The 576,716-nt window shown below is 37.3% G+C and overlaps 5 protein-coding genes and 1 pseudogene across 7 annotated transcripts; 4 read left to right on the forward strand and 2 right to left on the reverse strand.

Moving 5' to 3' along the window:
* Positions 1-2,139: 2,139 nt before the first annotated feature.
* On the forward strand, positions 2,140-4,525 carry LOC311169923 (nibrin-like; the record flags this gene model as incomplete). The annotated part of the gene is given in 3 exon segments (XM_084232193.1): positions 2,140-3,835; positions 3,839-4,141; positions 4,145-4,525. Coding segments are annotated over 3 exon segments (2,307 nt in total). The 5' UTR covers positions 2,140-2,212.
* Positions 4,526-11,020: 6,495 nt separating this feature from the next.
* Positions 11,021-79,080, forward strand: PCCB (propionyl-CoA carboxylase subunit beta; the record flags this gene model as incomplete). 2 transcript variants are annotated; one of them, XM_084231468.1, is made up of 15 exons in its annotated part: positions 11,021-11,209; positions 14,044-14,163; positions 15,575-15,643; positions 18,573-18,629; positions 20,319-20,432; positions 29,228-29,338; positions 39,060-39,168; positions 50,051-50,171; positions 51,958-52,039; positions 61,804-61,927; positions 75,401-75,508; positions 75,759-75,859; positions 76,260-76,358; positions 77,927-78,026; positions 78,959-79,080. In XM_084231468.1, 15 exons carry the CDS (start codon positions 11,027-11,029, stop codon positions 79,078-79,080), a joined length of 1,620 nt encoding a protein of 539 aa, XP_084087594.1. The 2 variants fall into 2 exon arrangements, with proteins under 2 accessions (XP_084087594.1, XP_084087593.1); XM_084231467.1 differs by lacking the exon at positions 29,228-29,338 and having other exon boundaries at positions 11,027-11,209.
* A 6,904-nt stretch (positions 79,081-85,984) lies between these two features.
* On the reverse strand, positions 85,985-349,888 carry STAG1 (STAG1 cohesin complex component; the record flags this gene model as incomplete). Its single annotated transcript, XM_084232404.1, has 33 exons — positions 85,985-86,008; positions 86,352-86,432; positions 92,881-92,995; positions 93,555-93,665; positions 94,738-94,912; positions 97,585-97,790; positions 104,904-105,032; positions 105,684-105,832; positions 108,476-108,577; positions 111,268-111,407; positions 113,056-113,230; positions 114,956-115,048; positions 133,524-133,604; positions 147,505-147,592; positions 149,005-149,075; positions 150,078-150,281; positions 150,383-150,472; positions 150,570-150,662; positions 154,205-154,308; positions 162,391-162,508; positions 167,420-167,534; positions 172,686-172,793; positions 179,017-179,096; positions 179,912-180,010; positions 201,919-202,042; positions 216,380-216,453; positions 221,251-221,402; positions 237,540-237,744; positions 257,663-257,739; positions 274,392-274,488; positions 326,128-326,292; positions 343,771-343,873; positions 349,860-349,888. The coding sequence occupies 33 exons, from the start codon at positions 349,886-349,888 to the stop codon at positions 85,985-85,987; spliced, it is 3,777 nt and encodes a 1,258-aa protein (XP_084088530.1).
* On the reverse strand, positions 297,279-298,195 carry LOC311169843 (heterogeneous nuclear ribonucleoprotein A1-like 3; annotated as a pseudogene). Its single transcript has one exon. The product of its transcript is annotated as a heterogeneous nuclear ribonucleoprotein A1-like 3 (transcript).
* An 83,428-nt stretch (positions 349,889-433,316) lies between the features above and the next one.
* Positions 433,317-433,768, forward strand: LOC311169719 (large ribosomal subunit protein eL27). The gene has a single exon (XM_084231888.1). It carries the CDS (start codon positions 433,332-433,334, stop codon positions 433,740-433,742), a length of 411 nt encoding a protein of 136 aa, XP_084088014.1. The 5' UTR covers positions 433,317-433,331; the 3' UTR covers positions 433,743-433,768.
* Positions 433,769-533,585: 99,817 nt separating this feature from the next.
* SLC35G2 (solute carrier family 35 member G2) lies at positions 533,586-534,824 on the forward strand (the record flags this gene model as incomplete). Its single annotated transcript, XM_084231889.1, has 1 exon — positions 533,586-534,824. One exon carries the CDS (start codon positions 533,586-533,588, stop codon positions 534,822-534,824), a length of 1,239 nt encoding a protein of 412 aa, XP_084088015.1.
* Positions 534,825-576,716: the final 41,892 nt, after the last annotated feature.

The raw sequence follows: 576,716 nt of genomic DNA on the forward strand, positions 1-576,716 counted from the left end.
CACTGGTCCACATTAAAAAGCAAAACAAAACAAAACAAAACAAAAAAACAAAGAATCTAATATCACACCTAAAACAATTTGAAGAAGAGGAACTAATAAGACCCAAAGTTAGTAGAAAGAAGGAAATAATAAAAACAAGAGTGGAAATAAATAAATTAGAGATTAAAAAGACTATCCAAAAATTCAGTGAAACCAAAAGCTGATTCTTTGAGGAGACAAACAAAATTCAAGCCTTTAGATATGCTAACAAATACAAGAAATGAGGAACAATAAACAGAATCATAATGAAAGAGGTGGAATCACCACAGATAGCACAGAAATACAAAGGATCATAAGAGATTATTATGAACAGCCACATGTCAATAAATTCAGTGACCTGGAAGAAATGGACAAATTTCTAGATGAACATTGTGTACCAAGACTAACCCAGAAGGACAAGATGAACTATACAAACTGATCATAAGTGTGCAAACTGAAAGTTATAAAAAAAATCTAGGGCCTCCTGGTGGCACAGACAGTTGAGCACTGCAGTGCAGGTTCGATCCCGGCAGGCCAGGGAGATACCCACATGGCATGGCAGACCTCTCCTGTCTCTCTCGCTGCTCCCCTCAGCAGTATGTTTCATCAGTCGGCCTGTTCTGTTCCCCACTCTGTTTCCGGTGAATCCTTTCACCCTCCCTCGCCTACTGGCCTGTACTCCAGCTCTTGTATGAAAATAAATAAATCTTTAAAAAAAATCTTCCAGTAAAAACAAAAGCTTAAGACAAGCTGGTTTTACATCTGAATTATATTAAACCTTTAAAGAACTGGGGAGTCCCTGGTGGCACAGGGGTTAAGACGCAACCTATAAAGCTATCTACTGACACTGCAGCATGAGTTCCATCCCCAGCTGGCCAGGGAACTACCCACATGGTGCAGCAGACCTCTCCTGTCTCGCCCACTGCTCCCCTCAGCAGTGTATTTCAGTCAATCTGCCTGTTCTGTTCCTCACTCTGTCTCTGGTGAATCCTCTCACCCCCCACACCTCTGGCCTGTACCCCAGTTCTTGTATGCATAAATAAATAAATCTTTAAAAAAAATGCCTGGGCTGGTATTATAAAAAAAGAAGAAGAAGAACTCATGCCCATCTTGCTAAAATTGGTTTTGAAAATACAAGAAGGGGAACACTGCCTAATATATTTTGATGGCAATATTATCCTAATACTGAAACCACACAAAGATAGCACAAGGAAAGAAAATTATAGGCTGGTATGCCTGATGAACATTGACATAAGATACTTCAACAAGATACCAGCAGATTGTATTGAACATTATGTAAGGATTATTTACCATGATCAAGTAGAATTCATCCTAAGGATGCAAGAATGGTCTAATATACACAAGTCAATATAATGCATAGTATCAACAAAAGTAAAGATAAAAATCTTGTAATAGTAATAGAGGTAGAGAAAGCATATGATAAGATTCAACACCCATTTATGATAAAAACTCTAAACAAGATCTCAATAGAATGAACCGACTTCAAAATAATAAAGGCACATACCATAATCCAACAGCCAAAATAGTACTTAATACTGAGTGGTGAAAACTGAAAGCTTGCTCTTTAAGACTGGAAACAAGACAAGAATACGCCTTGTCACCACTTCTGTCTAACTTTGTATTAAAGCTTTTGGCCAGAGCCATCAGACAAACACAGGAAATAATGGGAATCTAAGTTGGAAAAGAAATGAAACTATGATTATTCATAGACCATATACTATTATATATAGAAATCCTAAATATTCCATCAAAAAAGATATTAGAAGCAATCAATGAATAAAGCAAAGTGGCAGGTTACAAAATCAACATTAAAAATCCATACCCTTTTTATACACAATGAACAAGAAGCAAAAGAAATTAGTTAATTCATTTTATAAATGCTTCAAAAAGAATTAAAGGCATTAGCCTAAGGAAGTAAAAGACATACACAATAAGAACTACAAGATGTCATTAAAGGATTTAGCTGTGACATAAGTATACCCTATGCTCTGGACAGGGCAAATTAATATATTCAAAGTTACTATCTTTCTTAAAATTTAACACAATATGCATCAAAATCACAATAATTTTCAATGAAATTGATTTAAAAATACTGAAATTTGTATGGAACCCCCCCCCAAAGACCTCAAATTGCAAAAGAAACCCCGAGAAAAGGGAGAGAAATTGAGGCATCATGCTATCTGATTTCAAACTTTATTATAAAGCAACAATTCTAAACAATAAAGTATTTGGGGTCCCCACCGCGGGCCCGGCCCCAGAGCCGTACAGACTTTTGACTGGTGTTGATTACTTAGTTGGAAGAAAAAACTGTAACATTCTAATTGAAGATGATAAGTCAATCAGTAGAGATCATGCTGTGTTAACTGCAAATTTTTCGGTCAACAACCTGAGTCAATCAGATGAAATTCCTGTGTTAACAATAAAAGATAATTCCAAGTATGGTACCTTTGTTAATGAGGAAAAAATGCAGAATGGCCTTACACGCACTTTAAAGACAGGGGATAGAGTTACTTTTGGAGTGTTTGAAAGTAAATTCAGAGTAGAGTATGAGCCTTTGGTCACGTGTTCTTCTTGTTTAGATGTCTCTGGGAAAACTGCCTTAAGTCAAGCTGTATTACAGCTTGGAGGACTTAATGTAAATAATTGGACAGAAGAATGTATGCACCTTGTCATGGTATCAGTTAAAGTTACCATTAAAACAATATGTGCACTCATTTGCGGACGTCCAATAGTTAAGCCGGAATATTTTACTGAATATGTTAAAGCAATTCAGTCCAAGAAACAGGCTCCACAAATTGAAAGTTTTTACCCAGCTATTGATGAACCAACTATTGGAAGTAAAAATATTGATCTGTCAAAACGAAAGGAAAGAAGACAAATCTTTAAAGGAAAAACATTTATATTTCTAAATGTCAAACAGCATAAAAAACTAAGTTCAGCCATTGTTTTTGGAGGAGGAAATGCTAGATTGATAACAGAAGAAAATGAAGAAGAAGATAGTTTCTTTTCAACTCCTGGAACTTGTGTTGTTGATGTAGGAGTAGCAAACTCACAAACCTTACTTCTTGACCCTCAGAAAAAGTGGATTCATTCAATTATGGATATGCTCCAAAGGCAGGGTCTTAGACCTATTTCTGAAGCAGAAATTGGATTGGCAGTTATTTTCATGACAACAAAGAATTACTGTGATCCTCAGGCCCTTCCCAGTACAGAATTGAAGACAACTCCAGGGCCAAGCATTTCCCAAGACTTTTCAGTCAATGAGAAATTAATGCCAAGTGACCCAATGAATATTAAAACATATATAGCTGACACAGAATCAGAGCAAGCAGATACATGTATGGATTTGAGTGAAAGACCAAAAGATACCAAAATAACCAAAATGGAACAAAAATTCAGATTGCTTTCACAAGAGGCATCTACTGTGAAGGAACCTCCCAAAATAGGCTCCAGTAATAATAATGTATCAAATTCTATGCTTAGGGTGAAAACCCCTGATTATCAGCTTTCACCTACTAAATTATCAGGTGTGAATAAAAGTCAAGGTCGGGCTTCTCAACATCAGCAGACCAACTCAATCAAAAACTACTTTCAGCCATCCACCAAAAAAAGGGAAAGGGAAGAAGAAAATCAAAGAAATTCTTCATCTAAATTAGCAAGAATAGAAATGTCTTGTTCTCTCTTAGAACAAACACAACCTATAACACCCTCAGTATGGAATAATAAGGAACAGCATTTATATCAGAAAGAGCGAGTGGACATAAACTCAGATAACTTATTTACAGAGATAGATGTTTAATCCTCTGTGAAAAATTCTGCCAGTAAATATCTATCTACTGAAAAGCTAAGATCAGAAAAAAGAAAAGATAGGGATGATTTAGACATAGAGGATGAAGTATTAAAACAGTTATTCAAGAACATGAAACCAGAATTAGAAATTCAAGTGAATGTTCAAAAACAAGAGGAAAATGCCAATATTAAAAAAAGACCAAGATTGGATATAAAAACAAATGGCACTTTTAATGATGAAGCAACACTGGAAAATAACAAAATATCTGAAGAAAGTGAAATTGGGAAGAAAGGTGAGATCAAGGAAGAATCATAATCATTATGGTCAGCTAAAGAAGAATTATCTAATAATGACAATCTTCAAGAGGATGATGAGATGCTTCCAAAGAAGGTATTACTGACTAAATTTAGATCTCTGGTGGTTAGTAACTCTAACTCCAGCAGTGTATCCAGTGTAAACAAAGATTATGGTCAACTAAAGAATTTTAAGAAATTCAAAAAGGTCGCATTTCCTGGAGCAGGAAAACTTCCACACATCATTGGAGGATCAGATCTAATAGCGCATCATACTCGGAAGAATGCAGAGTTAGAAGACTGGTTAAGGCAGGAAATGGAGGTGCAAAATCAACATGCAAAAGAAGAGTCTCTTGCTGATGATCTCTTTAGATATAATCCTAATGTGAAAAGGAGAAGATAACTGAAGATTTCATAAAGAAGCCATCAAAAACATTTCTTATCATACACTTCAAGTTTTTCCTGAGATTACATGCATAGAAGTTTAGAAGATTGAAGTTACAAATATTTTGTGGCCTAAGTTTGTTAAATAAAATGCACAAAATTCCAAAAAAAAAAAATAAATAAAGTATTTGGCACAAAAACAGATACATGGATCAATGGAATATAATGGAAAGCCCAGAAATAAATCCACTTACACACCAGCACCTAATCTATGATAAGCAGCCACAGCATACAGTGGGGAAAGGACTGTTTCTTTAATAAATGGTACCAGAAAAATTGGAAAGTCACACATAGAAAGAATGAATTTGGGTCACTTGTTAACCCCACACCAAAAATAAACTCCAAATGGATTAAATATTTAGATGAAAGACCTGCAACAATAAAATACACAGAAGAAAACCATGATGATAGGTTATCAGTGATAAAGACGTTTGGTAGTTCAGCACAGTGCAGGCCACTCCACAGCAGCAGTCACAGCTCTGCACTGTCCCATGACTGTAGCCTCAAGGAGGGCCACGGGTGACAAAGAACATGAGCAAGCTTAGACAAAGCCGCCCCCAGAGGCGCCTCCCAAGAACACCAAGTAATCTGGGAGGTGTGTGACTTTGCCTCTTGTGAACAGCATGCCATGGAATTTCTCAAGCTCTCCAAGGACAGTAGAAAAAAATAAGTAGGACTCCTTTTCCATCTGTCTTCTTTCCCAGTCTCCAGTTGAACAGAAAGGATTCTAGAGATGGCAAGGCCGTGGGATGGAAGACGCCTCAGTCACTAGGCGGAGAAAGCTCTGCACGCGTGGAGGGACACTTACGCTGCAATGTATGAGAGTGAACATTCAACTTTTAATAGTTAGGTCACTCGAATTTGGGAGCTTGTTTGTTAGACTTGATAACATCATTTAAATAATGCAAAAATCATCTTTTTCCCTCTCTTCCTTCCTCGTTCCTTTCCTTTTCTTCCTGATAACTCACCATCTTAACTCCCATTTAGAGGGAGACTGTAGTTGTGAGACTCTTGATGCCAAATTAGTTAGATACTTCTCATGCTAAAATATGGGCATGTTACTTAGTCTCTGACAATTTGACACATTTTTTACTCAAGACTGAATGTGGGAGTAATGCAAAGATACCTGACAATACAGAAACTGTTCACAGTGGAGGCCTTGACTTTCAGGGAAAGTAGCAGCAAGGACTGGCAACTTTGGTTTTATATCAATGTCCTAACAGACTGTTCTTGTGGCATGACCTTGCCTGTGTTCTCCTTCTTTTAGACTAATTTTTTTTTTAAACTGTTCCCTAGCTTCCTGACAGTTCCCTGCTTCCAACAATTAGTTTTCTTCTTTAGATATCCAGAACCAGTTTTTATCTACACTGTCCTTCCCATCTACACTGGACCTCCTCCTAAAAAAGTCAATAAGATTACCATTTATTAAACATCTAGTGCACACTGGCGCTGTGATAGGATCTCTACATATGCTATCATATTTAATCCTTCTCATTATTCTATAGGGTCAGTATTTTAAATGAGAAAATGAAAGATCAAAGAGCATTACTTATTTTTTTAAAAGATTTATTTATGCATACAAGAGCTGGGGTATAGGCCAGAGGCGTGGGGGGGTGGGAGGATCCACCAGAGACAGAGTGGGGAGCAATGCAGGCAGTTTGACAAAATACACTGCTGAGGGGAGCAGCAGGTGAGACAGGAGAGGTCTGCTGCACCATGTGGGTCAGCTCGTGCTATAGTGGCTGCAGCTGGCTTCATAGTGCTGTGTCTTAACCCTTTGTGCCACCAGGGAGGCCTCCAAAAAGCATAACTTATTTACCAAGTTCTAGAACACTAAAATTCATACCAAATGCTTAAGTTTATATGTCATAATAGAAAGAATTGCAAAGTTAGCAAAGTTTATATAGACTTTAAGAAGTGTAGAAGGAATTATAAAAGAAAAAGCGGTTAAGAGGAGAATCCTCTAATTGAAAGAAACATTTCTTTTTCTTTTTTAAAGATTTATTTATTTGTTCATATAAAAGCTGGGGTGTAGACCAGAGATGTGGTGAGTGAGATGATTCACAAGAGACAGAGTGGGGAGTAGAAGAGGGTGATATACGGAAATACACTGGAGACAGGACGGGTCTGCTGCGCCATGTGGGCCACCTCCCTGGCCAGGGATCGAACTTGTGCTGTGGTGGCTGTGGATAGTTTCATAGTGCTGTGTCTTAGCCCCTTGCACCACTCTGAAAGAAACATTTCTTAATCTATACCAGGACTCTTATTTTAGAAATTCCTAAGCTGTTGGAAAAGAGGTAGGAAGGAGGACGAAGGGAAAACAAAGAGTATTTCTTGATTCATGGTTGCATTTTAGCTCAAATGCAATGCAGAAATGCAGATAATCATGAAGGTTCTATAATTTGGAATGGGAAATGGCATCTTCCAGGGTGATACAATCACTATATTAAGAAGGCAATACTGGAACTGTGCTTGTCAGCTCAAGGACTCTTTCTTTGAATCCACATCCTTTTTCTCATCCTCTGTCATTTCAGCTAGGTGTAAATTGTATAGTTCTGAACACATATGTCCCAAATCTAATACCAAATATAAATACAAACAGAAATGGAGTGTAATATGAGTTAGAAGGAGTGAAAGCATCAACAAAACCAGAACAAGTTATTTCAATGCAACAGAAAAGGAAGGACAAACTATGGGAATACAAAAGAAGAATGCAGTAATCTTGAGGGCTGGAAAACATGTTGGGTGTTAGTAGGAAGGAAAGTAGGAAGGAAACTATTGCCATCAGAAAAGCCAGAGATGAAAGGAATGTTTTTAGAGAAAGTTAAGGATGTCTAGTAGGTCAGGTGGATAAGGGAGGACTGAAATTATGGAGGAGAGAAGAAGGTACTGGTGGCTTGAGGGGTAGAACAGTTCTTTACAGTGCCGAACAAGGTGGTGGAAAATGAGAGGTAGAAGTAGAGAAGGGTCAGGTTGCTGAGCAGAGGACTGCGGAAAAGGAGAAGCTAAGAAGTAGGAAGACAGATAACTGGTTAAGGAAGAAGAATCACCAAGGGTCTTTTGGTTGAAAAAGACAGGGACCTTTACAACACGGGGACCAGGACAGCAGGCTCAGTGGTGGTAGGAGGAACATAAATGATGCTTTCCAGGCCAAAGATGTCAAATTAAAATCTGCTGATGAGACACTGGGTAATACTTTCTGCCTCCCAGGTAAGCAGTGAAAGTATAGGCTCTCTTACTTAGAGAGCACCAATCCAAGGTAGAAACTGACAAAAGTTATAAACAAGGAACAGAAAGTTGATAGGAGTTTGCTTAAAATGGGAAATAGTGGAAACGCTTTGTATAAGAATTGGTGTTTGGAACTGGATGTGTTAGATTTGGACATGCAAAGATAAGAGAGAGGAGAACATGCAAGAATATGTGGTGACCTATTATAGTGTAGTGAATTGTGTTCCCCCAAAAAGATACGTCCTAGTCTTAATCCTTGGTACCTGTGAATGGGGCCTTTGTTTGGAATAGAGATTTGTACATACAATCAAGTCAGTGACCTTGATATGGGGTTATAAGGGATGTAGGGTGGATCCTAAATCTAGACTGGTGTCTCTGAAGAAAAAGAAAAGGGAGATTCCCCGGTGGCGCAGCGGTTGAGCGCTGGGTTGCGAAGCTGCATGCAGCCTCTGAGGCGCCAGTTCGCTCCCCGGCCTCGATCCCTGGCTGCTCCCAGGCCACCCGAGGAGGGTCCCACATGGCACACAGACCTCTCCTGCCGCCCGCTGCTCCCCTCAGCAGTGTACTTCAATCCTTCTGCCTGCTCTGCTTCCTGCTCTGGCTCTGGTGAATTCTCTCACCCTCCCGCGCTTCTGACTGTACCCAGTGCATGCATAAAGAAAAACAAACAAACAAACAAACAAATAAATAAAAAACATAAAAAAAAAAGAAAAGGGAGATTACAGACATGGACACACAGGGAAGAAGGTGGTATGAAGGAGGAGGCAGAGGTTGAAGGATTGCTGTGGGAGAGGTAAGAACAGATTTTTGTCCTAGAATCTTGGAAGGGAGAATGGCCCTGCTACTACTTTGATTTTGGACTCCTGACCTCTTTACTAATGGAGAATCAATTTCTGCTGTTTTAAGGCACAATTTTGTGGTAACTTATTATAGCAGCTCTAGGAAACTAATATATCTAGTAGATTTTCTGACTTCTGCTAGCGACTGTGGGCTGACTGTGAGATGATTCAATGTGATTTTTAAAAAGAGGGTGATGCAGGGTTGGACTTTGGCATGGTAATTTCCATGAAAATGTTTGTGAGAATCCAGAGTGTGAGAGTATGCAGAGTTTAAATAAGCTGAGGGAATTACAAATTATGGGCATGGACCAGATTCAAATGAAGAAAAGGTAGGAAAAGGAAGTTGCAGAGAGAAACACCGGTTTCCAGCTCCTGGCAGTGGGGCAATTCCTGGTGATTATAAGGTCCAGCTTGTGGGTGGCTGAAGTTGAAGGTCATTCATGTTGAGGAAGCTGAGGAATTCTGAGGCCAATGAGTTAGAGGATACAGGCATGAAAGCTGAACGGACTCTCTGCCAATGGTAGTGGTAATCAGATGTGATTACTCATTATATATGTCAACCTGACTGGGCAATAGATGCCCAGATAACTAGTAAAAAATACTTTCTACTTGTCTCAATGAGGGTGTCTCTGGAAGAATTTTATTTGGTATACTGGATCAATATATGGATCACCCTGGCCGAGGATAGGCATCATCGATTTGTTGAAGGCATGAAAAAAAAAAAAAAGTTGGAAAAGGCCAAATTCATGTTCTTTGTTTGAGCTGAGAGATATTCATCTTCTTTCCTTACACATCTGCCTTTCTCATTCTAGGGCTTTTGGACTCAGGTCCAGACTTATAACATTTGTCACCCTCTCCGGCCCTCATCATTCTCAGACCTTTGGAATCCAGTGTGAATCACATCACAGGCTTTCATGGTTCCCCTACTTGGAGATGGCAGATTTTGGAACTTTTCAGCCTTCATAACTGTGTAAACAAATTCTTATATAATAAACCTCCTCATTCTCTCTCAATCTGCATATATGCATATGTGTATACACACATATGAGACATATATAAATATCGTAATGACCTTTATCTCTGGAAACCTTGTCTAACACAGCAAGGGAGAGGGGAAATCATAGGAGAAGGGAATTCAGGGAATGCTCAAAGGGTGGTACAAACAGATGGCAAAAGCTTCTAAGAAAGAGCAGCTTAGTAAGGGTGGAATAGTCTGGAAGTGCTTCTGGAAAAGGGGACATACCCCAGCCTTGCCTAAATTCTTTCCTGTGCTTTGTCTCCTACCTCTCTAGGTTGATGTGGTCCTTAAAGCAGGGACTCAAATGCAGATCCAAGAGCATCCACTGTGGAGTCAGACAAAAGAAGGTGGGCTCCTTCCAACCTCATGATTTCAAGTCTTGGGCTCTTCTCTTCCTTGCATATCTAGGTGAGCGAGTCTACTCCAGGAAATTTAAGTACCATTTTGGCAGAAATATTTGTTGAATTGAATTCCATTAACATTAAAGTCCCAGGCCAGTTTGGACTTTATAAGGGTCCTGGCTGTGAATGGAGCTTGAAAGGTTTAATGACCAAATTTAGCTATTTGCTACTGCTAAGAACGCAGCATATACATCTCATATCTTATCTTTGCCGTTAGGACTTCCTGTTAACTGGAGAAACAGATGAAGACATTTCCAAGAGCTAATTTTAAATATCCAGAGCAGTGATTCTCAAACTAGCAAATTTTAAAATCAAACTTCAAAATCACCCTAGAGGTAATCTCTTAGAACAGGTTGCTTGGCCTATCCCAGAATTCGACTCAATGGGTCTGGGATGAAGTGTGAGAATTTGAAAGTCTGTATTTAAGACTCGCTTCCCAGTGATGCAGTTGCTGGGCCCACTCAGAGAGACTGAAAGCCGTGTGCACTGAATACATGGCCCATAACAGGGCTCTCTGAATCCTGTCTCCACGGCCTTAGTCTCGGCTCTTGATCAAATCACTCTGCCTCGATGTGCTTCATTTGCCTATCTGTGAAATCAGGAAAATAAACTATAATCGCCTAAGGCAACGCTTGGACAGTGCTGATAAATGATGGATCTTACTCTCCATTCACTTTCTGAAGGAAGTGGGACCAAAAAAATAGAGGTCCAACTGGCCAGAGAAGGGCAAGCACTAAGTCCACCTTTTGCGCAGCCAGGCGGGCTCCAGCTCCGAGGCCCAACCCTATACTTCAATGGGTGACGCCCTAAGCCCGCCTGGGGTTTCGAGCTCGCTCGCCTCTTCCGCAGCGGCTCTGCGATCCCGGCCGCCACTCGCAGCCCGCGGCCGCGGCGCAGGCGCAGATCCCGCTGTGCCCAAGCTCGACGCACATGCGTACTTGGCGCGCCGGGGGAGGCGCGCCAGAAGAGTAAAAATGGCGGCTGCAATGCGCTGGGCGGCAGCTGGCGCCAGGTTCGGCGGGGTTGTGAGCGGCTTCCGCCCCGCAGCCCGCAGCCTGTGCAGCCAGCCCGTGTCCGTCAGCGAGCGCATCGAGAACAAGCGCCGCGCCGCCCTGCTGGGAGGAGGCCAGCGCCGCATCGATGCGCAGCACAAGCGGGTGAGTTGACAGGGGGCGCAGCCAGCCCCTCCCAGGGCCCGCGACCTATCACAGCGCGCCGGGTCGGGGCGCCGCGGCCGCCCAGCCAATCCGCGCCTTGCCTTGGAGGGGCGGGGCGAGGTGGTTCACCTTGAGAACCTGTTGCGTTGGGTCGGTGGGGGCTGAGAAAACGAGGCTAACCAAGTTTGTGTATTTTCACTCTCAGCTTTCCATTTGGAATTTTAGACGGATGTGACTGGGCTTCAGCCGACTTGACAGATATAAACTTTTGGACAATGTACTTAATCTCCAGGAGTCAATTTATTTTAATTGAGGATAGTAATCGTATTTCCCTTACAATCTTATCGTTAGGATAGTGCAGTAGTGGCAGGCACTCAGTGAAAAAAAAAATTCTGTTTTTCTTATACCCCATGGAGGAGTGGTGGTAGATTATTGTGCCATTATGGAAGCAGGGAGATCTAGGCATGTGGCATGATGGAACGCTCACATTAACTGGGTGGAATGGGGTGTGTGGTGGGTGCAGGGTACTTATGGGCCCCAGCCTACCAGCTGAATGCCTTTAAGATTTCAGCGTGCATTGGACCTCCTGGGTAGGAAGCTTCGCATTGATAGTAGGTGACTTTTGGGGGGGGGGTGTGCGCAGGATACTTTACATGTTTGACTTGAGTGAGCAAAGGAGGCCCTGCACAGACACCCACAGGCTTGATTTTGAAGCAAGAATCACAGTTGGCCTTTGGAGAAAGACTGGTTGGGCCACTTCTTTAGCATAAGAAGCTGAAGCCTAGATAGTTGAACGTGGACTGGAAACTAGGCTTGCTTAATGAGTCCCTGGTTCTTGTTTGAGCCTGGATGGGTTAAACAGTCAAGCTGGAAGGTGCAGAGTGAGGTTATTAGAAGTGAAGGGCTCTGAGACACACCTCCAGGTGGGGGGCGACTGGGGCTGAAGGCTGGGGTCTTTGGTGAAGAGATTTGAACCAGCCCTTTCTTTCAGTCTAAACTGGATGTTGATTCAGACTTTGTAAATTCCCATTTGGCAAGTGCCATGTAGGGTAAAGGACACAGAAACTAATTCAAAAGGGCACCTGCACCCCTATGTTTATAGCAGCACTATGTACAATAGCTAAGCTATGGAAACAACCCAAATGCCCAAAAATAGATGAATGGATCAAGAAGATGTGGTACATATATACCATGGAATATTACTCCGCAATAAAAAATTAGGCTTTTTACGCCCTTCTGCCATTAGCGCATCTATAATTATGGACATCTGGGCCCAGAGAGCCCAGTATGCGCATATGTAAATGGGGACACCTGTGGCAAGGGGCCATAACAGCAGCATCCCTCTGAAATTGTAGGGCAGATGAGACAGTCAGAAAAATACTGAGCAAGAAACCTCATCTGTCCCCTGATTCAGTACTGAAGACCTGTAAAAATCTACTGAAGACTCCAAATTATCTTTTCATCTGCGAGAACTGAAGATGAACCTACCGGGCCTGGGACTCAACATGATTGCTTATTTGGACACAACCTTACTGACTTAGGCTACTTTTCTAAGTATAGCCAATTAGAGGTGTTTGTCCTGTTTTTTTTTGGGGGGGGCAGGGAAAATCAGGGTACAGTGGACCAGGGTATTTGGCTTGAGTGAAGGTGACAGTGGATCCAAAGCAATGGAGGCTCTTGATAGGTTGAGGATTCCAATCTCACTGTCTCCAAGAAGCATTTTTTTTGTTTACTCTCATGAGTTCTATAGTCACATGCTTACTCAACTGCTCACTCTTTGTTGTGGGGTTGTTTCTGTATTATAGCATCTTTTTTTTTTCGGTATGGAAACCTTAAGCAGGAACCCCAATATAGAATAATTGGAAATGGCCTTGGACAAGGCAGAAGAGCCAAGCAGTAGTCCTAGAAATGTCCTTGGGGTGAGACCTTAGTGAATTGAGCATCTGTGGAGTTCCCAGAATAAGCCTGTAATCTGGTGTAGCCTCACTCTTCACTTAACCTGCTTTAGTTTTTCACCTCCTGTTTCTTCATTCTTCTTTTCATTGCTTTTTAGGTCTTGTAGGGTAAGGTAGAAAGTATCAGGCTTTTCTGCCCTCTTGCCACTAGGATGGATGACGGAACCCTGTGGTCCTGAACGCATGCCTGATGGCGGGCACCTGGAATAGGGTGTGGGCATATGTAGATGGGATTCACCTGGGCTGAGACTGGGCTTTTAAGGGTAGCGTCATGGGGACGCCAGCAGAAGCAGAGAAGCAGAAGTAGAAGCAGAGAGAAAAAGAGAACCACGAGAGAGCAGAGACTATCAGAGAACGCCGGAGAGCCCAGACAGAGTGAAGACTTGCTGGGGGCCCGGGAGGCCTGCCAGCCTCCCGGGCCCCCAGCACCCCTGCCTGCCGTGTACCTGGTAATCCCAATAAAAGCCTGCAAAAGCCACCGAGGTCTCCAGGACTCTCTCTCCTCCTTTACTCTGTCTGCGCCGGTCATAGAAAACCTGCTCCGTGTCCTCCTGCCCTTTACAGGTCTCCAATAAATGTATCTGTAACTAGTTATTTTGTTCCAGGATCAGGCTCTCCTTACCTCCACTTTCCTGGCTACTTTTTCCTCCTATTTCTTTATTTGCTTTTCACAGTTGGTTATTCTTATGCCCCCTCACCCCACTTCTGCCTTGATTTCTTGACTGAAATCTACTGATTTCAGAAGTTTCTGTTTTCCTGTTTCTAGAAGTTTTCACATGGTGTGAATGGACAAAACCTCTCCAGTTTCTCCCATGAGCATTCCTTCCTTACCAACTTTGTCTCTAATGCAATCACTGAGTGATTTCTATTGCATTTTAGGGAAAGCTAACAGCCAGAGAGCGGATCAGTCTCTTGCTGGACCCTGGAAGCTTTGTTGAGAGCGACATGTTTGTGGAACACAGATGTGCTGATTTTGGAATGGCTGCTGATAAGAATAAGGTATTTGTTCACAATGGTGATGTGAGCCTCTAAGGTGTACTCCCAAGCTGTGATCTATCCACTAGATTAATTAAAGTAGTTCAGGGTTGGGATCCTGGAATTACAGGAGTGCCTCTGGAGAAGCTCTACCAGGACTTCTTGGGGCCTCCCCCTTGCCTTTGTTTGCAGATGAAGGATTGTGGGTGAACTGTTCATTCCTTGTGCACTGTGACTCTGGCCCAGCACCCAGGGTTCTGGTTATAGGCAGAACCTATATGTGCAAGAACTAGAGTTCTTGCTAGTATAGATCAGCTTGGAAGGAAAAGTGAGAATATCTTCCAGTTGTGTTCTGATCTCTCTAGGTACCAGGGATCCCTAAAAGCTGAGAAGTTGCCTCTTTTGACCCTAAATTTATGCCTTGGAGTTTTTGAGGTCATAGTCACTGATACTTCTTTCAATTGGGTGTTCTCCATGGGTGCAGGTGCACAGAGTTCTTTGAAATCACTTAGAGTCCATTTCTTCAGGTGTGTATATATGCTATCTGTGACCAAGATTGTTAAACTTGGCATCAAATCAACTGGCTCCATCTGAGCCATCGTGGACCATACAGTAATTGCTAGAATTCCAAGAAAATTGGTGGGTTTGCCTTTTTAAGGTTTGTGGGTAGGTATGTGGCTTTGAAGTTGCCACATTTCTTTATCCTTCTCCTTCCCATGAGCATTTGTTAGTGGTCATCCTAAGAGGTCTCTTAATTATTCTGCTTTTAGGCAGGACTTTGTGGCCTAAGGCAGCAGTGCCCTTTGCACCTGTTGATGAAACAGTAGCCCAGTGCTTGCTGTTGCAGAGCTGAGGCAAGGGGGAGGGAAATTCCTTCATGTTCCTTATTGAACTTGAAATTTTTGGTGGTTTATTTTAGGGGTGTAGTGTGAGAATTATCGGCATTTCCTGCCCTCCCGTCATTAATATTAATGATAGATACCTGTGTTCTTACACGTGTGCCCGATGGAAGACACCTGGAGTAGGTGGGCACACCTGGGCTGAGAGACTGGGCGTATCAGGGGGGTGTCACAGGGATGCCAGCAGAGAAGTAGCAACAACAACAGAGAGAGCAGAGAAGAGCCCCCAAGAGAACACTAGAGAGCCCAGAAAGAGTGAAGTCTCACCCGGGGCGGGGGGGGGGGGCACTGGGAGGCTGGGAGGCCCCCTGCCTGTCTGCCGTGTACCTGGTTGCTGCACTACATATAATGTAAAAAGCTCAATAAAAGCCTGAAAAAGCCACCGAGGGCTCAGGACTCTCCTTTACCCGGATGGTAGAAAACCTGCTCTGTGCCTTGCTGGCGCTACAAGGGGATCATTCATTGTGGGATAATTGCCAAATTGTTTAAATGAAGTATTTGAGATTTGTAACGTTTTTTCTCTGTTTTTCTGGTAGTTTCCTGGAGACAGTGTGGTCACTGGCCGAGGCCGAATCAATGGAAGATTGGTTTATGTCTTCAGTCAGGTATTTCATAACTTCACTTAGCTGAGCTTTCCTTGAGGGTAGAGTCAGACACAAAATATGTGAGAAATAAACAATCTTGGGAATTGAATGCTTGCCTGTAGTCTGGAGCAGATAAAGAATCTACTTTGATTTTCAGTGCATATGCATATGTGCAGAGTATTATGTGTTTTTTCTTAGGGAGAAAGAATTCTTAGTCTGTTTGGGGGAGGTTCACAGGGCAATTGTCACATGAGAAGCTTCAGGAACTAGGAGTTTATTCTGAGTAAGATTCCTCTTAGTAGGTTGGGTATGTGCCAGGAGGGCAGCTGTATCCTGGGAAGTTTGTAGGAGCTGAGGGAGCACAATAGATGCCACCCAGCGGGGACCGAACTCTCAGAACCACAGACCCTGAGTTCTGGGCTTTCATGAATGTGCTTAAGCAAGTTTTGTCAGGCAGCGTCAAGACAGATAGTTTCTTCACACTGAGACCATAGGAGCATGTCTTGGGCAGGATAATGGCTACTGTAGATGTCCAAGTGCTCAGCCCCAGAACATGTGAATGATAACCTTAGATGGCAAAGGGGAGTTAAGCTTGCCGATGGAATTAAGGTTGCCAAACAACTGGCTTTGAAATAGAGTGGCCTGGATTATGCAGGTCAGCCCAATGTAATCAGAAAGGTCCTTGAAAGTGGAAGAGAGTGGCAGGAGAAGTCAGAGTGATGTGAAAATGACTTGACCTGCTGTTGCTGGCTTAGAAGATGGAGAAAGGAAGTCGGGAGCAGAGGAATGAAAGTGGTCTCTAGATTCTGGAAAAGGCAAGAAAATGTATCTCCCTGGAGCCTCCAGAAAGGATCTGAGCCTGGCTATCCTTGATTTTTAGCTCAGTGAGATCTATGTAGGATTTCTGATTGACAGAACTGTATAACAATAGTTTGTGGTGTTTCTCGAGCCATAGAATTTATGGCAACTTGTCACAGCAGCAGTAGGAAACTAACACAAAGTACATGCTCTATACTGTTATGGGTTAGATTTCTACCCCCACCCCTAGAGTGGAAATATGTGTATAGTCCTAAATATTTTGTTTCTTTTACAGACTTAGCTATATAGCTTGCTTAACCAGAACAAAGTATTTTTCTGGGTTTGATATTAAAATATGCTTGGTCGGGCCTCCCCGGTGGCGCAGCGGTTGAGCACTGGGTTGCGAAGCTGCCCGCGGCCTCTGCGACGCCGGTTCGATCCCCGGCTGCTCCCCGGCCACCAGAGGAGGGTCCCACATGGCGCGCAGACCTCTCCTGCCGCCCTCTGCTCCCCTCAGCAGTGTACTTCGGTCCTTCTGCCTGCTCTGCTCCCCGCTCTGGCTCTGGTGAATTCTCTCACCCTCCCGTGCTTCTGACTGTACCTAGTGCATGTATAAAACAAAACAAGCAAACAAACAAACAAACAAATAAAACATGCCTCTATTAAAAAAAAAAAAAAAGAAATTCCTCCATGGAAATAGAGAAAAAAATATTGTTAAAAAAAATAAATAAAATATGCTTGGTTGATTTTACATTCATTATATTTAGATAATACCTATTTGCTAATGAATTACCTTTGAAGTGTTTTAAAGCTGTTATAAATAGGTTTACCAAATGCTTAACTAGAAAGAATCATCCCTTTTGTAATTTATGACAGCAAAGCATAAACTTGTGTGGAAGGAGTGGTTTTTAAGATAGCTAGAACAAAGAAAGTTATTGTGTGTTCTGGATACAATATTCTAACTATGAAGCAAATAGAAAAATTCATTGAATTGATACTTTTGATCTCTTATGCCCTATGGGTAGGGTAAAACTGAGGGGGAGGTGGAGAGGACTGATAATTTAAGCTTTTGCCCCAAAGGAGCTAATCATTGTGTAGATTAGGGGCAGAATAAGAATGACTCCAATCGAGAGAGGGTGGGAGAGGTTCCTGGCAACTGCTGTGGATTTAGGACAAGGGAAGATCACATCCAGGACTGAGGAAAACTCTAGGAAAATGGGGGCATTTGAAATAGTCCCTGATGGATCCCTGCGGAGGGATGAGCCAGCTTTTTTGCAGTGATCCCCATTGGTAGGGAAGGTTTGTTTTCCAACGAAGCAACCTCCTTTTCTTGCCTGATTATTTTGGCTAATAATTGAGTGTAGGTGTGTTCCTGGGCAAGTGAGTAGATTAAAGGAGGGGCTGGCGCTGGCTCTCACTCAGTGTGTAGGCTCCTCATCTCACCTGTTTTTTAGCTTCACCTTTGCCTTCTTTTGGATTGGTGATTAATGTCCACTTTCTTTAGAGACTGAACTTACTTTCTCCTCCCAAGGGCAAGGAGAGGTCCAAAAGGCCTAGTGCTCCTAACTCAGACTTTTTATCAATCTGTTTTTCACCCCTCTGAAGAAGGGTGAAGCCCCCATTTTCTGTGGTTCCTGGATTGTTCCTTTTCCGTGATTTTTCCCTCTGCAGGTATATAGGCTTCCATTTGCTCCAAGTCAGATACTTTTCTTATAAATTCAGTTTTTCTCAAATTTGTTTAATTTCCCTTTGGCTGTTTTACTTTGCTTTTTTTTTTTGTGTGTGTGTGTGTGTGTGTGTGTCTTCATGAGCTGAGTTTGACTTTAATTCCCCACTTTCTTTTTGCGGGGGTTTTAGGAAGGTCAGTCCTACAAGAAGTCTTTTACATCAAATGTCAAGGAAGTCTGGAAGCAGTGAGGACTCTGATTCATTTCTTAAACAGCAAACATTTCCTAGTAATAGAAATGCCTGATTGTTCTATTGTACATCTATAGAATCTGATTTTCTATGGAATAATTTGCAAATCAAACCTTTTTCTAGGTTTTTAAGCTTTCGAAAAATCCTTTAAAGACTATAAATTTTTCACTTCTGTGGGCGCTTCATTTCTGGCTAGTCACTACTTTATTTGTTGATATAATTGTTTTCTTTTTAGGATTTTACAGTTTTTGGAGGCAGTCTGTCAGGAGCACATGCCCAAAAAATCTGCAAAGTGAGTGTTTCATATTAAACATTAACTCAGTACTTTTCATTAGTAACATAGTACCTATTGAATGTCACTAGGGTACAAGACACTGAGCTGGGTATATAGGGTGGGACAGAGATGTGCGAGGTGTATGCCGATTGGAATCTTCCTTCAGTCCAGGGGGTAGTTCTTAACATTTTCTGTCCCAGGGATCCCTTTGGAAAGCTGGTGAAGACTGGACCCTTGTTTTTAAAAATACATTAAAAATATGTAGTATGATTAAGAATTACAGATTAAAAAAAAAATCACATTTAGGACCTCCCTAGTGGCACTAGGGGCTGTCTCAGTACTATCAAGCTATCTATTGCCAGCCACTGCAACATGAGTTGGATCCCTGGCCAGGGAGCTAACCCACATGGTGCAGTAGACCTGTCCTTAATCGCCTGCTGCTCCCCTTAGCAGTGTATTTCAGTCAGTCTTCCTGTTCTGTTCTCAGCTCTGTCTCTGGAGAATCCTTTCCTCTCCCCTCACACAGCTCTGGCCTACATCCCAGTTCTTGTATGCATAAATAAAAAATAAATCACATTTGTAATTATTTGCTTTATTAATGCACTGAATGGCAAGATTTTGCAGTGGAGTCAAACTATTGTAATTTCAAAGTCGGCATGAGTGAAAAGATTTCAATATACCTCCATCAACTTTAATGTGACAAAAATATCCATGGGTTCTGTTAGTGATAAAGCCACATATTTTTCTAACAGTGGGCTTTTTTGTATTAATAATTTAAGGACTACCAAAGATCACCTGGAGTTAATAAAAGTATAAACTTTTTCCCATTCAAGTTCATGGACCTCCCTGAAATCTGTTCACAACCCACTGAGGTTCTGAGGACCCCAGGTAAAGAACCCAGGGTCTTTGTAGAGAATCCAGGTGCTAAAATATAAAGATCAGTGCAAAAATTACATGATAGTATTTAAAAAATTTATAGAGGTTAGCTGTTCTGGAAATTAGTAAATGCAAATAATATTTAGATTATTTGCATTTTGGAGGATTTTGAAATTAAATGTAGAATTGACTGCTGTTAGCTGGACACTACTCTGTATGCAACACCTGGATTCTAGACATGGCATCACTTTTAAACTCTTACAATTTTTTTTCCCTTTACTGCATCTGTTATGGTTAAATGAAATAATGGAAGGAAAAGGTCTTTGTAAGCTGTCAAGGGCTGTTAGAAATGTGCATTAGGAACACTTTTCATGAGGAAAATCTGTTTCATGAGAAGTAAATGCAAGTCTGGGCTGGGCCTCAGGTTAACAGATAGGTCTCTGTTGCTTTTCATGAAAATATTACTTTGCTATTCTGCCTACTACTAGGTCTTTTAAAAGGGTAACCAGGACTAAAACTTGAAAAATACTTGAAAAATACTATAGCCTGGGCCTGTGGTTTTAGAAATGATTGCTATGAGCATTTTTATCCCCTAATGGCAAATGCTTTGGCTCTTGGATGTTTGGCGAAATTTAATCAGTCTTTTAAGTACATGGTTCTCTGTCCTTCATGAAGGAACCCAATCATCTTGGGGAATGAAGCCAGTGTTACTCAGGCCTGTTTTTAATAGGGCACTCAGTGCATTTTCCAGAAAACACCATGGTGCTTTGTAAATGCTGTTTTTAATTAACAGGATTAGTTGTCTCACATAAGGTTTCTCTGCTATCTCAGATCATGGACCAAGCCATGACCGTGGGTGCTCCAGTGATTGGACTGAATGACTCTGGGGGAGCACGGATTCAAGAAGGCGTGGAGTCCCTGGCTGGCTATGCAGACATCTTTCTGGTGAGAAATGTATTCACAAAGCACAGAGTGAAAAATACAGGGTTCTCTAAGCTGTGTCTTGGTCAGAGCCTCCCCTATGCCCTGTTTTGTCTGCTCTGTGGCTCCTTCCTGTGTCACTAGGGGTGATGAGAAGGGTGGATAAAAAACAAGAGAGAGTAGGCAGGAGAGTTTTCTTTTTTTCTCATAGAGGGCCTCTCATAGGGGAAAACAAAATTAAGATTATTCACAGGGGAAAGTCACTTAAAATTTTTTTCCAAAAGCGAATAGTGGGAACATAAAAGATTAACTGATTTGCTAAATTAGGAATTTTTTTTTAAAGATATATTTATTTTATACAAGCACTGTGTACAGTCAGAAGTGCGGGAGGGTGAGAGAATTCACCAGAACCAGAGCAGGGAGCAGAACAGGCAGACGGATGAAATACACTGCTGAGGGGAGCAGTGGGCGGCAGGAGAGGTCTACACGCCATGTGGGACCCTCGCCCAGCGGCCGGGGATCGAACCGGCGCTGCAGAGGCTGTGGGCAGCTTCACAAACCATTGCTCAACTGCTGCACCACTGGGGAGGCCCCTAAATTAGGGATTTTTAAAAAAATGCAGTGTTTTAAATTTTTTTTAGTTAAAACACTGCAGTATTACTATACAAAGTTAAAGCAGTAATACAACAAAGGGATCACCGCAAATTCTACTTTTGGTGAACATCATTTCAGATCTTTCTGCTTGCTTACATACTAAAATTAAAGAGATGAAAAAACCAAAAATGCGTTATTTGAAGTAGAAATATCCTGTGAGAGACTTTTTAATAAGGGAGATTAGGGCAAGGAAGAGAGAGATCTGTCCCATGGAAACTGGAGAAAAATTAACATTTCTAAGGAGGGTAAGGGAAGAGACAGGCAGACATTGTTTCTAATCAGGCCAGCTGTTCTTGTCAGCCTCTGACCTGCTGAGTTAGGAAGATTTTTATCCCTGGCTACTGTCCTTTGTGATCAGTCAGAAATGTATGTGTTTATTTTGTGTAAGCTAATCTGCTAGTTGTGAGAGTACTTACTTTAGTTGTGAAGTTCCACTTTGTGGAAATTAAACCCACTTTTCTTAAATTTGAGCTCCAGGGATAACGCACTGTGGAGAGTTAGTTCTTAGGGTGGCTTGGCCAGAAATATTTGGGCCTGAAAGTCGTCTTTGGCCCCTAGCATAGAAGTCGTGCTCCTATTAGAAACAAAGGAAAGGAAGAATGACCTAGAGAATGGCAGCAAACCACCACATTTTAGAGCCTGTCAAATTTTAGAATGTCTTTTCTAATACATTATAGACTGGGGATGTTCGGTTTTGTTTTCAAGGGGTTAGTGACTAAGATCTACATTGGTTAATGTGTACTAATGCTGCTTGCCATATCTACAATTCTACCCAAGTCTTCCTGCCTATATTGTTATTTTTGTTGCAGTTACTTTATATTGGTAGGATTTTAAACTTCATAGAAAAATTACATGTTTATATGTTACAAAGAATCCACCTGTATTCTTTACCCAGCTGTTTACACTTTGCCCATTTGCTGTGTCATTATCTTTCCATATATTCCTCTTTTCCATCTTACATTTTTCTGAAACATTTGAGAATAAATTGGTGATAGAATACCTCCTTTGATGTCTTAAATTCATTATGTGTTTTCTAAGAACACTGGATGTTCAAGCATTCTCTAGTAACCAGGTTACAATAATAAAAATCAGGAAACTTAACATTGATTCAGAGTATGTCCTCTAATCCTAATAACACTCCCACCTTTTCCCTCCCCCACCAGCCAGGATTCAGTCCAGGAATAAGCTGCCTTTAGTTGTCATAGCTCTTTAGTCTCCTTTAATCTGGAGCAGTTTCTCAGTTTTTCTTGACCTTGACTTTTTAAAAAACTGCTCTTTTGAAGAATTATTGAAAATGATAAAATCCTTGCAATCATGTCAATAAAATCCTTGTAATCATGTCGATAATTTTTAATAAACTTAGAGTTGTGCAGCACCATGTAGTTTTAGAACCTTTCATTCAAACACACAAAAGCCCTCCTGCCCATTTGTATCCATCCCTATCCAGTCCTGGGTGATCACTGATCAGCTGACTCTACAGTTTTTGCATCTCTTTTCACTTAGCAAAGTTTTTTGCACTTTATTCATCTTTACTGTACAGAGGTCCATTCCTTTTTTAATGCTGAAAAATGCTGTATTGTATAATACACCCCTTTTGTTCATCATCCACCAGTTGATAGGCATTTCGGGTTGTTTCTACTTTATGGCTATCATAAATAATACTAATGTGAACATCTGTGTAGCTACCCAGTCTCAGGAGAAAACAGTTCTGTTAATTTTTGCTCCATCCATTTTGGGCCTCTATTGTTAGGTGCATATGTTTCTATAATTATGTTCTTGGTTTATTGACTTTTTAAAAAATTACTGTCTTTCTCTTTTGCCTATTTTATCTAAGCAAAACGATGGAACTACCCCAACATTATTTTGGTTACCCTTTGCGTAGAATAGTTTTTTCCATCCTTTTACTTTCAACTTCTTTGGCTCCTGTAGAGCATATGTATGGCAGTTTTTTAAAAATCTTTGACGGCAGCTCTCCTGTCCACCTGTGACTATGCAGGTGCCTCTCTTTTTCTAATAAACCTATCCTTTTAAAATATTAAAAAAATCCAATCTACCAATTTATTACTAGGAGAATTTAATCCATTTATGTTTAATGTGATTACTGATAAAGGATTTATTTCTGCCATTCATTTCTGTACCAGAGCCATCACCTTTTATTTCTGGGGAACCAGTGACTATTGAGCTCAACGTGAGCCCTCCAATAATCTCCAATGACCCTCACCTGGAGTCACTTTTTTTTTTTAAAGATTTATTTATTTATTTATTTATTTATTTATTTATTTATTTATTTATTTATTTATTTATACAAGCACTGGGTACAGTCAGAAGCGCGGGAGGGTGAGAGAATTCACCAGAGCCAGAGCCAGAGCAGGGAGCAGAACAGGCAGACTGACGAAATACACTGCTAAGGGGAGCAGTGGGCGGCAGGAGAGGTCTGCGTGCCATGTGGGACCCTCCTCTGGTGGCCGGGGAGCAGCTGGGGATCTGCCGCGGGCAGCTTCACAACCCAGCACTCAACCGCTGCGCCACGGGGGAGGTCCCAGGAGTCACTCTTGGCCTACATCTTATACCTGGGGTATGCGAGGCGCTTAACCTCTTAAAGGCTGTATCCCTGAGACCTCTGCTAGAGCAGGCAGAGTGTTAGGGATGGTCGGGGTTAGGAGAGCAGGTCTGAATTGTTCAGGTTTTAAGGTTTCCACAGCCAGGCAGTATAGTTTGGGGTTGTTAATCTACCTTTCCAGGCAGAGTCCCATGAGCAATGAAGTCAAACCACATTTGCTTACAGATTACTTTTACCAGAGCCTTTTGTTGGAATTTGACAGTTATATTAAAAAGTTCAGCAGGAGTATATTCTCTGATCCTGAATTTCTTGAATTGGGAGTTGCCCTATCAGTTGGGGTGGTGGTTGTACTTTTGTCCTTTGAGTTAGAGGTTGAACTGACCAGGGCATTTCATCCACTTCATCAATCACCACAACCTGCTCCTCTTTGCTCTACTCTCTTTTCCAGGAATTCCACTTCTCAATGTTCCAATTAGGCTTTGTCGCAAACACTTGGACCTTAATTTATGGCAGCATGCATTCTCGTGGCTTTGTAATAGGGCACACCTTGCTCTCCATTTCTTTATATTATCTTGTCTGCTAGTTCTAAAGCTAGTAGAGTAGTGGATACCCACACTCCTCTAACCTCAGCTTTTCTTCCATCTTTCTAACGTGAACATCAGACTCTTATTGGGCATGAGTGGTGAGCTGAACTGCCCACAGTAGAGCCAGCATACTGTGATAGACATTTGTTTCCATTCTTTGCCATGGTGTACTATGCAGTTTCTCGAACAATGGCATTAGGCCAGCTGGTGTTTTGGGGGAGTCACAATATTCACTTAGCAGTCTACAGGCTATAATGTATGGGCCACACTTCCCCACACAGAGGTCAATTACCAATCCAAGATTTCCCCTGTCTCTTTCCCAAGAACCATTTTCTTTGATTTCCTCACTGACTCACCAATGGTTGGTTCAAAACCTTGAAAACTTCCTTGGGTGAAGTCTGAAACTGATTGTTTTAGACGAGGACAAGGAGAGACTGAGAAAAGGGGTAGGCACTCCAAATTAGTAGATAAGAGGTTTAATAAGTAAGGAACATGCATAACAAGGCTTCTCTTGGTGACTGTAAGATGAGTACATCTCTGTCTACTACCAGAATCTTAAAAGTTTATTTAGAGGTCTCAACTGGATTTAGTCATGTGTAGAGTAAGGTAAAAAGTATCAGGCTTTTCTGCCCTCCCGCCATTAGGATAGATGACGGAACCCTGTGGTCCCGAATGCATGCCTGATGGTGGGCACCTGGAATAGGGTGTGGGCAAGTATAGATGGGATTCACCTGGGCTAAGACTGGGCTTTTAGGGGCGGCGTCACAGGGACGCCAGCAGAAGCCAAGGGGGGGGGGGGACCATGAGAGAGCAGAGAAGCAAGGCCATAGAAAACGCCGGAGAGCCCAGATAGAGTGAAGACTTGCTGGGGGCTGGGAGACCTGCCAGCCTTCCGGCCCTCCAGCACCCTTGCCTGCTGTGAACCTGGTAAATTCCAGTAAAAGCCTGAAAAGCTACCGAGGGCTTCAGGACTCTGACTCCTCCTTTACCCTGATCAGAAAACCTGCACTGTGTCCATTCCTGCCCCTACATCATGTAAACTGTCCAGATGATCTCAACAACATGTTGCTCTCTCATTGCTGTGTGCTTGGAAATGGCTCCCACTGTCGGAATGGTGGACAGAATACTATACATTCCAAGGATGGGAAGGAGTGTGGAACCTCCATTTGCCTGGTTCCAACTTGGAGGTCAGCCAGTGGTTACATCCTCTTATTACCTCTAACACCTTCTGTGTTGACTTCTTGGTGATTAATAGATGTGACTGGTAATCGAAAAACATAATCCTGGGCCTCCCTATTGTCACAAGGGGTTAAGCACAGCACTGTGAAGCTCTCCGCAACCTCTGCGGCATGAGTTCAATCCCCGGCCAGCTAGGGAACAACCCATATGGCACAGCAGACTTCTGTCTTGCCTGCTGCTCCCCTCAGCAGTGTATTTCATTCAGTCTGCCTGTTCTGCTCCCCACTCTGTCTCTGGTGAATCCTCTCACCCCCCCCCACACCTCTGGCCTGTACCCCAGTTCTTGTATGCATAAATAAATCTTTAAAAACAAACAAAACCACAATCCTGAGTTTTGTAGGACAGGTCCTTATTGACCAGTCTGATCCCAGGTAGTCACACTATGAATACGAGGGCCAAAATCCATGGTTTCCAGAGGATTTTCAGGTGGGGGATGGAGCAAGTATGCTAAATGTGGAAGTTGAATGAAATTCACCTGCCTCTTCATGAAACACTTTCCTAGAGACCTCAAGACTCCAGAATTCTGAAATAATTGTCTTAAGTTCCTGCCAGCACAATAGCTACTTTAGTGGAATTATGGATTATTAGTTACTATTACAACCTCTTCTGGGCTGTCATTCAGCTCTTATGTTAAGCACATATTTTGAGTGTACCTTTCTATTTTTTTTTAATTTTTTTTTTTTAAAGAGGCATGTATTTTTATTTATTTATGATTTATTTATTTGTTTTGTTTATACATGCACTGGGTATAGTCAGAAGAGCGGGAGGGTGAGAGAACTCACCAGAGCCAGAGCGGGGAGCAGAGCAGGCAGAGGGACCGAAGTACACTGCTGAGGGGAGCAGCGGGCGGCAGGAGAGGTCTGCGCGCCACGTGGGACCCTCCTCCTGTGGCCGGGGAGCAGCCGGTGATCGAACTGGCGCCGCAGAGGCCGTGGGCAGCTTCGCAACCCAGCACTCAACCACTGCGCCACTGGGGAGGCCCTTGAGTGTACCTTTCTAATACAACTTTTTTGAAATTAATTTTTGAGTTACTGGTTTTCTAAGGGTTGCAATATGTATCTTGAATGATTGTAATCTACTTCAAATTATAACTTTTAATTCTGGTAAAATAACTTTCCTCCAGTGTAGCTCCACTTATTGTTACATGTATTAGATGTATAAGCCTAACAGTGTTTTAATCATTGTTTTATCCAAGCTTGTCTTTTAAAGTATTAGGAAAAGAGGGAGCTATATTTATGAATATTGTATACTTAATTACATATTTACCATTTTTAGTATTCTGTAGATTTGAATTACTGCCTAGTGGTATTTTCTTTCATCCTAAAGGACATCTTGAGCTTGTGTGGGCAGCAGTAGCCAGAGTTAAGAATGTCATAGGTTCCTGCTGTTTCTATATCAGCAGTATTTTATTAATAAACACATCTTAGTTTATTAGTATTTTGTCCAGTTTTGGAACCCTGAAGAATCTGTTTTTGACAGTTTTGTCTGGTTTTACACTTGTTTTCTTGGGACAGAATTTAACAAACTCTTTACGTTTTTACAAAATATGGACAATTTCTTTTTTATGGTAATATATATGTAAAATTGGCTAATGTAACTATTTTTAAAATACAGTTCAGTGAGGGCCTCCCCGGTGGCGCAGCAGTTGAGCGCTGGGTTGCGAAGCTGTCCGCAGCCTCTGCAGCGCCGGTTCGATCCCCGGCTGCTCCCCGGCCACCAGAGGAGGGTCCCACATCGCGCACAGACCTCTCCTGCCACCCGCTGCTCCCCTCAGCAATGTACTTCGGTCCTTCTGCCTGCTCTGCTCCCCGCTCTGGCTCTGGTGAATTCTCTCACCCTCCCGCGCTTCTGACTGTACCCAATGCTTGTATAAATAAATAAATAAATCTTAAAAAAAAATACAGTTCAGTGATATTAAATACATTATGATGTTCTGTAATCATTACCACTATTCATATCCATATCTCTCTTCACCTTGCTGAACTGAAACTCTGTACACTTTCAATAATTACACCCCCATGAACCCTTCCTCTGATCTCTGGGGAACCACTGACTCTATGATTTTTACTAAGTACCTCAGAATGATGTGGAACCACACAGTATTTCTTTTTGTGATTGGCTTATTTCACTTAGATGGAATCACTGAAGATTCTGCCATATTGCTGTATGTGACAAAATTTCCTTCCTTTTTACTGCTGAATAATATGCCATTTTATCTATATACAACATTTTGATTATGGTGTCCACTGATAGACATTTGGGTTGCTTCTGTATTTTTGCTGTCATGAGTAATGCTGCTGTGAGCATCAGTGTACAAATATCTCGCTGAGACCCTGCTTTGCATTCTTTTGGGTAAATACCCAAAAGAAGTGAAACTGCTGGATCATACAATAATTCTCTTAATACTTTTTTGAGGACTCTCCATACTATTTTTCAATTACTGTAACATTTTATATTCCCACCAGTAATGCACAAGGGTTCCAGTTTCTTTACGTCCTCACCTTATTTTCTGCCTTTTTAAAAAATTGTAGTCATCCTAATGTGTATGATGTGGTATATCATTTTAGTTTTGCTTTGCATTTCTCTGTTGGTTAGTGATGTTTGTCTGGAGGAGACTTGTAACAGTGAAGGGAGAGGTAACAACAGTGCAGCCTTCCTCTATACTTCTGTGATAAGAATCAGCAATCGGTGATGAGAGCACAGATTCCCTACTATTTGGAGGATAGGGTCCTGTTTGCCTACCCTGGCCTCTGAAAGCTCCATGCAAGGTAATCCAGGAATACATGCATAGCTGCCTTCCTTGCAGCTGGGGCTGGGCAGTGGGTACCTGCTACTGCGCTAAAAGCTGAAATTGGTCAAAATTAACCATAATTTACCTTCCAAATCTTTCCCTGGAAGTTGTAAACCTTTAATAGACCCAGAGTTCCAAGGCAGATTTTGCCAGTGTAGTTGTTGGCTCAATGGGGAAACAGATTCCTGGTGCTTAGCACTGTCTTCCCAGAATCCCCTTTATAAAACTTTTTGTACTATCCTGAGTTGTGTCATATAAGTAATAGAAATTAGACTCAAAGCCAGGGCAAGGCTTAAAAGTAGACATACTTCTCTTAAGCTGATGGAGATGAGGGGAAGGAAATAATTTGGGGCTAGGTCTCAGAGACATTGGCTCTTAGCTTGCATGGGTCTTCCAGTTCTGGATCTTGTTTATCCTAGGAGGTGGCTTGAGTCTTGACCCTTTACGACATTATTGTCACTAGGGAACTTTTCTGGTTCTACTTCTCTATATGCTCTTTAGGGTGGGAAGACATTGAAAACTTAGTAAAGTTGTACCTGCCTCTTAGCCTTGCCTTGTAATTGCTAAAGCTGCCTTGTAACTTCCCGGTGTCTGTGAGGGGGTTCCTTATAGGGGTCAGGGCTCCAGAATACATTTTGCCCTCTGTACTCTGCCTAAACTTTTCATTATTTTAGCCAGCTTTGTGCTGACAGGGTTGCTCTGCCTGTGGTATATTAGAGCTGGGATAAGCTGGTGGGATTATCTCTGAACTCATGTCTTTGGTGGAGATTTTGGGGAACCACTGCCAACAAGAGGAGAAGAGTGAGGAGTCAACCTTTTGTGTGGAAGTTGCATATATAATTTTGGAAGAAACTACTGATTAGTTCTCTTGCTACCAGACAGAATTTCTATGACTAAATGCCAAATTAATTTCATTGTTGCCTTTATCTTTCTGCAGAAAATACCTCAAGCACCTCTGTAACCAGATGCCTTTGTCTTTCTGTTTTGGCAGAGGAATGTCTCAGCATCAGGAGTCATCCCTCAGATTTCTCTGATCATGGGTCCATGTGCTGGTGGGGCTGTCTACTCTCCAGCTCTAACAGACTTCACTTTCATGGTAAAGGTAAGAAAGAAGGATCTGTTCTTCCTGCCCTTTGAAAGTTGTACTGTATCTCACCTGCAATAAAAATAATTCCTGATCCAGGTCTGGGTTGTTATCTGTGTTCTCACTGGCTTTCTGCATAGTGATGATAAAGTCTTAGGGAAAGAAGGTTTTGCCATAAAATTTGTAGCTTTTTAGCATGGTTCAGAGGAAAATATCCTTGTGTACTTCATTGATGAGTGGTTTTCCTTATAGATTTGAACTGTGCGTGATTTTCAAGTTATCAAAGGATCCTAACCTCTGCCCAGACAGATGATTGTTTGCTTAACCTTGGTTAAAAAAAATTCTCATGGAAGACTTCTGCACTTAGCTTTATTGGAATGTTCTTTCTTTCTTTTTTAATTTACGTAATGTTGGTTTATAACTTACATAGGCTTTAGTTATATAGCCTAATAAATCAACACCTGTCATGCTTAATACCAAAAGTCTAGCTTTCATTCATCACCAGACAATGACTCTTTTACTTGATTACCCATTCCTGCTTCCTCCTTCCTTCTTGTAACCACTGTTCTTAGAAAAAAGAGAGTTTGTTATTCCTTTGTTTTGTTTCTTTAGTAAATAGAAATGGAACACATATTATTTGTATTTCACATCTGACTTACTTTGCCTTAGTGTGGTACCCTCTATGTCCATCCATGTTGTTGCCAATGACAGGATTTCACTTTTTTAAAAAAAAAAAATCTCAGTAATATTTTATTGTACATCTATACCACAGATCCACTCATCTGTTGATGGTCAGGTTGTTTCCAACTCTTGGCTGTTATGAATAATGCTATAATGAACATGGAGGTGCATATAACTTTGAGTTAAGTTTCTGTACTCTTTGCATACACACCCAGAAGAGGGATAGTTGGTTTTGGACTCTTAGTTCTGTTCCAATGATCTGCATGTCTGTTTGTATTCCAATAGGCTGCTGTTTTTGTTACTATTGCTTTGTAGTATAGTTTGAAGTCAGGGAGTGTGATTCCTCCATTTTTCTACATCTATTGAGATAATCATATGATATTTATCTTTGTTGTGGTGAATTACATTAATTTGTGAATGTTGAACCATTCTTTCATCCCTGGAATAAATCCCACTTGATGGTCTATGATCTTTTTAATGTATTATTGAATTCATTTTGCCTTAACTTTTGTTGAGGATTTTTGCACCTATGTTCATCAGAGATAACTGTTTTAAAATTTTATTTTATGTTCTTTTTTTGGAATCAGGATAATGTTGATCTCATGAGTTAGTAAGCTTTCCCTCTTCAATTGTTTGGAAGAGTTTGTGATGATATTACATGTTCCTTGAAAGTTTGCTAAAATTCACCAGTGAAGGTGTATGCTCCTTGCTTCTGTTTTGGGAGAGTTTTGATTACTGTTTAAATTTCTTTGCTAGAATTTTGTTGATTTTGTTTCTTTCTGAGTTAGTTTTGGAAGGTCTATGATTCTAAGAATTTATCCATTTCTTCTGTTCTCCAATTTGATGGCATATAGATGTTTATAATAGTCCCTTATCATTCTTTTTTCTTCAGTATTTTTTATCATTTTCCCTCTTTTATTTCTAATTGTCTTTTTTTTCTTAGTGAATAACTCCAGGTTTGTTAATTTTGTTTATCTTTTTTAAGAACCAGATCTTGGTTTGTTGATCTTTTGAATTTTTTGGATCTGTTTCATTTATTTCCACTCTATAAATTTAATTTTTTTCTATTTTTATTAAGAATGACATTTGAATTTTGATAGGAATTGTATTGAATTTATTGGTTGCTTTGTGTTGTGTGGAGATCATAGAGTATTAATTTTTTTTTAAAAGATTTATTTATTTATTTATACAAGCACTGGGTATAGTCAGAAGCGCGGGAGGGTGAGAGAATTCATCAGAGCCGGGAACAGAACAGGCAGACTGATGAAACACACTGCTGAGGGGAGCAGCGAGCTCATCAGGAGAGGTTTGTCGCACCATGTGGGACCCTTGCCCCCTTGCCGATGGCTGGGGATCGGACCAGCATTGCAGAGGCTGCAGGCAGCTTCACAACCCAGCACTCAACCGCTGCGCCACCGGGGAGGCCCCGTTTCTCTATTTTCTGGCTATGTCTTTCAATTCTGTATTTTCATCTTTTTAAAGTTTTTATTTTTTTATTTTTTTATTTATACAATAGCTGGGGTACAGGCCAGACACGCGGGAGGGTGAGAAGATTCATCAGAGATAGAGTGGAGAGCAGAACAGGCAGACTGACCTGCTGAGGGTAGCAGCGGGAGTGACAGGAGAGATCTGCCTCACCATGTGGAAATCTCCCTGGCTGGGAATTGAACCCATGCTGCAGAAGCTGCAGACAGCTTCACAACGCTGTGCTCAACCCGGTGTGCTACCCGGGAGGCCCCTGTATTTTCATTTGACCTCATAGCTCTTTGAAATATCAGTGCCTCATCCTCTCTTGGTTTTCTTCTATCTCATCTCTTATACTCTTGGCTATATCACTCTTTCTCATGAGTTTAAATATCCACCTATGTGTTGACAACTCTTAAATCTATTTCTTCATGATGGACTCTCTTGAACTTTAGAAATTCTGAATTAAGCATTCAACTGCCTACCACCATTTCCATTTGGACTTTAATGGGTATCTCAAACTTGATAGCTTTTGACCTCTACCAATCCCCTCCCACACTGGTCTCCTGCAGGCTTTCCCATGTCATTAAGTGTCAAGTTAGCATTCCAGTTTCTCAGGTCAAACACACTGGGCCTCCCTGGTGAACTAGGGGTTAAGTCTCAGAGCTATCACCACGATGGCCTGAGTATGCTCCCTGGCCAGGTTGCTAACCCATATTTGGTGTATCAAACTTCTCCTGTCTCGCCCACTACTTGCATCAGCAGTGTATTTCAGTAAAATCTGCCTGTTCTGCTCCCTGCTCTGTCCCTGGTGAATCCTCTCACTCCCCCGCCCCCTACAGACATACCAGCTCTTCTACAGAAAAAGAAAAAAAATCCCACTATTTGGATTCATTTTTTCTCTCCCCAAATTCAGTTAGAAATCGTATTGACTCTACTTTAGGATATAATTAAAATATCCAATTCCTATAAAATTCTTATTATTTGTACTATTTTATTTTGATTCAACCATCTGGATATTTGTAGAACCCTAACTGGTCTCCTTGCTTCTGTCTTCTAGTTAATTTTTAAAGTTTTAATCATTTTTAATTATCTAATATAAGATGCATTAAGTGACGTACATAAATAATGTACAATTTAGCACTCATTTGAAGTACAAATTCATGTAAATAATACCCAAATCAAGAAATGGTCCTCCAGAAGACCTCCCACACTCTTCCTACTCACTATTGCCTCTGACCATCCTGCCTAGAATTATCTAAATGTTTATGGTAATATTTTTGTTTGCTGTGCTTCACAATTTAAAATTTAATTTTGCCTCACTAAACAATGTCATTTAGTGTTGCCTATTTTGACCTTTAATATAAAATGAAATCACTTAATATGCATTCTTTTTATTTATTTATTTGTTTGTTTGTTTGTTTTGTTTATACGTGCACTGGGTACAGTCAGAAGCACGGGAGGGTGAGAGAATTCACCAGAGCCAGAGTGGGGAGCAGAGCAGGCAGAAGGACCGAAGTACACTGCTGAGGGGAGCAGCGGGCGGCAGGAGAGGTCTGCATGCCATGTGGGACCCGCCTCTGGTGGCCGGGGAGCAGCCGGGGAGCAGCCGGGGATGGAACCGGTGCCGCAGAGGCCGTGGGCAGCTTCGCAACCCAGTGCTCAACCGCTGCGCCTCCGGGGAGGCCCTTAATATGCATTCTTTTGTGCTTGGCTATGACTCATTATTTTTAAGATTTATCCATATTCTTTGTAAATGTAGTTCATTTTAATAACTAGTAAATTGTCTTAATATACTCTGCCATTCTACTGTTGATGAACATTTATATTTTAAGATTTTGCCATGCAAATAATGCTTATATAGCTTTATTTTTTAAAAAATTTATTTATGCATACAGGAACTGGGGTGTGGGCCAGCGGTGCAGGGATAGGGAATGAGAGGATTAATCAGAGACAGAGTGGGGAGCAGAACAGGCGGCTCTTCTGAAATACACTGCTAAGGGGAGCAGCAGACAAGACAGGAGAGGTCTGCTGTGCCATGTGGGATAACTCCCTGGCTGGGGATTGAACTCATGCCGCAGTGGCTGGTGATAGCTTGATAGCACTGAGACTTAACCCTTGTGCCACAAGGAAGGCCCTATATAGCTTTCTTACCTATGTATCCTGGTATACACATGTTTCAGTTTTTCAAGGAAGGGGCAAGTAGGTCTGCTTTTATAGGTAATGCCTAATTATTTATAAAAGAGATTGTAGCAGTTTACATTTATCCTAGAATGTGTGAGAATTTTACATCCTTGCCAGCACTTTCTTAACATAATTTAATCATGCCTGTTGTTGTGTGGTGCTCTCTCTCATTGTGGTTTTAATTTACCTTTTCATCATTAATGTGGTTGAGCACCTTTGCATATATTTCTTCTTTTGTGGCTTGCTTGTTCATTTGTTTTGCCCATTTTAAAAGAGGGAGGTTTTTGTTGTTGCTGATTTATGGAAGTTTGTATATTCTGGATGTTAGTTCTTTATAGATTAATATTTTGACCTGTCTTTTCCCACTCTGACTTACATTTTTTCTTCTGTTACCCTTGGAGCAATTAAAAAAAACCCTGTTTTTGAAGTTTCAAATTTACAAAATTCTTAATCACTTAAAACTGGTTTGTATAGAGCATGTTCTTCTACCCCTTAATGCTTTAGTATATAATTATTAAGGATTAGGATTTATATTTACATAACCAGTTGCAATTTCAAGAAGTTTAACACTGATAAACAGTATTTTTAAAAATAATTGAGATAAGATATAGATAAATTTGCTGTTTTAACCATTTTTAAGCCTATAGTTCAGTGGTTTTAGGTACATTCACATTTTTGTGTAACCTTCATTACCATCTGTCTCCAGAACTTTTTCATTTACCCCAACTAAAACTCTGTATTCATTGTATACTACCTTTCCGTTTCCCCTACTCCAAACCCTTTCTGAATTTGTGGAATAATAACTGTTCATTTGTGACTGGCTTAGTTGTTAGCAGAAGGTATTCATGTTCCATCTATATTGTAGCATCTATGAGAATTGTTTCCCTTTTTAAAGCTGATTAATAGTCCTGTGTGTGTGTGTGTGTGTGTGTGTGTGTTTATCCATTAGCTGTCAAACACTTGCGTTGTTCCCTCGTTGGCCACTGTGCATAAATAACGCTGCAATAAACATTGGCGTATGAGAATCTGTTTGAATACCTGTTTTAATTTCTTTCAGGCTTACACCTAGGAGTAGAATTACTGGGACATAATGGCAATTTTGTTTACTTTAAAAATTATTGTCTTTCCATCCATGGGATGTTTTCCTTTTTTCCCCCTCAACTTCCTTCTGTGGTGTCATACTTTTCAGGATGTAAGTCTTTTGCCTCCTTTGGTTAAGTTATCCCTAAGCACTTCATTCTTTTAGATGTTATTGTAAATGGAATTGTTTTTGTAATTTCCCTTTCAGATTGTTTATTATTAGTGTATAAAAATGCAGCTCATTTTTGTGTGTGGCTTTTTATACCTTGAAACTGTTGAATTAGATTATTCTGATCTTTTTTAGTGGAATTTTTAGTTTTCTACATATATAATAAAGTAATCTCAAACAGATAATTTTACTTCTTCTTTTCCAACTTGCATGCATTTAATTGCTTTTTTCTTGGCTAATTACTCTGGTTAGAACTTCTAGTACTTTGGGCCTCCCCCCATGGCGCTGGGGTTGAGCGCTGGGCTGCGAGGCTGCCCGCAGCCTCTGCAGCGCCAGTTCGTTCCCTGGCCCCCGGAGAGGTACCCACCAAAAAAAAAAAAAACAAAAAAACTAGTACTTTGCTGAGTAGAAGTGGCAAAAGTGGACACCGTTGTGTTTTTCGTAATATTAGAGAAAAAGGCTTTGTCTTTCACCATTGAATTGATGTTAGTTGTGGGTTAATACGGCCTTTCTTATGTTGAAGTAGTTTCTATTTCCAGTTTCCTGAGTAATTTTATCATAAAAGGTCGAATCTTATCAGATGTTTTTTTCTATATCAACTAAAATGGTCATGGAATTGCCCCCTTGGCTCTTTCTTTAATGTGATGTGTTACAATGATATTCATGTGTTGAACTACTCTTGCTTTTCAGGAAATAATTCTACTTGGGCTTGGTGTATGTGTGTATGAGTCTTTAAAATGCTGAATTATGTCTGCTAATATTTTGTGGAATATTTTTGTACCAGTATTTATGTGGGATATTGGTCCGTAGTTTCCCTGTGGCATCTTTGACTTTGGTAGTAAGATAATGCTTAATTCACATATTTTTGGATTTTTTCATTTTCTCTTATTATTTTTAGCTTTATTCCACTGTTAATGTATAAGATAGTTTGTATGATTTTTGCCATTTTAAAACTTATTTATTTAAAGATTTATTTTTGCATACAAGAACTGGGGTGTAGGCCAGAGGTGTGGGGGGTGAGAGGATTCAGACAGAGTGGGGAGCAGAACAGGTGAATCTACTGAAATACACAGCTGAAGGGAGCAGTGGGTGAGAGAGGAGAGGTCTGCTGCACCCTATGGGTTAGCTCCCTGGCTTGGGGTTGAATTCAGGCCACAGTGGCTGGCAGTAGCTTGGTCGTGCTGAGACTTTAACCCCTGCACCACCAAGGAGGTCCCATTTTAAATTTAAGGCATGTTTTAAATATGGTCTCTCTAAACAATACTTTGATCTACTCCTCCAGCTACAGTTTGGTTAGTTGTACCAATAATGTCCTTTATCACATTTCCTTTCCCCAGTATACAATTTATTTTGGGATTGATAATGCATTTACTTGTCTTTTCACATTTATCCTTTCTAATCTGGAGCAGTCCCTTAGGCTTATTTTGTCATGATACTGACATTTTTGAAGTCTATAGAACAAATTATTTTATAGATTGTTCCCAGTCTGACTTTATATGATGTTCCCTCATGATGAGATTCAGAGAAGTATCCCATTGTATCAACAACATAAGTGATGTTGTATTGTCCTTAGGTGATGTCATCTGGACACAGGAGTTATCCATCTGCCCCTCATTGGTGATATTAGTGTGATATCTATTCAAAGTGTTGTCTGATTTGTCCTCTATGTAATAACGATTTTTCCTTTTTGGGGAGATGCTGCTAGACCATTAATGCTGCTCTATTAATATACTTTTCTCCTTGGTTTAACATCTATTATTGATTCTTGTTTGAACCAATCTTTATAAAATTGTTATTTACCAACTTTGCCATTTGTTTTATACTCTAAGAGTGAGCCCTCCTTTCTTGGGCATTTGTATATTTCACTGACTTACTAGTATGGGCTCATGGAGTTCCTCTTTTACTCACTAATTTATATTCATTACTATCATTTTTTAAAAAAAGATTTATTTATTTATGCATACAAGAGCTGGGGTATAGGCCAGGGGTATAAGAAGATTCACCAGGAACAGAGTGGGGAGCAGAACAGGTGGATGGACCAAAATACACTGCTAAGGGGAACAGCGGCTGAGACAGGAGAGGTCTGCTGCATCATGTGGGTCACCTCCCTGGCTTGGGATCGAACTCGTGCTGTAGTGGCTGCGGATAGTTTCACAGTGCTGAGACTTAACCCCTTGTGCCACCAGGGAGGCCCCCATTACTACCATCACTTTGATGCTCAAATCATCCTTAATTTAGCCAGTGGGAATCCCTTTAATCTAACTTCTATGCCCTTTTAATATGAGAACCAGTGTCAGATGTATACTTATGGGTAGTGTATTTTGGTTCCTGAAGAACGTTTTCCTACCCTGAACTCATGAGGATGGCTTCTATTTTTTAAGAGCTTTATTATTTTTACCTTTTACATTGATGTCTGTAATCTACTTGGAGTTGATTTTTATGCATAGTATGAAATAGAGATTAGTTTCATTTTTTGGAAAATATAAATGACTAGATGACCTAGAGTCTTTCATTGAAAGAGCCTCCTTTCCTGTTCTATACTACCACATATATCATGATCAGCTGTCCATATCAAGAGTTTTTTCACTGAGCTCTATTGCTTTGCCTTTCCCTCTGCCAGTACCACACTATATCAACCACAATGGTTTTATGACAAATGCCGATATCTGGTGCGGCAAGTTGTGTTAGACTTCTTCATGTGATATGGGATATCCTTGTCCTTTTGTATTTCCACATTTTTTATACCTTTCATTGAGAGATAATTGATGTGATAACCTTCACATACTTAATTTGTGCAATTTGAATTTTTATACATGTATACTATTATAAAGTCATGATCACTATGAAGATAATGAAGTTAGCCATCACCCCCCAAATTTTCCTCATGTGTCTTTGTAATCTAGCCTTCCCTATCTCCCTGCCTTGTTTTTAGGTAGCCATTCATCTGCTTTCTATCATAGTAGCTTAATCTGCATTTTCTAGGGTATACATTTTCTAGGGTGTACAAAATACAAACAAAAATATATACTCTTTTGTGGGGTTGGGAACTTCTTTATGTCAGACAATTTAATATTCACCTATTCATGGACATTGGGCAGTTTGGTGCTATTAACCAAATAATGCTATTGTTAGCATTAGTTTACAAGTCTTTATATGGAGTAGCAAAGAAAAATCTTTCTAGGTAATTTTTTTCTGACAATGCTCCAAGATAAGGAGTCATAAAATAAAGACTAACAGAAAACATACAATAGTCTAAGGACCAATTTCCTATGTATATAAAAGCAACTATCCGTTAAGAAAATGGGCAAAGTATGTGAACAGTATGCTGACAGAGATGACTGCACTAAGGTATTTATTGCAGAATTGCTTGACATAGGAAAATACTGGGAACCTAAATGACCATCAGTAGGTGATAGTTAAATAAATTGTTATTCTACTATGAAATGATCTTTAAGAAGTTTTGGAACAGTGTATTCCCAGGATACTTACTGTGCTAGAAAAAAATATATTAATGCTTATATATGCATAGGCATCTTGAGAGATGATAGTGATGCCTTTGGGGATGGTTACTGGAGGCCTGGAAATAGGACTGAGATGTAGACTGACTTTCCACTGTCTATTTCATTGTTTTACAATATGCCTTTATCAGTAAATTGGAAACCAAGAATTAAAAGCCCATCACCCTTTCAAAAAGCCAAAGCTTTGATTATCATTATTTCTAGTTAGCTTTCTTTATAAAGTGATGGCTGAATTTTATGCAAGTTGCAAGCCATCACAGTGCCTTGGTTCCCTTTCTTATTTTGGGGAATGGTGATGATACCTAGGCTTTAATGACACAATCTATAAACATAGAAATTGTTTATGCATAATAAGCTCTGAATAAGGGCCACCTGTTACTCTGCTATACAGGTGAATGATCCTGAAATGTTAGCAACACTGTAATCATTTTGCTGAGGTAGAACCATGATATTGAAGATTTTTTTTAATAGTGAAGGAGGGAAATCTTGTGTTTTTTGTTTGGGTGGGCATCTTTGAGCTGCTTCCTAACCTGCTTCTATTCCATGTTGCCTCCTGCATTTGTTTTCTTAGCTGTGTGAAAGCTAAGGCTCCATTTAGCTCTAGTGATCTGAGATTGACCCTTCTGGAATTCTCTGATTTCAGGACACCTCCTACTTGTTCATCACTGGCCCTGATGTTGTGAAGTCTGTCACCAACGAGAATGTTACCCAGGAGGAACTCGGTGGTGCCAGAACCCACACTACCATGTCAGGTTAGAGGCCTCAAGGCTCACCTTGCTGTGTTCCAACACTGAGAAGAGGGCACTGGCAAAAGGAATGGTGACAGTATTTTAAAAATATCACTTAATTGGAAGAATTTGAAAAGACTGTAGTAGAGTCTATTGACTACAAGTATAGTGATAAAGGGGTATTCATATCTCAAATTTGTTACAACAAACAGTATTACTAATGCTTTGAGGTTCTTTAAAATTTTATGGTTGACCGAAATAGTTGTTCTAAGATGTATGATATATATGTATATGTAGTATATCTGCATGTATATGCATAAAATATATTTTACATGGACCTACATATATGATATGCATGTACAGATACATACACACAGAATCATCCTTTACATAAATACTGTGTTTCACTGTGATTTTTTTTTATTGCAGTGTCACACATGTCTTAGAGTAGAGGTTTTACCAATCACATTGGATTATCCAGGTCCAGTTGTAATGTGGTGGTCATGGCCCAAGTGTTTGTGAACTTGGTCATAGTTCTTTACTTTTTTATGCTGAGTATGATGTGTATGAAGATCATTTGGTGCTTTGGAATTGAAACAAAAGTTAACTATTTATTTGGAAAAATCATAGAGTTGGGAGCAGGGCATGAATCTGATGTGAGTGATGATACATTTGCTGTTGGACTAATGATTGGAATTCCTAATTATTTTGGAAGAAAACACCAAGTTTTGAAAAGGTTGCCTACTTCCTCACAACAGTGTAATTGAAGACAGGAGAAGTTTCCCTCTTTGAAAGATTTCAAAACAAAGAGTGGCTGGTGTAGACTGACTTACCCATGGCATTGTACTTTGTTCAAGGGGTCATTGTTTACCTGTCACCATTTTTTTGGTCACATAAGTGTAATAGAGTTGTGTCTTACTATCTGTGAGGTCTTAGATTTGATGAAAGGTCAGTGCTCTTGATTCCTCTGCCCACAAAAATTGTTCCCCCCTCATGTCAGGTTGGCATCCACTTTGCCTAATTCCTTTCCCTCACCCATTAGCTCCTTACTGCTCCATCTCTGACACATTGGGAACCAGAATTCTTTTTATCCTGACTCCTGCACAGCCTGTCATCATTCTTGTCTCAGTGTTTATTTTTTTATTTATATATTTCCTACATTATTGTTCATTTTTGAACAATGTTTGATTTCTTCCCCTTCGCTCTCAAGTGTAGTGCCCGTAGAGTTTCCTTCCCCAAGGCACCCGTGCACCCTCACCACAGTCCCCTGTGCTACTCCCTCCCTCCCTCTGATCACTCTTCCTCCTCCTCCCCTGCAGGATGTCTCTGGTTTATAATTGTCTGTCTGTTTCTGTTTTGTTTTGTATTGTTATTATTCCCCCCCCATGTCTTATTTGATTCCCCTATATTCCTCCTATAAGTGAAATCATCCAATATTTTTCTTTTTCCTTCTGACTTATTTCACTGTTGTCTCAGTGTTTAAATGGCAGCAGTTTTTTCTTGCCTGGGATGTAAAATGATGTTGAGTCTTGATAGCATCTTAGATCTGATGAAATATGCTCTTTTTTGTTGATCTCAACAATAGTGTTCATTTATAGTAGACAATTTAGAAGACACAGGAATAAAAATTGCTAGAAATTTCATTATCTACAGATTATCGTCACTTAGATTTTGGTTGTACCCCTACAGTCTTCATGCTGAAGGGTGTGAATAGACACATGTACTCAAAATCCAAAATAGACACGTGCCTACATATGCATGAGTGCACAGTGCTCTTCTGTGACTTCTTTTTTTCCACTCAACAACTTAATGATTATCTATCTAAGACATTAAGTAACCTTTTGCAGCATAATTTTTGTCTTAAAGGCATCGCTTGTTATTCTTTCTGAGCCTGCTGCTCTTTGATGGGCCATATCTGATGAGCTTAATGATGTAACATCGGAGCAAAACCCAAAAGATGCTCTACACATACTTTTTTCTTTATGGTAACAGCTTTATTAAGATATAATTCATATGTTAGACATGCAAAATGCCCATTTAAAATATACAATTGAGTGGTTTTTAATATATTCAGTGTTGTCCAGTCCATCATCCCATTTTTAGAACATTTTCATAACCCCCAAAAGAAACCCTGTATCCATTAGCATTTGCCCCCCATTTCCTCCCAAATACTCCAGCTCCAGGTAATTACTAATACATTTTCTATTTCTGTGAACTTACTGCTTCTGAATATATATGGAATAAACATGAAATCATAAAAAAGTGGTCTTTTGTGACAAGTTTCTTTTACTTAAAATATTTTTAAGGTTCATCCTTACTCTTGGGATATTTTAAAGATTCATCTGTGGCATGACTCAGTACTTCATCTTTTATGTTGCTGAATCACTTTTCGATCTATGGATTTAACATTTTGTTTATTCATTGATCAGGTAATAGATATTTGAGTTGTTTCCACTTTTGACTGTCATGTGAATATGCTGCTGCAACATTCAGGTGCAGGTTTTTGTGTAGACATTTTTTTGTTTTTCTTGGCTATTGACCTGGGAGTGGAATTTCTGGGTCAAATGGTAACTAACTCTTTGAGGAACTCTCAGACTGTCCTCCAGAAGTGCTGTACCAATTTATAAATGTTTTTTGAGGGAAAGAATTGTCATGTTATACTTTTTATTAATTCAACAAGTGCTCATTGCATGATATCTCTCAATCATTGTCCTCTGAGCTAGAAATACATTTGTGAAAGAAACTTAAAAAACCCTCATGCCTGTAGAGGCTTTTGTTCTAGGTGAGGAGGTAGACACTGATAAACCTTTAAATAGGGATATAGTGGTATTATACTAGGAGGATAATGCATGTTGAAGAAAAAGTAAAACAGGAGGGGGCGGAGCAACATGGCGGTGAGGAGACGCTGCGAGTAAGATCTCCCATTAAAAAAAGTTAATAGGGAGGAAAAGCGGCAGGTCCCAGTGAGAACTGGGACACGGAAGATAAACGGACGACTCCAGCAAACTGCCCGAAGAAGAAAGTTGCCATAAAAGAGGACGAGAAGGGAGGGAAGCGCAGAACCCTGCTCCCCTCCCCCGCCCACAAAGTCGGCACTCTCCGACCGGCAGAAAGGAGGGAAACAACAAACCAAAACGGCCAACAAGAAAAACGGACGCAGCAAGTGGGACTGTGAGTGGAAAGGAACTATTGCAGCCACCACACCCCGTGAACGGGAGAGGCGAACCCTGCAGGATCCGCCGCGGAGGTGAGCTCCAGGCGCCATTAAAGAGAGCCACGCCCCCCAGGAGAAGACCAGCACCAGCACACAGCCCCGGCCGCCCGGTAAGCTTGCGGAAAGCGGTGCTCGGATTGCAGCTGCCCAGGGCCCTGCGCCTGCGACCTAGGCTTGCGGGGAGACAGCGGAGGCCCTCCCTGAGTGAGCAGGAACAAGGCGCCCAGGCAGGGGAGCGGGATTCAAAAGGCGCCATTCCCGCGCCACTGATCTGGGCTACAGCCCGCGTCCTGGAACTGAGGGCTTTGGAACTGAGACCCGGGGCACGAAATTAGGGGGAGACTGCGGAGGCCCTCCCTGAGTGAGCAGGAACAAGGCGCCCAGGCAAGGGAGCTGGATTCAAAAGGCGCCATTCCCGCGCCACTGATCTGGGCTACAGCCCGCGTCCTGGAACTGAGGGCTTTGGAACTGAGACCCGGGGCACGAAATTAGGGGGAGACGGCGGAGGCCCTCCCTGAGTGAGCAGGAACAAGGCGCCCAGGCAGGGGAGCGGGATTCAAAAGGCGCCATTCCCACGCCACTGATCTGGGCTACAGCCCGCGTCCTGGAACTGAGGGCTTTGGAACTGAGACCCGGGGCACGAAATTAGGGGAAGACTGCGGAGGCCCTCCCTGAGTGAGCAGGAACAAGGCGCCCAGGCAAGGGAGCTGGACTCAAAAGGCGCCATTCCCGCGCCACTGATCTGGGCTACAGCCCGCATCCTGGAATTGAGGGCTTTGGAACTGAGACCCGGGCACGAAATTAGGGGGAGACGGCGGAGGCCCATCCTGAGTGAGCAGGAACAAGGCGCCCAGGCAGGGGAGCAGGATTCAAAAGGCGCCATTCCCGCCCCACTGATCTGGGCTACAGCCCGCGTCCTGGAACTGAGGGCTTTGGAACAGAGACCCGGGGCACGAAATTAGGGGCGTGGGTTCCCCACGACGGTGGGGCACAAGGCAGACACAGCACCCCAAAGCCGTTGAGGTGTACCCTACCATCCCCGCTCTGCTCCCTGTCCCACGGGGTGGAAAATCAGCTCCCCAAGGGCTCTAGGAGAGATCTCTGGCACCACCTAGCGACTTGAAGCCAGCAGAGGCTCCTGAAGGAGCTAGTGGCCAGCTGGGGAGTTTGCCCACACCGGGCCCCTTCCGAACAAGTAGTCTGAGCCCACAGGGAGAGCGAGCACCCACAGCCGGGGCAGACCAGGTGCGCAGAAGAGTGTGCCTGAGACCAGACACGCAGGGAGTGTGTCCCACATCACCATTTTAGAACAGGGACATTTCTTCAGTAAAGACTACCTGCAGAAGGCTTCCTCAGGAGCCAGAGGTGAGCGGGGGAAGTTCGCCCACACCAGACCCCCTCTGGCCTGCAGTCCAAGCCCAGAGGGGAGCAGGAACCCACCGCCGGGGCAGACCAGGCGCACAGGGGAGTGTGTCCCTACATCGGCATTTTAGAACAGGGACCTTTCTCCAGTAAAGACTGCTTGAAACTGACAGATGACTCCTGGAAGAACCAGAGGGGAACAGAGAAGCCCACCCAAGATGCCGGCCAGTCCCAACTACACAGTGTCCCAACGCATACGGCAAATTAGAAAACAGACAGTAGGGAAGAGAAGAACCACACGCAACCTAGCAACTCTCCAGAGAAAAAGCACACCACAAAAAGAAAGCCAGCCCCCAGATTGCAAAGACAATAACTTGGAAGAATTTCTGAGCCTTCCAGAAAGAGAATTTAAAATTGCCGTGATTAAAAAACTAACAGAAGTCATAAAGGAAAACAATGATAAGGGAAAAATAATCAACGATCAGAAGAATGCAATTGAGTCCCTAGAGAGGGAAAACAATGGTCAGAAGAAAGAAATTGAGTCCCTAAAGAGGGAAGTAAAAGAAATGCAGGAGATCAAAGAATTAATGGAAGAACTAAAGAATTCTGGGAAAAGCAATGAAAGCAGAATAGATGAAATGGAAGAACGAATAAGTAATCTTGAAGACATAGAAATAAAAAGAACCAAAACAGAAAAGGAAAGAGAAGTACGAAGGAAAAAGAACGAAGAAAGACTTCGGGAACTATCTGACTCCATGAGGAAAGGAAATATAAGAGTTATAGGAATACCAGAAGGAGAGGAGAGAGATGTAGGAACAGAGAAATTATTCAAAGAGATAATTGAAGAGAACTTCCCAAATGTGAAGAAGGAGCTGAAAATTGATATACAAGAAGCAAGAAGAACACCAAACTTCCACGACGAAAGGAAAAATACAGCAAGACACATAATAGTAAAGCTCCCAAGAATCCAGGACAAGGAAAAAATAATGAAGCTGGCAAGAGGGAAGAAACAGATAACATTCAAAGGAAAACCAATCAGGCTGACATCAGACTTCTCCGAAGAAACACTACGGGCAAGGAGAGAGTGGAGGGACATAGTCAACAGACTCCAAGAAAACAGATGCCAACCAAGAATACTCTATCCCGCAAAGCTCTCCTTCCTCTTTGAAGAAAGAATATGGACCTTTCCAGACAAACAGAAACTCCGGAATTTCATTGCAACTAAACCCCCACTCCAAAAAATACTACAAGGAGTCCTAAAGCCAGAACCTCAGAGGGACGAATAACAATGAAAGAAGACCAAAAAAAAAAAAAGTTATTAAAAGAATAAATAAATAAAATCAAAGGAAAGACAAACACAATGGCAAATACAGATGTTAACATATCAATATTAACTCTGAATGTAAATGGACTAAACTCTTCAATAAAAAGACACAGAGTTGCAGCCTGGATTAAGAAACAAAACCCAACCTTTTGCTGTCTCCAGGAAACACATTTAGCTACAAAAGATAAAAATAGGCTCAAAGTTAAAGGATGGAAAACAATCCTACAAGCAAATGGACCAAAAAAGAAAGCAGGAACAGCTATACTTATATCAGATAAAACAGATTTCAAACTCAAAAAGATAAAAAGAGACCCCAAGGGTCACTACATTATGATCAAGGGGACAATACTTCAAGAAGAAATAACACTCATTAACATATACTCACCAAACGAAGGAGCACCAAAATATATCAGACAACTGTTGTCCTCTCTGAAAACAGACATCAGAGAAAACACATACGTAGTGGGAGACTTCAACACACCACTATCAACAATGGATAGATCAACAAGACAAAAAATAAGTAAAGAAACTAAAGCTCTAAATAAGGACCTAGAGCAATTGGGCTTAACAGACATCTATAGAACACTAAACCCCAAAAAAACGGAGTACACATTTTTCTCAAGCGCACACGGATCATTCTCCAGGATCGATCACATACTGGGGCACAAGACAAACATCAACAGATACACCAAGATTGAAATCATATCAACCATCTTTTCTGACCATGAAGGCATCAAACTAGAAATAAACCATAAAAAGAAGGCAAGGAACTTTCCTACCTCATGGAGATTAAAAACCACACTACTGGAAGACCATTGGACTAATGAGGAGATCAAAGAAGAAATTAAAAAATTTTTTGAATTGAACGACAAGGAGGACACCAATATCCTAAATGTATGGGATGCAGCAAAAGCAGTAATAAGAGGAAAATATATAGCAATAGAAGCTCACATCAAGAAACAAGAAAGAACGCAAAGAAACAACCTAATCTCGAAGCTCAAAGATCTAGAAAAAGAACAACAAAAAAACCCCAAAACCAGTAGAAGAAAAGAAATAATAAAAACCAAAGCAGAAATAAATGAAATTGAAACTAAAAAAACAATCCAAAAGATCAATGAAACCAAGAGCTGGTTCTTTGAAAAAATCAATAAAATAGACAAACCCCTAGCCAGGCTCACAAAGGAAAAAAGGGAGAAAGCACAAATAAACAGGATCATCAATGAAAGAGGAGAAATCACAACGGACACAGCAGAAATCAAAAGAATAATCAGTAACTACTATGAACAGTTATATGGAAACAAGTTCAACAATCTAGAGGAGATGGACAAATTCCTACAACTCTACAATCACCCAAAGCTAGATAAAGAAGAAATAGAACACCTAAACAGACCAATTACAATTAGCGAAATTGAAATGGTAATAAAAAACCTCCCCAAAAACAAAAGCCCAGGACCTGATGGATTTACAAATGAATTCTACCAAACATTCAGAGACGAATTAGTGCCTATCCTTCACAAACTCTTCCAAAAAATTGAGAAGGAAGGGACAATACCAAACACGTTCTATGAAGCCAACATTACACTAATACCAAAACCGAACAAGGACAACACAAAAAAGGAAAACTACAGGCCAATCTCCCTAATGAACACTGATGCAAAAATCCTCAATAAAATTTTAGCTATCAGAATCCAACAATGTATCCATAAGATAATTCACCACGACCAAGTTGGATTCATTCCAGGGGCACAAGGATGGTTTAACATCCGAAAATCAATCAACGTTATCCAACACATCAACAAAAAGAAATATAAAAACCATATGATAATATCAATAGATGCTGAGAAAGCTTTCGACAAAGTGCAACACCCATTCATGATAAAAGCCCTTGAAATTCTTGGGATACAAGGAACATACCTCAACATCATAAAGGCCATCTATGACAAGCCAACAGCCCGTATCATTCTCAATGGTGAAAAGCTGAAAGCAATTCCATTAAGATCTGGAACAAGACAAGGATGTCCACTCTCACCATTGCTTTTCAATATAATACTGGAAGTCCTAGCCAGGGCAATAAGACAAGAGAAAGACATCCAAGGAATCCAAATAGGAAAAGAAGAAGTCAAACTATCACTATTTGCAGACGATATGATATTATATATAGAGAACCCCAAAAACTCCACAGAAAAGCTAATTCAACTCATCAATCAGTTCAGTAAAGTGGCAGGATACAAAATCAACACGCAAAAGTCAGTAGCCTTCCTATACACAAACAATAAATCTGAAGAAGAAGAAATCAAAAAGACCATCCCTTTTGTTATTGAAACAAAAAAAATCAAATATTTGGGAATAAATCTAACAAAAGAGGTAAAGGACCTAATACAAAGAAAACTATAAAACACTGTTAAAAGAAATAGAAGAAGACACAAAGAAATGGAGAGACATCCCCTGCTCATGGATTGGAAGAATAAACATTATTAAAATGGCCATCCTTCCAAAAGCAATATACAGATTCAATGCTATTCCAATCAAAATTTCAATGTCATTCTTCAAAGAAATAGAACAATTATTGATGAAATTCATATGGAATCACAAAAAACCCCGAATAGCCAAAGCTCTCCTGAAAAAAAAAGAAGGGAATGGAGGCATCAGACTCCCAGACTTCAAACTATACTACAAAGCCATAATCATCAAAACTGCATGGTATTGGAACAAGAACAGACATACAGACCAATGGAATCGAATAGAAAATCCAGAAATAAACCCACAGATTTATGGTCAACTAATCTTTGACAAAGGAGCAAAGACTATGCATTGGAGCAAAGAAAGTTTGTTCAATAAATGGTGCTGGGAAAACTGGGTCGCTACATGCAAAAGAATGAAGCTTGACCACCACCTCACACCATACACAAAAATCAACTCAAAATGGATTAAAGAACTAGACATAAGACCTGAAACCATAAAATATATAGAAGGAAATATAGGCGAAACACTACGTGATTTGCACATCAAAGACATCTTTACAGACACATCACCCAAAGCAGTGATAGTGAAGGCAAAGATAAACAGCTGGGACTACATCAAATTAAAGAGCTTTTGCACAGCAAAAGAGACAATAACAAAAACAAAGAGAAACCCCACCAACTGGGAGAACATTTTTGCACCCAACACTAATGATAAAGGACTGATCACAAAAATCTGCAAAGAGCTGATGAGACTCAACAACAACAAAGAAAATAATCCAGTCAAAAAATGGGCAGAAGAGCTTAAAAGAAACTTCTCTGAAGAGGAAATGCAAATGGCCAACAGGCATATGAAAAAATGTTCAACATCACTTGTCATCAGGGAAATGCAAATCAAAACTACCATGAGATACCATCTTACACCAGTGAGAATGGCACATATTAAAAAAACTAGCAACAACAAATGTTGGCGAGGGTGTGGAGAAAAAGGAACTCTTCTGCACTGTTGGTGGGAGTGCAAACTGGTCCAACCACTGTGGAAAGCTGTGTGGAGATTTCTGGACCTACTAAACATAGAGCTTCCATATGATCCAGCAATTCCACTCCTAGGTATTTACCCAAAGGACACAGAAACATCAATTCCAAAGAACACCTGCACCCCTATGTTTATAGCAGCACTGTTTACAATAGCTAAGCTTTGGAAACAACCCAAATGCCCAAAAATAGATGACTGGATCAAGAAGATGTGGTACATATATACCATGGAATATTACTCAGCATTCAAAAAAGATAAACACATGCAATTTGCAGCAACATGGATGGCGCTGGAAGGGATCATGCTCAGCGAAATAAGCCAAAAAGAAAAAGAAAAATACCGGATGGTCTCACTCATAGCAGGAATCTAGAAAACTTAAATAAGGGACCAGGAAAATGAATAACTATAAGATAGTGAAAATCAAAATCAACAAAAAACTATGAACCAGAGACACTTTTAGGGGGGCGGGAGGGGAGGGATTGGGGTCAGAATGGGGGGGCTGCAATTGTATGGGGAATATAACAATAAAATTTATTTAAAAAAAAAAAAAAAAAAAAAAAAAAAAGAAAAAGTAAAACAGTGTAAAGGAGGTTGGGAGTGTTGTTGTTATAAATAGGATGGTAAGGGTAGATGACCCACTGCCAGGGTAAATGTGGAACGGATGTGAAGGAGTTAACAGTGCGGATATCTAGGGGAGAAACACTGCAGGCAGAGGGAATAACCTTTGCAAAGACCCTGAGCAAGGAAAGTGGCAGGCATGCTCAGTGAATAGCAAGGAGGGTGGATAGTGTTAGAGGTATACAATTTGATCTGGCTTCAAAAGCTCACTTTGGTTGCTGTGTGATTAAGAGACTATAGGGCCAGTGGTGGAAGCAGGGGTTCTGGGGAGGTGAAGCTGAGAGAGAGTTTCTGGTCCTATCTTCTCTCATGTCTATGGCCTGGTTGACTGTTCTGTGACTTCAGAGTTTTTTTTTTGAGAAATGTCAGCTCATTTCCCTCCTTATGGAGTATAGTACAATAACATTACATGCCAGATATTAATTTGCTAAATCTTTTCTGCAACTTTGGAGACAATTGACATATAACCAGGCATTATTTTAGATGTGGGACTCTAGTGGTAAGACAGATTTCACCCTTTTGGAACTGATGTTCTAGGAGAGAGGTCAGGCAGTGAACAGGAAAATAGGTGCTGCAGAGAACAATGAGTGGATGGGGATAAAAAATAAGAGACATGCAGATTGGGGTGTTCTAGTGATGGGTCAGGGAAAACACTTCTGATAGGTGCATAGAGTATGATCTTGGCAGAGGCATAGGTACAGAGCAGAGGAAGCAGGTCACATGGACTGAAGGCCCGCCTGAGGTAGTGGCTGTGGTAATCCCATCGTCAATGGAGAGGACTAAGCTATCATCACAGTCTGCTTCAGATACACTTGGGAAGGACAGGTAGATCTGAGGCAGCATCTTTGGGCTCTCAGGTGCACTAGCCTGTTTTATCCTCCCTGTTTTCTCAGGTGTGGCCCACAGAGCTTTTGAAAATGATATTGATGCTTTGTGTAATCTCCGGGAGTTCTTCAACTACCTGCCCCTCAGCAATCAGGACCCTGCTCCCATCCGTGAGTGCCATGATCCCAGGTGAGTTGCAGACTGGAGTGGCTTCTCTCATTTTGCAAGATGGCTTGCCTTTCTCTGGGTGCTCCACCCCAGCAGGTCCTCCAGCATCTACCCCATTGGGCAGCTTGGAGCTGACTGTGTGGTGGAGTTAGCTTGGGTCCCACCTGTGCATGTGGTGGGACCTGGGTACAGGAACAAAGAAAGATGTTTTTGTTTTTTCCTTTGTGTAGTATCTGAGAAGTAGCTTGGGAGTAGAAAGTGGCAAAAGAAATGTTTTTAGTATCTAGGAGATTTCTAATTTGTCAAGAATTAGAGATGGGAGTTTTTTTGGTTTTGACATGAAGTAAGTGTGAAGTGGTACACCAGCCTTGTAGGCCTCCAACCCATGGGCTTCTACATGCCTGCTTGTGACTAGAGGTGGGTGCAGTGCTGGGGACTGTTGTGTTGTGGGCTAACTAGTGAACCACTTCTTGCTTGCTTGCTATGGGGACCACTGCCTGACATGGCATCACAGAGTAATCTAGAGGCCCTGCCAGGGAACTATTGCTCCAGATGTCTGGCTGCTTTTTCTTCCATTTTGTTTCCTGCCCAAATTAGTACTCATTGACTTGGGCATTCTTCTGCAGAAGGATTTTGTAATTCTCTCCATTGGGAAGAAACCATTTTGAGACACTGTCCTGTGAAGTAGACTTGGGTTCTTACCAGTGGGCCCTGTCTGTCCAGGTGTGCTCCAAAGAATCATATCCCCATCACTCCACCCATCTGCCTTTGCTCCATTCCTCAAGGGGATACAACCAGAAGCCCACTATGCATGGTCATAATAGGGAGGGAGAGGTTGTATGGCCCATAAGCAGTGGGCTTAGCTTCCTTTTCTTAACATCGATACTATTTGGGATTCTTGAAAGAGTTTGGATACCATTTGAAGGTGTTATGGCCCAGAGCCCTGGAAATGTCTAAATAATGTATGTTGGCCCAGTCATATTTTCTCTGCTATGATTCCAGGGAAATACATGCAAATGAAAAGCAAGGGAGACTTTATTATCAGAGTGGAATGCTCTGGGAAGTTGGGCTTGATGAGCATGTGGCTTGACCCAAGGCCAGACCTTAGTCCAGGTGTACCTCAGGGCCAGAACACCCCCTGCCTGACTACATGGGACAGGAAGGAATGAAAGCCTGTTGGAAAGTCTGACATGCTGAGTCCTCCTCTGGTGTGGTGGAGTGGGCTGTGGTTCAGCTACTGCTCAGTCACACAACACAAGAGGAAGCAGATAGTCAAGAGCCTGAGTAACTATTTAGTTTTCAATGATTCTGTCCCCCAGGATCCTGAAATTTTGCCCTTTAAAGGCGCTATTGCAGGTTTGCCTTCTGTCTGGGAATATGAGCTTATAGTGGTTTTAGCAGAACTCTGGCCTGGCTTTGCATTTCTGAGTCATTGGTGTCTTTATTCTTAGTGTCTCAGGTGGTTAGACTGTGTCCTCCCACTAAAGTGCTTGTATAGTGCCACACAGTGCCTAAAATACAGGAGGTGTTCAGAAAAGATAAATAAAGGAATCACGTTCAGGGGTGTAATTCCATTCTCTTCTCAATGAAAACAGAAAGGTCATTTGGGGTTGATACCTAGCCCTGGGTCGGTTTATATGGTGGCAACAAAGGAATTAATTTTGGGGGACCACTTTAAAAACCCAGCAGGAATAGAACTGACCTAGCCCTGACAATGTGTCTCCCTTTCCCTTGCCCATCTCCTACCCACAGACAGTAACTGGTTCTGCCATTGTTGTTGATATCTGCTGCTTTTTTCTTTCCAAAGTGACCGCTTGGTTCCTGAGCTTGACACAGTTGTTCCTTTGGAATCTACCAAAGCCTATGACATGGTGGACATCATACATTCTGTAAGTGCTGCATCTGCCTGCCTTGCCTGTGCCAGGTTAGCCACTTCCATGATCACTGTGCTTTGCCTAATGAGTAGGTGCTGGGCCTGCAGCTCTTACACTGGTCAACACAGGCAGAACCTTAGGGACAGGCCAATGAGTAGTACCAGAGGCCACTGAGTAGTGTGTTCTGGGACTAGTAGCTAAAGCTGCCCCAGTGACTCAGATGGACTTGAGGACTGGATAAATGAGGAACCATTTTGGCCAGCAGAGCTCAGGGGTCTTTAGAGGCACTCCAAGGTGCATAGAGAAGACTTTTGTTAGTGCCTTTGTTTGGAGCCTTGTGCTTACAGGAGTTTGTCTTTCTAGAGAAAAGAGAATACACAGGATAATGGGGTTGAGGTGTTTGTGTATTGCATATTGGTCTCTTGTCTTTTGTATGAATAGACCACAGTTCATCTGCTGTTGATGGGCGTTTGGGTAGATTTCAGTTTAGGGCTGTTAGAGATAGTTCTGATATCGACATTGTATTATGTAATTTTGGTAAATAGGTTACTAGTTTCTTTTTTTGCATTATAACATGTTTCAGGTGTGCACCATTAAAAATCAACATGTTAAGAAGAAATTGTCCTAAAAAAACAAATCAACACATGTGTATACTACATTGATTTCACCACTAAAAGTCCAATTCTATTCATCACCATACAGTTGTTCCATTTACCTGATTTACCTACTCCACTTCCTCCTTCCCTTCTGGTAACCACTAATTTGGACTTACAGTGTAAAAGTTTATTTTTGCTTTATTTATTAGTTCAGCCCCTTTTTATTCTGTGTACCACATAGGCGTGAAATCACATAATGTTTACATTTTTCCCTTCGACTCATTTCACTTAACATAATACTCTCTAGGTGCATCCATGTTGTTGCAAATGGCAGGCTTTCAGCTTTTTTAATAGTTAAGTAGCATTCTGTTGTGTATATATACACCAAATCTTCTTTATCCAGTGTCTCCTGAGGGCATTTAATAATTAACAATATATAAAAAATCAATAAAATAGACAAACCCCTAGCCAGGCTCACAAAGGAAAAAAGGGAGAAAGCACAAATAAACAGGATCATCAATGAAAGAGGAGAAATCACAACGGACACAGCAGAAATCAAAAGAATAATCAGTAACTACTATGAACAGTTATATGGAAACAAGTTTAACAATCTAGAGGAGATGGACAAATTCCTACAACTCTACAATCACCCAAAGCTAGATAAAGAAGAAATAGAACACCTAAACAGACCAATTACAATTAGCGAAATTGAAATGGTAATCAAAAACCTCCCCAAAAACAAAAGCCCAGGACCTGATGGATTTACAAATGAATTCTACCAAACATTCAGAGACGAATTAGTGCCTATCCTTCACAAACTCTTCCAAAAAATTGAGAAGGAAGGGACAATACCAAACACGTTCTATGAAGCCAACATTACACTAATACCAAAACCGAACAAGGACAACACAAAAAAGGAAAACTACAGGCCAATCTCCCTAATGAACACTGATGCAAAAATCCTCAATAAAATTTTAGCTATCAGAATCCAACAATGTATCCATAAGATAATTCACCACGACCAAGTTGGATTCATTCCAGGGGCACAAGGATGGTTTAACATCTGAAAATCAATCAACGTTATCCAACACATCAACAAAAAGAAATATAAAAACCATATGATAATATCAATAGATGCTGAGAAAGCTTTCGACAAAGTGCAACACCCATTCATGATAAAAGCCCTTGAAATTCTTGGGATACAAGGAACATACCTCAACATCATAAAGGCCATCTATGACAAGCCAACAGCCAGTATCATTCTCAATGGTGAAAAGCTGAAAGCAATTCCATTAAGATCTGGAACAAGACAAGGATGTCCACTCTCACCATTGCTTTTCAATATAATACTGGAAGTCCTAGCCAGGGCAATAAGACAAGAGAAAGACATCCAAGGAATCCAAATAGGAAAAGAAGAAGTCAAACTATCACTATTTGCAGACGATATGATATTATACATAGAGAACCCCAAAAACTCCACAGAAAAGCTAATTCAACTCATCAATCAGTTCAGTAAAGTGGCAGGATACAAAATCAACACGCAAAAGTCAGTAGCCTTCCTATACACAAACAATAAATCTGAAGAAGAAGAAATCAAAAAGACCATCCCTTTTGTTATTGAAACAAAAAAAATCAAATATTTGGGAATAAATCTAACAAAAGAGGTAAAGGACCTATACAAAGAAAACTATAAAACACTGTTAAAAGAAATAGAAGAAGACACAAAGAAATGGAGAGACATCCCCTGCTCATGGATTGGAAGAATAAACATTATTAAAATGGCCATCCTTCCAAAAGCAATATACAGATTCAATGCTATTCCAATCAAAATTTCAATGTCATTCTTCAAAGAAATAGAACAATTATTGATGAAATTCATATGGAATCACAAAAAACCCCGAATAGCCAAAGCTCTCCTGAAAAAAAAAGAAGGGAATGGAGGCATCAGACTCCCAGACTTCAAACTATACTACAAAGCCATAATCATCAAAACTGCATGGTATTGGAACAAGAACAGACATACAGACCAATGGAATCGAATAGAAAATCCAGAAATAAACCCACAGATTTATGGTCAACTAATCTTTGACAAAGGAGCAAAGACTATGCATTGGAGCAAAGAAAGTTTGTTCAATAAATGGTGCTGGGAAAACTGGGTCGCTACATGCAAAAGAATGAAGCTTGACCACCACCTCACACCATACACAAAAATCAACTCAAAATGGATTAAAGAACTAGACATAAGACCTGAAACCATAAAATATATAGAAGGAAATATAGGCGAAACACTACGTGATTTGCACATCAAAGACATCTTTACAGACACATCACCCAAAGCAGTGATAGTGAAGGCAAAGATAAACAGCTGGGACTATATCAAATTAAAGAGCTTTTGCACAGCAAAAGAGACAATAACAAAAACAAAGAGAAACCCCACCAACTGGGAGAACATTTTTGCACCCAACACTAATGATAAAGGACTGATCACAAAAATCTGCAAAGAGCTGATGAGACTCAACAACAACAAAGAAAATAATCCAGTCAAAAAATGGGCAGAAGAGCTTAAAAGAAACTTCTCTGAAGAGGAAATGCAAATGGCCAACAGGCATATGAAAAAATGTTCAACATCACTTGTCATCAGGGAAATGCAAATCAAAACTACCATGAGATACCATCTTACACCAGTGAGAATGGCACATATTAAAAAAACTAGCAACAACAAATGTTGGCGAGGGTGTGGAGAAAAAGGAACTCTTCTGCACTGTTGGTGGGAGTGCAAACTGGTCCAACCACTGTGGAAAGCTGTGTGGAGATTTCTGGACCTACTAAACATAGAGCTTCCATATGACCCAGCAATTCCACTCCTAGGTATTTACCCAAAGGACACAGAAACATCAATTCCAAAGAACACCTGCACCCCTATGTTTATAGCAGCACTGTTTACAATAGCTAAGCTTTGGAAACAACCCAAATGCCCAAAAATAGATGACTGGATCAAGAAGATGTGGTACATATATACCATGGAATATTACTCAGCATTCAAAAAAGATAAACACATGCAATTTGCTGCAACATGGATGGCGCTGGAAGGGATCATGCTCAGCGAAATAAGCCAAAAAGAAAAAGAAAAATACCGGATGGTCTCACTCATAGCAGGAATCTAGAAAACTTAAATAATGGACCAGGAAAATGAATAGCTATAAGAAAGTGAAAATCAAAATCAACAAAAAACTATGAACCAGAGACACTTTTAGGGGGGCGGGGGCGGGAGGGGAGGGATTGGGGTCAGAATGGGGGGCTGCAATTGTATGGGGAATATAACAATAAAATTTATAAAAAAAAAAATAAATCTTAAAAAAAAAAAGAATTAAAAAAAATTCAATCATTACTTGTGTTATGATGGAAGATACATAGATTTATCTACTCACAGCTAACATGAATTATCACACTAAGAATGGACTATGTATAAAGAAGATTCTTGTCCAAGTTCACCACTCATTTGTAAAAATCATTTGACTTTGCTTTAGGTTATTAAATCTATGTCCTATCTTGCTACAAATGAATGGCTACACGTATCAGTTTAAATTAAGTTTAGGATTAGAAATCAGATTTTCACTGATTGTTTCATGAAAATATTTTAGACAATCAAATCAAGTCTATTAGACTTAGGATCACTTATTTAATTGGTCTTATATCAGTTGGAATAGATGTAATGTTCCAAAGTAATAAACTTATGGATAGAAATTCAGAAAAAAAAATAATTAACAATATAAAATACACCATAAAGTAATATAACATGGTACACAGAGCAATTACTGAAAAAAACTGAGGAATGTTTGTTATGACAATAAATGCGAATGGCTTAACATTAAACTCATTTACCTTTTATTAAAAAAGAAAGATGTTCAGTTTCCCTCATAAAGCAAGACTTACTATGTGTGGCATATGGGAGATTCTTAAATTGATTCCAGAAAGTTAAGCATAAGGGATGGGCAAAAAGGTGTGCCAGGAGAATGGAAACAACACAGTAGTGTGTGTGAGCCTATCAACTGAGACCTTTTCAAATGCTAAAATCCACAGTTCACAAAGATAAAAAAAGATTTATACCACAAATAATGTAACTACCATTGTTATAAAGCAGATACCATCGGACATCCATAGAGACATAGATAGAAGCAAATAATTATAAGATGCCCATTATCTCCCCTATTATTTAACTTGTGCTGAAGGATTAGCAAGTCCTGTTATAGAAGAGCCTCAACTAGAGGCAAAAGCCTTGGGAAAGGAACTGTACTTGTAGATGATGCAGTATACTGAAAAAATGCAAGTGAATATATAACAGTTATATACCATAATTAGTACAAGGCAGGTCAAATAGACAAAAATAAGTTCATAGAGACCTAATAGCATAATATGTAGATCTTGAGAATGTAGTTCAGACTTTACACTCTGATAATAGGCAGTAAATCTTATTATCAAGTACACATGGACATTAACAAAAGTTGATCATACATTAGGTCAGAAAGCAAGCATTGTATTCCATGAAACAAAAATATTACAAATAACACTGACCAAACCTAGTTATTTATAGCAGTGAAAATAGAAGTACTGTTTTACTTGGAAATCTCTGAAACAATTCTTGGATGAAAGGAGAAAATAGACTAAAATGATAGAATTCTAAAAACGGAAACTCTACATATCAAAATCTATGGAATACTTTTAAAACAACTAATGGAGGGAAAATTAGTCTTAAATGCTTTATGAAAATGAAAGAAGGAAAATAAACTAAATTCCCAGCTCAAAAAGTCAGAAAAAAATAACAAAATAGAAATAACAAGAAAGAACTTAATAAAGATAAAAGTTTATGATGTAGAAAGTTTATGATGTAGGAAATAAAAAATGTGTCATTAGTGAACTAGAGTAACCACTGGCTAAAAGCACAAAACAAATACAGAGAAGGGGGAATAACCATCAGAAATAAAAGAAATTTAGGGCTCACTGGTGGCACAAGGGGTTAAGATGCAACCTATGAAGCTACCCGCAGCCACTGTAGCACTAGTTTGATACCTGGCCAGGGAGATACCCACATGGTGCAGCAGATCTCTCCTGACTCTCCCGCTGCTCCCCTCAGCAGTGTATTTCAGTCAATCTGCCTGTTCTGTTCCCCATTCTGTCTCTGGTGAATCCTCTCACCCCCCACACCTCTGGCCTATACCCCAGTTCTTGTATACATAAATAAATAAATCTTTAAAAAAAAAAAGAAATGTAAAAATCTTAAGATTAGATGAACTGGACAATTTCTTTAGAAAACACAAATCAGAAATTGATCACAGAGGTAGAAAGCTTAAGTTGACTAAATTCCATGGAAGGAATTCACATAAAAACCATCAAGTTCAGATAATTTCCTTTGGCATTGGATGAGACCTTTGAAAGTCAAATAGTACCAATGCTATGTAAATTGTTTCAGAGCATAGTAAAAACAAAACATACATCATTCCCACATTCTTTTTATGAAGCAAGTGTAACCTGGTTATCTAACTTGATAAAGAGTGTGCTTAAAAGGATTTCAGGTTAATATTACTTACCACTATTGATGCCATAACAGGAAATGTTAGTTACCAGACTCAACTTCATGTTAAATTTATACATCATGGCCAAGTGAGATTGATTGTAGGAACGCAAGGTTCTAGGAAATCCCCTAATGTCTTAATATAAAGGAGAAAGATTATTTTCATAGATACTGAAAAAAGCCTTTAAGAGAGTTCAACATCTGTTTTTGATAGGAACACTCAAAAAAAAAATAGTAATTGAACATTTTAACATGGTAAAGCTTAATATATACCATCTTAATAAATATTTGGTTCTACTAAGATCAGAAACAAAGCAAAAATGCCTACTATCTTCCCTGTTATTTGACTTACACTGAAGGATTAGCAAGTGCAGTTAGAAGAGGTTCAACTAGAGATAAAGGCCTTGGAAACGAAAATCGTGTATACATAACATAGCATAGTAAAAAATGCTAGTGAATGTGTGATAAAACTAACTGAAGCAATAATTAAGGAACAGGCTATAATGTTGATATACATAGTCTTCCTGTATACAACCACCAAGGATAGTATGCTAGCATAAAAACTACCTTTACATTGCAACAAAGCAGACAAAATATTTAGTAATAAACCTTTGGAGCAAATTTTAAAATGGAGAAATGCAAAAGTAGACTTTGAACAAAGGAGAGACATCTTTTTTCTGGATGTTTGGTTAACATCAGAATATCAGTTCTTCTGAATTTGGTTTATAAATGTAAGACAATCCAGTAAACAAAAATTTAAAAATAGAGCTAGAAGAATTTGCACAGAAGTTCATATAGGAAAGTAAAAGTGCAAAAATAACTAGGAATATATTGCAAAATAAAACATGCTATATTTAAAACAGTGTGGTACTGGCACATAAATAGCTCAAATGAAATACAAGTCAGATGCTAGAAATAGATTCAAGTAGACAGAGAATTCAGGTATGTAATGTTGTATCTCAAATTCTAGGGACAATGATTACCTAGTTAACAAATGTTGCTGGACAGCTTGATAGCTGTTAGGAAATATATAAGATTAGATCTTTATGTCATACACAAAAATAAATTGCAAATGAATTAGAACTAAACATAAGTGAATGTATATAAGCACTAAATGAAAGCCTACATGAATTTTTCTGTATTTTAGGGGGGAAGGTAAAGAAAGTATGATTCAAAATTTACTTAGTTTTAAAAAGTGGTAAATTTGACTGTAAAAAAATTTTAAATCCCACTCTACTAGTAAGGAATTATAAACAGTGTCAAAAGACAACCAGCAAACTGGCGGGAAATATTTGTAGCACAGATCACAAAGGACTAGTATCACTTATATTTATGGCGGTCTTAAAAATTGAGCATGGATAGCTCCTAAGATGTAAATGTATGGAAGGATGTTCACCTTTATTCATAATGCTAGAAATGCATATTAAAACCACACTGAGTAATTTCTCACCCATCAGATTGGCCAAAAAAAAAAAAAAAAAAAGCTTGAAAAAACTTTCATTAGTAAGTCCATGAAGAAGCAGGCATGTTCATATGTTTCTGGTAGGGGAAATGGTAATATCTAAGACTAAATAAACATTTATTTACACTTTGACCCAGTAATCCCACTTTTAGGAGTTTACCCTGAAGATACACTTCCCACTTTGCAAGATTATAGACACACAATGCTACAGTGTTTATTTGTAATGGCAAAATTATTTGGAACAACTTGACTATTAGTTTCAAAATAATAAGACAGATTTGTTGAATACTGGGTGCATTTACAGAATAGAGTGTTATGCAGGAGTGAAAAAGAATGAGGAAGATCTCTGTGGTCTGATAGGGAGTAATTCCCAAGATATTTTAAGTGAAGAGATCCAAAGTGCAAAAGAGTATACTCTTATTTTTCATCTAAGCCTTAACTTAAGGGGGAATTACAAAGATGTAAAGCTATCTGTTCATTTGTGCAATGCACACCCTAAATATACATATAAAATCAATGAGACTAATAACAGGATGAATGGATATATGTTGGAAAGGATGGAGGAGTGACACTACTAAATTATATTAATTTTTACGTATTAATTAACTGGGCAAAACCTTTAAAATAAAATAAAAAATGAAAACGAATCTGACCATGTTTCAAATAAGTAACCTTTGAATCCAGTATTTTGAATGTATATCTGTCATTAGAAATGGTTGTGAAGGGCCTCTGTGGTGGGGCAGCAGTTGAGCGCTGGGCTGCGAAGCTGCCTGCAGCCTCTGCAGCGCAGGTTTGATCCCCCGCCACCGGCGAGGGTCGCACATAGCACGCAGACCTCTCCTGCAGGCCTGCTGCTCCCCTCAGCAGTGTACTTCTTCAGACTGCTTGTTCTGCTCCCGCTCTGGCTCTGGTGAATTCTCTCACCCTCCCATGCTTCTCACTGTACCCAGTGCTTGTATAAATAAATAAATAAATCTTTAAAAAAAAGAAAAGAAAGAAATGGTTGTGGAAGAAATACTGAAATTTATTTATTTAAAAAAAAAAAGATTTATTTATTTATTTATACAAGTACTGGGTACAGTCAGAAGCATGGGAGGGTGAGAGAATTCACCAGAGCCAGAGCAGGGAACAGAACAGGCAGACTGATGAAGTACACTACTGAGGGGAGCAGCGGGCCTGCAGGAGAGGTCTGTCGTGCCATGTGGGACCTTCGTTGGGGACCAGGAATCTAACCGGTGCTGCAGAGGCTGCAGGCAACTTCGCAGCCCAGTGCTCAACTGCTCCGCCACCAGGGGAGGCCCAAGAAATACTGAATTTTAGTTAGCAGGTTTACTTTTTTGAAGTTACGTAGACCAGCAATTCTGAAACTATTTTCTTTATTTGAGGATTGAATAAAAAGTACATTTTGAGAATGTTGATAGTTAGATGTCTACTGAAGGAGTTATGAATATAGAAAAAGGGAAAAATAGAATGAACCCTGTAATTGACATGGACTCTGTTGAAGTACATCATTATGAACTCAGTTGTCATAGAAAATGTATTTGTGTATCTGGTTTTCTTAGTCTGTCCTCTGGGATAGCTTCTTAGAAGTGTGTGCATGTTCCTAAAAGGAAAACAGATCTCTTGGAGAAATAGCTGATTCTGGGCTTGGGGTAGCAGAATGTGTTGGATGAACCTTGAAGGTAATTCTAGAACGTAAGGTAGTGCTCAAAGAATGATGGAGAAACATCAAAAGGGTATAGGAGCCACTTTGAGCTCTGGCAAATGTGGGACAATTTAAATCTGCAAACATGGTAAAATATTAATAAATGGGAAATTTCAGTGAAGGGTATATAAATTTTTTAGTATTATTCTGGAAATGTTTATGTAACTTTGATATGTAAGATTGAAAATAAAGCATAATAATTATAAACTCAAGTAGAACTTTTACAAAAGACTGCACTGGTTTATCCTCCCATGTAGTGTGCAAGACTATCCCCCTCCAGCAGGGCAGAGGTGCTGTTCTGCCTGTTGTTTCATTTCCTTGGAGAACCTGGGGTGGATGGGCGCTGTGTAGCCCTGTAATTCTGTAATATAGCACATCTGTAATTCTGCATTGTGGTGGCATCTTGTTCTTTATCATTTGAGCTCAGGAGTTAATTTATCCCTGCAGGTTGTTGATGAGCGAGAATTTTTTGAGATCATGCCAAATTATGCCAAGAACATCATTGTTGGTTTTGCAAGAATGAACGGGAGGACTGTTGGAATTGTTGGCAACCAACCTAAGGTGGCTTCAGGTAGGAGGCTACATGCTCGCATAAACCTCTTGTGGCAATTGGAAACCTGGGCTGTCCACATTGTGCCCTTTCCTTAGAGAAAAGCTCACGTATGTTGTAAAAGCTCTTAATGTTAATATTTCAGAAATGCTTCTTTCCTACCTGTATTTTAAGGGTTTATAGATAACTTTCCTCTTCAACTTATATGACCTTTACCTTTTCTGAGGTCTGCTTTCCATTCCCCCTAATTAGATATATGACTCATCATCTAAACTGTGAGCTCCGTGAGGGCAGAGGTGTTGGTGTCTTCTTCACAACATTTTAGTGACAGATTACATTGTGTAACATACACATACAGTGTTCCCTGTATACAGCCTAGGCATGTAGTAGGCTAACCATCTAGGTTTGTATAAATACACTGTGTGATGTTTATACAGTGACAAAATAACCTAATGGCACATTTCTCAAAATGTGTCCCTATCAATATATGGATATATTTTTTAATAGGGTAAACACAGATAACAACATTTGACTTTTTTTTAAAGATTTATTTATTTATGCATACAACAGCTGGGGTACAGGCCAGAGATACAGGGGGTGAGAGGATTCACCAGAGACAGAGTGGGGAACAGAACAGGCAGACACTGAAATACACTGCTGAGGGGAGCAGCGGGCGAGACAGGAGAGGCCTACTGCGCCATGTTGGTTGCTCCCTACCAGGCCGGGGTTCGAACTCATGCTGCAGAGTCTGCGAGTTGCCTCATAGTGCGGTGCTTAACCCCTGGCAACTACCAGGGAGGCCAAACATTTGTCATTTTAACCATTTTCAAGTGTATAGTATGGTGGCATTGATTACATTAACTTCATGTTCAGTCTCTGTTTCCCAAACTTTTCCAGATCACCCCAAATAGAGACTCCCACCTTACTCCTTGCCTTGTATCTGATCTTAGTGGGAAAGCTAGGTTTTCATCACTAAATATGATATTAACTATAGGTGTTTTGTAGATGTTATCAGTTGAGAAAGTACTTCTGTATTCTCAGTTTTTGGATGTTTTTATCATGAGTGGGTGTTAGATTTTGTGAAAGCTTTTTCTGCATCTAGTGTGTTCATGGGATTTTCCTTCTTTAACCTACTGATGAAATGGATTATGTGAATTGATTTGTGAATGTTGAAACAATTTCGCATACGTGTGAAAATCCCTCTTGGAGCAGTGCATTGATTTTATGCATTGCTGGATTTGATTTACTAATATTTTGTTGAGGATTTTTGGATGTATATTCCTGAGGGCATTGGTCTGTAGTTTCCTTACACTGATGTCTTTGTCTGATTTTGACATTAGGGTAATACTGGCCTCATAGAATGGATTAGGAAGTATTACCTCTGATTTTAGCTACTGGAATGGATTATAGTGAATTGGCATAATTTCTTTTTTAAATGTTTTATAGAACTCACAAGTGAATCTTTTTGGGCTGCATTTAAAAAAACATAAGAAATAAAAGTGGTGTTACAAAACAAAAACAATATTTGATATCGGCTTTCATATTTCTCCATGTACTTTCTTTACTGGAAATCTTTATACAAATTTGTGACACCACCTATTACCCTTTCATTTCAACCTGAAGGACCTACCATTTATTGTAAGGCAGATCCAGTGGTAATGAACTCCTCAGCTTTATTTGGGAATGTTTTATTCTTTCAGCACTTTTAATATGTCATCACATTGCTTCTGGCTTCCATAGTTTCTACTGAAACATCATTTGACAATTTTATTGAAGATGGTTTTTATGTGATGAATCACTTCTCTCTGGCTACTTTCAAAATTCTGTCTTTGATTCTTGACAGTTTGACTGTATGTCATAGCATAAGACCTGTTTGAGTTTATAATAACTATCATAATGAAATAGTATTTTCTATAAATATTTGTAGACTCTTGCATCAAATCCGGGAAAGTTTTAGACGTTATTTTTTTTTTTACCCTACATATTTTTAAAATTTAATTTTTTATTAAATTAATAAATTTAAATATCAATTTAGTTTATAATAAAACTTATATATAATTTTACATTGTTGTTCAATGTTTGATTTCTTCTCTCAGGTGTAATCCCCATAAAATTCCCACCACCAAGTCATCTGTGCACCATCACCATAGTCCCTTGTGCTCTTCACTCCCCTGTTCTGATCCCTCTCCCTCCCACTCCCCTGCAGAATGTCTCCAGTTTATAGTTTGCTGGCTGGTTTTGTTTTTGTTTTTTCCTGATCCCTTGTTTGGTTACCCTATGTTCCGCCTATAAGTGAAACTATCCAATATTTTTCCTTTTCCTTCTACTTCTGACTTATTTCATTAAGCATAATCCCTTTCAGCTCCATCCATGTTGCTGCAGATGGCATGAGTTTATCTTTTTTGACTGCTGAATAGAACCATGTATCTTGAGCCATGCATAAGAGTGTAGGTTTCCTTTTAGATTGTTTTTGTGCCCATTGGGTAGATTCTTGGCAGTGGAATTGCTAGGTCATATGGTAGTTCCATTTTCAGTAGCTTGAGGGTAGTCCACACAGCTTTCCATAGTGATTGGACCATTTTGCACTCCCACCAGCAGTGTAAGAGAGTTCCCTTTCCTCCACATCCTCACCAGCATTTGTTATTGCCAGTTTTTTTTTTTTTTTTTAATAAGGGCTACTTTCACTGGTGTGAGGTGGTATCTTATTGTGGTTTTGATTTGCATTTCCCTGATTCTAAGTGATGTTGAACATTTTTCATATACCTATTGGCCATTTGGAGAAGTGTCTTTTTAGCTCTTCTGCCCATTTTTTGACTAGATTGTTGGCTTTGTTTTTGTTGAGTTGTGTGAGCTCTTTGTATTTCTTTGAAATCAGTCCCTTAGCAGTTTTATGGAGTGCAAATATTTTTTCCCAATCTCTAGGGTTTCTCTTTGTATTGGTTATTGTCTCTTTTGCTCTACAGAAGCTATTTAGTTTGATGTAATTTCATCTGTTTATCTTTTCCTTCACTTTCTTTGCTTCAGAGGATGAGTCTCTCAAGGTATTGGAATGTTTTGCCTGTTATCTTCTATCTATTTTATGGTTTCAGGTCTTATGTTCAAGTCTTTCATCCATTTTGAGTTGGTTTTTGTGCATGGTGTGAGGTAGTAGTTTACTTTCATTCTTTTGCATGTGGTTTTCCCAGCATCATTTGTTGAACAAATTATTCTTGTTCCATTGCATATTCTTTGCTCCTTTGTCATAGATTATTTGTCCATATATGTGTGGCTTTATTTCTGGGTTTTCATTTGATTCCATTGGATCTATGTGTCTGTTTTTATTCCAGTACCATACTGCTTTAATTATTATGACTTTTGTAGTATAATTTGAAGTCTGGGAGTGCAATACTTCCATTCTCCTTCTTTTTAGTCAGGAGAGCTTTGGCTATTCAAGTTTTTTTGTGATTCCATATAAATTTTAGTAGTATTTGTTCTATTTCTTTGAAGACTGCCATTGAGATTTTTATCAGAATTGCATTAAATCTGTAAATTGCTTTTGGTAGGATGGCTGTTTTGATATTAGTTCTTCCAACACATGAATAAGGGATGTCTTTCTATTTCTTGTATCTTCTATTTCTTTTTAACACTTTTATAATTTTCTTTGTATAGGTCTTTTACCTCCTTTTTTTTTTATTTATGCAAGAACCGGGGTATAGGCCATTTGTGCTGGAGGGCGAGAGGATTCACCAGAGACAGAGTGGGGAGCAGAACAGGTAGAATGACCAAAATACACTGCTGAGGGGAGTAGCAGGCGAGACAGGAGAGGTCTGCCGCGCGGCTTGTGGGGATCAGAACTGGCACTGTAGAGGCTGCGGACAGCTTCACAGTGCTGTGCTCAACCGCCTATGCCACCAGGGAGGCCCCTTCTACCTCCTTTGTTATGTTTATCCCAGGTATTTATTTTTTTGGTACAATTTTAAATGGGGTGGCTTTTTTGATTTCTTCTTCAGACTATTTGCATATAGGAAGGCTACTGATTTTTTTTTTTAGATTTATTTATTCATACAAGAGCTGGGTACAGGCCAGAGATGGGGAGGGGGAGGTGAGAGGATTCACCAGACACAGAGTGGGGGACAGAACAGGCAGGCTCTGAAATACACTGCTGAGGGAAGCAGCGGGCGAGTCAGGAGAGGTCTGCTGTGCCATGTGGGTCACCTCTCTGGCCAGGGATCAAACTCGTGCTGCAGTGGCTGCGGATTGCTTCAGGTTGCTTCTCAACCCCTTGTACCACCAGGGAGGCCCCAGGAAGTCTACTGATTTTTGTGTGTTGATTTTGTATTCTGTTACTTTACTAAGCTGGTTTATTGTTTTACTTAGTTTTTCTGTAGCGTTTTTAGGGTTCTCTATGTATGTTATATCATCGGCAAAAAGTGATAGCTTTACTTCTTTCCCTATTTGGATTCCTTGTTTGTCTTTCTCATCTTATTGCTCTGACTATGACTTCCAGTATTATATTGCAAAGCAGGCATGAGTATGGAATACGATCTTGTCTTATTCCAGATCTTAAAGGGAAGGCTTTCAGCTTTTCACCATTGAGAATAACATTGACTGTGTGTTTGTTGTGCATGGCTTTTATTATGTTTAGGTATGTTCCTTCTATTCCAAGAATTTCAAAGGCCATCATCATAAATAGTTGTTGAACTTTGCCAAATGCTTTCTCAGCATCTATTGATATAATCATTTGTTTTTTTTTTGTTTTTGTTGATGTGTTAATTAATTTTGGGGTGTTGAACCATCCCGTGCCCCTGGAATAAATCCCAGTCATGGTCTATTTTCCTTTTGATGCAAGTTGGATTTGGTTTGCTAGGATTTTATTGAGGATTTTTGCATCTGTGTTCATTAGGGAGATTGGCCTGTAGTTTTCTTTTTTTGTGTGTTTTCTTTGTTTGGTTTTCATATTAGTGTAATGTTGGCTTCATAAAATGTATTTGGTAGTATTCCTTCTTAATTTTTTTGAGACTTTTTCTGGGACAGGCACCAGTTAATCTTTGTATATTTGGTAGAACTTGTTTGTGAAACCATCTGGTCCTGGAATTTTGTTATTGGGGAGGGTTTTTGGTTTTTTTTTCCTAGTTCTTTGAAATTGGAGATTAGTTGTTTCTTTGTGTTCTTTCTTGTTTCTGGAAAGTTATGTCCTCATTATCATACATCTCAGGGTGTTTTTTAATTTCTTCTTTGATTTCCTCATTGATCCAAAGGTCTTCCAGTAATGTGGGGTTCAGTCTCAATGAAACAGTTGATTTCTTGTTTCAGTCTTCATGGTTGATTTCTTGTTGTTTTTATGATCAGAGGAGAGTTGGTATGATTTTGATCTTCATGTACCTGTTGATGTTTGTCTTGTCACCCAGAATGTGATCAGTCCTGGAGAAAGTTCCGTGTGTGCTTGAGAAAAATGTTTACTTGGATTTTTGGGGGGTGCTATGTCCTATAGATGTCTGTTAGGCCCATGAGGTCTAGGTCTTTATTTGAGGCTATCATGTCCTTGTTTATTTTTTGTCTTGTTGATCTGTCCATTGGTGAGAGTGGGGTGTTGAAGTCTCCTACTACATATGTATTTTCTCTTATGTCTGTTTTTAGAGATAATACTTAAATATATTTTAGTGCTCCTTCATTTGGTGAGTATATATTGATGAGTCTTATATAGTCCTGGTGTATTTTCCCCTTGATCATAATGTTGTGACCATCTATGTTTCTTAATTTTTTCAGTCTGAAGTCAAATTATCTGATATAAGTATGGTAGTTCCTGCTTTCTTTTGTAGTCCATTTGCTTGTAGAATTGTTCTCCAACCCTTTACTTTTTTTTTGTTGTTGTTGTTAAGATTTATTTTATTTATGCATACAAGAGCTGGGGTGTAGGCCAGAGGTGCCAGGGGTGGGGTGGGGTGGGGTGAGAGGATTCACCAGAGAGTTTCAATCTGTGTTTATCTTTTGCAATTAGATGTGTTTCCTGGAGACAGCAGAAGGTTGGATTCTGTTTTCTAATCCAGTCTGCTACTCTGTGTCTTATTGATGAGTTTAATTCATTTACAGTTAGGGTTGATATTGATATGTGGGAGTCTGTAGTTGCCATTTTGTGATTCTTTACTTCACCTTACTGTTTTTCCTGTTCATTCCTCTATTGGTTTAGACTTTAAGGCTTTTAATATTTTGGGGGGTGGGAGTTTAGTGTTGATACATTTTTTGAAGTTTGTCAGAAAGTTCTTTATTTTTCCCTCATAGAGGAAGGAGAACTTTGCAGGGTATTCTTGGCTGGCATTTTTTTGTCTTGGGGTTTGTTGAGTATTTTGGTCATTATTTCTTAAAATAATCTTTCCCTTCATCTGTCTTCTATTGTATCGCCATGGTGTATATGATGGTTCATTTGATGAACCAGATAATAGTCTAATATAAATATATTTTAGTGCTCCTTCATTTGGTGAGTAAGGAACCACAGGTCCCTTAGTCTCTATTCATTTCATTTTTTTCTGTCTGTTGCTCAAACTGGTTAATTATTATTTTTAAAAGTTTGTTTTCATACATTGTTTTTCATTTTTGTATAATATCTGATTTCTCCCCTCAGGTGTAGTCCCCTTAGTTCTCCCATGACATAGCACCGGTGATCCATCACCACAGTCCCTTGTGCTCTTCCCACTCCGATTTTGACCCCTCTCCTTCCTCGTCCCCTGCTGTATGCCTCAGATCTATGGTAAGCTTACAAATTTTCTTTTTCCTGACCCTTTCTTCAGTTTCTCCATATTACACATATAAGTGAAACCATCCAGTATATTCTGGTTAATTTAAATTGTCTTTTCAAGTTTCTTATTCTTTCTGCTCTTATCTGGTGTTGAACTCCTAGAGTGAATTTTTGATTTAAATTGTTGTACTTTCCAGCCCCATAATTTGTTTCATTTTTATATTTTTCATCACTTCGTTGGTATTTTTATTTTGTTCATATACTTCCTGATTTTTTAGTTTTTTTTTTTAATGTTTTCCTTTACCTCTGAACATATTTAAGACAGTGGTTTTAAAGTCTTTGTCTAGTAAGTTTAGTGTCTGATCTTTCTTAGGGACAAAATCTGTCAGGATTTTATTGTTGTTTTTCACTTGAATGGCTTAACTTTCCTGTTTCATTTTAGGCCTGTTTTTAGTTGAAACCTGGACATTTGAATAGTATAATGTGGTAACTCAGGAACTCATATTTTCTTTCCCTGTTCAATGCCCATTTGTCCAGTGTTTTTGCCCAACTATGTTTGCAAAGACTTTTCTTCATATGTATGGTCACCGAAGTCTTGTTTCTTAGCTTGTGTCCAGAGAGATTTCCTTAAATACGAGGTGCCATTGCAGGCAACTAGGAACCTGTTCTAGTTTTGCACACTGTCTCTGTGCCTGGGCTCTCCTTCAACACTAAGCCACATTTAAATTGAGTTTAGGGATAAACTCAAGGTTAAAGCTAAGATCTTCTCAGGTCCTTTGTTGTGTAATATAGTGTTTTTGTTTACATTTATCTCAAGATAGTTTTCCTAGTGTCTCCTTCTCAAGTCTTTTCTGAGCATGCATTTCGTCCTCTGCACACCTTTGTCTTTCTAAAGTTCCCCTACATAACCACTCTTGAATGCCCTAATTTCCTTCCTCTGCTTTGGTTTTTTCCTCTACTAGGCCTTGGGTGATGTCAGCTGTAATCCTCTGCCCCAGATGTCTGCAGGTTGTTCCTTTACCTTCTAATTTTGATCAATTTCTGTCACATTTCTGGCCTGGATGACTTTGAGGTTGGGTGAAACAGACACAAAAATCCTGTGTCAGTGATTCAGTAGCCCCAGACAAGCTAGGACGCATCTACATGATAATTTGTGACTGAGGTCTTCTGTGCTCCCTCTGGAATCAGGGAAAGTGTGTGTAAAGTGTATTAAAAGACACTACAAAGCTTTCCTTTGTTCTTAAGATGCTTTTTCTTGATTCAGCTTTCATTTGGTCATTGTAAACCTTTGCCTGACAAAGTTGGTTCTGACAGCTTTCTGCATGTTATTTGATACTTGTGTTGGAGGACAGGCACTTGGAGATGTTTCACTATTTTTTGTGTGTACAAAAATGTTTAATATTAGGAATTTACACATACTGAAAATGTTTTTTTGTTCCTATAGTAAGTTCTTAACTGTTCACATACTCCATCTAGTCATATCTGTCCCTGGTGTGGACTTCACATGATTTCCTGTGTTTGATCAAAGTTCTCCCTCATTTGGTGAAAGCATCTATAGTTTCTGGCATGGTACAATACAGATTGACTTTCAAGCCCACTTTTTAAAAAAAAAAAACTGCTCAACTTGTTCTACAAACAAGGTCCACAAATACCTGGTTGGTATTTATTACCACCTCAGCCCTGGCTGGAATCTGAATACTTGGCTCCACTGTGGTTCTTTGATGTCCCTCTTTCATCACCCATTTTTTTGTGCTAATTATGGAGTAGCAAGGTATGGGAGTTAGGTTGGAGGTCACTGTTATTTTGAAGAAAACCTCATACATTTCATTGACTTTTCATTGCCTGTTACTAAAAGTTAGCTTCAGAGATTCACAGAGGACTCATTCTCATTTTTTTTTCGTGTAGGAATTAGCTGGGACTCACTGGGTCCTCTGGCAGGCCTGGGACCAGTGCATAACATGAAAAGGCCAAGCCTGCATGACATGTGTGGCCATAGGTTTTCCATTTCTGATTGTGTTCATTTCCCCAGGGATTGTGTTTGTTTTGGCTGTTACTAATCTTTTTTTTTTTTCCTGTTTGACTTTTATGCTAGCCTTTCTGTATATTTTGCAGTTTCTTAATTTAGAATTGTCTTCATCCTTGGACTCATTACTCAGATTTGTTATTTCAGATTATTAATGTAGACTTTGAATATAGAGGGTGGAGATTTTAAAGATTTTTCTTTCATTAACAAAATCTATGTACAATAAAATGCAGCTTTAAAATGTTCATTTTTGTGGGTTTTGACAATTGTATACCCCCTTGTAATTACCATCTAAAATAAGATATAGAACATTTCTAGCATCTCAGAAAACTTATTCAACAAGAGGGAGGTTTTCCTTATTGGCTCCCCCCCCCTTTTTTTTTTTTTTTTGTAAGTTGCTTGGCTGTTTATTGATTTCTACTCTTCTTTATATGTTCTGGGTGGGAGTCCCTGTCATTCATTCATATATATAATATACAGCAAATTTTTTCCTTGTCTGTGACTTGCTTATTCAATTAATGGTGTCTTTTAACTCGCATTAAAAAAATTATAAAATTCCCCTTTTTTAAACTTTGGATTAGAACTTTGTTCTGTCCAAGATTTTTGCCTACTGCAAGGTTGCAAAGATAATTCTGGATTATTTTCTAGGTGCTTTGTTTTTCTGAGTTTCATGTTAAGATCTCTGATCTTTTTTTAGTTTTTGTATCTAGTTTGTAAAGTGAAACTGAGGTCTTTTTCATTTTTTTTTACATGATGTTTAATTGTTTCCTTACTGTTTGTTAAAAAGATTTCTTTCTACATTGACTTTTTTGGCATCTGGTATAGTCAGTTGTGTGGGTCTCTTTATTCACAGCTGTTTTCTTTGACTGCTGTCTTTACCTTTATGCCTATGCCATAGGGTCTTATTCACTGTAACTGTTTAGTTCTCAGGTTCTTAACTTGGGGCAATTTTGATATCCCAGGGACATTTGGCATTGTTGTAAACAATTTTGGTTGCCACTTGAAAGGATGGGGGGAAGGGAGGATATGCTACTGGCATCTAGTAGGTAGAGGACACTGAGCTGCTAAACATCCCATATGTACGAAGCATACACCGAGTACCATACTCTCTGGTCCAAAATGAATACTGTGAATGTTAGTCAGCTTTGTAAGTTGGTCAGCTTGCACGCATTTTCCACTTCTGTTCTTTTTTAAATTTGTATGTATTTTACATCATTGTTCATGTTTAAACAATGTTTGCTCCGCGTTCCTCCCCCCCCCCCCGCGTCAGGTGTAGTCCCCATAGAATTTCCTTGACCAATTCACCTGTGCACCATCACCACAGTCCCCTGTGCTCTTCCCTCCCTCTGCTCCTTCTCTCTCCTCCTCCCCTGCAGGATGTCTCTAGTTTATAATTGTCTGTTTGTGTTTGCTTTGTTGTGTTGTGTTGTGTTTTGTACTGTTATTATTTTTTCCCAATGTCTTATTTGTTTCCTTTATATGCCTCCTATAAGTGAAACCATCTGATATTTTGCTTTTTCCTTCTGACTTATTTCACTGGCATAATTCCTTTTAACTCCATCCATGTTGCTGTGAATGGCATGGGTTTATCTTTTTTGATTGCTGAATAGTATTCCATTGTGTGTATATCTTCTTTATCCAGTCATCTATTTTTCGGCATTTGGATTGTTTCCAGGGTTTACATATTATAAATAGTGCTGCAATAAACATAGGGCTACAGGTGTTTTTTTGAATCAATGTTTTTGTGTCCTTTGGGTAGATCCCTAGGAGTGGAATTGCTGGGTCGTATGGTAGCTCCATTTTTAGTAGACTGAGGAACCTCCAGACAGCTTTCCATAGAGGTTGGTCCAGTTTGAACTCCCACCAGCAATGTAGGAAAGTTCCTTTTTCACCACATCCTCGCCAACATTTGTTGCTAGTTTTTTGGCTATGTGCCATTCTCACTGGTGTAAGATGGTATCTCATTGTGATTTTGATTTGCATTTCCCTGGTTATAAGGTATGCCGAACATTTTTTCATATGCCTGTTGGCCATTTGCATTTCCTCTTTGGAGAAGTGTCTTTTAAGTTTTGCCCATTTCTTTTTCTTTTTAAAAAATTTTTAAAGATTTATTTATTTATACAAACTCTGGGGTACAGGCCAGAGGTGCGGGAGGGTGGGAGAATTCACCAGAGACAGAGCAGGGAGCAGAACAGGTAGAAGGGAGCAGCGGGCCAGACAGGAGAGGTCTGCCTCGCCATGTGGGAATCTCCCTGGCCGGCCGGGAATCGAACCAGCACTGCAGAGGCTGCGGACAGCTTCACAGCACTGTGGTCAACCTGCTGTGCCACTGGGGAGGCCCTCTGCCCATTTCTTGACTGGATTGTTTACTTTGTTCTTGTTGAGTTTCGTGTGTTCTTTGTATATCTTTGTGATCAGTCCCTTATCAGTTGTATGGTATGCCAAGAGTTTTTCTTTTTTCTTTTTTGAATACTGTTTTGACTATTCTACCTTATTACCGTGAATTTTAGAATCTTACCAGTTTTTAAAAATAATTTTCTATGATTTTGATAGTAATTCCTTGAAAATACAGCTGTCCAATATGGTACCTTTAAACTTTAAATCCCGCACTCACTACCCTGTGAGGCCCTACAAACTACTTTCTGCCTTCCCACCTCAATTCCAGAAACACTGGGGCTTTCTCCTTGCCCTCTGCACCCACAGCCCACTAAAGAAGTCCCCACAGTCTCCATCTTTCCTCCCAGTGTGCCTGGCATTTGCTCCCACTGAACAACACCAGAGGCTTGAGGGCTCTGCTCATCCCTCACACCACCATGACCAGTGTCACACAGGGAGGCAACACAGTGAAAATTTATCACCTTAGATTCTGTAGATCTGAAGTCCAAAAGAGTCTCTCTGGGCTGGAATCGAGGTGTAGCTAGGCCGGGTCCCTTCTGGAGGCTCCAGGGAGAATCCATCCTGGCCTTGTGGCCTGACCTCATCTTTAGGGCCAGCAGTGCCACCGCCCAACCCTGCTCTTGGCATTTCCTCTCCTCTGCCTGACCTTCTGGCCTACTTCTTATAAAAGGACCCTTGTGATTCTATCGAGTCCACTTGTAGAACCAGGCCACTCTGCCCATCGAAAGATAAGGGTTCATACCTGCCCTGGAAGATTTCTGCTCAAATATCGCACCTTGAAAGGGACTCTTCAGACTCCAGATCCCTGTACCCAAAACTGTCTTGTTCACTGCCTGTGCCTTCTACCACACTGTCAGCATATGAGGACAGACACCTAGTCTGCCTTGTTTGTTGCTTGGGTATTGGGCCTGGACATAGCAAATGTTCAATATACACTTGTTGCCTAAAGCCTATGAATGGAAAAAAAACCCCAAACTTTAAATTTTAAGTAATTAGAATATTAGAAATAAGTAATGGAAATTAAATAAAATCAGAAACTTAATTCCTCAGTGGTACAAGCCAGATTTCCAGTGCTCCATAGCCACATGTGGCTCATGGCCATGCTGGCAGATAGCACATGTAGAGAACATTTCCGTCCATGAACATACATTTTTTTTTGTAGATACCCTTTTATTGTATTATAGAAGTTCCACTGAAATCCTAGTCTTATTTCTAGTTTTTAATTATCGATAAATAATGAATTTTGTTAGATTTTTTTTTTTTTTACGCATGACCCTGTGAGTTTTCTTCTTTAATAATTTCACATGGGCCTCCCTGGTGGTGCAAGGGGTTGAGCGCAGTGCTGTGAAGCTGTCAGCAGCCTCTACAGTGTGGGTTCAATCCTTGGCTGGCCAGGGAGCTGCCCACATGACGCAGCAGACCTTTCCTGTTTTGCCCGCTGCTCCCCTCAGCAGTGTATTTCAGTCAGTCTGCCTGTTCTGTTCCCCACTCTGTCACTGGTGAATCCTCTCACCCCCCACACCTCTGGCCTGTACCCCAGCTCTTGTATGCATAAATAAATCTTTAAAAAAATAATTTCACATATTAAATCAACCTGAATTCTTGGGATAAACCACTTAATCATGATGCATTATTAGTGTTTGTATACATTGCTGAATTTGATGACTAATATCTGAGGAATTCTGGCCTGGCTTATGAGAGTCTGTATTCTTCTCTTTTAATGTCCTTTCATCTGGTATCAGGATGATGTTGCGCTCATAGATAGAACCTGTTGGGAACTGTTCTAGGAAGGCAGATTTGCTAGTGATTTAGCTGTCTCTTTGCCACTGTATACTTTCTCCTTTAAATCTTACAACTATAGTAGGGGGGAGTAACATTTCTGCTTTGCAGGTGAGGAACCTCAGGCTCAAAAAGGGAAAGTAATTTCCCAAGGGGCCATAAGCTGTAATTACCAGAACCAGAAACTGACTCCAGGTCATGATGACTCACTAAGACCGGCTCCTGAGTGCTCCCTCCACAGATGGGGCCGGTGGGGCCAGCAGGCTCTGCCTCCGTGGCTGCAGGCCATTTACTTGGCAGGGTAGAGCCTGGCTGTCTGCACTGGGCTATCCTAGCAAGACTGCCTGTGGGGCTAAGGTCACGCCTGGGCTGTAACCAGGTTGCTTCTCCTGTATGTTTTTTTTTTTTTTTTTTTTCCTCCTCTGGAGTGCGAGGGTTCCCTTTTACCTTTCTCTGATAGGAGACTTGGGTGACTTCATTGAAACCAGCTCTGGGTGGTTGTTGAGGGCATATTCCCATTGTGGGTGGAACTTAAATTTAAAATTGCCCAGAAGCTCAGCATGCATCATCTCTTTCTTTCTAGGATGTTTGGATATTAATTCATCTGTGAAAGGAGCTCGTTTTGTTCGATTCTGTGATGCATTCAATATTCCACTCATCACTTTTGTTGATGTCCCTGGTTTTCTGCCTGGTAAGTCATTGGTAGGTGGGGGCCAGGAGAGGTAGCTTTGCCCAGTGAGGCACCCACTTTATTTGGAGATCTTGCTAAATTCCCTAAGGATTTGTGACTTTTCCATATTTCAGGTGTCTCTCTAGGATTATGTGAGGCATGGCCTTGGCCTGACCCTGTGGGAGGCAGGAGGAAACCTCATACCTGAGTGTGGCTGGCAGATCTTGTGAGGGTGTTCATGAGTGTCCAGTAACTTTTCCTTGTGACCTAGGCACAGCACAGGAATATGGGGGCATCATCCGGCATGGCGCCAAGCTTCTCTATGCATTTGCTGAGGCAACAGTGCCCAAAGTCACAGTCATCACCAGGAAGGTGAGGAACTCAGATGGAAGCTTGGAGCCACCTACCAGCAGCCTGGTCATGAATGGAGTTCTGGCCAAATGTTTCAACAGGGTTGAAGAAGGAGTGCACCTCACTCAGCTTTAAACTGAGTTCTCGGGGATAGCATTTACAGCCCTGCGAACTCACCCTACAGAGTCCCTTCATCATCTCTGGTAACTCAGAGCAGCAGTGGGAAAAAGCCAGGAAAGGCAATGAACAATAACTGAAAGGTCTCTGGGCTGAGCCAGGCATTATATGCTTTTTTCCCCTGGCCCACAGCTCTTGGGCCTTCAGCAGCCCCCAGGGCACTCATTTCATGGCTTCCTAGTGTGTTTCAGGGACATGATCTGGTTGACTCAGGCTCTGACATTCAGCATTTGGTCTGCTCTAGGCCTATGGTGGTGCCTATGATGTCATGAGCTCCAAGCACCTCTGTGGTGACACCAATTATGCCTGGCCTACTGCGGAGATTGCAGTCATGGGAGCAAAGGTGAGTGCTTCTAGCTTTACCTTTACCTGGTCCAGGTACTGTATCTCCTAGCAAGGAGCTCAAAGCACAGCAAGGAAATGCTGGAGATAGGTCAGGGTCCCTAGGCTGGGCTAGCACTCCACGGAGTTGCGGTCTAGACCTTGGCAGGCCTCCCTCCTGGAACCCTGGGGTCAGTGCTGTCTCCTGTCCTGCAGTCTTTTTTTTTTTTTTGTAAGATTTATTTATGCATACAAGAACTGGGGTACAGGCCAGAGGTGTGTGTCGGGGGGTGGGGGTGGTGCGGGGAGAGGATTCACCAGAGACAGAGTGGGGAACAGGACAGGCAGATTGACTGAAATACACTGCTGAGGGGAGCAGTGGGTGAGTCAGGAGAGGTCTGCTGCACCATATGGGTAGCTCCCTGGCTGGGGATTGAACTCGCTCTGCAGTGGCTGCGAATAACTTTATAGTTTGCGTCTTAACCCTTGTGCCATCAGGGAGGCCCCCTGTCCTGCAGTCTTAAGCTGGAATCTTCATGCTCAGGGTGGGAAGGGCCCAGAGTGAGTTAGGAGATTGTCAGGGTTCACTCAACTAACCTTTGAGAGGACTGGACATTCCCTCCCACTGAGGGTCCCGGAACCACTTCTTCCAGCCCATGAAGTAGAACTGTAGTTCTGGCCCTGGCAGCTTTGGGCAAGGTATTTCCTATTGTTCAGCCTTTTCCCCATTCTTTTCCTGCTTTGAAAAATAGTTGTTGGGGTTGAACCCATATAACTTTCAGGAGCAACCAGAGCGGATTTTTAGGGATTCTGACACGAGGCCCATCTTGCAGTGCCTCCTGCTGATCATTTGCAGCTTGGTCTCTTCTGGCCACTGTTTTGCATACTCAGAGATCAGGATAGTGAAAAAAGAAAACAGCATTTTCTTCCCCTTGATGTAGGGAACCATGGATCTAATAGTGGAAAATGGGCCAAACATCATGGCTTCAAGAAAGGATAAGTTGCTGTTGGAGAGGGTAGGATGGAAAGCTCTTGGCTTTGCCTGGGAGGGCATTTTTTTTTTTTTTTTTATAGAGGCATGTTTTTATTTATTTATTTGTTTGTTTGTTCGTTCGTTTTGTTTATACATGCACTGGGTACAGTCAGAAGCGCGGGAGGGTGAGAGAATTCACCAGAGCGGGGAGCAGAGCAGGCAGAAGGACCGAAGTACACTGCTGAGGGGAGCAGCGGGCGGCAGGAGAGGTCTGCGCGCCATGTGGGACCCTCCTCCGGTGGCCGGGGAGCAGCCGGGGATCAGCCGGGGATCAGCCGGGGATCGAACCGGCACCGCAGTGGTCGCCGGCAGCTTTGCAACCCAGCGCTCAACCGCTGCGCCACCGGGGAGGCCCTGGGAGGGTATTTTTGGGATCACAGTTGAGTGTCCTGTCACACAACCCCTGGAATCATGATGGCCTACACCTGGTGGCCCACACTTCTATCTAATACACTTTGATTTACCTACAAATTCATAACTATGCGTGGTGGTAACTGTGAGGGAGTTCTGCCTAGGTGGGGATCTCCAGTGACGTTGACCAACTCATTTCGTGACAGGGTGCGGTGGAGATCATCTTCAAGGGGCACGAGAATGTGGAAGCTGCTCAGGCAGAGTATGTTGAGAAGTTCGCCAATCCTTTTCCTGCAGCAGTGAGAGGTGGGGACCATGATGGGTAAAGCTGCTCTGTTCATTTGTTGGGTCACTTGCACTTTCTTATACTCCAAAAGTCTCACATAATTCTGCTTTTACAGTCAAATTTGGAGGCTGGTGAAGGTTGGGATTTTCCCGGGCATCATCACTTAAGGACAGTTGGATCTATATAGGCTGCTTCAGTAACCAGGATCAAAACAATTAGCTGAAATGGCTAAATTTCTTAGTGCTGTTCCAGTTACCTAGTATTGTATGAAAGTCCACACCAAACACAATGACTTCAGACAGTCACCTTCCCTGTCCCTACCTTTGCCCCTGCGGTTCAGAGGGTCATTGATTTGGTCTGGGTTTAGCTGATTGGTTCTTCTGCTGGTCTTGCCTGGGACTAATTAGGCAACTGTAGTCTTCTGGAGGCTTCACTGAAAGAGTCATCTGCTGGCCAGTCCATGCTTTCTACATGGTGTCCTGTGGGCGATGAGAGGCGAAGCTGTAAGGCCCCTGAGGCCTAGGTTTGGTAGTTGTAGAGTGTCACTTTTGGCATGTGCTATGGTCAATGCAAGTTACAGTCATGTGAAGAAACAGAATCCACTTCTTGATGAGAAGAGTGGCAAAGTGACATTGCAGAGGGGTTTCTGTATAGGATGGGAGGAATTGTTGGAGCTGCTTTTTCAAATACAAGTGTATTTTTATCATTTTATTTCCTACTGAATTCATCTTAGCAAAGTGTGAGTCAAATTATCCTTTCCTTGACAAATGTTCCTACACTGGAAATTGTGGACCTGCCAGAGAAATGGGAGAGTTCTTGGGATGCAAAAGAGGGCTCATAGGATTAATCCATTTTCACACTCTAGGTCTCAAAGATGGTGCCCAGTGTGAGCATAAGCTTGAGGGATGGCCTCAGCTGTGGATAGAAATGATCTTTTTCTTTGCTTCACCAGGATTTGTGGATGACATCATTCAACCTTCCTCTACACGTGCCCGAATCTGTCATGACCTGGATGTCTTGGTCAGCAAGAAGGTACAACGACCTTGGAGGAAACACGCCAATATTCCATTGTAAATGAATCAAAGAAATATCAGCAAGCAACTAATTACTCCCTGGTCATTGCTACTCGTCCTGCCTTTTGCAATCATGAAACCTGAGATTCTAAATACCAGTAATAACTTGGAATGATTAAGTATTATATTCTAGAATAATTTCATTTATGCCTTACTGTAGTCTTTTGTGTCATTAAAAATCTGAACTGATTTTTTTGAACATAAATTATATTTTTTTATGGTAGAAATCTGAAAAAATTGAGAAAACAGTATATAGTAATGTCACTGGATCTGACCCTTATTTGAAACGTCTGTTTTATTTCTACCAAGAATGAGTTTTTCTCCAAAGGTGAGTTAATAAGTTTTTAGGGCAAGGTACTACTTCGGCTTCAGTTTCTTTGTCTTTAAATAATATCGAAATATGCCCTATTCATGAACTCCTGCTTAAAGTTGAGCATTAGGTGAGATGTTTGCAATTGTGTGTTTGGCAGAATAGACCCTCAGTAAGGTGTAGTACTCTATATTACATTATTCTTGGAAATTTTGTGTTCAGATTGAAAAGCAAACTTTATTTTGGAAACTTTTTGACCTATAGAAATGTTGGAAGAGTTATATGCCCTTCAGCTAGATTCTCCAGTTTTAACAGAATTGACATTTGTTTCATCTTTCCCGTAAAAACGTGCTGTTTGTTGTCAGTTACCCAGTGGAGAGTCAGAGTTGCAGAATCATGACTCTTTGTCTCTCAAAATGTCAGTGTTTATTTCCTAGGAAACAAGGCTCATTATCTTTTGTGACCATGACATTTTTGAAGAATGTTTGCTAATTATTTTGTAGAATGTCCTTCAAGTTGGGTTTGTATGTTTGTTTTCACATGTATAGGTTCAGGTAAGTGACACTTATGAGTGTTTCTTCCTGTGTGTCACATTAGGAGGCACAGGATGCTAGGTTTGCCCATAATCGATGACATTGACTCACTACTTGGCTGCAGAGGTTACCACTTTCTCTTTGTGTTTAATAACTGATCTGGGGTGGGGGGCACTCTTTAAGCTGTTAACAAACTTCAGTGCTTTTAGTATCCACCGATGATTCTTACCTCCGTCAGCTGCTTTATGTTGATTGCAAAATGTTGGGTTTCTATAAGACATTTTTTGTAGCTCTTTCTTTTAACATAGTCAAGTTGTTTGGATGGTATCAAGTTGCTGGGTGATATCAATTTGAAGGTCTGTATCCTTTTCGTTATTTGGAGACCATTTTAGATTCCCCTACCCACCATCATTTTTGACTTATTTACTGAGTATATGAAGCATTAAGTTATACCAGAATTGGAGATTTTAAGTAGTTTCAACAGTCTAATCATGGTCTGTTGTTCCAAGTAGTCCCCAGGGGATGTGATCTTTTTCTGTGTTGAGAGCCTGGTGTTTTCAGATTTTGAGGTTCCTAGATGTTTTTGTGTTTGGGGGTTCCTTGGCCTTTGACTATGGCTAAGTAAGAGTTCACAGCCATGTCTTTAGATGAAGGAAAAGCGAAGTCATTTTTAGATACAGAATGAAAGTACACCTAAGCAGAGTCCTGGGTCAGCAGAGTACGGGGACAACTGCAAGCAAAGACGGGGAACTGCTCGCTTAAATGGGGTGCAGAAGACTGCTCATTCAGTCTCAAGTGACCAGATTGAGTCTTCCTGAGGTTTACTGTGCAGGCACTCCCAGGGTGTTGGATTAATGGTCGAGGGAGGGGTCTACCTCCCCCTCTTTGTAACTTCTCACTCTATCAACCTGCCTATGGGTTGGGGTAAGGGACAGCCTTTGGCCCTCTGGGAGTTTTTTCTTTTTTTAAAGATTTATCTATTTATGCATACAAGAACTGGGGTGTAGGCCAGAGATGCAGGGAGGCTGAGAGGATTTACCAGAGACAGAGTGGGGAGCAGAACAGGTGGACTGACTGAAATACACTGCTGAGGGGAGCAGCAGGCAAGACAGGTATGGTCTGCTGCGCCTTGTGGGTCAGCTCCTTTGCCAGGGATCAAACTCATGCTGCAGTGGCTGAGGATTGCTTCATAGTGCTGAGACTTAATCCCTTGCACCATCAGGGAGGCCCCTCTGGGTGTTTCTTGAGCTCTGGCAGGTGTTTGCTGGAGTCCTGGGTGTAACAGTTTATTTTCCTTTTCGGCATTGCCTTTCCTGACCGACATGCCTTTCCCTTCAGACCCTTAGCTCCACACTGACTGAAGTTTGCATCATTTCAAGCTGAACTTCACCTAAACCAGTATGTGACTATCATCCATTTTCCCCACCAGCCATCCTGCCATTTCTGGTAGGTAGGCTTATGCCTTTGGAATTTGTTTTGCGTTCTCTTGAGTGTCTATCTTCTCTAGTTGGAGAGTGGGACTCTATTCCAGTTGGATTCTGAAAATTTTTGTAACTCTCCACTGGTTTCTCTGACCGCCACTTAAGCCAACTATCTTGTTCTTATAGACTTCATTCCAATTCCAGATATTGTTGCATTCCTCTGCTCTTCCAGTAAATATTGTATTGCTCTCCAAAGTCTTTAGCCCATGTAAGAGGATCTTGCTTGTCTTTCCCTTGCTTGCCTGGTTTTCGGAGCCCACAGTCCCGCCACCTTGACCTTGGTAGGTCCAGTCTCCAAGTAGGTCCAGTCTCCAGTTTTGTGTGTGTGTGTGTGTTTTTTTCCTTTGGCATCAGACTGTGCAGTTTTTTGGGCCGGGGGAGGAAGGCAGGCTTTTACATATTTTTTCCTCGTTAGGTTACAAGTTCCTGTGGGCAGAGACTGTGTTTGGGCAAAGCTCCTTTGTACTCCTGTTTGACACCTAGTTTAGAACCAACAGAAAAACTGTAAGCCATTAGAAACTGGGGCGGTAGCACCAGAATACTGGGCTTTTAGAGGCCCTGGCTAAGAAAGATTCATGCAGTTTGTGGCTTAGCAGCTTAAAATTGCCTAGCCAGTCCATTATCTGGGATCAGCCAAGGTAGATTTGAACTGTTTGGGAGGGGGGTGACTCTGCCATAGTCCACATTAAAATAATAGTACACATGAACTCGTTTTGTTTTTGAGGAAGGGATTTAGGAAGTGTTTTACCAGTTTGTACAATCTGGTCACTTGAGAAGGGATTGTATCTGAGCCTGCTGTAAGATGTAGAGGAACTAGCCCACTAAGGCACCTGACAAGAGGCTTCTGGGAAAACTTGGAGATGGTGGAGAAATCTGTCCAAAAACCAAGCTGGTGGTCAAGAAAATGAAGCTGCAAAATTCTGAAAGCTTTGTCAAGTACATCAGCCTCTGTGAGCCACAGACTGGCGTAGAGCAAAGAGTATTCTCAGTGGCTTCTAGGCAAGGCCTTGCCAGCTCTGGTGTTCTTGTCATAAGGAAAAGGTGTCTCTGTACATCTGAACGGATATTGTTAGTCGTGATGGAGGTAGGCGGCACTTTAAATGTCCTGCTGGATCTGCCTTGAATTATAAGCAAACTAATTTATAATGAGTGATCCAGCTAGTGAGTGAAGCTAGAATTTAAACCCAAACAGGTCTGTTTGAACTACAAGCCTGTCTTCTGCCCATCCAGTGCTACTACACAACTGAAGTCGATGGGATGAATTCCTAAGAGCTGGAAGGAGAGGTGGTGGTCTGTTCCTTTGGGATTGTATCTCTTAACCCAAAAGCTACTAAATTTATAGTTTTCTTACGACACATGGTGGCAAGTCACCATCTTGAGTTGCTAGAGAAATGAGATGCGTACTCACAATGTAGCATTCTAGTGCTTGTTTGCAGTTTTTCCAGCTTTTCTTCTTTCTAGGTCTTTGTCTCACCACCCCAATACTGTGCCTCTTGATACACTGAAGGACACTCAACCATGTACTGAGCTAGCACTCTTGATGGAGTTGTACTGTTCGGCAATTTATTTTATGTTCTGGATGAAGGACATTTGGAAAGCTGTAGCATTACTCTTAAGTACTGGTCCTCATGCTTATGCATGTCTGTCAGCATGGTATCCCACCATTCCAAGCAGAAGCTGTGCCCACTTGAAGAGTGCGTCAGTCTGGGCAGGTAGGTTTTAATCATGTGCCTACTGTTGTGGATGGTGAGAAATGCGTCTTTTATATGTCCTTGGGAATAGAAAGTTGCCCTTCAAAGTGATGCCTGATAGAGACCCTACAAAAAAAAGCATGCAGGAGGGCAGGAGTGGGATCTTACCTGAATTCGGTCTTACATGAAAAGTCTGAGTAAGCACCAACCTGTTTCACATGAAGACAATGGTGAGTTCTTTCTGGGAGCAGGGCCAGAGAGAAAGTTGCAGTCAAGTCACAGCTAGCAAGTTTGTCCCAAAAGAGTTACACATGGGTAAAGCCCTAGTCTCAAAGGCCTGTAACCTTCAAAATGATCTGCCAGAGACAGACCCACCCTCATCACCTTTCCTCTTTGGCTGCCCAGAGAACTCACCTGATGATTTATCCTCTGCATCTCTGCCTTTTCTGTACAGACAACTTAAGCCACCTAATGAACATAGCCAAGAAGCATTAAGTCTTTTTATGAGTGATGCCAGGTGGTGCCATTATCAAGAGAAACTCGTACTTGTGTGACCATGTGGAGTAGAGGCAATCTTTAAAGGGCCACTGTCAGGGGTAAAACCATGTATATAAGCACAGGGACTGAGGCTCAGGCTGGGGAAGGACCCAGGTATAGACTAGTGGGTAGTCTTGAATGCCTCCAAAACTCAGCCTGCAACAGACTTCCTCTTGAACCACAGACTGCTTGGCCTATCTTTCTCCAAGGGATGAAAGGAAATTTAATGAGCTAGCCCTAAATTTTTTTTTTTTAAAAAAATCTTCCTGATACAGTCATTTTGCCATCATTTAAAAAATTATCTGAAAGCAAACTTAGAGCAGAAAATCATCTTTAAGGCTTTACCTATTAGGAACAATAGGATGAGTACCACAAACCTGATTTTGAATAGTTTATTAAAGGAAAGGTGAAGCATCAGTTTCAAATTGTACAAAAGGAAAAAAACCTCATATTGCAAATGTACAATTTACAGAATTACTAGCAAAACCAATCAAGGAGACACTGAAAATACAAAAATTTGATTGACTTCAAACTGAACTGGAAACCCATTGGAGTAGATAGTAAGCCTTTTTTTTGTTGCATGGTAGTCTACAATTCTAAGTCAGTATCTGTTTCCCACAAGACTGTCAAGCAAAGGATCAATCTGTGCATGAGCCAGGGCACTTCCTGGCTTGCTCTCTTGCCAGAACCACAGGCAGGCAGGGCTGGTGTGGTGGACAGTCTAGTCATTCCTGCCCTTCACTTCCAGTGAAGCCCACATTTCTTGAAGAAACTGAGACCCCGGCCTCCTAACTGGAGCCCAGGAATCGCTAAATTGATTTTTGGTGACCATTTTTCAGAACTCTATAAATATTGAGAAAAATCTGTTTTGAGTTTGTTTACTAAAAAGATGAATAAAACCATTTTGCTTTCCTGCACGAAAGAGAATCCATTGGGTACAGATTTTTTTTTTTTTTAAAAAGTCTTTCATTTTTGGTATGAAAGGAAAGCCTCATGCTTCTGTTGCAGCTACTTCAAAAACCTGCCCAGAAACAGCTGTGGATGAATTGGGAAATTCTGAAGCTGGCTTTAAGTTGACTTTGAAAAAGAACAATAGCAGCAGCAAGTCATAAAAGTCTAAGCAGAATGTAAAACTCTAAACCGTTGAAGGCTGTCCTGAAGATTCATAATTTCTTTCCCCAAAAGACTTATTTTTAATATGCACATTTAACACTGAAATGTAGCTGTATTTCAAGGTAAGCTTAGGAACTTCACCCTCTAAGCACAGACTTCTATGCAGCACATACTTCTATCATCGGTAAACTTAACTCACAAAATCAGCGCATAAGGGTAATAATAAGTGCATGGGAAGTAGACACAGTAATGTTACACATAAAATTACTTTTAGATGGCAAAGGAGTTCTTCATGATTACCTGTTTAAGAAAATTGAAGTCAATGTAACTTGAATTTATCAGGGCATGAAATAAGTGATAAAAACAGCAAACTGATAACTTGAGAACCATTTTTGTTTTACTGAGAATACTTTATTTGCTGGTAGAAGTTGCTAAAAATGCACAGAACAAATACCAATAGAAAATGTACTGTATTTGAATCTCCCTATTCTATATAAAATGAACGTGTACAGCATCTGTTGGAAAAATGGCTGTGTGGACATTTCTTATTTTATGCCCCCTTATAAATAAAAATAAACCTTTTTATTCAAGAGTATATAAAATCTGGGAATTCATATCCATAGCCACAGAGGGTGTGTGGTTTTTGGCAGAGATGCACTGTCAGAATTTCATTTTAGCTTGTCAATATTTTGCTCCTCCACATTTGTGTTCCACAAGGTCAACCAAATCCAGTGAGCTCCAAAACACTCTTCGGCAATTAGGATGAGCTGCTTACTCATAGGTTTAATAAAAATGGTTAGCTTTTAAAACATAAAAAGGCAAAATGTTAAAACAGTTTTTAAATTGTACAACAGGAAAATAAAGTTAAAAATACTTTTTTTTTACTCAATGCTGAGTTTTCATAAAACAGGTGTATAACAGTGTTTATCTTGACAGCTGTTTTAAAAATTTAAAATTTCTTCCTCCCTCCAGAAAAACACACACATCTGTATTGGGATAAGTCCAATGTTAGGACACAAATGATTTTTCAGGTCAGTCTTTCTGAGGTGACATTCACCAATATTTCCTTGGGTAATTTACATGCTCCTCTTCTGTCACTGCAAAAAGGGATTGACCCTCAATCATTTGATAACAAATCAGATCACATCAAAAGTGTTTTTTTCCCCACACAAGCTATCACAGTATATAGGCCTCTAGCTCTAAATAATAGAGTTCCGAATTTGTAAATTTTCTTCAGGCTTCAGAACATAGGCATTCCAAATCCCTAGAATGAGAAGCAATTATTAATTTCATGCATAAACAAGATTCAGAAACCATAAATAAAAAGCAGTAATAGGGGCTTCCCCGGTGGCGCCAGGGGTAAAGTCTCAGCACTATGAAGCTATCTGCAGCCTCTGTAGTACTAGTTTGATCCTGGGCCACATGGCAGAGCAGCCCTCTCCTCACTTGCTCCCCTTAGCAGTGTATTTCAGTCAATCTTCCTTTTCTGTTCTCTACTCTGTAGCTGGTGGGTCCTCTCACCCTCTCCCCACACACCTCTAACCTGTACCCCAGTTCTTGTGTGCATAAATCTTAAAAAAAAAAGAAAAAGCAGTAATAACACTTACTGAATCGTCTTCTATGATAGCTGCAGAATCAAAGAAATCTGGCCTTAGCTCAGCTCTCTCACGCCGATTTCTTGATGGGGGCTGGAAAAAAAAAAAAAGGCAAGTTAACTTTAGAAAGCAATGGATGGGGAAAGAGGATGGCCTCATCTCCATTTCTTACAAAACATTTTCACTATGAAAAATTCAAAACATACAAAGAAGAATAAATAGTATGGGTTAAATTACGTCCTCAAATTCACGTTGAAAATCTGGCTGCCATTACCTTAGAATGTAACTATTATTTAGAAAAAGGGCCTTTAAAGAGGAAATTAAGGTAAAATGAGGTGACAGGGGAAGATTCTAATCCAATATGACATGTTCTTAGAAGATATAAGCACAGAGCAACATGGCGGCCAGGAGACACTGCGAGTAAGATCTCCCATTAAAAAAAGTTAATAGGGAGGAAAAGCGGCAGGTCCCAGTGAGAACTGGGACACGGAAGATAAACGGGTGACTCCAGCAAACTACCCGAAGAAGAAAGTGGCCATAAAAGAGGACTAGAAGGGAGGGAAGCGCAGAACCCTGCTCCCCTCCCCCGCCCACAGAGGCGGCACTCTCCGACCGGCAGAGAGGAGGGAAACAACAAACCAAAACAGCCAACAAGAACAAAGGACGCAGCAAGCGGGACTGTGAGTGGAAAGGAACTATTGCAGCCACCACACCCCGTGAACGGGAGCTGAGGCGAACCCTGCAGGATTCGCCGCAGCGGTGAGCGAACGGCTCCGGGCGCCATTAGAGAAGAACAAAGACCCTGGGAGACACGCACACAGCCCGGGCTGCCGGTAAGCTTGCGCGGAAAAGGGCGCGCTCGGCGCGCTTGAAAAGCAAGTGCAGACCGGGATAGCGGCTGCCCAGGTCCCCGCGCCTACGACCTAGGAAAAATACAGCAAGACACATAATAGTAAAGCTCCCTAGAATCCAGGACAAGGAAAAAATAATGAAGCTGGCAAGAGGGAAGAAACAGGTAACATTCAAAGGAAAGCCAATCAGGCTGACATCAGACTTCTCCGAAGAAACACTACGGGCAAGGAGAGAGTGGAGGGAAATAGTCAACAGACTCCAAGAAAACAGATGCCAACCAAGAATACTCTATCCCGCAAAGCTCTCCTTCCTCTTCGAAGAAAGAATATGGACCTTCCCAGACAAACAGAAACTCCGGAATTTCATTGCAACTAAACCCCCACTCCAAAAAATACTACAAGGAGTCCTAAAGCCAGAACCTCAGAGGGACGAATAACAATGAAAGAAGGCCAAAAAAAAAAAAAAAGTTATTAAAAGAATAAATAAATAAAATCAAAGGAAAGACAAACACAATGGCAAATACAGATGTTAACATATCAATATTAACTCTAAATGTAAATGGACTAAACTCTTCAATAAAAAGACACAGAGTTGCATCCTGGATTAAGAAACAAAACCCAACCTTTTGCTGTCTCCAGGAAACACATTTAGCTACAAAAGATAAAAATAGGCTCAAAGTTAAAGGATGGAAAACAATCCTACAAGCAAATGGACCAAAAAAGAAAGCAGGAACAGCTATACTTATATCAGATAAAACAGATTTCAAACTCAAAAAGATAAAAAGAGACCCCAATGGTCACTACATTATGATCAAGGGGACAACACTTCAAGAAGAAATAACACTCATTAACATATAGTCACCAAACGAAGGAGCACCAAAATATATCAGACAACTGTTGTCCTCTCTGAAAACAGACATCAGAGAAAACACATACGTAGTGGGAGACTTCAACACACCACTATCAACAATGGATAGATCAACAAGACAAAAAATAAGTAAAGAAACCAAAGCTCTAAACAAGGACCTAGAGCAATTGGGCTTAACAGACATCTATAGAACACTAAACCCCCAAAAAACGGAGTACACATTTTTCTCAAGCGCACACGGATCATTCTCCAGGATCGATCACATACTGGGGCACAAGACAAACATCAACAGATACACCAAGATTGAAATCATATCAACCATCTTTTCTGACCATGAAAGCATCAAACTAGAAATAAACCATAAAAAGAAGGCAAGGAACTTTCCTACCTCATGGAGATTAAAAACCACACTACTGGAAGACCACTGGACTAATGAGGAGATCAAAGAAGAAATTAAAAAATTTTTTGAATTGAACGACAAGGAAGACACCAATATCCTAAATGTATGGGATGCAGCAAAAGCAGTAATAAGAGGAAAATATATAGCAATAGAAGCTCACATCAAGAAACAAGAAAGAACTCAAAGAAACAACCTAATCTCGAAGCTCAAAGATCTAGAAAAAGAACAACAAAAAAACCCCAAAACCAGTAGAAGAAAAGAAATAATAAAAACCAAAGCAGAAATAAATGAAATTGAAACTAAAAAAACAATCCAAAAGATCAATGAAACCAAGAGCTGGTTCTTTGAAAAAATCAATAAAATAGACAAACCCCTAGCCAGGCTCACAAAGGAAAAAAGGGAGAAAGCACAAATAAACAGGATCACAAATGAAAGAGGAGAAATCACAACGGACACAGCAGAAATCAAAAGAATAATCAGTAACTACTATGAACAGTTATATGGAAACAAGTTTAACAATCTAGAGGAGATGGACAAATTCCTACAACTCTACAATCACCCAAAGCTAGATAAAGAAGAAATAGAACACCTAAACAGACCAATTACAATTAGCGAAATTGAAATGGTAATCAAAAACCTCCCCAAAAACAAAAGCCCAGTACCTGATGGATTTACAAATGAATTCTACCAAACATTCAGAGACGAATTAGTGCCTATCCTTCACAAACTCTTCCAAAAAATTGAGAAGGAAGGGACAATACCAAACACGTTCTATGAAGCCAACATTACACTAATACCAAAACCGAACAAGGACAACACAAAAAAGGAAAACTACAGGCCAATCTCCCTAATGAACACTGATGCAAAAATCCTCAATAAAATTTTAGCTATCAGAATCCAACAATGTATCCATAAGATAATTCACCACGACCAAGTAGGATTCATTCCAGGGGCACAAGGATGGTTTAACATCCGAAAATCAATCAACGTTATCCAACACATCAACAAAAAGAAATATAAAAACCATATGATAATATCAATAGATGCTGAGAAAGCTTTCGACAAAGTGCAACACCCATTCATGATAAAAGCCCTTGAAATTCTTGGGATACAAGGAACATACCTCAACATCATAAAGGCCATCTATGACAAGCCAACAGCCAGTATCATTCTCAATGGTGAAAAGCTGAAAGCAATTCCATTAAGATCTGGAACAAGACAAGGATGTCCACTCTCACCACTGCTTTTTAATATAATACTGGAAGTCCTAGCCAGGGCAATAAGACAAGAGAAAGACATCCAAGGAGTCCAAATAGGAAAAGAAGAAGTCAAACTATCACTATTTGCAGACGATATGATATTATACATAGAGAACCCCAAAAACTCCACAGAAAAGCTAATTCAACTCATGAATCAGTTCAGTAAAGTGGCAGGATACAAAATCAACACGCAAAAGTCAGTAGCCTTCCTATACACAAACAATAAATCTGAAGAAGAAGAAATCAAAAAAACCATCCCTTTTGTTATTGAAACAAAAAAAATCAAATATTTGGGAATAAATCTAACAAAAGAGGTAAAGGACCTATACTAAGAAAACTATAAAACACTGTTAAAAGAAATAGAAGAAGACACAAAGAAATGGAGAGACATCCCCTGCTCGTGGATTGGAAGAATAAACATTATTAAAATGGCCATCCTTCCAAAAGCAATATACAGATTCAATGCTATTCCAATCAAAATTTCAATGTCATTCTTCAAAGAAATAGAACAATTATTGATGAAATTCATATGGAATCACAAAAAACCCCGAATAGCCAAAGCTCTCCTGAAAAAAAAAGAAGGGAATGGAGGCATTACACTCCCAGACTTCAAACTATACTACAAAGCCATAATCATCAAAATTGCATGGTATTGGAACAAGAACAGACATACAGACCAATGGAATCGAATAGATAATCCAGAAATAAACCCACAGATTTATGGTCAACTAATCTTTGACAAAGGAGCAAAGACTATGCATTGGAGCAAAGAAAGTTTGTTCAATAAATGGTGCTGGGAAAACTGGGTCGCTACATGCAAAAGAATGAAGCTTGACCACTACCTCACACCATACACAAAAATCAACTCAAAATGGATTAAAGAACTAGACATAAGACCTGAAACCATAAAATATATATAAGGAAATATAGGCGAAACACTACGTGATTTGCACATCAAAGACATCTTTACAGACACATCACCCAAAGCAGTGATAGTGAAGGCAAAGATAAACAGCTGGGACTACATCAAATTAAAGAGCTTCTGCACAGCAAAAGAGACAATAACAAAAACAAAGAGAAACCCCACCAACTGGGAGAACATTTTTGCACCCAACACTAATGATAAAGGACTGATCACAAAAATCTGCAAAGAGCTGATGAGACTCAACAACAACAAAGAAAAGAATCCAGTCAAAAAATGGGCAGAAGAGCTAAAAAGAAACTTCTCTGAAGAGGAAATGCAAATGGCCAACAGGCATATGAAAAAATGTTCAACATCACTTGCCATCAGGGAAATGCAAATCAAAACTACCATGAGATACCATCTTACACCAGTGAGAATGGCACATATTAAAAAAACTAGCAACAACAAATGCTGGCGAGGGTGTTGAGAAAAAGGAACTCTTCTGCACTGTTGGTGGGAGTGCAAACTGGTCCACCCACTGTGGAGAGCTGTGTGGAGATTTCTGGACCTACTAAACATAGAGCTTCCATAGGATCCAGCAATTCCACTCCTAGGTATTTACCCAAAGGACACAGAAACATCAATTCCAAAGAACACCTGCACCCCTATGTTTATAGCAGCACTGTTTACAATAGCTAAGCTTTGGAAACAACCCAAATGCCCAAAAATAGATGACTGGATCAAGAAGATGTGGTACATATACACCATGGAATATTACTCAGCATTCAAAAAAGATAAACACATGCAATTTGCAGCAACATGGATGGCGCTGGAAGGGATCATGCTCAGCGAAATAAGCCAAAAAGAAAAATAAAAATACCGGATGGTCTCACTCATAGCAGGAATCTAGAAAACTTAAATAAGGGACCAGGAAAATGAATAACTATAAGAAAGTGAAAATCAAAATCAACAAAAAACTATGAACCAGAGACACTTTTAGGGGGGCGGGGGCGGGAGGGGAGGGATTGGGGTCAGAATGGGGGGGCTGCAATTGTATGGGGAATATAACAATAAAATTTATTATAAAAAAAAAAAGAAAAAAAAAAAAGAAAAAAAAAAGAAAAAAAAAAAAGAAGATATAAGCACAGAGAAAGACCTTCTGAAGACAAAAGAGGGCCGCCAGGAATCAAGGAGAGAAGCCTCAGAATGAAATCAACCTTGCTCATACCTGATCTCAGACTTCCAGCCTTCAGAATCATAAAATTTTGGTTTTTTAAGCTATTTAATGAGTAGTAGTTGTTACAGCAGCCCTATCAAATTAACACACAGAACGATGAACTCTTCCCCTCATACCTCCATTTCAATTTCTGTTTCACTGGTTTGCTTTCAAGTCATTTCACCTACAACTACTTCAATATGTATCCCTAATTGATGGAAACTTCCCTCCCTCCTCATTAATATTTACTGAGGTGAAGGTGGATTACACTATATCTCTGGGGGTTATAGGTTTAAACCTCTACAAATGTATATTCTCATACCATGCTAACCACCAGTCCCCCAGTAATTCTTCACACTATGTTCTATTGGGCCTCCTTCCCCTCTAGGTGCCTCAGTTTTATAGTCAGATGTCAGTAATTTATTACTGGTATGGTTTTGACTGACACTGAACTATGTTTCTCTGTGTTCTATGTGTGAGACAATCGGCATTTGCTTTCCCCTGACTGATTTTGCTTAGCATTATCCTCTCCAAATTTTAAGATGGAAAAGTTTTAGAAATAAAACTCCTAAACATTATTATTCTTGGTAAAGTAAAAAACCTCCTAAAATCACTGTATTTACATTCACATTCAGATTTATTTACTTCTGAGATGTTTTTTACTTGAACAAATAAAGTCCATATTCTGCAATAGGTTGTTATGTTGGAACACAGTGTATTTATTGTCATGCTCCAATTTAAGGTACAAGGAGTCAGATGCATGTGCTATATTGAAACTGTTTCAAGAAGGTATTAAGAAGGAACCAGTTCTTATTACCAGAATTAAAAATCTGCTTTGAAAGCAGGCTGGAAAAATTAAGCTGGTTTAAATGCCTGCATGAGCACTGTTACATTGGCTTTGACCACTGTGGGTCGATATTACTGCCTTCCCTACTCTCTTTTCCTCCCACAGGATCCTGAAAACAAGAGTAGTATCTCACATCAGTGCTTTCATTACATTGTATCTCTTCTTAACAGAAAAAAAACATATTGAATTTTCTTACCAGATCAATAACCATGGTGTCCTCAAATTCTTCATTCATATCTTCTAACTGGCTCCGGGATGACATCATCACATCTTCAAAAATGGGCTCAGCATCTTCCTCCATTAGGCCCCGACTGATAAAGAAAGGGCACAGTTAGAAAGTTAAATTCAGACTGAGTGGAGTACTAGCTCTTATATTATATCTTCTAATGAATGAAAGCACACCTTCCAATTACAACCTATACCCTTTACAAATTACGATACTGAACACTAAAATTAGTAATCACTGATTTTTTTCACTCAAGATTTCATCTTAGCTTACTAGAAGGAAATATATATATATTTGGAAGTTAATTTAAATGCAATAACAAGTAGCAGTTAACATTTTGTTATGTGTTAATTCCCATGAAAATGATTTATCAATTATTATCCTATATTCACAAATTAGGAACCTGAGGCACAGAAGGCTTTAGAGTTTGCCCAAGGCAACACAGCTGGCAAGTGACAGCACGAGGATTTAAATGCTGAAAACCTCAAGAATCCATTGCCTCTATTCCTATCCTATTCTGCACAGCATATCCTGAGTTTTAATTTTAACTCCTAAGACCAAATACCAGAGAAACCCAAATCGTTCCACAAAATGACCAGTCATCACAGTTATTGTGTTCTTGTGAAACTTGACGTAACACTTACACAGCATGCCTTACTCCAGTTCTCACTTTCATGTAGTTCATTCCTGTTCTGTCCTTCCGATTTAAGTCTTCTAATTTCGGTTGGCCTAACCAAGAGATCTGCATCTGAGGACTAAGAGAGGGTACTATTATTCATTTTGGGGCAACAGATGATGAATTTAGCTAATCAATCCCTTGCTAAGAAGGCCATAATCAGCTGGCCTAATCTTGATGTAGTGGGATTTAACTGGATTTATGACTGGGCCAAGGGAGAGATCATTATAAAAAGGATCTGCCTTAGCAGAATGATGGTAAGTTATCCAAAGAGATCTCAAAGTATCTACTGAAGCAGGTTCTAGTTAGTTGTTAGGTGTGAAGGAAACCAGAATGTCACCTCCAAAAATGCCACTTTGAGAAAAAAATTATTTTGAGATATAGGTAATTAAGAAGCATTAAATGCAGAAAATCTCCCTTTTCTGGAGCTGCACTCCTTATCAGCACAGAGATGGCACCAGAGGAATTTGCAAACAAGCCCTGCCAAACTAAGCCTATTTAAGGAAGATACGGACTACCTCTAGCCCAAACGCTTTGCCTTGTCAATTCTTCACAAATTTGTCTAAAAGATCTAAAAGCTTCCTGCTCTGCTCACTTTTTCAGGCAGGTCTTCATTTTTTTGTGGAGGCTCCCATGGCATATAAAAAAATAATGGAATTTATGTTTTTCCTTCTGTTAATCTATCGACAGTTTAATTTTCAGATCCAGTCAAGGAACCTAACAGGGCTGAGGAAAACTTGTCCTTCCTCTCCAGGTGAATACTCACAAGTGTTCTAGTTGGGCTGCAAGTTCTCTAACGTACAGAAATGTGCTGATCTGGTGGCTCAGAGCTCTCCAGAGTTGAACAAGGAAGGGTATAAACACTTTTTTTTTAAGTTACTTCTGAGATTTGGAGTTAAGCGTATGCTCGGCCAAATCTTCACCTGCACTCTATACTTACTGGCACATGGCCACATGCATAAACTTAATATAAAGTGTTTGCAAACTTAATATAGTCTAAGTTATTTAACTTCTCTCTTCATGGCTTGTTATCTCATGAGTTGATCAATACTATATGCTAATGAATGAGCAAATAAACTTTTTCTTCAATATTTCTGCTTTCTGTAACAGTTAAAGGTATTATGCCATGGAAATTAATTTTCACTACTTACTTGTGTAAAAAGTCGGGTTCAGAACCATGTTCAGACTCAGGTTCCTGAATCTGTTCTCCCATGGGCCGGCTATTTTCTCGCAGTACAGTAGAAGTGAGCTGTGGTGTTGGCAGGGGGCCAGGAGTCTGAATCATGGTGTCAGTCCTATTTAGCCATGTGTTATCCAGACTTTCATCTGTAAATTTCCAGTTAGAGTTGCAGAATGTCATGGGTGCAATGAACTCTGATAGAAGTCAGACGGACAAGTTTGAATCCCAATTTATCATTCGTGTTTTGTATAATTTATTGAATTCCTGAAATTCAGTTTTCTCATATACAAAATGGAGATACTGGGGCCTCCCTGGTGGCGCAAAGCACTGCACTATGAAGCAATCCGCAGCCTCTGCAGCACGAGTTCGATCCCCGGCCAGCCAGGGAGCAACCCACATGGCGCAGCAGACCTCTCCTGACTTGCCTACTGCTCCCCCCTCAGTAGTATACTTCGGTTGATCTGCCCATTCTGTTCCCCATTCTGTCTCTGGTGAATCCTCTCACCCCTCACACCTCTGGCCTGTACCCCAGTTCTCGTATGCATAAATAAATAAATCTTAAAAAACAAAACAAAATGGAGATACTAGTACCTAACCTCAGAGTTGTAAGGATTAAATGAACTAATGTATTACATACATTTGACATACTATTGGTATGTCATCTATATAATTAGATTTAAGTTTCCTCAAAGGATAGGAACTGTTTTTCTGAGGATCATTCAGACACTCAATTATTTTCTTTACATGGGAAGACTTAAAGTATCATTGTTATGTTTTTCCTGTTAAGGGATTTAAACACATAAAATGTATAGTATGAATTGGATTGTCTTTCTTCCCCCATTAGGTCTTAGAGACGTGTGTATGTCTCCTCACTTTGCCATCAAGCATTCCATGTATGAGTGTATTTCTCAGGTTTCCAAAATGTCAGATACATGTGCATATTCTAGATTGGCTTTTCTCTCCCTGGAAATACCTATACATTGTCTAGTTAAGGTCATACCACTGACACTGATGAATCACCTCTTAATCAGCAAAGGTATGTTTCATTTTTTAAAAATTCATACCACTTTTCATTCAGCATTTCAAAACTTTAATACTCTTCCACACTTAAAATTTTATTGACCCTAATAATGGTATCATGTAGGTTCTTATCCTAGTAAACTCATATTACAGCTCTCTACTACATGTCATCTTTTCCTAGAGATATTTCCTAATTCATTAAAACTTTGGTTGCTCTTTCTTATGTTCCCAAAACATCCTGTTTGGCTCATCAGAGAGCATTTACCAAGATGAATTGAAATTAATTGCTTCTCTCTGTATCCCTCAATACTATGATCTAACTTCCAGTATGCAGCACAGTTCTCAGGAAAGTGCTTGGTAAAAACTGAACAAGTGATTTGATAAATGTTTGCTAATATGAATATTACCTCTAAGAAAAGCTCTGAGTAGGGAAAGATATATATACATAAAGTGTGAATATGCTAGCAGCTTTGTGGAGATCCTAACATAGTCTACTCTAGAAGATACTTACAAAACAAAAATTATTGGAATCAATCTTTAGAGGAAAGTTTAAGATAGGGCTTTTTATTTTCATTCTCTAGACCAAAAAGATTTTATGTTCCAAAGCTGAAACTTGAAATCTTTAACATTAATCCTACAAATATTTTCAAATTGCTTATTCTCTTTGAAATATGACTGATGATGGGTAAGAGAATAATCATAAGCACAATGCTGCTGCTGCTGCTGATGACAGTCTGATAACAGCAGCTAACATTTATCACATGCTACCTATGTGTAAGCACCGTGTATGTATTGTTTTATTTGGAGTATCTCATTTAATATTTATAGTAGTTGACAGGATAGGTATGCTGACCATCCTTCATTTGATCAGTGATTGTGGCTTAGAGATGTTAAGTAACATGTTTAAAGTTCACACAAGTGAAAAATGAGAAAACCAGGTTTGTATTCTAGAACCTCTAGTTTTAGAGTTTGTGCTCTTCATCAGTTAAATCAGAAACATTAGATTTAAATTTTAATCAATTTTTGTCCCAGAATTTATCAAAATCAATGTTTTAGGCAGCAAGAGCAGCTCAAAGGTAAACAGAAGGTTGTAAAAAGGAGCAATAGAACAGGACTCAGCTCATTGCCATTTTCTCTTGGTTTAGAAAAAAATTATTAGAAGCATGGAATGAGGGAAGAGTATTTGAGGAAAAAATCTTTTATTTTGGGTTTTCTCTTAGGTTAAGGGGTAATGATTTGCTTTAATAAAGCAAATTTTAGTCTTTTTGGATATATTAATATGTACTATTGATCACATTTTCATGACAATTCAACTCTCCATTCCACACAGTCCATGAGGGGCATAAAATAAATCTAGTCACCACTACTTTCATGCACAGAAATAAACTATTCATCCAAGTGGCAGAAACTGAAAGTTATTCTGGTATATTTAATTTGCTGGAGATATTAACTTACCAGAATTTCTCCTGCATTAGGGTGGATTTTAAGAGACTAACATAACTATCTCATTTGGAATTTTAATGTATTAGAGAACCATGGTATAGGATCAATTTTATAAACTTTTGTTTTCTCTTTTTCTTTGTGCTTATCTTCCTCTGCTCCATTCTCTTGCAACTTGTTTATTCTTGACTCTGTCCCACTTTGAACGCTTTTGACTGAATCTGTTACTGTATATCCAATATACAAGGAAATAATGTGATTAACACTATTTTCCTGCTTTAATAGACTACTTGCCGTTTTAATTAATCTCTGTAATATCAGACAAACTATTTGTCTCATAGTGTAAAGGAAGACTTACCTTCTACTCGTTTTTTGTGAAGTGGGGGTCGTCCTTTCTTATTCCTTACTGAGGACGTTTTGCTGCTGCTACTTCCACTATTCACAGACATTCTGTCATCTTCACCTCCAGTGACCAATGAATTTCTATAGGAGATGAGTGGAAGCCATACATCTTCTCTCCTTTCCATCATCTGCTCCGTAAGGAACTTTTCTAGGTATGAGTGACTAGAAACACAATAAAAGGTGCAATGATTTTCACGGAAGTATTTCATGCATTACTTAATTTTTGTCATAACCTGAGGAAAAATCTTCTAGGAGCATATTGTTAAGTTAGTTACCTTTGGAAATAGTGGCTAAGAATTTAAGATTTTGCTCCACATATTTCTTTAAAACTTTTAAAGAAGAAAATATTACTGTGTGTGTGTTCCTTCTATACTTCTTCCCTTTGTTTTTAAATACCAATGCTGCAATGGTGGATTTTGGAGCTTTGCACACCCTATCAAAACAACTTTTAAATGTGAAATTATAGAAGTCAATCATTTAAAGTGTCTAGAAATTGTTCTAAGGCTATATAGCTAATGGAGAGGCATTTATTCAAAACATCTACTAAATCTTATTAAGAACAGTAAGAATTATAACACTTGAATATGCTCCCTTGTCTTATTCTTTCTTCCCTCACAAGCTCAATGTTATGAAAACACTAACTACTTCAGGAGATTTACTCTAGGAAGATATGCATAAGATGGGGGTGAGGGTGGGGGAAAGGGGTGGGCCCAGGAAGAAAAAGATGAGTTGAACAAATCTATCACAAGCAAGGAAATTCAAGAAGTATTTAATAAAAAAATCTTCTGAAAAACAAAAGCCCAGGACCAGATGAGTTACAAGTGAATTGTATCAAATCTCTAAAGAACTAAGTTTTCTCAACTGTTTTTAAAATACAAGAAGGAATGCTCTCTAATACAGTCCAAGATTATATTATTACCCTAGTACCAAATTAGAACAAAGAGGACACAAGAAAAGGAAATTATAGACCAATATCCCTGGTGAACAATAATGCAGAAACTTCAACAAAATACTAGCAAATTGAATTCAACACTGTATCATGAGGATTGCATGCGATGATCCAAAGTGGTATTTATACCAGAGATGCAAAGATGGTTCAATATGCATCAATCAATCAATCAATGCAATACATTGTATTGATAATAGTAAAGTAAAAATCATATCAATAGATAGAAAGCATTTGATAAGATTCAGCACCCATTTATGATAAAACTCTATAAACAAGATGGGAATAGAAGGAACCTACCTCAGAATAATAAAGGCTGTACATTACAAACCAACAGCCAATATATTACTTAGTGGTGACAAACCTGAAACCTTTCCCTTTAAGAAAGAGAACAAACACGGAGGTCAACTGTCACAACTTTTGTTTTACTTAGATGTTTTGGCAGAGCTATCAGACAGAGGAAATAATGATAAAAGAAGTGAAATTATTACTATTTGCAGACCATGTAATATTATATATGGGAAATCCTAAGGATTCCATAAAAATGTATTAAATAATAGATGAACATAGCAAAATGGAAGGCTACAAATTAACATACAAAAACCCATTGTCTTTTTTTAATACAATGAACAAGAAGCAAAAGAAGATAACTAACTCCATTTATAATTACTTCAAAAAGAATTAAACACTGACAAAAGAATACACATTTTTCTCAAATTCATATGAAACAGTCACCAAGATTGTTTTATTCTGGAACATAAAACGTATCTAGCAAATTTAAAAGAAATCACACAATGTTTGCTCTTAGACCATATGGAATTAAGCTAGAAATTATCAGAGACATAGCTGAAAAATCCCAAAATACGTGGCAATTAAGTAATACTAACACATGGGTTAAAGAAAAAATCTAAAGAGAAATTTAAAAGTATTTTGAACTAAATCAAAATGAAAACACAAGTTACTAAAATTTGTGGGATACAACAAAAGTAGTGTTTGGAGGAAAATTTATAGCATTAAATGCACATATTAGAAAAAAATGATCTAAAAATAAAAAACTGTAACTGTACCTTCTACTTTCATAAACCGGAAAAAGGTGACCAAGTTAAAATGGAAGAATAATAAAACTAGAGTAGAAGTCCATGAAACTGAAAACCGGAACTCAATAGAAAAATTGGTAAAAGCAAGAACTGGCTCTTTTCTTGAAAAATGAATAAAATTGACAAGTTTCTAGTGAAGTAAACTAAGAAAGAGGACACACAACATGGTATCAGAAATTAAAGTGAGCATATTACTGTAAGATTCCATGGAAATTTAAAGGAATATTATTAACTATAAGTTTTGAAAATTTAGTTTGTATTAATTTTGTGTTAATTTTGAAAATATGAGGAAATAGATCAAATTCCTAGATACATACAAATTGCCAAAACTTACAAGACGAATCCTCAAAAAAACTTGCACAGGGATGTTTATATAGCAGGTTTTTTCCTAACTGCCAAAAGTTGGACACAACCAAGAGTAGGTGATGGACAAATAAACTGTGGTACATCCAGACAACAAGTTACTAATCTTTTATTATTAAATAAAAGGTGATCTGACAAAGTTCTCTATTCTATGATTCTAATCCACTATGTAACACTCTGGGAAAAGCAAAACTATGGAAATAAGTAAAAGGATTAGTGCTTGATAGGCTGGGAGGAAGAAGGAAGTAGTGATAAATATATGGAACATTGAGGATTTTTAGAAAAGTCAAACTACTCTGTATGACACCATAATGTGTATATATCATTATACATTTTCCTAAACCCCCAGAATGTATAGCAAGAGTGAACTGTAATGCTAACTATGAACTCTGAGTACTTATGATGTGTTGAGGTTAGTTTATCAATTGTATCAAGTGTACCACTCTGGTGGTGGATGTTAATAATGGAAGAAGCTGTGCATATGTAGAGTATAGAAAGCATATGGGACTTCTCTGTACTTCCCCCTTCAATATTGCTATGAACATAAAAAGAGTCTAAAAAATAGAGTTAAAATAAATAATAAAACAAATTCATATGCTACCTTATTAGTCTAGAATTCTACACACGTCCAACATGGCCTATGAAGAATGTAAAGCAAATATAAATATGCTTAAAGAAAATCATTTCTAAAGAGTAAGAAGTATAACAACAATCTCTTATCAGGAAGAGAAAAATGAATAAAAGATAGAAATGATTTTAAAAATTTAACAAGAACAAAATGGAAATTCTGCAACTGAAAAGTACAATTTTAAAAATTAAAAATTCACTACAGGTACTCAGTAGTACATTTGAGCTATTAGAAGAGAGAATCAGTGATGTTGAAGATATATTGAGAGATTATATATACATTTTGAAGATCAGAGAGAAAGAACTGAAAAAAGTTTGAAAGAAATGTTCAATATCATTACGTGAACTGACACATGAGTAATGAGAGTGTCAGGAGAAGAAGAAACAAAAACTTGAAAAAATAATAGTTAAAACATTCTACCTTTGATTTAAAAAAAATTATGTATACATATTCAAAGCTCAACAAACTTTAAGCAAGATAAATTCAAAGAGAGCCACAATACAAACAGGCAAAATGTTGAAAATCCAAAGATGAATAAAAAAACATCCTGAAAGCAGTAAGAGAAAAGTAACTCATTACACAAGTAAACTCCAGTAAGTTTAGTTTGTGCCTTCTCATCAGACACAATGGAGGCTGCTAAACAGCAGGATAACATAGTCTCTGTGCTGCCAGTAAAAATACTATCAAACAAGAAGAGTTACCTAGCTTATAATTATATTTCAAAGCTAAAGATTAAATAAAGGAAAAGCTAAGAAAATGTGCTGCTTGTTAACCTGCTTTTCAGGAAATACTAAAGGGAGATCTTCAGACAGAAAGCAAATGAAAGCATAGTAATCTGAATTTAGATGAAAAACAGAATGCTGATAATTACTAGGTATATTTAAGAGACAATATAACATCACATTTGCATATCCTTTCATTGAACCGATTTAAAAGGCAATTTATAAAACAATATGTATCACTGTATTGTTTGGTCAATAACATAGAAATGTAATGTATTTCACAATACACAAAATGTGGGTGGGAACAAAGCTGTATTGTAACAAGGAAACCATACCAATGACATTTCAAATCACAACAAGAAATAAAGAGAACCAGATATGGTAAATAATAAGGTTAAGGGCCTCCCTGGTGTTACAAGGGGCTGAGTGCAGCACTATGAAGCTGTCTGCAGCCTCTGCAGAGCAAGTTCGAACCCCAGCCAGCCAGGGAGATACCCACAAGGCGCAGACCTCTCCTGACTTGCTCACTGCTCCCCTTAGCAGTGTACTTCAGTCTATCTGCCTGTTCAGTTCCCTGCTCTGTATCTGCTGAATCCTCTCACCTACCACACCTCTGGCCTGTACCCCAGTTCCTGTATGCATAAATAAATAAAATCTTTAAAAAATAATGTTAATATAACAATTCTATAAATACATACTTGGATCCCTTCTCTCATCTTATTTAAAAGACCTATTATATCAAGTAATAATGATAATAATTTAATGTTTGCAACACATTTAGATACAGTATGCATAGCTAGCACAAAAAAGGGAGTGAGGAAATGGTACCATGTAGGAGTAAAGTTTTTCTATTTCCATAGAATAAATATAAAGTAAAATTTGGTAAGATGCGTACTGTAAGAAAGAAGACTGAAAAATACAAATAAGGATTTTCGAAGGAATTAAAATGTTAATATCAAAGAAGGCAATACAGGAGGATATACAACCATTAGATTATAGAAAAAATAAATATGTACTTTGAGATGAATAATAAATATGTGAGATACCAAAAGTTATGGGATGTATCTAAAGCAGTGCTCACAAAAAAATGTGTACCAGTAAATGCATATATTAAAAGATTTTTCAAACTAATCCATCCTCTCCAGTACTCAACACCGCTTATTCTCTAACCTATTATCCTCTTTTGGTGCCTGGAATTCTTGTTTATATGTTTATCTGTGTCTCCCTGTTACAGAACAGCTTTGTAGGCAAAACTTTTTTATTATTCACTATCTTGCCATATTAGAATAATAGTTATAGACTGAGCATGTTAGATAAGTAATAAATATTTTCTGATGAACATGAAGTCTACAGTTTTCCTTAAGTCTATCAATCATATTCATATAAGCTTCACCTGTCTCCAAATTTCTGATCAGTTAGCATATTATAACGGACTCACCTTCCTATCAATTTATAGAATTTGAAATCTAGTACCACTCAAAGCTTCATGGTTTGTTCTAAATAAAACTTATTCCATCAAAAAAATGAGAATTGCACATACATTCTCTTTAAATTATCAATAATCAAAAATAGAAAATGGGGAAAATCATCTTAAAACAAGTCAAATAAAAAATAAAACTAGGCCCTCCCTGGTGGGCAGGGGTTAAGCACAGCACTAAGAAGCTGTCCACAGCCTCTGCAGCACTGAGTTCGATCCCTGGCCAGCCAGGGAGCTGACCCCCACACCCGCTGCTCCCCTCAGCAGTGTATTTCAGTAGATCTACCTATTCTGCTCCCCATTCTCTCTCTGGTGAATCCTCTCATCCCCCACACCTCTGGCCTGTACCCCAGTTCTTGTATGAATAAATAAATATATCTTAAAAAATATATTAAATAAATGGGCAGTAGATATGAAGACAATTCACTAAAAAGGATATCCAGATCAAAAGATAAATGAAAAAAATGTTAATTGTCATGTCTAATAAGAGACAGAGAGGTGAAAATCACAATGAGATACTATCTCATGCCCATGCTAATGGCACAAATTAAAAAAATCCTCCAAGTGTTGGAGAGGCTGCAAAGAAAGAGGAACCCCATTATGCTGTTGGTGGGAATATAAAATGGTGCAACCATTATGGAAAACAATCTGGATTTACCTTAGAAATTTAAAAATGAAAATACCTTATGACCCAGCAATCGCACTCTTGACATATATCCAAAGAATATGAAACCATCAACGCAAAAATCTATGTTCATCAAGTTCATGCAGCATTATTTACAAGAGCTAGTAGTCATAGAGGCAGCCTAAATGTCCACTGATGGACAAGTGGATCAAGAAGATGTGGTACAGGACCTCCCCAATGGCACAATGGGTAGAACACAGTGCTGTGAAGCTGTCCACAGCCTCTGCAGCATGGGTTAGATTCCCAGCTGGTCAGGGAGATACCCACATGCACAGCAGACCTCTCCTGTTGCACCTGCTGCTCCCCTCAGCAGTGCTTTCAGTCTGTCTGCCTGTTCTGCTCCCTGCTCTGTCTCTGGTGAATCCTCTCACCCTCCTGTGCCTCTGGTTTGTACCCCAGCTATTGTATATTAAAAAAAAAAATCTTAAAAAAAGAAAGATGTGGTACATATCCACACCATGGAGAAATATATAGCCATAAGAAAGAATGAAAGGCAAAAATTTTCAATAAAATGGAGGGAATTCTGTATAGTAAAGTAAGGCAGAATAATAAAAACATGGTCTCCCCTGGTGGCGCAGGCGGTTGAGCGCTGCACTATGAGACTGTCTGCAGCCTCTGCAGAGCAGGTTCAATCCTGGCCGGCCACTGAGATGCCCACATGGCGTAGCAGACCTCTCCTGTCTCACCCGCTGCTCCCCTCAGCAGTGTATTTCAGTCAGTTTGCCTATTCTGTTCCCTGCTCTGTCTCTGGCGAATCTTCTCACCCTCCTGCACATCTGGCCTGTACCCCGGTTCTTGTATAAATAAATAAAAATCTTTAAAAAAATAATAAAAACACACACTGGATATAGAGACAATTCAATAATATAAAATACTTTCCAAAACCAGGGGACATCTAAAGAGGGAGTGGGGAGGGAAAGACCAGGGGATATAAGGCACAGTGGTGGGGAAAAAAATAGTGAGACCTAAAATATATGCAGAGCAGGGAGCAAAATACTTGAATTCTTCACTAGGAAATGCTCCCTGAGAGCAAAAAGGAAATACTTAAAATATATATAATAATAAATATATAAAAGGAAAAGAGAGAGGATCACACAATGTCTCAGCCAATGTTTACACATGTTTGAACTGCACAATAAATCATTTGCTTGATCTTGCAAATTTTAGGGCACTGAAAGGTGAGTAGTGAAAGAAACTATATAAAAGCTTCAAAGAAAACTACTGATTCTTTTAGTAAATTATAAGAGCCTAACTTAACTTATCAAGAGTGATTATATCTAGTTGATAAAAAAAATGTTTCCCAAAATTTATAATGATGTCATGATAAAAGCCATTGCTCCTGGAACATGCAACTTACACAGTCTTTTTGTCCTGTCGAAGCAGCTTAGAAGAAAATTCACTTAGTACTTCCAGGAAAGCCAGGTTAGGAGGAGGATATTCTTGTCCTTTTTGATTCTGGTATTTAAAGGCAAATTCTATGCCATCCCTGTAAGTAAAAGAAAATATCATCTTATTTTTTCCAGAGAGCTGCTATAGTTCCCTCAGTGGATTAGGATTTCATAAACAGTTGTGAAGAATAGCAGAAGTATCACTGAAGGTAGTAAAATAAGAGTAAAATAACATTAATTGAGATTATATTTGCTTAATATTTAATTTTATTATTTATAGCAGAAAAATATGTCACATCTTTTCACCCCCCCCAAAAAAAGTCACAAAGCTAAACAGCTACATACATCTTTTAGTTGGTTACAGATATGTACAAAGCAACTATGTGAGTTTTGTAAGATACTTAAGGGTTTTCTTTCTTTCAGTTTTCAATTATGAAATGAAGGTGAATGAATCACTATTGCAGTATTTTTAAATCCATGACTCCCATATTTTCTCACCAACAGATCAAACAACAATATTTCATTAAATTTTACCTCCTATACTTTATAAGATGAAAAAATGGGCAGTTTAAGTTTTTTTCAAATTAAAAATGCCTTCCTAGTTAAGAATCACTAGACTAGACAACTTCTAAAGTGCTTGTGAGAAATTTATTATTTGTCACTTTAAAATTGGGTCAAGACAGTTACTTCAATTAAATTCTAATAAACTAGATTCTATATGATAAAAAGTGTTTAGTTAGATTACTCACTTGTGAAGTGTGGCGACAGCTTCTCGTGTCTTGATCTGGTCCAGTCCAAACGTAAGGGCAAACCGACGTGCCAATTCCTTAATACCACTAACATGGGCAGATGTTCTATCTAAGTTGGGACCTTGCTCTTGAACAAGTTCATTAAACAACTATTGAGAGAAAAAAGAAAGAAAAGCTTACAGGTAAGAAATATTTACTGTTATAATATATATAATTAAAAAAATAAGATATATGGTAAAATAGGCATTTCCCTCCTTGCATTGAACTATATCAACACTGTCAGATTACTATTATTTATTTCTTGAGTACATTTTCATGGTAGTTGTGTGACTAACAGCAAACAGGAACTCATTTCTTCTTAACATATTTTGTGTGGGAAAAGGAATTATGTTTATAGAAACATTTATGTATTCTTTATGTTGTTTTCACACGAGTAGCAATATGTGAAATATAGGTTTCGGAACTTTGCTCTGTCATTTATTGTATCTTAGACAAGAATGTGTGAAGAAGTTACTTGACTATAAGGGGTCATGATTTTTCCCACCGATTATCAACCTATGCAAAAAAGTTCTTATTCTGTGTAATTCTACTCCTAGGAATCTACCCAAAGGACACAAGCACATTAATTATAAGGACACCTGCACCCCTATGTTTATTGCAGCACTATTTACAATAAGTAAGATATGGAACAACCCAAATGCCTAAAAATAGATGACTGGATCAAGAAGATGTGGTGTATATATACACAATGGAATACTATTCTGCAATCAAAAAAGATAAATTCATGCCATTCGCACCAATATGGATGGAGCTGGAAGGGATTATGCTCAGTGAAATAAGCAGGAAGGAAAAAGAAAAATATTGGATAGTTTCACTTATAGGAGGAATGTAGGGGAACCAAATAAGGGACCAAGAAAAAAATAATTTTAAGTTAAAAAACTGAACAGTCAACTGTTTATCAGAGACACTCTGCAGAGGAGGGAGAGGGAAAGGGATCAAAATGGGAGAGAATGTGTTCTTGCACAGGGGACTATGGTGATGGTGAATGGATGATTTGGTGATGGGAATTTTGCGGGGAATACACCTGAAAGGAAAAAGCATACATTGTACAAAAAGGAAGAACGGTGTAAAATATATATAGAAAATAAACCGGAACCAAGGTTGTTGACCTGGACAGAAAATGCGAAAGTCAAAAAATGAAAAATAAAATAAAAACAAGCTTTCATAGGAGAAAAAAAGTTATTATGCTGGAAGGGTTTATAAATTCACAAACATTACAAAAATTGTGTCAAAAAAATGGCAAAAACAAAACTCTGGAGTACTAAATAATAGTGAGGCAATTATTCTACTACCAAAGCTAAAAACTTAATTCCCATCTGCTTTTTTGATAGAATAGTCCACGTTTTCATCTAAAACCACTCCCTACTTATATATGCTCTCGTTTACCTCTTCAAGGTTTTGTACCTATGCTTACTGTTTTCTACTGCATCATTATCTAGTCCCTCTCTACAAGATGCATTCATCTTTTTTTTTTTTTTAAGGTTTATTTATTTATACAAGAACTGGGGTACAGGCTAGATGCATGGGAGGGTGAGAGGATTCACCAGAGACAGAGTGGGGAGCAGAACAGGCAGACTGACAAAATACACTGCTGAGGGGAGCAGCGGGCCAGACAGGAGAGGTCTGCTGCGTCATGTGGGACCCTTGCTGGCCGGCCAGGATCAACCGGCCCTGCAGAGGTTGCGGATAGCTTCACAGCGCAGAGCTCAACCACCTGCACCACAAGGGGAGGCCCAAGATGCATGCATCTTAAACAAGCAAAAACAAAGAAACACTACACCTCAACTATCTCCTCTGCCAATTACCAACCCCCCCTTTTTTTATTCTCTTTATGGTAAAGATTCTGAAAGTACTGTTGACATTTGTTTTCTTCACCTTCTCACTTACCAATCTCCCAATTCACTCTTAATCACACCATTTCATTGACACAGCTCTTATGTTGTCTGCCTTTTTAGTTTTCTCTTCAGCAACAGACTGGTCTGAACTATATACACACATGTGCGCGCGCGCACGCACACACACACACAAACTCTCTCTCTCTCTCTCTCTCTCTCAAGGTACCCTGCACCCCATTCTCTGTATTAATCACTAGGGATTTACCAAGAATCTTATTTATGTACTATATGTCACATATTTTCTTGGTTGGATACGACTTGCCTGTCTCTCAAGTATATTTTTACATTTTTCTTTTTAAATGATTTTTAAAAAAGATTTATTTATTTTTGCATACAAGAGCTGGGGTACAGGCCAGAGATGCGGGGGGTGAGAGGATTCACCAGAGACAGAGTAGGGAACAGAACAGGCAGACTGACTGAAATACACTGCTGAAGGGAGCAGTGGGTGAGTCAGGAGAAGTCTGCTGTGCCATGTGGTTTGCTCCCTGGCTGGCTGGGGATCAAACTTGTGCTGCAAAGGCTGCAGACTGCTTCACAGCGCGGTGCTTAACAACCCCTTGTGCCACCAGGGAGGCCCTTAAATGATTATTTTTAAATACCTAATTTGGCACTTCATATGGTCTAAGCATAGGGTTTCAGCTATTTCTAATGTAAACTATAGGATTATCTTCCAGAAAAAGATATATGATCCATGTCTGTGTCAGAAAGTATCCATAGTAATGTATTGTGTATAATGATCTGATTTATATTAGATAAGACACCCACTACATACTGAGCGCATAAAAGTCTCAATATTAATAAATCGACCTTGTATCTCTTTCCTCTTAAATTTCTTACCTGCTGTAAACTGAGAATGAGAGTCTTGGCACACTGAATTTTATCAATCTGCCTGGTTTTACTCAGTGTTTCTTTAATAATATCACCGTAGTCATTGTAATACTGTGAGAAAAAGGAACAGCTTTAAAATTATTGAAACATCATTAGATAAAGACTGGTTTGGTGAAAGAAATGGGTAAGTAATTAAAGAGATGTTTAATTTCACTTTTACACAATGACAGTTACAAGATATTGGCTAAAGTTAAAGGAATAAACATTTGATATCCAAGTTTATGAAATAACAAATAATAAAACTAAAAAGCTGGGAATTCAAAGAGAAGTGATTTAAATGAGCAAAATTCCTTATTCTTTAGAACATGGATTTAACAGACACCATTTAAAATGCAACAAATGAGATAATATTATATCTCATTTCCTTCCTAACATGTTTCAACTTTACTACTACAATATAAAAAACAAACACCGATATATTTAATAGCAATTGGGAAAAATTTACTGGTTTCTCTGTAATTCAGTTTTTTGCTCAGGATTTAAGGAATTTTCCTTGTGAGTAATTAGGAAAAGCTTTATTTGTAACAATTAATTCAGGATGTTATTCCCTAGGAAAAACCTAATGAATTTTTATAATCTTGAAACAGATGGGTATATTTCTATATGAGGTGCAAAAAACAGGGAAAAGGATTATGAATAATCACTTCAGTGCAAATAATTTTTCAAAGCAGGAGAAAAGAAATATTCAGACTGAGGTGGTTCAACAGGCAAATCTCAAAAACTCAGATTTATAATGATCACACAGAGAAGTGGGGCAAAAAAAAAAAATCACAAGGATATAAAAGAGAAGCAAACAGTTACTAGAATACTCAACAACAACAACAAAAAACCTTTAATAAGCAGAGGTATGCAACAATTGTCAAGAACAATAAAAGTTTTGGGTAAAGATCACTTCTTGAAACCAATCCAGTATTAAGGGATGACAAGGAAAAACCAGGGTAAGCTCTTCTTCAACCACCCAAATCCTATTTAGAAATTACTTTAGGATATTTTTTCTAGATCCTCTGAAGTCCCTGAGGCTGTGGTGGTAGCTTTCTAATTTGTACATCTATTACTACAGTAATCATGCTGAGACTTTATGGTCCAGTGGAATGAGCTAAGCTTTGAAGCTAGACAAACCTAAAATCAAGTCATTTTTTTCTACTTTAATAGCTGTGTGATGTAGGAAAAGTTCTTCACCTCTGCGAATTTTTAATTTCCTGACCTATAAAGCAAGATGTACCTATAAAGCTATAAGTACCTCACAAGGTTACTGTTACCAACAAGTTAACATAAGAGCTTAGAACAGTGTCTCAAAGATAAATGGCACAGAATATAGGCAACCATTCATTATTAGCACATTACATTTTAATATATTTAATCTCAGTTTCTCTTAATTTATCTGTAAGCTCCTGAGTGCCAACATCATCTTTAAATGTCTAGCTACCAGCACAGTACTTATCACATGGCAGTTATTCAGCAAAATAGGATGAATTAAATACTATGCCACAATTAGAACTGGATCATATCTAAACATGAATAAAGAAACAAGCTGATCAAGGGCACCACAATATTCTGAATATGGGCAAAATAAAACACTTTCTGATATGAGAACAAGGCCAAATCATATAATCTGAGAAGCGTTCTACGCATGTCAAGCAATATAATAGAGGTTTCTGAGGGTCAGGAACAAAGTGGAGTTTATGAAAAGGAGAAGAGCCAGGAGGGTGACTACCCATCAAAATCCGTATGAATAATGGATTTTAAAAACCTTTCAACATTCCTTAGCTCCCTCAGGAAAAAAATCCTAACTTCTCACACAAAATTCTCTAATCTGTCACTTTTTAAATCTGGCCTCACAAGCAATCTATGTTGCTATATACAATTACTTGCATTTTCCCCTCAATAATTCATATTCCTTTGTGTCTTTGTATACGAATGTCAATATACCTAAAAGTCTCAGTCTTCCTTTACTACACTAAATTAGGCTTATCATCTCAGACTTAGTTCAGAAGTCACTTCTAAGCAATTTTCATTAACCCTCATATTTCTTAAGAGTTGTATTGTTGAGAATCCCCTAATACAAACCTCTACTAGTGACACAATAATGTAACTTACGTGTTCTTTTTCTTTTTTTTTTTTTAAAATTTATTTATCTGCACAAGCACTGGGATACAGGCCAGAGGCGTGGGAGGGTGAGAGGATTCACCAGAGACAGAGCAGGGAGCAGAACCAAAATATTCTGCTGAGGGGAGCAGTGTGTGAGACAGGAGAGGTCTGCTGCGCCATGTGGGAATCTAACTGGTTGGCCAGGAATCGAACCCGCATTGCGGGTTCCCCTATTGTACCACCAGGAAGGCCCTTGTAACTTACTCGTTAATTGATTACTTCAACCTTTAGATCACTCCAGAGCAAAATTTTATAACTTATAACTGGCAAGCAGCATGGTTCATACTAGACATATTTATAAAAATATCTGAACAGATATCACAAAGAAGAGTGACTGACTTCCATGCTAACCATGAAAAAAAGGGCATTTTTTCACATAAATGTGAAGAACTCCTACTTTATGAAATGGATATAATGGTACAATGATAAAAAGCTAATACTACATATAATGGAAAGAAACCTTAATATAACCAGAAAACCATAAAACAAAGATAAATGCTATCAATTTAGATTCTATCATAATTCTTCCATTTTTAATTGCAAATTTCTCTGCCACTAAGATGGAAGGGGAAAAAAAGAATACGAAACTATACCTTCATGTAGTGTTTAAAGATATCTGCAGCTGCATGCATATCAACAATATCATAAATGATAAGTTTGCTGAAAGCAGCAAGTAGATTCCTTCTTTTATGCAAGGCCTCGATTTTATTAGCTTCATCTTCCTCATCACCCTCTAACCAAAGAAAATATATTGGTTATGAACTTTAGCACTTTATACAAGGTAAAACAAGGTATATAATCTATATAATTGAAAACCAGCTCACATCATAACTATAGATTGGTACAAATTCAGTTAAAGATGGGATTGAAAGTTGTTATTGGAGTTATTTTTTTAGTGTGATACATTTAATAACACATTTATATTAAACACTTACTAGGCATTAAGTTTCCTAACTTCTGAGATTGTCACAGCAAAGACTAAATAAGATAAGCAAACTATAGCGTTTTTTCCTCATACTTCTGTCATATTATTATCCATTTACCTTTAAAATACTGTCTTATTTCAATAATCCTATATGCTAATAATATTCTCAACAGAGAGAAAAATTTCAAGAAAGTTTTATGACACAGGGAAATTCTTTTAGAAAAATATATGGGGAATAATACATATATGGAGGAGTTAATTTTCAGCATTTGTTTTAAACATGGTTATGTGATTAGCTGAGAAAATATATTCTGCAAATCATAGTAGGCACATGTAAATTTAAAAAAAGTGTAATTACTTTCAAAATGAGTAGTGTTTCTTCTTCAATTTTTTAATTCTCAGGCCTCACTGGCTTCTAATCTAACAGAAATGTCTCCACAAAGCACCCTATGATAAAAGGTAACATATCTGTTTCAGGCTCTGTACTGACCCCTTAATGCCTTGGCTTGTCCTCATTCAGGGACAGTATTTGTTCTTCCCTTTTTCACATATATACATTAATAGAACAATTTACTTTCAACTTTCTCTTTTCTTTCTACTAGTTGGCCCAGTTGCAAAGCATCAATACTTTCAGTAGCTGGAAATCTCTTTAATTAATACAAGGAGGAGGTGAATTTTATACCCTGAGATTAATATGGACTCTAAATAAAATACTTTGTATCATATTCTAGTATTTTCTAAAATGTTTTGTTAAGAACATTCCAATAGCATCAAATAAATCTGTGGATCAAATACACCACAGATTTTATTTTAGAAGCTTAAACTATATTTCACAAATAACCTATTCTAACACATTTTTTTTTCTAATTTTATTAAGATAACATTCTGTAGGCTCAGCACAATTTTGACTGGTGAAGTGTCATAATAGTCTTATGGTACTTGATATTTTTCAGCTATCTTTTGTTAATTTAAATAATGTATGACCACTCAAAGATAGTAAGGAGCCTGGATGCTTTCCTTTAGATAAAATTGTGAACTTAGTGTTCAGTCAGAAACAATATCTATACTACATATACATTTTGCACATGAGGGAAATGACAAATGTACACGTTTCACAATAGCATAGTTTGTAATATGAGATTTATAATGCGATGGATAATATGAAGTATGCTATCTCTAAACTGAAATACTGTGCAGCTGTTAGAAAAATAACAAGGAAGCTCTGCACGTAGTGGTAGGAAACGATCTCTAAGGTACTATGTTAAAGAAGAGGGACTTCACTACGTACATTTTCATTCTTACTGGTTTCTGAATTACATGAATGTATTACTATTAACTTAAAAGAAAGAAATTCTAGTACTAATTTTAAGAACTGAATTAGAATTTGTTCCTTGTATCTTCTGGGATTGATTAAAAAAAAAGTCATCATTTTTGACAATATGATAGCTATAAGTACCCATGCTTTGGTTCTCCTCATCTTGGTCAATGAAAACGTGATCCATCACAAAACTGAGGAGTTCAGACTGGAGTCCAGTATCTGGATTAAACACCAAAGGCTGAAGGCCCTCCCTGCCACCTGTCATTAACTGGTGGCTAAAAATCATTAAAAGATCACAGAGTAACATGAAAGCCTAGAAAGCAAAGGGAATTCATCAGTAAATTATAATACAAATAAACTACAAATCAATGCTACTGAAAACAAAGTAAACATAGTTCAATAATATTGTCATGATAGAAATATCAAGTATTTAAATTCTAAGTCCTCAGTTTTAATTTCTAAACTGAAAAAAAAAATTTTTTTTTTTTTGCATTCAACACAAATAACACTTAAGGATTCCAATCCCTCACATACAATCTAGTTTTTTAACTTGGATTGTACTAAGCCAAAACTACCAGTTAAAAGATTTTGACTTGAACTTTTGAAAGAAAAGTTAAATCCAACCTGAAAATACAAAATTGATATTATGACAAAGTAGAAATCAAACATACTTCTTAATCAAATAACACAAATCTTACAACTATGTAATTCACCATTATAATAAAGTGCTCTGAATCTGTTAGCTACTGTTTTTAATTCTTCTTTAAAAATCTAATCTAAAAACAAAATCTCTAACAGTGAGCTTAAAATTTAATTCAGGACCATTCACATAAAAAGCCACTCTGTAAAAGCCTCCCAACAATTTAACACACAAGGGACCCTTTCAATACATTTCTCCGAACAGGAAGTATTATTAGTTAGATTGCCAAATTTGCCCTATTTAGTGGATGGTATGACATAAACCAGTGTCACTGTCTATTGTAACCAAAAGATTTTGTTGTGGGATAATTGAGATTTGATACTTCAATAGAATCTAATTCCCATCCCCCCCCATCATTCCCAATTTATTTCTATGGGAAAACACAATTTTGGCATGTATTTAGAGATGGCTGTATACTAACTAGTCTACTCCAAGCAAGAATTATGGTATTTTATCCTGTGACTATACAACCACAAAATACTTGAAAAGAGGGGAACGTCCTTCCTCTAGTCACAGTTAAACTTCTCTTTCCCCCAATCTATTTCTTTTATTTGGTTGTATTAATTCAAAACAGCTAGTTGAGAGGTATTGACTTGAAAAATTTTTTTAATCCAGGGGCACAGTTTTGGATACCATTAAAAAGCGGGGACATATAAACACTGAATTTCTAGTTTAAAAGTCCATATGCTGATAACTATTAGCACTTGTGGGGTTGAGAAGATTTAGAAAATAAGGGTTAGGGAAGACCATGTGTGTTCTTACTTTATGAATCATAAGACATTGAATTATGACTCCTAACACAATTTTATTAAGCTATGCTGATATCTCAATTAAAAAGAGACCAGTGATAACCTGTTTGCAAGAGGAGCTATTAAAGATTAACGACTACTGTACTCTTTACTAGACTAACAAGATTTTATTTTAGAGCAACATCATAATAAAAACCAGTATGGAAATGACACATTTTATATAAAGATGTTTCTTAATAGGGTGGAGGGGTCTACTGGACTAATGGGTTATGCCTACTTGCACTTCTATACTACTGTCCAGTTACAGAGACTCAGGGATTCCTTGCCATAATAGACCTGATTCTCCTGCCTGAGTCTGCACAAGTCTTTCCTTGGGTGCACTGCATCCCCAGTGTGTACATTCTTAGGTCTCCAGAGTGGTCAAAGAGCAGCTATCTAAGTGGGGTCATGTTGACAGAATTTGGAGATGTGTGCTGAATTGCTAGAGATACACCTGTATTATAAGAAGTATCATAAAAAAGTATTTCTTACTGGTCTTCAAAGTATTTGAATTATTTTTATGGAGCGCTTTTAACTGATAATTTCTTACCTGTTCCTTTACTGGAGTATTAACATTAGACAGGCACTGTTGGCAAACAGCCAGAAAGGATTTCACTGTTTTCCTCAATACCAACAAATCCTCCTGTAAGACACATTCAAATTCACAAGCATGAATCATAGCATCCTAGAAAAATGACCCATAAGAAATAAAACAGAGCTAAATTGGTTAACTAAGAAATTCATAGAAAAAAATTAATTGTTGAGAATCAAATCACATAGGTTATTTCCTAGTTATCCTAATGTAAGGGGCTGCAAAACTGATAATCCCAAACATTCAATGTCTATTGAGCTATGGAATGCTCAGTAAGATTCACTTAGGCTGATATTAAAACTATTAGTCATTCCTGTAACACATACCAGCTGTTAGTAAGGTAAGGGAGCATAGTAGCACATTGAAATAATTAAGTGATATATATATTGAATTTTTCATGTTTTCTTAACATTTTACAAAGTGTTAAGTGAGATAACTTTCAGACACCATGTATATTCTCAAAGAGTAAACATCCTAGCAGGGAGTTAGGTCATTCAGAGAATAATTAAGTGTTCAATATTTTTGGTATTCACTCTAACTAGCACAGAGAGCTGAGCTGAAGGAACCTTCATAGGAGGATGGTCTTTAAGACTGGATGGGTGAACAGGATTTAAATAGATGGTCATATAATAGTCAATGAAACATTTGAAAACTTTAGAAGAAAATTAAAGTTTATGAAGCATCAATAATGTGTCAGGCACTGGGTTTGAGGGTTTACTATTATGTAAGTAAATATTTATACAGATTCAAAGAAGCAGTCATTATTAACAAGGATTTGAAACCAGGGCTGCCTGAGCATGCTCAGGGCTAATGAGCATGTAAGTAACTCAGGATTTTTTTTTTTAAAAATTTATTTATTCATACATAGAAGAACCGGGATACAGGTCAGATGCGTGGGAGGGCGAGAGGATTCACCAGAGACAGAGTGGAGTGGGGAACAGAACAGGTAGACTTAGTGAAGTACACTGCTGAGGGAAGCAGCGGGAGTGAGAGGAGAGGTCGCCACCATGTGGGATTCTCGCCAGCTGGCCGGGATTGAACTCGTGCTGCAGAGGCCGCGGACAGCTTCACAGCACTGCGCTCAACCGCCTGCGCCAGAGGGGGCCCAGGATTTTTTTTTAAAGATTTATTTATTTATGCATACAAGAACTGGGCTACAGGCCAGAGGTGCTGGGTGGTGAGAGGATTCACCAGAGACAGAGTGAGGAGAAGAACAAGCAGATTGACTGAAATACACTGCTGTTGGGGGCAGCAAGTGAAACAGGAGAGGTTTGCTGCACCATGTGGGTATCTCCCTGGCTGGCCAGGAATCGAACTCATGCTGCAGAGGCTGTGGACAGCTTCGTGGTGCCATGCTTAACCCCTTGCATCACCAGAGAGGCCCGTAACTCAGGATTATACTGATATACTGATATTTAAAATAGTAGAAGAGTGATTAGATGAGCAAAGGTTGATGTAGAAATCATTTTAAAAAGTACTCTATTAAATTAAAATTCTCTAAGCAACTCGATTCTGTACAAATGACAGTACTCACTCCTCTTTTGAATCTAAAAATTCCAAGTAATAATACTTTAAAAGTCACTGATATGTTGCCATTTACTAACATGAAGGCATTATTTATTTAGAAGAAGCCCATCTTGCGCAGAGTAGTAAAAAGAACAATGCACTGAGAACCATTAATGTTCCTGCTGATGAATATCCAATAACCAAATCTCAACATTCCTTGACCTTTGATTTCAGAGTCACAATGCATTAGGGGAACTTGACAAGGGAACAGGCAGCTGCAATAGAACACAGGAAACCTAATCCAGTGTCAAACAAAAGTAGTAAGAATGGTTGCCAAAGAAGATTAACATGTAAATGCAGTTCTGAACAACAACTAAAAATGATCTAGTTATGTGGAAAGATATTCCAGAAGGCACAGAATATTCAAAAGCCTGGATGTGCTTTTAAGGGATAGTTAATTTATTGTAACTGGACATAATTAGGTAAGTGAGTGGCAAGAGAGAACACTTAGAGGGAAAAGAGCATCCATTTCCATTTAAATGGAAGACCATTTAATATGTTATGTTAAATCCTTTGGTTATTATCTGACCACAAAGAGGAACTAATGAAGAAAGACTTTTATCATGAGTGCTAAAATCCTATGTTAAAGAATCACATTCTAAGAAGAATGGAGAATGATATGGAATAGGTAGCCTAGTTAACTGTAGATACAATCTTCTGTTGAGAACTTATTATGTACTAAGTATTGTGTCTTGGAGGCTATAAATTACAAGCTCACAATCTAAGTGGTAATATTCTTATTTTACAGACGAGGAAACTGAAGTTCAGACCATCCATAGTTTTTAACTGATAGAGCAGGGATCCAAGCCTAGGGTTATCTGAATCTGAAGTCCAAGCTCTTAATCATTATTGTATGGTATTTCCTTACATAGCAACAAAGGCTATAGGATTAAACTAGAATGAAGGTCTAAAAAGAAAATGTTGGCAGTAATGGGTAAATAGATCAAAGAGAAGTTAAAGTAGCAAAACTGATAGAATTTAAGAACTAATTGGAATGGGGGTATTGACAACTACTCCTAAATTTCTAAATAGTTGCCTTTTAGATATATCACAGTATAAACGCTAAATCAGGAAATAAAGGAACAAATGCTAACCCAACAGTTCAATAGTAGACTTAATGACCCGAGGCCCTTAAATGACATCCTACAGGGGCCTCCCTGGTTGTGCAAGGGGTTACGCACAGCACTGTGAAGCTATCTGCAGCCTCTACAGCACGAGTTTGATCCCCAGCCTGCCAGGGAGCTACCCACATGGTGCAGCAGACCTCTCCTGTCTTGCCTGCTGCTCGTATTTCAGTCAGTCTGCCTGTTCTGTTCCCCACTCTGTCTCTGGTGAATTCTCTCACCCCCTGCACCTCTGTACCCCAGTTCTTGTATGCATAAATAAATCTTTTTTTCTTTTTAAAAGACATCCTATAGAGATGTCTAGTAAGCAGTTTAATCTGTGAGTTCAAAGTCCAAGGGAATTTGAGCAATAGATATGTGGTAGCGCTCAGCATTTAGACTGCAACAGAAGCAATGGAAGTAGTTGAAATTATTCAAGGAAAATATAGACAGAAGGCTAGCAAAAGTATCTTGAAGCATACCAATGTTTAAAAGATAGTTTATGAAGAAACAGGAGTAAAATCTAAAGAATTTCAGAGGTAAAAAAATTTTTTTTTTACATATATCCTTGATTTTATATATATATATATATATTTTAAAGAGGCATGTTTTATTTATTTATTTGTTTGTTTATACGTGCACTGGGTACAGTCAGAAGCGCGGGAGGGTGAGAGAATTCACCAGAGCCAGAGCGGGGAGCAGAGCAGGCAGAAAGACCAAAGTACACTGCTGAGGGGAGCAGCGGGAGGCAGGAGAGGTCTGCGCGCCATGTGGGACCCTCCTCTGGTGGCCGGGGAGCAGCCGGGGATTGAACTGGCGCCGCGGAGGCTGCGGGCAGCTTCGCAACCCAGCGCTCAACTGCTGTGCCACTGAGGAGGCCCCAGAGGTAAAAATATTTAAAAATGGATGAACTACTTCAACAATGACAAATGCCACAGAGAGAATAAGGATAAAGAAATGATGAGGCTGCTGGTGACCTTGGGGAGATCACTTTCAATGGAACTACAAGGGTTGAAATTTAGACTGCAGTGTATAGAAGGAAGATAAGGAAGAAGGCAACCCTTTTTTAAAAAGGTTGACTATGAAGAGAAAGAGGAGAAAAGGATTATAGCTAATAAGTCTTTTGAGGATGATCAAGAATTTGTTGTTGACCTTCTAAATAGAGAAGATCTGAGGATGTTTGCTGAATGAATAACTGAAAAAAAAAAAAAAGCCATAAAGTAAGCCATGCTATTTACTAGCTATGTGACCTTAGAGAAATTACTTTATATAGCAGGATTACAGATTTTTTAAAAATCAAAAATAAACTGGTTGAATTATGTTATTCTCTTGATTCTGCTGAATTTAACTCTCACGCACACAAATGAGAAGATGAAGGTGTTTACTGGTGAACCTCCTAGTATTCATCAAAGGATGAATGGTCCCTGTTTCACTATTAGCACATGGAATAGTGCAGGGCATATAGCAGGGATTTAGTAAATATTCACTGAGTTGTATGCAAGTGATGGAAATTTAGAGCAGAAAAAGTTAGGATGGAAAGTCTCACAAGGATAAACACCCAAGGTGGGGTAGTGATGATTCATTAATCTGAAACTAAACTGGCTATGGAAGTTTTCAGAAATCTGAGGTGGGGTTAGGAAAGATTATCAGCCAGCGGTGGGAGCAGAGAGGATATCAATCACAGAAGACCAACCCAATCTGACCACAAGGTGATAATTTCCACAGCAATTTCATCGAAGAACACTATAAAAGAACACCCCTTGCTTGGAAAAAAAGCAGCTCTCTTGCCTGCATATGTCTCTGCAGGCATTTGTTTTCTTAAATTTATTCCTTTTCAAAAATGTAGTTCTTGTCTTCTAAGAATGCCTATCTCTGGTAATGCAGGAGCCTGTTTTTCCTTTTACTTTCCTCAATAAACTTGCCATGTACTGATGAATGGGAACACCTGCAGAGGGACCCATGAACCCCCCCTACTAAACCCCATCATATGAACCTCAACATCACTGTATGTAAGTCAACACTACAATCCTAGAGGTAAATATGTAGAATGTTAATTTGATCAAACAATAAATAGAACTAAAAAAAAAACAGTGCTAGGAATTATAAATGCTCCTTTACTCCCTTATATTTCTTAGAGTGCAAAGAAGCAGCAGACGGAGAGAGTTGAGAGTTGGAGGCAAAAGATTCCTTTAAATTCAATCAAAGCAAATTATTTTATGTAAAATTATTTGTGGCGTTCTTTAGGACATCCTTTCCCCCAACAATTGTAACAAAATGACTACTTGCAGGTTCATCTGAAGAATTGTAAATTTCACATCACAAAGAAGTAATCTACCAATGACTAATCAATAGTACTATTTTAAGAATAAACTGGAAATAGGAAGCAACTCAGGTAATCAAAGATGCTAACTGCCTTCTGTCGTAGTCAAGTCTGTTGGATTTGGATATAACCTAAATATTATTTAAGTGCTTAAAAAAGTTAATTTAATTTTAATAAATTATCTTCCATTGAAAAAATTATAAACAACAGATTAAGGTAAATTGGCATAGATACTATATATTAAACTTTAAGATAGTCTCAAATGATAAACTCTTTGAACAGCTAGGAATAGAATTTAGGTTTTTGTGGATTTCAGAATACAGTAACTTTTATTTATCCCATATCTTTCTACTTTATTATGCAGACATCTTGCATTTCATTTGATTTAAAGAGATGCAATTATGATTCCCAAGACTGTGATTCAGCTGAGTGAAGGCAGACAGCCATTATTAGAATATGAGCTAATAAATATTGTTAGAAATTTTCAAACTGTTAAATCAAAATTTTAAGAGATTCAGGATTTGTCACTTTAAAAACTCGAGTGCCAATGAACAAGTTATTTTTAGAATGAACTTTATTCTCAATGCCCCTTGAAAAATAGCAATAAATGATAGTTAAAAAAAAATAAGCAAAGAAGGTACAGTAAGATTCAGAATAGGTGAAATAACAAGAGTTTAAACAGCAAAAAATTAGTACATTTACTTTGAACGCCTTCAAAATATAAATCATTGGCTGTTTTCAAATTTGAGAAAACTTGTCATATTCTGCATAGGAATGTAGACGGAAAGATAAGCCTGGAAAAGGTGGAATACTTTCTCTTTATTGTAATACTTACATATCATTTTGAAAATAATTAAACATGCTTATGTTACATTATACTGATGGAGGCTTATAGTAGAAAATTTGAGAAGGAGGTCTCAGAAGACCAGAAACTGGAGGTGGGAGTAGAAATGATTAACATCATCATTAAACCAGCTTCAGAAACGAAAAATCCTTAAGGAGGCCAAGAGATGGAGGTAAGTGAATTGTCAGTCATTATAAATGACTGCTATAGAAATGGAGATTCAGGGTGATTATTGAGAATCACGGGTCCTCATCTAACAGTGTAATCTAAAATGAGAAGGTTTCATGTTCCCTAGCTCACCTAATGAAGGGTGGAGCTGAGCAGTTAGGGGACTGCTAAAAAGGACTTTGGAGAGAAGACTTGAAGAGAAGACTTAAAGGAGGCACGGGGAGCAGAGAGACAAGTGAAGAAGCCACTTCTGGTTCTTGGCCTTGCACTTGGACCATGCATTTAAGGGACATGGAAGGAGACTTAGGAAAAGACACAGGTGAGAGACCCCCGGGGAGGCTCACAATGGCAGTCTTTATCTTGACTTGTACCTTGATCTTGCTCCTTTCCTTTCAGACTTGCCTGGCCCCTTATGGCCCTTTCCTATGGAGTTCCCATTCAGAAGATGCCTTAAGACTTTCCTGCTTCAGCAGCCTAGCTTTTGGCAAATCCTGTTTGGCAGGGCATTTACCCATGAGATACTGGTGATTTGGGTGTTTCATTGGGCAACGATTATCCTTTCTTCTAGTTCTATGCACACTAATGCCATTAAAGTTCTTTTCTATTGAAGGTCTTACTAAGAATATGTTTTGTCTTTTACGTGGTGGACAGCAGAATCCATTTTGAGCATGTATGTTTGGGGATCCTGGGGTACCCTTCATTCTGCATGCTAACACAAATTAGCCAATCACACCCTAGAAGTGATGAATTTAACCAGGTAACAGTTCCACAAAGGAATGAACGCCCCCATCTCCTTCTACCCTCTCCCCCATAAAACACTATATTAGAACATTTTCTACATTGGCAAAATGCAGCTCTTGTCCAAAGACTGCCTACTTGTGTCTATGAAGGTGTTTTATTTCATAAACGTTTTTCTTTCAAAAGCAGCAGCAGCAGCTCGGGCCTCCCTGGTGGCACAGTGGGTTGAGCACAGCTCTGTGGAGCTATCCTCCGTCTCTACAGTGCAGGTTTGATTCCTGGCCGGCCAGGGAGATACCCACATGGCGCAGCAGACCTCTCCTGTCTCACCCGCTGTTCCCCTCAGCAGTGTATTTCAGTAAAAATCTGCCTGTTCTGCTCCCTGCTCTGTCTCTGATGAATTATCTCACCCTCCCGTGTCTCTGGCCTGTACCCCAGTTCTTGTATAAATAAAAATAAATCTTTGAAAAAAAGAAAAGCAGCAGCAGCTCTCTGCCCTTTCTCCTTTTCCTAATAACCTCTCCTTTTAAAATATAACCTTTGCCAGCCTGTGTCTGTGCACAAGTAGTTGTCTCCTGGCTAAACTTGTTGCATGCTGCTGAAAGGGGAACTCCCCCTTTGCAGAAAATTTTCTCTGAGGTAACCCAAGAACTCTGCTCACTGAAACCCAACATGTCATCAAAACGACATCAGATAACTATAAGCATTTTATATGCTTATAGTTTTCTCCCAGGGTAACATGCAACAATAATGAAGTTAATACTTACTGGCACTTACTATGCAGCAGGCACAAAACATTTCATATACTAAACTCAACTAATCCTCACAACAGTGATACATTATCACTCCCATTAAACATACGAAGAAACAAGCACAGAGGTGTTAAATGCAGGCCTAAAGAACATAGCTAGTAAGTGAAAGAGTGACTTAAAGCAATCTGTCTTTAGTCTGCACTTAAGCATTTTTCTATAATGACTTTCTATGAAAAAATATGCCTGAAGAAACAGGCACATTAAGGAGATAAGAAATCTGAAACTAAAATCACTCAACTATATATATATATATATATATTTTATATAGAGGCATGTTTTCTTTCTTTCTTTCTTTATTTGTTTTGTTTTTGTTTATACATGCACTGGGTACAGTCAGAAGCGTGGGAGGGTGAGAGAATTCACCAGAGCCAGAGCGGGGAGCAGAACAGGCAGAAGGACCGAAGTACACCGCTGAGGGGAGCAGCGGGCGGCAGGAGAGGTCCCCACGCCATGTGGGACCCTCCTCCGGTGGCCGGGGAGCAGCCGGGGATCGAACTGGCGCCGCAGAGGCCGCAGGCAGCTTCGCAACCCAGCACTCAACCGCTGCGCCACCGGGGAGGCCCCACTCAACTATATTTAAACAAAAAAGTTAATCAACCCAATGACCAGTGAAAAAGAATACCCCAGGCATAAAGGATGTTTTGCTGCTTATCCACTGCAATTTTAAGAAACTAGACTGTTTATGGAATACCTCTACCATTCTGAATTCAATGCAATTTTATTTAATAAGTCATCTTTTTAAGTTAGAGTACATGAAGAAGTGAGAAGTAAAGGCAAAGAACAAATAGAAGAGTAATTTACTGCCCTCTTTTAGTCCATATTTTATATATACATACATACATAAGCATATAATATGAGAGATAAAGTGTGATTTCTTTCAAATGCATTTCCTAAATAAAACTGGTATTTTCTCTTGTTTTCTGAAAGTAGCTTGGCATTGAGAGCATTTTTCCCTAAAGAAACTATCAGGTACAACTGATAAGGGATTGATCACAAAGATATACAAAGAACTCACACAAGTCAACAAAAACAAAATAAACAATCTAATCAAGAAATGGGCAGAAGAACCAAAAAGACATTTCTCCAAAAAGGAAATGCAAATGGCCAACAGGCATATGAAAAAATGTTCAACATCTCTTATAATCAGGGAAATGCAAATCAAAACCACACTGAGATACCACCTTACACCATTAAGAATGGCACATATCCAAAAAACAAGCAACAACAAATATTGGCAAGGATGCAGTGAAAAAGGAACGCTCCTACATTGCTGGTGGGTGTGCAAACTGGTCCAACCACTATGGAAAGCTGTCTGAAGGTTCCTCAGTCTCCTAAAAATGGAGCTACCATATGACCTGGCAATTCTACTCCTAGGGATCTACCCAAAGGACCCAAAAGAATGCCTGTACCCCTATGTTTATTGCAGCACTATTAACAATAGGTAAAACTTGGAAACAACCCAAATGCCCAAAAATAGGTGACTGGATCAGGAAGATGTGGTATATATACACAATGGAGTATTATTCAGCAATCAAAAAAGATAAACTCATGCCATTCACAGCAATGTGGATGGAGCTAAAAGGAATTATGCTCAGTGAAATAAGCCAGAAGGAAAAAGAAAATTATCAGATGGTTTCACTTATAACAGGAATATAGGGGAACCAATTAAGACATCAGTGTAAAAAATATAGTAAGAGTACAAAACACAACAAGGCAAAAAGACAATTATAAATCAGAGACATACTGCAGGGGAGGAGGAGGGAGAGGGGATTGAGGGCAGTAGGGAGGAGCACAGGAGACTGAGGTGATGGTGCATGGGTGCCCTGGGGGAGGAAATTCTATGAGGACTACGCCTGAGGGGGTGAGGAGAAGCAAATATTGGGTTTTTTTTTTAAAGATTTATTTATTTATTTATACAAACACTGGGTACAGTCAGAAGAGCAGGAGGGCGAGAATTCACCAGAGCCAGAGTGGGGAGCAGAGCAGGCAGAAGGACCAAAGCACAATGCTGAGGGGAGCAGCAGGCAGCAGGAGAGGTCTGTATGCCATGTGGGACCCTCCTCCGGTGGCCGGGGAGCAGCCGGGGATCAAACCGGCACTGCAGAGGCTGCAGGCAGCTTCGCAACCCAGTGCTCAACTGCTGCGCCACTATATTGTTTAAAGATAAACAATGATGTAAAAAATGAAAAATAATAAAAAAAGAAACTGGAGAGGAATGAAAATGGGTGAGGTGGTAAGATTACACTGGGATTTTAAATTATAATCTTGGCTCCATTCTCTTGTGTCTATTTTACAAGTTGTTTCACTAGCCCGGCTAAAGTTTTTTTGGTAGATCTAGTGAAACCAAGAATTTGAAGATTTAACAAAACCTACTATGCCCAAAACATGAAAGGGCTAAAAAACTTTCAATTAGTGATCTAGTCACAAAGATAAAATTAGGATGATATTTTAAACATACACCTTTGTCAGCAAAATCTCAACAATTAAGAACCCCAAATAAGGTTGTCATAATTAATATGGGTAATTCATCATATAAGGTATTTTAGAAAGAAGTTGCCTTAAAGGCACACTCAAACATGATTTACTCTAACATCCTGGAGAGATAAAACAATCTTAAATGTAGACTGTCCACTAAAGAGGCAATGATTACAGCAACCAATGATTACAGCAACCATTACAGCTTAATGATTACAGCAACCAAGGAAACTGTTCAATGATTACAGTCAGTAATCACTGAAGAGACTTAATACTGTGACAGTATTAAAAATGTGACACACAAACATATTTAAAATGAATGATTCCTTTTTATTTTGTAAAATTTTATGTGTCTAGAAGACAACCAAATTTAGCCATCCTTTTTTCCATAGTCATGGAATACCATTAAGATAATCATAGCCAGAAACCAAGTCATAGTAAAACTAGTAGTGAATACATAAAACTAGTTCAACATTATCTGATAAATGCACATTTTTAGAATGGGTAGAAATAAGACAGAATAAAGTAGTGAGGAACCTAGGCCAGGTCAAAGGCCTAAGAATATGAAAATAAAGCATGTTAAAATTTTATGATCAATTTTCATGATTAAAAAAGAGGGCACAAAACTAAGCTAATTACCCAAAATAGGCAAAGAAAGTTATTGACTAAGTCTGGTAAGTAAGACCAAGGAATTTTGCCTTATTAGGCCAGGAAGTGGCAAACTTTTATAAAAGGTCAGAGTAAATTTTCAGTTTTTGTAGGTAATATCATCTCTGTCTCAATGACTTAACTCTGCCACTATAGCATGAAAACAAGCCCAAACAATAAATGAATTTCCACTAAAGCTTTATTTACAAAGAAAAGATGTTAGGACAGATGTGGCCCAGGGGCTGTTAGTTTGCCTAGTGTGTATTGCAAATTACAGTTTGCACAGTTACTAAATACGAGGCTAGTTAAATTATGTTTCAGTTCAACTAAGTCATTATTCATATTAAATATGATAAAAATAGAGGGAACAAAATTCTTTCACTTGGGACACATCAGTGAACAACAGACAAATAAGGGGCCTTGTTGGTGGTGTAGGTGTTAAATCTCAGCTCGATCACCTCGACCACCTGAGTTTGAGACCCAGACAGGGGCTAACCCACATATGGTGCAGCAGACCTCTCCAGTCTCATCTGCTGCTCCCCTCCGCAGTGTATTTCGGTAGATCTGCCTATTCTGCTCCCCACTCTTTCTGTCTGGTCAATCCTCTCAACTCTTATATCCCTGGCCTACACCCCAGTTCTTCTATGCATAAATAAATCAATCTTAAAAAAAAGAGAGAGAAATAAAAACCTTATCAGTGTGATAGCATGAACCTTATTCAATACCTTTGAAAGTACTGACTGTTGGGAGGCATGTTTACATTTCCCATAGCCTTAAATAATAATTTAGTATCAATTCTTGGTTGGGAGGAAAGAGGAAGAGGAAGAGTTTACGAAAATTTAAACTAGGACGGTGACTTAATGCCATCAAACAACAGGTATATATCAATTTAATCTTCCCAACAATCCTATTCAGCAGAGAATATAATTCATTAGGAAATGTAAAGCTCAAAGATAAGTAACTTCCACATCTTGTCATAGGAGGTAAGAAATGGAGTGAAAATCTGAACTTGGGTTTGACTCCAATAACCATGCTCTGACACAAAAATTTGCTTGATATATACCCTGTTTATAAACCAGGAGTTTCACACACACACACACACACTCTTAACAAATAACCTAGCAATTACCGAATGAACACTGGGATAAACATCTTTTAAATAAAAAAATCTATTATAGGAAGGAAAATACATTACTATATCACTTAGGGGCTATTATGCAGGAAAAGATATCTATTTCCTTTCTATTGAAAAGAAGAAATGGCCTGCTAGGAAAGTAAACTTTTATCAGTACTTTTGGTTGAGGAAATCTCCAATTTCTGTACAAGAAATTGGGCAGTGTTAAATTTTGTTTAAATATTTTCAAAGATGCTTTAGGCTTCTAATAAACTCAGAACACATTTTTACACTGTAATACACTGTTATTTAAACGAGATCTCAGCCTTGGCTCAACTTATGTCATAAAACATTATATATATTAAAGAAATGGGGTATCAGGCCTCCCTAGTGGCTCAGCGGGTTGAGTGCAGTGCTGTGAAGCTGTCTGCAGCCTCTGCAGCGCAGTTTTAATTCCCGGCCGGCCAGGGAGAATCCCACATGGCAGAGCAGACCTTTCCTGTCTCTCCTGCTGCTCCCCTCAGCAGTGCTTTCGGTCCGTCTGCCTGTTCTGCTCCCCACTCTGTCTCTGGTGAATCCTCTCACCCTCCCGCGACTCTGGCCTATACCCTAGATCTTGTATAAACAAAAATAAAATCTTAAAAAAAAAAAAAAAAGTGTTTGGAAAAAATAAAAGAATTGGAGTATCTAAAAATTAGGTGCTTTAAAGACCATTGTATCTGTGTAAGTAAAAATGGTACTCAATTGGACAGGCTAGTGAAACTGAAGAAGCTTATAATACCCTTCAAAGCATAGGAGGGTATTCCTTAACAGAAACTGATCTCCAAAACTGGAGACCCAGGAATAGGATTGCACATACAGCATGACATTCACAATGGAATATGGCAACCATGGCTTGTTAAGTGCTGAACATAATGAACATACTGAACTGCTAGTTTCCAGAGTTAAATATGTTAGCTGGGTAAAGTTTTTGAGAAGTTCAGAATTTGTACAGTCATCCTCTTCTATATTTCAGATTAAAAGAAGACAAAACAAACATTCTGAGACCTGGACAAGAAGTAAATATGAAAGAAGACCTGTATTTGTTCTCTACTTTTCCTAGATCAGCCAATCAGGCACTTGAGATAGTATTAATAGGAAGAAAACTATAAAAGAATGACTCTGAAGTCATGGAACAACGAAAACAAAAGATCTAAAACTAGACAATTGGTGAGGATAAAATTTTCAAGAAACAAAAGATGGGGTGAAAATTCAAGAAGAAAACACCAAAGTAAAGTGGTTAAAATGTGTTCCTAGATGGATACCTTATTTACCACTCTTAGTCCCATTCCCTTTCTTCCACAGCAGTGAACTCTATAGATGTAAGGGTGCTATTTGTATTATGTTATACAAATTTGGGGCAAGAACCTGAATGAGCTATTTCTTGTTCACTGCTACTCTAGAGGACTGGGAAGGGGCTGGAAAAAGGAGTTTAGAATGCAGCTTGTGGAATTTTACACATTTCAGCCTCCTTCAAGTACATATCTAGTAATGTATGCTTGTATGAAGAACAGCAAGTTTAAAATTGTTTCCTCATAGTGTTGGGCCACCTTTAATTAATTCCTCCCTTCCCCAGCCAGTTTGGAGGCCAAAAAAAGTTGAAATTTGCAAAGGAGAACCTTCAGTCAAGAGGGTAACAGGAACAAATTTTGCAGGTGAACATCTTAATAATCATTTAACTTAAAGCTATCCAGGGATGTTAAATTCCTTTAACTTGAAGAATTAGGGGAAGAAGGGATTAGGAATAGGGGAGGGTTCAGAAGTTAGGGATATTTGCTCTAGGACCTCCTAACTCTTGTTTAGAATAAGAACAAGCAGTGGAAGGCAGAGAACAGTACAAATTTAAGCTACTGAGAACAGGACAGCTCCTCCCAAGAGGAAAAAAAAAATGATAATTTCCAGATCCCCCAGGCCAAAAAAGGCAATAGGGGGCATTATTGTAGCCCTAGCTCTTATTTACCTGCTCTTTAAATGTCTTTGTATATGTCCAGAAGGAGCTGAAGGAAGATGTTTTCTGCTAGAGAAGAGAAACTGAAGGCTGCTTCTACAGGACCAGCGCTAGGGGGCACCGGAGCAAAGTATACTGAGCATGACCTGTGAGACTGCCAAAGAGCTTCAACTCTGGAAATTAGGGGAACAGAGGAAATACCCATTGGTGAAACCCAGTACACTTCCATTTAAATAAAGATTTAATCCTGTTCTTGAATAATCTTCTCATATATTTTACTTTATAAAATAGTGTTCACTGTTGAGTTAAATTATGGCTTTAAAGTTCAACTATAACTACTGTTTATAATCTCCTGATGATAGTATTCATGACAATAGAGAAGAAAAATAAATTTTTGAAAGTACTTTCTAAAACCAATTTGGTAATAAGTATCAAGCATTACAATCTCTGACCGAGTAATTCCATTTCTAAGACTATAATACAAGATACAAAACAAATTTTTTTATGTCAGAATGCTCATAGTATTCATCAGATTACTAAAAATATTTAAACAACCTAAATATCCAGAAGGAGAATGGCAAGATAAGTTATGGTATAGCTACAGGATGGACTACCATGCATAGATTAAAAAATAATACCCACAAACATTTCTAGTAACTGAAGAAAATGTCAACTGACAAGGAGATACAAAATTGTAAGTATATCATGATCTCAGTAAGATAAGAAAGTATGTTAAAAAATTATTAAAATAGAGAAAATATTTACAGTGGTTACCCTCATGTGGCAGAAGAAATTTTATATATTTTACGAACATGTAGTCAAGTAAGAGCCCAAATTCAGGAAAACCATTCTAGATTATACTTTACACTGAAAACTAATAAGGATAATTAAAAATGTAAGTGTTCTCTTAGGAGATTTAAATAAGTTTCTACAAATGTAATGATGAGTAGAGAAAAACATATAGCAGTCATTAGGCTAGCTCGTGAACTAGCATTAGCTAACTGAGCATATTCCATATTAATAATTATTCAACAACTAAAAACTTTCAGATTGTCTGTGAATGATCAACATTATAAATGTTAAATATATAGACCCCAAAATCTACTGCATTATACTTAAAATCCTCTGTATATTTTAAGTCCTTAATATTACAAACAGCGTCACTTAAAATCAGCTTAACTTTACATTTAAATGCCTTTTAGGATACAGAATATGAAACAAACTGCATGACATAACTTTTTGATACACCACTGATTAAGACACTGTCAACTTGGGTTTAGTGATGACTCAAACTATGTGCTCTTATAAAAAATTCTTTTAATAAAACCAACTAAAATGGAATTTTCTATAACTAGTTGTATTAAAAGTTTAATAATACAAGAATCTAAAGTGTGATAACAGAAAGACCACTAGACAGAAAACCAAAGGACTTGTGCTCTAAGTCATGATCTTATGCAAGTATTAGGTTCCTTAGTCACAAAATGGGATTCTGATGACATGGACTTTGCATTATTATTTAAAGACTTAATTAAAGCATTTATATTTAAGTTGTTTACAAAATGTAAAATATTAACAAAGTAATAATGCAACAAGGTTCAATTTTTAGGCCTTATGTAAAATGAACAGGTTTCATCAAATCATTCCCAAAATCCCTTACAGCTCTTAATATTTATTAAAAAATAGAATAATGCTCTCACAGCTAAAAGGTAACAAAATGTACTAAGCATTTTTCTATTATGCAATTCATGAATTCATTCATGCAATAACTGTTATAAGCAATAAGCCAAACCCTAAAATTAGGATAGAGACTAAAGATGCTTTTGTTATAGTGGTTTTTAAAAATTAATTTTTGTGAAAAAATTATCACTGTTAAATATCAGCAAAAACCACTCTTCAAACAGAATCAGAAGGTAAAAAGAGAAAAGCAAATTTCTCTTTTTTATCCCTACTTCCCCAAATAATTTATTCCCCAGATGTAATCATTGTTAAGATTCTTTGTATCTATCTAGACATCTTCAATACAGCAGTTACTAACATTAGACTGCAGAATTTTAGAGCTAGGAAAGATTGGCCCAATACAACTTTCAATTTTATAAATAAGAAACCTGAGAGGATAAGCAATTTTTTAGTTGTTATTAATATCTAAGAAGTACATTTCAATTCATAAAATGCTTTGACGTAAATTGTTTTAAAATTATTTACGTGAACTACCTCAAAGTTATTTACACAAGTTAATGATGTGGCTATAGTTAGAAAGTTGGCTTCTTAACATGTGGGTATTAATAATGTGGATTAGATGTGTACAAAGCTTATGTTTATGTATATTGCTCTTACATTTTCAAAGTTATCCTATATCATATAGGGGATTAGAAAGTTTGGCAATTCTGATTAAATTATATACAATAGTCATTAAAAAATTGTTTTAAAAGGTGGAAACTTAGCAACAAAAGATTTTTATCTTAAAGATAGTATACATATGTCCTAAAGATTCATGTTTATCAAAATTATCATTGAGAGAATCACTTCTAAACTACACAATGATTACTGAATACACTGTGGATTAAAAAAAAACCCACCAACTTCAAAGTGAGAAGTAATCTGAGAGATACCTAAGTAATGCGAACTTTACATCTGCTATAAATGCAAGAAAATGACACGCAAACATCAACTGTAACAAAATTTTACTTCCAAAAATAGGGGAATCAACTGAATATTAAAAAGGCATTGCAGCCTAAAGGAATTGCAGCATTCTTTCTGGTATATAGAACATCAGTGTTGGCCACAAAATCTGCATTGCACTGTGGCAACGACAAGAAGAAAATCTACATTATGATTAAGGACAAAAATGAAACAATGTTTTATTAGGACATGTCAGACCAAATTAGAATTTGAAAAATAATTCTGTTGTAAAAGTATTTAAAAAATAGAAAATATTCAAAGAAGATCAAGAATAGAGATTCCCCAAATATGGAATATAGTTATAAAAGAAGAATTTAAATTAATGGAGGAAGTAACCACTAAATTTTAGGCAAGTATATATTCCAAATTTATAAAATGTAATGATCAACATATAATCAATACAAACTCTGACAAGCAAAATAATCTCTTGGAAGATAAAATTAAAAAATCAACAGATTAAAAAATTCAAAATGAAAGTAACTGCATGTAATATATAAAATCTTGCCACCAAATTTTAACTATATTCAATTTCTTTTTATCATATTATTTGCCCAAAAGTAAAAATGTTATACATATAGTTTTAAAGTGGCTTGTTAGTAATAAAGACTAACTATGATTTTTGCTTTTCAAGGGCAAAACTGTCAATAAAATAGGAAAAAAAAAGAAAAAGAAAAACCAAAAAAACCCAGGCAGCTACACAAATATATTATCAACCTTTTAATTAAAAATAGACTAAGATCCCAACTACTTTCCAAAGGGAGAGAAATCCTCAAATTTCATCAGAAAAAAAATTTTTCTGAGAAAAGGATGCTCTATATCAACCTTTTGGTACTATATGGAAAAGTTTTATTAACTTTATTGATTGACTGGACACAGATTGTTTTGTTAAAATGAAGATATGTAAATATCACAGTATTTTTATTTCATTCTTAGTGTTTATACTTTTTACTGATATATTAAAGTCTCTTTCATTTTGTGAAACAATTGAAACATTTTATATTTGTGTTAGATAATTCCAATGTATAAAGTATTATAACTTTATCTTCGGAATTAGATATAAAGTATTATTTTTGTTCTGATTCTCTTCATGGCTTCCTATTTTTAGAGTGATTTCGCTTTCTACTATGAGCTCATTTTTCTTAAAACTTTCTGTGAAAAATTCACTGAGGCAAAATCCTTTTATAAAAGATTTACATTTGATTCTGTTAATTACTTGTTAATCTTATATATCACTTCTGCATATCACAAAATAAAAACCTCAACCTGAGGTATTTTTTTGTTTTTCAAATGCACCATTGAAGTAGTATGAATTTAGAATAGAAACCTTTATGAAAGCTAGCTCATGGTTATAAACTCAAGGAAGACCTCTTTTCCCCTTTAATAAATGACACATTTTCCTTATATTCCTCCATAAATGGCGCTGGTGTGGGTTTATTTCTAATTTACCATTATGCTGGAAGTAGCACTTATGGATTCCAACTGAACTAATGAGATGCGCTACTTATTAGAAATTTCACCTTGGAAAGGCCCTAGGGTTTGTCTAGTTTAAAAAAGATCCTCAAAGTTGACTCTTTTGGATCCTACTTTCACTTAGTCTCTGGTTTGTATTTTCCTTTTGTTTTACATGGTCATCGATGCATTAAAATTTTTTCAATGAACATTTTAAGCTGTTCTAAACAAGAACGTTGTTTAATTTGGGCCCACAAAGTGCCATAATATTACAATAAAAAGCTACATAGTATTTTCTTTCAATATTATTCTCTTTCTCCTAGGATGTCATCTGCAGAGTTTGGGATTTCTACTATAGTTACTTTTTTTTTTTTCCTCAGTCTTCTCTTACAAGAATTTTAACTTTTTGTATATATATATACCTATGTGTCTTGCTTAGAGATTACCATCAAAAGAAGTAAAATATACTTACTCATAGGATAAAGCAAGCATTGGTAACAATACACTCTTACATGTTTTACTTAAAACCGTAATTTTAACAATGAATTATTAAATAATGAGTTAAGAAAGGTTAATTTATTTTAGCAATAACCCTACTGCCTACAGAAACTCTTATTACTTACTTTGGAAGGAGAACCATCAGTAATTTTCACCAACTGCCAAAGAATCGAATAATGGGAACACTGCAGTGCCTGTACGACTATCTGTATCAAATAAAAATTCAAACAAATTAGACATAATTTACATTTGCACATTATTAAAAGGACAAATTTATCATAGTTTTAATCTTATCACAAGGTTTTAAGTTCAAACTTTGCAAAAAGATGTATTAAATATTGAGTTTAAAAAAAAAGATAAAATATACACAGTCTACAATAAAGATAGACTAGGGCCTCCCTGGTGGCGCAAGGGGTTAGGATATAACCTATGAAGCTAGCCACAGCCACTGCAGCACAAGTTCAATCCCTGGCCAGGGAGCAACCCACATGGCGCAGCAGACCTCTTCTGTCTCGCCTGCTGCTCCCCTCAGCAGTGTATTTCAGTCAGTCTGTCTGTTATGTTCCCCACTCTGTCTCTGGTGAATCTTCTCACCCCCCCACACCTCTGGCCTGTACCCCAGTTCTTGTATGCATAAATAAATAAATCTTAAAAAAAAAATACAGACTATATTCTGACAAATATGGCCCAAAATAACAATATGGTTAAACAAAAAGGGACCATCAAGACTAATTTGCTTAGTTATATTTTTAAAAGGAGAATGAAAAACGTATTTAATCAAAATTTTATAACTAGAATATGTAAAATTGAATGAATTATCCAATTTTATAACTAAATTACATATTTTGTTTAAAAATAATTTAATGTGAAATACAACACTCATTTAGAAATGTATATAAACTTAATAAACTAATGAAAGAAAAATAACTTTATGTAGCTCTTACCCAGATAAAGAAAACCTTTTCTCCCTTCTATGAGTAACAGTTATTTTGATTTATTTTTGACTAAATCTACATCCTCAAGTACTGAGTTTATTATGCCTAGTTATGAACACCAGAGATGGAAGTGCAATATGTATTACTTTGAGCAGGATATCTTGCATTTAATATTTATGTTTGAGATTTATACATGGTATTGCATGAGCTGTAGTTCATTAATATTTAGTCCTGTGAAATATTTAGGCTATCCTTTTTAAAAAAATTCCTTTTGCTGTGGCTGAACTTTCATAATATTTCTACTTTTAGGCCATTATAAATAATGATCTTATAAACATTCTTACACATCTCTATGTATGCATTTCTCTATTGTGGAGCTGCTCTAATGTTTTAATTCTCAGAACCTCTTCACAATTTTAAAAATTACTAAGGAGTTCACAGAGTTTTTGTTTATATGGGTTATATCTATCAATATTTCCATAATAAAAATGAAAAATATTAAAATGTTTATCAACTCTATAAAATATATAGTAAACTGATTATATCATAATATAATAATTTCTGAAAAAGAACTGAATTTTCTAAAATGAAAAAAAGTTGATGGGGAGCATGGTACTGTTTTACGTTTTTGTAAATCCTTTGTCTGGCTTAAGAGAAAACTGAAGTTTCTCATTTGCTGCTACTATTGTATTTTCTATTTTGATTGAAGAAAATCCAGTGTTGGGCCTCCCTGGTGGTGCAGCGGTTGAGCGCTGGCTTGCGAAGCTGCCCACAGCCTGTGCAGCGCCAGTTCGATCCCCGGCTGCTCCCCTGCCACCGGAGGAGGGTCCCACATGGCGCGCAGACCTCTCCTGCTGCCCTCTGCTCCCCTCAGCAGTGTACTTCGGTCCTTCTGCCTGCTCTGCTCCCTGCTCTGGCTCTGGTGAATTCTCTCACCCTCCCGCGCTTCTGACTGTACCCAGTGCTTGTATAAATAAATAAATAAATAAATAAATAAATAAATAGATAAATAAATAAATCTTAAAAAAAAAAAAAAGAAATCCAGTGTTACAGATTAGTTGGGGGGGGGGGAGTGTATTTTAACAGCCTTTGTAGATAAATGTGGATATTCTTTGACATGACAGTATTTCAATGTACACTTGTGAGAGAATTAGAATGAAAAAAGTAAATTATACCTTCTTCATTTTATGACAATAATTTGTCCTCAGGGATCTGCCCTCAAAGTTCCCAGGGGGTCCCTGGACCACACTTTGAGAAACACTTCTCTAGATATAAGCTTGCTGGGTTACCTAGCATATGTATATTTAACTTTACAGTAGATAGTAGTCTTTTTTTATTTTTGTATCTAGCTCTTTTTCACATTTCTAGTGGCTCCACATTTTCACTAACACTTGATATCATTAGATGTTCTAAATTTGGTGATTTCATTATGCATCATAGTATCTCAATGTGGTATTAATTTACATTTCTCTAATTACCAAAGGAAATATGCACCTTTTCCACTTTTATTGACGGTATTTTTCAAAGAGATAAATAAAAAATTAAGGAAAATAAAACTATTAAAACAAAAGAATTTCATTTTGTATAGGTCTTTTACTATATTTTTGTTTTTATACATAGTATATATTTATTGCTATAATGCACATCTGATAGGATGATATTCCACTATTATAGGGTCTTTACTATCTTCCCAATTCAATAAAAGCCATATGGATGAATATATGTAAAGAATGCATCAAAAGAAAATTCAGTAAGAGGAATGTTGCAGAAAATAGCTGAGAGTTTCACTCAAAAAAGAATCATTTAAGCAAAATATCTCCAATGTGCCTACTCAGTGCTGAAAATAACTCAGAATTAGAGGGATGAGTGGTGCTGCTTTTTATGAAACACTAATGAGATGATGTCAGGGTTTTATTAAATATAATAATTTAGTGATTGACTGATGTCAGAATACCAGAAACAAGACTACTAAAACACTGTCACAAAGTTATGAATAGTAATGCTAAAGAAATCACCTTTCTATAGTTAGAAGTTGCTCAATATGATACGCCTACTTGTTCTGAGACACCTTTTGATACAGCTAATTTATAATATAAAGCACATTAGTAAAGTAGTGTGCATGGGAGGAAAGATTTAAAAAAAATTCTCTTCAAATTGAAACAACCTGAATTATTAAATTACTAGAGTGGCAATATACAATGTAATCAATGAAAAATTAAGATTTGAAAAAAAAAGATAATGTTGAGGAACTGCTTGATTTGGGTTTATCATTTATCCTAGTCATCACAAATACCATTCATTTTCCTTTCCTATGCTTTTCTATTGACTATATACTAGGAATTACTCAAACTACATTCCAATGTTTTGCAGAAGAGATAGTTATAAACGAAGAAAAATACTGGGTCACTCTAACACTTATTTCAAATACAATTTTCCCATTTTAAACTATTACATATATTGGTATTCATCAGAATTTTTCTTTAAAAGAGCTCCTATTCATTATTTTAGAATAAAAAGCTCACTCTCATTGACTGGGAACACTTTTGCTTTCTCACAGGTATAATTATATAACAATACAGTTGATTACGCTTCAAAAGAAAATTCAGAACTTTTCCTTCCAGGTTTTACATCAGTCATATTGATATTTTATCCTCTATAACATTAATGTTATTCTAACTTGCCCAGGAATCATTTATTCAGTAACTTCTTTTTGTGAAATGATGAAGGAGGAAGGACAAGTGATAAAAATTGGAAAAAGCCAATGGATTTTTTTCTAACCCACCACCACCAGTCCTTTTGCCTTTTCTTGACTAACACTGCTCTGACCCTGGAGAGGATCTTCACGTTAGTTAAGTGTTAAGTACGATGACTTAACTCCAATTCCTCTGTTTTTTTGTTTCTAGGGGGAAACTTGTTTATAGGAGGTTACAACAATGTGTACAAAATACTTCTGGGAAAAAGTACTTAAGAAGCAGGAGTGTCCTTCTCTCCTATCTGCCAGCAGGTTACCAACATCTTGGGTACCTGAATGATGCAGTAACACAGCACTTCCTTTAATGCTATGGTGATGAGAAATACATTTCTATTGGTTAAGCCACTGAGACAATGAGATTAATCTATTAGAGTAGTATTATCTTAACATAAAAATTCTTTTTTTTAAGACAGATGAGTAGATTAGGGAGATGTGTTATATATATACATATAATGGAATAACTACACGCAGCTATTTCTTGCCAGTTGAGACAACATGAATGTAACTGGAGGAGATTATGCTAAGTGAAATAAATCAGAAGAGAGACAAATACCCAGATGGTGTCACTTATATGTGGAAGATAGAGAAACATACAAAACCTAGAAATCTGACTGTAGAATTGAGACTACCAAAGGAGAAAGAAGAACCAAGTGGAGAGGGGGTAACACGAGCTATATCAGAGAACTATGGTGCCTTAGTGGTGGGTGTGGTATGGCAACATATACCTGAAGGAGGTGATCTTATACCTTCTTAATCACATACAATGTTGAAAACCAATGTAACCTCAACTGAAAAAAATATGAGGAAAAAATTTTAGACTTTCCCCTTAATAATAATTTTTATCCATTAAAGGATCTACGCTTTTATCTTTTTAAATTTTTTAAAATTTATCATTTTTTACATTTTTTTAGACAATATTTGCTTCCCCCCACCCCCCTCAGATTGAGTCCCCACAGAATTTCCTCCCACAAGGCACCCATGCACCATCACCACAGTCCCCTGTGCTCTTCCCTCCTCCCCTGTGCTCCTCCCTCCTCCTCCCCTGCAGTATGTTTCTGGTTTATAATGGTCTGTTTTTGCTTTGTTGTGTTTTGTACTGTTATTATTATTTTTTTTACACTGATGTCTTATTTGGTTCCCCTATATTCCTGTTATAAGTGAAACCACACACTATTTTTCTTTTTCCTTCTAGCTTATTTCTCTGAGCATAATTCCTTCTAGTTCCATCCACATAGCTGCAAATGGCATGAATTTATCTTTTTTGATTGCTGAATACTATTCCATTGTGTATACATACCACATCTTCCTGATCCAGTCATCTATTTTTGGGCATCTGGGTTGTTTCCAGATTTTACCTATTGTAAATAGTGCTGCAATAAACATAGGTGTACAGGTGCTCTTTTGAATCACTGTTTTTGTGTCCTTTGGGTAGCTCCCTAGGAGTGGAATTGCTGGATCATATGGTAGCTCCATTTTTAGTAGATTGAGGAACCTCCAGACAGCTTTCCACAGTGGGTGGACCAGTTTGCACTCCCACCAGCAATGTAGGAGAGTTCCTTTTTCACTGCATCCTTGCCAACACTTGTTGTTGCTTATTTTTTTGGATATGTGCCATTCTTACTGGTATAAGGTGGTATCTCAATGTGGTTTTGATTTGCATTTCCCTGATTATAAGGGATGTTGAATATTATTTCATATGCCTGTTGGCCATTTGCGTTTCTTCTTTGGAGAAATGTTTTATGAGTACTTCTGCCCATTTCCTGACTGGATTGTTTGTTTTTGTTGAGCCATGTGAGTTCTTTGCATATCTTTGTGATCAGTCCCTTATCAGTTGAATGAGTGCAAAGATTTTTTCCCAATCAGTGGGGTGTCTCTGTTTTGGTTAATGTCTCTTTGGCTGTACAGAAGCTTTTCAGTTTGATGTAATCCCAGGTGTTTATCTTTGCCTTCACTCTCATTGCTTTGGTTGATGAGTCTTTAAAGATGTTTCTGAGATGTATGTCTTGTAGTGTTTTGCCTGTATTTTCTTCTATATATTTTATGGTTTCAGGTCTTATGTCCAGTTCTTTTATCCATTTTGAGTTCATTTTTGTGCATGGTGAGAGGCAGTGGTCTAGTTTCATTTTTTTGCATGTGGAGGTCCAATTTTCCCAGTACCATTTAATGAACAAACTGTCCATTGCAAAGATTAGTCCATTGTCAAAGATTAGTTGTTCATATAAGTGTGGCTTTATTTCTGGGCTCTCTATTCAGTTCCATTGGTCTGTGTGTCTGTTTTTGTTCCAATACCAAACTGTTTTAATTACTATGGCTTTGTAGTATAGCTTGAAGTTTGGAAGTGTGATACCTCCTTTCTCCTTTGTTTTCATCAGTAGGGCTTTGGCTATTCGTGGTTTTTTTTTTGTGGTTCCATATCAACTTCATCAATATTTGTTCTATTTCTTTGAAGAATGTCATTGGGATTTTTATTGGAATAGCATTGAATCTGTATATTGCTTTTGAGAGGACGGCCATTTTAATAATGTTGACTCTTCCAATCCATGAGCAGGGGATGTCTTTCCATTTCTTTGTGTCTTCTTCAATTTCTTTTAACAGTGTTTTATAATTTTCTTTGTATAGGTCTTTCACCTCTTTTGTTGGGTTTATTCCCAAGTAATTGATTTTTTTTGGTTTCAATTATAAAAGGGATGGTTTTCTTGATTTCTACTTCTGATTGATTGATTGTGTCTTGGAAGGCTACTCATTGTGTGTTGATTTTGTATCCTGCTATTTTACTGAACTGGTTGATTATTTTGAGTAGTTTTTCTGTGGAGTTTTTAGGGTTCTCTATGTATATTATCATATCATCTGCAAGTTGTGATAGTTTTACTTCTTCTTTCCCTATTTGTATTCCTTGTATGTCTTTCTCTTGTCTTATTGCCCTGGCTAGGACCTCCAGTATTATATTGAAGAGCAGTGGTGAGAGAGGACATCCTTGTCTTGTTTCTGATCTTAAGGGAAGGGCCTTCAGCTTTTCGCCACTGAGAATAAGGTTGGCAGTGAGTTTGTCGTATATGGCTTTTATCATGTTAAGGTATGTTCCTCCTATCCTGAGAATTTCAAGGGCCTTCATCACAACTGGATGTTGGACTTCTATGCTTTTATCTTTTTAAAAAAGATTTATTTATTTATTTATGTATACAAGCACTGGGTATAGTCAGAAGCGCGGGAGGGTGAGAGAATTCACCAGAGCCAGAGCGGAGAGCACAACAGGCAGAATGAGGAAGTACACTGCTGAGGGGAGCAGCAGGTGGCAGGAGAGGGCTGCGCGCCATGTGGGACCCTCGCCCGGCGGCTGGGGATAGAACCAGCGTGGCAGAGGCTGCAGGCAGCTTCGCAACCCAGCACTCAACCACTGCGCCACCAGGGAGGCCCTCTATGCTTTTATCTTGACTAGCAGATTGAATGACTCAAAATCATTGAATGTGCAGCAAACGATATCACATACCTTTGAAGCTGAATGGTGTTATTAAGTAAATTAGGACTGAGGGATAAGGTCTAGAGTATTAAGTTTAGAAAATGTATTTTCATGGAAAATAAAATCTGACTACAGAATAGTAGCAAGGAAAATTACTAATATGTGTATAATACACATGTCTGTGTAGACACATGATCTATACATAGAGGAAATGTTTAAAATTCCCAAAATCCATAGTGACTGTGTGATAAACTCTCTGTTCTTTCTTTCATTTATATGTTTGCAAGAGACTCTGAGGGGTAGAAGGATCAAATTATTTTGTGGACATGTACATGATGAAAGAGTGAACTGATACTAGTCTGTTTCTGATAGCCAATACTGATCACTATTTAGGCTAGGTTAATGAGTGACAATATCATCCTTTAAAAAGAGGCCAATTAATAATCAACATGGCTCACTAAAAAGGAAATGAGGTTGGCAAATAAACACATGACAATATTTCCAACATCATCAGCATTAAGGAACTGTACATTAAAAACATGATGACATACCATCACATACTGATTACAATGGATAAAGTATAAAATGGTGACAATATCAACTGCTGGTGAGGACATGAAATACCTGGAACATTCATATACTACTAACAAGAATACAGAATGGTACAAGCCATTCCAAAAATGGTTTGGAAGTTTCTAAAAAAGTTAGACATACTGTAAGATCCATACACTGTAAGATCCAGCAACTGAATTCCTGAGCACTTACTTTAGAGAAGTGCTAACTTATGTTTAAACAAAGGTCTATGTATATGTTCACAGCAGCTTTTGTTCTGATAGCCAAAAGTTGGAAACAATTCAAATATTTTTCAACAGGTAAATAGATGAATTGGTATATCCACACAATGGAGTAAAACTAAGCAGTAAAAATGAAGCAACTACTGACTCATATAGCAACTAACAGCTTGGGTTAATCTTACAGACATTATGCTCAGGAAAAGAAATTTATGAATTTTAATACACATACATTTATGTAGTCACTAGCACAATCAGGATACAGAAGAGCTTAATCATCTCCCAAATTTCTTATTATGACTATATCTTTATAGTCATATGCTTGCTTCACACTCCTGAAACATGGACGTCTGTGCCCCTCCCCATAACTTTCCCTATACATGTCTTTGCTCTCAATGCTCATCTTTTTCATATCGTTTTATAATAAACCAGTAAATGAAGTTACTAGGTGATGAGCTAGAACAGAAATAAGAAATAAGGATCATGAGAAACTACTCAAAGTGTTGAAAATGTCTGTCTCCAGGGGGGTGGAATGGAGAAAAGAAGGGGGGACTGGATAGGATTGGAGAGGAAATATCCTTTTATGATATACATGTTTTTAATCTATTTCACTTATCTATGAAATTTTACTGACTAAAAAATTGAAACATAAAAATCAGAAGTACTCAGTTACCAGACATAGTAACAAAGTATTTGGCTACCTAAGTCAATGTTAATGGATATGACAAAAAAGCCCCTATAATCCAAAAAAAAAAAAAAAAAAAAATTCATTTTGTCAAAACAATTTTTTAATCTAAAATATAATATTTGAGAGTTTATTCCCTAAGAATTCATCGATTAGGGTAGGACCTTGGTCATGGAAAAAAAAGCAGTAAAAATGTGTAGAGACACTGGAAAAAAAATTTCAAAGTTGGTCTGAATATGCGTCAGCTTCATCCATTAAAATGAGAATGATACATATTCCACAGGGTTATCATGAGGCTTACACAAATGTAAAGACTTACACAGATGTAAAGACTTAAAAAAATACCTGGTTCTTTACAAGATAATGATTATTAATTGTTAAAGGATTTCATTAATTTTAATATTTTTAATAGGTTAAACATTTATCAGCATCGAGGATGACACTGGAACATGTTTTTGTACCAGAATTGATGGAGGTGCTAAAAATAAATAATTGAAAAGCACAAAGGAACAGATTTGAGAGGTGTTGACTATTGCTTAATCTGCAACAACCCAAGAACCAAAATAACAGTAGCACTCAATTTTCACCAGTTGAGTGGAATAACATTCTATTCTATTAATATTCTAGTCCTGAGGCGCTGTTCACAGGCAGGGCCACCCCAGCTGCCTTGGTACCATGCTGTATGCCAGGATCTCTTCTGGGAAAGGCCCAGCTACTGTACCCCCCACCTGTTAAACACCCAGGATAGTGGGAAAGGAAGACCCAAGCCCAACAGAAGCTCCATACACAGCAGAGCGAACAACCCAAAAGCAAACAATGGGGAGAAAGAAAACACAAATGGTCAAGCAAGTCCTCAAGGAAACAATACAAGCAATTCAACCAATACAGAGAAAACTCAGAAAAAAGAGAGGTTTACAAGAAAACTCAGAAAAGGAGAAACACAATCATTGAACAGAAGATTGAGATTTAAACTTTAAGAAAACAATGGAATTGCAGGATGGAAAAAGATCAATGGAGGAGGTGAAAAATTCTGAAAAAAGCCATGGAAATAGAATAGACCAAATGGAAGAATGAACTAAGTCATCTCAAAGATGAAGATATGAAAAGAATCAAGATAGAAAAAGAGAGATACAAAGGAAAAAGAATGAAGAAACACTTTGAGAACTATCTGATATCACAACGAAAGGAAATGTAAGAATCACAGTAATTCCTAGGAGAAGAGGAAGGGAACTGAAAAACTGTGTAAGGAAATAATTGAGAAAACTCCCCAAACTTGATGGAAATGAAGATAGAAATACAGCATGCTAAAAGGGCATCTAAAGCAAGACACATAATAGTAAGGCTTCCAAGAGTCCAAGACAAAGAAAAAATAAGACAAGAGGGAGGAACAGATAACCTATCAAGTAATACCAAATTAAGCTAACATTGGACTTCCATGAAGAAACACTGTGGTCAAGAAGAGTGGAATGATATTCAAAATACTCCAAGACAAAAAATGCCAGCCAAGAATATCCTGGAAAACTCTCTTTCTTATATGAGGGAGAAATAAGGACCTTTTCAAACAAACAAAATCTTGGGAATTTGCAACCATTAACCACCCTCCAAGAAATATCAAAAGGAGATTTAGGTTTAAAAGCAAAGAGAGGAATCGATATAAAGAACTGAACAAAGAATTAAATAGAACCACAAAACTATGAACTAATGGCACTAAACAGAATTCAGTATATCAATAATCACTAAACATAAATAGACTGAACTCACCAATAAAGACAAACAGTACCTTGTTAGATTAGGAAACAGAATTCAACCTTCTGCTGTCTCCAGGAAACAAACCTAAGTTCCAAAGATAAACATAAAGTGAAAGTAAAGAGTTGGAAACAATTCTACAACAAATGGCACCCAAAGGAAGGCAGGGACAGCCATAAGTCCATAAAAATGAGGTACAGCTAAAAAAGGCAGTAAGAGACAGGGGTTGACATTATATAGTGATAAAGAGGACAATACATCAGAAAGATTTAACATTCATCAATGTATACTCACCAAAATACATTAATTACTATCGAATCTGAAAACAGACATTGGAAAAAAATACATATGTGGTAGATCTCAATGCCCCAATCTCACCAATGGACAGATCAATGAGACAGAAAATAAACAAGGACACAATTGCCCTAAACAAAGATTGAGATCATATGGACCTAACAGATACTTTTAAAGGGCCCTGCACTTCCCTCCCAAAGAAAAATAATACACTTTCTCCTCTAGTGCACATGGAAGTCTCCAGGATCCACCACACACTGAGTCACAAGACAAATAACAACAAGCACAAGAACACTGAAATCATACCAAGTATTTTATCTGACCATAAAGGTATCATCAAACTAGAAATCAAGCACATAAAGAAAGCAAGAAACTCCTCCAATATGTGGAGACTGCACAACACACTACTGAAAGACCACTGGGATAATGAGGAAATAAAAGCAAAAAAAAGTACCTTGGACAAGTGATGAGGACACAACCTTCCAGAATGTATGGGACACAGCAAAAGCAGTACTGAGGGAAGTATATAGCAACAAGGCCTGCATCAAGAAAGAACCCAAAGAAACAACCTAATCTTTCATCTTAAGGAGCCAGAAAAAGAACAAAAAAACCCAAAGACAGTAGAAGGAAAGAAGTAATAAAAATTAAAGCAGAAATAAATGAAATAGAAGTAAAAAAGATGGTCTAAAGATCAGTGAAAACAAAAGCTGGTTCTTTGAAAAAATAAACAAACCTTTAGATAGGATCACATAGAAAAAGGTAGAAAACTCAAATAAATAGGGTCAAAAATGAAAGAGGAGGTATTACAACACAGCATTTATACACATTTATACACAAACAAGTTCAATGATGTAGATGAGGTGAAAAATTCTTTGAATTATACAATCACCCAAGGATGAATAAGGAAGAAATAGAAAACCAGAACAAACCAGTTGCATGTAAGGAAATTGCAAAGGTAATCAAAACTCATTCAAAAAACAAACGCCCAGGACCAGATGGTTTCATTAACAAGTTCTACCAAATGTTCAAAGATGAACTAATACCTATCCTGTTCAAACTCTTTCAAAAAACTAAGAAGGAATACTTCCAAATACATATTATGAGGCCAATATCACACTAATACCAAAACCAAAGACAACACAAAAAAAGATAACTACAGGCCAATATCTCTAATGAATAAAGATGCTAAAATCTCAATAAAATCTTAGCAAACCCAATCCAACAATAATTCAAAAGGATTATACACTATGATCGAGTGGGATTTATTCCAGGGATACAGGGTGATTCAATATGCAAGTCAGTCAACTTAATTCACTACATCAACAAAAAGAAAGATAAGCACCATATGATTATATCAATAGATGCCAAGAAAGCATTTAATTAAAAGTTAGACATCTGTGTGGGGGGGTAAAAACCCAATTTGGGATAAAAAGGACATATCTCAACATAATAAAAGCCAAATAGGGCTTTATATTTGAAAGTTAAAATAGTAAAACAGTACCAGCATGAGGAAAGATGGATCACTGAAAGGGTGGGGGGAAGGGGGGAAAAATTCATTTAATACTGAAGAACTGAGTTGAATCAGTTACTACAGAAAACAGATAGTCAAGGATATGGATAATTCAGTTCCCCAAAATAGCTAGCAAATTTTAAGATCATTTCAAAAATGCTAAACATAACTGAGGGTTAACAACAGTGAGCAATTTGGCAGTTCTTTGATATCCTTATTATAAAATAATTTTTCTCTCATGATTCTAACTGAAATACAGAGTTGAAATTTAAAAAAGTGAGTTGGCATGATCCAAAGGGAATTGCTTGATTTGGTTTTTGGAATTCTAATACTGGGTATATAAAGAGATGTTTCAAAGAGCTGCTAAATAATTTTTAATTTGCTAAAATGACATTACAACCTAATAGTGATGCATTCAAACTTCACAAACATGATTGAAATTTAAGAATATGAGCCCAAGAATGTAATGAAGTCACAGTAAATGTCACATAAATATGTTCCCTTATTCAAAGAAATTAAAATAGGGTAAATAACACACATGCAGAGAAAAAAACAGAAACCAAAAGACTGTGTCTGAAAAAAAATAACAAAAAAATAACGTAAAAAATACAAGTCCATTATAAGAAAATATGGTGTAGTGAATTAAAAAAGTAAATTCAGACACTTAAAACCCTCAGATGAGATGTGTTAGAGGAAAACGAGGAAACCAAGAAGGGAAATATTTTAGTTCTATCACTCCCTTTCAACTTTGAAGCATACCTCAAAGATATCAGTGAATTTTACCTAGGTTATTGAAAAGATTAGAATGAAGGAAGGATGGAAGCTGAGAGTCAACATCAATGAAGAAAAACAACAGGGTCAATATTTAGCCTCTTTTCACAAACTATACTAAGACCACCTAACATAATCAGTGACATTTGTTATTAAGAGAGGAAGTTACATCAAGTGGGGATCAAAAACACACTGTCAGGCATCTTAGAAGAATTAATCATAAGCAAATATAAAGCACTTTTCTATGATTAACTTTTAATATGAAATTATAATTTTTGTATTGCTGAAATTCTTACTGCTTTAGTGTAATGAATTATCCTATAAGCATTTCATATTACCAAATGGTAATATGAATATTAGTGAGATTATCCTTGAATACCCAACTATGCATGACGACAGGGTTGTTATTTTAGTCTACATGAGTGCCTGATGTGTACAAAATAACTTTTCATTTCTTAACAACAGATGATTGCAGTTTATAGAATGAAGTTGAATATTAAGGAACTATACTAAGTGCTCTTCTAGGCTAGAGAAAGTTGGTTGAATTCTTGCCCAGTTCACTCCAATTTACAGGTGAGTGCAGAATTCTAAGATCTGCTAAAGGCCCTCAAGCTTATTTAATTATGGTTCTGCAAAAATTAAGTCATACCTAAAGTTTATTATTATTATAGCTAGAACAGTGCCTGGAATACAGCCATGATCAGAAATTTTCATTACATTCCACCAATCAAATTTTGAAATTGCTACTATTATAACTAATGGTATTTCCCTAAAGGAGTAATAATGTTTACCTTATATTAAAAATTTTAGATAGATTATAGTCATACTACTCTATTATTTTCTGTTCCAATCTGAAGACAAAATACACCTCTCAATAAAATCTAATCACGATGGGGCCTCCCCGGGTGGCACAGCGGTTGAGCGCTGGGTTGTGAGGCTGCCCGCAGCCTCTGCAGCGCCGGTTCATTCCCAGGCTGCTGGCGAGGTTCCCACCAAAAAAAAAAAAAAAACCACAATCTAATCACCATGACAGTAATTCTCAAAGGAGTCAACTGCATTAAAATATTATCAACTACATTCTATGAAAGGTTTTTGATAATCTTACGTGATCTCAGAAAAGTGTAGCTTTCAAAAATGACATAGAAGGTATATCAACAAAACCTACCTGTTCTGGCATAGCTCCATGTTCAATTCCAGTCTTCAATAATCTATAGCAATTACCAAACAGATCCCATTTTGTGAGATCATGAGCACTAAAAAAAAGTCCAAAAATACATTAATTTTATTTAACTTATTAAAAAAATTATTTAACTTCTTAAATAAAATCATTAAAGTACATTTAACTTAAATTTGTGTTCAGTTTCAGTGTGTGGAAAAATAACTTAATTTTCTTGAAAACTTGAAAAAAGAAACATAGAGGAAATGTTTTAAGTGCTCCAATTTAGAAATAAGGAAGGAGGGAGAAAGGGAAGGGGCAAAGTAAAAGATATAAAGGAAAGGAAGCATGACAGAGTATGCAATCATTAAAAGAATCCAGAAATCATTAAGAGATGAGCAATAGTGTTCAAGTGAAGGCTACTGCCACATGGTTAACCCAAGCTCATATTCCATAAGTGGTGTAATTGTTCTACTGATTCATTTTCAAATTAAATCCATTATAAAATATCCTAGTAAGTCAACTCCCCCCCCCACTACATTTTAAAATATATTTAAACAAATCCATTCACAATTTCAAAGTGTAAATACATGTCTACTCTGTATTCACAAGATGGAGATAGACAAAATCAGGAAAACAGAAAAATGGTAAACCTCAAAAACTTTAGTTATTTACATGGGCTGAGGACTTCTGAATGAGAAAATACTGACATTTATTTATTATTTGCAATTAATTTCACGGCTGGTATTTTAAATTCTCATGAGTTTACTACTGAAAACTAGATCACTGGCAATCAACTTTTATTTTCAAATCACAGTGCTTTTTGAAATTGTTTTGATGCAGGTCACTGAATTTTATTTTCAAATATCAAAACTTTATTTTAAGGTCAGTTTGTTTCTCCATGTAATTCCAAACAAATATATTTGTTTATGATATCTGAAAAGTTCATTAAAGTAAGGGGTATACTTAGATGTTCTTTTGACAACAAAGTTCTTTATTTTCTTTTTTATGGAAAAGCATGCCTAATTATAAAGAACATGAGAATTACACTGAAAATGACACTTGTTTCACTGATCTGAGCCTTTTTTTCCCTTATTCAAATTCAACTGGGTGGTCTACATAGTAAGTAAGAAAATTACAAACAAGAACAATTCAGGAAAAAGAGCTCATACAAATAACTCCATGGCTTTCCCCATCTCATTTTTTATTCAGTAAGATTTCTATAAAATTCTAGGTTATAGAATAAGTTCATCTAACTTGATATAACGGATGAACTTAAACTTTTATTGTGTATGTTCCTGAAACTGAATTATCAACCTTAATCCTTAAGTATCAATTTATAATAAAAACCCTTAATTTATGTTCAAAAATTTAAGTAAAATACTAAACACCACACCATCTCAACACTTCTCTAAATTTCCTATTGATGTATGGATGTTAAACATTACAATCTGTTTTATGTTGGTTAACATGTTATTCACTTAATCTACATTAAATAAAAAAACATACTTGTGAAAAGAGGTTAACCGCTTTAACGTAGAAAGAACATTATAAATGTCATCATCATCAGCTTCTTCTCCCTATTGATAAAAAGGTAGACATCAAGTCATTATTATAACTTTCTCATTCTCAAAATGTATTAACACAGACAGCCTAAAGAAAAACTCCGTTAAAAAAATATAAATAGTAAATATTCACTGTAGGTAAATAAAAAACCCCCACCCTTCATGTCCATAATCCCAACACCCAAGGACAACCATTTTTTACATTTTAAACAATGTCATATAAATGTGACTGTGTATAGTTTTCGAAGTAATGCTTCCTAAAGTATACAAAGTTATGTCACATTCACTGCACAACATAGTAATTCAGTAATATTAAATCCCTTAAAACTGTTGAATGAATGTTATATACTTTAAAGATTTTAATGGTTATTTCAAAGAATTTTACTGATTGTCAATTCTTTAGCTTTGAAATCACAATGAAAAATAAAAAATGCTTGAAAAAATTAGAAGTTTAAATACATTAAAACTGAAGTTTATGTAGGGAAAAAAGTCAGGTACATGGATTAAAAAGAAAATTCTAACACTCTGGTCTTCAGAACATAGAAAGCTGTGGGGGTTCCAGACAGCCATATATAGGTTGCAGGGAGAGTATAAAAGGTAGGAATCACAGAAATACTTACAAAAATAACAGCTGGATATACTTGCTGTTATTTTGGGAACACTCCTGGTAAGCAGGCATCCCTTATAATAAGCACACTTAATTTTTAAGTTACATTAATTAGCACATCATAATTCAGTAATATAAAAATGCAAATCAGATCCCATTTATAGAAAATGGTAAGAAAATCTAGACATTAAAAAGATTTTTCTTAAAAGAGAAAAACTTAGCTATTATGAAACTGACTTAAAAAAATATAACAAAGGTCATTCTTTACAAGGTGAGCAACAATGATAACACTAACTTGAAAGGGGTGAAGAATTGGAATAGTTTTTATTTTAAAATGGAAATGATTTACAAATGTAGCTACCTTGAATAATCATGCAAAAGTATATGCACACATTAACTTCACAACAAACCTCTTGTAGTAGGTCTTCCACAGAATGATTGAATCGATCTACAAACTCATCAATCAGCTGACTTCGAGCTATGTCAACTCTGTTCTGGATGGTATATTCTTCACTGCATAAGATGCTATAGGTTTTACTGCAGGCTTCTAAAACATCTGATTCTACATGTTTCTCCACAACAAACTTAATTTGTTTTAATAAAGCATCCAGATGCTGAAGGGGAAAAAATAGATTAATAATTCAGTAACTCAATTGTTAAATTAAAAAAAAAGCTTATATAATTACATGAAAACAGAACATTATGAGTGTCTTACCTTTTCCATTCTACCTGTGCTATAAATTTCTAGATCAAAATATTGTGGGATTTGTAGCAAGTTTGCTACTTTCTCTGCATCTGCAGAATACTAGAAGGAGAAGCAAAGACAAAGAGAGGTAACTAATACTGCAATGCAATAAGCAATTTCAGTGGCATTATCACAAAAAATGTAAATGAAATTGTACCTTTGATAGCAACATAGGAAGTGTGATGATAAAATGTTCAGTCAATTTGTTTCTATCATCAATTTGAGTTTTCCTTTCTTTGGCAGTTAGCACCTAGAAACAAATTTAAATGGACAAAGAACAAGACTGTCTTGTAAAATTTGTAATTCTAAACCATTACACAAAATTATAAGTTAGCCGATAAGGTAACTGAATTTTAAGGGGAGCTTATTAACAAACTACTAAAGTAAAAATATCCAGTTTTTTTTTTATTTTCTAAAAAAGATTTATTTATTTATTTATTTACACACACACACACACACACACACACACACACACACACACGCACTGGGTACAGTCAGAAGCACAGAGGGTGAGAGAATTCACCAGAGCCAGAGCGGGGAACAGAACAGGCAGACTGACAAAATACACTGCTGAGGGGAGCAGTGGGTGGCAGGAGAGGTCTGTGGTGCCATGTGGGACCCCCGCCGGTGGCCGGGGATCCAACCAGCGCTGCAGAGGCTGCGGGCAGCCTCTCAGCCCCATGTTCAACGGCTGCACCACCAGGGGAGGCCCTAAATACATCCAGTTCTATACAAACTTTTAGTTAAAATATACTATATCCTTAAATAGCTACTTCAGAATCACTAAACTTTAGATAAATTACTATTGGTGTAGAGTAAATAAAAACATTTCTATACGAGTTATGAATATAAAAATAAGGAATCAATGGAGATGTTTTTCTAGAGTTTTAATCTCATTGTTAACACTGATCTCTTCTATGTTTAGCACATACTTCTATAAATACTCCAGAAAGTTACTTAAAAAAAATCAGTAGTTAATGAATTGTTGCATACTTTTTAAAGCATTACTAACAATTTCTCTGGACTGCTTTATATTTGATTCTCCTTCTGACTAAGATTATAAATCTGTTAAGGCAATAATCAAGACAGGGTGCTGGCCTGTGGTCATGGGATAAATTCAAACTGATAATGCTCATTGCCTTAGCCTATATTCAACTAGTTAAACCATAGGTTCCAAAAATGAACTATTAAAGTTCAAGCTTACTTAACCATTTCTCCAAAGTATTATGCATTTTGTTATTATCTTAGAGGAATGTACCTTCATAATATTGAATGGTTTTATAGAACAGAAACATTCCATTATATATCTTAACTTTATAAATGTGAGCTCCAATGTTTGAGAGTAAGTGACAAATCTCATAGACATATATATCACTTTGGAAAAATTTACAAAGCATTGTGTTTAGATAACACAAAAAGCAACAAAGGGACTAAATATAAAATGGACTATAAGCTTAGGAATGTACTAAGGATATTAAGACTTGAAATTAATTTGAGAAAGGCCTAAAAATATTGATTTTAGGGAAATAGCTATCTTTGATTAAATGATCAATATGTTGGACACTCTCTCTTTTATTTCATTTAACCCTTGGAATACCTCTGATAAAATGTCAAAAATGTCATTAATACCTATGAATGGGGGAATTTGCCAATATCTAACAAAATTGTGTACGTATTTTTCCTTTGTCCTAATGATTCCACTTTTTTTTTAAAGATATATTTATTATTTATACAAGCACTGGGTACAGTCAGAATCGCGGGAGGGTGAGAGAATTCACCAGAGCCAGAGCGGGGAGCAGAGCAGGCAGAAGGACCTAAGTACACTGCTGAGGGGAGCAGCGGGCGGCAAGAGTGGTCTGCGCGCCATGTGGGACCCTCCTCCGGTGCCCGGGGAGCAGCTGGGGATCGAACCGGTGCTGCGGAGGCTGCAGGTAGCTTTGCAACCCAGCGCTCAACCACTGCGCTACCGGGAGGCCCTAATGATTCCACTTTTATAAATCTATCCCACCAACACATCTGGTACAAATATGCAATGACACAAATTTATTCACATGATTTCAAACAGCAAAAGACTGGCAATAATCCAAGACTCTCATAAGACTCTCACAATATCCACATAATGTAAACTATGTAGTCAAAGAAAATGAAGATCTTCAAATTATACTAGGATGATATCCAGGATATATTTTTAGAAGAAAGTGTAAGTTGCAGAACACTGTATGAAGTTTGAACCTTTTATCTTTTTTTTTTAAAGATCATGCATACAAAAACTGGGTACAAGCAAGGGGTGTGGGGGGTGGTGGTGAGAGGATTCACCAGAGTCAGAGTGGGAAACAAAACAAGCATACTGACTGAAATACACTGCTGAGGGGAGCTGTGGGCGAGGCAGGAGAGGTCTGCTGTGCCATGTGGGTATCTCCCTGCTCGCCAGGGATCGAACTTGTGCTGCAGAGACTGCGGACAGCTTCACAATGCTGTGCTTAACCCCTTGCGCCATCAGGGAGGCCCTAAAGTTTTTTGGGTTTTTTTAGATGTAGATTTATTTATTTATTTACTTATTTATACAAGCACTGGTAGAGTCAGAAGCGCAGGAGGGTGAGAGAATTCACCAGAGCCAGAGCGGAGAGAACAGGCAGAGTGACGAAGTACACTGCTAAGGGGAGCATCGGGCTGCAGGAGAGGTCTGCGTGCCATGTGGGACCCTTGCTCAGTGGCTGGCCGGGGATTGAACCAGTGCTGGAGAGGCTGTGGGTAGCTTTGCAACCCTGCACTCAACCACTGCACCACGGTGGGGGGAGAGGGGGCCTTAAAATTTTTTAAAGTTTTTTTTCTTTTATAAGAAATTAAGAGGGAGGAGGATGTCTAGTTCTTTTACACTTTTCTCATTTCGAGGATTTTCTAGTTAGAATCTTAGCTGGTCTCACTTTTTTCTCACTAGCAGGGATCATAACCACCAAATATCACAGCTGTGATATTTTAACTTGTTTGTTTCTACCATTTGCTCTCTCTAGTTGACAAAGTTGTTGACTTCTGACACCTGTCCCATGTTGAGTCTACTCTTTGACAGAAAAGCTGCTGGTTTACCACTATGGAAGACTACAGACCTCACCAATCAATCTTGTGATTATGTGTGTACTGGAATTCCACACAAGGCGGCCAAATATTCCTGCAGTTTTTACATGAAGTTTTAGCAATGTTTTTAAGGAAAAATGCTTCTCAATCTGTTACCTTTGTGATTTTCTAGAGGGCTGATAGGGCTTTTTTTTTTTTGGGACAAATTTTCCAGCTTTATACTTTTAACTTTTTTTTTTTTCCTGCAGAGAAAAACTGCCTATCTCTTCATACCAACAAAGCCAGATTTTACATCTGTGATTATCTCATTTCATCTTTAATACCAAGATGCATTTGCAATACTAGCCCCATATTACAGACAAGAAAATTATGGCACAACAAAAATAAACAATTATCCACAGATTACACAGTTGTTAAATGGAACTAGGCAGCTTGCCTTTAGAGCCTTCCTGTACTTTCAAGAGATACGAATGTGAAAATTCTTGAAGTACTAGAATAGATGCCAGTACAGGTGCTATATGAGCATGGGAAAAAAAGAGTATTTTTGAACCCTGAGTATATAGTAGACACAACAGTAAAAAGATGAAGCACCATAGCAGGTTCCACTTACAAAAATGCCATGCTTTTAGGATACATGTATCAGTAAAATTTTCAAATATTTAAGATGGTTAACAGATTATACTAAAGCCTTTCTGTTGATTTCTCAGTAATATAACTTACTCTTTTGCCAGTGCCTCTTCCCACTGGAGGATGTGCCTCAGCAGCCTGACGAATTGTACAAACCATTAGCTCTATAAGAGCACTCTCTTGACGGTCAGACATTGCTAAGGTGAAATAAAACACATTAATGAGCAGAGAGCGTTACAACAACCATGCATTAAAAATGAACACAATTATAAAAAAACTGTAAATGTATTCAATTACTGATTATTTTAAAAATTGAAGTTAAGCTATTTTTTTCCATTTTAATAATGTGTTTGTAATTAAGTCAAACAATAGAGATGGAAAGTAAAGAAAAATAGGATAGACTGGTTTCTTCTAATATCTGGTTTCTAATATTGTGCTTCTGAATTAGCATACAATAACATTTTACTGACTTTCTTTTTTTTTTTTTTAAATAGAGGCATGTTTTATTTATTTATTTATTTGTTTGTTTGTTTTTACATGCACTGGGTACAGTCAGAAGCGCGGGAGGGTGAGAGAATTCACCAGAGCCAGAGCGGGGAGGAGAGCAGGCAGAAGGACCGAAGTACACTGCTGAGGGGAGCAGCAGGCGGCAGGAGGGGTCTGCGCGCCATGTGGGACCCTCCTCTGGTGGCCGGGGAGCAGCCGGGGATCGAACCGGCGCCGCAGAGGCCGCGGGCAGCTTCGCAACCCAGCGCTCAACCGCTGTGCCACCGGGGAGGCCCCTTTACTGACTTTCTTATATATCATTTAACTCATTTAAGAGGATAGCTATCTATTTCTGCTTTATTTGAAAAAAGTTAGTTATTCTTGTTAACAATAGATTCTGAATAACAATTACCTTAATTACAAATTATAATTTGTGATATATAATTTAGTCACACTTTTCCTACTAAAGTTAGGTGAAATTGTTTTCAAATTCTTGTCACTATAAATAACGCAGCAATAAATATTAATAATATATATTTATGTCACTAATACTTCTATTTCTGTAAATTTCAAAGGGTGAGAGTAATGGGTCAGAGGTTAAAATGTTGATACTGACAAATCACAAGCTTATTTATTGTAATTCATAGCTCCAATTGCAATGACAAGTGTGTTTAGGTCCTTACATCCCTGCCAACACTAGAGGTCCCTTTCATTTTTGCCAACCCAATGACTGAAAATGGTTATGTCATTATATTTTGTTCCTTCCTATCTACCAATTAGCAAAATGGAATATATTTTCTTATATACTGGTTTAGAATTTTTTATATTTTCTATGATTATTCTCTGCTTATTTTTTTGTTGATGCTGTTATTCACTTTTCCTCTCTACTTATGAACTTTCAGCAACTTTGTATTCTGAATGATACAAATGTTTTCTTCCAGTTTGTCTTTTTTTTTAAGACTCTATTCACCTTGTTATTTATCAGGCATATATTGTTAATTTTTACAAAGTTCTATCTGTTCCAATTTGTTTTATGGCTTCTGTGTTTCTTCCCTCATCTCCCTATCCCCCCAGCTGACAATAGGCTTCTGGGTTTCTTGTGTTGCTTTCAAAGATGTCCTTGTTCTTGACATTACAGAAATATATTTTCTTCTTCCAACTTGACGTTTTCCCTTTCCTCTTTCTTCTTCCTTTTTACTTCTTTAATCTGCCCATAATTTTTTTCTCACAATAGTAGAAGTACGGGGCAGCAGATGAAAATCCAATTATGCCTTCACCATTAAGAGACAAATCAGCTTTCCTTGTTGAATCTAAAAGTCACTTATGTTTTAGGTTCTCATATATATTTTGATTTATGTCTGAATACTTTAGCTTCACTAATCTATTCCTATTGTAAAGTGACACTGTTTTGATTATAGGCATTTACAATATAATCACATGTAACTGTAATACATATATAACTTTAACTAGAATATTTGAACAATTTTCCCTTTCTAATCCTTTTTATAGTGTTTCCAATTTTTATAAATTAATAGCAATTTATTAAGCACTGTAAAAAAGTGATTTATTTTTATGTATTAACTTGTTTTATACTCAGGACAATCCCAAGAGATAGGAACTAATGTCTTCACATTTATAGATGGGGAAAATGAGTCACAGAGAGATTAAATAACTTTTCAAAGCATTCAGCTAGTTAATAGAGCCAGGATATGAATTCAGGTAGTTTGATCTGAGGGTCTGTGCTTTTAAGTACTATTAAACAGTAGGTTTTTTTTTTTAATATTTATTTATTTATACAAGAACTGGGGTATAGGTCAGAGGTGTGGGAGGGTGAGACAATGCACCAGAGGGAGGGGGGAGTAGAACAGGCAGACAGGCCGAAGACACTGCTGAGGGGAGCAGTAGGCGAGGCAGGAAAGGTCTGCCACACCATGCGGGTATCTCCCTGGCCAGCCGGGAAGCAAACCTGCACTGCAGATGCCATGGACAGCTTCACAGCGCAGTACTCAACCTGCTGCGCGACAGGGGAGGCCCCACAGTATGTTCTTGAATAACATTTCATTGTAATGTTGAGGGAAAAAAAAAGTCCTCCCTGACTTAGAAGGAAGCAATGTTATTCAAAGACCTGGTTTCCTGATATTTATTTCGCTTAAAGTCACAGTTTCCAAGACTCTATGGAAAATGCTAAGTCAGGACTTTCTCTACTACTCATTTTACATAAGCTTTAAAAAGCTATATAAATTTTATTTATTTTTTTGTTCAGAAGAATTGGGGTATAGGTGAGTGGTGCAGGGGTGTGTGTGTGAGAGGATTCACAAGAAACAGAGTGGGGAGCAAAATAGGCAGATCTACTGAACACACTGCTAAGGGGAACAGTGGGCGAGACTGGAGAGGTCTGCTGCACCCATGTAGGTTAGCTCCCTGGCTGCAGACTGAATTCGGGCCATAGTAGTGATAGCACTGAGACTTACCCCTAGGCTGTCAGTTAAATACTTCTATAAATTTTAAAAATCATTGTTTAGTTCTTTTCCTCACCTCACCTCCCAGAATTCTCTCAAACCACTAGAATTCAGATTGGTATTTGAAAAAAATTATGTACTGTACTGAAAAGAACTGACATTTTTATTCTCTTTTCAGTCAGGAAGACGATTTAGCTCTTTTTTCCCCCCAGTCATTTAACAAAACATTAGTTTTCTTCTCACAGGTTCTATATACTTTGGTTCTTGAATTCCCATTCCTATAAATTTTTAAAGATAGACTTTGAGACTAACTGGAATAATTTAGTTCTACTTCCCTGTCTCTTCCTTTATACACTTACATATGTTCAAGATCAACATTTGTAAAGGTTACTGACCAGGTATAAAACAAAAATTAAAAAAATTAAGATTTAAACGTTTATATTGATTATTTAAAAATAAATTGGGGCACCAGCAATGAAAAGGCAAACAAATATAATACCTTGCCTTTTATTCTATACCAAAATTATCCTGTACAGAAGTATATACATGATAATTATCGTTTTGTTTTAACATGTTGTCTTTGGAAAAACACATGAACTTCAGTTTAGTTTAGGAAAACCACATGAAACAACGTCAGCTTTACTATTTAGACTTCCTGATTCAATACCTAATAATATAAATAATGTTAAATATATAAAAAAATATTTTTGATTCTAGAATTTCAACTTTCAGAGTCGGCTGGGGATAAAGGAGTGACGTTATCTGTGAATGAATATACATTTCCTTTTGTTTAGGGAGAAAATCTAGTTCCATGGAAAGTAAGGAGAAAGAACAACTTTTATCAAGCATTGAAATATTCCAATAACCCAACCTTAAACAGTGTCCAATGATATCTGTTTTGTTATTTACTTTACAATTTAATATCACCTAGTTAGGAAGATGAACTTAAAACAGCTGAAACTTAATTAAATCCCATTTTTGGATACGGCAGCTAAACCAAGCAACACTTTAATTTAAAAACAAGAGTTAGGGCCTCCCCGGTGGCGCAGTGGGTTCAGCGCAGCACTGTGAGGCTGTCTGCAGCCTCTGCAGCATGGGTTTGATTCCCGGCTGGCCAGGGAGATATCCAAATGGTGTGGCAGACCTCTCCTGTCTCACCCGCTGCTCCCCTCAGCAGTGTATTTTGGTCGACTGCCTGTTCTGCTCCCTGCTCTGTCTCTGATGATTCCTGTCACCCTCCCACAACCCTGGCCTATACCCTAGTTCTTGTACAAATAAAATCTTAAAAAAAAAAAAAAAATAAAAACAAGAGTCAAATAGCTGCAGTAGTTTAAACAAATGGGTAGCTGTTAACCATATGAATTATCAGATAACTATACAACTTTCTATGTTCTTCAGAAACCTCTTTGCATTATCTCCTTTTCCTCACTACGATTTTATTCTTATCACCTTAACCTTTGGTTTCTTTCCTTACTATCTCCTGAAAATAAATGCTTAAAAATTACCAACAACCTAAATCACCACCAAATGTAATGATGTTTGTGCATAGTTCTTTTTCTTCTCTGCACTATATTCTATTATTAGTCACCGCTTTCTTGAACACCTCTATGAGGCTTCTACAGGGTTTAATGATCCCTTATTAAGCTTCTAAAACACTCTCTCTCTTGTTCTCTCTTTTTTCTTGTTTTTGCCCCCTATGCACAATTTATAAAACTCAGACATGAACTCTTTTCTTCTTTATACACCAAACTCATTGTCTTCATCTATATTTTTTTATTGTTCATAAATCACTGAAATAGCTACCTAACTGGTCTTCTGTCTATTCCAAACCATACTGATAAAAGGCTGTTTTATTAAAATATTAATCAGACCATGTCACTCCCCTGTTCAAATTTCTTGAATGGCTCCCACTACTGCACTTAGAATGAACTAAATAAATAAATCTTATGGACTAAAACATTCCACATCATCTTGTCTCTGCCTCTATCACATTTTGTGTCAGTGGCTTACTATGTTATAGCTATTGCAGCTCCAGGAACATCACATTATCATTCTTGTTTCCAATATTCTGTGACTGTTATTTCCTCTACTTAGAGGATTCTTTTGACACTTTCCTTGGCTAGGCCTCTCATTCTTTAGATTCTTGGCTCACAGGTGCTGACCTTAAGAGTTCTTCCTTAGGATTCAAACTAAAGAGGAATCCTTTATTATTTTCATCCACCAGACACTTACTAGCTCTTGAAATTATTCTGTTTACTTGTTTTTGGTCCATCTTCCCTAAGTTCCATAATGGGAATGAGCTGATCTTGTTTAAGACTACATCCTCAATGTTTACTATAAAAGCACATGGAAGGTGGTCAATATTTAAAAGTATAAATCAATTAATGATTCCATGCTTTGAAGAATTTCATTTATCCACATTTATTTCACCCATCAACTACAGCATAGAATTTCAGCAATGAGCACAGATTTATCGAATCAAAGTCCTTTTTCAATAGATGAAGAAGCTGAGATTCAGAGAAGTTAAATGACTTAGTTATATAATCTGGTTATGTCTTATCTTTGCCTAAATTTTAGTAACCCCACATACTAAAATTTAATTCAGTAATTTGATTTCAATGAGAATACACCCCCCCCCAAATTAAAGATATACTCTTCCTTAAAAACACTGCAAGGCAGTTTTATTTTAATTTTTTAAATTTATTTTTTACATCATTGTTCATTTTTTAAAAGGTTTATTTATGTATGCATATAAGAACTGGGGTACAGGGCAGAGGTGTGGGGGGGGGTGAGAGGATTCACCAGAGACAGAGCGGGGAACAGAATCATTGTTTATTTTTAAACAGTATTTGCTTCCCCTCCACCCAGGTGTAGTCGCCATGGAATTTCCTTCACTAATGGTAGTCTCACAATAATGTGCACCCCCAAATTCTAGTCCTATATCTCCAACTGCTAACTACTAGACTTAAATCCACTGTAAGATCTATTTCACTCCAAATGCCTAAAACATAATTCATTTTTTATTTTTATTCATTTATTTTTTTTTGTAGGACCCTCGCCGGTGGCTGGGGAATGAACCGGCGCTGCAGAGGCTGCGGGCAGCCTTGCAGCCCAGCGCTCAAGCGCTGCGCCACCAGGGGAGGCTACTAAAACATAATTCATAATTATTCTTAAAAAATTTTTACTAGTGGCACTTTGTTATGATGAAATATAGCAAAACACTAGCGCAAAAAAATTGACTTGGATGCTGTTCCATGCCAGAGCTTACATGTAGCATAGCATGCATATGGACAAATGCATAAAAAGTTATGGCCTGATAGAGATTATGGCTCCGCACATTAAGCCTAATTTTCCCTAGCCTTGTTTACCCAGATCAGTCATACCCTAAGACTGTGGTTCGGTTAAAGATTTTTGTTCCATCATTTTATAGCTCACTTTTCTGGCTAAAAGCAAACCTGACCAAACCAAACCAACTGCTAGACTAGAAGTTAAACACAAACTAAATTTAAATCACAATGAAATACCTAATAGCACATAGTTTATTTTAACAAAACATAACCATATGCAATACTCTGATGCCTGACAACTCAGTAAAAACTATTTACTGACTAACACATGTCATTTAAGTGAGAACAAAAATTAATACCAAAGCATAGAAACTTTGGCTCTTCTTCCCTTAATTAACACCCCCTGTTCTCCTTGGAAATAACCTTCCAGGAAATGGGTGATAAAAACAAAAAAAGGCTTGGAATCATAAATAGATGCTCTAATTCACTTGGATAATTTGCTGATGCTATAGCCACAAGCAAGGGAAGGAAAATGTATGGAATGTACTACTAAATACCCAAGTGTTAATGAGAGAGTAATGATTAGAAGAGTAACTGATTTTATTAGAGAAAATATTAGTTTAGCAGGAACATGGAAAAATAAGAATATAAAAAAAGTTGATATTACTATGATTTCAAAAGGGAAAGAATCTGGGAGTACAGTTGTGACTGTGACCTAGTGAGCAGAGGATCTTAGAGTAGTCTTCTTACCAAGGTTTTACACACACCCCCCCCCGATACACACATACCCCTAAATATAGTAAATAAAAAGAAGTGGCACTAAATATACTACAATAAGCTTCATGAAGAAAGATGGTCTGGGAAAAATTTGGGGAAGATTTGTGTTAAAGATTAAAAATTAGATTATGAGGCAAATATTTTTTTTTTTTATTTACATGTAACTTCAATTTACATGTAACAGAAGGCCTGTTTGTGTTTTCACTAACATTCAGTATTTGATGATTAAAGTAAAAAATACCTTAATTTAATGTTAGTTATTTCGAAATATTTTAACTTTATAAGAGGCATAGTGGGCCAGGGTTTTGGAATGTATGTGGGTATAACACATACCTGCTATTTATCTCACTGAGTTTTGTCAAAGCATAAGTAGATAATTATCAACTAATATCCCTGTTTGGAAAGAACATGGTCATCCTCTTGGTGACCTGTTTGGGTAGTCTGCTTTAGGACATGGTTGGTTCTGCTCTTATATGCTAGAAAACTGAACCACACAGAAGAGGGAGATAGAACCTATAGTATGCTATCACATCACAACAACAATATAAGGTATACAAGAAAAGTAATCTCTATGTTAAAAAGGGAGGTTAAGGATAAAAGATAAGTACAGTTATAACAAGACAGTTAAAAACAGGAATTTATTTCTTTTGCTTCTGAAGTCCAGTTTTAGAGCACTAGCCACTAAATAATATCAAGGTATTATCTGCTTCTAGAACTATTATATGAAAGAAATTAAACAGCAACTCATGTTATTATACAACATGTAATAAGATACACACTCTGAAATAATATAGCAATTACTTCTCCCTATTTCTTGAATGACTATGTAAATGACTTTATTTTTGATTTCCTGATGTTATATTTAAGATAATAAAACAAAAGAGGGGATGATGCAGTCTGATTAAATCCTTTTGTGTTAAAACCTTTATTAAGTTCACATATATCAAAACATTTCTGCATTTTTTTTACATTAAGTATTTGTTTTTTACTTTAAGATCTTTATGATTGAAATCAGCATAAAGAAAACTTTTTGAATATTATAAAACACATAGGATTTTAAAAAACTTGGGTGAGATGTCAGCAGTCAATCTAGAAAGATGTTATAAATTGTTGAGAAATCTTTATTAATTGCAGGAAACAAACTGTACTCTTAGCAAAATGATACACAGCATGCTTCCATATATTCATTTTTAAGAAGTGAACTATACAGAACAGTATTATTAATGGAAACCAAAAATAATATGGAAATCAACTTATCAAAATACTATACCTTCCTCTCCTTGAACAGGTTCTTCTAATAGCAACTCTGTCATACATTCCCAGTCTTTCAACAGTTCTTGAGAACTTTCCCACAAACTGTCCACCAAGTAGGCTGCATGTTCATGTAACTAAAAATAACAAATCAACTGTGACTGAAGGATATTTAATGAAGAAACAACTAATGTATTTGGAGTCAAACCTTTTTTTTTTTTTCATAATTAGAATGGCCCAATCACACTTTTTCTAAGAGCTGCTGAGAAAACAATATTTGTATTCTACTGTCAACAATGGGGAAAGCAATGTATACAATCAATCTTCTTTTAAAAAACAAAACAAAACAGTAGTAAGGTTAAAGATTTCCTAGTCCAAAGACATCATATATAGATAAAGTAACTGAGTAAACTAGTTAACAGAATTACTGATTATACATTGGATCTAGGTCACTTTTCACTATTACTAATTTGTCTCCTTATAACTTTTTTCTTTTAAAGGACATTAATTACCTTTCTCAGAATCCCATTTGAAACTCTGGTACCAGCCTTACTTTATATCATCTCTGCTATTTTTGATTAGGTCAGAATTTAAATTATTCCATCTTTCCTCTTTTCTACTATCAATCTCCATTTGACTCAATGCATTCCTCACCCCCTTCCCATTTTTAGTCTAGCAATTTTATTTGAAACTCATATTCCCACAGTAAACAAACACAGTTATGTGTCTCATCTTGGCATATTTAGTAGCTGGATCAGTTGCTGGCACAATTCAAGGCTTTTCGTGTAATTCCAGGAGCAATGGCACTTTAGATAATGATTTTTCTATGCACTGAAGCAAGATGCATTAAAATTTGGCTTGGGCCTTTAATCACTGTTGTCCCAGAATATATGTGTGTGCTAGCTAATATTCTCATGTAGGTGTTAACTTGTCTAATTGATCATTTTCTCATCTTTCTGACTAATGGGTAACTTAGTAGAATGTATCCTGTTAACAACAATAGACAGTTGTTTTGATATATGCCAGAAGAACTTGATGTGTCGGTCCACTTTATGGTTAAGAGTTCCTAACTGACCAATATTAGCAACAATAATTACTATGACATGGTCAATCAGAAATTGATTTGATATAAAGTTTATAATACAACCTTTTTGTTTGTGGCATCTGTGATGGCTACATAAGTTGCTAGTGTCAAAACTGTATAAGAATACCAGTTAAGTCCATGAGAAAAAAAAAAAAACAACAACAAAAAACCACTATCATAGCCAGTAAGAGTAACAGATTGCAATCACCTTTCAGATACTTTATACCAAAGACCTTCTATTGTAGTGAAAGATAGTTGTAAGAAGGAATGTCCTGAGGCATTCTCAATGGTTATAAAATTTAAAAGAATCTAAATTCCTCAAAATAAAACAAAAATGAATCAAAAAAATTTTTGCATCATACCATTATAAAAACAGTATGAAAACCAGGTATCTGCAAGCACTGTTGGTGTTTTTCAGGAATTAGGTGAACAAAAAGGCAATTCATTAATGGAAAAAGAGTCACTAGAAAGAAAAATGATAATTAAAATTATATTAAGGTTGATTTATAAATTATAAAATTATATTTATATCTAGGTCACTTTTATCCTGTTTTTATGTATAATTTATTTTATACGGTTTCTTCTAAGTTTATGCATATAAGAGTTAAGGCAAACTAATCTTATTAAGAGTTAAGGCAAACTAATCTTATTTTCTTGGTGACTTTAATTATCAATATGATTTTTTAGGTGCATTTTGATTCATCTTTAATTGGCTTCATAGCTACTCATAATATTTTATCTCAAGGTCTTTTTTTTTCTGTCTATTAAACTCTGTTAAATAGTTAAATATTTTAAAGGAGTTCACTGTATAATGGAAACTTACAGTGATTCCTCTTAGGAAAAAATCATTTACAATACAAATAATCATCCCTAGTTATTAAGACTAAAATTTCTAATTACTCCTATAATGGGTTTTAGTTTCTGCTGAAATAGTCAGTCACTATCAAATCTTGAAGACCATATAAAAACAAGGAAAAAAAGTAGCAGGAATGAGCATTTTGCAGAGACTTCTAGGTTGCACTAATAATGTCTGTTAATTTCCTGTCTTAAATGACTGTCATAATAGCCTCATCATTTCATATGCCTAGAAGAAGAATAACTACACTTCTAGATTATCCAGAAATGTTCTGGGTTATGCTGATTGCTGTGGAATAACTATTAATAGCATCTTGTTCCTCTGTAAAGCATCAGTTTGTACATTAAATTCTATGATCAAAAAAAAAAAATAAATTCTATGATCACAATACTGATAAGAGAAATACGAACTCATCACATTGAGGTACTATGTATCCTCTAAAATATACAAAATATGTTGTTACTTGAAACCAATGACTGCTATAAAGGTTGTGATGGCTGAAAAAATGTCACTTGAAAAGAAAATTTTCGATTATTGACAGTTTACAAAATGACTTCTTAACCTCCATTATTTCACCTATAATTTGGAGACCACACTATTGAGAATGTAAACCTCTCTCATTTCAAAATTTTAGACTTCGATAAGTAAAATGTTAATTATAGATATATAATTAAAATGTTAATTAATTTTTCATTTTTAAATTTTATTTTTATATCCCCCTTACAATTGCAACCCCCTTATTTTGACCCCAATCTCTCCTCCCTCTCCCCACATAGTGTGTCTCTGGTTCATAGTTGTTTGTTGATTTTGATTTTTTCTTTCTTATAGTTATCCCTTTTCCTGGTCCCTTTATTTAGGTTTTCTAGATTCCTGCTATGAGTGAGACCATCTGGTATTTTTCTTTTTCTTTCTGGCTTATTTCGCTGAGCATGATCCCTTCCAGCTCCATCCATGTTGCTGCAAACTGCATGTGTTTATCTTTTTTGATTGCTGAGTAATATTCCATTGTGTATATTAAAATGTTAATTTAACATGCCAATATGACAAAGAAAGAAAGATCATAATCAACTTAGTTAATCCTAGTTAAGTGTCTGGTAACTTACTGATAAACAAGATTCATTCTATTTTGATTTCCAAAGTCTCTTTCAATTCAGTTTATTATTAAAATACTATTAATTATCATTTGTTAGAGCAGAACAGAGAGGAATTCAAAGCAGGACACAATCATAAACCCACCATAAGAAAATAGCTTTAATAAGTATTTGGCTCTGGGTAAATACATGTATATGAGGATAAGAGAGAACTTAACAAATGTTTCTTATGAAACACAGGAAACTAGAAAGACTACTATATATGATGAATGAATCAGCCAGAAACCCTTAAATAGGACTTCTAGTTGCTTTTGCAGCTGACAGGAATGCTACAGATGAGAACCCAGCAAACATAGGAATAAAGTAATAACCATCTGAAAATAGAACGAATTACAAATTACTGCTTTAAATAACAGTTGTAAATGAGTAAAAGGTTCATGTGAGCTTTCAAATATCTAAGACATTTTCATTTAATTAATAATCAAGTTCAATTAGTTTAGATCATCATATTCCCTAAACTTTGGAGTAAATAGTTTAAAAAGTATTGCCCTGTTTTATCCCTAATACTTTTTGAAACTATTTTAATATTAAAATGAAACTTCTACATGGGATATGATTGTTACATACTAACTTCAATACTATTAAATTTAAATTTAAGGGGCTAGGAGTATTACCTGAAATGGTCTACCACAAGTATGATTTAGTAAGTACTGTTTCATCTTAAACATTCCCAAGTATAATGTATTCTGCTCCACATTTGCTTGGTTAAGAAAGTAACATTTTAAAACCTTACTATGCAAAGTGTTGTGCCCTGGACCAGAGCTTAACCATCACCTAGGAGCTTATTAGAAATGCAGCATCTCAGGCCTCAAACCAGAGCAAGTGAATCAAAACTGGCATTTGAGAAGGATTCCCACATAATTTGTATGCACACTTGAAACACTCTTTTTAAATACATTCTTTACTCAAATGCAGCCCTCCAGCTGGCTTTGTTTCTGACTTTATTCCTTTTTTATTCATTCTCAATTCACTTAAAAAATATTGGAAACCCCTCTACCACTTTTTTGCCCTGCTTTGTCCTAACTCAACTCATTCTACTGACTCAGTTATTTGCCTCTGATTTTAATTTTCACATAGGATACCTGATTGTTTTGTCTCTCTGTTCCTGATCCTATATAGTTTCTTTGGCACTTTCAAATTCAAGCAAGTCAAAGATTTTTTTTAAGTTCTCCCTCTTTCCTGGACATTCCAACACAAACAAAAATACTTTTTCCCAAAAAAACAAAAAAACAACTGAAAAGTCTTTGATTTCTTGATTTTCTTCATTTTCTTATAACAAATGTTTGCACTCACTTCCAAGTCAACTAAGTTTACTCATTCAAGGGCTCTTTTACCATTCCTGCAATAGTATACCAGAAGCAGAAAATACAATTTTAATATCAAGGAGCATTTTCATGGTCAAAATCAAAGTTCACTTAGGCAAACAGATTATTATAATGTATTATGAATGTTAATTACAAAATTGTTTAAGTGACTGCTGACTATACCACATGAAAATACAGCTATGAGCTTGCACAACTATTCATTAAAACACTTAAATTCTTATTTTTCTTTTTAATAATTTTCAAACAAGATAGCACTAATGGTTTTAACAGCTTGACAAATTTGAAAAACTATTTAAATAATTTCAAGGCTCTATGCAGGCAAAAAAGGGGGAAAGCAACAGTAAAAAAAAAAAAAAGCACGCAGAACTACAATACTAGATAAATTTAAAAGTTGCATGACTATATTCAGTGTTGATCTACACGGCATATATATTCCTACAAAAAAAAAAGGGTAAATAAAATAAAATAAAAGGTAGAGTCCTGATTTCATAACCAGGTAATCAATGGAGGCAACTCTAAAAAACACACTTGTTTTCACTTGATTAATCAATTAATATCAATTAAGTACAAGAGATAACAATTTTACTTAATATATAATCTAATCCAAAACAAAGGTTGTATTAAAAATTTACCTCACTTTCAAGAAAGAAAAGAACCAGCATCCTAATAAGGTTCCCATTGGGACTGTTCCTTCCCCTCCTCTTTGCTAATGCTTCTTCTGCTTGTGGGTCATGTCTGCTAAACAGCCTGGAAATAACAATAAAGCAAAGCATTACAAATTTACAAAGATACGAATTTTAGTCTTTTCTTCATTGTGTAAATTATTTCAGGGTTAAAAAAATAACATGAAGTTACTGATTTATTTCAATATAAGTGTACATGTTTTCATAGGTTAAAAAATGGCGAACAATTTCATATAGTCCAACCATATATAAAATGTAACGCAAAGCCTTTTACTGATAAATGATTAAGGTTCAAATATGCATAGAAAATAAAAACTGCTGTTATACTGTATTACAGATTAGAATATGAAATTTTAAACAGAGTTCTAATCTCTTAAAAGTTAATTTCATAGTCAAATAATACTAGCATTTTACTAAATGTTCTATGAATAATTATAAAAGTTCACACTTTTCAATCATGATTACTTCTTGTATTCTTTTCTGCTTATTACTTAGAAAGAGCACTCACTAACTCATGACATAAACATTAGATTAATAAAAATACCAATCAGTGACAAAACTTCTAAAATATGACAAAGAAATAACTAGAAAATTTTAATTTGTATTATTTAATTTGCTTACTAACATTCTAACAAAACTTAAGTGACTGCTAAAGGTTGCCTTATATTTAGGAATTGCTCTAGGTAAAAGGGCTATTAAAAATGAACAGAGAAAAATACCAGTTCTCATTGATCTCTCCCTCTAGTGGATGGAGATAAATAGTAAATAAAGATATACAATCTCAGGTGTTATAAAGGAAAAACAAGGGGATATATACAGTGTGCTAGTTTACACAAATGTGCTAGTTGCATATGAAACTCACAGTAGGACTTTCAGAGGAAATACTAACTCAATAAAAGAAGTATTTTTTGTGACAAAAATAAGTCAATATCAAAGCAGAAAATGAATACAGAGTATCCTGGACAGATAGGGAAAGCATACAGGATGTAAAGGAGACTAGACTATGATCTTGAACTTAAATCTGCACAGCCATCAAACTATTTAAGAGACAGTCTCATTTACTTGGATGGCTTTCAGTGGGAGGAATAAATGGAAACATGAAAGTTCTTTACAACTGAAATACATAAATGTGGTTAACTGCATTAACTGTATATAAATATAGGGTACTGAGGAATTTGCTAAAATTTTCTAAAATTAAAATGCAGAATATTTATTGACATTAAAATATTCATTTCAGAAAACAATCATCTTTGGATGCTTGGTTAGGCTTGTGCATAGTTTATCAGCTAGACCGCAATAGATCACGTGTGTATGCACATAAGTGCATTAAAAAGCATCTAATCATGAAATTTCTGGGACCACTCTATAGCTTTTTTGTTGTAATGTTAAAAGATCACATTCTTATATGTTGGGATAATGCTCAAAGAGATCATTAAGAATCCAAGTCCTCAAATTGTGAATATCATCAGGGCAGAGGCATAAAACAAGCTTCTGGAGTAAAGTTTTTGTTTGCATAGTTTCAGTTGCATAGTTCGGAAGTAATAAAGTCTAAAAACCAAAGTTATTTGAAAAATATGCAAAAAAAATAAAGACTACCTAGAGTAGTCCTGGAAAAGGAAGGGAAGTTAACATTACCAGTGCACACTAGATATAGAACAGACAACATCTCAAGAAATACAGAAATAGTACTATACTATTAGGCACAGATGTCAATGTTGTTGGCCAATTCAATATTTAAAAAGCCATGACTAAAATCTTGACTTTTTGCTTATTCTCATTATGAACACACATTAAAAAAAATATTTTTCACCTAGAAACACCTTTTCCCATTTTGAGAAGGACCACTGAATAAGTAGTAAGTTGTTTTCAGTATTAAGATGGAGATGTTGGACTGAGGGTCAGACTTATTTGTTAACAAAGTTAATCATCCATGCACAATAGTTGCCTAGTGCATTATCTATATCTTTGCTTAACATAATCACATAACAGATTTTGGGATTCACTTGCCAATGATCAAAAACACTGTAAAATCTATGAACAAAAAGCCAAAGTAACCTCCAGTCCCCAGAATGTTTTAAGTATGCATTAATCTTCAAATAAATTGTAGACAATATATAATAAACCACAATCTATCTTACAAGTGTATTTAATTATATCCACAAACTCATAACCTCCATGCTTAAAAAAAAAATGAGGTTTTGCTTTGTAATTAAATTGCAACTGTATATATAATTTTTACTTTATTTTATTTTTTAAAGATACATCATCAGTGTAAAAAAATATAACAGTACAAAACACAACAAAGCAAAAACAATTATAAATCAGAGACACACTGTAGGGGAAGAGGAGGGAGGGGGATCAGATGGAGAGAGGGAGGGAGAAGCACAGGGGACTGAGGTGATGGTGCACTGGTGCACTGGTGAAGGAAACTCTATGGGAATTACACCTGAGGGGGTGGTGGGGGAACCAAATGTTTAAAAATGAACAATGATGTAAAAAATTGAAAAAAAATTGGACAAAAAGGAAATAAAAAGGAAAAAAAATAAAGTCAAGCCAGAAAGGGGGAGGGGGGGAGAAAGAAAAAGGAAAAAAAAATTGAAGGTTATGCTTTGATTGTCAACATGGTAATACTGAACTAAGCCAGTGCCTTCATAGAGATTGAATGTTGTTGTTTCTGCTGTTTTCTGATATTTATGGCAAAGCTTTCCAGAAATCTAAATTCAAGTAAAAATTTGGTAGTCTGTCATTTGGTTGATAGAAGGAAATTTTGTGGAACCTCAGTAGAGCTCCTGAGACACTCCACAAGATTTCCCCCTTTCCTCCTGGGAAAGGCATTAGATGAATTTATCCTATTTGGCTTACGTAGTAGAGTAAAACTAGAAGGGAAGCATTGTCACTTGGGAAAACAGGTAACACTCTGACATGTTCAGAAAAGTTCACAATTGGTTTTCTAAAACGTGTATACAATCTCTCAATACCTGACATGTATGTAAATTGTCAATGGTGATTGTTGCCCTGCAATATTGTATAGTACAGAAATTGTTTCTGGACAAAATAGGGAGTAAAGGCCTTAACAGATTCCTATTGCTAGAACTGTTGAGAGTAAAAATTTCCTACAAAGAACTGAATAGACCTAGAAATACACCTGATTTTTACCTTTTTCTTTGACATAATACTGGTAATTTTTTTTTCCCCCTTGTGTTCTGAATCCACAAAGGTTTCTTGTTTTGAGTGACCAGGATCTGCAGCAATGTTGTTTTGTTTTCCTCCAGCAAAGAAAGCTAACTTGTGGTCACATTTTCTCTCCCCTTAATACCAACACAGCATGAAAATAGTGGTAGTAATTTTCTTACTACTTATCTCAGAGTATATTTCTGCATAACTTCCATAAGGATTTTGTCTGCCTAAATTAAAACAACTGGACATGAGTTTCACTGTGTGGCTTTGAGTGGAATCTTCCAGGAAGTTGAAAGAGAGCTGGACCAAGAAGAGGCGAACCTGTTGCTTTATTTGTAGGCTCCAGAGACTGCCAAGGGAGGTGGGGAAGCTGCCTCCATGGGCAGGACTGGGCAACCCGGAAAAAGAAAAAGCCCTGGTACCCTCTAGAACAGGAAGCCCAGGTGGAGTGTGATGAGACCACCTTTTTCTTGAAGCCTACAAGGGCTGGATGTCAAGAGTTCGCTCTGATCCTTTACGGAGTATTCCAACAAAAGCCAGCTAAAATTGCTGTTTAGTTATTCTGCCCTGTGATTTTAGGCAAAAATAGGTAATGTGGTTTAAAAGTAGATTTGGGTTGCAAACTTTTGCTATGCTGTTGAAACAATTTGGGGTCGAGGTTGAGAGAACCTGTTTTTGCATAAATTGAATCAATTTTAATATTTCTCTTGTGATTTGATATCTTTGCTGTTTTGTTTTGGCTAATTCCTCCAGGTATTTTGTTTGTTTGTTTTTGGCTTGGACTGATAAACTATTTCCCAGGAAAGGAGGACTTTTGCTTTCCACAATGGACAATACCTGGAGAGACTGGTTTGCTCTCCAAAGGGAACACTGAGAAAAATTTTCATCTGAGACTGTACCCCAGCATCCATACATTTGATCTTCAATACCATGGAAATGGCATAAAGTGAAGCTAATTCCATACAGGCTTTGTGGATGCCACCCCCATTCCATTAAGACACCGGGAACTACAAATCCCAGGATCCCCAAAGGGAAGTGGCAAGGACCTAAGGGCAGAGTTAAGCAGCCATTTTCTCTGTTTGTAAATAAAAACCAGCCATGTTAGTAGGGTCGGGCACACTTGGCTTGTGCTCTTGGCCAGGCAGGTTTGGTCTCGGTGGGTCATTTGGGATTCCAGATTGGCGGAATGGGTAGGACACATTTAAGAATTTATCTCCCTCTTTTCTCCATGAGTTGTACATTTCCTCATTCCCCTTCCCTTGTAAATAAACCTTTTGTTAGCCTTTAAAAAATATAAAAATAAAATAAAGATTTATTTATATATGCATATAAGAACTGCGGTTTAAGCCAGAGGTGCAGGGGCTGAGAGGATTCACCAGAGATAGAGTGGGAAGCAGGACAGGCAGATCTACTGAAATACACTGCTGACAGGAGCAGCAGGTGAGACAGAAAAGGTCTGCTGTGCTGTGTGTTAGCTCCCTGGCCAGGGACTGAACTCATGCTGCAGTGGCTGGTGACAGCTTGACAGTGCTGAGACTTAAGCCCTTGTGCCACCAGAGAAGTTCCTGTATATACACACTTTCCAGAACCACTATATATTACTAATTCAAATAACCCTCGCACCAATGGAAAGAATGCAAAAGAAAGATGAAAAGCTGTGAAGTATCTTGAGAGTGAATAGAAATTACAAATACTAAGATGTTTAAGCTTAGAACTCAGAATTTACAAGGGGAAAAAAACATTAAATGAAAGTATCAATTACCTTGGATGTTTTTATATCTTCATGTACTTTACCAATCCCCACTCATACCCCAGAACCATGTTTCTAGATTTCAAGGAAAGGAATACATAACCAGGGACATCATTAGTAGGGCTGTGGTTCATGATGTGCACATACGCTGTGCATATATTACTGCCCCCAGACTTTGAAATGGTCATTTCTAGCACTGTTTGCAGTCACTATTACTCACTTTTACTAACTCTAAGGCAACAAAATAAAAACAAAAATGGAACCTATTTTGAAAGATAATTAACTCACTTTTTGTGAAGGAACTCTCCAGCTGCTACAGCAACAGGGCGATGTGCGGAGTACACTAAGTGGTAAACATTTTCACAATCTTCATTGGAAAGAGCTTCCTCACTTCCACTGAAAAAAAGTCAAGAAAATAACTGAGTCTAAACAAATGTTTACTTTCAACTATACTTTTATTGAGATTTTGTAAAGCTCATTAAAAAAGTTAAAGGGATATTGTTTTCATTTTTATCTCTACTTTGAAACTAGTATTTCTCTTTATAAAATATGCTATTTATTATATTAAAATAAGAAAATAGAGATAAAATAAGTAAATAAGAGAAATGTCCACAATTCTTCCCACACATACCCACAGATGATTATTTATATCTTGGAATATATATTTGCCCAATTAGTGCAAGTTCTTTATGCATAAGATTTCCATTGATATTTTCTTAGACTGTATCTGTTCCTGTTTCATTGTTAAATTTTTGTTATGCTATGTAACTGTTCTTTCCAGAACAGTTACTTTAAATTATACTTTATCACCACATTATATTAATCTTCTTTCTATATAATGATTTCAGTAGTTACAACTATTCCTTTACTAACACAAATTTCCCTTTTCCATAAATGTATTCTTAAAAGTTTAAGTCAGTTTGCCTGAAAGTACTTTTTTTCCCCAAAAGAGGGATATCCATTTCCTGACTTAATACACTTAAAAGTGTCTGATATGATAATATATTAACAACTGGATTAAATATGGAATTTATGGGTTTAATGAGTTTTTAAAAAGCTGTAGGGGTACAAATTCATTCCCTAAAATTCAATCCTGGTGATGCCTCAGAAATTAGGAGCCGGCAGAGGATCTGTCAAATAAAATCAGAGCGACCTTTGCAGAAAAAGAGAGTTGTACCAAATATAAGGGAGAAACTGCAGTTCTGAATGAAAAAGTGCTAGATACCAAGGATGGGAAATAGGTTAAAAGCATTTTACAAACTACTTCCCTCCCCTACCCCACTCCCCCATGTTAACAAAGGCCATTCTAATTCTACTGTGAAGTAAAAGCAGTAGCCAGTGTCATATGAGTAACAACATGGTTGTGGTTAGAACCAATAGGCATCAGGAAATTAACATTTCCTGATAATCTATATAATAGATAATCATCTAGCTGGCTAGCTTATAAATTACTCTCCCTAATATGTTCCCTTCCATATCCTGGGAGTTATAAGGAGGCAGTAAGACTGGAAGGGAGGGGAGGGTTAAAAATTATAAGCAGAGATTTTGTATCCTGAAGTAGAAGTGTCTTTTCCCATGCCCAATTCATATCCCTAAGTATAAGAACGGGCACAAAGGTAAGGCCTGTTTTAACTCCTTCACCCAATTATGTTATCAGCTTAGTTAGCTTTGCCTTCAGCAGAAAGTTAAACTGATAAAAAAAAATTTTTTTAACAAGACACCTCAAGAATCCAAGTTGATAAGAAAATGAAATAATTTTTATCAAAAGGAGAACTAACAGATAGGAAAAATAAAAACCCGAAGGAAATAAAACAGAATGTTACATGGCTATAGTATTTTTATGACTTCATAAAAACTGTTATTTCTTTTAATACAGGTGCCTTTTAATACCTGTTGTTCTGGCAAATTTTGGTAGAGATCCAACAAGCCAAGAAAAATAAAGTCAGATCATTTCGTGCAAATGCTGTAAGACACTGGAAAGCTGGTTCTGTGATCTGTACCTCATACCAAAATAACATATAAATAGAAATAAGGGAACTGAGCCATATAATGAGTAAAGTGGATTTCCTTCAAGAGAAAGATGTCAGAGTGTTATGGTACTCTAAAACCTCCCCAAGTCAAACTGCACTAACTTTCTGAGAACCACTAAAAAAATTCATATACATCCCTTACAACTGTGAGGAAGTTTAGGAAGTGGTACCTGGTGTAGGGATTAAAAAGGTCTAAGTGTGAAAGGCTGACTGCTGGAGTAACTCATGGTAGTAGGTTAATGAGAGGGTACATGGAGAATGAGTCAAACTTCCTCCATCATCCGTAAATGGTCCATGCTTCCTGGAGGCCAGATAGGGACTACTTAAGGAGCGCCAGCTGAGGTTTTAAAAGACTTTGCCCAACAAGACTACCTATAGACCTAGTAAGCAATTTCAACAGAAGAAACCTAAAAGCCAGAGATTGAATAACTAAGTGAATAGTGAGGAAGCACTGTCTACTCTGGAGAATTTTTTTCTTTTAATGATTTATTTATTTATCTATCTATCTATTTATTTATTTATTTTTGGAGGATGTCAGACAAATCTAATTATTTTTATTGTCTTTTCTTCTTTTTTTTTAATAAATTTTATTTTTATATTCCCCATACAATTGCAACCCCCCCCCCCATTCTGATCCCAATCCCTCCCCTCCCGCCCCCCACCCCACCAAAAGTTTCTCTGTTTCATAGTTTTTTGTTGATTCTGATTTTCACTTTCTTATAGTTATTCATTTTCCTGGTCCCTTATTTAAGTTTTCTAGATTCCTGCTATGAGTGAGACCATTCGGTATTTTTCTTTTTCTTTTTGGCTTATTTCGCTGAGCATGATCCCTTCCAGCGCCATCCATGTTGCTGCAAATTGCATGTGTTTATCTTTTTTGAGTGCTGAGTAATATTCCATGGTGTATATTGACCACATCTTCTTGATCCAGTCATCTATTTTTGGGCATTTGGGTTGTTTCCAAAGCTTAGCTATTGTAAACAGTGCTGCTATAAACATAGGGGTGCAGGTGTTCTTCGGAATTGATGTTTCTGTGTCCTTTGGGTAAATACCTAGGAGTGGAATTGCTGGATCATATGGAAGCTCTATGTTTAGTAGGTCCAGATTTATTTATTTATTTATACAAGTACTGGGTATAGTCAGAAGTGAGAGAGGATGAGAGAATTCACTAGAGCCAGAACGGGGAACAGAACAGACAGACCAATGAAAAACACTGCTGAGGGGAGCAGCGGGTGCAGCAGGAGAGGTCTTTTGCGACATGTGGGAGCCTTGCCTGCAGCTGGGGATCGAACTAGTGCTGCAGAGGCTTCGGGCAGCTTCACAGTCCAGCGCTCAACCGCTGCGCCACCAGGGGAGGCCCTACTCTGAAGAATTATAGTCAAATTTCTACAGTCAGGGAAGCTCTCTGAGGAATCCACAAAAGGATCAATATTTGACATGGGTGGAGCATCATACAATTCCTTTTAAATCAGACATGTTCTGCCCGTATTTATTCCAATGCAATGCGGAAGAGAACCTCAAAAATACTTCTCAAAAAAGACAAATCATTTTTTAAATCTTGATGAAAGTGAATATTTTTGCCAAGCAAAGTTTTAGATGAACGCACTGTTAAGTAAACTAGCAGGAAAAGATAACCTTGGAGGAGTCTATGAGATTACTGTTCTGGAAATGAGGGAAGAAGAAATATCGCAGGAAAGTTTACTCTTCTTTAAGGTTAAGTATTAAAATAAATAAAGAGGCAAAAAACAAAAAAGTATACCCTTAACAATATAAATCTTTAGGTAGGTGGAATGTCAGTGTACATATTTTATTCAGGGGAAAGATACTGATAGGCTTGTGAAAATTATAAGGAAATGTAACTAGGAGAACTAATATTTTTAAATAGATTTAAAAAGGAAAAAAAATCTCCTCAAAAATGCCAAGAATGGTATGTCAAACAAAATGAGCACTCTTAGATGTACAAAAAATGAACACATAGATACCAAACAACAACCTTTAAAGAAATACAAGTCAACTACGGTAGTAGGAGAGCGTAACACATTTCTTGTAAAGAGTGAACAAGAAATTAGCAAAGATATAATTTGAATGATACAGTATATAAATTCAAAGTAATGATTATACATATAAATTAAAAAACACAATATAGACAAATTATTCTTAAAAATATTTAGAAAATTAACCAATCATTCAGAACACATTCATATAATACAATAAAACAGAAAGGACTGTTTACAAAAAAATCTGATATATGGCATAAACAAAAACATACTATTGAATAACCGATGATTAAACTGAAAATCATAAAGGCAATCAAAATATTTATTGTTAATGTCTATGAAAATACATGCACACGTTTTTAGAGACCAGTAGTAAAGGTATATTACTTTAAATATGATTATTAGAAAATAAATGAATGAGCCAAAAGAAGCCAGCTCTTTGAAAAGAGTAACAAGATGGACAAACCTGTAACACAGCTGATCAAGAAAAAAATACAAATAAAATAGAGAATTGAAAAGAGGAATAAAAGAATTAAGAGTTCTATGAAGTCATAAAAATAGCATGAAACAATCATGAACTACAAAATAATACATTTGAAAATGGTCATAATATTAATATACTTTTTAGAAGAAAGTAAAACTGACTTTTTTTTTTTTAAGGCATGTTTTATTTATTTATTTATTTGTTTGCTTGTTTTGTTTTATACATGCACTGGGTACAGTCAGGAGCGCGGGAGGGTGAGAGAATTCACCAGAGTCAGAGCGGGGAGCAGAGCAGGCAGAAGGACCGAATACACTGCTGAGGGGAGCAGCGGGCGGCAGGAGAGGTCTGCGCGCCATGTGGGACCCTCCTCCGGTGGCCGGGGAGCAGCTGGGGATCGAACCGGTGCTGCAGAGGCTGCGGGCAGCTTTGCAACCCAGCGCTCAACCGCTGCGCCACCGGGGAGGCCCAAAACTGACATGTTTTTAATAAAACAATTCTCTTAAAATTTCAAGGAAGAATTAATTTCTCTTATAAAACTGTTTTCCAGACAGAAAAAGGGCAAGGAATGAATGAAGGTATTTCACAAAGAGAATATTACCTTTATTTTGAAGTTGGATAAAGGACAAGGAAAAATTATCACATTTACAGAACACCAATGTAAAAGTCTTATGATAGTAAAAATAATACTGTATTTAAGCAAAATACAGTAGGAATATGTTGAAACAAGATTTATTCTAGAAATGCAAGGGTGGCTTATTTACCATTAGACAAATCTACTAGTCTGATTCGGATTCATCAATGGATGAAAGAAAATTGGAAAATCCCAGAAAACTCCTAATATAAAGGAACTTCCATTATAGATAAAAAAACCTATCATAGAAACAAAGAACTTTAGAAGACTTCCTACAAGAAGACAAAAAACCCTTCTACCAACGACATTTTGACAAGAGAATGAAACAAAAGTTACAAGGGTAGGAAAAGAGAAGAAAAAACAAAGTGTTGGGAGAGGATATGCTAATCCACACAGTAATTGGCAGAATCAGCAAATCATCAAAAACGCCTAAGAATTCTAATAGGTTGCACACAGAAAACCAGCATAAAAATTAAAGGTTTCTCTATCTTAGTATGACCAAGTAGAAAATTACATTAAATACCAATCAGGTAACAGTAAAAAAATAAAGTGCTAACCTAATAAATAAGGTATAACAGCACAATAAACACTGTTTAAAGACTTAATGAAATGTGAATAACTATACCATTTCCAGGCATAAATGATAAATAATTGTAAAAAATGCCAGTCTCTTAAGTTTATAAGTCAATGCAGTTCTAATATTTAAAATCTGAATCAAAAGTTTTGAGGAATTCGACACATACACTTGAAAAGGGGGATTTTTAAAATGAATTTTAAAAAGAAAGGAAAAGCAGAAGGAACCACCAAGAAAGAGGAGGCTATATTTATAACATATAACATATACTATGTTACAAAGTTACAATAATGAAGAGCATGATACTAAAGCAGTTGTATTCTGAATAAAAACAATAGACCCCAGCAGATATTTGGCAGTGATAGATGTATCAAAGAGTAGGAAGAAGAGTATTTGCAATTATTTTGCTACCATGTACATTCGTTAACATAGATTTTTCCTAGTTTTTAGTCAGAGTTCTGGAGATAAAACTACTTTAAAATCTCTACGATTATGAATGATACAGTTTAAGACCCTATTTCCTTTCTCTTAGTTCAATATTATTCCAAATGAGACTAGAAAAATCTATCGCTTTTGAATCTATCGCATTCTTCCTTTTGAAGCCTTCTTTCTGCTTTGTTTTTTCCCAATAGGAAGGCATATTATCATCACTGATAATTTCTTCTGGTCTGCATAAAACAACTTTTACATGAAGCAAACAGGTTTAACAGTCAAAATGAGAACAAAAACCAAAATGAGAACAGAAAATTAAAAAAAAAATTAAAAAAAAATTTTGTTTTAAACCTAACATTAAAATGTAAAAGAAGAAAGTTGTAAGACTACACATTAAGGTTATATAAGTGAAGTACATCAATAATGTTGGGAAAAAGAAAATTAAAACAAAACAGTAACAAATATACTTACTGAAGTATCAGAGTGACCAATCGAATAGCCTCCACAGCAACATCATATTCTTTATCAAGTGTCATTGATACAATGCGATCCTGAAAAAAGTTGTAAATCAAACCAATCAAGAGCAGAAAATAAGTTGGTACATACCGAATATAACGTCTTTGGGAGGGTGCATTAAAGACTTTCATTTCAAAATGGAAAGCTTTTCTAAAATTCTTGAAACCACATTATCATATCCTACTCCACAAAGAAGATTGTTAGTATAAATATTTATAATCTAAATTTTTTCTCATCAACTGGTATTCCCTATATGGTGATAAACTAACTTGCAAAATTAATATAATTATTAAAAGCTGTAAATAAAGAAAATCATGTTTTTTAAAGCCAAGGAGTCTTCTGTCAAAGACAAAAATATGAAAGAACCTAGTACATCTTTTGTAAAGCAGAGATTCATTCATTTTATATAAGGTTTACTTAAAGAATATGTAGGAGTGTGAACTAAATATTTGTTATGGTAATGCAGTAACTAAAATAGCTACAAGTAGCCTTTTTTTTTTTAATAGAGGCATGTTTTTATTTATTTATATATTTATTTGTTTTGTTTGTTTTTGTTTAGTACAGTCAGAAGCGCGGGAGGGTGAGAGAATTCACCAGAGCCAGAGCGGGGAGCAGAGCAGGCAGAAGGACCGAAGTACACTGCTGAGGGGAGCAGCGGGCGGCAGGAGAGGTCTGCGTGCCATGCGGGACCCTCCTCTGGTGGCCGGGGAGCAGCTGGGGATCGAACGGGCGCCGCAGAGGCCCCGGGCAGCTTCACAACCCAGCGCTCAACCGCTGCGCCACCGGGGAGGCCCACAAGTAGCCTTTTTAAAGTGAAAAATAAAATAAGCCACATATTCTTAATGCTTACCTTGAAACGGTTAGTGAATAGCTCCAATTTGGGGAATAATTCTCTGTTGGTATATAGACTCTGTAGAGCTTTCAAACACTTCAGCCTGACTTCTCCTTGCTTTAGAAATACAAATAAAAACACAACAGAAGCAGTCAATTCCATGCTACAAAGGTTGAAAAGATTTTTCAAGTCTGTATTAAGACTGTCAAGTCTGTAGAAAGTAATTTTCCTAAATCATTTAATTCACTTCTATTTATTGCCACTGTAATGTAACATAGGGTGAAAATGAGCAATTGTATAGTCTGTGTTTACTAATAATCAATTAAAAATGCACTGAAAACCCCTTAGTGACTTGAGAGTAAGGTATACCTTTTCAAACAGCATCAATTCTGATTCAACATGGATTATTTCCTACACTCTACTGTGGTATTTCGAGAGAATCTTTAAGCTATGATTAGTGAAGGATATGCTAATTTGTCCTTCATGTAACTGCTGAACAATCTTGTAGAAAAACCTAATTTCATATTAAAGGGTCAATGTTTATTCATTGAACAAGTATGTACTGGGTGACTTACATTTCGGAAAGAGAAATTTAGAAAACAGATGTAATAGAGGCAAAACACTGGAGTGAAATGGCCTAGTGCTGCTGTTTACTAGTAGAATATCTGTAGTAAAGACATTAACTTGGAGAAGATGTGGTATTCAAAGTGCATTCAAGATCACATAGAAATTCAGCCAACTCTCTAAGGATTCAAAGGAGAGTTAAGTTTCTAATGTCCAAAAATAGATGACTGCATCAAGAAGATGTGGTATATATAGATGGAATATTATTCAGCAATTAAAAAAGATAAACTCATGCCATTTGCAGCAACTTGGATGGAGCTGGAAGCTGGAGCTGCTCAGTGAAATAAGCCAGAAGGAAAAAGAAAAATATTGGATGGCTTCACTTACAGGATGAATATAGGGGAACCAAAGGAGGGATCAGGAAAAATATAATAAACAAAATAGGCAACTATAAATCAGAGACATTTTACAGGGGAGCGGGAAGGAGAGGGATCAAAACGGGAGGGAGAAGCACAAGGGACTATGGTGATGGTGCACAGGTGAATTGCTGGTGGGAAAATTATGGGGACTACACCTGAGAGGAGAAAGCACATATTGTACAAAATAACAATGGTGTAAAATATAAACAAATGAATAAATAAAAGTTTCTATGTTCACAAAGAAGCAATCTGCTCTGACAATGGGATCGAAGTTCTGGAATCAGACAAAACTAGATTTTATTTCTAATTCTGTAACTTATTAGCTACATGAGAAATGGCAGATACATTAATTATTTGGACGCTTAGTTTTCTAGTTTGTAAAATGATACCAACTTCCTATGATTCTTTTAAGGATTAAAAGTAGGGGTAGGCCTGTAAAAGTTTTAACAAGCCTCGGGGAATATTTTCCTGAATTGCTGCATTTGCAGTTTTTTTTTTTTTAAGTTTATTTATTTATTTATACAAGCATTGGGTATAGTCAGAAGCATGGGAGAGTGAGAGAATTCACCAGAGCCAGAGCAAAGAACAGAACGGGCAGACTGACGAAGTACACTGCTATGGGGAGCAGTGGGCATGGCAGGAGAGATCTGTGTGCCATGTGGGACCCTCGCCGATGGCCGGGGATCAACCCGGCATTGCAGAGGCCACAGGCAGCTTCACAACCCAGCGCTCAACTGCTGCGCCACTGGGGAGGCCCCGTTCGCAGATTTCTATGATGTATATCTAACAGAATTTTTCAAGCTACCAATGAGATGTCATTGAATTCATCTTAGCAAAGCAAGCTGATTCATGGCAGCTCTAGCACACTACTTAATGAAATATTTGTTGGAAGTCTCTAGCACATATGAGGAACCTGAAGTACTTGTAACAGATGCTGCACCACCCAGATCCCTTATCCTAATACAGGAAGTTGATTTTCTCACTTCCTCCTGTGTTGACTGTTAATGGCTCATGTGTGCACCTTTCTCTAGAGAACTGATTGTGGTTGACAGGAACCATCTGCAGAGATTCCTGGGAAGCTATGCTCCACCTTGTTTCTCTGCTCCATACTATTTCTGAGAAGAACTGAGACTAGGAGAACTTGGGGAACAGGAAAGGCTGAGACATGGGACAGTGATTTTAAACAATATAGGAACAGAAGAACAAAACAGCTCCCAAGAAAATAGAAGTGTTTTACTGAAATGTTGCTGAGCTAACCACCACCTAGAGTAAGATCTGTTTACAGGATAATTAGGGAACAGAAAAACAACCACCACAAAATTTCCCGACCACCTAATGCCTAATCAGTAGTCCAGAACACTGGACAACAGCAAGTCTGATAGTATATAGTCATAGACAGGGCTGGAGTAAATGCACATCTTCCCTTAGAACTCCTCCTGCTGTCAGGAGTTCTTTCCTGTTGCTTCAATAAATACACACTGGGTGCTCTCATATTTGGTGTGGCAGCTGTTATTCTTCAACAGGTGTACACACCAGGGCCCACGAGCATCCACTCTCCTAACATTTCCTTTCTCTAGGTTGAGGTCCATAGCCAGTATGGAATGACAGGTATCTAACCACCTTGACTCAGGGCAGAAAAATCTCTGAAGTACAACTTATCCTTCGAAGCAACATGCAGAACTATGCTGAAACAAGACTTCTGAAACCACAGTTCTATGGTGTATTTTCTATTTTATCTTATTTTCCTTATAGGCTTCTCCCGAGAGCATAACCTCAGTGTATCACTAGCATAGGAATCCGACTCATGCTTGGCTTCTAGAAAATGTGACCTAAAAATGTTGGCATCACAAATAGCCTTAGGAAGCGAGCTTCAATGATGGGATGTATTCTGTGGTTGAATCATTTGAAGGATGGGTTACTATGAAGAAGACGTAATTACTGGGGCCCTGTATTGATGTTCTGTTATAGGATAGCATTTGTTTGTAAAAAGGATATAAACTTAGCTGATACAACATGCCTAGTTAGCTTTGAGGGAGCAGGGTGAATATTAATTATAAGGAATATGGAACTGGTTGGTTATTGCTAAGAGTCACGAGGTGCTAAAGATAGAAACTGACAGGTTAAGTAACCAGGCTAAGTGTAAAGCTGCATCTCCTACAGATAAAGATTTGATCATATTGAAGACGAAGTCCAGGACTCAATTTTAAGGGTGACAGATTTTTTAAGAGACTTTGTATCCCCTACAGTTGCTTATGCCCAAATCAGGTTTATATAAGAAAAAAGTGCAATCTCTTATGCCAAAATCAGTGCCATGTAAGACAGAAGTGCAAATCTAAAGGATATGTGGGTGGATGCAGCTGAGAATCTTAGGTCTGAAACTAAGGTTCATGTTCCCTTGTTAGGAGATAGCACATTCCCCCATGGCTTGGCCCCATGCCAGACTCTATAGAAACCTCAAGTGAAGCAAGTGCCCTAAGGACAACGTTAGTAGTCCTAAGGATCTAACAACTTCCCCTTGTGGCTAACAGCCCCATGATTAAATCTTGACACAGTGCAAACAGGGAAGTACTGGATCAGTTAAGGGAAGAAAAAGATTGTTACAAATACTGATGGGTCAACTAGCAAGAACCAAGAGCCTATACCAGGGAGTGATTTCTGAGGATACAAGACAGAGGTGTCAAATGACAATAATTCCAGATTCCTATAAAAGTGGAATTATAACAGTGGCTTTGGGTGGTCTAGGAGAGGGTACAATTACCCAGGGAAGGGGAATCCACAGGTTTTTGTGGATGGGGCCCTTTGGGGACAACTTCAGATGCTGTTGACAGTGGTTCCAATCACCGAGGACACAAAATCCATTAACATTTTGGCTGTGTATGACACTGAACACCATCAGTGCCTCACAAGGGTAAGTACCACAAAAAGGACAAATTCAAGGCATAGCAGGCATAGCCTGCTATTGATGGAATGAGTATTGATGGAATGAGTAATAACAATTTGAACATAAATCCAATCAAATTCTACAGCATGGCAGAGTAGGTGTAATTCCTAGGAGCTACTTGGGTGGGAAGCCAAAGACATGTTCCAGAAATGATCAAAGAAAAGCTGTAGGCTCTGGAAGCACCAACTTATAATCAAAAGGAGATCCAACTATTAGTCAGTTTCTCTGGGTATCTGAACAACATGGGTGCTTTCTTGGGCCCTTTAATTGAAATGACATAAGAAACAGTCTATTTTAAATGAAGTCCTTTGCAGCACAGGTCTTGGAAGTTATTCAATAAACATGGGCCCAGGCACAACTTTTAGAACCTCTGAACTTTGAAACCTTCTTGCCTGAGGGAACTGCAGATTTCTGCAACTCCTCCTGTTTCTCCGCTATCCCACTTCCCTCATCCCACTAGTTGGGAGGAAACTCCAGGAAATTGCCACTGGAGTACACCAGTCCCTTAAGATTCTGTAACTGCAATTTTCCAGAAGCTGCCACCCAGTATAACCCTTCTGAGTATTTCCTTGCTTGCTAGTGAGCACTAGTGGAGCTAGAGTGCCACGTGTGATCTGCAACCTGAACTGCCCATCCTTATTTGAGCGATTACAAACCCTAACAACAAAAATGGAAAGGCTCAATGGAGTTAGATTCATAAAGTGAAAAGATACATCTAAGATCATGTTCAGCCAAAATCCCAAGGGAGCAGTAGGCAACAAACAGTTTACCAGAAAGGCCCAAACAACCTGTAAGGGTACACTTAGGCCCTTCATGGGACTATCTGAGGCCTAAAATTCATGCTTGACTGATTCAGTGACAACTCTGTAAAACCACAGGCATGTGATGTCTGCTGGATCAAGCGACCATCTGGTTAGTGAATGGAGACTGGATGCAGCCATTCTACCCAATGGGGTATGTTCCACGCTGTGGTGAAGGCTATGCAATCTATCTCTGCTGCACCTTCCCCTGCAGTGACCTTTAGGGCTAACCGGCCCTAGGTCCGGCTGGGCAACAAGCGCGCAGGGGAAGAACAGCAAAACCCTACATACCTGCTGCACCTCCCACCACAGTGATCTTTAGGAATGGCTTTCGCCAAGGTCCCTAGATCTGGCTGGGCAACCAGCACGCGGTGGGAGAACAGCCTGAAGCAGAGGAAGTGCAGCAAGTTCCCTGAAAAGGCAGAAGCTTATCAAAAGACAATGACCACCAAGGAGCACTACAAGAATGCTAAAAATCTTATCCCTCTTCCTAGAATTACAAACTTTAATCCCTTATTTGTCTTTCTAAACTTCCTTCTTTTTTCTATAATGGTCATTGCTTGTTATGTAGATCACCTCCCTGATAGTGATAGACTGAGCCCATGAGCAAGCTAATTTCCTTGATATTCATTCCTGTGCTTTTGGAAAACATATATATACTGGTCACAAATTTAGAGAAAATTACACTCAGATTTTCACTCTTGAAGTGTGTCTGTTTGTCATTTCTTTCGCCGACGCCCTGACCACCCTGCACGCTTCTCTCAACCCTGAGGTGGCCTCATCGTCTACTGCTGTGCTGGTCTGCGGCAGGTGGCGCCCGAACGTGGGGCCCCGACATTTCATTTCATTTCATTGTGTCTTCCACCCAAAGAAGAGGTGAGTAACGAAGAGATCGTGTTGGGTAAGCTATCTTCCTTCTTGTGTGTGAGTGTGAATGTGATTCCCTTAAAATACCCTCTTTTAAACAGTCAGGGATAGGATCCTCACTGGAGCGTCCGGAGCTCGCTGATAAAGGATGATCAGTTTGAAATAGTGAGAAGTTTTAGAATTCTAAGAGTGAATGCTCGTGGTGCTGTGTGTGTGTGAGAGTGTATGATTACGGCTCCACGACCTCGTGTCTACGGAGTCTGAGTGGGCTGCACCCGCGATTCCCATGGAGGAACGTCATATGGCATAACGGTCATCTGCTCTTCGGAGTAGCCTGGTCCGGGACTTATACGGACAGACCTTAGCTAAGACGCCTCCGCAAGTTCCCGCGAGGGACACGGGCCGGACAGCACAGTTGAAAGAAATCTTTGCTTGAGTGAACAAAAGCACCACGAGACCAAAAACAAAAATCTTTTTCTATCTATATTAAAAAATATTATTGAAACACGAGGTATTAAAGAAAATAAGAAAGCTCTACTGCAACTTTATAAATTTATATTACGGGTATGCCCGTGGTTTCCAGAAGAAGGTAGTTTGTCACTGGAAACTTGGAAGAAAGTAGGAAAAGAAGTGAAAGAGTTTTATGCCCTTCATGGACCATCTCAGGTTCCGAGACAGGTTTTATCCTTGTGGGTACAAATTAGAGATTTGTTGATTGATGCCACTGAGGCAGAATTGTGGGAAGGCCAACAGAATGAAGTTCAGGATAATCCTAAAAACAATAATGATCTAAACACGTCATTATTCACTCAAGCCTCTGCTCCCGTATCAAAGGAATCCCTTTCCCAGTCAGAGAATGAGTTTAATGATCATGAATATACTGAAATGCTAGATAAATTAACTTTCAAAAATGATAAACCCTCCCGCCCACCCGCTAACCTTTTTCCAGTTGTTACCAAACCTAAAATTGCATTACATAATAATCCTAAGCATATCAAAGCCCATCAAGGGCCCTTAGGTGGCATTTTAGGATCAGCAAGAAAGGCCAGTAAGGAGATTTTTCATTTACTTTTCCCGTTGCCGGACCTCCGGCTTTGTCTCGCGCTGATTAAGGCCCTGCATGGGAGGCCATCCCCATAAAAACTCTTAAAAAAAAATTACAGTTAGGGGCCTCCCCGGTGGCGCAGCGGTTGAGCGCTGGGTTGCGAAGCTGCCCGCGGCCTCTGCGGCGCCGGTTCGATCCCCGGCTGCTCCCCTGCCACCGGAGGAGGGTCCCACATGGTGCGCAGACCTCTCCTGCCGCCCGCTGCTCCCCTCAGCAGTGTGCTTCGGTCCTTCTGCCTGCTCTGCTCCCCGCTCTGGCTCTGGTGAATTCTCTCACCCTCCCACGCTTCTGACTGTGCCCAGTGCATGTATAAAAACAACAAAAAACAAACAAACAAACAAACAAATAAATAAAAACATGCCTCTATAAATAAAAAAAAAAAATAAAAAAAAAATTACAGTTAGCTGTTCAGACAACAGGTCATAACTCCCCTTATATTTATCAAATTATTGACATGTCTGGAAAATACCATAGTGGTACTGAACCACCTGGCAGAATGTGGCTATAAGGTGTCACCCCAAAAGGCACAGATCTGTAAACAAACGGTGATGTATTTGGGGTTTGAAATTAGGAAAGGCAGACGGAGCTTGATGACAGAAAGGAAACAAGTAATTTCAGCCCTTAAAGTCCCCAGCAACCGGCGACAGTTGCGTGGATTTTGGGGTATGGCTGGGTTTTGCAGGATTTGGATTCCTAACTTTGGATTAATAGCAAAACCCTTGTACGATGCTCTCAAAGGCCTGGACTCTGAACCTTTGTCTTGGACCTCAGAATGTCAAAAGGCCTTTGAAGAAATAAAAGTAAAGTTGATTTCAGCACCAGCATTAGGGCTTCCAGATCTTAGGAAGCCATTCAAACTTTATGTACATGAGAGACAGGGTGTTGGCCTAGGAGTACTAATCCAATTGTTGGGACCAGAAATGCAGCCCGTTGCATATCTGTCCAAACAATTGGACCACACCACTAAGGGATGGCCTCCATGTTTGCGTGCTGTGGCTGCCACTTGTGACCTCCTACATGAGGCAGAGAAGTTTACATTGGGTCAGCCCATCACTGTGTGTGTGCCACATCAGGTCTTGACATTGCTGGAGCAGAAGGGTGGACTTTGGTTGACTGCCGGGCGAATGGGAAAATATCAAGCAGCTCTGTTAGACAATCCTAATGTGAAGCTGCAGGTTTCTAACTCCCTGAATCCCGCCACACTGCTTCCAAGCAATGCAGATGGACCTGAGGATGACACTTTAATCCACAATTGTTTAGAAACCATAGACACAGTGTATGCCAGCCGACCAGATCTAACTGACCAGCCTCTACCAGACCCAGAGTGGGAGCTATTAACAGATGGCAGCAGCTTCATGGACCAAAGCCGTCGATGTGCTGGATATGCAGTGGTGACACTCCAGAACACCGTGGAGGCCAAGGCTCTTCTGGCAGGTACATCAGCGCAAAAAGCTGAATTAATAGCCCTGACCCGTGCATTGGAACTCTCGAAAGGTAAAAGAGTCAATATATTTACCGACTCCAAGTACTCTTTTATGATTCTCCACATGCATGGGGCCATTTGGAAGGAGCGGGGACTTCTTACTGCCAGTAACAAGGACCTCAAACATCCATTAGAAATCCTGGCCCTGTTAAAGGCAGTAGCTTTACCATTAGCTGTTGCCGTGATGCATTGTCCTGGCCACCAAAAGGGTGGGTCTGACATGGCAAAGGGCAACAGGGCAGCCGATCGGGTGGCTAAGGTCGCTGCCCGTTCTGCCCATTCGGCCCTCCAGGGTGCACTCATCCCTCTTGTGGACCTGACTCAGTATGCTCCTGAATACACCGAGCGGGATGAGGAGAGAGCTCGCGCATGGGGATTTACTGAGTTTGATCCCAGCTCTACTTGGAGAGTAAACTCTCATGGGATGATACTCCTCCCGGAGGCCCTGGTATATCCGGTGCTAAAACATCTTCACGAGGGATCTCACTATGGGAGAGATGCCTTATTAGAAACGGTGCGCCCATATTTGAAGGGCCCGTATTTACAAAAAATAGCACAACGGATCACCAGAGGTTGTGAATTATGTGCCAGGAATAACCCCAAGACTGACTCCCACCCTAAAGCCATTGGGGTTCAATATCGGGGCAAGTGTCCTTTTGAGGACTGGCAGGTGGACTTTACACAAATGCCTAGAACAACAGGCAATTTCAAATATCTCTTGGTTTTTGTCGACACGTTCTCGGGATGGGTGGAAGCATTTCCCACAAAGACGGAAAAAGCTTCCGAGGTTGCCAAACAGCTACTGAAAGAGATAATTCCTCGCTTTGGGTTGCCGGACTCTATCCAGAGTGATAATGGGCCGGCATTTGTCTCTGACGTCACCCATGCAGTAAGCAGTGCGTTACAGATAAACTGGAAATTGCATGCTGCTTGGAGACCACAGTCTTCCGGGCAAACAGAAAAGATGAACCACACCTTGAAGAAAACCTTGGCAAAACTGTGCCAAGAAACACAACTTCGTTGGGACCAGGTACTATCCCTTGCCCTCCTCCGCATAAGAGTGGCACCTAGAAGTGGGCTACAATTAAGCCCCTTTGAGATTGTGTTTGGAAGACCTTTTCAGGCCTCAGTTCTGAAAGCCAGTCCGGAAATAACACAAGATTGCCGGATCACGCAATATGTGAAACACATCCAGGAGGTTCTGGCAGTGATTCATAACTTTGCAACCTCAAGGATCTCTATGCCTCCTGATCAACCATTGCATCCCTTCAAACCTGGAGATCAGGTCTTACTGAAGACTTGGCAGAGTGGGGATGCTCAAAACCAGCTGTCAGAAAAATGGACTGGTCCCTATGATGTCTTGTTGAGCACACATACTTCTCTGAAACTTGCAGGCATAAAACCCTGGGTACATCATTCCAGAGTTAAGAAAGCTCCAGGAGGAACTGACCCAGAGACGAAGTCCCATTGGTCTTGTGAACCCATTGAGGACTTGAGGTATTTGTTTAAGAAACAGACAAAAACTTGAATGTTACTGACTTCTTTTCCAGTTATTGTTACAGGATACCCAAGGACTCATTTTTTTTTTTCCTGAAGAAACCCTGAGAAAACTAACATGCTCTAACCAATCTTCTTCTTTTCAAAGTTTAGGAGACGTGAAATAACATCTAGGATCATGCATATGGTGCCACTATTTTTTTTACACAGAAAGGTTTTCAATCTTGATTTTGATTTTGTTATTTTTTTTTTTTAACTTTCTGCTTTTTTTTTACCTTTGAGATTTTTTTCTCTGCTTGCTTTCTTTTTGTTACTTTGGCCAATGAGTGAAACTGCAGTTGCATGAGATCCCACGCGTGATAAATGGTAACTAATGAGCTCTTTGTGTCTATATGTTGTATGTCTGTATGTCCTTTCCTTGTGTCCTTGTCTTGACCTCAAATGATTGACAAATTGGTATACATGGTGCCCATAGACGTTGAAAAAAAAAAAAAAAAAAAAAAAAAAAGAGTCTCCAGTTATGAGAAAAACTAAAGGTTATGGTTTGATTGTCAACATTGTGCTACTGAACTAAGCCGGTGCCTTCATAGAGATTGAACATTGTTGTTTCTGTTATTTTTCTGATATTTATGGCAAAGCTTCCCAGAAATCTAAATTTAAGTACAAATTTGGTAGCCTGTCATTTGACTGATGCAAGGAGATTTTGTGGAACCTCAGTAGAGCTCCTGAGACACTCCACAAAGTTTCTCCCTTTCCTCCTGGGAAGGCATTAGATGAATTTGTTCTATTTGGATTTTACCTAATGAAGTAAAACTGGAAGGGAAGCATTGTCACTTGGGAAAATGGTAAAACTTTGGTATGTACAATATGTTAACAGTAGTATCGGGTATGTATGTAAATTGTCAATGGTGATTGTCACCTTGTAATATTGTATAATTCAATTGTTTCACACCTACAGAAATTGTTTCCGGAAATATAGGGAGAAAAGGTCTCAACAGATTCCTATTGATGGAACTGTTGAGAGTAAAAAAACTTTCCTACAAAGGACTGAATAGACCTGGAAATACACCTGACATTTACTAAGGTTTCTTTGACATAATACTGGAAATTTTTTTTTATGCATTCTGTCCTGAATCCACGAAATTTTTGTTTTGTTTTGTTTTGTTTTGAGTAACCAGGATCTGCAGAAAGGTTGTAATTTTTTTTCCAGCAAAGCTAACTTGTCACATTTTCTCTCCCCTTGATACCAACACAGCATACAAATAGTGGTAGTAATTTTTGCTACTTATTTCAGAGTCTGTTTTTGCATAACTTCCATAGGGATTTTGTCTGTTTTAACAAAAATTGGACATGAGTTTGATTGTGTGGCTTTGTGTGGAGTTCTTCCAGAAAGTTGAAAAAGAGCTGAACCAAGAAGAAGAGAACCTGTTTCCCTTGTTTGTAGGGTTCCAGAGACCTCCAAAGAAGGTGAGGAAGCTTGCCTCCATTGGCAGGACTGGACAACCCGGCCAACAAAAATGCCCTGGTACCCTCGAGAAGAGGAAAGCCCAGGTGGAGTCTGATGAGACCAACTTTATACCTGAAGCATACATCGACTGGATGCCACCGGTTCGCTCTGATCCTGTATGGAGTATTTCAACAAAGCCAGCTAAAATTGCTGCTTAGTTATTCTGCCCTGTGATTTTATGCAAAAATAGGCAAAATGGTTTAAAAGTAGACTTAATTGCAAACTTTTGCTATGCTGTTAAAGTTTGGGATCAAGGTTGAGAGAATTCATTTTTGCATAAGTTGAACCATTTTAACATTTTTTTTTCCTGTGATTTTGACATATCTGCTGTCTTGTTCTGGCTAATGCCTCCAGATGTTTTCTTTCGGCTGGGACTGATGAACTGTTTTTCCAGGAATGGAGGACTTTTGCTTTCCACAATGGACAATACCTGGAGGGATTCGTTTTCTTTCAGACTGGAATCCTGGAAAACTTTCATCTGAGACTGTATCCCAGCATCCATATGTTTGATCTTCATTACCATGGAAATGGTGGCAAAAAGTGAAAGGGGAGAATTGTTAGGGGGAAGTGATGTCCTGAGTTAATCCCATACAGGCTTTGTGGACCCCACCCCCACTCCAGACTAAAGCCATCAGGACATTGGGAAAGACAAATCCCATCACCACCAAGGGGAGGGTGGCTGGGACCTGAGGGTGGAGTTGGGCAGCCAGGTTGGATATAAAAAACCAAACACGTGGGCCTTGGGCTCTCTCTCTGGCTCGCGATCGCTCGCCTCCCGGCTTCACCGCTCCTGGCTGGCGGCCAGCTCTCAGAGCACCATTTTGGGATTCCTGATCGGCGGATCGGGTAGGACTCATTTAAAACTTTGTCTCCCGCTTTTCTCCCAGAGCTGTACATTTCCTCATTTCCCCTTCCCTTGTAAATAAACCTTTTATTAACCTTTCACGTGTGCCTGCAGTAGAGCATTGATAAGTCCTTTTAAGCGCGCGGGTGAGGACCCACAGTCAGGCACCCCGTTTTGTATCGGGGTTGCTCTACAACACTACCAAACATTCTGCTGTGCCTAGTGCAACACCACCCCATAAAAATAAGTACAGCTGTAGCAAGAGGAGGCAACTTAAACAAGGCTGAATTTGTCATCCCAAAATAAAGTTCCTTTCATCACACGTTCCATTGTTAATAGGATAGCTGATATACAACTGCTCAGACCTTCCTCAAGCTAGCTCAGCGTCAAATAACTGGGTGACTCCTTTGGTACAGTTCCAAATGCAGGCATTCTCTGGAGTGCCTGGCTTAAAATTATCAATGATTAGGTAGGAAAAGATTACTAGTGATCTATACTGACATTTTGGACTAGAATGTCCTCCCCCCACCCCAAGGATTTTTTTGCCTTGAAGTTCTAGGGCTCAATATTGGAGCAAGAAACTTCACAGCCTGCTTGAGTACATGCTGCCTGCCAGAGGCAACTAAGTTCTACAGCTTAAGCTCTGTGGACCACGCCTAGCTTCTCTTGCCACGAGACTCAAGGTTGGTAGATAAGTGACTCCAGGAGAAGAGATCAACAAGGAGACAGGACAGGAAAGTAGACTGAAATACGGAAAAGAGCTTCCTGTGTAGAGAGAAGAGGCAGAGATGACCAACCTCATTCCTCAACAAGACTTACACTGAATTTTTAAACCTCAGCCTCACATCTTGCTTCCACATCCCACCAAGGTAAACAAAGAAGAAAAACAAATAAAACTCACCTCACAATACCCCAACCCCAAAAAGCAAATAAGGTAACACATATGCTTATTAGGAAGCAATGAAAAGATGAATACCAGGTGAAAAGGCAAAAAGAGAATAAAGTTCAGGGTAATACATAAACAATACAGAAATAGAGGACTAATAAGACAAAGACTTTAAAAAAAATAAAAGCAGACAAAAAAACAGAAAAACACACAAAAAGAAAAAAAATTGAAGTAAAGTACAAATAAAACCACATTATTAAAAATGCTAAATGGGGTACTGAAAGGTCAGTTAAACACAGGTTAGAAGGTAAAAGACCTTAAAAAGGAAATCCAGGAATAAAGGGAGTACTTCACCAAAAAGATTGAAAATATTAAAAGAACATACACACACATATACACACACACACAAAACTCAGAATGAAGACAAATATACAGAAAAAGTATTAAATGAATTAAGCTGGAAAAAGAATTTCAGAAATACAACAAAAAAAGTATAAGCCACCCAATTAGAACAAGAGAGCAAAACAAGAAAAAAAAAAAACAAAACTCTACAAATAGTATCAGATTTAATTAGAAAAGGAAACATAAGGATCATGGGAGTTCTAGAATATGTAGAGAGGGAAAGGAATAGTGACTACTCAAAAAATAGCTAAAATTTCCCACACCCGAGGAATGAAGTAAGTATGGATGTCTAGGAAGCAGAGAGAACATGCAAATTTCTAAATGTACAATGACCAACACCAAGATATCACTGGTAAATTATTAAAAATCAAAGATAAAGAAAAATTTTATAAGAAGCCAAGAAAAAACAAGGTAACTCCCAAATTAGACTTTCCTCAGATTTTGCCCAACTCATCCTCCAGGCATGAAGAGAGTGGAATGAAGTCTTCACAATCCTAAAAAGACAAGAGTTTCCAGCCAAGAATTTCCTGCAAAATTATCATACAAATATAAAGGTGAAATAAAGGCTTTCACAGACAAACAGAAGCTAATGGAGCTTATCACCACCAAACCTACTCTATAAGAAATGTTGAAAAAAAAAAACCTACAAAAGAAACACTGAGCAAAGTTTTAATGGGAATACAAACACAAAATCATGAACAAGAATATTATGAGTCAACAAAACACTGAGGGGGAAGAAGAAAAGGGGCGAATATTTGTAGTAAGATATCAGAGAGTTGATACCAACTAAATAAGAGGCTTGTTCAGACATACTAAGTTTGGTATAGCTCCCACTAACTGAAAATCTAAAACAGGGGCACACAAATAAGTCAAGAAACAGAGAATTACTAGGGAAAACCTTCCAAATAAAGAGCAGAAAGGACAAATGGAAAAAGAAAACAAACAAACAAACAAACAAAACCAGATAAAACAATCAAAAACAGAACGACAGTAAATAAACATAATTTTTCAATTCTTATCCTATGTGATAGGCCTGAACTCACAAATTGATAGGCATAGAATGACAGGCTGGGTGAAAAAGATTTAATCATCTATACATCATTTGCAACATAGCGTTTGTCCTTTTAAAAATGGGACAAACCCAACTTAAAAGTGAAAGGTTGGAGAAAGGTACTTCAAGCTAATAATGTCATTAATGCAGACAGAAAAGCAGAAGGGGCTATTCTCATGTTGGAAAAAGTAGACTTTCTGTCCAAAAAAAAAAAAAAAGATCTGCAGACACATTCTGATTTCTTCTTTGACCCATGAGTTGTTCAGAAATACTTTCTTCAGTCTGCACGTGTTTTGATTTACTCAGAGATTCTTTTTCTGGTTAATTTCTAGTTATGCCATTGTGATATGAGAAGATACTTAGTATGAGATTTATTTCATGTATTTTATGAGGCATTTTCTGTCTCGCAGTATATGATCTGTTTTTGAGACTTTGCCATGTGCATTGGAAAAGAAAGTGCTTAATTTCTTTGGGGATGAGAGACTTTGTTAATGTTCATTAAATCCAATTGGTCCAACACTTCATTTAAGGTCTTTATTCCCCTGTGAATTTTCTGCATTGTCAGATACCTCAACAAACCAATGGCATGAAGAGACAGATCTTACAGACAGAAAATTAACAAGGAAATACAGGCCTTAAATGAAGTTTTGGACTAATGAGAAAGGAGAGACAAGCTACTAGAGTCTATGGAATACTCTAAAAACAGTACTATGAGAGAAGTTCATATCAATACAGATCCGTATTAAAAAAGAAAGAAAAAAATACCAAGAAAGCAATATAACTTTATAGCTGAAGGGACTAGAAAAAGAACAAACATCCAAAAATCAGTAGAAGGTAAGAAATAATAAAAATTTGAGAAGAAACAAATGAAATAGAAAACAAAAGGACAGCGCAGGGCCTCCCTGGTGGCGCAAGTGGTTAAGATGCAACCTATGACGCTGTCCGCAGCCAGGGCAGCATGAGTTCAATCCCTGGCCAGGGTGCAATTCACATGGCACAGCAGACCTCTACTGACTCACCTACCGCTCCCCTCAGCAGTGTACTTTGGTCAATCTGCCTGTTCTGTTCCCCACTGTCTCTGGTGAATCCTCTCACCCCCCCTAAATGTAAATGGACTAAACTCATCAGTAAAAAGACGCAGAGTAGCAGCCTGGATCAAAAAACAAAATCCAATGTTCTGCTGTCTCCAGGAAACATATTTAACTACAAAAGAGAAACATAGACTGAATGTAAAAGGTTGGAAAACAATCCTACAAGCAAATGGACCAAAAAAGAAGGCAGGAACAGCTATACTTACATCAGACGATATAGACATCAAACTAAAAAAGGTAAAAGAGCAATAGATGGACACTACATTTTGACTAAGGGGACAATATATCAAGAATACATAACAGTCATCAACATATACTCATCAAATGAAGGAGCACCAAAATATATCAGACAATTATTATCATCTCTGAAAATAGACATTAGAGAAAATACACATAAAATGGGAGACTTCAACACCTTACTCTCACCAATGGACAGATCAATGAGACAAAAAATAAACAAGGACACTAGAGTCCTAAATAAAAACCTAGACCTCATGGACTTAACAGATATCTATAGGACACTACATCCCCAAAAGTCTGAGTACACATTTTTTTTAAGTGTGCACGGATCAATCTCCATGACTGATGACCTACTGGGTCACGAGACAAACATCAACAAATATAGTAAGATCAAAATCATACCAACATTCTTCTCTGATCAAAAATGGCATCAAACTACAAATAAACCATGAAAAGAAAGCAAGGAACCCTCCTACTTCATGGAGATTGAAACGCACACTACTAGAAGACCACTGAATTAAAGACGATATCAAAGAAGAAATTAAAAAATACATTGAGATGAATGACAATGAGGACACAATTTTCAGAATTGATGGGCACAGCAAAAGCAGTAATACAAGAAAGGTATACAGCAATAAAGACTCACATGAAGAAACAAGAAAGAATTCAAACAACTTAATCTCCCACTTTAAAGGACTGGAAAAAGAACAACAACAAACTCCAAAACTAGTACAAGAAAGGAAATAATGAAAATCAAAGCAGAAATAAATAAAATAGAAATTTAAAAAAACAATCCAAAAGATCAATGAAACCAAAGTTGGTTCTTCCAAAAAATAAACAAAATAGACAAACATCTAGCCAGGCTCACGAAGAAAACACAAATTAAGTAAGATCATAAACAAGAGAGGAAAAATTACAACAGATTCAGTAGAAATCAAAAAAATAATCCGAGATTACAATGAACATTTATATGCAAACAAGTTCAACAATCTAGAAGAGATGGGCAAATTCCTAGAATGATATAATCATTCAATATAGATATAAAGGAGAAACAGAACACCTAAACAAACCAATTAAAAACAGTGAAACTGAAACAGTAATCAAAACCCTCCCCCAAAACAAAAACCCAGGAGCAGATGGCATCACAAATGAATTCTACCAAATGTTCAGAAATGAACTAGTGCCTATCCTTCACAAACTCTTTCAAAAAATTAAGGAAGAAGGAATACTACCCAATACAATTTATGAAGCCAACATTACACTAATACTAAAAGCAAACAAAGAAAACATGCAAAAGAAAACTACAGGCCAATCTCCCCAATAAACACTGATGCAAAAATTCTAAATAAAGTCCTTGCCAACAGAATCCAACAGTGCATCAAAAGGATAATTCACCATGACCAAGTGGGATTTATTCCAGGGACACAAGGATGGTTCAACACCTGAAAATTAATGTAATACAACACATCAACAAAAATAAAAATAAAAACCATACAATCATATCAAAAAATGCTGAGGAAGCATTTGACAAAATCCACCATCAGTTTATGATGAAGGCTCTCGAGATTCTTGGGATAGAAGGAGCATACCTTAACATGAAAAAGCCATATGTGACAAGCTCATAGCCAATATTATTCTCAATGGTGAAACACTGAAAGCCTTTCTTTTCTTTTCTTTTTTTTTTTTAAGATTTATTTATTTATACAAGCACTGGGTACAGTCAGAAGCGCGGGAGGGTGAGACAATTCACCAGAGCCAGAGAGGGGAGCAGAGCAGGCAGAAGGACCTAAGTACATTGCTGAGGGGAGCAGGGGTCGCCAGGAGAGGTCTGTGTGGCATGTGGGACCCTCCTCCGGTGTCTGGGGAGCAGCTGGGGATCGAATTGGCTCTGCAGAGGCTGTGGGCAGCTTCGCAACCCAGCGCTCAACCGCTGCGCCACCAGGGAGGCCCCTGAAAGCCTTTCCTTTAGGAACAGGAACAAGACAAAGATGTCTACTCTCGCCACTGCTTTTCAATGTAATACTGAAAGTCCTAGCAAGAGCATTAAGACATGAGAAAGACATACAACAATTTCAAATAGGGAAAGAAATAAAGCTATCACTATTTGCAGGTGATATGATAATGTACATAGAGAACCCTAAAAACTCCATAGAAAACCTACTTAAAATAATCAACCAGTTTAGTAAAGTAGCAGGATACAAAATCAACACACAAAAATCTGTAGCCTTCCAATATGCAGACAAACAAACTGAAGAAAAATTAGGAAACCCAACCCATTTAAAATTGAAAAAAAAAAAAAAATCAAATACCTAGGAATAAACTTAACCAAGGAGGTTAGTAATCTGTACAAAGAAAACTATAAAACATTGTTAAAAGAAATAGAAGACACAAAGAAATGGAAAGCCATTCCTTGCTCATAGATCAGAAGAATTAACATTATTAAAATGGCCATCCTATTGAAAGCAACTTACAGATTCAAAGCAATCCTGATAAACATCCCAATGACATTCTTCAAATAGAAAATATTGATGAAATTCCTATGGAGCCACCAAAAAAAAAAAAAAAACAAAAAACCCAAAGATCTCTTGACTAATAAGAAGGCGAATGGAGGTATCGCTCTCCCAGGCTTCAAATTACACTACAAAGCCATAATAATTAAAACAGCATGGTACTAGAACAAAAACAGACACACAGACCAATGGAATCAAATAGAAAACCCAGGAAAAAAAAGCCAGAGATTTATGGACAATTTATCTTTGACAAAGGAGCAAAGAATATGGAATGGAACAATGATAGTTTTTTCAATAAATGGTGCTAGGAAAACTGGACTACCACATGCAAAAGAATGGAACTAGACTACTACATGACACTATGCACAAAAACCAACTCAAAATGGATAAAAGAATTGAACATAAGATACGAAACCATAAAATATATAGAAGACGACATAAAAACACTACATGACATAGATCTCAGTAACATCTTTAAAAACTCATCCCCCAAGAAAAAGGAACTCTCCTGCACTGTTGGTGGGAGTGCAAACTGGTCCAACCACTATGGAGATCTGTGTGGAGATTTCTGGACCTATTAAACATAGAGCTTCCATATGATCCAGCAATTCCACTCCTAGGTATTTACCCAAAGGACACAGAAACATCAATTCCAAAGAGCACCTGCACCCCTATGTTTATAACAGCACTATTTACAATAGCTAAGCTTTGGAAACAGCCCAAATGCCCAAAAATAGATGACTGAATCAAGACGATGTGGTACATATATACCATGGAATATTACTCAGCATTCAAAAAAGATAAACACATGCAATTTTTGCAGCAACATGGATGGCGCTGGAAGGGATCATGCTCAGTGAAATAAGCCAGAAAGAAAAAGAAAAATACCAGATGGTCTCACTCATAGCAGGAATCTAGAAAACTTAAATAAGGGACCAGGAAAATGAATAACTATAAGAAAGTGAAAATCAAAATCAACAAACAACTATGAATCAGAGACACTCTAAGGGTGGTGGGGGGCGGGGAGAGGAGGGATTGGGGTCAAAATAAGGGGATTGCAATTGTATGGGGAATATAAAAATAAAATTTATTTAAAAAAAAAATAAAGACTCATCCCCCAAAGCAAACAAGATGAAGGAAAAGATAAACAGCTGGGATTACATAAAACTAAAAAGCTTCTGGACAGCAAAAGAGACATTAACCAATACAAAGAAACACCCCACTGATTGGGAGAAAATTTTTTCACTCCATACAACTGGTAAGTGACTGATCACAAGGATGTACAAAGAACTCATAGGACTCAACAAAACACAGTAAATAATCCAGTCAAATAATGGGGAGAAAAGCTAAAAAGAAACTTCTCCAAAGAGGAAATGCAAATGGCCAACAGGCATATGAAAAAATGTTCAACATCACTTGTAATCACATCAAAACCACAAAGAGATACCATCTTACACCAATAAGAATGGCACATATCAAAAACACTAGCAACAACAAATGTCGGTGAGGATGTGTTGAAAAAGGAACTCTCCTACACTGCTGGTGGGAATGCAAACTAGCGCAACCACTATGGAAAGCTGTGTGGAGGTTCCTCATACTACTAAAAATGGAGCGACCCTAAGACCCAGCAATCCCACTCTTAGGATCTACCCAAAGGACACAAAAGCATTAACTCAAAAGGATACCTGCACCCTTATGTTTACTGCAGCACTATTTTTAATAGGTAAGATATGGAAACAAGTCAAATACCCCAAAACAGATGACTGGATCAAAAAGATGTGGTACATATACACAATGGAATGCTATTCTTCAAGATAAACTCATGCTATTCAAAAACATGGATGGAGCTAGAAGGAATTATGTTTAGTGAAGAAAGTCAGAAGGAAACTGACTCTGAAGTCAGAGACATTCTGCAGAGGAAGGAGAAGGATCAGAACAGAGGAAGGGAGAGCACAGGGGACTATGGTGATGGTGCATGGGTGAATTCTCAGGTCATTTATAAATATACAACATGAGGGTAAAATCAGAGGCCATAATGAGCAGTTTCAACCAGATGATTAAAACAAAAGATAGGAAATGTATACAGTCCTGAGAGGAAAATGTACAAGATCTGGAAGAAAAAGATTGCAGTCCTCAGGAAAAAAGGATAAGGAGAATGGAGTGGTAATAGTGTAAAAGGAATGTTTAGAAGGGATTATTTTATTTTTATATATATATATATATAAATATATATACACACAAACACCCACACACTATTCTTAAAATAATAGGAGATGGTAGGAGACATTAATAAATCATTCTACTGAAGGCAGTATTCTACATCATTTTTATCAACAATGTTTATGAGAAACGTACCTCTTTCTAGGTAGATTCTAGACAGAATTTCTGCAGAGCTTAATGATATATATTTAAAATGTTTGCCTGTTTTTCGTACATTATATCAAATCAGTTCTTCCTCCAGAATTTTTGGTGATGTATAAATTCTGATGAAACCATAACTGTAAATGCAGAAAATGCTACTAAAGAGGTAGGGGGAGGAAGTGATAAGGGATGGTGATGGAAGATAAAAATGTTAAGACCTTAAACTTATTCTACTAAAATGTTTGTCTTGCTGGAATTAATTTGCATAATAGTCTATAACAGCAGTATAATTCTAAACCCTCTCACACTGAAGTAAAATTTAATTGAATAAACCTGAGATGAAACTTATATGTGAAAATGCCCAAACTCACATGAGGATAAGACAAAGAAAACATAAACTCAACTTTGGAGTGTATTAGTTTAGAGAAAATAGTTTGAATGCTAGGGAAGACTGAATATTCAAGAAAAAAGTCACTCCTTGTTAACTGGATTCCTTTAAATGAGGTCAAAGAATCCCTTTTGATTATCAATCAAATACTAGTAACTGTGAAGTAGAGTAACTAAATTTTAGATGTTCTCTGTATACTCCAAACTCTCTCCTACAGAAAAGTGACCTTTAAAACATCTTATTATGATGTATGCAATTCTGAGATTTTCAAAATATCCCTAATGCTTAGCATAATGTTATTTAAGAAAGAAATTCTCTACAGAGTAGTAACAGTCAGATACAGAAAGTAAGTCTTAAAATATTACCAAATTTATCTTAGAAATCTAAGAATATAATTGCATCAAAAAATAAAATACCTTCTAATATCTATGATACATTTAGCAATTCAAATTATGGGGTCAACAATTCCAAACACATTGTTCTAAGATTTCCATATTTGTAAAAAGTTAACAGTTGAAGTTATAGAATGTTATGTCATTCAACATAAAAATTCTGATAATTTATCATTTCCTGGTAATTTGGAAAAATACTCATGACTTAATAAATAGATTTCTTTGAAAGCTTTATCTAAGGAGGTAGGTTTAGACATTTATGTCAAATATTTTAGAATCCAATACATTTATTCAATTCAAAACACTATATGACCTTAGAGAATTTGAAATAAGAATTTTACTTAATTTTTATATAATAAATAGAAAAAAGGAGTCACTTTTGATTTGAAACTAGAAAAAGGTTGTATTAGCTTCTTTGGATATTATATTCTCTTAAAACTTTAGATGTGGTATGTTGTAATCTTGATTTCATTACATTTAAGTAAAACAGAGTCTTTAGACAGGAGCCAATGTCTCATACTTCAGCATGACGGTCAAGCAACAGTTATTCCATTGTATAATCTTAATTTCCATATTATCACAGCTTTTGAAAAACCAACTATGCTATTTTGATTCTTAGCACTCTAGTATTTAGACAAGCACATTGTCTTATCAAAATCTAGAACACAGAAACTTACTCTGTCATGAAGAGTCCAGCCAACATATTTTAGGTAACTGTCATTTAGGAAGGCATCACTATACATTTTCATCCATACTCCAATTTCTTCAATACAAATGGCTCTAATCTCAGCAATAGCATCACTAGAGGAGAAAAGAAAGAGAGACAAATTTTTGCTTCCAAAGCTGGTATGTACTACATACAAATTTTAGGTAAGTAATAAACATATTATTACTAACAATATATTTATGTAGGCATTCTTAAAGGCCTGCCATTTGAATATTTTTAATGGGTTCTTTAAAATAAAAACTACTAATATCAAACTAAAAACAATAAATCCTTTTAGAAATCATCTTATTTTGACTCAAATGCTCTATTTTCACTAAGCCAGGAATGGCATTTGAGTTTTCTGAAGGCTTCCAACTAATATGGAACCAACAAATATGCTGAATATCCTGAGGAAAGTAGAATGCCAGCACCCAAATACAGAAAAATGGCAAATTCAAAAAATTTCCTTTTAATAATTATGAATCTTTATAAACTAGCACACATTTAATGAATTATAAGAAAATAAGTTTTATGACCAAAACAGAAATTATCAATGAGGCAAAAGCTTAAAAAAAAATTATCTAGGGCCTCCCCGGTGGTGCAGCGGTTGCGCACTGGGCTGCGAAGCTGCCCGCACCCTCTGCAGTGCCGGTTCCATCCCCGACTGCTCCCCAGCCACCGGAGGAGGGTCCCACATGGCGCGCAGACCTCTCCTGCCGCCCGCTGCTCCCCTCAGCAGTGTACTTCGTTCCTTCTGCCTGTTCTGCTCCCTGCTCTGGCTCTGGTGAATTCTCTCACCCTCCCACGCTTCTGACTGTACCCAGTGCTTATGTAAATAAATAAATAAATCTTAAAAAAAAAAAAAAAAAAAGAGTCCATCTTTAAAAAAAAAAAAAATTATCTAAAAATATACAATAGTTTAACCAAACCCAAAACCTTAAAAATCACACACAGAAGAATTCACATTTCATTAAAATGGGAAAAAACTCGGTGACTTATAGCATGAGGCTGAGGCGGAACAAAATCAAAAGCCAGGTTTCTGGCTTCACACCCATTTAGCTTTTCACCTCACTATAAGCATCCACTATAACCCCTCGGTATGATTTTCCTTCTACAATATAAAAACCAAAAAAATACGAAGTAAATATACTGACCTTATCTTTCAACAGATTATTACCTCTAGCTACTAAAAAATCATATTAAATATAATAAATTTTCTGCTATAGAACAATCTTCAAGATTTATGATTTAACATGAAAATTTTAGGTAAATTTAAATTCTCCAATATACAAATGACAATACTGTGTCAATTAATTAATGTAGAATTAGCTTGAATAGTAGTGATAATTAGCTAGAATTTTAGAATTATTTTAAGAGTTTTCCTCTGTTTCTCTTTTGTGAGAAAATGGTGCTAGTACTCTACATTTCATTCTCTACTCTAATAAAATCTTATTCCATCTAAGTCCCAGGATTGTTTATGAATAAAAATGTGAAAAACTTTCTCTTTCAGCCATATTACCAGTCATTTTAGTTTTAGTATGTTTTGCTTCTGGTTAATAACATTTTGTCATGAAGAGATTCCATAGCATAAAGGCTAAATGGTATAGGCTATGGAACAAGTAATCCTGACTTCAAATCATAAATGCTATTTCTAGCTCTGTGACTTCAGGTTAGTTACGTCCCTCTTTCTTAGCTTTCCTTATTTGTAAAATAGTGATAATAACTGCCTCTAGAGGTCAAAGAGTTATTGAGAATGAAATCACTTAATTCGAGTAAAAAAAACTTATCCATTCCACTATTCACAATATTCACCTTTATAAAAAATGTTCACAATTATAATCTGTTACCATCAATTTAGACATTTATTAACAATACAGTATAAATAGTAGTTTTACCACAATTGTGAAAGGATGTTCTTACACCTTTAAATAGTGAACATAAATGACTGAAGGACAGTTCTTTCCTTCCTAAGTATGAAAACAACTGACAGTTAGAGGCCAATATATGTGTATCGACTACTCAGTTATAAAATAAGTATTACCACTGAAATACCGTATATACATTTTAGATCCATCTAACTCCCCAAGTAAATGACTATACTTGATGCAAAGATGATCATTCTCATTTGCATCTTTATGCTTTAACTGTCTATGTGTTGTTTTTCATATTCTGAAACTTGATATAATATCCTGCTGATACTCTCTCAGATTGTTTTTTCCACAAATCATGTTTTGCAATTTTTACATTGTTTATATAGCTCCAACATATTAACTGACTCATGTTCAATGTTTCTTTTTATAAATTTATCACAAAGTATTTACACATTCTCTCACTGGCAGACATTAAGACTAATCCCAGGTTCTTGCTATTATTAACAAGGAAGATTCTTTTTGATGTCCTGTGCACTTGGTGTGAGTTTCCCCAGGGCTGTATTTTTCAAAGAGTACATCACTATCTACTGACACATTATGAAATAAATTTAGTGAGTGGCAACAAAAACACAGACATATTTAGGATAGGAAATAGCAAAATGCTTCACATGAAATATGGCCAAAAAAGCATGATGATGAAGGACATCATCAACTAAGTCTGTAAGACACTGTTTTCATACTCAGAGGTGAAATTACTAGGTGAGAAGGAATGTATACATTTAGCATTATTAAATATTAACTGTTTTCTCCAAAAATTAGTGCTTCATATCCTTGCAAGATACTTGTTATTATTCTACTATTAAATATAAATTTCCATCTCTATGAATAGTAGGTTCATATACTTATTTCTTCTACTGAACTGTCTAAATAAAAGCAAATGATAACAGCAATAAATAAATAAATTGCCCCTTTAAAAACTAAAATACAACCATAAGACCCGAATCATTATTTTAGTTCTCTTAGTACTACAAGTAAGCCAGTCATCACCCAGAGATACATTATACTTACTATTTGCTATATTACAATTACACCTATAAAAATCAGTCCTAACAACAACAAATAATCTTAAGGAAGCAGGCTGAGAACAAAATGAAGAGGTATGGTAATGTCTTCAGTGATTAATATGTAACTACATACATATATAACTCAATCATTCTTCCATTCATTATCACTGGTATTAATTACCATTACCACTGATACTGAGGTAGTTAATTAGCAAGAATAGAAAATACAAAGGGATAAGATTACAGTAAGGAAATTTTGTTCAAAAATCCTTTTTCATAGAACCATCTCTTTTTTGTATTATCATCGCTGTATCTATCCCTAATTTCTAATGCCTTTTTGTCCCACCTACTAGACAAGCTTGTATCCTTGGAACACAGCTCCTTTCTGCATGCACTACCAATATTTGATACAATTTATCTTCTTGGATTCCTAGTACTTATCACCTTTTGACCAGTATAATGCTTCCCACTTAATTAAAAAAATCAGACAGCTGATTCTGCTATTAGAAGTACCTAAGAGATTTATTTGGCTTCTAAATTCCATTTCATTTTGCTTGAGGATACCACCCTGCTAGATTAACCATTCACCACATGTAATTACAGTCTGTAATTACATTATATGGTCAAATTACACCTCATGTGTGGTAGTTTTAAAATACGTCGATAAATTCTTTAATATTCCCTTTAGTGAAGACAAATTCCTCTTGAGTATGAATGTACTCAACAACTTGTTCTTAACAATGTGCTCAAAATGACAAATTTTGACAAACAGACCAATAAGGTTATTGTAATTACTACTTTGTTCTTTCTCTCTTCTATGATTCTTTCTGAAGAAAATCAACTTCCATGTCTTAAGGACAATCTAGCTACTGTATAGAGAACGCCACGTTGTGTGTAACTGGTGTCTTCTGCCACAAGCCATGTGAGAAAACCTTATTAGAAGCAGATATTTCCAAATCCAATCAACCCTCTAAATAACTACAGCCTCAAGCAAAGTCGTGTTTGCAATCTGATGAGAAAAGTTAAATCAGAACGATCTAACTTGCTCCCAACTTTATAGAAACTGAGACAACAGACACTTGTTTTACATTGCCAAGTTTTGGCATAATTTATTACATGCCAAAAGATAACCAATATTATTAGTTTTCATCATCATCACCACCATAATTATTATTATTGCCTATAGTTGTCATAGCTGGTTAGTTTTTATTATCATTAAAGACTATTACCAATCTAGCCATAACCTACCTTTACTGCAGTTAATAAATGAATTGTTCCCTAGTCCGAACAGCTCCAGTACGTCAGCATTTCTATTATCTTAGGTCATCCTATATCTAAAAAGTATTATATTCTGATTACCTACATTGACTATTCTTCCAAATTCTAGTGAATTCTGAGCTCTTTCATGCTTCCTGTCATATCCTCTTATTGCCAGATAAAGCTTTCTTACCCTTTAGGACCTTATATTCCATTTAAGAAAATGAAGTACAAAATGGAAATGCAGTATATTTCCAAATATTCTCTGATTTGATTAAAACATTTTTTTAATACACAGATTTTTCTCTCATACCTACGAGTCCTCCAATCCTTGGTTGTCATATTAAATATTTTTTTACACCTTAATCTTTACTGCCAATGGCCTCACTTAGTAATGGTCAGTTTCAGGTATTTAGAAGCTTCTAAAGAAAGGATTAAAGTAGGGGACAAGGAAGTTAGCAATAAAAGAAAGATCATAAGATAGACTAATTACAGAAGCCTTAAAATGAACAACTGAAAAAGTGAGGATATACTTTACTTGAGAAATCAAAGAAGAAAAAAAGATAGAAAAGAATAATACTGGGACAATTCTTTATTGTACCTTTATTTTACAATATAAATGATTATATTCATTCCTATGAAAAAACTTACCTAATTTGCTAAACTTCAGTCAGAAGACTTCTTTGGGGTGAAATGACCCTTTAAGATCTAAAGTTTTTATTTTTGATTACTTTACTGGAAGGTGGAATTAAGAATATTTCCTGCTTATAACAAAATGAAATTGAACCCAGGTGATTTTAAATTAAATGCTTCTCACACTGTTTCCCAATAAGCAAGTACATTGAATTAGTATGACTGCAACATAAACTTTGGAGACTGATTTGTCTAACCTAGATGTTTTGATGCTTAAAATTATCTTTCATGTAAAAGGAATCTCAAGAGAGTTCTGGATTCAAAAATAATTACAGATGCCAAGAAGGCCTACTAGGGGGCCTCCCCGGTGGCGCAGCAGTTGAGCGCTGGGTTGCGAAGCTGCCCGCAGCCTCTGCAGCGCCAGTTCGATCCCCGGCTGCTCCCCGGCCACCGGAGGAGGGTCCCACATGGCGCACAGACCTCTCCTGCCGCCCTCTGCTCCCCTCAGCAGTGTACTTCGGTCCTTCTGCCTGCTCTGCTTCCCGCTCTGGCTCTGGTGAATTCTCTCACCCTCCCGCGCTTCTGACTGTACCCAGTGCTTGTATAAATAAATAAATAAATAGACGAATAAATAAATAAATCTTAAAAAAAAAAAGGAAAAAAAAAGATTTTAAAAGAAGGCCTACTATCTAAATTGTAGCACACAACAAATTTATGCCTCTGTCAGTTTTGTCACTAATATTTGACTTTAAAAAATTACATTTCCCAAAACAGAATTAAAAAAAAAAAAAAAAAGCCTAAGGGAGGAAAAAAAAAAGTTGAAGGAGTCACTGAGAAGTAATACTGCATTAGACTACGAATAAGAACCTGAGAGTAAAGATCATAGCTTACAAAAAGGTGATTAAAATAAGTATCTTAGAAAGTGGTAAATGTTAGTAAAGGTCAGAACAGGAAACATAGATGTAAGCAAAATGATGATGGAGAGCAGAAAGGTAGAAAGGGTCAAGGAAGGTTTGTAAGCGGCAATAATGTTTTCAGTGCACATGTGAAAAGCCGAAGTTCTTCTGTTTGCTAATTAAATAAAACAAATTTTTAATTATTTCAGGATGACCAGTTATTTAAAATACATTAGAAATGTAGTAATAAAAAAACAGAAAAACTTTCATCTCATTTTTATTCTATTTGTCATTGGTGAAAAGATATAGAGAAAGGCATTGCATAATTATTTGTAAAGACATAGGCTATCTGCTACTCTGCACTACTCCCAAATATTCTATTAATGAAATTCTTGAGCAGATTAAAAACAGTATCAATGGTAAATTAATTTATTAAACACTTGTTTGGTTTCTACATTTGCCATCTGAAGCATGTATCTTTTATCAAATAATTTGTATATTAGTAAATATGTATTTTATTTAAAATAGTTATGTAGATTAAAATGTTTAACAAACACAAAAAAAACTTACTACTAGAGAAATATATAAGAAAAGATCTGAAAGTAGAACCAGTAAAATAATCAAAGAATTAAATAAACCATATAAAAAGAACTAAATGAGAACCTGGCAACAAAGACATAACCAACAATGTATCATGATAAGGAAATAGAAACTTAAAAAAATACAATTAACTAAAAAGTAAAATTTTAATAATCTGAAATTCATATGATCTTAGCAGTATATTTGAACTGACTGAAGAAACAGTTAACCTAAAGTTACATAAATAGATATTATTGAAAAGATATTAAAAAAGAAAAAACCAACCCTGAAGAAAACCAGAGAGCTTCAGAAGCCTATGGAACAATATCATGTATATTAGCACATGAAAGAGAGAAATGGGGGAAAAGTATTTGAAGAGTCAATGATTAAAAGTTCTTGATATCTGATGAAAAGCAGTAATATATAGGTTTCAAGAAGGTCAACAAAAACTTAGGATAAACATAAAGAGGTGGACAACAAGACACATAATAAATTGTAGAAAGCTAAAAAAAAAAAAAAAGGGAAAAAATAAAAACCCATAATGTGTAAGGGAATGACAATGTGTTTCATAGAGTAAAGGAAGGGGGCCAGAAATTTAACAGAAGAGCAATTACAAAAAGAATATACATACTTCTTTAGTGCTCTTAATTTTATTAAAATATGATTTTAAAAAAATAAATAAAACTAGTAAGATGTTTATATACTAATAATGGTTAACATGGTATTGTTGGGTTAATAACAAGTATAGAGTTGGTATTTGTGTAAAGAACTAGACATAAGACCTGAAACCATAAAATACATAGAAGGAAATATAGGCGAAACACTACATGATATGCACATCAAAGACATCTTTACAGACACATCAACCAAAGTAGTGATAGTGAAGCAAAGATAAACAGATGGGACTACATCAAATTAAAGAGCTTGTGCACAGCAAAAGAGACAATAACCAAAACAAAGAGAAACCCCACCGACTAGGAGAACATTTTTGCACACAACACTAATGATAAAGGACTGATCACAAAAATCTACAAAGAGCTGATGAGACTCAACAACAACAAAGAAAATAATCCTGTCAAAAAATGGGCAGAAGAGCTAAAAAGAAACTTCTCTGAAGAGGAAATGCAAATGGCCAACAGGCATATGAAAAAATGTTCAACATCACTTGTCATCAGGGAAATGCAAATCAAAACTACAATGAGATACTAGGTGACACCAGTGAGAATGGCACATATTAAAGAAACTAGCAACAACAAATGTTGGCGAGGGTGTGGAGAAAAAGGAACTCTCCTGCACTGCTGGTGGGAGTGCAAATTGGTCCAACCACTATGGAGAGCTGTGTGGAGATTTCTGGACCTACTAAACATAGAGCTTCCATAGGATCCAGCAATTCCACTCCTAGGTATTTACCCAAAGGACACAGAAACATCAATTCCAAAGAACACCTGCACCCCTATGTTTATAGCAGCACTGTTTACAATAGCTAAGCTTTGGAAACAACCCAAATGCCCAAAAATAGATGACTGGATCAAGAAGATGTGGTCCATATACACCGTGGAATATTACTCAGCACTCAAAAAAGATAAACACATGCAATATGCAGCAACATGGATGGCGCTGGAAGGGATCGTGCACAGCGAAATAAGCCACAAAGAAAAAGAAAAATACCAAATGGTCTCACTCATAGCAGGAATCTAGAAAACTTAAGTAATAGACCAGGAAAAAGAATAACTATAAGAAGTAAAAATCAAAATCAACAAACAACTATGAACCAGAGACACTCTATGGGGGGTGGGGGTCGGGGAAAGGAGAAATTGGGGTCAAAATAAGGGGGTTGCAATTGTATGGGGAATATAAAAACAAAATTACAATAAAAAAATAACAAATATAGACAGAATATATATGACAAAAACAGCTGTTTTTAATAAAATTGTTATGTTAATAGGATGTAGTTTCTGTTAGCTTCTGCCTCACTCTGTAATCCCTAGAGCAACCATAAAGAAATTAACAGTGTTAAACTGGGTAAAACACAACGCAATTGAAGACTTTTTAAGAGACATGCATGATATCAAGAGACATAAATAAGTTGAAAGTGAAAGGATGACAAAAAATATATGTCATGGAAAATGTACCATAAAGACGTTAGAGAGGTATATTATCACACAAAAAGACTTTAATTAAAAAAAAAAATACAGGAATGGGATATTTCATAGTGATAGAAAGGATAGGAAGATTTAAAAAATAGCAGCACATATTTTTTTTACATGCACATGGAATTTTTTTTTAAAAATCCAATTGCTTGAGAAAAAAATACAAGTCCCACAGAATTTAAAATTATGGAAATTCCTCAAATTATGTTGACTAATTGCAACAAGGTTAGAACAACATAGATTTTTTTTGAAAACATCCAAATATTTCAAAATTAAACAAAAGACTCAATAACCCACGAGTCAAAGAAGAAATCACAGGCAAATGTAAGCAAACATTTTGTACTAAATGAAAACAAAAATTCAGGGGAGGGGTTGAGGGAGGAAGTAAGCCAACGAAACCAAAAGGTTTTTCTTCAAGATACTCAATAAAACTGATAAATCTTTACTAGAGTGATTTAAGACAAAGAAAAGACAGAAATTACAAAATCAAGATGAATAAGGAGGCATCACTACCAATCCTACAAAAATGAAAAAGTTTATAAGGAAATATCATAAATAGCATTATGCCAGCAAATTTGCAATATACATGAAATGAACATGTCTCCTAAAAGACACAAGTTACCATAATGAATCAATAAGAAGTAAAATTTAGGGTAAACAAACTGAATTAGTAATTCAAAATTGTCACACAAAGAAAACACAGGCATAAAGAATTTCCCTGATTAAATTCTATCAAATGACTTTGGTCAACAGCAGACTACTTATATAGCATTGGTCCCTATATATAATTGGGTGTATATGATACCATCTGTATTTGTGTAAGTATTTGCACAATAAGATACATTTCTCAAAACAAGTCTCCCATCATTAAGCAATGCATGACTGTATATACAGAACAAAGTTTCACAACTCTTTCAAAACTTGAGTAAGAGGGAACACTTTTCCAGTGTATTCTATAAAATTAATAATATATCTTTGGAAAGTAAACACAAAAATTCTTAACAAAATATTAGTAGACTTAATCCAGAAACATATCAAAATGATTATACAGACTGACCATGTGTAACTTTTCCCAGAATGCAAGACTGATCTAGTAACTGAAAATCAGTTAAGTACTAATATATAGTATCTATATTATCACCTCAATTAAAATAGAATTTGTTTAATCAACCAAAATAACAACATCCAACCAATTAGGCTCGAAGGGAATTTTCCTTCTTTTACTAGAGATTATCAACATAAAAGTTACAGCAAACATCATACTTAATCTGAAAGACAGACTGCCTTCTCCTAAAGATAAAGAACAAAGGCAAAGCTGTCCTCTCTTACCACATTTACTATTGTACTGGAGGTTCTGGCCAGTATACTAAAACATAAAAAGAAGCTAAAGACATAGAAAGTAAAAACTAAAACTGTATTTACAGATGACAGGATTCGCTATATAGAAAATTCTAAGGAATCAATTTTATAAACATACAAAAGTCTCTAAAACTACACAATTTATGAAAGTATTTTATAATTTTGCCAGAATTTAAAGTATGTATTTTTTAATTGTACTTTTATATATTAAACAAAGGGAAAGCCTAGGACAGAAATTAAGAAAACAATTTCATTTTACAACAGCATAAAAATGAAAAGAAATTTAACAAAAGTTGTATAAGACTTGTATACTAAAATCATAAAAGCCGCTAAAAGAAATTAAAGACTAAATAAGTCAATATAATTTATAATGATTAGAAGGATCCAATATTTATGTTAAGAGGACAATTGTTTCCAAATTATTTCAGATTCATTGTATTTCCCATCAAAATTGGAGAAGCTTGTGTTAAAAATTGACAAGCTGAGATCAAAATTTATAAAGAAACTCAACAGTCACAACTGTGAAAAAGAACATAATAGGGAGAACGTAATGAATACTACCTACTTTTTAAAACTTACACTAAAAGACAAATACTGTATGTTCTCACTTATTTGTGGAAATGAGTAAAAGTCAAACTCATAGAAACAGAATAAAATTGGTGGCTTCCAGAGGTAAAAGGGTTGGGGAAATGGGAAATGTTGGTCAAAGAGTAGAAACAGTGAGTTATAAGATGACTAAGTTCTAGGGATCTAATGTACAGCTTGATGACTACAGTTGATGACTGTTATCACATGCTTGAAAGTTACTTAGAGTATATCTTAAATAACACTATGCACAAAAAACAGGTAATTACTATTATGGTAATGGGGGTGTTGATTAACCAACTAAACCTACTTTGACACATCATAATATAAATGTGTATCATATTATCACATGGTATCCTTTAAACTTATCAAAAACTCAAAACTTATTTAAAAATACTTTATAGCTACTATAATCAAATGGGTGTTTGAGTGTAATGATAGACAAACTAGAAGATTCTAAAGTAAAACTGCATTTTTGTCATTTAATTTGCAAGAAAAGAGTCATTGCAATTCAATTGCAGAAGACAATCTTTAGATAAATGGTGCTCGAACAACTGAGTACTGATATTATAAAAAGTAGACTTACATCCTCATATCCTAACTTTTAAAATGACTCGTATACCTTCACTGGAATGATTAAACTTCAAGAATAAGACAGAAATTTTGGGTTAAGTAAACTATTCTGAGATATGACATAGAAAGTATTACCATACAGGAAAAAGTGATAAATGACATAACTCAAATTGAAAATTGCTGCTCTTCAAAAGGCATTATTAAGAAAATGAAAAGAAAGCTACAGGCTGGGAAAGTAATAACTGCAAGCCATTTGTGTGATAATGGATTGGTACCAAGAGTATAAAAAGTACTCTGGCAAAATATCTGTCAACAATTGTTAGAACAAACAAAGAGATAAAAGAGAAGAGAGAAAAAACTTGAAGCCCATTATCAACCAATTTTGACCTAACTCACATGAAAATGAAAGCTTTCTTTTCCTGAATAAACAGAAAATTTATCTAGACTGGACCATATCCTGAGTCATAAACAAATCTCAATGAATTTAAAAGCAATTAAAACATTGAAATTAGGCTGACTGCCTATAAGAGAAATGTATTAGAAACCAGTAACAAAGTTATCTTCAGAGTTCTGGATATTTGCAAACTAAATGCCACCCTCTAAATAAACTAAGGTCAAAGAAACAAGTTAAAAATGAAATTTAAAAGTATCTGAAGATATAATATATGCAAATTTAGGAGACAGAGCTAAGAGACAACATTATAAGAGTAATTACTATACGAGTAAATAAAGGCTTCAAATCAATGACCTCAGTTTCCATTTGAGAAACTGAGGAGCAGAAGTGAAACCCACAGAATGCAGAACAAATGAAATGATAAAAGAGCAGAATTCAGTGAAAGCAAAAAGCAAGAGTAGTTCAATGTAACCAAAAACTCATTTTTATTTTTTAAATATTTAAAGAATAGGTTTATTAGGAAAGGGTCAGAAGAATAAAGGATGCTTGTATAGATATAAGCGAGCAGGAAGAGTTGCTCCAAAGGGACTGGTTTGCCAAGAGAGGCCTGCATGGTTGCAGGTGGGCGGCCTTGAGGAGAGCTGCCTCCGCTGAGGGAGGTCAGTGAACATAAGTCCTGGCATGATAGAGGTCACAGGCAGGCAGGGAGGCTGCTGCCCTGCTGAGGAGAGAGTTGGTAAAAGGAAGCACCTGAATAGTCACAGGTGGGCAGTGGGACTTCTGCTCATTTTTTAAGAAAAATCAATACACTCAAGACAGACAAATGTGTTAAAATGCCAATATTTTGAATAACTTTACACTTATTGCTGATACTTGAACAACTTAGATGAATATATCATTTTCTTGGGAGCTTCTTGTTGCCTAAGAAATTTAATATAAAATCAAATACATCCTTACAAGGAAAACTCAAGGCCCTAATGGTATAATTAGCATCTGAAGAACCATACCAATTCTATTAAAACTCCTCCAGAAAATTAAAGAAGGCAGAATATACTGCAACTCATTCTATCAGCATTACTCTGGTACCAAAAGCAGTCAGTCAATGAAATAAAGTAAAAAAAAAAAAAAAAATCACATATCCCACTTGCAAAAGATGAAAAATTCTAAAGAAAATTTCAGTAGATTATAGTCAACAATATATAAAAATAATAAAATGCCATGACTTTGTGAGTGAAATTCTCATTCCAGGAATTTCAAATTAACATTTTAAAGTCAACCTATTTAATTCACCACAATAACATTTTTAAAAGAAAAAAATGCATAATCTCAAAAGCTGTAGAAAAACATTTTAAAAATTCAACAACATCTATTTCCATTCCTTAGTTTTCCTTTGAAAACTAAGAAAATAAGTAAAGGAAACTTTATCAACCTGACAAAGGGTATGTGTCGAGATATTTACAGTAAACAGTCTTGATAAAAGACCCTAATATTGCTTAGCAAAGAAGCCAGACTAAAATAACAATAATAAAAATCAGGGGTATGTACTATATGATTTGATTCTGTAAAATTCTAGTAAACAATCAGTTAGCAGATTAATGACTGTTAGAAGATGGGAGTGGGTGAAAGTAATGAGCAATTACAAAGTAGAATGTGAAAACTTTTGAGCATGATGGATATATTCATTATCTTGATTGTGGTGTTTTTATAAGCATATAAGATGTCAAGAATCAAATTATGTATTTCTATGTGCAATTCATTTTACACTAATTATACTCCTTATACCTCTATATCTGCAATTAAAAAAGACTGCATAGCAGATATAGTAAGCCAAATTTATCAATAATTCATTGTATGTGTTGTTTATGCAAGAAAGATGTGAAACCCAATTAGAAACCTCATACTTAAAGTAAAGGCCTTGACCCTATTTCAATAGATATTTTTATAGTTTGAATAAAACCACAATATTTACATTAAAATATTAAAGATGTATTTTTTATTTTAAAAAATGATTCTAAACATACTATATCATACCTAGTAAACAGAAAGAAACAAGTGTTATGTATATGATTGATCAATTCTTTGGGAATATGGTCTTTAATAATCTAGTTAGTATTTTAAAACGTCACAGGTTTCATGGATAGACAAACAATATGCAAGAAGCATGACAAAAATATTTTGCTTCTACTTTTGAGTATAATTGATACAGAGGTCTTCTATCAATCTGCAGAGGTGCCCCCTTCAGTCTACTCTTCTCATATCCTCAAAGAGATATTTCTAAAAGGTGTTTTGTTACATTTGTGTAGGGTAAGTAAAGTATTAGGCTTTTCTGCTCTCCCGCCATTAGGATAGATGACGGAACCCTGTGGTCCCGAATGCATGCCTGATGGCCAGCACCTGCAGTAGGGTGTGGGCATAAGTAGATGGGATTCACCTGGGCTAAGAAGGGGCCTATAAGGGCGGCATCACAGAGACGCCAGCAGAAGCAGAATGAATGGAAGAGCAGAGAGCAGAACCACAGGAGAAGCAGAGAGAATGCCGGAGAGCCCAGAAAGAGTGAAGACTTGCTGGGGTATGTGAGGCCTGCCAGTCTCCCGGCCCCTCAGCACCCCTGCCTGCTGTGTACCTGATATATCCCAATAAAAGCCGGCAAAAGCCACTGAGGGCTCCAGGATTCCTCCTTCACTCGTCTGCTGGCATCATAGAAAACCTGCACTGTGCCCATTCCTGCCCGCTACACAGAACAAGATGAGGACCACAGTGCAAAATGTAGGGTATTTAATTTTTTTCAAATATACGGCAAGCACATTTTCTTAAAGTTACATTAACTTAATGCTATCATTAATATTCCATTATTACACATCCAAGTATACAGAATTCCTCTGATGGAGTATGTTATGAATTTCTAAGAAAGTGGGAATGGTAGTTTCCTCTACATTTACTTTGCTTTTATAGCCAAAACTGTTTTCCAGAAAACAAAACAATCTTTTATATCTTTATAATTACCTATAACTACAAAAAAGCAACACATGATTTAAGTTAAAAATCTTCCACATGATTTTAAAATCTCTTACCGGTATCTATGAACAAATATACCCTTAAAAATAGAGTTCATCATATTTTCAATTTCATCCTGATTTTCTTGTAGCTGAAAAGAAAAAAGACAAATCCATCACCATACATAAATAACAAAAGCTTTTTTCCTGTGACAAGAACTTCAAAGATCTACACTCTCAAGAACTTTCAAATATGCAATACAGCATTTTAAACTAGTTATGCTGTACATTATTACTTATTTTAGTTCTCGTCCTGTCCCCCTTCTACTCCCCACCCTTCCAGCAAAAAAAAAAAAAAAAAAAAAAAAAATGTTCTCTGTATCTGAGCTGGTTTTTTTTGTTTTGTATTTGTTTTAAGATTCCACATATAAGCAAGATTATAAGCATTTCTTTCTCTGACTTATTTCACTTAGCATAATGCCTTTGTGATTTATAAAAAATAAGTATTTGTCATCCAGATGACCAAAATACATTTTTCATATAAATTACACTCCATCCACAGTTCCTGGCTCACAGATTCCAAAAGTTTATAATTCCCAAGTGTTAAAGAGTGTTAAGTGTCACTTGTTATGTTAATGAAGGTGACTTTTGAGAAACATCTGAGGATGGAGACTTGTTGCCTGGGAAACCAACATGAACAGAGGGTACCTCAGAATCCTAATCTCTGGGAAGGGGAAAAATGTTTTAGAGGTTGAATTCAATGGCCAGTGTCCAATGGGTTCATTAATCATGCCAATGTAATGAAGCCTACATTGAGACCCAAAAGGAGGGGCTTCATAGAGTTTCTGGGTTGGTTAACCTGTGGAGATTTAAGGGGCACACTCTTGGAGAGGGCATGGAAGCTTTATGCCTTTTCCCCATACCTTGCCCTATGCATCTCTTCTATCTGACTGTTCCTCAATAATATCCTTTTGAAAAACTAGTGATCTAGTCACTAAGTGGGTTTTTGAGTTGTGTGCCATCCTAGCAAATTAAATGAACCCCAGGAGGGGGTCCTAGGACACTGATTAACTGCCTCTTGGCCAAAAGCAGTTAACAATCTGGGCTTGGGACTGGCACCTGAAGTTTGAGAAGGGGATCATGGAAACCTTTAATCTGTAATGGTTGGTCAGAGCATAAGTCATCACCAGCGCTCGTGACTGGTCTAAAGTAAAGAGTGGTCTTGGCAGACTGACCTAAACTTTCGGTATATGACAGGGGCGGATGGTATCAAAATTGGGCTGATGTTTTGAACAACTTGTTGATGTCCAAGAATTGGTTGTTGGTGTGAGGAAGTCCCCATACAATGGCCGAAACTGAAGTGTGATACCTCCAACCTTGTTCTTTCTCAAGTCTGTTTTAGATCAAATTGGTTTTAATTTCTGGTTATTCTCATTCTGGGTAATTATCTCACCTTTTTCCATTTTCTCACTTTCTGAGTAACAGATGTGTGAAATTATTTACACCCCACCTCCCATACTAATCAATGACCAAAGAGGAGGAAGGTTGTGGTTAAATGTGATCATATTCCTATATACAAAATACATTCTGCTCCCAGGATAGACCTCTTACAAACCATATCCTCAGCTTGGTTTTGCCATTTTTGGAACCAATCATCCTTGATTATTATATTTACCATTGTACAAGAAACATCCTATTATACCTAGTTTCCAGACTCTATTCTACATCTGATTAGCTTATAAAAGACTGTAAACCAAGTTTCCAAAATTGTAGGATTAAAAGAAGACAGCAAAGGTCATAGCCACTAGAGGTGGAATATAACACAAATTGAATACTACAGCAAAAATATAAATTTTAGGCAACAATACTAGTTAGAGTTAAAATTTGAGTTCATTCACTGCTCAGAAGGGAACTGATATAGTCACATTCAAAGGTGATTTTTTTTTTTATTATAACTTTTCTTGTAGTAATACTCAGTGAAATGTTTGCTTTTTCCACACACATGAATGTAACAATAAAATTCTTTTGCTATATGCTTTGCTTTAGGTTTAACTGAAGTAAATATACCAATAATTTTATATTAAATCATTTTATATTAAATAATTATATTAAATAATTTTATATTAATAATTGCTGCATTAATTACATAAAAAATTACTTTAGGGCCTCCCCTCCCTGGTGGCGGAAGGGGTTGTCTCAGCACTATCAAGCTATCGCCACACACTGCAGCACACCCAGCAAGGGAGCTACCCACATGGCGCAGCAGATCTCTCCTCTCTTGCCCACTGCTCCCCTCAGCAGTGTATTTCAGTCAATCCACCTGTTTGACTCCCTACTCTGTCTCTGGTGAATCCTCTCACACACTCTGGCCGGCACCTCTGGCCTATACCCCAGCTCTTGCAAGCATAAATAATTTATAAAAATTTTAAAACAATTTCTTTTTAAGAGGCATTGTGTGCTTAACATTACTTACTTGATTGCGAAGCTCCAAAATTTACCTCCACAATATTTCAAGAATGGTTATGTATCATGAGTTGACCTATATTCCTCAAAAATTCACATGCTAAAAGTCCTAACTCCTTCAAAAAACTTTCTTTGTCAAAACACAAGATAGCAAAATCTACTTGTTTATAAATTAGCTTTTCCCACCAAGTAATATATATTTTTCTTATTCTGGTGAATATTTTATCAAACACTTGGAAAAAGACAGAAGGCAAGTTTATCAACTGTGCAAATAAAGGTTCAAGGATAATATAGTAATATGTGAGATTACAAATTCAAGCTTCAAAGAGAACTAACAGATACTGATGAGCCAAATATAGTATCCTAAAATGTAATGGAAAAATTGTGAAATCTTTTAAAAATATTTTTATGTTTAAAAACACTTTATTGGGCCTCCCCAGTGGCGTAGCGGTTGAGCGCTGGGTTGTGAAGCTGCCCGCAGCCTGTGCGGCACCGGTTCGATCCCCGGCTGCTCCCTGGCCACCAGAGGAGGGTCCTGCATGGCACACAGACCTCCTCTGCTGGCCACTGCTCCCCTCAGCAGTGTACTTCGGTCCTTCTGCCTGCTCTGCTCCCCGCTCTGGCTCTGGTGAATTCTCTCACCCTCCCGCGCTTCTGACTGTACCCAGTGCTTGTATAAATAAATAAATAAATCTTCATTTAAAAAAAAAAAAATAAAAACACTTTATTTGGCTATAGGGTGGTGGTAGATGTAATTAATCAAGATGGGGTCATACCAGAGATTAGAGTGGATGCCCAACTCATTATGACTGGGGTCTTCATAAAAAGTAAAAATTTAGAGAGAACTACATAAGGAGAAAGTCATGTGACAATGGGTATCTTCAACTCTTAGCCCATGGAACTACCAACAAAAAATTCTATTCTCTTAGACTCTGAAAAATATGGTGTTTAATAGAGGGAAAAGTGATTGGGGGAAACAGATAGAGAGGGTCAATATTATAGTGTGATGGTACTACAACTTTGGATGAGTAAAGCATATATATGAAAGACATAAACTGAGGTGTTACGCTATACTTCCCAAATTATACAGTTTTGTCAGCAAATGGTAAATCAATGAAATTTGATTGTAAACATCCTATTCTTTAGTGAGTCAGTTTATGATAATTGTTACAGCAGCCCTCGCACAAAATTATTAACTATATAAGATAGGAAATAGTCAATAATTAGACTATTTGTATTATTATAAATATTATATATTATATAATATATAAATATATTATTATATTTATATTATATTATTATATAGTCTAATTATAATTAGACTAATTATAATTAGCTGCTTGTTGGCTCTTATAATTGACTATTCAATTACTGCAATTTATTTGTAGGGATGTGATATTATTCTCTCTCTCTTTTTTTTTAAGATTTATTTATTTATATAAGAACCAGGGTACAGGCCAGATGTGTGGAGGGTGAGAGGATTCACCAGAGACAGAGCAGGGAACAGAACAGGCCGACTGACGAAATGCACTGCTGAGGGGAGCAGTGGGCGGGACAGGAGAGGTCTGCTCGCCATGTGGATTGCTCTGAGGCAGGCGGGGATCGAACTGGCACTGCAGAGGGTGCAGACAGCTTCACAGCTCTGCGCTCAACCGCCTGCACCACCAGGGAGGCCTGATATTATTCCCTCTTAAAGTTAAAACATACTAATACTATAGATGTAGAATTTTTTTTACTAATTGAATTAAAATGTTATCTACTAAAAATTCAGTTTAAAATCACTTCCGGGGCCTCCCTGGTGGCGCAGCGGTTGAGCGCTGGGTTGCGAAGCTGCCCGCGGCCTCTGCGGCGCCAGTTCGATCCCCAGTTGCTCCCCGGCCACTGGAGGAGGGTCCCACATGGCGCGCAGACCTCTCCTGCCGCCCGCTGCTCCCCTCAGCAGTGTACTTCGGTCCTTCTGCCTGCTCTGCTCCCCGCTCTGGCTCTGGTGAATTCTCTCACCCTCCCGCGCTTCTGACTGTACCCGGTGCATGTATAAACAAAATAAACAAACAAACAAATAAATAAATAAAATAAATAAAATCACTTCCAACACATATACTGGAACGAATATTATTCATAGGAATGCCTTATCTATGTACATTAGCCATTATGTAGTCTTTGCCTTTCTCCTACAAAAGGAGTTTTGTTGCTCCCAGTTCTGAAATTAGTATTTATTGTGCTTTCTAAGTCTATATTCTGATAATCTGAGTTACCCAACTTCCATACCACCTTCTTTCAAAGGCAGGATTGTTCTGTGATTCTCTTAGGCCACCATACATACTGATAAACACTTGCTGAATGGTTTCATCTGAAGTCTCTGAGATCCAATGAAATAGCTTAAATTTTTTTTTTAAATACACACAAATCCTTTGTTTAAAAAAACTAGCACAATATACTTATTATGTATTTATAGAAAATAGGAATCTCAGTTACCATGAACTCACCTCTTTGCGTTTCTGAAGTAGTAACTCCAACCTTTCATTGGCTCTCTTCCCAATCATTTTATTTCTCTCAGCTTCATACTGTCGCTGCGTATTATCCTGATGAATACTGAGATTTAAGGCAACATTCACCAAAGCAGTCATGAGCTTCATGGCTATAAAATAAAGGAAGAGTACAGTATTTACCTATAAATCAGAGCTTCATCCATAAGATTATATTATAATGGATACAGATGAAGAATGGAAATTGTTAATTTCTATATTTTACATTTCAGGCATAAGTTAAATTAAAAAAGAAAAATTATTTTATAGAAAAAAATAATATTAGTATGCAACATAAATTTCTCTGGTTCATTATCCTACATAGTTGGCTCACTAACATTCACCACTTAAAAACAGCCTCATCTTAAATATCAGTTGGAAGGATTTAAGTAGTGAAGTACAATTCCTCTACTCCACATTCAAATACACACACCTTAGTAAGGGCATACTATTCAAGTTTACTGAATCTTTCTGACCACCAGATCTGCATATTTAATTGCTTCCTTAACACCTTTACTTAGATGTATCAAAGGTAGCTCAGATGTTTACAAGCAATTTACAATCTTTACTCTCAGAGATGATCTTCTTCCTGCATTCCTCACTTCAGTGAATGGCATAATCTCCAATACATGAAAAACAGACTGATCCTACAAATTCATTCTGTTCATAAAAATTATTATATGAACTTCTGATTGATCTAATTTTGCCACTCATAGTGTCCACACACTTTTAAATATTTGCTTGTATATGTAAATCTTGTTAAATTTTTCAATTTTGTTTCAAGTCCTCTGAGAAACAGGTATGACACAAACCTTAAACTTTTGTCTATTCATATTTACTTTCATTATCGAAATGGTGAGAGTGTAGGAAATACAGGTAAAGGCATAAGAGAGTTTGTGCAGGTAAAACAATTTCCATTTTTTTCCTTTTAGGTCATTCATCTGCAAATAAAAATGTTCTGTTATAAAAAATGAACTTCTCAGTATATAAACTGCTCTTATATATTTATAACTAAATATGAACATGCATTTCTTTTAACACTTCACTATTTCCACATAATTATATATGTAAAAACAGTGCTGGCCAGCTCCCTGAAAAAATGATTATAAGACAAAATACCTGAAAACAAATGTATCTATATTGACTACTCAGAAATGTATTAAATATTCCTTCTTTCCTGTGAGCATTTCATCACAATAAATTGTGAAATATTCTTGTGTTTCAAAATACAAGCTAGTAATTTTACAGAGTTTTACATTTTGTCAGTAGAATACGTTATTATACTATGAAAGTTAAAAGTACTTCTGAAATTAACCCGTTTAAAAAGAAAAGAACAGATCAAGGACAGGAGGGACTGGGGGTATTCAAACTGTTCATGTCAGGGATAAATAGAATCTGATAAAAGAGCTTGTCTTGAGCATACAAAATCACACCCAATGGAGCTTAATTCAGTTTAAAGTTTCATTAGCTCTCTAAAACAAAATGACTTGAAGATCAAGCAGTTGGAAAAGCATCAAAATTAACAACTCTGGCTGGAATTCACCAATGGAAAATGAGGGTCACATTTTCTTGAATTTAATGGCTTTTACTTTCAGTTATATATCTCCTTTGACTCTACACTGCAAAAACCAACTGTCCTTGTGTAATGACTCACCTCCCACCCTAGATATATAAACAATAAAATAATTAGCACACCACAGCAAAGAAAAAAATGCAAAAAGATCAATGTATTTTCAGAAAAGTATCAGATATAACAACATTTACTGAAATGGTTATGAATCTGTAAAATTTAAACTTCACTGAAAAATTCATTTCATATACTGACATGTATGCAAATAAACAGGTAACTGTTGATCTAAATTTAATGACATAGATAGACCATGGTAATTGTGATGTCTTACTGAGTCTACTGCAAAAAGAATCATTCCTGCACAGAGTGAACATTCATTAAATTTTACTGGTATTGGTAACAGAATCATTTATAAATAGTAATTCTACAGGAATTCAATCTGGATTCTGTGACATGGGCTTTGAAGTGATTACTCCCAGTCTACCACAGAGATTGTACTCAAAGAAAAAAAATAAGTTAAATGTAAGAGAAAATACACGTTACAGGTTTGAGGAGAAGGTATGAAGTAATCTTATAAGAAAGCAGGACTATATAGAGAGTAGACTACTATAACAGAATTATAAGGCAGCATTAAAAGTCCATTTGAAGGAAACAAAGTCCAGCTATTATGATTATATTTTTTTAATTTAGTTACTTTCAGCTCTGGCGTAGATGGTAATATCAGGTTTTCCTAGGAGATATGATGGAGGGAGTGAGTGTGAAGATGTTGAGGGTATGAAGAAGGATGATTATAATCTAAGCAAGGAAAGTGGAGGAAGAAGTGAATGAATTGTGTGAAGAATACTACAAATATAGCATCAAGGGATTTAAAGTCTCAAGAGAAGAAAACACAGTATTAGAGTTGGGAACATAGGAGAAAAATATTGAAATGAAAGGAAGTGTTTATCAGACTAAGGGATGTGTGAAGATAAGTTTAGAACCTCAATCCTTTAATATCCAATGATTTGCAGTTATGTCTTTATGAACACAGAAAGTAAAAAATCACTTGTATTTAGTGATACCTAATATATCCTACACGTTTGATAACAGTAAACACTAAATTCTTAAAAGAGGCACAATAATATTCTTCCTCAGTTTTAAAAAGCTTATTTACCCACAGCCAGTGCAGACCGGGCACACAGAGGAGTGCTTCTCCGCATCGGCATTTTAGAACAGGGACCTTTCTTCAGTAAAGACTGCTTGAAACCAGCAGAAGGCTCCCAGAGGAGCCAGAGGTGAGCTGGGAAGTTCGCCCAAGATGCAGGCCAGTACCAGCAACACAGTGTCCCCACGCATACGGGAAATTAGAAAACAGGCAGCAGGGAGTAGAAAAACCACATGCAACCAAACAACTCCTCAGGAAAAAAGTACACCACAAAAAGAAACCCACCCACCTGACTGCAACGACAGTAACTTGTAAGAACTTCTGAGCCTTCCAGAAAGACAATTTAAAATTGCTGTGATTAAAAAACTGACAGAAGTCATAAAGGAAAACAATGATAAGGGAAAAATAATCAATGATCAGAAGAATGAAACTGAGCCCCTAAAGAAGGAAGTAAAAGAAATGCAGGAGATCAAAGAATTAATGGAGGCGCTAAAGAACTCTGGGAAAAGCAATGAAAGCGGAACAGATGAAATGGAAGAACGAATAAGTACTCTTGAAGACACAGAAATAAAAAGAATCAAAAGAAAAAAGGAAAGAAAAGTACGAAGGAAAAAGACGGAAGAAAGACTTCGGGAACTATCTGACTCCATGAGGAAAGGAAATATAAGAGTTCTAAGAATCCCAGGAGGAGAGGAGACAGATGTAGGAACAGAGAAAATATTCAAGGAAATAATTGAAGAGAACTTCCCAAACGTGAACAAGGAGCTGAAAATTGATTTACAAGAAGCAAGAACACCAAACTTCCACGATGAAAGGAAAAATACAGCAAGACACATAATAGTAAAGCTCCCAAGAATCCAGGACAAGGAAAAAAATAATGAAGCTGACAAGAGGGAAGAAACAGATAACATTCAAAGGGAAACCAATCAGACTGACATCAGACTTCTCTGAAGAAACACTATGGGCAAGGAGAGAGTGGAGGGACATAGTCAACAGACTCCAAGAAAACAGATGCCAACCAAGAATACTCCATCCTGCAAAGCTCTCCTTCCTCTATGAAGAAAGAATAAGGACCTTCCCAGACAAACAGAAACTCTGGAATTTCATTACGACTAAACCCCCACTCCAAAAAATACTACAAGGAGTCCTAAAGCCAGAAACTCAGGGGGATGAACAACAACAAAAGGCCAAAAAAAAAGTGTTATTAAAAGAATAAATAAATAAAATAAAAGGAAAGACAAACACAATGGCAAATAGAGATGCTAACATATCAATATTAACTCTAAATGTAAATGGACTAAACTCTTCAATAAAAAGACACAGAGTCACAGGCTGGATTAAGAAACAAAACCCAACCTTTTGCTGTCTCCAGGAAACACATTTAGCTACAAAAGATAAAAACAGACTCAAAGCTAAAGGATGGAAAACAATCCTAAAAGCAAATGGACCAAAAAAGGAAGCAGGAACAGCTAAACTTATATCAGATAAAACAGATTTCCAACTCAGAAAGATAAAAAGAGACCCCAACAGTCACTACATTATGATGAAGGGGACAATACTTCAAGAAGAAATAACACTCATTAACATATACTCACCAAACGAAGGAGCACCAAAATACATCAGACAGCTATTGTAATCTTTGAAAACAAACATCAGAGAAAACACATATGTAGTGGGAGACTTCAACACACCACTATCAACAATGGATAGATCAACGAGACAGAAAATAAGTAAAGATACTAAAGTTCAAAATAAGGATCTAGTGCGCTTGGGCTTAATAGACATCTACAGAACACTAAACCCCAAAATATCTGAGTAGACATTTATCTCAAGTGCACACGGATCATTCTCTAGGATCGATCACATACTGGGACACAAGACAAACATCAACAGATATACCAAGACTGAAATCATACCAACCATCTTTTCTGACCATGAAGGCATCAAACTAGAAATAAACCATAAAAAGAATACAAGGAATTCTCCTACCTCATGGAGATTGAAAACCACACTACTAGAAGAACACTGGGCTAACGAGAAGATCAAAGAAGAAATTAAAAAATTCTTTGAATTGAATGACAAAGAGTACACCAATTTCCTAAATGTATGGGATGCAGCAAAAGCAGTAATTAGAGGAAAATATATAGCAACAGAGGCTCACATCAAGAAACAAGAAAGAACTCAAAGAAACAACCTAATCTCGAAGCTCAAAGATCTAGAAAAAGAACAACAAAAAACCCCCAAAACCAGTAGAAGAAAAGAAATAATAAAAACCAAAGCAGAAATAAATGAAATTGAAACAAAAAACAATCCAAAAGGTCAATGAAAACAAGAGATGGTTCTTTGAAAAAATCAATAAGGTAGACAAACCCCTAGCCCAGCTCACAAAGGAAAAAAGGGAAAAAGCACAAATAAACAGGATCATAAATGAAAAGAGAAATCACAACGGACACAGAGAAATCAAAAGGATAATCAGTAACTACTATGAACAGTTATATGGAAACAAGTTCAACAAATTAGAGGAGATGGAGATATTCATACAACTCTATAATCACCCAAAGCTAGATAAAGAAGAAATAGAACACCTAAACAGACCAATTACAAGCAGCAAAATTGAAATGGTAATCAAAAACCTCTCCAAAAACAAAAGCCCAGGACCTGATGGATTTACAAATGAATTCTACCAAACATTCAGAGACGAATTAGTGCCTATCCTTCACAAACTCTTCAAAAAAATTGAGAAGGAAGGGATAATACCAAACATGTTCTCTGAAGCCAACATTACACTAATACCAAAACCGAACAAGGACAACACAAAAAAAGAAAACTATAGGCCAATCTCCCTAATGAACACTGATGCAAAAATCCTCCATAAAATTTTAGCTGTCAGAATCCAACAATGTATCCATAAGATAATTCACCACGACCAAGTAGGATTCATTCCAGGGACACAAGGATGATTCAACATCCGAAAATCAATCAACATTATCCAATACATCAACAAAAAGAAATATAAAAACCATATGATAATATCAATAGATGCTGAGAAAGCTTTCCACAAAGTGCAACACCCGTTCATGATAAAAGCCCTTGAAATTCTTGGGATACAAGGAACATACCTCAACATCATAAAGGCCATATATGACAAGCAAACAGCCAGTATCATTCTCAATGGTGAAAAGCTGAAAGCATTTCCATTAAGATCTGGAACAAGACAAGGATGTCCATTCTCACCACTGCTTTTCAATATAATACTGGAAGTCCTAGCCAGAGCAATAAGACAAGAGAAAGACATAAAAGGAATCCAAATAGGAAAAGAAGTCAAACTATCACTATTTGCAGATGATATGATAATATACATAGAGAACCCCAAAAACTCCACAGAAAAACTAATTCAACTCATCAATCAGTTCAGTAAAGTGGCAGGATACAAAATCAACATGCAAAAGTCAGTAGTCTTCCTATACACAAACAATAAATCTGAAGAAGAAATCAAAAAAACCATCCCTTTTATTATCGAAACAAAAAAAATCAAATACTTGGGAATAAATCTACAAAAGAGGTAAAGGACCTATACAAAGAAAACTATAAAACACTGTTAAAAGAAATAGAAGAAGACACAAAGAAATGGAAAGACATCCCCTGCTCACGGATTGGAAGAACAAACATTATTAAAATGGCCATCCTACCAAAAGCAATCTACAGATTCTATACTATTCCAATAAAAATTTCAATGTCATTCTTCAAAGAAATAGAACAATTATTGATGAAATTCATATGGAATCACCAAAAACCCCGAATAGTCAAAGCTCTCCTGAAAAGAAAAGAAGGGAAATGGAGGCATCACACTCCCAGACTTCAAACTATATTACAAAGCCATAATCATCAAAACTGCAAGGTATTGGACCAAGAACAAACATACAGACCAATGGAATTGAATAGAAAATCCAGAAATAAACCCACAGATTTATGGCCAACTAATCTTTGACAAAGGAGCAAAGAATATGTATTGGAGCAAAGAAAGTTTGTTCAATAAATGGTGTTGAGAAAACTGGGTCGCTACATGCAAAAGAATGAAGCTTGATCACTACCTCACACCATACACAAAAACCAACTCAAAATGGATTAAAGAACTAGACATAAGACCTGAAACCATAAAATACATAGAAGGAAATATAGGCGAAACACTACATGATATGCACATCAAAGACATCTTTACAGACACATCAACCAAAGTAGTGATAGTGAAGCAAAGATAAACAGATGGGACTACATCAAATTAAAGAGCTTGTGCACAGCAAAAGAGACAATAACCAAAACAAAGAGAAACCCCACCGACTGGAAGAACATTTTTGCACACAACACTAATGATAAAGGACTGATCACAAAAATCTACAAAGAGCTGATGAGACTCAACAACAAAGAAAATAATCCTGTCAAAAAATGGGCAGAAGAGCTAAAAAGAAACTTCTTTGAAGAGGAAATGCAAATGGCCAACAGGCATATGAAAAAATGTTCAACATCACTTGTCATCAGGGAAATGCAAATCAAAACTACAATGAGATACTAGGTGACACCAGTGAGAATGGCACATATTAAAAAAACTAGCAACAACAAATGTTGGCGAGGTTGTGGAGAAAAAGGAACTCTCCTGCACTGCTGGTGGGAGTGCAAATTGGTCCAACCACTATGGAGAGCTGTGTGGAGATTTCTGGACCTACTAAACATAGAGCTTCCATATGATCCAGCAATTCCACTCCTAGGTATTTACCCAAAGGACACAGAAACATCAATTCCAAAAAGCACCTGCACCCCTATGTTTATAGCAGCACTGTTTACAATAGCTAAGCTTTGGAAACAACCCAAATGCCCAAAAATAGATGACTGGATCAAGAAGATGTGGTCCATATACACCATGGAATACTACTCAGCATTCAAAAAAGATAAACACATGCGATTTGCAGCAACATGGATGGCGCTGGAAGGGATCATGCTCAGCAAAATAAGCCAGAAAGAAAAAGAAAAATACCGGATGGTCTCACTCATAGTAGGAATCTAGAAAACGTAAGTAAGGGACCAGGAAAAAGAATAGCTATAAGAAATTAAAAATCAAAATCAACAAACAACTATGAACCAGGGACACTGTATAGGGGGTGGGTGTGGGGAGGGGAAGGATTGGGGTCAAAATAAGGGGGTTGCAATTGTATGGGGAATATAAAAATAAAATTTATTAAAAGAAATAAAAAGCTTATTTAAACAAATAATAAGCCTTACAACAAACTTGCACTTTCCAACGAATAAAGATCTAAACAATTCCTTTCTCTCTTAAAGGTACAACCAAAGGAAAAAAACAAGGAGAATACTATTTTTTTCAGTGTGAAAGATTTTTAATATAATTGATGTGCATGGAGAGAAAGAAGAAGGCTTTCAATTAATACCGTCCTCATGAACAAATGCCCAGTCAAACAGGGTCAGCCTGAAGTGGGGCCACTGAGGCCCAAAAGCTTCCCAAAAATCAAAGTCTTCTGGTAGGGAACTACAAAAAAGGGGTTATGCAGATTGCATATTGCTGAGACAGAGGGAGAAAATACAAAGTATTCCACATCAAGATAATGGATGTCACTGTCTTTGCCAAGGATCTGAATTATCCTCCTCATGTGTCTCTCACCCATGTGTCTCTTTCAAGTTGTCTCTCCTCTGCGTGTCTCAAGTCCCATCACCTTTTATAAATCTACCTTGCTCCTTCCCAGTGTCCCCCATTGAAGAAGACAAGTTCATAGCATACTGGGATTTGAAATCCAAGGTGCATGTATTTAAGTGGGGATAAGACAAATGGTACCACACCCCTTCACAGAGATGTTTTCTGTAAGAATCCCCCAGCCCCTTTTGATTTTTGTCACCATTTCTGTGGTGATGAAGAAGGTCTGGGAGTACAACTTTGAGAAAATAATTTTTATTTTTAATAAATCCAGAAAATAACTGTAATCCTCAACTACAATATATTAATATATGAATATGGAAAGACAGAAAGATGAGCAGGAGTATAAATATCAAGCCACACAGTAGAATAAGCACAACTATTTCTAAAAAGACAAAACACACTATTTTTCTCAGCAGAACCTGGAGCATTTAGGAATTAAAACACTAGAGTCCACAGAAGATGAAGTGAGGTAAGGTTTGAAAACTGGAGTATTATTTCAAACCTTGCATAAGAGGTAATTAAATTCCCAAAACCCTACTCCAACAAGCAGTCAGGTAACAGATCTAACACAGAACTTGGAAGCTCTGAAGTTTATTTCCTGAAGAACATAAACCTGAAGATCTGGAATCATTAGGCAGTGTAAGGGGATATGTGTTCAGTGCAGAACGCCCTGCCTGCTCCTTTATCCTGTCCAATTCTCCTTCTGCAAAGAAGATGAACTTCCCCAGAGAAAATAATTATCAGTATCAATGGTTAAGGTTCTACAATGAAAGTGCTAGCTGTGTACAGGGCTAGCTTACAATAATGCTCACCAAAGTAGCCAGAGCCACTGCCATTACACACACACACACACACACACACACACACACACCCCTACCCCTCTTTAAGTCATCAATTTTTTTGTCTGATTGAATCTCAGCAATGAGACAGTCAAGTAACAGACATTTGAAAAATGTCTAACATGAAGGACACTAATAAAAGCATAAAATGAGCAGAGAAGAGGTCAGAGTAAAGAGCAGGGAAGAACTACAGAGAGATAATTAACATCCTCAATGAGATAAGATTAAATCCACAAAATAATTTTTAAAAATAAGAGAGACTTGGAGAATGAGAAATAACACTCTTTAAAGTGATAGCTAAAACTAAGTTCAATAAATTTGAGGAAATACAAGAAAAGTGAACAGAAAGACTAAAATGGAAAACAGATGAGAAACTCATGATTGATCCCAGAGATTAACGACCTAGCAATTTATAGTCAACAGAGTATTCAATATAATGAATTGGGGAAAAAAATAAACACATCACCGTGTTTCAGAACACTAGTAACCAAGAGAAGTCTAAAATCTACCAATGACAAAAAAGAAGATTCAAGATACTAAAACAACATTGAACTTCTCAATATCAACTGAAAGCTAGACAGAAATTTTTGAAGAACTTTTCCAGTAATGAATGCTTTATTGGGCCAGGCAATTAAAGTTGAAGATACATACTTCTTCAATACCCTTTTTCTCAAGAAGTTATAAAAAAAAAAAAAAAACCCTAAAAAACAAAAGCTATTCAACATGGAGAGAATAGATTAAGAAAGCAAGCAAAGATAGGGGTTCCAACAAAAGACAATGGCAAAAGAGTTATATAAGTTAAGGACATGTAGATTTTATAAAATGAGGCAGCCACATTAAATATAATTATAAGAATTTAAAAGTACACAGAATGCATGCCACAAAGTCAACCATAATGGCCTATTATTTAAAAATAAAAGAAAAACCCTCACAAATATGCATGAGGAAAAAAAGAATACCAACATGTTATGATACATTTATGGGCTGATATGAAAATGCTTCATTTTTATTTTTGTACTTTTCTTTTTTACTGGATTCTCTTTAAGTAGTATACTGATTTGATATGTAAAGAAAATGTTAAATGCACATTATGGAAATGTTAATGAAAAAACCTGCAAACATTTCTCTCAATTTCTCTGTCCTCTTTAGAACTAAATCAAGTACACTTTGTCACTATATAGTAACTACAATATCAGATGACTATTATGTAATATATATATGACTAAATATTTAAAATGAACTATTTCATTTAATCCCCACTACACTCCTATGAGAGTATTAGAAGCAGTACCATACAGATGTGTAAAAAGTGAAGGACAGATGTTAAGCAACTTATTCAAAATCACCAAGTCTACAAATAAGTTATGCAATGCTTGGAAAGTGATTTGAAACACAACTTTTTTTTTAAATATAAAACTGGCATTCAAATTAAAGTTGATTTTCCTATCTGATGATAGAAAGTATAAGAGGTAAATATAAGAAAATGATAGTTCTTTAACTAGAGAAAACATAACAAATTACTCAGTTATATGATATAGTAGCAATGGCAGATTTGGCCAATTATTGGGCATTAATTCTGTGGTAACACCAAAAGTCTACTATATACAAACCTTAGAAAACTGAAAAAAGTATTATACTGACATAAGAAGTAACAGTGTAAGTTAAAAGCAAAGAGAAGACTCTAGAAGAAAAATATGAATATAAGAAAATGAAAAATAAAGACCAGAAGAGAGATTATAATCTGATTTGTTCTTTGATGATGCCAGATTAACCCTAAAGTTTTAGGTCTTAACCACAGAAACCAGAAACATTCTGCCTAGGCATTATATATATATATCAACAAATACTAAATAAAGTTAATAAATAGAATTTGGGTCCTCAAAACCAAAAGCTAATAAGCAAAATAAAACACATGCTATTAATATTCTTCATAGGAACTGTTGAAAGATATTATTTGCTTATTTATTGATGGTATTCGCATTTTCAATAACTTCTATTATTAAAATAGAGCTGATGTTCAATAAATTTTGAGTAAAGGCATAAATGAAGGGAAATATTAGCTCATCTTGTCACTAAGAATAACAGCAATTGCTTACTAAAATGTCAGGCACTGTTCCAAGTTCTCCTAACTTCTTTTAATGAGACAGCATCATTCTTTACCAGTCTGCATATGAAGAAAGTGAGGCCAAATGAGTTAAGGATTTGTCCACTTTACCTAACCAGTAGAAGTGATACTGATCCAGTCTGGCAGAGAAATCATTCTATAAATTATTAAATTACAAAGTTTCAGCAACTGAAAGCCCAAATTAAAGGAGTCTACTTTCTGAGGCAAAGTGATTTTTTCAGTCTATGATTAAAGGACAAAACAATTCATATTTCCTCCTTCCCCCACCCCCCCAGAGAGAAAGTTCAGATGCTGACTTGGAAAGAACTGTTAATCAATCATATGCCAATATAATATCAACCATATGTCAACATAATAATGTTAAGCAACAAGGTATAAAGAAATTATTTATTCCCCCCAAAGAATATGATTGACCTATTGTTAACTACTGGTTAAAATATGGTGGCATACTGAGGTTAAATGATGATATTAACCACATTTTCTAATTTATCAAAATTCGTATTAGAGAAAAATAAGACTTAGTCACCATGCCATTATCAATACAAATTTTGTACTGCTAATTGTCCCTTGTTTAACAATTTCACCTTAGAAGTGAGAGTTAGACATTAATCTATTTGAAACACCATAAAATATTATGTAGGTGAGAAAACAGCAAAAAAAAAAAAAAGAGTTAAATAAAAAGTTAAATGCAAATTGCCACTGAACAAAATTTTGAGGTAATAAACTTGTAAAGTATTGGCATACATTTAAAAAGCAAATGCCTAAGAATAATGTAACTATAATCTCAAAAACCTATTCTTTGAGAACTACGTAAGTCTATGAAGAATTACCTTCATAATACAAAGGAAAAAATTGTAAAACAAAGGAAATCCTATCTATTTTTAACCTTGAAAGAACAAAGGAATAATTTCTCAAAAAGTTTTATCAAATTGGACAAAAAATGCACCCAGTGTCAGATTATAACTCCACCAACATAATAATTATATAAGTTATTAGAACACAAATTATGTTCTAATATATCCAACTGACATAGCTAGTTAGAACAGCTATAAGAGTATGTAATTCTGAAAACCGATTAATTAATTTCTGTAATATGAAGAAACTCCCTTAGTAAGATGCATCAAACAAGTAGGATGGCATAGTTTACAATTCAAATTAAATTTTAAAAATGAGGAAAATATAAAATGTAACTATTAACGGTCCATTCAACTTAACAATAACGAGTTTCCTCAAAAAAAAAAAAAAAGGAAAAGCACAAGTACCTCCTATGGGAAAATGAGATTTAAATCTGTCAAACTATAAAATAATAGAACTGTAGAACTACAGAATGATGAAAACATTTAATAAAAATATGGCATACGTATATAATTATATGCAATCATAAATACTAACAAATAGGGACATGTTAGTTAACACAAGAAAATGAAATATTTGGAAAACAGAGTAAAAGTGCAACTGATAAGACCACTCTGATGACTTATGAAGCTCTAGAACTCATCACATCTGTACCCTACAAAACAACTAACCTGATTGTCTCTCTTCTCAGCTAAGATATAAGCAATGTCAAGGAGCATTTTATTCCAAAGCCGATAATCATATCTGGCCATAACTGCCTTGTAACTGTCCATGCACATAGTCTTTGAAGCAGAGGATTAAATGTTCCTGCCCATTTTATCTAGTCCCCAAGACTTGTCCTGTAAAGTGAATAAAAATGATTATCTTTTAATCTACCCTTCACACATATACCATTAAAAAAAATAGGCAAAGATGAGATTAAAAAAATCCTTGAATATGGATAATTATCCTGTTTGGAATTAAGTCCTCAGCAAGATCTCTGAGCTATGTTGAAGGGTAGGTGACTGATATGTCTCATATTATAAAACTGGCCTTCAAAGATGAGATCAAAAATGTACACATAGGGATAAGAATATATTAAAATCTGAAAATAACTTTAAATAAAGGTTTTATTGTTTGAAAACTTAGCATAAAAATAACATTAATGTGTTCCTTGATATGATTTTGCAAAATATTTTCAAATTCAAATAGGCTACATCATGATATAAAAAGAAGCTAGGTAACAATAAATTGGCATTCATTAAGCAGTTTTAAAAGCTATCATCACAGGTAAATTGGGGGAAGAGAAGGATAGAAAGGTGACAGGAGGAGGGAGCTACTTAATTAAAAAGAAATAGGAGGAAAGTCACAACTGAAATATATTTCGCATGTAAAGCTAGCATACAGGTCAACAAAGGGATAAATTTAGGAAAAACAACACAGTAAGAAAAGTCACTGAAAATGGGTCAATGGTAAGGAGAGCTAAAATGGATCATCATTAAAACCAGTCAGTAATACTTCAGTAATACTTCATTTACATGGCAGTGAAGGACAAATGCAAACTAATTAAAAGTGCATTTATCACTTTTCAACATGCAAAGTCAAAATAGATGTCTGGGCCCTACAGAGAAACCTCAGATTGCTACTATAATCATCTGTAAACATATTTTTGTCTTCTTTTGTGTAATGAATTGTAATTTCACAATTCTATCAGCAGGACCGCATCTCTAATGGTTGATCTCCATTCTTTGTTGGTCTCTTTCTCCCCTGACTTTGGGAAACCAGGTAACTTATTATAAAACTGCAATTTTAACTGTTCAGAAGCAATTCCTATTTTATGCTTCTTTTGCCTATTTCAAATCACTGAATTAATTTACTATGTATCCAACAACCTAAGTGGGGATTATTGTACATAGATTAAAAAGTAAAACAAAAAACAAAGAGAATAAGTAAACACCAAATGCAGAAGATAACCCAGTCATGAAAATAGAATATGTAATGTCAGATAATTTTTAATAAATAGCAGTAAAATGTATTTCAAAAAATGTATTTACAGTAAAATGCATTTAAAAAAGTACAACTAGGTACAAGACCTCTCTTACCAATTATAACACAGGATACTCTCCAAACACTGAATAAACTGATGTTTGTTCTGTACAGAAATGTTTTCAACAACAAATTGTGTTTCTACTTTTATCTTTTTAAAAAAAGTTACATAAGAGATCTTTCTCATTTTCAAATGATGAGGAAAAGGACATTCTCAAAAGAAAATATATTTTTTCATATAGAAATGTAATTTAGAGAATAATGTATACTTATATGGAGTAAAGGAAAAAAGGAAGAATTAAAAATAATAATATGTAGTACCCAAAACATCAGCAATAGCATCACCTAGATGGGAGTAAGTAAAGCCAGGCAATACGTTTCAATAAATTCTGTAGGTGAGTCTTATGTTAAAGTTCGAGAACCGAAGCTTTTGGGAGTACTTAAATATATGTGTAGGTATACACATACACTCTCTCTTTCACTCACTCACTCCTTATAATAAATGAAAAATAATAGTTATTTTAGGTAGGCACAGTTAAAGTATTTGAGGGAAAACAGAACAACCAACTGCTAAGTTAATGAAATTACTTCGTTGTGGAAAAATAAGGAAAAAATGAATATACTTGGCAGAGACATTTCTTAGATAATCTTAAAATGAAAGTGAAAGTATAATGCATCTGTTGATAGCATACCTAAATGAACTAATTTTAGAGACATTACATTAAGATATGCTTAGGTTATTACTGTAGTAGGAATACAAAGAATGCTGACTAGGTTCCAATGACCTATTATAATAGATAAATTGTTTCAAATATATAAACTAATAAATATAGCTGAATCTGGGGAGATTCGGGACACAGGTACCTCCTGTGCAACTGGAAATCCATGTATAACTTGACTCCTTAGAAATTTAACTACCAACAGCTTGGTATTGGTCAGACCCCTAACTGATAACATTTGTTTGTATTTCTCTTGACTGTTATGGTGTCATGTATGATCTGTAACTGTTTTGTCATAGTTGAGATAAATTATAATTGCTTATAATAATATATATTTTGATAGTAAACGATAAATTAGACTTATCTCCACATAATTTATGGATTTATGATACACCTAACTTTTCCTTAAATTGTAAAACATTTCAGAGTAATGTGGTTTGTCTAAGTTTTTTTCCAAATTGTTGCAAATTACCAAAACCAAATTTTAACATATTAATTGAAAAAATCCTGCAACCAACCATGTACATAAGCTCTAGTGAGCAATAAAGCTACGTAATTTTTTTTTAAAAAAATTTATTTATGCATAAAAGAACTGGGGTATAGGCCAGAGGTACGGGGGCCAGGGAGTGTTCACCAGAGACAGTGGGGAATAGAACAGGTGGATCCACTGAAATTCACTGCTAAGAGGAATAGTGGGCGAGACAGGAGAGTTCTATTGTGCTATGTGGGTTAGCTCCCTGGCCGGGGATTGAACTCCTGCTGCAGTGGCTGGCAATAGATTGATAGCACTGAGACTTAACCCCTGGGCCACCAGGGAGACCCCTAAAACTATGTAATTAAGTGGGGGAAAAGTACTATGAATTTGGAACTTCAATTGTTTTACCAAAAATACATGGCCAAATGGATTCCTAAATTCTTCGGCTCTTAATGAAGATGTAACAGAATAAAATGTTTAGAGAAAATTTGTTGACATCTGCCATAAAGTTTCAATTTTCATTATCAAGGCTATTAAATCCCAGTTATCAAAACAGGCATACATTTTACGTAAACAGACAACACAAACATGAAATTGAGGGAAAATATTTTCAGGAGCACAGTAATTAATATTTGTTTATGGTAACAACACGGAAAAGGGGAAGACGGAGTGGAAGCTTATACTTAAAACAACATCACATCAAAAAAAATTTTTTTAACTTAAAGATTTGACATAGTTTCATTAGAAAGGAACATATGGAATAGAAATAAATGAAAAGAAAGTATTTGTTTACTTACCAGCAAGGGTACTTGTATGCCTAAAAGCTCTGACCTGGGAGTCTGACAAACCAGTCAAAAGGGAGATTACTGTGTCCATCATATACTCATCATAAATTATGCTGTACTGACACTGTCGAATTAGGACTCCAATAAATTCACAAAAATTTGAACGAAATTTTTTCCACTGAGGTCCAGGCATGGTAAGGGGATAATCACCACTGTCCTAAAAGGGATAAAATGAACATATTAAATATGACATATATAGGTTTGATCTAACTTTTCTATTTCTCCTACCTATAAAAAAGAAACCCTTTTTCTTCATAGTGAAAGGGGCTAGAAATTGAAGGTGACTTACAAAGATATGCTAACTTTTTTTACTTATTTTGATCTTCCGCAACTAAATAATTCTTAAGTGCACAAAATTATTCTGAGTCAGGCTTAGTCACTATTTTAAGTCATTCATTCAAAATATTAATTTTGGTTTTACTGTAGTAGGAGCTTAGTTGAAAGCCGTAGAAAAATGAGCAAAAAAAAAAAAAAAAAAGTAAAGAAACTAACAGAATTATAGTCAAAGTAATAATACTTGTGTCATACAGCATATTTCAATTATTTTAAATAGAAGTTTTGAGATTTCAAAAAAATAAGCATTTCATTGAAAAACCAATATTAAATTTTCATAACTGACTATACCTTATTTCTTCAAGTTTTACTATTAACTTTCATTGTGCTCTATTTTATAGTGTGTATTTATTAACTTTTTAAAGAAAAAAATCCAAAATGGGCTCTTGGTATCACTAGATTGTGTCACCTTATTTAAAATACAAAACTGACAGATAACTTCAACTAAACTGATGTTTTCACATACTAGCCTAAAATATTTACATCAAGAAACGAAAATTTACAAGACAGAGTGAGAAATTCTGTGAACATGGGTGTCTGAATATTCTTAATTTGTGGATATTTGCCTTTTTTATAGGTCAAGTTGCTGCTAGGAAAATTAGCTGGATTAGGGTCAAAATAAGGGGGGTGTGGCTGTATGGGGACTATAACTGAAATGAAAATGCATACATTGTGCAAAAATGAAAAATGATGTAAGAATTATATAAAATAAAATATTAAAAAAGAAAAAGAAAAATAGGAAAATTTCAGAGTAGAAATCATAAAGAATAATAATATTGAGCAAACCAAAAAGGTTTATTAAGAAAACAATTCTGACTCGCCATTTTAGAATAGGGACCTTCCTTCAATAAAGACTGCTTGAAACCAGGAGAAGGCCCCCTCACGCAGCCAGAGGCAAGACGGGAAGCACACCTACGCCAGGCCCCTTCTGGCCAGGAGTACGAGCCCAGGGGGGAGCGGGCATCCACGGCTGGGGCAGACCACACGCACAGGAAAGAGTCTCCAACTCACCATTTAAGAACAGGGACCATCCTTCACTAAAGACTGCTTGAAACTGGGAGAAGTCTCCCTGCATAGCCAGAGGTGAGCTGAAGGCCCCCACAAGCCTAGTCCTGCCTGGCAGGGAGTTGGAGCCCAGGGGGGATCCAGCGATTTGGAGCCCAGAGTGCAATCCAGCCACGCCACCTCCAAAGAAGCCTGTAGGACTTCAAGACACAACTTTGGAATTAAACAAACACAGAAGGGGGAGATATTCTGTGACGGCGACCATTAACATACTCAAAGTACCACTGCCTCACTGGACTTCTGCCATAACAGTATTTGACTCCAATCCAACAGTATTGGAGCCCAGAGTGCAATCCTGCCATTCCACCTCCAAAGAAGCCTGTAGGACTTCAAGACACAACTTTGGAATTAAACAAACACAGAAGGGGGAGATATTCTGTGACGGCGACCATTAACATACTCAAAGTACCACTGCCTCACTGGACTTCTGCCATAACAGTATTTGACTCAATTGGACCACCAGTTTCCAAAATCCCAGAAAGAGCACACCAAAAGATGCCACCCAGTACCAGCAACACAGTGTCCCAATGCATAGGGCAAATTAGAAAACAGGCAGCAGGGATAAGAAAAACTACCTGCAACCTAGCAACTCCTCAGGAAGACACACCACAAAAAGAAAACCACCCACCAGATTGCAACAACAGTGACTCGGAAGAACTTCTGAGACTTCCAGAAAGAGAATTTAAAATTGCTGTGATGAAAAAACTAACAGAAGTCATTAAGTAAAACAACGCACAGAAGAATGAAATTGAGTCCCTGAAGAGGGAAGTGAAGGAAATGTAGGAGATCAAAGGATTAATGGAAGAGCTAAAAACACTGGGAAAAGCAGTGATAACAGAATAGATGAAAGGGAAGAACGAATAAGCACTCTTGAAGACACAGAGACACAAAGAACCAAAACAGAAAAGGAAAGAGAAGCACGAATAAAAAAGAATGAAGAAAGACTTCAGGAACTATCTGACTCCATGAGGAAAGGAAATATAAGAGTTATAGGAATCCCAGAAGGAGAGGAGAGAGATATAGGAACAGAGAAAATATTCAAGGAAATAATTGAAGAGAACTTCCCAAACATGAAAACCAATCAGGCTGACACCAGACTTTTCTGAAGAAACACTACAGGCAAGGAGAGAATGGAGAGACATAGTCAAAAGACTCCATGACAACAAATGCCAATCAAGAATACTCTATCCTGCAAAGCTATCCTTCCTTTATGAAGAAAGAATAAGGACCTTTCCAGACAAACAGAAACTCCGGAATTTCATTACAACTAAACCCCCACTCCAAAAAATACTACAAGGAGTCCTAAAGCCAGAACCAACAGAGGGATGAATAAGAACGAAACAAGGCCAAAAACAAAACAAAACAAAACAGACTTATTACTAAAAATATAAGTAAATAAAACCTGAGAAAAGTCAAACAAACTGGCAAATGCAGGCACTAACATATCAATATTAACCATAAATGTAAGCGGACTAAACTCTTCAGTAAAAAGACACAGAGTCTCAGGCTGGATTAAGAAACAAAACCCAACATTTTGCTCTCTCCAGGAAACTCACTTAACTACAAAAGATAAAAATAGACTGAAAGTAAAAGGATGGAAAACAATCCTACAAGCTAACGGAGAAAAAAAGAAGGCAGAACAGTTATACTTGTATCAGATAAAACAGACTTCAAACTCAAAAAGGTAAAAAGCAACCCAGACGGTCACTACATTATGATCAAGGGGACAATACTTCAAGAAGAAATAACACTCATTAACATATACTCACCAAATGAAGGAGCACCAAAATACATCAGACAACTATTGTCATCAGAGAAAACACATATGTAGTAGCAGACTTCAATACACCACTATCAACAATGGATAGATCAACGAGACAAAAAATAAGTAAGGACACTAAAGCTCTAAATAAGGAACTAGAGCTCATGGCCTTAACAGACATCTATAGAACACTAAACCCCAAAAAATCTGAGTACACATTTTTCTCAAGTACACAAAGATCATTCTCTAGGATCGATCACATACTGGGACACAAGACAAACATCAACAGGTACACCAAGATTGAAATCATACCAACCATATTCTCTGACCATGATGGCATCAAACGAGAAATAAACCATAAAAAGAAGGCAAGGAACCCTCCTCATGGAGATCGAAACCCACACTACTGGAAGACCACTGGAATAATGAGGAGATCAAAGAAGAAATTAAAAATGCTTTGAGTTAAATGAAAAGGAGGACACCAATTTTCTCAATGTATTGGATGCAGCAAAAGCAGTAATTAGAGGAAAATATACAGCAATACAGGCTCACATCACAAAACAAGAAAAAAACTCAAACAACCTAATCTCAAAGCTCAAAGAACTAGAAAAAGCACAACAAAACCCCAAAGCCAGTATAAAAATTAATAAAAATCAAAGCAGAAATAAATGAAATCGAAACTAAAAAAACAATCCAAAAGATCAATGAAACCGAAAGTTGGTTCTTCCAAAAATTAAATAAAATAAACAAACCCCTAGCTAGGCTCACAAAGGAAAAATGGGAGAAGACACAAATAAATAGGGTCAGAAATGAAAGAGGAGAAATCACAACGAACACAGCAGAAATCTAAAGAATAATCAGAAACTACTACGAACAGTTATATGCAAACAAGCCCAACAATCTAGAAGAGATGGACTAACTCCTACAACTCTATAATCACCCAAAGCTAGATAAAGAAGAAATAGAACACCTAAACAGACCAATTATAAGCAGTGAAATTGAAATGGTAATCAAAACCCTTCCCAAAAACAAAAGCCCAGAACCAGATGGATTTACCTATGAATTCTACCATAAATTAAGAAATGAATTAGTGCCTATCCTTCACAAACTCTTTCAAAAAATTAATAAGGGATAATACCAAACACGTTCTATGAACCCAACATTACACTAATACCAAAACCAAACAAGGACAACACAAAAAAGAAAACTACAGGCCAATATCTCTAAAAAACACGGATGCCAAAATCCTCCATAAAATTTTAGCTATCAGAATCCAACAATGTATCCATAAGATAATTCACCACGACCAAGTAGGATTTATTCCAGGGACACAAGGATGGTTCAATATCCGAAAATCAATCAACGTAATCCAACACATCAAGAAAAATAAAAATAAAAATCATGTGATAATATCCATAGAGGCTGAGAAAGCTTTCGACAAAGTACAACACCCATTTATGATGAAGGCCCTTGAAATTCTCGGGATACAAGGAACATACCTCAACATCATAAAGGCCATCTATGACAAGCCAACAGCCAGTATCATTCTCAATGGTGAAAAGCTGAAAGCATTTCCATTAAGGTCTGGAACAAGACAAGGATGTCCACTCTCACCACTGCTTTTCAATATAATACTGGAAGTCCTAGCCAGAGCATTAAGATAAGAGAAAGACATACAAGGAATCCAAATAGGCAAGGAAGAAGTCAAACTATCACTATTCTCAGATGATATGATAATATACATCGAGAACCTCCACAGAAAAACTAATTCAACTCATCAATCAGTTAAGTGGCAGGATACAAAGTTAACACACAAAAGTCAGTAGCCTTCCTATACACAAACAATAAATCTGAAGAAGAAGAAATCAAGAAAACCATTCCTTTTACTATTGAAACAAAAAAAAAAAAAAATCAAATACTTGGGAATAAACCTAAAAAAAGAAGTAAAGGACCTATACAAAGAAAACTGTAAAAGACGTTAAAAGAAATAGAAGAAGACAAAAAGAAATGGAAAGATATCCCCTGTTCATGGATCTGAAGAATTAACATTATAAAATGGCCATGCTACCAAAAGCAATCTACAGATTCCATGCTATTCCAATAAAAATTTCAATGTCATTCTTCCAAGAAATATAACTATTATTGATGAAATTCATATGGAACCACCAAAAACCCCAAATAGCCAAAACCCTCCTGAAAAAAAAAAGAAGGGAATGGAGGCATCACTCTCCCAAATTTCAAACTATATTACAAAGCTATAATAATCAAAACTACAAGGTACTGGAACAAGAACAGACACATGGACCAATGGAATCAAATAGAAAATCCAGAAATAAACCCACAGATTTATGGTGAACTAATCTTTGATAAAGGAGCAAAGAATATGCTCTGGAGCAAAGAAAGTTTGTTCAACAAATGGTGCTGGGAAAACTGGGTCACTACATGCAAATGAATGAAGCTTGACTACTACCCCACACCATGAACAAAAACCAACTCAAAATGGATTAAAGGACTAGACATAAGACCTGAAACCATAAAATATATAGAAGGAATATAGGCGAAATACTACATGAAATGCACCTCAAAGACATCTTTACAGACACATCACCAAAAGCAGTGATAGCGAAGGCAAAGATAAATAGCTGGGACTACATCAAATTAAAGAGCTCCTGCACAGCAAGAGAGACAATAACTAAAATGAGGAGAAACTGCACTGACTGGGAGAACATTTTTGCACACAACACTAATGATAAAGGACTGATCACAAAAATCTACAAAGAGCTTAAGAGACTCAACAAAAACAAAGAGATTCATCCATTCAAAAAATGGGCATAAGAACTTAAAAGAAACTTCTCCAGAGAAGAAATGCAAATGGCCAACAGGCATATGAAAAAATGTTCCACTTCACTTGTAATCAGGGAAACGCAAATCAAAACTATAATGATACCATCTTACACCAGTGAGAATGGCACATATTTAAAAAATGAGCAACAACAAATGTTGGCAAGGATGTGGAGAAAAAGGAACTCTCCTGCACTGCTAGCGGGAGTGCAAACTGGTCCAACCACTATGGAGAGGTGTGTGGAGATTTCTTGACCTACTAAAGATAGAGGTTCCAGGGCCTCCCCTGGTGGCGCAGTAGTTGAGCGCTGGGCTGAGAAGCTACCCTCAGGCTCTGTAGCGCAGGTTCGATCCCTGGCTGCCAGCGAGGGTCCCACATGGTTCTCAGATCTCTCCTGCTGCCTGCTGCTCCTCTTAGCAGTGTACTTCGTCATTCTGCCTGATTTGCTCCCTGCTCTGCCTCTGGAGAGTTCTCTCACCTTCCCGCGCTTCTAACTGTACCCAGGGCTTGTATAAACAAACAAACAAACAAATAAATAAATCTTTAAAAAAAAAAAAAAGGACAGCGCTTCCATATGATCCAGCAATTCCACTCCTAGGTATTTACCCAAAGGACACAGAAACATTAATTCCAAAGGGCACCTGCACCCCTATGTTTATAGCAGCACTATTTACAACAGCTAAGCTTTGGAAACAACCCAAATGCCCAAAAATAGACGACTGAATCAAGAAGATGTGGTATATATACACAATGGAATATTACTCAGCAATTCAAAAAGATAAACTCATGCAATTTGCAGCAACATGGATGGAGATGGAAGGGATCATGCTCAATGAAATAAGCCAGAAAGAAAAAGAAAAATACTGGATGGGTCTCACTCATAGCAGGAGTTTAGAAAACCTAAGTAAGAGATCAGGAAAAAGAATAACTATAACAAAGAAAAAAATCAAAATTAAAATCAACAAGCAACTACAAACCAGAGACACACTATGAGGGTGTGGGGGGGAGAGAAGGGATTGGGGTAAAAATAAGGGGGGTGCAATTGTATGGGGAATATAACCAAGATGAAAATGCATACATTGTGCAAAAAAGAAAAATGATGTAAGAAATATATAAAAAAGGAAAAAAAAAGAAAAAAGAAAACAACTCTTCTAGGAATAGTCAGACATGTACAAGAAATCTTCATGTAACCTTAACATAATAAAAGCCATATGCAACAAACCCACAACCAGTATTATTCTCAAAGGTGAAAAGCTGAAAACCTTTTCTTTAAGATCAGGAACAAGACAAGGATGTCCACTGCTTTTCATATAATACTGGAAGATCTAGCAAGAGCATTAAGAGAGACATTCAAGGAATTCAAAGAAGAAAAGAAGTAAAACTATCACTATTTGCAGATGATATAAAATACACAGTAAAGCCTAAAATCCACAAAAAACTAATTAAAATAACCACTTTAGTAAAGTAGCAGGATACAAAAATCAACACACAAAAATCAGTAGCCTTCTTATAAGCAAATAATCAATCTGAAAAAGAAATTTAAAAAATCATCTCTTTTATAATTTAAACAAAAAGAATTAAACACTTGGAAAAAGCCTAACAAAAGAGATGAAGGACCTTATACAAAGAAAATTATAAAACATTCTTAAAAGAAATAGAATACAACACAAAGAAATGGAAAGACATCCCTTGCTCATGAATTGGAAGAATTAACATTATTAAAATGGCCATCCTACCGAAAGCAATTTACAGATAAAAGTACCAATGACATTCTTTGAAGAAACAGAACAAATATTGATGAAATTCATATGGATCCACAAAAACCTCAAATAGCCAAAGCTCTCCTGACTAAAAAAGGAGAATGGAACTATCACACGCCCAGAATTCAAACTATACTACAAAGCCATATTAATTAAAACAGTATGGTAATGGAACAAAAACATACACACCGACCAATGGAATTGAATAGAAAAATCAGGAAAAAAAAAGCCATAGATTTATGGAAAACAAATCTTTGACAAAGGAGCAAAGATTTATGGACAACAAATTTATGGACAACAACAAATATGTTGTCCACAGATTTATGGACAATGAATCTTTGACAAAGGAGCAAAGAATATGCAATGGAACAACAGTTTGTTCAATAAATGGTGCTGGGGAAACTGGACCACTGCACATAAAGAATGAAACTAGACTACTACAGGATACCATTCACAAAAAACTACTCAAAATGATAAAATAATTAAACATAAGACATGAAACCATAAAATATATATAAGACAGGTAAAACATACATGACATTCATCACAGTGCCCTCTTAAAGACTCATCCCCCAAAGCAAAGAAAGTGAAGGAATAGATAAACAGCTGGGATTACATCAAACTGAAAAGGTTCTGTACAGTAAAAGGAACATTAACCAAAACAAAGAGACACCCCACTGATTGGGAGAAATTTTTTCACTTGACACAACTGATAAGGGACAAATCACAAAGACATACAAAGAACTCACAGGACTCAACAAGAACAAAATAAACGATCCAATCTAAATATGGGCAAAAGAGGGCCTCTCCGGTGGCGCAGTGGGTTGAGCGCAGCGCTGTGAAGCTGTCTGCAACCTCTGCAGGGCGGGTTCGAATCCTGCCCAGCCAGGGAGATACCCACATGATGCGGCAGACCTCTCCTTTTTCGCCCATTGCTCCTCTCAGCAGTGTTTTCAGCCATCTCCCTGTTCTGCTCCCTGCTCTGTCACTGGTGAATTCTCTCATCCTCCTGTGCCTTTGGGCTGTACCCCAGTTCTTGTATAAATGAAAAGATCTTAAAAAAAAATGGGCAAAAGAGCTAAAAATATGCTTCTCCAAAGAGAAAAAGCAAATGGCTACCAGGTACATGAAAAATGTTCAACATCCCTCATAATCAGGGAAATAAAAACCACAATGAGATACCACCTAACACCAGTGAGAATGGCATATATTAAAAAAAACTAGCAGAAACAAATGTTGGTGAGGATGTGGAGAAAAAGGAACCCTCCTATACTGCTGGTGGAAATGCAAACTGGACCAACCAGTATGGAAAGCTGTGTGGAGTTTCCTCATACTACTAAAAATGGAGCTACCATATGATCCAGCAATTCCATTGCCAGGAATCTACCCAATGGCACAAAAACAATAATCTAAAAGGAAACTTACACTCCTATGTTTACTACAGCACTATTTACAATAGGTAACATGTGGAAACAAGCCAAATGCCCCCAAACAGATGACTGGATCAGGAAGATGTGGTATATTTACAGACAATGGAATCAAAAAAGATAATCTCATGCCATCTGCAGCAACTTGGATGGTGTTGGAAGGGACTATGGATTATGCTCAGTGAAATAAGCCAGAAAGAAAAAGAAAAATATCAGAGGGTTTCACTTATAGGAGGAATATAGGGGAAGTAATAAGGGATCAGAAAAAAAATAATAAAAAAAGCAAAATTAACAGGTAACTATAAATCATAAGATATTCTAAAGGGGAGAAAGAGGGAGAGATATCAAAACACAGGAAGGAAGAACACAAGGAACTAAGGTGATGGTGCACAGGTAACTTGGTGGTGGGAATTTTACGGGGACTACACCTGAGAGGAGAAAGCAAACATTGTACAATAATGAATGGTGATGTAAAATATATATGAATAAATACATTGCAAAAGAAAAAAATCTTAATTTAGTAAAATAAGCATAATATAGCCAGCTAGCATTTATACGGTATGCACTTCTCACATAAGATTTTAAGATTTGTCCTAAATTCAGAAACTACAGAGTTCCAGTTCTGGGATTGTAAAGTCCCCATACTCTCTACAGTGTAACTTCACCTGGTTTGTTATAGGAACCTAGAAGGACAGAACTGTTGAGTAGTAGCTCTTCCAAGGAAGGAATAGTGAGGTTCTGCTCCCAAGTGGACAGACAAGTAATTCATGGAAAAGCCTATTTAAGTTTTGGTGAACAGTGATAGTGACAAAAAGAAGGAAAAGGGTGCCAAGCTTCAGAGACAAGTGACAACAAAAACTAGATTTAGAGTACCTGACTAGGACGAAAACAATTTTTGAGAGGTCAACTGTAAATTAAAGCTCATGCAGCCTGCAGAGGTAGAAGACTAAGTGCCTAATACTTAAGCACCTGAATTTTAACAGGAGCCAACAGTAATTTGCAGAAAATAGAAATAATTAATGGTCCTCAGAGATATTTGGGGGAGCAATTTGGTCAACCATAATTATCTAAAGAGAAAAAAAACACTGAATAGTAAATCCAACACAAGTGATTTTTGACTTAATGAATGTCATAAAAAAGTCACATATCTTTGGTGAAACACTGATTTTGTTTACAAAATTTTATATGATTTACCTCAAGATGCTTACATTATTGCTTAACAGTGGTTTGAGAATATGTGTTCAAAGAAATTATCTATCCAACCATATCTATTCATCTATTCTACTCATACATTTATTGAGAAATAAATAGGTCTTTGGTATACAAAATTAAGCAAAACGAGTTCTTTCAAAACCTTTTTTTCCCCTATTTTATTGTGATATAACTGACATAAAACATGTTAAATTTAAGGAACATAATATGTTGGTTTGATTCAATTATACATTGCAAAATGATAACCATTTGCTAACATCTTCATGCCATCAAAACACAATTACCATTTCTCTGCTGGGGTGGGGACAGTGAAGATTAACTCTCCTTGTTATTTTCAAGAATGTAATAGAGTATTATTAGCTATAATCGCCATACCATACTCTACATTAGATTCCCAGCACTTATCTTGTAATGTATACTCTTTTACCAACTTGTCCTCTTCCCTTAAACCTCCCCTTACTCCCATCAAATAACTTCTACTTTAATTGAGGAGATGGACACATATTTAGAAGTAAATTACATACAATAATAGGAACTTTATAAAGGTAAATAGGTCTTAGAAAAGAATGACAGTTCTCTGCAGATGCAAGTGGGCAAGAGAAACAGATCAACAGCATTCTAGACAATATTATCAAAGGCCTATTAAATTCAGGTAACAACAAAGAATTTGTTGGGGTAACTAAGAAGAAAAATGGAGCCAGATCATAAGGAGCCTTCTTTACAGAAAGAAGGCTAAGAAAGTCAAATGGATGGTCACTGAAGGATTTTGAGCAACTAAGTATCATTAACAGATGTGAGCTTTAAAAAGTATTTTTGGTTTCAATGTGGAGATAGTCAGGGGCAAAGCTGAAGATAAAGAGCAAGAACACTTCCCAGTGCAAATCATCAAAAAACAAAAGAAGGTGAAGGGCAGAGAGAGTTTAAAGTAGGAGAGTTAACAATTATGATAGACAATAAGGGAGGGATGTGATATTCAAATACTGAAGAAAATATACTGAAGTAAAAGTAACAGACAAAAATAACATTCATTTCTGGTTTGGTTGACAGGGTTGGTTTATTCATAATGAAAAACAAAGAATTTCTTTGCCTAGATTCCCTGTAGGAGACATAATTCCTTTACTTAGGGATGTCTAATTATCAATAGTATATCTCATAAGAAAAAAAAAACACTTTTTAATTTATAAATGATAAAGAAATAACCTATTTCTTGACTTCAGGCCACAATCAACTTCTACAATCAAAATAAATCCAAAACTTCATGAGCAGATCACCAATGTATACTGAAACTATTAATTGGCAAGATGGCATAAGAAGACTGTTAACAAAACACCAAATCATTTGATAATTACAAAGAGAACAGTACTTTTATAAAAAGAGTCAATGGTCAGCGCCTTAAACAAGTGATCAATCTTAGCATTATTAATTAGTGGACAACCTGACATAATGTGTAACCTACTGTGATACAATATGAAATACACCATCAACACCTATGAACTTTTCTTACTAAAAAAAACATGTAACTATAATTTACTTAAGTCTTTAGAATATTTTTCAGCTACAAAATACAGTGGACACAGGAATGAGTTAATTATACCATGAAGAAAAAATTAAAATATGGGGGTATTTTAGAAAATTAAGTTGTTGTCTAAAATTTCTTACCATGCAAAGTGAAAAAAACAGGAGGAACTGTTTTATATTTTGCAAAAATCCTAAGAACATAACAAATGTAACATATAGATCAGTAGCTTTAGCTTTGGCTTCTTTGTAGTCTTATAAATACTTCCACTACATCATTTGCCTTGTTTTTCTGGCTTCCCCAGAGATTATTCATGCTTTCTTCACTGCCCTCTTCAAGGTCACATGACCAAGAGGTCATCTATTTATTTGTCTGTTTATTTACTTATTTAAAGATTTATTTATGCATAAAAGAATTGGGGTATAGGCCAGAAGTGTGGGGTGGAGTGTGTAAGGGGAGACAGAGTAGGTAGCAGAACAGATAGATGTGCTGAAATACACTGCTGAGGGGAGCAGCAGGCAAGACAGGAGAGGTCTGCTGAGCCATGTGTGTTAGCTCGTTGGCCAGGATCAAACTGGCTTCAGTGGCTATGGACAGCTTCATAGAGCTAAGACTTAACCCCTTGTGCCACCAGGGAGGTTCTGGTCATCTATTTAAACTATTCCTTTTCCTTCTACTATTTTACTCCACAATGCTTATTTTTCTGCGTAACATTATAATTTGCCATACAATATTAATTTGCCTATTTATTTTATTCATCCCTATTCCCCCAACTAAAATGCAAATTCCATGAAGTTTGGGGTTTTGCTTGATGTATTCAATGCTATTCTTGGAAATGTTTAACACTATTTCTTGATCAAGTGAATGAACCATCACAAAAAATGATACTTTCAAAATGGGTCTAAAATAATACTAAAGATATCTAAATGGTACCTATAATTTTTTTTAATAAATCAAAAATTTTGACAAATTTCCTTAGCCACAGATAGAAATAAGTGAAGTATATCAAGGAAAAGCAGCAATGGGGCTGCCAATATCATTCCTTTTAAATACATTCTGCTCAAAATTGGCATCTATTAGTTAAATGAAGTGCCACCAAATGTCTAATCCATCGGTCTTCACGAACATTTCAAAGGGAGTGGTGAATGATCTATCAATGGGATAAGAGAAGAAATACAGATTTACAAAATTCAAGGTATTGCTTACCTCAATGGGATGGAAGAACACACAGGTATTTCAGTAGCATTACTAATATTTCAGATCTTAAGTTAGCGATGACAGATTTACCTTACACGTTACATATATTCTTTTGGATGTAGCAGATGAATCTTTTTTATATGGGTGTATTAAAAAGTATTTGAAACTAGCTACATTAACATCTTCAAGGATAAAATTTCTGGAAACCACTGAAGAAATTCCAAATTTTGGAGTATTTAAGGTATAAAATCACATGTATGAATTTACAGATCACAATACATGCATTGAAAGGTTTTACATTTCTACTTTCCCTCAAAAACTTACAATGCATATGAAATATATGTCACAGAAACAAAGAAAAGGATAAACTACTTATTTTTGGAATGAGCAAGTGAAAAACATTTTTACAAAACAAAACTAAGTAACTTAAACGAAATTTATCACTAAACATAGTGTTTAAACTTTTGTTTTTGCATTCTGTCATATATTTAAACAAATAATTACCATAAAAATTACTTATACAGATTATTTTGGTTGGCTGCCATAATGCAATTAAAGGGAAATTGTTCTCTATTATCAGACCTCAGCTGATTAAACCTAAAGCTAATACTTTCAGTATCTGCAAAACCTCCAACTTTCAAAGCATCAGGAAATTCAACTGGCCCACTGAGACATCTATATGATAATTTAGAAAAAATTGAATTTGAAAGAACAATTTATAAACTTAGATTTATTAAAATTTTCAAAGCCCATATTTTACTTATCCAGAATTTATATTGTATCTCCAGAATTTAGAACAAACACTACCTAGTATGCTTGGCAGCCCAACAATGTTTTGGGGATGGCATATTTATCAATATTAAAAATCCAATCAATCTCCTTAGTCTAGACTACAAGGCTAATATTCTCTCAAGCTTCTTATCTTCGTTTCTCTTATACAGCCTAAATTCCATCTTCCTTATAATCCCACTTCTGGTTTTCCTGGTTAACTTCAACTTATACTAGTCAACGTATTACCTACTAGTTTACAAAGCTCTCTCCTCATTTACAACACGAATTCATCGTTCAGACTATAACCTTGCTATCTCTACGTATGCACTTCATAAATAGAAGTTGGATACATTTTAAGTATCCAATAAATGTTCATTGAACAAACACAAAAATAAATGAATCCCATATAAGTTTGAAAGACCAAATAGCTTATTTAACACTTGTTAAAAAAAAAGTTAAGCCAACAATAAAAAAGATACAGAAATTTTAACACCTGGCTCTAACTAGATAATTGAGTGGGTCTTAATAATTATTAAATATAAAAGTGATTCATAAAAATCACTGTAAAATCATGTTATATATATGTTTTAAAATTGAAGGACAAAATTCTTGAAATTACCAGTGTAATTATAACCTCAACATAGTTGATCAAGTCTAATCTGAGAATTAACAATAAATGCTATTAATGAGCGATACCCTGACTTACTAAGTGTCTCATTTAAGCATTTCCCATTATGAGACTGGATGTCTTAAAGAATGTAATGGAAGTATTTAACTCAACTGAAAAAATTAATATAAATCAACAGAATACATCCTTTAAAAGAAGATTATTATGTGAAGAGAATTAAGTCAGAAGGAGACAGACAAATGCTGGATGGTGTCACTTACATGTGAAATATAGAAAAAACAAATAAAGGGTCAAAGTAAAACTCAAAAACCAACCCTTGTGGGATAGGAAAGAATAATGTGGGGAAGGGACACAATGCTTTGGTGGTGGGAGCACTATGGTAACACCACCAGAAAGGTGATCCTATACTTCCAAAATTCAAACAACAATATAAACTAATGGAACCACAATAAAAATTTTTAAATAAAAACACTAGCTTAATTTTGTAACTAATTTGGAATGTCATAAAACACTGGTTAAAAAAACTACCCAGAAATGTATTGTATGGCTGAACATGTTCAAATGGAAAAAATACAAGTACTACTACTTAATTACCCTTTCACCAGTGACTTCAGATTATACATTTGCAATTACAGAGTTGGCAGAATAGGATAATGATTGTAAGATGGTCTAGAGTCAACTCCTGGCTTTGCCATTCAATAGTTATGTGGCCAAAGACAAGTTTTTTAACCCCTTTTCACTGTTTTACCATCCAGAAAATGGAATTAGCAATCATACAAAAAAACAGTACCATAAAAATGTTACATGGACATATAGTACTTACAACAGTGCCTGGCACATAATATAACATAATTATTTGTTATTATTCAACATTTCCTTTTGCTTTTAATAATTTACACTGCAAGATTCAGTCATTATTATGTCTTATGTTACCTTTCTCACATTACAAATTGATTATTCTTTTTGAGTCTTCATGAATATCTCTATTTTACTATTCTGTTTTCTTTTGGCATCTGTCACTTCCAACTTTGCTTTGCTTTAATACTTCGTTTAACGTCCTCAAAATGATGCATTCTCCAAAAAAAGATAGGTACAACACAAATGGGGTGGTGTAATCAAGAAAGCATCACTTGTCACTAGTATTTTCACTTACTATAAGTTTTATATGTTCAATGCAATGGGTTTGTTGTTTATATTGATTATGATACCTCTTGGAAGCACTTAGATTTCTGAAGAAATAGAACCAAAAATTTGAACATATAATCACAAATGAGTAAGAAACATAGTGGTGGCACTAACACTTCATGCACAAGCTCTCCATAAATCACCATAAAAGTTTAAGCCATGTGTGAGGTTATGTCCCCAAAATTACTTAGTTATGTAAACATTTTCTACAAATTAATAGTTTGAGAAAGAAAAAATTAAAATCATAACCATCTCATGACAACTGACAAGAAAATGATTTAGTAGCATGTGCATTTAATTTTATAAATAAAAATACATATGCTGCAAACTATAATATAACAAACAAGAAATATACACTCAGTCTTTTGATTACCAAGACTGGAAGGAAAAAAAAACTTTATTTAGCCCTTTATTTCTTAAGTAATCTCCCCACAAGATAACAATTGTAAGTAGCTCTTTTGGGAAAGGGAATGGGGAGCAGGAGAATTATGTTGTAGACAAAATCAGCTTATCACAGGTAGAAAATGTCTTACTCATGGGATGTACAATCAAAAAAATTTAGAGATTTTAATGTAGGAATGGAAGTAATGAGCTTTTCTTTACCATATCCAGCATTTCTTTCTTATTTGCTCAACTGTATAGTACTGAACTATTTTTACATTTATTAAGAAATTTTAATCATTTGATGATTAAATGTTCAAATGAATCATGAAAGTGCCTATAGTTAAGTTTAAATAAATTCACAGAAGCACAAATTATTAGAAAATAGAAGAGTAAAAAAAGCTTACAGATAAGTTGTAACCATTGTACAAGAGCACAATACTCAAAATCTCTGTAATTGTGAGTAATACAATATAAAATAACACAGATAAGAATTAAAGTCACTAAGTGAATACATTAAATGAGTTATACTGCAAAGGGGGAATTCCCTACATATTTGCTACACTTAGTAATGTATAAAAATTACACAGACTTGCCTTTGGGAAGAACTCATAAGTAGAGATGTGATCCTAACAACCTGGGAAGAAATAGTCTTACATTTTTCTTACGCTCCCAGCAGGCTCCAACGGGAACCAAGTATTGACTCTAATACTGCTCTGGGAAATAATGTATTTCTACATTAGGTTGGTATTACAATTACAATGCATTTTTGGCTGTGTGTAGGTTTACAGGGCCTTTCAAAAAAGTAACCTCATAACAAACATTATAACCACTGTGTAATAAATTACAGGAGTTATATTGTATAGTCGGGTAAAAACAAACTCTTAGACCATTGTATTCAGATTTAAATACCTTCGATTTAAGCTACTTCTAAACTCATCTCACCTTTACTTTCCTATAATAGTATTTTCATTTATGCAAGAAAATCTTGACTACCTCCTGTGACCCAAATGGTAATATATCTAATAGATACTTTATTTTTTTAAAGATTTATTTACTTATTTATACAAGCACTGGGTATAGTCAGAAGAGTGGGAGGGTGAGAGAATTCACCAGAGCCAGAGGGGAGAGCAGAGCAGGCAGATTGACGAAATACACTGCTGAGGGGAGCAGCGGGCGGCAGGAGAGATCTGTGTGCCATGTGGAACCCTCGCCCACTGGCCGGGGATCGAACCAGCGCTGCAGAGGTTGCCGGCAGCTTCGCAACCCAGTGCTCAACCGCTGTGCCACCGGGGAGGCCGGATAATTTGTTTAGATGATTACATTCCAACCAATTAAAAATATTAGCTGCATTTTAATAATTTTAATAATAAGTGACCACTTATTATTCCCACATTACACCTGAATATTGACCACAGTAACTATCTGACAACATTCACAGTAATATTTTCTTAGGGATACCATGGCTTCCACTTCAATGAAATCCTTACCTTTCTCTGCTTTATTTAAATATTTTAGTACAAAAGCAATGGTTTCCTATTATTATGCATTTTCACAATGTATTTCTGTTTCTATTCATTTTATTCTCATATATGAAGTATTTTTATAATTTCAGATTTGCCTTTCTCTTTTTCCCAAATTTTGTTGTACATCACAATCAGCAGATAAGCTTTTAAAAAACCCTATACACAGGGCCTACCTGCTGGCGCAAGGGATTAAGCACAGCGCTAGAATACTATGATGCTGTCCCAGCCTCTGCAGCGTAAGTTCATTAGATCCCAGGCCGGCCAGGGAGTTGCCCACATGGCGCAGCAGACCTCTACTGTCTCACCCGCTGCTCCCCTCAGCAGTGTTTTCAGTCAGTCAGACTGTTCTGTTCCCCACTCTGTCTCTGGTGAGTCCTCTCACTCTCCATACCACTGGCCTGTACCCCAGTTCTTGTTTGCATAAATAAATAAATCTTAAAAAAAAAAAAACCCTATGCACAGGTTAAATGTCTTGTAAGTTAATCAGAGTATCTGAGGGAGCCCAGTATCAACAGTTTTTAATATCCCCAGATGATGCTAAGCTTCAGGCACTATCCTCTTAAAACTGTTAATGACGTCAGGCACTGTCCCCTTAAACTGTTAATAATACTCTATGATGTGTTAGTATCCTGAAGGTCCAAGGTACATAGTATTTGTAATCTTTGATCCTAACAACCTGTATTGCAATACTGGCACAGTAGTTAATATAGCAGTTGGTAAGTAAACCTACCAGTTGCACCTTAATCTGGCTTTGTTATCTCCTATTTACTATATATAAACACAAGCATTAACAACAATCAGTGCAGGGGTGGGAAGAGCACAAGGGACTATGGTGATGGTACACAGGTGAACTGGTGGGAATTTCATGGGAAATCATACATTGCAGAAAAATGAAGGATGATGTAATATACATATATATAAAATATTTCATGGATCCTATACTGTATTGAAAAGAATAAAATTGCATTGATAAATATAAAATTTTAAAAAATAAAAAATAAAAACACTTAGGTGAGAAAAAAAGTAACAAAAATTATTTTTAAGTGAAAAGTAGTATCATAGAAATGTTTCAGAATCCAAAGATTTTTATATTTCAGGTTAACAGAGTGCCTACACCTTATATTCCAACACATCTCACAGAATATGGGCAGCCTCTGTAATCAAAAACATTAATATATACATAGTCACACTGACTAGGATTAGAAAAAATCATAAACAAGTTCATGTTAGTTGAAGGCCAGGCTTTCCACCAATTAAATTGCACAGCTTCTTAGATACAGAAATAAAGATAAGTAAATGTGGACCTATATATACATAGGTCACAATGTAAAGTACCTCCTACCTCCTACCTCCCATGGAATATGACTAAATAGTCTGAAAGACAACAAAGAATATTCTTGAGATGCACACAAAATGTTTCAGTGCATGCTGCTAAAGGTGAATACCTGATGAGAAAAACATATATTGTACAACTTGTGTTTTTCAAAAACAAAGTATTTACAGTAATTTTTCAATTAAAAAGAAATGCTACTATTTGTAAAAAAGTTGAAGCCAACCCACCAAAAATAGAAGACCTAGAAGAAAATCAGTCTCTTTGTAGTATTAAAAGTCAAGGAAAAGAATAAATAAAAGGCAAGGGAAAAAAAAATCTACCAGAAAAAGAAATCTTATCTAAATCAAAAGGCAGAATGAATGCTAAAACTGAAATTACTGGTAGCCTAAATCATGACATGAACTGAGTTCACCATAAATATATTACAGAAATAAAAGTGTGGAAGAGTTTCAACATTTTCAGTAAGTGTAAGAAACTGCTTGAATGGATATTTTGGTGAAAATGGAAAATCATGCAGAAAAATGATTTCTGCATGATTAATTTGTTAAAACTAGCAAAAAAAGCATGTACTCTAAATGAAAATCAAACTCTTCTCAAGCAGAGTATTCCAAATAGATGCTCAAGTTTTATACATACCCCAAAGAGATGTGAGCATCCATGAAATTTTGGGAATTTTGGATTAAATATAATTAAGCAGATTTTTTTCTATTAGTATTTCTAAGAACCTTAAACATAAGAAAATGGACTTTGATGATCTCTAAGACAGGTGGAAATATCAGTCTTCTCACTTTTTTGTCATCCGAATTCATTTTTTTGGGAAAGCATTTAATGGGACTGGCATTTCACAGAGCATGAAACTATTGCAGACACATTTATAAATACATTTACAAATCTGGGCATTTGAGGTGAACATTCAACCTCATACCAGCACTTTCTTATCATTATCCTGTACTGTTTTTATGCAATGTAACCAAACTCCAAAGATCTTTATTTTTAAATTAGTAATAGATTATCATATAAATGAGAAAAAAGTGTTCTCTTTTCTTGTAGTAAACACAAAATGGAAACCAAAAATAAGCAACATATTCGCCATTTAAAAGTTTAAGTAGGTAAGTTATAAATATTGAAATGTTATACCTCATCAAACTCTTCAGTCATTTTTCTGATGATTTCTGCATTCTGCATATTTCGAAACATCTCTATTCTCACAGTACCTGTGGAATAACAGATTTTACAGTTAATCTTTTTCTAGTCCATGCTAAACATTAATTTTACCACTATCTAAAAATTATTATATAAAAGTTCTTCCATTCTTTTTTCTGCCTCCGAATTCCTATTTAAAGGAATCTTTTAAGAACTTCAAAGTTCTTTAGACAATTTTTAAAACCTAAATATCCTGTGAATTATGTAAGTATAAAGTACACTGAGAGGATGTTAGGAAAGAAAAGACAAAGAAATAAAACAATGAATTTATATTTTAGGGAGGACTTAAATATAGACTGATGCTACCTTAACCTATAGCTGGCTACTTTTATCTGAAAGCATCCAACTACACAGTTAGTTCCCTTTATGGCTCTTTGATATTCTTTATCATTTGAATACTCACCTAAAAATTGAAGCTAAATGTCCCTTAATCTAGTAAACACATTTCAATCTGTTTTCTTTTCAAAATTAATTTATTTTTAACTGAGGTAAATTGGGGTAGTCCCATCAGGTGTTATACCATAGTGCACCCACCACCAACTCAACCATATTCTACCACTATAGACTATTGTGCTTCCTTCCCTCTTGGCTCTTTCCCTCTCTACACCTCCCCCTCAATCTGTTCTTTTAATATGAAAAGTTGTGCACTTAATTGGATTTATGTATCAAACATCAAAAAAAAGTTAACCCCTTTCTAATCTCATTCTTTCACACTCCTTCTAAGTCACTTCATATTTATCTCAAATATGGTTAAATAAATATCATCAATCTTACATTAAGAGTGGTTTATATTTAAAACCTTTGTTTAAAATTAATGTAATTTGAAGAATCTAAAGTAAGTTTCAAAATTAACAATGCGGATATAAAATCCTAGCCAGTAATGAAGTTCAGTTATAACTGCATAAATATAAAATGTTCAAGTTAAAAATCAGGAAATTAAGACTCAATAAAACAGCATGAAAATAATCATTGTATAACCTCTTCGTTGCAAATGAATAAATAGCACCTTCAATTCAAATCATATTTAGGAATGTAAGAGAGAGAAATCTCTGAAATGTAGTCATACTCTGACAGGAAATAGTATGTAATAGTAAAAGAACCCATAAAAGTTATCAAAGTATAGCTTTACTTTAGCGTCCCAACTAAAAAAGACAATGGCATATTTGGTAGGTTAAATTTAATTTGACTTAATTTTTGCTAATCTGTATAATAAGAAAAGTGTTATCTTTGGTAAGAACCATTTAAAAGCAAGCTTTAATTACTTGACATATAGTTCTCTCGGTCATTTTTCAAGACTGAATTCATTAAGTACCACCAACAGGCATTCCCTATATCTCAAAGTAGAAATGAGAAAGTCTACATAGCACGGTAGGTGAAAAGGAAAAATATTTTTAAAGAGTTCTTCCCCAACATGCAATTTCCAAAATAAACTTGGAAACTTTTATATTGTGATTTTGTTATTTTACACCAAAAACCAGTAGTGTCGGCAATATTCAACATTAATGAATACAGGTTGCTTACAATGTAGCTTTTATTTTCAGAGGATCTGTAAAAAATTTAATAAAGGAAATGCATTAAATTGCTAATTTCAAGTTATTACAAGCTAAAGAAACTTTCTGTTAGACAATCTTAAAATTACTCAAATTAAACAAAATTGCTTAACTATTTAACACTGTTAAGGTCATAAACTATGTGCAAATCTGAAATAAAATCCCATAGATAAAAAGCAAACAATTTCAGGGGTTGTTTTATAGTAAATAAGATAACATTTATAACTACTAAACAAAGAAGAAAAAAGTAAAACTAGATTTTGAAGTTACATGGGAAGAATTAGCTGTTTGTGGGTGAAGAACATTTTACAGTTTGATTGGAGTATTGCCACAGTTACATATATTTATCAAAAGTCATCAATCTATATCTTTAAAATGTATTAATTTTATGGATGAAAATTATACATTGGTGATGACTTTTCAAAAATTTCAAGAAAAAGGACACGAATTACACTATTTCAATAATAATGTAATTTGAAAATATGTCCAGTGTAAATAATGTTCAACTCTATTTCCATGACTGATATGGCATCCTAGAGTGGTTTAGTATTTTGAATCAGATACAGTAGAATTTAAATCTCAGCGCCAACAGTTAGTAAGGTTATGCCACAGGAAAAGTAAACTGTTCTCTATAAAACTCAGATTTCTAACCTTTAGTGATAATACCACTCCAGAACAGGTATGTTGTTTTGTTCAATATTGTAATTCCAAACACCTAAATTAGGTTTTAGCACATGGGATAAAAAAATGTTTGTGTAACAAACTAGAGATGGTATGAAAACTAAATAACAATGGGAAGTTTTTTTGTACTGTACCAGTAGCATAAAAGATGTTCAATCAGTTTTGGCATTCCTACTTGAACCATCAATTTTTTGATAGGTTAACTTGCCCATTTTGGAGGGAAGTTTAAAGCTGCAATTCCTTAGTGGAGCTGTTCTGGAAACCAGACTACTACTTATGCATGTTGTCAGGTTAATGTTTGAAGAATGAGAACAGTGTTCATCTCTTTTATCCCATAACCAGTGAAAATTATTTCAGCAGTTTTCCCACCACTCAAACCTACAGAGTAAATACCACCAGAAACTACAGTACAAACATATTTGTCCAAAATGCCTAGAACCCACTATAAGGATGAGTTAGGAGAATGAACAAGTCATTGTCAGATAAGTCAAGCAGGAATTAACAGTCTTATTCATGCTTGCGTGCACGTGTGTGTGTGTGTGTGTGTGTGTGTGTGAGTGAACCAACATGGCCACCATCCCATTTTATCCTCCTTTTCAATTCTACCTCTTTCCTCTCTTCTGTGGTAACAGCCAGAGTAGGAACTTAACTTTCTTTACATCCTTCTATGTACAGAAGTAGGTAAAAAGGGAGACTGAAGGCAAACAGAACTTTACTTAGCAGTAAAACAATTTATCCAAATACAATAGTAGGCCCTTTTAGATTATAGCTTTTATGACACAGTAACATTCTGGCTCACTCAAAGTAACATAATCTGGGTGTGATTTGAATACACAAATACTGGCAGCTTTCATCCGAAGACTGCCCACCTATATCTATATAGGTCTATCTTTTAACAAACGTGTCCTTTTAAAATGCAGTTCTTTCTGCCCACTTGTGTCTGTGCAAGGCTCTTCTCCTTTCCTTTTCCTAATAAACCTGTCCTTTTCAAAATGCTAAAAAAGACATACATTAATTCAGCTAGAATACCAAAAGTACTTAGCAGAGAACCTTCCAAACAGTAGGTACTTTCTTAATAGTGCCATATGTAAACTAGCTTTTTATTTTAAAGCTTTCCTTTTAAAGAATGGATTATATATAGGGTGATAATAAAATCGAATCTAGGAGCAAAGCACAGATAATCCATGAATATGCTCATTTTTTGTAGTCTCATTTTTTGTTTTGTTTTTACTTTACCAAGCAAGACTGGTAAGATAGCAGGTTGCAAAGCAAAATAAAATTGAGAAAGTGGAAATATGAATAAATTGAAAGAGAAAATTTGAGTTAAGAAAGAAGAAATGTTGTAGCTACTAAAACAAGCATTCATGAAAGAAACATCTGCATACCAGAAATGTAGAACTTAGATGTTACCTAGGAATTCAGAGATTTTCTGTAAGAGTTTCTGAAAATTTGAGGAGGCAGTGTGGAGTAAAGGTAGAGAAACAATAATCTTGGCTGCCTTTTAATGAACATTTTAAGGTTAATTATAATTACTCTGGGATGTATGCAGTTTTTCCAAGTAGTACATGGAAAAAATTACTTCAGGTGTTGTTGCAAGTAAAGACACACTTTGGAAATGTGTCAATCTTTTAGAATTCCTTAAACATAGGAATTGTTATGATTCTATCTCCAGTGACCAGTGTGTCTCTAGATGGCAGTCTGCACTTTGCAACATTATTCATAAGAAGTTAGTATATTTCCTCCACAAACACAAAAGTGAAACATCAAACTAAATGCTCAAAAGAAATTACATTGATACCTGTTTTAAGTAATTTTAAAAGATATATTTTTATTTATTTATGCATACAAAAACTGGGATGTAGGTAAGAGATATGGGGGGATGAAAGGATTCACCAGACACAGAATGGGGAGCAGGACAGGTGGACCTACTGAAATACATTGTTGAGGGGAGCAGCAGGTGAGACAGGAGAGGTCTGCTATGTCATGTGGGTTGCTCCCTGGCCAGCTGAGGATCAAATTTGTGCTGCAGAGGCTGTGGATTGCTTCATAGTGTTGTGCTTAACCCCTTGCGCCACCAGGGAGTCCCTAAGTTGATAATATTTTAATGGAGAAAAGCCACATATTCAGTACATTGTTAAAAGAATCTGACAATTTCAGATTATGGCCAACATTACATATTTGACTCATTACCAAACAATGTACAATAATTTAGTATTTAGATATTTGAGTTTATAACTTTTTGTTAGTTTCTTACCAAAATGTGTATATGTGACTGACTCCTGTTTCTTTAGTTTTATTAAGAATAGCACCTTTTCCCCAAATCCAATCAGTGAAGTTATTAGTGTAATTTCCATAAAAGGGGCTTCATGTTCCCTGCCCCATCAAAGAACAGTGGAGCTGAGCAGTGAGGGGAAGCTGGAGAAGACTTGGAGGAGACGCATGGAACAGACATATAAAAGAGGATGTGTGTGCTTCTTGGCTTTGGGCTTGCACCAGGGACTTGGTGAACTTGGAGGACAGGCATGTAGAGATACCTGGAAAAGATAGGGGTAAGAGACCCATGGGGAGCTGACAATGGCTATTACCTTGATTTGTTGAGTTTGCTCCTTTCCCTCCAGATCTGCCTGGCCCTTTCTGCCCCTTTCCTATGATGCCCTGCCAGAAAGTACCTTGTAGCAAGTTTTCAGGCCTCAGCAGCCTGTTTGGCTGGGCATTTACCTATGAGGGCATGGGTAACTTTTGCTATTTTATTGGAAAACTATTGTGTTTTCTTCTCTTTTCTATGTACACTATCCTATTAAAGTTCTTTCACACTAAGAGTATGCTTTGTCTTTATGTGGCAGATGCCAGAACAGCTTTAGTGTGCAGGTTTGGGGGTCCCAGGGAACACTTAAGTCTGCCCAATAACAAAGTTAATTCATGTATTTTTAATAGATTTTTTTGGTCATGGTTGCATTCATCTGAGATGTGATCTTTTTTTTTTTTTTAAAGATTATTTATGCATACGAAAACTGGGGTTCAGGCCAGACGTGGGGGGTGAGAGGATTCACCAGAGACAGAGTGGGGAGCAGACTGACTGAAACACACTACTGAGGGGAGCAGCAGGGGAGTCAGGAGAGGTCTCCTGTGCCATATGGGTCACCTCCCTGGCCATGGATCAAACTGTGCTGCAGTGGCTGTGGATAGCTTCATAGGTTGCATCTTAACCCCTTGTGCCACTAGGGAGGCCCTGGGATGTGCTGATCTTATAAGTGATTTTAAAAAAACAAAACACCTTATATGTACTGATACCTATTCTAGGTACTATAATGTTCTATGGTTTTGAGAAATGCTCAGTATCACATACATATCATTAATATATCACATAGAATAGTTCCACCACCTTAATCTTCTGTGATTTACCTAATCAACCTTTAATACTTTCCCACAAATCCTGACAAAAACACTGATCTGTTCACCAACTCTATAATTTTGTCTTTCCCAGAATTTGCTACAAACTGTAGCCATTTCAAACTGGCTTTTTCAACTCTTCAACACCCTTTTTTCAACTCATCAATACCCATTTAAGATTCATCTATGGTTTTGTATAGTTTGAGAGAACATTCCTTTGGGGGGGGGGGGGAACTAACAACAGACCCAGAATGGAGACATTCATGCTAAACCCACCCAGAATTAATACTTAACACAACTGCAGTTTCAACCTCTACCACAAATGGAAATTTTAATTAAGCAATTAAGTTTCCTGGTCAGTACCAGTAAAGCAATCAGTATGATGAGAAGTTTCAGCCTTCCCCAAAGGAAAGGTGACTTTGCCTGAAATAGTCTTTCTTTTCTTTTACTAATAATTTCACCCACCCAGAAAGAACTTATGACTCCAATATTTTGTGCAAGTTTTTGCAGTGCCTTTATATCTGCTAGATGGGATGAGCCTAATTCACGAATCTTAATTAACACCAATTATTAAATCTTTAAAATTAACTGTTGGATTTTGTTATCTAATATCTTATCACCAAATTATATGGAAACACCACAGTTTATTCATTTCATCTACTGATGGAACTCTTGGATGCTTGTAGTTTTTGGCATTTAAGAATATAATTACTAAAAACATTCAAAAGCAGGTTTTTGTGAATACTTAAATTGCAAATCAGTTAGGTAAATATATAAGGAACATGACTGCTGTTTTTTTATAATAAGTTTATATTTAGCTTCTTAAAACTTTTTTTAAATTTTTTGCGTAGAATTACTGGGGTATAGGCCAGTGGTGTGGCGGGGTGAGAAGATTCACCAGAGACAGAGTGGGGAGCAGAACAGCCAGATTTACTGAAATACACTGCTAAGAGGAGCAGTGGGCAAGACAAGAGAGGTCTGCTATACCACATGTGGATTAACTTCCTGGCTGGAGACTGAACTCAGGTCACAGTGGTGATAAGATGTAACCCCTAGGCCACCAGGGAGGCTCCCCATGTTTAACTTTGTGAGAAACTATCAGACTGTCTTCCAACATGGTTATACCACTTTGTATCCCAACCAACAACCATTCCTATTGTTTCACATTCTTGACAGTAATTGTCTTCACTTTTTAAGGCTTAGTCATTCTAATAAATATGTAGTGAGATCTTACTGTTTTAATTTTAATTTCCTAATGACAAAAGATGTTGACCATCTTTTCATATGCTTATGTATAATCTGTAAATCTTTGGTGGAATGGCTGTTCAGATCTTTGGCCACTTTTTTTTTTTAATTTTACTTGTGTTTTATGTTTTTAAATTTTATTTTACATATTTTTTACATCCTTTTTCATTTTTGCACAATGCATGCATTTTCATCTTGGTTATAGACCCCATACAATTCCCAACCCCCTTGTTTTGCTCCCACTCTCTTTTCCCCTCTCTCCCCCCTCACACAGCCCCGTAGTGTGTCTCTAATAATTGAACTGTTTATTTTCTAATGGGTGAATTTTTAGAGTTCTTTGTATATTTTGGATACAAGTCTTTATTATAGAAGTGTTTTACAAATATTTCTTCTGGTCTGTGACTCGTCTTTTCATTTTCTTAACAGTACCCCTTGCAGGTTATACTAGGGGGGAAAGGATGTCCTGAGCAAACTCCACAAATACGATTTATGGACCCCACCCCAGACCAAAGAGATCCAAGACACCAAGGACTACAAATCCCATAATGTCATTACCGCCAAAGGGAGGAGTCCTGGGAACTGATAGTGGAGTTAAACAGCCAGCCTTGGTATAAAACCAGGCATGTGGGCCTTGGGAGGCCTTGGTTTTTCACTGGCTTTCAGCATGCTAGTGGGGTTCCAGCTAGGCAGAACTGGTAGGAAGCAGTTACCTATTTATCTCCCTCTACCAGAGTTACTCATTTCTTCATTTCCTCTTTTTGCAAATAAACCCTTTAAACTTTTGTGCATGCCTGCAGTTGAGTCTCAGTATAAGTCCCTTGTAAGAGCACTGGTGAGGAGCCACAGTCAGGACAACCCCTTTCACACTGGGTTTGCCCTGTAATAGTCAGAAATATCTAATTTTTTTAAAAAGATTTATTTATTTTTACTAGAACTAGGGTACAGGCCAGATGTGCGGGAAGGGTGAGAGGATTCACCAGAGACAGAGTGGGCAACAGAACAGGCAGATGGACTGAAGACACTGCGGAGGGGAGCAGCGGGCTAGGCAGGAGAGGTCTGCCACACAATGTGTGTTTCTCCGGGCCAGAAATCGAACTGGTGCTAGAGAGGCTGCAGACAGCTTCATAGAGCAGAACTCAACCCGCTGCGCCACCTGGAAGGCCCAGAAATATTTAATTTTTAAAAAGTCCAGGCTTGTCATTTTCTTTCATGGTTCACATTCCTAAAAATCTCATTATTAAACACAAAGTCATTTAACTTATCCCATGTCTATTTTAGGTGTTTATAGCTTTGCATTTTACATGATCTATTTTGTGTTAAATTTTGTAAAAGGAGAAAGATCTGTTTTTAAGTTCATTTTTTCCATATGACATCCAATTATTCTAATACCATTTGTTGACTTGTTTTACCATTTATTAGCCTTTCTAGATTTATTTAAAAAAAAAAATCAGGGCCTCCCTGGTGGTGCAGGGGTTAAAGTCAATGTTATCAAGACACCACCTGCCACTGCGGCATAAGTTCAATCTCTGGCCAGGGAGCTAGCCCACATGGCATAGCAGACCTCTTCTGTCTTGCCCACTGCTCCCCTCAGCAGTGTATTTCAGTAGATTCATCTGTTCTGCTCCCCACTGTGTCTCTGGTGAATCCTCTCAACCCCACACCTTTGGCCTACATCCCAGTTCTTGTATGCATAAATAAAATTAAAATCTTTTAAAAAAAACAATTGAATTTATTAGTGTGGCTCCTGTAATATTTTAAAAGTATAATTTAAGTTACAAAGCTCGGATAGTTATGCAATTCTTCAGGAAACCACTGGAAAAAAGAAAGATAAAATGTCTTTCATTCTTATTTTAGTAAATTAATCCTGTTCTCCAAACATTCAACTGTTATTCCTAAATAATACAACCATTGGGATTATCAACGGTTTTCACTGCACTGTACCTGTACACGTCTACATTCGAAAGCTTTTCCAAAAACATGAGAATAATACAAAATAGGTCTTCTAATTAATTCAAAGCCCATGAAAGTAGAAACTGCATTTCAATAAATAAGGTAAACACATAAAATATGTCTAAAGTATGGAAGTTTCAAAATTATGAGTTACAATTATACATCTTATTGTTCAAGGGGGAAATAACTTTAAATTAATACATACCAGTTCTGATTATGACAAAACTTTTAAAAATTGGGCCTCCCCGTTGGCGCAGCAGGTTAAGCACAGCGCTGTGAAGCTGTCCGCAAGTTTGATTTCCAGCAGGCCAGGGAGATACCCACATGGCATGCACAGATCTCACCTGTCTTGCCTGCTGCTCCCCTCAGAAGTGTATTTCCATCCATCTGCCTGTTCTGCTCCCCGCTCTATCTCTGTTGAATCCTATCACCCTCCCACTCTGAACTGTACCCCAGTTGTTATATAAAAATAAATAAAATCTTTAAAAAAAACCTGTAAAAAATATTATATATATAAATCCTCTTCCTGAAATGCTAGCTAAAATATAAAAAACATTTTGAAAATCACATGAAACTTTATAAAGCAGTGAGAACATACTATATAAAAACTAACTGAAAGACAAAACCCAAAATACAAACATACCAAAATAAAAATCACTTCTCTGGTAACACTTGCTAATGTTAAGCTTAGAACACATTATTGTCTATGTTCTGAGGTAAAGGATCTAGGAAGTAACTTTCACAAAGAGGGGGCTCAAAGGGTTTTATCTCTAGGTTAAGGTTAAATCAGCAGTAAGTCTTAATATCCATTGTCTGGGGAAACAAAGTGAGTTTTTTATTGGCACTATTCTTAAGGGGATTAAAATACCTGAGAAATAGTGATCAAAACTGGTGCTTGTTCTCACAAATATCCTAAATTCACATAATCTGTCACAGAGAACTTCAAACTATATAATTAGTTACAGCAAATGGTCCTAGGTTGGTAGCATCCCTAGGCTCTAAATCCTTTCTACAGGAATGTACCTATATACTGGGCTTCAAATAAATTGGACATATGAGAAAATATGGAGCTTATGAATAAAATGTAACTAAACATACCAAAAAAGAAAGGTCATAGCAATACTGAGCAAAAAACAAAGCAAAAACAACAGAAACAGACCTACCCTAAAAACACTAGAATTTCAGCTAGTTTGTAAAAGAAATAAATTTACCATATTAAAAAAAGGACACAGGGAAATGTGTAAAAATGGAAAATATCCACAAGGAACAAATGTTCTAGAAGGATATAATTCTAATTAAATAAAATCCTCCAGAAAACAGAAAAAGTTCTTCACAATTCACTTTCTGGTGTTAACAAAGCCTTGATAATAAAACCTGAAATGGAAAGAATATAAAGGAAAAATTGCGGGCAAATTTCACTAAGAAATAAAATGTTTTAAAAATCCTAAATAAGATGTTGGTAAACCAAGGCTAGCAGTAGTTTTTAAAAATAATAATGACCCAGGTGAAAATCCTTTCAGGAATACACATTACATTTAAAATTAAAAGATCAGTGGTAGCTTGAGATGAAAGTGGAGAGACGGTGGGGCAATGAATCAGAGAAAAGGGTGAGGGTTATGACACTTAAGTTATTTTGCTATTGATACTATAATGGTGGACATATATAACACGCATTTGTCAAAACCCTGAGAAAGTTTCAGCACAAAGAGTGAGACCTAATGTAATATAATAAATAATAATATTTGGCTATTTGGCTCATCAATTGTAACAAACATACCATAACAACGCATATGTTAACAATAAAGGAAATATGGAGAGGAGAGATATGGGAACTCATCTTAATATCTTGTCGACCTAATATGCCTCTAAAAAAGGACGTCCCTGGTAGCGCAAGGGGTTAAGATGCAAGCTATGAAGCTACCTACAGCCACTGCAGGATGAGTTTGATCCCAGGTTAGGGAGCTACCCGGATGGCACAACAGACCTCTCCTAACTGGCCCACTGCTCCCCTCTCAGTGTATTTCAGTCAATCTGCCTGTTCTGTTCCCCACTCTGTCTCTGGTGAATCCTCTCTCACCCTCTACACCTCTGGCTTGTACCTGAGTTCTTGTATGCATAAATAAATAAATCTTAAACAAAAAAAGCCTCTAAAAAAAAGTCCATTCAAAATTATACTGCTTATGAACTTTTAAATGCCTAAAGTCCAAATTAAAAATTTTAGTAACAGGGCCTCCATGGTAGTGCAAGGAGTTAAGATGCAACCTATGAAGATGTCCGCAGCCTCTGCAGCACAAGTTCGATCCCTGGCCGGCCAGGGAGCAACACACATGGCACAGCAGACCTCTCCTGACTCGCCCACTGCTCCCCTCAGCAGTGTATTTCAGTCATTCCTCCTGTTCTGTTCCACACTCTGTCTCTGGTGAATCCTCTCACCCCCCACATCTCTGGCCTGTACCCCAGCTCTTGTATGCATAAATAAATCGTAAAAAAAAATTTTAATAACAGATATGACCTTTTCACTCATACATGGCAATATCCTCTAAAATATAAAAAGAAAATACACCAAAATAAATGGAAAAATATATACAATGATCATGAATAGAAAAACTAAAATTTATAAAGATGCACATTCACCCACCACTGATGTATAGCAGTACTCATCTATAGCAACCATTGCCATTCCCCTTCATGCCTACATATATAAACAATAAAGGTAGGGGTGGGTTACTACTGGCATTTAGTAGGTAGAGGGTAGAGAACTGTCCTAAATATTATTTAAGATAGGAAACCTTCCTGTAACAACTAAACAGGCAAAAATGTCAATAGTACCTAGGCTAAGAAACATTTATATACAAATTTAATATCATTCCATTCAAAACTCCAACGAGCATTTTCATGAAACTGGATAATATAAAAACATATGAAAGTACAAAAGGTAAAAATATTACTACTGAACAGACTCTTTAAAAGACTAAATATCAAATATGTAGGGCCTAGAAAAACTCTCCCATAAACTAAAACTTATTGCCACTGGTGTCACTGTATAAAGTGATGAAATAAAGGATGTTCCAATTTATAATATTCAATTTCAGAGAAAGTAAAGACATAAATTTGCATGGATCAATGATAAATACCTAAACTATATAAAATAGAGCTTTTATTAGGAAACACTGTATCTTCATGACCATGGTACAAATAATATCTTGTAACATTAAAAGTGAAATAAAGGAAAAGATTAACACTGCATTTGAATTATGAACTTATAATCCTTTTGGTCATTCAACAATACTTACAGGTGGTGGGGATACAGTAGAGAATAAAATAGACGAAACCACTGACCTCAAGGGATAAATTTATCAAGAGGTAATATAAAGAAAGGGGAAGACAAGCTGCAAGATGGAAGAAGATATTTGCAACATATACAACCAACAAAGACAACATTAATACTTTTTTAAAAACCCTCATGCAAATCAGAGCAAACTGACATCTCAATAGATTAAAAGATGCCTTTAAGTAGTTCATGTAAGACAAAATCCAAAGGGTATGTGCAATAGTTCTCAATCTCAGTAGTAACTGAGGACATAAAACGCCAATGTGATCCTGCAAACCCACACAAAGAACAAAAACCAAAAGACTGATAGAAGTATGAGCACATATTTTAAGTCATCAGAATTATGTGACATTAATTGATTGCAGTTTTAAAAAGTCCTCACAACAACAACTTTTGGCAAAATTCATACAAAAGTGAGGAAGAGTTCTAAATGCATACAAGAATGCACATGTTATAGACTGGTTCTAAAATTGGCAGTTTGCTTTTAATATTTGGTTAGACTGATGCCCTACCAAGTTTGCACATGATAAAGTTACATTGTAAATGATAAATATCTTTAAGGAAATAATTTTGAGACTAGATAAATACTGTGTTCTTAAATGAAATAGTTTTATACACCTGGAGCACTGATTTAAAATGTTAGTACTTTTTACACAGTTCTGTGTGGTTATGTTAATGCATGGTAAGTTTCATTTTGTTCTGTTTGCATCAATTTAGAATTATCTTTCCATCTTTGTTATTTTTCTTTTGCGAGGTATGTGAAACATTAACTCCAAAAGGATTACTTATAAATTATATTCAGATCAAGTATCATTCCTTCATCAAAATTCCCTCTAAACTTTTCACCTCATTTGCACACACACCACATGTAACCAATCTCATCATTCTCTGGTTATCTCTCCTGTGTTTCTTTCTGATCAAATGAGCAAATACATGCACACCATTCCATCAATTCCCCTTTTTTCTTTAAAAAAAAAATTGCACACTTTGTATATTTCTTGCACTTTGCCCTGAAAATGCATCTTGAAAATCTCACTCCATCAGTCCAGCAATACACCTCATTCTTTTTTACAGTACCACAAAACTCTACTCTGTGGCTATACCACAATTTATTCAATTACTGTCCTACATATGAGCATTTAGATTGCTTCCAATCTTTTGCAATTACAAACAATATTGTACTGAATAATGCTGTGCACTTATTTTCACAGTATTCTTCATACCAAAATCCCAGAAGTAGGATGGTGGATCAAAAATTGGTAGATATTACCAAATCCCTTTTCATGAGCTATGTACCAATTTGTATTCCAACTAACAATTAATGGTGTATGTATTCTCACAGCCTAACCAACAGAGTACTGTTATAATTTTTAATTTTCATCAATTTGAGAGGTAAAAACCTAGTACCTCAGTGTAATTATAATTCGCAGTTCTCTTATTTCATGGCTTAAAAGATCTGCTTAATAAAGTTTCACAGATACTTGGGTCAATTAAGAAAATATGCATCTCTGTCTTTTTTATCAGAATGTTTTAAAATAAATTTTGTCAAATGCCTTTTCAGGAACTACGGAGATAGTCAAAAGGAAAATGGGCAAGGAATAGAGAACAGAGGGCAGAGAATTCACTGGAAAAAACAAAGAAGAAAGAAATCTAATTTTAAAATGTGCACAGAACTTAAATACACATTTCCTCAAAGAAGATATACAAATTTCCAAAAAGTAAAGGAAAAGATGTTCATTTGTTGATAAGGAAACACAAATCAAAACAATGAGATACCATATCATACCCAGTAGGACAGTTAAAATTAAAAAACTGAAAGTAAGTGTGCACAAGGTTGGGGGAAAAAAAGACTCCTCATAAATTTTTGGTAGGAATGAAAAACTGTGCAGACATTGTGGAGAACAGTTTGGAGACATCTCAAAAAACTTAACACAGAATTACCTAATGATGTAGCAATTCCAATTCTGGGTATTTAATCCCCAAAGAATTAAAAAGCAAGTACTCAAACAGCTTTCTGCTTCTGAATATTCATGGTAGCAACATTCACAGTAACAAAAAGGTAGAAACACCCAAATGGACATCAAAAGGTAAATGTATAAAGAAATTGTGATATGTATATATACACAAAATACACAACCTCTATACATATAAAGGAATGTTATTCAGTCATAAAAAGGAATAATTAATGCTACATGCTGCTACTTGGAGAAATCTTGAAGACAGTGTGCTCAGTGGAAAAAAAAAAAAAAGCAGACAAGAAAGATCCCTTATTTTACAACTCTATATAAAATGACTAGAACAGGCAAATCCATGGGAACAGACCAATGGTTGTCTAAACAATTTGGGAGGAAAGGGAAATGGGAAATAATTACATAGCATATGAGGTACTCTTCTGGATGATCTAAAAGTTTTAGATTCTAGAGAAAGGTAGTTGTACATGAAATGTTACATATTAGATGTTAAATGAAATGTACACTTAAAAATGGTTAATTGTGTGTTAAATGAATTTCATCTAAATTTCTAAAAATCACACTGACGTATCTTAAAATCATTCATAAAGCCAATCCAATAATATGATAAAAACAGCCTGCTGGTAAGACTGAGAAGAAAACAAGTATTTTCATACATTACTGACAGGACCCAAAAAAATTTTATAGCAGGAAATTAGTCAATATTAAATTACAAATAAATATATTTACCTACATTCTTTCACAAAGAACAAATAAATATATGCAAAAATACTCTGCAAGAACAAAAATTACAAACAATGCAGTGTTCTGTTAACATAAGACTAGTTAAATAAATTATTGTATATACACACAAAGGAATGCTATATTGCTGTATTAAAAGGAAAAAGACAGTGAGAAAACTATACACTAGTGTCTTTTGTGAGGACAGGAGATGAGAGGCGATAAGGAGGATGGGCGGGAAAGGGATAAAAGACAGATGGATATGGAAGCAAACTAGGGAATATGTTAATTCTGTGGAGATAGATGGAAAATAGGAAATCTTTTTATTTTATAAGTTAAAAATGTTTTGTTTGTATTTTGTACCACTACAAATGGAAAAACAAAAACCTTAAAAATCCCAGGTCTTTTAAAATCAAAACCTAATCCAACAGGAAACTTAGATTAAATGAGATAATAAATCTCATCACTCAAAATAAAGCATATGCTTGCCTTCATCACTTTAAAGCTGTAAATCACCAAACTTTTTTTCTTCAGTCTAATCTCTTGCCATGCTTCACCAGACTCCATGCCACAAAGTCTAATGATGGCCTAGACTGCCCTGTTCTGTTAAGTTTGGTCTTTCTCCCTTAACTTTTGTTTTATTTAACCTCAGTCTCACTGTAGAGTTTGCTTCCTCTGGGATACATTTTCATACAAATATTCCCACATTCACACAAACAGAGACATGCAACCAGAGGTAGATCAGAAGTCCTTCCTTGTTATTATCATAATGTCCTGTAGTCAGGCACTAAAGACTGCAAAATGAGACAAGTCTGACTGAACAGTATTTAGAACTTATAAACTGTATAATGTCCAAAAACTCAGCCAAGGTCCTTTATCCACAGTTTCTTGATATATAAAATAAAGGGTCTATAGGATTCTTAACCAGTATTATCAACAGCACACAGCCTGACACATACTAGAGTCATTAAATAGTAACCAGTTTAATTATTCTTATCAAGGCACAGCACTTTAATGAACTATTGGTCTATTTCCCTCTGTGTTCTTTGAAGTAAAGCCACCTTTAAAAATTACTCATAGTCTAATACTGGGGCACAGGCTGTCTTAATAATCACTGCATATTCTTTAATAATGTTTGGTATAAGTAAGTGCTTTGAAAATATTTGATATACTACTTATGTCAATATTGTGAGTGATAACTTGACAAATAAGACTTCAAGAAATCAACTAGATTAGTGATCAATAAAAGAATGCTCTCTTTGCTCTATTAGAAAGCAAAGGATGGTGATTTACCAACTACCCTATGTAGTATAATATGACGTTACAGGGAGAAAAAGATTGATGAGTTATTAATATGACAAAAATAAATTTTCATCTTAAATTATACTGCCTATAAATATTCTGGCATTTGTGTTATTTTAAGAAACCACGTGAGTCTCAAGTACTTCATTTATAAAATGAAGAACAAAATACTGATAAGGTTACAAAATAATGAATATCAGGAACTACCAGCAATCCTAATCTAGAGCATAAGTGCAAATAATATCAGTATTAATTATAAAAGTTTATGATCTAAAAAGTAAATTCATAGATTTACTTAGTGCATGTAAGATTTCCTTCAAAGCTGCAAAATATTCAGCATCTGTTATTTCATAAAAGCAAAACTGAGAACAAATGAAATATCCTTAAATAACAATTTTCCTTATCAGGAAAAGATTAACAGATAATTTTACCAAGAATGATATATGACTAAGGAAAGGTGAAATAAACGTGACATTGCTGGACTGACAGGCTCAATGAATATCATTTATTCCAACATTCTGTACCTCGACATCCTGAACACTGGATAAAAAAGTTGATTAAATCCAGAAGTGCGATGTCCCTGTCTTGTTTATATGATTCAATCCAGTCATCAACCACGGACTGTAGAAAAAAAAATATATAAAGTTGAAAACTTCACAAAAATTTGATATTACAGCAAATAAATTTTCCAAAAATGTTGTGCTTTTTGGAAAAAAAAATACTTACATAAAATTATTTCTTTGCAGTCAAATAAAAATAGATTCCCTCACATTTAAAGGCAATTAAAAGGTGAGTTACTTATTTCAAAGTTTTTCTACAAAAGACAGGACACAAACCGAAATTTATCAATCCCGTACGTCTAACCAACTACTGATACTAATATTCAACACACTGAAAATAATACAAAAACTTAAAAAACTTCACTTATAAATAGATATAAATATTCTCAGTGTAAAAATACCTACTTCACTAGCAGTGCAGAGTTAACAGTACATATTTAGAACTGCATTTGTTCTGAGTATGCAAAAAAATAGAGGAAGCCAATAAAGTCAAATCATCAACAATGGAGAAAACGAAATAAAATTATTGTATTACTAGATTCCAAGAACATTTCTGATAAAATTTTGAAGACAAATAAAAAATTCTAAGAAAACTAGGTTTTGATGAAATGTATGTAAAAAAACAATATAAAACCAAAGCCAAAAACAGATTTGTTATTGAAACACTTAAGACATTTTAACTCAAAAGATAAGAATGCATTTCTAGCCATTCAACACAAGTTTTGCATGTCAGAGTTTTTAGTAAGTTGAAAAAATTAGTAAATATTAGTAAAGACAATTCTTTCCTACAATTTATAAGAAAACCTAAGAGTCTCTACTACAGTGATTAAAAAGATTAATAGAAAAATTCAACAAGACAGCTTGTAAAAGATAAATGTACAGGCTATTTTTTAGTGTTGGTAATGTTTTAGACCATAAATCAAGCTTGACTGAAACCAAAAATATATGACTATATTCAAGAAAGGTATAAAAGTTAACAAGGAAATATAAAACGTATAGGACACAGAAAGCTATCCAAGTACTATATAAAAGATTACGGTTGTATCAACAGTATTTCCTAATTAATAGGTAAATTTAATGTGATTCAAGTTAGCATCTTAGTGTGCATCATTATTTGGAGTTTTCTTTGATGTGGTAGGGGACAAGAGCGTAGAAAAAATTTTAAATTAAAAAACATTTAAAAAATTTTTGTACTGAGGTGTAATTATATGCAGTAAAATGCACAAATCTTAAGTTATATCTTGATAAAATTTTATAAATATATACTCACACACACATTTTTCAAGATGAAAATACAAAGTATTTCCAGAACTAAAATAAGCTCTTTATATTCCTTTCCAATTAATTACCATCCAGGCACAAATGGTATCACTATTTTGAATTAGTTGGCATGTTTATGGAATTCATATAAATCTTATCATATTTTGCGTCTGATTTCTTTCCAATTTTTAGCAATGAGATTCAGCCATATTGTTATGTATATCAGAAATCTTATTTTTGCATCACTGGTTAGTATTTCACTGTATTAATATATGACTACTTATTACCCATTTCTCTACAGATAGATATGTATGCTGTTTTTATTATAAGGATGTCATAAATAAAAACTGTATAGAATATATGTTATTTAAACATCTTTTGATGGGCCTAAACATCCTTTTTCTGTGATTTGTGTGTGTATGTGTCAGTGTGTGTATGAGTAAGTATAGGGTTGTACATATAACCACAAGCAAACTTAACAGAGAGAACAAATGTTATTAACACCAAGTAGAAATTCTGGAGCTGAAGAACACAATGAATGTACCGAAAAGCTCAACAGAGCATTTTAACAGCAGACTTGAACAAGTTAAAGAAAATCAGTGAGCTAGAACACAGATAAACTTAAGTTACACAATGAGAGGTACAAAAAGAAAAAAAAATGAATAGCAATTTAGAAAGATTACAGGAGCTATGGGATACCATCAAAAGAACTAAAATACATACAGCTGGAATTCCAGGAGGAAAGAGAGGCAAAAAGAAGCAGAAAAATTATTTAAAGAAATAATACTAAGATCTCTAAACTTTTGAGGAGATTTGGACATTAAAGTTCCTGAAGCTCATAGGTCACTCCAAAGTTTCAATCTTAAACATTCTTCTCCAACAAACATAAGAATAAAACTGTATAAAAACAAAACAAATAGAATATAAGTCAACAAGAAAAAAATAGTAATGTTCTAAAAGGGAACCATGAAAGGCCATCAACGAGCCCCTCAGCACAGATCTCACAGGCCAGGAAAAAATGGAATGCCAACAAACTTCAAAAGAAAGAAACAGCCAACCAAGAAAACATTACCTAGCAAAGATGTTGTTTGTAAGTCAAAGTCAAAGAAAGACTTTCTCAGTGAAAAATCAAAATCAACAAAAAACTATGAACCAGAGACACTTTTTGGGGGGTGGGGGACGGGAGGGGAGGGATTGGGGTCAGAATGGGGGGGTTGCAATTGTATGGGGAATATAAAAATAAAATTTATTATTAAAAAAAAAGAAAAGAAAAGAAAAGAAAGACTTTCTCTAAAGAACAAAAGCTGAGGGGATCTATTACCACTAAACCTGCCTTTCAAAAACTCCTCAGGGCCTCTGTGGTGGCCGAAGGGTTAGGTCTCAGTGCTACCACCATGACAGTACACCTCAAGGGGCTGAGTTCAATCCCTAGTCAGGGAGCTAACCAATATGGCACAACAGACCTCTCCTGTTTCACCTACTACTCCCCTTAACAGTGTAGATCTGCCTGTTCTGCTCCCTACTCCGTCTCTGGTGAATTCTCTACCCACTGCCCCCACTGCTGGCCTACACCCCAGTTCTATGCAGAAATAAATCAATCTTAAAAAAAAAAAAAAACCAAAACACTAAAACTACCAAGGTATTAAAGTTGAAACAATAAGACACTAATTAGTAACATGAAAACATGAATGTATACAATACACTGTAAAGGTATGCATATAGTAAGAGTCACAACTACTACTATTATTATATGCTCACTATAAAGGTTAAAGGACAAAAGCATTAAAAATAGATATAACTTTAAATTTGATGATGGTCCACCACAGAAAAAGATGTAAATACTGACATCAAAAACAAACAAAAATAATAATAAATGGGAAGACTAATATGATAGTTTTTGTATGCAAAATTACTTTCAGCATGAAACTGTTATCAAGTAATAAGAAGTTTAATATAAAATTCACAGGAAACCACAAAAGAAAATTCTGTAACATAGCCAAAAAGTAAAGAAAAGGGAATCAGGGTCTCCCCTGGTGGGGCAGCAGTTGAGTGCTGGGCTGCGAAGCTGCCCACAGCCTCTGCAGCGCCGGTTTGATCCCTGGCCTCCGGCAAGGGTCCCATATGACATGACAGACCTCTCCTGCGGCGCCCGCTACTCCCCTCAGCAGTGTATTTCCTTACTCTGCCTGTTCTGTTCCCAGCTCTGGCTCTGGTGAATTCTCTCACCCTCCCGTGCTTCTGAATGTACCCAGTGCTTGTACAAATAAATAATCTTTAAAAAAAAAAGAGAGAGAGAGAGAAGGGAATCAAAGTAAACCACTAAGAGTCAACAATTACAAAGGAAGGCAGCAAGAAAGGAAGAAAAATAGTAACTTTAAAACAGAAAACAAAGAGATGGCATTAAAAAGTCTACCTAGCAATCATTACAATAAATGTTAATGAACTGACATTTTAGTTATTCTCCAATTTATTTGATTCTCAATGAAAAGGCACAAAGTAGGGCCTCCCAGGTGGCGCAGCAGTTGAGCACTGGGCTGCGAAGCTGCCTGCAGTCTCTCCAGCGCCAGTTCGATCCCCGGCTACCGGGTGAGGGTCCCACATGGTGTGCAGATCTCTCCTGCTGCCCGCTGCTCCCCTCAGCAGTGTACTTCATCAGTCTGCCTGCTCTGCTCTCCGCTCTGACTCTGGTGAAGTCTCTCACCCTCCCATGCTTCTGACTATATCCAGTGCTTGTATAAATAAATAAATCAATCTTTAAAAAAGAAAAAAAAAAAGAGTAATAATCTTTAAAAAAAAAAAAAGGCACAAAGTAGCTGGAAGAGTTAAAAAAAAAAAAAGTCCAGATGTATCTTCATTTCTAGAGACTCACATACATTTCAAGTACACACAGAAGTTTAAAGTTTAGAGATGACTAAAATTATTGCAGGTGGAAACCAGAAGAAAGGAGTGGTAGTTATTTTAATGATAGACAAGATAGGATTTAAGCCAAGTAAGTAAAAAAGAGACAGATAATCACTATATAATGATAAGAGAGCTAAATATCAAGAAGATGTAACAATCATAAGCACATCTGCGCACACCATTGTAGCATATAAACATAAAAGTAAAATTAACCAAAAGACACAATTATACAAAAATAGAGGGTACTTTAATCCTCACTTTTGAAGAGATAGATTATCCAAAGAAAAACAACAAGGAAATGGTGGGCTTGAAACATACTTAAGACTAAGTGAAACTGATAGATACATACAAAATATTGTATCCAACAGCAACAGAATATACAGTACTGTCAGGTACACATAAACATTTTCCAGGAGAAATCATATACCAGGTCACAGTATGAGTTATAACAACTTTAAGAAAACTGAAATTAAACTAAATATCTCTTCCAACCACAACAGCATAAAACTGGAAATCAATAACCCAAGTAAAAATGGAAAATTCACAAATACGTAGAGATTCAACATGATCCTGAAAAACAAATGTGTCCAAAAGGAAGCAAAAGAGTAACTAAGGAGGAAAAAATCAATTTAAAATATCTTGACTAATGAAAATGGAAGTCAATATATCAAAACATATGGTATACTGCAAAATCAGTTCTGAAAAGAAATTTTTACAGCAAAAAATGCCTACACTAAGAAACAAGAATCATCTCAAATAAAGAACCTCACAATATATCTCAAAGAACAGGACAAAGAACAAACTATGTCCAAAACTACCAAAAGGAAGGAAATAAAGATTTAAGCAGAAATAAATGAAAAACCAAAGAAGCAAAGAAAAGATCAGTGAAAACAGCTATTTTTTTCAAAGTTAAAGAATAGGTGATATACCATTAGAATGGCTAAATCAGAAAAAGAGATTCAAATTTAAAAATGAGAGACATTACAATTGATATTACAGAGATTCAAAGATCATGAGATGCTACTATGAATAATTATATACCAGGAAAGTGAATAACCTAGAAGAAATAGACTAATATTAGAAATAAAATCTAGTAAGACCGAATCATGAAGAAACAGAAAATCTGAATTGGCCAATAATAACAAAGGAGATTGAACCAGTAATAAAAAACTTCTCACAACAGGAGGCCTCCCTGGTAGTACAGGGATTAAGTACTATCAAGCTATTGCCAGCCACCGCAGCACAAATTCAATCCCGGGCCAGGGAACTAACACACATGGTGCACCAGAACTCTTCTGTCTTGCCCGGCTCCCCTCAGCCATGTATTTCAGTAGATTCACCTGTTTTGCTCCCCACTCTTATCTCTGGTGAATCCTCTCACTCCCTCACCTCTGTCCTGCATCCCAGTTCTTGTATGCATAAATGAATCTTAAAAACAAACAAAGTCTCTCCCAACAGAGAAGCACAAGACCAAGTGGTTTCACTGGTTCATTCTACCAACCTCCAAAAAAAAATTAAAGAGGGAACCATTTCAAACTCTTTCTAAGGCCAACATTATCTTGATCTCAAAGCCAGATAAGGTCATTATTAGAAATATGCAGACCAAAATCCTGATGAATAGAAATGAAAAATTCTCAACAATAAATATTCTCAGAAGCACATTAAGGGGATCATTCAACATGATCAAGTGAGATTTATCTCTGAGATACAAGCAGGGTTTAACTTAGCGAATCAACAAATGTGATACATGACATTAATAGAATTAATTTCAAAAATCTTATCTACAAAGGTGCAGAAAAAGTCTTTGACAAAATTGAACATCTTTTCATGATAAAAGTATACAACCAAGTATAGAAGAAACATACCTCAAAACAATAAAGGCCATATATGTATGACCAATCCACAGCAAACATTATATTAATTTTGTAGATAAAAATCTTCCCCAGGAACAAAAATAGGGATCTTTGCCTTTGTGACCAGCATCACTGAGATTGCTTGGAACTGGGAAAGGGCGGGCCCCACAGCCAGAGGTGAGCTGAAAAGCCCCCACATGCCAGGCCATGTCTGCCGCCAGTCAGAGCCCAGGGGTGGATCCAGCCATCACCAGGGCAGATCATTGGCGCAGGAAAGTGCCCTTCTGACTCGCCACTCTAGAATAGGGATCTTTGCCTCCAGAACCCACACAGACTGTGTGGATTTGGGAAAGGGCTGCCCCCACAACCAAGATGAGCTGAAGGCCCCCACAAGCCAGGCCCCGCCTGACAGGGAATCGGAGCCCAGAGGGGGATCCAGCTATTTGGAGCCCAGCAGGCTATCCAGTCATCCCACCTCCAGGGCAGTCTGTGGGACCTCAAGACACACCTTTGGAATTTAACAAATACAGAAGGATGAGATATTCTGTGAGTGACCATTAACATATTCATAGTACCACTGCCCTACTGGACTTCTGACATAACAGTAGTTGACTTGATTGGACCACCAGTTTCCAACATCCCAGAAAGAGTACACCAAAAAGATGCCGGCCAGTACCAGCGACACAGTGTCCCAATGCATAGGACAAATTAGAAAACAAGCAGCAGGGAGAAGAAAAACTACAAGCAACCAAGCAGGTTCTCAAGGAAAAGAAACACCACAAAAAGAAAATCACCCACCAGAATGCAACAACGGTGACTTGGAAGAACTTCTGAGCCTTCCAGATTGAGAATTTAAAATTGTCATGATTGAAAAACTGACAGAAGTCATAAAGGAAAACAATGATAAGGGAAAAATAGACAACGATCAGAAGAATGAAATTGAGTCCCTAAAGAGGGAAGTGAAAGAAATGCAGGAGACCAAAGGATTAATGGAGGAGCTAAAGAACTCAGGGAAAAACAGTGATAGCAGAATAGATGAAATGGAAGAACAAATAAGTACTCTCAAAGACACAGAAATACAGAGAACCAAAAGAGAAAAGGAAAGAGAAGTACAAAGGACAAAGTATGATGAAAGACTTCGGGAACTATCTGACTCCATGAGGAAAGGAAATATAAGAGTTATAAGAATCCCAGAAAGAGAGGACGGAGACACAGGAACAGAGAAAATATTCAAGCAAATAACTGAAGATAACTTCCCAAATATGAAGGAGCTGAAATAGATATACAAGAAGCAAGAAGAACACCAAACTTCCATGATGAAGGGAAAAATACAGCAAGACACATAATAGTAAAGCTCCCAAGAATCCAAGAAAAGGAAAAAATAATGAAGCTGACAAGAGGGAAGAAACGGATAACATACAAAGGAAAACCAATCAGGCTGACATCAGACTTTCCGAAGAAATACTACGGGCAAGGAGAGAGTGGAGGGACATAGTCAACAGACTCTAAGACAACAAATGCCAAACAAGAATACTCTATCCTGCAAAGCTTTCCTTCCTCTATGAAAAAAAGAATAAGGACCTTCCCTGACAAACAGAAACTCTGGAATTTCATTATGACTAAACCCCCACTCCAAAAAATACTACAAGGAGTCCTAAAGCCAGAACCAACAGAGGGATGAATAAGAATGAAACAAGACAAAAAAACTTTTTAAAATAAATAAATAAATGAACCCAGAGAAAAGTCAAACAAAATGGCAAATACAAACGCAAAATATCAATATTACCTCTAAATGGACTAAACTCTTCAATAAAAAGACAAAGAGATGCAGGCTGGATTAAGAAACAAAATCCAACCTTTTGCTGTCTCCAGGAAACTCACTTAACTACAAAAGATAAAAATAGACTGAAAGTAAAAGGATGGAAAACAATCCTACAAGCTAACGGAGCAAAAAAGAAGGCAGGAACAGCTATACTTACATCAGATAAAACATATTTCAAACCCAAAAAGGTAAAAAGAGACCCAGATGGTCACTACATTATGATCAAGGGGACAATACTTCAAGAAGAAATAACACTCATTAACATATACTCACCAAATGAAGGAGCAGCAAAAAATATCAGGCAACTATTATCATCTCTGAAAACAGACATCAAACACATATGTAGTAGGAGACTTAAACACACCACTATCAACAATGGATAGATCAATGAGACAAAAAATAAATAAGGACATTTAAGCTCTAAATAAGGATCTATACCTCATGGGCATTTATAGACACTAGTGTTCTATAGACATTTAGTGTTCTATAGACATTTATAGAACACTAAACCCCAAAAAATCTGAATACACATTTTTCTGAAACGCACATGGATCATTCTCCAGGATTGATCACATACTGGGACACAAGACAAACATCAACAGATACACCGAGATTGAAATCAGACCAACCATCTTCTTTGACCATGAAGGCATCAAACTAGAAATAAACCATAAAAAGAAGGCAAGGAACCCTCCTACTTCATGGAGATTGAAACCCACTCTACTAGAAGACCACTGGATTAATGAGGAAATCAAAGAAGAAAATAAAAAATACTTTGAGTTGAATGACAAGGAGGACACCAATTACCTAAATGTAAGGGATGCAGCAAAAGCAGTAATAAGAGGAAAATATATAGCAATTCAGGCTCAGATCAAGAAACAAGAAAAAACTCAAAGAAACAACCTAATCTCATATCTCCAAGAACTAGAAAAAGAGCAACAACAACAAAAAAAGACCCCTAAAACCAGAAGAAGAAAGGAAATAATAAAAATCAAAGCAAAAATAAATGAAATAGAAACCAAAAAAAAATTCCAAAACCTCGACAAAACCAAAAGTTGGTTCTTTGAAAAAATAAATAAAATAGCAAACCCCTAGCCAGGCTCACAAAGGAAAAACGGGAAGAAGCACAAATAAATAGGATAACAAATGAAAGAGGGCAAATCACAACAGACACTGCAGAAATCAAAAGAATAATCAGAAACTACTATGAACAGTTATATGCAAACAAGCTCAACAATCTAGAAGAGATGGACAAATTCCTACAACTTTACAACCATCCATAGCTAGATAAAGAAATAGAACACCCAAATAGACGAATTACAAGCATTGAAATTGAAGTGGTAATCAAACTCTCCCCAAAAACAAAAGCCCAGGACCAGATGGATTTACGAATGAGTTCTACGAAACATTCAGAAATGAATTAGTGCCTATCCTTCATAAACTCTTTCAAAAAATTGAGGAGGGGATAATACCAAACATGTTCTATGAAGCCAACATTACACTAATACCAAAACCGAACAAGGACAACACACCAAAAAAAAAAAAAAAAAAAAAAAAAAAACCTACCAGCCAATCTCCAATGAACACGGGTGCCAAAATCCTCAATAAAATTTTAGCTATGAGAATCCAACAATGTATTAGTAAGATCATTCAACTGGATTTATTCCAGTTACACAAGGATGGTTCAACATCAGAAAATCAATGTAATCCCACACATCAACAAAAAGAAAAAGAAAAACCATGTGACAATATCAATAGAGACTGAGAAAGCTTTCGACAAAGTACAACACCCATTTATGATGAAGGCCCTTGAAATTCTCAGGATACAAGGAACATACCTCAACATCATAAAGGCCATCTACGACAAGCCCATAGCCAATATCATTCTCAATGGTGAAAAGTTGAAAGCATTTCCAATAAGGTCTGGAACAAGACAAGGATGTCCACTCTCACCACTGCTCTTCAATATAATACTGGAAGTCCTAGCCAGAGCAATACGACAAGAGAAAGACATACAAGGAATCCAAATAGGAAAAGAAGTCAAACTATCACTATTTGCAGATGATATGATAATATACATCGAGAACCTCAAAAACTTCACAGAAAAACTAATTTAACTAATCAGTTTAGTAAAGTGGCAGGATACAAAATCAACACGCAAAAGTCAGTAGCCTTCCTATACACAAACAAAAAAACTGAAGAAGAAGAAATCAAAAAAACCATCCCTTTCATTATCAAAACAAAAAAAAATCAAATACTTGGGAATAAATCTAACAAAAGAGGTAAAGGACCTATACAAAGAAAACTATAAAACACTGTTAAAAGAAATAGAAGAAGACCCAAAGAAATGGAAAGACATCCCCTGCTCGTGGATTGGAAGAATTAACATTATCAAAATGGCCATCCGACCAAAGGCAATTCACAGATTCAATGCTATTCCAATAAAAATTTCAATGACATTCTTCAAAGAAATAGAACAAATATTGATGAAATTCATATGGAGCCACCAAAAACTTCACATAACCATAGCTCTCCTGAAAAAAAGGAAAGGGAATGGAGACATCACACTCCCAGATTTCAAACTTTACTACAAAGCCGTAATAATCAAAACTACATGGTATTGGAAAAAGAACAGACACCTGGATCAATGAAACTGAGTAGAAAATCCAGAAATAAACCCACAGACTTATAGTCAAGTAATCTTTGACAGAGGAGCAAAGACTATGTAATGGAGCAAAGAAAGTTTGTTCTAAAAAAGGTGCTGGGAAAACTGGGTTGCTACATACAAAAGAATGAAGCTTGACTACTACCTCACACCATGTACAAAAATCAACTCAAAATGGATTAAAGAACTAGACCTAAGACCTGAAACCATAAAATATATAGAAGGAAATAAAGGTGAAACACTACATGACATAAACCTCAGTTAACATCTTTAAAGACTCATCACCCAAAGCAGTGATAGCGAAGGCAAAGATAAATAGCTAGGACTACATCAAATTAAAGAGCTTCTGTACAGGAAAAGAGACAGTAAAAGAAACAGACAAACACCCCACCAACTAGGAGAAAATTTTTGTACACCACACTAGTGAAAAAAGACTGATCTCAAAAATCTACAAAGAGCTTAAGAATCTCAAAAAAACAAAGTAAACAATCAAGTCAAAAAATGGGCAGAAGTGCTAAAAAGGAACTTCTGCAAAGAGGAAATGTTGAGTGGCCAACAAGCATATGAAAAAATGTTCAGCTTCTCTTGTAATCAGGGCAATGCAAATCAAAACTACAATGAGATACCGTCTTACACCAGTGAGAATGGCACATATTAAAAAAAGCTAGCAACAAGGAATGTTGGCGAGGATGCGGAGAAAAAGGAACTCTCCTGCACTGCTGGTGGGAGTGCAAACTGGTCCAACCACTATGGAAAGCTGTGTGGAGATTCCTCAACCTGCTAAAGATGAGTTTCCATATGATCCACCAATTCCACTCCTAGGTTTTTACCCCAAGGACACAGAAACATTAATTCCAATTCCAAAGGGCACCTGCACCCCTATGTTTATAACAGCACTATTTACAATAATGAAGCTTTGGAAACAACCCAAATGCCCAAAAAAGATGACTGGATCAAGAAGATGTGGTACATACACACAATGGAATATTACTCAGCAATCAAAAGAGATAAACTCATGCAATCTGCAGCAACATGGATGGAGCTAGACGGAATCATGCCCAGCAAAATAAGCCAGAAAGAAGAAGAAAAATATGGTCTCACTCATAGCAGGAATTTAGAAAACCTAAATTAGGAACCAGGGAAAAGACTAATTGTAATAATGTAAAAATCAAAATAAACAAGGAACTGTAAACCAGAGACACACTATTGGGTGGTGGTGGAGGGATTACTGTCAAAATAAGGGGCGTGGGAATTGATGGGGACTATAACCAAGATGAAAATGCATACATTGTGCAAAAATGAAAAATGATGTAAAAATATATAAAATTAAAAAAAAGTTAACAGAGGACTTTAAAATAAATTAATTAATTAATTAATAAATATGGAACAACACTAGGGTGACCACTCTCATCACTCCTTTTCAAAATAATTCCGAAAGTTCTAGCCAGAGTAATCAGAAATGGGGAAAAAAGGGCAGTCCAAGGTGTAAATGAAGGAGTAAAACTCTGTGTTTTCAGTTGTTCTGATCATATTATTTTCTTATAGACTCCACTAAAAGGAATCCAAAGAGTAAAGGAAGAAGTAAAACTCTGTATTTGCAATTGTTCTGATCATAGTATTTTCTTACAGAAGCCACTAAAACTCTGCTAGACTAATCAATGAATTCTGTAAAATTATAGGATACAAAATCAACATGAAAATGCAAAAATAAATTGCAGAGAAAAGGATCTCTGCTCCAGATCCTATCTAGAGTACCCTTAGATTATTAACAAATTAACACCCCTAAAAGCTCTTAAGCAAATCGCCATTCCCCCTGAGTTTCTTCGTTGACAAATCAATCATGGAGATTTACCAGGGAGATTCACCTGAATTGCAATTGGAGCCTGAATCAATGGGAGCCTGCTAAAACTCAGTTTTTATTTTTTGAGATACCCTTATAAAAACCCGACCCCAAATGCCAAGAGGGAGATGGTTTTTCTAGGGCATGAGTCTACTATCTCCCAGAAATACAAATTTTCTAAATAAGTTTTGGTTTCTTAACCCCAGCTCTTGCCTCTGTCATGTTTAGCTTTCAATTGGTGGCTGAGAGCCTAAGTCTTGACAATACACACAGATAGTTGTGCTTTATAATAAATAAAATTGCATTTTATATTAAATAACTATTAGTAAATAGCAACAAACCAATGTGATTTTAAAAATGGGGCTGTGAACTAAATAGACAGTTTTCTACAGAAAACAAAAAGCCAACAAATCTATGAAAAGATGGTCAACAATAGTAAGCATCAGGGAAATGTGAATCTAAACAACAAAGAGATAATGACTATCATCAAAAAGATAAGTAGTGGGCCTCCCTGGTGGCGCAAGCAGTTGAGCGCAGGGCTGTGAATCTGTCCTCAGCCTCTGTGGTGCCGGTTCGATCCCCACCGGCTGCAGAGCAACACACATGGCACGGCTGACCTCTCCTGTCTTGCCCACTGCTCCCCTCAGTAGTGTATTTCGTCTATCTGCCTGTTCTGTTCCCTGCTCTGTCTCTGGTGAATCCTCTCACCCTCCCGCACATCTGGCCTGTGCCCCTGGTTCTTGTATAAATAAATAATAAAATCTTAAAAAAAAAAAAAAAAGATAGGTAGTGGTGGCAAAGGAAAGGCAAAAAGGGTACCCTTCTGCACTGTTGGTGGGAGTGTCAACTGATACAACCATGACTGAAATCAGTACACAGATTCCTCAAAAGAATTAAAAATATTACATTATGATCCAGAAATCCCACTTCTGGGTATTTATCAAAAGGAAGTGAACTCATGATCTTGTAGAGATATCTACAGTCCCACGTTCATTGCATCACTGTATATAATTGCCAAAATAGGAAACCTAAGTGTCCATTGATGAAATAAAATAGTGCCATTTGTGATAAATTGGGTAAGTTTTGATAGCACTGGGCTAAGTCAGACAGAAAAAGACAAGTAACATCTATCACTTACAGAGTAACACATTGCTTAATATAGGGATACATGTCCTTAATTAACTTTACTGTGTAACTGTCATAAATTGTCCTTATCAAACCTATATGGTATACAGCCTATCACATACCTCAGCTATATTACATAAACTACTACTTCCAGTGAAAATGGGGACCCCCAGTATGCAAGTTACAGGGCAAAAAGTTTTCCTTTTTACATTTTGTGCCTGGATCTTAGATGGAACGGTGAGGTGCAAGCAAAATGAACTAAAAATGTTCATCAGCTCATTTGTTAATTATTCAGCACCGAAAAGCTAACTGGTCCTAAAATGGTCAGGCAGGTAGGGTTGGGAACCCTGAAAAAGGATAGGCCAGCCTTAGCAACTCTGTTCCTGGCCTCTGAAGAAAGAAGACTCTGTTCCTACCCATCAAAGAAAAATGAAGGACTCTAATCCTGTCCTCTGATGAAGAAAGAAGTATCAGTAGGCAACCTCTGAAGAAAGAAGCACCTTCTAGCAATCGACCTCCAAAGGAAGAAGAGAGCTCTTTATGTCTGGGTCACTTTTAAGAGCCGTTAACCGCTTCTGATCATCCAGCACCATGTCCCAGTGGGCTGCCTCCACTGCTCTCTGGTTCACTGTCCAGTGCTGTCCATTCCAACCTTCAGATAGCATCAGTGGGCAGCTGTGGTGTCATCTCAGTGACCCCCAACTATGAGCACTTCCAGCTGCCACCATGGGTTGGACCCCGGCCCATTGCTTGCCAGCATGCTATAAGGTCCAGATCCCCATTGGTGAGACAGTGCCATCTTAGGTGAGCACCCTTTTGTTTGAGAAATCTGGACACTATGGACACTTATCTGGGGTGAGATAGCTGACCACTTGTGCCTTAGAAAGTGTTTCCCCTGGGGCCTCCCTGGTGGTGCAGCGGTTGAGCACTGGGTTACGAAGCTGCCCACAGCCTCTGCAGTGCTGGTTCAATCCCCGACCGCAAGCCAGGGTCCCACATGGCACGCAGACCCTTCCTGCCACCCACTGCTCCCCTCAGCAGTGAATTTCGTCAGTCTGTCTGTTCTGCTCCCTGCTCTGGCTCTCACTCTCCTGTGCTTCTGACTGTACCCAGTGCTTGTATAAATAAATAAACCTGTCCAAAAAAAACCCCAAAAAAACTGTTTCCCCTGTTGGTTAAATAAACCCCATTGTTGCTGTTTTTTGAGAAAGAGTGGTCTTGCAATTGTGCACGCAGGTAAAAACTAGACAATGACCTGTCCTCTATTCAGAATGGTCCTTTGGCCTGCAATGGCACCCCCACAGCACAGCACCACATCTTTGAGGGCTCATTTCTAAAAGCAAAGAAAATGAAGGAAAAGATAACAGCCGGGACTAAATCAAACTAAAAACCTTCTGTACAGCAAGAGACAGTAACCAAAATGAAGAGACAGACACCCTACTGAATGGGAGAAAATATTTGTACACCATACAATTGATAAGGGACTGATAACCAAAGATCTACAAAGAACTTATACAACTCAACAAAGGAAACAACCCAGCTATAAAACAGGCAAAAGAGCTAAAAAAGACACTTCTCCACAGAAGAAATGCCAATGGCCAACAAGTATATTAAAAAATTATTCAACATCACTTACAGTCAGGGAAATACAAATCAAAACCACATAGATCTAAGGCATACAGCAGGGGAGGGGGAGGAAGAGGGGTGAAAACAGGGGAGGGGGGCCTCCCTGTTGGCCCAGGAGTTAAAGACAGCACTATCAAGCTATTGCCAGCCACTGCAGCACTAGTTCAATCCCCTGCCAGCCAGGAAGCAACCCACATGGCGCAGCAGACCTCTCCTGTCTTGCCAGCTGGTCCCCTCAGCAGTGTATTTCACTAGATCTATCTGTTCTGCTCCCCACTCTCTCTGGTGAATCCTCTCACCCACAGCCCCACACCCCTGGCTTATACCCTAGTTCTTATATACATAAATAAATGAATCTTTAAAAAAAAGAAAACAAACAGGAGGGAAGAGCACAAGGGACTATGTTGATGGTTCATGGGTGCTGTGGTGGTAGGAGAATTATGGGGACTACACCTGAGGGGAGAAATCAAATATTGTACAAAAATGAACAGTGTAAGAAAAAAAAATTACAAAGAAATGGCAAGAATTAAAGCTTTAAATAAAATAAGACAAATCCAGGATGTGAAAAGCTCAAGTGAAAAAGAGAGCAGGAGAAAACTATGAAAGTGAAATAGACCAAATGGGTGAATAACCGGTGAGCTCAAAGGGAGTAATTTATAAATGATTCACAAAAGTGATAAATAAGACATTTTAAAAGCTAAGCCACAGTATCTGATTCTGATTCTATTAGGAAAGGCAACAAAAGCATAATATGTACCCAACAGGGTGAACCTGTTTAAATAAATTAGAGGAAAACCTCTCAAGGCAATAGAAGGAACTAATGTGCAAGTCCATAAAGATAATAGAACAGTTCATTAGCTAAAAGCTAAAGGATCAACAACAACATATATTGTAGTGGAACTTAAGAATTCAAGACATAGAAAGAATACTGAATGTGTTTAGGGAGGAAAAGCCAATAATTTATAAAGGTACTCCAATTGGATTTTCATCCGACTTCTCAGCAGAAACCCTATAAACCAGGAAAAAATGGAACGGCACGAGCAAAATACTAAAAGATAAAAACTGCTCACCAAAAATATTATTTTCATCAAGACTCTCTTCCAGATATGAGGGAGATAAAAAAGCATTCCCAGGCATACAAAAGCTGAGCAAGTTTCCCAACACTTGCACCCCTTACAAGAAATATTGAAAGAAGGCCTTGTATCTAAACGAAAAGGGCCTCCCTGGTGGGGCAAAGGGTTAAGTCTCAGCACTAGAAAGCTACAGTCAGCCACTGCAGTGTCAGGGAGCTAATGCACATGAAGCAGCAGACCTCTCCTGTCTCGGCCGCTGCTCCCCTCAGCAGTGTATTTCAGTAGAACCACCTGTTCTGCTCCCCACTCTGTCTCTGCTGAATCCTTTCATCCCCTGGATATCTGGCCTATACCCCAGTTCTTGTATGCATATATAAATGAAATAAATCTGAAAAAAAATTAACAAAAAGATTAAGGAAATTTATAAACAGAAGTGGAAAACTAAAGGCAAAATGGTACTAGCAAGCCCACATATGTCAATAAACACCCTTAATGTAAATACAATGAACTCACCAATCAAAAGACACAGGTTTCTGGATGGACAAAATATATATATCCCAACTATATCTTGCTTACAAGAGATGCATTTAAGTTATGAAAACAAATACGGACTTCGAGTGAAATGATGGAAACTGGGACTCCAAATCAATGGAAAATTTTAAAAGGCAGGAGTCACTAATACTTATATTAGATAAAAATAAGGTTCCACTCAAGAAAGATAGCAAGAGACAAATTGGACATTACATAATGATAAGGAGGTCTCTATGACAGGAAGACATAACAAATATTAACAGACCATAACAAATACTAGCAAATACTAACAGACCAAAAGAGATATTTATAACAACACAATAATTGTAATTAAAACTTCACTTACAGCAATGGACAGTTAATCCAGACAGAAAAATCACTAAGAAAACAATAGCCCTAAATGACAAATTAACAGGGACTTAATAGTTACAGAGAATTCCTCCCCACAATTTAAGAATATATTTTTTCAAGTGCTTATGAAACATTTTCAAGGTAGACCATATGTTGCATAAAACTAGTTTCAATAAATTTATTAAGAATGAAACTGTATCAAGCATCCTTCAGGTCACAGTGATAAGAAACTAGAAAGCAACCAGAATAACAAAGAGAAGAAATCACATATTCATGGAAAATAAGCAAAATGCTACTCAACAATTATTATGTCAAAGAAGAAATCAAAAATTAATTAAAAATATACCTGGAAATGAATGAAAATGAAGATAGGACCGATTAGAACCTATGGGATGCAGCAACGGCAGTGCCAAGAGTGACGTGTACAGCAATGCAGGCCAATCTCAGGAATCAAGAAAAATAACAAACTAAATAATCTAAATTCATTTCTAATGAAACTAGAAAAAGGTAAAGCTAAATCAGTTAGATAGATGGACATAATAAAAATCAAAGTAGAAATTAACAAAATAGAAATCAAGAAGTAATCCCAAAGATCAATGAAACTATGAGCTGGTTCTTTGAAATGATTAACAAAATGGACAAATCTTTTGCAGACCCACAAAAAAGAGAGAGACGTTACAAATAAATTCAGAATCAAAAGAATCAACAATGGACTACAGAAAAAATGATCCAACATATGCAAATCAACAACTATTATATACTACACATTAACAGAATGAAAGCTAAAGATCCTGTGACCATGCCAAGAAAAAACATTTGACAAAATGTGACATCTGTTTCTGATTAAAAACAACTAAAACAACAAAAAACAACAACAAATGGGTATAGGAAGAATGTACTTCAACATAATAAAGGTATATGACAAATCCACTATCAATATCAGGAACAAGACAAAGATAACCACTTTCACTATTACAATTGAACTCAGTGTTTTAACTGCTATCAGTGGGGGGAAAAAGATAGAAGGACATCCAAATTGGAATGGAAAAAGTAAAATTAAACAATTTGCAGATGGCATAATACATATAGAAAAGTCCTAAGAACTAGATAAAAAGCTATTAGAAATAATACAGTAGGCAGGTTATGAAATTAATATATTAAAAATTGTTGCATTTCTGTACACAAATAATGAGCTACCAGTGAAGGGAACTTAGAAAAACAATCCCATTTACAGTTACATTAGAAAGAATTATATTTTTAATAAACTTAGGGGTGCAGGTGTCCTTTTAAATGAATGTTTTTGTGTTCTTTGAAAGTGGAATTGCTGGATCAAATGTAAGCTCAATTTTTGGCATACTGTGGAACCTCCACGCAGCTTTCCATAGTGGTTGCACCAGTTTGCACTCCCACCAGCAGTATAGTAGAGTTCCTTTTTCTCTACAGCCTTGCCAACATTTGTTGTTGCTAGTTTTTTTTAATAAGTGCCATTCTCACCGGTGTAAGATGGTATCAAAAACAGATGACTGGAACAAGATGTGGTATATACACAATGGAATATTACTCAACAATCAAAAAAGATAAACTCATGCCATTTGCAGCAACATGGGTGGAGCTGGAAGGGATCATGCTCAGAGAAATAAGCCAGAAAGAAAAATAAAAATATTGGACGGTCTCACTTATAGGAGGAATGTAGAGGATGCAAATAAGGAATGGGGGGGGGGGAGTAACTATAATAAAGTGAAAAAATCAAAATCAACAGGCAACTATAAACCAGAGACATTCTGTAGGGGGAAGGAAAGGGAATAGGATTAAAACAGGGGTGGGCAGAACACAAGGGACCATGGTGATAGTTCACAAGTGAATGGGTGGTGGGAATTTCACGGGGACTATAACTGAGATGAAAATGCATACATTGTACAAAAGTGAAAAATGATGTAAAAATATATATAAAATAATAATTTAAAAAATAATTATATTTTTTTAAAATGAACAATGATGTAAAACATCTATAAATAAAAGAAAACAGAGTAATTCAAGGAAGTATGAACTTCAGATTTATTGTTAATATATAAAATTGCTATCAAGCATTGGCAAGTATTTTTGAAAGAAAAATTTTACTAAGTATTTTAATTCTAAAATGTTATCAGTGGATGGAAATATAAATGCACATTTTATAACAGTAAAATAATTAGTGGTGGTGGTCAACATTATTAATTTTATGAAAAAATTAAGTATTTTTCAAATGGCTTGATAGAGGAAAAGACTGACAACACAAATGATGAGAATATGTTATTCATAAGTTTTAGGAAGTTCACTTATATTTGTGCTAGCAAATTTTTATAAAAATATGAATAACAGTAACATTATTATTATACTAATATTAGTAAGAGTAGAAATAGTAGTATTAATGATGACGATGATTAGGTTATATGATTATTCCAATCTTTGTAGAAGAATTCAGTTATAAAATAGGCAAAAATACATGAGTATTCATAACATTAAGCAAAATAATTTTTAAGAACTGCAAGTTTCAGTTATGTTATCCCATTTTTGCCAGGAATACTTCATAAAAATGGTTACTTGTAATTTCTTCACATCTTGTGAGGTTGGACTGAAAGCAGAATGTTAACTTCAGCATCTCAAAATTTCACAGAAATGAGAGACTCCATAAATATGTTCAACAATATCCATGAAAAATAATCTTTGAATAAGATGTAACCAAGACTATATAGAAAATTAAATGTTTATTTTCTATATAGAAAATAAAATGTAAGGGGGGAAAATTATATTTTTTATTTAATTTTTTTTTAAAAAGTACCCATAGATTTTTTTTTAAAGATTTATTTATTTGTTTGTTTGTTTGTTTATACAAGAACCGGGATACAGGCCAGATGCGCGGGAGGATGAGAGGATTCACCAGAGACAGAGCAGGGAACAGAACAGGCAGATGGGTGAAATACACTGCTGAGGGGAGCAGCGGGCAAGACAGGAGAGGTCTGCCATGCCCTGTGGAACCCTCACTGGCCAGCAGAGATGGAACTGGGGCTGCAGAGGCTGTGGACAGCTTCACTGCGTGGTGCTCACCTGCCTGTGCCACCAGGGGGAAGCCCAAGAATTATATTTTTAAATAAATTTAACCAAAGACATTGAAGACAGGTAACTCCCAAATTTTATGTCACTGTTGAACAAACTATTAATAAAAGACAACACCAAGTGACAAAGTGCAAGATATTCTGAGTTCATGAAGAATTAACATTGATAAAATAAATTACCTAAAGCAACACGCATATTTAATTCTTATCAAAACCTCAACTCATTCTTCATAGAACAGAACTCAAAAGTTAGGTAATTTATTTGGAACTACAAAACACCCCAAATATCAAAAACAATGAGATTAAATGATAAAAACGGCGATATCATACCTTCCAACTTCGAATTGTACTATTTAAGTGAAAGTAATCAAAACAGCATGGTATTGGGGTAAAAACACACATACATCAATGAAACAGAATTGACAGCTCCAAAATAAAACCAAACATACAGGGACAACTAACTTACAAGGGAGTCCAAAACTTATAATGAAAAAAGGGAAGTATCTTCAGTAAATGGCACGGGGCAAACTGGACAGCCAAATACCAAAGAATGAAACTAGACTACTATCTAACATTATATTCACAAATTAACTCAAATTGGATTTATTCAAATCTGAGTACAAGACCTGAAGCCATAAAATACATAGAAGAAAACGGCTGATATGCTCCTTGACACTGGACTTAGAGATGTGTGTTGAGACTTAACTCCAAGCAGGGAAGCAAAAATAAACAAATGGGACTACATCAAGCTAAAAATCTTCTACACAGTTAAAGAAACTTGAATCAAAATTAAAAACATCTTATTGAATGGGAGAAGATAGTTGCACAATATACATTTGAAAATAAACAAATCATGAAACTCAACTTTAGAAGAACCACCTAATTTAAAAATGGGCTGAGAATCTGAGACACATCTCCAAGGAAGACAAACAGGTGACCGTCAGGTATATGAAACTATGTTGATCATCTCTTCTAACTAGGGAAACGTAAATCAAAACAACAATGAGGTATCACCTCACACCTTTAAAAATGGCTATTGTCCAAAAGAAAAGAAACAAGTGTTGGAAGATGTTGTAGGAAAAAAGGAGCGCTTTTACATTTTTGGTGGGAATGTAAATGGATGGAGTCATTATGCATATCAGTATGAGGATTCCTCAAAAAAATCTGAAATGGAAATTCCATATATTCCATTTATCCTACTGCTGGGTGTTTACACAAAGATACAAAACCACTAATTTTAGGAGATACATGCATTCCCGTACTAATTTTAGGAGATACATGCATTCCCGTCTTTATTACAGCATTGTATACAATAACCAAGAGGTGGAAACAGCTTAGGTGTCCATTAACTGGCAAGACATCTCACACACACACACACACACACACACAAATGATATACCATTTAACCATTAGAGAAAGATGAAATCCTGCCATTTGCAACAACACGGAGGAGCCTAGAGTTTATTATGCTTAATGAAATAGGTGAGATGGAAAAACACAAACATAACTTCATTCTTATGTGGTACTAAATAAATTAAAAGCAAGTTTTTAGACAATAAGATCAATTAATTAGTGGCTACTAGAAGAAAAGAGGGAAGTGAGGTGAGTAAATCGGGACAAAGGCAACAATAGCATGGTAAAGGATAGAATTGACTTTTAGTAATGAATATAATGTAGCATATACCCACGTCAATTTTTCAATGATACACACCTGAAACATGTTATAATGCACTGTTCAATAAAGAAAGCCTTAATGCAAAGAAAAATTGAGATCTGAGTCACAGACCCAAATGAGAAAACCATAATAAACAACATCTAAATCACAGGTTATAGTTAAATTATAAATATGACATTTGTTATAATAATGATTTTATGATCTTGTATACAGAGGGACAGTGTTAGGAGTTTGATGTAGTTAGGAAAAAAAGGCCCACATTATAATAATTGAGAAAGAAAAACTAACGAGAAAATAAAAGTGTCAAGACTACAAAGAGGAACTACAAATTGTGAAACAGTCTACATCACATTTAAAAATGAGATTTAAATCTGTTGCTAAGTTTGTTATAAACTAAACCTAACAGAAAGAGCTATCAGTTCAATCTAGTTATCTACACAGTACCCTGAGTGCATATTTTTCAAACTCTATTAGATAAACATCTTCTAGCAGGTTATTTGATAGGACCTTGGCTAAGCAGACAAGGACATAGAGAATTAGTATTCTATACTGTAGCTTAAAAATAATTTGCTTTGGAGAAACATAAGCAGATGGCAAAGATAACACATTACTTTGTAATGGAAGACCCTAACTAGGAATGTTAAATAAATTTTAAAAATCACATTAAATCAGCATCATGATCATGGGTGTCCTCCCCCCCCAAAAAAAAAACAAACATTGAAACCTGTTGTTAGAATGCTTTACACTTTCCACAGAACACAAACTAAAATAACCTGTTACACAATTAGTCACACAGTCCTTGAGTTTTTGGCCCATATACCTCTGTATTGTCTAAAACATGTCTTCTTTGCATTTAGCTTGGTCCTTCTAATTCTTTGTATTAGCTTGGTCCAGCCACCAACGTGCGTGGCTGACTTTACAAATCTGTTCTAACTGTAGCTCCCTGTCACTTCTCTGGCTTTCCTCTTTTGCTAAGCTTTGTTTCCTGGCAGTTAATTAAAACATTCTGTCACTGTCATAGCTAATGTTGGTGCTGAAACCACTATAGCCACCTTGGTTTTGTAGTTTGGCAAACCATTAGCCTCCACTACCAAAGAGGCCAGAGCTTCTGCCTTCAAAGTTTCTTCCTTTTATGAATATAAAATGTGAAGACTGATAGTTGTAACTGCCAAAATCACTGTAGCTTCCACCATCTCCAAAATAGCTCCGATCATTACCAAATCCAGTATAGCCATCTCCACTACCACCATGACTGCCACCAAAGCCACTTAGACCACTGAAATTTCCTCCACAATCAAAGTTGTCATTCCCACGAAATCCACTGCTATGACCACCACCAAAGTTTTCACAACCACTTCAACTTCCTTGGCTTGAGGAAGCACTGGCCATCTCTTACTTAAATAGGGCTTTCCTTACTTCACAGCTGTGGCCATTCACAATATGTTATTTCTGAATGATTGACTTGTTTACAAACTAATCATCATCAAAGGTTACAAAACAAAGGCTCTCTTCTTGCCACTGACTCAATCAGTCATGATTTCAATCATTTCAATTTTCCCATACTGCTCAAAATAATCTCTTAAGTGATGCTCTTCAGTGTCTTCTTTAATGCCACCAATAAAAATCTTTTCACAGTTAAATGGGCGCCAATCATCTGCTACAACTCTCTCTGGTTCCACAACTCTTCCATCTACCTTGTGTGGCCCTGAATTCATGGCTGTACATGCCTCCTCCAATAGGGCATAACTGACAAACCCAAAGCCTCTGGAGCACTGGTGCTTGGATGTCTCCTTATCACACATTCTGTGAGCATTATCCGTTGTTCAAAATGGCTTTTCAGTGTCAAATTGGTTGTTTCAAAGCTTAAACCTCCAAAGTAGAGCTTGTACAGCTCTTGTGGCTCCTTGGGAGACTCTGACTTAGGCACAACGTCATAATGCTTACTTGGCAGCATCCATGGGTAGAAGGCTAAATTAATATTTAGATAATTTTTTTCAGCATTTTTAACTATATCATACGTGCATATGTATAATCATGTATTTTCTATAAGTGCAAATGTGAATATTACAGGTAGGTTGGAAGTTATCACTCCATAAGACTGTTAATCTGAACTCAAGTATAAGCTAAAATAGTCTGGATTTTCAGAACTTCCCCAAACCTGATTTTTTCTTTAGCTGCTGAATTTCTTTGTTTTGACTCTTCACAAAGGCTTTGTGGAGAAAAACTAATTAATTCTATAGCTACAAATGCTATTTCTTTCATTCCTATTTCTGTATGAGCTGGAGTTAATAACTAGTTTCTGACCAGTGTGATCAAAGCACTGTCCTTTTATACAATTACATTGCCTAAATTCAGAGGTATTTGTTTTTAAGGGTAGATAGTGTGACTCCTCACATGACAGGCCAGATTTCATCCCGAAGTTAAGAATGGAATCACAGATTGCATATAATTTCAATGACATTTTTCAGTGAACTAAATATAATGTCTTGTGCACAGTATATTTCACACATTCACTTGATACTCAGTTTTGATTTTCTTTTATATTACTCCGCTTTTAAACTAGAAAGTCATCATCAGAAAGTGTACTTTTCCTAGTATTATACCAGTAATAACCTGGTAACCTGTCTAGGTTTAAAGCTAACTACTGTAATAACAATGTCTTAAATAATAAAGAAAAGTATTTTAAATATCAATCCTTTTAACATCAAGATTTTGTAATATTTTTCTCCAATCTTGAAGATATCTTTACATTTGCATTATTTATTAGGATCCCTCCATTAGCACAAATTCTCCTGTAATGGGTGTTGCCTTTGTCCCCAATCCTGTGAATATCAGCTAATCAGCAATTTTGTTAATTGGATAGTATGCTCCCAGCATCAGGATTAGGAGGCAACTCAACTTATCTTAGTGATTTCATTCTGAGACCAAAAATTACCACAGGATCTCCTAGAATCAATCACATATATCAGAGCTTTTAGGCTCTGTTTTGTTTATTTTTATGCAAAAAGTAGTACTAGTTTTTCTAGGCTTTATTCTTTGTTTTTGGCCATTATCCATCCATTGCTGTGCTGTTTATCCAACAACCCCTGCAGAACCCAAAACCTTTGCTGGGCCCCTTTGATTTTGCTATCCTGCTTGTCTCATAGTTTTGTACCTAACTGAATTTTTTCAGAATGCATCTTCAGGCTGTTATTTGACAAAATTCTACTGATAAGACCTTCTGCAAAATAAATAATGCAGTAATTTCAGAAAATTAAGCTATCACCTGTGGTTCATCATGATGGAAGTGTCAACTCAATCACATGCCTTGGAGATCTACCAGGCTGCTTTGTCATCAAGGCAGTAATGATGACTATATGGACAGTAGTGTAGGACAGATCCTTTATGTGTATACTTGATCACTGAGATGAAAAATGACAAACTCAACTACATTAACTCTCAGTGCAAGTCACAGTGTGAAAACCAAAGAGCTTCTATGATTTTTCTAGAATATGTCTTTTCTCTTGTAAATGTGGGGCCAATTTTACCGAAAATCAAACCAAAATTAAATTGTGTAAGTTGCTAAATTCCATAGCTTCTCACTTGAAAATTAGGACCTTCTGAATTGATATTTGTGTATGGTGTGAGATAGTAGTCTAGTTTCATTCTTTTCCATGCAGTCCAGTTTTTCCAATACCATTTATTGAAGAAGCTATTCTTATTCCAATATATGTTCTGGGCTCCTCTGTCATAGATTGACTGTCCAAATAGGCATGGGTTTATTTCTGGACTCTGAATTCTATTTCGGGGTCTGTATGTCTGTTTTTGCTCGAGTTATCAGGCTGCTTTAATTATTAAGGCTTTAGAATACAATCGGAGGTCTGCAAGTGTAATATATCCATCCTCTTTTTTGTCAGGATTGCTTTTGCTATCCGGGGTCTTTTGTGATTCCATATGAATTTCAGTAGTGTTTGTTGCAGCTCTTTCAAAAATGCATCAGAATTTTTACTGGGATTGCAATGAATCTCTATACTGCTTTGGGTAGGATGCTTCTTTCCAATTTTGACAATGTTGATTTTTCTAATCCATGAGCAGAATATTTTTCCATTTCTTTTTTTTAAAAAGATTTATTTATTTATGCATACAAGGAACTGGGGTACAGGGCAGAGGTATGGGGGTGAGAGGATTTACCAGAGACAGAGTAGGGAACAGAACAGGCAGATGGACTGAAATACACTAATGAAGGGAGCAATGGGCGAGTGAGGAGAGGTCTGCTGCACCATGTGGGTAGCTCCCCAGCTGGGGATCGAACTCATGCTGCAGTGGCTGCCGATAGCTTCGTAGGTTGTGTCTTAACCCCTTGTGCCACCAGGGACGCCCAATATTTTTCCATTTCTTTTTGTCTTCTTCTAGTTATTTTAATGATGTCTTGCTACTTTTCTTTGTATAGATCTCTCCTTTGTTAGATTTACTTCTAATTATTTAATATTTTCAGTGTGATTGTAATATGGATCACTTTCTTAATTTCTTTCTCTTCTATCTCACTGTTTGTATACAGGAAGGCAACTAAATTTTGTGTGTTGATTTTATACCCCACTGACCTGAAACCTTAAAATACATAGAAGAAAACATAAGTAAAACATTTCAGAACATATGCTTTACTAATGTCTTTAGGGATTTGTCCCCAGCAGCAAGGAAAAGAATATAAACAACCGAGACTACATCTAACTAATAAGCCTCTACACAGTGAAAGTAACTGTAAAGTGAAAAGATGCCCTCCTAAATAGGAGGAAATATTTGCAAATCATATATGTGACAAGGGAATGGTATCGAAGAGCTATGAAGTACTCATACAACTCAACAATAACACATAATCCAATTTAAAAATGGACAGAAAAACTGAACATACACTTCTCCAAAGAAGAGATACAGACTGCAAACAGGCACATGAAAAAATGTTCATCATTTATCATTAGGTAAATACAAATCAAAACCACAATGAGATACCATTTTACACCTGTGAGAATAGTCCATATGGGAAAAACCCTTCTTCACTGCTGGGGGGAAATGCAAACTGATCCAGCCTTTATGGGAAGCAATATGGAGGCATCTTACACTGAAAAGGGATCTGCATACAGCACAGTTATTCTACATCTAGGCATCTACCCCCAAAATTCAAAAACACTAATTTAAAAGGAAACTTGCTCTCCCATATTTATTGCAGAACTACTTACTATAGCCAAACTATGCAAACAAGCTAAGTGTCCAAAAAAGATGAGTAGACCAAGAAGATGTGATATTTTTATACAATAGATATTACTACTTAGGGATCAAAAAAGGTAAGTTCATGCTTCAAACACTCATGTTGTTTTCAGCATAATGGACAGAAATGGAAGGGATAATGTTAGGCGATATAAGACAAAAGGAGAAAGATAAATACTGGATGTTACTAATATGTGGAATATAGAATAAACTAAGGGTCAGATAAAACAGCTTAAAAACTAACCTTGGAAAGCTGACTATAGAACTGACCATTCCAGAACAGGTAGGAGTGGGTAAGTGGTAAGAATAAAGAGCGAAGGAAGCACAGCGGACTATGGTTGTAGACCATGGGTGATTTGGTGATGGGTGCGCCAGAGCGACAATACCTGATGGGGTATCCATATATTCAATTTAAAAAGACAAAATTGAGACCTTGATCAGGAAAGAAAGGGATCCTCAAACATGGAACAGAGACAACTGGTTGGTTCTATATGAAACAGACAACTTTGACCCTTTCCAGTGCTACAGTCAATGCCCCATCCCTGGGGGTACTGTAGAGTTTAATTAAAAATTGGAAAGAAGCAGAGGTATAACCTATTATATTATACTCACCAGTACAGCCTACACATACATCAGAGAGATTCTAAAAACAACTATAAATTATCATAAACTTGACAATGTGGTGACTTTCATTGTAGTTGCAGCCCCTGGCACTTGATAAGCAGTTACTAACCTAATGCCTTTTTCCAATTAATAAGTACCATTCAAAGTCATATCTGTTTTTTACCTGAAATGGGTAAAGTACACTGTCACACAGTAGTGCTTTACCAAGATGTTAACTTTCCTGCTCTCTGCCATAATACAGCTATATTGGTTATGTATTATCTAACAATTTCTATGAGTTAGGAGTTTATACAGATCAGTTGAATCTTCTGTTTAGGGTCACTATGTCTGCAGTCAAGGTGCTTGATGTGTGCTAAGGTCTAATTTGGAAGCTGAAAAAGGGGAGACTATTTCCAAGCTCACTTACATTGGTGGAAGAATTTATTTCCTTGTGGCTGGATGCAGAACTGAGGTTCCTGACCACCTACTGGCTGTTGGCTGGAGACAACTTTTAGGTCAAGAAGTTGCTCACAGTCCTTGACACATAGGCTTCCACACATGGCCAATTACTCTGTCAAGTCAATAGGAAATACCCCAGCAAGTCAGCACCTTATAATGTAATAAACTCTGCTACAATTAGTGGTTAGAAGCAAGTAACAGTTCTCAAAATACTCAAAATAGATGAACACCAGGAGATGGGAGGCCACACTTCAAATCGGTCTACCACAAGAGCCTACATATATTTTGATCATCTTTATTTCACAAAACATCACACTAGTTCACTATTCTAATGACTTGATCCAGACTACTAAATGCCTAAATACTCAGATCTCTGCAATGATCAGATATCACTGAATTTTTAAAAGGGTTATTTATCAACCCATATTTTGCACATCTTTCTAAGGCTTTGGAAGTACTTGCTACTTCTGGTCCATCCAATAAGCATGTTATCAAAATAACAGAAAATAATTATGTAGAGAAAAAGCTAAAAGAAATGGAAACACTACTCTAAGGAGCAGAACTTAGATGGGTGGAAAACGACAGAGGACTTGGCCACTTGATATTTTTAAATCAATTTTAAAAAGAAAAGATATCAAGAAATACTAAGAATAAACAAAAAATGTTGAAATTGCAGTATGAACATCAAATTGGCAATGAAAATTAAAACAACTAAGTGGGAAACAGATACTATACAATGGTAAAAGTTTATAAAAGGTATTTAACATTTGCTTTAAGTCTGTTTTTGTAGTTTCGTATTTTTCATACAGAAATTGCTTACCTAAACTTTTTTCCAACTGTTTATTATGTTACTGCTTATAATTAATTATCTACTTTATCTAGACTGGTGTATGAGGCAAAAATTTGCTTTTCAAATTAATTGTCAGTTATAAAGAGGAAGGAATAGGCTAAAGGACATTTTTTTAACATTAATAAAATTATTAGATAAGTTGGGTCGGCTGTGTGGTCAACTGTTTAATCTGCTGGTCACTGAACTGAATTTTCTGTTTTACGATGCTGTCTGCTAACTGACAAAGAGTCATTACTTTTAATCTTCAAAATTTTCTAGTTCACTTAAGTGTATTTTATTCTTCTCAATCATGCCTGCAATTTCAAAAAACTACAGCTAAGAATTTGACTGGTGGTGTATTATGTACACAAATGGAGTTTAAAAGGTGTAAGTAAATAAATAAAATTTCAGAAAAAATTTAAGCTGACTACTAATCAAAGAAACAAATTCTAGAGTATTCAAATATCCTAATTTTTGTATTCCAAAATGACGGTATTATTTTTTTAAAGATTTATTTATTTATACAAGCACTGGGTACAGTCAGAAGTGCAGGAGGGTGAGAATTCACCAGAGCCAGAGCAGGGAGTAGAGCAGGCAGAAGGACGGAAGCACACTGCTGAGGGGAGCAGCGGGCAGCAGGAGAGGTCTGTCGCACTATGTGGGACCCTCGCCAGTGGCCGGGGATGGAACCAGCACTGCAGAGGCTGTGGGCAGCTTCACAGCCCAGTGCTCAACTGCTGCGCCACCAGGGGAGGCCCTCAATTCTTTTTTTTTTTTAAAAAGATTCATTTATGCATACAAGAACTGGGGTACAAACCAGAGGTGCGTGGGGGCTGAGATGATTCACCAGAAACAGAGTGGGGAGCAGAACAGGAAGATCTACTTAAATATACTGCTGAGGGGAGCAGCGGGCGAGACAGAAGAGGTTTACTGTGCCATGTGTGTTAGCAACCTGGCTGGGGATCAAATATGCACTACAGTAGCTGCGGATAGCTTCATAGTGCTGAGATTTAACCCCTTGCACCATCAGGGAGGCCCAATATGACTCAATTCTATAAAAATAATATGGGTATCAAGATTTGCTGAATTTTAATTTTATTTATGATAATGAAATTATAAACAAATGGAAACCCTATTATGAAATGCTATGCATTTTAAAAGTCCTTACTGAAGGAATACCAACAATGGAAAAAGTTCATCATTGCACTTTTCTCAAACAGGTATAAACTGAATATAAGTCTAGAACAAACATCAAACTGAAATATACCAAAATATTAAAAATTATGATTATTGATACTTTTTCCCATAATTTTTTCTAACTTATGACAAGTTTATATGAACTAAAACCAAAAATAAAATTGACAATAAACATTCAAAAAAATTATGCCAACTACTAACTACTAAGTGATTAGTATACCCATTTTACCATAGCATATATACAGTGTTTTCCATAGTTTCTAATAACCCAAAATATGTAATCCGGGGGTTTGCGGGTTTCAGAGGAGGTTGGGAAGGACACAAATATAAGTATATAGCCAGTAGCTGGTATGAGAGAAGTCAGTGTACTAATCTTAATTGGAAGATGGTCACCATACTTCGTTTCCCTCACAGTGAACAGATGCTTTTTAATTAACAGTTAACTCTGACCACTGCTTCTCAGCAAACCATCAGTAAGCGCCGATAATGGCAAACTTAAGACAAAATGTCCACTGCTAGGTGCTAATGGCATATCAGAATTTGCATTCAGATTATATAAATTAGTAGCTCAAGATGTCTGCATTTCATGAATCAGCAAATCTCAAAATATAAGAGTTAAGCAGAGGATTGCCATTAATTTAACAGAAACAAACAGTAGAAACAAACAGGAAAAATAGAAACAAACAAGATAAGAAGAGATGCATAACCTGCTTCTCTTTTTCTCTTTTGCATGTATAGTGTCAAAAATTTTGCAGAACCATTCTGAATGACTATGATTAGCCACATCACTTCCTTGTTACAAGAGAAAGAAACCAACTAAAAATGTCCAAAATATTTATTTTGACAAGCCAGAGCATTTTATTCTAAGCAGCGTTTTTTAAGGTAAATTCTCTTAAACACATTTAAAACTGACATTACCAAGAATAGATGACTGGATCAAGAAGATATGGTATATATACAAAAATGGAATATTATTCAGCAATCAAAAAAGATAAACTCATGCCATTTGCAACAATGTGGATGGAGCTAGAAGGAATTATGTAATAATTATGAAATAAGCCAGAAGGAAAAAGAAAAATATTGTATGGTTTCACTTATAGCAGGAATACAGGGGAACCAAATAAGACAAAAGTGTACAAAAACAGTAACAGTGCAAAACACAACAAAGCGGGCCTCCCCAGTGGCACAGTGGGTTGAGCGCCGCGCTGTGAAGCTGTCAGCAGCTTCTGCAGCATGGGTTCAATTCCCGGCCGGCCAGGGAGAAACCCACATGTCGAGGCAGACCTCTCCTGCCTTGCCCGCTGCTCCTCTCAGCAATGCCTTTGGTCCATCTGCCTGTTCTGCTCCCTGCTCTGTCTCTGGTGAATTCTCTCACCCTCCCTCCCGCGCCTCTGACTGTACCCCAGTTCTTATATAAATAAGTAAAATCTTAAAAAAAAAACACAACACAACAAAGTAAAAAAAGCCAATTATAAACCAGAGACATACTACAGGGTAGGAGGAGGGAGAAGGATGAGAGGGAGGAGTAAAGGGGACTGTGGTGACGGTGCTCAGGTGCACTGGTGAAGGAAATTCTATGGGGACTACACCTGAGGGGGTGGGGGGAAGTAAATATTGTTTTAAAATGAACAATGATCAAAAACAAAAACATGGACCTCCCTGGTGGCCAGGGGTTAAGTCTCAGCGCTATACCATGAAGGCCCACTGGGACAGGCAGCCTGACCTTGATCCCCTGTCAAGGCTCTAACCCATATGGCGCAGTGTACCTCTCCTATTTTGCCCAATGTTCTCCTGTGCAAGAGTAAAAATCTTTTTAAAAAAAATAAACTGACATTAATTTTGGATAAGGGACATTATATATACACTTAGTAAGAACTCCTCAGAATCTTTTTCCTTAAAACTTTTTTCCAGCTTTAACCTAAATTTTAATAAAATATTCTAGAACACAATATAATATCGATAAATACAAAATACAGTCTAAAAGTTTGTATCACTAAAGTTTGTAATACACTGACATAAATCAGCCTTATTTGATTCTCACAAGAAACTCACTGGGCAGAATATCCTTTACTAGTGAGATAACTATGGTTGAAAGATACTTAGCGATTTGCCCAAGACCATCCCGCTAAATAATGATAATTATATCTTTCCCACATAGTGTATTTCTCTCACTATACAATAATGGCCGGTTAATTATAGGTCAGTCAAAACTAAAAATATTTGGAGAAATCTACATGGAATGTTCAAAAAACTTTAAGTCAAATTTATTCTAAAACCTGAACAATGGCAGTAAATCTATAAAGATGGCTCTGAAATCTGTATCATGCAGAATCATTAAAAACAGAGTTATCCTGGTTTTTTTCCATATTACCTCGTTGGATCGCCAGACCCTATCCATTTAGCACAAACCTCTGTAAGTGCCTATGTCTTTTGAGCCTCATCAAGAACTTGAGTTCTCTACACTCCCTTTATAGATTTCATTTAACTCTTCTTGGGGTGTCATTATAATTTATCAATCAAACTGGGGCACATACATGGTGAAAGAGGGTGATATTAATAATTATGCTAGAAAAATATCTCTCTTAAACCTACAACAGCTCATTTTCACCTCTTTCCAGTACTCTCAACTGTCTTGTATTAAGGGTGGCTTCAACCACTAGTAGAAGGTTATTATTCGGGAATTTCTGCTCAGGTAGCAGAAAACTAAAGTTAGAATTATCCTAGTCATTTTTCCTCTATTTTACTCTCAAGGATTGACTAATTCCTTCCTGAATTTATGAAGAAACCAAATATAAGAAACACTTACAAACCAAACAGTTGTAAAAGAATTTTTTAGGAAACATCTTTTTTTTCTTAATCCTGCAGTGTTTAATAACTGAGAAACATTGTGCTATTGTATGTAGCATGGGAAAAGATGTGAAATGGAAGACTGAAAAATCAAGAAGTAATATCATAGCAGATAAATCCAAGACATATGGGTGGACATGTGATGGCATGGATTATTAAGATTGACAAGTATAGTAAAAATAAAACACTTCTCTTACTGTTATTATCAAAGCACTGAATATTTGCCTTTATCATATCTTCTGAGATCAAGATATATAAATTATGGCATACTGGCATATTCATAAATAGTAGGTTATAGTTATCACAGATAAATGATTTTCTATTATATCACCCAGAACAACCCTGTCCAGTCTTGTTACTCATATTCTTTTAACTGAAACATAGGATCTTAGTAGTAATATTAGTGTTCATCAGATCAAGAGGACAGTTCACAAGAGAATCTAGCAGGGAACATTCCAAAGCAAGTAACTCTGGGAGTGATGGAAAAGGTTGGGAATATAGAGCTCTTAATTTTTTGAGTATGTGTATTCAGGTGGGGGTTTCTGCAATCAATTCAGACATTCACATTTTATTTTAGCCCAAATATGCTGCAAACAGTACATCTAAAAACACTTTGTAAGACTATAAATGCTAAATCAGTCTTGTTTCAAGTAATTCTGAACTTACAAACCATAACTACTGAAAAGGTTCTTTTCACCAATCACAACCTACACTTTTGTTCTTTTTACTGAACAGTAAATTAACATTCTTAATATTTGGTTACAAAGCTGCATGAGGAAAATCAAACAATTATTTGAAGAGGTATACATATTTAGTCTTCAATACCATTAACACTCTTTTAAAATCTCCCTTATCAGTCTTTTCTTTTCTCTTCACTTACTTTTTAAAAAATTAATTTCAATTTTTCTTTTAGCACTCTCCTTCATCCATGTTCATACCAGTCAAAAATTCTAGCCAGGTTAGAAATCCTCTACCGGGTCAAAGGTTCTCAACTCACTAGGAGGAAACAAATCTCTTTTCTCTCTTATTTCAAAGGATGAAACCTTAACAAAGAATGAGTTAAATTTTTCAACATACACACATATAATTTTCAGTTTGAAAACAAACTGTGTATTTACTATTTGGAAGAATTCTGCTTATATATGAGATTAAAGTCAGTGTATAGAGTAAGATTCTGCACAAGCACACTCAATTCAAATTTACCTGGGTGGACAAAGGAAGAATTCTAAAAAATTGCATTTATATCTAGATATACCTTTATTCATGTAACAGTTTTTGTTTTTCAGCTCTTACTGGAAGTGTAAGCAAGGTATTATGACCAGAAGCATTAAAATAAGTTAGGGTTCCTCTTTTAAAATAAAACCAGGAGAAAGAACTGTATATCATATATTTTAACCTCTATATATAATATTAATACATAATATACAGAAAGCTATGTTCTCCCTAATATTAGCAGATAAAACCATGATGAATGTATACGTAATTCTCTATATATGTATTTGATTATCATAATCACAAACACATCAACAGTTATATCATTACTTACTGCTTTATCTACCCTAGAGCATATGTATAAAATGTGAAATATCTATGGCTGATACCTTTAGAAAATCATTTAGGGAATATCATGAAGGAAATTAACAATATCCAAAGCTCCCAAGTTTATTTAAAGCCACAAGTCAGTACTAGTCAGCAAGTAACAAAAATAATAGCAGTGATATATTTACTAAAGCTAAACATGTAAAATAACTACCACCTTTGAATGTAAGTGAATAGGGGGTGTAAAAATTGAGTCTGTGACTTCTTTAGGACTTTTGTTTTTAATAATTTATAGGCAGTTAATGTTGTTATCCAGCACTAATCAGTAACTTTTATAATCTATTGTGTTCTGGAGAAATTAAACAAAAATCATAATTAAACAACAATAAATACTACATTTACTTCCCTGTAATAGTAACTGTAGTATGGCATATTTGTCTTCTCCCTTCCATAGTATATACTGAAGCGTAAATCGAGTACCCAGCCATGGACTATATTACTTATTTCACTTTAGTATGTGATAAATTGTCATCAGTGGAATATAAACAGAGGAGACAAAACCTTTGAAGACCTAGGCACTATTCCATTCTCTCTCTTCTTCTATTCATTGAATGCAAACAACATTGAGGTTCTATGGGAAAAAGGAGCCAGAAAATGGAAGAAGCATGGACTCCTCATCATCATATGAAGGAAAGATGTGTACCACTTATTTGGATATTGAATGATTACACAAATACTGGCAATTAAGATTTATTTTTTTCATAGTATGTGGTATTAGTCTAACATAGGCAGCTGTTAGAATTGTTTGGGAAAGGCTACTATATCCACAAAGTTAATTTCAGAGAAACATTCTAATTATGTAAAACAACAACAACAACAACAAAAAAAAAAAAACAAAAGCTCACTGTTAAGTAAATATTAACCTATCATTTGAGGATTTTCAAGTAACTAAGAAAGAAAATAAGCAATTTAATCTTCTACCTTAAAACATTCTACATATTCTATATATTGCTTTTCATTCTAAGAAAGTAGAGGAAATCAGAACATGTTTTAAAATAATATTATCCTATAATTAACCACACGTTATTAGGTTTAAGCAAGAGTTAAAGATATTCTTAACAAAAAGCAAATCAGAAATGTAGCCATCCAATGTATTTGTTTCACCAAATCAGCCTTGTGTTGACATCAAACATTTTCTCATTAACATTATTGTTTGATAAATAATAGCAAAACACAATTCTCTCTCCATTTGCTCCTTTTTCTACAAGGGGTTGTAATCAGTAGATACATATGAAAATACACATATTTGTAAGACACACAAAACAAGTTAATTCAAATACTATATAACTAAACATGCACACACGAAACTCAAAGAAATATAGTTTATGTTTACAACTTTCTTACTCCTGTAAGAAAGAGGAGTTTAAAGGCATTAAATTCATTGTGAAATATACTGGACCAATCCAACTGTCAGTTTAAAATATGGGCAGGATGATGAAATGTGACTTTGGAGTTTAAACTGTATAGTTTTTAACCTCTAAAAAGAGTCAACAATGATTACTGTATAAAACTTAATTGTGGGGAAAACAATGAGCTTTAACAAGATCTGAATATCTCTGAAGATCAAATTAAGATACTGTGATTTTCAGATACACACTCTAACTTGATAATACCCTGACTGATGTAACTATTTAATTTTCTGAATTAGTATTTATGAAGTTCCATTTATTTCATTGGTCTTTTATGTACAACCTCTTTCCAGGTTAAAAAAAATAAACGGTTGTTTTTTTCCTTTGGGTATAATGTGACCCACATTCAAACTACCTATTGCTTCAAGTATTCTTCATGTCTTATTAAATGTGTTATGTTAAGACACAAAAATTTCCAATGAAAAAATATGTACAAACTTTTAAAAAAATTATTTATTTGAACTCTATTATTTTTTTTTTTTTAATTTATACAAGACCTGGGGTGCAGGCCAGAGTCGCAGGAGGGTGAGAGGATTCATCAGAGACTGAGCGGGGAGCAGAACAGGCAGATGGACTGAAAGCACTGCTGAGGGGAGCAGGGGGTGAGACAGGAGAGGTCTGCCTCACCATGTGGGATTCTCCCTGGCCTGCTGGGAATCGAACTGGTGCCGTGGAGGCTGTGGATAGCTTCACAGCACAGCGCTCAACCCACTGTGCCACCAGGGAGGCCCTACAAACTTTTTTTTACATATAAGACATTACTGGGGCCTCCCTGGTGGTGCAAGGGGTTAAGACACAACCTATGAAGCTATCCGCAGCCACTGCAGCACAAGTTCAATCCCCATCTGGGGAGCTACCTACATGGTGCAGCAGACCTCTCCAGACTAGCCCGCTGCTCCCCTCAGCAGTGTATTTCAGTCACTCTGCCTGTTCTGTTCCCCACTTTGTCTCTAGTGAATCCTCTCACCCACCCCACACACACCTCTGGCCTGTATCCTAGTTCCTGTATGCATAAATAAATAAATCTTTTAAAAAAAAAGATTGCTAATAAGTCAGTGGTAAGAAGGATGAATGGAGGTATAAAGAGACAGTTTCTGACAAGAGTGTCCTCTCAAAAAAAATGTGTTTGGGCAACTAAAATATGATTCCCTTTCAAGTAAGCATGAATGGTGTTGGTGGTATGACAGAAAGTAATATGACTGTTAGCTAAGTCCAAATAAAACTTTCTTCTCATCAAGAAGACCACTATAAATCAGTATTATGTAAAAAGATGCTAATCTTTCACTTAATACAATCAAAATAACTTAAATTCAACAAAGAAAGCACTGTTCTTCACCTAAAGTCATTTAAGCCTTCAAAAGGTATTCCATCACTTTCAAATAATCCTGGAATGTCATTTTTTAATTTTAAATATAATCAAATGTATTATTCAATGAAGATCTCCAACATCTGCCTTTCCTTAATTCCAGAGTCAAATTTCTTGCCCCTGGACTAAAAGGAAGAAGGAATATTAGAAACGGTTCTTCAAGAGGGGGTGAGACATAAAGCCAAGAAAGAGGAGTAGCTCTGGGACCAGAATTACCAGAATTACTAGAATGAAAGGGGAGCGAGGAAAGGAAGGGATGGCTGTAGAGGAAGTATACACCTTGGGCCAAGAATCAAATGTCACACCAAAGTGGTCCTGAATCCTATCCTCTTACCCTCTCCACTACACAGACCTATGCTGAGTTATATATTCAGCTGCCCAGTCCTTGATCCTACCTTCTTGTAACTTTCCCAACTTCTTTCTGGTGGTAATACCAGGATTGCAATGCTGGCAAGATTACCACAGTGACAAAATTGGGGCCAGCTGGCCAATGTTTTACGGGTGGATAAGGGTAAATTTCTTGCCCATGCAAAGATTCCTTGCAGACGACCTCCACAGAGGTGCATATTGATACCGCTATGCTGCAGAAGAGTATTTCATCCCTAGTCCTCCTCTCAAGTTAGGCAGAACCAGTAATGCCCACCACATAGAAGGCCATCTGAGGTGTTTTGCTGATGCTTGACACAGATTATGGGCTGCATACCCACTAGGTACTTGAGATACAGTCAGTAGCAGTCATGAAAAAGCCACTGTAACCCAGCTTCCACTGTCTGAGTTTAAAGAAAGGTACAGGACTCCTTGCAGTGATGCTTTTCAACAAAGGTATCCTGTTGTAGGCTCAGGTCTTCCTTTTCCAAATTATAGTTGCCCACCAGGTTCAGCCACCAGCACAATAACATTTGGTTGCACTAGTTGTCCTACAAACATCATTTCATTCAAAGCTGGGGTTGTACTGGCAAACAATGTACACACAGGTATGCTTGCTAGGCCTCATGGGTCCGGCCACTCTTATGTAGACTCATGCTTGCCTTGATCTGTAGTTAACTAAGAGGTCTAGAATGGAATGGATTACCTCAAGAACTCAGTGTCTGGCACCAAGAGCACATCCACCCCTCCACCTGTAACATCAACTTACACATGGGACAAGAAAAATATGATATGACTTGCTGTCACTATCACAGTAGGAACATTGAGCCCAGATTCCCAACCAGGGACACAACAAAGGAATGAGCAAAGGACAAGAAAGAAATATATTCATCTGGCTTGGAGTAGTACCCTGTGATGTTGAAAACATCAAAATGTATAGCTGACAGTTGATTATTTATACTTTAATGATTACTAAATATTATTGTACAATTTCAATTACTTGACAACCTACCTGCTGTCACAGAAAAGAGCACATCTGTGATCTTTCACATACCACAGAAATAAACTTCTATCTTTGAACAACTAATTTTGAACAATTATTTTCAGTTTCTACTTTTATCTTCACCTAAATGTTTTAATATTTTATAATGTTATATCCTGTACTCACTAACTTGCAATGTAGTAACTGCAGTTATAAATATGTATTTCTTATATTGCATTCATAAATTGATTAGTTCTATTCAAGTATTTATATTTGCTCGGTACTATAGCGCTTTACTCCTCATTTTCATTATAGTACTTTTTGCAACAATCTCTGGTTATCTTTGCTGTAGAATTTCATTTCACTAAGTAGGATATTTGTTCTCCCCTTTAATATCTCATTAGCATTTCTTTTATAATTATCCATATTTCTTAGACATTCCTCAGCCACTTTAGTAGTTCTTGATACTTTAAAGCTTTGCAATGAACATTCAGAAATTCAAAAATTTTATTTACAGTTATCATTCTATTCAATGACTCTGAAATACATGTACAGTAAACTATGTAACTGCCAGTTCAAACACAAGAAGGGAGATTTTAATAAACTCACAGGTGGTGGTTCGCCTTCCCCACTTTCCTTGGTGTAAAACTCATTCATAAACAACTGTATCTTGAAGGAATTTCTCTGCTTTTAGTATGTTGAACTTTCATCAAACCCACTGATAAGTGAGGGACTAGATAAAAATAATGTTCCAAACTTTGTTTTCTTTAACATCTGAACAATGCTTCTCTTTAAGGAGAGAGAGCAAATGATGACAAATTATCACCTAAGATACCCGTGTCTTTCCAATCGCATTTAAATAACTGAAATAAGTTTTACCTTCAGTCACCTGTCAATAACAAACAGAAGACCAAATTGTGTCATTAAGTATACTTCACGTATAAGCTAATTTCAGTTTCTTATTCATATTAAGCTATTATTAGCACTATACTATGGCCAAAGGGAGTTTTCTTAGCATTAATGAACAATTTGTAATAATACATTAACAGATCGTTTGAATAGTATGAAGAATTTCCTTTCCCTTCTATGTAAGTCTATGAGGTTAGAGTCAGGCAATTTTAGTTCATATTTTATCTCTGGCACTTAACCTAATGCCCAAAATAATCAGCTCTCCATAAACTATTTTTTGAATGAATAAAAATGCAGCCTGGAGCTCAGGGGTTAGCACTGGTCATCAGGGGTACACCAAGTGCTCCCTTTACTGAAACCCAGGAATACGGAGATGGCCCATGGGGAGAAATGGCTGGGTGGACTGCATTAAATTGTAAAGATGTCCCTGTGCAACGACTCGGTAATGGAGACCAATGATTCAAACAGAGAGGGCTGGTCTAAAAACTTCAAACTTTTGTAATCTCAGCTCTATGTAAAGTCAGCTCTCACTTAGGCAGAGTCCGAGGACAAAACAAAGCACAGTAATTGCCCCAGTAATCAGCCTAAAATAAGGCAGAACTTTAGACAACCAGCAGAATTGTGAACACCATCCCATAAGTAACAGCTAGACTCAAAGATCCTTTTTCCAGTGAACTTTATGCAGAAGTTTTGATTCCATTAGCTGAAAAAATAAAAATCTTGTTTCCTAATGATATGAGAAACTAGCAAAATGCTAAAGAAAGGTACAACAGAAATAGCGGGAGCTAAAAAGACTAAAAGAGGGCCTCCCCGGTGGCGCAGCGGTTGAGCGCTGGGCTGTGAAGCTGCCCGCAGCCTCTGCAGCACCGGTTCGATCGCCGGCCCCTGGCGAGGGTCCCATATGGCGTGCAGACCTCTCCTGCCGCACCTGCTGCTCCCCTCAACAGTGTACTTCGGTCCTTCTTCCTGTTCTGCTCCCTTCTCTGGCTCTGGTGGATTCTCTCACCCTCCCGCGCTTCTGACTGTACCCAGGCTTGTATAAATAAATAAATCTTAAATAAATAAATAAATGAATGAATGAATGAATAAATAAATAATTAAATAATTAAGAAGACTAAAAGAAACAGGAGAAAAGAAGGGTAAAGACAGACATGAAACTAGTAGGTTTTCAAGGCAAGCAAATCCACATTCTGATGAAGATTATGAGCAACAGAAGAGGAAAAGAAATATGGGTGGAGCTGCCACTGTACCTTCTTTTCTTGTAGAGAAAGAGAAAGAATTACCCCAAGAGTCTCCTTATGAAGAGGATTCAAGACCTCACTCACAATCTTCCAATATTGGTATCTCTATTCCTGTATATAAAAACAGATACAGATGTCCCACTAGTCCAGTAACTTCTATCTTGCCAATATGGGTGGCACAGCTGCATACAAAATAATGCAGAAGTAGGGCTTCTAGGAAGGTCTTGGGAAGCACACGCAAGGGCTGAGAGCACAATGTTGTTGGTGGAAAAGATAAGCAAGCAAGGAGACAAGACTATTGTGGGTGACAACACAGAGAAAGATGTGAGAAAGATCTGAGAAGTGAGATACAAATCCATTAATTAAAATACTTTATAGTGTTCTACTGAAGTGGTCCTACTAAAGAACATGGTTGGTGCAGGCAGGAAAGGTAGATGAAGATTTACAAGTTGAAATCACTAAGAATGTGAAAAGTATGGCAAAGTATAAAAATGTGATATCTGAAATTTCTAACACCACTGATGAAGTATGTATTTTAGAATTTGAGATGATTGAGTCAGCAATTAAAACTGTTGTTGATCTGATGGGAGACAGCATGTTCCTGCAATTTGGGTAATTCAGGATAGTGGATTCAAGAAACAAGTCTGGTTTTAAGAACTAGAGCGCAGGTCACCTCCAATAGTCTTTGAATGAACTGCAAGCTGAGCAAAAAAGCCTTCTTAGTTACTGAGTACAGGGACTTTTGGAGAGACTTTCTAACACATATGTTCATTGACCCTTTTTTATTTTGTGGGGTTTTTTTTTTTAGTATAGTAGACAAACCCTTAAAAAAAAAAAACTAGAGTCCAACTTTTCTCGTCATATCTGGGGACAAAAATGCAAATGTCAAATGGACTGTAGAAATTCCTTCGTTTATTAATTTATAACTATTAACACAAAAAAGTTAGATTAAATAAGTAGCTTGAATGTTCCAAAATTCAGCATATATTAAGTGTCACACACCTAAAAGTCAAAGTGTCCAAACCAAACTATTTCCAATACCCATCCTCCAAAACTTAAACTCTTGCAAAAATTTATTTTAATCTAATAGTCAAACAACTAGAAATTACATTACATTCTATTCTCTTATCTTCCAAGGTCATTTCACTGCCTTAGTATTTGTAGAGTCGCTCTCTTCCTCATCTTCACTGACCCTATAAATCCAAACTTTCATTTAGTCTCCAATTACACTGGTAAAATAGCCTCCTAATTTGTGTGATTCCAGCCCTATATCATTAAATCATCATCTAATCAGAAATACATTGCTATAAATGCTAATGTGATAAAGTCAACTCTCAAAAGTGCCACTGGTTTTTAAGTCAAAACATTTAATGTTCAGAATCCACCCTTTCTCTTAGATCTGCTTTTATTAGTACAAGTACTTTAAACTAGTGAAACTCAGTCTTTAAAATTCTAATAGGCGAGATCCTGGTAGGAAGGACTCAGAAGTGTTACACAAACTTAGCGGCACCTGTGATTCGTTCAGATTGCTGAGGGAATTTGGAAAGACAGAAGAAGGGAAGAGAAAAATCATCAAAATCCTTCTCCCCACGCCAACCACAAAGTCGGCCCACTGCACCTACAAGTAAGGGAGGAAAAGCTTGAAGACCAGATGCCAGGAGAATCCTAAGACATCTGAGAGGTCTGGACAACAAAAGGTGGAGAAACAGGGCCTCCCCACAGACATAAAGTGCTGGGAGCGGGTCCCTTTAAAGTGGTGCCTCTCTCTCTTCCAACTCTTGGAGACTGGTGGGACCATTTAACTAGTGAGTTGCATTCAAGTTGGGAGGACATCAGGGAGAGCCTAATAGGGTTGGTCCCTACATCGGGGGCCTCGAGGTACGCGATGCCCTCAGGAGAGGGAGGCTGCAGGAGCCCCATCACCCACCCAACTACCTCAAGGGCCCAGACGGTGTGCCGATCCTCCCACACCCACAACTACAATTCATTCCCTGCCCTTTTGTGCTTGTTTTCTCCCCCCCCCCCCTTTTTTTTCCTCCTCTGTATCTACCCTCCCAGGGAAGACTATCCTACTCAGCCCTATGGTGGTCCCCAGTGGACCAGACTAAAACAGCAACGACTAGCTCATTGGAAATCATCAGAGTCCTGTGTAGCAATTCCCTTTCCACGCCCCCACCCCCGTTTATGTGTTTATCAGTCAGTTGGTTGTCATTCCTTACCCTTTCTATTATTTCTACTTTCTCATTCTTCTATCCTTCTTCTTTCACCCCTTCAACATTACCATCACTGCTTTCTCTTCTCCTTCTGCTACATTCCCTCCTTCTCCTCTTTCCTCTCCCACCTATCTAGCTGCTTCTTCACTCACCTGTGTTCCTTCTACATTTCTATATCATCCTCCTTTATCCTCTCATCCCTCTTTCTCTACTTATTCTCTTCTGATCCTAGAAATTCTTCTGAGACACACCTAGAAGGACCTAGCAGTTCAAAAGAGAAATACATCCCAACCAGACTACAGGAACCTCCCAGTGGACTTGACCTCTGCGTGGGTCTGGGGATGCAATAACCACACAAAATTTGATTACCACAGGCTGAGAAGACATCGGATCCCATCCTACGCTGTGAGGACCGGAAAAGCAGGGGCTCCTGGTGCAAAGCATAGCTCAGAACAACACCTACCATAACAGAAGAGTGTTTGACTAGGTATTCAGCCACAGCAGCTCAGACGGTAGGCAGACAAATCCATACCTGAGCAAGAGAAACCAGAAGTCATGCCCACCAGCACAGCGGAACAGGGACGCTATGAACAGAACAAAGCCGAAGGCTAACAATGGGAAGAAAAAAAATTACAAATGATCAAGCAGGCCCTTCTGGAAAAAATACACCACAGAAAGTCAACCTCCAGAACCCGATAATATGGACACAAAACAGAATCTCCACCTAACAAAGAATTCAAAAAGGCCATAATGAAACAATTAAGGAGTTAAGAGAAAAGCAGAAAGAGATAAGAATATAATCAGGGCCTCCCTGGTGGCACAAGGGGTTAAGCACAGCACTATGAAGCAATCCACAGCATCTGCAGTACAAGTTAGATCCCCGACCAGACAGGGAGCTACCCACATGGTGCAGCAGATCTCTCCTGTTTCGCCCACTGCTCCCTGAAGCAGTGTGTATTTCAGTCAACATTCCTGTTCTGTTTCCCACTCTGTCTCTGGTGAATCCTCTCACCGCCCACACTTCTGGCCTATACCCCAGTTCTTGTATGCATAAATAAATAAATCTTTAAAAAAAGAATATAGTCAATGAACTGAGGAAGAAAGTAGTGTAACTGGAGGATATCCAGAGATTAGAAGAGGCGCTCAAGAATTCAGGGTAAAGTCATGAAAAAAAAATGGAAAAAATGGAAGAACAAATCAGTATACTCGAAGATACAGACATAAAAAGAAACAAAAAAGTTAAAGAAAGAAACACAAATAAAAAAGAATGAAGAAACACTTTGAGAACTATCTGATACCATAAGGAAAGGAAATATAAGAGTCATAGGAATCACAAAATGTGAGGAAAGAGACAAAAGAACTGAGAAGCTATTCAAGGAAATAATTGAAGAGAACTTCCTAAGCATGAAGAAGGAAATGAAAATAGACATACAGGAATTGAGAAGAACACTAAATTACCACAATGAAAGGAAAACTATGGCAAGACACATAATAGTGAAGTTTACAAAGATCCAAGACAAGCAAAAAATAATGAAACTAACAAGGGCGAGGAAACAGATGCTCTATAAAGAAAAACCAATTAGCCTAACATCAGACTTCTCTGAAGATACACTATGGGCAAGAAGGGAATGGAGTGACATATTTAACAAACTCCAAGTCAACAAATTCCAACCAAGAATACTGTACCCCACAAAGCTCTCCTTCCTTATGAAGGAAAAATAAAAACCTTATCAGAGAAACAAAATCTCCAGAAATTCATTACTACTAACCTCATACTCCAAAAAAATATAACAAGAACCCTTAAGCCATAACCAATAAAGGAATGAATAGGAAGAACAGAATAAAGTAAGGAACAGAGTCACAAAAAAGGCAAACGGTATGGCTAATACGGATGATAATATATCAATATTAACTCTAAATGTAAATGGACTAAACTCATCAAAAAAAAGACACAGAGTAACAGGATTAAAAAACAGAACCCAACCTTGTAATGCCTATAGGAAAACACATTTAACTACAAAAGATAAACACAGATTGGAAGTAAAAGGTTGGACAGCAATCCTACAAGCAAATGCACCAAAAAAGGAAGGCAGGCACAGCTATACTTACATCAGATAAAATAGACTTCAAACCAAAAAAAGTAAAAAGAGATATAGATGGTCACTAATTATAATTAAGGGGACAACACATCAGAAAGACATAACACTCATCAACATATACACAACAAAGAAAGGAGCACCAAAATACATCAGACAATTATTATCATCCCTAAAAAAAGACATTAGAGAAAATACACATGTAGTAGGAGACTTCAACACACCACTCTCACCAATGGACAGATCAACGAGACAAATAACAAGGAAAGTAGGGCTCAAAATAAGGACACAGACCTCATGGGCTTACCAGACATCTATAAGATACTACACCACCAAAAATCTAAGTACACATTTTCCTCAAGTAAACACGGATTATTCTCCAGGATTAATCACATACTGGGACACAAGACAGACATCAACAGGTATACTAAGATCAAAATCATACCCACTATCTTCTCTGACCATAAAGTCATTGAGCTAGAAATAAACCATGAAAAAAAGCAAGGAAATCTCCTACCTCATGGAGATTGAAACCCACACTACTGTAAGACCACTGGATCAATGAGGAGATCAAAGAAGAAATTTAAAAATACCTTCAGATGAATGACAATGAGGACACAACGGATGGCACACAGTTATATGCGCAAAATATACAGCAATACAGGCTCACATCAAGAAACGAGAAAGACCTCAAAGAAACAACCTAATCTCCCACCTTAAAGAACTGGAAAAAGAACAACAACAAAAAAACCCCAAAGCCACTAGAAAAAAGGCAATAATAAAAATCAAAGCAGAAATAAATGAAATAGAAGTTTAAAAAAAATCCAAAAGTTGGTTCTTTGAAAAAATAAAACAGACAAAGCTCTAGCCAGGCTCACAAACAGAAAACAAGAGAAAACACAAATAAAGAGGATATATTAAATAAAGAGGAGAAATTACAATAGACAGCAGAAATCAAAAGAATAATCAGAGATTACTATGAACAATTATATGCAAACAAGTTCAGCAATCTAGAAGAGATGGAGAAATTCCTAGGATACAATCATTCAAAGCTAGATAAAGAAGAAATAGAACACCTAAACAAACCAATTACTAGCAGTAAAACTGACACAGTAATGAAAATCCTTCCCCAAAACAAAAGTCCATGACCAGAAGACTTCACAAATCAATTTTACCAAACGTTCAGAAATGAACTAGTGCCCATCCTACACAAACTCTTTTAAAAAAGTGAGAGGGAAGGAATACTACCAAATACGTTTTATGAATCCAACATTACACTAATACCAAAACCGAACAAGGACAACACAAAAAACAAAAACGACAGGCCAATCTAATGAACACTGATACAAAAATTCTCAATAAAATCCTAACCAACAAAATCCAACAATGCATCTAAAAGATAATTCAGAGCCTCCCCTGGTGGCGCAGCGGTTGAGCGCTGGGCTGCAAAGCTGCCCGCAGCCTCTGCAGCGCTGGTTCAATTTCTGGCTGCCAAGAGGGTCCCACATGGTGCAAGAGACCTTTCCTGCCGCGCCTGCTGCTCCCCTCAGTGTTTCGTCAGTCTGCCTGTTCTGCTCCCTGATCTGGCTCTGGTGAATTCGCTCACCCTCCCACGCTTCTGACTGTACCCGGTGCTTGCATAAATAAATAAATAAATAAATAAATCTTTTCCCCTTTTTTTTTTTTAAAAGATTTATTTATTTATTTATTTATTTATGCATACATACATACATACATACATACATACATACATACATACATACAAGCACCAGGTACAATCAGAAGTGCGGGAGGGTGAGCGAATTCACCAGAACCAGAGCTGGGAGCAGAGCAGGCAGAAGGTCCAAAGTACACTGCTGAGGGGAGCAGTGGGCGGCAGGAGAGGTCTGTGCGCCATGTGGGACCCTCCTCTGGTGGCCGGGGAGGCAGCAGGGGATCGAACTGGTGCTGCAGAGGCTGCGGGCAGCTTCGCAATCCAGCGCTCAACCGCTGCGCCACCAGGGAGGCCCTAAATAAATAAATCTTAAAAAAAAAAGATAATTCACCACGACCAAGTGGAATTCATTCCATGAGCACAAGGGTGGTTCAACACCCAAAAATCAATTAATATAATCCAACACATCAATAAAAAGAAAAAGAAAAATCATATGATTATATCAATAAATGGCAACAAAGCATCTGACAAAGTTCAACATCCATTTATGATGAAGGCCCTCGAAATTCTCAGGATATAAAGAACATATCTTAACATAATAAAGGCCATATATGACAAGCCCATAGCCAATAACATTCTCAGGGGTGAAAGGCTGAAAGCCTTTCCTTAAGATCTGAAATAAGACAATGATGTCCATTCTCACCACTGCTTTACAATATAATACTGGAAGTCCTAACCAGAGCTATAATAAGACAAGAGAAAGACATACAAGGAATTCAAATAGGGAAAGAAGAAGTAAAACTATCACTATTTGCAAAGGATATGAGAATATACATAGAGAACCCTAAAAACTCCACAAAAAAATAATCAAAATAATAAGCCAGTTTAGTAAAGTAGCAGGATACAAAATCAACACGCAAATATCAGTAGCCTTCCTATATGCAAACAATCAATCTGAAGAAGAAGAAATTAAGAAAACCATCTCACTAACAATGAAACAAAAAAATCAAATACCTGGGGATAAACTTAACCAAGGAAATAAGTGACCTACACGAAGAAAATTACAAAAATATTTAACAAAATTATTGTTGAAAGAAATAGAAGACACAAAGATATGAAAAGACATCCCCTGCTCATGGAATGGAAAAGTTAACATTATTAAAATAGCCATCCTACTGAAAACAATTTACAGATTCAGCACTACTGCAATAAAAATTTCAAGGACATTCTTCTAAGAAATAGAACAAATATTGATGAAATTCATATTTCATCAAAATTCATATTGATGAAATGGCATATGGAGCCACAAAAACCCTTGAATAGCCAAAGCTCTTCTGACTAAAAAGGAGAATGTAGCTATCACACGCCCAAATTTCAAACTATACTACAAAGTAATAATAATTAAAAGAGTATGGTACTGGAACAAATACAGACACACAGACCAATGGAATCGAATAGAAAACCCAGAAATAAGCCCACATATTTATGGACAACTAATCTTTGACAAAGGAGCAAAGAATATGCAATGGAACAAGGATACTTTGTTCAATAAATGGTGCTGGGAAAACTGGACTGCTACATGCAAACAGTCCTCACACCATGCACAAAGCCAACTCGAAATGTATAAAAGATTACAACCTACAACCTAACTCTTACTATCTTCCACCAATTTTCATGGTGCTCAAATATCAACAGCATTTTATTCTGTTGCACCCAAAACTTTCATTTTCCATTGTACTTTATTGAATAGTCCCTTGATACCTATTACATGTTCAAATTTGTAATATTACTACACAGAAAACTAATTTTTTTAAATATTAATTTTCTCCAGAAATTTTGCTGAACACTTTTTCATTAGCTCTTAGAGCCTCTAGCTTCTCTTGAAATTTATACATTAGATAGCTATATATTCAGCAAGTATGAATAATTTTTAATTGCTAAAATCTATCTTAGCTTTTATCTTCAATCTATGAGGGAAGGTTTTTCAGTGCTGGGAAGGGGTTACAGCATAATGTATAATGAATAGTAGTCAACACTCTACTACTTGGTCCTGGGAATACACCTAAATTTCAAAGTTTAAAAATGATGTGAGTTATGGACTATGGAGAGATTACTTTTACTAAAGAATTTCCTTTTTATCTGGCAAGAGTTATTGTTCACCATGAATATCAGGTATATTTTATCAAATAATTTTTCTAAATATTTTACATAAAATAAGACTCTTTTTCCTGATAACATGATTATTTGATATATTATAGCAAAAGACCTTCCAATATGAAACCATCCTTGAATTCCTAAGATTAAAAAACTTCTGGTCTTAAAAGATTATTGAACAACAACAACAACAAAAAAAAAAAACAAACAAACACACCAGCCAGGCAAAAATCAGCTCACAAATAGATAAATACAAATTGGTGTTTACCAGAAAAAGGGGGTGAGGAGGATAGGCTAAATAGGTGAAGGGGGGTCAAAAGATACAAACTTTTATTTATAAAATAATTAGATCATGGGGATATAATTTAGAGCATTGGTGACTACCGTTTACATTACAAGAAAAATAATGTGTGATTATCCAGTAGACTGGTGTTAACTAGATATATTGTGGTAATCATTTCACAGTATAAACAAGTAGTGAATCATATTCTACAACTAATATACCTCAAATTATTCAACTCAAATTGGTAATATTTTTATTTAGCTGATCTTTTCTACCATTATATTCTACTTAATTTTCATGTCTGCTTTTATTATTCTTTTCTTTCTAATTACTTTAGGTTTCCTGTTTTCTTTTTCTAGCTTTCTAATGCTTTCACCAGTGTTGATAAATTCAAGAATATTTATCCAAGTAGTACTTTAGCTGGGCCTAACTCTTTACTAATATGACTTTTACTAACATTCACATTTTAGCTCTGCGTATTTCCTGCTTAACATATGAATTATTTAAAAATGCCTTTTTACCTTTGCCAGTATACTGTAATTTAGAAGGAGATCTTATGTGTACTTTAATATTATCTGCATTGTACTCAGAACAGGTCCAGAGTAATGTGGATGAAGAATATAGCTGAACTAGACAAAAAGTTTGTCCAATCAAATTAGTCACTATTTTGTTTCAAATATAGATGACTAGATGTTGCTCATGTTAAATACCTAATATTAAGGATTTCATTGGTGTTAAAGTTGAATTTTAAAGCAATAATCCTTAGTTATCTTCACACATACAAATACCTTATAGTTTTATATGAAAAAATGAAAGCAAATAAATGATATATAATTAAAATTGTTTACATAACAATAAACTTGCTTCTATTTTTCTGTTTGGTTCACCTAAAAATCAATAAAGTTGATCTGAAAATTAGTATTTTTGTAGCTTGTTAATTCCATTAAAGTATAATGAAAAAACTGTAAATCTTATTGGCCAACAGTCAATCTATTTTTAAATTATACTTACATAATTGACAAGTTGTCCACTGCTTTTGGTAACAGGGGATTCACTGTTTCTTTTACCATTAAATATCATCCCGCTAATCCAACTCAATCACTCCTCAAACAAACCCTGACCCCCCGAACAAATCAATGTTGTAACACATATTAAAAAAAGCAGTAACACTAACACTCCATAAAGAATTCAAAAGGAAATATGGGTTTAAAAAAAGCATATTAATGGGTTGCCTACTTTTATTGTAAAAGTAAATCTGTTTTATAAGTTAAATTTAGGAAATAATGAATAAATGATAACATACAAGTCATTAGTGATCAAAGAAATACAAAAAATACTAATGAATTATCATTTTCATCTATGTTATCAAGTAATTATTAAATACAAAATATCCATTACTACTTATACAGGTGAAAGATAAACCAGTACAATATTTTGGAAAATAATACCTTATATATGCATCACACAGTTAAAAAATACCCTTTAGCCAAATGATCTTACCTCTAGTATTTTTAAATGAAAAAAAAATACAGAGATGCAAAGATAATAAAAAATATTATAATAGTGAAAGAAACGTAAGGGCATAACTAAAGGGTTAGTAAATAATTCCAGGTTATTCTTAAAATGAATTAGTAAGTCAGTAATAAGTCCTCCTGAAGAATATTTAATATACATTGAGTGAATGAGCAGAGAGAAATAATAGTAAGAAGGTTATAAAAGAGCATATGCAAAATTACCATAACATTAAAAGTGGTTATTCTGGATTCACTAATCAAGAATGCTATTTTATTCTTATAGTTAAAAATATTTTGAATAATGGACCTCCCTGGTGGTGCAAGGGGTTAAGCACAGCACTGTGAAAAGCTAGCTGCAGCCTCTACAACATGAGTTTGATCACCAGCCGGCCAGGGAGCTACCCACATGGTGCAGCAGATCTCTCCTGTCTCGCCCGCTGCTCCCCTCCCTCAGCAGTGTATTTCAGTCAATCTTCCTGTTCTGTTCCCCTCTGTCGCTGGTGAATCCTCTCAACCCCACCCCCGCACCTCTGGCCTGTACTCCAGTTCTTGTATGCATAAATAGATCTTTAAAAAAATGTTTTGAATACTTTCAAATATTCCTCAATACATGTTACTTGTATAAAATTTTATTAAAAATTTTATTAAACAAAACAAATTCTTAGTCAAGTCCTACAATATGTAAATCATTTTACTCAGTACAATATCCTCTAAAGTGTATCTTATAATCAAACAAACTGTCTTTCCTGATACTCTACAAAACAAGCAAACAAAGAAAAACCTTTAAGGGTAATAAGCATCTTGTTTATGCAACATCAACAAGTATAGATAAAATATTAATGCACATAAGTTCCACCTAAGTGTATTGGTTGCACTGTTATAAATTTTTTAAATATTTAAAAAATTAAAACACTAAAAATTTACCTGCATTGCACTTTTCCCCAGTTTCACCACTTCAAATAATGTGACAGGTTCCCCTTCACCATTCTGTTGAGGGTGTCCATTAGCTCTTCCACGGCCAGTTCCTCTGACTCCAGCTTCAATTCTACTCTTCTCTCCTGGAGACTTTCGAGGTTTCTTATTCGTAGACTGAATAGAAAAATCAAGAAAAAATTAAATAGTGGTATACTCTCTTTTAAGCAGAATGATATGAAATCTTATTGGATTCTGTGAGAGGTAGTTAGCACTATTACAGATTAAAGACATTAATTCTTGACCAAAGGAATCTTTACAATTTGTTGTAGTGATAGAAATTAAAGTACAAATTGCGGGGCCTCCTCTGGTGGCGCAGGTGGTTGAGTAATGCACTGTCAAGCTGTCCACAGCCTCTGCAGCACCTGTTTGATCCCGGCCAGCTGGCAAGGGTTCCAACATGGCGTGGCAGACCTCTCCTATCTCATCCACTGCTTCCCTCAGCAGTGTATTTCATCAGTCTGCCTGTTCTGTTCCCTGCTGTCTCTGGTGAATCCTCTCACACCCCCACCCCCATCCCCCGCGTATCTGGCCTGTACCCAGGTTCTTGTATAAAACAAATCTTTTTTAAAAAGAAAAAGTACAAATTACAATACATACATTAATGTATACAAGGGATGAAAGCAAGTATTTGGTACAATATTGCCAATGCTGAATATTTTAAACATGCCCTCTTCTTGAAAATCCCTTCTGCCTCTTCCTCAGCACTCTCCTACTTCCTCAAAAACATTGTTCAATAAAACATTACTTGGAAGTGTTGCATATTCAGCTTCTCCCTCAATCGTTGTACTCAACTGTTGCTCTTATCCAGGGGCCTCCCCAGTGGCGCAGCGGGTTGAGCACCGCGTTGTGAAGCTGTCCACAGCCTTTGCAGCGCGGGCTTGATTCCCAGCTGGCCAGGGAGAAACCCACATGGCGTAGCAGACCTCTCCTGTCTCACCTGCTGCTCCCCTCAGCAATGTCTTCCGCCCCTCTGCCTGTTCTGCTACCCGCTCTCTCTGGTGAATTCTCTCACCCTCCTGTGCCTCTGACCTGTACCCCAGTTCTTGTATAAATAAGTAAAATCTTAAAAAATAATAATAAAATAATTTCGTATCCAGTAATCCAACAAATATATATTGAAGATATCTGAAATTATTCTTGGTACTAGAAATAAGGCAATAAGCAAAACAAACATGCCTCTCTTGATGGAGTTTACAGTCTTCAATTAAGAGTCTATCCCATGTGGGAAAAAGGAACTCTCCTACACTGCTGGTGGGAATGCAAACTGGTCTAACCACTATGGAAAACTGTGTGGAGGTTCCTCAAACTACTGAAAATGGAGTTACCACATGACACAACAATACCACTCCTAGGAATCTACCCAAAGGACACAAAAACATTAATTCAAAAAGATACCTCAACCCCATATTTATTGAAGTGCTATTGACAATACTGACAATAGTTAACATATGGAAACCACCAAAGTGCCCCAAAATAGATGACTGGATCAAGACTGCATCAAGATGTGGCATATATATATACAATGGAATACTATTCAGCAATCAAAAAAGATAAACTCATGCCATTTGCAGCAACATGGATGGAGTTAGAAGGGATTATGCTCAGTAAAATTACTCAGAAGGAAAAAAAAATATCAAATGGTTTCATTTATAGGAGGAATATAGGGGAACCAAATAAAGGATCAGGAAAACAATAATAATAAATTTAAAAAATTAGCTGGCAACTACAAATCACAGACATTCTACAGAGGAGGGAGAGGGAGAGGAATCAAAAGAGGGGAAGGAACAGCACAAGGGACTATAGTGATGGTGCACAGGTGACTTGGTGGTGGGAAGTTTACAGGGACTATACATGAAAGGAGAAAGCAAATATTGTACAAAAATGAACAATGATATAAAATATATAAATAAAATTTTCAAAAAGTTAAAAAAAAAAGTAAGATTCCATTCCATGTGCCCAAAATCAAACTAGGGGCCTCCCTGGTGGCTCAGGGTTCAACATCTCAGCACTATCAAGCTACTGCCAGCCACTGCAACATGAGTTCAATTCCCAGTGAAGAAGCTAACTCACACTGCACAGCAGACCTCTCCAGTCTTGCCCACTGCTTCCCTGAGCAGAGTGTTTCAGTAGATCCATCTATTCTGCTCCCCATTCTGTCATTAGTGAATCCTCTCACCCCCCACACCTCTAGCCTACACCCAAGTTCTTGAATGCATAAGTAAATAAAAATAAATCTTTCCCCAAAAAATCAACAATATCTGCAAACTTTAAATCTCACCTTTAAAGCCAAGGGTAATTGAACTGAATTGCTTGCATTCACAATATTTATTGCCATAAATTTCATTCACATATAAACTATGTTTACTACTTCATAAAACCTACCAATTAAGTCAATGTTGCTATATTTAATAGACACTTCATGAGACATGCTGTATTGATTTCTTCCTTTTCTCCCCTTTATATCCTGCCTGTTAGTATTATAGTAGGTCTCTCCTTAGCATATCTTCTCAAACTTCAAACTCTTATTTTGACTGATTTAATTTACTGATGATAGTTTATTTCTCTTATCAATGTTTATCTCTAAATTCACCCTTATTTGTCCGATTTATTGAATCTAGAGCTAGATCCTGTAAACATTTCTCTTTTGCCTTCTGCTACAGTATTAGGCTTTTTAACAACAGAGACCTGGGAGTACATTTCAAAGTATAGTATTGAGGGGTTCTCTTTGTTATTATAGTTCCTGTATTTTCTATCCCTCTATTCTTTATAGCACTCTTTCATCCTCTTAGTAGTTAACACTTTTGTGTGTTGATTAATACATAATCATTTTATGTGGCAGCCACAAAATAAAAGCCTATGTTAAAAACACAGAAGATGAAAAAGAACCTAAACACACTGCTAACAAAAATCATCAAACCTCAAAGGATCAGAAAAGAACTACAAAAGCCCTCAGAAATCAACTAGCAAAATGGCAATGAAAATGCATTTAACAACTAAAACCTGAAATGAAAACACACTAAATTTTTCAATCAGAAGACAAAGAATGAATGAATGCATTAAAAAGCAAGACCCAACTTTATGCTGCCTATTAGAGACTCACTATAGAAATAAGGAAACTCACGGACTGAAAGGGATGAAAAGTAATATTGCATGAAAATAGAATTAAAAAGAAATCTGGGGCCTCCTGGTGGCATAAGGGTTAAGACACAGCTATGAAGCAATCCGCAGCCACTGCAGCACCAGTCAATTCCCGGACCGCCAGGGAGCAACCTATGCATATGGCGCAGCACACCTCTCCTGCCTCGCCCTCTGCTCCCCTCAGCAGTGTATTTCATTCAATCCGCCTATTCTGTTCCCCTCTCTGTCTCTGGTGAATCCTCTCACCCCACCCCCCGGCACCTCTGGCCTGTACCCCAGCTCTTGTATGAATAAATAAATCTTTAAAAAAAAAAAAGAAAAAAAAAGGAAAATCAGTTCTGCTATACTCATAAAGAACAGGTTTTAAAACAAAGAGGACAATTAAAAAAAAAAAGATGGACATTATGTAATGAGAAAGGGTCAATTCATCAAGAAAATATAATGATCACCTAAAATGCACATATCATAGCACCAAAATATGCAAAACAAATATTAAAAGACCTAAAGGGAGAAACTGACAGAAACACAAAGACAGTGGGCAATTTTAATAACCAATATCATCAAATGATAGATATTCCAACAGAAAATCAGAAAGAAAACAATGGTCTTAAATGATACATTAGACCAAGTAGACATAATAAACACAAAACATTACCTCCAAAAGCAGCAAATTACACATTCAACTCAAGTACAAACAGCAGTCTCAAGAACAGATTACATGTTGGGACACAAAACAAATTTCAATAAATCTAAGAAGATCTGAATCATATCAAATTTTTTTCCAAGCCACAAAGTTATGAAGTTAGAAATCAAACAAAAAGAGAACACTGGAAAAAACACTAAAATGTGGAGATTAAACAACATGCTACTCAACAACTAGTGGGACACTAGAGAAATAAATAAATAAATATCTATATATATATCTGGAGACAAGCAAAAATTAAATAAATAACATTAGGTCAAGGAAACAAAGTCAACAAAATTGATAAACCATTGGCTGGACTCATTAAAAAAAAGAGAAAAGGCTCAAATAAAATAAAAAATGAAAGACGACATTCCAATGAATACCACAAAAGTGGAAAGGATCATAAAACACTATTATGAACATCTGTATACCGACATGTTAGACAACTCAGAAGAAATGGATAAATTTCTTAAATCAGAAAACCTCCCAAAAGTGAAAGAAGAAACACAAGATCAAAATAGACAGAGCACAGTAAAGAAATTAAAATTATAATCAGAAACCTCCCAAAAAACCAAAGACAGGACCAGATGGCTTTACTGGAAAATTGTACCAAATATTCTAAGCTCTCTTGCTATTCTTGTCAAACTGTTTCAAAAATATCAAAAGGAATTTTCCCAACTCCTATAAGGCCAACAAAACACTGATATCAAAACCAGATAAGGACAAGACCAAAAAAGAAAATTACAAACCACATATCTGATGAAGAGATACAAATATCCCCCGCAACCTGCAAATATTGGTAAATCACATTCAACAACACATATAAAAGATCATACACCATGATCAAGTTGTATTCTAGGGATGCAAGATGATTCAACATAACAGATCCATCAATGTGATAAAGCAAATCAACAAGATTAAAGATAAAAATCCTAAGATCATCTCAACAAATGCATAAAAAGCATTGATAAGTAATATGGGCAAAGAAGGAACATATCTAAAGATATTAAAAGTCTATATATGTCTATATAGTTATCATACTCAATGGGAAAAAATTGGAAGCTTTTCCTTGAAGATCAGCAACAAGACAAGAATGCTCACTCTAACCACTATTATTTATATTTAAACATAGTTTTGGAAGGCATCACCAGAGCAATTAGAGATAAAAAGGAAATAAAAGGTACCCAGATTGGACATGAATGAATTTAACTGTAACTATAGCAGAGGACATGATATTATACATAGAAAACCCAAAAGAGTCCACATCCAAATAATAAAAAAACGTTAAAAATAACAGATAAATCCATTAAAGATTTAGGGTACAAAAGCAATACACAAAAATTGTTGTTTTTCCACACACAAATAATGAACTAGCAAAAAAAGAAGTGATGAAAACTTGCTTCACATCAAAGAGAATAAAATACCTGGAAATAAATTTTAATAAGGCATCAAGGATCTGCACACTAAAATTTACAAGATGCTGTTTAGGGAAACTGAAGAATACACAAAGAAATGGGAAGATAGTCCATGTAAACCCTATTATGATGTCACTGGCATTCTTCACAGAAACAGAACCAAAAAAATCCTAAAATTTGTGTGGAATCATAAAACAACTCTAGTTGCCAAAATATTCCTGAGAAAAAAGAACAAAAACAGAGGCATCATGCACCCTGATTGCAAGCTACAATAATAAAAACAGTATGGTATTAGAACAAAATCAGGCACACGGTTGAATGAAATAAAATCAAGAACCAAGAAATGTAATTACATATATATGGACAACAAATTTCTTGCAAAGGAGCCAAGAGCAATGGAACAGTCTTTTCAATAAACAGCGCTAGGAAAACTGGACAGTCAGAAGCAAAAGGATGAAACTAGATCACTATCTTACACTATGTGTTAAAATGAACTCAAAATTGGGCCTCCATGGTGGCGTAAGAGGTTAAGCAAGGCACTACGAAGCAATCCGCAGCCTCTGCACACAAGTTAGATCCCCGGCCGGCCAGAGAGAATCCCACATGGCAAAACAGACCTCTCCTGTCTCGCCCTCTGCTCCCCTCAGCAGTGTATTTCAGTCTGCCTGTTCTGTTCCCTACTCTGTCTCTGGTGGATCCTCTCACAACCCCCTGCCAACATCTTCGGCCTGTGCCCCAGCTCTATTATGCATAAAATAAATAAATAAATCTTCAAAAATGTAATAACATGAACTCAAAATGGATGAGAGACCTGAATATAAGACATGAAACAATAAAGTATCATAAGACAAAATGTAGGTGATAAATTCTTTGACACCAGCCTCTGAATTCAACTCCAATAGCAAGAGAAACAAAAGAATATAAACAAATGGAACTACATCAAACTAAAAAGGTTTCTGCACAGTGAAAGAAATGATTAGTAAAATGAAAAGGTAGCCTATGGAATAAGAGATGATATTTGCAAACAATATATCAAACCATACACTCAAAATACATGTCATACAATTCAACAATAAAACATTCCGTATAATCCTACTTAAAATTGGATTGATGATCTAAATAGGCATTTCACCAAAGACATACAAATGGTCAACACACATGAAAAGATGTTTGATGTTGCTTACCACTAGGGAAGCGCAAAAAAAACACATTGAGATTTTCACTTCATACTAGCATAATGGCTATTATCAAAAGAGCAAGAAACAGTAAGTGTTTATGAGGATGTGGTGGGAACCGTAAACTGGTGTATTCACTATAGAAAATAGTATGGAAGTTTCTCAAAAATTAAAAATAAGATGACCAAGTAATTCTACTTGTATATATTTACACAAAGGATATGAAAAATTTATGTGAGGGGATTACACTAAGTGAAATTAATCAGAAGGAGAAAGAGAAATATTGATACATGATTTTTCTCATATGTAGGACATAAAGAAACAAGGAAGCATCACCTTTTTTATTTTTTAATACTTTTTTTTAAAGATTTATTTATACAAACACTGGGTACAGTCAGAAGTGTGGGAGGGTGAGAGAATTCACCAGAGCCAGAGAGGGGAGCAGAGCAAGCAGAAGGACCCAAGTATACTGCTGAGGGGAGCAGCGGGCAGCAGGAGAGGTCTGTGCGCCATGTGGGACCCTCCTCCAGTGGCTGGGGAGCAGCCGGGGATCGAACCGGCGCTGCGGGCAGCTTGGCAAGCCAGCGCTCAACTGCTACACCACCAGGAGAGGCCCGGAAGTATCACCTTCTTTGAAGCTGCCACGCATGAGTGTCAAGTGGAGGGAAAAGCGAATGTGAAGACTGAAGTGTAAAAGAAAGATGAGGCAAAAATCCAAATAAACTGATAGCACCCACGGAAGCCACAGGAGCAGAAACAAGCAGTCAAGAGGCCAGAGACATTGGTATAAGTTACTGGACTGCATGCTACTCTCTAGTATGTATCTCAATGAATCTAGAACATCTATCACCATCAGACAGCTGCTACCACCTTTGAGAAACCCACTTTGCTTGTAGAAAACCAGTCCCTTTTCTTTCCTTCTCTGTCAAAGATTATTTGACCATAAATCTGTGGATTTATTTCTGGATTTTCTTTTCGGTTCCATTGGTCCGTGTGTCTGTTCTGGTTCCAATACCATGTACTTTTGATTATTATGGCTTTGTAGTATAGTTTGAAATCTGGGAGAGTGATGACTCCATTCCCCCTTTTTTTTTTCAGGAGGGTTTTGGCTATTCGGGGTTTTTGGTGGCTCCATATGAATTTCATCAATATTTTTCTATTTCTTTGAAGAATGACATTGAAATTTTAATTGGAATAGCACTGAATCTGTAGATTGCTTTTGGTAGGATGGCCATTTTGATAATGTTAATTCTTCCAATCCATGAGCAGGGGATGTCTTTCCATTTCTTTGTGTCTACTTCTATTTATTTTAACAGTGTTTTCTAGTTTTCTTTATATAGGTCCTTTATTTCTTTTGTTAGGTTTATTACCAAGTATTTGATTTTTTTTGTTTCAATAATAAAAGGAATGGTTTTCTTGATTTCTTTTTCAGATTTACTGTGTATAGGAAGGCTACTGATTTTTGTGCGTTGATTTTGTATCCTGCCACATTACTAAACTGATTGATTAGTTTAATTAGTTTTTCTGTGGAGTTTCTGGGGTTCTCTATGTATATTATCATTTGACAAAGGAGCAAAGAATATGCACTGGAGCAAAGAAAGTTTGTTCAATAAATGGTGCTGGGAAAACTGGGTCGCTACGTGCAAAAGAATGAAACTTGAATACCTCACACCATGCACAAAAACCAACTCAAAGTGGATTAAAGAATTAGACATAAGACCTGAAACCATAAAATACATAGAAGGAAATAAAGGCAAAACACTACATGACATGCACCTCAAAGACATCTTTACAGACACATCACCCAAAGCAGTGATAGTGAAGGCAAAGATAAACAGCTGGGACTCCATCAAATTAAAGAGCTTCTGCACAGCAAAAGAGACAATAACAAAAACAAAGAGAAACCCCACTGACTGGGAGAACATTTTTGCACCCAACACTAATGATAAAGGACTGATCACAAAAATCTGCAAAGAGCTGATGAGACTCAACAACAACAAAGAAAATAATCCAGTCAAAAAATGGGCAGAGCTAAAAAGAAACTTCTCTGAAGAGGAAATGCAAATGGCCAACAGGCATATGAAAAAATGTTCAACATCATTTGCAATCAGGGAAATGCAAATCAAAACTACAATGAGATACCATCTCACACCAGTGAGAATGGCACATTAAAAAAACTAGCAACAACAAATGTTGGCGAGGTTGTGGAGAAAAAGGAATTCTCCTGCACTGCTGGTGGGAGTGCAAACTGGTCCAATCACTATGGAAAGCTGTGTGGAGATTCCTAACCTACTAAAGATAGAGCTTCCATATGATCCAGCAATTCCACTCCTAGGTATTTACCCCAAGGACACAGAAACATCAATTCCAAAGAGCACCTGCACCCCTACGTTTATAGCAGCACTATTTACAACAGCTAAGCTTTGGAAACAACCCAAATGCCCAAAAATAGATGACTAGATCAAGATGTAGTATATATACACAATGGAATATTACTCAGCAATCAAAAAAGATAAACACAAGCAATCTGCAGCAACATGGATGGAGCTGGAAGGGATCATGCTCAGCAAAATAAGCCAGAAAGAAAAAGAAAAATACCAGATGGTCTCACTCATAGCAGGAATCCAGAAAACCTAAATAAGGGACCAGGAAAAAGAATAACTATAAGAAAGAAAAAAATCAAAATCAACAAACTAACTATAAACCAGAGACACACTATGGGGGGGAGGGCAGAGGGATTGGGGTCAAAATAAGGCAGTTGCAATTGTATGGGCAATATGAAAATTAAATTAAAAAAAAAAACGAAAAAAGAAAACCAGCCCCTTTTGTTTCTTTGCCCTGGACCTGTGACATTCTGGACTAGTTCTGTTCTCAGGTGTGGCTGAATATAACGTGCAATAAATCATCCCTTCTGCTATCTTAACTGAAGAAAAAAAATTCAAAGACAAAAAGAAACAAGGCAAATGAACAAACAAAACTACAACAATAACCCTTAGACTCTGAGAGGAAAAGAGGGGCTGGAATAGTTAGAAGGGTCCAGGTGGTTGGTGGTAGATGGTGACTGAACATTTGGAGGTTGGTGTCGTGTGATTTAACATTAACCAAAGTCCATATTTGATTCAGATATTCTTATTTTTTTGCCTACTGACCTTTTACTTTTCTATGACGCTACCCATAATACCACATTGTCTTCTAAGCTCCTCTTGTTACAGTTTTAGACATTCCTGGGATTTGGTGACCTTGATAGTTTTGAGGAATACTGTTCAAGTATTTTCTGCAATATTTCTCAACTGGGATTTCTCTGAGGTTTTTTTCATGGTTAAACTGAAATTAGGGTTGTAGGAGGGGAAAATGGGAGAGCTAAAGTGTCTTTTTTATCACCTCATATAAAGGGTACATACCATTATCAACATGATTTATCACCATAATCAGCTAGTTGAAGTGGTATTTATGAGTTTTCTCTCCACTGTAAAGTTAACTTTTCTACCCTTTCCTTATTGTACCCTTTGGAAGAAAGTCACTGCATGCCTTCACCTTTAAGAGATGCACAGTTGTGTTCATCCTTAAGAGGAGAATATTGATACATATTATTTGGAATTCTTCAATATAGGAGTTTGTCTATATTCATTTATTCAATCATTTATGATATGCACTCACTAACATTTGATTATAATTCAACACTACAGCAAGTCAGTTCTCAGCTAAGGTCACTGACAGCTTCCTGAAAATGCAACTTAGAGCAAAATGATGTAAAAGAAACCAATTTTACCATAGGCTATTTGACATAAACAATAGTTCCTAATGCATATTCCTGGTGACAAAAGCAACATCAAACTAAATGGAAACCCAAACACTTCAAATATTAAACAGTAATTTGTATTCATTCACTTTCCAGCCACTTAGCTCATAGATGTGGGTAGTCACAGTAAATCTCAGCAGTTCAGTATACTAGGTGGGAACCAATCCTATATAGGATTCCATCTCCACACAAACCCATATTCACTCCTGCTAGAAAAATGAGACATATCAATTTAACATGAATATCTTTGGGATGGGTCCCAGAAAAGAAAACACATGTAGACACAAGAGAACACGCAAACTCTACAGACAGTGGTCCCAGCTGGAAATAATTTTTTTCACTCTCAACATTATAATGAAACGTCAAGCAAAATGACATATTCAAAGATCTGTTGATATATTTTGTTGTTCAACTTGTTTCACCTTTAATCACTGGGAGATTTTGTAATTGGCTCCAGTGTCTATCTAACATAGTCCCATCACTGTGTGTCTTTGTTTTTTTAGCACCTGGTTACAATCTGGGACAATATACTCCAGATTCATTGTTTATTCCCTTTCCCAATTTCAGAATCAGCCAATATTCCAAGGGGCCCTGACTGTTTAACTGGAGAATATTAAAGATTAAAGTGTGACACCAGGTTTTGTTTCTTGATACTAAGGTTTCCTTCCTTCTAGGTCCCTAGGAAGACAAAACAAATACATACATTCCATATACACACACAATTATAATATTTCTGTATGCAACCATCTGTTATCTGTATTAAGCTAAACATAAATTCATACAAGCATCTCCAACTCTAATCTATTACCACATGGATGAATCTTCCCTATGCTATCAATAAATTCCCAGTCCAACAATAAGAAACATGGCTCCCTTACATGTAGAGTAGTATTAGAGTTGTAAAAACCATTCCCCCATGGGGAGGAATTTTATGAACAAAGATTACATTGCTTGCATGCATTATGTACAGTTTTTTTTACAGATTCATTTCCAAAGTTACTTAAGTCAGCAACTTTCTAACTCTACTTCCTTCAGTGACATTGTTTGAAACATTTGCCTTAGAGTTTGTTTGTTCTGTTATTGTCTACATTCCATTCTGGTATTCTCCCAACCTCTTAAATGTTTTTTGAAAATACATATTCATAAAATTCATTTTTGTAAAGTTCAATAGGCTTATACAACTGTATAGTGTCTCATATATACAGTTATGGTATCATAGAAGAGTTTCACCACCTTAAAAAAATCCCTGTATTTCCCTTACCCATTCAATCCTTCCCCTTACCCCTTAGCAAACACTGAAATTTATTACTAGTTTTGTCTTTGACATATATAGTCATATAACTGAACTCATACAGTATGCAGTCTTTTTAGACCAACATCTTTTCCGCAAACAATATACATTTAAAATTCATTCATATCTCTGTATGCTTATACCATAATTTGTCATTCATTTACATATGATAGACGTTCTGTTCACCATTTTGGGGAAATTAGAAATAAAGCTGCTGTAAGTATACACATGCAAGGTTTTATATGAATACCACTTTCAAGTCATTTCAAATCCACACCTAGGAGGACATTACTACATGATAATGTAAAACTGTATTTAGCTTTACACAGAACTGCCAGACTGTGTTCTAATGGGTACCATTTGTATTCCCATGAGCAAAGCACGTTTTTGTTTTCTTTTTTGCTTCACATCCTTGCCAGGAAATTGGTATTGTCAGGGTTTTGGATTTCAAGTGATTCTAACAGAAATGTAGCAGTATCTCATTGTTTTCTTAATTTGCAATTCCTGAATGACAAATAAGTAGGGACTTTTTATTAATGATTAGTTCTACAAATTGAACATTTATGTTCAAATGACTGGTCAGCGTCCTGGCAGCCTCGTTAGATCATGTCTAATTCTCTATCTTTGCACTGTTCGATATGGATAGCTACAGTCTTATGTAGTTTATTGAGCACTTAAAATATGGCTAGTTAAAATTGAGATATATAGTAAAGTATAAAACATCCTAAACATTGTAAGGATTTAGTATGGAAAATGGTATATACAATGTCTCAATAATTTTACTTGATTGTATGATAAAAATCACAGTTTTAGATGTATTAATTAAGTAAATTATATTATCAAAATTAAGTTCACCAATTTCTCATAACTTATTAGAAAATATTGCAATGTGGATGTGGATTTGGTCCTATTTCGGTTGCCACTATTTTAATACTATAACCACATAATCCTTATACAACAAACCTAATCCCATCTCTCCCTTGTTTATGTAATCTCTTATTTCTAAACACTGTAAGGCTGTCCATGATTAATCTGTTCAGTCATCTGCCATACCAGCTCCCACTTTACACTCTACAATCCTGCATACTAAGCAATTTAAAGCTGTCTGAAAATACGATTATTTCACACATTCATCCTATTTAGCTGGACTCTATATGCTAACTCCTCCCAACAAATCTCATGTCTGTTAATTTAGATTGTGACATCGTCTATATAGCTTTTGGGCTAGAGTAATTTTGAATAGTTAATTTTTCCTGGTAGCATGCTAGCTTTTACTTAAAATAGTTTACTTGGGTTTATTCATAAGGTATGAAAGTGAAATACCCCTTAGCATTTATAATGTAGATAAACATACTTGGGACAGTTTAAGGCAAAATATTTACACACATAATGAAAAAAAACCAGAAATACAAATAACCACAATATAATGAATTATAGTGTATAAAAAGTACTGCTCACCAAAAAAAGTACTTTTCATAGAACTTTGGTTTAAATTGATAGACTGGATGCCCTGAAAAGCAAGCTTATTTCCAGTGACTGTTAACTAGGGAAAGTTTCACAGAAGAGATGAGCTGCAAGTGAGATTTAATGGACTTAGACATTAGGGAAAAAATTTCAGAAAGTCATTAAGTCACCAATAATACCTAGCATCCAAAACAACTGTGGGAAAGCACAAGCCATAAACAGAAGGACAATAAGGTATATCTGACTTAATGAAAGGTATTCGAAACACAAAAAATACTGTGTTTTAAGGTAGATTAGAAGAACATACCCCAAGTTGAAAGTGTAACTCTTGTTCTCTGAATATATCACCTAGTATTAAAAATGATGGACTATAAAAGGAAAAGACTACAGGAAGGAAGATAGCAGTTCAGGTACCGACAAAGAAAGGCCTTATGAAAGGAACTTGGGACAAACATTGATGTTACTGTGAAACAAAAATTCACCCGATGTGGAATCTCATCAGATACAGGAGAGAGAGAAAGAAGCTTGGCATGAGGAAATTTAATGGTGATCCACATTTTAATTCTAAGTTTGTGGAAGAGTTATGGTATATTGTAACAAAATTAAGGAAGTCAGAACTAGTCCACAAGAGAAATTCAAAGTGAAAAATTAACAAGACAAACTCATTTGAAGAGGTAAGTCCAAGTGATAAATACAATTCCCAAGGTAGTCATAAAAGTATGTAGGTACTAGCTACAAAAATTATTTTATCATATTTTTGTTTCAGAAAAATAACAAGTATTGAAAATGATAAACATGCATTTCAGAGAAAAATACAAATAACCACATTTCACAACATATAATGAAATTTTATAGTACTTTAAAAGCAAAGACTAAACAATTATCGTTAGTACAAGTAAGATGGCCAGTTGCATATATTTTGCTGTGTGAAAGGCAAACTAATAATACATACCTTCCAAAATATATGGCATGCCTTTGGAACAACACATTTAAGAATTTACAATAGAAAGTATGGCTCTAGAGCAAAATTTGAGTGACAGCTTACAAAGAATTTTTAACATAAATATTTAAAAATAGGGGAATAATAAATGTTGGTAAAGAATACTATGGAGACTTGTAAAATAATGTAAAATAATTAAATGATATTCTGAGAGTACCAAGTAGTTTAAAAGATCCAATTTTTATGAATAAGTTCACTTATTAACCTATTCTCCTGATACTAATATTTGGTTGTGCAGTCTATATTCTTTCAATATCTCTGAAAGTACAGACATAAAAGTAAAAATTTAATCTCCTTTTATTCAGCTCTCATGCTCAGAAAGGGTACTACAGGTTAAAAAATCTTGAGAACAGAAAAGCTAGTTCTTCCTTAAAAAGAACAAAATCCTAATAAATCAAACCAGAGAACAAAATCCTAATAAAATATTAGCTAAGACAGGTTAAGCTACAGATGTGTTTATGTGCACAACTAAAAGCAATACAAATCCTGGACTGGCTCCTGAACCAAGAAAAACTTTTTTTCCTTTTGCCTAAGGCATTCTTAGGTCACTGAAAAAATATGAATGAAGTGTGTAGGGTAAATATCATGTCAATGCTATTTTCTTAACTGTACTGTGCTCGTGTAGGAGAACATCCCTGATTTTAAGGAAATCCATTCTAAATTCATACTGTATTTTAGGTGTAAAGTAGCATTATGTTTTCAACTTACCTTCAGTTAAAAATAATCATATGCATATAATATAGATTCTGTATATACATAGAAGATATATATGTGTGTCTCGAACAGAAAGAAAAAATATAAAGTAAAAATAGTAAAAAACCAACATCTGGATAATCTGAATGAATATATTCCTTGTAGAATTCTTGGAACTCCTCTGTGTCAAAAATTATTTCAAAATAAAAAGAATTTAAATACTAACAATAAAAAGAGTGCTGTTTTAACAGTAAGTGAATAAAATAAGAGATCCATGAAGTAATTTCAAAACATATGAACAGCATTACCACTGCTAAACAGAATGTCTCAAACTTTGGAACTGTTCAAAATGGAGCCAATTGATTGAAAATATCCACTCAATTTTCAGAACAGATACCTACAGTATTACTCAAATCTGATCATACTGACAATTATACCTCTCAATATAAATTAGCAGTTTGATAATTTTGCTATTCTTGAAAGAATAAATTTGGATGCTAGGGTATGAATTCAAATCTTAGCTTACCACTTACTTGTTGTATGTGATCTTAGACACATTAACACTTTGTAATTTTCTTTTTCACTGTATAAGACCTATTTTCATTGTTTTAATGTGAGGATTATAAAAGTATCATCAACTCAGTAAAAAGCTAGGGCAGAAACTCAGAAGATTGTGTTGTTTCCAAGATGAAGAAATGGGCCTGACTGAGTTAGGTGGACATGTAGACAGTCATGTGAATTAATGAGGTTGATAATATGGAGTAGAATCGGATATGTCTTTAGAATGGCACTGAATAATCCTGCTCAACATTTTTTCAATTCAGTAAATATATGGCAAACATGTATCATTTACCTATTAGATTGTATAGTAGCAATGTCACTAAAAATCAAATATTTCCAACCACAAAAGAGACAGACACCTTTTCAGGTATATATGGAATATAGGGAAACAACTACAGACACATCAAAATTAAAGACTCTAAAGAATATTACATTAGCCCTCAGAAGAGGTGATTAATATTCATTCATAGTTAAAAAGAGTAAAGGCTTTATTGAAGATAAAGTTAGCACTTAACCTAAATCTTGTAAGTGAAGAATTTTAATTGGCGGGAGGGGGAAGAGTGGAAACAAATTCAAGCAAGCAATCGTGTAGATAGTTCATTCTCCTACTTTCATATAAGTTATTCTAGTTTCCATTTTTGCACCTACAACCCACATATCCTAGAAAAAGGAATGTAACTTGTTTACAGTTTTAGAAAATCATATAGTAATAAGGGGGACTATAACAGGCGCCAACTCTGGGTGCAAGACTCTCATTTTGCCAAAATATTTTCATAAGGAATGTTGAACAACCAAACACTTCTATGAAATTGAGAAAATAGTATAAACAGTGATTATAATCCATGCTTTCTCCAACACATTTTCACCTTTAAATAAGGGAGCATAAAACAAGTGTAGAGAAAATGTGAGAAATCATCCTTCTAAACTTTTTAAGATTGTCCAAAAAAAGTAAAGGGTATTGATGCTAATTAAAAATTGTGGCAAATAGATAAATACTGAAGGAACACCAATTTAAAGTAAGTTTTAAGTCACCTCAACAGACATGTGTGTGTGAGTGTGTAATTCATTAAGTAACATAACCAGGTAAGCCTTATTTGCATCATCACTCAAGCCAACAAACTACATTTAAAAAGTAACATGAGGGCCTCCCTGGTAGCACAAGGTGTTAAGACGTAACATATGAAGCTATCGCCAGCCACTGAAGCATGAGTTTGATCCTCGGCCAGCCAGGGAGCAACCCTCGGGGAGCAGCAGACCTCCCCCGACTCGCCCACTGCTCCCCTCAGCAATGTATTTCAGTAGATCTGCCTGTTCTGCTCCCAATTCTGTCTCTGGTGAATCCTCTCACCCCCCCACACCTCTGGCCTATACCCCAGTTTTTGTATGTATAAATAAATAAATCCTTTAAAAAAAATAACATGAAATGATTATAAACTTCAAATTGGTTATTTGTTGATGTCAATAAAATATTGTTAACATGGAGTACGATAATATACTGTGGTTGGATGAGACTTTAAAAAGGAAGGGTTAGCCCTTGTTTAAAAATATATTCTAAAATATTTACAGATGGAATTATGTCTAGGATGACCTTCAATGTAAAAACGGAAGGAAAGAAGGAGAAGTGAAATGAAATAACACTGCCCATGACTTCATAACTAATGATGCTAAGTAATGGTTACATAGGAAACTCTTTATACTGTTACACCTTTTATAAAAGGAAGCTGATTTTTCCCACAGTAACATCCAAAGAACAGGGGGAAAAAAAAAACAAAACGCTAGTAGTAAATAACATCATAAAAGTGAGTGTAGAATAGCACAAGCCTCAGCCCTTTGACACAATTATACTATTGTCATTGAGAGCTTATAGCACACTTTAAATAAAATGATGACTGATATGCTCAGAATACATAAGGATATCCTCAAAGCAATGGTACCTAGAGCTCTTCTAAACTTCTCATCATGTATCAATGAGAATATATTCTGATACTGATCCCAAATCCTCACCTAATGTTACCAAAATGTACACTTAGGAACTCACAAGAAATCATATTCACATCTTAAAAACCAGGGAAGTTCCAACTAAAGATACCTCAATTCCATGTTAAATCATCTTCTGCGTGTCTTCGTATGGACCACCTTTTTTTTTTAACAAGAAAAGCACAGAAGGCAAAAAAGATACTACTCAAACTCATAAAATACTAATCAATTTCCTTTTTCTGAATTCTGTTAAGCCAATTTATAAAGCAAAGTTTCCAAGAATCTCTAATGTATCACTGAAATATTTAAAAGTATGAGCAGTATTAGAATTAACAAACAGTTCAAATCAATCCAATAACCATCATAGGAACAAAGACAACAACAGGATACATACTGGAGGCCGACCAGGACGACCCCTTTTTCTTTTGCCTTTGACCTCTGTTTCTTCAAGTTCACTCCCAGCATCTGAATGGGCAGTAGCTTCATTAGTTGAATCCCTAGAAAATGGTATATAATTTTAGTGTACAAAAAATTCAGCAATACAACATAGTTCTGTTCCACTGCTCTCCTTAATTCTTGCTACATGACTGATTAGAAATAGCTTATGCTTCCAGTTGCAGAAAAAATATTCAGTAAATCAAAAATGTCACCCTCCCTGCCTAATATCACATAACAATGAGTAAAATGATTGCACCAACTAGAGAATCAAAGCGGAGGAAAGTACTATAGAAATAGCAGTGCCAGACAAAATATAAATCAAACAACAATTTCAAGAGTATTTAATATAAAAAGATAAAATCTTGGGAGGAATTTTATTCATTTTATAAAAGCAAGAAAAGCAGTATTGTGGTGGTAAATGTTTAACAAGTGGCTCATCAAAATAATTTTTTTTAAGAAGTGGGGTACAGGCCAGTCGTGAGGGGGTGAGAAGATTCACCAGATAGCGGGGAGTTAGAAGTTAATAGAAATGTTACTACTGATAAAGGATATGTGGCATACAATTTATAACAACAGTAAAATATAAATTTTGAATTGGTTCTTTAGTGATGTTATAAAATACTGTTAACTTGATTTATGATAATAACAAAATACACAAGCTAATTGATTCACATAAAATGATGTTGACAATTTTACCAAACTCTCATATCCATGACTAACCTATGACTGATGAACAAATAGGTTTCTGACATGAAAAAAACAGCTGAGGCAAGATCACTTTAATGTATAGGACACAAGTGCAATGACAAAGACATCTGTTGGAACTTCACACTTCTATAGTGTGAACAACAACTTTACTGAATTAAATGAGTTTTCAAGTACTAGAAGGGTATTTCCTCATTTCTTTCAGCTATCATAATGTTGTAGTTATAGACTTGGTATCTTTAAGAGTTCACTATGTATTGTTAACAATTTCCTCATCATTTATTAAACTTACAGATAACTGAAAAACAAACTGAGTCCTGATCTGCAGTGTTTGCTAATATTAATGGTGTAAACACTCCTACAGTCAATTTCACATTATCAAAGTGTTACCACCCAAAACAGAGTTGGGACGTAATGAACAATAGCAAAACACCACTAAAATATTTCCACCATACATATATAATAGGTGTAATTAAAAACCTCAAAAGCACGGAACATGTAAATAACAGCAATATGTAAATTAATTAAGAAGTGATGAATCTGGAACACATATTATTTGAAGTTTGTATAATTTAAATTTTATAGTGACCATGTTATATTTAATTGGGTCATAAAATTCCTGAACTTTAATATCTGATCTCACATCAGTACAGGCTGGTTCCAGCATAGTACTTAAAGGGTATAGATAATATGAACAAGAAAGAACTTTGTTACTAAATTCTTTCTACACTACTAGTGCTATAAAGAATCGGCATAAAACTGCAGTAACAGGAAGGGCACAAAGCAAATAAGCCCAATTCACAAGATAATTTCTTAATCTGCTTCACTGAATACTCTTAGTTCCATTCCCCTTTTTAGTGCCTATTCTCCCTTTGAATTAGGAGATCTCATACATTTGACACATTAACTTCCATGCAAATGACTTCAATATGTTATCAGTGGCTCTAACTGTATTTCAAATTGTTGATCTAAGATTTTAAACTGAATGGAACATGCTTCTCTGAATTCCCCAAATTCACCATATACATATAAAATCTAATCCAATACTGACTTATCTAGCTTTCTGCTCATGTTGATACCATTAATCATCTGATTTACTATGTTAATGAACAAGTGTGCTTTAAGTTGTTACACAAATTTATTGTCCCCATTACCCTGTCTTACTCAAATTCTTAAAATCACATCAATTTTCTTATACTGTCTGCTAATAAGTACCTCCTGAGTTGTCCTCAGTATATAACTTTCATTTTTTGCAAGATTATTACCATAATCCCCATTCCATGATATAATCTTATCTGCCTGCTTCTACTATTACCCTGTCCAAGACATTCTAGACACTACTGCCAGCAACATTCTTATCGATAGTTACTTTCTTGCTTGCAAATCTTCAAAGGTTATTTAGTATATTTAAAATTGTAAGTAAAACAGTGATCTAGTACAGGGGTCAACATTTTCTTAAAGTGCTAAATACTAAAATATTTAAGGTTTGGCATAATAAGGTCCCTATATTTATTACTTAACACTGTCATAGTAGCATGAATGTAGCCAAAGACAATGTGAAAATAAATGTGGATGGCTTAGGTCCAATAATATTTTATTTACAAAAAGGGAATTCTGAGTCACTACCATTGTTTTGTCTGTCAATTCCTGATCTAGTTGATATTATTACTCTTTACTAAAAAACAATAAATCATACTGCTTATACTCCTCACTATATTCCAAACAAACTGTGTTTAACACATATTGTGTGACAGGATATATATATTCTAAAATAAATATGCATAAAAGCCTGGTAAGGAAACATTACTGTCCGGATTTTACAGATGAGGAAATGAAAGCCCTGAAAACTTGATGATCCAGTCCTACAGGCACAAACCTAGTAAATGGCGGAGATCTCAAGGTAAACTTGAATTCTCTATTTCCAAGTAAAGATGCTAGAATGCAAATATTATGCTTTCATATTTCTCTTGTGTAGACAGAATCCAGTAGTGCTTTTGATGCTTACAGATATCTCCAGGCAACTACAGGAGCAGGTCTGTTGCAGAATATAGGATTTGTTTGACCCATTAATGAAACCAACATATCCTTGAGCAATACAGTTTACCAACAGAACAGAAAAGTACAATTTGTTTTCTAATTCTGTCAACTGCACTCAGCTCAAAAGGTGACAGCTATTTCCAACAAATAACTAAAACACTCCAGTTTGTGTATGCATGTTTAGTAAAATGTGTAAAACAGAATTAATATCAAGCAATAGAAAAGAATACAAGGAATAGTATTCACTTCACCAAACCCTGTCTGCAGAATGTTAATAATTTCATCAATATATTATTGCAAACCTTTATGCTTTAGCATAAACAGATAACAGATCTCAAAATATAAATCAACTTCTGTATTTCAACTTCTAAACAGAAATTTCCCATACAAACACTTAGGATTCCTGAATGGTACTCCATGATATGCATGAAATTTAGTTAACTACTTCCCCTTAAATGAACAATTAGATTGTTTCTAGTTCTGGATTTTTACAGAGTTGAAATAACTGTTCTTGTACAAAAACTAGTAATACACATCAGTATCTTTCTTTAAGATACAACTGCTCTATAAAAACCCCGCAAATGGTAAATATTCCTATTTATAAGATCACTACATACACGCCTAAAAGAAGAATCAGATCAAGTCACATAAAAATGATTTTTTTTGTCCTGTAAAGCTCTCTAAATTCTATCAACCTCTCTCCATTTCCATTGCAATCATTTTAGGTTAAGCTGTCATCTCTGGGCTAGATGCTACAATATTCTACTCCTAGAAAGTATCCTTACTTTTACTTTCATCCCTTCCAAAGTAATCACTACACTATAATAAGAGTTCTGTTCTAAACATGTATCTTATTACTTCTCTCCTATGCTTAAAACCCTACAACAGATTCTAACACTACTAAGAAAAAATACTCAAAACTTTTAACATGGTTTAGCAGGTCCCTATGTAATACAGTCCCATCCCACTCACAAGTCTTATATCAAGTCAATCTACATGCCCAACTGTGGGGGTTGGAAGGAAAAACTTCATTTCCATTCCTCAAACATATATCCTTCCTATCTCAGGGTCCTCGCAAAAGCCATTCCTTCAGTATGGAATTAGCACCCTATTCCCAGCTTCTTCCCTCAAACACTCCCTTCAACTAGACTATCTTAAAATAGTAGAATAAATCAAGCACGTGCTGACATTCTCAAAAAAAGCTCCAATTTTCCTTCATATCACCAGTGGCAATTTAGATCTATGTATTATGATTATTTGATTAATAGCTACCTGCATAACCTTCATGGCAACAAGGACTGAGTCTTCTACATGCTGTTTTTCCCCGAGAGTCTAGCATACTTCTTAGTACTAGAATATGTAGCAGAATATAGAAATATGTAAAAATTTATAACATTTAACAATGCTTAACAGTAAATAGCACTAAGATTATAAACCCATTTGTGATTATAATATCTAAGTGATCCAATAATAAGGTCACTTCCCTACAAACCCTAAAACATTAAGAATTGCTGAATAAAAGACATTTTTAGGGAAACTTAGAGATCAGTTTTTAATATATGATCTTCACTTCAAAATATTTAAACTGAAGTTTACAAATATTGAGACACACCACATTTCCTTTCCTCTCCAAAGCACAGTATTGCTGGATGGAAGAATTAAGCAAGATAATATATGTCACTAGTACATCTATCAATATCCTCACAGAATTGTATGTCCCAATACATGCTTCTTATTAACAGATTTCAACTTGACCAAAAGTACCACCTTCATTCAAAGTTTATGCAAAGTTTATCTACCCAGCTCCTAAATCATCACTATCCACTAATAACAGTCATATTATAGCTTACATTTTTATGGGGGAAAAATCAGTTACTCAGAAGATACGTGATGTTAAGCACTATCATGTCAATACAAACATCTTTAAATACAAAGTCTATTTAAATAAACCTGTTTCATATTTAATCAAAAAGCTGTTGTAGGGCCTGACCCCCAGCAATGTACTAGGATTAGTCCATACAAAAATAAGGCACAAGAGTGTACAGTTTAAAACAATAGAAACACTAAGAAAGTATGGTAATTAAAAAAAAGTGAAGACCATTATAGCAGCACAAGAAGAGAACCTATCCCAACTGCGAGGAGTAAGAAGAACTAGAGTCATGATACCTCAGTTAAAACCCAAAGTACTTTTTAAGTTGGCTAGGAAGAGCAGAGGTATGCTGGCATTGCAGGAAAGATGAAAATAAACAAAGATAGAAAGAAAATACTATGTGGACACCTACAAATATGGTATCAAACTCAGTGGTTCAAGCTAATGAATAATAAAGAAGCTTAAGGCAAATAACTAGAAAGAGCATAAACTGCATCTCTTATATTTGGGGGAATGATACTGAAGTTTTTTCAGGCAGGTAAGGTTATTTGGATAGCTTTTCCATCTCAAAGTTCTGGAAGAAAAACAGGAGACCAGGAGACCAATTGGAAGGCAAATATGGTCTCTTGGAAAAGAGGTATATTAACGAAAAGAGACAAAAGCGCAAAAGTAACTGTATAGTCTATTGATCACTTTCATTATCTCTAAACATTTGCTATAGATGTATTATAGTATGCAGATTCCTAATTTGCATCTTGAAGAAACCCACAAAAGGAAAAGTATTTGCCATTACACTAATCACATTCTCCAAACAATCCATAAGACCCAATTAAAACTAGATCAGTCCTATGACTCCAACAAATATAATGAAATACCACCAGTATGCCCTTCATATTAATTTTGGCAATTGAAATAGTTCAATATCAGTGAAAAGAATTAGAGGATCGAGGGGAGGTGGAGGGATTGGGGGGTTGGTGTTAAAGCAACAAAATGATGTTAGAGAAATGCTATAATATAGGATAGGGGTCTTTTTCCACAAATGGCAAAAAAAAAAAAAATTGTTTTGCAGGCAATTCATTCACTATCACAACTTGTGACATGAAGCTGTTATAAACAATCAATAAAGGCTTATTCCAATAAAACGTTATTTGCAAAATCAAAGCATGCTAGATTCAGACTATGGGTGATAGTTTGCTAACCCCTGAACCCCTGACATAATAACTTAATATTTTTTTGTTGAATAACAGAATGTATTGACAGTGTAATAACAAGGGCCATGGATGAATATGGTAATGACATAGTCTAAGAGTTCTTGATTTGAAACACACTGCCCAAATATCAGAGGACATATTTGATTTGTCTCATTAAAGAGAACATTTGGATTAAAAAAAAAGTTATGTTTTTCAAAAATGAAAGAAAACTGTTGTACTTACTGTAACACTGGTATCTCTGAAGTAATCATTGCTGGAGAGGTCTTTCCACAATGGAGCAATAGCATCAAGTGCTGTGTAATTCAAAACTTTCAAAATAACCTCAAAGGCAATCCTGTTAATTAAAAAAAAAAAATTTACTTTTTTTCCAGTTTTGAGTTATAATAGCTGAAACTGTAAAATATTTAAAGTGTATAATGTAAACTGATACACACCAACATTATAAAGGCCTGCCCCCTCCAACATCTAGCTATTTTCCCAGCAACACTTAATCTATTCTATCTCCATGAACTTGACTTTTTTTAATTGCACATATAAATGTTGCCACATGTTGTGCTTGTCTGACTTATGCCTTTCAAATTGATACAAGTGTGAAATGTATCAAAAATTTATAAAAGCTGAACATTTTAACCATTGTGTGTATGCACAGGTGTGTATATATAAAATACACACACACACACTCAATACCGTATTTTCTTCATTCATACATGTCACTAGATATTTAGGGTGTTTTCATACATTGGCTACAGTGAGTAACGATGCTATGAACATTGAAAACAGGTATGTCGTTGATATAATCGTTTAATTTCTTTTGCCTCTGTATCCAAGAAGTGGAACTGTTGGACCACATGGTAGTCTTATTTGTAATTATCTGAAGAACCTTCATAGAGAGTTTTCATCAAGGCTATACCAATTTCACATTCCCACCAACAGTATATAAGAGTTCCCTTTTATTCACACTCTCACCAGCATTTATCTCTTATCTTTTTGATAACAGAATAAGAGGGACCTCCCTGGTGGTGCAAGGGGTTAAGACGCAGCACTATGAAAATACTCGCAGTTACTGAAGCATGAATTTGATCCCCGGCCAGGGAGGTGACCCCCATGGTGCAGCAGACCTCTCCTCTCGCCAACTGCTCCCCTCAGCAGTGTATTTTAGTAGATCTGCCTGTTCTGCTCCCCACTCCTTCTCTGATGAATCTTCTCACCCCCAGCACCTCTGGCCTGCACCCCAGCTATTATATGCATAAATAAATCTTTAAAAAAAAAAGCATGTGTTTTAAAAAAAAAAAAATTAAAGACACCCCAACAGGTATGAGATACTAACTCAATGTGGTTTTGATTTACATGTCCCTGGTGATTACTAACGTTGAGTGCTTTCTCAGCTTGGTCATTTGTTAGTATTCTCTGAAAAAATGTCTTTTAAGTCACTTTAGAAAACTTATTTAAAGTAAAATAAATGTCAGAATATATACACTTCAACCAGTACTGCCAACAGTATTTACCCAAAGGAGCTGAAAACTTGTCTATATAAAAATCTCTGTACAATTAAAGCAACTTTATTCAAAATTGCCAAAGCAAAAAACAATCAAGGTGTGCTTCAGGAGACAAATGGATAAATTGTTGTACATGCAAACAAACATATTATTCAGCACTAAAAAGGAAGGAGCTATCAAACCATGAAAAGACATGAAGTTTTAATGAATATAAACAACTGAAAGAGCTATACTGAAGTCACTGTATTTTATGTGATTTCAATATGTGCATACTAGAAAAGGCAAAACAATGAGAAAATAGAAGGATCAATGGTTATCTAGTGGTTAGGTGGAACACATAATTTTTTTTCTTTTTTTTTTTTTTTTAGGCATGTTTATTTATTTATTTATTTGCTTGTTTGTTTGGTTTTTGTTTATACATGCACTGGGTACAGTCAGAAGCGCGGGAGGGTGAGAGAATTCACCAGAGCCAGAGCGGGGAGCAGAGCAGGCAGAAGGACAGAAGTATACCGCTGAGGGGAGCAGTGGGCCGCAGGAGAGGTCTGCGGGCCATGTGGGACCCTCCTCCGGTGGCTGGGGAGCAGCCGGGGATCGAACCAGCACCGCAGAGGCTGCGAGTAGGTTCGCAACCCAGCGCTCAACCGCTGCGCCACCGGGGAGGCCCTGGAACACATAATTTTTAGGGTAGTGAAGCCATTTTGTATGCTACTCTAATGGTAGTTACATGTAACTATCCACCTACCAAATTCCAGATAGTGCAACACCAAGAATGAACCTTAATGTAAACTGTGCACTGTGGGTGATAGTTTCATGAACAACATACACTTATGGAAAGTAACAGATGTTCCACTCTGGTATGAAATAAATAGTAGGGGAGACTGTAAATATGTAGGAAAAGGGCTTATAGGGAAATTGTTCTACCTTCTACACAATTCTGTTGTGAACCTAAAATATATTTTCAAAAATGAGTGTATAACAAGGGTAAAGAGTAGCAAAAGTAGGACAAAGTAATGCACCCAAAACAAGCTTAATACGATAGTGAATTAAATAACATAGGTATTACTGAAATTCCAGGAGAAAGTACATGATAAAGTTATGTATCTGAAGAGAGAAAAAAGTTCCAAAAATTTTAAGATATTAATGCATATATGCAAAATCTGAAATCCCCAGGCATAATAAATTCTCTAAAATATAGAAATTTCTAAAATCTGAAGTTCAGAAGAAAAATTTAAAAGGAAATTAAAGAAACAGAAAAACAAATAAGAGAATTACATCGGCCTTTCTGTTGGGAACTATGTAAGTTAAATGGCAAATGAATAACATCTTTCAATTGCTGAAAAAATAAAAGATACCTCAAAATAAGAAAAATACCTCAAGGAAGGTATTGAAGGAATACCTCAAATAAGATACCTCAAGGAAGAAGATATTTTGGGGAACAAGAGTTTTAAAGGACTATTAATTATACCAGGAAATCCAAAGAGTTACACGCATGCCGAGGACTGGATATATACTCAGAGAAGACCTGGGATAAACATAGGTTTAAAACTCGAATTGAGCTTTGGGTTTTGTGCAAGCAAAAGGTGAAGACTAAGGTAGACTATAGGCAGCCTACTTAACCTCTGAAGGAATATCTTATCTTAAAAAAAAAAAAAATGTAAACATCAAAAAATTACTTCTTTTTCATTTCAGCTCTTTTGGGTCATGAAATCTGTAATGTCATTTACTGAAGGAATAAAAAAATTTCAGTGAACACAGAACACAAGTAAATCAGTCTTTGCTAAAAGAGAGTTTACAAACGTCATTCAACAGATTACTACAGTCCTCAAGAGGCAACAACAGTAAACTCCGGAAAGGAGGGTAGAACCTGGTTTCCAGAAGTAATTTATAATATTCAAAATGTCCGTTTTTTAAGAACAACAAAATCACAAGGCAAAGTATAGCTCATTAAGAGGGGCGAAAAAAAACTAACAGAAATAATCTCTGAATAAGCCCAGGCATTGGATTTAGACTTCCAGAAGAAAATAGAAAAGGGCTGAAAAAGTATCTGATGGCATAATGGAAAACTTTCCAAGCAGAAATCTACACATACAAATGAACTCCAGATAGGATAAATTCAAAGAGATTCATACACAGACAAACTCCAACTGAAACTAAAGACAAAAGACAATGAGAAACTTAAAGAAATAATAAATGACTTGTCAAATACAAGAAATGATTATTAAGATTAAGAGCAAATTTCTCATCCAGAACCATGGACAGATGCCAGAAGGCTAAAGGATGACATATCTAAAAGTGCTGTAACAAAATGGTGGGACAAAAATTCTATAGCCAGCAAATAATCATTAAAAAAAAAAAAAAAAGGCAGAAAAATGAAGACATATCTACAAAAAGAAAGGCTGAGAAAACATGTCACTAGACCTGCCCCACAAGAAATGCAAGAAGTCATTTGTGCAGATATGAAAAGGACAACATACAGTAACATTAAATCATATGAAGAATGAAGAACACTGGCAAAAGTACACAGGTAAATAAAGAAATCAGTATTGTTGTATTTTTGGTTTATTATTGTTTTTGTTCCCTAGATGATTCAAAAGACAAATATATAATAAGCATATATCTCAATGTTAATGAATGCACAAAGTATAAGATCTAATTTATACCAATAACATAAGGGAGAGAGATGGAGGTAGATATAGAAGAACTGTATAAATTATTAAAACTAAGTTACCATCAATGCAAACTAGAGTAGCATAATTTCAGGATACAAACTGATCAGAGAATTAATTACTAATAAACTTAAAAATATACAGGAAACAAAAGGGATACACCAGAAAAAGATCAAACATAAAAGAAGACAGTGTTAAAGGAATTGGCAATAAAAAACATAAGGCATATTAAGAAAAATACTGTAACGAACGGCAAAAGTCCTTTTTATATAGTAGTCACCTTAAATGTAAATATATTAAACATAACAGTCAAAAGATAGACTGGCACATTTTATTTCTTTAAAAATTAACTTTATTCTTTTTTTTTAAAGATTTATTTATTTATTTATACAAGCACTGGGTACAGTCAGAAGCCCGGGAGGGTGAGAGAATTCACCAGAGACAGAGAGGGGAACAGAACAGGCAGACTGACGAAACACACTGCTGCGGGGAGCAGGGGGAGTGGCAGGAGAGGTCTGTCACGCCATTTGGGACCCTCGCCAGTGGCCGGGGATTGAACCGGCACTGCAGAGGCTGTGGGCAGCTTCGCAACCCAGTGCTCAACAGCAGCGCCACCAGGGGAGGCCCAACTTTTATAGTCTTAAAAGAGATTCATTTTAGATTTAAATCCACAAATAGTTTCAAAGCAAGAACACACAAGTTATTCTATGCAATGAGTAACCAAAGAAATGTGCTGTGACTATTTTAAAACCAGATAAAATAAATTTTCAGTTAAAACATCATGAGAGGGGCCTCCCCGGTGGCGCAGTGGTTGAGTGCTGGGTTGCAAAGCTGCCCGCAGCCTCTGCGGCGCCGGTTCGATCCCCGGCTGCTCCCCAGCCACCGGAGGAGGGTCCCACATGGCACACAGACCTCTCCTGCCGCCCGCTGCTCCCCTCAGCAGTGTACTTCAGTCCTTCTGCCTGCTCTGCTCCCCGCTCTGGCTCTGGTGAATTCTCTCACCCCTCCCGCACTTCTGACTGTACCCAGTGCTTGTATAAACAAAACAAATAAAAATAAATTATAAAAAAAAAATCATGAGAGATAAAAAGCAATAAAATATTTGGTAAAAATGGTCAATTCATCATAAAGATACATACATACCTAGTAGCAGAACCCCAAAATATGAAACAATGACAGAATTAGAGAGAAACAGACAGTACTATAATAATTGGCAATTTCAATACACCATGTCAATAAAACATAGAACATCTAGACAGAAGAACTTTAAAAAAAAAAGAGAGACTTGAACACACACTATTAATAAATTAGACCTAACAGACATTAAACACATTCTTTTCAAGTGATATACATTCTTTTCAAGTGACATATAACATTCCCCCAGATAGCTAGTTAGGTCACAAAATAATCTCAAAATTTTGAGACTAAAATCATAGACAGTATCTTTGAACATAATGAAAAGCACGTAGAAATCAATTCACCAAAAAATTCAGAGTACTTTGAGACAAATAAAAACAAGCAAATACTACATGCCAAAATTTATGAGATGCAACCAAAGTAGTGTACTAGGAAAATATATCTGAAAATGTCTCCATCCATTAAAGAGAGAGATCTCAATTCAATAACCCAACTCTACACCTCAAGGAACCAAAAGATCAAATGAAACTTAATAGCAACAACAACAAAAAAGCAACTATCTACAGCATAAATGAAAGCAATAATATTAACATCAAGCGTACAACAAACAGAATGGAAAATTGTGTGCATTAAATTAAATACTTTACATTAATTGGAAAAATTCCTGGATATGCACAAATTGCCAAAACTGGCTCAGAAAATCTGAACTGACCTTCAGAGAGACTGAATCGGTTATCAAAATCCCCCCCCCAAAAGTACAGAATCAAATTACTTTACTGGTGAATTAACAGAAATAAATACAAATCTATCTCAATTCTTTAAAAAAAAAAATTCCTAATTCAATTTGTAAAGCCAGTATCTCTTTTACACAAAACCTAAAGATACAAGAAAACTAATATGTAATACCCTTATAATATACAAGCAAAAATCTGGGAAAAAAAAAAAAACCCACCAAACACAGAAATCAACTACTTAGTAAGTATAATATATAACACAAGCAACTGAGATTTATCCCAGGAATGGAGTTGCAAGTGGTGATGGACTCACTGATGGACTAACCTGCTGCCACAACCCTAGAACTGGGCGAGCCATAACTCCTGCATGAACTCAACTATGCTCTGGGTGCATAAATTCACAGACAAACATGAATGGATAACAAAAGAAAACAGTACTGGAACAGAGGAAACCAGCAATTTTGCAAAGAAGCTCTGGGAGATGTTGTTTATTGTAGTTTGCCTAAAGGTGGGGGAAAACTGAACTAATAATTTGAGTTTGATGCTTTGTGTAGTGTGAAAGTTGCTAGAGTACTCTATTTTCTATCAGGAAAAGTAACTGCAATTAATGAAGTTCTTGAATAAATTCCAAGACTTTTCAACCAACCTTGTTATGAAGATAGCTGACTGATCAAGATGACAGTAAGTAACCTTCAAAATTAGATGAACTAATGAGTGAAATAAATATGTAAGAAATACGTAATTTATATTGTGTGAAAAAGAAACCCGCTAAATAAACTAGTACGAAGCAACTTAAACTAGCATAGCTATCTGAAATTAGTATACAGAAGATTTAAAATAGCAACTTTTAGCAGTAACAATGGAAAAAACTACTTGCAACAAACATAGTGGAAGGTAATATATCTTAACTTTCTAATGAATACAGATGAATACAAAAAGCACCTTTTTACAACACAGTATTTTCAGACTAGTCTCCAGTTATAAGAATTTCTGAAATTATCTGGTGAAAACACCTATGAAAATTGCATAATTTAAGAATAGCATAGTTGGGCCTCCCCTGGTGGTGCAGGGGTTGAGCGCTGGGCTGCGAGGCTGCCTGCAGCCTGCGCAGCACTGGTTCGTTCCCCGGCCGCCAGCAAGGGTCACACACACAAAGAATAGCATAGTTATCTTAAGCCTTATATAATAGTGGAAAGTGGTTATAGCTATCACTGGGTTTGGCTCAAAGAAGATATATAACTGACCAACAAGCAATAAAAATATGCCCAAGGTCATTAGTCATTAGAGAAATACAAATCAAAACCAGCAAGTGCTATCACTTTATACCCAACAGAATGGCTATACTCACAAAAATGAAAGGTAACAAATGTGAAAATATCTTTTTCACCTTGGGCTAGGTAAAACATTCTTATGCATGACAACAAAAGTACCATTCATATAAGAACCCTGCCCCATAAAAGAATTTCACTTATATCTTTTTTCCCTGAAAAAGATTAGAGAATAAAAGTATAACGACATATAAAGACTTTTCTTATCTCAAAATTTTAAAAAACAATTCATCTATTTTTAATGGATGAAAGATGTGAACAGACACTTCACCAAAGATAAATGAGTGACATATATTCCAATAGATGCTCTTTACCATCAAGAATCGGAAATTAAAACCACAATGAGATACTATCATCTCATTCAGGAATACCTAAACTTTAAAAAACAGACTATTTCAAGTGTTGGTGAGGAGTCATTAACAACTGGAAATGTCAAACATGGCTAGTGGGATTGAAAATCCTATAATCTCCCATATAACTGGATAAACTTACTATGGTACACCTATATATTGGAATATTACTCAATAAATAAAAAGCATGGACAATTGATACATGGCACAATATTGATAAACAACAAGTACACAAACTACACACATATTGTATAATTCCATTTAATAATTGCAAAAACCCCAATGTTTTACATATTCATATGCAATTTACATTTTTTACTCACCATGTGTCATAATTATCCTAATTCATTTGTTTTAATTATTTTCCCTTAATACTTATGTGTATATATATAATCTCAACCATTCCTTCATGAAAACTTAGCCTGTCTCCATTCTTTTTCCCATTATGACCAATGTTGTCATGAACCTCGATTGTAAAATATATTTACTGGGCAGACTCCTAAAAAGGACACTCACGAAACATTCTTTCCAACTTGCTACCACCAAACATCCCTCAAAATAATTACTATACCAGGGCCTCTCTGGTGTCTGGTGGTGCAGCTGGGTTGCGAAGCTGCCCGCAGCCTCTGCAGCTGGTTCAATCCCCAGCTGCTCCCCGGCCACCAGAGGAGGGTCCCGCATGGCGCGCAGACCTCTCCTGCTGCCCGCTGCTCCCCTCAGCAGTGTACTTCGGTCCTTCTGCCTGCTCTGCTCCCTGCTCTGGCCCTGGTGAATTCTCTCACCCTCCCACGCTTCTGACTGTACCCGGTGCTTGTATGTATAAACAAACAAATAAATAAATCTTTAAAAAAAATTACTATACCAAATTATATTATCTTAATGCTTTATTAAATATAAATATATACTTATTACATACTTGAACTTATTTAAACCAGTGTAGAATTAATTTTACACCAGTTCACCATGCCCGTTCTAGTCTCTAATCTTCTCGCTTTGAAAATAAAATCCACCACCACGCTTTTGGAACATAAATCAGGCTGTTGGCCTCCCCTGGTGGCGCAGCGATTGAGTGCTGGGCTGTGAAACTGCCCGCAGCAGCTGCAGTGCCGGTTAGATCCCCGGCCGCCAGGAGGGTCCCACATGGTGCGACAGACCTCTCCTGTCTCGCCCGCTGCTCCCCTCAGCAGTGTATTTTGTCAGTCTGCCTGTTCTGTTCCCCACTCTGGCTCTGGTGAATTCTCTCAACCTCCCGAGCTTCTGACTGTGCCCAGTGCTTGTATAAATAAATAAATAAATAAATAAATAAATAAATAAATAAATCTTTAAAAAACAAAAACAGTTTGTATAATAATGGCTTCAAGACATTTAGAAAATTTTGAGAATCTCAATTCATGGATATTATACTTAAAGAAAATCCCTGGTGCTTTCTCATTCCCTACTCATCATTCTGAGTCTCTTATTTATTAAACATATCCAACTATGTCTCAAATATCCCTTTTGTTCTACGTTCCCTCTAAAAACTTAAAAATATTTACCTTGGTGGAAAAAATATAAACAAAGAATGAGTTACGGAACCACCATCTTTCATTTAACATTATACTATCCCTTAATCTATATTTCTGGCGAACCATGGTTTTAAAAGCATTATTTGTACTCAGTCTATTTTTTTATAAAACCAAGTAACATTATTCCTATAGCCCTAGCAATATTAAATTCATTCTTGGTCACATACACATCTGTTCCATTTTTATGGTATCGTTCCTTAAATGTGTTTTGTCCCATAACCACTTTTTTATTTTTTTAATTTTTGTTTTATTTTTGTGAAGATGAACTGGGGTGTAGACCAGAGTTGTGGAGGGAAAGAGGACTCACCAGGGACAAAGTGGGGAGCAAAACAAGCTGATTGACTGAAATACACTGCTAGGGGGAGCAGCAAGAGAGACAGGAGGGATCTGCTGCATCATGTGGGTTTAGGTCCCTGGCCAGGGATCTAACTCCATCTGTGATGACAGCTCTGAGACTTAACTTCTAGACTACCAGGGAAGCCCACTTTTCTTTATTTTTAAATTAAAAATACTTATTAAATATATAATGATTGCTAACTTCATCTACTCATTCTGCTACTCTTCATTTTAAAGAATGAAGACCTTATTATTTCCAAGCTGTCTGGTTTTAAAAATGGTCTAAAAGAATGTCTCTCTTGTTCTCTGAAAATTCTTCTATCCAAAACACATTTCTTATGCTCACCTATGTCACCTCTGAAGTTGATCTGACACACTTCTCAGGGTTCCTGACTCTTATCTCGTTAGGTGTTTTTTTTTTTAAAGATTTATTTTTATTTATACAAGAGGTGGGGTACAGGCCAGAGTCGCGGGAGAGTGAGAGGATTCACCAGAGACAGAGCAGGGAGCAGAACAGGCAGATTGACCGAAGGCACTGCTGAAGGGAGCAGCGGGCAAAACAGGAGAGGTCTGCTGCGCCATGTGGGATTCTCCCTGGCCAGCAGGGAATCCAACCAGCACAGTGGAGGCTGAGGACAGCTTCACAGTGCAGCGCTCAACCTGCTGCACCACCAGGGAGGCCCTCCAGTTAGTTCTTACGCAGAGTGATTGCCTCATTTAAATTTTCAAACCTTGTAAATAGGCAGAAAATAAGAATATATATGTGAACTCAACAAACTCATCAATTATTTGGATATAACTGACATTGATAGACAAACTTATTCAAGTATCTCAGGTTGCATTCTTAAGGTCACTGACAACATGTAATCAAGATAGATCATATGTTGGATCATAAAATATATTTTAAAAAATAAAAAATACCTATTAATTATGGAATTAAACTGGAAATCATCAGCAAATAGTTGGAAAAATTCCCAGACACTTGTAGATTAAACAACACCTTTCTAAATACTTTAAGTCAAAGAACAAATCTCAAGAAAAAAATTTCAAATACTTTGAACTAAATGCAACATATCAAAATTTAAAAGAGCAAAAGAAGTACATAGAAATTTCTAGCAGTTAATGCATATGACAGGAAACAAGCTAAAAATTAATCACCTATGCTTCCATCTTAGGAAACTAGAATAAAGAGGAGTAAATTAAGTCAAAAGTTAGAAGAAAAATGATTACAGCAGAAATTAAGAAAACTGAATACAGAAAATCATAAAAGTGACTAAAACCACAAGCTGTTTGGAAGTTCAATGAAAACAATAAAACTCTAGCCAAGCTAGCTAAGAAAAAGAGAAAAGACACAAATTATTAATATTAGAAATTAAAGAAAAAATACATGTACAGAATCCCATGAGATTAAAAGGATAATAAAGGCATACAATGAACTATGCCAACAAATTTAATAATCAAGATAAAATAGACCAATGTCTTCAAGGACACACCTGTCGAAACTCACACAAAAAATAAACAGTCAAATAATCAATAACCTTTCAAGACAGAAAGCAGCAAACTCAGATGGATTCACTAGTGAATTCCACAAAATATTTACAAGTTATGCCAATTCACTACAATATCATCCTGGAATAAGACATAAAGAAAATTCTCCCCTAACTCATTCTATCATTTGCCCTAATACCAAAATCAGAAAAACACATTTCAAGAACACTACATACATATCAATATATCTCATGAACAAACACAAATGTAAAAATCCTCAACAAAATGTTAGCAAATCAAATTTTAAAATATATTTAAAGGACTATACAGCCAGATATGCAAAGCTGGTTAACATCTGAAAATTAAGTAATGCAACCAATTACAATAAGAAGGTAAACTTAAAAAAATCACATGGTCATAGTAACAGGTGCAGGAAAAGCATTTGACAAAATCCAAACCCATTAATGAGTTAAACACACACACACACACACAAAAGCTCTAATAAGTAAAACTATAAAACTCTGACAAGACGCATTGAAGAACTTTAAAAAAAAAAAATTCATGTTCATGTGAATATAAAGACTCAGCCTTGTCAAGATGTCAGTTCTTACCAACTTGATTTATAGATGGAACAAACTCCCAAACAAATTCCCAGTAAGTTGGAGTCCTGGCAAAATGGCAGCAGAGTGAAGTCAACAGACTCACCTCCTCCACATATACACACCAAATTACCACAAAACTAGGTCAACATATCCTGAAAAATAAAGAGGGGACTACTGCATACACCAAGAGCAACAATGTGGCAAAAAGAAATAGGAAAAACTAATTAGACTGTGTTTGCAGTAATACCTGAACTACTATAACCCAGAAGAGGGAAAAGCAGCTGCTTTTGTTACTGTCAACTCACATTCTCACTTGGAGTGCTTGGAGACCCAGCACTGTACTGGAGAAGAGGTACGCAAAGCTGGTGTGCAGGATAGAAGGTGCACTATTGGAAACTACTAGGAGTGCAAAGTGATGATTACTGCTTTTAGCCTGGGTCTCACAATCTAGAGCAGTTGGAGCTCGAATTGGTCAGTAAAATCAAATCAGATCAGCTACCTCTGTGCTACTATATGCAGGCTAAAGCTGTGATAATTCAAACTCCAGAGTTACCTCTGCCCAAGGCCAAAACCAAGACAACTGAATGCTCTCACTAATGAGAGCTTAATACAACTGGATCTCAATAACAGGAGCAAGTGCTTCAAGATAAGGCTCTATACTTGAAAAGTGAAGAGAACAATTGCTGGCTTGTGGGTCTGTTTCAATTATAGTACTCAAACCCAGCACTCTATTTTGTGCTAGACTCTATGAAGTAACTTGTTGGAGTAGTAGGAAGGGGGGAAGGGGGATCACAGTGGCTCCCCATTGCACTCTAGAAAGCTTGAGGCCTTTATATTCAGTGACGGTGACCTTTTGGTGCCTTAAACCAAGTTCCTTCCTATGTATTATCCCTCCCCAGCACCAGAGCCCTAGCAGTATGAACAGGAGCAAAGGCAACAGTTAGAAATAAACGACTAGCTGCATCCATGTTGCTGCGAATGGCATAAGTTTATCTTTTTTTGATCGCTGAGTAATAGTCCATTATGTATATACCACATCTTTCTGATCCAGTCATCTACTTTTGGGCATCTGGGTTGTTTCTATGCTTAGTGAAATAAGCCAGAAGGAAAAAGAAAAATAATGGATGGTTTCACTTATAGGAGGAACATAGGGGAAACAAATAAGACATCAGTGCAAAATAATAACAGCAGTACAAAACACAACAAAGCAAAAACAGACAATTATAAATCAGAGACATCCTGCAGGGGAGGAGGAGGGAAAGGGATCTGAGGGAGGGAGGGAGGAAGGGAGGAGATCAGGGGACTGAGGTGATGGTACATGGGTGCATTGGTGAAGGAAATTCTATGGGGACTACACCTGAGGGTGTGGGGGAAAGCAAATATTGTTTAAAAATGAACAATGATGCAAAAAAAAATTAATAATTATTAAAAGAAACAACTAAAAATCTGTGTAAAAAGGTAGGATTATACCTAGCTTTGTGTGGGAGGGGTATAAAATCAACTTACTAACCAAAAAACCAAAAATGAAGGAAAATAAAAAAATGCAAAGACAGGAGCAGATATCACAAAAGTTGGAGCAAAAAACAAAACACAAAAAACTCCAACAGAAGTCTTAAAAAAGCAAAACTGAGGAATACTTGGCCTGAAGAGGAATTTAAAGTAACAGTTATAACCATCATTGTTGAATTAAGCAGCTAATAATGTAAAAGAGAAGCACAATAAAGCTCAAGAATATATGAGACTGTTACAACTAGAATGTATTTCAAGACATTATAACTGAATTAAATGCAATAAAGAGCATATAATAACAGACAAATATAAGAAATGAAGAAAACTGATGAACCTGAAAGCAGAGTGGCAGAGAATATACAAGCAGAACAACAAAAACATTTTTAAAACATGAAAACAGTGTTAAGAGCCCTTTGGGATGATCAAAAAAGAAATAACAGGCATTATGGGAGAGGAGAAATAAAAAGGTAAAGAATATTTTTTAAGAAATAATTGCTGAGAACCACCAGATGTCCTGATCTAAGAAACCCCAAGAATTCCAAACAAATACTAGGTAGTGTGCCAAGACACACTAAAAAGGTTGAAAATTAGTGACAAGCACAGAATTTTAACAGTGAGGAAAAAAAAAGAACATCTGTGAGACTAACCAAGAACTTATCAGCAGAAACTTTGCAGGCAACAATTGAATGGCAGGAGATATTTAAAGTATTCAAGACAAAGATATCCCCTTGAAATTCTTTACCCTGCAAGATTATCATTCAAAACAGAAGTGTAAGAATATTCACAAAAGACGCAGCACTATGAAGCTATCTGCAGACACTATAGTACGAGTCCAATCCCAGGCAAGGGGGGTGACCCACATGGTGCAGCAGACCTCTCCTGACTTGCCCACTACTCCCCTCAGTAGTGTATTTCAGCCAATCCGTCTGTTCTGTTCCTCATTCTGTCTCTGATGAATCCTCTCATCCCCCCCGCCCCGACCTCTGGCCTGCACCCCAGTTCTTGTATGCATAAATAAATAAATCTTTAATGTAAATGGCTTCAATTCACCAATTCAGTTATAAAGTGGCTGAGTGGATTTCAAGTTTAACCTTCTGTTGTTTACAGAAAACCCATCTTACCAACAAGAACAAGCACACTCTTAGAAGCTGTAAGACATCCCACAAATGGTAATCCAAACAAGTTAAGAACAACTACTTATATAAAATGAAATAGATTCTTGACTTTGAAAGGTAGTAAGGGAGATGGCTATTACATAATGATGAAGGGCCTAAAGCAACAAAAAGTAATAAATTTATACACACCAAATTTATACATAGGCACTATATAGCAACATATATGCACCAAATAACACTTATACATGCACCAAAATATATGACAATTATTAGAACTAAAGAAAGATGTTGGGACCTCCCTGATGGTGCAGGGGTAGAAGTCAGTACTATCAAGCTATCGCCAGCCACTGCTGCACAAGTCTGATCCTTGGCCAAGGAGGTGACCCACATGGTGCAGCAGACCTCTCCTGGAGCTTGCTGCTCCCCTCCGCAGTGTATTTCAGTAGATATGCCTGTTCTGCTCCCCACTCTGTGTATGGTGAATCCTCTCACTGCCCCGCCCACACACACCTGTGGCCTACACCCCTGTATTATATGCATAAAAAAATAAAATCTCAAAAAAAAAAAAAAAAAAAAGATGTTTACAACAATACAATATTACCAGGGATTTCAATACTCCATTAACAACTATGGACAAATCAACAAGGCAGAGAATGAAAAAGTGAACAATAGCCTTGAATGATGAGGTAGATCAAATAGCATTAGAAGACATCAACAGAATATACTAAAACTGCTGCCTATACATTTTTTCCCAAGTGCACATGGAACATTTTCGAGACAAGACATGATAGCATGCAAGACAATTCAGGTGTAAAAGCCAAGTAGTCTTTCTGACCATAATATCAGAAAGCTAAAAATCAACTGTATTTTTAAAAACAAATACAAACAAACAAACAAAAACCAGAAAATACAATGAATACATGGAGATAAAAAGGTATGTTGTTTAACAGTTACTGGTTTAAGGAGAAAACAAACAGAATCCAAAAAATACCTCTATATTAATGAAAACATCAATTAAAGATATCACAGTTTATATGATTCAGCAAAAGCAGTATTGAGAAGGAAGGTAAGTGCAATACAGGCCCACATTAAGAAGCAAGAAAAATCCCCAATATGCAACTTAATAAGAGTAGAAATATGAAACAGAAATGAAAAACAACTTACAAAGATCAATGAAATAAAAAGTTAATCAAGAAGGTAAACACTATCAACAAACTCCCAGCTAGGCTAACAAAGAAGAGACAAAACATTAATACAAAGAATGAGAACTGAGACCTCTTGCATTACCTCTGTGCAACCTTGTTGGCAGCATGTGAGCCAGACACAGTCCCTACCTACCCTGCTCTCTAGTGTTTGCACCATTTCTCCTTTAAGATGCCTGAGGAAATGCACAATGGAGAGGAAGTGGAGACTTTTGTCTTCCAAACAGAAATTGCCCCAACTTATGTCACTTATCATCAACACTGTCTACTACAAGGAAATTTTCTTCAGGAGAGCAATGCTTCTGATGCCTTGGACAATATTTGCTATCAAAGCCTGAAAAGACCCTTCTAAGATGCACAGTGATATACAGCTGAAAATTGACAACATCCCCAATCATCAGAAACACACCCTGACTCTGGTGGACATTAGCATGACTAATGCTGATCTCATAAATAATTTGGGAACTACTGCCAAGTCTGGTACTAAAGCATTTTTTGGCAGCTCTTCAGGTTGATGCAGACATCTCCATGATTGGGCTATTTGCTGTTGGCCTTTATTCTGTATACCTGGTGGCAGAGAAAGTGGTTGTAATCATAAAGCATGATGATGAGCAGTATGCTTGCAAATATTTTCCTGAGGGCCCCTTCACCTTATGTGCAGATCATGGTAAACCCACTGGCTGGAGTAACAAAGTTATCCTCCACCTTAAGAAAGACCAAATGAGTACCTAGCAGAGAGGTAAGTGAAAGAACTGCTCAAGAAGCATTCTGAGGGCATGGGTTATCCCATCACCCCTTATTTGGAGAAGGAACAAGGAGAAGAAATCATTGATAAAGAGAAAAGAAAGGTAAAAAAGAAGGTAAAGAGGAAAAAGACCAAAATCGAACACGTCAGCTCAGATGAATGAGGAGGAGGATGCCAGGAGAGTGAAAAGCAAGCCAAGATTAAGGGGAAATATACTGATCATGAAAAACTGAAAAAGCCCATTTGGAACAAAAAACCTGATGACATCACTCAGGTGGAATGTGGAGAGTCCTATAAGTGATTAATCAATAACTGGGAAGACCATTTGGCAGTTAAGCATTTCTTAGAAGGTCAGTTGGTATTGCCAGTTATTAAACGTTGGGCTCCCTTTGACCTTTTTGAGAACAAAAAGAGAAAGAAGATCAAACTATGTCCACCAGGTGTTTATCATACAAAGCTGTAATGAGTTGATAAGAGTATCTAAATTTCATTCATGGTGTGGTTGATTCTGAGGATAGGCCCCTGGACATCCATCACTCAAGAAATGCTCCAGCAGAGCAAAATCTTGAAGGTTACTCACAAAAAAACACTGTTAAGAAGTGCCCTGGTGGGCCTCCCTGGTGGCACAAGGAGTTAAGTGTCAGCACTATGAAGCTATCCACAGCCACTGCAGCATAAGTTCGATCCCCAGCCAGGGAAGTGACCCACATGGCAAAGCAGACCTCACCTGTGTTGCCTGCTGCTCCTGCAGCAGTGTATTTCAGTCAATCTGCCTGTTCTGTTCCCCACTCTATCTGGTGAATCCTTTCACCACCACCCACACCTCTGTCAGAAGACAAGGAAAACTACAGCAAGTACTGGAGGAACCAGGCTAAATTCTCCTTTCTGGCACTGGTTCCCTCACGCGTGAGTCTTTAATAAAGCCTTACCTGGTTCAACTACAAAACAAAACAAAACAAAACAAAACAAAACAAAACAAAACAAAACAAAACAAAACAAAACAAAACAAAACAAAACAAAAAAGAAAATCCACCAATTCTGCAGAGGATAAAGAACTCTACTACGTTGTTGGTGGAAATGTAAACTGGTGAGGCTGTTTTGGAAAGTGATGCGGACTTACCATAAAAACTAAAAATGGAAATACTATTTGATCCAGCAATTCCACACTTGGGCATCTCTCCCAAGAACATCATCATGCCATCAACTAAAAAATAAATATATCTACAATGTTTATTGCAGTATTATTTACAAAAAGAAACATGTGAACAAACACCCCACAATAAGAGAATTGATCAAGAAAATGTAGTACATCCACACAATGTGGTAGCATTCATTCATAAGTAAAGAATGTTACCATATTCAGCAAAATGGAAGAAGTTCAAGGGAATTCTACATAGCAAAGCAAGTCAGAATGACAAGTATTGGACAGTTACATAATGGACAATTGGACAAGGCAAAATTCTTCTGAAAATTACAATAAACAGTGCATTTTTTGAGATTAAGAGGGTAATGAGAAACAGTCAGAAGGGTACGAGGAATGGTGATGGGGAAAAAAGCAAAAAAAAAAAAAAAAGCCCCCCCACCAACATTATTATATATATAAAGCTCTGCTAAGATCAATCAACAATGACAAAACAGGTGGAGAGGAAAAAGGTATTAGTATACTGCACAAAAAAGGGAGAAGTAATTCTAGGTATTGTGTAAACTTAATATTAACATAATAAGCCCCCACATTTAAAAGCCTAAGATGAAATGGCAAAATTTTAAAAAATATTAACAAAACTACACCAAAGAGAAATAGAAAACTTTAATAATCCTATGATTAAACAAAGTTAATATTAGCTTAAAAACAAAACAAAACAAAATCCCAGCAAAAACTGATGTTGAGGTTTTTAAGACCTAAAATAGCCAACACTATATTAAAAGAGAAGAATAAAGTTTGAAGACTGACACTACCCAACTTTAGGACTTACTACAAAGAAAAAAAGGGGGACAGTAAGAAATAGTATAAGATAAATATATCAATGAAGCTAAACAGAGTAGTACAGAAATCCACAAAATATAGTCAACTAATCTTTGTCAAGAATAAAATGGAGAAAAATAACCTCTTCAACAAATGGTGCTGGAACAAGTGGACATAACATGCAATAAATAAAAACAGACAAAGATCTTGAATCTGTCACAAAAATTAACTCAAAATGGATACTGACCCAAGGACAAAATGTAATACTGTAAAACTAACCTGAGAAAATGTAATAAAAACCTAGATACACTGGGCACAGTGAAACCTATTTAGATATAAATACTACTCAGTAGCATAGAAATAATGCACTCATTTACTATTTTTACTAAAATATTACTGTTACCTATGTTTATGATATAAAATTAAGGATATGAAGACAAAAAATTTTGTCCAATACAACATACATGAAAATGCACTTCATATTACAAAGAATGTTAGTATTCAATCAAGAAAGCAAAGTTCTAATCCCTATCCCAAGAAAAATTTGGCCTATGAGATTGTCTACTTCTTTTAGTGAATATAAAGAATGCCAAAATTGAATTAGATCCCATAAGTTACGTAGCAACACACACTACAACATGGCCCAAAAAACGGATAGGCACCATTAAAACACAGAAGGTGAACTTTTGAAAACATTAATCTAGAAAATCTCAAATATTAAAGAGACAGAGGGTAATTAAAGCCAAATCTGAATTACATTCTCAATGGGACAGAGATTGAAAGTTCACTGGCAACAGTAAGTTGGGTTGTTATTCTATTCTTTCTCTCCTAATAATACATAATAACATAGTATATAGTGTTAGCATTTTTGGGTAACATACTTAAACTCAAAAAGAAATATAGCAGAGAATTTTAAGAGTTTGATCTCTGGAGCCAGACTGTCTGGGGTCTTAGAGCTGATATGTATTCTGTAACTCACGCAGCGGCCCCATCTCTCAAAGACGAATAATAAAAGAAGCCATACTTTGAGAAGATTAATTGGAAGAATGCTTGTAACTGCTTCATAAATATTAAGTCCTAATTACAGGAGGAAAGGAGTGCATTAAAAGAAAACAGAAAGAAAGGCAGCTCTGTAAGGGCAAGCATTTTTTTGTCCTTTTTGTTCTTAGCTATATTCTTAATGTCTGAATCCTAGTAAATATTTGTTGAGTTTACAGATGTCAGTGTGTACATAAATATATATATATATATATTCATACTTACATACATATGTAGTTTTAAAGCAGAGGATGCAAAATTGAAGATGAGAACTCTCGGAATTAACAAGGGAAGCAAAGTTAACAGCTTTTTCTTTCAAAGAAAAAAAAAACAACAGGTAAAGTATGCATTCTCAGTAACAGTGACTCATAACCACCACATACACACCACTCAGAGCACTTCTGGCCACATATTGTATGCGAATACATGTATTTTTATATTGTAAATACTATTACAAATCTCAATCCATTCCTTTCTGTTATCATTCCATTTTATTTTGTTCTTTTTAAATTAATGATCTTTGTTTTTGGTTTATTTTTTAAAGATTTATTTATTTATGCACAGAACTGGGCTACAGGACAGAGCAGCGGGGGTGGGGGGGTTGTAGGGTGAGAGGATTCACCAGAGACAGAGTGAGGAACAGAACAGAAAGACTGACTGAAATACAGTCAGGGGAGCAGCAGGCGAGCCAGATGAGATCTGCTGCACCATGTGAGTAGTTCCCTGGCCGGCTGGGGATCGAACTTCTGCTGCAGACACTGCAGATTGCTTCACGGTACAGTGCTTAACACATTGCGTCACCGGAGAGGCCCAATCTTTGTTTCTTAGAGCACTTTGAAGTTCACAGCAACTTGCCCCTATTTTTAATGATTCAGTTGCATTTCTAACTCTTTAAGAGACTAATATGATCTTTTACATAGAACTGTGTTCTCTTTCTGTTTCTAGGGAATTTTCTAATAACTAGGAGCCAGAAAGGGGGCTTAATAATTAGAAAACATAAAAATAAAGATATACAGTGTCACTATAGCATCTGTAAAATTTATAATGCTAGTATGCATGGGATCTTTTTCCCATTATAAATTCAAACTACATAGCTATTAAATAATTTACCTTTTATTTTTTTTCTTTCTGATTTGTTTTATTTATTTTTTTTTTATAAATTTTATTGTTATATTCCCCATACAATTGCAGCCCCCCATTCTGACCCCAATCCCTCCCCTCCCGCCCCCGCCCCCCTAAAAGTGTCTCTGGTTCATAGTTTTTTGTTGATTTTGATTTTTACTTTCTTATAGTTATTCATTTTCCTGGTCCCTTATTTAAGTTTTCTAGATTCCTGCTATGAGTGAGACCATCCGGTATTTTTCTTTTTCTTTTTGGCTTATTTCGCTGAGCATGATCCCTTCCAGCGCCATCCATGTTGCAGCAAATTGCATGTGTTTATCTTTTTTGAATGCTGAGTAATATTCCATGGTATATATGTACCACATCTTCTTGATCCAGTCATCTATTTTTGGGCATTTGGGTTGTTTCCAAAGCTTAGCTATTGTAAACAGTGCTGCTATAAACATAGGGGTGCAGGTGTTCTTTGGAATTGATGTTTCTGTGTCCTTTGGGTAAATACCTAGGAGTGGAATTGCTGGGTCATATGGAAGCTCTATGTTTAGTAGGTCCAGAAATCTCCACACAGCTTTCCACAGTGGTTGGACCAGTTTGCACTCCCACCAACAGTGCAGAAGAGTTCCTTTTTCTCCACACCCTCGCCAACATTTGTTGTTGCTAGTTTTTTTAATATGTGCCATTCTCACTGGTGTAAGATGGTATCTCATGGTAGTTTTGATGAAAGTTTGTTCAATAAATGGTGCTGGGAGAACTGGGTCGCTACATGCAAAAGAATGAAGCTTGACCACCACCTCACACCATACACAAAAATCAACTCAAAATGGATTAAAGAACTAGACATAAGACCTGAAACCATAAAATATATAGAAGGAAATATAGGCGAAACACTACGTGATTTGCACATCAAAGACATCTTTACAGACACATCACCCAAAGCAGTGATAGTGAAGGCAAAGATAAACAGCTGGGACTATATCAAATTAAAGAGCTTTTGCACAGCAAAAGAGACAATAACAAAAACAAAGAGAAACCCCACCAACTGGGAGAACATTTTTGCACCCAACACTAATAATTTACCTTTTAACCGAAATAACTAATTTCCAGAAACGTATAAAACACTGTAATTAAAAAGGGAAGTCAAAAAACTCCACCCTGTTTCCTTTTCTTAAAGAACAATACCTCCTGGTAATGAACCAGATTACTTAAGTGCAAGCAGGGTGGGTATAGTATGGGGGGAGGGGGGGACAAAAAAAAAACTTTAGAATATCAACTGCACAGACCCAAACTAGCTTTGTTGAGTGATCAGAATCAGAAGTCAGAAACAAAATAAACAATCTACCAACGCAAATAAAATTATAAACATGAAATAGAAGCAAGAGAAAAGAACTGAATATAAAGTGTTATTACATGAAGACCAAATCGGGTGGGAAACAAAGAAAGTTCAGGACTACAAGGACTTAACAGGTGTGCTGGGGAGAAAGGAAGTCCTCAACAAACTCCATAAACATAGGCTTTATGGACTCCGCCCCCATCCCACACCAAAGAGATCCAAGACACCAAGGACTACAAATTCCAGGCCACCAAGGGGGCCCCCTCCAGGTGCTTTTTATGAAAACTACATTTATTTTTAAAAATAAAGTTTTCTCAGATTCAAATAACAATTCACTTAACTTCTCCCTAGCTAAAACTTGCATCTTTTAAAATATCTCCCTAATAGATAAATCTACTCATATAAACAAGAGAGTCTGACAACTAACAGCTTCATTAAAAAAAATGTATCACCAGTTCAATGACTGTATTTGAGGAACAATTAGAACTAATCCATATATGTCCCTCTGGCTAAAAAAAATAAACACCTATTATTAAAAAGTTTCTGAGAAGGGCCTCCCCTGGTGGCGCAGGCGGTTGAGCGCTGCGCTATGAAGCTGTCCGCAGCCTCTGCAGCGCGGGTTCAATCCCAGCCGGCCGGTGAGGGTCCCACATGGCACAGCAGACCTCTCCTGTCGTGCCCGCTGCTCCCTTCAGTAGTGTATTTCGTCAGTGTGCCTGTTCTGTTCCCCAGTCTGTCTCTGGTGAATCCTCTCACCCTCCTGTGCATCTGGCCTGTACCCCAGTTCTTGTATAAATAAATAAATACATAATTTTTTAAAAAGTTTCTGAGAAGTGTTTGCTTCGGCAGCACATATACTAAAAAGTTTCTGAGAAAACAGAAATACTTATGGGGAAATGTCTTCTGAAAAGAAAAAACAAAATAGTATATAACCCATAATTTTCATATAATATCACATAATTTTTCATATAAAAATTATGACAACAGCCATCACCTTACCTTAGTCCTAAATCCTAGGAATTTCTTTCTTTTTTTAAAGATTGATTTATTTATTTATTTATTTACTTACTTACTTACTTATTTACTTATTTATTTATACAAGCACTGGGTACAGTCAGAAGCCCGGGAGGATGAGAGAATTCACCAGAGACAGAGCAGGGAACAGAACAGGCAGACTGATGAAATACACTGCTGAGGAGAGCAGGGGGCGTGGCAGGAGAGGTCTGTCATACCATGTGGGACCCTTGCTGGTGGCCAGGGATTGAACAGGCGCTACAGAGGCTGCGGGCAGCTTCGCAGCCCAGTGCTCAATCACTGCGCCACCAGGGGAGGCCCAAAATTTTTTTCTTAATCTGTGGGAAAATAACATCACTAAAGGCTAATCGTTCTTTTCAATTTGCCCTTCAAATATGTATGCTAATCCTACTAGTTTTCCATAAACAAAATTTAAAACTTCACCCATAATTTGTAGCTCAAGTTTAAAGCATTAGCTAATCAATTAACTCTTTCCTAGTATTACTATTTCCATATTTCATTAAATTTGTACAATATTAAATTGCAAGCCCAGTGCCATAGTACTAATTTTAATTTTGAAACAAGAATGACACAAAATCCCCTGGTGGCACAGCGGTTGAGCGCTGGGCTGTGAAGCTGCCCACAGCCTCTGCAGCTCTGGTTTGATCCCCGGCCAATGGCGAGGGTCCCACATGGCACGACAGACTTCTCCTGCCATGCCCACTGCTCCGCTCAGCAGTGTATTTCTTCATCAGTTTGCCTGTTCTGCTCCCCGCTGTGTCTCTGGTGAATTCTCTCACCCTCCCGCGCTTCTGACTGTACCCAGTGCTTGTATAAATACATAAATAAATCTTAAAAAAAAAAAAAAAAGAATGACACAAAACTCTCTCACAACAGTATGTGTAACAGGGTGGTCCCCAGGGAAAGGGGAGGTTCCAGGTCCTCTGACCCACTCAAGGAAGGGTGGAGCTGAGCAGGGAGGAGAACTGTAGAGAAGACTAGAAGCAGCACAAAGGGGTAAGACCTGGAGGAGGCACATATCACAGGGAGACATGTGAAGAAGCTGCATGTGAAAAAGCTCTTGTTCTTGGACTGGTACTAGGGACTTGGGGAACATGGAAGGAAATACTTGAAACAGATATGGGTCAGAGACCATGGGGAGGTTAACAATGGCAGTTTTTATCTTGATTTTGATTTTGCTCTTTTCCTTCCAGACTTGTCTGGCCATTTCTGCCCCTTTCCTATGGGTCCCCAGCAGGAGGTACCTTAGATTTCTAGCAAGCTTTTGGGCTGCTTGCTTTGGGCCAATCCTATTTAGCTGCGTATTTACCCATGAGGAGATGGGTAATTGGATGTTTCGTGTGGAAACTATTTTATCTACTCTTTTCTTCTCTATTGCACACTAATTGTATAAAAATTCCTTTCCATTAAAAATCTTAAGCACTACAGTACATTTTGTCTTGATGAGACAAATGGCATAACCTATTTAGAGCAGGCAGGTTTGGGGGTCCTGGATGCCCCTCACCATGCCTGGTAACATATGCACACTTTTAACTTCTAGCCTAGGGGTGAATCCATAGCCGCCAGTGACTATTGTACAACTGCTTTCTATATGCTTAGTTTCACAGGGGGGAAAAATTTCACAAATTTAAAAAGGTTAAAGATCATGTCCCTCTGGCCCCCTCCATTCCATGCTCCCACTGATATTTAAAATGCTAGACAATGGTGCTATACAAAAATGCTTAAAGTGCCTGTTCTTAAATAATTTAAAATTCAGTAAGACAGGAAAAAAATATACATAGATAGGTAAACTGTAAATTTCTTGAGGGAAGCATGTTAATTCTGATGAAGCAGTGAAAAGACAAATTCTATGGGACCATTCTCAGTAAGAAAGTGATTCTTAATAGATCCTTATAATTAAGTGAACTTAATGAAGTCCAAATCAGATAAAAGACAAAGTTGCAATGGTTCATTTTTCTGATGTCTGGTTTAGGAAAAGTTCTTTTAAAACTGGAAATTCAGAACAAATATCATTTATTGAATAATAAGATTATCTAATTTTGTTTTGTGACATTAAATCCTAAGTGAGTTATATGCAAATTCTACTTAAATCTACTGTTTCACTTCAGATAACAATTCATCTTAAATCCTTCATTTCTGGGATACACTGTGTAATTACAAAAACCACAGTGGATTATAGCCTATAAACAGGAGTCCATAATAATATAAATAATATCATTAAAAAACTGACTGAAAAAGCAAATGGAGGAAAGAAAGTTTTCCTTTGTAGTAAAATAAATGTCGAAGAAATGACAGAAATATAAAAATCACCATTTAATGACCATTATAACTTTTTCATGCATGAATCATTAATGGATATGAAAACTAATGGGAAAAAGAGTTAGCAAGAAACTTTTATACAGACTCAAAGTATCTCCCCCCCACAAGATACTAATTCAGCTACAAAGAGAAAAAATAGTAGTATTACAGTGGAGAAACTGGGCAGACTCTCCTTAACCAAGGAATCATACATTGCTAGCACCATTAGTAATTAGATAGCAATAAGGTCTCTCTAAGATGAAGAGTAGAACTTCAGTTCTGTGGTGTTCTTGCCAAAAAAGGGAAAACCTGAATTTAATCACAAGGGTAATTGCATAAACTCAAATTGAGAGACCTACAAAAATACTGGTAAGCATTCTTCAACAGTGTCAATGATTATGAAAAAATTAAGGTTAAGGAAATATGCCACTTTAGAGAAGATATAAGACAATTACATGCAGTGTATGATCTGACATTGAATCCTGGACCAGAAAACAGACATTGGCGGAAAAACTGTTTAAATTTTAATAAAGTCTGCTTATTAGTTGATAGTATCATTATCAGTGAATTTTCTGTTTTTGATTAATTGTGCAGTGGTTAGATAAGATACTGGCAATTGGGGACGCTAGGTAAAGAGAAAGAAGTAAAATTTCTGTAGTGCTTTTGAAACTATTAAAAACTGAAATTACTGGGCCTCCCCGGTGGCGCAGCGGTTGAGTGCTGGGTTGAGACGCTGCCCGCAGCTTCTGCAGCGCTGGTTCGATCCCCGGCTGCTCCCCGGCCACCTGAGGAGGGTCCCACATGGCGCGCAGACCTCTCCTGCCGCCCGCTGCTCCCCTCAGCAGTGTGCTTCGGTCTTTCTGCCTGCTCTGCTCCCCGCTCTGGCTCTGGTGAATTCTCTCACCCTCCCGCGCTTCTGACTGTACCCAGTGCATGTATAAACAAAAACAAACAAACAAACAAACAAATAAATAAAACATGCCTCTATAAAAAAAAAAAAAAAGAGGTTTAAAAACTGAAATTACTTCTAAAGGAAAGGAGAAAAATATAAACTAAAATACAACTCCTTAAGAGATCCAAGAACATTGGGGCGGGGGGGGGGCATATTTATCCTCAGGGTTGAAAAATACTATCTTATTTTAGTAATTATAAAAGCTGTGCATTGGTTCTATGTAGGTTCCTACTCCCTTCTCTCTAAACCTAATATAGTCTTTATCTCTTGAAGACTGAGACTATGGTAACTATCCTAACTCATTATAATCAAACTGTGCTAAAACAAAACTATTTGCATATCCCATAGATTACCATGGGACTGTACTTGGCAACAAATGGTATTTTAATAAATTTTTGCAGTGGGAAAACACACCTGACAAAATCAACAATATTTTTATGATTTTATGCCTCATTATGTAATCCCACTAAGAAAATTAAACAAAAAATCTCAGAAGTTAGAGACCACAACAATGGGATTAAGTTCTTCTTTTATCCTTTATGTTTATGTTTTGCATTTCCAAGGTTCTTCCCTTGTATTAGTTTTCATGGGCTACTACATAACAAAATACTGTAAACTGGATGACTTGAGACTAAAGAAATTTATTCTCTCAGCTGGAGGCTAGAAGTTCAAACTTAAGATCTTGGCAGGATCATGTTCCCTTCCAAAGTCTCTAGTGGAGTGTCCTTCATCACCTCTTCATCTTGTGATAGTTTCAGGCATTCCTTGATTTGTTGCATTGTAACTCCAATCTCTGCATTCATCTTCATATAGCTTTCTACCCTGTGTCCATGTATCTCTGTACCTGCAAATGTCCCTCTCCTCCCTGTGTCTCCAACTTCTTATAAAGGCATCAGACATTTCAGATTGAGTATGACCTCATGTTCATTACATCTGCAAAGACCATATTTCCAAATAAAGTTATATTCACGGGTACAGGGTTTAAAACTTCAATATATCTTTTGGGGATACACAAAATAGCCCACAACATCCCTCTATGGGGATGTTTTCCCATAAAAATTCTGCACCCTCAGGGGTGCAGCGGGTTGAACGCAGCACTGTGAAGCTGTCCGCAGCCTCTGAAGCCTGGGTTCGATTTCCTGGCCAGTCAGGGAAATACCCACATGGTGCAGCAGACCCCTCCTGCCTCGCCCACTGCTCCTCTCAGCAATGTTTTGGGTCCGTCTGCCTGATCTGCTCCCACTCTGTCTCTGGTGAATCTTCTCACCCTCCCTTGCCTCTGGCCTGTACCCCAGTTCTTGTATAAATAAAATAAATCTTAAAAAAAAAAAGAATTTACTTATCCATTTTAAGAAATATTTACTGCAATTCCTATGTGCTATGCAACATTGTAAGTAAATGCTGAAGACTGTTAAATGAATTAATGAAACATCTGTCTTTTAAAAGCTGGTGCTTTTAGTTCAAAAAATCAAATAATAAAGATAAGCATGAGAATTTGGGAATGGTAAAACTTGATATGAGTAATAATATAACAATATGTATTTATATGGTAATAAATTATTTTAAAAGGAGGGCCTTAGACTTTCTAAGGGATAATATCTGAAAGATGATTAAGTGTAATGACCAAAGTAGGCTAGAGCAGTGACTACTGTTGACAAATGAGGGAAGATACTTGTTTACGTAAATAAATGACCATAAACAGCAATATGCAGTTTACAAAGTACTTGGCATAGCAACTTTGAAAATACGTGATTCTTAAAGAATTTTTTTTACTTCTGTATTCTAGCAAATCTTGCGGAACAAAAAGTGGGACACTTAAACTTGTATATTATGGTATTACAATTTGGTAATTCAAATCTGTAGAGCCCACAATCACAATTTTTGCTAACCACAAACCATATATGACAAAAGATATTAACAGTAAGGTGTATGGTAAACCAACATGTGTTACTATAATGTGAAATTGTAATGAATATTATACTATTGTACATTTACCATTAAGTAAACATTATGCTCCACAATTAGGAGAAAATTAACTTGAGGGGGTTCAAAAACTTCAGACGAGGTGTAAAAACAGACTAGAATGTTCCCCTACTAGAAGGCTTTTCAGAATCCCACTGACTATGAAATGAGAGTGGAGCAGAAAGTCAGGTGAAGTATACATAAAAAAAAAGTCTTGGAACAATCATAACCATACCCTTTCATCATTTTTCACTAGAGCACCATACCTACCAGTGGCCCCAGGCAATCATCTTGATTAAAAATACTCTTGGGATGCTTCTGATGAGGTTTCTCTTTATTTCTCTAGAGTCCCCATTGTCAAATTCAGTACCTTCAATGGTAATGAATCAGAGAATTCGTGAAAGTGCAAAAGCTATTTACTAAGCACAAAATTCTAGGACATTACCATTGTTTTTAGGTTAACAATGATACGGTTCAGTGCAAGCTATAATATTTAATTACTATCTTACTAATTTTTATGTCATTGCAAATATGCGGTATTTCTGTCATGTACACTTAATTAAACAGTAGGTACTCTAGAGACTACAGTAAAACCTCTCTACTAGGTAGATCTGTACAGTAGAATGATTCAGCATGTGTCTGAGACTGATGTTTTATACTAAGACTGATGTTTTATACTAAGTTCCAAAGCAAGTATACTAAATAGCCACCTAAAGTGTAAAGTCTCCCTTGATTTTACTAGAAAATTACTGTCTATACTGTTTCTAGCATCTATTTATAAAGCCTTGCTTTACATTTATATGACTACTTGGAGCTTTATATTTTTTATGATTTATTTATTTATTTATGCATAGAAGAACTGGGATGTAGACCAGAGGTACAAGGGGTGAGAGAATTCACCAGAGACAGAGCAGGGAACAGAAGAGGTGGATTTAATGAAATACACTGCTAAGGGGAGCAGTAAGCAAAACAAGAGAGGTCTGCTGCACTCTATGTGGGGATGGAACTCAGGCTGCAGCGGTTGATAACTCAAGCCACAGCAGTGACAGTGATAGCACTAAGACTGAACTCCTAGGCCACCAGGGAGGCCCATATTTTGAGCTTTATTTTAAGGAAAAGTTCTTGGCTACCCAATACCACTGTTGCTCTTGCCCGCTTCTAATCTTCCTCCGCAATATTCACTTCCTAATCACCTAACCCTGCTCTTCACATTCCTTGACGATGCTGGCATGCTGGTCAGATGTCTCCCCTCCCATATGTCATACCAGCATGCACAATGATCTATCTAAAATCCACGTCTCAAGATTGTTGAACTTTTTAAATTCCTAAGACATTCACATACACTCTTTGGTCTGTCACCTTTCACAGCCTAATACTTAAAAATCTGACCCAATCTTCCAGTATTCACAACTTTCCAATGTATACACTATGCATGTATCTGCTCCTCAATTTCATACACCCTGCTTAGCACTTTGTCCTTACACTGTCTACCTGTGCCTTTACAATCTTCTTTCCTTACTTAGTCTACACATGAATGACCCCCTAAACTTTTTCCTAACTAGCACTTTTTAACAGCGGTCCTTTTATAGGAAGTATAAATGTAAAATAATTCCATGAATATCTTCTTTTAAACATTCAAGTTAATAAGCAATATTGGAAAAAGAATCATTGAAACATGAAAATTAATACCACTCTAAATTTTGGTTTTCAATTTCTGGTGGACTCTTAATCCCACTAAAGCAATCTGTATTGCTTCATAATGGACTATCTCTTCCAAATACTCACTAATCTTAAAACCTTTTCAAGGGCCCAACCTCCATGCTATGAAGTTCATTAAAAACTGAGATCATTGGGCCTCCCCTGGTGGCGCAGCAGTTGAGTGCTGGGCTGCAAAGCTGCCTGCAGCCTCTGCAGCGCCAGTTCAATCCCCGGCCGCCTGCAAGGGTCCCACATGGCGGGCAGACCTCTCCTGCCGTGCCCACTGCTCCCCTCAGCAGTGTACTTCATCAGTCTGCTTGTTCTATTCTCCTCTCTGGCTCTGGTGAATTCTCTCATCCTCCCGCGCTTCTGACTATACCCAGTACATGCATAAATAAACTAAATAAATCTTAAAAAAAAAAAAAAACTGAGATCATTAAGTTATTAACTATCTACTAATTTTTTTTTGCCTCATACACTCTTTGTCCTTCATTATTATCTCAGAAAATAAGTTATCCATGTTTGTGTTCTTACTTTATGTAAAAATTTCATTTTCCACTATCACTTTCTAAGCCTACAAAACACTCAAGTGTCCCCTTTTCACTTAAAACAAAGACCGTGGCTCCCTACCCTTTCTAAGTACCACATTCCCTGCTTTCCTTTCCAGAAAGGGAGTTTATATTCACTGCTTCTACCTATAAAAATATTTACAGATGATGATATGACACATCAGGGATTTATTTTAAATGAACATAGGATTGGATATGTACAAATGAAAAACAATTAGTCATGGGTTTAAAACTGTTGAGCTGGGTAACAGCAACACAAGGACTTACTATACAATTCTGTTTACTTTTGCATATGTTTGAAATTTTCCATAATAAAAATTTAACAATTTAACATCTCTACACTACAGTATCCCTTTGAACTATAGCTTGGTTTTTAACCACCACAGAATTCCATGAGTCAGTTGGTTAGAGGAGTATTCCCCTCCCATAACCTCTCTAAATATTCTGTCATGCAGCACTAACATAGTTTAAGGGATGTGACAGGCAGTAAGAAAAGGTTGTTAGTGCTAATTTCCCAAGTAGCTAATAACTCTAAAATATTTATTTCAGATCTGATTTTACTATTCCTTATATATTCTGAGCTGCAACATTGACTTTAGTTATGACATTCCATAAACTGAGTTCCTCTTCTCAATTGTATCCCATATCTCCTTGTCTTTCAAAAAAGAAATTTAACAAAATTAAATTTAAAAATTGTTTCTCCTCCAAATGATTCTAATGCAGTCATCTTGTTGCTAAAGCCAGAAAGTCAAAATCCTGAGGTCATCCTTAACTTCCCCTTAAAATCTTGCCCATTTTACAAATAAAATGTACCTTACATGCATTTCTCTACTACTATTCATACCGCCATGAGAGGCACACACTATTGCCATGAACATCTACAGTCTCCTAGTTTTCTTGCTCACCTCAATTCAATCCTCCACCCTACAGTCATACAAGTTTATATGAAATATTAATCACACCAAATCCCTGTTTAGTATCTTTCAAATAGCTCCCTATCATGTAGAGGAAAATTGGATTCAGGAAACACAGGCTTTCATCTTGGCTCTGATACTAACTTGGACCTGATACAAGTGAACTCTGATTTCTCCTGCTAGAGCAGTATATTTCTCAAGCTCTGATTCTTCTCTTTATGGCTGAAGGACCTTTATACAACTATTAATAATCTTATGCAGATCCCAAAAACTGAGATAAACACGTGCAGACCACAACATAAAAGAGCTAAACCTAACTTAATGTGAGTAGGAAATCTGTAGTGTCGCCCAATTATCAAACCCAAACGCAGTGTCACATCTTCAGTGTTCCCTGAGAGGCCACCAATGATATCCTGAATTCTATAGAAAGCTTAGGAAAAGGGGAGTTAAACAGAGTGAATAATTATTTATCATCATCTTAAATTATAGCACTTCAGGAAGAAATAAGGTAAGTGATTCAGAACAAAGGAAAAATAACTGATAAGAAAGGTCGTTTAACCAGAAAAATACAGAGTGGAAAGATCACAAGAAAGTCTCAAAAGAAAATTTCAGGAAATTATGGGTCTTCCTCTGCATAAAAACAATAAAAAGCCTTACCAAGGAATAAAATAAGTAGGTCTTCATTAATACTAAAATTCTGTACATCAAAACAAACTAACTAAGGAAACTACCACCAATAACAGTCAAAGGTTTAATATTAAAATTTGAAAAAGTTGTAACATGAAAAAAATACTGAAAAAAACTGGTTATGTGAGGAAAATGGCTAGTGAACTTGTAGAAAAATTATCGATGTCTATCACTAGTGAAATACACATCATTTTCTTATTGCCTTACATTAAATTTCTTTGATGAATAGTAAAGTTAAGCATTCTTTCTCAAGAATATATTCTAAGTGGTAATACACAACGGCCAGATAAAATGACAGTGATACACTCCTAGATTTCTTGTGTTACTTAATGTTAGGGAACTATTTTTAATTAACAACATGTATATGTCATTTACTATGTAGCAATCACTATACACACAATACACATATTCATTGACTTAAAAACATAGGCAAGAAACTTCTCTTATATTTTGCAAATTATAAAACAGAAGTATCCAGTAGTTATACGAAAGTTCAGGGTCATACAACTAATAAATGACAGAATCAGAATTCAAACCAAAGGTGATTGGAACCCAGAGTACATGCTTTTAAGCACTTTACTACCCTGCCTTGCAAAACAGAGCAAATATACCACTTTGGGATGACTGAAGAGAGAAGCACATGGGAAACAATTATATTCTTGGGGCCTCCCTGGTGGCCTAGGAGTTGAGTATCAGTGCTATCACCACATGGCCAAAGTTCAATCCCTGGCCTGGAAGCTAATCACATATGCACATTAGACCTCTCCTGCCTGACCTACTGCTCCCCTCAGCAGTGTTTTTCAGCCTGTAACTCCACCTGTTCTGCTCCCCACTCTGGTGAATTCTATCATACCCCACACCTCTGGCCTATACCCCAGTTCTTCAATGCATAAATAAATAAATCTTTTTTTTAACATAGTTATTTTTGATAGATTTTTTAAAGATATATTTATTTATTTATACCAGCACTGGGTACAGTCAGAAGCATGGGAGGGTGAGAGAATTCACCAGAGCCAGGCAGAGTGACGAAATACACTGCTGAGGGGAGCAGTGGGCACGGCAGGAGAGGTCTGCATGCCACGTAGGACCCTCGCCAACTGCTGTGCCACCAGGGAAGGCCCAATAAATAAACCTTTCAAAAAGAAAATTATACCGGGCCTCCCCCGATGGCGCAGTGGTTGAGCACTGGGCTGGGAAGCTGCCCGCAGCCTCTGCAGCGCCGCTTCAATCCTCGGCGCCAGCGAGGGTCCCACATGGTGCGGCAGACCTCTCCTGCCGCGCCCGCTGCTCCCCTCAGCAGTGTATTTCGTCGGTCTGTCTGTTCTATTCCCCACTCTGGTGAATTCTCTCACCCTCCCGCGCTTCAGACTGTACCCCAGTTCTTGTATAAATAAATAAATAAATCTTTAAAAAAAAAAAAAGAAAGAAAGAAAAGAAAATTATACCCTTACAACCTGGAGATAGTCAGTTGGATGAAAAAAAAATTCTACTTTTCTTACCAATTTTGATACCACACCATTATTCAGATTTATCTAAAGTGGAAATACAGGAATCTCTTGTACCCAAGAGTGGGAGTACATACTGGTACAACTATCCAGAAGAGTAATCTAGCATTATTTAGTGAAACTGTGCAAATACAAATCAGAAATCTAACTCACATTTAAGTATATATCCATAAAGGGATACATGAAGATGTTCCTTTCAGCAGTTTGTAGTATCAGGAAGTAGGAGTAATCATGGTGTCTATCACTGGGGAAATGGGACACAAGTGAAAAATGGTAGATGCACATTATAGACTACTAAGAAGTCATTTGTCAGTGGATAAAACAAGCATAGAGCAACATGAAAAGATCTTTAAAGCACAACACTGAGTGAAAGAAAAAAAAAGAACAAAACAATTCCAAGTCTACATTAGTTGTGACTTGAAATATATTTAAACAAGACAACATATTTTATAAAATGCACACAAAAAAAGTTGTATATCTCGAGCATTTAAATAAAATGCAAGCAAGACCTTGAATGAGTTAATAATTACTGTGTGCCATGAATTGATGATTTATTCAATCATATATGTACTTGATGGTTCAAAAAGTAAATTTAAAAATAATTTTAAAACAAAAAAGGCCTTTTAGAAAAAGCAATTAAGACACAACAAGACCTTTAAAATCAGTAGCCTTTGATTCAGCAATCCCTATTCTATATGTCCCCAAATAAATGTAAATATATGTACATGAAAGATAGTCACCTATCCTGAATTATTATAATAGCTAAACAAACACCCAGCTAATGCCTTACAAAGGGAGAAATTTTATATAACATTAAAAACAATTTTCATGAAAAATGAAACATGAAATATTCATGGTATAATATAGAATGAAAATAATGAGCTCTACATGTTTAATAAACACTCATGTGCAGAAAAATCACAAAAAATGAAATGTACCAAAATGTTAATAGTGGCTATCTATAACTTATGTATTTACATGTGACTTTTTGTGCTTTTCTTTTAATTTCTTAGAATTAAAAGTAAAATGGGAGCAGAATTAATAATTATATTAGGTAACAGCATAAAACAGTATTACCAAAGTTACCACAAGCAGACCAAGATCTATAGTCACCAGGTGACATGAACACTATCTTTTAAAAACAAAATAGTTTGTTTAATTCCAAAGGTTATAGTGATGACAGACTTGCAGATTTTAAATGTTCAGAGGAAATGTACTGAACTTCCGAAGTCACAAAAGTAGTATGGGTATCCTACATTTCTATGGGTCTTTCAAGAAATTTTTTTCTTTAATATCCCAAAGTATTCCTTTAATGAAAGAAAGAACACATCAAAGGTAATTTAGGGTACTGGTAAGTGCTAACTAATTTTTTATTACCAGTTGTGTTAGCAAGATCAGAAAATTCAACATAACAACATATACCAAAATAGATGTCATTTATTTAGTGTGTCCATTTCAGGAAAGCACCATGATCAATCATTTCTTTTAAACCCTAACATAAAGCAGAAACAACAGATACTTAAAATAAGCTACATGCCTAGTCCCATTTCCTATACTTGCTGAACTAACCAGCTTTAAGTTTGTTTTACAAAATAAAATCACTGCTAAGGTGATGGTAATTTATTCTTTTAACACATTTTACCTGAATTTTATATTCCGTAATTATATTTTAATTGCACCTATTATATAACTGCCAAAATTAGTAAAATTGCTCTTATTTTTACAAAAGGTATATATTCATGAAAACTATCTTTTAACAAGACAGTTATTGTCATTTTTCATAACTTTATTTTTATCATGTAAGTTCTTAGTCAGATGATTTTATTCACTTCACGTGCCTCAAAAGCTATAATGCATACCACCACCTCCCCCTTTCACACCAATTCACAAGTAACCCTGAAGAGCGGCAGATTCGAAAGAAGACTAACTCATGAAACCAGAGTAAATTTAGACATTAATACTCCTGGTTTTACCATTCTTTCTTATCCTGCAAAATTAATGACCTCCCCATGCCTACATCTAATTAACTCCTTTGCGGTAGATGCTACAAAGGGTAGAACATAGAAAAAACCAAAAAACCCAATAGCTATATGACAGTGATTTTTTACACAGGAATAAAATGAAGAAGAATGACAATACAAGTTTCCAACATTCTTAAAAAGGTTCAAAAAATGAATTTTTCCAAAAATTTGCCCTGCCTCACTTTCATTATTTGCAAAACTTCTAGAAAAATATATCAGTGATGTAAGTGTTAAATTTTTGTGTGCCATTCTGTTAAACTTTAAGAGGTTTAAGAGGATTCCTTCAAAACCCTCTTTCATTTGCTCAATTCTCTTCTCAAGCATATTAGACTCCATTAACAGCCAATCATGTAAGCTGAGCTGCAAGTGACCCAAGAGTTGCCATAGCAACAGCTGCTTTCCGAAATACGTGTTATGCATTTTAAAAGCTTTCACAGAGAGGATACCACATCTATCAATTAACAACCAAAGCTCAAAATAGCACATTACCCAAATAAAACAAAAAACTCAACTATCTTAGCAGGTAGGCATTGCTTTATAACAAGAGTAACATTTTATATTCTTGAATCAAAATGTCATTATGGTTTATAAATTTCAAAAGCAAGCCTATAATTAATGACACAGAATAGCTGCATACCATGTTTAGTAATGCACAAAACTGATCATGTAAAAAACAATAATCAGGTCTACATTTAGCAATGGACCATCAAGGTTATAAAAGAACATACGTTGTAACAAACTGCCAAATTTTAGAGTAATTTTGCTAAAGAACAAGTTGGCCTTAAAGGTGGCAGACTAAAACATTTCTCAGCACAAACAAAGACAAGTGTGTGTGTCATGCACCCCCACCTTCATAGATAATGAAAAGAGGTGTAGCAAACAGTGAATACAAAAGGCATTTATTGTTTTCAGGAAAAATCACTTTTGGCAATTCATCAGATAGATTCTATTTAAAGATTATCTTGGAGAAATTACTTATCATAAAGAGATGCACAAGTCAGAGTTAACTAAGAAAGTCATATGAATAGTCTGCAATCACTTCATCTTCAAGATAACTTCAAAACTGATCATGAATGTCTATGATTAAAGGAAATATAATAAATAAGACATGTCTTGAAAAAAGATCTCAAAAGTATACACAGCAATGGCAGGGAAGGGGGTTCCCTGGTGGCCGAGGGGTTAAGTCTCAGTGCTATCATCACTATGGCCTGAGTTCAATCCCCAGTCAGGGAGCTGCCCCACATATGGGGTAGTAAACCTTCCTGTCTCACCTGTGAGCTGCTCCCCTTAGCAGTGTATTTTAGTAAATCTGCCTGTTCTGCTCCCACTGTCTCTTGTGAATCCCCTCATCCCTTGCATCTTTGATCTAAACTCCAGTTCTTCAAAATGAATATTTGACAAACAAAAGTATATACAACCATTTAATTCATGTAAAAAATACAAAATAAGTATTACTCAGTTTTTTTATATGGAAAAATTGCAATAAATAGGGTAATTAATTAAAGATACTGAAGTAGCTAATAATTATAATATTCAAAAACCGGAAGGAAAAATAATTGAATGGCATATTCTAAAAAGAAACTATAAATATGACAAACAATTCTGTTTCACATGTATTTTAACTTCAAACTTTCTACAACTTCAAAGGATGAATTTAAAAAAAAACCAGGGTCTAATTACCATTAGCTACTAAAGTAGAAATTCTGAAAATAAGGTGCAATCAGGATGAAAGAGAGAAACTGTTTTAATGGCTACTAAGTGAGAGAAAGAGGAACATGTTGCCACACCAACATGATGTGGTCCCAAACACCTCAGAACAACTCAAGGGCCAAATGATTGAAGTAGTAATGTATTAATGAAATATTGATTAATCTAGGTAATTTCTTTGTTCAAATTGTTATTCTACCCCTAAATAATGGAACATTACTCCTTTCAATATAAAAATCCCACCCTTTATTTCAACTTTATATTCCTTACATTTGCACAAACTGAACATGTTCAAACACTTAACTCAAAACCCAAACAGAATACTAATACTAAAAGCTAAAAACTTGTAAGCCATTTGTATACATTAATTTGTGAGAGCTTCCTAATATCCCTTTTATCTCATTTAACAGAAGGTGAAATGAGGTCCAGAAAAGTTGCTTACCAAAAGTCACAAAGCTTGTAAGTTGTGTAATAAATATTCTAATCCAGAAAGTCTAACTCTACATCCTTTACCCTTCACTATTATCCCTAAAATCTATGTAGACAGATATGGTTTGCAATTTCTAATCCTTCATCCTCACAAACTGATGTTTCTCTAATCACCTCTAACCCTTTCTCTCCTTAGTTTAGCTAACTGATTCTTAGCTATCCCATGTCCCCAGTTTCATAATTCCAGCACAGCAAAAAAGAATTGTATTTTAAAGTAAAAATCAAGTCAAGTGAATTTGTTTTAAAAAGAATTTGCTCAAAAGAATAAAATATATAAGGTTTCTTTCTTTTTAAGCAGAGGATGGATAGACGAGTATGATTACTATGATGGTCAAAACAAGTAAGAACTATTAAATGCTTATGACATACGAGGTACCATCCTAAGAATTTTATATACTCTGACATTTAATTCTCACAACTACATATAGTAGATACCACTATTCCCTCTTTAGAATAAGTAAACAGATACAGAGATATGAAGTAACTTACCCAACGGCACACAGTTAGCAAGTGGCAGCACAGGAATTCAAAAACCACTGTCAAATCTAACACTTGAGGACTCTTAGACTATAGGATTTCCAATTTAAGATGGCAGAATGAGCTCACAAATGTGAGCTCACAAATGTGGTCTTCAGGTAATAACAGAAATTTGTTTTATTTTTTAACAAACTCAGGAAAAAAATTAATCAAATCATTTAAATGCATGGGGGGAAAACATTCCATCACCAGATCAGAATTTGGGATGATGTGTGGAAAACATAAAACAAATGAGATCAGGTTAAGGAAAAACAAGCAAAGGAAACTGCAACCCAGATAGCAGTTTGGATCTTCCCAATGAAGCCAAAAAGAGGTTCCAATCTTAAAGGACAAAAAACAACAGTAGGTAAGGGTGGGATATCATCAAGAACATAAATTAGTAAATCAGCAGTTAAAGACTACATTCCATATGATTTACCCTACTAGATTTCTCCTCCTCCTGACCAAATTAATCTTTCTTTCATGACTACGGATAACAAGCAATTACTACCAAGTATGTAGAAAAATAAAAGATGAAAAGCAAACAACAAAATAACCAAAGAAAAAGGGCAGAGATGCAAGACCAGAGGGTAGGTATAGCTGTAAACTATAGAGAATTTACTCCCATGCCTTGAAATCTATTGTTGTTTCCCTGGCCGCCTTTTGAAATTACTTATGACTCCTATTTCACTTTTCTATTTTCTCCCTTTTGAATTAAAATTTCTATACTTGTCATCCTGTGGCTGTCCCACCATTGTATTTTTGGAGGAAATAACTTATTTATTTAATTCACAGGTTCACAGATAAAAGGCTTTCCCCTATACTAGATTTAGATGACTTAGCGGAGATTTGGGACTACTGAGCTAATCAGATTGTTGAACTTCGAATTGATGCTGTTACAGGATGAGACTTCTTGGGGACCTTAGGATGTAGGGATGGACACAGATCAAGAGGCCAGAAAGTGACAGGCAGGACTGCTACCACCACCTCTGCCCATGATCTTCACTCCCTGCCTATTACTCCTGTGTCCACTATGTGGCAAGAGTTACAAACTTGAAAATAGGGAGATTAGCGTATGTTGTGTATATATATATATATATATATATATATATATATATATGTATGTATGTATAATGTTCCAAATGTAATCGCATGGGACCTTAAAAGTAGAAGGCAGTGGAGTCAATCAATAATCAGCAAGAGAGGCAGGAGAAAGGAAGATTAAGCAGACTCAACCCTTCAATGCTAGTTCTGAGATAAAGGGGGCCATAAACCAAGGAATGTAAGTGGCATCTTGAAGCTGAGAATGACTACCCACCCCCAAGTCAACAGCCAGCAAAGAAATGGGACTTGAGACCCGCAAATGCTTGCAAATTAATTCTGCCAACAATCTTAATGATCAAGGAAATGTTTTTTCTTCCCCTACAGCCTACAGAAAGGAACCAGCTCTGCAAACAGATTATGGATTTGCCAGACTCTACACTAGTCCACTGAATTTCTAATCCATGGAAACTTTTAGGTGCTAAATCTGTGGTAATTTGTTACAATGACAATAGAAAATTAATATAAGAACTATTACATCAATTTGCAGATCAGATAACTCAGGCACAGAGAGCTTAAGTAACTTGCTCAAGATCACATGACCAGTAAGGTAAGTGCTGATGATGGAATTGAAACTCAAGTAGTGAGGCTTGTGCTCCTAACCACTGTACAAGACAATATGAACAAGAGAAACAGATGAGCATCTAGAAAGAAATTTGAAGACATATTTGACAAAGTTAATACACATAGAATTGCATGTCTCCTTTCCAGTATCAACCAAAACAAGTAATTCAGAACTAAATTCTATTTATGTAACTGTAATACAGCAAATGTCATTGATGATTTTCATTTTTTAAAATTAATTTTATAGTGAAATCATAGTTTAAATTATAGCTCTATGATTAGGTATAAACAAAGCCCTGACAAGATAAAAATATTACTAGCTAACAAAACTCAAAATATGGGGGAGAATAATAAAAGGAGTATTTGATACTTTTCTTTCAGAACACTAAGGTAACAGATATTATCTAAAGTTTCTGGTAAGTCAAGAAATAATGATACAACTGAGACTATGACAGGTTTAAAAATGAACATGTAAGATTGTTTTCTTTCTGAAGATTTTAAGAAGGGGTGATTATTTTTTCCTTTTGCATATGCCTTGAAAGGCACAGACATGTATTTTAAAAGCCACAGACATGTATTCTACCTAGAACTTAAAAATATTTTAAAAAAGAAAAAAAACAGGCAAACACCTGGACATGTGTCCAGTCAGGATCTCCAGGAAGCACATCCAAGATAGAGTCAGAAGTGTAATACGTTCATCATGAGACAAGTTTATGAAGAATGAAGGGGAGAAGAACGAAAGGGAGGAGGAGTATAAGTTGAGAAAGTGTAGAAGTTGAGTAAGCACAGAAACCCTTCAGGATTCAATGCCTATCTGTCAACTTTGTGAGCTTCAGACCGGTGTAGTTCTAGTATGCCATTCCAAATTGGTGATCAGGTGCAAGAGCAGTCCCATACTGGGAATACTAGCTAGACCTTAGTATCCTGCTGTGCTTAGTTACTGAGAGAGAGCTGGCTCAGCCTTGTAAAGGCTCTATGCTGCAGCAAATCCCAAAGGCTCTGCAGCTGGAGACTGTCAGATAACAACATTCCTCAAGGCAGATTTCTTTCAAAGAAGATCTAAGCAGAATGCCCAGAGAGCTATCACAGATGCCATATAAGGGAATACTCTGCAATCATTAAAAATTTTAGAGAGCAGTAATTTTCAGCTGTGCTTCCTACAGAAAGTGCTTAGAGTTCTTTGGAGGTACCTCCAAGGCAGGCTAGGATAGTGAAGAACCCTAAACAGTGAAGCTTTGTATTTCCATCCCATTCTCAACCAGAGCAGCTCCATTTTTATGTGGTTTTTTTTTTTATGGCATTTCTTCCTAACATTTGTTTGAACAATGGTCTACAATGCTAAAACTTCAAAAACCACCTGTCATAAAAAGTAACTCTGCAACTGGAAAAAGTAAAACATTGTCCTTAACCTTCTGTTTCTGTGTAAACATGCGCGTGCAACATAAAGATTACAATAAACATCAAAATGTTAACAGTGTTATCTAACTAGTAGAGTTTGTAGAGTGTAGAGACCATAATGATTTTTCTTTTTGCTTATTTTTACTTTCCATAGTTTTTACAATTCACTTTTGGTGATGAAGAAAAGCAAACTCAAAACTTTGTGAAAGAAAAAACTAGGCTGACAAAATGATATATTACTACAGAAAATTATTTAGTTCCCTATTAACTAGTAAAAAAAAATCATTTACAAAGGGCACTCTACCAGTTAAGACACAATATATGCTTTTAATTATTCCATGTAACATCTTTACATTTCAACTAATGAAATCATGGCACTAATAGCACACAAATAACTAAACGAGCACATAATTTTCAGGAATTTTTCAATGATTTCAATGTATAAATGCCAGCAACTATTTACATTCAAATCAATTCACCTTTATAGAAATATTCATTATTAAGCAGCAATGTCTGGTAAAAAGCATGTTAATTGCTTACTACTATTCTCTTCATTTTTCCAAACTATAGCAATGAAACTTTCCAGTAGTCTCATTTAATAAATTCAGAGTTTGATGTATGAGGCCAAGGTCACCAAGCAAGTAAGTGGCAATGCCAGGGAAAAACACTGATTCATAATTAAGTCATTTTTAAATTACACTGGTAATGCTCCACAGAACTCATGAATTCCACCAGGATCTCAGTTTACCAGAATTAAAGAGCATCCACTTTAAAAAAAAAAAAAAAAAAAGAGCTCAAAAACTCATTTCCCTTTTATCTTAATTATTATATTCAAGAAAAATCATGTGCACTGTACATGTTACGATAAATGTTAATCAGCACAAGGAATTTCAATAAAGGGTGAATTTTCCAGCTCTTGAGAGATTTTGATTGGTAAGCTATAAAAACTATGCCAGAAACAACACAAAAATTAAGAGACTCAATTATTTTTCTCTCTAAAAAACGTGTATATACCATAGTGGTCGTGTTTTTTTCTTTTCCTGATGCTTTATATTCATACGGCAGGTACTATTCTCATGTTCTATGTGATTACCAAAACAGCCCACTTACTATTTTCATAAATGCAGATGGATAGGAAATAAAGGCTGAACACTAACATCTGAGCCAAACAGATCTCTACATATATACTAATTTGATAGCATTAAGAAAAAGATGACGATAAAAAAATAGAAGAGCTCCTGAAATATTTTAATGAGAAATTAACATACTGAAATGACGAGATCAATGATTAATGTAGAACCAAAAAAATAAGATTAAAAATTAATATTCTCGGGCCTCCACAGTGGCGCAGCGGTTGAGCACTCGGTTGAGCACTCGGTTGAGAAGCTGCCCGCAGCCTCTGCAGTTCTGGTTCGATCCCCGGCCACCGGTGAGGGTCCCACATGGTGCGCAGACCTCTCCTGCCTGCTCCCCTCGGCAGTGTACTTCATCATTCTGCCTGCTCTGCGCCCCGCTCTGGCTCTGGTGAATTCCATCATCCTCCCACGCTTCTGACTATACCCAGAGCTTGTATAAATAAATAAATAAATATTTTTAAAAATAATAAAAAAATTAATATTCTCATCTTCACTGATTTAAGAAATGATAGTAAGTCTAGCAGTTGAAACATTGAGCTAACTCACACAACCTATCACCTTTATAAACAAAAACACATTTTGACAATTACTCTCAAATAAATATCCAGAACACTTCTTTATTTTTTGTTACTATTTACAAAGCAAGAATTTCTTCATTTGTTATTGACAGTCTAGCCAACACACATGCACCTAACTAGAACAGAAATGTCACAAAAATTCAGATAAAACCACAAAAATAAAAGCTGGAAACCAAAAATTGCTCCTGCTAAATGCATCAATTAATATGGACATAGCATTTTTTAAGGACTATGTGGGCCACACAGATATATATATATATATTGCAACAGAAGACTTTAAATTTAGGGAGTGAGAATTAAAAGGTAAATTAAGGAAACACAGGGAAAAGTAAAGACTTCTACAACCCCAGACCCCAGTGGCAACTGGACAAACAACATAACCGATTTTGTTTCCATCTTTCTAGAGGCATTACAACAGAAACAAGCACATATATACTATACTGGATGAACATTTGTTAATGCAATTCAGAGAAATTCAAGGAAAAATAATCATGACGAAATGTATTTTTGACATACATTTCCATAAAACATGCAATTAGCAAGGCACTGTAACTGAGGCACAAAACTCAACAAGAGAACTTGGAAGGTCAATATTAATAAGCAAACGTACCAACCACTCTACTCCAACCACAAAACACACACACACACAAATAAAGAAAATACAAAGAGAAACAATACAGCAGATGGAAAATTTCAATTTTTGAAATACAAGAATACTGTTAGACAAAGGACAGAGTGAAGAGCAATCTAAACTGGTAATTCAGATCGAAGAAAAAATTATGGACTACACAAGCATACCAATGTAAAATAGTCAAGTTCACCAGTACAAAAGATGGAAAAACATGATTTCTATAATCAAAACTTACTGTTATTTGAAAGTTAAAAGTGATTTTCCCAAAGTCATTGTACTTTGAATATGATCATAACAGATGGTACATTCAAGACATGGTATTTTCTACCAAAACAGAAAGGAGAATAAGGGTGATAACAAAATAGAAGGTGACTGTAACAACAGAGGATAAAGCTGTTTACTTTTAAGTTTCTAGAACTAGCAATGTTGGATTTAAATCAGTTAAACTTGCACAATGGGTTTGTCAATGTGGAAGACAATTTTAAGAATTAGTAAGGTAACAAAGGGTTATGCAATAAAGAGACACCTAGTATTAGCTTTAAAACATATTAAATGACTGCATTTGACAATTCTAAGTTATAACTAGATAAAATCTCTTCATCCTCTGATAAAGTTGATTATGTCCTGAACAAAAAATAAAGCATTATTTACTTCATCCCTTATTTTATTCTGGAGGGGGAAAAGGGCACTAATTATAATGGAAGTAGAAAACATAAACAGTGAGATCTAAAAGGAGTTGAAAGCTAAGCAAAGGTGAATTTAGCTCATCAAAAATGATTACTAGATCAAAAGATTAGAAAATAGTAATATAACTGGGCCCAAAAAATCTACTACTGTATGTTATATATCACTTCAATATTTCAACTATTATCAACCAATATCTAAAAAGAAAAAGAATATTTTCCTTTCAAAGTCTGTCCATTAAATGACACTGCTTCTTGATGTCCAATTTTGCTGTCTCTCTGCATGGAAGAAATCCACTACCTAAACAATTTTCACATCAGAAAGAATAACTGAAATTGATTACAAAAAAATGTAAAAATCAGGCCTCCCCGGTGGCGCAGTGGTTGAGCGTTGGGTTGTGAAGCTGCCCGCAGCCTCTGCAGCGCCAGTTTGATCCTGGGCCACCAGGCGAGGGTTCCATATGGCACACAGACCTCTCCTGCCACCCGTTGCTCCCCTCAGCAGTATATTTCCTCAGTCTGCCTGTTCTGTTCCCCACTCTGGCTCTGGTGAATTCTCTCACCCTCCCGCACTTCTGATTGTACCCAGTGCTTGCATAAATAAATAAATAAAATCTTTTTTTTAAAAAAAAAAAAGTAAAAACCATGAATCCACAAGGAGACTAAAAAAAGAAATCTACTTGCTACCATAGAAAAGCATATAGCACTAAACTCCTTATCTTGGGGGGAAAAAGTTAAAGAATTCAGAATTTTTCCTACATTTTTAGGCAGTTATCATTCATCCCAACTCTAAAGGGAATGAACATTCATTTTGATTGAAAAATGACAACAAATAACTACAGAAGAAATAACAGAATTAGGAAATTACCATTTTGTAATCCCTAATGAAATAATGCATCCAGGTAAGGATCATCCATGAATTCCAACATCTTTACATTCTTTCTATTCTTACATCTTTACATTCTGGATATAATCAGTCTATCAGTTCACTTGTTGGACATTTAGCTTGTTATCGTTTTGAGCTATTATAAGTAGATTTCTTTTTTAACATTCTGGCAACAGGTATCACTCCACAAAATTGCAAAGGGAAAAAAAGATCTTAACATCTTATTAACTAAATGATTCCTAATGATGGGGGGAAAAAAAACTGACTTTATTTTTTCCATGAGATGCTGTTATATAAAGTACACAATATCACAGACTAGTGCAAAAAAATTTTAGCCAGAAATTAATCTTTAGACTTATTTTTAGTTCACAAGAAATACAGAAGATAGAAGAACAAAAAACACCTTGATAACTATTAGACTTAATCAAAACACAGGTTGTAATTTTACAAATAAGCAGTCATGTCTACTAAAAATGTTAATCTCTTAGAGGTGAAAGAGGGAGATTAAAAAAACAAAAACACGGCAACAATGGGTCTGGGCATGGGCCATTTACCCTCACACACAAAGTAGGGGAGAGTCACTATGGAAGACTTGGAATCAGTTTGGTAACCTGAATTACGAACTAAATATATTCTAGTAATAAGTTACTGTTATTTTTCTTAGACATAATAATGGTAAAGTAGTTATATAAAGAAATGACATTTTGAGGCAATACAGACTGTCATATTGATGGAAGTGAAAACTTAGATTAACACTATAATGTTAAAAAAGAAATCTATTCATAATAGCTCAAAATCGATAACAAGCTAAATGTCCAACAAATGAACTGATAGACTGGATATATTTACTTTATAGAATGCTATGCACCAATTCAAAAGAATAAACTTCTGATACATGCAACAACATGCATGACTTAAAAACATATCCTCAAATGAAGGCAGAAGCAAAACAGAACACATTGCATGATTTTATTTTATCTAATTCAATTTAAAAACTAACAAATATCAAAGCAGAACTGTGGTTGCCTAAGATCAGAGTGATGGGAAGGCAACTGACAGGTAAGGGACATGAAAGGAACATTCTGGATGCTAGAAATGGTTTCATCTTGACTGTGATGGTAGTTACAAAAAATGTGTACATTTCTCAAAACTGAAAACTTACAGTCAAAATTCGTACAATGTACGAACACTATTCCTTGGTAAAGCTAACCTGTAAGAAATAAGTATCAAAAAACAATCCTATTCATGCATCAAAAACAATTAAAATACCTACGAATATATTACTCAAAATAGCAAGAAGATGAAATACCAAGAAGATGAGAAAGACTTGTGTAGTTAAAACTGTAAGACATTGATGAAAAAACCAAAGATACAAGTAAATGGAAAGATACTCCATCATCATGAATTGAAAGAATAACTGCTAAAACCCGTATTACCCAAAGCAATCCATATAGGTTTAATGCAATCCTATTCCATTTCCAATGACATTTTTTACAGAAATAGAAAAAACATGAAATTTGCATAGAAACACAAAAGATCCTGAATAGCCAAAGTAGTCTTAAAGACCAACAAAATTGGAGGTAACATACCTCATGATTTCAAACTATATTAGAGAGCTATAGTAAAACTATGTTCAATACTGGCAGAAATCAGAGACAGATGAATGAAACAATGTAAGAACCAATTAAACCCATATATAGATGGTCAATTAAATGATGATAAAGGAGGCAAAAAAAATACAATGGGGAAAGGACAGTCTCGTCAATAAACAGCGTCAGAAAAACTGGACAGCCACATGCAGAAGAATGAAACTGGCCCATTATCTTACAGTATACACAAGAACGTAAAATCTGAAAACGTAAAACTCCTAGAAGAAAAACATAAGCAGCAAGCAGTTAGCTCTCTGATGCTGATCTTGGAGATAATTTTTGAATTTAACACCAGAAGCAAAGGCATTAAAAAGCAAAACTTAATGGGACTCCATCAAGCTTAAACAAAAAAACAAAAAAACCTACAGAATAGGGGAAAATATTTACAAATCACATATATGGATAAGGGGTTAATGTTCAAAATAAACAAACAACTCATAAATCTCACTATCAAAAAAAATTAAAAAATGGGCAGAGGATCTGAATAGACATTCTCCCATGGAAGAAATGCAGATGGTCAACAGGTACATAAAAAGATGCTCAACATCATTGATCATGAGGAAAATACAAATGAAAACTAAATGAGGTATTATCCCACAAAATTTAGAAGGGCTATCATCAAAAAGAAGTAACAGTCACTGGCAAGGATATGGAGGATAATACTGGTGGGGATGTAAATTGTCACATCAACCAAGGAAAACAGGAGGGAATTATCATGTTATCCAGTAATTCCACTTTTGGTTATCTGTTTGAAGGAAACAAAAATGCTAGCTTGAAACAGTTATCTGCACCTCTGCATTCATAGCAGCATTATTTACAACAGCCAAGACGTGGAAATAAAGTGTCTATCAAGTTTACTTTTAAGTAAACCAAGGGTACTGAATAAATAGTTGTAAACCCACCTCAGAGCAATATTACTCAAAATAGCAAAATGTGGAAGCAATTTCAAGTGTCCATGGATGGATGAATAACAATATGAGATATATTCACACGGGGGGGGGGGGAGATGATATATATATATGTATATATAAATATATATAAAGGAATATTATTAATTCTTTTTTTTAATTTGTATTTTTTAAAATTAATTTATTTATACAAGCACTGTACAGTCAGAAGCCCGGGAGGGTGAGAGAATTCACCAGAGCCAGAGCAGGGAACAGAACAGGCAGACCAACGAAATACACTGCTGAGGGGAGCAGCAGGAGAGATAGGAGAGGTCTGTTGCACCATGTGGGACCCTCGCCAGCAGACAGGGACCAAACCGGTGCTGCAGAGGCTGTGGGCAGCTTCGCAGCCCAGCGCTCAACCGCTGCACCACCAGGGGAGGCCCTATTATTCATTCTTAAAAAGGAGGGCAAATCTGATATGTGCTACAACATGGCTGAACCTTGAGGAAATTATGCTAGGTAAAATCAGCCAATCTCAAAAAGACAAAATACGGCACCAATCTCTAAAAATTTAGACAAAATATGGCATGATTCCACTTATATGGGGTATCTAAACCAAACTAGTGAAATTCTTAGAGACAAAGTAAAATAGTAGCTACCAAAGGTTATAAGGATGGAGAAATATGGAGTTATTGTTAAATGAGCAAAGTTTCAGTTTTGCAAGATGAAAAGAATTCTGACACCCTTTTTGCATAAAATTATACAAGCACTAAATAAACACAAAACTGAAATATACACTTAAACATTAAGATAGTGAATTTTATATTATACACCTTTTAATACTATTTCTTTAAAAATAAAAACACAGCTAACATATTTTATAATGAGAAACTAGAAGTTTTTGTGATCAGGAACTTCAAAGCAAGGATATCCCCTCTCATCACTCTCCTCAACACTGTATTAGAATTTCTGACAAATACAAAAGTAAAGGAAATACAAGGCTGACAAATTGAGAGGAAGGAAGAAAATTGCCTGTATTCACACATGACATGACTACCCATGTGTAAAAATCTGAAAAAAGACCTAAAACTCTTAGATTAACAAGCAATTACAACAATGTTGCAGGTTAATATACAAAATGCATTCTCTTTCCTATATATCAGTAATAAACAAGTAGAATATGAAATTAAAGGCATAATACAATTTACAGAATATAAAACTACATTTTTAATTAAAAAATAAAATTTTGAGGGATAAATAAAAAAACTATGGACAAGAGCTCTATGAGGAAAACAGCAAAACTGATAAATGAAATCCAAGAATTAAATGAGAGCTCTTCAATGTTGAACAAGAAGACTCAGTATCGCCAAGATGTCAGTTCTTGTCAACTTAATCTACCAATTCAACACAATCTTCCAAAATTCCAGCAAGTTATTCAGTATACATCATAAATTGGATTTAACCTTACACAGAGAGGCAAAAGTCTGAAAATAATTAATGTAATACTAAAGGTGAACAAGTCAGGACACTACTCAACTTTAATACTAACAATAAAAATTACTAAGACAGTTGAATATACACAAAAGAACAAATATATCAATAAAACAGTACAAAGATCCCATAAACTGATATAAACACAAATATATCCTACTGATCTTTGACAAAAGAGCAAAAGTGCCTCAATACAATAGTGAAAAAATGACTTTTCAAACGAAAGGACATCCAAACACCAAAAAAAAAGACAGATTTTACATCCTCACAAAAAAAGAACTTAAAATAGATCACAATCCTTAAATGTAAAAAAACAAGTGTAAAAACTCAGAGATGTGTTCACTTTGGCAGTGCATATACTAAAATTCTTAGAAGATAACAAAAATATATAGACGATCTTGAGTTTAAAGATGACTTTTTAAGACACCACCAAAGGCATAATAATTTCTGGAAAAAAATTGATAAATTGGACCTTGAAATAAAAACTCATCTGCAAAAGATACTGTCAAAGAATAAAAAAAGCCATGGACTGAGAGAAAACATCTGCAAATAATACTTGTGAAAAGACTGTTAACTTAAAAAACAAAACAAACAAAAAAAACTCTTAAACTCAACAGGAAGAAACCAAACTATGCAATTTAAAAATGGGCAAAAGAGCTGAACAGACACCTCAGTGAAGATACACAGATCACATACAAGCATATGAAAAGATATTCAATATTATATAAAACAAGATACCACTAGATTATCTATTAGAATGGCCAAAATATGGGACACTGACAAAACCAAATGCTGACAAGGATATAGCACAACAGGATTTCTCATTCACTGCTGGCAGGAAATCCAATGATACAGACATTGGGCCTCCGCTGGTGGTGCAGCGGTTGAACGCTGGGCTGCGAAGCTGCCCAGAGCCTCTGCAGCACCAGTTCGATCCCCGGCTGCCGGTGGCTCGGGGATCCCACATGGCTCGCAGACCTCTCCTGCAGCACTTGCTGCTCCCCTCAGCAGTGTATTTCGTCGATCTGCCTGTTCTGTTCCCCGCTCTGGCTCTGGTGAATTCTCTCACCCTCCCACGCTTCTGACTATACCCAGTGCTTGCATAAATAGATAAATCTTTAAAAAAAAAAAAAAGATACAAACACTTTGGAAGAGGGTTTGGCAGTTTCTTATAAAATTAAAGCATACCCTCACCATATAATCCAGCAATTGCACTGTACTGAAAACTTATATTCACATAAAAACCTAGATGTTTATTATGGCAGCTTTATTCATAACTGATGAAAACTGGAAACAATCATTGCCCTTCAGTACTTCCATGGATTAACTATGTATATTACTACTCAGCAACAAAATGAAATGACCTATCAAGTCATGAAAAGACTTGGAGAAAGCTTAAATGAATATTAGTAAGTAGAAGAAGTCAATCTGAAAAACACTACATGTCATATGATTTCCACTCTACAGCATTCTGGGAAAAGCAAAACTATGGAGACAACAAAAGATAAGTGGTTGCCAGCTATTAAGAGGGTGAGATGGATGAAGAGGCAAAGATTTTTAGTGCAGTGAAGCTATTTTTCATACTATAATTTTTTTTTAAAGATTGATTTATTTATACAGGCACTGGGTACAGTCAGAAGCAGGAGAGGGTGAGAGAATTCACGAGAGTCAGAGCAGGTAGCAGAGCAGGCAGTAGGACAGAAGTACACTGCTGAGGGGAGCAGCGGGTGGCAGGAGAGGTCTGCGCACCATGCGGGACCCTCCTCCATTGGCCGGGGAGCAGCCGGGGATCGAACCGGCGCTGCGGAGGCTTGCGGGCAGCTTTGCAACCCAGCGCTCAACCGCTGCGCCACCGGGGAGGCCCTCATATCATAATATCTTCATGATACTCCAGGAAACTATCCTTCATTATACTTTGGTAAAAAAGTATAATGCAAGAAAGAACCCAAATGTAAACTACAGACACTGGGTGATAACATGACAGCATGGGTTCACCATTTGTAACCAATCATCATTTTGTTCTAGCAAGGGAGGCTGTGAATCTAAATTGCTCTTACCAAAAACAGGGGTGGGGGATAAATGAAAAAATGCAACAAAATAAATCTCAAATGTATTATACTTACTGAAGAATCAAAATTTTATACATTAGATGATTACATTCAGCTCAAACTGTGGAAGAGGCAGACCTGGAAGGTGAGCAAAGAGACCAGTAATTGCCAGGATTTGGAGATGGAGAAAAGATTGACAACACAGGGGCAGAAGAGAACTGCTAGAATTTTTCTGTATTTTTTTTTTCTGTTGGTATCACACAACTGATAGATTTGTCAAACTCATTGGAGTAAATTTTACCAAAAATAAATAATACCTCAATAAACCTGGGAAAAGAGAGAAAGGAAAAAACATTTACTTAATATCTCTAAGGATACTACCTCTGAAAAATTATTATTTATGGTGTCTGCAATTTTTCATTGTAAATGAACTATAAATTAGGCTTACCTTATGCTTACAAATATAATGAATAAAGTAAAAATGCCTTGTATTGTATGGATTAAATTTAACACTTTCACTTAGAAAAATCAACTATACTTCCTATATTCCTTATAGACTTAGTTTCCTCATTTAATATTATATATCATAATTAAAAAGGTAGTTGAAAACCTCAGTAAGGATACAGTTCTCAAAGGGTGGTGCCTAGCATCAGCATCACCTGGGAATCTACTAGAAACGTAAAATCTCAGGCCCCACTTAAACCAAGTGAATCACAAACTCTCAGGTTGGGGGTCCAACAACTTGCACCTTAAGAAGTCCAACAACTGGGCCTCCCTGGTGGCGCAGCAGTTGAGCACTGGGCTGCGAAGCTGCCCGCAGCCTCTGCAGCACCATTTCGATCCCTGGCTGCCGGCAAGGGTCCCACATGGTGCAACAGACCTCTCCTGCCGCGCCCACTGCTCCCCTCAGCAATGTACGTCATCAGTCTGCCTGTTCTGCTCCCTGCTCTGGTGAATTTTCTCACCTTCCCGTGCTTCTGACTGTACCCAGTGCTTGTATAAATAAATAAATAAATCTTAAAAAAAAAAAGTCCTACAACTAATTCCAATACAGTTTAAAAAATCACTAACCACAACTCCAAACCAATTAAATCAAATACTCTGGGGGTGGGGAATTTCTAAGTTTCCCTGATAATTTCGATTTGAACCAAGGTTAATTTTGATTCAGTAAGTCTTGAGTGGACATCAGAGGTCAGACTTTTAACAAGTATTCCAGTCATTTCTAATATTAAAAGCCTAAAAATCTCTGGTTTAAAAAAGTAACCAATCACAAACACTGATCACCACCTACCACCACAATGCACTGTCATTTTTTTATTACTGATGTACTTCAACTACTTGAGCCTTTTGAAATTAGATACAACCCAGACATTTTAAAATCTGGACTTATGTAACTAAATGTACTAGAAAATGAAAAAGCCAAAATTTCCTCACTGTGATTACATTCGTTGGATGTGTATTCTCCTTAATAGAATAGTTAGGCCATATATTTATAACGTTTGGGCTACACAACAATGTATAAATAAACAAACATTAGGTACATTTCGTGTAAGTCAGATATCCATAGTAACATATCATTGGTTTTATGAGATTAGCATATTTACCGATAACATAGAGCTTGTTTCATAATTTTTAAATTATTTACTGAAGACTAAAAATTGAGTGAACTGACAACTTTTGCTATAAATAACATTAAACACTCTTTGTAAAACTTGAAAACCAAAAAAAAATTTATTTGAAATTTCAATATTCTAAGACTCCACTTTTAAACATTTCCTTCTTTCCCCTGGCTCTTATTTACAATCTTGAAAAGCAAAATGTAACAAAACACCCATATATATCATCTGATAATATATACCATTATCAAGTTTATTAATCACTTTCAAATATATTCTCTCAGCCCCATTAACAGTACATTACCAATTTACAGAACAAGAAACTGACTGAAAGAGGAGCTATATGACTCACCCAAATAATCAAATATGAAGTGACCCAAAAAAAACTTAAACCTATATCCCCTGCTTCCAAATGCTATTTTATTAGGTTAATTCTAAAGACCAGTGATTGACACCTCTTCCCCAACACACATACCTTAAGACCTATTAATTCCTTCTAACAATAACTGTAAAGTAATTCCTTTATAATCCCCTATATACGGAAGCATTTTTCACTTCCTGGAATCCTGTTTAATATCATAAAATAGTAATCAAGTATACGGAGAACATATTATTTTGTTCTCTTGTTATTTTAACCTAACGAAGCATGGGCAATCACTGTTTCAAGGACTGCAGAGTTTCCTATAGTTTGGGGGTTCCTCTTTGTAAAAATCTCCTGTTGTGAGGGATTTTAGAAGGTTTAAGAATAACATGCTGGCAGAGATGATGTTCCTATGGAGACTCTTAGGTAAAAAAATATTCACTCCTGAGCTTTTGCTCAGGAATTACAACTATTCACCCACACCTGTTTTGTAATCAAGAATCAAGAAGATGTTTCCTTTCTGTTCACATTACATACATTGAACAGAATCAAGCTACCTACTTTAGAGAATACTTTGTGTATTAATGCTTATAGTTTTCACAACCTTTAGATTTGCTAACCAGTTGTACTACTTGAGAGATCAAACCATCTTTCGCACCTGTTAAAAATCTTTCTCTCTCACTAGACTAATTCATTTTATACAGAGATAGTCTTCACTGACATCTGCTTTATTCACATACTTAAAAATTCTATGTCTGATTGTTTATCCATTGTGATATTGTAATTTATAAGAAATACATATTTGGTCTTCTTAACACATAAGTCCTAAAACCCTTGTAATTTCCTAATAACAGACGTAAAGGTGCTTTGTCATAAAAAGCCTTTTCAGTCACACCTGAGTTTATGTAAAAATGACATGATTTTTGGAAGGTCTCTAAGGATGGAGGCTGGTTGCCAGGGGAACCAACCACATTATTAGAGGATTAGACCTGTCAGTCCCATCCCCTTACTTCCAGTGAGAGGAGAGAGGCAAAAAGCAGAGTTTGTCGAGCTTTTGGGGTTGGTGAACATGGGAGCTATTGGGAGAGTGCCATGCATCTCCTTCCATCTGTCTGTTCCTGTGTTGTGTCCTTTTATAATAAGTCTGTAATCTAGTAAGTAAACTGGTTTTCTAAATTTCATGAATGGCTCTAGTAAAGAGGGGCTTGTAAGAACCTCCAACTTTTAGCCAGTTAGGTGAAGAAGAAACAACCTAGACTTTGACTGGTGTCTAAAGTTAGGATGTGCGTTTGTGTATGCACATACATATGCGAGATGGGAAGTAGCAGTTTTGTGAACTGAATCCTTAAACTATAGAATCTGATGTCAACTCCAGGTAGGTAAGTGTCAGATTTGATTAAAATCTGACAGATTCTGATTAGAATATCTGGTAGGTATCATGAAAATACTTGACATTGAGTAAGAAAATGTTCAGTGAGGTGGTAGAATAATGGAAAAACACAGGAATGTTTTTCGTATTTTATCACATAATCAAAAGTTGTTACTACTTAGAGAATGAGCCAAATGCATTTTCTCATCATCACCTGTGTCTGATGCACTTCACTTCCTTCATTACTTTTCCGTGTCCGGCATACTGTCATATCCAACAAGAAAAGAAATTTAAGGGCTAATTCTCACTCACTTTCATTCCTAAATGTCATTTACAAAGTGTATGCTTATTCTTTCTTAAATGTATGACAATCTGTCATTTTTCACCCTATTTCCTTTGGTCAAGAGTAAGAAAGACTAAAGAAAATTATATATATAAAAAACGAAAGTCTTATATTTTGAACAAAACTTGAGTATTCTGAATTAAATGAACATATTATCAATAGAATAGTTAACTTCAGAGAGCTCATACTGATTCTAGGCCATCTTTCACAGACATATGAATCAACAGACCAAGTCTAATGTAAAGTAAGAGATGTCAAGGGCCTCCCCGGTGGTGCAGCGGGTTGAGGGGTTGAGCGCAGCACTGTGAAGCTGTCCACAGTCTCTGCAGCACGGATTTGATTCCCGGCCAGCCAGGAAGAATCCCACATGGCGCGGCAGACCTCTCCTGTCTTGCCCGCTGCTCCCCTCAGCAGTGCTTTCAGTCCGTCTGTCTGTTCTGCATCCCGCTCTGTCTCTGGTGAATTATCTTACCCTCCCGCGTCTCTGGCCTGTACCCCAGTTCTTATATAAATAAATAAATCTTAAAAAGAAAAAAAAATATGTCAAAGGAAAAGTAATGGGATGAGAAGAATCTGTTAGAAGGGGCAATTTACACAGGAGTTTCTTGATTAAGAATTTATTTAGGGCCTCCCTGGTGGCACAGGGAGTTAGGTCTCCGGACTGTGGGGCTATCAGCAGCCACTGTAGCACAAGTTCAATCACTGGGCAGGGAACTAGACCTCTCCTGTCTCACCTGCTGCTCCCCTCAACAGTGCATTTCAGTCAGTCTGCCTGTTCTGCTCCCCACTTTGTCTCTGGTGAAACCCCTCACGACCCACCTCCACCTCTGGCCTACATTCCAGCTCTTGTATGCATGAATAAAATAAATCTTTAAAAAAGTAATTTATTTAATTTCAGAATACAGATCAAGTGGAAATTCAACTCACTAGCCATATTTTCTGTTAAGTCTCTTGTTACAGGAGAAATGTTTTTCTTCTTTAATTAATCTTTACTTAAAATAATCTAAGATACCCTGTGAAAGGTCAGTGTCCCAATTTACATCCCTACTTCTGCAATAGGGTGGCCCCCAGGAAAGGGGGAGGTTCCAGATTACCTGCCTCACCCAAAAGGTGGGTGGAGATGAGCAGGGAGAAGAAGCTGCAGAGGAGACTGAGGAAGGAAGCAAGCAGCATGGAGAGCCAGGAGACCTGGAGGAGGCACATGGAGCAGAGACACATGTGAAGAAACTTTGCCTGCCTTTTGGTCGTGGACTGGTTGATACAAATGTAGGTGAGAGACCTGTGTGGAGGTGATAATTGCGGTTTTTGTTCTGTTTTTTGATTTTGCTCTTTTCCTCCCAGACTTGTCTGATTGTTTCTGATCCTTTTCTGTGGGTCCCCACTGAAAGATGCTTCAGACTTGTGGCAGGCTTTGGGGCCTTGCTCTGGGCCAATCCTGCTTGGGTGGACTTTTACCCACAAGGGGACGGGTAACTTTGGGTGCCTGATTTAGAAACTATATTCTTTGCCTTTCCTGTATTGTTTTGTATTAAAGTTCCTTTTCATCAAAAACTCGTATGCTTTGTGTTGATGCGGCGGATGGCAGAACCTTTATAGAGCAGGCAGGTTTGCCAGGTCTGGGCTCCCCTTCTCCCCGTCCTGTAACACTTCCACCTACAAAGTATATTTTCCTGAAGGAAAAATAAAGGACTATATTATTTATTAAAACAATAGCTTTAAGAAGATAAAAGGTATCTGAAGCATTTAATCTACATACACAAGTGGAGTTTAAAATTTTTTTAAAAATTAGAAATCCAGGTAAAGGACTCAAGGAAAGATACTGTCTTTATAGGAGTTGCAAAACAAACTCATGGCAAAAGTGGTTTCCAGTAGTCACCAACCACGCTATAATTTTCTGAGTTAAACAACTTAACGTTATTCAAGATAACCTGGCATTTTAATTTCAACATGTCAAATGTCTGTCTTCAAAGATTACAAAGTACTTATTTTTAACAAATATCATGTTAGGGTAAGCATCTTCTTAAATTTGATTATGCTGATAAAGAAAAGATAACTGTCAACGCTGAAGAAAGCTATACATTAGTCTACTTAAAGTACATAAAGTTTATTAAATTTTTATATTTTCTTTCAAACGAGTTACTTTTAGGAAGCTTTAAAAATGACCAAGCATGACAAAATATTTAATTTTCCTAGCAATTAGAGCAAGGCAAAACAAAATGAGAATATACTACTTTTCACCCATCAGGTAAGTGAAATTAAAGATTCATAACATTCAGTGTTGCAAACAGTAAAACTGATGGTGAGAATGCAAATTATAACAGTCTTTTTAAGGAAGTAGTATAGTTGGCAGATCTTCTAGGGATTTAACAGGTGAAAATAAAGTTAGGCAACAAACACCTAAAAACAAATGGTTTTACTGAAGAACTAGAAATAAGAAATAAACGTAATGTTTATGCTATTCCACACATGGACGTGCCATGAAAAATAGATTCATAATACTGTTATAAAAAAATAAACTCTATCAATATGCAGTAACATGAAAGAAGCGCACAATAAAGTTTTAACAATAGGCAAACTATAAATCGGAGACATTCAACAGAGGAGGGGGAGGAGGATGGTTCAAAACAGAAAAGGAAGGCCTCCCCGGTGGTGCAGCGGTTGAGCGCTGGGTTGCGAAGCTGCCCGCAGCCTCTGCAGCGCTGGTTCGATCCCCGGCTGCTCCCCGGCCACCAGAGGAGGGTCGTCCCACATGGGGCACAGACCGCTCCTGCCGCCCGCTGCTCCCCTCAGCAGTGTACTTCGGTCCTTCTGCCTGCTCTGCTCCCCGCTCTGGCTCTGCTGAGTTCTCTCACCCTCCCGCGCTTCTGACTGTACCCAGTGCTTGTAGAAATAAATAAATAAATCTTTAAAAAAAAAAACAGAAGAGGAAAGAGCATAAGAGACTATGTTGATGGTGCACAGGTGACATAGTGGTGAGAATTTTATGGGAATTACACCTAAGAGGATAAATCAAACATTGTACAAAAATGAACATTGAGATAGACAGATAGATAGATACAAGTAAATGAAAAGTTTTAACAAAATGTATGGTATGAAATTATATAAATTTCGTAGGGTTATTCTAACAAATTACATAAATTTGGTTGCTTAAAACAGAAATTTATTCTTCATAGTTCTGGAGACCAGATGTCCAAAATCAAGGTGTTGGCATAGTCCTGCTCCCTTTACAGATGATAGGAGAATTCTTCTTTGTTTCTTTCAATTTCTGATGACTCCAGGTATTGCTGGGTTTGTGGCTTGTTTAATTTTCATCTTTACCTCCATCTTCACATCATCTCCCTATTTCTTTATCTTCAAAAGGCCAATGTGCATTCTCTTCTAAGAAGACATCACTGGATTTAGTTCCCACCTCTAATCCAATATGGCCTACCTTGAAATTCCTAATTATATATGCAAAATCCTTTATCTAAAAGTCACATTCATAGATTCTGGAGGTTAGTACTTGATCCTATTGTTTGGGGGTCACTATTCAATCCTACACAGCCCAAATACATTTTTTTAATTGCATATATGCATGAGTATACGAAGTAGCTAGGGTATGAAAGAATAGAGACAGCCATTAACAATAGTTATCTCTTAGGATGAAATGCAGATACTGGGCCTCCCTGGTGGCACAGAGGTTAAGTCTCAGTGCTACCAAGCTATTGCCAGCCACTGCAGCATGAGTTCAATCCCAGACCCACAAGGCACAGCAGACCTCTCCTGTCTTGCCCACTGCGCCCCTCAGGAGTGTATTTCAGTAGATCTGCCTGCTCTGCTCCCCATTCTCTCTGGTGAATTCTCCCACACCTTTGGCCTACACCCCAGTTCTTGTACACATAAATAAGTAAAATAAATCTTTAAAAAGAAAAATAGAAATGCAGATACTAAAGTGAATGGAAATTCTTGTTCTATTTTATATACCTCTGAAAAAGTGAATAATGAGCATTTAATTTTTCACTGTCCTACAAAACCATTTCACCCACATTAAATCTCTCTTCAATCCTATAACAAATCTCCTATCTTTATTTAGCTTTCCATTTCACTGAGAAAACTAAAGCATCAGAAAACTTTCACAAACCAAACCCCCCCATCTACCCACTCGCCATATAAAATTTAAAACCGCACTCTACCCACTGCCACTCACCAGCATCTAAACTCACATACTTTACCACCCCTCCAGTTATGTTTTCTAAGATGAGCTCCGACAACTTATCAAGCTTTTTCTACATCAACTTTGATTTATTATCTAAACATTCATCTTGGCATAGAAACACATTTACACATTTACAATTTCTTTTAAAAACTCTCCTTAGGTTCCATTTTTAACTCTTAACTACTACCCTATCTCTTTATTCCCATTTGCAACTAAATGCCTCAAAAGGATTATGTTTACTATTTCCAACATCTCTTTTCCCATACTCTTATACCCACATCTGTAAGGCTTTTCCCCCACTATGCTGCCAAACAAATCAAGATCAACATTAACTCCTTTTTCCTAAACTGAAAAGTCAACAGAAGGTCCTTAGCTTAAGCAATCAACAGTTTAGTCAAAATTGTAAACATTTGTTCACTTCAGAACACCTTACTCTTTCTTCTAGCTGTCAATTTTAGCTGGCACCACCTCTGCTAAATCCTCCATTCCTCCCCAACCATTTAAGATTGGAGTAGATAACTCAGCACAAAATAAACTATTCTATATTCATCCACTACAAAGACTGTATCTAGTATTATAGCTTTAAAAATCATATCTTAATTGTCTCATTGCCTCAATTTTATATCTTAGTCTAGCAATCTTTTCTCAACTCAGCAATCCTTTTCTCAACTAAGTTTGTATTACTCAACTCCTTACAATGACATTTCCACCAAATAGCTAAAAGCCTATTTTTCCTCCCCACCAGATATATCTACATCAGTTTATCTACTCTTCAAGTTTCTAATTCTCCGTAGGTTTTTTTACCATTCTAATAAAATTTGCAGCCTTTTACCTCCCAGTACTCTCAATCCCCTTACTCAGATTTTTTCCTTAGTCCTTATCACTATCATTTATTTACTTGAGCTTACCTATTATTTCTAATGTGCCCCCCCTCCCCATACTTATATGTAACTTCCAGGATGACAAGGATTTATACCTTCTTTGTTCGGTGACCTTTATATAGAATAGAGTTGGTCATGGAGTATACACCGATTCCCTGAATTAAATTTTATTTATAGGAATTTAAAATAAAAAGGCCATTCTCATTCTAATGTTTGTAGTTCATTTATCACCCAAATTTTGTTTTTATCTATATGTATATGATTCACCTCTGAAATCTTTTTTTTCCACAAAAAAAGAGAATGGAGATTAAGTACACCCCTGGGACCTATCATTCTATGTCTTATCTCCTATCTAAATTTCAATTTTAGGGCCTCCCTGGTGGCGCAGCGGTTGAGCGCTGGGTTGCGAGGCTGCCCGCGGCCTCTGCAGCGCCGGTTCAATCCCCGGCTGCTCCCTGGCCACCAGAGGAGGGTCCCACATGGCGCACAGACCTCTCCTGCCGCCCGCTGCTCCCCTCAGCAGTGTACTTTGGTCCTTCTGCCTGCTCTGCTCCCCACTCTGGCTCTGGTGAATTCTCTCACCCTCCCGCGCTTCTGACTGTACCCAGTGCATGCATAAACAAAACAAACAAACAAATAAAATAAATAAATAAAACATGCCTCTATTACAAATAAATAAATAAATAAATTTCAATTTTAAATAAACATTTTAAAGGTCATCCATATTCTAAAGCTCTGGATCAGCCAGACTCCTGCTTAATTATTTTCCTGTGTTTGACAGAAGATTTCAGCACTCTTTTTTCTCTATTATTATTTAACCCCTTTTGAAGGAATGGATAGGAAGTGATGCAGAAGAAGCACCTCAGGGCCTCCCCGATGGCGCAGCGATTGAGCGCTGGGTGACGAAGCTGCCCGCAGCCTCTGCAGCGCCGGTTCGATCCCCAGCTGCTCCCTGGCCACCAGAGGCGAGTCCCACATGGCGCGCAGACCTCTCCTGCTGCCCGCTGCTCCCCTTCAGCAGTGTACTTCAGTCCTTCTGCCTGCTCTGCTCCCTGCTCTGGCTCTGGTGAATTCTCTTACCCTCCAGCGCTTCTGACTGTACCCAGTGCTTGTATAAATAAATAAATATATATATATATCTTTTAAAAAAAAAGAAAGAAAGAAAAGAAGAAGCACCTCAGTAGCTTTTTCCAAATACAAATAGTATTTTCCTCTTCACTCTAACCTTACATGTATATAGTTTTACCAAAGGGATACAAATGGATAAATGCTTTCCAAAAAATCTCCATACACAACTTTGACTAACACAACCTCAATCATTAGATTAGCAACCACTGGAATAAAATAAACAAAATGACTATTATAGCTTGTCATTCATTATATGCAAGTCTATATCCAGGTTCCCCTAAAAGAAAATTATTCTCAGGCTTAGTTTATTAGTTCAATAGTGTATGTGGTATACAAATGGTTCAATCACATATAAAACAAGCATGGAAGTTAAAAGAAAAGAAAAAAGAAAAGATAAAACTAGCAGTCAACCTATAAATTGGAAACATTAATCAGGGGAAGGGAGGGAAAGGAATCAAAATGGGAGGGAAGAGCACAAGAGTCTATGGTGATGGTTCATGGGTGTCTTGGTGGTAGGAATTTCATGGGGACAACGCTTGAGAGAAGAAATCAAACACTGTACAAAATGAACAATATAAAATACATAAATAAAAGGCAATAGCAAAATAACTAAAATTACAGTAATTGGTAAAGGGATGCGCAAAATATAAAAATGTAAAATGAGATATCAAAAATATAAAATTAGGGGGAGGGGGTAAAAATGTAAAATTTGGGAATATGTTCAAATTTAAATAACTATTAATTAAAAACAGAACATTATACACATAGCAAACTGTATCTGAATATAGTAATCACAGAGCAAATTTTTACAGTAAATAAAAAAAAGAAAAAGAAAAAGGAAACTAAGCATACCATTAAGGAAACAAACCTTAATGAAAGAGAAGGAACAAAAAGAAACCATAAAAACAAGAAACTAATTAACACAATGACAATACATACCAATCAATAATCACCCTAAATTAAAAAACAATACACAAACTAAAGTCTCCACAAAGTGGCTGAACAAGGATAAAAATCAATAAACTCATTAATATGCTGCACAGAAAGGACTCAATGTAAGGACACATAGACCAAGAGAGATGGAAAAAGATATCTAATGCAAATGGAAATGAAAAACTAAAGCAGTTATATCAAACAGATTTTAAAACAAAGACTAAGGAAAAAACAAAGATGGACATTATATACTGATAAAGAGGATCAATCAACCAAAAAGATACATGAATCCAACATAAGAGAACCAAAATAAGCAAATATTAACAGATCTAAAGAGAGAAACTGACAGCAACACAGTAATAGTAAGGGACTCTAATGTCCCCTACTTACATCATGTATAGATCTTCCAGACATAAAATCAACAGGGAAATGTCAGTCTTAATAACAAAACACTCCATTGCAAAGCAGCAAAATAGAAATTCTTCTAAAGTTCACATGGAACACTATCAAGGATAGATCACATGTTTGCTGGAACACAAAACAAATTTCAATAAATCTAAGAAGACTGAAATCATATCAAGAATCTTTGCACACCAAAATGGTATGAAGTTAGACATCAACCTCAAAAAGAAACGTGGAAAAATAACAAATATCTGGAGATTAAACACCACTGTACTGAACAACTTACCAGTCAATGAAGAAAACAAAGGAGAAATAGACATTACAACACAGCAAAATCTTTGGGATACAGAAAAAGCATTGCTAAGAGAGAACTATCTAGTAAGTAATTCAGACTATCTCAGGAAACCAGAAAATGCCCCCCCAAAATAAGTAAAATCATACACCTATAAGAGCTACAAAAAGAAAAAGTCAAAATAGCAACAGAAAGAAGTCAATAATAAAAATCAGAGTAGAAATAATGATATAAAGATCAAAAAAGGCAAGAAAAAGATCAATGAAACCAGCAGTTCATTCTTTTTTTTTTTTTTTTTTTAGAGGCATGTTTATTTATTTATTTATTATATTTGTTTGTTTGTTTTGTTTATACATGCACTGGGTACAGTCAGAAGCGCGGGAGGGTGAGAGAATTCACCAGAGCCAGAGCGGGGAGCAGAGCAGGCAGAAGGACTGAAGTACACTGCTGAGGGGAGCAGCGGGTGGCAGGAGAGGTCTGCGCACCATGTGGGATCCTCCTCCGGTGGCCGGGGAGCAGCCGGGGATCGAACCGGCGCAGCAGAGGCCGCGGGCAGCTTCGCAACCCAGCGCTCAACCGCTGCGCCACCGGGGAGGCCCAGCAGTTCATTCTTTGAAATGATAAAACTGCCAAAATTTTAGTGACACTGGGAAAAAAGACTAAATAAAAACAAAAAGAAAAAAAATTACAACAAACAAGAAAAAAATACAAAGAATTATAAGCATGACAGGTCAACTAATTTACTAATAACTAATACAGCAACGAACCGGACAACTAGAAGAAATGGATGAATTCTTAGAACCACACAACCTCCAAGACTGAATCAGGACGAAACTGAAAATTTAAATATGCCTATTCCCAGCAAAGAATTAAAAAAAAAATTGTAAATGTTTTGTAATGCTGTTTCAGAAAACAAAACCTCCTCTCTAAAAAAGCCAAGAGCACAGGCCCAGACAGCTTCACTGGTGAATTCCAGCAAGTTTTCGGTAACATCCAATACCATCCTTCACAAACTCTTCCAAGAAAAGGAAGGAAAGCCTCCCAACTCAGTTTATGAGGTCAACATTACTGACTCCAGAACAAAACAAAGACATTACTTTAAAAAAAAAAAAAAAAAAAAGCTATACCCCAACATCTCTGATGAACACTGATGCAAAATTCCTCAACAAAACATTAGCTAATCGAATCCAACAATACATTAAAAGGATCCCACGCCATGATCAAGTGAAATCTATTTCAGGGATGCAAGAATGGTTCAATGTACACTTATTAATAAATGTGATGCACTACATCAACAGTAAAAATAAAAACTATACAATCACCTCAATAGATGCAGAACATGCATTTCACAAGACCCAACACCTTTTCATATCTGAAATAAAATGGGCATACATAGAAAGTTTCTCAATGTAATAAAGACCATACATGATAAACCCACAGGTAACATTAAACTCTTACAGTGAAAAATTGAAAGCCTTTCCTATAAGATCACGTACCCAATAAGGATACCCAGTATCACCACTACTATTGAATATAGTAGTAATTCTAACCAGAGTAATCAGAAAAGGAAAAGGAATAAAAGGCATTTCAATTGGAAACAGCTCACTGTGAAAATAAAATATACACAGGAAATTCATATGACTCCATGAAAAACGATCTGAAATAATAAGTATTACATTAAATTTACAGGGCAAAAATGAATATGCAAAGATATCTTTTGAGGATATGTATCCAACAGCTAAAGAAATAAAAGAAATGCAAACAAATGGGACACTGTGAAACTACAAAACATGTGTGCAGCAAAAGAAACTTTATAAGAGAATATATTTGCAAATCATGTATCACACAAGGAGTTAATATCCAAAACATTTAAAGAATTCATAAAAATCTAAAACACCACAAGAAACCAGACTGAAAAATGAGTGGAGGATCTAAATACACATTTCTTCAAAGAAGACATACAGGTGGTCAACAGGAACATAAAAAGATGTGTAATCTCCTATTATTAGGGAAATGCAAATAAAAACCGTAATGAGTAACATCTCACACTCATAACAATGTCTTTAATAAAAGAGACAAGAAACAAGTGCCGTCAAGGACACAGAGAAAGGGAACCCTCATACACAACTGGGAATGTAAATTAGTATAGTTATTATGGAAAACAGTATGAAGATGCCCTAAATATTAGAACAGAAATACCTCATGATCCAACTATGATATTTCTGGGTATTTTTCCAAAGAACAAAAAAAAAAAAAAACCACTAATTTGAAAAGATGTATTTTTGCATCCCTGCATCTAGTGCAGCTATAGTCAAGACATGGAAACAACCCAAGTGTCCATCAACAAACAAATGATGAAAAAAGATGTTACATTGCTACTCAGCAATTAAAACAACAAAACAAAACAAAACTGAAGTCTTGCTATTTGCAACTGTAACTGGGTGGCACCCAGGAAAAGGGGAGGTACCAGGTCCAGTGCCCCACCCAAAGAAGGTGGGAAAGAAAAGAAGAAGCTGGAGGAGAGAGTGGGATAGGAAAGCAGAGGGGAGAGCCATAAGGAGACCTGGAAGAGACACATGGAGCAGAGACACAAGTGAAGAAACTGCACTTGCTTCCTGGTCCTGGACTGGTTGAAATAGATGTGGGTGAGAGACCCATGGGAAGGATAACAATGGCAGCCTTTTTTTTTTTTTTTTTTGAAAGATTTATTTATTGGGCCTCCCCTGGTGGCGCAGCAGTTGAGCGCTGGGCTGCGAAGCTGCCCACAGCCTCTGCAGCACCGGTTTGATCCCAGGCCACCGGCAAGGGTCCCACATGTCGCGCAGACCTCTTCTGCCGCCTGCTGCTCCCCTCAGCAGTGTACTTTGGTCCTTCTGCCTGCTCTGCTCCCGGCTCTGGCTCTGGTGAATTCTCTCACCCTCCCGGATTCACCAGAGCCAGAGCGGGGAACAGAACAGGCAGGCCGCTGGCTGGAATCGAACCGGTGCTGCAGAGGCTGCTGGCAGCTTTGCAGCCCAGCACTCAACCGCTGCGCCACGAGGGGAGGCCCTAACAATGGCAGCTTTTATCTTGATTTTGATTTTATTCTTTCCTCCCAGACTTGTCTGACTATTTCTGACCCTTCTCTGTGGGTCTCCACCAAAACGTGCTTTAGATTTGAGGCAAGCTTTCAGGCCTTGCTTTGAGCCTATCCTATTTGGCTGGACTTTCACCCATGAAGGGACAGGTAACTTTGGGTGCTTGATTTGAAAACTATACTTTGTCTTTTCTGTATTACAAACTAATTGTATTAAAGTTCCTTTCCATTAAAGGTCTTATATGTTTCGTCTTGATGAGGCAGATGGCAGAACCTATTTAGAGAAGGCAGGTTTGGGGGTTCTGGAGTGGCCCTCTCCCTGCCCTATAACACAACTAGATGAATGAACATTGACAGTATTATACTAAGTGAAATAAGTCAAAGGGAAAAAGCCAATACGGTATGGTATCATTCACATGGACTATAAAGAAACAAAGCAAACATAAACAAAAGAAAAAAGTCCTTAGATACGGAAAATAGACTGGTGTTTAACAGAGGGAGGAGGAGGTTGGGAGCCATGAGTAAAGGAGGTCAACTGTATGATGATGGATGGAAATTAGACTTCTGGTGGTGATTGTGATACATACAAATTATAAAATTATAGTATCATGCACCTGAAAATTACACATTTTAAACCAATATTACCTTGATAAAAATATACTTTAAAAAGCCAGTGCGGGGCCTCCCTGGTGGCGCAAGGGGTTAAGCACTGCACTATGAAGCAATCCGAAGCCTCTGCAGCACAAGTTCGATTCCCAGCCGGCCAGGGAGCAGCCCTCATGGTGCAGCAGACCTCTCCTGACTCACCCACTGCTCCTCTCAGCAGTGTATTTCAGTGGATCTGCCTGTTCTGTTCCCCTCTATGTTTCTGGTGAATCCTCTCACCCCCGCATCTCTGGCATGTACCCCAGCTCTTGCATGCATAAATAAATAAATCTTTAAAAAAAAAAAAAAAGCCAGTGTGGCACTGACAAAGAATATATAAGCCAACAGAAATTAGGAGTCCAGCAAAAAACCCATACATCTACGTTCGACTGACTTTTTGAAAACGGTGCAAGACAATTCAATGGAGGAAGGAATAGTCTCCTCAACAAAAGATGCTGGGGCCTCCCTGGTGGCACAAAGGGGTTAAGACGCAGCACTATGAAGCTATCCACATCATGACTTGAATCCCAGACCAGGGAGGTGACCCACATGGCGCAGCAGACCTCTCCTGTCTCGCCTGCTGCTCCCCTCAGCAGTGTATTTCAGTAGATCTGCCTGTTGCGTTCCCCACTCTGTCTCTGGTGAATCCTTGCATCCCCCCACACATCTCTGGCCTGTACCCCAGTTCTTGTGTGCATAAATAAATAAATCTTTTTAAAAAAACAAAACTAAAGATGCTGGGATAATATTACATCTCCATGAAAGAGAATGAAATTGGGTTCTTACACGGCACTATGTACAAAAACTATCTCGAAATAAATGTATTAAACATTTGGAACATAGGGATAGCCTATGACCTGAGAATGGCAATGGTTTCTAAGATATGACACCAAAAGCACAAGTTTTTAAGAGAAAAAAAGTAGACTGTATCTCATCAAACTTAAAATGTGCATCAAAGAACACTATCAAGTGAGGAGAAAAATTACAGAATGAGATAAGTATTTTCAAATTCTGTATCAGATATGGGTCTACTATCCAGAATATATAAATAATTCTTTTAACTGAATAACAGAGGGCCCTCCCCCCCCACTAAAAAAAAAAAAAAAAAACCCTACGATTTTTTTTAAAAATGAGCAATGGATTTGAAAAGACATTTTTCAAAGATGACATACAATTGGCCAATAAGCACATGGAAAAAATACTCAACTTCACCGGTCATTAAGAAAAAGCAAGTCAAAACTCAATGAAATACTACTTCACACCCACTCCTATATGGAAATGGAAAGTCAATCCTCAAATTCATATGAAATTGCAGTCAAAAACGTTACTGAAAAAGAAAAAGTTGGCACCTCACACATCTCAATTTCAAAATGTACTATAAAGCTACAGCACTCAAAATTTTTTCCCTAATCAAAACAACAACAGTAAAAATTACAGCTATTGGTGAGGATGCAGAGCAATAAAATTGTTGTTGGATGTGTAAAACGGTACAGTCACTATGAAGAATAGCTCTTGACTCCTAAAGTAAGCAAAACAGAATTAACCAGATTATCCAGCAATTCCAAACCTAGCATATACCCAAGAGAAATGAAAACATATGTAAGCCCCAAAAATCTGTACACAAATATTTATGGAAATATTAATGACATCAGTTAATACATGCATCAAATGAACAAATAAATTGTGGAGTAGCACTGTCATAAAAAGAAGTACAGATACATGCTACTACTTGGAAGAACTTCAAAAATATGCTAAGTAAAAGAAGGCAGACACATATTAAATGATTGTTTATGTGACATAATGAATAAACAAATCCAGAGGGAAAGGAAGCAGATAAGTAGTTGCCAGGAGACTGATTTTTGACAGGGGACAGGGAAGAATGGGGAATGATTACTTAATGGTTATAGGTTCTTCTTTTGGTATGATGAAAACATTTTGAAACTAGAGGGAAATGGTAGTTGTACCACAGTGCAACTGCACTCACTAATGTCACTGGTTTATCCACTTTAAGTTAATTGCCTATTTTGTAAATTTTACCTCAATTTTTTAAAAAGTAAATTCTAATGGTGGGAAACCAACATGAACTACCAAACACTAATATGAAGTAAATAGTTTCATTGCTTACTATACTGCTATTTATACTATTGTCAGGTGCTTAGTTCACACCTCTCACCCCCTAGAAAATGTAGTCACAGAATCTTCTAAATGTGTGATGTCTTCACAATTACATTAAGCATGTATATATTTATACCTACTAATCCCAATGGATTAACAAGCCAGAAAAAACTTTTATATACTGTAGTAATATTATATATATGAAATGTGGTAATTACTGTCATTTTAAGTGAACTTTTCCCTAATCAAAGAAGGATTTGAAAACTCCATGTAATTATCACAGAATTTACTCATAAAACATAAAGTAGCATTTTTTGGCCCATGTGCTCCCAGAACTATGCTAGTTTTTGTTCCTTTTCCTTTCTTCCTGGGTATTCTGTTTTGAAGTCCTAGAAAAGTTCACCTACAAAAAAGTCCAACGTACGTTTTTATAAAAAATGCTTATTTCTGAAAATCAATTTTCTTGCAATACTGAAATATAAATTCACAATTTTTGAAGAACTAAGCCATTATGAATTTGCTGTATCATTCCTTTTTCTGTGGTATTTCCCCTAACTCTGGTATTTTCTCCTTTACTCTACTACGTGCTCCAATACCAGGGTTCCTGTCTTAACATTTTCTTCTCTCACACTCAAAAGTATCACCATGCAAATTTAGATCCATACTGTATTTTGCAATACAGAAGGAAGTCTTGAAAAAGAACAGGGTGGGAAGAACTGCTTTACAGTATATTCAGACTTATTAGGTTCACTAATTAAGGCAATGATGTTAGTACAAGGAAAGACAAACAATAACAGGATGGAGACCACAGACAGACCATGCATTTTGGACATGAATTACAAAAAGATGAAATCACAGAGCAATGGGAAAGGTTTTGATTTTTCGTTTGTTCAAAAAATGGTGCTAGGACAACTGGATAGCCATATGAAATAGTTAAAATCTGAGCTAACTTTACATGAACACAAAAATCACTTCCAGGTGAAGAACATAATTAAATGAGATAGAAAAATAGTGTCTAGATGACATAGAAGAGTAAATTCATGACCTCCAAATAAGGAAAGATAATTTTAAACAGGGTATGAAAAGTACTAAGCATAAAGTAAAAAAATCTAATAAATTATGTAAGAACATCTCTGTGCCAAAAGATAACATTTAAACAGGTACCCTGAACAATTACAGAATGGAAGATATTTGAAATCTATTTAAACTAGCAAAGGATTCTTACAATATATATAGAATCCCAATGAATCAAAATACAGACAATCCAGAAGAAAAGTGAACAAGTGACAAGAACAACCACTTCTCAAAACAGATTTCAAAATGGTAATGGTCAAAGATGAAATGCTCAAATTCATTCACCTACCATGAAAATGCAAATCAAAATCCTTAAAGATGGCTACAACTTTAAGACTGGCATAGGGGCTGGGGAAAATATGAAGGAAAGAGAATTCTCAAATACTGCTGGCAGAAGTCAAGTTTGGTAAACCACTCTGGAAAAACACCTTGCATTTTCTACTCATGTCATATCCTAGAACCAAATTTCCCTCTTAGAGATAAATCCAAGGAAAATGACTGCACTTGTGAATTAAAAACATGAAAAACATTAAAAACAACAGGAATCCGGCCTCCCCCTAGGGCACAGGCCGTTAAGCGCCATGCTGCGAAGCTGTGTGCAGCCTCTGCAGCCCAGGTTCCATCCGGCCGGCCAGGGAGATACCCACATGGCACAGCAGACCACCCCTCTCTTTCTGGTGAATCCTCTCACCCTCCCACACATCTGGCCTATACCCCAGTTCTTGTATGCATGAATAAATAAATCTTTAAAAAAAAACAACAACATCATATACAGGAGTCTCTTAGAAGCATTATTTATAAGGGCCACAAACTGAAAACCTGTATCAACTATAAAATGGATAAATTATGACATAATTACACAAATGAATCCTAAAATAATAAAAAGGAACTAGAGGTGCACATAACAAAGATAAATTGATACAAAGAAATAAAAATGTGATTCTATATGACTCAAAAGTAGACAAAGCCAAACCACAGCATTTAGGGACACAGACTGAGGAGGTAATTATTTTTTAAAAACAAGAAAACTGTAACCATAAAATTCAGAGTAATGGTTATTTTGGGGGACAAGGATGGACTGTTATGCAAATGAACATTCAGCAGTGTGTTTCTGTGGTGCTGAAATCATTCTGGTAACTTAACAAATTACAATTACCAACATTTGAATATACTTATTAAGTTACTGATACTTTCCATTTATGTCAAGTGACATTAGTTTCCTATTTACTGTAATATCCCAGTTTCCATTCTAAATGAACTTAGAGGTAAAGCAACAACTTAAAAAAACACAGAGTAACAAACAGTAAAACTGGCAGGCACAGAGGGCAAAACTGTTGACATAAGTTCTGAAAACACAGCTGTGACCTATAGCTTTGACCATGTATTCTGGAATACTTATCACACAAACGCAGCTTAATCAAGAAGATAACAAAAATATAACTAAAAACAAGTTTACTCCTCTGTAAAGTCTAAATAAATTACCAACCAGATCCACAGACATAGCTGTATTACAATATTCTAATCAGTGAACTGACTAAAGCAGCCAAAACGTCTGTGCATTCTCTCCCTGGTATAAAACTGCCCAAGGTAGAAAGAAGCATAAACTCAAATTAAAGCTGCCCTGAGGCTCAAATCCTGACACTAACTAGTAGTGAGACATTTCTGCAAATTACCATGCTTTTTGCAAGACCCGTTTCTTCATATACAAAGTGATAACAACATATACCTTAAAAGCAAATTATTTCACATTTGTGAAATTAGAAATAATTATTAGAAATAATTAGAATGACAATAATATGTACATTTTTTGCACTGTCTTAAGGGGTAAGTGGGTTTTTATGTAAACATTATATCAAAATGAACTGTATGTAATAGGCACGTAATAAAGCACTTGCCTGTTTTCTCCCTTTCTTTTTGCTCTCCTTTGGAAATGCATGGAACATAAAGCCACACAGTAATTATTAAGCCTGCCCCAACACTTACACCTGTACCCCTACCACCACCCCGCCACACACACCAAAACAAAGTCCACATGCACACACTTAAACCTTCTCATTTACCCTTTGGTTAATAGTAAGTGACTAAAGATCAGATATTATAATATCTCTATTTCACATGTGGACTGAGGCTCAAGAAAGTATTCATAGATCAGTAGTAAAACTAACTCTAAAGCCTACTTCTACCATATCATTATCATTGACTTGGTGTTTCAGAAGTTTTAGTACTAATAAGGAATCAATGCTATTTAATGAGAAAAAAAATTATGTGTTTTTAGAAAACGAAACAAAAAAAAAATCTGAAAATTATCCAGTGGATCTATAATTCAAATCGGGAATCACATTATTAAAAAAATTTTAGGAATTTAATTTTAAACAATTGAATTTTATTTCAAATGATAAAAATAATTACCTGAAAGCAGCTATAAAGTGTATTCCAATGAAGTGGTAAATTCCTCCTAACCTCACCCCACATTCTGAAGACATTCTCATGTAAATATAACAAATGGTAACATAGTCCCAGCTTCCACACCCTCAAAAATTTGTTAGACCTTAAAAAGGGAAATGTTTCTTTAAATATATATGAAACCAAAAAGCACTACTCATATACTTCATATACCTATATACACTTCAATTTTCTGAAGTTGGAAATCTATTTTTACGTTTCCATTTTTAAATAAAGATAGCTTACAATGTTACTTCTGTAGCTTACTCTTCAAAATTAATTCTTAGTGAAAAATAATTACCAATGACTTTATATATGAAAATGGCAGAATAAACATATAGGATTTGCTTCAAAATAATGAGGGAGAGATGTGTGCATAGGGGAAGAAAGGAAACAAGACATGACAAGACATGACAACAATTTTAAAACTGGACGTTACATAGGAATCAATGAGCTATTTTGTCTTCATCTGCATGTTTTAAGTTTTCCTTAATTGTTATTTTTAATGAAGTAAATTTTGACCACTGTTCTACGGAATGCTTTGTCTTGCTTCATTGAAAAGTTTCAAGTAATCTTATTCACCTAGTAGAAATCTAGGTTTTTAAACATTAAGTATTATATTTTTGCATTTCATATAAAAGGTGTTTTAATATTTTCTTCTAGCTGGAGCAGTAAAATCCTGTGAGGCTACAATGCTATGATTCCTGTTCACTGACAGCAGCTAATGTTGCTGCCTATAACTATATGGAAGTTGAAATGTAATTAACTGAATAGTAAGGAGCATTCAAACTAATCAAATTTGGCTGTTTATCTCCAACACTGTTTCTGGATAGTGTCCTGATCCAGATCTGCTGTAGTAGATTTATCAGTTTATCACACCTCATTAATACTGACAACTTAGATGGCCCAACTGGCTTTGGGTTCATCCCAGGTTTACCAGTCAGTCTTCAAATTATTAATATAATCTCTATCTGATACAGGTCTTTCAACAGGAGGAAAATACAATGATTGATGAGCATAGCTGGTTCACTTCATTTGAAGGCTACAATTCTCAATGTTAATAATCTGATATTCAGGTTTATACCTCAGACATGAAAACCCCTGGAAGCTAAACCCTTCCTAGATGTAAATAATAAATTGAACTTCTAAACATATGAATTCTGAGAACCAGAGTCTGGTTCATAGTTCATCAGTTTCTGCCACACTTTAACAACTGACTCATCGAAGCCTTCCCGAGAGGCAGCTCTTTTTGCCATGCTGACTGCCTTGGGAAACAGCAACCTGTATTTTATTTAACAAACTAGATGAATGCTGCTTATAATCTGCAAACGTACAAAATATACCCAGCCCCATGACCCCCACAAAAGGGCAAGTGCATATATTCATATGTCATAGCTTACAGAGCACTGTAACACTAGCTCATTTATTAGCCAACATCCTCAAAGACTAACAGGATAAACATGTTTATTCCCAATACAAGTGAGATAAAAGTAATAAACAAACAGGTTGCTAAGTAAACAGACAAAAGTAGATTAGTGTTCAGGTCTTTGATTGGCAAATTCGGTAGTTCCTTCTACTTTAGACACTACAGTGTCTAAAAGGACAACAGAATAAAACTAAGAAAGTCTTAAGTTTCTATCAAGAACACCAATGATTATATTCTATCATCTATGACCAGTCAGAAAAACCCTCTAATAAATAAGAAAGATAGTCTTACACAAATCAGGACAGACTATAAGAGAAATGCTCGAATTTTAATAAAGGAGGAAAATAAAAGACTTACAAACAATATTGAAATAAGTGCAAACAGAACTAAGCAGTTAATTTGGAAGCAAATGAGGAATTTTAATTTATATGTAAATGAAGAGGCCTCCCTGGTGGCACAAGGGGTTAAGACACAACTATGAAGCTATCCGCAGCCACTGCAGCACAAGTTCAATCCCTGGGCCCACCAGGGAGCAACCCACATGGCGGAGCAGACCTCTCCTGATTCGCCCACTGCTCCCCTCAGCAGTGAACTTGGGTCAATCTGCCTGTTCTGTTTCCCACTCTGTCTCTGGTGAGTCCTCTCATCCTGCACACCTCTGTCCTGTACCCCAGCTCTTGTATACATAAATAAATCTTTTTAAAAAACATGTAAATGAGAGTAAGTACCTTCTTTCAAATCTTTTTTTTAAAAAAAGATTTATTTATTCATGCACACAAGAACCAGGGTACATGCCAGATGTGCGGGAGGGTGAGAGGATTCACCAGAGACAGAGCCGGGAACAGAACAGGCAGACTGACAAAATACATTGCTGAGGGGAGCAGCAGAGGCCGGAGAGGTCTGCTGCGCCAAGTAGGATTCTCGCCAGAGGGCTGGAATCAAACCAGTGCTGCAGAGGCTGTGGACAGCAGCCCAGCACTGCGCTCAACCACCTGAGCCACCAGGGGAGGATCCTCTTCTTTTAAATCTTGTTAGAAAACCTAATGCTTTTGTATTCTTTATGAAAATATATTGTTTATAAGATTAAAATCACATACGTGCTCATATTGCTTATAAAAAAGTGTACCATTATCCAGCAATTCCATTCTAGGTATTCACATCCCAAAGAAATGAGTGCATGTGTTAATCAAAAAATCTGCATAATGATATTCACAGCAGCTTTATTATAATAACCAAAAATTGAAAATAATCCAAACGGCCATGCACAAAAGAATGAATTAACACATTTTGATATATTTGTACAGTAGAATACTAGATAGCAATGAAAAAAGAAATGCTGATACATGCTACAAAATTGATACATCTCACGATACCATGTCAAGCAGAAGAAATCAAGCAGTAAAGTACAAAATTAACTGATGTTAACCAGAGTTGGAAAAGGAGTATGGGAGGTTAAGGGGAGACAACTGAGAAGACACAATACAGAGAATCTCCTGAGCATAGCTATCCGCAGCCACTGATCTTGATCTGAGAGGTGGTTACATAGGGGAAATTTCATCAAGTTTATGATTGGTATACTTTGCATATTAATAAGTTCTACTGCAGTAAAAAATAAAAGTTGGCATATTTATTGGAACCTTTCGCAAAACACAGAACTTCCTTTAGTCTTACATTTTAAAACACAAAACTATGCCAAGAACATAACTATAATTGGAAAAAAGGATCTTATACTAAAATTGGTCCACAGTAAACTAAAATTATCACAAAAACACATTTTTCAAATTTTGTTCTAAAATGTATACCTTAGTTTGCTGTATGCTTCCAAAGGTGGAGCATTGCAAAGGTTAGGGTAGTCTCTAGCCAGTCTCATTTCAAAGTTTTCAACATCTTCTAGAAATGAAATAACTAAAACCAAATTTCTCAATGAATAGACGAGATCATCTACTGAAAAACAAGAGGGGAAATGGTGAAGTAGCAGTTCTAAGAGTAGGTATTTTTAAATAATGACTATGAGAAAGAATTAACAAGGAAAAAAGGATTGCTGAGGGTCTAATTAAGATTCAAGAACTCGGGGCCTCTTTGGTGACGTAGGGGTTAGGTCTCAGCACTATCAGTTACACTACTGCAGCCCTGGCCAGGGAACTAAATCACGTATGTGGCACAGCAGACCTCTCCTGTCTTGCCTGTTGCTCCCCTTAGCAGTGTATTTCAGTAAATCTGTCTGTTCTGCTCCCCACTGTTTCTGGTGAATCCTCTCACTCCCCCAAGTCTCTGGTCTACTCTAGTTCTTCTATGCAAAAAATAAAAAGAAAATCTGCCAATATTTAAAAAAAAAAAATTGAAGAACATGAATGTTTTAGTGGCTACAATGTGCAAAGTTGTGCTTTTCTCCAGATAAGTGCTTAGTAGCTCAGAGTTAGGTACACAGAAATGAGAAAGATTATCTGACTTACGGTTGATCATTGGTTAGACAGATGCACTGAGGGAACAAAAGTGCAGAGCAACTCAATATATTTCAAAAGTTACATAAAGCTCGAAGCTAGATAAGAAAGTTAAGGCAAGAGGAGGATAAAAGAGGTATCACTGGACAGGAGAGAGAGCTATGTGATCAGGAAAAAAACTGGCAATATCTATGTTCAAAAAAGAAAACCAGAATCCAACATGAAAAAATCCATGAATTAGTCTTTTATATTAAAGTACTGTTTATTCTCATTATTTTAGAAAATGAAATGATCCTACCTACCACCAATGCAAAATTCCTTATTGAAGAGAATTAGAAAGGTTCCAAACAGAAAAGGACAAATGTTTAAGCTGTATTTGCATATCTATATGTTCCTGAGTGTTACTATATAAACCCAATATTATTCTTCCCAGTAATATTTTGAATCAATTAAGGAACCTTCCAACTTCTCAGTCAGTGATACCTCCACCAAAAATCGGAATGTAAGTAAACCAGTCACCCATTTTCAGTATGTCACCCTTTTAACAGATGTTTTTTTAATATGTACATTTAATTTGCTTAAAGTCAAGCCATATAATCAAAAAAATATTTCCTATTTCCAAATTCTATCTAGTTTGACCTTAGAAGATACTGGTCAGTAACAATATGTAATGAATAAAGTTATAAAGTAGAGAGGAAAAGGGTAACTAAAAAAAAAATTGGAAAGAAACAGCACAACAAAGGAATTAATTTCAGTAAAATTATATTATCAGCATGCTTGACCCTATAATGAAATAACCTGTAATAAAAAAGCTTTGAGGTAACAATCAAGCTCACTCTACCATGTGAATATAAATTATTCAACTTGTTTAAATGTAAATACTACTTACTGGGTGTCTATTATTTTGCCCAGCACTGAGCTCTGCTGCTTTAGCGCACACAGAAGCAACATGTCACTGTCATGAAAACAGTTAATAGTAAAGAGTTATACCTGAATCATCAAAATTTATCACAATACAAGTAGCATATAATGAAATGCCAAAGTAAAATAGTTATAATAAAGTATTTACAACTTAATGTGATTATTTTTCTTCATAAAAGCAATCTCAGAAAGAGATGATGATTTGAATAAATCAATTAGAAAAAAAAAAAAAAAAGGTGGATATTATGCCAAAAATAAATCACCATCAAACCTGACAGGGGTATCTGCTCTTTCTGAAATGTCTAGCTATGGCTTTAACTAAAGAGTCACAGCTGCATTCCTGCTGAAGGGTTGTGGTGATTAGAGTCACCACTTAATGCCAAAGAAATTATACTCACATACATACACGTACACATGAGAATTAATACTTACATACATTTTTGTATGTGAGAATTATACTCACATACATTTTTGTACACATGAGAATTAATGCCAGCATCTTAAATAACATTTACTGTCCTTCTAATATAATGCACCAGTTTACTATTAAATTTTTCCAAAGCTGTGGAAATTAAACTGAACTTACAGTGCATTTTTTCACAGAAACAATGTGAATAATTGGCTGGCTTTTGACTAGCCCAAATTAAAAAATATTTGCCTATTAACTTTCCTCTGTAATAAATGTTCTGCTTGTACTGGCACACATCTTCAAAACACATATATGTTTCCTTGCTTTAATTTCATCACTTAGCCTATACAATATTGCCTACAGACTATTTTTTACTTTTTGTCATCTTTACCCAGTCTTTGAACAAATGCTGTCACTGTCTGACTAGCTCACTGCAAATGCAAATTTGCACCCACCAGCAACTGAATGCCTTTTAAAGATAAGCCTCCAAACACAGAAGTTATTCATACTATTAACATTAATAACATCAGTAGTACTATTCATCCATTTCTACCCATAAGTTAAGTGAGAAAGCTTCTCACCATCTTCTCCATTTCATCCAACTTAATGAGGACATTTTCCCTTATTTTAACATCTCTGAGGTAAAGATGTACTCACAGTCAGTGGCATATTATAATTGTGCTATATAGACAGTAATTAAAGTTGTCATTGTTCATCCATGAATTCAGTCAGAGCGATTCACTTTGCCATCAACTGAGTTATTTGTATTGTTAGTTTCAAGCACATTAAGTTTAACTACCTTTAAAATGTCTTTTAAAATATTACTCTATAAAATCTGCACTGTGGTTACTATGTACAAAGGTACAAAAATTGGCATTAGCAAATAAAATGCCCATAATTGCTAGTAATAATCCCAATTGTCTTCTTATAAAACAAAAGTAAGGTGGTTTATGGGATATGAAAAGTCACAAGTAGATGAAGCTGTATTATGTCTTGTTACTGACAAACACACAAAAGGACAGCCTATCACATGCCAAGGAATGCAAATGAAGGCAGAAAAAACTACCAAAACTCTGGCAACAGAAGACTGAAAACCAATGAGTTGCTAGTGCGACCAATTATAGACAGATTAGGCATATGTTTCTTCTTATACTGTACGCAAAGTAGTATTGTCTTCTATTAATGGCAACTCCTATTAATTTTTAAGACTTTAAAAATAGGAAACACCTTTATAAGCTTCATGTTTCCATTTTAAGATGGCACCACCATTCACTCAATTATTAAAATCAGAAACCTGGACATCATCCTGGACTCATCCCGTGCCTTCATTATTACTCTATCTCCAAAATCAGAACAGTTCTCCTTATTATCTCCATTACCCTACTATGGTCCAAGGTACTATCACCTGTGACCTGGACACTGCAATAACCTAACCCTCTCCTCTTCCAGCCCATCCCCCTCTTCCCCAAGACAGCATTCACAAAGTAGGAATTCTCAACTTGGGCACTAGTGACATTTTGGGCCAAAAATGTTTCTTTATAAAGAGCTAACCTGCATGTAACACAATGTTTAGCAGCACCTCTGGCTTCTACCCACTAATGACAGTAATATACACACATCATCACCCCTAGTTGTAAGAATCAAAAATGTCTGCCAACATTTCCCCCACAATGCAAAATCACTTCAGCTGAGAAGCACTAAACTTAGAGGATAATTTTTAAATGTTCCTATGCCTAAATGGTTTGTTTTATTTATAATAAAATCTACATTCCTTAGAGAGTCCTTATTAAACCAAACCTGATATAATCCAGACTGGCCTTTCTCGATAACTTCATGTGATGCCACTACCCTCTTCCTGCATTCTGCTCCTCCCCGTCACAGAATTACCTGAGGTCCTAATTTACCACACTCTCTCAGTTCCTAAATTGTCATTATCATTCCTGCTATAGATTTTGCCTTTGCTCTTCCTTGTGCATGGGCCATTTTTGCCCAGGTTCTGTGCATGTCTTAGCTTAATTTCACTCCTCAAAGATGCCTTTTCTGACTCTTCCTATTCAAGGTTTGCATCCCATTATTACCCTCCACAATATCTCATTTATGCCTTTTATGGCATTTAACAGAGAATATGATTATTTTGACAATATGTATATTATTTTGTCAATATTATTTTGTCAATATGTAATTGACAGAATGACTATCAACTACATGAGGACAAATACCTTGTTTGCCTTATTTCCAGCATCTAGCTATAAGGAAATAGAAGCAAACAGAACTGAGAACCTTAATTACTAGAAGGTTGGCTTCAATTATAACCTCAACACCGCATCACATTGCCCACCTATATTTAAGATCATATCCCCCTGAAGTAGAAGTGAGGAAAGCTGAAGGGAAAGAAAGAGCCTAACAATGCCCTCATCTACAAAATATTTTTGCCATCATTACATGCTCTGAAGGGTGGTGTGAATATTAAACAACACATATGTAATGAATCTAAAGCACTGGAAAAATGAATAGCATATTTAATAAACGATGGCTATATATATAAAGCACCAAACATATAACTACAAAAGACAACCGAAAAACTGACAGTTTTCTTGCCCTCTTGTAACTTACTCTACCACCAGCTCGCCCTAAATATGGTAAAAATGGAACTATGTACCTAAGAGATACCTTTCCTCTCTGGGTGTCCAGGAACATAATATACTAAAATATAGATTAGTTGTTTATATTTGGTGACTAGGGAAAGCCAAAACCAATTCACCATAAAATGACCTAAGAATGGGGGGGAGGGGAGAAAAAAATAGGAAAAAAAGGGAAAAAAATGACCTAAAAATTATTTTTTAGTTACAGCAAACTAAATAACTAGATAATTATTCAACTTTAGAATCTTAAGTTGATAACTAAAAACATCTAATACAAGTTTACTTACAGGAAATGAAATAGGTAAACTGAGCCCGTGAGTAGACTCAAATTAATAACAAAGAGCAAAATACAAGTTTATAATTAAAATAATTTATCCTAAATTCCTTTTAATAAAAAATGTTTCTGACAACATTCTGGATATGCACTTGGGAGTCTGAGGAAAGTAAGAGAGGAGTATATTATGAAAGGAAGACAAAAGGAAGACAGATGCCAGGGTTTGAATCCTAGTTCTGCTAATTACTTGCTTTGTCACCTTTGGAAGATCACTTAACCTTCTTTGTGCCTCAACCTCCTCATCTGTAAACAGACTTAATAGCAGCCACACTTTGTAGGGTTGTTGCAAGGATTACTTAAGTCTTGCTTAAAACAGCACCTGTTACATAAGAAGTCCTTTAGCAATTACTACATGCTATTATATTGCTGTTAATTAAATTGTTTCTTGGCATCACTGTGACTAATCACTACCATACTGGACAGCATATATATGGAACATTTCCATCACTGCAGGAAGTTCTACTGAACAGCACTATATCAGACCATAGGACTGTTAGAATACCTATTATTTCTAATTTTTTTTAGAAGATGCTTAGAAAACAGCATTGTTAACTCAGTGCAGTTTTTAATCTAGTAACTTTGACATGTAATGTAAACCGTGGGTTTTAGTTCTATTTAAGAGGTCAAATTAAAAAGCTTTGTTTCCACAGAGTTAGTGGTCACCATGTTTCCTCACAAATCAAAGGAGTGTGGGGAAGGAGAAAGTCTCCCTTCAATAAGGATCTCTATTCTAAGAGATAATTTGTTAAAAAGAGATTTTTTATTCCCTGTCTACCCTACATGAAACTGTCTGCTATACTCTCCCTTCTTAGCAAATGCTTAGAAAAAATTAGTTATTAATTATATTCAAATAAATTATCAACATTAAAAAGTATGTATTATAATAATTAGAACGCATACTTCTTTAAAACAGTAAATAAAAGGTCTAGAGGTGGACCTAAGAGTTACTCTAATTTGAAGTAGTGATTAGGATAAAGTGATATTTTGAGGTATCTACATCTGTAATGTAATATGAAAATATTTGTGACAAAAATCACAGTTATTGCTTAGCTGTGATTATCTCCTACATGCAAAATCAAATAAAATGTTAAATCTTACTGAAAGATTAGGGAGAATAAAGATGTGATTATTTTCCTATCTAAATTCATGAACCCCAACTTTTTCAAAAACTGCTTGCGAGATTAGATTTTAGTCTCAAAAACCTGAACTCAAACCACTACTTTCTAGCTGTGCAATAACCTGGAAAAGGTACTTTAACTTCTTTACCATCTCTGTGAAATGGAACTAATATCCAATAAAAGGACTGTTATTTTATCACATTATTTGACAAATATTTTATACTTTTTCATAAATGTGTATACTATTACAATCAGTATCCAAGTTCTGTCAAGTTTATCATTAACAGTCCGCATTGTGCATCAGAAACGCAGAGTTAGTGTCAGCTGGTCTAGGGTAGATTCCAACCAATGGTGTATTTTTAAAGTTCTCAATTCTCTAATGTACAGTCACCAAAAGTTCAAACTTTTTTAGTCTGCATAACAGGTACTCTAGTCACTGCTTACATCTCCGTATTTTGATCACTCTTTCTCAGGTAACCCATACTCCAAGCATACTCTCACTAATACTTCCTAAAGAAGTGGGCTACAGTAATGCTTCTCAAAATTCAGCCTTCATCAGAATCACCTGAAGAACCTTCTAAAACACAAATTGCTGGTCTCTATCATCAGAATTTCTGATTCAGTAGGCCTGGGTGAGTACAAGAATTTCTAACAAGTTCCCAGGTAATGTTGTATTTGTTATTTCAGGGACCACATTTTGAAAATCATGGGTAACACTAGACCACAACTCTATCCCTTTGTATTCACCTGGTATGGCATTCCCATCTCTGCCATCCTACTCTTATCTCATTAACTTTCACGTTTCTTAAGGGTATTCGTACTCCCATTCATCCTCCGAAGGTCAGAGGAGTGGACTAGCACAATGTGGGATATAAACACAATGGAATACTACTCAGCTGTTTAAAAAGAAAAAGGAGGGCCTCCCCTGGTGGCGCAGTGGTTGAGCACTGGGCTGCGAAGCTGCCCGCAGCCTCTGCAGCGCCGGTTCAATCCCCGGCACTGGTCCCACATGGTGCGACAAACCTCTCCTGCCGCGCCCACCACTCCCCTCAGCAGTGTACTTCGTCAGTCTGCCTGTTCTGTTCCCTGCTCTGGTGAATTCTCTCACCCTCCCGCGCTTCTGACTGTACCCAGTGCTTGTATAAATAAATTTTTAAAAGACAGACAGACAGACAAAGACAGAAAGAGAAAAAGGAAAAGGATGAATTCTTACCATGGATGGATTGGAGAAGATAATGCTAAGTGAAGTGAGTCAGGAGAAAAACAAATACTGGTGGGCAGTTTCACTTACATGTTGAATATAGAGAAATTAAACAAAGGCTCAGCCAAAACCAAATCAGTAACAAACCCTAGAAATCTGTCTTTGGAATTGAAGCTACCATTAGGGGAGAGGGAGAGAGGAAAACAAACAGGGGAGAAGACACATGGACTGTGATTAGAGGGCTGAGGATGTCTTGGTGGAGGGTATGGTATAGAGGCATGCATTTGAGGAGTGTGATCCTATGCCTGTGAATCAGTGTTGCAAACCAATGTTACATTAATAAAAAGATATAATAAAATTTTAAAAAGAATTCACCTTTAGAAAGTTCACATCAACATACTACCTCAAGGCATTTAATACCTACTGTAAAAATTGGTTACCAAAAAATACTACAAAATGATTTTACTGGAATACTACTATACAGAGTACATCTGCAAGCATACAGTTTCTCTGATAAGAATTAGGGGGGGAAAGATCTCCTTTGGGCAGGTGATTAGGAAAAGATAGGAAAAGCAAATGAACCATTTTCAAGGAAAATAAAATCTCAATTTCAGCCCCACCTTTCCTCTTGCTCAGGCACCTTGATGCAGAGCACCAATTCTATAATCAGTCATGGCCACCGTGGTACAGTACACCACTAAAACACAAGGGAAAAGCATTTAGACCAACCCAGGATTTAAGGAAGGAAGAGACAGAGGGAAGGAGAAAGGAGTGATAAGGGATTAGGAAAGGATTTGTTTGAAGAAGGAATAAAGATCTGAGTCTTGATGTGCCACCTCTGTACCTCAGGAAGACAAGAACTACATGTTAATTTAATGTCTTTATAGCCCCAATGTATAGTTCCCTGTAGATGTTCAGTAAGTAATGAATGACTCACAGTGAATATAATAACAAGAAAACACTTATTAATCTATTTCTTTCTCACAAAAGACGCAAACACACATCCATTGCAAGTAACAGAAACTATAAATGCAACCTAAATATTAAGATACTTAGCCTATACACTTATCAGGTAGGGAAAAGAATAAATTATTCTAATAACCAGTTGGGAGGTCAGGAAGTAAAAGGAGCCAACTGATAACCACATTTAAGTTTTTAAAAATGAAAGACTTCTCTAGGCCCGAGTGGTTGCTGCTGAAATGGGCAAGTTCATGAAACCCGGGAAGGTGGTGCTGGTCTTGGCCGGACGCTACTCCGGACGCAAAGCGGTCATTGTGAAGAACATTGATGATGGCACCGCAGACCGCCCTTACAGCCACGCTCTGGTGGCTGGAATTGATCGCTATCCCCGCAAAGTGACAGCTGCCATGGGCAAGAAGAAAATTGCCAAAAGGTCAAAGATCAAGTCTTTTGTGAAAGTGTATAACTACAATCACCTCATGCCCACCAGGTACTCTGTGGATATCCCCTTGGACAAAACTGTTGTCAACAAGGATGTCTTCAGAGATCCTGCTCTTAAACGCAAGGCCCGACGAGAGGCCAAGGTCAAATTTGAGGAGAGGTACAAGACTGGCAAGAACAAATGGTTCTTCCAGAAGCTGCGATTTTAAATGTTTTGCTTTGGTCATTACAGATAACAAAAAAAAATAAATAAATAAATAAATAAATAAAAATGAAAGACTTCTAAATGAAAAACTCCACATTGCCTGAGTCTGAGTTGATTTCATTATTATCTCAACATAACTAAAATTTATAGGAATCGTGGAAATCAGGAACAAACACTAATTTTATAATTTTACAATGAAGAAGCTGGGGCCCAGAGAAATAATGATTCAAAGACACAGGCTAGCTAATGGCCTAGTTATAAATAAAACTCTAGGCTCTGGCCCTACACTAGTTTTCACTCTCTTATACCATGGTGCCTTTACACTTACAAAATATCAAACATCTATCATTTAAAAAAAACAAACCATGGGCATCCCTGGTGGCTCAGGGGTTAATGACTGCGCTATCAAGCTATCATCACCAGCCACTGCAGCACAAGTTAGATCCCTGGCCAACCAGGGAGCAACCCACATGACACAGCAGACCTCTCCTATCTTGCCTACTGCTCCCCTCAGCAGTATATTTCAGTAGCTTTACCTGTTCTGCTCCCCACTTTCTGGTGAATCCTCTCACCTCCAGCACCTCTGGATTTCACCCCAGTTCTTATATGCAAAATAGATGAATCTTTAAAAAATAAATAAAGTTTAAAAGCCCAGATTAACCTGGATTTTCTCTCTGTATCCTTTATGAGAGAAGAAAGGAGTCATTTATCACCTCACTTTGTCTAAGAACTTATTCAAAGAAGTAACTTTGAGAATTTATTTTGCTCTTGGAAAAGATTCATTTCTAGTCTGTTTGCAAAATTACAAATGTAAAGCTAATATTCACAAATAAGCAGCCTCATAGAGCCATCAAAATTTCTCAATAACTAGGAAAACATAATGATGCCTTTCCAGGGTGGTACTTTCTAAAAATGTTAAAAAGCATAACTTCTTTTAAGGATTTATTTTCATTTATTTATGCATACAAGAACTGGAGTGTAAGTCAGAGGAGTGCAGGTGAGAGAACTCACTAGAGGAAGAGAAAGAATGGGTAGCAGAGCAGGCGGATGTACTGAAATACACTGCTGAGGAGAGCTGCAAGCCAAGACAGGAAAGGTCTGCTGGGATTAGCTCCCTGGCTGGGGATAGCATGACAGCACTGAGACTTTATCCTCTGCACCACCAGGGAGTCCCTAAAACGAAACTGTTGAAATATGTTTAACAACAAGCAGAAAACACTGGTTATAACCCTCATTTCTCAGTTTGACCAAAGGACCTCATCCTCTGACCCTTCTCATTAATAAAGTTTTAATCTACTACTAGCACTATGTGCTGATAAGCACCAATTAATGAAAATTCTTTACTTCCGGGAAAGTAACCTCATCATTTATCCAGATTATAATTTTATTCACCTTTTAAATTTAAGATTAATGTCCTCCATATCTAAATACAGTGCAATATAGTCTCATAGTTAAAAGCTAACTCTGTAACCTTTACAGCAACCCATGCCAGAGGCATGCATTTATTATTCCAATTTTACAGATGGAAAAAACATGAGATTTAAAGTAGTTAAAGAATCTGCCTACTTTTGCATACCTAGGAAGAGTTTGAATCAGAACGTGACACAAGCAATGTGACTCCAGTGCCAGGAAATCTCTTGGACAATGGACAATCACCCTCTTTGCCATTTAATCATATGATAGTGCTTCCTTCATCAGTCAACATATGAACTTTTAAACTATCTCAACAGTACAAGGTACACAATAGAGCATTTTCTCCCAAAAGTTAATTTAGGTATTAACAGTAAAGTACACCACAACTTAAGATGTTTAGTTTTTGTATCCTGCATAAAGTCATAAAAAATTCTGCACATTTGCTACTTTGTTCTAACTCTACTAAAGAATAAAAGAAGTCTGTATCAGATTTCTGAATGAGATAGGAAAAAATAACTTGATATAATCAGTGTCAACAGAACTTTAGGATAAAAGAGGGAACAGGCAGCTCAAAAAAATAAGACAACCAGGTCATGATCATGATTAATTATGTAAGAAACACGTTTTTCCCCTGTCTGTGCAAGACCTATAGGCAATGGTGTATCAAACATCTACCAGAACCTTTAAAACAAGTCAATAATTATGAAGAAAAATCTTGGCAGGGAGTCTATAAACAGTACAGGTAACATTTAATTCTTATCTTGATCATAAAATAAAGGGACACTTCTAAAAAACTCTGACCCATGTCTGTCACTTCTGACATATAAAAATAACATCATTTTGTGTTACCTCACAGGAAGAAGGGCATCTCCTCTTACCTTTGCACTTTAAGTTTCCAAAGCATCTGAAACCTAACCCTCTCTAAAACATTTCAAATTATTATCCCTGTTTATTTTGTTGCTTTGTTATTTTTGTTTCTTTTGGCTTTTAACTTCTCCAAATAGAAATGGCTGTTTAGGAGCAAAACTTCACTATCAACTTTGTATACTTTATTAGATATGTACAAGGTATTCACATAAATTATTTGCTGAATCTTAACTGAATTCCTATCATAGAGATGAAACAACTGAGACCTCCAAAAATTAAAAGTTCCATTGCAAGAACACACAACTACTATGGTGGAACAGAGATAAAAACCATTCTCTGTAAAATAAACTTAAAAATGCAAAGGATTTCAACATGCAGAAATGAGGTAAATGATCTTTTTTTTTGGTGGGACCCTCACAGGTGGCCGGGGAACGAACCGGCGCTGCAGAGGCTGCCAAGTAGCCTCGCAGCCCAGCGCTCAACCACTGCACCATCAGGGGAGACCCGATAAATAATCTTTTAATAGTCTGGGTTCTAGAAGAAAACCTGAGTTTAAGTTATAGCTCTACCATTTCTTAGCTGAGGTGACAGTCTACCTCATTACACAGGATACTCTACCTTATGAATACCACAAGTTATCAAACTATATGGTACCAACAATAAATGCAGTCATGCATTTGCAATACATGGGAATAACACACTGGATGATAAATACTGGCTGAAGTTATCAGGAAAAGATTTTACACAGACACATCCTACAACTCAGTGTTCATTTGCTATTTCCATTTTTTATTTGTGAGTTTTATCAATTACACAGTACAAAACATAAAATCTAGGTAACAATTTAAAGAATTATAAAGCAAACATCCCATGTAACTACCACAAAGTCATGAAACAGAATATTCCAAAAGCTGCTATACAATTTGTCCCATCCTCACTATCAACTTGGTAAATTTAATCTAATCTAATAAAATTTGATGAGTATAATTTAAGACTAAATGAAAATAACCTAACATGCAAAAGAGATATCAATACTTTAAAATGTTGGTACATAACAAATGCTCAGTGTTTTCTTGCACACAGAGACACTAACAAAGACATTGGGGAAGAAAGGCTAATACTAGTATGTGATCCAACTTGGTGAGACCATAAAACCCAAAATGTTAGGCTGGGGTTATGTAAGAAACAGAGTTAAGAAGCAAACAACATAGGGGAAATTAAGAAAATTCACTGTACAGTTTTGGGAGACAATTCCCAATGGATTACTCAATTTTCTGCGTGTCTTGAAAACAGAGGCATCAATTGCTTTTTTTTTTTTTTTTTTTTTTTATCTTCCCAGGAATTTGTGTGTACAGTAAGCAATCCTGGAAGAATGAAACAGCATCTCCCAGAGAGAAAAAAGGAGGCATGCTTAATACCCAGTATAAAGATTCAAGTTTCCCTAAGCTTAGGATTCCTCTCCTGTAACACAATCCATTGTATATTCAGGTGTTACATCCTAACACTTCCCTATGCAAACTGGGGCTTAAAGATCTGATGCAAATGCTGATTTTCTATGTACTGCTATTGCTGTAACTATTCATCTCTGACTAAGGAGTCTCAAGGCTTCTACTAGCATCCATTAAACCATGGAAGGTTAATATACTAGCCTGCCTGTACAATAAAATCTCAGACCCTTCACAGTTCTTGACAGGCATTAACTCGTAATCAATATTTATTAAAATTGGAAGAGAAATTCCACTTCCATATTAACAGAATGGATAAAAAAGGAGAACTCAACTACATACTGCCTTTAAGACACATGTATTAAGTACAATGAAAATGAATTTTAATAAATGAAATACGAAGCAAAATTTCACAGAATTAGGGGAGAAATATGCATTTCCAGTTATATTTAAATATTTTAATATCCCTTTCAACAAGTGATAGAACTGTAAAAAAAAAAAAAACAGGTATCAGTAGACAAAGATGATTTGAAAATACATCCACAAAACACCTTTATCTAGTTCATAATTACAAAATACACCAACAAGTACAGAATACATCCTTTTCAAGTGTGAAAGACATTCAACAAGACAGATCATATACTAGTTCATCAAACAAGTTTCAATAAACTTAAAAGAATTACAAAATGGAGTATATGCTGACCTCAAAATGAAATTAAATTAGAAATCAGTGATATTAAAATCATCCCCAATATTTGAAATTAAACACACCTTTAAGTAATCTATGGGTCAAAGAAGAAATCTCAAAGTAAGCTGAAGACTATTTCAAATTGAATAAAACTACAACCTATCAAAATCTGTGGGATACAGCAGTGCTTAAAGGAAAATCTATAGTTTTGAATGATTACATTAATTACATTGATTAATTAATTAATGTAATTAATTACATTAATTACAATGATTACATCAGGAAACAAATCTGAAGTCTATGACCTTAAGTTGCACTTTAAAAAGCTAGAAAGAGAGCAAAATACACTGAAGAAAATCATAACGGAAACACCACAATGAGATACCATCTCAAACCTGTGAGAAAGACTCTAACAAAAATACCCGAAACAAGTGTTGGCCAGGATGTGGACAAAAAAGAATGTACACTGGTCCAGCTCCTATGGGAAACAGTATTGCGGTTTCTCAAAAAACTAAAAATAGATCTAACATACAATCCAACAATTCCGCTCCTAGGTATCTACCCAAAAAACCCAAAAACACTAATTTGAAGGAATATATACACTCCAGTGTTCACTGGAGCCTTATTTACAATAACCAAGTTATGTACACAACCTCAGTGCCCAAGAACAGAAGAGTGCATAAGAATAACATGGCATATGCACAAGATGGAATACTACTCAGCTACTAAAAAAAAGAATTCTGGTCATTTGCAAAAACATGGATGGAACTGGCAGAGATAATGCTAAGTAAAATAAGTCAGGAAGGGAAAGACAAATACCAAATAGTTCCAATTATATGTGGAATATTAAAAAAACAAAAAAGGTCAGACAAAACCAAGTCAATAATAAACCCCAGAAATTTGACTGCAAAATTGAAATTACAAGATGGGAATGGGGCAGGGAGAAAATAGTGAAAAGAGGGCATAACAGACTATAGTGGAAGACTACAGTGGGTGCCATATCTTGGTATATAAATACAGGAATCTCCCTAATCAAGAACAAAGAAACTGAAGATTAAGTGCTAATTTAAGGTATATGTATCTTCAACTCACCAGATAAGAACAAATTCTTTTGCAAAAGAGTTTTGCAAAAGTGTAGTGACATGCCTCTGAGGAGGTGTTATCCTGTTGAATCACTACAGTGTTGTAAACCAATATTATCTCAATAATAATTTTTTATAAAATGTTAAAAGAACAGAAATAAATAAGACAGAAAAGACAAGAAAATCAGCAATGGTATCATTTGAAAAGAAAGTGTTAAACCAATAATGAAGACTGGTCAAGAAAAAACAAAACCATTAATATCACCAGAAATAAAAGAGGAGGTATCACTATGGATCCTACAGATATTAGAAAAATAACATAGGAGTCTTATAATTTATATCAATAAACAAGTTTCTTTAGAAATGCAACTTACAATAAAGGGAAAAATACAACTTACCAAAATTGACATAAAATGAAAAATCTAAATTACACTACAGCTTCTGAAGAAACTGAATTTGTGTTTGTTAACAAAACCTTCCCATAAAGAAAATTTCAGGTTCAGATAGTAACACTGATGAATTCTAGTAAACATTCAAGGAAGAATTAGTATCAACTGCACAATCTCTTAGTGAACAGTGGCGATACTTCCAACTTTATTTTATGAGGCCAGCCTAATACTGAAACTTGACAGAGATAATAACAAAAGAAAACTACAAAGCAGTATCACTCAAAGATATACTCCAAAATCCCTTGCAAAATAGTAAACATAAAAATACACTGTGATCAAGTAGGGTAATCCTGGTAATCAAAACTATTTTAACTTTTGAAAACCATCATTTGTTGATCCATTTGGACACTTGGTTTTTTCCTAGATTTTGGCTGCTACAAGCAAGACTATTGTGAACATTTTTTTGTTCACATATCTGGTATATAAATACAGGAATCTCTCTAATCAAGAATGAAGAAACTAAAGATTAAGTGCTAACTTAAGGTATATGTATCTTCAACTCGCCAGATAAGAACAAATTCTTTTGCAAAATGATTGTGTCAATTTATATTGCCACTAGGGGTGGGAGTGTAATTTCTCTCACATTCTCACTAAAACATACTATCATAATCTTAACAACGTTGGCCAATTGGATGGAAGTGAAATAGTTTCTTCTTATGGTTTTAGTTTGCACTGTCCTGATTACCAGTCAGATTATGATTCTGCACTTTTCCATCTGCAGGTAGCTATGAATCATGGTATCACTTACGTGAGTTGCAACTGGCATTGTTATTTTAAAAAATAAATCAGAAAATATCAGAGTGTACTACATAAAAGTTAAATATTATTTCATGAAACTTTTATTTCCATAGTGTATGCCTGTCCTGGGCCACAAAGTAAAATGTTTTTGTAGAGCTTCCAGCAATTAAAAGTCATTACTATTGCTACTTAATTACCAAAAATCCCTAGAGACATTTGGACAACTAACTGGTACATATTTAGGCTCACAACACAAAGGAATGTATCTTATAAAGAAAGCACTGAGATGTCTTTCAAGCACTAACAGGGAGGAAAAGAACAGAAGTGGGGGAAAACCCAAGGGAAAAAATAAGCAGTGTATTATATGGAGAACCCACCCGATAAAACCACCAGGTCTTTTTTTTTTTTTTTAATAAATTTTATTGTTATATTCCCCATACAATTGCAGCCCCCCCATTCTGACCCCAATCCCTCCCCTCCCGCCCCCGCCCCCCTAAAAGCGTCTCTGGTTCATATTTTTTATGTTGATTTTGATTTTCACTTTCTTATATTCATTTTCCTGGTCCCTTATTTAAGTTTTCTAGATTCCTGCTATGAGTGAGACCATCCGGTATTTTTCTTTTTCTTTTTGGCTTATTTCGCTGAGCATGATCCCTTCCAGCGCCATCCATGTTGCTGCAAATTGCATGTGTTTATCTTTTTTGAATGCTGAGTAATATTCCATGGTATATATGTACCACATCTTCTTGATCCAGTCATCTATTTTTGGGCATTTGGGTTGTTTCCAAAGCTTAGCTATTGTAAACAGTGCTGCTATAAACATAGGGGTGCAGGTGTTCTTTGGAATTGATGTTTCTGTGTCCTTTGGGTAAATACCTAGGAGTGGAATTGCTGGATCATATGGAAGCTCTATGTTTAGTAGGTCCAGAAATCTCCACACAGCTCTCCACAGTGGTTGGACCACTTTGCACTCCCACCAACAGTGCAGAAGAGTTCCTTTTTCTCCACACCCTCGCCAACATTTGTTGTTGCTAGTTTTTTTAATATGTGCCATTCTCACTGGTGTAAGATGGTATCTCATGGTAGTTTTGATTTGCATTTCCCTGATGACAAGTGATGTTGAACATTTTTTCATATGCCTGTTGGCCATTTGCATTTCCTCCTCAGAGAAGTTTCTTTTTAGCTCTTCTGCCCATTTTTTGACTGGATTATTTTCTTTGTTGTTGTTGAGTCTCATCAGCTCTTTGCAGATTTTTGTGATCAGTCCTTTATCATTAGTAAAACCACCAGGTCTTATATATATATGATGTACTTAAAAGCTCACTTCAAAATAATCACCCATTTTTCAGCAAGCAAGGTTTCTCTCAGCAATGAAGGATAAGAACCTGAATCCTGTTCTTGTAACTACTGAACTGAAAGAAAACTTATCTCTCCTTCTTTATAGACAACCTTTACGCCTACTTCAATAATTATCTAATTCTTGGGCTTACGCAAAAGGATTCTTTTAGGTCTCTACATACTACTTCTTTTCCCTCAGAATGGAAACAACAGCAAGAATCATCTAAATTCTAAATATTCCCTTTTTCTTTTCTTTTTTTCTTTTTTTAGTTCACAAAGATTTACCAACCCCCTACTACATCACTCTCTATCGGGAAATCATGCCGTATCTCCCTAAGAATTTTAACTCCTGGTTATATAGTCTTCAAAGCTTGATATCACTAACTAAAACGGAGAATGTTTTTTCTCCTTATACAGTTAAGCCATTCCACATATTGTGACCAACCTTCTGTAACATTTGTTCCATCAATGTCTCAACTCTGCCACTTTGCAATAAGTATTCTTTTTCATAAGAATTCCCTCCTCACAAGCTGTCAGACCAACTCCACCACAACTGGTGTAGTAAGTGTATGAATCTACCTGTCACTTAAAATGTGATCTTAAGCACATAAATTCCCGAACTTCTCTGAGAGCGGATCTCATTTCTGAAATGGATAAATCAATAGATATCTAGAAATAATGAGAATTACATAATCTTCTCTCTATTGCTTTCCTTTTTACTTAAATTTTAGTTTTGGTTTATATTCTTTCTAAATGCAGTAAAATGCCTTTATAAAGGGAGGCACCTAAACTGAGATACCAGGAAATATGGGTAAGGGGAAATGTGAAGACAACATTAAGTGAGTAAACTTACCAAGTGAGGTTATTATTGCTATGTCTATAAGTTCTTCTATGTCAAGATTCTGAAGAGACAGATACAGGTACTTCCTTGCCCAAAAGGCAGCAAAATTCTAAGAACCCCCCCACCACCACCAATGACCTACCCATATATAATCCCCTTCCCCTGAAGATATATCACTCCTGAGATTGTTAGATGGCAAAATAGATTTCTGCACATGTAATTAAGCTCCCTAATCAGTTGAGTATACACAAAAGGAGATAATCCTGGATGGGCCTGACCTAATCAGTTAAGCTTTTTAAAGAGTTCTAAAGGGAAGTCTAGAGGTCAGAGACAGAGGAAGTAGAGACAATGGAACTGTCTGCTTGGATGAAACCAGAACAACGCCATGTTGTGAACTGCCCCTGTGGACAAGTGGCAAGGAACTGAGAATGGTCCCTGTTCAACAGCCAAGAAGACAAGGATTTCGGTGATAGAGTCACAAGGAAGTCAATTCCGCTAACAAGTAGTTAGCTTGGAAGAGGATCCTAAGCCTCAGGTGAGAATTGCAGCCACAACTGACGTCTTGATTTCAGCTGAACAGAAAACCCAGCTCTACAGTACCCAGTTTCTCACCTCCAGAAATTGAAAGATAATAAATGGATGTTGCTTAAGCTGCTAAATGTGTGGTGCTTTGCTATGTATCAAAAGAAAACTAGTACACTCCCTCAATACAGGACAAACTAGCAAAGGGAAAAAGGGGTGGGGGTGGGGGACACACATGTATCTTTTTCCCCCCCGCAGCGCATCCTATTTCTTTGCACCATTGATTAAGAAGAATCAAGGGGAAAAAAATCAAAACTATGTAAGGCTTTAAACTTTTAACAATCACAATGGGCTTTTTCACACTCATCTTGTTAAATAACCATACAGTCACCTTCATTTTAATGACAGGAGAAAGGCTCAAAGAGTGACATCCCAACGACAACAACTACTGAAAGTTTAACTTAACTTCAGCCCAGGACTCCCTCCTGTACTTTTTAGTCCCCTTAAACGCTTTAAAAGAGCCCTTCATATCAGCAGTTAAATGTATTATTCTTCAAAGAATGCAGTGTTATTATCAATTTTTTATGTTTAACGCCTATTTAAGTATCTCTTAGCTTTATCAGAATATCAAAGCTAAAGAGGACACTAAGAAATTTCCACTGGTGGATCATTTAATAAACTTTTAAGTACATCTTAAAAATGAAAAAAAGAATTTAGCAAAAACACCTGTAGGTTTTCTAGGACTTTATTTAGATAGCAAACTTGTTTGAAGTGTTCTCTAAAAATCAAAGCAAGTAAACAGCCTTTCCAAACCTTTTAATATCTGCTCCCTGCGGCAAATTTTTTAGTCTGAAATTTTCATACATTATGAAAGAAAACATGGTACATTGTATTGTAAGTCGAAAGGTGGAGTCATTGAAATTCTGCGTGTTAAAATCGCGTAACTTTGTCCATTAAAATACTTTCAGACAGGAAATGTATTTGCGAAAATATGCAAAATACAGTATTTCTAGTCACAAACACGAAGAGCTAAACTATATCCACCTTCTGAACCCCAACTTTAACAGCAAATAAATTCAGCATCGTCACACATAAATTGCATTGTTTTGAACCTATAACCTTCCCAAACCAACTCCTGATTTATAACCAACTCCTGATTTATCATCTTGTCCGGGGCAAGATTCTCTGCAATGTAAAGAGAATCGATAAAATTCCAAATGCGGGGAGAAGTAGTGACGTGACAATCCTAACACCTGAAAATTTCTTAGTCCCTTACAATACAGAAGCAGCACCCAGTTCGGACCCTCCAATCGAGGCTCAGATTCAACTCCAGACACTCCAGTTTCCCAGCTCTTCTCCCCGCCCCCCACCCCCAGAAAGGAGGGAAAACAACTTTTATTGGCCTCCTCTCCCGGGGGACCGGCAAACTAGCGGGGCAGTGCTCCGGCCTGGGCGCGTTTCACGGGGAGGCCTTCGTCGGGGGCGGGGAGGGCAGATAGCGGGAAAGCGGGATTTCGACGCTCCCAGCACCCCAGCCCCGGCCCCCCGCCCCACCCCACCGCGAGGCCTGGGCCGGCCGCCACGCCAGGCGACCCCAGGACCCTCCGCCGAGACGAGCTCGTTGTCATGTGACGCCGCCGCCACTAAAACACCGCAGAAACGCGGGGCGGCGGGCGGCATTCGCACCAGCCCGCCTCGGCCCGGCCCCGCCGGGCGCGGGCGAGTCCCGAGAGTCCGGGCGGGGGTGCGGAGGGCGGGCTTGGCGGCGGGCCCGAGCGCGCCACAAAGGCTTCCGCGCCCGCCGCCGTAGTGCCCGAGCGGGCGGGGGCATAATTTTCGGGGCCCGCGGGAGGGGTGCGGAACGGCCAGGGTTCCCGGGCGCCCGCCGCGCCCCGGGTCGCGGGGCGGCCAGCATCGCCGCGCCCTGCACAGGCCCGCGCGGCCTCCCTCCCCCGCGCGGGCCCCGCTCCCGGCCCGCCCGCTCCCCGCTCGCGCTCCCTCGCTCTCGCCCAGCCTCCATCTTGGATCGGCGCTTCCAGCCCCCGCGCCGCGGCCGCCGCATTCCCCCTCTTTCCCGCCCCCCGCCGCCGCCGCCGCCGCCCGCACTCACCTCAGCTGCCCATACGGGCGCCGCCGGCCGTCGACCTAGTTTCCCCCCAAAAGTCTCCGGTGTGTTATTCCCGATGTGGGGGGGTTGTTACGGGGTGGTCGCCGGGGGTTCGGGAGCGGGGGCCGCGCCTTCAACGGAGCTGCAATCCTAACCCGCCATCTGGTGGCATTTTCCACACGCCAATGGCGCCGCTGCAGACTTGGGTCCGGACCGCCCTCTGCTGGCCGCGGCGCTCACTGCCTCACTGACGGGACGGGCCTGCCCGGAAAAGGGAGGGAGCTGAGGCGCGGGCTGGGGGCCGCGGCGGGGACGCGCGCAAACGCTTTCCTGTGGGTAGTGCGCGCACGCGCGCCAGCGGGGCGGGAAACGTGGCCTCTGCGTGGCGGCTCCGCCCCGCGGGCGAGCGCAGCCTATCGCGAGCCGCAGAGGCCGCTCGCTGAAGACGCTGTGGACAGTTCGCGGGCCGCGCGAGGCGGGCGGAAGGAGGGCCGTCGTGGCGCCTGCGCCCCGCGCGCCGAGCTGCCGCCCGCCATTTTTGTAGCTTTCCCGAGATCTGGGAGAGAAGCCCGCCCCCAGCCCCCTCGCTGAGGGCTCTCTTTAGGTCGTGGGCCGGCGCTTCCTCGCTGCCCCGCCGGGCTTCGGCTGCCTCTTTCTCCCCGCCCGGGACGCGCGCCGCGGGGCCGGAGGAGTTGGTGGCACAAAGCCCTGCTCCCGCCCCCGGGGTTTAACTGGGGCCTCGGAGTTTGGCGTTCTGTTAGAGATTTATTGTTGACTGTAGACCGGGCCCTTTCCCGGGTGGGGGTGAAAAGGTTTCGAGGACTGGTTGGGACCTCCCTCGCCTCCGAGCTAGACAGAGACGCTACAGTGCCGTCCCCAGGCCGATTGGCGTCGTCCCTGCCTCTGTAAAGCAGAGCCTCTGCGGTGCGGGCTTTGCATAAGGCGGCAGCATAGGCTAGTTAGTGAGAAAGGAATGTCCCTACGCTGGGAAAATGCAGGCTCGGCTTTGGAATTAGGTTTCTTCCTCCACAGCCCGAGGACTCGTGGTTCTGAAATGGACATGAGAATCCTGGCCCTCTCGCTGCCGAAAGGGAAACCGACTAACGTTATTAGATCGTGACCAAAATATCCCCTCGAACCTAGTAGCCTCTTAACAACTGCCTCTTGGTGGTTGAGGCTCCTTTACCTGCTCACAACTTTTAAGTGCAACGTGAATCCTTAAGCTCCCAGGTCATCAAGCCCCTATTTATGATTAAATTCTCTGTTGCTTTAGCCAACTCTTCTTTCAATATAGCTCAGTTGCTTTATAATGTTCATGGCCAATCTCCAATAGGTTAACCCTGTTTCTGATTTGTCTCCCAACGGTCACAGGCTTAACTACATTAGCCAGGATTATTAGTGGTTTATCGCTGGGGAAAGGCACCACTGACCTGATCAGGTATTAATTTGTGACTGGACTCTCAGCTTTTTGTTTGTTTGTTTTTTGACTCATCTCCGGCTCATTTCCTTTCTTATTTTCTATAGTAATTCTACTTTTCCTTTTTATTAAAGATCCCAGGCCCAGTACATACCAATAACTTCTTCTGGTTTCCTGGGATCAGAGCTAAGGAACGCCAATCTCTGCACCTTAAAATTATGTTACTGCATCCTGTTCACAACTCAAAAATTCTCAGTAATCCATTCTTCCCTTCTCTCTAAAACCCGTCCTCCTTGAACCCTATATTCCATCCCTTCCAATTCCCTTTTCCACAGATTTCCTGTGGTCTTTTATAGCTTCAGTATCTTATCTGCTCGCTTCTTCCTTTCTGTTATTTAACAGTTTCCACTGTTTTGTTTTAGATTCAGTGCTAACACTGCTTCCAGTTACTGTACTATAATCTTCCTTTCAGCATCACTGATTTTTCAAAAATCAGTGATTTTTCAAAAAGGCAGTGATCGCCTTTGTATCCAACTTACTCTTTAGCCTTTATCAGTCTAATTAGAGAACAAACTGAAACTATACTTTTCCACCAGAATTCTAATGTCATCCATTTTCTCATGCTACATTTTCCTGACAACCAGACTCTATCCCCTCTTTGAAACTTTATTTTCCTTATAAGACAGTTTCTGGGATCTAAACCTAATTGGTTTACTGCTTCCTTTTGTAGCTCCTCTTCCATTCCACAATTCAACTCCCAGTTCTCTACCACATTCTGTCTTCAAAACATAGTCTGTTCCTGATTTTTCCTTAACAAAGATTCCTCATATTCCACTTGCCAGTAATGTCCACCTTAAAATTCAACATTTAAAATAATGCATCGTATTTGAATTTCCTCATTTCTTTTAATAATATTGTAATACTATTTTTTAGCCTATTTTAGTAATTAAACATGTACATTAAACAGAATATATTAAACATAAACTCTGAAGCCAGACTGCTCTGGAACACTCTGTGACCTTGGACAAATCATTCCTCAACTGTAAGATGGAAATAATAATAATGCCTATCTTGAAGTGTTGCTCTATTAAATGAATCAACACATATAAAAATGCCAATAGTATTATTATATTACTGTTTTGTCTTACTAAGAACTTTTCAACATTTTTTTGTAAGTATCAAAAACTTGTCAACTTTCTAAGTTTATAATAACCTAAAACTTCATGTTGTCTTCTCATTAAATCAATAGTTGGACTCATGTTTGTAATTACCTAATTACCTAGCCTCTAAATTGTAGCCAGGTAAGGGCAGATTTTAGTTTTTAACCTTCAAATAAAGCCCAAATTCCATCATATATTCTCAATCAGAAACAAGAAAAATCCTTGGTTTTTCTCCTACTCTCTCATCAAGATCTTCCTTCCTAACCAACTCCCATTGCCTTACATTAGAACAATTATAATAGCCTTGAAAGTCCTTGTCTTTCTTTCACCTCCCTTTAAAAAAAAAATGATCTAATAAACCTCAAATGTAAGTAAAGAGCATTAATGTTCACTCTTTAGTATTTAGTAGGTGTAGGGGCAGGATAGGCACAGTGCAGGTTTTCTGATCCAGCCGACGGGTAAAGGACAGTCCTGGAGCCCTCGGTGTTTTTCTCAGGCTTTTATTGAGCTTTACATGTAGTGTGGCAGGCAGGGGTGCCAGGAGGCCAGAAGGCCTCCAGGCCCCCAGTAATTCTTCACTCTGGGCTTCTCTGGCTTCTTTCTCTCTTCCTCTCTGCTGCCTCTTCTGCCTCTGCTTCTCTCCATGACTAGCTCAATACTCCTCTCATGGCCCACAGAAGTAAACAAGATAGTTTGCAACAATGTAGCAATCACAGGTGCCCCATCAGGCAGGGCAATCCTAATGGTGGGAGGGCAGAAAAGCCTGAAAACCGTTTACCAAACCATTTACCCAACCATTTACCCTACAGTAGGCTAAAGAAACAGGTCCCATAGTATGTTAACTTTTTATAGAATCACACAATTCCCAGGACCCTCTGCTTGCTTACTGAAGATTCCACATTTCTTGGCAAAGATTTTTAACCACAATTTTCATGAAAAATTTCAAGTCATAGGTGTGAACAAAATATCAAAAAGGATGTATGGAATTAGTGTTGGTAGAGTTTATATAAAGTTTCTTAAAGTATATTTAAAGTAAGGAATGAAGTATTAGTGGAACAGCCTGTTGCCAAGTTCAAGTTTCTTGTAGTTCTTAGAATTTCTACCTTAGTAAGCTCATTTCAAATGACCAGAAATTGGGCTTGGTCTACTTATGTCTAAAAAGAAGACACATGCCCATTGCCTCTATCTCTTAGCCAACATGGTCCAAGTGAATATTTAATATTATAAATATTATAGTTATATTTGGGGCCTCCCTGGTGGCACAAGGGGTTATTAAGCAGTCCCCAGCCCCTGCAGCACAAGTTCGAACCCCGGCCAGCCAGGGAGCAACCCATGTGGCACAGCAGACCTCTCCTGCCTCACCGGCTGCTCCTCTCAGCAGTGTGTTTCAGTCAGTCTGCCTGTTCTGTTCCCTGCTCTGTCTTTGGTGGATCCTGTCTCCCCCTGCACCTCTAGCCTGTATGCATAAATAATAAATCTTATATGCATAAATAAATAAATCTCTTTTAAAAAGTTATATATAGGGCCTCCCCGGTGGCGCAGCGGTTGAGCGCTGGGTTGCGAAGCTGCCCGCAGCCTCTGCAGCGCCGGTTCAATCCCCGGCTGCTCCCCGGTCACCGGAGGAGGGTCCCGCATGGCGCGCAGACCTCTCCTGCCGCCCGCTGCTCCCCTCAGCGGTGTACTTCAGTCCTTCTGCCTGCTCTGTTCCCCGCTCTGGCTCTGGTGAATCCTCTCACCCTCCCGCGCTTCTGACTGTACCCAGTGCATGTATAAACAAAACAAGCAAACAAACAAATAAATAAATAAAACATGCCTCTATTTAAAAAAAAAAAAATCATGTACACTTTAAAAAAAAAAGTTATATATATAGAAATATACAGATTTAGGACATCCCTGGTGGCACAGGGGTTAAAGAGAGCGCTATAAAGCTATTGCCAGACAATGAGATGAGTTTGATCCCTGACCAGGGAGCTAATCCACCTGACGCAGCAGACCTCTGCTGTCTCGCCCGCTGCTCCCCTCAGCAGTGTATTTCAGTAAATCTGCCTATTCTGCTCCCCACTCTGCCTCTGCTGAATCCTCTCACCGCTCGCCCCCCCACACCTCTGGCCTACACCACAGTTTTTGTATGCAAAAATAAATAAATCTTTTTTAAAAATTCAATGTTAGTCCACTGACCTTAGAGTTCTGCTTAAAAAAGACATTCAGTCAACTTGTTTTCATCATCATAATGATGGTATTCCTTTCATAGAAGGCTTTTTTAAATGACACTATCTTTTATTAATTTTTTAAAAATATTTATTTATACAAGCACTGGGGTACATGCCAGAGGCACGGGAGGGTGAGAGAGTTCACGAGAGACAGAGCAGGGAGCAGATCTAGGCAGAAGGACCGAAGTACACTGCTGAGGGGAGCAGCAGGCGAGACAGGAGAGGTCTGCCTCTCCACATGGGAATCTTCCTGGCTGGCCAGGAATCGAACTGTCGCTGCAGAGGCTGCGCACAGTTTCATAGTGCTGCGCTCACCCCACTGCACCAACAGGGAGGCCCAACACTATCTTTTAGAGTAGTTTTAGGTTCAAGTTAAAATTGAGAAGAAGGTACTAACATTTTCATATGCCCCTTGACCACAAACATGTATACCTTCCTCTCAATTATTATCAGCACTTACCAGAATGGTACATTTTTGCCAAGAATCAACCAGTAATGACTCATCATAATTACCCAAAGTCTATAGTTTACCTTACAGTTCACTCTTGGTGGTGTACATTTCTATGGATTTGGACAAATATATAATGGCATACCTTTATTATGGTATCAGAGTGTTTTTAGTCCAAAAATTCTCTATGCTCTGCTTATTCAACCCTCTTCTTCCCCTAGCAATCACAGATACTTTTACTATTTCCATAGTTTTGCCTGTTCCAAAATGTTATATAATGAGAATCATATAGCATGTAACCTTTTCACTTCATAATATACATTTAAACTTCTCATTTACCCAAAGGACACAGAAACATTAACTCAAAAGGGCACCTGCACCCCTATGTTTATAGCAGCACTATTTACAATAGCTAAGCTATGGAAACTACCCAAATGCCCAAAAATAGATGACTGGATCAAGAAGATGTGATATATATACACAATGGAATATTACTCAGCAATCAAAAAAGATAAACTCATGCAATTTGCAGCAACATGGATGGAGCTGGAAGGAATCATGCTCAGCTAGATAAGCCAGAAAGAAAAAGAAAAACACTGGATGGTCTCACTGATAGCAGGAATTTAGAAAACCTAAATAAGAAACCAGGAAAAAGACTAATTGCAATAAAGTAAAAATCAAAATCAATAAGCAACTATAGACCAAAGACACACTACAGTGGGGGGCAGGGGGAGTAGAAGAGGGATTAGGGTCAGAAAATAGGGGTGGGAATTGTATGGGGAATATAACCAAAATGAAAATGCACGTTTTATGCAAAAATGAAAAATGATGTAAGAATTATATAAAATAAAATAATTTATAAAAAAATATATATATACACATTTAACCTTCTCCAGGTCTTTTCATGGCTTCATACAAAGATTATTGTTGGTGTTAAATAATAATCCATTGTCTGAATGTACCGCAATTTATTTATCCTTTAGCCTACTAAGGGACATCTTGGCTGCTTCCAGGTTAGGAAATAAAGCTGCTATAAAAACCTATGCAGGTTTTTGTGTGAACATAAGTTTTCATTTTCCTTGGTAACACCAAAGGAATGTGATTGCAGATTCATATGGTAAGAGTAGGACTAGCTTTGTAAGGAACTGTCAAATTGTCTTCCATAGTGCTTATAGTATTCTGTATACCTGTCAACAGTGTATGAGAGTTCCTATTGTTCCACATCTTCACCAACATCTGGTGTTGTCTATGTTCCAGATTTTGACCATTTTAATAGGAGTGTACTAGGATCTCATTATTGTTTTAATTTGCATTTTTCTGATGACATATGATGTTGTACATCTTTTCATATCCTGATCTATCTTCCTTGATGGAGATATCTGTTAAGGTCTTTGGCCCAATTTTTATTTGGGTTGTTTTCTTGCTGTTGAGTTTTAAGAGCCCTCAACAGGGCCTCCCCGGTGGCGCAGCGGTTGAGTGCTGGGTTGCGAAGCTGCCCGCGGCCTCTGCGACGCAGGTTCTATCCCCGGCTGCTCCCCGGCCACCAGAGGAGGGTCCCACATGGCGCGCAGACCTCTCCTGCGGCCTTCTGCTCCCCTCAGCAGTGTACTTCGGTCCTTCTGCCTGCTCTGCTCCCCGCTCTGGCTCTGGTGAATTCTCTCACCCTCCCGCGCTTCTGACTGTACCCAGTGCATGTATAAACAAACAAACAAATAAATAAATAAATAAAACATGCCTCTATTTAAAAAAAAAAAAAAAAGAGCCCTCAACAATTTGGATACTTCTTATTTTTTTTTTATCTCTTTGTTGAACTTCTCCTTCTTTATTGTATTGTTTTACTATTTCTTTAAATTATTTATCTGTATTCTCTTATAGCGTCCTTAGAATAATTATTTTGAATTGTTCATGTTTATCATGTCCTGAAAGCCCTATAGGCTTTCTCATTCTTTTTCATCTTTTTCCTTTTTTGCACCTCTAATTGGATAATTTTTAATAAATAAATTGAATGTAAAATTTAATGAAATTGTAATTGTCAGGCAATTCATGTATCTTCTTCATTTCTTTGTGATCCAGTTATTAGAAGTGTACACTGATGGCAAAATGTTTCCCTGATTCTTCATGATTCTTAAAGCATTGCATTTGAGGAAATTCACCTCTTCCAGACTTTATGAACTGACTTTGATAAGGAAAGGCCTTTACCTGTGGGTGGGGGCACTCTGAAGCATGCTGTGACCCTCAGTCTAGTGTTTCAGATTGCCATGAACAGGGGCATGTGGAAACTTTGGGTCAGGGGAGCATGATGATGTAATAGCTCAGACTGCTAGGATCCACAACATTGACAGCCATGTATTCCTTCGTGAGTGCTAAAGGGGTCCACACTGGCTACAACGGCTGTTGGGATCCCCAATGAAGCCTATAGGTTTTACAATTAGGGAGAAGGACAAGGATTTGGTAGCTAGAACCAGCGGTGTGCACACACTCTGCTGTGGGAATCAGTTGTAGATATGTACTTAGTGGGCGTGGGCCTGCTTGAAGACACACTCACAGTGGTAAGGGCAAAGGACGGCAAGAAGCACCAGGACCAACTTTCTGCACACCAGCAGATGTAAAGCCTTAGCTGTCAGCATGCATTTGTGTGGGCACAGGTTCTCACCACAGAGATGCATACAGCAATAAGACCAGTGACAGGAGTTATGTCATTGGTGGTCACTTGCACAGCTGGAGGGATTAGCTTCTGATGAGCCCAGTGGTGTAGGCCAGTGAGAGTAGAAAGGGTTTGACCTCCCTGGTGGCCTAGGGGTTAAGTCTCAGTGCTATCAGCACTACAGCCTGAGTTTGATCCCTGCTCAGGGAGCTATCCTACATGGTGCAACAGACCTCTTCTGTCTCCCCCACTGTTTCCCTTAACAGTGTATTTCAGTAAATCCACCTGTTCTGCTCCCCACTGGTGAATCCTCTCTGGTGAATCCTCTCACCCCCCAACTCCCTACACCTCTGGCCTACAGTCAGTTCTTCTATGCAAAATAATAATAATAATTGTTTCAAAAAAAAGAGAGAGAGAGAGAGTAGAAAGTGTTTGCTTGTGCTCACAAGCAGTTTTGAGAAATCTGGTTGTTTGTTTAGATTTCTGCAGTTGCAGGGTCTTGCCACAGGCTCATAACAGTGGAGGCTGGGAACAAGACACAAGTCAGTATTCCGTAGGTACTGTCCTGGAGGGGCTAGCTTCAGGTGAGCCTAGCACTACAAGCCCACAAGTCGGTATGCTGTAGGTACAGTGCTGGAGGGGCTAGCTTCAGGTGAGCATAAGGGTCCACAAGGCACTGTGGGGGGCCTGGCATTTGGCATGCATTCCACAGGTACATGCCTGGCTGTGGAGGTCAGCCTTAGCAAATAAGGCAGTAGGTTATCTTACACTCACTTTGATCTTGAACTTGTCGAAACCAGAACTGTGAGAAAATTAAATTTCTATTGTTTAAGCCACCCAGTTTGTGGCACTTTGTTTTGGCAGTCCTAGTGAACTAACACAGTGACTAATCTTAAAGGTATTTGGACTGGTGATATTCACTCATTGGCATGTCAATGTTCCAGCTACAGTGGTATGTTTTGAGTTTTGTATTATCTTTGTCATGTCAATATCTGGCATCAAAATATCCAGAATGTTAAATATAGAAGTGCTAACAAATTATAGTTCATAGAAATCCTATCTCCCCCCAAAAAGTTTCAAAATGTATTAAGCAGTTAAAATTGTAAAAATCACATTACTAAGTATATTCCTAAAAGCATGAATAGATATAAAATTACTTGCTTAATATTGTTTATGGTAATGATTGTTAAAATATTCCACAGACTAGTATCTTTATATGTCAAACCATCTTTCCACTACCCACACTCTTCCATTGCCAGGTTATGTAGAAGATGGATTATATGGCAATCTAACCTCTAACTCCATATCTTCATGTCATGATCTCAAGTAAGTTAGCATATGGGGCAGTAGTTTTCCTAGAAGCTAATCCAATAATAAATTATAACCCAGTAATAAATTACTACCCATGAAACTGATTATGATCACATAAATACACTTCACTAAATACAAACTAAGTGGTTTCCCAACTCAACCTCCTCTTAACCAAATCATCAAATACTAATGCTACTCTAACACTACACAACTTAATAACTGTAACATAATTTAAAAGAGACATTAATCTCTTATTTTTGCAAGGATTACAAAAATTTGTCATTATAAGAATATACTACTAGGGTTTTTTTCCTGGGGCTCTGAAGAAGTCTGTGTACTCCAGAGTCCCTGAAGCTTAAGTTCTAATTATTTCACAGGAAATCTGCTTTGTCATTGTGAGGGCCTCAGCCTTAACAATGAATGAGTTCTTCAATCAGCAACTCACCACATTGTTCTCTGATTTGCTCATACATCCTGCTTCATTTGCCAGTATTTTCCTTCTCAAATCAACATAACATTTCACCATAACAATCAAAATCAATGAATATTTCATGAATTTCTGCCCTATATTCAGGCCTATAGTCCCATTCAGATAAGGTATATTGTGGTCTTTTTTCTGAGTCTCTCTAGTTCGCATTTGATCATCCTTCACTCTTGTCAACAGTAGAAAGTGACACCATTTTCCATCACCTTAGACACATGAATAGACACTGAAAGTAGGAGAATCATGTTGGAGGCAGAGTCTTTACCAACTGGACTGGGAAACCATGACAAGAAACATAACAGCCTAAGCCAGGGTAAAAGAGCTGGCTAAGTTTAAAAATATGATCTCCTCTTAATTTATTTTTATTTTTATTCCAAATGTACTCCTTGTAAAATGCACAAATAGCATAGAAAATTTAACATGAAAGAGTAAAAATCTCCCCCACTCTGAAGCCTTAATCTCTTATTCAGTAGTTAATCAGTAACTATGGTTTATGATTTTCTCTGTGTGTGTATTTGAAGGGTTGGTTTCAAGGGAGAGATGATGACTCTGGCTTGATGCATGTTAAGTTGAGAATTATGATGTTACATCTTGGTGGGAATGTTCTAAGAAGTAGCTGGATATTTTAAACACGCAGTTGGACAAGTGAGAACTAATGAGGTAGATCTGGAATTCTTTTCTGTGTTGTTAATGTTGTGAGAGTGAAGAAACTGTGAGGGAGAAAAATGAGAGGTAGGAAAAAAACACAAAGCACAATTCTTAACCCTAGGCAACACCCATATTTCACAGGAAGCCAAGGAAAGCTAGGTTCTTATAAGAAACAAAAGCAGTTGTAAGTGAGGTAAGAAAAGTTGAGAAATGCGCCTGTTTTAGTGACATATAAACACCACTTCTCTTTGAAAATGGAATATAAATGCAGCTGATAGTCACTGTTACTACCCACAAGAAAACTCATAGCAAATACAACTACATTTTGTGTTGTATTTTACTATAGGACTTTCTATTGTTTACTCTTGTTCATTAGTATTCTATTATGATTTCCTGTATGTTACACTTTGGGTGTCTTGTCTATATAAACCTGTGAGGGTCACAAGTTCTCTCCATGCCTCAGCTTTTCAATTCTGCTCTCTGGCCATTGTATAAACATCCTTTCTATCCTACTATAGTAGGCAGAATTTTAAGATGTCTCCCAATGAGTCCAAATGCTGTTATCGATACCCTTGCATAATTCTCTCCCTTAAATGTGGGTTGGACACTGTGAGTTAATTCTATGGCAAGTTTTATAAGATGTCACTTCCATGATTAAGTTATATTTTAACTTTGTCTTGCTAGTAGACTCTATTACTTCTAGATTTTAACATTTTGATGAAGTGAGCACTAGACGCTCATATGACAAAGAAGTGAAAGAAGCCTCTAGCCAGTAGCCCTTGGTCTATCAGTGAATGTTGTTAACAACCATTAAGTGAACTTGGAAGTTGATCTTTCTCTAATTGAATCTTCAGATGAGATCATAGACTCACCATGACTACAAATTTAAGAGGTAATGTGAAGCAGAAGAACCAGCTCAATTGTGCTCAGATTTTTGACATACACAAACCATAAGATAATATGTGTTTACTTTATTAACTTGATTTATGTGATTACCGCACTAAGTTTTGGGCATAGCAATATACCAAATCCCTAATGCTAGTGATCTAAGAATTGCCCCAAATCTCAAGTATTTTCCAGAAGTGCAGGAAGGCTAGTTCAGGAGAGTGATGCTAAAGCCTGAATCAGGATAGTGACAAGGAGAATAGAAAGGAGTAGCACATAGGAGGTAGGGCAGGTTAGACTTGATCAACTTGGTGGGTGATTAAAGAGAGGCATCGGGCCTCCCTGGTGGTGCAAGGGCTTAAGCACAGCGCTGTGAAGTTATCCGCAGCCTCTGCAGTGCCAGTTCAATTCTCAGCCAGAGATGGAGCTACCCACATGGCGCAGCAGACCTCTCCTGTCTTGCCTGCTGCTCCCCTCAGCAGTGTATTTCAGTCTTTCTGCCTGTTCTGTTCCCCGATCTGTATCTGGTGAATCCTCTCACCTCCCACATCTCTGGCCTGTACCCCAGTTCTTGCATGCATAAATAAATAAATCTTAAAATAAAAATAAAGAGAGGCATCAACCTAGACTTCCAGATAGAGACAATTCACTAGGGAATAGTACACAAAATGTGAAATGATGAGGAGATAGCTTTGCATACTATTATGACCTGTTCTCAACCTAGAAGAAAATTTTAGTTTCACATGTCTCTGACCTGTTTTGAAGTAAATTTGTTGGTAAAGTGGATAGGAATCAACATAAAACAATTTTGAAATTGGGACATGGGTTTATGATTATATACTCCACATTATGTAATTCTCTCAAAATGTGTACATGTTTGAAATGTTCTGTAGTGAAAATATTCAATGTAAAAACTTTTATTGTGAAAGAGAGAAAGAGAAAAAGATAACAGAAGAAGAAAAAGAAAAATCAAGTAGAAGTAGGACAATTTTAAGCAAGGCAGAGGAGGAGGAACTTAGGAAATCCCCTAAACTGAAAAGGCAATAGCTATAGCTTTTAAGGGGAATTTATGACCTTGTTCACTGAAGGCCCCAATCCAGAATGAACTCTGAACTACAAGGACAGACCCACCCTATAGTAAGATGCTTAGAAAATCTCATGGGTATAAATGATAATAGCATCACCAAGAGCAGGATTCACTGTGGAAAATGATCTGCAAACAAGTCTGGCAAGAAAAGGCCAAGAGACATTCCTCAGAAAATGGAGCTGACAAGGAAAAATATCCAAGTATATAACAGTAAGTTTCTGAGATACACGATTGCCCTTGGCACTGTTGGTTGAGGAAAGGGGAGTGGGAACAAAGTGGGTGGCAGTAGATCTTATTTCTTGATGGAAATGACAAGATACTGTCCTGTGAAAGCTAAAAAGGAGCAATGCAAGACTATTACCAGTCATACTAGGATCAAAGCTATCCTACTGCCATCTTTTGTCATCCTCAAAGAATGGGCATGTTATCTGCAGAGAGCTGAATGGTTGATTTAAGGCAGCTGCAAATAAAAGACTAACAGTACCCATAGACTTGGACTCATGTAGGAACTCCACATCAAATCACATAAAGAGAAAACCATAGTACTACACAAGATGAATTATAGTCCTAAACATCACTCATGGGAATCAGGTCATCATGCATTTTTTTTTAAATATAGCATTTTTTTAAAGATTTATTTTTATTTATTTATACAAGCACTGGGTACAGTCAGAAGCGCGGGAGGGTGAGAGAATTCACCAGAGCCAGAGCGGGGAGCAGAGCAGGCAGAAGGACCGAAGTACACTGCTGAGGGGAGCAGCGGGCGGCAGGAGAGGTCTGCGCGCCATGTGGGACCCTCCTCTGGTGGCCGGGGAGCAGCCGGGGATCGAACTGGTGCTGCAGAGGCTGCGGGTAGCTTCGCAACCCAGAGTTCAACCGCTGCGCCACCAGGGAGGCATTCATCATGCATTTTTCTGGGACCAGATGGATCAGTGCTTTCCCCTAAAAATGTTGATGGACTTTTGCTAAGGTAAAGTGAACATTCCTTAATAAACTAAGACACATACTAAATTCTACCACTGACCTCACCGTACCTCTTCTCTTCCGTACAGATAGAATCTGCTGCTCAGCAACTGAGTCTGAAACCAGGTAACGACAATACAAGAAAAGAAAATTTTAGGTCAACATCTGGGATGAACATTGACTCAAAATTCTTCAGCAAAATACTAGTAAATCAAAATTCAACAGTATATTGCAAGGATTATACATCATGATCAAGATTTATCTCAGGGATGCAAGGATAGTTTAATATACATAAATCAATGCAATACATCATATCAACAAAAGCAAAGATTGAAAATCATATGATAACATGAATAGATACAGAGAAATCATTTGATAAGATTCCACATCAATATATGATACCAATTCTAAATAAGATGAGAATAGAAGAAATCTACTTCAATAAAATAAGCTTACCATCAATACAATACTTAATGGTAAAAATGGAAAACTTTCCTCTTAAGATCAGGAACAAGGGCCTCCCTGGTGGTGCAAGGGGTTAAGACACAACCTATGAAGCGATCCACAGCCACTGCACCACGAGTTCGATCCCCGGCCTGAGAGCTACCCCGCCATGGCGCAGCAGACCTCTCCTGACTTGCCCACTGCTCCCCTCAGCAATGTATATCTTCAGTCTGCCTGTTCTGTTCCCACTCTGTCTCCAGTGAATCCTTTCACCCTCCCACACATCTGGCCTGTACTCCGGTTCTATATAAAAACAAAACAAAAAAAAAAAATTAAAAAAAAAAACCACACCAAAAAGCTATTAAAATAGACAAATACAGCAAGGTGGCAGGTTATAACAACATACAAAAATCCATAGCATTCTTATATAGAAACAATAAATGAGAAGAAAAAGAAAATAAGCCCATTTTTAATTGCCTCAAAAATAATTAAATACCCTGGAATTAACCTAATTAATTAACCTAATTAATTAACTTAATTAATCCAAATACCTTGGAATTAACCTAACCATACAATGAGACTGCTAGATACTATTAAAGGACACAAAAAGGGGCCTACCTGGCGGTACAAGGGGTTAAGCACCGCACTATGAGGCAATCCTCAGCCTCTGCAGCATGAGTTCAATCGCGCTGACCAGAGAGCAATCCATATAGCAAAGCAGACCTCTCCTGTCTTGCCTGCTGCTCCCCTTAGCAGTGTATTTCAGTTGGTCTGCCTGTTCTGTTCCCCACTCTGTCTCTGGTGAGTCCTCTCACCCCTTGCATCTCTGGCCTGTACCCTGGCTCTTGTATGCATAAATAAATAAATCTTTTAAAAAAAGACACAAATAGTGACATAAGTAGATGGAAGGACATCCCATGCTCATGGATGAGAAGAATAAACATAATCAAAATTAATTTCCTGCCTAAAGCAATATATAAATTTAATGCAGTTCCTGTCAAAATACCAATAATAATTTTCAAAGAAATTGAACAAAAATATTGAAATTTATATGAAACCATGAAGAGGCATCAAATAGCAAAAGCATTCCTGAGAAAAAAGGAGAAAGGTGGGCATCTCATGTATCTGATTTCAAACTTCACTATAATGTTATGGTATTAAAAACAATAAGGAATTGGCAGGAAAATAGATTCATGGATCAATGGAACAGCATTGAAAATCCTGTGCATACCATCATGTAATTAATCTATGATAAAGAAATTATGATCATACAATGGGGTAAAGGATAGTCTCTTTAATAAACGGTTCTATCTAGGAAAACAGAAAAGTCACAATAAAATGATGAAATCTGATTATTTACTAACCCCATATGCAAAAATAAACTCCACATGCATTAAAGATTTAGATATAAGGTCTGCAACAACAAGTACAGAAAAGAAAAGACTGGCAATATGTTCCATATCAACAATAAAGATATTTTTGGTAACTCAACTCTATGGCAAGAATATTAAAATAAAAAATAATTTATATTACCAGAAGTTGAAAAGTGTTTCTATAGCAAAAAAGCCCCACAATTTTAAAAACACCCTGTTGAATGGGAGAAAATATTCACACAATACATAATTGAGAAAACATTAATATTCAAGATATGTAAAGAAAACACAATTCAACAATTAAAAAAAAACCAAAACAGAAAACCCAGTTAATGGATGGGCAGTAGATATGGAAAATTTACCATCGAGGTTATCCAGAAGACCAATAAACATGAAAAATGTTCATCACTGCCTCCAATAAGAGAGATAGAGGTTAAAAAAACACAATGAGATGCCAACTCATTCCCATAAGAATGGCACACATTAAAAAGACCCTCACCAACAAGTGCAGGAGAGGATGCAGAGAAAAAGGAACCCTATTGCACTGTTGGTAGGAATGTAAACTGGTACAACCATTGTGGAAAACAGTCTGGATTTACCTTAAAACACTAAAAGTGGAAAATCATATGACCTAGCAATCTCATTCTTGGACCTATATCCAAAGAATATGAAACCATCACAAAAACCCATGTTTCACATTGTTCATAGGAGCATTATTTATAATAACTAGAACATGAAAGCAACCTAAATATTCTTCAATGGACAATTGGATCACAATGTAATATATTCACACTATGAAGACACAAGAAAAGATGAAATGCAGCCATTTTCAACAAAATGTAGGAAGAGAATAATTTGTAGTAAAGCAAATCAGAATGATAAAAACAAGTACTGAAAAATTACATAGCAGACAATTTGATAATAAAAACACTTTCAAAAATCTGTGGGCATTAATAGATATCATAAGGACTCTAAGGTTAAGACGGAGGTATACAGAAAGTAACAAAGGGATACAAGGGATGGTGATGTTTTAAAAAAAGACAATTCATATAAAATAAATAATTAAATTGCAAAAACACAAAGATCGCAATTTTACAATTTGATCTATAGATCTAATGAAATCTAAAATGTCAAGATAACAGTGAGTCATTTTATGGATATCAACAAACTGATTCTAATGTTTAAATGGAAAGGCAAAAAGTCTAGAACAGTCAACACAATATTGTACAAAATTAGAGGACTCATGATACCTGAGTTAAAGACTTAATATAGTTATAGTAATTGAGACAGTGTGATACTGGTGAATGAACAAATGCATCAATGGAACAGAGAAGATAGCCAGAAATAGACCCACAACTGAGATTTTACGAAGGAGCAAAGGTGATACAATGGAGCAAAAATAATTTCTTCAACAAATAGTGCTCCAACAACTGAACATCCACATGCAAAAAAAAAAAAAAAATCGAGACATGGCTCTTGCATCTTTCGTAAAAATAAAAATAAAGTCAAACTGGATCACAGATCTAAATGTAAAATGCAAAATTATTATAAATCTCCTTGAAGAGAACATAAGAGGTGACCTAGATTACATTGGGCATGGCGATGCCTTTTTAGATAAAACTCCAAAGACATAATCCATGGAAGAAACAATCAATAAGTTGAACTGTGTTGAAATGAAAAACTTCTGCTCTGCCAAAGACAAGGTCAACAGAATCAGAAGACAAGTGACAGATTGGGAGGAGATATTTGCAAAAGACACATCTAAGAAATTTACCAAATTACCAATTACCCAAATTGTAGAGTGTTCTCAAAACTCAACAGCAAGAAAACAAACAACCCAAAATAAAAAAATGGGCCCAAGACCTTAACAGATATCTCCACCAAGGAAGATAGAGAAATAAACATATGAAAAGATTTACTACATCATATATCATCAGAAAAATGCAAATTAAAACAACAATGAGATCCCACTACACTCTTTCTAGAATGGTCAAAATCTGAAACATAGACAACACCAGATACTGGCGAGGATGTGCAACAGGAACTCTCATACATTGCTGACAGGTATACAAAATACTATAAGCACTATAGAAGACGATTTGACAATTCCTTACAAAGCTAGACCTAGTCTTATCATATGAATCTGCAATCACATTCCTTTGGTGTTACCAAGGAAAGTGAAAACTTGCGTTACACAAAAACCTGAATAGGAATGTTTATAGCAACTTCATTCACACTTGCCTAAACCTGGAAGCAGCCAAGATGTCCCTCTGTAGGTTAAAGGATAAATAAATTGTGGTACATCCAGACAGTGGATTATTACTCAGCACTTAAAAAAAATGAGCTATAAAGCCATGAAAAGACCTGGAGAAAGGGAAAATGCATATTATAAAGTGAAAAGACTACATGCTGTATGAATCCAACTATACAACTTTCTGGAAAAGGCAAACCTATGCAAACAGTAAAAGGATCAGTGAGTCCCAGGGATAAGAGTAGGAGGTAGGGGGCCTCCCCGGTGGCTCAGTGGTTTGAGCACCATCCTGTGAAGCTGTCCGCAGCCTCTGCAATATGGGTTCAATTCCTGGCCAGCCAGTTTGATACCCACATGATGCGGCAGACCTCTCCTGCCTTGCCGGCTGCTCCACTCAGCAGTACTTTGGTCTGTCTGCCTGTTCTCCTCCCTGTTCTGTACCTGGTGAATTCTCTTACCCTCTGGTGCCTCTGATCTGTACCCCAGTTCTTGTGTAAATAAATCTTTAAAAGAGAGAGAGAGAGAAAGTGAAGGAGGTAGGGATGAAATGGCAAAGCACAGAGGATTTTTAGGGTAGTAAAATTACTATGTAATATAGAATAATGGCAGATACATATCATCATATGTTTTTCAAAATCTTTAGAACCCTGATATATACCTTGGACTTTGGGTGATAATGATGTGTCAACACAGGTTCATCAACTGCAACAAATGACTAACAATGGTGTGGGGTTCTAATAGTGAGAGTAGCTGGGGATGTGGTGGACAGGGAATTTAATGGAAAGGTCTGTATATTTGCGTAATTTTTCTGTGAACCAAATCTCTAGAAAAGTAAGTCCATTTAAAAATTGCAAAAATATGGAAATAGTTTATATCTTAGATTATATTTTCTAAGAAGCAAATTCTGAGATGGAATTTAGTGAATAGTATGTTTTTTGGGACATGCCGTTATGATCAACTCCTCCTGAAGGAAGGGATAGGAAGCAGGAATTGTCAGAGAGCAATGAAACATGATAGGGGCCATAACTCTCTCTCTCTCTCTCTCTTTTTTTTTTTTGCCTCTATTTTTATTTATTATTTTATTTATCTAAATTTTATTTTTATATTCCCCATACAATTACAACCCCCTTATTTTGACCCCAAATCCTCCTTTCCCCGCCCCCATCTCCCATAGAGTGTCTCTGGTTCATAGTTGTTTGTTGATTTTGATACTTTCTTTCTTTTTTTTTTACAACGCTAAACTGCCAAGTTCTGATTTTTATTTATTTTTTTAATTTAAATTTTATTTTTATATTCCCCATACAATCACAACCCCCTTATTTTTACCCTAGATATTTTCTTTCTTATAGTTATTCTTTTTCCTGGTCCCTTATTTAAGTTTTTTAGATTCCTGCTATGAGTGAGACCATCCGGTATTTTTCTTTTTCTTTCTGGCTTATTTCGCTGAGCATGATCCCTTCCAGCGCCATCCATGTTGCTGCAAATTGCATGTGTTTATCTTTTTTGAATGCTGAGTAATATTCCATGGTGTATATGTACCACATCCTCTTGATCCAGTCATCTATTTTTGGGCATTTGGGTTGTTTCCAAAGCTTAGCTATTGTAAATAGTGTTGCTATAAACATAGGGGTGCAGGTGCTCTTTGGAATTGATGTTTCTGTGTCCTTTGGGTAAATACCTAGGAGTGGAATTGCTGGATCATATGGAAGCTCTATGTTTAGTAGGTCCAGAAATCTCCACACAGCTCTCCATAGTGGTCAGACCAGTTTGCACTCCCACCAACAGTGCAGGAGAGTTCCTTTTTCTCCACACCCTCACCAACATTTGTTGTTGCTAGTTTTTTTTAATATGTGCCATTCTCACTGGTGTAAGATGATATCCCATTGTAGTTTTGATTTGCATTTCCCTGAATACAAGTGATGTTGAACATTTTTTCATATGCCTGTTGGGGCCATAACTCTCTTAAAGAGAGTTTTAAGAGTGAGAATTATCCTTCAGAATTTCCCTAAATGTATTTATTTATTTTATTTTTTAAGATTTATTTATGTATGCATACAATAACTAGGGTACAGGTCAGAGGGGTGGAGGGTGAGAGGATTCACCAGAGACAGAGTGGGGAACAGCACAGACAGATTGACTGAAATACACTGCTCAGGGGAGCAGTGGGCAAGTCAGGAGTGGTCTTCTGCGCCATGTGGGTCACCTCCCTGGTTGGGGATCAAGCTCGTGCTGCAGTGCTACGGATAGCTTCATAGGTTGTGTCTTAACCCCTTGCACCAGAAGCCCCAGAATTTCCCTAAATTTAGCTGAGCTGGCCACAGCTCTATTTTCTGCATCTTTATTTATTGGACAAGGCCACCCCTGAAAGATTCACCTTGAGGAAGTCTGGTTTCTACAATGAGAAAATCCCTAGAGGGGCTGTCAGCCTACAGCATTCCTAGCAGCTGAAGGAAATCTGGGTGGCATATTACCATTTCCATGACATTCACAAAAAAGAAACTCATCAGAGCAGTGTGGCCCAGTTGTCCAAATGGAAGGAGGTAACCTTTGACATTGCATTTCAGAAAAGCAAAAATACATTTGAGAATCATAAATTTGAAATTTTGAAAGTTCTAATTTCTGAAGCATCACTAACCATTCCCACAAAAGTATTGCTAATACTTGAAGGATGTATCTTAGAAATAAAATTTTCAAACTCATGGTATGGAGAGATAGAGGGCCCACTCCAAGGTAGCCAGCTGGCCAACAGCTTGAAACTATAGTTTCTTCAAATTTGGATTTTGTAATTAAAATATTTTTTTTCTCTTGCAGTTTTGATTCTGGCACAATCTTTGTTCTTGTCCAGAAATTCACTGATAGTTAATTCTTCAGTCTTCTCAATAGCAGCAAAGGAGCAGTGAATCAAATATTTCATAGACCTTAATAGGATGTTTTGGCCTTCAGCCTGCTGGCTCCTTGAAATGTAAGAAATACAAAGCCAACAGAGGATGATGAGTGCAGCCCAGGCAACTTTCACAGAGCATTGTTAAGCTGGAATATTTCAGGAGTTGCCAGTGTATATATAAATGAGCAATAGTCACAATAATTCTGTGTAGCCAATCACCCCAAGCTCATTTGTTCTTAGTGGCTGCTTCAAACCTTGGAGTCACCTGTCCTTGGTTCCTCACTAAGAGTAGGGCTCAGAACTGTTCCATGTGTGTTCATTGTGGGGCTCTGGTTGATGGGTCAGTAACTACACAAGAGTAGTTCTCCTTATGGCAATGTCAGATGTGCAAGAAGGCAAGCCCAATTGCACAAACAGATTTCCAGCTCTCACTTGCACAATGTCTGCTAATATCCTTTTTACCAAAGCAAGTCAGGAAACTTTGACACAATAGGGAGAATTACAGTCTGCCTTCAATGAGAGGAACTGCAAAGTCATGTGGCAAAAGGTCATCAGCAGAGATGATGAACTGGTACCAATTAATTAATCTACCATATTGTCTAAATGTAACACACATCTGTTTAATGGGCCACATGGGTATAAGTATTTTGTCTCTTATTTCAGACAGAGAACACAAGGCCACTCTAGTTAACTTATGGGGTCGGAGTTGGGGGAGAATATTATTGTAACAGGTCAATGCACAATGTGTTAAGCTTCTGAGAGCAGGAAATAAGGCTGTGCTGGTAACACAACTGAAATAAGAAAGTTAAGACATGAAGCTTCTCTTCTAGTTCTCATGAAGTTGCATGACTTGATTTCTGCTTCTTTTGCATGTGCCTTATTAACCTGTTTCTCTGTGAGAACAAGTTCCTTCTGTTTTCCAAAAATTCTCCTTCTCTCATTATTTTAGCTTCCTATTAGCTGTGATGTGACTTAGCCCTGTGTGGATTTAGGCCCGTACGCTATGGTTTTTAATTAAAATGTCCATCAGAGACTATCACTAGGCCTCTCAACTCAAATTATCCAAAAAAATCTGTTTGCCTTTGAAATGGTTATCATTGGTTCCAGAATTGAATCTCATTGTCTAAGTTTAGCCTGATTAAAACATACGCAGCAGTAGATGTCCCACCTAGATCTTAGGAAGGTGTACCCTTCCTTTTTTTCCCCCTCTTTCCACCACCTGCAGCTGCGAACTGGGGTGTAGGCCAGAGGTGCAAGGGTGGGGAGAGGCTGAGAGCATTCACCAGAAACAGAGTGGGGAGCAGAACTGGAGGATCTACAGTAATACACTGCTGAGAGGAGCAGCAGGCAAGACAGGAGAGGTCTGCTGCGCCATGTGGGTTAGCTCCCTGGGTGGCTGGGATGGAAGGCATTACTTTGATAGCACTGAAACTTTAACCCTGCGCCACCAGGAAGGCCCTTGTGACCTTCTTTTATTAGAGTTTCCCTTGGCGGAAACTCTATAGCAGTTAGAGAGCCTGGGGATGCCTGGGAGTTTACAATGCATCTATCTTTAAAACAATGACTGGCACATAGCCAGTCCTCTTGTCTCAAGGCAGAAGCAACTCTAGTGCAATGTGTGTTCCAGTGGCAAACTGCCCCTTCCATATATAAAATCAGGTCAAATCAGATCAAATCTGGATTTTACTTAACACTAGTTCTCTGATTAGCTCCTTCCTCATCCCAAGTTTGCTTCCCTCAGTCCCTTATATGTTCCCCCAAGAACATTACCTGTCTTCCTTTCATCTGAATCCTTGCCTCGGGTTCTGCTTTAGGGAATCCCATCTAAAACACATGTATATTTCTGGATCAATTACTGAATGAGTAGTTAAGGAGAGAGACTATGTTGAGGGATAATCTAGATCCACAGCCCACCTGCATATGCTACCTAAACCTGAATTCCTGAGTATGTTTCATTAAGAACTTTGGTTTGTTCAATGCTGTAACTTCAATGTCCAAAATAGCATAATGTAGGCAATTGATAAATATTAGTGAAATAATTAAGAAATGAGTGGATTGTGTGTATATTTATTATTTCATAAGAAAATCAGGGTGGATTGGGGATAGGAATTTTTGCCAAATAAGGGAACGATAAAGTGTATGAAGTGAAATGATAACCATGCACTACAGAGTCAAGCAAACAAGCAGAACTGGACTTAGAAAAACCTCTTCACTCTCCAAAGGCCAAGTCCCTCTCAACGACCAGATGTGCTATACATTTGTGATCCTAAGCAGTGCTTTCACCTTAGGATTTAAGAAAAAATATTTTAGGAAATGTGTTTGTTGCTTATTTGCCATCTGGTGAGTAATGGAATTAATTACTTTAAGTAGATAATGAGAATCTGCTTTCTTATTTAATACAGGAATTGCAGAGAGTAGTAACTAAAATCCTGGAAAAAGGTTTCTTGCTGAATCATTCACCCTTGCTTTAGACAAGCTTTCACTTTGCATTGAATTTTAATGTGATGGTTCTTCACTGTCTTCCCCCACTTCCTTTTCAGTAGTCAGCTAGTCATTAATTTCTGGGTGACTGGAGTGACATTGCCTTCACAGAAGGGTCAGACAAACACCACTGAGACATTTCAAGGATCTCCAGGCCTTTTCACTTTTTTTTTTTTAAAGATTTATTTTTTTTAATTTATTTATACAAGCACTGGGTACAGTCAGAAGCACAGGAGGGTGAGAGAATTCACCAGAGCCAGAGCGGGGAGCAGAGCAGGCAGAAGGACCAAAGTACACTGCTAAGGGGAGCAGCGGGTGGCAGGAGAGGTCCGCAAGCCATGTGGGACCCTCCTCTGGTGGCCGGGGAGCAGCTGGGGATCGAACCGGTGCAGAAAATGCAGGCAGCTTCGCAACCCGCAGGCCTTTTCACTTCTGAGGACCCACTAGTGATCCTTTGAGTCATGAACTACGTATCTACGAGAAAAATCATGTTTTCTCAAATGTTAATAGTTGTACCTAGCATGCTGTTGCAATTCTAGCCCAAACTAAAGCAACTTTTAGTTAGTTTATTTCCATCAAGTTTTCTAAAATACTGAAAATGTTGGGAGTCACTGAATAATATTGTTCCAGGAAGATCTATGCTTACAAAGATCGCAGGAGGTTGGATGTCAGAAAAAGTCAGGGAGATCCAAAGCTGTTTTGGGAGTCCAAAGAAGGGAGACTTTTTAGTAAGAAAAACATTAAAAATGCCCTTTGGAGTAAAATTGACCACCTCTAACTTTCTGGCTTCATTGTGCTAAGTAAGCTAAGTAAGGCAGACCTGTCTGTGGTATGGAGACAGGAACTAACAAGGATCTCAGTATCTCACCTGAACAATTTCTGGGGCTGTTAGCAGGTGGCAGATCATGGTGTATAATCTTCATGGTTAAGTCCTGAAAACCTGGAACAAATGAAAAGTGATTCAGTTCATATGATTTGGTCCATAAATATAAAACTTTTCATTAATATGAATTAGCCAACTACTCACTACTAACAGAGCTCAGTTATGACTTTAATGGGCCTCCAGCAATTTTGAATTTGTGGACCTCTTCCTCCATAAAATATATTTAAAATGATATTTTATAACTGCATTGATATAAAGGTGAGTATAATCCTAGCTGGATTCACCTTTTTACTGTGCTAAAATATACACAGCATAAAATTGACCATGTTAGCTATTTTTATCTGTATAATTCAGTGGAATTAGGTACATGGATTTATTTTTATGTACTCATTATTATATTGATTTTTTTAATTCTGATTTTTAAAGAAAATACATGAAAATATTTTCTTGGGTCCTTAAAAATATTGTGGACCAGGGGCCTCCCTGGTGGCGCAGGCGGTTGAGCACAGCGCTGTGAAGGTATCCACGGTCTCTGCAGCACCCGTTCGATCCCTGCCGGCCTCGGAGCAACCCACATGGTGAGCAGACCTCTCCTGTCTCGCCCGCTGCTCCCCTCAGCAGTGTATTTCATCAATCTGCATGTTCTGTTCCCCGCTCTGTTTCTGGTGAATCCTGTTACGCTCCCACTCATCTGGCCTGTACCCCGGGTTCTTGTATAAAAAATAAATCTTTTTTTAAAAAAAAGTATTGTGGACCCTAGACACTGTGTTTGCTATGCCTAGTGGATAAGCTGGTCCTGACCATTGGCAAAAAATGACAAGAGAGAACAAAATTGAAAAGCACGTGAAACTCACTTTGTAGTTCACATACACACAATGACATTCAAAATTTTTAAAAATTCCTCTTTTTAAACACTCATTTATTTTTTCACATTATAGGATAGTTTTCCTGACACCACACTCCCCCCTTTCTCTATTCTCCTCCTTTCCCTCCTCTCTGCCACCCCCCCCCTCCACACCTCCCCTTCTGAGTCTGTTCAGATCTACAGTCTGCTTTTAAGGGGAAATGACATTCAAACTTGCCTTTTGTTTCTGTAGGGAGGTGAAGGCTTGGTTAATGTGTGTCTGTGTAAACAGAACACAGGACTCAGACAGACTGAGATCAAACCCTATTTTTGCCCCTTGCTAGCTATGCGTCACAGGGAGCACAGGTGGGACTCAGACAGGCTCAGCAAGAAGTCAGTGGGTGGGACTTTGCCAGCAGACTCAGAAATAGCACCAGGTCCAGGCCAAGAATTGGTACAGAGACACCCAACCAAGCCTAGGAAAGTACCTAGGGGTCCAGTGGGAGAGAATCCAGAGTTCAAAAGAGGGCATATGTATCAGTCATGCTGCAAATTAGAAAGCACAAACTAGAGACCGGGTAAAAATGGAAAACAGAAGGGAGATGGAGGGGAGAGGAGCAAATACCAGTCAGGCCCATTGAAAGCTATTTCTCAAGAGCCAGACTTGAGTCTCTATTCTTGCTTCAAGAGCCACCTGCTGCCTGAAACTGTGTGGTCTTGGGCATTTTTCTACTCAAGCCTCAGTTTTCCCATCTATGTAATTGGAACAATGACCCCTTGGTGCCAATGAACCTATTTGCTTTTCTAATAGCTCTAGCATTTTTTTTTCCTGGTCTAGCTCTACACTGTTGAGAGCTAGATGTCAGAGCTTAATGTTCAAGTTTCAGAACAGAGGTTGCAAATTGGTAACTGCTGGGCCAGTCTGGTCCACAGTAAGCTCAGTGTTTTCAGACTTTGGATTAATTGTCTACACCCCATAATCTGAAGATTGTTCATAAATCTCTAAGCTTCCGCAGTCTCTGCAGCGCCGGTTCGATCCCTGCCAGTCTTGAAAAGTTGGCATCTTTTCTTGGCCCCATGTTCCCACATGGTGTTGGCTGGAGCTGAGTAGGAACTTCCCTTTTAGATGAGACATACATGGTCCAGGGTGCACTCTCTTCCCCAGGCCATCTTGCTGTAGGCAATTGGATTTGCAACCCTACAGTTAAAATTAACGTTTCCTTCTTTTCTTCCTTCCTCTCTTCCTTCCTTCCTTCCTCTCTTCCTTCCACCCTCCCTTCCCTTCCCTTTCTGTCTTTCTGTCTCTCTCTGTCTCTGTCTCTCTCTCTTTCTCTCTCCCTCCTCTCTCCTTCTTTTACCCTAAAAAACTTCTCCCCAGTGTGACCTTGAGTCAACGAACAGTTTCCCTGTTACCCATCTGCTCTTTCTCTCCTGATAATTGTCCTATATCTAGACTTATGGAGTCCCCCTGATAAGAGATCTTTCTGCCCTTTCAGGGCATTGATTAGATAGGATCCAGTCATAATTTTGCATAGCTTCCATAAGGATTTTGTCTGTTTAAACTAAAATAATTGGACATGAGTGTCATTGTGTGGCTTTGAATGGAATCTTCCAGGAAGTTGAAACAGAGCTGAACCAAGAAGAGGAGAATCTGTTGCTTTGTCCTTAAGTTCCAGAGACCTCCAAGGGAGGTGAGGAATCTGCCTCCATGGGCAGGACTGGATAACCCGTAAAAAAAAAAAGCCTGTACCCCAGTTCTTGTATAAATAAAATAAATCTTTAAAAAAAAAAAAAGTATTCCTTAAGAAGAGGAAGCCCAGGTGGAGTCTGATGAGACCAACTTTGTTCTTGAAGCCTACACGGGCCGGATGTCAAGAGTTCGCTCTGATCCTTTACGGAGTATTCCAACAAAGCCAGCTAAAATTGCTGTTTAGTTATTCTGCCCTGTGATTTTAGGCAAAATAGGTAATATGGTTTATTTTTTTTTTTTTTTATAAATTTTATTGTTATATTCCCCATACAATTGCAGCCCCCCATTCTGACCCCAATCCCTCCCCTCCCGCCCCCGCCCCCCTAAAAGTGTCTCTGGTTCATAGTTTTTTGTTGATTTTGATTTTCACTTTCTTATAGTTATTCATTTTCCTGGTCCCTTATTTAAGTTTTCTAGATTCCTGCTATGAGTGAGACCATCCGGTATTTTTCTTTTTCTTTTTGGCTTATTTCGCTGAGCATGATCCCTTCCAGCGCCATCCACGTTGCTGCAAATTGCATGTGTTTATCTTTTTTGAATGCTGAGTAATATTCCATGGTATATATGTACCACATCTTCTTGATCCACTCATCTATTTTTGGGCATTTGGGTTGTTTCCAAAGCTTAGCTATTGTAAACAGTGCTGCTATAAACATAGGGGTGCAGGTGTTCTTTGGAATTGATGTTTCTGTGTCCTTTGGGTAAATACCTAGGAGTGGAATTGCTGGGTCATATGGAAGCTCTATGTTTAGTAGGTCCAGAAATCTCCACACAGCTTTCCACAGTGGTTGGACCAGTTTGCACTCCCACCAACAGTGCAGAAGAGTTCCTTTTTCTCCACACCCTCGCCAACATTTGTTGTTGCTAGTTTTTTTAATATGTGCCATTCTCACTGGTGTAAGATGGTATCTCATGGTAGTTTTGATTTGCATTTCCCTGATGACAAGTGATGTTGAACATTTTTTCATATGCCTGTTGGCCATTTGCATTTCCTCTTCAGAGAAGTTTCTTTTAAGCTCTTCTGCCCATTTTTTGACTGGATTATTTTCTTTGTTGTTGTTGAGACTCATCAGCTCTTTGCAGATTTTTGTGATCAGTCCTTTATCATTAGTGTTGGGTGCAAAAATGTTCTCCCAGTTGGTGGGGTTTCTCTTTGTTTTTGTTATTGTCTCTTTTGCTGTGCAAAAGCTCTTTAATTTGATATAGTCCCAGCTGTTTATCTTTGCCTTCACTATCACTGCTTTGGGTGATGTGTCTGTAAAGATGTCTTTGATGTGCAAATCACGTAGTGTTTCGCCTATATTTCCTTCTATATATTTTATGGTTTCAGGTCTTATGTCTAGTTCTTTAATCCATTTTGAGTTGATTTTTGTGTATGGTGTGAGGTGGTGTCAAGCTTCATTCTTTTGCATGTAGCGACCCAGTTTTCCCAGCACCATTTATTGAACAAACTTTCTTTGCTCCAATGCATAGTCTTTGCTCCTTTGTCAAAGATTAGTTGACCATAAACCTGTGGGTTTATTTCTGGATTTTCTATTCGATTCCATTGGTCTGTATGTCTGTTCTTGTTCCAATACCATGCAGTTTTGATGATTATGGCTTTGTAGTATAGTTTGAAGTCTGGGAGTCTGATGCCTCCATTCCCTTCTTTTTTTTTCAGGAGAGCTTTGGCTATTCGGGGTTTTTTGTGATTCCATATGAATTTCATCAATAATTGTTCTATTTCTTTGAAGAATGACATTGAAATTTTGATTGGAATAGCATTGAATCTGTATATTGCTTTTGGAAGGATGGCCATTTTAATAATGTTTATTCTTCCAATCCATGAGCAGGGGATGTCTCTCCATTTCTTTGTGTCTTCTTCTATTTCTTTTAACAGTGTTTTATAGTTTTCTTTGTATAGGTCCTTTACCTCTTTTGTTAGATTTATTCCCAAATATTTGATTTTTTTTGTTTCAATAACAAAAGGGATGGTCTTTTTGATTTCTTCTTCTTCAGATTTATTGTTTGTGTATAGGAAGGCTACTGACTTTTGCGTGTTGATTTTGTATCCTGCCACTTTACTGAACTGATTGATGAGTTGAATTAGCTTTTCTGTGGAGTTTTTGGGGTTCTCTATGTATAATATCATATCATCTGCAAATAGTGATAGTTTGACTTCTTCTTTTCCTATTTGGATTCCTTGGATGTCTTTCTCTTGTCTTATTGCCCTGGCTAGGACTTCCAGTATTATATTGAAAAGCAATGGTGAGAGTGGACATCCTTGTCTTGTTCCAGATCTTAATGGAATTGCTTTCAGCTTTTCACCATTGAGAATGATACTGGCTGTTGGCTTGTCATAGATGGCCTTTATGATGTTGAGGTATGTTCCTTGTATCCCAAGAATTTCAAGGGCTTTTATCATGAATGGGTGTTGCACTTTGTCGAAAGCTTTCTCAGCATCTATTGATATTATCATATGGTTTTTATATTTCTTTTTGTTGATGTGTTGGATAACGTTGATTGATTTTCGGATGTTAAACCATCCTTGTGCCCCTGGAATGAATCCAACTTGGTCGTGGTGAATTATCTTATGGATACATTGTTGGATTCTGATAGCTAAAATTTTATTGAGGATTTTTGCATCAGTGTTCATTAGGGAGATTGGCCTGTAGTTTTCCTTTTTTGTGTTGTCCTTGTTCGGTTTTGGTATTAGTGTAATGTTGGCTTCATAGAACGTGTTTGGTATTGTCCCTTCCTTCTCAATTTTTTGGAAGAGTTTGTGAAGGATAGGCACTAATTCGTCTCTGAATCTTTGGTAGAATTCATTTGTAAATCCATCAGGTCCTGGGCTTTTGTTTTTGGGGAGGTTTTTGATTACCATTTCAATTTCGCTAATTGTAATTGGTCTGTTTAGGTGTTCTATTTCTTCTTTATCTAGCTTTGGGTGATTGTAGAGTTGTAGGAATTTGTCCATCTCCTCTAGATTGTTCAACTTGTTTCCATATAACTGTTCATAGTAGTTACTGATTATTCTTTTGATTTCTGCTGTGTCCGTTGTGATTTCTCCTCTTTCATTGATGATCCTGTTTATTTGTGCTTTCTCCCTTTTTTCCTTTGTGAGCCTGGCTAGGGGTTTGTCTATTTTATTGATTTTTTCAAAGAACCAGCTCTTGGTTTCATTGATCTTTTGGATTGTTTTTTTAGTTTCAATTTCATTTATTTCTGCTTTGGTTTTTATTATTTCTTTTCTTCTACTGGTTTTGGGGTTTTTTTGTTGTTCTTTTTCTAGATCTTTGAGCTTCGAGATTAGGTTGTTTCTTTGCGTTCTTTCTTGTTTCTTGATGTGAGCTTCTATTGCTATATATTTTCCTCTTATTACTGCTTTTGCTGCATCCCATACATTTAGGATATTGGTGTCCTCCTTGTCGTTCAATTCAAAAAATTTTTTAATTTCTTCTTTGATCTCCTCATTAGTCCAATGGTCTTCCAGTAGTGTGGTTTTTAATCTCCATGAGGTAGGAAAGTTCCTTGCCTTCTTTTTATGGTTTATTTCTAGTTTGATGCCTTCATGGTCAGAAAAGATGGTTGATATGATTTCAATCTTGGTGTATCTGTTGATGTTTGTCTTGTGCCCCAGTATGTGATCGATCCTGGAGAATGAACCGTGTGCGCTTGAGAAAAATGTGTACTCCGTTTTTTTGGGGTTTAGTGTTCTATAGATGTCTGTTAAGCCCAATTGCTCTAGGTCTTTATTTAGAGCTTTGGTTTCTTTACTTATTTTTTGTCTTGTTGATCTATCCATTGTTGATAGTGGTGTGTTGAAGTCTCCCACTACGTATGTGTTTTCTCTCATGTCTGTTTTCAGAGAGGACAACAGTTGTCTGATATATTTTGGTGCTCCTTCGTTTGGTGAGTATATGTTAATGAGTGTTATTTCTTCTTGAAGTATTGTCCCCTTGATCATAATGTAGTGACCATTGGGGTCTCTTTTTATCTTTTTGAGTTTGAAATCTGTTTTATCTGATATAAGTATAGCTGTTCCTGCTTTCTTTTTTGGTCCATTTGCTTGTAGGATTGTTTTCCATCCTTTAACTTTGAGCCTATTTTTATCTTTTGTAGCTAAATGTGTTTCCTGGAGACAGCAAAAGGTTGGGTTTTGTTTCTTAATCCAGGCTGCAACTCTGTGTCTTTTTATTGAAGAGTTTAGTCCATTTACATTTAGAGTTAATATTGATGTTAACATCTGTATTTGCCATTGTGTTTGTCTTTCCTTTGATTTTATTTATTTATTCTTTTAATAACTTTTTTTTTTTTTGGCCTTCTTTCATTGTTATTCGTCGCTCTGAGGTTCTGGCTTTAGGACTCCTTGTAGTATTTTTTGGAGTGGGGGTTTAGTTGCAATGAAATTCCGGAGTTTCTGTTTGTCTGGGAAGGTCCATATTCTTTCTTCAAAGAGGAAGGAGAGCTTTGCGGGATAGAGTATTCTTGGTTGGCATCTGTTTTCTTGGAGTCTGTTGACTATGTCCCTCCACTCTCTCCTTGCCCGTAGTGTTTCTTCGGAGAAGTCTGATGTCAGCCTGATTGGTTTTCCTTTGAATGTTATCTGTTTCTTCCCTCTTGCCAGCTTCATTATTTTTTCCTTGTCCTGGATTCTTGGGAGCTTTACTATTATGTGTCTTGCTGTATTTTTCCTTTCGTCGTGGAAGTTTGGTGTTCTTCTTGCTTCTTGTATATCAATTTTCAGCTCCTTCTTCACATTTGGGAAGTTCTCTTCAATTATCTCTTTGAATATTTTCTCTGTTCCTACATCTCTCTCCTCTCCTTCTGGTATTCCTATAACTCTTATATTTCCTTTCCTCATGGAGTCAGATAGTTCCCGAAGTCTTTCTTCGTTCTTTTTCCTTCGTACTTCTCTTTCCTTTTCTGTTTTGGTTCTTTTTATTTCTGTGTCTTCAAGATTACTTATTCGTTCTTCCATTTCATCTATTCTGCTTTCATGGCTTTTCCCAGAATTCTTTAGTTCTTCCATTAATTCTTTGATCTCCTGCATTTCTTTTACTTCCCTCTTTAGGGACTCAATTTCTTTCTTCTGACCATTGTTTTCCCTCTCTAGGGACTCAATTGCATTCTTCTGATCGTTGATTATTTTTCCCTTATCATTGTTTTCCTTTATGACTTCTGTCAGTTTTTTAATCACGGCAATTTTAAATTCTCTTTCTGGAAGGCTCAGAAATTCTTCCAAGTTATTGTCGTTGCAATCTGGGGGCTGGCTTTCTTTTTGTGGTGTGCTTTTTCTCTGGAGAGTTGCTAGGTTGCGTGTGGTTCTTCTCCTCCCTACTGTCTGTTTTCTAATTTGCCGTATGCGTTGGGACACTGTGTTGTTGGGACTGGCCGGCATCTTGGGTGGGCTTCTCTGTTCCCCTCTGGTTCTTCCAGGAGTCATCTGTCAGTTTCAAGCAGCCTTTACTGGAGAAAGGTCCCTGTTCTAAAATGCCGATGTGGGGACACACTCCCCTGTGCGCCTGGTCTGCCCCGGCGGTGGGTTCCTGCTCCCCTCTGGGCTTGGACTGCAGGCCAGAGGGGGTCTGGCGTGGGCGAACTTCCCCCGCTCACCTCTGGCTCCTGAGGAAGCCTTCTGCAGGTAGTCTTTACTGAAGAAATGTCCCTGTTCTAAAATGGTGATGTGGGACACACTCCCTGCGCTTCTGGTCTCAGGCACACTCTTCTGCGCGCCTGGTCTGCCCCGGCTGTGGGTGCTCGCTCTCCCTGTGGGCTCAGACTACTTGTTCAGAAGGGGCCCGGTGTGGGCTAACTCCCCAGCTGGCCACTAGCTCCTTCAGTAGCCTGTGCTGGGGTCAAGTCGCTAGGTGGCACCAGAGATCTCTCCTAGAGGCCTTGGGGAGCTGATTTTCCACCCTGTGGGACAGGGAGCAGAGCGGGGATGGTAGGGTACACCTCAACAGCTTTGGGGTGCTGTGTCTGCCTTGTGCCCCACCGTCGTGGGGAACCCACGCCCCCAATTTCGTGCCCCGGGTCTCAGTTCCAAAGCCCTCAGTTCCAGGACGCGGGCTGTAGCCCAGATCAGTGGTGCAGGAATGGCGCCTTTTGAATCCCGCTCCCCTGCCTGGGCGCCTTGTTCCTGCTCACTCAGGGAGGGCCTCCGCCCGGGTCTCAGTTCCAAAGCCCTCAGTTCCAGGACGCGGGCTGTAGCCCAGATCAGTGGCGCGGGAATGGCGCCTTTTGAATCCCGCTCCCCTGCCTGGGCACCTTGTTCCTGCTCACTCAGGGAGGGCCTCCGCTGTCTCCCTGCAAGCCTAGGTCGCAGGCGCGGGGACCTGGGCAGCTGCAATCCGAGCGCCGCTTTCGCGCAAGCTTACCGGGAGGCCGGGGCTGTGTGCTGGTGCTGGTCTCCTCCTGGTGGGCGGGGCTCTCTTTTTAATGGCGCGTGGAGCTCACCTCCGCGGCGGATCCTGCAGGGTTCGCCTCAGCTCCCGTTCACGGGGTGTGGTGGCTGAAATAGTTCCTTTCCACTCACAGTCCCGCTTGCTGCATCCGTTTTTCTTGTTGGGCGTTTTGGTTTGTTGTTTCCCTGGTCTCTGCCGGTCGGAGAGTGCCGCCTCTGTGGGCGGGGGAGGGGAGCAGGGTTCTGCGCTTCCCTCCCTTCTCGTCCTCTTTTATGGCAACTTTCTTCTTCGGGCAGTTTGCTGGAGTCGTCCGTTTATCTTCCGTGTCCCAGTTCTCACTGGGACCTGCCGCTTTTCCTCCCTATTAACTTTTTTTAATCGGTAATATGGTTTAAAAGTAGATTTGGTTTGTAGACTTTTGCTATGCTGTTGAAACAATTTGGGATCAAGGTTGAGAGAACCTGCTTTTGCGTAAGTTGAATCAATTTTAATATTTCTCCTGTGATTTGATATCTTTGCTGTTTTGTTTTGGCTAGCGCCTCCGGATGTTTTTTTTTGTTTGTTTGTTTTTTCTTTTTTTGGCTTGGATTGATAAACTATTTCCCAGGAATGGAGGACTTTTGCTTTCCACAATGGACAATACCTGGAGAGACTAGTTTGCTTTCCAATGGGAACCCTGAGAAAAATTTTCATCTGAGACTCTACCCCAGCATCCATACATTTGATCTTCAACACGATGGAAATTGTGGCAAGGGGGTAATTGTTAGGGGGAAAGGATGTCCTGAGCTAATTCCATACAGGCTTTGTGGATGCCACCTCCACTCTGTCAAGACACCGGGAACTACAAATTCCAGGATCCTCAAAGGGAGGTTGCGAGGACCTAAGGGTGGAGTTAAGCAGCCATTTTCTCTGTTTGTAAATAAAAAACAGCCATGTTAGTGGGGTCTGGGGGCACTTGGCTTGTGCTCTTGGCCAGGCAGGTTTGGTCTCAGTGGGTGATTTGGGATTCCAGGTTGGGGGAATGGGTAGGACACATTTAAGAATTTATCTCCCTGGGCCTCCCCGGTAGCGCAGCAGTTGAGCGCTGGGTTGCGAAGCTGCCCACAGTCTCTGCAGCGCCGGTTCTATCCCCGGCTGCTGGGCAAGGGTCCCACATGGTGTGCGGACCTCTCCTGCGGCCAGCTGCTCTCCTTGGCAGTGTACTTCTTCACTCTGCCTGTTCTGCTCTCCGTTCTGGCTCTGGTGAATTCTCTCACCCTCCCGTGCCTCTGACTGTACCCAGTGCTTGTATAAATAAATAAATAAATCTTTAAAAAAAAAAAGAATTTATCTCCCTCTTTTCTCCCTGAGTTGTACACTTCCTCATTCCTCTTCCCTTGTAAATAAACCTTTTGTTAACCTTTAAAAAAGAAAAAAAAAAAGAACAACGATGTTTTTTTTTTGTGCCATAATTTTATTTTATTTTTTTTTTAGATAATAAATTTTATTGTTATATTCCCCATACAATTGCAGCCCCCCCATTCTGACCCCAATCCCTCCCCTCCCGCCCCCGCCCCCCTAAAAGTGTCTCTGGTTCATAGTTTTTTGTTGATTTTGATTTTCACTTTCTTATAGTTATTCATTTTCCTGGTCCCTTATTTAAGTTTTCTAGATTCCTGCTATGAGTGAGACCATCCGGTATTTTTCTTTTTCTTTTTGGCTTATTTCGCTGAGCATGATCCCTTCCAGCGCCATCCACGTTGCTGCAAATTGCATGTGTTTATCTTTTTTGAATGCTGAGTAATATTCCATGGTATATATGTACCACATCTTCTTGATCCACTCATCTATTTTTGGGCATTTGGGTTGTTTCCAAAGCTTAGCTATTGTAAACAGTGCTGCTATAAACATAGGGGTGCAGGTGTTCTTTGGAATTGATGTTTCTGTGTCCTTTGGGTAAATACCTAGGAGTGGAATTGCTGGATCATATGGAAGCTCTATGTTTAGTAGGTCCAGAAATCTCCACACAGCTTTCCACAGTGGTTGGACCAGTTTGCATTCCCACCAACAGTGCAGAAGAGTTCCTTTTTCTCCACACCCTCGCCAACATTTGTTGTTGCTAGTTTTTTTAATATGTGCCATTCTCACTGGTGTAAGATGGTATCTCATGGTAGTTTTGATTTGCATTTCCCTGATGACAAGTGATGTTGAACATTTTTTCATATGCCTGTTGGCCATTTGCATTTCCTCTTCAGAGAAGTTTCTTTTTAGCTCTTCTGCCCATTTTTTGACTGGATTATTTTCTTTGTTGTTGTTGAGTCTCATCAGCTCTTTGTAGATTTTTGTGATCAGTCCTTTATCATTAGCGTTGTGTGCAAAAATTTTCTCCCAGTTGGTGGGGTTTCTCTTTGTTTTTGTTATTGTCTCTTTTGCTGTGCAGAAGCTCTTTAATTTGATGTAGTCCCAACTGTTTATCTTTGCCTTCACTATCACTGCTTTGTGTGATGTGTCTGTAAAGATGTCTTTGATGTGCAAATCACGTAGTGTTTCACCTATATTTCCTTCTATATATTTTATGGTTTCAGGTCTTATGTCTAGTTCTTTAATCCATTTTGAGTTGATTTTTGTGTATGGTGTGAGGTAGTTAAAAAAAATTAATAAAAAAAAAAGATAGGATCCAGTCAATTAAAGAGTGGAAGACTAAGGCCTCCCTTGTGGCCTAAGGGTTAAGTCTTAAGTCTTAGCACTATCACCGCACTGGCCTGAGTTCGATTCCTGGCCAGGGAGCTAACCCACATAGTGCAACAGACCTCTTCTGTCTCCCCCACTGCCCCCCTCAGCAGTGTATTTCTGTAGATCCACCTGTTCTGCTCCCCACTCTGTCTCTGGTAAATCCTCTCAACACCCCTCACACACACACCCAAGTTCTCCTACAATAAAAAAGGTGAAAGTAAACAAAACAAAGAGTGGAAAACTGAAGAGAAGTGCCAAATGGAATCAGAGGGAGAGAGAGAGAGGGAGGGAGGGAGGGAGAGAAGGAGGGGGGGGGGAGAGAGAGAGAGAGAGAGAAGAGAGAGAGAGAGAGAGAGAGAGAAAAGGACTAGGAACCAGGAACCGGGAACCACCATAGTTTACATGCCCACCTGCCATTGCCTTGTTACTAGATGTGCTACCTCTTAAATAAGTTCTGCATTTCTTTTACTAGATATCTCAATTTCACAAATGGACTAGAACAAATTGAGCTTTATGGGGGCCCTCCCTGGGGTGCAAGGGGTTAAGTCACAGTTATGGGGGCCCTCCCTGGTGGTGCAAGGGGTTAAGTCACAGCAGCACAAGTTCTATCCCGGGCCAGGTTGCTACCCACATGGTGCAGCAGACCTCTCCTGTCTTGCCCACTGCACCCCTCAGCAATGTATTTTTGTCAATTTGCCTGTTCTGCGCCTCACTCCGTCTCTGGTGAATCCTTTCACCTCCCACACCTCTGGCCTGTATCCCAGTTCTTATATGCATAAAAAATAAATTTTTTAAAAAAGGGTTATAGGGATTTGCTCAGAGTAGATTGATACAACTCAAGGACAAGTTTAAGTCAAAATGATACAGAACTGTAACTAAGAAACTCAAGAGCAGTATTTTAATCTGGTTTCTTGCTGAAACAGTCCTAACATTATGTACTCTGCAATTTTCTCTTCCCTTGCCTCCCCTACCACCAAACACTATCATTTTACAAATTAAATATCCTGAAACCTCTGCACTCTATCCCTAGAGCATCTGCTTTGAAGGAAGCATCCTGGCCTGTTTGCCACTCCCCATTGGCTCTGCTTACCTTCTTGCAGCCATCAGGGTGAAAGTTCTAAATAAAAATTAGAGCATCTTGGGCCTCCCTCGTGGCGTAGTGGTTGAGCGCTGGGTTGCGAAGCTGCCCGCAGCTTCTGCAGCACCGGTTCGATCCCAGGCTGCCAGCAAGGGTCCCACATGGCTCGCAGACCTCTCCTGCCGTCCGCTGCTCCCCTCAGTAGTGTATTTCGTCACTCTGCTTGTTTTGCTCTCCACTCTGGCTCTGGTGAGTTCTCTCACCCTCCCGCGCTTCTGACTGTAGCCAGTGCTTGTATAAATAAATAAATAAAACTTAAAAAAAAAATAGAGCATCTTATTTTTTACCTTAAAATCTCGGAGGTTCTCTCAACTGACTCCAAAGAAAGGCTAAGTCTCTTCTCTTGCTGCCAGAGTCCTGCGGAAACCTGGCCATGCCTCCCTCTCCAAACTCATCTGATGTCCATATTCTCCAGTGACATACAATTTACCCACAGATCCTCAAAATGTCTCTCAAGTTTTCTGTTTCTTAGCCTTTTTTAAAATTACTATTTCTTTCTACTTAGAATCCGATGTATTTCCTTTGCAAACTATTACTCATCCTCCAAGACTCATATCTATGAAGGCTCCTCTGGTCTAGCCCACAATGGGTTAAGATGGGGCAGAGTGACTAGTTTCCAGTTCCCTGGAGGCAGAGCACCAATAAGATATCAGGCCACAGTCCTGTGAGTGGGTAACAAAGAAATAGACTAGGGATTGCAAACTGACAGCTTCCCCTGTCCAAATTCTGTCTTCAGATGCCTTGCCTGCAGGCAAGGTTTCAATTTTTTCTTTTATTTGAATATCTCTTCTTTACTTTCCTATTTAACTTACATTCCTGGCCCTTGATGGTCTCTGGGAAAATGGATGAAGGGATTGTGAATAGAGAACTGGAAAGGGTACAAAGAGAAGAAGTTTCTTTTCATTCTACTAGGAGTTGGTCACATGGACTGTTGAGAGTCAACCCCTGGCTCCGCCTGATCCCATACCAGTGGAAATGTCTAGACACTGAAGTTCAACGAAAGTCTTTCGCACTGTCTCCATTTTCTCACCGCTCGCCACTCTCTAAGGGTAGGACTATACCATTAAAGGCAGAGTAAAAAGCTATCTCTGTATATTTCTGGATCCTCATGTGAGTTTGTCTAACAGAAAGGCCAAGAGGCAGCAGAGGGTAAAGAGCATGGACTCTAAAGTTAGACCAGGTTCAAATCTCAGCTCCTTACAGAGTGTGGGATTGCTTTACCAGTCTATGCCTTCATTTCCTCATTTGTAAAATAGAAATAGTAGTAGTAGCTGCCCATAAAGTTGTATGGAGTAGATAAAAGAACAGTCTAAGAGTTTTTATATAGGAAGGGCTATAAAAGTGTTCGCTTTCTTGGTTTTTGAATAGTACTAAGACTCTAGTCCAGCAGGAGGGGCGTGCAGGCACTACACTGTATGTGTAGGGTCCCAGTTACAGAGTTCCTTATTCCACTGGCGGTACCCCTGGAGTAGCCATGCTAAAAACTGATGCTACATACAGAGTCCTCTCAACCCTGTCTGCTTCTCACTGCCTGTACATATGGCTGAAGGGCCAGGACTGCACACTCTTTGGCTGACCATGGATGGGTACCAACCTTGTCACCACCAAGTGTTGTTTCCGTTATCTTTCTGTCATCTGTGTGTCATAAGGTAAGGTTGGTGTGCTATGTTCACTTGAGAGAGAGAGGTTGAAGAGAATTTGATTTGCAATCTTTGGTAAAATCCTGAGTCCTGTATGTTTTTCTGTATCCAAACACTTCAGAACCAAGGCAGAATTTTCAAAAAGCATTCTCAAGAGGGTCACAATATTCATGCTGTTTGCCCTCTCCCCCCATTGCTTGGCTCCTTCTGTCCTTTGTACTTGCTTCTGCCATAGCATGGGGCACACTAAAATAGCAAATTTCTTCAGTCCCAAAAAGCTATAGATTGTAAGAATATTTTAGGTTAAAAATAGTTTAATAATAATTATCTGGGTCAGGGAGCCAAAATGTTAAATACCATTTAATGTGTATCATCCACTGACACATCTAATTTCAGAAGTTTAAAAATGTCTTTTCGAAATAGAAGAAGACACAAAGAAATGGAGAGACATCCCCTGCTCATGGATTGGAAGAATAAACATTATTAAAATGGCCATCCTTCCAAAAGCAATATACAGATTCAATGCTATTCCAATCAAAATTTCAATGTCATTCTTCAAAGAAATAGAACAATTATTGATGAAATTCATATGGAATCACAAAAAACCCCGAATAGCCAAAGCTCTCCTGAAAAAAAAAGAAGGGAATGGAGGCATCAGACTCCCAGACTTCAAACTATACTACAAAGCCATAATCATCAAAACTGCATGGTATTGGAACAAGAACAGACATACAGACCAATGGAATCGAATAGAAAATCCAGAAATAAACCCACAGATTTATGGTCAACTAATCTTTGACAAAGGAGCAAAGACTATGCATTGGAGCAAAGAAAGTTTGTTCAATAAATGGTGCTGGGAAAACTGGGTCGCTACATGCAAAAGAATGAAGCTTGACCACCACCTCACACCATACACAAAAATCAACTCAAAATGGATTAAAGAACTAGACATAAGACCTGAAACCATAAAATATATAGAAGGAAATATAGGCGAAACACTACGTGATTTGCACATCAAAGACATCTTTACAGACACATCACCCAAAGCAGTGATAGTGAAGGCAAAGATAAACAGCTGGGACTATATCAAATTAAAGAGCTTTTGCACAGCAAAAGAGACAATAACAAAAACAAAGAGAAACCCCACCAACTGGGAGAACATTTTTGCACCCAACACTAATGATAAAGGACTGATCACAAAAATCTGCAAAGAGCTGATGAGACTCAACAACAACAAAGAAAATAATCCAGTCAAAAAATGGGCAGAAGAGCTTAAAAGAAACTTCTCTGAAGAGGAAATGCAAATGGCCAACAGGCATATGAAAAAATGTTCAACATCACTTGTCATCAGGGAAATGCAAATCAAAACTACCATGAGATACCATCTTACACCAGTGAGAATGGCACATATTAAAAAAACTAGCAACAACAAATGTTGGCGAGGGTGTGGAGAAAAAGGAACTCTTCTGCACTGTTGGTGGGAGTGCAAACTGGTCCAACCACTGTGGAAAGCTGTGTGGAGATTTCTGGACCTACTAAACATAGAGCTTCCATATGATCCAGCAATTCCACTCCTAGGTATTTACCCAAAGGACACAGAAACATCAATTCCAAAGAACACCTGCACCCCTATGTTTATAGCAGCACTGTTTACAATAGCTAAGCTTTGGAAACAACCCAAATGCCCAAAAATAGATGACTGGATCAAGAAGATGTGGTACATATATACCATGGAATATTACTCAGCATTCAAAAAAGATAAACACATGTAATTTGCTGCAACATGGATGGCGCTGGAAGGGATCATGCTCAGCGAAATAAGCCAAAAAGAAAAAGAAAAATACCGGATGGTCTCACTCATAGCAGGAATCTAGAAAACTTAAATAAGGGACCAGGAAAATGAATAACTATAAGAAAGTGAAAATCAAAATCAACAAAAAACTATGAACCAGAGACACTTTTAGGGGGGCGGGGGCGGGAGGGGAGGGATTGGGGTCAGAATGGGGGGCTGCAATTGTATGGGGAATATAACAATAAAATTTATAAAAAAAAAAATAAAAAAAAAAATAAAAAACATACTATGCTCAAATATAAATGAACACATATAAAAACTTCAAGGACTTCAAAAATAAAAAATAAAAAAATAAAAATGTCTTTTCTTAAAGCATCTTTTTAGAGTGAGGAAAAAATCAAGCAATGATGTTTTCACGTTCTTTCTCTTCAACAGACGTGTGAACTTACTAGGATCAGGGACAGTACACTTTTGTCCTCTATCCCTTCCATCCTCCTCCCAGAACATGTCTCTTGATGCCCTGAATGAATGTTTCATTTGGAAAATTTTCTAGAAGCTCCCTTTGTTACCTTGGTTACCTAAAATTGGCTTCACAGTCCTGTGTACCAAGAGGACCCCTGCTGAAGAAGATGGCTGCTGACCTGGGCTCTGACCATGCTAGACACACTGGCCACCCTTCCCAGGCAAGCAGAACAAGGGAGGAAATAAAATACTTGCCATGAAAACCTCAAGAATGATTCCCTTGCTACTATGAAACAATTTATTTAAATTAATTCTGTTGTCAATTTTCAGATTTTCTTATCAATGCAAAAAAAAAAAAATCTGTCCTCTCACAGTCTTTTTCTCAATGAGCCCTAAATAATTTGAACAAAGAACTCTTAGTAGTGAGTTATAAATCCATTCTCATGGTTCAGCAATTTGTTAAATCCAATTATTCTCTGAAAGTTTAGAGATTCCAACTAAGAAAGAATGCCTATAAATGAGATAATGGCTTCTATTTTGCAGGTGCCTATTAATACTTCAAACACTTTATATGCACTTATTTGACAAACATTTATATATTCCTTGCTATGTATTCAAGCACTGTTCTAAGCATTTTACACATATGAATTCATTTAATCCTCACAAGTCTATGAAGTAACTTCCATTATTATCCCCATTTTTACAGATAAGGGAATTGAGGTATGGAGGCATTAAATGAATCACCCAAGGTCACACAGCTAGACAAAATTCAAACCTAGGTTGCCTAACTCTAGAATCTATGTTCTCAACCAAGTTGTTACACTGCCTCTTTAATTCTTTCAATAATTCAATAATAAAATAGTTGTTACTATGCTTACTGTATAGATTGTGCACTGAAGCTCAGTCAGGTAACATATCTCAATGATTTCTCTGTTCCTGATGACATTCTGACCTGGGGAAATTCTGGAGATTTTCCTAAGGGTTAGCGCCAACCTTCTGTTTCCCACTTTCCCAAGCACACATTCAGGCATTCTCAGGAAATTTATAACATTTCTCTCAAAAATTACATAGCTCCAAAATAGGAGCCATACAGAATCTTTGCAACTCCCCCAAAACACCATAAAATTTCATACCTTAGGGTGTTTTCTAGAGCTTCTCCTTCTGCCTGGAATGCCCTTACGTCCTCTCCCCTCAGTTTTCTTTTTTCATCCAACAGAGAATCTCTCCCACAATTTTCTTTTCCTTTTTTTAAAGATTTATTTATTTATACAAGAACTGGGGTACTCTCCCACAATTTTCTTATTCATAACTGTAATGGACCATATCAGTTTGCCCAGGACTAAGGTGTTTCCTTGGCATGAGGGCACTTTTAGTGCTAAAACCAGGATAGCCCCAGGCTAATAAGGTTGGTTGGTCACTCTACTATTGTATGTTAAAGGAACTCATAATTTGGAATGGGAAAAGTGATCCCAATTTTAAGGTGCTAACTCAAGTGTTAGCTCTGTTTATAGATGCCTCACCGGTAGAAGACAATCTCTTTTCCACATTCCAAGAGCACTTTCTTAGAAGCTTTAAAACACAATTCAAATGCTTTAAATATTTAAATCTGTATTACCAATTACTAAATCACACTTCAAATAGCAGTTATTTTGTGATCTTAAAAGAAACACTCCTCCAATTAAACTCATTAAGCTTGCATATTCAATTCCTGCAAGTACATGCCTTAAAGCATCACTTCAAAACAATTTATCTATAAAGAGTAAGACTCTTTATAGAGTTTTTTTGAGAGAAATGTTATGATGGCTTGGAAAAGTTGCAAAGATTCCATATGGCTCCTATTTGGAGCTGAGAAGCAGGCAAAGTAGAAAGTGAGGGAAAAGGGAGGTGGCTGGCCAAATATGAAGCTGGAATTTGAAATGAGCAGAGACAGCTTTATTGACTCTGCTAAGTTTATACTCAGGAGTAAGAAGCATTTATTAGAACCAGGAATCTTTTTTTGGTGATGGTGGTCCTGGTTAACTTAAAACAAAACAAAGTTTTTTATAATACTATTTACAACAGTCAAGATATGGAAATAAACTAAATTCCCCACAACAGATGAATGTATCAAGATGTGGTATATGTACACAAAAGAATACTACTCAATGATGAAAAAAAGATAAACTCATGTCATTTGCAACAACATGGAGGTAGCTGGAAGGGATCGTGCTCAGTGAAATAAGTCAAAGGAAAAAGATAGCTACTGAATGATTTCACTTACATGTAGAACATAGAAAAAAACAAACAAAAGATGAGAAAAAGACAAACCTTAAAAGCCAACCATAGATATGAGGCATCCAAGAAGGGAATGAGTGGAGAGTGGATGGTGAGTGGTGTAAACAGGTTGACTGGGAAGAGAACAATGGACTATCGTGATTGACTATGCGTGCTTTGGTGGTAGAAGAATTACCGTGACCACACCAGAAGGGAAAAATCTTATGATGTCAAAAAATTAACAAGGATGTAAGAAAAAGTTATTTCATTTAAAATAATTAATTAGGGCCTCTCCTTGTGGTGCAGCGGTTGAGCGCTGGGCTGTGAAGCTGTCCGCAGCCTCTGCAGCGCCGGTTAGATCCCCGGCTGCTGGCGAGGGTCCCACATGGGACAGACCTCTCCTGTCTTGCCCGCTGCTCCCCTCAGCAGTGTATTTTGTCGGTCTGGCTGTTCTGTTCCCTGCTTTGGCTCTGGTGAATTCTCTCACCCTCCCACACTTCTGACTGTACCCAGTACTTGTATAAATAAATAAATTTATCTTTCAAAAAAATTAATTAAAAAGTAAAAACACAAAAATCAACTTGATTTGCAGCATCTTAACTCAGTGGTCTTCAAATATTTTTGCTCATTTGTTCCCTAAAGTTATTTGAAAACAACATATTCCCTTGCATAGTTTTAAGTTGACCTTAAATTTTTTTTTATAAGTTTAATCATTGCAAAAGATACACTTTCTGGTACTTTATAAACAATGACATTTAAAACTAGACTGTTACATCACTCTTTTAAGTGAATCCAGTGGAAGCTAAATATTGGAGCAATTCAATACCCTACCTCAAACAGTATCCATTAAAAAAAATACACAACCTATTTTTCAGTAGACTATTTTACATTGCTTTTCTTTTCTTGAATTTATTTCTGTTCCACTTGCTCCAAATGTTATTGCCAAATGATGAGGGAACTAAGATGAGAGTGTCTCCATCCTAGGTCCAGAAAGAACTTTTTTAAACAAAGATTTTCTAAGAAAAATTCACTTCTTGTTTTTTGCCATGTTGGTGTTTGCATTAACCATGAAGCTGCTTGACTTAAGAGGATTCTTGTCCATTGTGCTTTCTGACTCTATCATGACCTTCACTCAGCAATACTTCTTAACCTTGTGCCCTCCAGTAATGGCTATCATAAATAGATGAAAAAATACAAGAGGATGTCTTTCCTAACTTTACCTGAATCATGGGAGCTGACCCCAGAAAAATATTCCAATGTAGTTGTTAATCATTGATAGTGATGGGCTGATTTAATTTTAAGCCTATAGAATGGGAAATTGAGATGGATAGGAATGGACTCAGAAGTATGACTGTCCTCTTTTTTTCTCCCAACACCCTCCATAACCTTGGTCAAGTTGCCTTGCAATTCTCTCATATAGAAGTGTGATATTCTTTAAACAGGAGCCTTGGCACAATTACCCTCACCTCTGACATGGTCATCCCTATATAGGCACATTCACACACCCAATACCTGGAATGTCTTAAGCAACAGGAAATCTATTTGACAGGAGTGTGAAGAATGTATTGAAGGGGTAAAGACTAAAAGCTGTGAGATCACTTAGAAGACCTTTACAATCCATGCAAAAGATGATGATGGCCTAAACTCAGGTAGTAACTGAGGGAAGAGAAGGAATGAGTAGACTTGGATGATGTTAAAGAGAAGGAAAGGACTTACTCAACTTAATGGTTGATTGGATGAAGGTGATGAAAGAAGGTTTCAGAATGAGTCCTACTTTTCCAATATGCATAACTAGATGCATATTAGATGAGTGCTAATATTATTTACTAATCAAACACATTCTAAAAATGAATTTAAGGAGGAGGCAATTTCATGTTTAATTTGAGGTGCTACTGGATAGACAGGAATAATTATAAAGTAAGCAGTTGAGTTTCTGGGTCAGGAAAGAGGTCTGGGTTCAAATACAAATTTAGGAATCAATTGTGTATAGATGGCAGTTTAAACGATGGGAGAGGGTAAGATTACCCAGAGAAAGGGTGCAGAGAAAGATGAGAGGATGGACAAGTGCAGAATCCTTAAAAAGAAAATACTTAAGTCTGGGCAAAGAAGAAAACCTAACCAGAGAGGATAAAAACAGAAGAGAAGTAGGTGAATCTAGAGGAAACTTTCAAGAAGACATAAATGGCCCTAGAGTCAAGAGTCTAAAAAATATTCTCTGGAACTCTCCTAAATAGATGCAAACAAAAAATTTTTTTCTTGCTCAATCCCATTGGCCTTTAATGCCACCCCATTTCTTTCCTTCCTCCCAATGTTAAACTTCTGAAAAGAGTTGTTTTCCATCTCCGTCTCAATTCCTTGTTTCCAAGACCCCTTTAGAACCCAGTAGTGTGGTTTCTTCCTTTCCCATTCTATAGACCTTAATCTCTCAAGGATCATCAGGCAATTTTATCAATTGTCTTTTTTTTTTTGGAGATGATGACAGGAAGTACTGCCAGGGGAGGAGAGAAGGGAGAAGAAAAAGGAAGAAAGCCAGTAAATGATGATCTATCAAGTTTACTACCATTGTTAGTTACTAGAGCTTAATCCTGCTGGGGAACTCTGGGAGTCAGTGTAGGGCATGACTTCAGGGTTATTCAGTTAAGGGGTGTGGGATCTGGGAAATTTATATGCCAGTTTTAGTTAGTCATCATTGAGGGCTTCTGTGTTGAAATGAGGATGGGGAAGCATTAATTCCCCAGCACTTCTGGTTTGTCACTGCTGGGACAGAGAGTATTCCAGCAGTCAAAGGTTCTTAGACAGTTCTGCATGTAATTGTGAATCTGAGAGCATACAAATGGGACACTGATTGGGTCAGTCACATCCTTTCTTCTCAGTCTTCCCAATTTATTTTACTATTCCCACTACCCTTTCTTGATATATTTATTTTCTTTGATTTCTGTCCCAGCACTCTAACTGGTTCTTCTTCTCATTTTTGCCTCCTCAATTTCCTTATTTTTCCTTCTTCTGCCTCTTAAACAAGAGCTAACTGGAAGGTGGAACTCCAGTCCTCAGTTGTTTCTTTATTCACTTATTTTCTGTCCTTATTACCTCAACACTTGCTTCTGTATAGATTACTCCCAGTGTATTGCACATGATTATGTTTAATAACTTAACTATTGAGATCAAGAATTATATATATATATATATATATATATATATATGTATTTAGGAAAAAAAGACTTTGGGTATCTTTAATCACTCAACAGACTGGAAAATCTATAAATGTCTGCTGGGAGTCATTCAGGAATTATACTTCCTGCTGACAGTGTGAGAAGCAGACTCAATATACGACTCAGCTTGTAATCAATGGAGCATAATTCTTCAAGAAAATGGGAGTCTTATACCAATTTAGAATTTGTCACTAAATCTAGCCTGACTCTTTGTCCAGAAAGCAGTGTTGTTCCCTACTGAGGACTGAGCTCTTGGGATCTTTGCCTATTTCTGGGCAGAACCATAATTAACAACGCTTGCTATCAAGAAAATCAGCATGATGCACACCATCAAATTAAGCCTGTGTAGTGTGTGTGTGTGTGTGTGTGTGTGTGTGTGTGTGTGTTAAGGAGAGAGAGACTCAAACCAGTGAATAAGGAAGGATAGGTGACAAAGGTGAAGCCTGAGAGAAGAGATGGTTTTATCCATCCCACTGGCTGTTTAGAGAATAGTAGAGAGCAAAAGGATTCTTTGACTGGTGTTATTCCTTTATAGTCATCTTTTACAGTTTTCCTTCAGCCTCTGTGGAGCGCTGAAAATTTGGTTGGAAGCTCAGAGTACCTGGGGGCAGCTTATGAGGATACTCCATAAATTCTGATTCCTGATTTTTTAATATGACCTGTAATTTTTTGTTTCGTGTATTTTTTCTAGTAGTTTGAAGATACTCTGTTTGTCCCGAGGTTTCTTTAATTTCAGTAAGATATGCCTTTTTACAGGTCTATTTTGGAGTGTTATTCTGGGTGTCTTTTGATTCTTTCAATCTGCAAACTCTAAGATATTGTCCTGAATTATTTCAGTGATTATTTCCTTCCATTTATTTTCTCTATTTTTTTTTCAGGATTCTTTATTTGGATGTTGGACTTTCTGAGCAAGCATTCTAGTTTTCTTACTTTTTCTATGCAATATCCCATCTTTCTGTCTTTTTGTTCCCTATCATAGGAACTCTCTTTTGATCTTTTTACTAAGATTTTTTAAAAAATTGGCCTCACTGGTGGCACAAGCAGTTGAGCGCCGCACTGTGAAGCTGTCCGCAGCCTCTGCAGTGCCGGTTCAATACCGGCCACCTGGGAGAATCCTACATGGCGCAGCAGACCTTTCCTGTCTCACCCGCTGCTCCCCTCAACAGTGTATTTCATCAGTCTGCCTGTTCTGTTCCCCACTCTGTGTCTGGTGAATCTTTTTACCCTCCTGCACATCTAGCATGTACCCCAGTTCTTGTATAAAAATAAATAAAATCTTTAAAAAAAAAAGATTTTTAAAAAATTTACTAGCATGGCATGCTCAGTGAAATAAGCCAGAAAGAAAAAGAAAAATACTGGATGGTCTCACTCATAGCAGGAATCTAGAAAACTTAAATAAGGGATCAGGAAAAAGAATAACTATAAGAAAGAAAATATCAAAATCAACAAACAACTATGAACCAGAGACACTCTACGGGGAGTGGGGGGCGGGGAAAGGAGGGATTGGGGTCAAAATAAGGGGGTTGTAATTGTATGGGGAATATAAAAATAAAATTTAAATAATTTTTTTTTTTTTTATAGAGGCATGCTTTCTTTCTTTCTTTCCTTCCTTCCTTCCTTCCTTCCTTCCTTCCTTCCTTCCTTCCTTCCTTCCTTCCTTCCTTCCTTCCTTCCTTCCTGCACTGGGTACAGTCAGAAGCGCGGGAGGGTGAGAGAATTCACCAGAGCCAGAGCCGGGAGCAGAGCAGGCAGAAGGAACGAAGTACACTGCTGAGGGGAGCAGCGGGCGGCAGGAGAGGTCTGCGCGCCATGCGGGACCCTCCTCCGGTGGCCGGGAAGCAGCCGGGGATCGAACCAGCGCCGCAGAGGCCGCGGGCAGCTTCGCAACCCAGCGCTCAACCGCTGCGCCACCGGGGAGGCCCTAAATAAAAAAATTTACTAGCATGGGGCTTCCCTGGTGGTGCAAAGGTTAAGTTTAAGCACTATCAAGTTATCAGCAGCCACTGCAGCATGAGTTCAATCCTTGGCCAGGGAGCTAACCCACATGGCTCAGCAGACCTCTTCTGTGTCCCCCACTGCTCCCCTCAGCAGTGTATTTCAGTGGATCTGCCAGTTCTGCTCCGCTCTCTGTCTCTGGTGAATCCTCTCACCCCTCACTCCCACACCTCTGGCTTATACCCCTGCTCTTGTATGCATAAATAAATAAATAAAATCTTTAAAAACAAATCTACTACTGTGTTTTAAATTTCCAAGTTTCTTTTTGCTTTCTCTGACTATCCTTTTTAATAAAAGTATACCCTATTATTCTCTCATTGATCTGATATTCATCTCTTAGAATTTTGGTGATTAAAAAAAATATTTTCCCACCAGGTAGGCTCTGTTTCCTTAAAATTATCCTAATCTATTTGTTTTGGTTTCTCTGTGGCTACCCTCAGCTGTGTGGTGATCTTTGGCCTCTTCTCATATTTACTGATGGGACATAAAAAGCTGATTGGGCAACCACAAATGTTGGCAAGGATGTGGTGAAAAGGAACTTTCCTACACTTCTGGTGGAAATGCAAACTGGTCCAAACACTATGGAAATTGTATGGAGGTTCCTCGGTTTACTAAAAATGGAGCTACCATATGAGCCAGCAATTCCACTCTTAGGGATCTATCCAAAGGACACAAACACATTGATTCAAAAGACCACCTGTACCCCTATGTTTCTGCAGCACTATTTACAATAGGTAAATAGTAATGCCCAACCCAAATGCCCAAAAATAGATGACTGGATCAAGAAGATATGGTATATGTACACAATGGAATACTACTCGGCAATTAAAAAAGATAAACTAATGCCATTTGCAGCAACATGGATGAAGCTAGAAGGGATTATGCCTTGTGAAGGAAATAAGTCAGAAGGGATTATGCTCAATGAAGGAAGTAAGTCAGAAGGAAAAATAAAAATATCAAATGGGGGTCTCCCTGGTGGTGCAAGGGGTTAAGACCAGCACTATGAAGCTGTCCGTAGTGACTGAAGCGTGAGTTCAATCTCTGGCCAGGGAGGTGATGCACATGGAGCAGCAGACCTCTCCTGCCTTGCCTGCTGCTCCCCTCAGCAGTGTATTTCAGTACATCTGCCTGTTCTGCTCCCTACTCTGTTTCTGATAAATCCTCTCACCACCCCCATCTCTGGCCTGCACCCCAGCTCTTGTATGCATAAATAAGAAAATCTTTTTAAAAAAATCGGTGGTTTCTCTTATAGGAGGAATATAGGGAAACCATACAAGAGATCAAGGAAAAAAAATAATAACAATAAAAAACACAGCACAAAATGAAAATAAACAGACAACTATCAATCAGAGACATTCTACAGGGTGGGGGGAGGAAAAGGGATCAAAATGAGGGCAGGAAGAACACAAGGGACTATGGTGATGGTGACAGGTGAAGTGGTGGTGGGAATTCTGTGGGGACCACACTTGAGAAAAGAAAGCAAACATTGTAAAAAGAAAATAATAGATTTTAAAAAATGATGATTGGAAGCTCTGAAAGCATGGCTCGTCAATTCTGGGTTTCACATGCAGTTGTCTAGCAGGGCCAATTGGTTAGCAAATCCCCATGTCAGAATTGTGAATTCTTTCTTGTGGGCGTGTCAGAGTGCTTAGAGAAGGAGCCTCCTAGCACATGGATTGCAAAAGCCTGGCTGCCAGTGTTCTAGGAGCTGAGAGGGAAAGGGGCGGCTGGTTGTTTTAGCCTTCAGTGAGTAAACATTTATTCCTCCAGTTTTCCTTATGGATCTCCCTGTTCTCAGTGGCACCTGATGTTGCCCAGTGCAGAGACCTTCAGAATTTTCTTCTCCAGAGAGCATCATCTCAGAGTAAGGGGCTTCAGTTTCCCTCCAGGGTGGGAAAGAGGTATTTCCCTGCTAAGTGGCTTGGGAAGGGCATCTGGGGATCTGACAACTTTTTAAAAGCACTTTCAATCAGTTCCTTTCATCTCTCTTTTTTTTTTTTTTTTTTAATTTTCTAGAGGCATGTCTTATTTATTTATTTATTTATTTGGTTGGTTGGTTTATACAAGCACTGGGTACAGTCAGAAGCGCAGGAGGGTGAGAGAATTCACCAGAGCCAGAGCGGGGAGCAGAGCAGGCAGAAGGACCGAAGTACACTGCTGAGGGGAGCAGCGGGCGGCAGAGGAGGTCTGCGCGCCATGTGGGACCCTCCTCCGGTGGCCGGGGAGCAGCCGGGGATCGAACCAGCGCTGCAGAGGCTGCGGGCAGCTTCGCAACCCAGCGCTCAACCGCTGCGCCACCGGGGAGGCCCAGTTCCTTTCATCTCAACCCTTACTTTGGCTCCACTCCCAGATGTACTTGTTGTGACCAGGTTATGAAACCTTTGGATTTTGCATAAATCAGGCTTCTTCTCAAATCTCACTATTAGTAACTTAGAATTCCATTTACTAATTCTGCGAAGCCAGTTACGACTTATCCAGGCATTTTCTAACTTCTAAAATTTAGTTATTCTCTCTCTTTTTTTTTTTTAAGATTTATTTATTTATTTATACAAGCACTGGGTACAGTCAGAAGCACGGGAGGGTGAGAGAATTCACCAGAGCCAGAGCGGGGAGCAGAGCAGGCAGAGGGACTGAAGTACACTACTGAGGGGAGCAGCGGGCGGCAGGAGAGGTCTGCGCGCCTTGCGGGACCCTCCTCCAGTGGCCGGGGAGCAGCCGGGGATCGAACCGGCGCTGCAGAGGCTGCGGGCAGCTTCGCAACCCAGCGCTCAACCGCTGCGCCACCGGGGAGGCCCTAGTCTCTTATCTTTTCTCTTTCAAACACTTGTGTCTTTAAAAAGAATCCTTTCCTGGTTGTTTTAGTGGAATTTAAAAGTGGAGGTTGTTTTTTACTTGCCTTCTTAATTTGGGTGTCATGAAACAAAATTTTGGATGCACTACCGTATCTCAGGTTCCCTTCTAGGAAACAGAATAGGTTGGAGTGTTCTGAGACCTTGCAGGAGCTTTAGAAGAAGGAAATCGTGTGAACCTAGAAAACTGAACCTCTCCTCAGCCTGGAAAACATAAGGATTCTTGCATTTTCATCCATACAACCTCTTGAGGCTGTGCTTGGGTTAACTAAAGCTCTATAAAAGAGGGTCATGACCCACAGCCTGATCTTATTCTCTATGATCCTGATCACTGTGCAGCCCCCTCTCTACATTGTAATCCCACTCACCTTGAATGAGCGTCTCCTGGAGAGCTTTCCCGCTCTGGAAAAGATAAAAGCCCTTTACTGATAATTTCTCATTCATGAATGTTTAAAAACAAAATTGGTTTCCTAGAAAATTTTAGAATGCTATGGGTAAAAAGAGCTTAGAGAACATCAAATTTAATCCTGCTGTTTTAGAATTGAGGAACTGGCAGGTCCAGTCAGGTTAATTGATTTGCTGAAGGTTACATAGCTGCAGAGCTAACAATAGAATTCAGGTCTTCCATAGTAAGAGCCGTGTTCACGCTACATGCTGTGTGGGCAAGCTGCCAGTTTGCATATCCATATCTCCTGAAAAATCAGTAAAGTGGTTCATAAACCACCTCACAGTTACAGTAGAGTTTAGTTTAATTTTTATCACATCATTATTGCATATAATATTAAATACCTAGTCTGAGCAAACACATTTCAGGTTTTGAAATGAAAAGGTGTTTGGGGATTAATGGAGAGAAGAGAGCAGTTATTTTGCATATAGGAAACTTGCTGAAAGACTGGGGGTTGTTTTTCATCTGTGTTTAGAGAGGGTACAGAAGAGTAGTGTAGGGGTAGGAAGGCCACAGGGCAGGATCTCCATGATTCGAGCAGACGGTTGAAAGAGGAGTCCTGGAGTCCTCGGTGGCTTTTGCAGACTTTTATTTGGATTTAGCAGGTACATGGCAGGTAGGGATGCTGGGGTGGGGTAGGGATAAGGGGTTGGGGGTGGGAGGCTGGCAGGCCTCCCAGTCCCCAGCAAGTCTTCACTCTTTCTGGGCTCTCTGGTGTGTGTTTTTTTTTTTTTTTTTTTTTTTCTGTGGCCTCTGCTTCTCTCATCGTGCTGTTCTTCCATTCTCTTATGTATGCCCACTCCCTACTCTAGGTGCCAGCCATCAGGCATGCATTCAGGACCCCAGGGTTCCATCATCAATCCTAATGGTGAGAGGGCAGAAAAGCCTGATGCTTTTTTACCTTACCCTACAAGTAGCAAAGTGAAATGCCATAGGGTTAAAGGCAGGAAGCTGAGGTGAGCCACTTACGCCCCAGTACTTCCACTGGGCCTATTCCTGGTGACCCTCTCTTCTCAACAGACCACTCTCCCACTTTTGTTTGCATTTTCAGTTTTAGTCAAATCTGACCAGAGAAAGCCACATTAGGGTTCAGACCAAGTCCTAGGGTATGGAGGAAGTCTGATGGGAGAGGTGGTCCAAGACTCCAGGGAGATAGGTGGATTTTAAAGTCAGAAAGAATCTGTACTGCAGGAAAGGTTTGCCAACGTTAAGTTGTTTGTAGTTTGCATTTTTCTTTTTCTTTTTTAGTATTCTGTTCAATAAACACTCATTGAGCAATAAGTCAAATCAGATCTGGTATACATCAGAGGTGGTAGAAATTGCTATCTTTAATCACCTAGCATACATCCTCTCCCCTTTTCATAGTAATGGTATCTAATATTTATTTCCATTGTAGTGTCAGTAAGGCACAGAGCAGGATCTCTATGCTCTGGGCAGATGGGTAAAGGAGAGTCCTGGAGCCCGCAGTAGTTTTTCAGGCTTTTATTGAGCTTTTATCAGGTACAGGGCAGGCAAGGGTTCTGGGAGTCCAGGAGGCTGGCAGGCCTGCCAGCCCCTGGCAAGTCTTCATTCTTTCTGGGCTCTCTGGTGTTCTCTCGTGGTCTCTGCTTCTCTGCTGGTTATGCTACTCTTTTCTACTTGTTCTTCTGCTAGCGTCCCTGTGATGCCACACTTATAAGACCAGTCTCAGCCCAGCTATGCATGTGCCCACCTATGCATTCCCACACCCTACTCCAGGTGCCCACCATCAGCCATGCATGTAGGACCGCAGGGATCCATCATTAATGCTAGTGGCAGGAGGGTGGAAAACCCTGATAATTTTTCACTTACCCTACACCATGGTCCATGGGCTTCAGGGGAAATTGATGCTACCCTTTTTCTGCTTTAGGAATGGAACATGGAATACGGAATAAGGTGATTGTTTTAAACTATTAAATACCATCCCAATCACCACAATGATTGAATCAAGGAAGGGTAAGTCCAATTAAACTAGGATGAAAAATTTGGTTCAACAATGTCACAGGAACCCTATTCTTTACATGTGAACATGGAAGCATTTGGATCCCAGAGCCTGTGGCAATTACCTAGAAACCACAAGGGTAGAAGTCAGCCAGGAATGGAGCAAATAGTGAAGAGAATTTGAAAAACAGAGAGAAACCCATCATTTCTGCCTGTGGAAAAAGCCTGGCCTGAAACTGTAAGCTAAAACTTAGTTTCATGTCCAGTTATATTCTCTTATTATCCAAATTAGTTCTTTTAATTTAACCTGAAATTATATTCTTTTTGGAATAAATGATAGGAGATATGATGAAAATGGTGTGAAAGTAGGTTCATCACTTTATTTTTTATTTTTTAAAATATTTTATTTTATATAATTCTTACATCATTTTTCATCTTTGCACAATGTATGCATTTTCATTTTGGTTATATTCCCCATACAATTTCACCCCCCACTTATTTTGACTCTAGTCCTTCCTCTCCCCACCCCTCTCTCCTCCCCGCCACCCCGCCCCGTAGTGTGTCTCTGGTTTATAGTTGCTTGTTGAGTTTGACTTTTACTTTGTATTGATTAGTCTTTTTCCTGGTCTCTTATTTAAGTTTTCTAAATTCCTGCTATGAGTGAGACCATCCGGTATTTTTCTTTTTCTTTTTTTTTAATAAATTTTATTTTTATATTCCCCATACAATTGCAACCCCCTTATTTTGACCCCAATCCCTCCCCTCCCCGTCCCCCACCCCCTATAGAGTGTCTCTGGTTCATAGTTTTTTGTTGGTTTTGATATTTTTCTTTTTCTTTCTGACTTATTTCGCTGAGCATGATCCCTTCCATGTTGCTGCAAACTACATGTGTTTATCTTTTTTGATTGCTGAGTAATATTCCAAGGTGTATATGTACCACATCTTCTTGACCCAGTCATCTATTTTTGGGCATTTGGGCTGTTTCCATAGCTTAGCTATTGTAAATAGTGCTGCTATAAACATAGGCGTGTAGGTGCCTTTATTTTTAGGAGAATAATCTGAAAGTTGATGACCCAGATAGGTACTGCACACAGAGGACACCGTGATTTGGGGTAAAATTGGATTACCTCTTGGATATCAAATCAGCAAAGACTTCACTAGAAGTGACACTTAGGATGAACATCCTTTAAAAAAAAAAAAAAAACTCATTCATTTGTTTATTTATGCATAGAAGAAATGGGGTATTGGCCAGAGGTGCCAGGGCTGAGAGGATTCGCCAGAGACAGGGTGAGAAGCAGAGTAGGCAGATCTACTGGAATGCACCGCTGAGGGGAGCAGTGGGAGAGATAGGAGAGGTCTGCTGTGCAATATGTGAGTTAGCTCCCAGGCCTAGGATGAATATCAGGCTGTAGCAATGATATAGCTGAGACTTAACCCCTAGACCATCAGGGAGGCCTACATTCTTCCTGAAATAGGAATGAGCATTAAAAAAAAAAGAATATTCTTTTTGAAAGAATATTTCTTTTTGTTTTTCTATGTATATGACTTTTTCTCCTGTCATCCAAGACATTTACTAGCCATAAAGGAGGAGAGGACTAGGACTCTGAAAACAAGGAATTTAATGACAAAAAAAGAGTCAAAGTTCAATTTTCTACTTGAGTGCTGAAATGAGAAGAAAGAGAGTTAATGGGGGTAAGCAGTCAAGCTCTCTGGAGGTTAAAAAAGTATCAGGCTTTTCTGCCCTCCCGCCATTAAGATTGATGATGGAGCCCTGCAGTGCTGAATACATGCCTGATGGCAGGCACCTGGAGTGGGGTCTGTGTGTGTAAGTGGGTACACCTAGGCTCAAAGACTGGGCTTATAAGGGCAGCATCACGGGGACACCAGCAGAACCATGAGGACCAGAGAGCAGAGAAGCAGAGCAGAGATCACCAGACATCACCAGAGAACGCCAGAGAGCCCAGAAAGAGTGAAGACTTGCTGGGGGCTGGGAGACCTGCCAGCCTCCAGGCCCCCCAGCAACACTGCCTGCCGTGTACCTGGTAATCCCAATAAAAACCTGCAAAGCCACCAAGGGCTCCAGGACTCTCTCCTCCTTTACTCCGTCTGCTCGGATCATAGAAAACCTGCTCTGGCCCTTCCTGCCATTACACTCTTGTACTGTGATTTTAATAGAGGCAGAAATTCCAAAAAGTCTGAGAAAACTGAAAGTAGAGAGAGCTTCAATTCCCCTCCCTATTTGGAAATGTGGGAGGAGAAGTGCTCACAGGGCGATTGCACCAATGTAGGATGGCTAAAGCAAGGGGAAAGTGCAGTGTTACATAGACGAGACAGAGGAAGACTGAGCCGACACTGCTCTCTGCTTATACTCCTGTATGTATGGTACTGAAGTGTGAGGTTTGGAAAAGATCCAGTGGTTCCTGCGAGCCCTGTGAGGGATATAGAAGAAAGTACTGATAGTGCTAGTTGGTCTGATCATGGTGGCATCCCCCATCCCCATACCATGTCCCATGCCTCTCTTCCATCTGAAGAAGTTATATCCTGAGTTATATTACTCGTGAGTAAATACATTTCTTGAGCTCTGGGAGCTGCTCTGGATTAATTAATTGAACTTGAAGAGAGTGCCCTAGGAAAACCTGATCTGTATTCAGTCAATCAGCAGGACAAGTAATTACCTGAGCTTGTGACTGTCACCTGATGTCTGAGGAGGAGGTTGTGGGAATCTCTAATTGATAGCTGGTTGGTCAGACGCACAGTTTACAGCCTGGGCCTGTGACTGGTATCTGAAGGGAGGATGGTCTTGGAAGAGTTAAACCTTTTACCCGTGAAATCTGATATTATCTCTGGGTGTATAGTGTCAGAATTGAGATGAATTCTCAAACACCCAACTGATATCTGAGAATTACTTGTTGGTGTGGGGAAGCCTCAACATATGCTCAGTGTAACTGATCTGTGGCACGCAAAAGTCATGTTTTATTATGGTAAAAGATGCACAACATAAAACTTACCATTGTAACCATTTTTAAGTGTACCATTTGTTAACCTAAAAACCAGGAGGCAATTAAAAAGGTAAAGCACATTTATTTGGTCTCAAAGATTTATAATTTAGGGAGGACAGATTTGGGTAGACACCCAAATTATGTCTCAACGAGGGACAAAAAGATAGAGGTTTTCATAAGAAGAAAAGAGGAAGATGAACTAAGTGTTTCAAGAATTCATTGGTGCTGACAAGTTTAAGTTATTCTTGGCTATACATAATTGATTACTGATTCTATACTCAGGCAAAAAATCCATAACCATCAGTTCTTATGATCTGGATTTCTTAAGCAATTGTTTGCTTGATAGTTTCTTAAAACAATTGATTTTTTCTGTAATCCAAAGGTCTTTGACTCAGTTCAAATAAGACAGGTAAGGTAGTTTCTCTGTATTGACTTCCCTGGCTCCATTTTAAAATGGCTCCACTTAGTCAACTTTTCACAAGTTCTGTGGCGTTAAGTATACTCACATTGCTATGTAAACATCATCAACAACCATCTCCATAACTTTTTAATTTGAGCTGATAGAAATTCAGCTGAATCTCTGTACCAATTAAACACCAAGTGTTTAATTTTCCTATCTCCTCTGACCCTAGTATCACCATTCTTTCGGTCTCCATGAATTTAATTACTCTTTGTACCTCACATAAGTAGAATCATAAATATTCGTTCTTTTTTGACATGCTTGTTTCACTTAGTCTAATGCTCTTGGGGTTCATCCAAGTTGCAGCATGTGTCAAAACTTCCTACTTAATGCTGAATAATATTCTATTGTATGAGTGTAACATATTTTGTTTATTCTTTTTTTTTTTAAGATTTATTTATGTATTTATACAAGCACTGGGTACAGTCAGAAGTGCGGGAGGGTGAGAGAATTCACCAGAGCCAGAAAGGGGAACAGAACAGACAGACTGATGAAGTACACTACTGAGGGGAGCAGCGGGCAGCAGGAGAGGTCTGCGCGCTGCGTGGGACCCTCACCTGGCGGCCGGGGATCGAACCGGCGCTGCAGAGGTTGCGGGCAGCTTCGCAAGCCAGTGCTCAACTGCTGCGCCACCAGGGAGACCCCTGTTTATTCATTTATTGTTGAACACTTGTGTTGCTTCACCCTTTTAGCTATTGTTTATGCTATGAACATGGCTGTACACATCCTTGCTTTCATATCTGTGGGGTATATAGCCACAAGCATAAATGCCAGGTCACATAGTAATTACATTTTCAATTTTTTAAGAATCACCACACTGTTTTCCAGAGTGGCTGCTCTACTTTACATTTCTACTAGCAGAGCACAGGATTCTAATCTCCACATCCTTGCTGACACTTGTTATTTTCTTTCTTTTTTTAATAATCTTCCTGGGGCCTCCCTGGTGGTACAGGAGTTAAAGACACAGTGTTATCAAGCTATCCTCAGCCACTGCAGCACAAGTTCCATCCCTGGCCAGGGAGCTGACCCACATGGTACAGCAGACCTCTCCTGTCTCACCCACTGCTCCCCTCAGCAGTGTATTTCAGTCAGTCCGCCTGTTCTTCTCCCCATTCTGTCTGGGGAATCCTCTCACCTCCTGCACCTCTGGCCTACAAACCAGTTTTGGATGCATAAATAAATCTTTAAAAAATAATAATAATCTTCCTAATGGGTGTGAAGAGTATTTCATTGTGGTTTTGATTTATATTTCCTTAATGATTAGTTATATTAAACATCTTTTCATGTACTTATTGGTCATTTATAAATCTTTGGAGAAATATTTATTCTTGTCTTTTGATAATTTTTAATCAGTTATTTTTGTTGTTGTTGAGTTATAGAAGTTCCTTATATATTCTTTGTACTAACCCTACATGCGATTTATGCCTTGCAAATATTTTCTTCCAATCCATGGGCTGCTTTTTTACCCTACTGATAATGTCTTTGATGTACAAAAAAAATTAAACTCTATAAAGTACGATATATATCTATATTTATATATACACACATATATGCATATATTTTTGACACTTCTTTGGTGTCACATCATTGCCAAATCTAGTATTTTTTTTCTTTTTTTGATTTTATTTATTTATTTATTTATTCATACAAGCACTGGGTATAGTCAGAAGCGCGGGAGGGTGAGAGAATTCACCAGAGCCAGAGCAGGGAACAGAACAGGCAGAAGGACCGAAGTACACTGCGGAGGGGAGCAGTGGGTGACAGGAGAGGTCTGTCACGCCGTGTGCAACCCTCACCTGGGGGCGGGGGATCGAACCAGCGCTGCAGAGGCTGCAGGCACCTTCGCAGCCCAGTGCTCAACCGCTGTGCCACTGGGGAGGCCCTGCCAAATCTAGTATTAAGAAACTTTTGCCCTATGTTTTCTACTGAGCTTTACAATTTTAGCTTTTATATTTAGGTCTTTGATCAATTATGAGTTAATTTTCGTATATGATGTAAAGTCAGACTCCACCTTCACTTTTGCTTGTGAATATCCAGTTTTGCTCAGATTGTTTGTTGGAAAGACTGTTCATTCTCCACTGCATGGTCTTGGTACCCTTGCTAAAAATCACTTGACCATATTCATGAGGTTTTATTTCTGGACTCTATTCTATTTGTATCTTTATGTTAGAACCATACTATTTTGATATTGTACTAAGTTTTGAAATCAGGATGTGTGAAACCTCCAACTTTGTTTTCTTTGTTTTCAAGACTGTTTGGTTATTCAAGGCCCCTTAAGTTTCCATATGAATTTTAGAATGAATTTTTCTATTTCTGCAGTATCATTGGGATTTTGATAGGGATTACATTGAATCTGTAGTTCACTTTGAGTTGTATTGACCTCTTAATAAGTTTAAGTCTTAGGATTCATGATCAATGGATGCCTGTCCATTTATTTTTGCTTTTAATTTCTTTCAGTAACACTTCATAGTTTTAGCGTACAAATCTTTCATCTCCATGGTTAAGTTCATCCCTTAGTACTTTGTTCTTATTGATGCACTTACAAACAAAATTGTTTTATTAATTTTCTTTTTTAGATTGTTCATTCTTAGTGCATAGAAATGCAATTGACTTTTGAGCATTGGTTTTGTATCCTACAGTTTGCTGAATTAATTTATTAATTCACACAGTTGTTTTTGGCATTTTAGAGCTGTCTACATCAAAACTCATGTTGTCTGTGAGCAGAGATCGTTTTACTTCTTCTTTTCCAAGTTGGATGCTGTATATTTATTTTTCTTGCCTAATTTCTCTGACTAAAACATGTAGCATAATGCTGAATAGAAGTGGTGTGAGCATACTTGTCTTATTCCTGAGGAAAAGCTTCAGTCTTTCACCATTGAGTATAATGTTTTTCATATTTGTTGAGTATTTTTATCATGACTGCATTTGCAAATAATCAAAAATTTTCACAGGAGTCAAGATTTCTATCCCCATTAAAAAAATAGAAGGTCTAGGTCCTCCCTGGTGGCATAAGGGGTCAAGACACAACCTATGAAGCTATCTGCAGCCACTGCAATATGAGTTGGATCCCCAGCCAGGGAGCTATCCACAGGGTGCAGCAGGCCTCTCCTGACTCACCTGCTGCTCCCCTCAGCAGTGTATTTCAGTCACTCTGCCTGTTCTGTTCCCCACTCTGTCTCTGGTGAATCCTCTCTCCTCTCACGTTTCTGGCCTGTACCCCTATTTTTATATGCAAAAATAAATAAATCTTTAAAAAAAAGATCTTTTAACACTTGATTCACATATCCTTATGGTCTGTAGAGCTGAATTAGTTATTATACAAGTATATTTCAGGGATCATGTCTATTTCATCACTCATTTTATATATCTGTAATCATACTAACATTAATTTAGTGCTTATTAGGTGTCTGACACTGTCCTATAAACCCTTTACATGTATTACTTCATTAAATCTTCATAACAGCCCTGCATAGTAGGTAATTATTATTACCTTTCATGTAAAAGAATCTGAGGCACAGAGCTAGTAAGGAGATCAAGTGAGCAAATGTGGTAAGAGAGTAATAAATGGTAATGAAGGAAGAATTGATTGGCAGAGCAAAGATAGTTTGTACTTAGTATTAGCACCTTTTACTTTATATGAAATTGAACTTTTGTGACAGCAAGTTACCTCACTTAGTTCAAGATTTGTGGTTGTATGGATGGAGCTGGAAGGGATCATGCTCAGCGAAATAAGCCAGAAAGAAAAAGAAAAATACTGGATGGTCTCACTCATAGCAGAAATTTAGAAAACCTAAATAAGGGACCAGGAAAAAGAATAACTGTAAGAAAGAAAAAAATCAAAATCAACAAACAACTGTGAACCAGAGACACACTATGGGGGAGGTGCGGCGGGGAAAGGAGGGACTGGGGTCAAAATAAGAGGGTTGCAATTGTATGTGGAATATAAAAATAAAATAAAAAAAATTTGTGGTTGTGTGCCAGATACTTGAGATTAGTAAGTCTGAATACTCCTGTTGTTACTGTGATCCTTCCTGTGTGCTATATAAACCAATTCTTATTTGTTTAGCCCAGAGTCCTACAAGTACTGAGCTCGTGTCTGATGAGAGGGAAGTTACAGTAGTGCTGGTGGGGTAAACAAGTATTTCCACAATGGTCATCAGGAACTCAAGTAACTTCTTCTAGGCTTTGAGGGATCTGAAGAGATTGCTGAGATTGGAAAATTGTCTCTTTACTTAAATAAATGCTATACATATATGGGAATCAGAACAAAAATACATTTAAAAGTCTTACTTGGTAATTCTTTCTATAACAAGACATTTTTTATTTTTTATGTTGAAAGAACATTTTAGCTGGCTTACTGTGGATGTTAACATGATGTCATTCTCAAAGAAACATTAGCCTATTGTTTCTATCGAAAAGCATCATAAATCTTAACTGAAGTTTCTTTGAGTGGTACCTGTGGTGAACTTGAACATTATGTCGCAAATGTCCTTTCATCACCTGTCCATCACTTCTTAGTTTCTTCTGATAACAAAACCTTGATTTTTCATTTGGAGAATATCCCCTCCCTTATTCCCTTTCCCCCAGACTTTTGGTTGGGTGTATAACCCAGAATTTGCTAATAAGACATAATCCTAAGCTTTTATTGGAACTATATTGAAATAAGTGCTGTTTCTACTGGATTGCTTAGCTATATGGATTGATGGGGTTTTGATGAAATATTGGGGTTCAGTGAATGGGATCCTTTGGTTACCTCTGAGAAAAGTTTTGGTAGAGTTCCCCTTTCAGCAGTATATGGTGAATTTACCAAGGTCTAGAAGATGGTTACACAGACTACAAGCCGGTGAAGGTTAAATTCAGAAGGGCAGGTTTATTAGAGAAAGAGAGGAGAAGAAGTTGCCTGCACAGAACCAGAGATCTGTGCTTAAAAGACATAGAATTGGTCTGCTATAATGTTCCTTTTCCAGGGAGGGTTCATTCCTTTGTAAAATATTTATCTATTGTTAAATTAAGCATGTCTAGGGTATGATTGGGTTAATCTGTAAGGACTGGTGATTCTCTGGTTAATCTGTAAGGACTGGTGGTCCTCAAGAATTTTTCTGCAGTAATTATTTGTAATGACTGACTATCCCCATATCCCTATCTCCTGGCCTTGCTTAAGGATTTTTTTTATATCTACAGCTGGTTTAATGAAAATGATAATCATTTCTAACCCCATCTTCAGTTCCTGGTTTGTGACTATGGCTCCATCCCAAATTTTCTATTCTGGGCCTCCACCTGAACAGTTGGGAAAGGAAGGGAGGTGGGAAGAAACCACAAAATAAAAATAAACTCATTGAATTCAACAGAGAAGAAAGGAGAATCCATGTTCTAATGATTCTGTACCCTGGATCCAGCCATACCTGAAGCTACATATTCACAGAATTTTCAATGATTAAGGTACATATATTCCTTTTCTAAAATCAATTTGTGCTTGAATTTTTGACACTTGTAAAAAAAAAGTGCACTGTATTATTGCACAAAAGAATTCCACTTATTACATAGAACAAAACATCTTAAAATCCTTTTACCTGTTTCTCAGTATCGCTGTGTCATTCAGATAGTAGCTGTATTAAATTCCTAATCTCATTCTCTCAAATCTCTTAGAAACTTTCTCTCCTAAACTCAGCTCATTTACATCTTCACTTTTCTTACTCCCATTCTGAAAACTTTTCCTACTCCTTTTCTCCCTCACTTTCTCCAAGAGAAACATAAAATCTAATAGAGCTTTATAGATCAGTAGAGCCTTCTGAGCGCCCTTTTCCTTCTGTACCTCTACTCCTTACCTGTATCAGCAAAATTAACACTCAAGCTGCTTTGTGAAAAACAAAGGATCCTTCCTCTTAGAAAGGGTGAAAGACTGAAAACACAGGGTCTCCCTGGTGGCCAAGGGATTAAAGTCTCAGTGTTCTCAAGCTGGTGGCCAGTCACTGCAACCTTAGTTAGATCCCTGGCCAGGGAGCTAACCCACATTGAGCTGTAGACCTCTCCTGTCTCACCTGCTGCTCCCCTCAGCAGTGTATTTCAGTAGATTCGCCTATTCTGCTCCCCACTCTGACTCTGGTGAATCCTTTCACGCACACACACACACACAAACACACACACACACACATCCTCTGGCCTGCACCACGGTTCTTGTATACATAAATTAAAAAAATCTTTTAAAAAAATACAGAAAATACACATTAAATTTTCTGTTTTGTTCTCATTTGTATTCAGTACAAATAATGTGCTTGCTTAGACATTAATTCTGTTTGCAAACACCTACTCCTGGGGTTCCCTTTGGGTAAATTTTGCTAAGATAGTGCTTCAGGATTTTGTTTTATTGTGTGTGTGTTTTGTTTTGTTTTTTAAGGATATGGGAAAAGGGAAAGATTAAACTAGTTAAACCAGTTTGGTTGTTTTTACAAGCCAGAGAAAAGGTCAGGCCCTGGATTCAGACCAAGCTGATTCAGAGTGCTGGGGCAATTTAATAACCGCTACTCAGTCTAATGCTTTTTATTTCCCACTTCTTTGGAAATATTATTTGGGTTTTCTACAGCAACACAAAGAAACTCTCATTGACAGTTGTCTCACTCAGCAGCTCCTTCATAAACACATTTTTCAGACACTGTGTCCAAGACTCTTTTAAGTGTCCTAAGAATATTGACTCATTCAAAAGCAGCCTACCTGTGATGGTTGCTCCATGAATGTAGATTGTTTCTGCACATCAGATTGTGTCCAAAAGTTCTACTATGCATGAAACTAAGATGATCCCATGTCCCTTTGTGAACATGTAGCTTATAGATAGTATGAATTCAATTTTGAAGTCTACTCAAACTGTCTTTGGTGTCCTCAGGGTGGGGAACCCAGCAGGGAGACCATCTAAGATATTGGCTACCTGGAGTCCAGGGAACTGCCAAAATGATTGGGAGACATTCCACCTTTTTTTTTAATATTAATTTTTTAAAGTTTTTTACATTATTGTTCATTTTTAAACAATATTTGCTTCCCCCTGCCACTCAGGTGTAGTCCCCATATAGTTTCCTTCACCAATGCACCCGTGCACAATCACCACAGTCCCCTGTGCTCCTCCCTCCCTCCCTCTGATCCCTCTCCCTCCTCCTCCCCTGCAGCATGTCTCTGGTTTATAATTGTCCGTTTTTTGCTTTGTCGTGTTTTGTACTGTTATTGCTTTTTTTCACAGTGATGTCTTCTTTGGTTCCCCTATATTCCTACTATAAGTGAAACCATCTGATATTTTTCCTTTTCCTTCTGGCTTATTTCACTGAGCATAATTCCTTCTAGTTCCATCCACATTGCTGCGAATGGCATAAGTTTATCTTGTTCGATTGCTGAATAATATTCCATTGTATATATATATACCACATCTTCTTGATCCAGTCATCTATTTTTAGGCATTTGGGTTGTTTCCTGGTTTTACCTATTGTAAATAGTGCTGCAATAAACATAGGTGTACAGGTGTTCTTTTTCTTTCTTTCTTTCTTTTTTTTTTTTTTGTGGGACCCTCACCATCGGCGGGGAACTAACCAGCGCTGCAGAGGCTGCTGGCAGCCTCGCAGCCCAGCACTCAACCACTGCACCACCAGGGGAGGCCCCAGATGTTCTTTTGAATCAATGTTTTTGTGTCCTTTGGGTAGGCCCATAGGAGTGGAATTGCCAGGTCATATGGTAGCGCCATTTTTCGTAGACTGAGGAAACTCCAGACAGCTTTCCATAATGGTTCCAGCAATGTAGGAGAGTTCCTTTTTCACCATATTCTCGCCAACATTTGTTGTTGCTTGTTTTTTTGATATGTGCCATTCTTACTGGTGTAAGGTGGTATCTCAATGTGGTTTTTTTCAAAGAAATAGAGCAAATACCAATGAAATTCATATGGAACCATGAATAGCCAAAGCCCTACTGATGAGAACAAAGGAGAAAGGAGGTATCACACTTCTCAACTTCAAGCTATACTACAAAGCCTAATAATTAAAGCAGTTTGGTATTGTAACAAAAACAGACACTCAGACCAATGGAACCGAATAGAGTGCCCAGAAATAAAACCACATTTATATGGACAACTGATCTTTGACAAAAGAGCAAAGAATATACAATGGAATATGGACAGTTTGTTCAATAAATGGTGCTGGGAAAAGTGGACCACCACATGCAAAAAAATGAAACTAGACCACTACCTTTCACTGTGCACAAAAATCAACTCAAAATGGATAAAGAACTGGACATAAAATAGAACTGGATAAAGACCTGAAACCATAAAATATATAGAAGAAAATATAGGTAAAACACTACAAGACATACATCGCAATAACATCTTAAAGACTCATCACCCAAAGCAAAGAAAGTCAAGGAAAAGAGACATTCCACCTTTTAAAAGCCCCATCTTCTTTTTTTTTTTTATACTACACCTCCCACTCCTTGAATCTTCCCAACTGCAACAAAGTATAATCTATCACAGTGTACTGGAATGGTAGGTAGGAGAAAGATGGCATATCCAGGGGAGAGTTGAGAATTTAATGAAGGGGCTATTTTAAAAGATGTGGTCGGGGTTAAAAGAAATCTTTGGAAGCCATTACCAGACCCAGCCTCTGACTGAGCAAAAGCAGTGGGTTGCAACCAGAACAGAAACTGAACAAAGTGGGGAAGGGGAGAGTATAGTAGGTATGGTAGGAGAGGGTGTACTCCACAGTGCTGGAGAAGTGGCTTTCAGATTAATATATATATATATATATATATATATATATATATATATATATATATATATATATATAAAACCACTGCTAATGGAATGGCGCCGCTCTGGGGTACCTGTAAGGGGCGGTTCTGTGCTCCGGCAAATGCCTCCTGCGGAATGTCAAGTGAAAGACGAGATACTTGATGTAGTGCATGAGGATCTGCCCTGGTGGAGAGTGGATTGAAGCACGTAGGAATAACCAGCAGTCACATCCTATCTTTTCCCACAGCTAGTATTTTGGTTCAGGCCTCACTATTTCTTGCCTGACCTCTTGACTCATCTAGTCCAGCCAGGTCTGCTTCTGAGGGACTGTACTCTCTCAGCAGGGGACTGGGTACATAGACTGGACTCCAAGAACCAGCTCCGCGGTATCAAGACCCTTCCCTCAGAGACCTTATGGCTAAACTGCCAGGCGAACTTGAGGATTCCCTAAGACCTTTTTGGACCGCGATTTACCTATGGTCGACGCATTTTTAAATATCACAGAATCAAGGCGACTTTTAAACGCAATCACAGGGGGTGGGAGGCGGAGGGTGGGGGTGAGAGGTGGGAGAGGCGTAGGGTGGCGGCCTCCCTGCCCCCCTCCTGAAGACCACGTCACCGGGTCTCACGGGCGACCGCTTCAAGCCGGCTCTCTCCAAGGGCGTAGGCTAAAGCACCCTCCTTCAGCACCCCGACCCCCGCGCAGGCAGATTCTTGGCCTTAGACCCTCTCATCCAGCGGGTAGGGGAAGTCCCCCATCCTGGCACAAATCCGGGGTGCCCCTCGCGGTCTTTGACTCGGGCGCCGGCCAGGAGGGGCAGCGGAGAGCGCAGGCGCACGGTCCTCGCGGGCAGCCCCCTCCCCGCCGCGGCTGGCAGACGCAGCGGCCCCCGCCGAGGTTTTCTCCGCGAACCGCGCGGTGCCCCCCGGGGCTCAGAGGCTGGACGAGGGACGCAGCAGCTCGCAGCCCGGCCGCGACGCGGGGCGCTTCTTCCTCGCGGCCACACACAGGTAACTGGGCCCGGGAGTCGGTCGGGAATGTGGGGCTGGGGCGCTGAGCCCCGCCCGGTGTCCCCGCCACGAAAGAGTGTGAGCGAGCCCCCACCCTAACGCCTTTAGCCGTGGCACCTGAGGGGCAGCGCCCCTCATTGAATTGGGGCAGGCGGAAAGAGAAATGCCCCACCCCTTCACAAGCCTCTGGGGACTGTTCGAGTTCCGAAAGGCCGCGAGGGCCCCCGCTTCCCGCTCTGCTCTCTTGGACAACCGGGACACGGTGTCGGTAGGGTCAGGATCAGCCCCTCCCTCCGACCCCCGTTTTCTGACACCCTCCCACGTCTGGGCCCTTCTCCAGCCTGTGACGAGGGTCTTTTGCTTTCCTCTCCCCAGAAGCCCATCCAAACAAGGGTGCGTCCCTGTGGCGTCATGGGATCAATTTCAAACACAAACTTTAAGACGCACTGGGTGGTTTCAGAGATGTGGTCAAGTATCTCCCATTACTCTCGTCTCATGTCTTTAGCTCTTGAACGTCAGTCTCCAAGGGCTGAGATGCTCGTGGAGGGTTAGCGATTTGCAGAAATCTTTTCCGAGAGGCTGGGACTAGGAGGAAGACACGAGCGACGCCGGAGCTCGGAGGCTGGAGGAGCAGGGCCAGGACCCTGAGTCTCTCGCAGCTCCGGAGAGGAACCGCGAAACCTCCCCGACCGGCCTCTGGGGACTGTATCATTTCTACGCCACGTGCGCTCGTTTGTCCTCTTTTGAGAGGAGGTGGGAGGAAGGGTCGCGCCGGTGGGCAGGAAAGAGACTCCGGTTGGGGCGAATGAGGGCGCTGCGCTTGCTCGTGTCTCTGACCAGGCTTTTTCTGGGCTGGGGAGGAGCCGGGCTGAAAGCCGACGTCCGCGGGATAAGTGAAGGCCGGAAGGCGGTGACGCACGGGGCGGCGAGGACGAGGGGTGGCTGGGAGGACCGGTCTCTTCTGGCAATTGCGTGCGATCTGCTCTCTTTGCAGTTGTCCGTGTCCGTGGTGCTGAAATACCTCACTCGGCTTTGGCCGACTTCCCACGTCAGGTAGAAGCCTGCCTCGTTCTACTACTCTGCGTCTTTGCTAGACATAGCCCACCTCCAAGACAGGTGGCCATAGTAGAGTCGGCCTAACACTGAAACCCTTCGCAAAGGGGCTGGTGTTGGTTTCCTGAAGACAGCATGAAGGCCACTGTGGCTCGCCTTGGTGGTGCAGATAAAGCATATGCATAAGAGTTGATTACCTACAAGCTCACAGTGAGCACAATTAAACATGAACTCTCACGTATGCACACAAATATAGATGTAAATACATTCATCTATTTTCAGAGCCATCATCTGCTACAAGTTGCACTTTTTCGACACCTCCAATGTTTCTGAACTCTGAAGAACGATTAATTTTCATAATCGTCCTTCCAAAGTCACAGAATCTATGAATTAAATTGTTTGGTGAGCAATTTAGTATTTATACATATTTTTGTGCCATAACAAAAATAGTCTAGAGAGATATAAATTGATATTGGCACAAATAAGATGTTCATAAAGGAATTTTAAACAAAAATGATTAATAAAAATTTAATACACAACAGTATCTAGTTAATCTTATGGAAAGTCATAATTTGAAGAAAATATAACTAGGATTATCATAATGCTGGCAATATCAAATATGGTTATAGTATATGATTTGTGAACTCCTTAATGATTATGTGTGTATTTTTCAAGACATTGAAATATATACATATATATACACACATATATATATATACACATATATATGGTTTTCTCTCAGGAAATGTATGCTGATTGTAAGAAATTTAGGTAATAGGAGCTCAATCCCCGCCTGCCAGGGAGCTACCCACATAGGACAGCAGATCTCTCCTGTCTCACCCACTGCTCCCCTCAGCAGTGTATTTTCGTAGATCTGCCTGTTTTGCTCCCCACTCTGTCTCTGGTGAATTCTCTCACCCCCCCCCCGCACCTCTGGCCTACACCCCAGTTCTTGTATGCATAAATAAATAAGTCTTCAAAAAAATAGAACAGCCAAATAGGAATAATTTTATTATTTTTAAGAGTAAATTTAAAAATATAGCTGATAGTAAAAAAAAAAAAAGGAAACAACAGCAGAGTAGAAAATAAAATCCTCTAGTAAGCTTTTCTCCACAGGTAATTATGAATATTAGTTTGGAATAAATATTTCCAGATTATTAAATTCATCAAGGATGCATGACATCAAATATAAGATGTTACCAATTATAAGATGCATTTTGACTTTAGAAATGTAAAAAATATGTACATCTTAAATTTGGTGTATCATAAGTAGATTGATTTATCTATCTATTACTTATTCACATAAGATATAAGTATCTTCCCATTTGGTACATATATAAATAAGGTACATTTAGCATATTTACAGCTTTTAGATAATAAAAACAATGCTATATTGAACATTCTTTTAATATACTTTTCTTTGTAATGGCATTATTTTCTTAGAATAAATTCCCAAATGAAATTGATGGGTTAGGGACACACATTTCTCATTACAGTGCATATTGTCTGCCCTCTAAAAATCTTGTAACAATTTGCTCCGCACCAAGTGTATAATATTCTAGATTCTTCACTCATACATGCTAGAACACTCTTTCTTCTTTTAATCCTTATTTTTGTGACTTGTGTATCTTTCCATATGTCTGTTGGTTTTTTCGTACTTCTTTTGTGAATTACCTATGTATGGACTTGCCCATTTATTGGCGATTTTAAAAGAGCCCATTTTGATTGAAAGATGTTGACCATTTTTGTGGTTATGTTTTAGTTTTGTTACTAAAAATTTTTATGGGTTTTTTTGCACAGAATATTTAAATGTTCATGGAATTGAATCTATCAATATTTCCTTTGTGATGTGTTATACACAGAAAGATGCCCTCATGCCAAGATTATAAAAATATCCTCTAGCTTGAGACAGAGCACAATTGAGTTTGCTAAGACTATAACCTAAACACATATCATAATTGGATACTCACCAATTCTGCTTCTAGACAGGAACTAATGGGCTTTGTCTAGTTGTGTTGGTGGATGTGTCAATTAGCTCCAGTCAGGTGTTGGGCAGTGTCCCCCAGAGCAGCCCAAACTGAAGAGGGGCAATGATCACACTGGTTTCATTAATGTGACTGACACTTCTGTTTTAGCAATTAGAAATGGGAGTTAGTGAATTTAATCACAGGAGAAAATAGTATTTGGGGCGATTAGCAGGGAGAATGGCAGGGATATTGACAGATTAATTAATCATACTTAAAAAAATACTTTTAGTATCATTTAGAGTCTTTCTAAAGACACAATCTCAATGAAATTCAGAGACTATATATAGGTATAAATAACCCAAAAATCAATTATAAGTTTGACTGGAGTTTACAAAGTTAATTTTCACAATATTTGAATTCAAAGTGATAGCTGAATTCCCCAATACCTTATAGTTTGAATAGCATTGCAATCCACACTTCAGGTCTCTTAGCTGATTTCCATGGTTGTTGTTCTATCTTGGAGTCTAACAGTTGTGGTTATAAAATGAGGATTAAATCCTCCCCCAAATATTAGGTGCTTGAGGAGTCTTTACCTCCTGGTGACCTGAATAGAATGTAATTTTCCAGTTTGGGATTGGAATTTGTTGATGAAGAAAACCATGATACCCTTAGCTGTATTCTAATCAGGCCATCTTTTTTTCTTCAGATCATTTAAAAATATTTAATTGGTGATGTGATGAGAATCTTGTTTCATTTTTCTTGCTGAGACCACCTTGTCCCATAGATTGTATTCTTTGGCACTCAGTTCTGGAATGTTATGGACAACTGCTATGTCTGTATAGGGTAATCCCAAGAGAAAGGGGGTTACCGTTTCCCTCAATATTGTAACAGGGTGGTCCCTAGAGAAAGGGGGGTGGTTTCCTACGTTCCCCGCCCCACCCAAGGAAGGCTGAAGCTGAGCAGGGAGGAGGAGAAGCTGGAGAAGACAGGGAGAAGGAAGGAAGGGGAGCAAGAAGGATACCAGAGGAGACATATGGCGCAGAGAGACATGTGAAGAAGTCTTACTTCTTCTCAGCCTTGAACTTGTACCAGGGACTTGGGGGACACTAAAGGAGACAATTGAAAGAGAAAGAGACATGGGTGAGAGGTCTGTGGGAAGGCTGACAGTGGCAACCTTTATCTTGATTTTACTTTTGCTTTTTCCTTCCAGACTTGCCTGGCCCCTTGTACTCCTTTCCTATGGGTCCCAACTAGAATGTGCTTTAGACTTGTGGCAAGTTTTGGGGCCTCAGTGACCCTGCTTTGGGCCAATTGGTTTGGCTGGACATTTACTTGTGAGGGTATGGGTAACTTTGGGTGCTTGATTTGGAAACTACACTTTTTGTCTTTCTCTTCTCTCTATTACACACTACTTGTATTAAAGGTCTTCCCCACTAGAGTATGTTTAATGTGGCAGATGATAGCATCCATTTGGAGGAGGGATGTTTGGGGGTCCCCAGGTGCCCTTCCTTCTACCCTGTAACATATCTTCCTTCTTATTCCATGCTTCTTATGCATTATTTTGATTATAAAGTCAGGCAAGTACTCCTCTCCATCACCACACATATTTTTTCTGCCATTCTGCCTGAGCAATAGACTCTCCAAGTGATGCAAGTGTTGCATTAATAGTCACTGCTGGCCTCTGATTTGGGAGAGTGATAATCAATCGGTTACCTCTACTTCCTCACTTTTCATCCATCTACCTTAGATGTCTAGTCTAGACATAGGATACCATTCACCTTGGTAGCTAATGTCAGAGATGAGCTAAGATCACAGAGCTTTTTTTCTTGCAGGTCTAAACTTAATTTTGCCCTATAAATGTTAATATACCATATATAATTTAAAAATCTTAATACTTACATAACATTACATGTGTTAAATTGTTTGCTCACTCTGGTTTCTCTTAAAGTCATCACTGTAATAAAATTATTTGCAATCAATTGGTATATATAATACCTTATGTACAGTTAACGCTATTTTATAGTTACAATTACATATGAACTCAATCCGCACGTCTTTCATTTTTACTAAAGTGCATTTAGTCATTTTCTAGCTATCAAAGACCCCAAAGTATCAGTAATTTTACTAAAGTCTTAACTTTTACTTTAAGAACTTGAAGAAAGTAGAAATGTTTGGTAATCTAATTTTCCATTTATTTTGCCTGGTTTCTGTAACTGGCAGATTCAGTGTTCTAAATAAGGGTAAGGATTCCAAAGATGAATAAGCTGCTGAGGATAGTGGTGGACCTAAATCATATACTCACATCACTTCTTGGATTTCCTTAATTTACAGTTAGGAAAGAGAGATAGAGTTAGGTTGTAGAGTTGTGGCAACCAAAGCTCACAACTAATTCTAACCAGAGCTAACTACATCATCTTTGGGTAGAGAGTGACTTTCTTCAAAGCAAGTAATTTTGATACAGTTACTATACAGGACTATACAGGCCATCCAAGCCAGAAGATTAATCCATTATCCAGGATTTATTGAGTCTGTTATTGCCCTAAGAACTGGGGACACCAACAAAAAGCTAAGTACATGATCTCTGATCTTAGAGCAGTAACACTTTATCAGGGTTATATACACAAGTCCCAGTAATACCATGTGTCAAGGGCTACAATAGCCCCATGGGAAGTGTGCTTAACCCACAGGAATAAAGGATTGTTCAAAGGTTTCTAGAAGTAGTCAACGGTAAGGTTGTGGTGTGGATGGACCAGAGATTGCTTTGCTGGGTGATAAGTAGTTGATGGCTGCAAATTGGTGACCCTCAGTGACAGCCTGCATTTGAAACCTGACTGCCACATTTAGCATCTTTGTAAACTTGGGCAAGTCAATGAAACTTGCCAGGCTTCACTTACATTTTTTTTTAAAGAGGGGCCAATGATAGCCCCTACCTTGTTGGGGTTCTTGTGAAAGTAAGTAAATAATACATGTAAATTTCTTGGTATCAGTTTGATATATAGTAATCTAGTTTATCTTTTTTTCTCTTGCCTGTATAGAGTTACATGTAAATTACTATAGACAAATGATATTTGATCCCATTGTTAGAGCTCTCAATGGTAAAAGAACTATAAAACTCCCTCTATCTTCTGAATCTGTATAATAATTTGCTAATCTGCAAGTTTCTCTTTTAATGTAGCATAAATCCTAACCTGTGGCTTTTTATCAATTCTTGTGCTAAATAAATAAAATAGGTCTAGTCTGGAATTGTCACCACTTTTTTTTCTTCTGGTACTCTGATGTTAAAGAAAATACATATTTAATTGTATAATTTCCTTCCTTTAGCATAGTACTTGTGTCTGTTTTGTGGCACTTGTTACCCATATATCCTTTCTTTCAAAGGAATGCCATGTTCTTTAAGAGAATGCTTATGTCTTTTTAACCTTATCTCTCATAATGTCTTAGCATCATAGGCACTGGCGAATTTTGACTAAATGAAGGAATAAGAATGAATGTGTTTGACTATCAGAATAATTGGTGTGATCTCAGGCTGCCCTCAGAGAAACAGAATCTCCTAAATAGTAGGGATTATAGAAACTGGCATATGTTTGGAGAAGAATGGCTAAATGCCAAGATGAAACTGGCATATGTTTGGAGAAGAGTGGCTAAGATGCCAAGATGATTGAAAACCAAAATTATACAATGGTACAGTGAAAAAAAAAAAGAGAGATTTGCAATTTGGTAAAGAGGAAACTCATGATGGGAGACCTGGAATGGGGATGATAGGATATAGTCCTTCCTCGTACTGAAATGTTGGTATGTAGACAAGGGAATGAATTAGTGATCCCAGATACATCATAGGAACAGTCTCTGGAAATTATATGAAGAAAGATTTAAGCTCAATGTAAAAAAATATTTTTCTATCTATCAGAATGACTTCCAGGTGGCTGTCTTTTTTTTTAATCTGGCAAATTTTATTGTATGTAAATAATAAGCAATAAAACAAATCAAATCCAGGTGGCTGACTTGAGGAGTGAATTTGTTGATAAGTAGGTGTTCAAACAGAAACTGTACTATTTGTTGGGGAGGCTGTAAAGGATAGGGCTACTTACAAAGGTACTGGAATAGATTACCCTCCAAAGTTTTTTTTCAACTTTCATTACCACCATATTGCCTAAATTAATGAACAACAAAAATGAATTTTCAAGCACTTGACCTTGATTACTTAAAAATTATTTTTTTTTGCTTCAGGATATCAATTTATGAAATATTATTCTACAATTAACACTGTGTGCTTAAAACATAAGCAGTTTATTAATGCTGTGAGCATCTCACATAAAAATAACTATTTTAATTTCTAAATAAAATCTAAAAAATAAAAGAAGTAAGTGAGCCAAGTCAACTTGTCCTAATTCAGATAAGCTATGGTTTAAAGTTCAGGGCTTCCATATCACTATCACCACATTGCTAACATTTACTTAATGTTTACCAAGCTCTGTTTTAAGCACCTCACACACATTAATTCATGTACTTCTATAAGGTGGATATTGTAATCTCCAATATATGTTTTATGTTTTATTTTGAAGTAATTTCAGACCCTTTTTTATTTGTTTATTCATTAACTTATAGCTATAGAGACTTGTGGATTTCTATTTCATTCAATAGATTATAACCTATTATTATAATTATTGATTTTGATGCTGACATTGTCCCAGATTTGATTGTTGAAATCCTCTTCATGCTGGTTCTTGTGTTCTTTTGACCTCATTGTATTATTCTTGGAGTGCTTTCTGACATAAAATATTTCAGGTTTATCTTTTACTTTTCCTGTCTCAAACATTTCAGTCATTTAAAAAACTATTTCTCCAAAGAGCTTGGCTTCCTTTTAGTAGAGAATGCAAAATCTGGATGTTAGCTGTAGTAATTGCTACTGGGGTGTCATTGCTTTTAGGCAAGCTTAGAAGACAGAACCAGGAAATTCACAAACATATAAGCACATAATATACATCTGTATCTATTTCATCTATTTACTTCAACACCACAGGGTTCATTCTAGTCTTCACCGTTTGTTTGCTCATAACTTACCTCTCCGATGGTGAGAAATTTGGCTCCCATTATCTTCAATCTATTTAACTCTTTGCTCATTCTCCTTTTATTATAACTACCATCCTGTCGCAATGGGCCATCTCCTTTGCCCCAACTCCTCCTCAGACCCAGTCCAGCTGGCTCTACCAGTCTCCTTACAGCCTTAAATTACATATTTATGAAGTGGTGGAGCAAGAAAAAAACCACGTTGCTAATTATTTGACAGAGAGCCATTTATTGTGAAACCACTAGGGTAAAGATGCTCAAGGAAAGGGGCCCTTGGGCTAAAGGGGAAGATTTAACCAGGCAAACTGGTAGCCCTTAGGGAAGTGCTTCAGAAAATGAAGGGTGTAGGCAACCAAATACTGCCAACTGCCTAGAACCACAGAGAGGATTCACAAAATTGTTGTGGTTCAGGGATCAGTCAGTGCCTCCAGTGCACAAATATCCTGCTATATTTTATTAAAATTTCAAGAGCACATTCCATTAAGACAGAAACATTACTGTGCTGTATTTCTAAAGAAGGAAATATTGCTTTTATTAGCAGCATCTTAAGTTGAAATTCTGGGAGATGGGTGATAATGTTTGTTGTTTTACTGCTGACTTCATTTCCTGGTCCAGAAGATCAGAAATCTGTTCATGTTTTAGAAAACAGCATGAGGTCCATCTGTTCAGGTCAGATTTCTCCACATTAACACAAAGATTTATGGAGTGGTAACTTATGTAGGAAAAACCAGTGGTAATTATATTCTTTGCTACCATTTAGAATCCCTATTTTTTGTTAGTTGTAAAGCTATAGCACACATATGCACAATGAATTAATTCTTTCAAACATTATGTAAGATAAAGGCATCCTGCTTAGTTTGTGCATTGAATAGTATATCACCTCTCTTTTGGTTTAGGTTCTAGACACTATATATTCAAATTTCCTCTGTTATATGGTCTATTTTTCCACAGTTTTCCTTCCAACAGAAGGCACAGAAATACAAGAACTACATTTGGCTTCCTGGGTGACTATTCTGGTTGGATTAAAATACAGAGTAATGATTTTCTTCCCTCTACTTAAACAGCTTGATTTCCCTCCCTGACTTAGAAGTAGATACATACGTATAAAGAAAATTAAATAAAAAAAAAGAATGTATGGAAATGAAACTCCACCATCTACAAGTATAGATATGAATTGTTTTATATAGTCATACTATGAATTATCTTTTACACCTTTGTTTTTACTTAGCAACATGACATGAAGACTTTTTTATGTCAACATATAATAAGTACATTATTGTTTTTGATGACTGCAAAATATTGCATTGATTTTTTTTTTATTTAAACTGTCCTCCATTAAAGAACAATGATTTTCAATCTTTCATCATGTAAAGAAAGCTATGCCATCTGGATGTACTTTACTAGCTATTTCCTTAAGATATATTCTTGGGCGTGGCATTGCTGGGTCAAAACATTCACACATTTAAAATTTTGGTACATATTGCTGATAAAATTAACTCTTGATGAGATGAGTTGTACTATGCTTGTCTTCATATACAATGCCTCTGGCAATGATGGGACTTTATAAAATCTCCTTTCAACTTTGGAGTAGCCTTGTGTATATGTGTATGCTTGTTCTCTAAGAAACATTAAAGAAGTCGAGTAATTTTAATAAATCTAGGTATATCACTTAACCAATCAAGTGTTGTCAAGTTTCATTTGAAATTTAACTTACAGTTTGGTCTGAAACAAAGTGGTATCTGTTCACCACTCCTTATTGTTTTATCTCATCTGATTTTAATGAAATGGACTGATAGCTATAGTGTGAAGAATCAGTTATGATTAAGTTAAACCGAATTTGAAACTTGTTGAATTCATTTGCCATTTCAATATGTCTTGGCCTCAAGGGGGATTTCAGGCTTGGCTTTCTTGTGAATAAACCAGCAAAAACAGGGCAAATGTGAGCAGCTGGTGTATATACTATTTGAGTGATGTGAGTCTAGACTCAATTGATTCTGGGTGTTACTTTTTTGTTCAATGACTAGCGCAAGTTTGGGGGGTTAGCTGACTTCTTTGAACTCAGCAGGATTGTTTAATCCTCTCTCATGAGAGTTAAGTAAAGGTTAAGCAACCAGTAAGTACAACTTTTATAAGTAATCAGAACACTGTTTTACATTTACTTGGCATCTTATCAAATTTGTGACTTAACCTTTTAGATTGTATAAAAAACAATCATGGAAATAGAAAAAGATTTTATTTTGCCCCTCTCCCTTCTAGTGATGGCTCCCTGCCACTCACCTAGCACTTCACCAAACTTAAAGGTGTGGATTCATTACAAACCAATTCTGCTTTAAAAAACAAAACAAAACAAAACAAAACCAGTAGGAAAATAAGTGGTAGATGATAAATCTGTGTTCATTGTGAATGGGATATTTTATGCAAATTGATAAGTCCAGTGCTTCAGAGATTAGAAACTCATTCCTGGAAGGGGAAGTGTTGATTATAAATGGTGAAAAATGCCTGCATTCCAGCAAGTTCTTAGCTGCCAGCTGACACATACATCATAGTGTGCCAGAATGGATTTTAAAATGGTACAACAGAAATTGCTCTGTTCCAAATCAGGCATCATCGCCTTCACACAAGCCAAATCAACCTGCTTGCTTGAAAACTGCCGCATAAGACTTTTTGTCAACCTTGGTTAACATTTTCCTTTCCTGGCATGCATATTCATCACAGTCTACTAAAGTCATTAAGCACCATTGAATATAGAGGAGCCAGGCTTCTCATATTGATTTTGCCTACACAGCAACAGGCCCAGTTGCTTCTAAACTGAAGGCAAAACAGAACGTTTACCCCACTTCTAACCAGACTGGTAACTCTCATCCGTACGTGCCCTCTTCTACCCCTTTTCCTTTTCCACCTTCTATTCTTGTATATTTGACTCTTTTCTTTGTCACTTTCAGAGCCAGCTGTTGTCTCTAGCAGCTCCTGCACTGCTGATAACCCCAGTTATCTCTTCCCTAGCTTTCTACCTTAGAACTTTCAGCTGAGTCTCCTGCTCAAAGCTAGACTAGGCCTCCTATTTGGTACCCCTCTCCCTCTTCTTTCTGCCTCCATACCCAACCTATACCCAGCCCATCAGATCTCTCACCATACCTCATTTCATCTCCAAGTACCCTAGCTGTAATTTCCTACTTTCCTTTAACTCAGACTGATATACCCCAGCAAAATCCTCAGGCCTTTCTCCCATTTTCCCACAATCCATCTTAACCCAACTCCTTTTAATCCACTTGGATCACATTCTTCCTTGCTCCTTCTAGATAGGCTTGCTATGGATTCCAGGAACCATTGCCTTTCCTAGTTCATCTAAGTAGTCTTCATCCCAACCCAGCTAGTCATACCTCTAGCTTCAGCCTAACTCAGCTCCATTAAAGCAGCCATGACCTATACCTTGTTGGGCAACTTCAGCTTTTCAGCCCTGAATAAGGTTTCATTCTCATCTAAATATTCCTCTTTTAAGCTGATTTTAGCTAATGTGCCAAAGAGCTCATTATTCAGTCTATTGTGTCCCAAATCAATTCTAGCCTAGAATGTGTGAGCTATCCTCCAATTCTGGTACTGTTGTGCATCTGTGAACACTATAGGGGATGATCCTCACAGAAGATGTCACACTGACCTGTCACCAGCAAAGTACAGCAATGATGGTGAATTTGGATTGATCAATCCACATTCTCTCCTTGAGTCTTAAAATTGAGAATACACATTTGTGGGATGATTGGCAGTATCAGAAGGTAGCTCTGGAAACAAAGATTACTATTGCTACTGTAATACAGAACCAAGCTCTACCTAAGGGCTGAATTATCAGGATCAGAATACCAGAACCAGATTCTAAAATGCAACAAACTTGCCATTTCTCAGACTCAAAGTAAATTATATTTCTCACAACCAAGAATGGTCAGAATGAAGGATTTCCTATGCTGCTGATTTTTCAGGCAAATATCAGTTTCTTGCTGGTCAATATTGTGAATATAAAGATCAGAATTCAGCCTCAAGTATTATCCCCTTTAAATGCACAATGAATTGTTATGTTTTGTTTTCTTCCATATGTTCACTTATTGTGGTAATTATTAGGTGTTTAGTCTTATTTATTTCTTGCTGGACTGTTCAGAATCTGCTTTATAAGAAGGTATGAGGAATGGGATTCAAGGGCTTTCCTAATTATAGATTGAAAGTTCTTCAATGATGTACCTCAATTTAAAGTTCTCTCAATCTAAGAAATTTGCAAGGATGCTGATCTTGGGTTGTTCTGACAATTCTGGGCAAGCTTGGTCAGCACAGAATCCAAATGACAGGCCAGACAAGCAGAGGAGTTCCTCAATGATCTGGAAACAACATACCCAGCACAGAGTTAGAATTAAAACTGGGTGGCTAAGATAACAAAGACAATCTCAAAGGTGTGATCTGGACAGAAATGGGAGAATGAATAGCAGAGCCTGTGATAGCTGACAACAGGCTGGTAACAAAGGAGTAATTATAGAACACAGTTCAGTACTGAGTTTTTATTTGGTTCAATCAACCTAATGTGTTTCATGTGCTAGGAACACAAATATGAGTAATCCTCATGCCTTCATGGAACTCACAGGTAACAAAGGACATTGTAACTTCGCATGCTGCCTTTCAATGGTGCCTTGATCTTTTGTCAGAGTGGACATGGTAGATTAAAAGAGATACCTTGGGCTGGGCACAACATAGAAAATCTGAGATATGGGCCTCTCTGGTGGCGCAAGGGGTTAAGCACAGCACCGTGAAACTATTTGCAGCCTCTGCATGAGTTCGATCCCCAGCCAGCCAGGGAGCTACCCACATGGCGCAGCAGAACCTCTCCTGTCTCGCCCACTGCTCCCCACGGCAGTGTATTTCAGTCAATCTGCCAGTTCTGCTCCTCACTCTGTCTCTGGTGAATCCTCTCACCTCTGTAATTCTGGCCTATTATTTATGCATAAATAAATAAATAAATAAATAAATAAATAAATAAATAAATAAATAAATAAATAAAAATCTTAAAAAAAAAAAGGAAATTTGAGTTGACAAGTCTAGTCCAGCATAAGCATGGGAGGGGAGTAGTTTTAGTATGAGGGCTCATGACTTCTCTGTGGCTCTGAGTCTTCTCAGAAGGGACATTTAAAAAGTCAGATCTGGACAAATTTTAGTACTTGTCCCCTGGTCTGGAATTTGCTAGCTGGGCCTAGATAAAGATTTGGGTAGAAGTGGCTAAGAGGGTGAATAGACAGTACAAGGGAATGATAAGAAAACCAATTTTTGCCTCGACAATAGCATTTTTAGAGAATTATATAAGTAATCACATGAAATTTATAGCAACCAAAGAGATTTGATTGAAGGAATTATCCAAACTTGTTCTATTAGTGCTGACTAAAAACAATATGAATTTATTATCATGTTCTGATCATTGGACAAAAACCAAGGTGTTGACAGGGCATATTTCTTTTTGGAGGCTGGAGGAAGGATTCATTTCCTTGCCTTTTCTAGCTTCCAGAGGCTGCCCAGTTTCCATGGCTCATTCTCCCCTTTTCTCTCCAGTGGCAGCAACTGTGGGCTGAGTCCTCACATTGCATCACTCTCATCTTGCTCTTGTTGTCACATTTCCTTTGACTTTTCTGAGTCTATCTTCCATTTTTAAGGACCCTTGTGAGGATACATTGGGACCAACTAGATAACCCAGGATAGCCTCCCTATTGTAAAGTCAGTTGATTGGCTGTCTTAATTCCATCTGTCACCTTAATTCCACTTTATCAGATAAAGCTATGTATTCACAGGTTCTGGGAGGTAGGCTGTGGACATCTGGGTATGGATGGGAGGGGAGTGACATTATTCTGCCTATCACGGATGGTTACTTTGCAATGTAGTATATTAAAAAGGTCTTGGGAAGGCAGACCTAGATTTGCATTTTGGCTCTACCATTGAGAGGTTATGTCACCCATTAACAGGCAGGGAGCTATTTAACCTTTCACAAACTATTTCTTCATCTGTGAAATGGAGTTATAATAACAGCATCAAAGAGTTGTTTTTAAATTAGAAAATAAGTTTTTAATGTATGCCTGGAATATAGAAGGAGCTAAACAGACATAGGTATCATTATAATGAGAGACTCTAGAGCCATATTGAGAGCCAAGCAATCTAAAAGAGCACATCCCAGGTGCTTGGAAGCATCTGTGCTTGATATTTCCTCTGGTTTCATTTTTCCTAACTAAATGGTTGCCTCAGACAATTTCAAAGCCAAACAGTTTATTGATCCTGAATAAACACACAAAATATGAATAAAGACACACTGTATTTTACTTTTAATCCCAGCCAGTTTTTCTCCATGGTTGATGTCTGAATGGAGAACAGAGAAGCAAACATTTGTACCCTTGGTTTATCTCCTAGTTGTTTTTTCAGAGTCTTTGGCTACCACAAAGCATATTTTCTTTATATTCAGTGGGAAAACTTTAAATTTGTTATCTATTCATATCTTTTCCTACGATGGTTATTAAGCTATTCTTATATAAAGGATCAGTGGTGGCAGTTGCTCTTTCCATTTGCCTTTCAGCTCACAAAAAGCAAAAGTTAATGAGTGACCTATTGTTTTCAAAGTCCATTTATGAAAATATATTAACTAGCCTTTAAAAGTGATGCTGTAGAATATTCAATAACATGAAAAAATATTTTCAATCTACTTGTAAGTAAAATGGGGGAGTTATAATATACAATATAATATTCAATATTTTGGTGGGGGGAGAAGTTCACAAATTAAAAAAAGACATGGAAAGGTCAGGGATATCCAGGTTGGAAGATTATGGATGGATAGATTTTACTATCTTTGCTTTCCCACTATTCTGAGTTTTCTGCAATTTACATATATTGCTTTTGTAAAAGGAATAAAGAAAAAGTCGTTTTGCTTAGAGATTTGATTGTAGTAAATAGCTCCTGAGTCCTGAGCTTGTCCTCAGCAAGCCCAGTGCAACCTGATGAGGAACTGCTGTGGACTTGTTGGTGCTGGTACTCATTTGACTGGGCCAAACTGTGAGGTATGCACTATGAAGCAGGTAAATAGCAACCAAAGTTCAGTCTAGTGATGCTGAAAGACATGTATCTCCAGTACTTTACCCACTGAGAATGATTTAAATAAGAAGAGAAGGTACATTTTACTTAAGGAATAGCTCCCTTTATGTATAAGGAATTTAATGTTAAAGGAAATACATGAGACTCAGCAGCACAAATAGAGCCAGAGATAGAAAAGCTAAATATACAAATTCTCTTAATAGCAAACTGCATACCTAATGTTTCACTGGATAACGGGCTGCACAGAGTTGGCATTCAGGACAGAAGAGGCACTGTTGATGTACTGTAGGAGAAGAGGTGCAGAGTGATGACCCAGGCTAAAACTGAGAAAATAATTGAATATGTTCACTAAACAGAGTTTAAACTCCTGTTAAGAACAGGAGCAAATATCCCAGGGTAAGGCTCAGACTGGAAAAAAAGAACAACTCCCAGATTGTGACCCTGTCTCAGCTACAACCAGTGCTCAGTGCTGTATCCAGTGCTCAAACATGTCCTAGAGGTGGAAGCTGGCATGAAACTATACAAGACACTTAGACTGAGGAGCTGGCTTATAGGACGGGATCACTGTGGATCCCCACTACACATTCTGGTACCCACTGCACAGTAGGAGTTTAAATTCCCAAAGCTCACTGAAAAAATTTATCAACATGATGCCATGCATGAAAGAAGTGTTGGCATTATTATGAAGCAACAGAACAAGGAATACAGAAACAACAGACACCTAAAGAGAGTAACAATGTGTCCCATCAGAATAAGTTTGAGACAGACTATCCAGTGGGTGACACAGTCTATCATATACTAACCTCAGAAGAACCCTAAAAAAAGTCAATAAAAATAAAACATAAGACAACAGAAATGGAATATAAATAAAACATAAAGACCTCAAAAAATGAAGACAAGACAAAAATAAAATTGCAATGAGCACTTACATCTCACTAATCACCTTAAATATACATAGCCTAAATTAAAAAGGTATAGAGTGGCTGAATGTATTTCACTTGATCTTAGCCAAAAGGCTGAGAAGTGATGGCTGAATGTATTTCAAAACAGAGTCCAACCTTTTTGCTCTTTACAAGAACTCCATATTATCAACAAAGCAAACACATGTATGGACCTAAAGGCTGGAAGATAATCCTACAATAAATGGTAATCAAAAAAGTCAGAAACAGCTATGTATCAGATAAATGAGACTTCCAATTAATAAAATTATAAGAGATAGAGATGGATATTACATTATGATTAAAGGTTTAATACAAGAAGAAAAACACACACACAAGCTTATGTATTGAATGATTACTCTCCTCAAATCTCTAAGTGTTCACTGAACTGAAAGCTCTCTGAATCTTGTCCTTTTGGGCTTTACGGAGGCTTCATTACATAGTCATAATCATTGACCTCTGGTTTTTGATTCAATCTTCAGGCCTTCTCATCATCCTTGGAATTCAGGTGGTGACTGAAAAGTTCCAACTCTCTAGTTATATGGTTGGTTCTCTTGGCAACCAGCTCCCATGCTTAGGAAGGGATATAAAATTCAACTGTTTAGTGAAAAACACCCTTGTGACTCTCACCATCTAGGAAATTCCAAGGGCTATAGGAGATCTGTATCAGAATCTGGGACAAAGACCAAATATGTATTTATTATAAGTCCCATATCACATGGCCCTTTTTATCAGTTCAGAGAGAGGAAGGAATAGCTTCTCTCCACAGGTTTCAGGGGGTATTAACTGCACAGATTCTATGCATGTCCTAAGGTATCTTGATATCCTGGAAAGATAACTCCCTTTTGGTTAACTAGTTAAGCATAGTCTTTTCATTTTCATTCAGGGACAAGGAAGACTATCCAAACACATGGATAGTCTTTTTTTTTTTAATATTTTATTTTATATAATTATTACATCTTTTTTCATCTTTGCACAATGTATGCATTTTCATTTTGGTTATATTCCCCTTACAATTGCACCCCCCCTTATTTTGACTCTAGTCCTTCCTCTCCCTACCCCTCCCTCTTGCTCCCTCCGCCCCAGTGTGTCTCTGGTTTATAGTTGCTTGTTGATTTTGATTTTTACTTTGTATTGATTAGTCTTTTTTCCTGGTCTCTGATTTAGGTTTTCTAAAGTCCTGCTATGAGTGAGGCCATCCTCTATTTTTCTTTTTCTTTCTGACTTATTTCGCTGAGCATGATCCCTTCTAGCTCCATAGCACATGGATAGTCTTAAGTAATGAGGCATCCCAGGGATAGACTACTCAGGTATAAGGTAGCAATCTATCAGTTTTATAAATATTTAGTTATAATCCAATCTCATTCATGAATATCAAATATCACATTATTTTCCACATTTAACCCATATTATAATCAAGTACATGACCCAACTTTATATCTAAGACTTTTACCACTTTTGGGATCAGTCTGGTAACTATTATTAACTGATATTTGCTTTAGGTACCATAAGGAGATTGTTCTAAAGATTCTACCAAGACAGTAGTAATGTTAGTGTTATTTTTCTCAAGCTTAGGAGTGATCTCATATGGAGGGAGAGGGATGTTCTCCCTTAAAACTGACTGAAGGTGAAGGTTACCAGATCATTATTTGCAACAACTGGGTGTGCCTTCTCATCCCTCAATTTGCAGACTGCTTAGATGGCATATTTTAATTTTTTCTTTGCTTATTTGAGCGAAGAGAAAGGAAATTGGGGAGATAGGGACAGTGATGAGTGGTCGATACACTTACTGGAGTGGGAAAGATGTGTGAGTTTTCTGGGACTGAGTGAATACTATTGGTACCTGTCCAAGAGAGCTACCCACCTATCAAGAGCACCAACCAGCAATAGACTATATGGCTATAAGCCACAGGTCAAGAGGATCTCCCACATCAGGGAGCCTTACAGAATTTCCCCACGATAGCCTGCATTTGGATGCCCGCAACCTAGAGGTATCTATTAGTGGCTTATCAGAGTTAACAGATAAAGAACAATCAGAGAGAGTATTCCCACATGTATTAGAGTCAAGGTTTAATATGAAAACCAGCAGGAGATATATTACAGGGAGTTGGCTTGTACAATTGCAAGTCTAAAGTCTGTTAGGGCAGGAAGAGAAGATCAAGAGCATGCTGGAGTTTCATGAACACAAGCCAGAACCTGCTGCTCACAGGCAGTAAGGAAAGGAAGATTACTAGTAGGCTGGAACTCCATGGGCAGGAATTGTTGGGAATCTCTTAACTCAAGAAGGGCTTAAGCCCACATTTAAATGGATCCTCGATTAGGTCAGGCATACCTAGGATAGTGTTTCTTTTGATTAACTTAAAGTCAACTGATTAGTGGCTTTTATCATATCTGCAAAATGTCTTCACAGCAGCACCTAAATAACTGGGGAATGTATTTAAGCCTGGCCAGTTTATATATAGGAAAAAAGCCAACACATAATAGCAGCTAATATATGAAACACAAGTCTCTTTCCTTTTCCTTCCCTGTGCCAATATACTAGGAAAGAGCATGTTAGAAGTTAGAAGTTAGAAGAGGGAGATGGAGAAGGTGTCCAGAAGCAGATTTTGCTTTCCCAGTCTCCAAAGAGAGGGAATAGAGAAGGAGTAACTAAGAGTAGACCACATTCTCTCCCTATTCATGCCCCTGAAACTATAAATCTGGTTTGCAATGGGAAAGGGGAAAGCATCGAATGGATATAAGACTAATTTAATAATGGGCAGAAAGTAGGAAGTTACAGAATATAACTAATGAGATGTCATTATTTACTGACTACCAAGAAAAGGAGATTTAACATAGCAAATTTAGCTACAATGAGTACAGACAATACCCCACTAGGTTAAGAAAACTAAGTAAGATGATCAGATTACAAAAATTAGTTTAGAACTACTGCTGAAATTAAAGAAGGGAGGGGGTGATAATTAAAGTGTAAAGGAAGTGCTTGTTCCTATTTGGACTGGGCCTTCTTAAAAGGTGAGCAGTGCTCAGGAAGTTGGAGCAGAGGAGAAACTAGTGAGAATAAAGACTTAGGGAAGTGACATGCACATATGTGGAGTGAGGACAGGCAGGACACTGCACTAATCAGGGCAAAGTACTCTGTGTGTTAAGGAGTAGACAACTGATAGGGGGGCAGGGTCATAAGAGCCAGTCAGTGGAGTTGAGATTCAATACGGTAGGAAATCCCTGTAGGTGCTTGAAAGACAAACGGTTTAGGAAATTTTTTGTTTTGTTTTGAATCTTTTAAAGGCAGAACAATGACAGAGGTATAATATAGATTTTAGGGGAGAAAGGACTGGGACTCAAGGGAGTTTGTTGGATACCATTATAATATTCAAGGGAGAAATTCACAATAACCTGTTCCAGCATCACAAAGGTAAAATGCAACTGCAGGAGAAAGAGAAAATCTCAGAAATATTTCAAAGACAAAAACAGTAAGACTGATGATCAAGCAGAAAGGATAATTCAGAGTATTCCTTGGTTTCTAGTTTGGGGAACTGGAAAAATGGTGGTATCACAAGCATAAATGAGAAATTGGGGAGGGAAAATATATGTGGGAGAAAAAGACTATTAATTTGACTTGGGAATAGTGAAGCTGAAGTCATGATTTAAAGCAGAAGTGTTTGGATAATAATTGGGGGAAAAAGAACAGTCAGATTAGGAATATTCAGGAAGGACTATAGTGGGAGGCTATAGGAAACTGAATGACTTGAAGGCACTGGCGATTTTTTAAAAAATGATTTCTTCCAATTGAAGGTGGTATTTTTTTTAAAGAGAAAGGAGTGAATAGGAAAGGAACAGTTGGCTACCCAGATGGTATCCAACAACAAACAGGATTTGATTTCTGGACCATGGTTTATGATGTTGGAACACAATTTCTTAGCAAGGAATAGGGAGTAATGTGTCACAAAGACAACAGAATAAAAAGACTTTCTTCATTTTTTAGGGGGAAAGGGAGGTGTCTGTCACTGGGAAGGAAACAGGAAATTGTTCTTAGGAAGATAAATGTATGCATGTGTGTGTGTGTGTGTGTGGAGAGAGAGAGAGAGAGAGAGAGAGAGAAAGAAATGGAAGTGAGGAACAAGTACAGATATCGAAGAAAGAGTAACATTGTAGAAGATATTCAGTGTTCCAAAAATGTTAACTATAGGTGAAAGTTTAATTTATTGCTAACATTTATTGAGTTTACTATAGGCCAGCATGATGGAAAACCTTTTATATGCATTATATCACTTAATCCTTAAAACAATGTCAACTTTTTTCCTACTCAACAAAATGTAGTGGACATCTTTCCACGTTTATAAAGATCTGCACTGTGGTTTTTAATGGATGCATAGCCCAGCATTTTATTGTATGAAGGGTCATTGTCTTAATAGTAAATTACAGGGTCTCCCCTGGTGGCCCAGTGGTTGAGCGCTGGGCTGCAAAGCTGCCCGCAGCTTCTGCAGCACCGGTTCGATCCCCGGCCACCGGCGAGGGTCCCACATGGCTCGCAGACCTCTCCTGCTGCCCGCTGCTCCCCTCAGCAGTGCACTTCGTCATTCTGCCTGTTCTGTTCCCCGCTCTGGCTCTGGTGAATTCTCTCACCCTCTCACGCTTCTGACTGTACCCAGTGCTTGTATAAATAAATTAATTAATTAAAAAAAAAAGATTCTCAACATCTCTAATAATCAAAGAGATGCAAATAAATTGATAATGAAATGCTGTTCTTCATTTAAGTCAATGGGAAAAATCAAAAATGAAAACAGCAAACACATCTATAAAAAAATAGTAAATTACAATGACGTCTCTTATTCATACATCCTTTTCACTTTTTTTCTTAAATAACAGATGAAATTATTAGTTTTTAATTTTTTGAGCAATATTATGATTAAAAAATAAAAATGTAAAAAAGTATATCGCAAAAAGATTTTATTCCAGTTCTGTTCCCTTAGCATCTTTCCATAATTCTTTGTTATTATTTTTTAAAAGATTTATTTATTTATGCATATAAGAGCTGGGGTACAGGCCAGAGGTACGGGGCGGGGGTGACAGAAGATTCACCAGAGACAGAGTGGGGAGCAGAACAGGCAGATTGATTGAAATACACTGCTGAGGGGAACATCAGGCAAGACGAGACAGGCAAGGAGAAGTCTGCTGTGCCATGTGGGTCACCTCCCTGGCTGGGATGGAACTCATGCTGCAGTGGCTGTGAATAGCTTCATAGTGCTGTGACTTATCCCCTTCTGCTACCAGGGAGCGCTACCAGGGAGTGCAAAGAAATATGTTATTTTTTTACACACAAGGTAAAAAGCATCTTGTGATAATCTTTTTAGAGTAAAATTTCAGAAGCGGTATTGCTGATTTAAAAGGTAGTTTCAGTTAAAAATTTAAATACATATAGCTCAGTTGTTTGTCAGAAAGATTGTGCACACCAATAATGCATGTCAATAAATTTATTTTATTTTCTAATTTCAGCATATTTATATATCTGAAAATGCATGGGGAGCCAAGAATCTTAAATATAATTTGTAATATAAGGCAAATCCTGTTATTATACATAAGTGATTATACAAAAGCCTTTGCATCTTCTGTTAATAAGTTTTATACAAATAGACACAGTGAAGGAAATGTGATCTAAATTGTTACTTATTTTTCTGTCTTTTTCTTATTGGGTGGGTGGAGACAGGTAGGAATCAAGAGATAGAAAAAGATCAGTTGTTTGTGATGTAATGACAGCAAGTAGTGCTGAATGAGACAAAAATAAACAAAATTAGAAGTAGAGGAAGACTTAAGATCCAAGTGAACAAAAGGTAGACAGTTTCATTGGAATATATCTAAGACATATTGCCACATCATCTCTTACTTCTACTTTCTATTATTGAATTGATGCATATGATTATTATAACAGAAATTAAAATTAAATTTCAACTAAATATGTACATTTTTTTCTTTTCCTTCTTAAATAGAACTGATTAGCTGAAGAAATGGATACTTCTCCCTCCAAAAAATATCCAGTTAAAAAAAGAGTAAAAATACATCCTAACACAGTGATGGTGAAATATACTTCTCATTATCCTCAACCTGGGGAGGATGGATATGAAGAAATCAATGAAAACTATGGAAATTTTATGGAAGAAAATCCAAAGAAAAGTTTGTTAAGTGAAATGAAAAGAAAAGGAAGAACTATCTTTGGAACCATGAATACCCAACCTCCACCAACAGAAGACCCCACGACCAAAGAGAGTGGACAATTCCAGAACTTTGCAGAAAAAAATAATTTTCAATCAAGAAAAATGTGGATAGTGCTGTTTGGATCTGCTTTGGCTCATGGATGTGTAGCTCTTATCACCAGGCTTGTTTCTGATCGTTCTAAAGTTCCATCTCTAGAACTGATTTTTATCCGTTCTGTCTTACAGGTCTTATCTGTGTTAGTTGTGTGCTACTACCAGGAGGCCCCCTTTGGACCTAGAGGATACAGATTACGACTTTTCTTTTATGGTGTGTGCAATGTCATCTCTATCACCTGTGCTTATACATCATTTTCAATAGTTCCTCCCAGCAATGGGACCACTATGTGGCGAGCCACAACCACAGTCTTTAGTGCCATTTTGGCTTTTTTACTTGTAGATGAGAAGATGGCTTATATTGACATGGCTACAGTTGCTTGTAGCATCTTAGGTGTTTGTCTTGTCATGATCCCCAACATTGTTGATGATGACAATTCCCTGTTAAATGCCTGGAAAGAAGCCTTTGGATACACTATGACTGTGATGGCTGGACTGACCACTGCTCTTTCCATGATAGTGTACAGATCCATCAAGGAGAAGATCAGCATGTGGACCGCATTGTTTACCTTTGGTTGGACTGGTACAGTCTGGGGATTATCTACTATGTTTGTTCTTCAAGAACCAATCATCCCATTAGATGGAGAAACCTGGAGCTATCTCATTGCTATATGTTTCTGTTCTACTATTGCATTCTTAGGAGTTTATTATGCCTTGGACAAATTCCACCCAGCTTTGGTTAGCACAGTACAACATCTGGAGATTGTGGTAGCTATGGTCTTGCAGCTTCTAGTGTTACATATATTTCCTAGTGTCTATGATGTCTTTGGAGGGGTAATCATTATGATTAGTGTTTTTGTTCTTGCTGGCTATAAACTTTACTGGAGGAATTTAAGAAGGGAGGATTATCAGGAAATATTGGACTCTCCCATTAAATGAATACCTGTTTCATGATCTTGTTAATATCTAGTTATTAATAGGTACACTGCCATTTTAATGTTCACATATGTCTTTTGTGTTGAAAAATTGAGAGTGCTATATAGTATATAATTAATATGCAGATGTAGAAAAATTTATTCTAGTCTAATATATTCAAAACAAATATTAAATATGTGAAATGTCATACACCTGGTATCTTTATGGTTATTAATAAAAGGTAATTGTGGTAGAAGATGAATATTAACTTCCATCACTAGAGAACATCATATAATTTGAGGAAATGACTACTGTCAGATGTGATGCTAAAATTCAAACTTTAGAAAATTGGTCATGCCCAATGATCTACAAAAAATCTTTCAATATTCAAAAAACTTCATCTGTGAAAATACAGTTAAGGTGAAATGCTAAATACCAAACTCTGCTTTGTCATCAATTTGCATTAGAAAACTAGAGGTGATAGGCCTGGGTAAGGCAGCTTAAATAGAGGCATGATAGAGGGAACAAAAGAAAGGAACTGGTTTTTCAATGACACTGGTGGTTGTCCTATCTTAGCACTGGGAAATGGTCTTCCCTTTGCTATGGCTACATTAAGCAATGTATAGGAAATGAAGGTAGGGAGAAGACTGGGTTCTTGTCAATTCTATTTAGCATTTTGTTCCTGATGGGGGGAGACTTAATATTGGGACAGGATCTACTCATCCTTAGTTACACCAAAACTCCCCTTACTTATGATTTCATAGAAACTACATGTGTAAGTACGGTACTCCTTACCTCTGAAAAAGACACAGGCACCAATCACAGTCTAGCAGAAAATTGATTATGACATGGTATCCTGAGAGACTTTTCAAAAGGGTTTAAGTCTGTAAAAGCATAGATAAGGGGGCATTAACTTGACAATTTTTCTAATTTTGTACAAACAAATGTTATTAAGCGATTGTTAGTGAGCTATCTTGACTCCAAATTCACCCTTCTTTGCTTTCTTATGTGATGCTGTAAGTCAAACTCCGCAAACTACATTTCCCCTATGCCAGATGGTGTCTCACTAGGTTCCACCAATAAAGGGCATTAGAGGAAGACTGTAAGATAGGAGAAAGGAGAGAAACAACTCCTTCCTTTCCTCCTTTCTGTTTGCTTACAGTTTTTGTCATTGTTACTCCAGCAATAAGTAATAGCTCTTTGTTCCAGGAGTAGCAACTGATCTCAGCCTGGATGTTCTTTTGGCCCTTCCCCAACTAGCCTCATTAGAAGTGGTAGGACCTAGACAGCATCCTCTCAGGGATCTTACATTCAGCTGGGTCATTTCTCTGATAGTCCACCCTCTCTTCCTCCTTTTTAATAGCCCCAGGAGTGGTAGCTGCTCTCTATGGTTATCATCTCTGGGCTACTTTAGTGATCCACTTTTGCTTTTCAGTGTATCAACAACCAATACTATATTTTGTTTGTTATAGTATTTTGTGATTCCTGTTTTCTCAACTAATATGTATCTAAGCCTTTGCTGAAAGGGCCCACAGTCATTTGCAGGGTCCTGTGTTTTTGGGAAATGTTAACATTCAAATTTTTCAGGAACTAGTAGACATTGTTTCTTTTTCTTTTTTTTTTTTAGATTTATTTATTTATGCATACAAGAGCTGGGATACAGGCCGGAGGTGTGAGGGGTGAGAGGATTCACCAGAGACACAGTGAGGAGCAGAACAGGCAGACTGACTGAAGTACACTGCTGGGGGGAGCAACGGGTGAGTCAGGAGAGGTCTGCTGTGCCATGTGGGTTGCTCCCTGGCTGGGGATCGAACTCGTGCTGCAGAGGCTGCGAACAGCGTCATAGGTTGAGTCTTAACCTGTTGAGCTACCAGGAAGGCCCGTTTCTTTCTTTCTTTCTTTTTGATGATTTATTTATTTATGTATACAAGAACTGGGGTACAGGCCAGAAGTGTGGAGGGTGAGAGGATTCACCAGAGACAGAGTGGGGAACAGAACAAGCAGACTGACTGAAGTACACTGCTGTGGGGAGCAGCGGGCGAGTCAGGAGAGGTCTGCTGCGCCATGTGGGTAGCTCCCTGGCTGGGGATCGAACTCGTGCTGCAGTGGTTGTGGACAGCTTCATAGGTTGCGTCTTAATCCCTTGTGCCACCAGGGTGGCCCAGTAGACATTGTCTCTTAATAGAAATTATCCAAATCAAAGCACAGAAAAAAAAGATTTAAGGAAAAAAAAACAAAAACCTAGGAAGATCAGTAGTAAGAACCAAGAAGCCTAGCATGAGTGTAATTATGGTCTCAGAAGAGAAGAGAGAGAATGGGGCAGAAAAATCATTTGAAGAAGAGGGCCTCTGTGGTGGCACAAGGGGTTAAGATGCAAATTATGAAGCTATCCACAGCCTCTGCAGCATGAGTTCGATCTGGCCAGCCAGGGAGCAACCCACATGGCGCAGCAGACCTCTTCTGTCTTGCCCGCTGCTCTCCACATCAGTGTACTTTGGTCAATCTGCCTGTTCTGCTCCCCACTCTGTCTCTGGTGAATCCTCTCAACAGCCACACCTCTTGCCTGTACCCCAGCTCTTGTATGCACAAAATAAATAAATCTTAAAAAAAAAAAGCATTTGAAGAAATAGTGGCCAAAATTTTTTAAGTCTAACGAAAGGAAACAACAAACAAAAATCCACAGATCTAGGAAAATAAGTGAATAACTAACTGCTGATAAAGACACAGAAACAAAATTTTAAAAGCAGTCACAGAGAAAGTCTTAAGACAGACAGGAAAAAATTGAGAACTACAGCTGGCTTCTCATCAGAAACAATGGAGGCCAGCCATAAACAGAGTAACATTTTTAAAGTACTACAAGAAAACACTTTGATCACTTCCCTTGCTTACAGGATAAAGTCTAAGGTTTTTAACTTATATAACCTAGCTATTGTTTAAATTTCTTGTCATCTTCTGCTCTAGTTAATATTCTATGGTGGTGTGATACCTTTTGCTTTTATGCAGGCTCTTCTATGTGAAAAGCCCATCTATTCTTTTTCTACTTAAACTGCCTGACTAGCTTGACCACACAACTCCCCTTCTCCTGTGTTTTAACCTCCCTCTGTACATTATCTATTGTTGTATTTACTATGTTAATGTGTTCAAATCTCATTTTGATACTGGTTTGATTTCTTTTAAGTTTAAGACTGATCATTAGACCTTAGTACCTACTGTAGTGCCTACTAAAGTGGATTCTGAAGAGCTTTTTTTGGATAAATTAGTTCCTATAAAAGCTTAACAGTACTCAACCCAGAAATTTAATTATCAGGGCCCACTAATTTCTGTATCTCACAGTTAAGCCTGTGATTAATTTCGTCTTGTTGAATAATAGGTAGAGCCTTTACTTTTCAGTCCTAAACACTCCTGTCTGACAGTGATGTTAAACTAGGTCATCTCTCTAATAATTTCTAACTATAAGTTAAAAAGAGTTTCCTGGGATAAGCCTTGAGGCATGGAAGTTCATTTTTCCCTTCCTGATTTTAAATCCTTTCCTTTGGGATTAATGAAGTGAGTTACCGGCTTATTTTTATTCTCGACATATTAGTTACCCCATTCTGAAGCCCATTTCCAGTCTATAAGTCATAACTTTTTACCTAAATTTTGTTGTCATCTGATTCTGGTTAGTCCCTGGTCCACTCAGCACTAATTGACAGGGGTTATTCTCATGGTTGGTTTGAGTTTTGCTGAAAGAGAGGAAGAAGTAGCCATTGTGTGTTTATGTTTATAAACTGGGGGGACAGTTTATGAAAGAAAACTGGAACAACTCCCACCCCATAGCAGTGAACTACATTTCTTTTATGTATACTATATTTTCATAATGACTTTCTGCCTATCTACCCTTCTACCCTATGCTTTTCTTTCTCATTGCTGTTTCATTTTTTTCTTTTTTTTATATACTTTGAGTTTTAATTTTTTAAAAAGAGTTCTTTGTAAGAGTGGATGATGAGAAAACATAAAAGAAGGAACACTGAAAGGAAAAAAACATGTCTAGGAAACACCAGCTCTTTTATGAAAAGCAAATATAAGCTTTCCCTGACTTCTACATTTAAATAGATGGTACACAGTCAAAAGATCTGAATCAAAATCTTCTGCTCATAAAGGGTCTGCTCATAAAGAGCATTGGTCCATTCAAAATACATATTCACGTTTAAATAAAATCTAAACTTACGATTTCAGCATATTATTTCTGGGTTTATTTTCTCCACTTATGGTAGTGGCATAACCTACCTCTTGGCAAGTACTATTTACCTGTGGTATTTGTTTTTCACACTCGCTGTCCCCATCACACATCAAATTACTAGAATTAAACCAGATTTTTCTAACAGTTTGCTGTATGATTTTGAAGAAATAGTTTTAACCTCTAGAAAATAGGATCTCTATCTTCAAAAAGGAATAGATCAACAAATAAAACTATTGTGTTAATCAATTTGGGCTGCCATAACAAAACACCACACTGGATGGTTTAAACAGCAGAACTTTACTTTCTCCCAGTCTGGAGGCTGGCAGGTCCACATCAGAGTGACAGCATAGTCAGTTTCTGGTGAGATCTCTCTGGCTTGCATCTATCACCTTCTCACTAGTTCTTCTCATGGTAGAGATAGCGAGTTCTTTGGTGTCTTGTTGTGAGAACACTAATCGTAGGATTAGGGGCCCACTCTTGTGGCCTTAGTCAACCTTAATTACCTTCTGTAGGCCCTATCTCAGAATATAGTCACAGTGAGTGTGAGGGCTTCAATTTATGAATTTTTTTTTTGGTGTGTGTGTGGCGGGAACATAATTCAGTCCATTGTAGCATGGTTAAGATATGCAAAGTTACTTAGACTCTTTTTTTCTTTTTTTTTTTTCTTTAAAGATCCATTTTTTTTTTTAAATTTAATTTTATTTTATACAAACACTGGTACAGTCAGGAGCGCGGGAGGGTGAGAGAATCCACCAGAGCCAGAGCGGGGAGCAGAGCAGGCAGAAGGACCGAAGTATACTGCCGAGGGGAGCAGCCGGGGATCGAACCGTTGCTGCACAGGCCGCGGGCAGCCCCGCAACCCAGCGCTCAACCGCTGTGCCACTGGGGAGGCCTTACTTAGACTCTTAAATTCAAAATTCATTAGCATTATTCACTTTGGATGCTAACAATGAGATTGAGACCAGGAAGAGGCCTTGACTTATTTGTTCTTGACCTTGTGTTCCTATACATGACAAATACACCACATCCACCTATTAGCACTGAAATGAATACTTTTTGAAGCTAAATGCAGAAAAATGTAAACCTTTGGAACTTACAGTCAGGGCTGGACTTAAAGAATGGAAAGGAAGACATATCAGCGCCTTAATTAATGCCCATTATGGGCTAGGCAGTGGGGAAAAAACAATGTTTACATGGTTCCTGACTTAATGAAGCTTACAATCTAGGTAGGGATAGGAACGAATTATTTCAACAGCTTGAATAAGGAAAATAAGTACCTGTGTTCTATGAAAGGTACTTAACCCAACAAGCTTCCCCGAGGAGGCAATGACTAAGTAAACAGAACCACAAAGATTAGGAAAGAGTGAGGCCGGTTAAGGGGGGCTGCGGTACAGGTGTGGGGGGAACCAATTTACTGGTGATAAGACGGGAGGTGGGACTGGACCTTTAAGTGTGGACAGACCTGGCACGGTAAGTCGCTGTTCTCACAGCATGGCTACCCCCGCCGAGACTGCAAGCTATTCACGCACCAGCGCCGCTCAAAGAGCCTCAGACTCAATTTATTTTGGTTTGTGGCCCAAATGAAGCGTGCGTCTTACATTTTTTCTGTCAGGTCTCCATTTTCAGGTCTTTTTACTTTTCCCTTCTCAATCCCCGTCCCTGAGACTTCCCGCTGTCTCTTCAGGTGCAGAAACCAGGATGACTCTCTCAGAGCAGCTGGGGCTGAGCTAGGGACGCAGTCGCTTTTGCTGTGCTGAGGAGAAGCCCAAAGTAACCTGCTACCGTAGCCCGGCGAGCAAAAACGACTAGAGTCCGCGCGAGGCCTGCGCCTGTCGCCTTCTCGGCTCGCTCTCTCCTTGGCGCGCAGCCTCAGCTCACGCCGAAGCCAGCGAGGGCTTGATTGACAGTTGGGCCTGCCCAATCCCAGCGCTGCGCAGGCTGTTCTCGCGTCAGGGAGGGAGGGAAGGCGGAGACAGCCTATCAGATTGGAAAGGGAGGGGGTTTCCTGCCCCCGCGAAGCCGCCCGGGGCCTAGCGGCCAGCGAGCCCCGCAGCCCCGCCCGCCCGCCGCGCACGCCCCGCCCCTCTCCCGAGAGCGACGCGGCGGCTGAGCGAGGCCTCGTGCCTAACGGCCATCGCGGCGTCCGCGGCGGCGTCCCGGTGCCCTCGTCAGGTGAGCTGCAGCCGGGTGAGCCCCGCAAAAGGAAAGTAGACCGCCTTCCCGGCCGCCAGACGGACGGACAGCCGCTCCTTTCCCCGTGCGTCCTGACAGCCTGTTACTCGCTGCGTCGCTTCCTCTTCCCTGGCAAAGTTAGCCCCGGGGGCGCCGTCTGCCGGCCCGGAGCGGAGCCGGAGGGGGCGGGGAGGCCGCTCGGCGGGGCTGGGGCGTTTGCGCGGCGGCTGTGCGCGACCCTCCGGCCGCTGTCCTGGCGGCGTTGCGGGCGGCTTCCGTGTCTGTCCCCCGGGGGCCGCGTCGGGGGAGCCCGGGACCCGCCGCCCCTGGGAGCCTGAGAGGTCGTGTGTGGGGCGCGCGCCCCGTTTCTTTCCCTTCTGAAAAAGTCCTGTTGCCTGCTGTGGCGTCATTCAAGGCCGGGAAGGTAGGAGCGCGATGGAGGGAAGGGGCGCTCTCACCTTCGGCGGGGAGAGGGGTACCGAGGCGAGCCCTGAGCCCGGCGGGGAGACACACCCTCGGGATGCGCCCTCCCCCTCCCCCACCCCCCCAGCAGTTCGCTCCATTCCTGGGAAATCTGGAAATCTGGCTGTTATTTTAATCTAAAGGATGGACCTCTTTTAGGTTCGTCCGTTTTAGTTGCTTGGGCTGTGAACTTTTGGTATGAATTGTAACCTAGCCATTAAAGAAATGATCTCGATAGGTTGCTTTGTAACCTTACGTGTTTCCATAAAAGTTAAATTTGCCCTTAGAAGCTCAGGGACTAGATTTTATTTATGACCAAGAACCGTAATGGTATAGGAGTCCAGTTAATGCCGAACTGATGAGGTGAGCGAATTCTGTTAGATTTGTAAGCAATCTAATTCCCTAGGAATTAGGAAAGAGTGAAGTTTTCTAGCCACCTCAAGGATGGGGAACAGAGTCAGAACGGGTGTTCCAAGAGTTCTCCATTATTAAAAATGTTCCTTTGGTAGATGTATGAAAAACCCACCGTCCAGTTTATTAAGCACCTGGAAAGCACTGTAACTAAAGTCTCAGTCTTAAGCGAGGTCACTGAATACATGGGGGAATTGTATGAAAAAGAAGGTTCTGTTTGCTCGTTTGGTAGTTGTCGGTTGTCAGTTCTTACAAGCATCCCATTCACAATTTGATAGTAATTCAAGAAGTGTGCATTGATTGATTAATAGTAGTTACAATTGCATTTTTACCAAAAACTCTGGGATTTTCATCTCTGGGAAAACAGTGATCTGTAGGAACTGGCTATCTCTGTAAACACATTTTGCAGAATGTTCAAGTTTCCTCAGCTGTTCTTGTTCAAGTATTAAATTTTAAGTTGTCTGCTTTTTTTTTTTAGCATTAGGTTTTGCTCCACATTTTACCAGTGCTTTTAGGTTCATTTAACTACTATTTGAAGCATACATAGGATGTTTTGTTGGATATTGAGTGATACTTTACGTACGTTGCTATATTTATTTTTCACAGCTATTTAAGAACTTGACTTGCCACAACTCAAGGCAGATTTGATGTGGTCATTATTAGTACCGGATGACTTGACTTAAAAATTACAGATACAGTCTATTTTTTTGTCAGAGTTGAATTAAATTTTACAATTTACTCACTTAATATGGAAAAATTACCAAAACTTCTCTACATACACCAGAAGACTAAATGAATATTTAGCTGATAAGTAAAATTGGTGGAAATTCTTGTTATTACTGAGCATTTAACACATTCTTCATAAATGCTTTGCCTTGCTCATTTAGAAGACAACTTACAGGGCCCAAAGAAACATTTAAAGGTTATTTAATTAAGGTAACAGTTCTGTCCAGATGATCCTCATTTAAACTATTTCAAAGATAAAGGTATACAGTCTTACCTTCAAAAATAATTCCATGTGCTTTGATGATGTTACCATGCTTTCAATTACCTAGACACAAACTTTTTATTTTTTAAAGATTTATTTATTTATGCATACATGAGCTGGGATACAGGCCAGAGATGTGGGGGGTGAGAGGATTCACCAGAGACAGAGTGGGAAACAGAACAGGCAGATTGACTAAAATACACTGCTGAGGGGAGCAGTGGGTGAGACAGGAGAGGTCTGCTGCGCCATGTGGCTTTCTCTCTGGCAGGCCAGGGATTGAACTCATGCTGCAGAGGCTGCGGACTTCTTCACAGAATTCCTTAACCCCTTGCATCACCAGGGAGTCCCACAAACTTTGGTTTTATTTTTGACTTCCTCTATCCATATAACTTAACTTTGATCAATTTTACCACCAGTTTTGATATTTCTTTCAGATATCTCTCTTTCCACTAGCTTTTATCTATTATTTTTTAAAAAGATTTATTTATTTATTTATTTATTTATTTATGCAAGCACTGGGTACAGTCAGAAGCGCGGGAGGATGAGAAAATTCACCAGAGCCAGAAAGGGGAGCAGAACAGGCAGACCGATGAAGTACACTGCTGAGGGGAGCAGCGGGCGCAGCAGGAGAGGTCTGCGTGCCATGTAGGACCCTTGCCGGTGGCTGGGGGTCGAACCTGAGGCTGCAGGCAGCTTCACAGCCCAGCACTCAACCGCTGCGCCACCAGGGGAGGCCCTTTCCACTAGCTTTTAAAGGTAGGTTTCCAACCTGCCTTTTTTCCCCCTGCTCTGTTTGTCCTACCTGTTGCTTTAATCTTAAAATAATGCTTCAAACATATCCCTCACTGTTAAACCAGCCATAGCTCCCTGTTATCCGTAGACTGAAGATCAGGATTCCTTTTCTAATAGTCTGCTCAAAGCCTATTTTTTCTAATGACAGTACTCATTTCTCTGTAGGAGCTGTCTAAACCAATCCCTTACCCTCATGTATTTCTGTTGAGATATAAATTTTCTATTTTTCTACCTTTGTATCTGTTGAGACTTCGAATGCCTATCCATGGACTGCCTATTCTTTAAAAGGAATTTTAGCTTCTAGATTACTCAGGTAACAAATGAGGTCAGATTTTGCTAAAGTTTCATTTTTGGTCATTCACTGTAGGCTTCTAGATCTTTCTATCCTTGTGTTGTCGCTTTTCTTTGAACCTGTAGCCCTTATTATCATTTCTTTGGTTTTTAATCTTACATGGTCTCATATCATAATACTGGAACAATATTATGGGAATGTTGGAATCCAGTGTTCTGTTTTGTAGATAAGGAAAACAAAATCCATGCAAAATAACTGCACTAAAATTTACACATCTAGTGATTGAGGAAGAGCTGAGACACAAATCTTGAATATGGTAAGGTCTGTGTATACTTAAAATTTTTTTTCTATGAGTTTATGAAACTGTTCTACTTTTTGTCTCATGAAGTGTCATTTTGTATTGTTTGCGCCACATACTTTGTGTTTTGTGTATTTAGGCCTTCTTATATAGATTCAAAATTTCTATGTGGGGATAGGGGACCTCATGACTTGTATTATTTAAACTGTTTAAACAGTGATTGAAAGTCTGCAGTCTTTTCCTGTGCTTGCTAAGATATGTTAACAGTATTAAAAATAATGTCATCTCTAGTTGAGCTCCATTAGAAAATGAATAAATTTCTTGTAAGTTTTACTGCTGGAGTTCAGTTTATCTCTTGATAAAGAGACTGAATCTCTGGGGTCCTTGGAAGTAGATGTGAACTATGGTTTGGAGAAAACCCAGAGGGCTTATCTTTTAATTAAAATTAATAATTGAGCTAAGAATTCCTTCCTTTTGAATGTTAGAACATAACACTTTTTGTTTACATTTTGCTACTTTCTGTCATTTTGTCCATCTGTCAAGAACCAGATTATTGAGCAATCTGCTTATTAAGCAGAACATTCTGAAAATCATTTGTTTCATCTGGGGAATTAGAGAACTTTTTTTTAATGTATTTGTTGGTCTCGTTTATTTCCTCCTCTAAAGTTTGTTAATTCCTCCTCTAAAGTTTGTTAATAGCAGCAGCATAGGGTTGCCTTGTTATTTTTTTTCTAACATTCCTACCAAGAATTGAATAGTGTCAGACAGGTAGCACAGAAAACTATCAGGGAAATACCTCTGGAGAGATTACTTTACTTTTCTGTTCTGAAACTATTAGAAACTATTGACCTTTCATTTGTTGGTTAAAATGACTTTTTATTTGTTTAAATAGGTTATCTGCTAAAACAGTGTGTTGAGACAGATTGTTCTGTTCCTTTTTCTTGAAACTGTGTTTAAGGATTGCTGACTTGGATCTTAATATGGATGAATAATTTCTGCTTTGTTCAAATAGACCTGTTGAAACAGTGAGAATATGAATTCGGGAAATCTTTTTTTTAAATGGGTGTATCTAAAAAGGTTTTATTTTTTTAAGAATCTGCCTTCCAAATATTTCATTAAATACTTCCAAATCATATTGCATTTGGATCATTTCAAATAATAACTATAACAATTCAATAATAACTCCAAAGAAATATTCCAGCTACATTACAGAGATGTTATATAATTAAACAAGGCATTGGAAAATTTGCTTAGAAGTGCTTGATCACATCCCCATACTGTATGTACTTGAGTGATAGTGTTTTTGAAAAAATTATTTTTATTTTATATTATTTTTTATAAGTATCAAAAGATGACACTAATTTTTTTTTTAAGATTTATTTATTTATACAAGAACCGGGGTACAGGCCAGATGCGCGGGAGGGTGAGAGAATTCACCAGAGACAGAGCTGGGAACAGAACAGGGAGACTGAGTGAAATATACTGTTGAGGGGAGCAGCAGTTGAGACAGGAGAGGTCTGCGGCACCATGTGGGACCCTCGCTGGCTGGCTGGTTGTTGGCCAGGCAGGGATCTAAGCGGTGCTGCGGAGGCTGCGGACAGCTTCACAGCGCTGTGCTCAACCACCTGCGCCACCAGGGAGGCCCAGTGATAGCGTTTTTTAAGGAACATTTAGAATACTTAGTATACAACCGTTCCTCCCAGATTTCTACTGCTGCCCTGGAAGTCAGTTGCTTTAGTTTCTCATGTTTCTTTTAGAAAGTTTTGCAGTCCTCTGTAGCCTTCCATGATTTAGCTTTTGCCTATAATCTAGCTGCATTGCTGACATTTTCCCTTTTCTTTAGGCTGCCCTTTGGGTCTTGAATTACCAAGGACTTTTTTATTTTTTAACCTTGGAGCTTGTGACTATGCTTTTCCCTCTGGGCAGATGCTCTCTTCGGTTAATTAGTGTTAAATTTGGCTACTAGTAACAGAAGGAAGCCAAATAGCAATTTTTTTACACCAGAGAAAGCCATGTTTTGCATGGTACTTATTTATTAAATGTTATTTCCAAATTTTTTTTTCCTGTTATAAGTAATTGTGAAATAAAGATCTTTGTTTATAAGTTCTTAAATTGTTTTCTTTTTGACACTACTGATGGTAGTATTCTGATGAATATATAACTTACCAAAATTCACCACTAATGAATACTTTGTTTACAGTTTTTTAGCTATTGTGAAGAAATCTGCTGCAAACATTGATTTACAAGTCTTCTAATCTTCATACACACATTTCATCCCTAGGAGTAGAATTCCTCTGTCTTTGTCTACCAGTGTGTTGAACCAGCTCTCTGGTCAGTAGTTGTTTTCTGGGGTTTCTCCAACTACCCTAAAATTTGTCTTTCTCCTGTGTTAAGTTTCTCATTTCCTGGAAATCACGTAGTTCTTTTTGTGGTTTGATCCTTTCTTTTGATGGTGTATATCCCACAGTTGATTTCCTGTGACAGTTAAGATCACTCATTAATAAAGACTTGTTTTTGGGCATCCATCTTGATTTAATTGGATAACAAATTCTATCTTGGAAATAATTTCCCTGCAGAATTCCTAAGGCATCTCTCTCTTTCTAGCTTATGATGCCTTTGAGAATTTTGTAGACGTTTTGATACCTGATCCTAATGTTTTGCCTTTCTGGAAATTTGTTTCTCTCTTATTCTGAAATTTCATAAGGGTATCACTTGACATGCACCTATTTTAGTGTGTTTGTATGTTTTTATATTTATTGTGCCCTCCAAATCTGCAAAATTATGTTCATCAGTTCATTAGAAATTTTCTCTTGGGTCTGGAGGCTAGAAATCCAAAAAGCATGATACTGTTTTAGGTTGATTTCTAATGCTGTCTTTTCCTGCCTTATAGATAGCTACTTTTTAAGAGGAGACATCTCTTACTCTCCTTTTGATGACACCAGTCCAATGGATTAGGATCCTATCTTGTGACCTCCTTTAATCTTAATTAGCTGCTGAAGGCCGTATTTCCAAATATAGTCACACTTGAGGGGGGTTAGGACTTCAACTTGAACTTTTGGTGGGGTACAGTTCAATCCCTAGGAGTGATTGCATCTCCTCCCTTTTGTTTCTTTGATCCCTTTTGTTTGTTTTGATCTCTCAGAGTAGTCTTCTAGTTAATATTCCTTTGTTCCCACCTATTTTTCTTTTCCTTCCTTCCTCCCCCCTCCCCCTCCCTCCCCTTCCCTCCCTCTCCTGCCCTCCCCCCTCCCTTCTTCCCTCAGTATAGTCAGAAGCTCGGGAGTGTGAGGGAATTCACCAGAACCAGAGCAGGGAGCAGAACAGACAGACTGACAAAATACACTGCTGAGGGGAGCATCAGGGCGTGCAGGAGAGGTCGGAGTGCCATGTAACCCTCGAGGGCAGCGGGGGATTGAACTGTCACTGCAGAGGCTGCGGGAGCCTCACAGCCCAGCGCTTAACCGCTGCACCACCAGAGGAGGCCCTGTACCCTCCTATTTTTCATCTGCTTCTCCTTGATCTGTTTAATATGGAAGTTCCCTTAACTTTATTTCTTAAGCCTTTTGTTAAATTTTTCATTATTGCAATCATAATTTTGATTTTCCAAGAGCTCTTTTTGGTTCTCAAAACTTTTTTTAAGATTTATTTTTATTTATTTATACAAGCACTGGGTGCAGTCAGAAGCGCGGGAGGGTGAGAAGAGAATTCACCAGAGCCAGAGCGGGGAGCAGAGCAGGCAGAAGGACTGAAGCACACTGCTAAGGGGAACAGCGGGCGGCAGGAGAGGTCTGCTGCGCCACGTGGGACCCTCCTCTGGTGGCCGGGGAGCAGCCCGGGATCAAACTGGTGCTGCAGAGGCTGCGGGCAGCTTCGCAATCCAGCGCTCAACTGCTGCGCCACTGGGGAGGCCCAACAATTTTTTTTTTTTTTTAAATAATGAGCATTTTAAGTTTGTTTCATGGATGCATTACTTTCTCTAATATCAGGCTATAAATGAGTTTTTTAAAAAACTTTCTTTTTGCAGATTGTTTCTTATGAATTGGTTATTTCCATTTGTTTTGGTCTATAACTCATATTGGAGGCTCACTTAAAGGTGTCAGTAGTTTTTAGATGGTATCTCATGATCAAAAGCCTGAATTGATGGAGATTTAAAAACTTGGCTCTTCATGCCTTTTTTTTTTTTTTTTTTTGAGAAAACTCTCTTGTCCAGGTGGTGATTCCTTTTGGGTCAAGTTTATGAGGGAAAACTCATAAGGCTTAAAGGTTTGGCTGCCAGCCTTTTTGTATAGGGCTTGGATTTCTTATTTTCCCATTTTGGGTAGGGCACACAGATCTTTAATTATTCTGATGACCACTAGTTCAGAGACTTATTATTAGAAAACCCTTTCCAGAGAATTAAACCAATAGACTTCTGTTAATGAGAATGGCATGGCCAACCATTAGGTACATTTGGAGAGGACCTTCTAAGGATTTAACTGCTTTTTTGGGCAGCTTTCACCCAGTTTTCCTTATTTTAGCTTGTCTTCTCACAGTTCAAGAAATGCAAGGTCCTTCAGTTTCCTGTATCTTTTGAAGATTCCAAGGTGCAAGTGTGCTTTACCTGAAATTTACTAAGTGAATTACCATTTGTGTGTCTTTTAGCATCTGAAATTTTGTTGCTGTTTTTTGTTTTCATGTGTATTTTGTTCTGTCCTTTTCTTTAAGAAATTATTACTAAAATGACTACTTTTAATTTATGCTGCCCTCAGCTAAGAATGACTTTCACATTTTAAAATAAAAGATTATGTAACAGACTTTGGCCCACAAAACCTAAAATATTTATTATCTGGCCTTTTACAGAAATTATTTGTTCACCTTGTCCATGCTATAAAGTTTCTAATTTCCTCTAATAAAGCTGTTTCTAGACTACTACTTTTTACTCCCACTCATAAGTTTCAGTTTATAATCTTGGAACTTCCTGAAGCTCTTTGTACATATTATATTGGATATATTTTATTTTCAAAGATATGTAAAATCTCAGTAGGAAAAGCAGAATGATAAAGTATGTCAGAGAATACATAATTTGTATGTGTATATTCTTTGTTTTGTCATCTGAGTTTAGTACATAGGCTCATACACTTTGAAGAATGGGGAAAAGGGGCTGTTGTGTTATGAATAGGCTAAGTCATATTTTTAAATGAGCCATTTTTATTAGCTCTCTATGTGTTTGGTAATCTTAACTGTTCCGGATGAATTGGTGCTAGGTAAGAAATTATTTCAGGCAATAATATACATTCACACATGTGATTTATGTATCATCAGTTCACAATGAGAGGGAGAATTAATGTGAACCATTAATGTCAGCATGGGAGAAATAGGAAGAAAAGGTAAGTGAAATGCATGGCCACATAATGGAGTATTATTCAGCAGTAAAAAGCAATGAAGTACTGATACATGTCTTTTGCTTCAAGTCCTGTACACCAAAATACTCAAAAAAGTTGTCTAATCTTAATTGTCTGAATAGTTTCATTGCAAGGTTCTTGTATATTTCTTTCCTCTACCTTGTATATTTCTTACCTCTTTCTTTCCTCTATCTTGTCTTCATTATTTATTTTTTAATTTGATACAAACTTACACTCACAAAAACTAAGATCACATGCTATATCTTGTTCTCTGTCAGCTTTTATGATCATCTTTCCATATCATTTTATTTAAATCTGAAGATTCTGAAGTGGGAAGCCTATAAATTTCAATATAGAATTTATCACTGTTTGGTCCTTTATAAGCCTTATTTTTTGTCATTTGTGATGTGGAGATGATAGCTATTCAATGAATTACTATAGGCTGAAATGAGAAACTGTGGATCTATTTAAGTGTTGACCAGTGTTTTGTGCACATTGAGGTCTTTAGAATCAGGCTTAAAGATACAGATGTTTAAAATGTTGCTAACTATTATCAAGCTACTATATAGTGAAAGCATACCAATTTACACCTTTACCAACAGTGTTCTTAACTCTGTATTAGCATTCTAATTTTTGCCAACCCAGTAGGCAAAAAATTGAGGAAAAGAGAATTAGATACATAAGCATAATGAGGAATATTTTAGTATATCCCTCTGAGTAATTAATAGAACAGTAAGACAAGTCAAAAGAAAAGATTTGGATAACATAATTAACAAATGAATCTAATTGACATGCATAAAAAATTTCACCAAACACTTACAGAGCACCGATTTTGATTTCGCCTATGGAAATTTTTTCCAAAGTGACATATGCAGGACCATAAAATAAATGGAAATAATCAGTTATAGAGTGTGTGCTCTAATATGATTTAATTATGCCAGATATCAATTACAAAAATATAACTAGAAAATTGTCAACTGTTTAGAAACTAGCTAGTTTACTCCTAAGTAACCTAGGGATTAAAGAAAAGAAACAAACTAATTTGAACTAAGTGATGAAAATAAGATACAACTTAAGGGATACAGATAAGCCATGCTTTTAATACATATCTAAAAAGAATAAGGGCTAAAAATTAAGGACTTCAGGGTAAAGATGGAAAAATGAATTGATGCATATACTTGTATCACCAAGGTGATAGTAAAGGGTGTTTTTAACTGATTTGAACTACCTAGGTAAAGAGAATGGAAGAAGTAAAAAGAACTTGGAAGCTGGAAAGCAGACAAACTGATGGAAACTTTTTAGTAGACTTGGAAATGTTTCATCCTAAACTGATAGGAAAATAGAAAGGAATCATCAGGCTCCAGAATTGGCAGCTATTTCTGTGAGAGTAGGTGAGGGTAGTTCTAAAAATAGGATCACTTGAAAGTCTGTTTAAAAAGCAGCTCTATCATAATATCAAAAAGCAGAAACAACCTAAATATCCATCAATTGTGAAAAGGTAAGTGAAATGCATGGCCACATAATGGAGTATTATTCAGCAGTAAAAAGCAATGAAGTACTGATACATATTATAATATGAATGAACTTTGAAAACACACTAAAGCAAAGAAACTAGTCACAAAAAATAGCTTTGTGTTTGATTTCATTTGTGTGAAATGAAATGTCCAGAAAATGCAAATAAGTGTTGAATTGAATGCTTTAAATAGGTCAATTGTATGTGAATTACACCTCAGTACATAGTTCTTCGTCTCCCCCGGAACAGCTCAAACCTAGATCTCTTCACCAATTTATATAGCTAAGTGATTGCTTTCTCTCTGTCAACCCCAGCTGAAGACTGAAGATTTATCCTTTTCAGAGGACAAAATGGAGTCTGACACGAGGGGTAGGGACTAGATGTAATTGAAGATCAGGTGGCCAACAAAATATTTGGATTGAGTGTGCCCAAAGCGTGGTCCCCTATTGTGTCCTCTTCCCCACATGGCTTTCAGGATTCTGGCAGTCAAGTAGGAACTTAGACTGTCTTTATCTTAATAGCCTAAGAAAAAATGCTTTTAGGACCCTACTTTTAGGTGAGCCAATCAAGGATCACCAGACACATGAGGAAAACTTTTAACGTAATAGACCAAAACAAGTAGAAAAGAAGAATTCGGAAGACATAAAAGAGCTATTGAAAATTAGAGAATAATAGCAAGAAGAAAATGCTTAAAGGCGGTGTAGGAGAGGCTTTTCATAAAGTAGAGGGAAAAAAACCCGGAAAATAGGTGAGAAAAGATAAGAACTCAGTCCAGGAAATCAACTTGAAAATAACAGAAGTACCAGTTACAGAACAGAGAAAAGAAAGGAAAAGAAATATTAGTGAAATATACAAGAAAAATCCCCAGAGTTGAGAAACATCATTTTGCCTCTTTGGGTACTCAGGAAAATGGATGAAAGTGGATGTACCCTTAAAATCAGTGTCAGAAAAATGGAACGCACACAATATAATGATTTTAATATAAAGAACTGTTTAGTCAGATACTATGAATTATGTTCCACTCAAAACATGTTGAAATCTTAAAATCTTAACCCTCTGTATCTCAGAAAATGATTTTATTTAGAAATAGTCTACTGAAATTACCACATTAAAGAGTGTATCCTATTCCAATATGGCCAATGTTCTTTAAAAGCAATGGGGAAATTTAGACATAAATTTGCGCACAAACATGCACAGAAGGAAAATGGAAGGAATACCTAAGGTTAACACAAATTAGATAAGGCCTGAAAGAGCTCCTTCCCTAGTATTTTCAGAGAGGCATGGTCAATATCTTAAGGATTTCTAGCCTGCACAAAGGAGATGAATTTCTTTTCTAAGCCAATCCAATTTATGTTACTTTGTTACAGCAGCCCTCAGAAACCAATATACTAGATAGAGAACTAAAAAGGTAATAAGGAACACTCATGTATCACAGAAGTTGTAACTTCAGAAAGTAGTTACTAGTTCTAGGATGCGAGAATAAAGATTGGGATTATTAAAATTTAGAAATTTAAAGAGTGGCTCTGAGGAGTTGAAACTCAAATTTATGAGGAGTTTCTGCCTGCTCTGGAAGTAAAGGTATTTTATAACACTTAATGAGACTGGGCTGGGAACGTTAGGAAAAAGCAATGCACAAAAACATTGCTAACTGGAACCAAGTGGTTGTTGCCAGAATGAAGGCTATTGGTTGATGGTGACTCTGACCCCTCCTCTGTCTTCCATTGTCTTTCTACTACTACATATAGGAAGAGTCCTAACAGAGCCAGCTAGCAATGGAGAAATGTGATTCACAGAGTTCTGTGCCCCTCTTCCCTCTTCCCCACTCATTACAAAGCAAAGCAGAGGAGAGTAAATTTGAAACAAAGGAAAAATATGTTAATAACCTTTGTACACAGATACCAAGGTATATCTGTGTGAAATTTAAGAAACTATGGTTCAAAGAAGATCATGTTAAGTTGGAGGGGATTCAGTGTTCTCAACTGCAACCTTACAGACTAAAAGACAGTGAGCAAAGCCTTCAAAATGACTTCTAAGTTATTATCATTTATCCAGTCAAATTACTATTTTCAAATTAATTTTATTTTATCAGTTTACCATTTGTTTACTATAATTTGGGGAGTATAATTTCATACCTTGATTGATACATATATATGTGTGAGTATATATGTGTGTGTGTATATATATATATACACACATATACATATATATATATATATATATATATATACACATATATATGACTGACTCACCCACCATCAGAATTCTGGTGCCCTTAATATCACATTAACTCCCTCAAGCCTTTATTCCCAACCTCTTTCCACTTCCCCTCTAGTAAGCACCAGATTTTTCAGAGTCTAAGGGTCATTTTTGCTTTGTTTGGACAGTTTGTTTTCTTTTTTTTTTTTTTTAATATTACACAAATGAATGAAACCATTTGGTAATTGTCTTTGGCTTATTTCACTTAGCATAATCACTTCACGTTCCGTCCATATTGTCACAGAAGACATAAATTTATCTTTTAAATAGCCGAGTAGTTACCTATTGAATATATGTACTGTAACTTCCTTATCCAGTTATATGTTCATGGACATTTAGGTTGATTACATGTCTTGTTTATTGTGAATAATGTTGCTAGGAACATAGGAGTATGTCTTTCATGTTAGTGTTTTCATATTTTTTTGATAAATTCCTAGGAGTGTTATTGCTGGATCATGTATTTCCTTTTTTAATTTTTTAAAGGAATTCCACACTGTTTTTCCTTAGAGTACCAGCCAAATTATTACACTTAAGGTGAAGACATTTTAAGAAATGGCAGGTCTCCAAAAGTTTGTCTTCCTCTCTACCTTTCTCACAAATTTATTGTTGATTTGTTCTACCCACCAAAAGAAGGAGTAAATAAATTTCAATGAAGGAGGGAAGAAGTTACAAATTCTAGAGAAACAAGGGAGGGAATCTTCAAGGTGATAGTCAAGTGGATTCTGTGAATACCGATGATCAGATAAAGCCCAGTTTTGAGCAGGTGAGAAAGTACTTGTAGTTTTATGACAATGAAATTAATAGATTACCTCGTGTCCACATAGCTTAATTTAAGCACTTGGCAAAAAGTTTAGTGTTGAATTAGTGGTGTCTTTTATTAATTTTTAGTTTTGGAGTTTTAGAGCTTCATGCTGGAATTACTTCTCTTTTTGTCCTCCCTTGATTTATCTCATTCAATTCCATTATATTAGATATTATTAATATATGGCTGATTCACAGATTTCTAGGCAAAATCTCTTCTGTGAGTTTGAATAATATATCATATACTTATCACTGTATGAAAACTCCAAAACTGAGTGCTTTAAAATAATTATTTCTTGCAGTCATGCTCAGTGAAATACGCCAGAAAGAAAAAAATATACCGGCTGGTTTCACTTTTAGGAGGAATGTAGATGATCCAGATAGGGATGAGGGGGAAAAAAGTAATTATAATAAAGTAAATATCAAAATAAACAGGCAACTATAAACCAGAGACATTCTATAGAGGGTTAGAGGGGAATAGGATCAAAACAGGGATGGGAAGAGCACAGGGACTATGGTGATGGCACACAGATGAATTGTGGTGGGACTTTCCCGGGGACTGTAACTGAAATGAGAAAGCATACATTGTACAAAAATGAAGGATAATGTATAAAATATATAAAATTAAATAATTATTTCTTTTTGCTTGTGGCTCTGATTTTAGGCAGAACTTGGATACAGATGGCTTGTCACTGTCCCATGTGGTCTGATCTATGATGACTGGAGGCATTCATTTTTGAGATGTTATTCAGATTGTTGACAAGTTAGTGTTAACAGTTGACTGGGAGTTCCTTAACTGACTGTGGGTTGAGGACCTTCAGTTTCTCCACATAAATCTCAACATGGATTGCTTGGGTCTATCATAGCATGATTGAGTCAAAGAACAAGCATCTCTAAATTACCTGTCAGAAGTTGTAACATCTTTTATGATAACCTTGAAAGTTGTGTGGCTTCACTTTTGCATAGTAAGTAATAAACCTACCTAGATTCAAGGCGGGGAACATTAGATCCTCCATTAATAAGTGGAATGTACATAGTAAGAAAAACATGCGTCATATGCTAATCCTCTGCTTGATTTTTTTTGGGAACTGCTGTTTTTTATCACAACTACGTTATTACAAATTCTCACCAGCAGAGCCAAAGGTTCCAGTTTTTCCAAGTTCTCAACCACCCATTATTCCCTTTGTTTTCTCTTTTGATAGTAGCTATCCTAATGGATGTGAGGTAATATCTCATTGTGGTTTTGATTTGCTTTTCCCAAAGAGAAACACATTGTCCTGCATCCTTTCATATGCTTGCTGGCTTTTTGTATATCTTTGGAAAAATGTGTAGGTTCTTTGTTTTTGAATTATTTTGTTGTTACTCAGTCTTAACTGATCTTTTTTATTTCTACTGTTTTCCTTTTAACTTAACACAGGAGAAAATGTTTTTAAAATTTCTGTATTAGTTACAATATGCTGACAGTCCACTAAGCAATGAGTAATTTACCTTCTTGTATAACAGTCTAGTGTAGATTTGTAACCCAGTAAGAGTGGGAAGCAAGGCTCCTCGTATCTTTTTTTTTTTTTTAAATGATTAGTTAACATTCATTACCACACAGTTACAAGTTTTTCTTTCTCTTTTATTATTATTTTTTTATAGAGTCATTTTTATTTATTTATTTGTTTGTTTGTTTTGTTTATACATGCACTGGGTACAGTCAGAAGCGCGGGAGGGTGAGAGAATTCACCAGGACCAGAGCGGGGAGCAGAGCAGGCAGAAGGACCGAAGTACACTGCTGAGGGGAACAGCGGGCAGGAGGAGAGGTCTGTGCGCCATGTGGGACCCTCCTCCGGTGGCCGGGGAGCAGCTGGGGATCGAACCGGTGCTGCAGAGGCCGCGGGCAGCTTCGCAACCCAGCGCTCAACCGCTGCGCCACCGGGGAGGCCCATCCTCTTATCTTTTTAAGTCATCACTATTAATCACCATGTGACTTTTGTGATTGTATTGAAATGGGAAGAGAGTATGGGGGAAGATTGTAAGATGTAAGTTGGAATTGACATATTTTTATCCACATTCCACTGCTCATTACTGAGTCCCACTCTCACCACCTAACAGTGCGGTTAATGGGGGAATGTAGTGTGCTGTTGAAGGAGAGGAGAACACTGATACTAATAAGCATTAGTGTTCTCTTGGTCATGATGTATATCGGATTAGAACTCTCCTGCTTAAAACCATGTCATGACTTATGTGGAAAATAAAATCGACTTTGTCCGTTTCAGTCTTACTTCCTGTAGTGTTCCCTTTATTATTCTCAGGCCACATTAGACTAGGTCTTTTCCCATTACATGTCAGACCTTTTATCTCCTAGAACTTTTGTGTTTGGCAGTTTCTCTTGTTTGGAGTACTTTAAATATTTACATGACTCCTTTCATCGTAAAGTGTCTGCTTAATTCCACCTCTAACTAAAATCCCCCCCTAAAGTAGCCCTCCTGTTAGTCTTAGTCTTTTATGATAGTACTGTTTATCTCTGTCACAACATTTATCATAATCTATAGTTACTTTGATTGAAAAAATTTTTTAGATATCTTTCTCATTGCTATATCCTTGCAATGCCCTCTCACTCCCATCATTCCATAAATGTGTTGGATGAATGAGTATTACATAGAACAGAGTGAATTATAACCAAGAGCTTCTGTGGTAATTCAGGTGAATTGCGGAGAATTTGGGTTTAGTGGCGGCAGTGTCAATGGGATAGAAAAGCAAACAAAAATTGCTGTCTGATTTAAGAGGGGATCTGGGTAAATGGGATTATACTGGTTTGTAGTAGTTAACAGATCAGTAAAGAGGATAGGTGAACTGGGTTTTTGGAGATAATTTTGAGTTGGCATTGTTGCTTGTTGAGATTGAGGTGATAGCAGGACATTAAAGTATAGTTGAAGAGCAGTAGCTTGGATTAGAGAACATAGTTGAAATTACAAATTTGAGTGTCATCTGGGCAAAGGTCATACATTGAAGCCATAAAAACAGATGATCTATTGAGAGAGGGTACATACTGAGAAAAGCACATGACTCAAGGGGAGACAAAAGAGCCAGAAATGGAGACCAGGAATTGGTGGAGGGGGAGGAGGAGAACCAATTTAATACATTGTTAAGGAAACCAGCAAGTTTCAGGAAAGAGAGATGGTTAACTAGTCTCCTTCTAATGTGGCTATTAGCATTTGAAGATTCTAATATTTTACTTTCCATGAAGCTTATAAAATGTTATATTAATATCTGCTTCATAAGCTTGCTGTGAAATAATTAACATGGTATTAAAAACTCTTAGCATACTTAGAACTGAGTGTGCAGTGAACATTCTGAAGTGAAATACAGTGTGACTATACAGTTAGGCATCAAGGAGGTATTAAGTTAGGCCTTCAGGAGTTTGTAGAGGAAAGGGTATGGACTGGTAGCAAATATATATTTTATATGTTATGGTAAGCTAGATTTGTACTAAATATGAATATAGAGATAACATTTATGAATTTTGAAATGTTTTTAGAGGAATTTTTTGATGTGAAAGTATATGAAGTCAATTGCAATACAATGGCAGTTCTGTTTATGCTTCTTTAACCACATCCTTTTACTGACTCTTATTCCGGAAGTATTTATAATGCAGGTGCCCTTTTGAAAGGCATTCTCCTTTAAAACAGTTTGAGTGTAAGTTCTTATTTAACATTGGAATGAAGTGAGGATATATTTAAAGTTGAAACATCGTTTACCATGTTAAATTGTGCTAACACCAACTTTTAGAGCATCTCCTTTTTTTTTTTTAATAGTGAAATTAGGTTAAATATTGTATGGAGAAATTCCAGCTCCTTTCTGTCCATACCACAGGATTCTGTGTCCAGATAAACAAATACAGGCCATTAACACAAGGAAAAGAGGGAGTTTTCTTGCATTGCTTTTCATTCTCATAAATGTTTGTTCATTTTGTTTAGGGAAGTTTGGTGTGTAACTGGGTAGAATTTGGTACTGTGCTCTAGCTTTCATGATCAGTCATTTTTTTCCTATCTTAACATAATACTAAACTATTGTTGCCTTACGATCATTAGCAGTTTATGTTAGAAGTAGTTTGTAATGAAGGATAAGGTTTAAAAGGCAGGTAGTTGAGGAAAGAAAAGTATTGAGTTGAGGAAAGAAGTATTTTAAAATGGAGGGGAGGAGAAAAGTAGAGATACAGTTGGTGAAAAGAACTATCTAAAGTTTATCTTTTCCTTTGCCTGGGGTTTTAACTTGCAGTGAATTAGTAGTTGAAAATTGTTTTGCCAGCCTCATATAATTGGTGACTTTTAAGCTACCTGAACTACACTTAACTTTCTTACCATAAAACTCAGATGTAGGTATCATTGAATTCAGTTCCATACAATATGTGGTGGAATTTTTAGCATCAGGTAGGAAAATACGAGAGGGAAAGACAACTGTATAGCAGACATTATATTATTTTGCGTATTGACATGTTTAATCTTGACAACAAGCTTGTAGGTAGATGTTACCGAAGCACAAAGAGGTTAAGTAACTTGCTCATTATCAAATAATAAATGCCAGAGTAAGAATTCAGACTGGTTGTTTCTATTTTCTTGTTATCTTTTATTCGTCCCTTTGATTCAGTCTTGATGACTTTAAAATAATTGCGAGATAAGTAACATACTATGCAATTCAGCCATTAAAAGTCTTAAATTCAGTGGCTTTTATTATTTACACAACCATTGCCACAATTTTGGACGTTTATGTCACCCCACAAAAAAGATACACTCCTGTTAGTTGTCATCCCCTATACTCCTGTAGGCAGCCATTCTACCTTTTTTTTTTTTTAAAAAAAGATTTATTTATTTATATAAGCACTGGGTACAGTCAGAAGTGCAGGAGGGTGAGAGAATTCACCAGAGTGGGGAGCAGAACAGGCAGAAGGACCGAAGTATACTGCTGAGGGGAGCATCTGGCGGCAGGAGAGGTCTGCGCGCCATGTGGGATCGAACGCAGAGGCTGCCGGCAGCTTCGCAGCCCAGTGCGCAACCGCTGCGCCACCAGGGGAGGCCCCATTCTACTTTTTGTCTCTGGATTTGTTCATTCTGGACATTTAATATAAATGGAATAATACAATATGTGGTTCTTTATGATTGGTTTCTTTCACTTAACATAATTTTAAAAAAATTACTGTCTTTTTGAAAAAAATACTGTACTTTTTAATTAAATTAACTGTTTTTAACACTTATATAATTTAGAAGTATATAATTCATAGATGTATATAATTCACAGATGTATGTTACCACACCCACCACCAAGGTACTCAGAGTCCACCACAGTTTGTTGGACCCTGTTCCCCTCTGGTCACCTCAGTTTACAGTAAGATTTCTAGTATTTGTAAAATATGTTTTTAAAGGTTCATCTGTCTTATAGTATGTAGTATTAGTACTTCATTCCTTTTTATTCTGAGTAATATTCCATTGCATGATTTTGATTATCCATTCATCAGTTGGTGAACATTTGGATTTTTTTCTTTTGTGTACTAGGAATAATACTACTATAAATATTCATGTACATGTTTATTTTTATTGTGGTAAAATAGATATAGCAAAATTTACCATAGTAACCATTTTTAAGTATCATTTTGTGACTTTTATGAATACATTAGTGTTGTGCAGTCATGACCCCCATCTATTTTCAGAACTTTTCATCATCCTCAATTGGAACTTTGTATCCATTAATACTAACTTCCCTATTTTCCCATACCCCCTACCCCTGGCAACCACCGTTCTACTTTCAGTCTTTGAATTTGACTACTCTCGGAACCTTGTGTAAATGGAATCATACAATATTTGTCCTTTTCTGATTGTCTTATTTCACTTAGCATGTCTTCATGGTTTTTTCATGTTGAAGTATGTGACAAATTTTTTTTTAAAGATTTATTTATTTATTTATTTATTTATTTATACAAGCACTGGGTACAGTCAGAAGCGCGGGAGGGTGAGAGAATCCACCAGAGCCAAAGCGGGGAGCAGAACAGGCATACTGATGAAACACACTGCTGAGGGGAGCTCGGGCGCCATAGGAGAGGTCTGCACGGCAGGAGAGGTCTGTGCGCCATGCGCCATGTGGGACCCTCGCTGGCGGCTGGGGATCGAACCAGTGCTGCAGAGGCTGCGGGCAGCTTTGCAGCCCAGCGCTCAACCGCTGCGCCACCAGGGAGGCCCCCAAATTTTCTTTTTAAGGCTGGTAATGTTCTGTTGATTTTGTATATCACATTTCATTTACCCGTTCATTTGTTGATGGACGCTTTGATTTGTTTCTGCTGCTTGGCTGTTGTAAACAGCCAATGTAAATAATGATATTTGGAATATGGGTATACAAATATCTATTCAAAACCCTGCTTTCATTTCTTTGGGTATCTATACACTCAGAAGTCAGATTTTTGGTTCATACTATAATTCTACTTTTTTTAAGAGATTTATTTATTTATACAAGCACTGGGGTAAAGGCCAGAGGCGTGGGAGGGTGAGAGAATTCGCCAGACACAGAGCAGCGAGCAGAACAGGCAGAAGGACCGAAATACACTGTTGAGGGGAGCAGCGGGCGAGACAGGAGAGGTCTGCCGTGCCATGTGGAAATCTCCCTGGCCTGCTGGGAATCGAACTGGCACTGCAGAAGCTGCGGACAGCTTTACAATGCAATACTCAACCCGCTGCGCCACCAGGGAGGCCCTATAATTCTTTCAATCTTCTGAGGAACCACCAAACTTTTTCACACTGGCTGCACCATTTTTCATTACTATCAACAATGCATAAGTGTTCTAATATCTCTGTGTCTTCACCAATGAATGTTATATTCTGGTTTTTGAGAATAGCCATCCATGTGAGTGTGACTTAGTATCTCATTGAGGTTTTGATTTGCATTTCCCTAATGGTTATGTTACAGGGCAGGGAGAGGGGCAGCCCAGACCCTGCAAACCTGCGTATTCTAAATGGGTTCTGCCATCCGCCGCATCAACACAAAACATATGAGACTTTAATGGGAAGGAACGTTAATACAATTAGGAAACAATACAGGAAAGGCAAAGAATATAGTTTCTAAAGCAAGCACCCAAAGTTACCCGTCCCCTCATGGGTAAAAGTCCACCCAAGCAGGATTGGCCCAGAGCAAGGCCCCAAAGCCTGCCACAAGTCTGAAGCATCTTCCGGTGGGGACCCACAGAAAAGGATCAGAAATAACCAGACAAATTTGGAGGGAAAAGAGCAAAATCAAAATCAAGACAAAAACCACCAATGTCACCTCCCCACGGGTCTCTCACCCACATCTGTGTCACCCAGTCCATGACCAAAAGGCAAGCACAGTTTCTTCATGTGTGTCTCAGCTCCACGTGCCTCCTTCAGGTCTCCTTCTGGCTCTCCATCCTGCTTCCTTCCTTCCTCAGTCTCCTCTGCAGCTTCTTTCTCTCCCTGCTCAGCTCCACCCTCCATTTGGGTGGGGCAGGGAACCTGGAACCTCCCCCTTTCCTGGGGACCACCCTGTTACAGTTATAATATTATTGAGCATCTTTTTTTGGTGCATCTTGGCAATTTATGCATTTTCTTTGAAGAAATATCTGTTCACATTCTTAATCCTGATGCCATCCTTGCTGAAAACGGTTTTGTCTGAAGGGATATCCAGAGTACCTTGTGGGCATGAGGTGATTGTGGTAATAAACTTTAACAAAAAAGCTTGTTATTTTAACTCTTTGGTGATTTTTTCCTTGCTGTTGGCAGCTCTCACTTTGCAGGGATAGCAATCAGTTCCAGCCACCAGGTTGTGGCTGTAAGGTTAGTCAGAGGTGCCATCATCATCAGTGTTCTTCACAGTGACCACTTTGTATCCCGAGTAATGTTCGGCCAGGACCAGCACCATCTTGCCAGGTTCCATGAATTTGCCCATTTTGACAACAATCACTCTGGCCTACAGCAAAAAACAAACAATCCCCCTCCCCCCAAAAAATAAAACATTTGTAGTTATTTTTGTTAGGTATAGGATAAGGCTTCAGCTTCATTTAATGTTTCTATTTAAATATACTTTTATTTCTCCTCTCATGTATTTTATTTCATTCTTTTGGGTGTATCATCAGGAATGATAACTATGTTTAGCCTTTTAAGGAACTGCCAAAGTTTTCTAAAGTGGTAATGCTATTTTACATTAACACTAGCAGTGTATTGAACTTCCATTTTCTACATAATTTTTCAGTTCCCGACCATATTACCTTCTATTCGGTTTATTTCAACAATTTCCTGGGCTGGCCTCTTTGTTGATAACTTCACAATTTTCTTTTCTGCTGAACCCTTTTGCCAGTCCATAATACTGCTGTTCATTGTGTCATAAAAGTTTATAAGGCTGAAAGGACTATAGAGAATCATGGAAGTAATACATTCATTTTACACTTTATAAAACTTAAAGAAGTTAAGAGATTTGGCCCAATGTTAAATTTGTGATAGTGTAATGACAAGAGTAGATGCCTGCTATGTATATAGCTTTAATTTTATTAAATCATCATGTTTCCCTTTTCTTTGTCTAACTCTCTTTACCAGACTGTCTTAACCAGGTCCCCTCTCCATCAGTTTCCTTAAAAATAATCTAAAAGCAAGGAGTTGTATGTCGGTAATTTACTTGTTAGATGATCATTTGGAACAAGAGCAAGGACCAGGGTGAATGAAACAAGAAAAGAAGGCCAATACAAGACTGTGTGACCAAGTTATTCACTGCTGTGACAACTAGGGCTTAATCCTGGTGGGAACTTCTGAGGAGCTAGATGCTTCTCAAATCATCTATTCATGAATGGACAGGAGTAAACTGCTATCCATCTGCTCTAGTTTTCCATCATTTGAAGGTTGCCCCAGGAGGGTGTAAATTCTTTCTCTTTTCTTCTCCTACTTTAGGGCTGTACACTAGAACCTGTCAGGTGGGTTTTAGAAATACCTTACTTCATGACCTCAGAAAAAGCCTTGAGGCTGAAAGAAGCTGGAAATAGACAAGGAATGGATTTTCCTTTAAATCCTCTGGAGTAGGCTTTGATTTTAGCTCTGTAAAACCTATTTAAGATAACAAATTTGTGTTGTTTTAAGCACTAAATTTGTGGTAATTAGATGCATAGCAGTAGGAAACTAATACATCTAGAATCAAAGGAAAAGCCGATAGATTGAAGGTGAAGTGTAAGAGATTTCTGATAGAATTCTGCCTCTTGCTGTCAACTCGACTTTGACTCTAATTGCGTTAGTTTCCTACTGAGATGTAACAAATTACCACAAACCTACTTCTTGCTCTTCTCAGAACTGCTTAGACTGTACCTTTATTTTAATCCATCACTGAATCACTGCAGTCTCTTCAACATTATTTTAAGGAGGGATAGTGGTGTAAGCTAGTGCTACCTGCTGCTGCAGCTGGTATTAATGTAGGAATTAATATTCATCATTTCCTTCTTTCACTACCCATTATAGATTTCCCTTATGCTGAGCCAGCAGTTTAGCTGCTCTAGGTTGCTTGTGACCTCTAAACTTTATCTTTGAGGAACTGGAGCCCTTGGTTGCCTTGCCCTTTTTGGACCATAGTTGCTGCAATTTCCTGTTTACTATAGTACCAAGCAAGGAAACTCCCTGAGAGCCACATAGACTTCTCCCTAGCCTCATTGCATACAATAGCCAGGGTCAGTTATCATGCTAATGTAGTTATTCCTTTCTTAGCCTGCTAGAGTTTCAGCATGAGAGCAAAGTGTTGGTGGTGATTGTGGAGTTTCGGCTCAGTGATATTCTTGCTGTGTCCTTTGGTGGAAGTATTGTTGTGAAGACCTCTAATACAAGAGGGATTTTCAATTGTGAGTCTGGGAAACATAATTTCTACAAGTGACTTACTGAGATTGTTTATGAAAAGAGTCAATCCAACTTCTCTAACTCAGTTTTTAGATTCATGCATTCTAGATATTGGGGAGCTAAAACCATAGCCATTGGTTCAGTGCTTATTCTTGCATCCTGGAAGACCAAAAGGATGACTTCTTAGCTGAACTTTCAAGATGCCATTTTATTCTGTTAGTCTGGCAGTTCCCTGGTGGTAATATGTAACTAGTCAATGCTTGCTATTTCTCCTTCACCATTAAGTGGATTGATTGGTTTGAGGTTACGTTAAAAGGGATTCCATATTAATAAAACAAACATTTTGAACCCCTTCGATGTTGGGTTCTGAGCATTATGTTGAGGAAGACATTTTATGCAGGGAAGGAAATCCAATTTCTAGATTAAGTGTAAATTCTGCTCTCAGGATGCAAGAGTTGAAACCCTTCTGCCACCCTGTTCAGCTCTCTGTTTGATAAATTGATATTTGTGTTCTGCAGTGATCCCAATCTTGTCAGAATTTTGTCTCTTTTAAATAAGACTTTTAATTATATTTTTCAAAAGTGGGTTAATGGTGTTTTTTTATAGTAGTGGCTCTGATGAACATTTACAATTTTAATATAGTCAACTGTGTAATTCCATTTATCAGGAATTCAAGAAAAGGCAAACTGTAGTGATAGACGTGACCAAAAAGAGCAAGGGCTCAGATCCCTCCGAGGTGAAAGTCCAGAGGACACAAGCAATATAGAGTGACATCACTTGTTGTCAGGAGGGAAAGAATTGACTGTAAAGGGGCCCAAGAGACTTCTTAGGGTGATGGGAATGTTTTGAACCTTGAATGTGGTGTGGGTTATGCAGTTTTATACATCTGTCAAATTCATTAAACTCTACCCTTAAAATTAATGAACTTATATGTGGATATATGTTGTGAATTGTATCTCACAACTGAACTTAAGAAGAGGATTTTTTTTAATTGTGGTAACTTTGGCTTACATTATTGTTTGTATTTTGGAAAAATAGGATCCTCCCCCTTCTCACCACCCCATCATTGTAGTAACTTATCACCAGTTCACCCATAGTCCATTGTGCTCTCTTCCCTTGGTTCTCACCCCTTCTCTATCCCCCAATATTCAGTTCTGTAGTCAATTTCAAGGATTAGTTTTTTAAGTTTGTCTTTATCTAATCTTTAGTTTGGTTTTGCTATATTACACATAGGACACTATCCAGTATTTTTCCTCTCTTTCTGACTTATTTTACTTAGCATTATCCCTTCCAGCTCTGTTTGTGTTGCTGCAAATGGTATGAGTTTATCTTTTTTATTGCTGAGTAATATTAAAGTGTATATATATATATACCCCATCTTCTTGATTTATTCATCTGTTTTGGGGCACTTAGGTTTTTTCCATATCTTAGCTTTAGTAAATAGTGTTGCGGTAAATATGGGAGTACAAGTTTTCTTTTAAATTAGTATTTTTGAATTTTCAGGTAGATGCCTAGGAGTGGAATTATTGGGTCATGCTACAGATCCATTTTTAATGTTTTTAGACATCTCCTACTGCTTTTCATAGGGGCTGAGCCAGTCTGCATTCCCACCAACAATATAGGAGGCTTCCGAACCTTTTCTCCACATCCACTTGTTTCTAGTCTTTGTTGTGGGCCATTCTCACTGGGGTGTTGTGATATCTCATTTGGTCTCAGTTTGCTTTTTTCCCTGATGATCGATGATTATTTTTTCATGTTCCTTCTTGCCATCTGTATGTCTTCTTTGGAGAAGTGTCTGTTTAGTTAAGAGAATTTAATATACTCATTTGTGACTATTTTCCATGTTTTTTCCTTTATAAGTTATACTTTTTGTAAAAAAAAAATATTTTTATTTATTTATGTCTACGAACTGGGGTTTAGGCCAGAGTTGTAGGGGGTGAGAGGATTCACTAGAGATAAGAGTGGGGAACATAACAGGTGGATCTACTGAAATATACTGCTGAGGGGAGCAGTGGGTGAGACAGAACAGGTCTGCTGAGCCATGTTTTTTTTTTGTTTTTTTTTTTTTTTCCCCGGTTCCCCTGGTTGGGAATTGAACTCTTGCCACAGTCGCTGGTGATTGCTTGATAGTGGTGAGACTTTAACTCTGCATCACCAGGGAGGCCCTACTGTTTTATTCTTAAGTTTGAGAAAAATCTTCCCTACTGTGAATATCTTTTTCTGGTTTTCCATTTTATTAACTTTTGTTCTTATTTTCCTTCTCTTGAAATGTACCCAGGATTTGTTTTAATTGGGTCAAGTAAGACACAGAGACACAGAAATGACAGTCAGAAAGGAAGAAGTTTTTACTTATAGTTCCTAGAAACAGGAGACACAATGTGCCTTGCCATTCCACACAGGACCATATGGGGAAGCACCGAGATTGGCCAGGAGGTAGAAGGAGCAAGGGCAAAAGCATGGATCAGCGATTTTATTGTTTATTTGGGTAGAAAAGTATCTGGCATGCTGTTAATAAACTTGAGGATGTTCAGGACTGGACAGTTTAAATAATTTGTAACTCTGGGTGATAGCAGTGTTCTCTAGTTTTTTAGTACCTGTCCTGGGATGGTACAGTGTATGGGAATATTGGTTTGTGAGTTTTTAAAAAGTAGGTGGTTAGGGGTATGAACTCTGTTTTGGTTGATTGTATAAAGAGTTGTTCTCGGGCCTCCCCTGTGGCGCAGCGGTTGAGCGCTGGGTTGCGAAGCTGCCCGCGGCCTCTTCAGTGCCGGTTCGATCCCCGGCTGCTCCCCGGCCACCGGAGGAGGGTCCCACATGGCGCGCAGACCTCTCCTGCCGCCCGCTGCTCCCCTCAGCAGTGTACTTCGGTCCTTCTGCCTGCTCTGCTCCCCGCTCTAGCTCTGGTGAATTCTCCCACCCTCCCGTGCTTCTGACTGTACCCAGTGCATGTATAAACAAAACAAACAAACAAATAAATAAATAAAAGCATGCCTCTATTAAAAAAAAATTAAAAAAAAAAAAAAAAGAGTTGTTCTCAGGCAAGTTGTTTGCTACCTCTGGAATTTAGGTAGCCCTGGGAGGAGCAGTCCCTCTCCTGGTTGCAATGGCTCTGTGATGTCAGAGCATCATAGCATAGAGAAAATAAGAAAACATAATTAATATACTATGCTTTCTTTAGTTTCATTGTATTTTTCTGTCTTCTTTTTTTATAGTCATTTCACTGCCTTTATTTATTTATTTTGTGGTAGAAGAACTTGGGTGTATGCCAGAGATGTGGTGGGTGAGAGGATTCACTAGAGACAGAGTGGGGAGCAGAACAGGTGGATTTACTGAAATGCCCTGCTAAGTGGAAGCAGTGGGTGAGACAGGAGAGGTCTGCTGTGCCATATGTGGGTTAGCTCCCTGGCTGGGGGTGGAACTCAGGCCATAGCATTGATAGTGCTGAGACTTAACTTCTAAGGCCACCAGGGAGGCCCTTTTTCTGTTTACCTTTTTTTTTTAAGATTTATTTATTTTTATACAAGATTTATTTATTTTATATGCCAGAGGCACGGGAGGGTAAGAAGATTCACCAGACAGACTAGGGAGCAGAACAGGCAGACGACCGAAATATACTGCTGAGGGGAGCAGTGGGCATGACAGGAGAGGTCTGCAGTGCCATGTGGGAATCTCCCTGGCCGGCTGGGAATTGATCCCGCGCTGCAGAGGCTGAGGACAGCCTCAGCGCTGCGCTCAACCCGCTGTGCCACTGGGGAGGCCCCCTTTTTCAAAGTTTTCTTCATTGAAAATGTACTAAGCATATTCAGTCTTACTGTTTTGTTACAAACTAATTAAGGCTATAATTTGAACTGAATGCACATTTTGATAGTATAATACTTTTATTGTTGCACAGTACTTTATAATTTCTACTGTAATTTTAATTTATGTTTGGCGATCCATTCTTAAGTTTCCATTTAAAAAATATTGGTGGGCCTCCTGGTGGCGCAGCAGGTTGAGCACAGCGCTGTGAAGCTGTCTGTGGCCTTTGCAGTGCGGGTTCAATTCCTGGCTGTCCAGGGAAAAACCCACATGGCAGGGCAGACCTCTCCTGTCTCGCCCACTGCTCCCCTCAGCAGTGTTTTTGGTCGTTCTGCCTGTTCTGCTCCCCGCTATGTCTCTGGTGAATTCTCTTGCCTTCCCACGCATGTGGCCTGTACCCCAGTTCTTGTATAAATAAATAAATCTTTAAAAAAAATTGATTTCAATCTTATATTGTCAGAGATTGTGGTTTGAGATATGAGTTGATACTTTTGTGTGTCCTTTGTGATTTTCAATACATGATCAACATTTGAAAATGTTCCATGTGTATTTGTTATTTTTTTCTTTGGTGGATGGTTTTTTAGATTAAACTTATATTAATGTTAATCAAGTAGTCTGTTTTGACTTTCTGATCTGTCAGTTTTAATATAAATAAGAGGCTCATGCAGAAGTTGAAGATTGATTTTTTTCTTGTAATTCTTTTACTTTTTGTCTAGGCATGAGATATTTATGTTTTGATATTAGCTTATTAATACTTTTATTACTATGTCATAACCTCGCCATACCCATTAATGTTGCCATATATTATTTTTTCTGATAATAAAATTGCTATATCACCTTTATGTGTTGGAGTTTGCCAAAATATTTTTTTTCTTGCTTTCAGCCTTTCTCTTCAATAAGCACCTTTGGTTGAATGTTGTATTTTATTTTTATATCTAATCTGATGAGCTGTAAATTAAATTCATTTACATGTAATTTGATTATAAGTAGGTTTTTTTCTTTACATATTTTTTACTTCTCTTTTTCTGTCTTACAGTGAACTGGTTATTGAGTACTATCTATAACTTAAGTATGTAAGCAGAGTGGAAATACAGGATTTTACCTATTTACCTAATTGCCCCAGGTATCATATTCTTATGTGGCATTATCCTCATTCCCCATATCTTTGTGTGCCTGATTTGCTTAGAACTGATGAGACAGTGATAAATAAATGCGACAACATCCACTAGCAGACATTTTATTTCTAGAATATTGTTTCTATATCAGTTGTTCTTCCACATCCAGTACTTGTAAATAGAATTGGAAGATTTTACCCTTCAAGAGTACTTTTTAAAAAAAATAGTTGTTAACAAATAGTTTTCAGGGAATAAAGTCAACAACTTTATTATAAAGTATAGATTGCAAGTATAGATTGCAAAATCTCTTATTATGCCATGATTTATATAAAGGATAAAAAGAAAAAATCAATAGTTGTTGACAAAGTTTTCAGGGAATAAAGCATGTGTTTCTTAGTAAGAACAAAATAGTCTGTTTATCAAAGGGTTACATATAGCTTACATAACCTGTGGCTTTGTCACACTTATATTTCTTCACCACTATCTTCAATGACCTATAAATTTAAATAATTAACCACCAAATCTTTTAAAAATAATTCTTAAATATATTAGAATGGGTAACCTCTGTCTGCTCTAAACATAAAGCAATGATAGATAAAACAGGAAGGGTTATAAAGGATAAAACCTTGCTAAAAAGTAAAGTGGATTCAAAGTATAGATTGCAAAATCCCTTATTATGCCATGATTTATATATGGGAATAGTGAAAGTGGTCCTGATTTCATGTCCTGAAAAGAGTTACATATGATACTGAAGACTAGTACTAGGGACACTATGAGTAGTGGGTAGGTTGTCCAACTTGTTAAAGGAGGCATGTTGCATCTGACTACTATTTAAGTAAGACTCTTGACTTACGTGGTCCTATCTAATTGCAAAGGAAACTGAAGATGTGTTTTTTTATTGTATTTGCCATGTGCCAAGCTCAAAATTGGGTAATTCTCTTACTTAGGAAGAAGGGAACAATAAAGAGGTAGATAGCACATGGTTTCTGCCTTTTGGAGTTACAGAAATTACAAGAATAGTACAAGCGGACTTCAGTGCGGAAAATAGAGAGAGAGGCAGAACTTTGGTAGATTGCATAGTGAAGGAAATGGCTAATTCTGCTGAGAGATGCCTTGGCAAACGATGGAAAGAAAACAAACATGAATTAGATCTTAAAGGATATTCAGGAGTTGGCTGAGGGAAGAAGGGCATACTATATTGAGGACTGAAATACCATGCAAAGGGAGCTGAAAGTTATGATGCTGATTCTATAAATGTTAATTACATGTGTGATATTCTGTTGAGGTGCCAAGGATACAAAACGAAATGAGATGTCTCTTCTCCTAAGAACATGCTGTGTTTAAATAAGGGATACATTATTTAAACAAACTATTTCAATCTCAGGATGTTGAATTCCTTAAAATAAATAGAAGGTGTTGTAAGAGCGCAGTGGAGGGATACCTAACCCAGCTTTAGCTAATGAGGCCTCTTGGAAAAATGGATCTTGAGTTTAGGTCCCAAAGGAGGAAGAATACAGAGATAAACATGATTAAAAAATGCCAGATTTGGGGTACCAGAAGGTGGATCTGTATGTAGGACTAGAGCGTAGATGGAAAATACTGAAAGGTATAACCGTTTGAAGGAGTTTGCTCTGAGGTCTAGTGGGAACCATTGAAAGACTGTGTAGAGGAGTTCCAGACTCAGATGACTCTAGCTATAATTTTAAGACTAGATTTTTTTAATTTAATAATTAAACAGAAAACATGCTGGTGTTTAGGGAAAACTTTTGAAACACTTTATTAAAATCTTTTACTGCTATGGGGAAAGACCACAACAGTGATATTGTTTTCTTGACTTCATCATTACCTCTCCCCCATTAACATCAGTTGATTTATTTGAATAATAACATAATTCATATACTAACCATTGTTTTTTTATTTATGTAAATTTAAACAGGGTTTTGACACTTGGAAGAGGATTTAAATACCTAACCAAAAACAAAACAAAGTAAAACTAATACACCCAGGAAGTTTAAATGTATATAAGTTTTATTCCAAATTTTTTTCTGGCGGTAAAATAAATATAACTTAAAATTTATCATACTGGTAATTTTTTAAGTATCTAGTCCAGTGATATTAAATACATTTGTATTGGAGGTGCAGCACCATCACTACCATCCATTTCCAGACTTCATCTTACAAAAGCAAAACTGTATCCATTGAAGAGTGACTCCCTACCCCCCTTTCCCTGGCAATCCAAACACCTTATGCCTCTGATAATTTGACTATACTAGGTTCCTCAAATAAGTACAGTAACTGTCTTTTTGTGGTTGGCTTATTTCATTTAGATAATGTCCTCAAGGTTCATCCACATTGTAGCATGTGTCAGAATTTCCTTATGCTGAAATAATATTTTGTTGTAAATACATACCACATTTTAAAATCCACATTGTTTATCCCTTTAATTTCCATTATTGGAAACGTGCATTCTTTCAGCTACTGTGAATTTTATGTACAGAAATCTCTTGATACCCTGTTTCAGTTCTTTTGGGCATTATGCCTAGAAGTAGAATTGCTGTATGTTAATGGTGATTCTGTCTGTAATTTTTTCAGGAAGTGCCAATCTGTTCTCCCCAGTTGCTGTGCCATTTTACATTCTTACCATCAGTGCATAAGAATTCCATTTTCTCTACATTCTTATCAACATTTGTTATTTCTTTTTGTTTTGAGATAAGGACCCTATTCCCTATTTAGATAATGAGAATAGTCATGGTACTATCATGTCAAATTTTACTCCTGTCTAATTGTAGGGACTGAAAGAGTCACATGTGATACTGGAGACTATATAGGAGCCATCTTATGAATGTGAGGTGGTGTGGCATCTCATTGTGGTTTTGATTTGCATTTCTCTGGTTAGTGTTATTGAGCATCTTTTCATGTGCTTATGTTGACCATTTATATATCATCTTTGGAGAAATATTCAAGTCCTTTGTTCATTTTTAATCAGATTGTTGAGTTTTAGGGATTCTTTATATATTTGGACTATTAACCATTTATCCAGTATTTAATTTGCAAATGTTTTCTCCCATTCTGTGTTTTGCTTCTTTACTGTTTATATTAGCTTTGATACAAAAAGTTTTTAATTTTCCTGTCATTTACTTTGTCTATCTTTTCTTAAGCTGCTTGGGCTTTTGGTGTCATATGTAACATATCATTGCCAAGTTAAGCGTTAAGAAACTTTTGCCCTATTTTTTGGCATGTGGATATTGAGTTTTCTCAGCACCATTTATTGAAAACACTATTCCCCTTCCACCCCCCCATTGTAGTGCTCTTGATTAAAAAGAAAACATGTATGTGGGGGTTTATTTCTGGCCTCTCCTATTCCATTGGTCTCTATATGGTGTCTGTATGTTACACTGTTTGATTATTGTAGCTTTGTAGTAAATTTTGAAATCAACTTTATTTTGTTTCAAGACTGTTCTGGCTTTTAGGGATTCCTTGATATTCCCCATGAATTTGAGGGTGAATTTTTCAATTTCTGTAAGAAACATTGTTGAAATTTTGAAAAGGATTGCATTGAATTTGTAGATTAGTTTGGGTGATACTGACATCCTAACATTTCAGCAATACTATGTCTTCCAATCCATTAACATGGGGATGCCTTTCCATTTACTTATATCTTTTTTCTATGATTTTTTTTAATTTAGACTTTGTTTTTTTACAGCTATTTTAGGTTTTACAACAAGATTGAAGGGGAAGGTACAGAGGTTTTCCATATACTCCCTTTTCCCACACATGTGTAATGTCCCCAACCTTTGTGTTAAATTTATTATAATTGATGACCTTATTATCAACACATCACAATCATCCCAAAGTTCATAATTGACATCATAGGTCACTCTGTTGTATGCCTAAGTTGTCTTTTAATTTCTTTGAGCAATGCATGGTAGATATCATTATGCAAATCTTTCTCAGCCTTTGTTAAGTTTATTTCTCAGTATTTTTTTTTTGATGACATAGTAAATAGAATAATTTTCTTAGTTTCCTTTTCAAATTAATCATTGTTGGTATTAGAAATGCAGCTGATTTTTATCTGTTGATTTTATATGCTATTACTTTTGCTGAATTTACACCAGCTTAACCTTAGTAACAGAACTGTTCCTATAAAGTTCCATTCCCACCCCCTTTCGGCTATTGATGTCACAGAAGTACATATTTATACATCTTGTATCCAAAAATATAGATTAGCAGTTTTTAATATCTACATCTCTTACATTCTCCAGACAACAATGTAGAGTTATAAGCCAAAGTTACAGTAACCTGTAAACTTAGACTAATAATTTTTTAATTGTTTATTGGTCTCATATGAAAGCAAAAAGTGGAATTACAACCAAAGTTAGAGTATTTTATTAATTGCTGCTTTACTTCTTCAGGTGGTTTTGAGTTACTGTACAGTGTCCTTTCATTACAGCCTACAGGAAGGATTTCCTTACATTTCTTGTAGGGCAGGTCTAGTTGTAATAAACTTCCTCAGCTTTTGTTTATCTGGGAATGTCTTTTTTTTTTTCTTTTTTCCTTTTTTTTAAAAAATAAATGACGGCAGTATGAGGTGCTTCTGAAGTAGGCAGACAGTGCTTTAGAATTTACAAAGATTTTTATACCTGGGAATTTTAGGTTAACTTGTTCCCTATGGCATGCTTTGGCCTAAAGAATAATGGGAGGCACAAGAAATTTTAATTGGGCTAAGTGGGAAAGTCCTGAAACTTTTTTTTTTTTAAGATTTATTTATTTATTTATACAAGCAGTGGCAGACCGACGAAGTACACTGCTGAGGGGAGCAGTGGGCTACAGGAGAGGTCTTCGTGCCATGGGGGGGCCCTCTCCTGATGGCTGGGGATCGAACCAGCGCTGCGGAGGTTGCTGGCAGCTTCGCAACCCAGTGCTCAACCGCTGCACCACTGGGGAGGCCCCCTGAAACTATTTTTGAATAAAAATTACACAAGCATGTGGAGGGTTTGAGGTGGAATTAGAGTGAAGTGTAGCAATAGATGTGAAACTCAAATATTTTGATTAATTGCATGTTAAGTATGTCCAGATTTTAAGTGACTATAAGTTTGGTGTATGTCAGCAGGCTATGGTTGCTAAAAGTGATGATATAGCCTAAACTTTATTTACACTGCCCTTCATGGGGAAAGATAGTTCCATTGCCCCTCTGTTCTGTGTATTCTTTTGAAAATATATACAGCTTGAAGAGATACTTTAAGAGGTAAAAGTATTTAGAGTATATTAAAGAGTAAAAACTGGAGTAGTGAGGGGTTAATATAACAAAAAAATTAGAAAACATTATACAAATCTGGTTTTGTTTAGTCCAGGAAATTTAAGGGAAAACTTAGATTATAGTTTTGGCATTTAAAAGAGACTGACATATTAAATTCAGTTCCCTTATCTTGCAGATAAGAAAGTAGTGTTTCAGGGAGGTTGCCATGATGTGCCCTGAGTCATAGCTAATGGCAGAGTGGTGACTAGAACCCAAGTATGTGGTTAGAAAGGAAATTGAATGTATCACAGCTCTATTTTATTTATAGGGACTGTGAGGCAAAAATAAGACAGGGGTGAGGCAAACAAATTGCCCAGAGTACAAAATGCACTCTCTTAAGTGCAGACCTTGCATTTGCAATATCCAAATTTTTCTAAGTAACATGATTTAAAATGTCAAATAGTGGTGAGAGGTACCTTCCAACCTGCAGATTTATCTTTTAATAGCTGCCTCTTTGTGTGTAATATCTAACAGTTTCCAAGCACCTGTGGAGCATTGTTTTACTTCATGTGAGTACTGTATATGGCGTGTTCTGTCCTCAGGCCTGGACAGGGTCCTGTAGTCTTCTTTATCTCTTGATTCCGATCATAAGAGACTGTAGTTCTCTTAACACTCTTAAAGGTGTTTTCACCAAATAACCCATTACTTGAGGTTTCTCTTAAGCTTGACAGAGTTAGAGAATCTGAACAACTGTCTTGTTCCCTGACAGCCCACATAGCCAACTATGGAAGCAATATATAGGTAATAGTAACCAAAACAAGAGATAACCTAAATCTTTACTTAATGATCTCTGGTCTCTAGTTTGTGACTCCCATTTTATTTATGAGGGTTGAGTCATCTCATTCAATTCTATTCCCCTTAGGTAAAGGATATGTTTCTTTATGAAGGTCCTTTTCCTTGACACTTAAGGGTTAGATGCAGTCTAGGCTGAGTAAAATCCCTATTTCCATGTGTCAGGAAGATAATTTGTATTTTCCGGAATTTCCAGGATGGACGACACATGTATCAATAAGTTTTCTGCCAAATATTAGTGTTTTTGGTTTTGGCATTACCTTATGTGAGGAGAATGAATCCACAATGCACAGCCTGTCGTAGAAATAGTGGATGTAAATATTATCTTGCTCCTCTGGATAGTTAAGTTTTATCCCCAATACCTCTTTAGAACCATTTAAAAATTTACTCTTTTTTTTTTTTTTAAAGAGGCATGTATGTATGTATGTATTTGTTTGTTTGTACTTGCACTGGGTACAGTCAGAAGTGCGGGAGGGTGAGAGAATTCACCAGAGCCAGAGCGGGGAGCAGAGCAGGCAGGAGGACCGAAGTACACTGCTGAGGGGAGCAGCGGGCGCAGCAGGAGAGGTCTGCGTGCCATGTGGGACCCTCCTCTGGTGGCCGGGAAGCAGACGGGGATCGAACCGTGCCGCAGAGGCCGCGGGCAGCTTGGTAACCCAGCACTCAACCGCTGCGCCACCTGGGAGGCCCTAAACATTTACTCTTAAGCTGTCTCTGAAAATACAAGAAGGAACAGGAGAGTTGAAAATCATTATCAAAAAGGCGGTGGGGGAAGGATTACTGATTTTGTTGTGGATTTCTTAGCACTATTGGACATTATAAGCTATGTTCATATTTTACTTTGATAAATAAGAAAATATGTATACATGATATCTGTTTTACCTATTCAGTTATTAAATTTAGATGTTATTTACTGCTCTTCTATTAAGGTAAATGAAGACATTGATTCTTCTTGACCTATCTTTCTTGGCCTTATTGTCTTGGTAAAATTTTATATCCATGTGTGTTTTTATTATTATAGATATAGCCATATATAGCTCAATGAATAAAATTCCTTTCTTTTATAACTTAATTGAAATTTATGAGTTTCTCTTTTAAACTTGACTTTCTTTACATTTTAACTACATCTTCCCATACCTTCCAATAGTTCTATAAAATTCAGATTTGTATACTTTTTCACTTGGTCCTGTCTGTCAGATGTCCCGACCCGCGGGATTCGTAGGCACGAAGAGAAGTGCTGAGGATGAAATGAGGGGCTTGAGATAACTTGACGCTAGCGCATGCTTTTTTTTTTTTTTTTCCTTTTCCTTCTCTTACTTTTCCATGTCTTTCTTTTCCCTGTCTTCCTTACTTCCCTGGCCTTCTCTCTGCTCCTCTCACAGCACTCTCCTCTCTTGTGGTTCTCCTCTAACTCTCTTTTCTTCTCTCTCCCTCTCCTGTGTTCTCTTATATCCTGGTAGCTCCTCCCCCTGTACCTCCCAG

Source organism: Talpa europaea (genome assembly GCF_964194135.1).
Source record: "Talpa europaea genome assembly, chromosome: 4".
Classification (NCBI taxonomy): Eukaryota; Metazoa; Chordata; class Mammalia; order Eulipotyphla; family Talpidae; genus Talpa; species Talpa europaea.

What these genes read in the sequence shown, in the direction of transcription:
- LOC311169719 (XM_084231888.1), top strand. Translation starts at nt 433,332, where the DNA reads ATGGGCAAGTTCATGAAACCCGGGAAGGTGGTGCTGGTCTTGGCCGGA.